General features: G+C 40.5%; 7 protein-coding genes across 11 annotated transcripts; 1 reads left to right on the top strand and 6 right to left on the bottom strand.

The window, feature by feature from the left end:
* Nucleotides 1–42,774: 42,774 nt before the first annotated feature.
* Nucleotides 42,775–62,400, bottom strand: FGF8 (fibroblast growth factor 8). Its single transcript, XM_063307069.1, has 5 exons — nt 62,369–62,400; nt 62,161–62,197; nt 60,028–60,208; nt 48,663–48,769; nt 42,775–43,062 (listed from the first exon to the last, which is right to left on the bottom strand). The coding sequence occupies exons 1-5, from the start codon at nt 62,398–62,400 to the stop codon at nt 42,775–42,777; spliced, it is 645 nt and encodes a 214-aa protein (XP_063163139.1).
* Nucleotides 62,401–104,916: 42,516 nt separating this feature from the next.
* Nucleotides 104,917–112,531, bottom strand: NPM3 (nucleophosmin/nucleoplasmin 3). The gene is made up of 5 exons (XM_063307043.1): nt 112,426–112,531; nt 107,927–108,012; nt 106,656–106,775; nt 105,657–105,750; nt 104,917–105,233 (listed from the first exon to the last, which is right to left on the bottom strand). Exons 1-5 carry the CDS (start codon nt 112,499–112,501, stop codon nt 105,121–105,123), a joined length of 489 nt encoding a protein of 162 aa, XP_063163113.1. The 5' UTR covers nt 112,502–112,531; the 3' UTR covers nt 104,917–105,120.
* Nucleotides 112,532–119,542: 7,011 nt separating this feature from the next.
* OGA (O-GlcNAcase) lies at nt 119,543–161,846 on the bottom strand. Of its 2 annotated transcripts, none has more exons than XM_063307041.1 (16): nt 161,400–161,846; nt 157,133–157,184; nt 154,905–155,002; nt 150,071–150,201; nt 148,745–148,916; nt 140,718–140,816; nt 140,287–140,571; nt 139,299–139,457; nt 136,565–137,175; nt 135,918–136,092; nt 131,743–131,828; nt 130,798–130,902; nt 128,920–129,005; nt 124,976–125,168; nt 124,216–124,375; nt 119,543–122,907 (listed from the first exon to the last, which is right to left on the bottom strand). In XM_063307041.1, exons 1-16 carry the CDS (start codon nt 161,623–161,625, stop codon nt 122,771–122,773), a joined length of 2,775 nt encoding a protein of 924 aa, XP_063163111.1. In that variant the 5' UTR covers nt 161,626–161,846; the 3' UTR covers nt 119,543–122,770. The 2 variants fall into 2 exon arrangements, with proteins under 2 accessions (XP_063163111.1, XP_063163112.1); XM_063307042.1 differs by lacking the exon at nt 161,400–161,846 and adding an exon at nt 158,877–158,895.
* A 6,591-nt stretch (nt 161,847–168,437) lies between these two features.
* On the bottom strand, nt 168,438–302,506 carry KCNIP2 (potassium voltage-gated channel interacting protein 2). Of its 2 annotated transcripts, XM_063307039.1 has the most exons (9): nt 302,434–302,506; nt 180,742–180,844; nt 178,636–178,816; nt 175,526–175,595; nt 172,540–172,610; nt 171,794–171,901; nt 171,577–171,681; nt 171,078–171,140; nt 168,438–170,737 (listed from the first exon to the last, which is right to left on the bottom strand). In XM_063307039.1, the coding sequence occupies exons 1-9, from the start codon at nt 302,504–302,506 to the stop codon at nt 170,690–170,692; spliced, it is 822 nt and encodes a 273-aa protein (XP_063163109.1). In that variant the 3' UTR covers nt 168,438–170,689. The 2 variants fall into 2 exon arrangements, with proteins under 2 accessions (XP_063163109.1, XP_063163110.1); XM_063307040.1 differs by lacking the exons at nt 180,742–180,844; nt 302,434–302,506 and adding an exon at nt 196,032–196,379 and having other exon boundaries at nt 178,636–178,760.
* A 25,770-nt stretch (nt 302,507–328,276) lies between these two features.
* Nucleotides 328,277–465,626, bottom strand: ARMH3 (armadillo like helical domain containing 3). 3 transcript variants are annotated; one of them, XM_063307038.1, is made up of 26 exons: nt 465,380–465,626; nt 461,179–461,290; nt 460,899–460,955; nt 460,632–460,778; nt 459,931–460,038; nt 458,945–459,037; nt 457,601–457,675; nt 456,621–456,707; nt 451,554–451,610; nt 450,818–450,861; nt 449,445–449,505; nt 449,168–449,214; nt 447,098–447,173; nt 444,685–444,778; nt 441,540–441,641; nt 438,096–438,154; nt 436,075–436,140; nt 434,291–434,360; nt 427,472–427,532; nt 426,309–426,397; nt 410,879–410,961; nt 408,120–408,246; nt 406,245–406,320; nt 369,051–369,129; nt 332,626–332,742; nt 328,277–329,425 (listed from the first exon to the last, which is right to left on the bottom strand). In XM_063307038.1, exons 2-26 carry the CDS (start codon nt 461,278–461,280, stop codon nt 329,333–329,335), a joined length of 2,070 nt encoding a protein of 689 aa, XP_063163108.1. In that variant the 5' UTR covers nt 461,281–461,290; nt 465,380–465,626; the 3' UTR covers nt 328,277–329,332. The 3 variants fall into 3 exon arrangements, 2 of the variants coding, with proteins under 2 accessions (XP_063163108.1, XP_063163107.1); XM_063307037.1 differs by lacking the exon at nt 465,380–465,626 and adding an exon at nt 461,555–461,681; XR_010068199.1 differs by lacking the exons at nt 369,051–369,129; nt 465,380–465,626 and adding an exon at nt 461,555–461,683.
* A 6,671-nt stretch (nt 465,627–472,297) lies between these two features.
* HPS6 (HPS6 biogenesis of lysosomal organelles complex 2 subunit 3) lies at nt 472,298–476,342 on the top strand. The gene has a single exon (XM_063307035.1). It carries the CDS (start codon nt 472,933–472,935, stop codon nt 475,375–475,377), a length of 2,445 nt encoding a protein of 814 aa, XP_063163105.1. The 5' UTR covers nt 472,298–472,932; the 3' UTR covers nt 475,378–476,342.
* Nucleotides 476,343–478,856: 2,514 nt separating this feature from the next.
* LOC134500037 (prominin-1-A-like) lies at nt 478,857–516,767 on the bottom strand. Its single transcript, XM_063307036.1, has 25 exons — nt 516,681–516,767; nt 514,270–514,668; nt 500,930–500,991; nt 500,462–500,667; nt 498,966–499,086; nt 496,898–496,961; nt 496,096–496,185; nt 495,213–495,403; nt 494,663–494,737; nt 494,231–494,294; nt 489,956–490,115; nt 489,141–489,293; nt 488,574–488,697; nt 488,112–488,203; nt 487,210–487,294; nt 486,836–486,985; nt 485,621–485,692; nt 484,308–484,400; nt 484,168–484,221; nt 483,564–483,644; nt 482,861–482,929; nt 482,270–482,359; nt 481,709–481,821; nt 481,368–481,394; nt 478,857–480,907 (listed from the first exon to the last, which is right to left on the bottom strand). Exons 2-25 carry the CDS (start codon nt 514,397–514,399, stop codon nt 480,859–480,861), a joined length of 2,415 nt encoding a protein of 804 aa, XP_063163106.1. The 5' UTR covers nt 514,400–514,668; nt 516,681–516,767; the 3' UTR covers nt 478,857–480,858.
* Nucleotides 516,768–526,891: the final 10,124 nt, after the last annotated feature.

Genomic DNA, 526,891 nt, shown 5'->3' with positions numbered 1-526,891 from the left:
TTGTATTCTCAATAATAATCTTTGCTGAGCAAGATGCTTATATTACCAACTTTTCTTCCTTTTTCCTATAAACCTTCTACAGTTTAAAATAAAAAAAAGTGAACATGTTAAGATGAAAGACAGAAAACTTTATAATTTTGCAATCCTATGTATATCTACTCAGAGGTAAGGCCTATTCAATTAAATGGAATTTACTCCCAGTAAGTATGTATTGAATGGCAGTGTCAATTCAACATATAACATGTAGATTTAAGAACATACACATATATTTAAAAGCTTTTCCATGCTTTCTATATAGTAATTATGATTAACCTTAACATCTAAGTGTAGACTTTGATTCATAGAACTGTGTTTTCACGATTGATTTACATTACATGAATATATACTATTAAAATAATAAATAAATGAATAAGTTAGTTTATGTTTGAGAAGTCTGAATAAAGTTTTTATTATAGAAATGATTTATATTAGTACTAAATGTAATTGTGTGATGGGGTGGCACTGGGACAGAGTTATTATAAGTTATCTTTAGTAAGAGAAAATGGGATGCAAGATATTAAACATCAATATATCTATGCAAGCCATGACCAGAGGCCAAAAAAAAAGTTTCATTCCATCTTTCATTTTTAAAATTTTGATAAAATATACCATTTTTCTTTACAGCCATAAAATAGAGAGATGTGGATTAATGGAATAATCAGGTTCTTTTTCTTTATGACAGATTATACAGATTTTATGGAACCATCCTTCATTTGTTTGGGCCAACCGCTGAATTTTCATCAATAACATTGAAGGAATATATTTTTGATAGTACATTTAGGATTCCTTAATAATGTATCAGTTTTTTTAGGATCATGTCATGTAATATGTCAAACTTGCACAGAAGAAGCATGCTATTTTTGTGTTTGTTTGTTTATTTGTTTAGATCAAAAAACAACCTCCATTCTTAAATACCAAATGTTTTTTCTTGGGGACTATGAGGACTGTAAACATTTCTGATGGTTTTAACATCTGTTGTCCACTGGATGGGTGGCCAGGTCACACAATTTTTTGACATAAATGTGTGCAGTATGTCACTATATACGTTCTGGAAGAAATGGATGAGGCTGCCTATCCTAGCCCAGACTCAACCATATTAAATCTTTCTTCTGAAACAGTAAAGCATACAAAAATTCAGGGGCAGAATATTGAATTCCTTAGGGCTCCATTCCACTTTTCTGTAGTTTTTGTTCTGAATATTTGCAAAATGCTACAGATCTAGCATTGAGTCTAACCTGAACCAACTATTGATGATTAGGTCAATTTCTTTATTCTTTTTGATCCCAACAATGCATGATTCTTATATACATAAAACTATTTCACTCATTTGGATCAGTTCTGTCACACTGTTCTTAGAAACATAGGTTTCTAAGGTTAACAAATGTTAGCTTTTACAAAAAATTGTAAACAAGCACTAAAATATTGTTATATTTTATGCAAGTTATATTTGAAATGCAAAGGAAATTTCCTATTATATGATCTAGTGTACTGTTCGTTTGTTTGTTGCCTTCCGGTCAGTTTTTGACTCCTGGTAACTTCCTGGACTAGTCCCTGCAGTGTTCTCGGCAAGATTTCATAGTGGTTTGCCATTGCCTGCTTCCTAGGGCTAAGAGAGAGTGACTGGCCCAAGGTCACCCAGCTGGCTGTGTGCCAAAGGCAGGAGTAGAACTCATGGTCTCCCGTTTTCTAGCCTGTTGCCGTAACTACTACATCAAACTGGCTCTCTAATTTTTAATTAATTTTTAATAAACATTAAATAGTAGCAATAACAACAACATAAAATAATCAAAAACCTAAAGCAAGTTCAACAAGAGGGGACTTTTTTCATCTTTGGTGGACACGCAAAAAAGCTAAAAAAATTGGGATCAAATACTTATTTTAATTCAGAAGATCTTAAAGATTAATACATAATTGAAACCAGAGACTGTTCTTTTGGGATTGATGGATAAACAGTTGGAAAGATCTCATGGAACTTTGTTTTTATATATGGTAACAGCAGTGAGGCTTTTATATACAAAAGGTGGAAAGATTTAACACTATCTATGATGGAAGAATGGATGGTCAAGTTGATGGAGCTGGCTGAGATGGTGAAACTGGCAGCTTTGATCAAAGACATTGAGTAACTTTAATGCTACCTGGAAACCACTTCTGACCTGTTTGTGTGAAATAGAAGAAAATGAAATCATGATATCTGGATTTGATTATTAGAAATAATAATTTATTATCAAATTTTGCCACTGCCCATCTCCCCCCAAAAGAGGAATTCTGGGCGGTTAATGGTTAATAATGGACAATAGATATAATGAAAGTTATGTTGTCAACTTAGAGTAAGAGTTTAATGTAAATTATATCTCTTGCAAAGAAAGTCGGGAGTCATTTGTTTTCTGTATTTGTTTCTTTTTTCTTTCTTTTTCTGCACTTTTGACTTTCTATTCTGTTCTTCTACTTCTATTATTTTCTGTTAGCTTTTATCTTTTTATCTTGAAAATGTGATAGTTTGATATTAAAAAAAAACCCTAAAGCAAGTTCAGACCATACATTTCAATTGATATCAGTAGGAAGACTGTACTAGTCAAAATAAGATTTTGTCCTGTATATATGGTCTGACAGTTATTTGTTTACAGACATGAAAATAACATTTTAAAATCCAAGAAAATAAATACAATTAAAATCAACATTAAAAGACAAGAAAATACATTGGACAAAACTGGCCAGTTCATTTCTGAAACCAGGTACCAGTGTAGCTTTCCCTGACTGAAATAATAAAAAGATACAGAATTGAGTTTCATTAGCATATTGATTGTACCTCATTCTGACTCATCCAGTGGGTGAGGAAGAGAAAACAAACCACCTAATGACATAACTGTGTAAATTAAGGCATAGAGAAATCTAAAGGAAGATGGCTATCTGTTTCAAAGAAGGCCAATAAAAAGAGCAGATATTTCCAGGGATCTTAATATATCTTTCAAGCAAGGAAATGGCATGAGATGTTGTAGAAAGCAGTTTCTATGTAAGACAGAATACTAAAACCAGAATTAGAACAGAAAAAAAATGAAATTGAAGGCCCCATAAAACTAGAGTCAAACCTTAACGTCATGGAGAGTATACGTTTTTTTAAAAGTTTTCTGATAATGATGGTTCACATATTAAACCATAATTGGTTTAGCATGATATGTCAGTTCAACCAATGTGGTTTTTTAAACAATAATTTATGGCTTAGCACAATGTGTGAAACCAGCAGCTTTATAAACAAGCCTGATATGTAATGTTGCTTTATGTCAACACTGAAGAATTGATGGTATGGAGGAGGGGAGATAATACAGCACAGGCGAGGAAAGAAACGTAGAGACTGCAGCCTATAGCATCTACTATAAACACTAAAGGAAAATATGGAAATTAAACAATGGATGGAAAGCATCAGACAGGACTATAACGAAGAGACAGGTTTCATGAACTGTGTTAATGGGACCGAATTCAGCTATTTTCCTGAAACCAATATATCACTGGAAGAAATGGTTACTACATTTTTTTTGGCTGATCAATTCTGCACAGTTTGTAACAGAATATATCCAGCATTACAACCATAAGGGAAGGGAAGCAACAGGTCTGTATGAATAAATTGTAGAAATCAAATGACCACTGAACAAATGAAGAATAGCAACAATAATGGAAAAGCTAAACATTAGTAGTTTGTGTTCCAATGGAACCACTATATAAGTGGATAATCTGTGGCTGTTTTGTGCCTACTGTTAGTAGGCACAAAACAAATTAAGTTTATAGGGGAGATATTTGGTTGGTACATATACAACCATAAGTGATATGCTACTAATAAGCAAACTTAACCAAATCAGTTTTCCTACTGGCTTTCTCAAAGGTATCAGAACTTTTAAAAGTTGCACGTACAATAAGACAAGATTGAGATCTTTATCTACCTGACTCTGTGCTTCACCTTTATGCCAACAAACTAATACAAAAGTTCAAGCAGAAAGGTAATGCTTTACACTTTTGTAAGGCATGCTTCACATCTTTCTGCCTCATCTCTCTTGCACCAACCCTCCCAACTCCACTTCAAACCCTGGGAAAAACCTCACTAAAGAGATTTGCCGCCTAAGGGACCGTTTCGTTGCATTGTGTTTTCTAGCTAGACCTGAACAGACTGAAATCAATGCAGCTCCTTCCTTCTGCCCCCCTCCCTTGTGTCTATTTTTTGTTCTTAGTTTGTGCCCTCTGCCTTAAACAAGTCCAGTTTAGTTACATCCCCATAGCAATGAAGTGTCCAGCAGCTTCTGTTTCTTGTAAAAACACAAGGTCTTTTTCATAGGTTTCAAGTGCCTCGTCAGTTCAAAATGCCCAGAGCAGGGAGGGGTTCAGTTTGCAGAATCAGAATGCAGCTGTTTTAAGGATTTCTAATGCACTCATCACCATGGTATCTGAGTGCTTTTGTATTAATACATGACACCAGGCATCCATTGTGGTACAGCACTGGAAATCAGATTTACTAGAAAATTACTTGCAAAGTTACGAGAAAACAAATGTGCAACACTGTGTATATGTGTACTGATATCTAGCAGTGATGTTTGGGGGATACTTACCACGAAGTAAGCACCATTGAACTCAGCTAGACTTACTTCTGAGTAAATCTGATTAGGGATTCTACTGTAGAGCTACTATTTGGGATTTTGTGTAATTGATACAACATTATCAGTTGCAATGGGATGGATCTTAAATTTGACTAACAGCTTGATATTACAAACATTTAAATTCACAAATGTACTAATCAAGCTTAAGAGCATTTTTAGAAGTACAGTGAATAAACAGGTCTGCTTAAACTGTGTTCAAATACTTTGTTCCGTATCACTTTTCCTTCTCTGCTAAATGAGTATAATATTGTAATTTGAAGGAATTTTGAGTTTGCAAAATTCCTGTGAAAAAGCAGGAGAACAGGAAGTTAAGACAGACAGCATTATCCCTGCATTCATTCAGAAACCTTGGAGCTGTGGTACTTTCTGAAGCCATGTACAACTAGCTACATATTAGTTCTTTCCTTTTCTAGGTGCATACAGACCAAAGCTTTACTAAATAATCAATGCAGGTATATATGATGCAGCTCAGAATCAACTTCTTGTTTTGAAAAAATAGCTTGTGCAGACAAGGCAGTATTAAAACTGATGGTAGAGCTTTCATTTATATTTTCTGGTCTCTCTTATTTCTAGCCTATCACATATACTATACAAATATTTTTAAAAAACACAAATAATGAAATACCCACTTACAATCCAATTACATAATAAGTACTACAGTTCTTGGGTCATTTAACCATGTCACTAAAAGCCCTCGCAGTTTTCTGGATTTGATGAGTTTCTATGAGAAAAAAAGTTGTACAGCTATCAAAAATATTTGTTCATACTAGTATCTCTCATAAGAGTGAAAAGATAGATATCAAAATGCAGTAGTCTTTGCTCGTCTGTAAAGATCAGGAAAAGTGAAAGGAAAGAAGCCCAAGCTGATAACACCAAATAGGAAGTAACATCATGTCACATTACACTACTCACCCACCTAGCCCAGTAGTGTCTTATCTGCTTGGAAGCAGTTCTCCAAGGTCTTTCCCACTACCTGTTACATGAAAATGACAGCAACTAAATTTGAGGCCTGCTGCTTGTAAAACAATTGTTCAGTCCCTGAATTACAATCATTCCTTTATATTTTCAGCAGGCTTGATGTAGAGTGCAGTACCTTCTGTTAACAATGAGCTATCCAATGGATGTTAAGAAATTACCTTAGCTCAGGAGTGTGCTTTATATGCAGAAGGCCCAGGGTTCATTCTCTAAAGCTACAGTGCAACCAATACAGGCAGCCCTACAAAAGGTTTCTTCTTATAGCCTACCTAAAGTTTTATTTCATCCCAGTTATCTACAATCAAAATTGTGCTTTTGTGCAAAAATGAATTGTTCAGTAAATGCAAATAATATATCTTCGTGGTGAAATTAAGCAAGTTATTGTCATCTGGGAGAGTGAGATGGCTAATATTATTCATCGGATTTTGTTCTATATTTTTTACCACTGGGAAAGAAGAAACATTGTTTGGATATTTTGCTTCAGATGCCAAAATAGATTGGACCTATCTGGCATCAGGCCAAAAAAGGGAAATAAAAATATTGAAAGCTAATGAAGTTAAGTAAAGGTAAATGTGGATGAAGAAGTTTTAAAACTCCAGCAAACAATATTGCAATCAGATATAAATTCCCAGTATGTGGGAAATAGAAAATGATAACTGTGATCAGAATATTCATATGGTTCAAGTCCTATCCTGAGCAGCCAGTTCTCTGTATTCCCAAAGGTAATAGTTATAATATTCTGTAATAACTATAATAGTCCATTGTGTATGGTCTATTGATTTTTACAAGAATCCCCAAAGATACCTATTTTAAGACTTTTCTTTAAAACCTCCTGTGATAAAACATTCAGAATGTCCCCAGGCAATTATTTAATTCTTTTTTCAACTGTTTTCTTGGTGTTAACTTTCACTTTTATTTAACACCAGGCTTGAAAATACTGGAAGGCTGCTCTCTTTTTTCAAAAGGAAATGCATTCTGCCTTTTTAAATATGATAGTTACTCCCTTTTATCAGCTTTATTGTTATAATTTGAATGCTGATTTCTTAGAGATAGAAGCAAAGTTTAAAAAATAAGGTTGGGGCAGGTTTGTTGGGCCTACTGACCTTTTCCCACCCAGCAATTTCTTCTGTCCCAGTGCAGAATGACAATAGAGTCTCTCGGACCGAACCACTAGAATTATCTGTTGACACCACAGCAGATTTAGGGCAATTTTCCCAGTCCCCCAAAGCACCTTGCAGCAGAACCAGGCATGACTTCCCCACTCACTCCCTTTTCTGTTGTTGTTGCAGTGGCTGTTACTGTTTGTTTCCATTCTCTCCCTTTTATTCTCTGTTTCTTTCCCCCATTCTTGACTCTGACAGGGGCTCCCTTTTGTGCACAACAAGCCCTTCTGATCTCCATGAAAGGCTAGCCCATGTCATTCTTCCAGATCATCATTGTATGACATGTTTTTATATCAGCCTGACAAAGGAGCTATTTGATCAGGGGGTATGGTGTGTGATTGTAAGAAATTCAGCTTGCTGGTGGTAACTATTGTTCCCCAAAGCGGCTCCCTGACCCCATTCTATTCAAGGGAAAACTCCCTTGGAGTGGCCCCTATTCATTGAGAAACACCAGTCCACAGTCTCACTCTGGGAGCATGTTCAATTCAGATGCATGTCACTGATATTGCCCATTGGCCAGCATTTAACCCTTTTGCTGGCATTAGATTTCCAGGACAACAACTGTTATCATAGCGATGGTCTCAAGGGGTGAGCAAGGCATTCCAGCTCATTTTGGCTCACTTTATCTCGAAGAAATTGAGCCTCCCTTTCAAAAGTCAGGATGGAAGATCATTTGTCTGCTGCTTTCCATCCTGCCAGGCTGTTTCATGCTCCCATCATAATAGCTGAAGGCATTTCATGATGAATCAGCAAATGGCCCAATGAATACGCATTGGACTAAAAAGTGATTTTAAAAATCAGTTTGTATTTCATAAAAAGAAACTCAAATATTCTGTAGAAAATGCTACTCATGTTTAAACACACAGTTATCCTGATCCAGCAATCAGCAGGAAAGAGCACTCTGACCCTGGCACAAAATTTCCAGTTGAGTGGACAATTAATCAAATGGGTTTCTCACATTCATAGAGCTGCTGCTGACCAGTGAGGACTGTAAGGATGCAGTATGGCGTGCACGGAGTGTACTGTATGTACGGAGTGTGGCCCACAACGGATCTCCAGATTGAAGTAAATGGGTTATCTTCCAAATATTTATTTATGCTCTTTAGACAATAAGCAATGTATCTTCACAATATAAGTTGTATGAAGACAATCCGATACTAATTTTGAATAGATAGAATATAAAAATTAAGATACGTAAGTATGCTAACAAACAGGCAGGTAACAGTCCTATCTGTAGCATTTTAATATTGGCTAATTATACACTATTAATTAATGGGCTTTTCTGTTTTCCTTGTTCCAGGACTATCTGACACAATCACAACACAACTTATCCTTCAAAGGTAGCTGAACAAGAGCCAAAAGAGATAGCTTCTCTCCCAAGGAACACAACTGATTCCATTTCCACTTTGGCTTTTGAAGAATAGTGGCTATACTTTACAGCAGGGTTTCTCAACCTTGGCAACTTTAAGATGTGTGGACTTCAAATCCCAGAATTCTCCATGGCTGGCTGGGGAATTCTGGGAGTTGAAGTCCAAACGTCTTAAAGTTGCCAAGGGTGAGAAACACTGCTTTACAGGGTCTAATACATAGGGCTTGGTGAAGAACAACCTTTTTCTATTTATTGTTTAAAATGCCTGTTAGCATTTGTTCCACACTCCTAGAACTTCTTATAATACCAAAACCATAAGATTGCCCTAGTGGAATTGCAATTTGAGTTCTTTATTAATAATATGAAATTATTATTAATTAATATAAATTACAAACATTTTGACTACCAACATTCTTTAGTAAGAAATCAAACAAGATACAGTACAAACAATTGGGAAAAATAATAAAAACATTAAGTATTAGTACTCTAATGCTGATATTAACTATTTAACTATATTTTTCAGTTAAGATGCTGAAAACAGCAAATGCTGTTAATTAAAAAAAACTTTTGTTTTTCAGGGCATTTTTCAAAGTCCATAGAAAAAGAACTGCAAGCTGAAATATAACATGTGTTGTAATAATAATCTGTTTTATAGTACAACATTTTTATACTTTACACGTCTTGGTATGAAAACTGATTATCTGTCTGAGAACTTTCTAACAGGAGGTTCATTTCCAGAGATAGTACCAAAAAGTGTGATTTCCTTCTTTGCCAGATCTGCACGGTATTTATCTCAATTCACTATGGACAACCTGAAACACTGTTTGAAACATCTACATTCTGATACTTGCCTCTTAGATTGCTCCCACCTTGACATCTACTGGAACTTGGTCAAGGCAAGGAATAATATTGGTGATCATGTGAAGACCCAAATATTGGAACTGCTAGAGGAAACTTACCCAGAATACCTGCACACCAGACATTCCATGTGATCAAATGACAAGAATGTCAAAGTATATATCCACTGGAAATATTTTGAGTCTGTAGTATTATTCCCAGCACTTCCTCTGAATGCTTGGTTTAGAGCTGATTTTGGATCCAGTGTTGCTCTTGCAAAGTCAGATAGCAGCAGCACAAGCCAGGAATGTCTGATTTCATCTGGTACATCAACTACATCCACTCTTGGGGTAGAAGGTTTGCCCACCTTTCATTTAGATGACTATACTACATTTCATGGCTGCCTTCATGCAACATGCTAGACTAGGCTAAAATAGTGATGGGTAGTGTGTAATTCAGCAAGTTGTAAAAAACCAGCCATTGTCTTAGTAAGTTGTATGAATCAGGTTAACATATTTAATCATACATAGTTTATTTGCATGCTGTATTTTTAGTATTTTGTGTGATCCCATCCTACGTGGAATCTCTCTTGAAGAGTATTCAGTAAATATATTTATTGCAAAATGCAATGGCAGGACAGAAGTGATTTTCCATATATCATAGTATATTGTCTTGGGCTAATTTCACTAGCTTTCTTGTTCATTGCTAGTTACAGTTCAACCTCTGAACAGTTAGAGCCAGGAGATATGAGAAACAATTTTCCATACAAATCTGCATATAATTCAGCAATCATAATCTGAGGTCTTGTTACATGTTTTCCTACTTAGAGAGGCAATGTGGTGGGCCCTGGAGGCAAGCACTTTTCAGAGGCAGCTCTAATACTACCAAGGGACACTTTCCTGAGCATAATGAAATCGACAACTGCTTGCTTTGCTTTCTGTTCCAATGGGCTTTACTAGTGTATGATAGTAAATAATGGATATTTATTCCATATATTCCAATAATTCCATAAATGAATGACAATTTTATTAATTTAGTTGGTTAATAAATTTCTAAGGCCATTTGTCCATTTGCCAAATGACTGGATGGCTTCCAGGGATAAAAACCAAACATTGCATTAAAAGGTGATCATGCTGAGGAGGAAAATCAATCCCAAACAGCATACATACTGTACCTGAAGATTAGCAGGCCATATCCCATCCTAGCCCAGTGCCTGCAGGAACAGCCAGATCTTAAGTATCTTTCTAAAAACCAGCAAGATTAGTGTTATATGGATCTCAGGAAGATACTGAAGGCACACCTTAATGCCTTAATTGGCCTTACTTAATTGATGGGACATGAGGTGTAATGGCCCTGTCTGATTTTGTAGGACAGACAGAAACAAAAGGGGGGGGGGTCCAAGCCCTTGCCATTATAGATGATCACCAAAACCTTGAATTGCACTGGAAACCAAATGGTAACCACTGCAGCTTGCAAAGTGTCAGTGTTACTTGGGTGTGCCAAGGTACACCCATAAGTACTTATACCACTGCATTCTAGACTAGCTGTAGTTTTTTAATGGTCTTCAAGGATGACCCATGAAAAGTGCATTGCAGTAATCCAGCCAAAATATACTTCAAGCATATATATTAGAATTTAAGTTAGTAGGTAGTCAGCATTTTTTAAAATCCAGGACATAGAGAATAGGGCTCTTCCAATATGTTGATTCTCTGGGAAGTGTTTGAGGGATCCATTCAGGGATCTATGTCGCCTGTGCAAAAAAAGATTCATTGATTCTAATCTTATATAGCTGGAAAAGATGGCTAAAGATTCAGTTGTATTATATGCCAAAACTCCACAGACTGTCAGCTCTTTGGAGCAGACAAGATCAGGAAACAGACCGCACTAGAAGACTAGAACTATACTTTATTGAGATAGACCATAATAACAGAATCTTGCAAGCCAGATTGTGCTTTACTGCCCCTTCCTCTTATATCCTAGTGAATCAGGGAGGTTTCCTAAGTCTTTTCTGAATATTATCTTGCTTCGCTCAAGGTGATCTCCCTTTTTTCTACATAGATGAATCATATCAAGCATTTATAGCAGAAAAGCTTAAACTGGGGTCATTACTCTCAGAAGAATTTGAACATTCTTTGAATATTCCCACCACTGAGTATCAGGAGAGGAAGCTGGAAAGTTGCTAACTTATCATTCGAAATGACAAAGCAACATAATTTTATCCCTAGAATTCAGGCTGCCGATGGACAGTTATTTACTGAGACAGAATTCAGTAATTTTCAGTTTTATGATTGTTCTACTCAGTTATATAAATCAGGGACTTCTGTAACTGAACAGCAAATTACAGAGACAATTCAGTCTATGAACTTTGGGAAACCCCTTGGCCAGATGGACTTCTAGCTGTATGGTACAGAACTTTTATAGATCTATATTGTAGAGGTCTGTAATCAATCACTTAATCTCTGTTTCCTCTGTCCTTTTATGAGGCTTATATTACAGTAATATTAAAGCCTGAGAAAAACCCTACTGGATGTGTAAATTATAGACCAATATCTTTGCTCAACATGGATACTAAAATATTAACTGCAGCACTAGGCAAGAGGCTACAGAAAGTAATATCATCTATAATCCACCCATCTTAGCCTGGGTTTATAAAAAATAGACAAGCATCTGGTAATATCTGCCTGATTATTGATATTTTGGATATCAAAGCAGATAAATTGGAATCAGCTGTTCTAATTTCATTATACATGCCAAGGCCTTTGATATGGTTCAGGTCAAATTTATGAAATGCATTCTAAGAAGATACAGATTTCTACCATCTTTTGTTCACTGGATTTCAATGTGGTATCTTCACCCAATGGCTAGAGTTATAAATTTGCTTGCTTGTTTGTTTAACATATTTCTATGCTATTGCCATCAAAATGACTCTCAATGAACCTATCAGGTTTTATTGTGACACCTAGCAAAGTGCCTTTTGTCTCCTTTTCAGTTTGGTTCATGAACCATTGGCTTCCTCTGTTAAGATAGTCTTAAGATATTAAGAGTATGCTGGTATTTGACACTGAATATGAATTATTCTTATATGCTGATCATATGGTTATTCTGGATAATTATATAATCTAATTACCAAACATTAAAATTGTACAGCAATATGGTTTATACTCATATAAGAGTGGTTATATGCCTTTGGGATCCACTATGTCTATAGATTACTGGAAAAATTAGGCTTTACAATTTGTAAAGATACTATAAAATACTTACATTTCTTTTTTAAAATATATCTCAGTATGTTGAATTAAATATGTCTAAGCGTATAGATGCAATTTCAGTAGATGTAACTTGATAGCTAAAACTTCCATTAAGTCTCTGGGGCAATATTAATGTTTTAAAATAAATATTACCTCAAGGTTAATGTATATTTTAAGATGGAATCTAATGTTAATCCCTATTAAATGTTTTACACAGGTAAGTTAACAAGGACAAATTTATGACAAACTAAAGCCCCTCAAATATCTTTGCCCAAAATGAAGACCTTACAATGATGGTGGCTTTATCCTATCAAATGTTTAGCTATATCACTGGGCCTACTTGGAGACTCAGCATGTAACACCTCTGAAATATTGGTAAGATTTAGGGTCCAGGTATGTTAAACAAAGATCCTTGTTAATATCCTTGAAAGCTGCCAGACAGACTTAATAGGTAAGCAGTCATGTTTTGGTCCCAAAACACATGAGAAATTGGTGTTGTGGAATAATCCAAATTAAAAATAGTTGGAAAGTAGTTTTATTGGAATGATTAGGAATAAGAATATCAGTCCAAACTTTCTCACCTACTCCCACCATAATCTACAATAATAAAAAACACAATAGTAATTGTATAGGTAAAGTATAGCTAAAAGTATAACATTAACAAATGACTTTGGAAGAGCTTTGAATTACTGCTAAAGAGGGGCCAAAATGGTGAGCATTTGTCCATGTAGTCACCAGGAATCAGACGCAACTTAATAGTGCCTAAATACAATGAACATTAGGAAACTCAGAACTAGAGAGAAGTTTCACACTGTGTGGTTGCTCACAGTCTAAATTTCTGTCTCATAAACAGAGTACTGAGATGAGACACTGTGATGATGTCTGAAGGAAATATGTAAAACAAAGGGTACTTGATCTACATATGTTTCATTATTACTTTGACCTTGTTTTTTTTTCATATCCACAATACAGGTGTATTATTTTTTGATCCATTAATTATTAAACTTGATAGTTTCTTGGGGACTTCTAAGCCGTTATGGTACTTTGGGTTATTTTAAGCCACCTGCATGAACTATCAATAGTTTGGCCTGCTGCTCAACTGATTATATTTCACACTGCCAGTATTACCTCTTCATGACCCTTCTCCCTTGCATCTATCCTACTTTTAGTGCACAAAATTAAATTAAGGAGTTTTACAGATGTCTTCTGCTCATGGTCTATCTCCATTTCTCTTGCCTTTGCTTCCCAAGTTGCAAGCTTTGGTGCAGAAAATAATATATTTCTTAATGATGTAGTGCTCCCTCTGCTGGCAGAAAATATAAAGTATGGCTACGGTTGGCTTGGTTTCTTGCTTTTTTCTAGCAGATTATCCACTGGATAGTGTTTCTCTTCCCTGGGTATTCACCTCTACTCTTCCAGCTCCACTAAAAACCTATCTAAGAAAAATATCACCTGATGTATCTTTACCATTTGGTATTTGAAATTCTCACAAGATAGTAACGGTGTTTAACTAGGGAGTGCATTCATATTGAAAGCAGGGAGCATAGGGAAAAAACCCAAAACTAATAGTCGATAAAAGTACATGTATGTTTTGTGTGTAATAGGTACAAAAAGAAATAGCAACTTCTATGTATCTAGACAGTCTTTTTTACCCATGTGCACTGTGCAGAAAGAGAGACAATCAATGATCCCCACATTTATCATGAAACAACAATAATGGAATATAGGATTTATGGATCCCTAGTGCACTAAAAATTCTAGGATTGTAGGCTAGACTGGGAAGTGTGTGTGTGTGTGTGTGTGTAAATATACTATTCTAGAAGATGGCAGTGGTAAACTGTTTCCATACTCAGATGTCTTAAATTTCCTGAGAATATAAAAATAAAGGTCTTTTTTTGTCTAAACTTCCTTTTTCAGGAAGGGATTGTGTTAGATTCAGGGCTATGCTCCATTTAAGCTAATACGATGAGGAACGAGTCACAGTACAGAGTGGTGGCTCTTATTTTTTGCCAGATTTTACAGATGACCCACTATTTGCACAGAAAGTCCTCATTCACTCCAATAAGACCTTTGTCTTTGCACAAATAGCTCTCCAGTCTCATTTGGGACTCTAGTGAGGGGTTTAAAGACTCTCCGCTATGCCCCAGTCCTGATCCATTTCTCTTTCTCTCTTTCATATACAAGTATCTATTAGCTGTATGAGAAGGAACAATTTTCCACTTAAAGACACACCTATAAATCAAATCATGATAATCTGATACAAGACCTAAAAAATAATGCAAATAAAGTACCTGAGCTTTTTACAGTGGCATAATGCGGCAGCAGCAGTGGAGGAGGAGAAGGAGGGATAATAATCATAGCACCATGTATAGGAATTTTAACCTGGAATCTCATGATCCCTGTGAGAAATTCTCAGAAACTATCCGATTATTCACATGTCCCATCTTAAACTGGAGAAAGAGTTCCAGACTTGGTTAGGGAAATTCAGTGTTGGAAATGCTTCACATGTTCCGTCCCGCCAAGTTTCAAAGCTGGTTCTTCCTGACTTCAAGGAGAAGAGAGAAGAAGGCAGGTCAGACATTGGCCAGGGAACACAGCAGGAAGGGCCATGAGTTTTCTAGAGCCAAAGCTCTCCTGGCTTCCTGAAATGCTTCCAAGCCTTTAAACAAGATCAGGAAGAGCCTCATGAACTGTGTTGGCAAAACCTAACAAGCATCTCAGAGATTATAACAAGAGAAATCTATGGGAGGGGACATAAGTTGCTTTACTTCTTGAGTTATTTACCATTTACCAAAATGGAAAAAAATTGTGTAACTTTGGACAGTAGTTTGAGGTACATACGATGAAATGGAGAGGAAAATGTTCATACATAGCATATTGATCAGAAGGCTAGAATTCACCTTTAAAATACCTACATTTTTTATCAGGAAGGAAATTCTTTTCTTTTCTTTTTTAGAGAAATAACTTTTGATCATGTGCCTCTTCTCCACCCATACTAAAGTCTGAAATGGTGAACTCCAGAAAGGCTTTCCCTACTTAGAATCCTTGAATGATGCTCTAGTGCAACTCCCATTATCCCGAATTCCTGACACTGATGCCTGTAATCAAATAACCCTATCTGCATATCCTAGGCCTGGAAAGATTAGACTGGAAAAGATTTATCAAGCCAGCGGGAACTAGAGATTAGCAAAAGTTTCTCATCTTTCCAATGATAAACTTATATGTCATTCTGGAATTGTTTAAATGTCCATATGAAAATCCATATACATTTTGTTTACACACATCCTAATGAATTCCTTTCTATAACCACAGTTTTGTCTAAAATATGCATGTTTGTATGCCTAATACATACACTTTGCAAGTGATTTTTGCTAATATATTTTTGTGTACATTTTCCCTATTGAATTGTACATTCATTGTAAATTTTGGGAAAGTGCAATTTATATAAATGCATTACAGCTTACATATTTATTTATTTTATTTATTTATTTCAAGATTTATAAGGCAGCCCAACTCAGTGTGACTCTGAGCAGCATACAACAGAAGCACACAATAAAAATACTGTGTATTTTATATACATTATAAAAAGAACAAATTGGGTAAATTTGCATTAAAATGTATTCCAAACACATTTCTCCACCACCACTTCTCTCTGACTTTTCATTTTACAAAGACGAAAACTAAGACAAAGTAAAATAACTTGCATGACTGGGATCACCATCTGAGCTAAAGAACAAATTCTAAAATGCTAAGCTCTAGCGATCAGAACTTTCCTTCCTCTGTGCCTTCCACAGAATATAGCAGTTGTGAAAGCTAATTCCAAACTCAGGAAGACATTGACTAGGTTCACACAAATCATATTAAGTTGTAATATAGTATGTTTTGACTTAGTGCAGGAATGGGGAACCATTCAACATTTACAGTGGGTGGGAGGGTAAAGCCTCCAGTCATTGGGGGTCAAGAATCATAGCAGGCAGGGGCAGGCTTATGCATGGAGCAAAACTAAGATTGGCCGCATACATTGATTGCTATAAAAATATTTCTTTTCTTTTTTTGAGGGGAACGCTGGGAGTGAGAAAACTGCTATCAGTTCGTGCCAGGTATGCTAATCAATGTTAGTGATATAGTCTGAAAAGCCCCTGACTTAGCATGGTCAGTGGTTTGCCAGCCATGATTTCTTCCTTTCTTGGGATGAACTGCAATTTACTGCATCACACTAAGCCCCCCACCCCAAATGGCTTAGTATCACATGTGCATCAGATCTCCATACCAAACCCTGTTCCTATACTCTTGATAATCATCAATATGCTATTTTCCAAATAAAAGGAGAGTTCAGAGTTCCAGAAGTTCATAAATGCCTTTAAGTAAAAAAACAAACAAACCCACTAATGGACAATAACCTGTTCCACAGACTAAGTGTCAAAAAAAAGTGTGGTAAAATAAATGTGATAAAGATCAAATAAATATTGACTGGAGAGGCTGCACTAAAAATAAAATAAAACTATTTAAGAGTGAAAATCCAGTTGTTGGGCTCATGCATCACACTCACCTAGGAGTTGGCCCCGCATGCCCATTAGCACCATGTCACTCAGAACATTCTCAGATGGAATTTCTGAGACCTCAAAATAAGTTCTTAAAAAAAAAAGCTGAAATGTCATAACTTTGTCAAATTTTGCATGATTTCAGTATTTTTGCTCAAAACCTTTATGTGGCTTGCGGTCTCTTGTGCCAAAATCTCATGAGGCTTGGCAATCCTGATTTTTTTTTTAAATTAAAGGTACTGGTGTTACCATAGAAAATCACCAGCCATAGTTGTCTGGTTCACACATCATGCTAAAACCAGACAAATTACATTATGACTCAGCATGATATGAGAATCCCATTTATACACCTTACAATGCACCCATTGTACTCCTGGATACCCACTGAATAAGGGGCTCACTTCCCATGTAAAGTAGCATTAGAGTGCAACCTAAGGTTCTTTGGAATTTTTTTCTCTTGCAGCATAGCATATAAGCTTTTCACCTAAAACGTATTTCAATTAGTTACCAGCTGGACTTGGATGAATGGCAGAACTCATTTTGTGCTGCTTATGTTCAGCAACAATACAGAAAAAAGACAGTATGTAGTACAGGGTTAGGCAATATTTTGAGGTCTTGGAGCCAAACTTAATATCCTTAATATTAGGATATCCAAGAGCCAGAGGGATAATGATGCTAAATGGGGAAAGTGAAGCTGTGTAGGGAAATTCTTGGGTCTGGAGGAAATTCGGGGATTTTCTGCTATGTCAAGCCTATTTCAGAGCTTACGCTATAGTTTTTGAGTGTTTCTACTGCAACCATCTCATCAGTTTTTAGCAGTTATAGCCAGAGGTGGATACAAAAATGGCTTTGGAGCCAACCATATGTGGTTTAGAGGTTTCAGGCTGTCTACTCCTGGATAAATAAGGAAGTTGTTAGCTTCTTCTTTTTTTAAATCCACCTAGCACTTACCCATCTACAGATTGCCTGTTTTCCCCTAAATGGCAAACTCTTAGGTGCCAAAGGACAAGCGAAGTGGACAGTCCTGATTTCTCTGTCATTCTATAACATTAGTGGGGTAACAGACATTGCACTAACTTAGAATGTGTGTCTGATTTTGGCTTACTGTGTAGTAAGAACCAAAGCAATGTAGTTTGTAGACCATGGTTTATAATTTAGTATAGGAGTCTCCAACTTTAGAGGTGAGTGGGCACATATGGAATTTGGGAACTTGGGTGTTTCATGGATGGGCGCAGTCACCATAGGCATTCTTAAGGTGACAGTGCCCATCCATGAAACACCCATTTACCAGAAGAAAATGTTGGTGAAGTTGCTCCCTACCCACCCTCTCTAAATCTGCAGAATTCTCTCTCCCACCTCAGCTGTTACCCCACCCCACCCTAGAAGGCAAGCAGACTTCCTAGAAGAACACTAGGTTTCAATCCTCTATTATTTTTTAAAAATATATATAAGAATGTCTCAAGGGCCCAGGAGCATTTTTGGAAGTAAAGATTTGCTTAAGGAAAATTATCTGATTATTAAACATTAAAAAAAAAATTAAACACTTTTCTTTAAATTAAATCTTAAAAAAAAACAATATTAAAAAATGGCATAGAGATGGCCTGGTTGAAGCCAGAGAGGCCTCACTAGCAACTCCAGTACCCTGTTAGAGATGCAGAATTTACTGTATTTCACATTTTCCCAGCCACTTATGGCTAATTCAACAAACTATGTTTAAGGAAACTATGGTTTATTGAATAAATGATGAATAAATTTAATTATACAGTGTCCCATTGGAGGCCTCTGGCTCTCAGTAGCTCAACTTCCAAATTTTTCACCTGTAGGAATTCATTAAGTTCCAGGAGACTTTCGCACACTTGTTTATCTTTGAAGTGAATTTTCTATGCCTAGTTGTTCCCCGTTGTCTTTCCTCTGCTCTGCATGTAGATAACTGACTTTTTGTAAATGTCTCTAGAGACCTTCCATCTCCACTTAGCAACAACCAAGAAGGATTCATTTTCTCTCTTTTTTATAAATAGGCATCTCTCATTCTCAAAAATTTTTCAGAGGCATTTGAAAATAATATAGGGCTCCCATAAGATATATTTTATGTTATAGGTGCATGATGGATGTGTGTGTATATATAAAAGTCAACAATGTGTGCTCTGGGGAGTCTACTTATATTGATATTACAAAGTTGACTGATTCTTCAGAATTAAAATAAGTTGTTCTCATTTCTATGCACCCTAATCCTGCTGTAAGTTTTAAAATAGGAAATAGGCATTGCTTTAAATACTTCCTTTAGAAAAAAAATTGTTTATCTCCTTGCCAGAGTTCCTGTACTTTTCACAGTTGTCTGACAAGGATAAATTCTACAGTTAAAAGTTTGAATGAAGCATAATTGGTTGAATTTCTCCTGTGGCAACAAACTAATGCAGATAGGATTTTGAAAGGGGTTACACAAGTATGTTCTTTTGAACTGAATTTATAAAAAGTCACCAGAACTCTACCTGAAACAAAGAGAAGCTTGCAACTGTCTCTGGGAGAGAAAACCAATTTTTTGCCCTCTCAGTAATCCAAAACAGCACCAGTGAGCAACAGTTTACAACAACTCTAAATGTCGTCAGTAAAACTGATAGTGATCACAACTAAAGACAGATCCACACTTTCTGCTTGACCTATCACATCACCAGTACAGGCTACTCACTGCATCCTGAGTGCAGGAACAGATGATATCATATTCCTCCCACTCTCTGTCCGTTGCAAACACAGCCTGCACTGGGTTTGATTCAAAACTGCTGACCTGAACCATCGTAAGTCCTTCAGGGTAGGAATGGAAAGTCATTCCATTCTAGCAGCAACTCCAGCTTTGATTGGCTTTGCCGCCTGGCATACACTTTCCCCTCCAGCAGCTGGTCCCTGCCCTGTGCAGCCATTTTGTGTTGGGGTACTGTGTTTTCTGCTAGTCAGCAATAGCTATTTCTTTTATAATCTTGTTATTGATCGAACAATAGCCCATTAAGACAATATCCTCAGACCTAGAAGGCCATGCTCCATTCAACCCTTACATTTCCCAGTGGGCACCTTTTCCATTTCTGCCCCCCCCCCCCAAGTTTTCTTGGCCCCTTCCCATAGTACTGCAGAATTTCCCTTCCCTTTTTAATGTTTTTTAACATCTTAAAATTTACAAAGTAGGAACATTGCTGTATACTTTTTATGAAGCTGATTGATCAACTGTCCTTGCTATACATGGATCTATATAGGAAATAGCACCGAAAGAACAACCTCTTCCCTGTTGCTTTGATTATTGGAGCATCAGAGCTATGATGATACCATAAAGAAAAAAAGAAAAAAGAGTCTGTACTGGTGTCAAAGAATATTGGTGGGAAGGAGGGAGGGAGGTGGCTGAAGGCATCCATATGTGCAAATATCTGGGAAAGCAAACTAAAGGCACAGGAACTAATGAGGAGGGAACCAATCTCTAACAGGAAAGGCTTGCCTTCCCTGCATAGAACAGAAGGACCAGAAGCAAGAGAACAATAATGTCTTGAGGTGACTGTACTCCAGAGTTAGCACTAACCCAGGCCTGTTGCCCACCCATTGCAATCCAGATTGGAACTTCTGAAGTTGGCTTAAAAAAACAGCTGGGAGTAGCATGGGAGACAAGCAGTTTAGGCTTCAGTTCTCCAATGTGAAGTTGTACCTGGAACTGATAATTCCCATCCAGTCGAGACTAGCCTCTAGGATCAGCATTAAGGATGTCACACTTGGCAGGATGAGGATGCTGAGCTGTAAGGATAAAACTCTTTAGAAGTGTGCATGTGATGGCCCTTAGGAAGGAGCTTCCCACCACTGTTTGCAGCCTGTCCCTAGACTGTGCTCTTCAACCAGCTTACTTCCAGCCTTTCTTGATTATAATTGTCATACAGATACTATATGAAATGTTCAACCTCAGTTCCTAAGTACCAAAGGGAAAAGAGAGAGGCTTTGCCCAGAGCTCATTGTGAATAAGGAAACAAACTATTTGGAAGCTTTTCTATATCTTGGAAACATGCCCTCTTCCTCCTCTGGCAGGTGCCCCCACCTCAGGCACACAATATGTTTGCTCACTTATATGTTCCCCATCTCCATCTCTGGGATTCTCTGTGTCACCTTGAGATACCTCTTCTGGTAAGACCAATGGCTTGCTGAGAGGAATCAACTCCTCTTTATCAATACTTGCATCTATATAAACATATGAGAAAAAGAGTCTCTCCTGAGATACTTCCAATTCCGCTTACATATATGGGTCTGGGGAGTCTCAGTAAATACGAACATGACTTTTTTGTCTGCATAACTGATAATACTGGTGTTCAAGCTATAGCTGTTTTCATCCTAACCTTGTCCCCTGCTTTCAAGGGAGAAAGTGATGCTGCATTTCTGTCATACTTTCTGATGCTCCCATTGATCCTCTAAACTAGGATCAGCTTTGGCACTTTAAGATTCAATACATATGTCATGGCTAGCAATGTCATTCTCAGTAGCCATCACGTGAGTAGCTGGGTGGGAGCAAAATCTAAGCAAGAGTTTAGGGGCTTCTATTGCACTTAGGTTTTTTAGTCTGTGTGTGTGTGTGTGAGTGTGTGTGTGTATGCACATGAACACACACACATGCAATTCTAATTCAACTTGGTGAGGCACTTCACCTTAGGGAGACAACATGACTCCTCATTAAGTTGAGAAAGCACCATTGCTTTCCTTGACAACATTCTTTGTATCAACTTGAGACCTCATTCAGCAGTTGCAATTGCTGACAGGAAGAATCAGAAAAGACAGCACATGCACCAAAGCCTCTTCCAGTAACTAGAACTCCTGGATGAAGTGGCAAAGCAAAGCAAAGCAACTCAGCTGCTCTATTTCGCTTTTAAAAGTGAGGAGCCATGTCGCTTCCCAATGCAGTTTTTGAAGGAGGTTTCACACAAATCTTCATCAAAGCAATGCACCCCTTTGAAATTTTGAAGCTATATTCCATGGCAAGAAAGAGTTGCCTTTAGGTTTATAACAACCACCACAAAAGTTCTGTCCTTCACATGAAAAGTTTCTGCAATTTGGAAAAGTAGTCTAACATCTATGAGGTAGCTGTAGACCTACTGACCAAAAATATCAACAGCTTTCAGTTATGACAGGTGTGAAATCTCATAGGGAATCATTGGTTTGCTGTGAGTGGTTGGCTGGAATGCTTGACATGGTTGGCAATTGCTGACCTAATGTTCTGTCAGTACGTTCATGTTAAGCCAATACATAGTATGTGTTTTGGACCTTTTGACACCTTGGTGTTGTACATACTGAGTCTTAGTGCATGTTCTCTAGCCTCTCTGGAATGATGAATTGTGACCCACCATCACCAGGTTATTTTCTGTGTGAATGATTAAGAGGACTGTAGGGATGGACCCAATTCTTATCAGTTTGTGTCTGCTGTGCAGTGCTTTCAAATTCTGCAGATATGTACTTGTTAATATATGTTCTTGCCATTATTTAAGCATGTAATCACTGAAGGATCTCTGTTGTATTGGCTATCAATTAATCTGTTCTCAGTCAAATTGTGAATGTCTGAGAAAGGTATATCTGTCATTGCCCTTGATAATGTACCTGTTAGAAGCTTAATTTTGCCTTTTATACATTGAAGCCGAGTTCTGTGTTTCTTAAATTGTATGTTGTTGTTGTTGGCCCAAATCAATCCATTGTAGGATGAAGGCATTTTCACTGAAGGTCATGCACCATAACAAACCATATGGATCCAATGCCAGTTGATAGATTTTTTGTGCTTCCTGGTAGGGTTGAGGGAGAATGATTGGCCCAGTCATCCAGCCAGCTTCCATGCCTAAGGGAGGATTAAAACTCCTCACTCCTATCCACTACACTACACTGGCTTTTCTTTATTTCTTTCTTGGATAGGATTGGTCGCTTGTAATGGTTTGTACTCATATTGAAGAGTTATCTGAACACAGACTAATATGATGGAGCTTTACCATTGCAAAGAATATTATGAAGAGCTCCTTTTCTCTTTGTGTGCAGTTCTGCTCAGCCTTGGGAAGAGCATGGGATGCATGCTTAATGGATCTGCCTTTCTGCAGTAAGCATTCCTCCAAACCATCCTTCAAGCATTCAGCTGGATCTTTTGTTTTTCTGCAAGGTCAAAATACTGTAGAATTCCACAGAATACTGTAGCAATAGTTAGTTTCAATTCATCAAGAGCAGTTTGGTGTCCAGTGCCACATAATGTCTTTCCTCAAAAAGAACATGTGTGGACCTTTTAAATTAGATTATTATACATGTCCTGAGCCAGGTATTAGATGGTGTCTGAATCTCTTTTTGTCTTGACTAGGGAAGCAGTCTAGCAATTGCTGCCACATGTTATCTTTTTGCACACCACCATATTTGACACTAAAGAAAAGAATAAATAAGATCTATTTTTGCTCACTGAAAATTTAATTTTGTCCTTATTGAACTGAAAGTCTTTATCATATTCTTGTCACATCCTTCTCTGCTGCATATTGCAATGATCATATCATCTACAATGATATGAACACCTGGAATATCACCAAGGTAGTTGTAAAACTTTTATTAAAATACCTCACCAGCTGACTTGGTACCAAAGAGCAGCCTGTTGAAACGATATCTCCCTTATGGTGTGTTAAATGAACATTTTCATATAAAAACATGAATAACTTCTTGCTGGGAGTATTCTTCTGCACACCTTCCACATAGGGATTGAGAAGTGTTGTTTGACTGCCTTATAGAGATTCCTGAGGTCTGTGATGTTAGGGTTTTGGTAGCAAACACCAAACACTCAAAATCACTGACTTTATTTTGCATTTGTGCCTTTAAACTCCAGAGATAAGGCATGTAAAAAAAAACAAGAAGGTAGGGGAGGCACTTTCAACAGATGAACACAAAGAAATGAAAATCTTCACAATGGGAATGGGAACCAAACACTTGGTTTCATGGGAACGAAATAGCACATATGATCTTTCTATACCAATACACCACAGATGGCACTCTGAGGTTTGCCTAAATGTGGTGCACACCTGGAAAGCATCCTAGGCCTTCAGAAATACCACGATAACATCTTAAGAGATCCTCTGTCTTTTATTGGAGACTCAACTTCTTTGCTGGTTCAGCAGCAGCCCTCCCTTCTGCTATGGGAAAATGTGTTATCTAGTCTACTCTCATACTTCTGTTATCAACAAAAAGAACAACATATCTGTTTGAGTGGCTACATAACAGGGTGCTAAAGTCAAAGAGCCATGGGGAATAGCATGTTGTCACATTTCTCAAGATGGCTGGAGGAAAGCATCCCACTTCTGATACCATATGATGGTCCTTAGAAACGAGAAACTTAAAGGTGAACTTACCTGCGGTGCTGGCAGTACATCCACTCTCCCACCAACATAGTTAAGAGGCAGGTATACAACAGATACCATTATCATAATTGTTATAATAATACATGAAGAGAACCTAGCCTGTGAGGAGCCTCATTTCCCAAACATCAAAGTATAAAAAAGGCCAGCTTTAAAATATTTCCATCATTTTTCATTTTCACTATGTCATGCTAACATTGGCTTTTTTGTAATTAGATTCTGGAAGCCTGTCTTTACCTCAGTAGTGCAGGAAGTCAAGACAATCAGCTAAGGGTAAAGTAGCTGAAGTGCTGCTCTGAAGGAAACTGCATTCTAAAGTAAAATTTACCAGCTCTCTGTTATTTGACTTGACCAATGGCTATGGTTGCCAAAGAACTTACAAAAAAGCTTGTACATCTCACAGAGGGGAGTGAAAATCAAAGACCTAAAAACAGAAGAAGATGAAATTATGGTTTCATTTGATGTCACAGCACTCTTTACATCCGTGGATCCAGAACTAGCGAAAGAATACATGGTAGCAGTACTGCACAACACACCCGACCTAGCCAAATATACTAAGATTGAAATACCCAGAATCATGGACCTTATCGACCTCTGCTTCAGTACCTACCTTCAGTTTGGTGGACAAATATACCAACAAATCAGAGGAACACCCATGGGATCACCACTCTCAGGACTCATAGCAAAGACCGCAATGCAGTGTCTAGAAACTATAGCACTCCCATGCATACAACCAAATGTATGGATTTGGTTTGTAGATGACACCTTCATCATAATGAAAAAGGGACAACTGAAGAAGGCACATGAAACAATCAACATCTTCAAAGGAATAAAATTCACAAGGGAAGAAGAAAACAACAACACACTACCCTACCTGGATATCCTCATCAGCAGAGGAAACGATGGCAAATTAGAAATGCAAGTCTATCAAAAAACAACCCACACTAACCAAGGGCTCCATTATCAAAGTAACAACCCAACCTCCCACAAGAGGACCTGTGTAGAAACATTATTCAGAGAAGTACAAATGCACTGCAGCAACCCAGAACACCAGAAAAAGGAAACAGACCACCTATACAGCATCTTCCAGCAAAATGGATACCTACGCACTTTATCAAAAAGTGCCTGACCACTCAACCCACTGCAGCACAACCAACACAAGCTATATAGCCCAAGAAGAAAAAAACAGGAGTTATCTACAATTTACAGTGTAAGGACAGCCATTATGTAGGACAGACAGGCAGAAGGCTAGCAGAGTACATCCATGAACACCAACTAACAGTCAGAAGTCACAATGAAAATTCCTTAATCTCACAACACATGGATAGATTCAACCACAGTTTCAACTGGGAAACTGTGAGCATCCCGAACCAAGCTAAATCCAAAAATGCTAGGGAATTCCTGGAAGCTTGGCATTCAGACAAATCAGCCATCAGTAGACACAAGGAAATAAATCATATTTACACACCATTCAAAAGAGACAATTAAAAAATGAGGAAGGAAACAACACATCCTGTCCAGCAACCAACCCCCAGATAAGCAGAGATTTATACCAGGCACACAATCAAGCAGAAAACAATATCCCAATCTACCAAGGAGAAAACCACACCCCCACCAAAATGGGCAGGGCAGGCTACTGTATATAAACAGAGTGCAAACCCCACACTCACTCACACTGATGTTACCCTAGTTGGGTAATGAAACATCTGCAAGCAAACAACCAAGCTCAGAGAGCACCAAGGACTCCACAGTTCAACCATGAGCTACATATATTCTCTTCTACTTCTAGCCTTCTTCAAAACAGTTATATTTACAGCTTTACTGTATTTCTGTTTCCTGACCAATAGATCTTTTTAACTTTTGCATTCATTTTTGTAGATTTGTTTCTCTTTTGAAACACATCTAACTGTCCAAACTGCTGCATTTTGCACCAGCTGAAGCTTCTGGATACACTTCAAGGGCAGCCCCATGTAGAGCACATTACAGTAGTCCACCCAGGAAGTGACTAGGGCATGAGTGACTGTGAGTAGAGCCCCTTGAACTAAGAATGGGCACAACTGGCACACAATGTGAAGTTGTGTGAAAGCCCTCCTAGCCATGACTGCCACCTGCTTTTTGAGCAGGAGTCATGAGTCTGGGAGGACCCCCAGATTGCACACTGGGTCTGTTTGGGGCAGTGCTACACCATCCAGCACCAAAGATGGCATAGTCCTAGAACCAGTGGGCCCCAAAACCCAAAGCCACTCAGTCTTGCCAGGGTTCAGCTGAAGCCTGCTGTTCTTCATCGAGACCCTGAAAGCCTCCAGACACTGGGATAAGACGTCCACAGCACTGCTTAATTTCCCAGGGGCAGAGATGTATAACTGGGTATCATCAGCATACTGATAATACTTCATTCCATGGCGAGGGATGAGCTCACTCAACAGCCTCATGTAGATGTTGAATAGGAGGAGAGAGAGCACTGACCCCTGAGGCACACCACACAGTAGGGGCTGAGGGCGGGATCTCTCCTCCCCAATCACCAATGGCTGGAATCGACCCTGGAGAAAAGAAGTGAAGCAGCACAGCACTATGCTGCCCACCCCCAATCCTCTGAGCTGATTCAGAAGGATACCGTGGTTGATGATATCGAAAGCCACCAGGAGGTCAAGTAGAGCAAGGTCAGACACACAACCCCCATCCTGCCCATGCCAGAGATCATCCAAAAGCATGACCAATGTCGTTTCCATCCCATGCCCTGGTCTGAATCCTGACTGAAAAGGATCCAGATAATCCACTTCATCCAAGGTCCTCTGAAGCTGCTGTGCAGCCACCTTCTCAGTCATCTTCCTCAAAAAGGGGATGTTAGATACTGGATGAAAATTGTCTAGAATGGTTGGTCCAGCAATGGCTTCTTGAGGAGGGAGTAATCCAAGGCCTCCTTAAGAGGTAAAGGAACACCCCATCACTCAAGGAAGAATTCACCACCTCTAGGACCCACTTGCACAACACCCCCCAGCTTGCTTTAACAAGCCAGGAGGGGCATAGATCTAAGGAGTAGGCGACTGAGCTCACAGTCCTGAGGACCCTGTCCACTTCATCAGGCCCAACAGATTCAAACCTTTCCCAGATAACCAGGCGAGGCTTCTACTCGGGCATGTCCCCAGGACTTATGACAAGGCCAGCATCCAGGTGTGATCTTTTGCTGCTTGAATTCATCTCTTTTGATCAAATATGCATACAAGAACCTAACTGTAGCTTCACTACTGCATTACAGGTAGTCCTTGTTTAGTGACCACAATTGGGACTGACAACTCAGTCATTAAGCGAAACAGTCTCTAAGTGAAATCTGAACTGTACTTATGATCTTACTTCAGCTTTACTTTGCATTACAGACCTGTGAAGGTCGTAAATGTGAGGATTGATCAGAAAGTTACTTTTTCATCACTGTTGTAAGTGCAAACGGTCACTGCCCAAGGCAGTCACTAAATGAGGAACACCTGTATGTACAAAATGATTTTCTTTTCTGAAAGTGCTTAACTATCAGGAATCCAGTCTGTTCTCTTTGGAACCATGCTTCATTCATGGTAATTGTGTAGACTCATATTGCTCCATGGTTTTCAAGCAGATGAGCCCCCAGATGATGAAAAATTATGTATGAACTTTTTTTTTTTTGCTACTGGATTGCATTTACTTTCTGTTTCTCCAATTCATGACATAATCTGAACCCATCCTGATTAATTTTCTGCTCTTTCACTGTATTTGTAATGTTTCCTAGTTATCTGTGGATTGTATTATATCAGCCCACTCTCCTTCCCCAGCATATCATTTCTGAATATAACAGAAGGCTGATCCCTGAGAGACCTAACTAATCCTTTCTCTGCCTGCTAGAAACATGGTTCCACAATTAGTTTGAATGACCATTTATGTTGAGTTACCAAATATCATTAAAATCCAAATGGATGCAATCCAATAGATTTCTTTTTCCAGGAAGAAGCTAGTTCCAGAACTAGGAGGAGGATAAGAAAGAGGGGGAGATCATATGCTTCAGAAACCTATGAAGTTTTCATGTTGTTGTTGCTGCTGCTGCAGTTGTTTCCTTTCCCTTTGACATTATCTGCCAGGACTTATGTATGCCTGTACTGTTTTTCTTTCATCTGAGGGATTCTGTTACATAATTTCCATGTGGGGGCATTTTTAATAGGGCCAAACTAAACATCCTTTACTTGGAGGAAATCCCATTCATTTCAAAAGCATGTGTTCCCAATAATTTCATTTGGGGATGAGGTTCTCAGTGATACTTCTACATCATAGATGATCAGAGAAAGCAAAATGGATGGTAGGCACTGCAGCTCCTTTAAGTAATTATATAAGTAATTAAGTACCTACCTAAAAAGACAGAAGCAGGCAAGTGACAATCACCCCAGAAACCTGCTCATCTAGACTTTACCTTGTTGCCCCAACTTAGCCATTGCTACCATCCATCCTGTGATAGGAGAAGGAACCCTGGAGAGAGATGGAGGAAGGCAGAGGACAACCATCACTATAGCCTGCTCATCTGGACTCTTCCCTGACATCACCCTCAACACATAGGGCCATTGCCACCAACCAGCTGTGGGAAGAATCCTGGAAGTTGGTTTGTTTTTCATTTATGATATTATATTTTGATTTACAATGATTTATATTGCTTATAAGCCAGTTTGGGAGGACTATTAAAGGCATGATATAAGTAACTCAAATAAATACTATCATTGCTAGATGAACAGAGATATTGTATCCTTCAATACATATTGAAATTTATGCCCACAATATGATCCCATATGGGCACCAGCTCAACTGCTCATCCATAGGTGGACTGGCATATGATTAAATAAATTCCAGTTCCCAAAACCATGTTGCAGTCAAAACCTATTTTCTTGAGGGCTAAAATCCTAACTGAAAATCCAATATGACTTCAATCAATTCTGTCATCAAAAGATCTATGAATATCTAAGCCACTGGATTCTTGGACTGGGAATATGAGGAATACGCAAACACAATATAAATGTAAACTCACTCTCTCTTCATCATAGAATGGACTTATCAGGAATTGGCACTTGATCCATACTGAGTTTACACATGGATTTGCTACCATGTCATATGTAGCACAGTTTTCAAATCTGTGTAACATTTTCTGCTGAAATGAAGTCACAGACTGCTTAGCAGTTTTGTTCCCTCTCCCCAACAGTTATCCATAAACATGACAATATATTGACAGGGACAGTGTTTTACAAGCCCAGTTCCTGAAATAGAAGTTGATACACTAGTTCAATCTGTGCATTATCTACTTGCTAGTCTTTCCTTGGTCATGATGGTATGAACATCTGGGTAGCTATATCTCTTTACATTTCACAAGGTCAGGGATATTCCATTGCTGTAGCACACTCTCTGTTTTCTAAATATTTTCAAACAGGTGTCAGCCTCTTTCCACTCCTTTACATGCTACAACTTGAACCAGATGCTTTGATCAGATGTGTAAGCAAAGTTCCTAAGTACCAGAAACAATGCCGTAGAGCTCATAGTCTGAGATATATCAGGTATAGCTAGAGACAAGAGAAAAGCAATAGACTTGGGCAGATTAATAGCTGACCAGAAGCTTCGTTCTTCCCTTCTCCTCATTAAAAATTCTCTTATTTGTTTTTGTGATGTGAAAAGAAGATTTTTACATTTAAATAAAAATGTGGACAATTTCTACAAATATGTTTGTCTCTTCTGAATGAAAACAATCCCAGGAAAACAAGTAACTGTATTAGAATCACATCTGTTCCCCAAACACTGCAATAATCTTTTGTAATAACCTGTTCTCAGTCACACAGTTTTACACACACACTCCAAATAAATATAATGAAAATTGAAGATCCAGTTTTCATTTCATGGGTATCTTGGTTATATTGCCAGTTTGCTTAGTGCCCTGTAATATTTTCAATGGTATATGAAAATCTGGAAAATTCACCCTATTACCCAAAAAGTCCAGTTTATTTATAAATCCCTTTTTACAACAGTTGCTTTCAAGGTGGGTTCACAATAGACAGAGATCAATCTGTTTTACTTCTGCAAACAGAAGAATGAAAACCTGTGATTTGTAAACATATATAAGTATTTAATTAAATTTCCCATTACCTTCAAATTCTGTCAGTTTCATGACACAAAGCTATTTAGCACAGTGACATTTTTTGTTCAATTGATGGACAAAATTTCAGTCTCTTTCATAAAATAGGAGTTTTGCATGCAATAGATAATTCAACTGAAAGGCCATAACACTACACAAGCATAAGAATGTCTCAGTTGTCATATTGTTTTTTATTTTATTCAAAAATAATAATTATCCAAGTTTTTAAGAGCTTTACCTAGTTTTATAGATCCAGAAGTTCAAAAATTGGAGAATTATATGGGATTTGTGGATATTCAACTGACCCAGGTGTCTGAATACTTCCAATTCCCCCCCCCCACTTTCTTCTATGTAAAAACAATTGTATTTCGAGATCAGAGTGGAATTTTGGTTTATTAACAAGCAAATATCTTAATGAAATATAATGGAGAGCCAGGAACTTTGGACTACCTTGAGCAGACTTGGGTTCAAAACTCCCCTTAACTATAAAGTTCTCTAGGAGATTTCAGATGACTACTGTGTCTCAGTCTAACTGTTTTATGGAATGGTTGCTAAACCAGAGTAAAGAATTATACAGATGTTTAATCCCTTTGAAAGAAATATGGTAAAATAATTGAATAAATAACTGAATATTATTCAGGGCATTTCTATGTCAGCAAACAGCAATGGTTATCTACTTCAGTGTCTTTTGCTTCACTTAGTATAATGTTTGGAATTATGAATTCCATACCAATTTTTGTCTTGTATTGAAATTAAGAAAAGGAGATTCTGAATGTTGAAGGCAACTGTGTGTGTGTATGTATATATATATACACACACAAACAATATATATATATGTACACACACACACACACACAAAATAAAAAATCTCTTTTCCAATTCTGCGAGGCCACTCTAAAAGCTATATAGGAATCGTTTAAAACTAAAATTAAACAAGCCCTAAGACATGCACCACAAAATGCAACATAAGAGTAAAAATCAACATGAATACAAATACTAAACATAAACCCTTTATTTAATGGCCATGAAGATGCCTTTTGAGAATGGTGTTCACTTTTGGTGGAAATAACTGAAGGAAGAAACCAAACAAATTTTCCAATAAGGCAATTTTCTAACATTTATTATTAGGTAAACCAGAACCATAACAGACAGATTGAATGCCACATAAAAAAGTCCTAGTCCTCGCAAAAAATTACAGCATAATAATAATACAATAAATAATGCATTGTGAGATACTGTAGCTCTTAAGAGATTTGGAATGCTGCATGTTCCCTGGCCCTCATAACACTGCCTGTGTCCCCAAGGGAAGGGTTTATCTTTGAATCAGCTGTCTATCACTTACAGCAGCCTTCCCCAAATTGGTATTCTCCACCTCTGTTGAACTTCAGCTCCCATAATTCCCAGGTAGACAGGTCTAGCAGTTTGGAGGCCCACCAGATTTATTGGACTTCAATGTCCATTATTTCCAATGACGCTGACTGGGAACTAGGGAAGTTAAAGTCCAGTAGATGTGAAGGGCACCAATTCTGGGAACATAGATTTGAATCTTGGAGCTAACTATTTTTATTGAGTTAGCTTCCAATTCAAATACAGGACCTTCTTCTATGCCTTTATATAGTAACAAAGATGTGCTGATATTGCTCTATATTAGCACAAAAATCCAGTGTATTACTAAATATTGATATAAGGAAATAAATACTTAAAAATTCAATAGGATCATCTTTCCCAATCTGTAACCCTTCAGTTGTATCAGATTTATTTATTTGTTTATTTGTTTGTTTATTTATTATTCACATTTCTATCACCACCCATCTCCCCCTAAAAGGGGGACTCTGGGCGGTTTACAATAAAATTCCCCTTCAAACCTAACATCATAAAATCACCAATATTAAAATAATAAAAATATAAATATAAAATCCAAGTGGGAGATTTCCATTCTGTTGGGAGAACTCTACATCACCAGCCACCCCCAGGAAGAGCTATTGCCCTTCCCATCCCAGGTGAGGCGGCAAAACCAGGTCTTCAAGCCCCTCCAGAAGGTCGGGAGTGAAGGGGCCTGCCTCACCTCGGGGGGTAGAATGTTCCACAGGGCGGGTGCCACTGCAGAGAAGGCCCGCCTCCTGGACCCCACCAGAAGAAATTCTCTTACAGACGGGGTCTGCAACATGCCCTCTCTGCATGACGGGTTGATGTTATAGGGATGAGACAGTCCCTCAGGTAGCCTGGCCCCATGCCATGTAGGGCTTTAAAGGTGATAACCAACACCTTGAATTGGACCCAGAAGCAAACTGAAACCCAATGCAGCTCATGCAGTAGAGGCGTTACATGTGCTGATCTTGGAGCACTCATCACTGTTTGCGCAGCCGCATTTTGGACCAACTGAAGCTTCCGGATACTCTTCAAGGGTAGCCCCATGTAGAGTGCATTGCAATAGTCTATATGGGAGATGACCAGGGCGTGAGTGACTGTCCAGAGGGCATCTCGATCCAGGAAAGGGCGTAACTGGCGCACAACCTGAAGTTGTGCAAAAGCCCTCCTAGCCATGACTGTCACCTGCTCTTCGAGCAGGAGTCGTGAGTCCAGGAGGACACCCAAGTTACGCACGGGTTCTGAATGGGGCAGTGCAACCCCATCCAGAACTAAAGATGACAACTTCCCGGATACCGAGGAGCCATCAATCCACAGCCACTCGGTCTTACCAGGGTTCAGCTGAAGCCTGTTGCTCCCCATCCAGCCCCCCCCCCCAGTGTCCAGGCACTGAGAAAGGGCATTGAGCGCATCACTTACTTCACCCGGGATGGAGATATATATCTGAGTATCATCACCATACTGATGGTACCTCATCCCATGGTGACGGATGACCTCACCCAGCGGTTTCATGTAGATGTTAAATAGCAGAGGGGAGAGAACCAAACCCTGTGGCACCCCGCAAGGCAGGGGTCGAGGGTCAGATCTCTCATCTCCTATCACCACCGACTGGGACCGGCCCTGGAGGAAGGAGGTGAACCAGCGCAGAACCACGCCGCCCACCCCCAACTCCCTGAGTCATCCCAGAAGAATACCATGGTCGATGATATCAAAAGCCACTGAGAGATCAAGAAGAGCGAGGATGGATGCGCTGCCTCCATCCCGCTCCCACCAGAGATCATCCATAAGCGTGACCAATGCAGTCTCTGTCCCATATCCCGGCCTGAAACCTGACTGGAATGGGTCTAGATAATCCGTTTCATCCAGAATCCTCTGAAGTTGTAACGCCACCACTTTCTCAACCACCTTCCCCAAAAAGGGGAGATGGGAGACTGGACGAAAGTTGTCCAGGACAGTAGGGTCCAGCAATGGCTTTTTGAGAAGGGGGTGTACCAGTGCCTCTTTAAAGGCAACCGGAACCACTCCCTCCCTCAAAGATGCACTAACCATTGCCTGGACCCAATCACATGTCACCTCCAGGGCTGCTTTCACAAGCCAGGAAGGGCATGGGTCTAGATGACACGTGGTGGCATTTACAATCCAGAGGATCCTGTCCACTTCCTCAGGCCCAACAGGATCAAACTGTTCCCAGATAACCAGGTAAGTACGTTCCCTCAGCATCTCCCCAGACTCTAATTTTTATTTAATTTTTATCCCGCCTTTATTATTTTTACAAATAACTCAAGGCAGTGAACATACCTAATACTCCTTCCTCCTCCAACCCTGTGAGGTGAGTTGGGCTGAGAGAGAGTGACTGACCCAAGGTCACTTCCCTAACTCCCCAAAAGCATGATCTGGAAATTAAAATGCTTCCATTTATGTCGATAGAAAACCCCTCAGCTCCCAGCAAGACATTCATTCCATAACCCATTTGGTAATCCTGGCTAGAATTATGGAACAAGATATTTGGCAGACACAAAACTGGCAAAAACTAATACCAATCCATGGCCCATGTCTTCATTCTCCCTCCATTTGCAACTGTTGAAGAATCAATCATTACCAGCTCCTGATGGGCTGATAGTTACCAGGCTGAACTAAAGCCAACTGGTGGTTAATTGCAATAAGGGCTGGTTTCCAGCAGTTGCTTCACAGAGACATGAGGTGCTCAGCAATTTACCTTGTGTTAAAATTAGCAGTCAGGGCTGTGATAACAGGCAATAAAGAGAAGTTCACAAGCTATTAGCAAACGGTCTCTCTCTCCCAGTTGGGTATCACTTTATGTGGACTGTAAGCAGCAAACCAATGCCTTCAAGATAAAAGATGAATCTGGTGCTTGATGACTTTATTGTGGATTATTCAAAGTTATCAAGTACGACCACCCTTTGGGCTATCACATTCAGCTTAAGCATTGAGTCTTTAAAAAGTGTGATTTTGTTCAGCATTAGAAAAGTAATTAAATGTACTGGGACCTATTTTCTTCTCTGAAGTTAAACTAGTGTTGGCCTGAGGCTAGGCACACGGAGGGAAGACTATACTTGGAAACTTATTAAACTGCCTGTTTTTGTTTCATTTTGTCTGTGGCTACAGGAAAGGCTAGTGGCAAATAAAGTATCTTATATCTAACAACTACAGTACCAGAGTCTTTACCTTCACCAAACTAGTATCATCCATCTAGCCTGGGATTCTAAGAACTGGAGTCCTACTACATCTTGGACTAAATTGAGAGAGTTGAAGGGACTGAAGATGTGATTGATCACAGTTTTTATTTCTCCATCTCCCTGGGGGGGGGGTGTTCCCTTTGATTGTACAGAACTGTTTTTAGGCTAATTATAACCTTTATAAGCACCTCATACACAGTAGGAGAGAGTCCAAATTGCTTGGAACATACTGTACAGGAAAACCCACTGGGAACAACTGAAAAATCCCAGTGTGGACCATGCTTTGTCACCACAGAAGGTCCTAAGAGTCATTTTGAATGCAAGGGTTGGAACTACATTCCTGTGAAAATCAGCTGCATCAGTAGAATCAGGCCTAGTGTCAATCTCCAGCATTCAGACTTTTTTGAAATCTCATATTGGATGTTTAGTTCACTGTAGCAACATGCTGAGGGAGTGCCCAGTCATTTTAAAAATATAAATAGGATTTTTTTTTAAAGTTAGAACTATATGAATGATACAGAAATGAGTTATATCTCCATTACTGATAGCATCATATCTGTAATATCCAATACACACCTCTAATGATGCATTGACTGGCGTAAAGAGGAAAATCCCTTTCCAATTCAAGCCATAAAATCCATGTAACAGGAATACAACTTGGAGGGAAAGCATCTAGAAGAGCATGAAGTGCATAGAAACTAGGAACTCATTGTCTGGGAAGGACTTGCATGACTACTTCCTTTAACTTTATTTTGCCCTCATTCTTCAAGAAGAGGGTGAAAATCATGTTAATTAATTAGATGATGATAGCACAGCATTTTTAATTTACACTAGAAACATTAAGAATTGTTAGCAAAGTGGCTGTGAAAACACCATCATGTTCAACATCCCCAACAATTACATTCCCTGCCTGCAATGCCTCCTGCTGTTCCACTACCATCCACAGGAAAACCCCAATCCATATCAGGACATCTTTACTTTGAAGAACTAAGAGGGAGTGACAAACAGTGAAAAGGAGTTGAAAATAAATTAACCTAGTCAATAGGAAAAACTGAAAGGACAAGTGAAAGATTACAAAGTATAGTCTGGGTCAAGCAGCTTCCAATATACATAGTTTGAACCCATTTCTCCCAGTCTGGATGACACACCTGCTCTCATGTGTCCCCAATCCTCCAAACTGGAATACAACACTAGTAGTACATTTGTAGCAGTCTATCAGTGCCAACCCACTTGTGCCAACAAGTATGAAAATGACTTGTTTTGGGCCACACAAAATGTTTGACTGAACTTTTATTTGGACTCACTCCTTGGATCTTCCCCTCTCCCACTGGTCTAGCTCCCCACCTACCCACATGACTATTTTCACAAAGGTAGCAGAAAATGCACCAAAATCAGCCCAATTGTTTAAATGCTCCAACTTATCACTTGGTGGAATGGCAGTATTTTCGAGACCTATGAAGTGGTACCTAGTCCTAGAGGTATCATTCAGCAACCTTTACAAAACTACAAAGGAGACTAAGGGTAGAACTTCTGGGCAGCATGATACAATCACTTGGCAAAGCAGTGGGGTGTGGGGAGCAGGTCTTGGAGTTCTTTTGCTAAGCATGTTGTCATGCAACCACCCTCCATTGTTCATGCAATTTTATGGAGGATTCAGATAGCATCTCCCATTTGTAATTCTTCTTTGTTTCCCCAGCACTTCTTCTGTCTTTTTTCTTGACATGCATACAAGTCAAAAAAAGAAAAAAAAATCTGTTCAGGAGAAGAAGTTGGAATAAATGCACAATATCTTTTCAGAGCTAGGGACTGGAAGCCATGTCTGGAACCATCACTGATCATGACTTGGGTAGGATTTCAGTGAAATATGTGGGAGCTGAGCTTGATGGGAAACCCAGATCTAAGGAATTAACAGAGAAAATGCATCTTGACTGGCTAGGTAATGTGCATTTTGTGTGTTTAGTTAAATTGGTTGCGCAACAAATCCAAACTTAGCTCACTGTTTGTTTGTTTGTTTATTGTGGGAGAGGAGGGTAGTTTTCTTCTAAATAACAAGGGAAATGTAATGTCATTCATCCACATATTGCCCCAAAGATATATCTGATTTAAAAAGCTAAAGAGTCTTGTCTTTGGTTTAAATGCCAGGTATATTCTGAATGTGACCATGTATGGAACATGTTTTATAAGCTCCAGTTTAAATCCAATTCCTGTTCCCCTGATCCTGCCCTCCAAAAAAAAACCCTTTTCAAAGAGAGATGTATAGGTAGTTTTTTAAGCCTCCACATTCCCAGGGCCTACTTTCTACTATTCTACAAAAGTAAAAAATACTATCTGAAGTAAATTCTGGTCTCTTCCTGACTTTTGACACATGCCAATTCTAAAAGTGAACAAAGATTTGTCTGCAGATTTCAGATACATATTCATAACCTTAGTTTTAATAGTGGTAAGGATGAAGACAGGAACAATTTGATGGTTCCATCTTGACAGGTGCTAAGAGTATAACATGCTCTGGGAACATTCAGCAGTTAGCAATACTGGGGCAAAAGTTTGCAAGTTGAGCCAATCTGAAGTGGAGAATGGAGAAAGGGAATTAATATGGAATCTTCCAGGTGGGATTTTTACACAGTCTCTTTTAAGCTATAAATCTCTTGAAATGAGGGAGGTCTTTAGAAAATCCAGCAGAAATGATCAGCAAACCCCAGGACCTCTCTACCTCCCTTTCCCTCCCCCTTCAATTGGAATTGCTCTCAAACAAATGAAACATGTGTAATTAATGGAGCAGGGGGTTGGACAAGTCCCACATGAAAGCATTTCCTGGACTTCTCCTTCATTTGCATGGCATCAGAAGCTGTTCAGAAGGTGTGACTTTTCCCACGGGGAGCCCTTGGCTCTATGGCACAATAAAGGGAGCACTTTGTAACCAGTCCTTTAATTGACTGGGGAGGGTCAATGGAGCAGGAGGACAACACAAGGACTAAAGGGAAGAGGTTTGAAAGCTGAGTCCTAAGCAATAAACAAATGTTCTTGGCCTGTTCTTGTAGAGTCAGGGCACACTGGAGATTTAACTCAGGAGCTTCCATCTTCAGTGCTGGCATCGTGATCCATTTCATTCTGTAATGACTCCATTTCATAAAGAATAGAACATTAGAAAGAAGCTGAGGATGAGATGTTCAATGTGCCTACAAAAATGTTCTGTCTAACTGAGCAGCACACATGCCATTGAACAGCAAGAGAAGTTGATGGAGTTACAGTATATATCTTTGCTTGCTTTGTGCTGTACTGCAGTACGGTAACCAGGGAAGGCAAGATGCCAAGAAAGGAACTGCATAAGACCTTTTCCCCTCAAAAGGAAATGAACTCTCAAAACAGCAGGAATTCCTCACAGAAAAATTGGGCTATAAAGAATCAAAGAAACCAGGAATATTATCAGTGTCTGTATATGACATCAGCTGGACCAGAATCTCACAACTTCAACATGACATACAGGTGGTTTTCCCCTTACTTCCAGGTGCTACACAACTTATTGTTTGATCCTGATACTTTAATACACTTCCTCCAGTATATTAGGGTTAGTATCATTCAAACAATTATCAATCATGAAGGGAATTTTTTAAAAGGGGGAGGAAAAGGGATCTCCAAAAACAAATCTTAGCAATGGCCACAGTCTATCAGCTTCTGTTACTAGTAATTATATCAGTTCTGCTGTAAAATAATGATAGTGTTCTTCCTTACACAAAGCAAGGAGATAAAATTCCCAGCAGACTTCATCTGGTCATCCATTAATTCATTTGATTTTCATTTGATTTACAGTATTTCCCACCTTTCTACTGCTTCATATACAGTAGTTGCAGGCTGGGGCTTACAGGGGTTGAATCCCACACACCTATAGTACACCAACACAGGGAAGAGTGAGCCAAACAGTTTTTGGGATATTTATAGATTCACACTCAGATCTCAGCCTCTTATTTCCCAAGAATTATCTAAAAAGCTATGTGTAGATAATTCTTCACAGGGATTCTCTCAAAGAATGTTCTTAAAAACAGCAATACCTCTCTCTTTCTCACACATATAAATGTTGCCAGTAAACATCATTTCACTGCCCTTCATAAATGGTGTTGGGGAGAGTACAGTGCTATACCTCATTTATCGGGGGCATATGCTAAGAATCATCAGAAAAAATCTATGGGTTCAAATGGAGAGTTATGTTAATGGAAGCACTAGTATTATTGGGTAGTATATGATCCCTTCTTTTACTGTAGCTCCAAGTAACAGCTATATAGCAAGACTGAATTATCCATCTCCTGATTCCCACCAATATGGTTCAGGTGGTGGACTTGGTTTGGCAACCATCAACCCTCATACCCTGAAATGGAAACCATGGCCAGCACCAGATCTGTTTGCAGGTCCTTCTTACTGTTATTGCCTTTCCTTCACCTGACCTCATCCAGCAAGCAAGAAGGAGGAGGAGAAATGTCTGCATTCCATGTCCTTTAACTTTGGAAAATGAGGTCATGTGAACCAGAGGAACAGCCACCCTTATACCTGATTCCTTTACCATTAACAAAATACACTGTTGATTAAAAACCACCCCATAGGATTTGGAAATAAATAACCAAATTAAGTATCTCCAGAATGTCCCAGATGGATTATATCCCATCCTTGTTGGATGTTCAGAATCCATTCTGCTGGTATAAATACTCATCTGTAAGTTAAGTCTAGAGATTTCCATTGGCTTTAGTGGATACAACAAGGTTTTAAAGGAAAGCTTTCCTTTGAAAGGTAACTGGAACAGAAGGTGTTGCATTAGAAGGTTCTCAAGTGCTTTTCTGAAAACTGTGTATGTTAAACTTACTATATGTTCTCACTTAATTCACTTCAGCCTCAAAATTTGCCTGGTGCTTAATCTTTCTAGACTCCCAGCCTACGTTCAATGAAGCAGAATGCTGTACTTCCAGCCATTCACAAACTCACAGACTTGAGACCCAACTTTTTCTATTGGGATCTTGAAGCCTACTGGGACTTGTCACACAGTAACTTTTCTCACCCCCATCCCACCCCATATCTGATATTAGCATATACCCTTTTTACTACATATAAAAACTTAGGCTGCTAATAGAGCTATCCACTCTGTTTTTCTAGTTTTATTTCAAAGCTGTCTGTCCTTCTGATGGCGAAGTCTGTATGTTAATTGTGCATGGTGGCTATATCTAACAGTGTAGATCACAAGAATAAGTAGCTTCTTTAACAGAGTAATCCAATGCATATTAATAGAAATAATAGCAACCCATTGCGTTAAATGGAATTTACTTCCATGTAAGTACATACAGGATTGTAGTTTTAAATTCATTTAGTGCAAGCTATTAAATAATATCATTTTAAACATATTTATGGAATTAGGAGATTGACCATTCCCAATAACTGACAGAAAAGGATTTCAAAATTAAATTACCAACTTTTGCTGAAATTAATTTGAATCATTAGCCAACAGAAACCACTCTCAATTGTTGAAAGTCAGCATTTGAAATTTTCCTGCAATTATACTTGCTACCCTTCTAAAGTTCTGAAGGGTTTGGGCAGCACAGCAAACATTAAAACTGGCTCCTCAGCTGAATGGAAAACTGTTGCATTAGAAGGTCCACAGGAAATATAATCAAGCTGCTGTGATGCTTCATTCCTGGAGGGCCAAAGTCAGGAGCCAATCCTGAAAGATTTGCAGTCTAGATTTTTTTTTCCCCTCAACACAAGTTGTTTGCAGATTTGTTCTCCTCAGTCTCATCTTCTACTCCTAGAAGATTCTTGTCCCTACAGTAAATCACACAGCCAGAAAGTCAAGCTCATTTGTACTAGCAGAAATTTTAATGCACATATTAAATAAATATTTCCAACAATTTAATATTTCAATTTGTATACAGTAACCTTTCTTAAGCCCTCAAGGAGCAAAAAGAGAAAGATGTGCTGTTACAGCAAGGTTGTTCACAGCTCTCATGCTCTTTTTTAATATACATTTTTTCTACTGATCTTATTTTAAATGACTTTGAAAATACACTTTTCAAATCAAATATGTGGCACAGAGTCTCATCCTTCAGAGTTAGTGAAGCCTCCTGAAGTCCCTGTTTGGACACAATATGTCATCCCAGACCATTGCAGATCTGAGTACAGTATCAAGATCTCTTTTGCCCAGATAAAGAACTAAACCAGGGCACAGACACGACGCAGGCAACATCAAAATACTACATAGGAATCAATCTGAAGTCCAGTCAAGACAAAATGGCAAAATAATGTTCCTTGGTAGATTCTGAATGAAAAATTCATGAGCACGGTGGAAAAGTCTAATATTGTTGCAATGCTTGCTTGTTCAGGAAAAGTTTATCTTTGTGAGAAATTAAACCCTTTGAACTTGCTGTATCTCTCATGCATGATTCCCCCCCGCCCAGTTTTAATCAAATTAGTGTATAAGGGAAACGTTTAAAAACTTCTAAACTTACGTCACTGCCTTAAAATCCATCATTAAAAAACAGGGCAGTATATGAAAATATAATCATAACCCTAAAAGATTAGTACTGCAGTTTGTTCAGTGACAACTAGCAAAGATGATCAAAACAGCAAAATGTCACTTCTAGATAGTTTCCAATTGACATGAATATGTCACTTGAACCCCATTTGAAGCACACACATACGAACACTTACATATACTGTATGTGCATGTGTGTGTTTCTAGTTCAGCGTAAACATTTTGATTATACTAATTGGCAGCTACAGGGAATCAGAACAGTTGAGTTGCACTAACAATACAATAAGGAAAAATAATCACAAATTAGTCCAGTTGCTAATTTTCCTCAAAGTATTTTTGAGGAAGTTGGCCTACAAATAGAACTGCAAACTCTAGAGTGGCAAAAAATTGCAAGACTAAGGAAAAACCCTCAAGGACTGAATTTGGGCCAGGAGTTCCAAGTTGCCAACCTTCTGGGAAGAAGGCTTCTTTTGACCAAAAGCACCCCTGTGGCCCTAGTATATGAGAGAATTTTATTCAGTCTTATGGAATATCCTTAGAAATGGAGATGTAATGGGGAAAATATCATTTTTTAACTCAATGGCACTTTATTAACAGGACAACAAATACAAAAAAATCTACAGATTTTTTTTTCAGGCCTTTGGAGAAATGATTACCATTGAAAGAACAAAGCAAACCAACACCTTAAGCTTCTCCTCCGGCAAGGGCTGTCATGATGTTTTCATCATCTGTTCCCTCTTACACAAAAATGAAAACAGTGACTGTGTCCCATCTGGGTAGGACCTAGAAGTCTTATTTGAACAAATTGGCTCCAAGGAAGACCACCATCTGCAGATATCAGAGACATCTCACACACATGCAAAAAACACACCAAAAAACCCCCCAGCACTTGTACAAGAACTGGGGATGAACTTCATCCTCTTAAGTTACTTATTTTATTTGAGGTAGAAACTTGGTCCCAAGTGTATGTATTTACTGAAGAGGGCATATTCTATGCTTATGCCTAGATCATCTACCTCCTACCAATCCCTACCCCATGTTAAAAACCAGTCTAACAAAACATAACACAGGCCCCCTCCCAAAGAACTCAAAATCTTCCTAAATGAAGAGCAACCTTCCATGAGTACTTGAACATTATACTGCTTTTTCTTTAAAAAGCAATAAAGCTGGAATACAAAAATAGAGCCTCTTTTTTGTTTTTTTAAAAAACACAAAACAAACAATTATAAACAACTAAATCAAGTTTTGTTCCCTCTCTTCTTCCATTCCCCCTTTCGAGTCATCATCATAAGTAAGTCTCTAGTTATTGTCCATCAACTGAGTCTCTGCACAGTGTCCTCCAGCAAAGGCAAAGTGGTCCTGAGTGGCACAAAGTGAGGCGGGTCAGGGTGATGGCTTTGGGCTGGAGTTTCGAGTCCTTTTACTCCTCCGATTGAATGGATAATTGAGAAATTCGAAGCGTCTGTGAGGCTCTGTTGTTTGGTGGCCTTTGGGCAGCCTCTTCATGAAGTGCACCTCACGCTGATGCTGACGAGTCTTGGAGCCTTTGCGGGGACGTCCCTTCCGGGTGAAGGCCATATACCATCCTTCATACTTCGCATTTTGTAATGCTGTGTAGTTGTTCTCCAGCACAATCTCAGTGAAGACACAATCCTTGCCTTTGCCATTGCTCTGCAAGTGAAAAGGAGTGAATAATTTGATACCTTTCATTTTACCCATCTCTCCTGTCCCTAAAGCCTGACTGGGCAGGCATCAGCCCCACGCCTAGGATAAGCCTCTTCCAATAAGACATTTTAGGGGTCTCTTGCTTCCATTTGTACAGGAACATCAAACCGTTAGTGCTCCATTATGCCAAGTAGCTTGACTGAAGCTAAGACCAGAATGATTGTAATATGGCACAATTTCATGACTGAAGAAAAATCTTTTCTTGGTAAGTTCTATAATCAGTTATAATTCACAGAGTCTGTGGTAGATAGCAAGGGCAGATTCAGTAACTAACAGTTTATGGGAATTACACAGAGTGCTCATAAACTCAGTCTTATGATTACTTGTTCCTTATCACATTTTGACTATCCTCTTATCAATAGAACTAAGACAAGTTTTCTTTCATTATTCCCCAAAGCGCCAATTTAAGTAGAAAAAGATAAACCTTTTACTGACTGTTGCTCACCAAAATCACCTGGTATAATCAGAATAGCAACAGTTCTATGAGTAGTGATAATATCTGTCTATACTTTGACCACCATCTGTGCAGCTAGATGCCTTAAGAACTGGATGCCATTGAACCTGCAATGCTCTATATGATCTGTATGTCCCTATATTTTTCAAACTTTTTCTCCTACTTTGTACATCAAGTTAGGATTGAAATTCAGAGTCTGTGTGAACAATAAGACTATTAATTTCAATGCTGGGTGTATTCATTAGCACAAATAGGTTTCATTTGTCTATCTGTTCAACAAACAGATATTTCCAGAAATGTATAACTCCTAAGTTAGGGAAACTGCAAGAGGTATTTGATACGACCTTGCCCTTTGCTCCTTTTCCCACTTCTTTTACTCTCTCTTACATATACATACATGCATAAATTATAGTTCACATATACTTATTTCTTTTCATTATGTTTTAGTTAATAAAGCTGTGTCTGAATAGAGTGGATCTTTCCCTGCCTTAATACTTAGGCCTAAAGTGATAGAGAAGATGGCACCTCACAAAAGGTGCCAAGTGTCCTTAGCACTTATTACAAAATATGGCAGACTTGGGATGTTGCTAATTAGTGTCACTTCATTTGAATGTAGCCTAACTCATTACAGATTTAAATAGGAGTGTTTGGAAGCCAAACACTAACACTTTACACCAACTGGCAAATCCAGAGGGGAGCCAAAAGGAATCACTTTGATTGTGAATCCCTAGCCCTCCGCATATACTAAACTCTGCCAAGAAAGAAAGCACAAGCAGCTAGAGTGTGTATGATTACTATATGGTTTAGATAAAATGTTCCCCTTAAAAAGTCAAAGAACAACTGCCACTAGAAGAATGCAGATTCATTCAGAAGATAGAATACACCACAACATACTCATAATAGATTGAGCGGTGATGCTATTCCTGGTTGAAAGAGGTATTTAGTCTCCTAGATGGCATCTCAGTACAAGCCCCATCAATTCTGCACTCTTCTGTTGCTGATCGATTCTAACCATGAACAGATGACACATGCAAAACAAAACTGAGGAAACTAAAGGACAACTAGGTTGAAAAGGAAGTAAGAGTCATCATGGAATACCATATATCTACTTATCTAAGCCTGAGCTCGTAATTTGAGTGGGGAGGGAGTTGGAACCATTGCTAAAAAACCAAAGCATCTAGAAACCTAGAAATTAACAATATTTTTTATATAAAGGGTCCCATATTCTAGTGTAAGAATATTTCAATAGGAACATGGAAAGCAATTTTATAACAGATCAGGTCCCGATCCATCCAGCTCCATACTGTCTTTGCTGACTGGTAGTGTTATCCAGTTTCAGGCTAAAGTCTTACCTTGGTTGACTAGAGATTAAACCTGGAATCTTCTGTGTGCAAATGCAAGACACCACTATTGAGCTACATCTCTTCCCTACACCTTGGCAACATTGTGGAACATTCTACAAAGAACAGCCATGGAGTCTGTAGGGAATGTCCATTGCAGTGAGAATGGGAAGAAATGAATACTGTATACATGGCAAGACTTAAGAATGCCCTTCACTTTTACAGTGTTGAGTTGCCACTATTTTCATCAGCTAAGATGATACAACTTGTGCATCTCATTAGCAAATACTTTTCCTGATTTCCCTCAACTGTATCATGTCACTCAACCCTATCTTGCAACCCACCTTTAGTTTTTTTTCCAAGAGCCTCAGGTATCTTCACCACAGAGTTCTTTATAAAAATTGAGGAAATACATAGGACCAAAGACTGCTCCAAGAGAGCACGAAAGAGAAAGGAAAACTTGCAGCCTTATTTCATGCTGAACGTACAGACATCATAAATACCTCTACAGGTAGTCCTTGCTTAACTATGCTAACTGGGACCAGAAACTCCATTGTTAAGCGACATGGTCATAAGTTGAAAAGCCACATGACCATGCCACTTAGTGACGGCAGTTCCAGCAGTCCGGTTGCTGTTAAGCAAGGACCTCACATAACTGTGACTTGAGACTTCTTGCTGGCTTCCCCTTTGACTTTGCTTGTCAGAAGCCGGCAGGGAAGGTCGCAAATTGTGATCACATGACCTCAGGGATGCTGTGATAGCTGAAACTTTGAGGACTGGTCATAACTACCACTCATTCAGCATTGTTGTAACAAGTAGTCATTAAATGAACAACTAGTCATTAAACGAGGCCACCTGTAGTTTGTAATAAATGATATTGTTACTGCAGCCAATTCCAAATCTCCCCTCCACACACACATACATTTTTTTAAAAAAAGTTTAAAAAGTTGTCCTCTGAGTCAAAATAAACTCCTTACAACTATACAGACACATCTATATAGGTTTTTTTATATACAATATGTAAATAGTTTATCATTGCCCATTCTAGGATGTTTTCTCAACTTCCCAGTCTAGCTTAAAACCCTGGTATGTCATGGCAGTCTCTTATCCAACTATTAACCAGGTCTGACTCTGGTTAGCTTTCTGAGGTTATATTTCTATTTTAAAAGGTTAACAAGCTACAATACCATTCTATTCTGTAGATTTCCTATGCCACTTCCTGCCTTTGAATGAGATACTCATGGGATTACCTTGCAGTGTTGCCATACATCACAGTTAGTGCTGAAAACAGTGTTTAATTCCTTTTAAAGTAAAAATTTACCAGAATTTCCATTTTTTCCAGTAAACAGAATAGAAAAAACTTGATAAAAAATATTAAAATTCAGAGAAAATGAAAGTAACTGCTTCATTCTTTCTTAATGCAAGAAAAAATAGAAATTGGGAGTTTTTGTTTTTTATGCCATGACATACCAGGCTAAAAAGGTGAGAAGGTGCAACAGGAGATCTCTGATCAAAAAGTCCCCTCGGTGGGGAGAAGTGAAGGGGGAACAGGCAGATCCCCAGTGCCAAAGAAAGAAGTTGAAATCCTTTCTTTATGTAATTTATCAGACTGAATTCTCCCAACCACAAAATATCTGAATTAGGAAAGCAGAACAGGAGAAAATATTAAACCTTCCTATGATATACCCAGGACTGGAGCTGCTGTCTTCATAGTGGCGGTAAATGCAGTTGGTTTCAACCATGGAAAATCTTCTCATGGTTTTCATGAAAGGGAAGAAAAATCTTGGTTATTTAATTTATTGCTACTTTATTTTTATGCCCAGGAGAGATGTTTGTGGGATTTTCTGCCTCAGGTGCCAACAAACTCGGCCAGGCTTCATCCCCTCGGATGTTCTCTGGGGAAAGACTGCATTTGCCCTTCTACTTCAGGCAGTACTGTAAAATAGCTGGTCTAGCCCCGGGGCCCAGGCCTTCCCCAATCCTTTTCTGGTGGCTGCTTGGTCATGCCCAGTGTCATCTTTAATCCCAAAGGATCAGGATGCTGATGTTGTGTCTAGCTCCTCGAGGTTTAATTGGAAGGAACTGGCCCTACCATCAAGCAGACTGAACTAGCTGCCTCAGGCAGCCTGTGCTGTAAACCCTGAAGAAGAGATCTGGGTGTGCCACTCAGCCTGTCCCCTAACAAGCCTGCTGTCTACATCTTTTGAAGACTCTCTTCTTAAATGTATATATTTTAAGTCATTTTGATTGTTTTGAACTATTTAATTTATTGTTTTAATCACATTTTAAGATTAAAAGTACTTTAAAAGTACTTTTTGTTTTAACTGTATTTCCATGAAGCATTAATAGAGTAGACAGCATGCAAATACTTCAGATAAATATATAAAAAGGGAAGAATTAAAAAGTACACGTGCTTCATAATACTGTGATTTAAGATAGCCTGGGACATAATAGCTTCCAGGGTGGGTAAGTGGGCTGTAAGGCTAACTTTAAGTTTCTTATTACTACACTGTGAAAATCATTTTTTATAGCAGCAAGCATGATTTTCTGTTCTTAGCAGAAGATAAGCTACAGTTTTCAAGGTCTTCTCGCAAAAGGCCTTTGAGTTTTATAATCTCATGGCCAATTTGTATCAAAATCAGCAGAAACATCACCCCTGCAATGTTTTCACTTAAAATTCATCAGGGTACTTGTATGTACCCTAATAAAAAAAAAATCTCCTTCTTATCCCTCTCTCATGTTATGGGAAGGAAAAAAGTGGAGCCCTAAATATGTTGACTCAAAAATACATTTCACAAAGTCCAGTGATATTTCAATTGGGTTTCTACAGGGCTCAAGGCCACAAACTTTGTCTAGAATAGAAATGCCCTTTCTCTTCAGCAAGCCTGTGCAGACTTAAGGTTAAAACAGTTGATCTTTTAAAATGAATGGTCGGTTAAAAAAAAAGCTTGCAGTATCATGTTTCGGATGGATCTCATTGTGCAACAAGATTCAGATATATATACAGCAATAATAGAGGGAAGGAAGATGTGCAAGAGTGGACAGAAGTAGACTTTCTGTGATGGTGACATGAAGAGTAATGACTAACCAAACACCAGTCAAAGGAGTTTGTTGTTTGTCATACCTATCCTATGGTTTCCTTTGGTTTGATGAATAAGGGCTTTAAAAACAACTGAGTTTAGAGATAAAATGTTTATTTGAATCCTCCCATCCACTTATATTTTACGCTGCATCTGAGACTGATGTAATTTTTTCTTGACTGTTTTTGACCAGTGAAATCAATGACGCAGTAAGCAGAAGCATAGGGGAAAACAAAATACTAAACCATTATTGGGATTATATTTCCTTTCTAGGAAATAAGTGTTTTGTGATTGGCCACATCTGCCATGGCCACTTTTTGTAAATAGCCAAGTTTCTATCCCCACAGTAACTATTTAGTTAGGGAATCCACTACATGTTTTCATCATTCCAAATATTCCCCTGGGTCCAAAAAAGTCACCTCTCTTCTCCACCTTGTAAAAGTGTGTTTAAACTGATTGCTTTAACTGTGTCTAGAAGCACTAGATTTAGAGGTTAAGGACTAACATGTTGCTTGAAAGTTTCCCAAACAAATGAAAGTATGCAAATGAGCAAATTTCTAGCTTCAGTTACATAGCCATGCTCTCACAAGGCTATTGTCTACTGCCTCATCAAAAGCCACTTTACCCACATTCTTAAAACCTTCCAGAAACTTTACTTGTCTGTCTTCTTACCTTGCCAATCAGCTTTCCTTTCTTGTTCATGCAAATATAGAAGCCTGTCTCCGCTCCCTTGATTCTTACTCTGCTCCCAAAAGTATCAGTCTCCACAATGAGCTTAGCTGGAAAGAATAAGGCAACAAGAGAAGGCAACAGAAGAAGTCATGTTACAAGATCAACATCATATAGAAGTCCCAGAGAAAAACAATTGTCAAACGGAATGACTTTTCACTTGTAGCAAGGTTTGCAGAACAATGAAAAGTAGTGATAACCATGTTGTTGGGTATTCTGTACAATGACAATAGAGCCAAGAAGGATCCAGGACTGTTCTGTTCTTGTGATGAGGAAAAGAACTCTGGACTATGGATGCAAAGTCCCCTAAATTTATTTTGCAATGCACAGAGCAACGTGCATGCTGAAACTCCATCCCCACCCAAATCTCATTTAAGAGTCTCCACTGGAAGCAAAAACAAAAAGGAATATATTTTACAGGTAACCAAGAGCTGTACTGTATATTACTTTTTCCCCTCTGATATGGGTGTTAATTGGAGTTGATAGAAGAATGGCACAAATAGCTCCAATATGTGTTTTTCCACTTGGCACTGAAAGACTGGGGAAGTTTTTATCCGTGAAGAGCTTATGTGATAATAACTTGGTTGATTTTTAAGGTGTCACAAGATTATTCTTTGCATTGGTCCCTGTTCTATTTACGTACATACATACATACATACATATTCATTTTAATACTATAACTGCAGTCTTTCTCTTCCTAAACTAAGAACTCTTAGTATTTAACTAACTGGGGGAGGAAGGCAGGGGGTGGGGGCCAGGAATCTGTGTATATGATTGACAGCCTTTCATCACTGCTGAGCTAAAATACTATCTACCCATCCTTGAATTGGCAGAAAACTACACCAGCATAAAATTGGCTGTCCCCATAGCTGATCCCTATCCTGCATCAACTCTCTGTTTCAAGTCACTGCAGTCATCTGACTACCTTCCAAGATAACAGTAACACAACCTTATAGATTTTTATACAACCTGATGCTGACCTTGGACAGTGTTGAAATAAAGGGAAAATACTATGTTAATACTGGTACATCTAAGAACTTAAGCATGTCTGTCTCATAGTCTGGAGATAAGTGAATCATAGATAACATCATAGGAACACAAAAAAGAAAAAGAAAATATTGCCAGCATGTGTTTGTGCCATGATCAGGGGCAAATGGTGAAAGCCCTATGGCACACAATGTGGGGAGACAAGAAAATCAGAAGTTTAATACAAAACCGATGTCAGCAATAAATACAAAAATAATGGCATCTTCTACAGATAGCAATCTGTACAACAATGTGGGAATTTGAAATCTCTTGCTTAATTATCTTGTCTTCATTACATCTCTGTTCTGTGTAGGCCATGAAGAACCTGAAGGCAGTTTAAGACCTTCTCTGCCGCCTTCTCTCCTTGCATAGATGTTGATTTTGCAGAGAAGAGTAAAGCTGACCTCTTAATGCATTTCATGTTTGTGAGAGTTGAGAGGGCATATTGATTTAGTCTCAGTTTTTTAATGGGCATTGATTGACTTATGGAGCTACTATGCAAATTACAGATCAATAGCTTGTCCCCTTCGTCTTGCTTTTGCATGAACCCCAAAGATCTGGAGCCAGATGTCCTCCAAGAACTGTCTCAGGAATCCAGCTCTGCCCTAACATTGTGCCTGAAAGAAATAAAGGATTCCATGTGGAACTTTTGTTTAGGGTTCAGGGTGCCCAAAATTCCTGCGAAGAACTGGACTTCTTGCTTGCCGTTTCTGACCCTAACATGATGATATATCCCTAAAACTGGACCCCGGTCTTCTTCTTTTCTGATAATACTTGAGCCATTGAAGATAAGGGCCTTTATTTTATTTATTTATTTATTTATTTATTTTAAAATGTAAATGTAAAAAAGAAATAGGGACTTATTTACATTTATGGTGGGGATGTGAAAAGATTTAAAAAACATTGGAAAAAGGTTTTTGCTGAGACAAATGAAATACTGTCTATTAATTTGCAAATAAGTCCAAAAATTGCATTATTGTTAAATTTTGGAAATAAGAAATTAGAGTGGCAAAAGAAAGATGATAATTTTTGTTCTGCCTTAAGATTAAGAATAGTTCAAAAATGGAAAGTGGATTATGAGTATGAGCTTGAAGATTGGTTTAAAGAAGTATGGAATATTTCTATTAATGATAAATGGCCATGTGAACTAAAATATAAAAAGGGTTTGGTGAAGAGGAACAATTTCGATGTTATATGGGGTGAATTTCTGGAATATGTTTTTGTTAAAGGGAAGGGAGTAAAACCAGATCAATATATATTATCTTTTTGGAGAAGAGGGTTTATTAAGAATTATTAATAAAAATGTGTGATAATAAAAAGTAAAGAGATAAGGAGGGTTATAGGTCCCACGGGTGATGGGTGCATGTAGAGGTTAAGTTATAAAGTTAAATATGTTATGTCTTGGTTGTTTGATTGAATTATTTTATTTATTTATTTATTTTTGTTACTATTGGTTGTGTTTTCTGTAATTTGTATTTTAAATAAAATAAATAATAATAAATAATAATAAAAAAAGAAGATAAGGGCCTTTGCTAAAGAAGGTCAAATTCTGAGACTTTATAACCTACCGTATTGACACCAGTGATTGGAGTTCATTGCATCTTGTATACAGATAAAATAGCTCTTCTTGGACTCCCGGTGGGGACAATGGTGGCTTGATCTATTTTTTTATGCTATCTGCGGATTGATCTGTCAGAGCAGCTTTTTTTCTTGGGCTCAGGCAGGCTTCCTTGGAGCCCAGAAGCATTTTCTGGATTAAGGAGGACCCCAGGAATCATCCCATGTGTTCTCCAGATGGCTGGTCACAGCCAAAAAACCACAAAATGGCATTTTGTGATCAACTGATAAGCGATTAGCTGGGAGGTGGAGCCATCATGTTCCCAAGCCACTCTGAAGCCAAATGGACCTTAAAGCTGCCCACCCAATTTCTATAGTACTTGGGTTTTTTGTTTAAATTTTACCAAAGAGAGGCTTTCTACAACAGAGAAATGGGGAATCTCTTGGCGACTCTCATTATTTTTGAAAATTATTAACTTGAAAATGTGGCTTTTTATATATAATTTGTTAAATTGAGATTTAAAGAATTTTGAGTTTTTTAATTTTTTTTTTATTAAAGTGATTTTTGAGGAATATAAAACTTGCTCTTATTTGCTGAAGCTGCAGATTGGAGTTCTGATCTATTTGTTTTCACTTCCCCATGGGAATGCTGTTTGTTATTACTTTTCATTTTCCTGACTGGCCACACTGAAGATAAAAAGGCTGGAGAGAGTGTTCAGTTACAGTGTTAATGACTTTACCCTCCTGAGGCACTAGAGGGCACCATACTCTATCTTACTGTTAAGAAATATGGAGGAAATTAATTTGATATTTAAAGATCTCTACAATGCTGTTGTTCAAGTCTTGGAGCATTTCCAATTTGTGGAATCCAAATTGTCACAAGAATCGAGAGAAACTTATAAGGCTGAAAACTACCTTAAGAGTAAAGTGGTTTCTCCAAAGAAAAAGATGAGAATTGGTGACTTACATTTAAATAGTCAAAGGAAAATTGAGTTGTCGAAAGTTGAAGATAGGAAGACTGTGTTGCCACCACACCATGATCAAGAAAGAGAATTAAATTCTAGAGGCTGGAAGATTTTGGACAAATATTTGGGTTTTTTAAAACAGGTTGTGGAATTTGAAATTGAGAAGAAGAAAGTTCTGTACACAATACTGAGATATGTAAATGCCTTGGTTTACTTTGAAGTGGGATAATTGTCTAAATGTGTTTATCAGGATGGTTTCTTAAAAGTTTGGATAAATGGTTATGCTGTTTTGAAAATTCTTACATTTTTGGTAAATGCCAAGGTTACTGTTTAAATGTGGTTATCAGGATAGTTTTTTAAGGGTTTAGATAAATGTTTATGCTGTTTGGATAATTCTTATATTTTTGGTTAATGTTAGTTTAGTTGGCAGACAGGAGCAAATTATAGTGAAGAAGGGTAGTGTTTGTTACTATATTGTTGTTGTTGTTTATTCGTTTAGTCGCTTCCGACTCTTCGTGACTTCATGGACCAGCCCACGCCAGAGCTTCCTGTCGGTCGTCAACACCCCCAGCTCCCCCAGGGACGAGTCCGTCACCTCTAGAATTGTTACTATATTAGGTTCTAGATTATGTTTGAAGGGTTTTATATGTTTAATTGGGAGGGTAATCTTGTTTTAGAAGGGAATGTAATAATGAGAATTTAAATGCTTTATAGAAATGTTTACTATAATATGAATTGGAGTAAGAGGTTGATATTGATTTATGTATATCTTTGTTATAGAAAGTTGGAAGTCACTTTGTAGTAGTTGGTTTTGTGTTTTTCTACACCTTTTTAGTTCTGTTTCTTTTTCTTTGTAGGCTTCTTTGTTTCAATCATTTTAGTTTTCATGTATATTTTGACAATGCTTTAATAAAGTTTTCTAAGATAAAACAGCTATTCTTCTGTGATCCACATCTGATCCTTTCTTTTACTCCCCACCCCCACCCCATTCTATCAAGGACCTGTTTTTAGATGAATATAAAAAGTTCTACTTTGCCACTCCTGTCCTTCCCAGATATTCTCAACTATATAGTTCCTACAAAATATGTATTCCTAGCCATTGTGAGTCCCTCTGGTGGGAGGAGATGGACGGTGACAAATTTGATAAATAAATAAATTGTGATTAGAAATCCTTTTGAAATAATTTGTAATGAATGCAGGCAAGTTTTGAGTAAGGTGTGGAATGTCCACAGGAGGTAGTCTTTCACAAATCAGTATGACCAATCCTCTACAGGGGTTCAGAGGAGATGAGATTGTGACAAACCACAGTTTTGCTTAAGCCAGAGTATGCCATGTTCATATTTAAAGCAGGAGTGGAACTATGTTAGGAACCCCAAAGAGCTACAATTATATAATCAGGAACAAAGGTGCTGGATTAGAGTTTCAGTATTTAGTCTTTTTAGGTCCTATATTTTAAATGTCTATTGATAATCAGACAATCTTAAGCAAGTATTGAACCAGTTATAATAGTTTAGATTACCCTGAGCCTAACTCTAAAATCCAGAGTTTGAAACCAGCTGTGTCTAATATGTTCAGTACCCAGATGCTATAGAATGACTCACTCCAGTATTATACCTTCCTGCTGTATGCAAATTGTGGCAGCTGGACCTTGCCATATCCATAAATAAGAATCTAAAGTGGATATGCAAACAAGTATCCTCAAGATATTTCCTACTGTCCCTTTTCAATAGCCATGATAGCTAGAACTGAGGGAAGTTGCAATCCAAATATCTGGAAAGCATTAAGTTACCTATCTCCTATCTAAAAGGACCTTGAATGTTGCTGCAGTGAAACAGCTTTTGTGTACCACCTTTGATCCTGAATTTCCACCCATCAATGCAAATCCTACTTCACTGAGGCTGTGCTAATCACACTAGGGCAAATATAAACACAAACATGCTCAGCCAACCAGATGATCAGTTTTATGGCACTTCAGCCTTTGCAGGATAGCTCTGCAAGGCCCTTTCAAAAGCAGTAGTACGATATTCACCTGTAGTGAATTTTAGGGAAAGAGAGGAATAGCACTGCAATGGAGATGAGGCACAGTGCTTTCCATAATATCCATTGTCATCTCTCCCTCTTTTTTGTCTTTTATTTTTTAGACTGGATGTCAAGGCACTACTGTGAAAGAAGGGAAGCATTCAGATTATCAAAAGGCTGGTGGACTTGCAGAACAGCTGGAACTGAATAGACTCAGTGTAAAGTTTGGAAAGGCTCACTATTTACCCCAAATACTACATTCAGCTAAAGTCTTCTATATAAAAGGGTATTTCCATCAGTGGCACAAGAACAGAAGTACACATTGGGGGCAAAAACAAGAGCATGAATAGGAGAAACTGCACAAATTGTTTAACCTGATTTATTAATTCTCCTCTGCTAATGATCTTTCCCTCACTTTCTCATTTTAACCCATCATTTCTTTAATCAGTTTCTAATACCAGACATAATTCTGTGTAAGGGGAAGAATAGGGTTATCAGATCTTGGCTGCAAAAATCTAGGTGAACCTTGGATGGTTTGTTTTAAAAAAAAGGAGTTAAGAGCTCTCTGTCTCTCAGCTGCCATGTTAGCATCATCCACATTTTTGCAGTCCGGTTCTGGTAGCCGTTGGGAAAAATGGGTCCTGGAGGATTAATCTCTGCCTTCTCTCCAATATTCTTCCATTTGGGTTGCTTTTGTTAACATGGGTTGAATCACCCATAGCCATACTGCCTCTGTCACTGTCATGATGCTTGGGGGACAGTGGGGGAAATTGTTCTTTTTTAACCAGCCATTATAATACATAGCCACATTCTCCAATCACAATTGCTGTACTAACAGAAGAGAAATATCTCAGCCTTCCCCCCAACTAGATGTGTTTGGACTACAACTCCCAGAATTCCCAGCCAGTATTCTAGGAATCTTGAGTGTCTGAGGAATGCTAGACTGGGAGGGATACCTTGTTTTCCTAGCAACAATAAATCACCGCATCAATTTGATTATCACATCAATTATCCTACCAGTTCTAAGAAGATGCAATATGCTTGCTGCAAGCAAAGGAAAGATCCCAGTGCAACAAGCAAGAGTGCACATTTTATATATAATTAAGGAGAGGCTTTTTTTTTAAACTGTGTCAGGCTTGGCCTACCCATGTACCTTCTCCATAAGCAACAAACATTTCTACAGGGTTTGTAGTTTATTGCAGGCATAGATCTTTCAATCTTTTTAAAAAAATAATTTCTGCCCTGCCTTCTTGGACCTACAACATGTGATGAACTAAGCGCAAACCATTTCCTTTTCTTTTTTCTCAGGTAGGAGAAAGAGGAAGTGATTACATAGGATTATCAACATCTTAGTGCCCAGGCTACAGTATCAATACTGAAACAATCTCTACAACTTCTGTGCTTAGGAACGCTCAATACCTTTATCAAGTCTTGGGTTTTATTCACCTTATTCAGCTTGCAATGCAATAACTTGTTTATTTGTTATTTACCACATCAGCAGCTCCAAAGTCAGTATACAAGGCCTGCAATGTGACTTGCCCAGAACCTGGCCCTCTGCTGGGCTAAATAAAATAAAATAATGGAAGCCAAGATACTGCCATCATCAAGACAAGGCTCTCACACTTGGTACAATAAGCTCAGGAGTGTCCTGAACTAATGGAATCTAGCTTTACTAGAAGCTGGTTATAACACTTTTCAGGATATGTTATTTCACAGGTTCCTACATTCCATCCAAAACCTACCCGTTCCATTTTTATGCCACAGACAACATATGACTTATGTGTAATCCCTTTTTATTTAATCTCTTGGACTCCTCCCTCCCCCCTGCCCCAGTTCCAATGCCAATATTCACCTGAGAACTGCCAAATAACAGTCCAAGTAAACTAATTGGTGTATCAAGTCCACCTTGATGAAATATTTTTCTATTTAAAAAAATATGTTATTTTAAAAGTACAGACTCTCCAAAATGAGAATTCTGTTCTCCTCTGGTACAATCAATGCATTGTCATAATAACCATATCTTGTGACACTCAACAGCCAAAGCAAAAGTGTGATGCCAGCTATAAAATAGACTCTCTTTAATAGAGCAAAGTTTATGGGCCTGGACTAAACTTTCTCCAGATATCCACTAGGAACTTGAAACAACTTCTAGAGTCACCCAACTATTGTGGGGTCAGTAGAGAGGTAATGAAGTGGCTGGATGATGCTAGAAGTTGCGACAAGTCACCAGTGTGAAAATGCTTTAAATATGGGAATGGTCTCTTCTTTGGATGATGGTGGCTACCATAAGGTCTAGTTATTTTGTGCAGGGGACAGTTTTTCAATATGGTTAAAAGAACAGAAAAGAGAGGATTACCTGTTTCCTCCTATCAATGACTCCCCTCCAAAATATTCCAAATACCACTATTAAACCCTTTAATAGCCCTGCCCACCACCAGGAGGGGACACATAGCTGGCCAGGTGGGACCCCTTTAGGGTTCCAACCAACCTATGGCCTTGATGTTAGCTTTCCCTATCCAAGAGATCCACATGCTTTCCTACAGAAACATAGTCTGTTCCATAATGAAGGCATATTATTCTACTCTTTTTCTAATAAAAACATAGCACAATTACTACTGGGTCAGATCAAAAGTCTGTCTAGGACAGAACTCCATTTCCCACAATAGTAAGACATGAGTACAATAGCATCCCATTCTTGTACTTAAGGTACTTAGAGAATACTCTGTCCACTAATGTAATATTTAATAACAATGCAGAAACAGCTACCTTGAAATTTCTTGACAGTTTTCTTTTCCTTTAGAAGAGTCTTTTGTTTTTCTACTTCATTCTCCAGATCTTTGAGAACTTCTTTCAAAAGAAATTGTATTTTTTGAACTAATATTCTTACTGAAAATGGCAGAAGACGCTACTAGTAGAAACACGCAGGGCATTTTCTGCATGGCACCAGTTCAGCCACTGAGATGGATAGACAATTTTTCTATAAACCTGATGAATCCCTTTTTGAAGCCATCTAGCCTGATGTCATCACCCTCATCATCTCTCTCTCTCATTCTCTCTCTCAACTCTTCCTGCTTGAAACTGCGTAAAGGCAGATCTTTTCCCTGGGTGTATGTTGAGCTGTATATGGATTACAATACTGTAGCCTTCTCCGAACTGGCTTTGGACTTCACCAGCCATAATCCCCAGGTTGAAAAATACTACATTCCGGCATCACATCACTTCTTCTTCCAACCTATTATAAGCCCTTTAACTTTATTGCTTCTTTTGCCTATAAAATATTAACATCTGTAACCTCCTCCTTGCCCAAGGACAATTGGACCCCTGACTCCTTTTCATTGAGCTGCATAGACAAGGTTCCCTTATTTATCTGTCTTTGGGGGACACAAGTAAGGGAGGTCGATCAAGAGAGCAGTTAACATTTAAAGAGCATCAGTTTTCATGCCCTTCCTCTGCTGACTGGTGGAAAGGCATAGAAAAGCAGCCCCAAACACAGGCAGAACACCACATGCTTTTTTCTCTTCTGCCTTTTCAAAGGCCTTTTTCTGATTTATTGCCTGTTGGTCAGCTTTACCACACGAGCCTCTTTAGGGACTCACCCTCCAACACTGAATTGCTGCTGGCTTGACAAACTCAACTGGTTTGAAACTCTGCTTTGGCCAGAGATACAGATCGAAAGCAGAGCAGAAAATGCCAGAGAGCTAAAGATAACCTCCCTGCAGGAAGGCAAACCAGCAAAATGCCCATCCCAATCCTAATAATAATAATAATAGTAATAAATATATAGGTAGCCCCTCTGCAGTTGCAAAGTTCCCTCAAAGACCCAATCAGAAATAAATGCAAGAATTATCATTCATTTCTAACACTACTTCCTCTCATAATGATATAGTGATTCAAAGTCAGATTGCAGATTACTACAGAAGACAGAAGCAGACCAAGCTTTAAGATCCAGGGGCTTCACTCCTAATTAGAAAAGTGAGTCAGATATTGACAATCAAGACAGATAACCAAGAAAAATGGACCTGACATTAAGTCAGCCATTAAAATGTCACAGCAGAGAAAACAGCCATTGGTGGAAATAAATCACAAGAAAGAAAGAAAGAAAGAAAGAAAGAAAGAAAGAAAGAAAGAAAGAAAGAAAGAAAGAAAGAAAGAAAGAAAGAAAGAAAGAAAGATCCAAACAATAAAAAGCAAAACAAAACAACTTGAGGTATGTTTAATATAAGATGTGAAGGGTGTGAAAAGCTGATTTTGTTGGTGACGGGGTAAAAGCTGAACATTTCCAACTCTATTCTTTCCCTTCAGTGACAGATTTATCCCAGTAAAATTATGTTTCATGCTCAAACTTTGAAAGGAAAGCGGCTACGTAGATGCAGAAAAAATGCAGCGAGGCACACTTGATCCCCTAACTGGACTGCGAAGAGGAGAAAGTATTCAGGAAATGTTTAAAAAGGTGAAAGTAAGAAGAGTTTTAATAGCTCTTCCAGACATGGGGGTCTCTCCAGAGATTCATATAGAACAATCCTGAACCTCTATTTTAACATTTACAGACTTGCGACTCTCCTAAAATCTTACATCTGAAAAACTGCTTGTGTTCTCTTTCTTTTTAGATCACTGCTGAGTTTGCTTCTTATGCTTCAAATGCTTAACCATTTTTAATAGAAATATTTTCTTTTGCAAGCCATTCATTCCAGTCTGTCTTAATGCCATTATTTAAACATTAAGTAACTTCTTAGAGAATGCTTTGATATTTAAGGAAGGGATGCACACTTTTCCTTTATTTAGAATCAATCTATATGCTTTCAGTTATGGCTGGGACAGTTTTCTTGAAAAGCCAAGCCTGTATACACATGCAAATTCTGCCCTCACTATCACTGCCTGGTAAAAATTGTAATGAAATCTTCAGCCAGCTTAAATATAGGCAAACCTGCATGATTCTCAGATAATAGTTTGACGTGAGAAGGGGAAACTGTGGCTAATGTGAGAGGTCAATACTTGTATTCACGATATGTAAATTGTAGAAATACAGAGATTCAACATTAGGATGTGCATTACTGACCACAAATTGAAAACAATGCAATTGTGGAGCATCTCACTTAATATTATACAGTGTTTCATAAGAAAAGTTAGAAAGGAGAACATAGGCTTATGGTTTGTTGTATATTTTTGATGATCTGTCTGAATATAATTGACCATTTGTAAAGCTAAGTATCACGTAAAACTTTAAAAACAGCCTTCTATTCTCACACCATTTTCTTTTTGGGAAAGTTATTTTGTGCATCCTAAAGGCTTATTTCCCCAGAGCAGCCTTCCTTAGTTAAAGGCAAGACCTGCCTGTGATTCTAGAAAACTGGGGGGTAGCATCACAAAATGCAGACATTCCAGTTTCCTTATTTCTGTCCCACTGTTGGGCTGGAGCTATACTGCAAGAAGGCAGCTATTCTCCCACAGCCCCAGGATCATATTTCTTAAAATTTGCAACTCATCCCACCATTCCAGTAGTCAGTGATCAGGTGTAAAATTGAAGCCCGCTCTCCTCCACAGAAGCTCTGGCTCAATCCTCAATGGGAAAGCATTATACTGTTATTGCAAATATTGATCCCCACATTCTTCCGTCACAAGCTCTCTGCATTCCAAATGCTTGTAATGATTTCTGGCAAACAAAGGGGACGGAAATCATCAATTACTGGTCTGCATGCATGCCCTCCCCACCCCCGCACTGCTGCCCACACATACAGACTTACCATGAGCATCTCCATCCTCAGCCATAGCATTGATTTTCTTGTTCTCCAGGATTTGAACGTGCTTCCCACTGGTCCGACTGTACAGCTGATAGGTCCGGACGAGTCTCCGGCTTAGCTGGTCGGTCACCAGGCTCTGCTCCCTCACATGCTGTGTAAAATTAGGTGGGGACTGAACAGTTACCTTTAGGAAATTAAAAAATATACAACGCACCATTATAATCTCTGCTCCTCTGAGAAAGGCTATCTTGGCGTGCTCCTGGTATATTTGAAGAGGGCACCAAGACGGTGCAGTGCAGAGTCGAGGCTCTTATGTGTTGATGTAGTAAAGCCCGGCATTCCAGCAGTGACTGAAAAGTTACTGTGCTGCCCAGGTGTTTATCATTGGAAAACAAGCACGCAAGAGAGGAAATAAAGATGAGGTTGCAAACATGGTGGCTTTATTTCAGCCATAAACTGAGTCCTCTTTGAGACATTTAAAATTGAAGCTCAGCAGAACAAACAAAAATTAAAATGAATGTGCCACATCATTCGTAACCGTATCATGCAAGACTAAATCCTGGAGTGGCTTAAATACACCCATGTAGCATGCAGGGAATCCTGCTTGCCTGGAAATCATCTCAAGGCTCTCAATTCCTGCATTTGTTCCTGTTGCTTTGATATTGGCTTTCCAGCTATTTCAACTGGTCCATCTGAGAGTTTTGTCCTGCAGGGCTCAGAGTGGCTCTGTGCCCTGGGCCAGAGCAATCAGTGCATGGGGGTGGGGACGGGGCTAGCGATATTTTATCCCTTGAAACAGGGATCGGTTGTGTCAGCAGCCAAGGCAGTTCAGAAATGTCTCTCTCGCTAATATTTATGAGCCCCTCCATACAGACAGGCTTGCTGTGGGCTTCCCACCCACCCACCCGCATTCAAAGTTATCGTGAGCTGGCGGTTCAGCAACGGAATGATTTGAGCTCCCAACTGCAACCCTGCAGTGGCTTTGCCAGGGCCGAGCCTGTTTCTCTCCTCTCCCAGGCTACACTTCTTCCACCCCCAACAGGTCTCCAATTCCTCTTTTAAGTCTGAAGGGTTTTAGTTTGCCCCTGACATTTATAAAGACGTATTCTGAGCAAATGTTGAGGAGATTTGTTCCTTTCAACTTCATGGGGTGGCAGTGCATGAAAAAAGCCTCTCTCCTCCCTGCCTCCCCACCCCCGCCCATCTTCAGCCCCATATCAGCTACCAGAGTTGTTCCAAAGAAACAGGGAAGCAACCCCTTCCTGAAAGATAGAGTTTATAGAAGGTTTCCCTTGATAATTCATCTCTCTTTTCCTTCCTTTGTGTGTGCGATGTGTGCGTGCGTGTGTGTGCGCACAGAGATGCATGGGTTTCTTTCCATAACGTCTCTAGATTGCCTTGCCTGCTCTAATGAGTAGACCATGTGGCCAACCATAAACCTCTTTGATTTCCACCTCATATCCCCAAATATTACAACACTGTAGGTATACACTCCCTTTATGTTCAGTTCCACTGAATTCAGTTTGTTTACCCAGCTTTATAGACTTAGGGAATCATTGCAGATTTAATTCAGAATCCTACACCTGTTCTCCTTCTCTTGCAGGGGAAAGTTTGTGCGAGCTTTTGGCTTTTACTCCCTGGATTTGCAATCAATAGTGCACCAAAAGGGTTATAAATTCCACAGTATCAGACTGTGTTGCTCCATATGTTAAGGAGGTTTCTAATTTCTACAAAGCAAGGGTATTACTAAGGTCTTTTCTATTATTAATTTATATCTCTTAAGTGTACATTTTTAAAATCATAATAATGGAAGAAGTGTGCTTCCTATTTAATCCTGGAAACAGGTTAGAGAAGTAGTTCACTAAGATTTAAATGAATTGTCACCGATTTCCTACCCGGGATTCTTCAACACGTACAGTTTGGGGGTTCAGCGTACATCTGCTCTTACTTTAACCCAATGTACACTCTCACATTTTGCATCTTATTCTCTACCCCCTGCGCTTGGTTGCCCACTTAATCATAGGGGTTCCTTTTATTACATCGCTTTTTTCAAACAGGAAAGAGAAAAAAGCTTGACTCTATCGGAATAATAAAAATCATCGCAGCTATTTAGAAAGGATTAAAACAATTCCTTACCTGTGCCTGCAAGCAGAAAGCAAACAAGTGCAGTAGCCTAGAATAATGGAAAAAGGGGTGGGGGTGGGGGGGAAAACAAAGTAGATGGTGAGATGACTTTTGCCATTGAAATGGAGCAGAAATAAAGATGGAAAATCGAGGAAACTGTTTTTCGGGGAGGGGAAGGGAAATCTAAATCAGTCAATAAGCGGCAAGACTCAATACTTACAAATAGCTGAATATGGAAGAGAAGAGATTCATCCTGAGCGATTTTTGCCCGGCGACTTGATTGGCTCTCGGCGCAGAAGCAGGCGCTGGGGTTCCGAGTTTTCCCACCGCCCCCCCCCCGGTGGCTTATGTTAACCGGCGGCGCTCCGGAGCGGGGGGTGGTGCGGGGAGGCTCTCGGCTTCTCCGAGCGCGTCGTCGTCCCTTCCCGAGACGCTGCTCTGCCCGCACGCCGTCTCCCGCGGGGCGGCTCAGCCTCCTCCTCAGGGCGAGGGGCTCCCCCGGCGCTCCCGGCCCATCCCTTGAGAGCGTCCCGCAGCCGAGCAGCGGAGAATCACCCGGAGCTTCGGCTTGCCGACCCGGCGCGCCTGAGGCAGCGGCGCTGGCTGTCAGAAGGCTCCGGGGCCAAGCCTAGAGGGCAGGCTGCGCTGACAGCTCCGCGCCAGGAGCAGGAGAACCCGGGGCTTCGAGGCTGGCGGCTGCGGAGCAAAGAACGGGAGGCAGGCACTCGGCCGGGTGGGTGTGCGCTCCTCTCTCGGAGCGCCCGAGGGGCAGTACGCACCGGCCCGGCCCTGGTCCCTCCTCTTGTGTGCTGCTCGCCAATGTGCCAGCCCCTTCTCATCTGTCCGGGGATGGCCCTAGACCCGCGTCCCCCACCTCCCCCCCGCCACAACACAGACCGTCCCCCATCCACCCCTCGACGGGACCAGCCAGCAGCGCTTGAAAGCATCCCGCTGGCGAAGATGCGCTGGCTTCGAGGGACTCTGGCCTTCCCCCTCCTTCACTCCCCCTCGCAGCTTGGCCGGGAAGGGCATGCGAAGCTTGCAGACGCCTCGCATGTTTCTGGGGTATGCCAGTTATTGCCTTGGTTCAGAAAGAGGCTACGGACACGCTTCTGGATCCCGTACCTTTCGTACGAGCAGTTTGTCTATCAGTGTAACACCGACGACCGCGACGGACAGGCACGGAAACAAGTTTGAGGGTGAAGGCCGTTTCTAGTATGTGTACAAGCTGCCGTGATTTCCCGCTGAAAAGTATTGTTCACAGGCTAGGTAAACCTCGAGCGCTCCTTTCAGCGGAAAGGTGGCATGCCCCTGTAATGCCTGACGAGTGTGGCCGAGCATCTGCTTTGTGCGACCGGTTCGAGAAGTGGGCAGTAATCCAGCGGTTTGGGAGAGAAGACGAGTAAAGGGGGAGAGCAGGCCGTAGAGAAACCCCGCGAAAGTACCGCGCGGCGTGCACCTGGGCGGCGCTGAGGAAGCCCAGCAAACGCGCAGGAATGCCGGCTTTCCTCCGGGGTTTCGGGGTTGCGTCTCGGAAGGAGCCTCGAAGGGGCTAAAGGAGAAGGGGCTGAACAAGAAACGCCAGAGCTAAACTAGGACACTTCTGGTTTTCCAGAGCCGCTGAGTATTTAACATTTCCTCCAGTTACATCCAAGGCTGCCAGAGAAATTCCTCAAAGCAGCAAGTCCCCTGAAGCACTAAAACGTGCATAGGAAGCGCAGTAGCTAAGATATATGGACATGCACGCCCACACATGATGTGCCTGACTAACCAATGGTGCTTTGTTAACAGTGAGCATGTGTGGAGCCATACCACATACCCACAAAGACCAGTAATGGCTTCCTCATCCTAGGACTACATAGAGGAACACAAACATCCCCCCCCCAAAAAAAACCCCTGCTCTTCAGCCCTGGAACTTGGTTTTAATGGTGTGGTACAGCCATGTGACACCTGAAGCCATTCAACGCCTCCAAGCCAGGACAGGCCGTTTCCCCCAAACAATGCATAGTTACGAGGAAAAGAAGTGGGCAAGAGAATGGAGGCTGAGCTTCCACACAAGCTTGAACCTTCTTGCATTTCAGAAATTAACCACTTTGAAGATTAAAATACAGTAAGAATGGTCAAACTGCTTCTCTTCCTCCAGAACAAGGAAGCTTTTCTAACTGGACAGAGGAAATATAACGGGGGGGGGGGGGAGCAAATGAAGCAAACTGAATTCCCTTGGCTCAAAAGGAGCTTGAAATTACCAGTAGCAAAATAATTTATTAGGTAGTAGTTAGGGAAAATAATTGAATTCAAGTACTTCATACAATTTCTACATTCATACATAATGCTAAGACAGGTTTTAAAAATGGAACAGAACAAAAACAAGTTCTTGAACAAGTTGTAGTGGCCTGGTTCATTCACAATGCTAAGCCATAATGAGTGGATTCACACATCACACTAAGGCAAAGGCAAATAAACAACATTATGGTTTAGTGCAATGTGTGAATTGACCCAATGTATAATGAATTAATTTCATTATTGCAAGATGTAGGTAGGTCTTTCAATATCCCAATTATTGTGCAGAAATGGAAACTCCATGGGGAAAGATGTCCTCTGAAGATCAAGGACTGGGAACAAATGAATGGAGAAATCTTCATTTACTGCTTCTAGGCTTTCAGAAGCTATCTGAACCCCTGGGGCAACAAGTAAGTTGTTGAGGCACCCCTTAAAGTATGTGATTCAGAAGATCGTTCTTATCTTCTTAGGTGACAAAGCAGAGACAAGGAGGAACATACCTTGCTTCCAATGCATGTCGCCTCTCCCAACATGATGATCACCATCAGACATGCAGATAGGGACCCTAGGAGTTGCTGTCCAATAAACTGAAGCTCACCAAGCTTGGTAAGACTACATAAAACAAGGGGGTGAGCAACCTGCAACTACAGCTCTCAGAGCCCTCTCTGGCCTTGACTGCTGAAAACTGCAAAATCCCTCTTCATGTTCAAGAAAGAAAGAAATGAAAACAGTTGTGTAAGTCCTCAAAGTTAAAAAAGAAAGAAAACACCCCAAACTCCCCTATAAATCCAGCTCTGCCCACACCTGTAAGCCCCTCACAATTTGCAGATCTTACACACAAACCCCAATATTAAGCATGGCCCTTGGCCACCAAGAGATTGTCTACCCCAGCTCAAAAAGAAACACAGCAAACTCCAAATAAAAACTGTTCAAAGGAATACAGGGAAAATATTTTTATTATTTCACACTATTATATGCTATCTTTCCAAAACGATTGACTTACAATATGGGTCCCCAGTATTGATCCCAAAATATTGACCCCATCACAATAAAAACAAAGCAATCCTCAAAGAGCAGAGAGTTTTATGGCATAACTCAATGACACAAACAAGTACATGTCAGAAGAGATGTTTGTTTACACTTAATCTGGTATTACCACAGAGAAGCCCCCACTCAGAGGAGGCCCTCTTTGGTTGATCTTTAAAGAGAGGTGGCTTCATACAGGAATGCCTTCAACTACAGTATATTGGTTCCAGGCTGTTCACAGCAGAAGCATGGGACTTCTGTGGAACACTTCCATGGCTGTTGGACAATAATTCCTATCAATCTGATGTACTCGTCATGCTGGCTGAGGCTGATGGGAATTGGAATCCAAAAAGATCTGACCATAGGTTCCCCATCCTTTCTGCTTAAGAGTTAAACCATTCATTAAGAATTACTTGATGCAGTCAGCAACTTAGGGTCTCCCTGCCTCCCGCCCCCCCAGCCTTTACATAGCCATGCACATTACTTTGGAATACACATCATTTAGTTGTGGGAAGAAATGACCTATTTTTTAAATAAAAATATTAAGATGAGCATGTCTAACTATGTACATGGTGCACTTAGCTATCAAGAGTATAAAATAAGAGGGGGGAAGGAGAGCAGCAGCTGCCAGGATGCAACCCAACATGTCTTTGCTAATTGACATATCTGTCTGGGCATGTTTGCCCATTTCCTACAATTCTTTTGGAACACCCCCCCCCCCCGATATTGGGAGCCCTGGACTTTGGTCCTGAGGCCCAGCCTTAGCTAGATCATGGCATTCAGGAACCACAGATCTGTAAGTATGAAGAAGATGCAATTAGTTTCAAAATGATCACAGTAAGACTCAGTGTAAGATACTAAGCTGGGAAGGGAGACACTTGCATTCCTTCTTCCCCCTCACCAACTCAAGGAAAGCAACTGTATTTTGCTGAAATCTGATCCTATTGTACCCAAACCATAGTTCTGTCAACAGAAGGCACAAGCAGGAGGCTGTCCTATATTAGCACCTTGGTTGCCAGAAATAAAGGTATTTGTCATGGGTCAGTCCCAGAGGCTATAGACAATAATAAGAGTATAATAACTGATATTTTTACATTCACTTTCTTGGGTCATCCTGTGAATCTCAGCATAGAACAATGTTATAGCAGAAAACAGATACGCTCCATACCTGTCAAAAGGGCATTCTGTAAACAGCATATAAGAATCCATTACTGGATGATGGGAAAATACATTCAGATATACTGTAATTTTTCCATTATAACTTAACAGTTTCTTGTGCAACTCCTTAATTTGGAATTTAGAATCCACAGTGCTAACTTCTGGAGCAGGTGTTTTTGTTCCCCCTGTGTAATTTTGTTTCTGGTAATGCCAGTGGCCCACTGTTTTGGGGAAAAAGTGTTCACACACTGAAAACCAAATGGCTTGTCACGTTCAACACTCACAGGCAATATCAGCTGCAGTTTTAGCCTATGCTGTCAGGCCTGCCAGGTGTTTTGAATGTTACCTTCTACAGGCCTGCTGCAGATTAAGGATGATTTCCCTCCTTTGTGGGGGGATGGGTGGTAATAAAATTCAACAAATAAATAAATAAATGATAGGAATTGGTCCAACAGATCCACATGGCTCTAGACTAGGGGAGGCTGGATGTTCTTACCACTACCCCACTGCAGCAGTTGAAGCAAGGTGCCGGACTTGAATCGTTATGCACCGGGCTGTGGAAATCTGGTTTTGTGGATTGAGACAGTCCATGCAAGCTAACTGCAGCAAGTGACAGACATTAACAGGATTAGGGTAAAGAACAAGAGTTTCGGGAGAGGAAAAACACGCTACTAAACAAATAAATAAGCCACCAAACCTATTATCTTTGCTAAGTCTCATTATCCGCTTAGGACTTCTCTCACTCTCCTTTTAAGGCTGGCTAAGCCAGATTTTGTGATGGGGGTGGGGGGAGAAAACTGGTGGCATTATCACCTAGAAAACCATTCAAGTGTTCCAAAGTAATAACTCCTCTTGTCTGCTGAAGCCAAGATCAAGCAAGGATACAGTTAGCTAGAGGGCTAGAAACAACAGAAGCCGCCCGGCTTCTGTTTGAGAGGTAACTCTATCTGCTCAGCACGCTGAGAAGGCCCAAAGGGGCAGCCTTGCTAACTTCACTGGAAACAGAGGAAGGTGCAGGGGCATGTAAGACACAGAGCCTTTCCTTCCAGGTACCTTGGCCTTTGCACATGGCTAGGGTTTTCTCTTTATTGGGGGAAGCAAAAGCCATTTCAGATCTAGTGTACATTCAGTTTTAAGCGGCTCAGATCGAAGCGCAACTCTTTGAAAGATGTGTGGGGCCAACCTGCAATAGCCTGAAGAAGTCTTGTCACCTTAAAGATTAACTTTTTATTAACCACAATAAGTTTGATAGCTTTTAAGGTTGGGATAAGACTTCATTATTATTTTCTCTTTACCAAGGTAACACTTTATAAACAGCTCTCTCTCTTCAATCCAAACCAGATTATCTAAATGTTGGGTTACCCTCCCCCAGGCAGCTGGATAAATGAGTAAAGACTGAATTTGACATTGAAAGCTCTTTTCTCATCATTCTGTTCCAAAGCCAAAACTTTGGAAATATGAATCTCAGATGCAGAAAACAAAACAAAACAAAACAAAACAAAAAAAGACGGGGGGGGGCAGACTCCATGAAAGCAGTATAATTCCAGGCAATTTGTATGTAAAGTATAGATATCTGTCAAAGCTTTTACAAAAACCAAAAAAAAAAATGAAAAGAAAGGTATTTCCATTTAAATGAATCCAGAGCTCTCAACTCTGTATTCTATCTCCAGGGATGTCCATTGTGACTTTGAGGGGACTACACATTATGAGAATTCATTGGACCATTAAATATACCCCTTCATAACACTTTGTGATGTAGTATCTATGGGAGTGAGTCAAAAAAGTCAAGATGGCAGCCACAACCGTGCACTTGAAGTTCTGCCTCTATTTAACATGTGACATACTGTATATAAAAGGGGCAAAGCTTCAGTCACACAATTGTGGCCACCATGTTAACTTTTTGACCCCCCCCCATAGATGCCCCTGTTTAGCAACACTTGAATTCTAGCTAAAATGTAAATTTTCAATCACCTCCCAATAGGAATATAATAATAAGAGAAGCCACATAATTTTCTTTCTAAAAGTGTAACAACATTTCAGCTGTTTCCAGAAATGATGACTGTTAAATCAGCTATTTCTTTGGAGAAAGGAGCAACAAGGAATCAGAATGCTAATATTAATTGAAAATTAAAAAGAGATATTAGAGTAGCTTCTCCAATACATACTATAGAGAATGTACCCCAGCACTCCTCAATGTAAGTATCCTCCAGATGTGTACATTCTCAGCAATGGCTGTGCTGGCTAGAACAGTCTGAAAGTTGAAACCCATGTATTTGGAAGGGGCCCTCAGTAAGAAAAGCTATCCTCCTATACAAGGAAATAGCCTTATGTGGCTCCATACTTCTGTATGGAGCCGCTGCATATAGACAGGGAGCAAACACCACACTCACTCGCACTGGTGGTGTTACCTAGTTGGGTAATGAAACGTCTGCAAGCAGACAACCAAGCTCAGAGAGCACCAAGGACTCCATGGCGCCAAACTTCATACAGTAAGAAAATATAAGTGGCTGATCTCTGGAAGTTGTTTCACTGATTCAAAGAGGTCTGTGTGACACCCTCCTTCACTGGCTTTCAAAAAGCAGGTGTAAATCTTAACTTCCCAAAGCTTTCAGATGAATAAGCATTGTGTGGGTTCATTTGTTCTCATTCAGATGCAGCATTTTGAAAACTGTCTGCCTTGGTTAATTTATTTATTTTTGTATTTGCAAAGGCAGCCTTTTCAGAGATGGCACAGAAGCATGTCCTTCTTCAGAGAAATTTAACTGGTGCTGTTAACTTTGGCCCCTTTTTGTGTGTTGGGAAGACTTTTTTGTTTTTCTCAGACTTTTCAGTCTTAAAATCTTACTTTTAAAAGATCTTGTCCAAATACGCTTTTATAGGTACTAGTTACGGTCAGGTTTTCTGCTGTGTATTTTATCATGTTTTGGAAGTTTTGCTTCTTTTTTAGGGTATTATTTTTTTTCTGTTAGAAATTTGATCACTGGGAAGCATAAAAACAGAGGCTTTTCAATATATACCATATCCATTTACCGTACTTAGTCATCTTGTACATCATTTAGAGAGCTCTGATGGAGTAGCTAGAAGAGACAACCTTTAAACTGGACAAAGAAATGGGTACAAGGAAAACATTGTGGAAACAGGTTATCAGACCCAGTGGTATTTTCTGCTGCTAAACAAACTGTGTGTGTGTGTGTGAGAGAGAGAGAGAGAGAGAGAGAGAGACATGTAAACCTAAACAAAGCTTAAATGTCTTAGAGCACAGATTGTGGCTTGATTACTTTCTTTGATTAGGGATGAATGTCTTCCTCGTATTGGTGACGGAATCAATCACATTCCAGAGCATGGTACATATACATTGCAAGGAGCAGAAGAAATTGCACATAAATGTCACAGCACCGGGTTACATAACAGACTGTCTGATCCAGTCTGAGTCTGCCTGCTCTGTAAAGGCATCTCAAGAGGATTAAGGTATTGCCTTGGCAAGAAGTGAGAGTAGTATGGACCAGAAAGCAGGCCTTCTCTGTGGTAGCCCCTGTACAATGGAACATTTTCTTCTAGTGTTGAAGAAGATACTGAAACACTTCCTCTTTAGGCAGGATTTTAGTGTTTGGGAGCCATCATATATTTTATTGTTGGGTTTTAATTAAAACAATTGAGGTATCACCTGATACTGTTGTACACTGCCCAGAATCTTGGGACTAAGCAACATAGAATGCTATAATAAACAAACAGATACAGGTAATCCTTGTTTAACAATGCTAATTGGAGCCAGAAACTCCATCATTAGGCAACACGGTCATAAGTCGAAAAACCATGTGACCACGCCACTTAGCAACAGCAGTCCCAGCAGTCCCACTTGCCATAGTTAAACGAGGATCTCATGTGACTGTGACTCGCTACTCCCTGTTGGCTTCCCCATTGAGTTTGCTTGTAGGAAGCTGGCAGGGAAGGTTGCAAATCACAATCGTGTGACTGCAGGGACACTGTGATGGCTGTCAAGTATGAGGTCAGGTCGTAACTACCACTCATTCGGCACTAGCTTAAGTTCAAACTGTCACTGAATGAATGATTGTTAAACAAAGGCCACCTGTATATGTCTTATTCTTCTGCCTAATTACAAGAAATTAAATGCTGAATCACTGACATGTCTAATCTGAAGTAAGTCTCACTGAGTTCAGTGGAGCTTATTTCCCAGTAAAGCAGTATGGGATTGGTGCTTTTGTTTTTAGTGGGGGAAAGAGATTTGTTTATTATAACTTGCCAACAACTGAGGGCCCTGTGCAATTGGCTATGTAAAAAATAAAGTTGAGAGAAGAAACCATAGCAAAGGGGCATAAAAACACTGATGGGCAAGAATATTAAGGGACACATTCTGAGCAGGAACAACCACCCCCTCTCCTAAAGACATGTTAGGGATTCAAACCAGAGAAGAACCTTTGTAGAGCCATTTCAGAACTAGACAGCAAAACGCCAAATGACCTCACAGGGATACGCTAAGCACTGATAATTAAAACACTTGCAAGGAATGAAATCAGAAGTAGAAGATTTAAGTGAGGTCCACACAACAAAAACATGAGAATTGAGAAATGAGAAATGTTTTTGTTACAATTCCATCTAATTAGCTAACTACCACTTTGATTTCAATCTTTGCTTTCTTACTTAGGAGTTAATCCCATTGAACTCAGGCAGAAATTATTGCTGAGACAGGAACCACAGAACTGGACTACACAGCACCAAGTCAGCCTTTCAGCACTTGATAACTCCCAGATCATCCAGGTCTGCACTGGTTTCAGAAAGCTATAAGATAGGCATTCCATTATTAAGGCAAATTGTTCCCTTGGCTTTCAAACACAGGTTGCCCATAATAAGAGAAGTCCTCGGCAGTGGAGGGGAACAAGAAAAGGGAGGTGTTATTCCTTCACTCATTTAAGGAAGATTAAGGATAGCTTTCCTGAGGACATGCAGGTTGCAAGTGTTACCACTGATCAGGAGGCCATGGCATGAGTATCAGTGAATCAGTGAAAACTCAAGTGAAGGTCTCTCATATCACTTAGGCAGAAGAAAAGGGGGTGAAAAGGGAGAGAAGACCATCTATCTTCCTATCATAGGTCAGGTGTGGAGCCATTCACAGTTGTGCAATAAGTACAGAATTTGGGAAGGAAATGAGAATTTTTCTGTGGCTAAGATACCCTCTAGCTCTTCTACCTTACAGATAAATTATCGAACAAAGGGTGCTCCCACTGCGCTCCTGCCCAGGATGGAATGAGTGACAGCTGCTAATTCAGTGTAAATGGCTGGTGATGGCTCAGGACTCTCCCCTCCTCCCCTCAGAAGGCCTTATCTTATCAGGGCCCGTAATTACAACTGCTATTTTGTTTCCTTAAATCAGCAATCAGTGCTTTTTGCCACCAGGACAGCTCCTGTCAGCCTGAGCCATGAGTGACAGATTAAAGAGCTGGTGCCCTGCTACTCTCCCCCACCTCTCTCTCTCTCTCTCTCACACACACACACACACACACACGCACACAGAGAGAGAGAGAGAGAGAGAGAGACCCAAAGAGCAAAAGAAGGGCACAGCTTGCTTCAACTCTTCTTTGTTTCCTTCTACCTGCAAATAAATAAGACTCAAATTTTCACTTTGGCACTTTTATTTTAAAAAGAACATAGAAAGGCACTTTGGACTGATGGATTGATGGATCTTTTAAAAGTTTCGGATTCCACCCCCTCAGGTTTTATTTTACTTTGCTTAATAAAACATTGTTTCAGATTCTTTTGAAGTTTGGAGGTAAAAGTATCCCATCCTACTGGGATGTTATTACAAAACTGTTGGATATCAAAGATTTGTTGTAAGCTGCCCAGAGTCACTCGCTGAGATGGGCAGCTATAGAAATCAAATAAATAAATAAATAAATAAATAAATAAATAAATAAATAAATAAGATGTTGAACATGCAAACTAGGTAAACTTTAAGGAATCTAACTGCTGTTGACTGTGATACTTATTCCAGTTAGGATTGTTTCTAACAAGGATGACACTGGATAGACCAAAAATATGAATTAATGCATCTGTGATGTGAAATAGCAAGTTTGGTGCAGTGGTTAAGGCACCAGGCTAGAAACTGGGAGTTTGTGAGTTCTAGTCCTGCCTTAGACACAAAGCCCAGCTGGGTGACCTTGGGCCAGTCATTTTCTCTCAGCCCTAAGAAGAAGGCAATGGCAAACCACTTCCAAAAATCTTGCCAAGAAAAGTGCAGGGACTTGTCCAGGCAGTTTCTGGGAGTCAACACTGACTTGAAGGTACACACACACACACAACACAAATGACATGAAATATGTAAATATCCAAGGACACACAAAGGTGTCCCTGTTCCCAACATCCTCAAGGGGAGGAAGGCAAATATACTTTGTTGTTATGGGGACATCAAAAAAGAGTTAACTGGTCCATTCATCCAACCCCAAGATTTTTAAATGTAGTCCCCAATAGACACAGTCATGCACAGGGGTAAACTACCTGCACTCAGTCAAACATGTTGTAGGAACTCCTAGCGCTGGTCAAGTGACTGTTTTGCCTAGCTAGTCTTCCAAGAAAAAGAGCTGGAGAAAAAGAGCAGCTGAAAAGCAAGTCTCTCTACAGTATTACAAAATTCACTGTCAAAACCTGACAGCAAAGGACATACCTCCCACTATGACCACACAGTGCCTACCCCTGCCACACTGACCAACAGAGGTGGACTACAAATGCCATGCAGCCTTGCCAATACTCTCCTGGCGCAAGAATTCATGGGATATCAGGCAGGTCCTGGAGAAAGTGGTGAGGTTCCAGAATCTCCAAAATATTTATGATTTGGTATGATTGTGTGCTGGCAGAATCACTGAAATTTGACTAAATTAGTGGCTGACTGGATTGTAGGAACAGGAATTTAGAGACTTTGGCAGACTATAAGGGCTTTCAGATTAAAATGTAGTCCTGTTAAGATAAGCTCTCTGATGATCATCAATATCACATGAGAGCTTGCAGTTATGACCAATTCTGATATGTTTCTGTGCCAATAGCATTTATACAAGTATGGAGAAATAAGATTTCAAGGCAGCAAATACCACTTCCTCCTACCTCCCAGTTCTCACTGTAGTAGCATGCGAAATAAATGTGCCACACGTATGAACAAAGGGGTACAGTTTTGATTGCATGGTTGAGCTGCCATTTTGATTTTTTTGATGTCCCTGGGGACACCTCTGTTGGATAGTAAGTAAAGGAGTCCAAATGCAGGAATATTAATACATAAATACAGGAATATGCCAGCATGAGGGGGTTGAACTTCCCCTCTATTGTCCAATTGTTGTATAACCAGTGAGCACTGGCTGGCTGGCAGTTCTTTGTGCTAAGCTATTGCCACAGATAGACAAAATATTAAAGTGCAGAGACATCACACTGACAAGAAAGGTATGTCTTATCAAGATGATTATTTTCCTAATTGTAACCTATGGCTGTGAAAGCTGGACCTTCAAAAATGCTGAATAAAGAAAAATGAAACGTATTGCTGGAGAAAATTGTTGAGAATATTTATTTATTTATTAAATTTATATCACCACCCATCCCCCCCAATGCTTTGAACATCAAAAGGAACAAATAACTCAATATTAAAAATAATAAAACTAGGCAGCTCAAGGAAAGGACAGACAATGAAGCTAAAACTATTTAAATATTAAAATTAAAATTAAAGTATTTGGGATGAAGGCAAGAGTGACTAGGGAAGATCCTAAGTGTTGGGGGAAAATTGAAGAATATAAAAAAAAGTTTATTTTATTTTATTTTATTTATTTATTGAACTTCTCAACTGCCCAACTCATATGCAATGACTCTGGGTGGTTTTCAATAATAAAAATAACATATCATTAAAAATACAATATACATATAAATATAAATATATATAAATATAATATAAAAATACAAATACAAATACAAATATAAAGTATAAATACAAGATGGCCAATCAAAATCTTACTGTTGGCATCACCATGGTGCCAACCACCTCCATGCATGGCTATTGCCCCTCCTACCCCAAGCCAGGTGGCATAACCAGATTTTAACCCCCTTCCTGAAGACCAGGAGAGTGGGGGCCTGTCTTACCTCCAGGGGTAACTTTTTCCAAAGGGCAGGCATGATGGCAGAGAAGGCCCTCCTCCTGGACCCTGCCAATCAGCAATCCCTCATGGACAGGGTCCGCAGCATGCCCTCTCTGCCTGACTGGGTGGGATGGGTCGATGTCACGGGGGTGAGGCAGTCCCTCAGCTAAGCTGGACCCATGCCCTGTAGGGCTTTAAAGGTGATAACCAACACCTTGAATTGGACCCGGAAGCAGACTGGCACCCAATGCAGCTCACGCAGCAATGATGTTATGTGTGCCCTCCTTGGGACTCCCAAGACTGCTCACACAGGGGCATTCTGCACCATCTGTAGCTTCTGGATACCCTTCAAGGGTAGCCCCATGTAGATCTCATTACAGTTGTCTATACGGGAGATGACTAGGGCATGAGTGACTGACCAGAGTGACTCTTGATCCAGGAAAGGGCATAAGTGGTGCACAACACAAAGCTGCGCAAAGTCTTCCCTGGCCATGGCTGCCACCTGCTCTTCGAGCAGGAGCCGTGAGTCCAGAAGGACCCACAGGTTCCGCACTGGATCTGTCTGGGGCAGTGCAACCCCATCCAGAGCCAAGGATGATAAGTTCCCAGATACCCAGGAGCCCCCAACCCACAGCCACTCCATCTTACCAGGATTCAGCCGAAGCCTATTGTTCCCAAAGTTGACCCAAGACAAGGTGGCTAGGTATTATCACTGATAACACAAGCAGGAGCTTATGAAGGCTCAAAGAAGCAATTAATGGCAGACAATCCTGGAGAAATTATGATCATACTGTAGGACATGAAGAGTCCAAAGCAACTGAATGGCTAAATAACAACAAATTGCCAGAAAGGGCAGGCAACAATTGGCTAATTGTTTTCTGTGAACAAAAGATTCATAAACATATAAATTTGTCCATGCATCCTGATGTTGAAAAAGATCTTCAAGTAGTCAAAAAAGCTAGAACCAAAACCAAATGCATTATCAACTAGATTGAGAAGGGTTGGGAGACAGACAGACTGGTTGTCTGGAAAAGCCAGCCTCAGAATACTATCCAATATATGCAAGACAAACCTCTACCGAACCCTTGTAAATAGGACCACAGGTATGGCATGGCCACAGTATCTGAGTATGATAAAAACTGTAATTCTACGGACATGGAGATCACCAGGTTAGAGAAGGCCACTTTACAATTGTGCGCATAAGCCATACTTAATTGTTGTCCACAAGGTGGCACTCATGCCACTCTGAAGACGTTTTACAGAACTGAAGGAAAGCAAGCCCCAAACCCCAAATAATTTTAGCTCCCGTTCTACTCTTTTTGCAATATATTTCATAAGGCATCTTCAATTACCAGATTCGTTTTGCTTGTTTGCATTTATCCGTAGTCTGTTTCCCTTTATCTTTTTTTAAACTTCCCTCTTTCATTCTACATACACAACTTAGTTATAACATTCACTTGCTATCCCTCTTCAAGTCTCAAGATAAGCAATTTCCTTTTGAACAAACCCTTGTTCTTCGTTTGTACTAGTTAGCATTCCCCTATTTTTAATCACAGTTATTTTCATGATAACCAGAGTTAGCAGCAGCAGCATCCCAGCAAGGCCTACTTCACTGACACCAGCGCTGCACCTCTTGTGTCACAAAACTAGGTAGATGATATTAAAATGTACTACAGTCCCTGGTGTAAAATTGCATCAGAGTATGGCAGGTAATTAAATTCGAGGCTGTTCACAGCTACTTGTCTGCTGGACACCGATGGAGGAAAAAGCAGAGAATGTGCATGGCCTTGGGGTGGGGTGGATGGGCGGATTGAGATATTCCTTGAATCTGAAGCTGACTAATATTAGAACTAACCCATCTTCAAATAAGCAATTTTCTACTTGACGAAAAATCAACAACAGAAAAGGACCTCTCCCCCACCCCCAGTAATTAACCAATGAGCAAAGGACAAAATTGGAAAAGAAGACTATCCCAATCTGGTAAAGGAGATTCTCTTTCCCAGTTGCCTCCACATATAAAATCAGATACATATTCAGAGGTAAGTTACCTGGTATGGACATTTTGCAGAACATTCCAGGTATCTGGAATGCATTTTGCAGATTAGACCATCATGCACATTGTTATGTAGTATCACAGAGTTGCTAGCTGTCTAGGTCAGCCCATGAGAAAAATTCAAAATGCATTCACATTTTGTGTCAACAGGATTGGCCATAACTACTCAGTTATGGACTTTGGATGGATTGGGGCTGTGTGCATCACCTTGTTTTATGCCATGCTGCCCAGAGTGGAGCCCATCTCTTGACATATTTAGGAAACACAGTGTCTGCCAAGTTCAAGTTTCCTCAGTTCATTTTAAGCATATCCGTGCAATTTCCATATCAGTTTGTACAAAGATCTGCTTGAAAGTTCCCACACACTGGCGTTTACACTTCTCTGGAAGCACCAACATGGATAAACATTTTCCTGATAAACTGTTTTGCACATTTTTCCTCATATACCCACTTTTTGTGGGTATTCCCCAACATAAACATTTTGTACATAATAGTATCCCTTTTGCCACTCTAAATATAAATCCCTGAACATTCATATAACAAAGAAAAAAGTGAGAAATAAACATCCAAGTTCTCAGCAACAGAAAATTAATGATTATGCGATAGAAACATCAAACCAATTTTAATAGATCAAAAGAAAACAGAGCAAAACTTTTTTTTTGAAGCAGTTAACCTGCAATTACCGTATAGGCACTCTTACCTGAGAATAAGCCACATTGTCTCAATTATGAATAAACATGAGTAAGATTGTTATTCTTAAAAGTAAGCAATAATAATATTCAGAATATATTGTACGTATGTACAAGCTAAATAAGTTGAGATAGTAGGGGCATATAAAAAAAAGCTATATAAAATTAAGAAGCTATCCATAAGTGTCCTTTTCATTTAAATGATATTAACAACAGTTACCAAACATTAGTATGTTAAAGAATATAGTAGAACAATGTAATAAGAATCCCATTGCTGTGAATCAACTGTAGCACCACACTGTTATAAGGGATTTGTTACAAATTCCATGAACATGGGAATAAGAAGTATTAGTGTTTGCTGAAAAGGAAAACATACCATTATACACTTCTAACATAAGAAAATAACTGTGGGCGGTCTGGATGGGGAGAAACAGACCAACTAAACACTAGCAAGACTGAGTAAGTGGCTTTGAGTTTTAGGGCCTCCTGGATCCAGTAATTTTCCATCTTTAGTTCTGGATGGGGTTGCATTACTCCAGACAGAACCGGTGTGCAATTTGGGGATCCTCCTGGACCTGCAGCTCCTATTCAAAGAAAACAGCCAGCTGTGGCCCAGAGGGCTTTTGCACAACTTTCGTGCTGTGCAATTGTACCTCTTCCTGGATCAGGAGGCGCTGCACACAGTTACTCATGCTTTGGTCATCTCCTGGCTTAATGCAATGGGGTAACCATTGCAGAGCAAATGGAATCTGTAATTGATCCAGAATACAATGGTGCAAGCAATTTTGGGTGTGCCTCAATCTGTCCATGTTGTACCTTTGGTTCATGAGTTGCACTGGCTCCCCATAGGCTTCCAGGTATAATTCAAGGTGCTGGTTGTCACCTATAAAGCCCTCCACTGCATGGGACCAGGATATGTGGGGGACCACCTATCTCCAATTGTTTCTACCAATCCCATCCCATTAGATCTGGCAGGGGGAGCATGCTCCAGGTCCTGACACTTAAAGAGTATCATCTGGTGGGAGCCAGGAAGTGAGCCTTTTCTCTTGCAGCTCCTGCCTTTTGGAACACCATTCCACTCAAGATTGATTGGCCATGACCCTGCTGGCCTTCTGTAAATCCCTTAGGACATGGTTGTCTTCCCAGGCATGGTAGGTAGTTGAGCTTGTGAGTTGTGTAATCTTGTTCTGATGAGTTTACCTTCAGCTGCCACTTTTTTCTGTTGATGAGCTACATGGGTTACCAGTAAGACTCTGGGTGAAATTCCAAGTGCTGGTTATTACCTTTAAAGCCCTACATGGTATAGAGCCTAGTAATCTGAGGGACCCTCTATCACCCATAGCATCTGCCTGTCCTGTATGATGCAACAGAGTTGGCTTGCTTCAGATCTTGTCAATTAAGCAGTATCAAGTAGCAGGACCCAGGAAACAGGCCTACACTGTTGCTGCACTTGCCCTCTGGAACAGCATGCCCTAGAGATTCTATGGCCCCTACCCTACCTACCTTTAAACAAGCCTTAAAACCTGGTTCTTCTCCCAGGACTTGGGTTAGCATGTGGTCAGGCTGCTTTTAGTTGGGGGATAGGATGAGGTGTTTGGTTTTTTAAAAAATTTGTCTGAGCAACTGTTATTCTTTTTTTTATATGAAATTGTTTCCTATGTGATCTTAATTGTCAAGCTGGAATCAGATGGCCTAGAAATATGAGGAAGGAAGGGAGGGAGGAAGGAAAATGTGGATAATATAGTGATTGATGTTAGTGTAAACTAGATTTAGCTGAATTTCCTCTTCTATTACCTCCTGACTTTAATTTCTCTTGCTTCTCATTTCTTACCCTTTTTCTGTTCTTTCCAAAATGTTACATACCTCAAAAGAGCAGCATGATGAGTTTGTATGCATGTATGTTTATGGCAAAGAGAAGGAGGATTTCCTGCCTCGTGTGTAAAACACTACCTTGGCTGGCTTTGTTAACTTTGATTTGGGTGGCTGGGAAGCATCATTTCGGCAGCAAGACCCCTTGGGCTGGCCTTGGCCTCTCTACTTGCCAAGGGCACGTCTGAGAACTGATATCCACCTCAACCAAAGACTAAACCTCTCAGGGTGGTGGTTGACCATCTTGGCATTGCACCACAGCTGTGCTTTCTCCCCACTTCCCCCCTCTGCCTGCCTCTCCCTTAATAAGCCAAAATGTGGGACAATTGGAGATCAAGGTAGATATACAGTATACCTTAGGCAAGGAAGTCCTGGGCTAGTGATGGGATTGGGTCAACAAAAACAACAATCTCAGAGTTCACAGCACAGGCAATGATCTCTCCCACCACCTCCACAAAGGGAGAGCCATATTAATGGAACACTTTAGTGACAACAGCACAACTTTGCCATGGCTGGGTGACTCCTAGTTGCCGCAGGCAAGACTGTAAGACCAATTAACATTGCCTCTCTCCCATGCTCATAGTGTTCCCTCCCCAGCCTTCTAGGGCATGCTCCATGGGAATGACTTTGTTGTTTATACCCACAGCACAAACATGGCCCCAGGGCAGCAGCAGTCATCCATGGGAGCAAGTCTTCATTTACCTGCTTTGATTATTAGAAGGAAAACACACAATAGCCAGCGTTTTCAGGGAAGGGGATCACCCCTTGAAATGTCAGTACTCCTGTACTGGCTTTCTTCATTCTGCTTGTATGCTGGATTCCAGAACAAGCGACTGACTCCAAAGTGAGCCAATATCTTTCCAGGGCCAGGATGGAGCATCACTAGGCAAGATCATTTCCTAATATCCATTCCCCAAATAATGTAGCCAACTATTGCTTCTCTGCATGCTTACCTGAAGTGAACCATATATAAGCATCATGCGCAGGAGGTGCAATATCACATTTCTTCTTTCATCTGCCACAGGCATGACTTCTATATGCAGTGTAGAGCAATGTAGTTCTGCATAGAGGCAGCTTCCAATGACAAGCTGTGTGGAAGTTGCAAAGAGAAGTTTTAAGAGCAACTGTGCTGATATTGCAGTCATTTTAGCTCTGCTGAATTCAGGGTCAGGAGATCTAGAGAAGAGACCTCCTTTTCCCTGTTGCTATTCTGTTGACTTGTCTTCTTCTTTTGACCTAAGTGGCCCAACCTCTTACAATGACCCAGATGAAAGATGTAAGTGAAGTGGAAAATGCCTCTTCTAATTTTTACATAGTTGATATGCCTGGAATAAGAGACCTGAACAGGCAGAGTCATTAAGATGCAGTAGCAGCAGCATGATGAGAAAGCTCCAAGGATTGGAAACAGGCCCCCTGTGGGAAGTTGGGCCCTGGCAGATGCCCTATTATGCTGACCTTTGACATCAGTTCAACATTTAAGATAAAATGCTAGTCAAATAGTAGCAACCTCCATGCAATTGAATGTTCAAGTGGCCACTATGGGACGGACTGTATGTGTCAGTTTAGAATTTATAGGGCTCAGGTAAGGATCTGAACCAGACCATTATGAACACATACACTTGGTAATTAATGGCTATTTGGGACAGAGACTGTCTGAAGTGTGCAGCTATTCCAGTAATAATGAATAAAAGAACTTCTGATAACATAGGAATATGTTTTGTGGCAACCAAAGTCTGATTACTAGGGTTGTACATTCTTCAGAAATGATTCAGAAGTGTTTCAGATCTTACACAACTCTTTGCTTTTAATCAAAGCAACCCTTTTTTTTCCCAGAAGCTTGGGGAAAAAAAGTTGTATTTGCTTTAAGACTTGCATATGAGTCAACTCCTTAAACAGTGGTGTCTCTTTTTCATGGCTGTGAGGAAACATGAAAAAAGATGGACTATTTCAAGGAGCAACAGAGGGATGCTACATCTGTGCAAGGTCTGAAGCACTTCTCCAAATCATTGTTGAAGTGTGTGCAGCCTTAAAGTAAAGGTTCATTTTCACAACTAGACCAATTTTCAGCTAGAAGTCTTTTTCCCCCTTTGTTTGTTTGTTTGTTTTTTGCTGATGTGGGTAGCTTCATTAACTCATGAACCACAGCAGCAGATCCTCTGAAAGCATCTTCATTATCTGTCCTCTGTAGGGACTAATTTCATAAGGGAGGAAGTGGAAGGAAGATCCATAGTCATCTTTCTACCCATATCTCTGCAGTTTCTTCCACTTAGCTTTCTTCTTGAGCCACTATTTTAGGGCACCTCCACTCAACCACTGACTTTGCCCTGATTGCATTTAGGAGACCCAGCACCAATCCCTGATCAGCACTCTCCTTGTATGGGGACCTCTGTTTACAGATGCAATTTTTAAAATGCTTCCTAATAATAGTGGTTTAACAATGGAACTAATTACTTTAGAGGTAGTGGGATCCCTTTCACTGGATATATTGAAACTGAGGATGGATTGCCTTCTGTCAGAGGGGCCATTAGTTTGGATTCCACATTGACTAGGGGTTGGAGCTGATGGTCTAAAGGATCCTTTCCCAATTCTCAATTCTATTAAATATTCACTTTCTTTTTGGGACAAATTATTTAGGCATTTGTGCATATATAGGAGTTATTCTTGTTCCACTGAGTGGGATCCAACTGTATGAAGTTTGCATCTATGCAGATCCTTTCTTTCTGAGCAATAAGGCATATGCATACCATCATGTGAGCATGAAAAAACAAACATGAAACAAACATGAAAGACAGTTTTTACGTTCATAAAATTATGGACAGAACCAATTGCTGAATAGCCAAGGATCTCCAAGATTGGCCAGGGACCAGGGTTATTATGTAAGTTAATTACATAGGCAGGGAAAAATAATGGGATTTTTAGATTTCATTAATGCCTCTACCATCCCTTCCACCTCTGGAATACTTACAGTATATAATAGCAAGTTTTTAAAAAAGTTTATATGAAGACAATTTAACAAAAGAAAAATCAGTCTGGAACTGTTTAGGAAGTGCTTTGAATCATTATTTTATGCCAGTCTAATTCCCATTCCACAGAATTAGTCACAGGTATAGGAATTGAAGCTGTTGCCTAGAGAATCAGTTGCCTTTAGAGTGACCATGTTTGGTATGTTCAAGTCATCAAATGTAGAAGTGGGCAGGACAGACAGGTTCAGACAAATGTCACAGTGAGGGAAACTGGAACTTGAGACCTGTTTGGGTATTTAATAAGAAGCCTAAACAAACTCTATCACGTAGCCTTCAGGGCTCCTGCCACAGTTGTGGGTGAATTACTGAAACAAGAGTTAGCGAAACATTGGAGCAGCATTTCTCAACCTTGGCAACTTTAAGATGTGTGGACTTCAACTCTCAGAATTCCCCAGCCAGCATGGAGAGTTGAAGTCCGCACATCTTAAAGTTGCCAAGGTTGAGAAACGCTGCTCTGGAGCATCATTCTAGACATCCTAGCCTGCAGGCAATGCTGCTTCCCTTGAAAATATCCCATTGTACATTCCAAATCACTGAGGTGTGCATTTGTTTCCTTATGTTAAAGCCTGGAAATTACTGGGTTGGGAGAATGGGCAAAAATATATTCAAGATCTCCAAAGAATAGTGGCAAAAAATGAACTTGGTTCTTTCTTTGATAAGAACTTACAAGAATCCGCAAATATCTTCATAACTAGGATACCAAAAAATATGAGATTAAAAAGAAAATTGAATGTGAGAGAAAATACAACCATTTCTATTGGAAACGTAAATCCATTTTGGCTAAGGCTGGCTGGCTAATCCTCTGTTTTCTGTTTTTAACTGAGAGGAACATGAAATGTACAACATAGTATCTGTGCTATTTTTCTTATGAGAAGCTTGTTCTTGCAGATGCTCTTGGTTTGGTGGGCCATCTCTCTTAACCAGCTTATAAAGACTTAAGTCAGATCTCTAACAGAGATCTGAATCTTCACTTGGTGAGAAGGTGCCTTTAGTTTCATGTTATGATTTGGCCCCTTATCTTCTATATGACACAGGCAAAAATTGTACAAGGAGAGCTGAAAGATACTTTTTAGGGCATTACACCATTCAAACCATCTTTAAATTGGGCATTCTGGGTAGAATTAGTATGTCAAACAAAATAATTTTTTAAGCATTCTCAAATAGAAATAAAGCAAAGCACATGGAGTGTGTGTGCCTTTGACTAATCCCTGCAGTTTTCTTGGCAAGATTTTTCAGAAGTAGTTTTCCATTGCCTCCTTCCTAATGTGAAGAGAGAGTGCCTGGCCCAAGGTCACCCAGCTGGCTTTGTGCCTCAGGCGGGACTAGAACTCACTGTCTCCTGGTTTCTAGCCTAATGCCTTAACCGCTACACCAAACTGGCTCTCAAAGATACCTGGGAAACTAAAATTTATGTAAAGGCTAGGTGGTAGTATATACATAGGTAAAGGTAAAGGTTTCCCTTGACGTAAAGTCCAGTCGTGTCCGACTCTAGGGGGCGGTGCTCAACTCCGTTTCAAAGCCTTGGAGCCGGCGTTGTCCATAGGACACTTCCGGGTCATGTGGCCAGCATGACTCACGGAACGCCGTTACCTTCCCGCCGAAGCGGTACCAATTAATCTACTCACATTTGCATGTTTTCGAACTGCTTGGTGTGCAGAAGCTGGGACGAGCAACGGGAGCTCACCCCGCCGCGCGGTTTCGAACCGCCGACCTTCCGATCGACAGCTCAGCGGTTTAACCCGCAGCGCCACCGCGTCCCTTAGTATATACATAGCTCTGCTGAATTCTGAGGTCATTTAAAAATATTTGATAAATGTTAATTGGGTTTTCTGATGTCAGGTTGCTGTTGAGTTTGGTATAGTGGAGAAGATGGATGGGCTTTAAAAGTGTGATTTTATTCTGGACGCACCCACCGTGAGGTTTGACCATTCCTAGTTTCCTTCTTGCCCTTTCCAATACTTTCCTTCACATCTGCATGGAACCCTTGACCTTAAAAATGTTAACCTGTTAATTGGGTTTTTTTAAATTCACTTTTCTCCTTCAGTGTCCAACAGTGCACTTTTTTCCAGCAGCACATTGGTTTCTCTGAACCTCATTAATATTTAATTCTCTATCCCCTTCTCTGATCACCGCAGTACCATACTCCCTACTAATAGTCACACATGGGAAGTATGTTAAGCTCAATCAATAGTTATTATCAGAGAGAATCTTGTGATACTCCAAAGAGGCACTCCCTGATTATAGGTACATAAACTGCAAGGGATCAGCCAATCTTTAGAGTTTTGCTTAAGTTCACAAATTGAGACCTGAAGCAGGGCATACTAGTTCAATGCTCAATTTCTTAAGTCATTATATTGACTGGAGGCAATGCATTTGTAAAAGTCCTCTATAATTATATTCAGCTTCACTCTTGCATAATAGCAAAAGCCCTTCAAAAAGAAAAATGGAAGTTTCTGGCTTAGCTCATTACAGAAACAACAATCAACACAAACACTGAGTTGTTCCTCTCTTGGGGTGAGCCACACTAATAGTCCTTGGAAGTTCTTTGGTTTAAAAATGTGAAGCTCCGAATATTTAAGATTCTAGACAAAGGAGTACAATGCTGCAATCCCCTCCTAAGTTGCTGCTGATTTTTGGTATAGTGGAGAAGATGGATGGCCTTAAAAATGTGATTTTATTCTGGACATACCCACTATGAGGTTTGATCATACCTAGTTTCCTTCTTGCCCTTTCCAATACTTTCCTTCATATCTGCATGGAACCCTTGACCTTAAAAATGTGGTATCTATGCTCCAGACAATATGATATAAATTTTGCATACTAATGAGTCACAATTCTTACCAATTACCTCAATTTGTTATTGCAGATCCCAAGGCTAGCTCACATGTGCATATTCATCTCTTCAACTTCAAGTAGTGAAGAGCATATGTGAATAAAGTATTAAAGATATGGCAGCAAGCAGAACATCTACATAACTGGGGTAATCTCAAATCTAATACTTTTTTATTGGATTTTGTTCATACATTCAGTGGCTATCATGACAGTATACAGGACATATCAAGGGCAGTAATAGATGGATTCCCTGACTTTGTTTCTCTCCTCTTTAATCAAATGTCACCAGTTGCTGGAGGAAAAAAAATCATAATTCTCCTTAATGTGGGAGGGGTGGGGGAAGGAGGCATGTTTTCACAGATGGCTAGACTATTGGGTTTAACCTCTGTCAAAACTCCCTCTAGATGGGTGAAAGTGTTTCGGACAGGTGAATTCAATCAAAGATTAATGATCAGCTCTTGCTTGACACAAATATTTTGCACAGGTGCATTCAAAGTGGACTCCTTTATTTATTGATTGATTCAATTTGTATAGCTGCCCATGTCAACCAGTGACTCTGAATGGCCAGAGTATGTATGTATGTATGTATGTCATCCTTCCTTCCTTCCTTCCTTCCTTCCACTTGTATAATTGCCCATCTCATGACAACTGTGGTGGTGTACAAACAAATTAAAAAAGCAATGTATATTAGAATAAACAAACCAGATTAGCAACCAAGGACGCTAATTAATATGCCACTATGCCTCCTAGAGACTCATTCCATATTCTGGTCCAATGCCCAAAGTGAAACAAGTTCTTCAGAGCCTTAGGAAAGACCAATCCTGGGGGTAAACTATTCCACATGGAGGCAACATAACAGACGAGGCATGCTTCCTGCACCCTTCTGGGCAGTGTTTAGCAAAACAGCTGCTAAACCTCCGTATGTCCAAAAGAAATGTAAAGATCACCTGATAGTTAGGTTCCCTTTGAACCCACCCATGCAAAACATTTGTGCCAGGCCAGAGCTAATTGTTGGGCTCTTTTTTATTGATTTAATGTTACTCCAGAAAAGCATCTGTATTCAGAAGCTGGCTGAACAACAGCTGTTGGGAATAAGTAACTTGTGCCATCAATCATGAGAGAGAAAGCTGGCACCCTGAAAATCCTCACACACTTCCCAAACACACTTTGGTGTAGTAATAACTAGGGGAAAAGTTACATATTGATTTCATTTATTCTGATGAAATTTACTGGGACAATGAATATCCAGTTGTACATAAGCTCTAAAGCAGTGTTTCTCAACCTTAGCAACTTTAAGATGTGCGGACTTCAACTGCCAGAAATTCAACTGGGAGTTGAAGTGCACACATCTTGAAGTTGCCAAGGTTGAGAAACACTGCTCTAAAGGATTGTGTAGGGTCCCATTTTTGCTTTGCAAGTCACCTGTACTGAAAAATTCACCCCATCTCATCTGTGCCCATTGCTGATATATTTTGCTGATTGGAAATATTCTTACTCCTAATCTAATACTGAGTTTTCCAAGTGTTCTACTTGATCTCTGAAGAGTTAGCATCTACTCTTTTAAAATAAGATTTTAGAATCTTCATATACTTCATATCTCTTTCTTCAAGATAGTAATTTCAGTTTCTTCTAATCTTTCATTCATTTTCTGATATATCCATATCCCTTTAAAAATATGGTTGCGATCCCAGGAACATTTCTTTATAAATCGGGAGGTAAAAATCTCTTTCACAAGCCTGTTTAAATCCTGGGATTACATTATCTTTTTGTGCTGTGACATTTATGCTAGGAGTGCTTTTAGGACTCCATATTTATTTGGGAAAAAATAGGGTTTCTGTTTGTTTTCTTAGCCCCAGTAAAAGGAAGAGAAACAAATATACCCACATATATGTGTGTCCTTCCTTGGGAAAAATAAACTAACAGCTCCTTTTCTTGGAAAGGTTTGCCAGAAAAAAATCTGTAACACCAAGATCTCCTCTTCCTAGACAATCTTCTTTGTTTGCACAAGGTATTTAAGTCTATGCTGATAGCATCATCTCCAGAGGAGAACCCATTGCCCCAGCCTGACCCTCTAATCCTATTCTTCCCCTTAAACACGGTCTGTATAAGCAATCTCTCTTTCTTTCTCTCATACACACATACACTCCTGATGACAATCTCAATACTGTATGTAAGTTCGATATGCAAAGGTTAAGTATTAACTTTAGGTTCTTGATACAGAAGGACTGGTTGGTGGTAAAGTGTTCTTATAGACATCACAGTTGATACACCAGGAAATCTGCAACATTGGGATCCAGCTTCATCAGCTTCATACAAGAGAAGTTTACATTACATGATAAATTAATTCTCTGCTCCAAGGATTCATCAAACACAAAATGATGACTGCTATAGAGAACATAAACATAAACTGATCAAAGCCCTGGACAGCAGTTGAAAACAGGTGGAGTCTTGGATAGAAGACTCCAATTTACCAATTTCCATTTTGCATCCTCTTCCTCCTCAAACACCTGAGCAGCTTCTTCTGTCAGCACAGTAACATTTCCAGCCCCATCCCCAGCTGTCTAAGTTTGGTGGGGATGAGAAAAGAGGAGAGTTGCCTTCCAAAAAGTAATGGGAAGGGTCAGGACAGAAATTAAAATTGATTTTATTCCATTTGCACTTAAAAGCTGAAATAAAAGTTAAATATAACATGATCTTCACCCAATTGTGTATTAATAATTTCCCATTCTGTTACATAAAAACCACAATTGGGGGAAGTCTTGAGGGGCCTCACTAAAGTATTCAGGAACCATATAGGATCCTGGGGCCTCAGACCTACACCAATGGCTGCATCTTTAATAAAATATTGGTAAGGAGAAAGTCCTTTAGAGGAAAAAATACACCAAGAGACTTTCCAATTTTAGGGAACAGTACACACTGGGAGGATGGACAGAAACATGACAGCAAGGCCTAGATTTGCCCTGGCCTTGTATAAAGTATTCCCAGTGAAGTGAATGGAGTAAATCTTGGACAGGGTGGAATAGAAGGAAGAACAGTTGAAAGAGGGTAGGACAGATTTATGTGAGAAGGTAGAAACAGCTGGTTCTGCAAAGAGAAGTGATACAAAGAATTCCTCCTGCCTGTAAACAAATTATCTCAGTAATAAGAAAAATTTATTCAATTTATAAGTCCACCTAATTAAAAATTAATCAAGATGTCATGCAATGAATTCAAAACATCACAGGAGAACAAAGGAAGCAAATACAGTAATAGGGCAGATTGGGAAATACACAGAAAAAGAAATCTCCAACAACCATTCAAGTAGGATAACATATTACTTTTGTTTTAATAAAGTTATAATCTTCTCTTGACCATTGATTGATTGTGCACCATCAAGCCTACATCAACTCTTAGCAATCACATTCATTTTCTCCATGACAATCTATTCCTAACCTGGTCCTTCAGGTCTTCCAAAGGTGCACCCATTACCATTGCAACTGAGTTCATCTACTTTGCTGCTGGCCATTCTCTCATTCCTTCCACCTTTCCCAGCATTAGTGCCTTCTCCAGACAGCTAAGTCTTTGCATAATGTCTTCACAGTAGGATAATTTGAGCCTGGTCATTTGTGCCTCAGGTGAGAACTTGGGTTGATTTGTTTGATGATCCATTTGTTTTCTTGGCTGTGCCTGACTTTCTCAGGAGTTTGCTCCAACACTCATATCAAGAAAACAATATAAGGAACTGTAATATTATCAGAAGTCTCTAAAGGACAGGGAACTCAATACTGCTGAAAAGAGTTTATGGGAAAGGATGTGTCACTGGTCTCATCTTCATAAGGCTATTTTCTAGTTTCATGTGGGAATCTGATGTCAGAAGATACATTAATAGTCCCATGTATTCAGACTGGCAGAAGCACACTACCTGGTGCTTTGGAATGGAGGCACTGTAAGCAGCTTTGAAAAGGTTTTATGTGTGCCGGGAAACAGACAATAGTCAGTAAATGGGATGGATGTTCAAAGCAGTGAATACTTACAAATTTTGGCTGAAATAACCAGTGGAGATTTCTCAAGAATCTCTTAAGATGATATGCAGGTAACTGCACTGATATGATTCTTCTCACACATCCTGAATTCCATCCAAGACCTTTGAAGAATGTGTAAAACTAAATCCTTCATTCAAAGTCCCTAGAAAGAAACAAGTTTCAAGGATGTCTTTGCTGATAAGGCTGCCATCATGTGGCTGCATGAAGAATCTGCTTTCATGAAGAGCTACTGTTTAAAACAGAACTACACTCTTTTGCTTGTGGAAGAAATTCCCATGCTTTCAGGAAATTTGTTGCTTCTCCTACTCCCCGTCCCTAAATCAAGCTGTACCATTCAACACATCTGGAGCCATCTTCCCCAGCCAGGTACTAGGAATTCTGATAGTTGTTGTCCCACTTACCTAAGGAAAACCAGAAAGGGGAGAGGGGTGATTTGGAGATTGACCTGAAAACTGGCTTACACAAACTCCAGTGATCCTAATCATCTTGGTAAAACTTCCAACACCAAGCTATCAGCATCACCCATCTATAAATCTGTCTGACCTCATCTTTTCCCAAAGTTTTTTGTCCCAGAAATGCTGTTGTATTAGATTTGTCAGGCTTTCAAGGATATTTACAACTAGAACAAGCCACAAAACACTACATCTGATTACCCAGAATATCAAAGAAACTGCCCACAGTCACTGTATAACGATCATCTTGAAGTATCCAGCCCAAGTTTCTAGTTAATGGAGTTAAAAGTGGATTATTTCCCAAAATCATCCTTCTTTTGCAATCTCTTTTTTGGGCAAATGTTAAATAGACGGTTGAATATTTGATTCAATCTTGCACTCTCTGGATGCATTGGATTACAACTTTTATTTTCCCTCAACCAACACAACCCATGCTGGCTGGAGATGATGCAGATTGGTAGTTCAACAAAAGCCCCAAGCTGGGGACAGCCATAGTAAAGGAACTCCAGCCAAGAACCAGTAAAATTTGTTTTCTCAGACCTAGAATCAGATATAATCATTGGACAGGGATTAAATAGCTCAAAAACTATTAATTTTGCTGGTGTGTGTGTGTAACTACACACCCCATCCATACACATACCCAAAAGGAGATAGGGGAATTCCACACTGAAGCAATTTATCTTCACCAAAAATAGGAGAAGCCATACATTTCAATAATAGGGTGTTATTTAATTTTAGGGACCATGTTAAGAATTCATTTTTTTCTTGATTGCTTCAATAATAATAGTAATAATAAAACTTCCAATAATCCTTTGAACTGGGCAAACTGGCCAAGCTGGTCCAATCCTTAGGGCCACCTGACAACGATTGCTCCACTTCCCTCTACCAGCAGCAGATCCAGACCTTCTGGATGGCGCTGCAAATCCTTCCTTGTTAGGTAGATTCACAGTCATTCTGGAACGGCTCATAATCTCTGTGGTCTCTCTGCCTCCCTCCCTCCCTACCAGCCAGCCAGCCAGCCAAGTGATGGAAAGGCTCTGACGGATGGTGCTGCTGGAGTGGGTGGGGCAGCCTGTGTGTGGAGCCCGGTTTCCTCAGAAAGGAGACACGACCAGACCCAGGAAGATGACGCTAGGATAGCGAAGGAGTTGCTGGAGCATCAGGAAACCAAAAGGTAGGCAAGCAGAGGTGGCTTGAAGGGGCCTGGAAAAAAGGAAAAGCAACCAGGGAAGCAACGAGTAAAGACAGTGCTGAAGCGTGCTACAGAGTGACTCACCCAGTAGAGACAAAACGCTGGTTTCCTAGGAGTCTGTGCAATAACCAGGCCCGAAAGTGAAAGTGAACGGAAAGGGGCTGGGGAGAACGCAGCAGCACTTAAGGCAAGAAGCCACCCATTTTGGCAGAGCCTGTGTAAGAACTCGATCCACAGGCAATTGTTTGCATTCCTCAAACCGGGGTGGAAGAGGAGAGCGGCTTAGGAGACTCTGCACACAAAGCTAAAGCGAAACACCAGAGCACCATGTAAATAAGCTAACAGGTTAACAGGAGTAAACCTGGGGATTAGGAAATTGGATAAAATATCATAGGAGTAGCAAATTAGGATTAAAACTCAAGTTTTACTTTTGTAATTGTTGAACAGTAAATCAATCCTTGCAAGGCTGAAACAATCCTGCTTGTGTTAGCACCATCCAAAACAAACCTGGGACAGGGACCACAGTGGTGACCCTTTTAGAAAATACTGACAATTCTCATTAAACCTGCTATACATTCAAGGGAGGGAATGAAATGAAATGGTAGATAAATGATGTAATGTTACTTCATGTTGTATTTTTCCACACTCAACATCTTTCAAGGAAAGAAAAAAAGAAAGAAAGCCAGACAGCACAAGTATTACCAAAAATGTTTATTCAAAAAAGCAGGACACCGTTAACAAGGGCAAAACATCCAGGCGGCATTCTCAGTTGTCTTTCAAGGGGCAAGAACCGTTTCTCTCCCGCTGGTACTGAATTATAAATTGTAGTAACCCCCACCTGGCCAATGGTGAGCAATGTTTCAGATTTTGTGAATAAAAATACATCTTTATTTTTCTCAAAAAGTGGATCGAGAAAGTATCTTCAGTAACTATGCAATATATCTACTACTGCAGAGAACAAGATTAGGAGCCACACAAGGCTAGCAAAATGGAATCAGCACCACTTCCTAAGAAACAGATAATGTCCACTAAAAAAATATAACCTTAAAAACAGATACCAAAACGCATTTGGAAAAGAACAGTCCCTGCTTTTTTCTTGGAAGAAATCAATACCCTCAGGAGCAAAGGGCTTATAATTGGACACTTTCCTTAGTATCAAGAAAATCTTATCAGCAAGCATCACGGTATTGTTTTCAGGAGTGCGAGATATATGCTTGCACTTTTCCAGCAACTCCTGTTTTTTCCACAGAATAAGAAGCCTGTCACGTTCACCGTTCCAATGTTGCTGGTACATCGTAACGTTTCGCATGTCATTTCACGGATACGTGTTTCATCTGGGAAGGGCGGAGGATTCCATCTCGGGGAGTTGTTATCTGTTGGCTGCTGGGTTGGAATGTGTTTGGGTTATCTCGTGTGTTCAAGGTTACTTTCCCAGGATGGCAGTTCAAACGCTTACCAGCACCGGGGGGGGGGGGGAGTTTGCAACGGCAGGGCGAGGGGAGGGATTACGTTTGAAGCGAGGGTTTTTAGTTTGTATTTGGCGCGCTTTTGCCCATTCTCAGCTTTCTCTGTATTTGCATACTATTCTTACAATAAATCAGATATCATTAAGTACCTGCTTGTGAGTCTGACTCTGTTAGGATAGGCAACCATTACATAAAGCTGAGAATCTAAAAACTTTTTCCGTTAGCCCCTTTCCAGATTTATTTTGTGAGGGGAAGCGCTAGCGATGAGCAAACCAAATCCACAAGCTGTAGAAAGCGAGGAGTCGAGCGAGGGGGAACCCGATTCTACAGTGGTAAGAATGGAGAGAGCCCCCCCTAGAAAGACTTCCAAAGTTCGGGAGGGGTTGAGCTTCAGCCTAGGGGACGAGGAGGCTGGAGTCAAGAGAGCCCCTGAACTGACCGGCGAGTCACCAGGCGAGTTGATCACCTGGGATGAGACACAGGGACCCCTACCAGGGACGTCAAGAATGTCTTGGAAGCAGCGGTACCCATTGTCCTCAACCGTGGTGAGGCAAGAGAGACAGGAGGGATCCCAAACCCCTGATCGTATAAAACTGCTGGAGGCTAAATTGGAGTCCTTAGAATTTATGTTCCAAAAAATGTCCATGGACTGGGGTCCGCGAGAGAGGAGGAGAGAGGAGTCCAGTCATAGGTACTCGACTCCTTCTTCGCCCCCACCTTCCCCAGAGGAAAGAAGTAGGACCCGACACCGAGAGGAAGTGAGAGCGCTGAGGGTGAGAATTTCCAGGTCTCCTCCTCGAGAGCAGAGATCCTTGGGAGCTACGAGGAAGCCTGATCATCCAGCTGTGAGGAGGGGGCCACCCGGAGCGGGGATAAAGGACTTTACCGTTAATGGAGATGGAGATGGAGATCCAACCAAGCTGTCGTTCTTCCTTACCAATGCAAGAAGTTATATGGATGACTGGGAAAAGTGCTTCCGTTCAGAAAGGGCCAAGATTAATGCCATTGCCACTAAGCTCAAGGGGCGGCCGGCCGATTGGTACGTGCAGTTGTGTCAATCGGAGGCCCCTGAGTTAGAGGAGTTTGAAGAATTCCTGTGGGTGTTAAAATTACACTTGGAAGACCCATTAGCTAAGGAAAGAGCAAAACGGGCATTGAAGGAACTGTGCCAGGGGCCACAATCGGTGGCTGACTACGCTCTGGAATTTAAGGCTTTGGCTGGGAAAGTTGAGGATTGGTCCCAATCCACCTTAATAGAACTTTTTAAGGACAGTCTGAATACGGAGGTCCTAAGGTGGTCACTTGGGTGAGATGATCCAGACTCCTTATATGAGTGGATACAGCTGGCAGGGAAGGCTGAGCATGCCCAAGAAACTTTTGCTCACCGAAGGGTAATGAAATATGCTAAGCTCAGCAAGGCTTCCCGCACCGCTGCACCCACTGGAAAGTCCGGGCAACGTGTGTGGGAAGAGAGCGCCGCTACGCGAAGGGACAATGCCTCCGATGTGGGAAGGAAGGTCACCGAGCGGCAGTGTGCCCAAAAGGAAAGACCAAGGAACGTCCAGGAAAGTCGTCGGGGAAATCTCCCTCTTTACCCAGGAAGATGAAGGTGGCTTTGGCTGAGACCAAGGCAGAGGAAGTCCCTTTTTTCGGGGACGAGGGGGAGCCCGATCTGCTCCAGCCAGCGGGAAACGCCAGCCACCTGCCTTAAAGGGCACCGCTGGGCAGGTGGTAGAGGAAGGGCGCAACCACATTTCAATGAGTGGCAACTATCCCACACTGACAGTGAAAGTGAAGCTAGGCTCCCGCACAAGAACTGTTGAAGTGTGGGCTTTGATCGATTCAGGGTGTTCACGTTGCTTGATGCACCCTAACGTGGTGGCCGCTTTGGAGTTACCCAGGTTTCCGTTAAAACGTCCCATGATTTTTACCCAGCTGGATGGTTCTACGGCGGGGGGGAAGCCAGTCACCCATTCCACGGGCATGGTGGCGTTGCAAATGGGCAGCCACCGTGAGGGGCTGCCGTTTGTAGTGGCGCCTGTGGGGGGTCCTTTGGTCATTCTGGGGATTCCTTGGTTGGTCCAACAAAACCCGTATATAAACTGGGTGCACAGGACTTTGACTTTTGGGGATGGTTTCTATCAAGCCCCTGGAGAGGACAACGCTCCGCAGGCTGCAGTGGGGAGGGCGGCGGCAGCAACCCTGCTCTTCGCTGCCACCCCACTGGAAGGCTTGCCGGAGCAATACCAAAGTTTTGCAGATGTGTTTGGTGAGGAGGCGGCGGATCAACTCCCACCTCATCGAAAAACTGACTGTGCCATAGAGTTAGTTCCAGATGCACAACTACCTAAGCCAAAAATCTATGCCATGACACAAAAGGAGGCACTGCGGGAGTTTGTGGACAAAAACTTGGCCAGGGGTTTTATTGAACCAGCTAATTCACCAGTGGGCGCCCCTGTTTTATTTCGAGCGAAGAAGGATGGGACATTGAGACTTTGTACAGATTACCGCGGACTAAATGCAGTTTCGATATTAAACAAATATCCTTTGCCAATAATAAAAGACATGTTAGCACATCTGGCCAAGGGGAAGATCTTCTCTAAGCTGGATTTGAGAGAAGCCTATTTCCATATTCGTATATGGGAGGGGGGTGAGTGGAAAACTGCCTTCTATTGTCCTCTGGGCTCTTTCCAGTACAAGGTTTTGCCTTTTGGATTGGCGGGGGCACCTGGGGTGTTTATGCAATTGATCAATGAAGTATTACATGAGCACTTGTTCAAAGGGGTACTGGTTTATTTGGATGTTTTGATTTATACTGAAACGGTGGAGGAACATGAGCGCTTGGTGAAGCAAGTCCTTAGCAAACTGAGAAAGGCTGAGCTTTATGCTAAACTGTCTAAATGTGAATTTCATAAGACTCAGCTTGACTATTTGGGGTACAGGACTTCGGACAGAGCTATTGAAATGGACCCTGCAAAGATTCAAGCTATTCTAGAGTGGGAGCGCCCGCGCACTCGCAGGCAGCTCCAGAGTTTCCTTGGCTTTTCCAACTATTATTGCCAGTTCATTCAGGGATTCGCTGAAATTGCATTGCCTCTCACTGATTTATTACATACAAAGGGGCTGGGGGACACACTAAAGGTGAAGAACCCGGGAGCATTGCTGTCATGCGCTGCCTACCTCTGAATAACACTCAGACACTGGTTTGCGGATCAGGCTCTGGTTTATTTGCAGGGCAGGTACAGCGTTGGTAGAAAAAAGCTGAGAGTGACAGGAGCGCGCCGGTGCGGGGTTTAAATACCCCGCGCCGGTCAGCGCCCCCTCGCTCACGGTCACGTCACTCCCCTTTGTCCAATACGTTGCCCTGCCGGTGGGTGAGGGTTTCCGGGATCGCCCATCATCAGGTTTCCCATTCCTCTGCTGATTGCTTTCAGCTGGGCGATCCCCGTTGTATTGCCGCTGATGGCTTGGGTGGCTCCGTGATCCGTTTAGCTATTGTTTGTTAGTCGTTAGTCGTTGTGGGTTGATGGCTACTTATCTTGTACCCCTTCACCTATTTCCTTGTCATTGTCATGTGTGCCATTGCACTGATGACTTTAGCTCAACGGCACTCATGACATACTGCCCCCTTTTCGAATAGTGTTCTCCCCCGGTTTTCTGGGTTTTCCCCGTGGAGCTGTCAAAACGCCACTTTTTTTTTTTTTTTTTTTTCAAAGTTCCCGCCGGAGTAGTTGTCGCCCCTCCCTTTGCTCCTCCCTCTACCACGTGCCTTCCCAGGGTGTGTCCATGGTGCGCATGCTCGGGTCCTGACCTGGCGTGCGCATGCTCCAGCTACACCCTGTTTGTTTGGCTCAGTTCGGCGAGGCGAGAGGCGTGGCTGGTCGGGTGCTTCTCAGCTCCAGGTAGGGCCCTTCTTTTTCTTATTTAAAGTGCGTCGCCTTTGTTGTGTCTCCTGGGCGTTGCCCCCAGGTTGCCCTGTTGACTTGCTTGCCACTCCCCCGCGGCCGGGGGGCGGGGGGAGGGTGCTGGCGAACGTTTGTCACCACCCCGTGGGCCCGGGGTGGGGGGAGTGAGTCCCGGGGGGGGAAGGTCCACCCAAGTCGCGGGCTTGGGGGGGCCCTTTCCCTTGGGGCACGGGAGGCGGGGGGGGCCTGCGGGGGGGGGGTTTGGTTTTGCTGACCTTGGTTGCGGTTTGTCAGGGTATGCCCGGTGAAATGCTCTGGTCAGGTCAGGCGCGTTAACGTTGTGCGCCGCCACCCATTCCGGGTGGGGGAAGTGTTTCCACCTGACCAGATAGTGTAGAGTTCCTCGTTGCTTGCGGGAGTCGAGAATGTCCCTTATCTCGAAGTGGTGTTGCCCGTCAATCATTACCGGTGCGGGCTGTGGCGTGCTTGGGTGCCATCGGGAGGTGGTTGCCGGTTTCAGGAGGCTGGTGTGGAACACCGGGTGGAGTCTCCGGAGGTTGTGTGGCAGGTCCAAGCGTATTGCTACCGGGTTCACTATTTGCGTGACTCGGAACGGCCCGATGTACTTAGGCCCCAGTTTTTTCGAGGGTTGGGTTGACTTTAGGAACTTGGTGGATAGATAGGCCATATCCCCCGCCTGGAACGTCGGTTGTTGGCGTCGGTGCTTGTCGGCCTGCTCTTTGTAGGCAGCCTGTGCATCCTTCAGCGCCGCCGTGATTACTGGCCATGCTTCCGCGATCTTCCGTCCCCAGTCGCTAGCGTCCACCTGGGGTTCCGGGGGTTGAGGTAGCTCCGGTATGGGGACGAAGTCGCGCCCCGAGACTACTTCGAACGGAGTTTTCCCCGTGCTCGTGTGGACGGCGTTGTTGTATGCGACTTCGGCGAACGGGAGCAGTTCCGCCCAGTCGTCTTGGTGGTAGTTAGTATATGATCGTATAAATTGCTCTAAGGTGGCATTAAGAACCTCAGTGGCTCCGTCCGTCTGAGGGTGCCAAGCCGTAGATAGGGCCTGTTGGGTCCCCGTCAGCTTCAGGAAGGCCCGCCAGAATTTGGAGGTGAACTGTGTGCCCCTGTCGGTCACCACACGTGCGGGACATCCGTGTAGCCTGTACACGTGGATGAGGAAGAGTTTGGCTAGCTGTTGTGAGGATGGGACCGACGTGCAGGGGATGAAGTGGGCCTGCTTTGAGAAGTAGTCCTTCACCACCCAAATGGCCGTTTTCTTCTGGCTGGGTGGGAGGTCCACTATAAAATCCATAGAGATTTCCTCCCATGGGCGGGAGGGTTCTGCCACCCGTTGCAATAGCCCCGTGGGTTTGCCTGGTGCCCGTTTGGCCCTAGCGCACGTTGGGCAGGACGCCACGTAGGTTTTTACGTCTCGCCTGAGCGCGGGCCACCAGAATTGACGCCGTGTTAGGTGTAGGGTCTTGAGGAACCCAAAGTGTCCCGCTTGCTTGGCGTCGTGTGACCTATGCAAGATCGCTTGGCGTTGCGAGTCCGGGACGTAGATTCTGCCTTCCCCCCATGCCAGGTCTTGTGCCATCGTTACCTTGTCGGGGTTTGCCAGGAGCCAGGGGTCGGTTTTGAGGGCGGCGGCGAGGTCCGTGCGCATTCCCCCTGGTAGTTGCGGTTGGCTTCTTTCCGTCGCCGGTTGTCCCTCCGTCGGCTGCGCCGTGGAGTCGAGCTGCCTCCGTGCGCCGCTTCGGGTGGTCACGGCCATCCCCAGTTGTGAGGCGGATAGGACCGTCCCAATGGTGTCTGGGGCGGGCTCTTCGTCTTGGGGCAGTCGGGAGAGGGCGTCGGCCAGGAAGTTCTTCTTGCCCGGCATGAACTTCAGCTGGAAATCAAAGCGGCTGAAGAATTGAGCCCATCGGACCTGTTTTGGGCTAAGGCGTCTAGGCGTTCGTAGGGCCTCGAGGTTCCGGTGGTCCGTCCAGACCTCGAATGGTTGGGTGGCTCCCTCGAGTAGGTGTCGCCATGTCTCTAGTGCCGATTTCACCGCGAAGGCTTCTTTCTCCCAGACGTGCCATCGCCTCTCTGTCTCGGAGAACTTCCTTGACAGGTAGGCGCATGGTTTCAGGAGTCCCGTGGGGTCTTTCTGTAGCAGGATGGCTCCCAGGGAGAAGTCTGAGGCGTCGGCTTGGACCACGAACGGCCGTTCTGGGTCCGGGTGCGCGAGGATTGGCTCCGTAGTGAACAGCGCTTTCAGCTTGTCGAATGCGGTCTGGCACGCGGGAGTCCAATTCAGCACTGTGCCTGGGTTCTTGGCGCGTCGGGTGTCCCCCACCCCTTTGGTTTTGAGGAGGTCCGTTAAGGGGAGGGCTATCTCAGCGAACCCCCGGGCGAAGGACCTGTAGAAATTCGCGAATCCCAGGAAGCTCTGTAGTTGCCGTCTGTTGCGGGGCCGCTCCCAGTTTAGCACCGCTTCGACTTTTGCGGGGTCCATTTCGATGCCGTCCCCGGAGATTCGATACCCCAGATAGTCTAGGCGCTCTTTGTGAAACTCGCACTTTGTAGGCTTTGCATAGAGCTGCGCCCTTCTGAGCTTGTCGAGGACTTGCCTGACTAGGGTTACATGTTCCTCGTGCGTTTTTGTGTAAATAAGGACGTCGTCGATGTAGACCAGGACCCCTTTAAACAGATGTTCATGCAGTACCTCATTGATGAGCTGCATGAACACCCCAGGGGCCCCCGCGAGTCCGAAGGGCAGTACCTTGTACTGGAAAGCGCCTAGGGGGCAGTTAAACGCCGTCTTCCATTCGTCCCCCTCCCTGATTCGGATGCGATAGTACGCCTCGCGAAGGTCCAATTTGGAAAAGACTTTGCCCGTGGACAGGTGGGCGAGCATGTCCTTCACCAGGGGTAAGGGGTATTTGTTGGACAGGGAAGCCGCGTTTAGGCCCCGGTAGTCGGTGCAGAGCCGTAGGGTCCCGTCTTTCTTCTCCCGGAATAAGACGGGGGCTCCGACCGGTGAGCATGCTGGCTCTATGAATCCCCTGTCTAGATTTTTATCGATGAACTCCCGGAGGGTTGCCATCTCCTTCGGGGTCATCGAATAGATTTTTGGTCTAGGTAAGGGGACGTCGGGCAGTAGGTCGATCCGGCAATCCGTCTTGCGGTGGGGGGGTAGTTGGTCAGCCTCTGCCTCTCCGAAGACCTCGGAGAAGTCGGCGTATTGTTCTGGTAGGTCTGCTGTGGTAGCGGCGTTGTCTTGTGTGGTCGCCTCCGCTCGTCCTACCGTGGGGTGGCTTCTGCCCGCTGGAACTGGTGCTCGATACTCGCCGTCGCCGAATGTGAAGGTGCGGGTCTCCCAGTTGATCCGCGGGTTGTTTGTCGCGAGCCATGGCATCCCCAGGACTGCAATGGGCCGTCCGATGTGCGTGACTACGAACGATGTGCGCTCGGTGTGAGTGCCCATTTGCAGGGTGACCGGCTCGGTTTGTAGCGTGGCTGGTTTCCCTCCCGCTGTAGAGCCGTCCAGCTGGTGGAATGCCAGCGGCGTGGGGAGGGGGAAGCAGCGGAGTTCGAGTTTGGCGACTAGGTCGGGGTGGATGAGGTTTTTTGAGCACCCCGAGTCCACTAGTGCCGCGGCCGTGGTGGCTCCGTTGCTGGCAGAGAGTTGAATTGCTGCCAATATTACGGGGCTTTCGTCGTTTCGTTGAGGTGGTCCGCGTTGCTGTCCCACCGCCTGCCTCGCCACGCGTCTCAGGGCAAGCGGGGAGCATTTCCCGCCGGCTGGTCGGGGTCTGTATTGTCCTCTTCCCCCCAGTAAGCGTCCCAGCCCTCTTCCGGTGTCGCTGTGGCCACGGTCATTCGGCGGTGAGGAGGCGGCCCCGGGTTGGGTGGTTTGGGGCTAATTTTCGGAGTGGGTTTGGGCGCGCTGGTCGGCGGTCGGTTGGCGAAGCAATCCGCCGTCTTGTGCCCTAATTTGCCACACATCCCGCAGGGCTCCCGGTTGAACTTCTTTTTTGGGTATATGGGGCCGGCCATCCCCCCGTGTGGTGCGGGTACCTTTTTCCCGGCATAGTTTGTGTCTTCCGTGGTTGTCATGAGGAAGGTGCGGTGCGCGTGTTCGGCTTTCCCCGCGAGGTGGATCCACCCGTGTAACGTTTCTGGGTCGTCGCGGTAGAGGGCCCATTGGAGAACGTCGCGGTTGAGCCCCCTTTTGAACATTTCCAGCAGGGTGGTCTCGGACCAGTCGCTGACCTTCCCCGCGAGGGCTTTGAACTCCAGGGCGTAGTCAGGGACCGTGCGTGTGCCCTGTTTAAGTCTTTGGAGTGCGCTTTTCGCCCGTACTTTGGCTAGGGGGTCTTCGAAGTAGTTTTTCATCTCTTTGATGAAAGCAGGGAAGGTGGCGAGGGCGGGGGAGCTGGACTCGTACAGTTGGACGTACCAGTCCGCCGCCCTGTCTTGGAGTTTGATCGCCACGGCGGCGATCTTGTCGGCCTCGGAGTCATAGGAGTGTCCGTGCCTCCCCATGAACTCCCTAGCGTTGGTCACGAAAAACGAGAGTTTTGTGGGGGTCCCATCGAAGAAGATGGGGAAGTCCTTTGGGGCCCGGGCGTTTTGTGCGGCCCCGCCTCTCGCTTCCCGGGGTGTGGTGTCGGCCGCCTGTGCCGTCCGCTGGTCCTCCGCTGGCCCGTGTGGGTTCGGTGCTTCGCTCGGGGTGTGGGCTTGTGCGGGGACGTCGTTGGGTGGCGCGGGGGGCATAAGCGCCTGGAACATGGTCCGGAGTTCCGTCAGTTGAGCCCGCATGGCCGCGAGTTCAGCTCGTGCCTCCTCGTCCACAGCCCGCGCCGCCGCTGGGGCCGGTTCCGTTGGCGCGTCCTCTGGGGTGGGTTGCCGGCGGGGTTCATCGTCCCTCTGCCGCGGGTCCGCTTCCTCCGCCGTCTGATGGGTGTCTCCGTCATCCTCCTCCGTGTTGAGCGCCGTGGGGCTGTCGCTCCACGCCCGTTGCTGGGGTGCGATGTGGGGCGCGGGGTCCTCCGCTGGTTTCGGAAGTCGTGCTGCTCCCTCCCGCGGTCGGGTTGCCTCCGTCGCCATCTCCCCTTGGGGTTGGAGCTGAGGCTCGGGTCGGGTGGGGTGGGCGTCCATGGCTCCGGGAGTCCGCGGTGCCTCTGGCCTTGGTCGGTCCTCCTCTGTCTCTTGCCGCGCGGCTCGCCCTCCTTGCCCGCGCCGTTCCGGCCTCATCTTGCTGGTCTTCTCGCCGTCTACTCCTCCCGCGGCTCGTTGTCGTCCGGTGGGGCTCGGCGAGGCTGAGTTTATGACTCTCAGCTTTATGTCATGCGCTGCCTACCTCTGAATAACACTCAGACACTGGTTTGCGGATCAGGCTCTGGTTTATTTGCAGGGCAGGTACAGCGTTGGTAGAAAAAAGCTGAGAGTGACAGGAGCGCGCCGGTGCGGGGTTTAAATACCCCGCGCCGGTCAGCGCCCCCTCGCTCACGGTCACGTCACTCCCCTTTGTCCAATACGTTGCCCTGCCGGTGGGTGAGGGTTTCCGGGATCGCCCATCATCAGGTTTCCCATTCCTCTGCTGATTGCTTTCAGCTGGGCGATCCCCGTTGTATTGCCGCTGATGGCTTGGGTGGCTCCGTGATCCGTTTAGCTATTGTTTGTTAGCCGTTAGTCGTTGTGGGTTGATGGCTACTTATCTTGTACCCCTTCACCTATTTCCTTGTCATTGTCATGTGTGCCATTGCGCTGATGACTTTAGCTCAACGGCACTCATGACAATTGCTCAATTGGACGCCTGAATACCAACTGGCTTTCGACAAACTCAAAAACCTGTTCACTGCTGAACCTATTCTGCAACACCCTGATCCCACTAGACCCTTTGTGGTTCAAGTAGATGCTTCCGATTTCTCAATTGGAGCGCTCTTGCTGCAGGCGGATGCTGCAGGCTGCCTGAAACCCTGTGCGTATTTGTCCCACAAATTTTCTGAGATGGAGAGGCGATGGCATGTTTGGGAAAAAGAGGCTTTTGCAGTCAAGGCTGCTCCGGACACTTGGCGCCACCTCTTAGAAGGGGCCAAATGTCCTTTTGAAGTTTGGACTGACCATAAGAATTTGGAAGTGCTCAGCACGCCCCACAAACTCAGTCGTAAGCAGATCCGCTGGGCTCAGTTTTTCAGTCGCTTTGATTTTAAATTGAGGTTCATTCCAGTTAAGAAAAACTTCCTGGCTGATGCGCTTTCCCACCTGCCCCAGGACTCGGTCCAGGCACCTGATGTTGTAGGTACACTGTGGACAGAACCCCAGTTGGGATTGCAAGCTGTCACTCGCAGTCAGACTCGTGCGCAGCTGCCCTCAGCTTCAGTTTCACCAGCTGGGGGTAGACCGGCGGTTCCTTCGCAATTGCAACAAAAGTTTCTCTCCAAACTGAAATCTGACACTTGGTTGCAAGTGAATAGAGACAATGTTACCTTTGACAAAGGCTTCGCTTGGAAGCAGAACTGCCTCTATGTCCCTGACAGTTTGCGAAAAGAGATTTTGAGTAGGTCTCATGATGATAAAGTGGCTGGTCATTTTGGCTTCGTAAAAACCTTGCACCTGGTCCGCCGCCAATTCTGGTGGCCTACATTGCGACGTGATGTCAAGGAATATGTCGCTTCGTGTCCTGTTTGTGCCATGTCTATGCGGAAGGGGGGCAAACTGCAAGGCTTGCTGCAGCCTGTAGCCAGTCCCTCCCGCCCTTGGGAGGAGATCTCCATGGATTTTATTGTTGACCTGCCTCCTAGTCAGAGAAAGACTGTGATTTGGGGTGTTGAAGGACTACTTTTCCAAACAAGCCCATTTCATTCCCTGTGCCTCCATTCGGTCTGCTCAGCAATTAGCCCGGCTATTCCTAGTCCATATCTACAGAATTCATGGGAGCCCCTCCTGCTTGGTGACAGACCGTGGAACACAATTTCTGTTTTGGCGGGCATTTTTGAAATTGGTGGGCACTAAGCAAGCATTGTCCACTGCGTCGCATCCGGAGACTGACGGATCTACAGAGGCTCTTAATTCTACTCTTGAACAATTTTTGAGGGCATTTGTTAACTATCAACAAGACAATTGGGTTGATCTCCTGCCTTTTGCTGAAGTGGCTTACAACAACGCTGTCCATCAGAGCACAGGGCGCACCCCTTTCCGTACTGTGTTTGGTAGGGATTTTGTTCCCATTCCTGATCTACCTCAACCCACACCGCCGCCTTGTTCTGCTTCTGATTGGGCTGCGCACCTGGCTGATTCCTGGTCAGTTATTCAACAAGCATTGGCAGATGCCCAGTCCGCCTACGAACTGCATGCTGATAAGAAACGAGCCCTTCAACCTGCTTTCAAAGTTGGTGATAAGGTCTACCTTTCCACCAAGTTCATTAAGTCTCCTCAGCCCTCCAAAAAATTGGCTCCTAAATTTGTTGGTCCTTTACCCATTGTGGGAGTTGTGAACCCTGTCACGTTTAAATTGGATTTGCCTCACAACCTTAGACGCTTACATCCTGTTTTTCATTGCAGCTTACTCAAGCCTCTAAACCACTCAGATCGCTGGCATCTGCAACCTACACCTCCTGCGCCAATTATGATTGACAGGCAGCAACATTTTGAAGTGAAGGAGGTCCTTGATTCTTGCAGGCTTCGTGGCACCTTGCAGTATCTCATTCGGTGGAAGCACTTCCCCCACCCTGAGTGGGTGGCTGCATGCGATGTTCACTCTGTTTTAGTTAGACACTTTCATCTCACTTATCCTATGAAACCTGCTCCTTAGTTTTCTTTGGGGGGGGGCGGTATGTCACGTTCACTGTTCCAATGTTGCTGGTACATCGTAACGTTTTGCATGTCATTTCACGGATACGTGTTTCATCTGGGAAGGGCGGAGGATTCCATCTCGGGGAGTTGTTATCTGTTGGCTGCTGGGTTAGAATGTGTTTGGGTTATCTCGTGTGTTCAAGGTTACTTTCCCAGGATGGCAGTTCAAACGCTTACCAGCACCTGGGGGGGGGGGGAGTTTGCAACGGCAGGGCAAGGGGAGGGATTACGTTTGAAGTGAGGGTTTTTAGTTTGTATTTGGTGCGCTTTTGCCCATTCTCAGCTTTCTCTGTATTTGCATACTATCCTTACAATAAATCAGATATCATTAAGTACCTGCTTGTGAGTCTGACTCTGTTAGAATAGGCAACCATTACAAAGCCTCTGTTATTTCTAAGAGCCACCAGATTCAGTGAGCTTTTCAATTCAGCTCCAGTTGCCCCTCAGTAAAATAAAACCTGTAGCAACTGTCACAAAGAAAAATCTCAATCACTGCAGCATACACATCCAGGATATGGGTGCCCATTTTTTAGCTCCACACCTAACCACACCTAGCTAGCTCTACCACCCCTCATGCCTTGGGGAGAAGCAGAGATCCCAGACCAAGGCTGCTGCCATGATTGCCATAGGATTCTGCAGGATCAGCACATATGTCTGTAACATTACCATGACAAGGAGAGCTATACACTGGAGGGTCCCTACCATAGTGTTGCAGATGGCTACTTTCCTTGCCTATCTTCTGTAGCAAGTTCCGTTCCACACTACACCATGCTAGACTATTTACAATATAAAATCAGAGATGGGGTGAAAGAGCAAAAAGAGACATAGTTGTAGAACATTTCCTGTTCAGAGCCTTTATTTGAAAAGGCAGTTTGATTTTAAAATGTCAGTGCCGTTGCTGTGACTGGAGAACAGCCCATGGTATCCTACAAAGATGTAACAAGTTTAGTTAATGAAAACAAGAACTGCATAATATTCCACTCAGGATGAGCATTCTCAGACACCTGAAGAGGTACCTCCAGGGAAGCTCAACTATGACTTTTGTTGCTTCTTGGCTGGCTTGATAGGAGAAAGCTCTTCCTCCTGGTCAACAGATTCCTCTTCCTCGTCACTGAAGTCACTATCTGAGAGATCCTTTCTGTGAACTGAGAAACAACTTGGCTCGTTTATACCATCTAGAGAATCCCTCAAGCCCTTCTCCTTCCTATTACCCATTGATTTCATTCTAAAAAGAATAAAGTTTAAGTTGGCAGAGCACCCCATATTTAGAGTGTTCACACAATATCCTCAGTGGTTTGCATTGCTTCAAACCAGAAGGTGGGCATAAATGCCAGTTCTGTCAGGTACCAGTTATCTTTTCCATCTAAATGACAACAACCAGCCTACACCACTGGGAAAAGCCCCAGAATCCTCAATATCGGCCATGCTGGCTGGGGTAGCTGAGACATTTAACCTGGAATTGTTGCTAATCTACTCCAGAAAGAACTACTACTTTTCCTCATCACTGAATTACTACAGCACACTCATTGTATCCAATAGTTTCTTCAATCCCACTCCCAGGTTCTTACAGATTTGATGTTGTCCTGCAAGATGAACAGGGCCAGATCCTGAGCGCAGACGGAAGGTCACTGGGGGCTGGAACTCAAAATTATTTAAACACAACTGTGAAAAAATAAGGAGAAAGGGCAATTGTAAAACAAGATGAGTATCTCCAGTTTTCATTTAGTTCAACAGGTTTTGAGACTTATTCAGCTGCTTTGTTACATCTGTGGCTATATTTCTTCCTTTTTTCTTTTTTCTTTTTGGTCTGAGCCATGACATTCTCATACAACTGAGAAGTACTGTATTCCTAATTTCCAAATGTAACTCCTGTTAACACTTTTTAAACCAGATCTATACATCCAAAGTTACTCTAGTGATTCACTAAGTATTACATCAGGCCACCTATTTAAGCTGATTATACAGATATGATTTAGAACAGGGTTTCTCAACCAGGGTTCCATGGAATCCTAGAGTTCCATGAGTTCCCTGAAAGATCACAATTTATTTTAAAAAAATTCAAATTTGGGAAACTTCAGATTAAAGAGGTAAGTATCATTCTTTATTTTTAGTTTAGGAACACTGTTAATGCATATATACAAACCTACACATGAAATGAATATAATAATTTTGTAACTTTTGGCCTATATTTGAGCCTGAATGTGCAGGGGTTCCCTGAGGCCTGAAAAGTATCTCAAGAGTTCCTCCAGGGTCAAAAGGTTGAGGAAGACTGCTCTAGAAGGTTGTGGGTTACTAAAAGATTTTCTGACCAAATATTGAATAGTATTTCACTCATGATGAACATTCGTTGGCATACTCTAGAGAAGCCACTGAAGACAGGCTCAGGAAAATCTGGTTGTTCATCTCAGTCTTTGGAATATATTGGAGGGGCCACCCCAAGTATTGCCAACTGGGTATGAAAGACCAGAGAATTTTCCTTTTCTTGCCAAGTCTCTCAAGTCAACATCCCCGAACCACTGCACACCGATTTTTTCCAAGACACCCATATTCCCAAAAAATCATTTTACCCAGGGCTGGCATGACAGCTTCAGGTTGGCCACAGGCACAGCAACCTCCTTGTTCTGATAATCACGACCCACCACCTCCACAACGTTGCACTCATCTTTGGCACCCTCAGACAAACAAGCCTTTAAGAGGGGAAGAAAAACAAAACTGAAGAGACATGCTGAGGAATGCTTAGCTAAGAATGAAAAGCTATCTTAAGTTTTAATGCTGAACCTCTTCAAAAAAAGCAGTTGGGAACAGGAGAAATACAAAATCATCCAGTAACAGATAAACATGAACAGAATCAAAAAAGTAAATTAGCCAATTTGCAGGCTGTTTTAATCCATCCCACTAAATTGACCCTGTAGCCTTCATGTACCTACCCTCAAAATCTGCTCAGGAGTTTGGGATGCCTCTGGAGCAGACTGAGGTATAAAGAGAGGAAACGATACACTCAAACAACACTGGATTTAAATACAGTAGGTCTCTAACCTCCTGCAGCAAAGTTCCCATCAGTGCTAAATTTATTGATTAAAAGAAGTGTGCAGAACCACAGTACACCTAGGAGATTCCACTCTAAAAGCACAATTCTTGCTTCATGATTTTAAGCAAGTAAGATTTGGGATGATACAATCAGAAAAGGCAGTCTTCAGCACAAAATATTTGATTTTATGTGAGGGTGTGCACATGCATGTGTTACATTCTGTGGCATACCAACCCAGAAAAATACAAATAAAATCAACAAAAGCTCACAGCCGTCTTGTCCAGGAAGGGAGATAATATTAAAGCAGCTTTGCCAGCAAAGCTTTTTATCAACTACCATGAAGCTAACAGACTTTACTTCCATGTTGGCCATAGATGATGTGGAGCTCCATTCACTGTAATCAGCACAGAATTCTACCTTACTAACAGGTAGTCAAAATTAAAAATCTTCTGTCACCAGGTATGACAGACACCCAGCCAGCCATCTCCCTTTCCATCAACGTTCCACGTTCCCCCATTAGTTGTCTAGAAAGGGAGTCTTCTTGCTCGGTAACTAGGACAGGAATCAAGGAGGCTGCCAGAAGTAAGTGATCCATCATCTTCTTTCCACCACCTTTTCATTTGCTTGCATGGTTTCTCCACTGTTTCTGGCAATTAGATGGGTTTTTAAATTGTAACTCTGTGTGTCACTCAAGAGCTACTGAGGCCACGGAACAGCAGTGATGACAGGCTTTACAGCTAGTGAATCTGTAAGTCACTAGTGGGAAAATAGCTGAAGCTAGTATCCCCACTTCAGAGTGAGATCTCTTACCATATTTAGAACTAGGAAATGTTCCGAATCATCTTCTTCCGAGACTTTAAAAGTATAGGAGCGGGCACTGCTGTTCAGCTCACATCCTGGGGAAAAAAATCCAAGTGAATATTCTAACAATTAATAAGGCAAATTGCAAAAAAAAAAAAAGTCAGCACTGATTTTCTTAAATGGAAGAGGTAGGTTTCTCCAACTGCAGAAATGCTACGTATTTCAACATGGCCTCACTCCGCAGAAGCCAGAAATAAATCCAGGAGCATACTATCAGAAAAGGCAGTCTTCAGCACAAAATACTTGTTTTTGTGTATGTGAGGGTGTGCACATGCATGCATTGTGTTCTGTGGCATAACAACCCGGAAAAAATACAAATAAAAGCAATGAAAGTTCAGAGCCATCTTGTCCAGCAAGATCAAAACCGAGACCAAAAGCTTTTGGTCTCTGAGCTGAGCTTGATTTCTGCTACCTCATGCAAATATCAATTTCCTTTTCTTGGCAACAGTACAAAAATGGTTTGCCACTATCTTCTCCTGCAATGCCTTTTCAACTTGCTTTGAACTGATCCCAACTATGTGCCCCAGCTTGTAAAGATGGAGTGCCATCTTTGATTCTTCTGTAAAGCCAAAGGAATTAAAAGAGTATTTTTGATTTTCAGACTCTTTATCAAAATCTAGAGGTTTTACCAATGCTATTTTAGCACTGTATAGAAAAACAGCTTCAGCAAAGGATCGTTACCTTGTCGTGGTGCTGGAGCTTGAGCACCTCAATGATGCCATGAGCTAAACCGTGAAGGGCCACCCAAGACGGGAAGGTCATGACAGAGAGGTCAGACTAAATGCGATCCCTGGGGAAGGTAATGGCAACCCACCCCAGTATTCTTGCTGTGAAAACTAAATGGATCAGTACAACCAGAGATATGTCGGTATACCATCGGAAGATGAGACCCCCAGGTTGGAAGATGATCAAAATGCTACTGGGGAGGAACAGAGGATGAGCTCAACTAGCCCCAGACGTGATGACGCAGCTAGCTCAAAGCTGAAAGGATGGCTAGCAGCCGACGGTGCTGGTGGTGAACGGCGAATCCGATGTTCTAAGGATCAACACACCATTGGAACCTGGAATGTAAGATCTATGAGCCAGGGCAAATTGGATGTGGTTATTGGTGAGATGTCAAGATTAAAGATAGACATTCTGGGCGTCAGTGAACTGAAATGGACTGGAATGGGCCACTTCACATCAAATGACCACCAGATCTACTACTGTGGACAAGAGGACCACAGAAGAAATGGAGTAGCCTTCATAATTAATAGTAAAGTGGCTAAAGCAGTGCTTGGATACAACCCAAAAAACGACAGAATGATCTCAATTCGAATTCAGGGCAAGCCATCTAACATCACAGTGATCCAAATATACGCCCCAACCACAAATGCTGAAGAAGCTGAAGTAGAGCAGTTCTATGAGGATCTGCAGCACCTACTGGACAACACGCCTAAAAGATATGTTATTTTCATCACAGGAGACTGGAATGCTAAGGTGGGCAGTCAAATGACACCTCGAATTACAGGTAAGTATGGCCTGGGAGAACAAAATGAAGCAGGACATAGGCTGATAGAATTTTGCCAAGACAATTCACTCTGCATAACAAACACTCTCTTCCAACAACCTAAGAGACGGCTTTATACATGGACTTCACCAGATGGACAACACCGAAATCAGATTGATTACATCCTTTGCAGCCAAAGGTGGCGGACATCTGTACAGTCGGTAAAAACAAGGCCTGGAGCTGACTGTAGTTCAGATCACAAACTTCTTCTTGCACAATTTAGGATCAGACTAAAGAGATTAGGGAAGACCCACAGATCAGCTAGATATGAGCTCACTAATATTCCTAAGGAATATGCAGTGGAGGTGAAGAATAGATTTAAGGGACTGGACTTAGTAGATAGGGTCCCGGAAGAACTCTGGACAGAAGTTGGCAGCATTGTTCAGGAGGCGGCAACAAAATACATCCCAAAGAAAGAGAAAACCAAGAAGGCAAAATGGCTGTCTGCTGAGACACTAGAAGTAGCCCAAGAAAGAAGGAAAGCAAAAGGCAACAGTGATAGAGGGAGATATGCCCAATTAAATGCAAAATTCCAGAGGTTAGCCAGAAGAGATAAGGAATTATTTTTAAACAAGCAATGCGCGGAAGTGGAAGAAGACAATAGAATAGGAAGGATAAGAGACCTCTTCCAGAAAATTAGAAACATTGGAGGTAAATTCCAGGCAAAAATGGGTATGATCAAAAACAAAGATGGCAAGGACCTAACAGAAGAAGAAGAGATCAAGAAAAGGTGGCAAGAATATACAGAAGACCTATATAGGAAGGATAACAATATCGGGGATAGCTTTGACGGTGTGGTTGGTGAGCTAGAGCCAGACATCCTGAAGAGTGAGGTTGAGTGGGCCTTAAGAATCATTGCTAACAACAAGGCAGCAGGAGACGATGGCATTCCAGCTGAACTGTTCAAAATCTTGCAAGATGATGCTGTCGAGGTAATGCATGCTATATGCCAGCAAATTTGGAAAACACAAGAATGGCCATCAGACTGGAAAAAATCAACTTATATCCCCATACCAAAAAAGGGAAACACTAAAGAATGTTCAAACTATCGAACAGTGGCACTCATTTCACATGCCAGTAAGGTAATGCTCAAGATCCTTCAAGGTAGACTTCAGCAGGAGCGAGAATTGCCAGATGTACAAGCTGGGTTTAGAAAAGGCAGAGGAACTAGAGACCAAATTGACAATATCCGCTGGATAATGGAAAAAGCCAGGGAGTTTCAGAAAAACATCTATTTCTGCTTTATTGACTATTCTAAAGCCTTTGACTGTGTGGACCATAACAAATTGTGGCAAGTTCTTAGTGGTATGGGGATACCAAGTCATCTTGTATGCCTCCTGAAGAATCTGTATAACGACCAAGTAGCAACAGTAAGAACAGACCACGGAACAACGGACTGGTTTAAGATTGGGAAAGGAGTACGGCAGGGCTGTATACTCTCACCCTACCTATTCAACTTGTACGCAGAACACATCATGCAACAAGCTGGCCTTGAGGAATCCAAGGCTGGAGTTAAAATCTCTGGAAGAAACATTAACAATCTCAGATATGCAGATGATACCACTTTGATGGCTGAAAGTGAAGAGGAATTGAGGAGCCTTATGATGAAGGTGAAAGAAGAAAGTGCAAAAGCTGCCTTGCAGCTAAACCTCAAAAAAACCAAGATTATGGCAACCAGCTTGATTGATAACTGGCAAATAGAGGGAGAAAATGTAGAAGCAGTGAAAGACTTTGTATTCCTAGGTGCAAAGATTACTGCAGATGCTGACTGCAGTCAGGAAATCAGAAGACGCTTAATCCTTGGAAGAAGAGCAATGACAAATCTCAATAAAATAGTTAAGAGCAGAGACATCACACTGACAACAAAGGCCCGCATAGTTAAAGCAATGGTGTTCCCTGTAGTAACATATGGCTGCGAGAGCTGGACCATAAGGAAAGCTGAGCAAAGGAAGATCGATGCTTTTGAACTGTGGTGTTGGAGGAAAATTCTGAGAGTGCCTTGGACTGCAAGAAGATCAAACCAATCCATCCTCCAGGAAATCAAGCCAGAGTGCTCACTTGAGGGAATGATATTAAAGGCAAAACTGAAACTTTTATAGAAACCGATTAAAACAGGTACAACAATCTCTATTGCTCATTCACTTCAATATTCCAGGCTGCATAAAGAAAACAATACACAATTTTTAACAGCTTCATTTTTTAGATTATCAACGTTAGAATACTTTGCTGTACAATTTCTCCAATATGAATTGGAGTTGAGCGAGACCTGCAGCCTGCCCTCGTCTATTCTTACCCGCATTAAGTTCCACCCTGTTCAACAAAATTTACCAGCGAAACACTTCGCCACGTTTATTCAGTAAATAAGTCCTTCCTTGCAGCGCACGAGGCGCAAACCACACATGGTCGAACGCTTTCCCAGCCTATCTCCAACGCCAACGAGCCCAGGAACACTCGCTGAATCGGGACAGCGTGGCACGTGCTGCGTGCGTGTGCCCAGATTTCCAGGATTAGACCCGAAAAAACCTGGCTGTTCGCCTAACATACCACTGTCACTAAACCACGATTTAAGTAGCCATAATGATAAAATTAGCCCATTCTTTTGAGTTCGCATAATATACCGAAGTGCAAAGTAACCCTCGGATTGGGTTCCCCCAGGCTAAAATGCGGTTGCTTAAGTTTGCGGTTCAGTCTATCGTGCCAATACAACCATTACAAGCCCTATTCAAATGATCCCAGAGAGATCAAGTCCTCCCAAGCGACACCCACTCCAGGAGCAAATAACCATCTCCCTCAAAGCACCTTGCTTTGCCCCCGAGCACCCCCGCCGCCCTCCCGTTTCTCAAAGATGACCGCCACCCGCAACCTCCGGCCTGCGAAGTCCTCGCACATCTATACCAACCGAACACGAAACGGCTAGTGCAAATCGGCGGCGTAGCTTCATCGACCACGCTCTCCAGATCCAAGAAAGAGGCCATGCTTAGCCAGGAAGCGCGGAACAGAAAGGAAAAGGGCGAGGGGAAGACGCTCAGTCGCGCCCCGCCTACTGCCTGCCCCGCCGGGGCCGCGCCAACCGGCGACGCAGCTTTTCTCCAATTACAAGCTTGTCCGCTCCAGGAGGGAAGGCTCATTCATACCGTACTAACTGCAGAGATGGTGTGCCAATCTGAGCGTTTTACTATTTTTTTAAACCACCCTCTTTTTAGAAGTTTTTAAAAAAAAAAAAACTTTTTAAGATTCTGAAACTAAACTATGCAACTGTCGAAAGGAAAAAAAAATCTAGGGGGCCCTGTCATGGGAGACAAATCTTTCCACTTTCACATTAGGATCCCAAAACTATGAAATGCAAAGCTCACTTTGATGGCTGAAAGCAAAGAGGAACTGAGGAGCCTTATGATGAAGGTGAAAGAGGAAAGTGCAAAAGCTGGCTTGCGGCTAAACCTCAAAAAAACCAAGATTATGGCAACCAGCTTGATTGATAACTGGCAAATAGAGGGAGAAAATGTAGAGGCAGTGAAAGACTTTGTCTTTCTAGGTGCGAAGATTACTGCAGATGCTGACTGCAGTCAGGAAATCAGAAGACGCTTAATCCTTGGGAGAAGAGCAATGACAAATCTTGATAAAATAGTTAAGAGCAGAGACATCACACTGACAACAAAGGTCCGCATAGTTAAAGCAATGGTGTTCCCCGTAGTAATATATGGCTACGAGAGCTGGACCATAAGGAAGGCCGAGCGAAGGAAGATCGATGCTTTGGAACTGTGGTGCTGGAGGAAAATTCTGAGAGTGCCTTGGACTGCAAGAAGATCAAACCAGTCCATACTCCAGGAAATAAAGCCAGACTGCTCACTTGAGGGAATGATATTAAAGGCAAAACTGAAATACTTTGGCCACATAATGAGAAGACAGGACACCCTGGAGAAGTTGCTGCTAGGGAAAGTGGAAGGCAAAAGGAAGAGGGGCTGACCAAGGGCAAGACGGATAGATGATATTCTAGAGGTGATGGACTCATCTTTGGGGGAGCTGGGGGTGTTGACAACCGACAGGAAGCTCTGGCATGGGCTGATCCATGAAGTCACAAAGAGTCGGAAGCGACTAAACAAATAAACAACTAAGAGAAAGGCAATGCAAGGGCTGTAGCTGATGGAAGTCCTCAGATTCTAGTCCTTACCAATGAACGTTACCAGAGCTTCATGTAGGGCATGCTAAAGGGAGTGTGACTGAGGTTCTCGCCACACAGATCCTAAAGACAGGTCATGCCCTGGTCAGAAGGAATTTGGGAAAACGTATTGATGCCTATCAGTCTGGAAAAGATTATAGGGGTTCCACTGATCCACATGTCAGAGATACTGTCTTAAATGGAGGAGACAGAAAAGAGAAACTTGAGTGGCTATACTGTCAAAATCATCCCTGAAGTCACACAGATCATGAAAACAACATCCAAGGATATGTAGGTCTCTTTCATCTTGACTAATCAGTATTCATCACTCTAACATCAGAGAAGCACTGGGTAAAAATGGGATTCATGTGATTGTAACAAGTTGGAAGTAATTCCATACTAAAAACATTGATGTGTGTGTTAAGTTTGCCAAAAAGCACTTAGATGACCCTCCAGACTTCTGGAGGAGTATCTTTTGGACAGATGAGTCAAAAGTGAAACTTTGGGTGCTAAATGGGTGTTATGTCTGACAGAAGCCAAGCCTTCAACCAAGAATCTCCTACCAACTATCAAGCATGAAAATGGTAATACCCTGGACCTGAACAACTTGTCCTTGCTTAAGAAAGCATGAATTCTGCTTTGTATCAGAGACTTCTACAGAAGGGTACAAGGCCATCTGTCTGTCAGCTGAAGCAGGACAGCAATCCCAAACATACAAGCAAGTCTATAGGAGAATGGATGAAGAAAAACAAATTCAGTGTTTGGAACGGTTGAAGTTTAGATCTAAACCCAACAGAAATGTGGCAAGAACTGAAATGAACAATTGTCATAAAACCCTGAAATATTACTGAGTTGAAGCAGTTCTCCATGGAGAAATGGGCCAGAATTTCTGTGACTGATGACTAGTTACAAGAAGCATTTGACTGCAATTATTGCAACTAAAGGTAGTTCAACCAGATACTAAATCTAAAGGGGGCAACTATATCCCATGTTGGATGATTTTATGAAATAAATGAAGCAAGTGCCAACCTTTGGTGTTCTTTGTTCATCAGTAGGACCCAAACAAAGGGCTCTGATAGTATTCAGTGGCAAGAATTCAGAAAATCCTAAAAGGGAGGATGAGCAAATAGTTTCTCACAGAATTGTAGACTCTGCAGGTGGACTTTTACAGGCTTGGAAAGGAGTTAATGCTGAGCTCCAAGGAGACTTTATTTCCAAGTAAAAATGTAAAGACATTCTTGAGTTTGATTCCTGGTAAACATCAACCAGCAACAAGGTTGTTTCTAATTGCCTTCACTATTGGAAAAAAAAGTAAACAAGATAGACCCTACAGCCCCAGGGGAAAGCCTTAATTTGAGAAGGCTCTAAGTCACAAATTCTTCTCAGTCACTTGAAAATACCAACTAATTTGGATCAATTCTTTACTGTCATCTGGTGACTGGTAAGGACTGAGGCCAATAACACAGGAGAAACATAAGAAGTACTTACAGATTGCCAGGAAACTATAACAGTAGGGGTCATAGTAGGGGTACTACTCATAACCTCAGATGTTTCTACATGTATGCATGCAGCATGGGAAAGAAACAGGGAGAAATTGAAATCCTAACACAAGGAAAAATAAGATGCAGCAAGCACTTCCAAAACCAGATGGAATGGAGTCCTAAGAGTGAAACAACCCTGAAAGGCTCCCATTTTTTCAAAGAAATAGGCTTAACCGAAGGGGAGGCAATATTGTGCTGTATATTAAAAAAAAAACTATCTGTGTGGAACCTCTTGAATCAGAGCATGGAACTCATGTTAAGTGTGTCTTTGTAAGAAACAAATGTGATATTGTGTGGGAGTTTCTTCTGGACAGGCAGAAGATATCGATGAGGCCTTTGTGTCAAACAACCAGACTTTCAAAGAGCTGTGCCATAGACACAATGGGAGATTTCAACTACTCTGATTCTGTCCTATTATGCTGAAAATTTCATTTGTTTGAAGGTGGAAGAAGTAACAAGGGGGTCTGTGATTTTGGGCCTATTCCTTATTAACAAGGAATAATTGATTGAGGATATTTATTTATTTATTTTGAAGATGACTGGAATCTTTGAAGATAGGGACCATGCTATATTTCAGTTTATGTTGTCAATAGGAGGAGAAATAGACAAGAGTCAGGACTTGAATACTGAATTTCACAAGAGTAGATTCCGATGAACTCAGAAAGCATGTCAAGTCTAATGGCTTGAAATAATGGAGAAAGGTATCTGGAAAGGATGGAAAATACTGTAAAACGTAATACTGCAGAAGATTCCTACTATAAGGAAAAATGGGAGATATCCAAAAAGACAACTGTGGATGCATACAGAGATTTCTAAAATGCTGAAAAGGGGCATGTATAAGAAATAGAAGAGGCATATAAAAAAAGAAAAATACATCACAGTCACCAGAAATTGTAAGAATTGTGTCAGAAAGCCTAAGCTTAAAATGAACTGAAACTTGCAAGATGTCATGTTCACTGTTTCAATGTGCACTGTACATCATAACGTTTCACATGCCATGGCGCTGACGCGCTTTTCTGTTTGGGAGGGAGCTGCTGTGAAACCTTGTGCCAAGCTCTGTATCTATGTTCATTTCAATGGAATGTGTTTGGGTTATGTGCTCGGCTCAAGGACTTTTCCCGCGGACCATCAGAAGCCGTTAGGAGCACCTGGGATTGTGAGCCTGGGAAGATTCTATAGGGGGAGGGATTTTGTTTGTACCGAGGGTTTTTAGTTTGCATTTGGCGCGCTTTTTCCATTCTCAGCTTTCTTTGTGATCCTGCATACTATTCTTTAATAAATCAGATATCTTTATGATCCTGTTTATGAGTCTGATGGTGTTTTAGAATAGGCAATCCTTACACAAGATGACAAAAAAAAGGCCTTTTGGGGTATGTTGGAAATGAAAGCAAAGCAGTTGTAGCTCTGTCATGAGGAGAAAGGTAAGTTGGTAATGAATTATAACAAGGCAGGTTGTCCTAACTTGTATTTGTATGTTTCCTCTCAGAAGGGAAATGAATCCCCAGCTGGCCATGATTATCCCACTAGTGGAAGAAGGGAGCTGCAACTCAGGATGGACAAGAGTGAATGATTTTAACTAATTTACATGAAATCAGGGCCAGGTGCATTATATTGAGGGATCTAGTAAAAGTGACTGCAGAATGGCTCTCTAATCTTTGGGAACTGGTGAGGTCCCAGAAGACAGGAGGAGAGCAAATGTCTCCATCTTCAAGAAGATGAAGAGGGACCCAGGAATTACAGACTGTCACATTGACATCTTTATTGGACAAGGTCCTGAAGCAGATTTTACATATAAAAACAGTTGCCCTTGAATAGGGATGCAACAGTTAACAAGAGCTAGCATGGACTTGTCACAAACAAGTCATAATTTAATCTCATTTTTTGGCAAAGTTACTAGCTTAATAGATTGGGAAGAGTGCTGTGGCTATAGTGTTGAGCTGAGTCCACGGGATTCCATATTTGAATGACCTAGATGAAGAGGGTGTGGGAATAATTATCAAGTCTGCACACGACACAAAACTACAACTAATGCTTTTTCATTTGTTGTCCAGTGATTAGGATGCTCTGAAAATGAGATGAGAAAATGTGCTTGAAAAAAGTATTAAGAGATGAACTACTCCAAAAGGATTAAGATTTATTTTGCTTTGCACTTGCTCTGACGAAAAGTAGAAGTACCTGAGAATAATTTCCCCAGAGAAAACATAGAATACAAAAACAGCCATTCTCTACCTTCTGAACAAGTAAGAGTTAACATACTTGGATATCTCCCTACACAAAAATAGACTATGCTCCCATGGTCACTCTGTTCCTATATATACTAGCCATGTTTTAGACTACATGATCTAGCCAAGACTTGGGGGAAGGTGATGGTCCACACAAATGTTTCAAGTGGGTAGTACATTATCTGTGTTACCTTCTGCTATTAGCAGTCTTATGTTACTGAAGATCATCTGTTGAGACAATCAAGGTTTCCCTTCTCAGAAAGAACATTTGAGGTGAGAATTATTAACTTACCTATCATTATTTATACAGGAGCATCATGGCAAGAGGTTTTATTTCTTCTACGTGGTTTTGGAAACAGATAATGCTCACTTCTGACATTATCATCTTGTAGAGGCAATGGCTGTGCTAAGTTGAGCCTGGGACTTGCTGCTTTGGAGCCATTTAGTAACCATTCAGCCCAGTGATGCAACTTCTCAGTGCAGGCAGGAAAATCAGCTCACAAAGAAAGATCATTTGGGAGAAGATGTGGTTGATTTTCTAGCTATGGAAGGGTGAGGAGTGGAGTTTGCTGAATGTCCTATTTATAGTATTTTATTTCTGTGCAGTGAAAACAAAAGGATTATTGCTCTGAGATACTGATGAGTTTTCCTGCTAGCTGGTTTATGTCTTTCCATCTTAACAGATAGGAAGGGTAGGACTCAGAAGTGCTTGGAATGGAGCAGTCCCAAAGGTACCACTGACAGAAGCAGACATCATATTTTTCCTTGCAGCAAAGCAGTTTCCTTCCTGTTCTGTCAAGGAAAGTCTTGTGAGTTTTGAAGAACAAAGGAGCAGGATGTTTGCAACTGAACTTGATCTGTATAGCATGCTAGTCTATCTTCATTCCATTTTTCATCAACCTGGACTGAGAAATCTATTATGTATCAAATATAAATTGCATATTCTATTGTCTTTCTATCCTGCCTTATCTCCTAAGTGTTCATGGGGGAAGGTCTCCCCTCATTTGATCCCTTCACTCAGCATGATTTAATCAGCACAACAGCTCTACAATATTAATTTATCATTTGAGGCTTGAAACTACAACCAATTATTGTGAAAATCTACACAGAACTGGGACACACGAAGTCATTCTAGCCTCAGATACCCCCTCCATTCTCCCTCCTCAGGCTGCCCTATCCTTTTTTTGGGTACAGAAATCCTTCACCTGCCCAGGTTAATATTTGGAATATATTTGCTCTATATTTGTTCATGTTTCTTCCACTCTTCAGAATTCTTTGTTCTGTTTTAAAAATGAGAAGATAACACAGAGAACACAGTTGCATTATATGTTCATGTTATTTTATTCAAACATCTAAAATTCCTACCACCCTTTCTCTGAAGGCTGTCAGGAGTTTAACTTTCCCTCATACACATTTCTCTGACCACAAACTAAGCAATGCCATCTCCCTGTCTCTCCCCTCCCCAATTCCTTTGCTATGAAGGGATTGTAAAATATTTACAATTTCTAAAGGCAAACAAGAAATATCTTTTTCAGCAGATTATGTCATCAGCTGCCTAAAAATGTTTTGAAAAGTCCAAAACTAGGCTATTGTTGAAAGTGTCTTGCAATCCAACTAGCAAGGCACTGCTGCCAAGGACATAAATGTACAACCTAGGAAGAGGTCAAAATACTACTGCATCAAGCCATTCGAGTAACAGCCATTCCTAGGAAGCAGAGAAGTGCTATTCTCCTCAGAGTAAATCTGTAGAACAGGAGAAGGTAGCTTAGAATTGCTGTAGACCCAGATTTCAAAATTCTTTCAAACTACTAGTTTTCAACTTTCTACTCTTCATTGAAAAGCATGCTAAAATGCTTGAACTGACCTCCAACCAAAGAGAGTAATTACCAGCTGACTCCTGTCACTACACTGTGAGCTAAATCTAGTCTCCTAGTATCTTCCTTGGTCCAGACGTGCAGCATAGAAGGAAGACATTCAAGGAGTAAATACTTGGGCTGGTAAGAAATACCTATTCAACCCCCAAGTTCCAAGTCAAATATTTTATTGATCTTAGGAATAGGAACTAAAATATAGAACAAGAAAAATCAGACAAATGACAAAAGAACAACATGAGTTTCAATTTTACATAACCTAATTAGTACTTATCCCCAACCTTTATGAAGTCCAAGAAGGCAATTTTCCACAAGAAATGGTTTTCTGTTCAAACAGAATAAAATTGAGAGAGAAAAAGTATGATATATGTAACAGCTAAATCTGGAAAAATGAGCAACTGACACACTTGGGATCTAAATAAGGAGGCAAATGGAACTTCAGTTTGATGCCTTCCAAGCCCTTGCTTAATTGACTAAGCCAGCTTCTATTATCCAGATGTGTTAAGGCTACGATGTCCATAATTCCAAACTAACATATGCTAATGAACTGACCTGCATAGCAAAGCTTATTGGTGTTTATCCCACTGTCCACTGTACTGCAGCAGGACAGAAATGGCATCAAAATTACGTGTGTATCTATGTATGTGTATATACACACACACAATGTTAATTCATACATAACACATCTCTACTATCTGAATAGAAATTTAATCCCACATAAAATCTAACCATTAAACATTTTGTTCATCATGCTACATATGTTTCTTAATTCTAGGGTGAATTTAAAAAAAAAGACTTAGACATAGGAAGTTTTTTCCTCTCTTAGCTTTTAGAAAGAACAAGTATCTAATAATTATGGAATCCAAGGATTTGAAAACGTATCAATTAAAATGGAATCAAAAGCATAGGACCATTGTTAAATTTCAAGTCCTACATAGCTTCTCCCACCTTTCTTTTTATTTCAGCTATCTAGAACTATCAGCCAAGGAGACGTAATCTTCAATAAAGAGCTATGGTCAGCTTTTGACCAGCATACAAGGGTCCACATTATATGGAGCAAGGCAAAAGGAGGATTCATTTTAATTTAATTAATAACACAGATAACATTATTACTCCCATTTTCCATTCTGCTACACTGAAAAGTACTAATTGGTGGGTTTCTTGGAGCTTTTCTTAGGGCTTTGGAGGGGTACACTCCTGCTGTGAGCCGTAAGTGGCCCTGATCACATATAGTAGTAAAGGGCCATTATTACCTGGAATTACTATTTAAATTAGAAGACGTTATTTGTGAATTCTAAATATGAATAAACACTTACTCAAATAAGCCTTCAGTAATGTCCATCCACTTTCTTTCTGTTACTAATTGTATTTACAGAACAGTACACCCAAGAGAAATGAACACAGGGGACAGATTTGCTATACCCAAACCTGCAAAGTGGAGCCAGAATATGATGAACTACCCACTGCTACCACACATTCATTAGAGTTATAAAACACAACAGGAAGAGTATTCTTCTCCACTTACTTTCCTCATTCTCTAACATTATACCAAAACATGCCTTTACATTGACTTTGCAATTTATTCTATTTTTCACATGGTCTCCAAATACAATTTTACAGTCCGTTGTTTTGCTACAGATACAGTAGATCTAAAGACAGTCATGGAAGTGGCATTCCAACTGTATGCAATGAAAACCGATACTGTAACTCTGAAAGTTGTGTCAGTGCTACACTTTACACACGCAGAGCAAGCAACTGACTCAAACTTTCAAGATTCACACAATTAACTTAAAACAGTGATAAATTTATAAGAGTTTAACAGTATAAAAATCCAGATGCCCTCTCCCCACAAAATTGTTATAAATCCAACTATTGTATACACACACTGTGCCTAGTCAAAACTAAATGAAGTGGCTAGCTGCTTAGCATTCACTCAAAAGCATAAAAAAAATCAAGAAAGTCCATCTGTTCATTGCTTTGTTCCTCAAATGAAATGTATCTGCTGCAGCTGAAATTTCCTGCTTTTAAAAATGTTCACACAGTGAAAATCAAGTATCTATAAGCAACTATAACCAAGGCCAAATATAAGCTTCTATAAAATGGGTGCAAATTAAAATGGCAGTAAACTGCCATATGAAAAGGTATATGAAGGTTTAGATTGTTTTTTTTAAACAGGATCAGCTCAATTCCCATCCTTACTAAAAAGTACTATTTTCAAAGGAAACAAAAATAGTTGATTGTAATAGGTGAAAATAATGAAGCATTATGTTGACTAACAGCCTTCTAAGAATAAGGCATTAATAATGCATCCAACATCCTACAACTCCTAGCCATACAGATTCAGTTTGTTAGACTGCAGTAGAAACCTTACATGTTTGGAAGAGACAGTAATATTAAAATTAGGTAACAATTAAATACATAAAATGTGCTTTTTATTATCCCCTCAAAAAACTCTGTCACAAATATGTATGACTTGAAGACCCTGATTTAATCAGACTGAACAGGGAAGAATGGGGAGCTGTAAGTCACAGTATTTTTCCATCTACCTATCCAGCACAGGTGAACAACTCACTGGCTATCATTGAAGTGACTGTCAACAAGTTTTCTTTTTTCTTGGTAGGAAGCAGTATCTCAGAAGCATTATATCCCTATCTTCTGAAAATTCATTCTCTAAAGGATTAACCCATCTAGATCACCACTCTTTTTATTCAAACTGGCATTCTAACAAAGGGCATGAAACATAGCAGAATAGACCAGAAGTAATGTGGGCTTCAGCCTCTCTGTTTCTGAAATTATTCAAAGGTGCTGTCTCAGAATAATACCCCTTTGCTTTGGAAAGCAAAATAATTACAAAACAATTAAACACAAAGTGTCAGCATACATCAAGTTTATATATATTTACACACCGAAATTTACACTTCTGCCACTGAGTGACTTTGCCACAGACAAATGCACAGTTTGTCCCTACAAAGCACAAAGCTTAATCAATTTTCTTCAGAGGCGATGGCCATTTCCCTCCTAATAAGCAAAATAGCCAACAAAACCATGAGTTATTGTTCATCTTTCATAAAATGACCTGCACAGGTACCCTGTGTTTCTCTATATAAGATTCCACTTCCATTTTGCATCCACTTCACAATACAGAGGAGACGGCCATTCTGCTGCATACAGAGATGGAAGAGCCCCCAGTCCTTCCTTAAGAATTCACGTGAATCTTTTCCTGAAGCTACATCATATGCAGTATCCCTTGGCACTTTGTGTTAAGACCAGGAAATGATGACCAGTATCCATTCTCCAAACTGTTCTGAGCAGCATACGAGAGTGTAATGGGTGATTCTTTCCTGTCAGGCCAGCTGACTCCTGCCTTGGAATGGGCAGACAATAACAAACCTCAGGCTCACTTCTCTCCAACCATTAGATGGCTCCAGTCTCCCAGGTTCACTAAAAAAATCCCTTACAAACTTCTTCCAAGGATAACCACATCTTTTGGAAAACCTTCCATTTTGGCTATTTCAAAGCATCCCAGCTTGCTATAAAATTCCAGGATTCTTTTATCATCTGGTCTCACCTCACAGAAAGCCCCACGGGAGCCTAAAAAAGAGGAAACAGGAGACATTTGCAAACTGAATAAAAGCAGAGGAAAACATTTGGGAAGGGAGTAGAAGCAGGAAGAACCAAGACTGGTGACCAAATGTAGAATGGCACAGATCATTTTGTACATTCCCTCCTATATACCAACCACGCATGGCAGAATGATCAGTTTTTCAGTCATCATGAAATTGCCTGGCATCCAAAGAATCACTTCAGGCATGCCTGGAGCTCTTATAAATGCTCTGGAACTTTTCTCAGGGTTTTCTGGGAATCACAAAGCAAGCTTCTTGGGCATATGGAACTAGCTGTAACTGGACTAACTGTGGGCCTCACCAAGGCTTTCTCAGAAGCCTGAGAAAAAATGTGAAACATTAAGGCTATTCAGGACATGCGTAGGTGATATGGTGTATTAATTCCAACCTGTGAAGAGTCATAACCTTTTTCTGTGTTTATTCAGGGCATCAAAATATTAAAGATCTTCTACATTTAATCCCCAAATCCTTGTATTTGCTAATATGTGTATGTCCCTGATAGCCTCTTTGGAGCTTTTTTTTCTTTCTGAGATGTTAAAAGAAGTAGTAACCCAAAGATAATGCATAATTAAATTGCCCAGCCTTATTATCTGCAATGATTCAGCTCTAGATTGCTACAGATTAGAGATATCCATGTTTGTGAATGGAAACTAATATACAATTTATTCTATTACAATGGTTTATGACAAAAAGTCAATAAAAATTAATATTCTGTAAGCTATTAGCAATACTACTACAGGTGCCTTTTAGTATTTACAACTCCAAAGGAAGTTAAGCAGCCAAAAGTCCATCTGAACCAAGATATTTAAGGAAACTGGGCATACTGTTCCATGTGAAGTTATAACCACTGACCCTTTCTTAATAATCTCATAGAACTTCAGATGCAGACGGCTTAGTAGGCTTTCCAAGACAGATTTTAAGACCTTGTGATGGAGAGAGGCACAATAGTAAGTCTTCCTCAAGATACTGATAGCAAGCATCATGTAAGAAAAAGAACAACTGCTATTTCTAAACACTTTTGGAAAGCAATTTCATGTGAAACTCATTACAATAATTTAAACATGGATAATATTGTGTATCACTCCTAGATTACAAATCTGACTTCTTTACTCTGTACTGGAAGTACCAGTAAGAAAGGAATATGGTTTGCACATTCCTGATTATTTACAATCCCCACTTGATATTAAAGTTTGTAAAGCTATGATCTTTCCAGAACTGCAGAATGTGGTGATGGCTCTTAATATCTCTAACTTGAAAAGCAACAACGGCAGCTTACCATTTGCCTTGAGAGAAGACAGCAGACAGGCCATCATGCTTTTAGCGACGCTTGGGTCTGTCACTTTTTTATGAATATCTATCTTTATCAGTGATGGGAAGTTGGCAAGGAATGTTTCTGGCAAGACTTCTTGCTCCTCATGAAAGCTCAGCATGATTTTCTATAATACACAAAATAGAAATATGTTTTTACTATTAACAAGTTATATTAGAAACATTATGCACACTTGCTGAATGAGGGCCTTCAGATGATCTTATGTTAGCCCAAACTCCATAGAAAAAATGCTACGCTGCTATGAATGCTGAGCTGCCCCTTTCTTCATTTGATCATATTCCACCAGTCCCCATTTTCCCTGTGCCTTTCTGCTTCCCCTCAGCCATCAATCCTTGGCTTTTTCCCCATTCCACTTGTGATGAATTATTTCTGCCTGGGCCATCCAAAACCAGCTGCTCCATGTGTGAAATATGTTGCACATTCCTATAAAAATGGTTGCTATGCCAGGCAATAAATAGTTCAAGGCAGTTTTTAAGGATGAAATTTAACCTTTTCAATTCAAATTCAAACAGTGCAACTGAAGCTATATATTAATGGGGATTTCTTGAGGCAATTATTTTTAGTAACTTTTTATCATACTTTATAAATTCTGTAAGTCTAAAATTTAACACTGGAAAGGACCTGCATGAACTGTTAAGAATGAAGTGGAACTGAAGCATGTACTCATATTACTTGTTCAATTCATATATAAGCTGGCATGACTAACCTCAGCCTCTGATAGTTCCTTATCGCTGCTTGGCTTGCTATATTTCTCCTGCATGAAAGGAATCCAGGCAATTTTACATTTCTTAATGAAAGGGGTTACATCAACAGTACCCAGTGCATAACCACAGATGCCATCTTCATCTTCCAGAACAAAACAGTAATCTGGACTGAGGGAAAGTAAGCCACCCACCAACCTGAAAAGAAAGGAGTAGTGAATTTGAGACCAGAAGCAACAAAAATCTGAATCACAAAAGCTACGTTAGATAATAGAAAATAGCCACAAAATGCATCTATAGAAAAGTAAAACCAGTGATATAATGTATGAGAACAAAACCTGGAAGATATGAATTAATGAATCAAATCGATAAAAACTGTGCGTATTATACAACAACGCTTTCAACCTAAGAACATGTTTACTACTATGTTTAAGGGCCAGTAGGATATGTATTATGCTTTCTAGTGAAAGTGCATCTTAAAAAAGTTAAAGGAACTGATAATATCTCATGGGAAATTTGAAAAGACTGTAGAGGTAATGGCAGAAAGCAGAAGATGAGGCCATGTCAGTTCAGGAAAATCCATGCCAAAGTGGGATTTAAAGACCATTTGGAGAAGGCTACCTTAGAAGGCTAACTTCAAACTCTAGACTGAGCATGAAGGGGGAAAGAACAAGTAAAACGGTAAAGCTGGATCTACCAGGAAATAGCACAACAATCTCTTCCGCCTAAATTATAACACTAAAATGAAAGAAATTTCTGATGAATGAATTTTGATCGAGTATCTGCCTTGCGTATCAATATTTTCGTTGATCACAGCATTTTAATCTTAAGACCTTGAACTTGATGTGGAACAGAGACAGAGGATTCGAACAATTACAATTACAAGATACACATACTATCCTAGCAGACATTCTACTTGACATTCTACTTTTCTGCATTCAGCAGAAAACCAACAAAGCAAAAACCACCCAGAGTCTCTCTTTTGGGGGAGATGGGCGGTAATTAAATTTGAATAATAAAGCAATAGTTAAGGTACTAGTTGAGACAAACCTCAAGTGGTTCCAGTTAGAGGCTAAAACCAATAACCCTACTTAAGCCAAATGGCTTAATAATGAAACAACTTTTTTTGTATGATCATATTTCAGAAATCAAACTGATTTAATAATATGAATCTTTCTTTACTATCAGGACCTGTATACAGTCAGGACCAGAAATATTGGAACAAGGATAACTGTTTTGGCATTTGGCCTCTGTACACCACCACATTGAAGTTGAAAGGAAACGCACCCAGATGGGAGCAAAGTCTAGATTTTCAGCTGTAATTCAAGGGGTTTGACAAAAGTGGGGCACCAACCATTCAGGAAGTACAGCCAGTGGCATATACACACTCCCATCGTTGGTGGCTCATAAGTAATGGAACAAACCAACATCATTACAAACATGAGGATCGCCTTTAATACCTGGATGAAAATCCTTTGCAGTCAATGACTGCCTGAAGTCTGGAACCCACGGACATGACCAAATGCTGAGTTTCCTCCCTCAAGACGCTTTGCCAGGCCTTGACTGCAGTTGCCTTCAGCTGCTGCTTGTTTGTGGGTCTTTCTGCCTTCAGTCTTGTCTTCAGTAAGTGAACAGCATGCTCTATTGGGTTGAGATCAGGTGACTGACTTGGCCATTGAAGAACATCCCACTTCTTTGCCTTGAGAAACTCTTGGGTAGCTTTTGCTATATGTTTTGGGTCATTATCCATCTGCAATATGAAGTGGCATCAGTTCATATTGTGAAGTGGCTCAGTTTGGCAGCATTTGGCTGAATCTGAGCAGAAAGTATAGCCCTATACACTTCAGAATTCATCCTGCTGCTTTGATCAGCAGTCAGGTCATCAATAAACACCAGTGACCCAGTTCCATTGGCAGCCATACATGCCCATGCCATAACACTGCCTCCACCATGTTTGACAGATGATGTGGTATGCTTTGGATCATGAGCTGTCCCTTTCCTTCTCCATACTTTTCTCTTCCCATCATTCTGGTGCAAGTTAATCTTGGTTTCATCAGTCCAAAGAATCTTATTCCAGAACTGGGCAGGCTTTTAGGTGTTTGCTAGCGAAGTCTAATCTGGCCTTTCTGTTCTTGAGTGTTACCAGCGGTTTGCACCTTGTTGTGAAGCCTCTGTATTTACATTCATAAAGCCGTCTCTTGACTGTAGACGTTGACAATGACATGCCTACCTCCTCAAGAGCGTTCTTCACTTGGCTAGATGTTGTGAAAGGGTTCCTCTTCACCACGAGCAGAATTCTGCGGTCATCCACTTTGTCTTCCGTGGTCTTCCAGGCCTTTTGCTGTTGCTGAGCTTGCCAGTTAATTCCTTCTTTTTCAGGATGTTCCAAACTGTTGTATTGGCCACTCCCAATATTTTTGCTATCTCTCTGATGGGTTTATTTTGTTTTCTCAGCCTAATGATGGCCTCCTTCACTCGCATGGACACCTCTTTGGACCTCATGTTGAGAGTTCCAGCGAACAGCTACCAAATGCAAACATAACACTCAGAACCACATCCAGGCCTTTTATCTGTTCGATTGGTCATGGGGTACCCAACAAACAGGCCACACCTGGCCATGCAGCTGCTTGTCAGCCATTCATTCTATTACTTATGAGCCACCAACGATGGGAGTGTGTATGCCACTGGCTGTACTTCCTGAATGGTCGGTGCCCCACTTTTGTCAGACCCCTTGAATTACAGCTGAAAGTCCCGATTTCGCTCCCATCTGGGTGTGTTTCCTTTCAACTTCAGTGTGGTGGTGTACAAAGGCCAAATGCCAAAACAGTTATCCTTGTTCCAATATTTCTGGTCCTGACTGTACATCTACACATCCATACAAAGTCCTCTTCTCTCCCCCTGGCAATTTGACTTCTTTTCTGACATGGCTCTTTCACATTGCTACTTATTAGTTAATATTGTAAGTTAAATTAATGTAGCAGCAAGGATAACCTAATGAGGTGAGATTCAATGAAACAGGGGTCTGTATGACATGGGAAATGTGTTTTGTTTCAAACATGAAATACACTGTACCTGAGAAGTTTGACTGAACTGCTTAGCCAAACTGAAACCCAGAACATGTCAGATTTTCTCTGAAAAATATAAATCTGGATGGGTCTTACAGGATGAATAAATCAAGGCCCTCTCTCCCACCCCCTTCTGTATGCCACATGCACAAGTTCATCCACATATCTTTCCAGCATCTTCCTTTCCCCACCTCCTCTTAGCCACTGCCACTCTGAATTCAAGAACAGCATATCCAACCAGCTTGCACACTCCTTCCTGCTTCCTAACACTTTCCTTTCCCATTATCCTTTAGCCACCCTAAAAACACTTCTGCCTGGAACATGGATGTTTTGAATCCTTATCTGGACCAAGTACATTTCAGTCCAGACACAGACCATTGAAACTGGTTGCTCCATGCAGGGAACATTTTGCACATCCATACAGTGACTGTGTATCTCTGCCTCAACTTAGCAATGTGTAGTATGTAGTCCTCTCTAAGTTAACTGAGGTATTCGCCTTTGCAAGATATCCAAAGTTTAATAACTTCAGGGGAAATGCTTACTGTCTATATTGTATTCATAGTCCATGTTACATAAATCTGTTTGCTTCTAACTCCATAACCATTTCCCAACAGTCAGATACATGACTTCAACTTTTAGGGCTATTTCCCTGAGATTTTTTTTGTTGCTTTTAGAAATGGGAGTCTTAGGCATTTCTACATTATGATCAATAGGTAGATTTAACTCCATGTCAACGTGACAGTGAAAACTACAGAAATGTCACAATGTACAAATGTAATATAAAATGAACTATATTACAATTCTAGATAGCAAGAGGTGTACTAATGCTATACAAATGGAATATATATCCAGCAGAATCAGATTTCTGTCAAAGTAACACATACTTGTCTCCAATTAGGTCTGGTTGACTGTGAAAAGGCTGATCAGTTCCATCATCATACATCTCTCTACAAATCTTGTACACTGATGCCTAAAGATACACAATACATAAAAAAAAAGATATTTAATTTCTCTGTTCATGTTATTTTTCTTTGGGAGTCATACTATTCCAATATGAAACAGACATGTTCATTTATTAGAGCCATGACTACATAACAGTTATGGTCACTCATGCCCTGGTCACCTCTGGACTGGGCTACTGCAATGTGCTCTACATGGGGCTGCCCCTGAAGAGTATCTGGAAGCTTCAGCTGGTACAGAATGCAGTGGCATGGGCAGTTATGTGTGTTTCTGATAGAACACGTTAAACCTCTGCTTCGCGAACTGCATTGGTTAGGTTTGGTTTTGGGTCTAATTCAAGGTGCTGGTGTTGACCTTTAAAGTTCTTCATGGCTTGGGACCAGGTTATTTGAGGGACCACCTCTCCCCAATTTCATCTGCCCATCCCACTAGATCCAGCAGAGTGAGTGTGTTATGGGTTCCGTTGTTTAGAGAGCTACAATTTTGTGAGCCCTAGGCGGCAGGCCTCTTCTGCTGTGGCGCCCGCATTGTGGTACCTTCTCCCCCCAGAGACGAGGTTGGCCTCATCACTCCTGAGCTTTTGAAGGTCTCTGAAGACCTGATTATGCCAACAGGCCTGGGGACCCCAGGGAATGGATGAATTCGTGAGGTGGCTCCATCATTAACATCCCTTTACCTATTCTTTCTTTTCTGTTTTAGTTTTGCTTTTATACTTTTTAATGATTTTATATATGGTTTTAGGTAATGATTGTTTATATATGTATTGTTTTATCAGATTGTTGTATATCACCCAGAGTCACTTTTGTGAGATGGACAGCTATATAAATTTGATTAATAAAAATAAATAAATAAAATAACAGTTCATATTTCACAGATATTGCAAATACTGACAATGGGATGTAATGAAAATTAAGCTGGATTTCTAGTCAGAAAATTACTCTTCAAAACCTCACTCAGTAATGAAATTTACTGGACAGAACTGGAAGGATATTAATGTACAACTCTACATTAGTCTCCCAGCTACTTCCAGAGTTGATTTGAGATTACAGAACTCACAATTAGTTCAAGACATAGTTTTCAAACATATCAGGGGTATGTGAAGCTCTGATTCAGGCATCTGTTTCAATCAGATATCCACATTTTGAATTGATTCAAATTACTAGAAGAAATGATTATCTGAATTGGGTAACAGTTGATATATGTGCTGTATATGTATAAACACATTTTCATGTTTGTGTGTGTTCATATGGGCTTGTGCATATATATGTATAAAATCATTATTTGGTGCTACCAGTATAAAACAATTATACAAAGTACAGTTTTTTTCTTGGAATCAATTAGCTTATTAAATGAAACCATTTGAAATTTGAATTTATACATACACCTATAAAGAAGGATATTACATTCAGTATTAATCTTTCTTCAACATTAATTCAGGTCTTATCTGTCAAAAAAATAACTTGAGTTCAGCACATTCAGTGTCACTGTTTAACTACAAATATTATCAAGGCAACCAGCTGAAATATGGATATTGATAACCTTTTAGAAATAATAGCAAGCTAACTATATTCTACGATTTAGGAAAATATTGGTTTAAATAATGCCAGGGCTGCATGTGATTTACAATGAACCAGGACTGAATCACTTAAACTTACTTCAATAATAACCTTTCCTATTCGAGCCACACCTTTCCCAAGCATTCAAAAGACCGACTCTTAAAAAAGGAAAGGGAACAGTTGCCTTGACCAACATGCTCTCTCAAACATCAAGTTTGCATAAGACCACCAAGTAATTTAGGTTACCTCATCTTTAGGAAAATAGGGTCTGATGGTGTAGATTTTGGAAGTAGGAGTCAGAGGAGGGGGCTGAAAGAAGAGGTCATTTGCTCCTTCAATAGGCAGCAAACGCTGTGAAAATAAAAAGTTAATGTAAGTGAGAAGCAAGATGCAATACATTCTTGGGTGTGCACTGCAGACTCCCAAGATAACTTTTGGTACTGCAGGCACCCCAGAGGAAGATAGGGTTTTGCAGGCTTTACAAACGTAAGGACCATTTTATCTGAATAGAAGTTTAAGATACACAACGGTTACAGCACTTAACATTAAACTCATTTTTTGCTTTAGCATTATCTTGCCAAATCTCATCTATGTTCTCAGCATAAGATAGCCATGTGTCAGGAGGAAAGGTTTGGTCTGAAGAGGGTTAACTGGCCAGAGACACTAACCCAAAACAACGTGCTGACTCAATTGGCTGTGCGCAGAGAGCACCTGTGAGGGGGAAGAAAGTAAGCCCCTGAAAAATCCATGAGCAAATTCAAACATGGAACAAACCAACTTTTAAAACTGATTTGCCAATTGATTCATCAAGTATACAAACAATGTTTGATTTGAAAGAGTTCTTAACTACACTGCATCACGATCTCTCTGCTCATGGAGTTCTCACTGGAAGACAAGCATGCGCGCATTGTGCAATTGCGGGCGCAGATAAAAACGCTGTGCGACCTGCAAAGAAACAATGTGAAACGTACAACTAAAGCCGCTGCGCTTCGCAGGCGCATGGGAATGGCAGCATCTCCTTGGTATATTACTGTAGAAATGGGAGGAAAATTATTTTAAAACAAGCTGTCAGGCTATTTGGGTTTTGGACCAGAAAGCCTTCGGCAGACCAAGCCTTCCAGCCCTCCGATGTGCAATAAAAGATTTCTCAAACAAAGACAATGTCATTCAGTTGTGAATTCATATTGATACCTGGAACTCTCCTGCTAGACCACCTCTAAAGGCCCAGGGTTCTTGGTCTCCACTTAAGAACTGTGCTGAAGATTGACTACGACACCCTGTGGAGATCAGATCCAAGCGGAGAACGTTACGAGAAGGGGGATTGTCCTGAGATACTAAAATGTCCAACAAGCTAACACACACTTTGTGGGAAAAGCTCTCTAACTGAGCTATAATCCAAGAGCTTGCAGGGCTGTAATAATGTTGCACAGTACATAGCTTCCTACTCATAAGGTGCTTGTGTTCTTTATTAATAAAATCAAAAGAATGTTACAATGATAGCCTTAGAGCGCAGACAGTTTACTACTGCTAAAAGCTGCTAAGATGCTCCATTTCATACAGGTACATGAAATATACAACATATAAGGAAACAAATGCCTAGTTTCACCCAGTAAGGGATGTACAGTAACTAACCATTACCACAGCCCTTTAAAAATACTTGGACCTGTCTGAAGTCACATTTTCAAGTGGTTTGAATCTTGCCAGAAAACTAGGACTGGTATGGGATAATATAGCCCAAACAGCTATGTGGAACAAAAGCCTCTTTTTCAGAGATTAGAGACCAATGTTATCTACCTCTGCAACCACACAACACAGCATATACTTCACTGCCAAGAAAGACAACAAGGGCTTCAGTTACAGTCAGACCATTTTGTTTGACTCACCCACAATTATGTCAGAAATGCCACAATTTCTGACACCAGCCTTAACATATGCTTTAAAATTTTCTGCACAATTAAGGATGAGGCTGTAAATTTTAAACTATGACTCAAGTTTGAGGACAACTCTGCTTACCAAATTATAAAACCAATCAGTATACTTTTGATTTTAAAGAGGAGATAAGGCAGCTGAATAACTGATGTGAAGAGTATATGACCTGCCTAGTTTTCTGATAAGATAAGCTGCGCGAGTTTTTCTTCTTGTGGACAGCGATCTACTTCCTGTTCAAGTAACAATCTCAGATCAGTAGTCACACACATCATGCTAGCCAGGCAGTCTCAAAGCGAATCAAGCTAGATATTGTTGCTTGGTATCAAATTATAAAAGCAAGCCTTTAATACAGCGAGCTTGAAGTGACCCAAAGAGCCCAGTATGAGCTTCAGCTGCTTCTATTTGCCAGTCTCTCATATACAGAGACTTTATATGGTACCCTTTCGCAGGGAACTTGAAACACTTCTCCTTTGAGATTACGCTGTAACTAGCACTTCAACTATTGTACATTTTATAGAGCTGCATGAATGAAGAGCTGTATGAATGAAAATCAAGAGTTAATGCCTAAGTCGCTGCGCAAATGTGACTTCAGCCCATGCCTACTACCCTAATCTGAACTGCCTCACAATCAGAACTTTCCCATCTTAAATTTATTAATCACGACACGCTGAAAGCATCTGGCGTGGTCCATCCAATAGCAGTAGACACTTGTGCTGAAGACTCTCCCATCTGCACACATTGGGGAAGAAGACAGTAGAAGGCATTAGTAATCCATAGTAGAATTATCTACGCTAGTTATATAAACTGAATGCTAGCTGGATTGCAAGAAAAAGTACGGAAATCAGCCTTCAGTGGACCACTAAGCATTGTAATATGTAATGATACGACACTGTTCTGATTTAACTTTTTATATATTGTAGTTTAATATTTTATATGTTGTTATATCTAATAATGTATGTTTTATTATACAAATAATGATATCAACTAAAACTCATTATCTCAACCATCAGTATCAGTCAGAATTCACCATCTATGAAGAAATTGTCGGGTTAAAGTGTACAGTAGAACATGAAATGCACTGAACTGATGATCAATTACTGTCAAGGGAGCACCAAGTGAAGCAACCTGTATGGTTAAAATATAAAATATATATGTATGTATTAGTGGATTTTATGTATTTATTTTAAATTTTGTTTGTTAAGCCTTTGGATTTCATTTAAAAGTAAAATTATTTCAAGAATCAATTAATAGCTTAAGAACCTATGTTACTTGCTACTTCAACTCTAGTCTGGCTGAGCTCCACAGAAAAATAGTTAAGAAAATTGCTGCTAGGTAACTTTAAAGTCTTAATTTATTAACCACGCAGCCCCCAGTTCCTCCCATTCAGAAGGTAATGTGTATTATTCAGTTACTTCAAATATGGTAAGCAAGCTGCCTTGTATTTTGGAATCCTATGTTCATTCCATTGATTTCTACCTCAAATTTTGACCTATGGAAACAATGCCACCGTTTCCATATTACTTAGGGATACCATGACTTGCTGTATGCCTGTATTTGTACCTATGAAATTATACAATATGCTATGAGCAGCATAGATTTGCCAGCTTAGATAAAGCAAACAAGGCAAACATGACTGAATACTCAGCTTAAGCAACTGCCCACTCCTACAACCAGGAGACACATGTTAAACTCCTAATTGTTTACTTCGTATTTCTGAAAGTTTAGAAGCTGAAATGGTCTATCTGTGGAGGCTGTGGGTTCACCATCCCTAGAGATTTTTAAGAAGCTGGACAGCCACCTCTTATAGATGGTTTAACTGGTTTTCCTGCACATGGCAGGGGGCTGAATTAGTTGATCTATGTGGTCCTCCTCATTATACAATTCTATGGTGTGGAAATTTTAGATTTCTAGTCCCTTATATGGGCCTTTGTTATCTTTATAGAACACATTTGGCTTTTATCTTGTTTAACTGGTCTAACCTTTTGACTTGGTTAGTTTGTCACTGAATCCAGTAAAGTGATTGCAGAGATACTTTAAACTTCAACTTGAACAGAAATCATAAGCTTAATTTACATAACCATGCAGTGCTGTTCTTGCCCTAGCAAGCTAGCTGACAACGTTTAATGAGTGGTCAGAGGATGACTTTGTTTATCCAGCTGTGTAACTGGAACTATTTCTAATTTGTATATCTCCGTTTGACTTTAAAATAGGAGAAATACTCCTGAAGTCAATAAGGATTGCCTGATGCTATTTTCTTATTCTTGTCTTGGAAGTTACCAATGACCTCTAAACATTGTCCAAGGAGAAGGTGGAAGCAAAAGAAGACAAACTCATCACAAAAAAAATTATTCACAGCTGTAGACAACATGCACTATTCTAACGCTCTAACTCTGAATGATTCCCTTTTTTGTCTGGGAAAAATTACTCCAGTTACAAAAACTCTACATACTATTGCCCTAACTCTCAAACTTTTGCTAAAAACTCAATGTGTTGGCTGTTTTAACAATCAACCCAAGATTCTCTGTTATATGACTATTTATACAATCTTAATAACTTATGTGATCCAAGAACTGTAGGTTGATCCAATACTGAGCAGTGAGCTTATGAAGACATTTGTGACTACTACAGAAATGGTGACAGGAAACCATCAGTTTTGCTGCCTGCTGTGTACATCAAACAAGTCCACAGCATATTCCTTACAGCTGGATTGAAACCTGAAAGTGAAATGAGGTCACTAGAGGAACCCAGGCCATGCTGGTGCTATTCCCAAAAATATTTAATTTTTAAAAAGCTGCAGACAAAAAAAAAGCTCTTGGTTTTGGCTTCCGAGACCATCAGTCTAGCATAAAAGCAGACTCCAGAGCTCCGTAATTTCTTACCCTTGCCCAAAATTAGGCTCCTTGCAAGTGTCAAAGCAAATCACTTTTGCACCAGAATAGCCTTATGCTAAAGCTCGCATGCGCAGAGAAAGGCTAGAAAGCTCGGCTCCCTCTTGGCCAAGCCCAGTGAAAGGTCACATCTGCAACTGTTCTGTTGAAGACAGCAATAACATTATTGAAACAGAGCAAGCAGCAGATAGCTGAGGTATGGTCACATTTCATAGTGTCATTTCCAATTTTGCTATAAGCTTGAAAATAGATAAGTCCAGTGTGCATTCAGTCTGAGTCAACACTCATATTTCAGAGATAAACTTTTAGATTAATTAGCCCAAGAAAAAAAATCTAAATCAAGAGATATTCAGTTTATGTTCATTTGTCCTTTTATTACCAGATTTATATTAAACCATAAATAATGCACAAGAATAGAACTAGAAAAAGAATTTAAGTTCAAAATGACTCCAATATTATAATATTTGACAGACTCTCTTTTTCCCGTGGGCTAATTGAAGACAATCATATATCCTAGTTGCCACTATAATTGGTTCCAAAAGAACATACCTAGCCACTGCACAAAAGATTTCACCATTGACATGATGCTCTTGATGTCCCAGACGTATGAGTACATATCATAAAGGATTGTCCGGTTGGCACAGTTGGAAAGACGAGTGAACATCCCCATCACCAAGCTACACATCTCTTCAAACTTTGCTGCTCGAGCACGCCATTCTTCAATCTAATAAAAGATTTTAAAATTTATTCAAGTATTTACATTCCATTTTTATCAAGCAGCTAAATATGAAAACTTAATTCCATCCATTTTGCTTTTTTTCCCCTCAAGGAAGACTCAATGTCTTCCACACCTATCAATAGTTAACCAAAGGTTAGGGTTAACCAATTACCAGTTGGCAATTCATGCGAAGTTTGACAAACTCTATAGTGCAGGCTTTCCTAACTGGACATATTGGTTTGGAATTGGACATTAAGAGCTGGGAATTCTGGTAGTTGTAGGCTCAATGTATCTGGAGGGCATCAGATTGAGAAAGAATTACAGGACAAGGCACTGAACATCCATCTGTCTGCATGCACATTTTCCTAAATCTTTACACATCAAGTTCACCACAGCAGCTTTCTTTAAAGTTACCAGATAGGTTTTCTTTGTTATTGTGTCATACACAATTCTAAAAGATAATAAAAGAGTCACTCACTTTTTCAGAATCCTTTCCTTTACAGTTCACACTGACAACACTGCTATTTGCTCTAAGCCACTGGAATTCCCGTAACATCTGAGCCCCTTTAGGTCCATGTTCATAGGGCAGATAGAACAAATCTGCAAGTAACTGTAGATCTTCTAGAGTTACCGGCTCAATAGCATATAATGGCTTCTCATGGGGACCGGGCACAAACTGCTCCTTGTTAATCTGCTCATCTGTCTGCATTGGTGCAATATCACTACCACAGTCATCCTGCATTGACATCTCTGGAGATTTTGATTCAGCTATGCTCTCTTTATCAGTATCCATTGGTTTTAACTCCTCTGACATTTTTGCTTCAGCAATGTCAGTCAGTATTTGGTTAATATTCTTGTCAGCATCCTCTTGCTTTTCCACCACCATGTCCATTGGCTCCTCATCTAACTGTTTCTTCTCTTCTTCCTCCTTCACCAGAGTCTGTGACTCATTGCTTAGTGCACCTCCTTGACTCATTATGGGCTCCTGATAAACAGTAGTAACCACTGTGGTAGAATTTAAAGAGGATGGTGCAATTAGAGGTACATCAACAACATTTGTTTTAGCTCCACTGTGGGCCACTTGCCTACCTGTGAACACAGAGCAGACAGGCAATTTTTATTCTTATCTATTCAACTATTTCACAGAAATATTTTCCGTCATATATTTAACCTGTACAAAAACATGCATATATAGTGTTCATTTTGTCATAGAGATCTCTTGAAAAGCTAGTTACCCAATTTCCACAATCTTATGCAAATGTTATCTCTTTATATTTAAAAGTAAGAATGCAATTCACCCTTTTGCAACATTGTAACTTAAAATCTGAGCTCTTTGACATCAAAGCACTCAAGCTTACTCAGAAACATAGAAATGGTGAAGGAATAATGTGCTTCTTTATTCACCCTCTTCCTGGCCTTAAAGAAAGCATTTCCCTTCTGCTACAAATAATGGGAGGGGGTATATTTAGACTTCCCCAAAGGTCATGTGTGGCAAGAGCTTGTGGGACAGGGGTCTGTAGTATCTTCCCTCACACCCTGTTTTGGGGTTTTCAAGAACTGCATAGCCTGATTTTAGAAAGAATCAGCTTGGCAAGTAAGCAAGGCAGGGTAGGAAAATCTTATGTTTTATCCATTCTTGCTATGACAGGGCCTTTCAAACCTGAGAAGTCAGAAAAGCAAGCAACAATGGCCATCTGTATAGGACTGCATGTTAAGAGATAGCCCCACTTCAAACAGTTCAAATAAAATTCAAAATAGTTTGCATGGCTCTACCATAGAAAACAAAGTGAACTCAGAACAAACTTCCTGACTGTTCGTCCTTGGACTGCAAAGTCAAGTGTTTCTTACCTCTAATTCTGCAGAAACCTTACCAAAGAGATATTTTTAAACAAAATGTAAACATCTTTAGAATTTCCAAACCAACAGTGTTAGAACGTTGAGCACAGCTTTTGCAGCCAGCACCTGCATAAACAGCTGCAGAACTGGGTCCAGCAAAGAAGCCATAACCATTTCAAGGCTGCCCTTCAGTAATATGGTAACAGCAGAACTACATTTCTCTGGTTGTTTGCTTGAGGCTTCTTCCTCAAGCATATTCTTACAAAGTGTCTACTTTTTGCACTTAGCCCTGCCTATGAAGGTAAACTAAAAAAACACCACACTGCTTATTTTTGCATTTGGCTACCTGCCCCCCCCCAAAAAGCACAACACACAGAGAACACTAAAGGATCATTATATAACAACCCATAAACCCATTATCTGGAAAGTTATTGTGGTATACATGTGGTTATAATTTCAGACTAGGATTGGGAACACCCAAGTCCACCCTTAGCCCTGGAAACTCATTAGATCTCTCAGCCCATCCTACCTCATAGAGCTGCTGTTGTGGGGATAAAATCAAGGAAGATCCCCATATAAGCAGCCTTGAGGTTTTTCAGGAAAGGCAGGATATAAATCTATCAAACAAAAGTACCAAATAGATAGAAGTCTTCTTAGGAATAAAATTGCTTAATTGAATTGCCTTTGCCTCCACACTCCCCTCAACTAGTTCTGAGGCATGGTAGCACTGACATAACCTATTTAAATCAAGTCTTTGAGTCTCAGTAGCTTGGCAAATTAAGCTTTGGATAAAATTAAGAACACAGAGCACACACAACACAGCACACCTCAACCTGGTGTTTTGAGCTCAAAGTGTTTTGTAAACTCCAAGAGATTACAATCATACACAATTAAATGATACGGTTTTAAAACTGAGTCTAGATAACAATACTTGGATTTCTTTCCATCTGGGAATTAGTTGAAAGACAAAGTACTTCATGTAGTTTGAGGATATATTTTACTGCATTTATTTAGTATTTGTTACTTTTTTTCCTCTGGAGAAGTAGACGTAGTTTTGAGACAAAGAGTGAAGTGCCCACTTCAACATGTAACTCCCTAGATGACTTTAGATCACCCACTATATCTGAATCAAGCCTTTCTTACAGTGTTGTTGTGAGATAAAATGAGAGATCTCCATGTATGCTCCCTTAAGATTCCCAGTGGGAAAACAGGATATAAATATAATGCAAAACAAGTAATGTATCATTTTAAACTAAAATAGCAGGAATTTCCTTTAGCATTTCTTCCTGACAGCATGAAAGTCAGAGTTCATTTGAAGAACATTCTTCATTCCAGCCAATGCTTCAAGCTGTAACAAAACTATAAATCTTTCTTACTGCTGTATTGATGGGGTACTGCAAATTCCTGCAGCCATTCTGTTAATGACAACTTCAAAGCCATTTGTGGGCTATAAAGAACATCTGTTTCAATATCTTCATCGCTTCCTTCATTTTCCAGTTTAATCTGGATTGACACTGTACTGTCTTCTGTGTCAGCTGCAGAAAACAACAGGAAACAGCATATTAAATGGTGAAAGCAAGAATCATTTACATTTACATAGAACTGCTTTAATCATTGTTAATACCACCATTTTAAGAAGATTAATATAATTCTGCATTGAAGTAATGTAATTTTCAATTGTTCTAAAGTTTGACTTTTTGCCATTAAAATTATCAAAACTGGCCATCCAAGACAAGCAGGTAGGAGATGAGGTTTGCTTCAAATTAATAATTTTAGAACACACAAAATTAATCTGGTGTTTTGCACAAAAATCAATTCTTGATCACTTTAGTAAGAAATCCCAGCTGGACATTGGAAGCCTAAGAATTTTCTAAACTGCACCTTTGTCAAATGATTGATCTAATAAGAAACCAGTATCTAAACTGTAATCATGATCACCAACAGCATTTAAGCTATACTTTACTTTCTTTCATTTGTTTTTTTCCCCCTTTCATTATTCTTTTCTGTCAACATGTTTGAAAGCTCCATTAATATCAGCTGTGGGGAACCACAATACTCCAGATGTCAGCTGGATTTCAAGCCAGTAAGGCCAGGTGATGCTACGTGTTTTAATTCAGCATTATCTGGATAGTCACATTCCCCCTTCTAATCTTTGTATTTTATTCTTTACTATAACTTTCAATATTTCAAAGTTAGTAACCCTTTAAAATATTAACTGTATTGCAAAATTCTCCCTGACGACTATTGACAATATGCTGTCATGTTAGATAATGCATCATATTTCCTCAAGAAAGCCATTTGATTTAGATGTAAATCTTCCAATAAACATTACATAAGACAGCGTGCATTATCCAATCAACTCACTCATCACAACATCTTTCCTCACTCCATTCATGTTGGATTTGTACCAAGTTGCAAGAGTGTGAATGGCAACAAAATTAGCTTCAAATTCACAATTTGGATTGGTCAGGACCCCTTTTAAGCGTGGAATGAGTTCTGTTGATCGGCCTTTGTATGGCCCAAGAAACAGTCTTTTCTGATCATAGTCGTTAGCATGAATGTTGTCCCAGATAACAGGAGCTCTGCGAATTATTTTTGAAACCTCTTCAATAGACTCCACTGAAATTTCTTTAGATACCACTTTGGGACCTAAAATGTAAATAGATGGATTCAGAAATGTGTACATAGATTATTCAAAAGTAATAATAACAGTTATGAATTGCACTAAAACTTCATTTAAAAAGTGAATTAAGCTGGTGATCCTTGCTCAATTAGACTGGAACATTGATGCTCACCTGTCCATAGTACATCAATTGCAGGTAGCAGTTTTTCTCCTACAGTTCGTAAGTAAGGAGACTGAGCAACATTTGGATAACAGAAAGTGCCACAATATTCTGGAAGAGAAAAAAATATTTTTAAGTTGAAAGCCCAAAACAGGCAGAGCACACTTTCAGGCACTGATAGATACTTTTGCCAAGAGAATTACTGAAGGTCTTGGAAACCAGCTATATAAACTATGTAACTGTATCTTAATATCTCCTCATAATTACTGAATATCTCCTCATAATTACTGAAGCAGCATTTATAATATACAGACAAAAATAAGCATCAAAATAAAATTGCCTTATGGATTGAGGACCCACTACAGGAATAGACTAGCCTTTCTGGATATTATGTTAGCATGCTAAGAGAGTCCAGAAGGATTATTATTTTGAGAATTCTTCAAGGCAAAAGAATTAGCTTTCAGAGTTAATAAGGATGTGCAAAACTTTCCATGAACAAAACAGCCAGTTCTGGATGGTCCATGCCCAAAAGAAACACATTTTGTTTGGATGCGGAAACAGTGCATATGTATTTGGCCAGAACACAGATCCAGAAGATGCAGGTTCTGGGCAAAAGTGTTCCAAGAAAAAAGGAAGGTTTTTAGCCAGCGCAATGGCCAAAGAGAGGTAAAGGAAAGGAAGGAAAGAGAAGACATGGGAAGGGAGGGATGCACAGACTAGTCAGAGGAAGAGGAGGGAGAGGGATGAAGCATACTGTACTATTCTTGCCTCACTTGTCTATTAAGCTCCCTCAAGATTTGGCTCAGACAAAACTCAGAAGTTCTTTCAGATTTCAGTTTGATCAAATCATGGCCCCACCCAGAAGTTTGGTCAAACTTCGGGCTACATATCCCTAGCTAAGAGACTGCCCAGTCTGATTATCATATTATTAGTGCTCAAATTCTGTCTAATCCTTATCAAATTTCTTATCTTGCACCTTCCTTCCATTTTTTTCAATCACAGGATATGCAGAGACAAGCAACTGTTTGATTTGGCCCTGTTCTCCAAACTACTAGTTGAAGATTTCTTCCACTACATACTAGTTGGGAGCCAATTTTATTCTCTCAGAGCACAGATTCAACCACTTCCTTCCCTTTGGGCTGGTTTCAGTACCCACAAAGACATTACGTACAGTCCTTTCTGAATTCAAAAGTTCGTAATATTCCCAGCCAATACTCTACACTACTTCCTTCACTTACTCTACATTCTTGGATTTATATATTTACCTAAATTATAGTTTGATATGTCTGTCAATTCTGTTCCATAAAACATGGAACAATAAATATTTCAAGAAAAAAAAAAGATTGATATTTTGAGCTTTTAAGCTTGCAAGTGGGACGCGGTGGCGCTGTGGGTTAAACCGCTGAGCTGTCGATCGGAAGGTCGGCGGTTCGAAACCGCGCGGCGGGGTGAGCTCCCGTTGCTCGTCCCAGCTTCTGCACACCAAGCAGTTCGAAAACATGCAAATGTGAGTAGATTAATTGGTACCGCTTCGGTGGGAAGGTAACGGCGTTCCGTGAGTCATGCTGGCCACATGACCCGGAAGTGTCTATGACAACGCCGGCTCCAAGGCTTTGAAACGGAGATGAGCACCGCCCCCTAGAGTCGGACACGACTGGACTTTACGTCAAGGGAAACCTTTACCTTTACTAAGCTTGCAAGTAGTTTTTTTCTGAATTCTAAGACAACATATGAAAGTGTAAAAAACTATTCTTGGAACAAGTGATATCAAGCACATATCCAATTTTATAATGAATAGTTTTATTAGATTTGTAACAGCAATATAGTAGAAGCAATACAGTACAGCATAGTTAAAGATGTTTTATCATCAGCTGTGCTCTGTACCTTTTTATAGGATGAAAAGGATTTTCAAAAATAAAAATATATATCCAGCCACTTTTATCTTCTCTAGCTTTTTATGAATTTCTTACAAATCCAATAAAACTATCCAATACAAATCATTCATTCATTCATTCATTCAAAGACTTATATGGCCACCCATCTTATGAAACACAATTCAGCACAACTCTGGGAGGCTCACAACAACGGTAACGGTAACTAGACAACCAATTACCCTTTGGGTCATCGTTTCAGATATTTTCTTACCTAACAGAGATACAGAATGACCATGGGCGGGCAAAAAACATTAGGATTGGGAACGACTTCCTGCCGGCTTCCCCATCGACTTTCCTAGTGGGAAGCTGGCAGGGAATGTTGGAAATCTTCCTTCCTTCCTTCCCTCCCTCCCTCCTTCCTGTTCCTTCCTCCTCTTTCCTCCCTTCCTGTTCCTCCCCCTCCCTCCCTCCCTTCCCATTCCTTCCTTCCTTCTCTTCCCTCCCACCCTTCCTGTTCCTCCCTTCCTCCCTCCTTCCCTGTTCCTTCCTCCCTTTCCTTTCTTCCCTCCCTCCCACAGCCCCATGCCACACTCTCTCATACGCTCCCTGACCTGCACCCTCCCCAACCTGTGCTGCACCCTCACTGCACCTCTTGTGCAGCCCTTTGCTCCCTCCCCCAGCCAGCAGCAGCCACTTACCTGCCTGCTGGCCTTGGACTTATAACTTCCCGCTGGCATCCCCACTGACTTTGCTTGTGGGAAGCTGTCAGGGAGTATTGGCAAACACGATCAAGTTTAGACTTCCTGCTGGCTTCCCAATGACTTGTGGGGAGCTGTCAGGGAGCGTTGGAAATGACGATCATGCGACTGCAGCAGCGTGGTGGTGCTGAAGCAGTGGCAGCACTGAAGTGGCCACAACCTTGCCAAATTTCTATTCCACAGGAGTCCCGGATTTTGGACATATTTTATAAGTTAGCCCATTTGAGGTACCTTGGTTCAAAAATTGTTGCCCTACAATGCACTGTTTCACCCAACTGAAGGTTACAAACTGACAGACACAAGAGTTTTAGTAGTAGATAGATAACCAGCACTTTGAATTGTACCTAGAAAGAAAGTGGGAGGCAGTAGCAGCTCATGTAACAGCAGTGTGATATGGGCAAATTGAGGGGAGCTCAACACTGTTCACGCTGCTGCATTCTGGACCAACTGTAACTTCTGAGTGGTCTTCAAGGACGGCCCCATGTACTGCATGCTACAGTAGTCCAACTGGTAAGTAACCAAGGCCTCCCAGTCCAGGAATATGCATAACTGGCACACAAGATGCAAAGTGCAAAGCCCCCATGATACCCCCCCCCGCAACTATCATCTGCTTCCTGATGAGCTATAAGTCCAGGAAAACCCCCAAATTGCGCTCCAGTTCCGTCTATGGAAGTGCCACTCTGTTGAGAGTCAGAAATAACACATCACCAGAGCCAGGAGGGCCAAAAATCCAAAGCCACTCTATCTTGCTAGGGTTGAGTTCAAACTGGTTCCTCCCTATCCAGACCCTCCAAACCTTAAGTCAGCAGTGAAACAGCATCACCTGCCCAGCTAGAGGTGGAGATGTGTAACTGGGTATCATCAGCATACTAATGGGAGCACACCCTGTGCTGTCAAATGACCTCACCCAGTGGTTTCATGTAGATATTAAAGAGGAGCACAGAAAGACCCAAACCCTGAGGCATCCCACACTGCAGGGGCCTGGGGCTGGACCTCTCCCCACCCCATAACTGGAACTGGCTATGGAGGAAGGAAGAGAACCACTGTGAAGCAGTACTTCCCACTCCCAATTCCTGAAGTCAGTCTAGAAGGTCAATGGTTATCAAAAGCTGCTGGGAGATCCAAGAGGGCCAGGACAACTATAAGGATAGTTAAACTGGTTGTTCTTGTAGCTGAAGTCAATAGGCAATACATGGTCAAGGGCATCCAACTTGACAAGTTGGCTGACCCTAATCACAATCACTGAGAGCCAATCACCATATAACTAAGCTCATCTTTAAAACAAGTTGCTCTTGAAACAGAAGTAGAAACCCCAATAGTGGTTGTGCATGTAGTTGACCCCAAAGCACTGAGTCATACGTGGCAATTGGCATGCCTCTTAACTTTGCCAAGGCCACAAGGAAGTGCTTTCTAAATTCCAGTACTTTCTGTATCATAGCCTGGATTATCCATTTTGAAACTGAAAAAGAATTCTTTATCTGATTTATCATAAAACCATATTCACATATGTGCTGGAGCATCTGAGTTGGGCTCCTGTTTGGTTCCTCCTGAAAAGAAGCTCTAACTAGTAAATCACTGAGGTAAACACAGATGTGTACCCAATTTCTCAAATGTCAGATCAAGACCACCATTACTGCTGCAAAGGCCTTTAGAATCAAATGTAAAGGTCCTGATAGAAATCTATCCTTTCTATAAATGAGTATGAGAAATCTGTGGTGCTCCAGTCTGCTGGGGATGCAAACATATACATCAGACAAGTCCAGAAAATTATTTGGGAAAATGGCTTCTGCTATAAATGCCAGTGTCTGATTAGTCTGTTCAGACTTCAAGTTCAAAACAGTCCCCCAGGCCCCATTTTATTTTGGGATTATGAACAATACAGAAAATAAGACAGTACTGTAAAACTCTTATACTTATGCACCTGCTCTGTCACTCAAATGCTCAGATGATTATGGATGGCCTCCAACTTCCTTTGATGTATTTCTAAATTCCCAGATTAATACAAGAGAGAGCTGTCTGTCTGAACGTCACAGCAAATCTCTAATTGACTAAGTCAAACACCCTCTTTTTTTAACAAGACTACAGGTAGTCCTCGAGTTACGACTACAATTGGGACTGGAACTGACATCACTAAGTGATGTAGTTGTAAAGTGCAACGTTATGTAACCACACTGCTTAGCAACAGCAATCCAGGCAGTCCTGGTTGTCATAAACCCAGATGTGTGGGTCATTAAGCGGGAAGTGGCAGGAGTCCCAAGTAAAAAGCGCAGGGGTGCCACAGGGGGGTGGGGTAGGCCCAGCGCAAGCTGCACACAAGTTGAAAGAGGGTGCGGGGTGCATGCAAGCACAGGGAAGCTGGGGAAAGGGGGTGCAGGGTGAGTACAGGGTGGCTGGGGAAAGAGGGAGTGGGGTGAATGTGAGCAAAGAAAGGCCCGGGGCGGGTGGGGGGGGAGACTTACTTGAATGACTTGCAACCTTCCCTACTGACTTCCCCATTGACTTTGCTTGTGAGAAGCCAGCAGGGAAGGTCGCAAATGGTGATTACGTGAACATGGGATGCTGCAACCGGTTGTAAGTGCAAGCTGGTTGCCAAGTGCTCAAATGTTGTTCACATGATGGCAGGGGCACTGCAACAGCAGAACTTCGAGGACAAGTCATAAGTCCCTTCATTCAGCGCCACTGTAACTTTGAATGGCTGCTGAACGAATGGTCATAACTCAAGGACTACCTTTATTCCAAGCAGCCCCAAAATTGCTCTAGACATCTATCCACCTAATGATTCCTGAAGTAAATTTGATATCATTTCTGTTGGGGTTTGATCACTTTGCCTTGGGCACCACTGAAATATCTGCACTGTTGATCCTGTTGACCTGAGCAAATGCATCCTGGACTACCAGTGAAATGAAAAGGATTGGTGCCCTACTCTCAGGGTCAAAAAAGGGCTGCTGGCTCCCTACAATACCAGGAGTTTTTTTCCTTATTTACTGAAGGTAGGTATTTAGCAGGATCTTGACTGAAAGATTGTACAGAGACCAATAAGGCAGCCATTTATTATCCTCTAAGAAGGGACTATGGTATTTACTGAATAGGCTACTGCAATCAATGATGTTTAGCTTCAACCAACATACCACTGTATCTCTGGCTCATATCAGCCTACAGCTTTGTGGAACTTCCAGAGGATGACCTACTGGAGGCTCCTGTCAGTCATGCTATTATTGAAAAGGCTTTCCTTGTGGCTGTTCTATAGATAACTGATTTTGAATAGGATCTCTGGCAGAAAATGAACACCAACTCAGTATAGCAAAAAGGGTAGAAAAAGGAGCCCGCCAGGTTGGGAGGGGAGAGAGCACAGAGGGAGAAACAAGCAATATTATCATCTACTTTAGAGACTGATGAAGCTGCTCCCCTTTACCCTCTGCTCCTTGTTGTTATTTTCTACATTTCAGCCTTTTGACTGAAATGAAGCTGGGAGGAAAGAAAAGTCTCTCCTAATTATCAGAGTGCAAAGCTGAGTCAAGACAGGCTACCTTCCAAGATGCAGGAGTCTTAATGCATTTGTTGTCTGCTCCATCTTCAGTAGATAACCAGCCTTCCATTAAAATTATAATATAAGCCCTCCCATAGGAACCACTTCTATGACATTAGAGATTAACTGCTCTTTGTAAATATTCTGTTTTCAGTGTCTTCCAAAAGGTCAGCTAGTAAGTATAGTAAGTGGAGTGAATAGGGAAAAGATCTTTGCTGCCCATTTGGGGATTCAGTGTTAGGGGTTCAATCTCACAGCATATTGTTTGCTTCTAATATTAATCAAATATGAAGAGACAAAAACTGATTTTATAAAGCACTGATTTATCAACAGCATAAATGTCTCTAGAAAGAGTTTAAAGGAGTAAATAAAACAGGGTAACTAACTGGCTATACCATTTTTATTAATTTATATATCATATTTACACAAACTGCAATCACAAGACTCTCAGAGATCCACAACAATAACAAGCAACAAAGCATTTAATTAAAATGTCTGTGGTAAAAATCAGAAAAATTAAGTTCAAAAACATAAAATCATAAAAAAATCAATTGGATGTCCACTATAGGCTCTCCAGAATAACTTAATTTTCAGAAGCTTCTGGAAGACCAGGATAGTGAGGGTCAACCTAAATTCTAAGAGGAGTTTGCTCCATAAAATAGCTGCTGTTACTGTGAAGCAGCACCTAAAAGCTTCTGTACAAACCCTGTATCTTTTGGAACTGATGGATCATCAGTAGTTCCTTCCAGGTGATATGGGTCAGTTAAGTCAATTCCAATTGGAAGAGGCAGTCCTGTAAGAACTTCAGTGCTAAGTCATACAGGGCTTCATAGGTAATAACCAGCACTCTGAATTGTACCCAGAAATTAATAGGAAGCCAGGGCAGGGCCAGCATAGATATTAAGACCTTAATGGTTACAAGTTCCAACTAATGTCTGGGTTGCTGTGTTCTGCACTAACTGTACCTTCAGAAGTAGCCTCAAATAGAGAACATTGCAATAGTTCAAGTGAGTGGTGACAATGGCATGAGTTATTGTTACAAGCTCCTCTTGTTGCAGGTAGGGTCATAACTAGTACACTAGTTGGAGCTGGGCAAAGACACCAGCCACCATGTCAGGCCTTCAACTGTCCATCCAGCAACAAATCAGGAGGACACACACACACACACACCCCTCCAACAAGTCACAGACCTCCTCCTTTAGGGACAATGCCACCCCATCAAGAGACAATCATGGTTGACAGTATCAAAGGTTGCTGCAAGATCTAAAAGGATGAGAAGGGGTATACTAGCTCCATCCAAGGACTAACAAATCATTCACAAAAATAACCAATGCTGCCAAGCCTGCACCCTGACTGAAAAGGATCCAGATATTCTATTTTCACGAGAATGCTCCATAGCTGTCCAGTGACCACAGTCTCAATAAAGTGTCCCCCAAAAGGACGATTAGAGATAGGGCAAGAATGGCTGGGTCCGGGGAGGGCCAATTAATGAAGTACCTCTCAAGGCTGCAGATAACATCCTTCTTGAAATGACGCATTAATAATCTCCTAGCAGCCAACCCATCATGTACCTCAACCCCTGAAGGAACCAGGAAGGGCATGGATGCAAGCCACAAATGGTTGAGTATGTATCAGGGGGTACCCTATTCACTTTCTTGGAGTCTACAGGTCAAAATGAATTCCAAGTAACATGTCAAGCACTGCCCTCATCACCACATCAGAATCTGTCTGTGAAGAATTAAGAGATTGGCCAATCTGAATAACTATCAGCAAGGAACCAGGCAAAGTGGTCAGAGGTCAGGCAGGAGCTCTGCTTGATGTCCTCTCCTCAAAAGGGATTTGGCTTCCATTAATAATTCAGAATTTGACGTAGCAGCTTACCTGTGGGGCAGAAGAGGAATATTTCTGGTTCTCCTAGATATTGATAGATTTCGTTGGTGATTGAAACCTGAGCATGGGCAAAAGAGCTGAACACTTCTTTATCTGCTGCACACATATTGTGATCAATGTCATCAAACAACAATGCAAAAAATTTGCAACCAAACTGAGAAACCTAAAAGAAAGACAAAAGGCTGAGCTCTGGAATTAAGAATTAGCAAACCTATCCCAAAGATAATTTATTTTATTTTTAGCTCTATACTTCAGGTAAAAAGACTCAACCCCTCCACAAAATACTTTTTTCTCCATTACAGTTGCACACAGGTTGACACAAGAGAAATAAAGGATGGGGAGCAAAGCAGAAAAATGAGAATATACACATTACTGTATCTCACCTCATTTCATACAAGGCACCTAATACTATGTCACATTATTTCTGCTTAACCAACTCCTAGGTTTACTCAAGTACAGTTCTCATTATGCAACAAAAAAGTTTATGTGCATATAAAATCTACGATTTCAATGAAATGTTTCTGCTTCCTCCATAAACTCAAAGATAGAAACATTTTAGTAATAACAATACCGGATTTGTGTACATTCAGTACGAATAGTCCATTAACCTTGTCAATTATTTCTCAATTATAGCATGAAGTTGAAAACTAATTTGAGTAAGTTACAAAATTCTCCAGATCCAAGCCATTAAATGATGCTGATGCTGCATTTTTATAAAATCAACTGGACTGAGGCTGACAATTTTCTTCAGTAGTTCATGGATACTTTTTTTATTTTTCAAAGAGAACTCTTTTGAACTATATTTATAGAGAAATAGAGGAATCACATAACACCATATTTTGACACTGTATGACACTATGTCACTGTATGCCTCAAACATCCATCAACTATTATATCCTGGTTTTCCTCCTTTATATATCAAAACAATGTATAAAGCAGTTCCTCCCTCAATTTTATCCTCACCGAAACCCTATGAGGCAAGCACATAGCACAAAAGCAGTGCTGAAAAACTTGTGCACATAGTACAAAATCAGCAGTAAATATTCCTTGATATATCTAATGAGTACATAGAATAAATTTCAACTGTGTCAGTTGTAAAAAATAAATACAATTGTTCTAATTCTTTCATTCATATCAGATTTACATTGTTGCAACAATGGGCCTAGATTACAATCAATGATCCATACTACAAGTTGGCAACATAGTGCCCAGTATCTCAAACAATGTTGCCCATGCATAATTATATTATAATTATAATATTTTAATAGTGATTTCATTAACATTTTAAACAACATAATATGCATAAATGGTCAATACCTGATCCAGCTTGCGTTTCAATGTAGATATTTCTTTGGGGTTTGAGAAGGTAATATCAAGTCCAGGGGAAATGGCATAAATAAATTCTATCTCATATTCTTGAGCTGCTGCAATCAGAGTCATGAGCTGTTCTAGAAATAAAAACCAATTATTTTAGCAAGAATTGACCACAAGGAAGTTAATTTCATCAAATCAAATACATTATAAGTATACACACATATAAAGCATATAATGCATTTCAATACATTATGTACTGTACATGTTAAATATATTATGATGAATTGTAGATGATTAGTTTCATTTTTTAATATATTTTTAAAAGGGATTAAAAAGGATATTGATTGGGGTTTATATCATGACTGTGTACACTATGCAGAGTCTGGATTGGGGAGGTATATAAAGAATCTTTTCCATGGACTTTACTGGTTTGTGAGCTAGTTATTACAAATGGTTGGAGGAGGCTATTGGTAGATACTGAAACACCTCTGATATAAGAGAGGGCCATCCATTTGGAAGATTGTTTGCTTTACATTCAGTTGGGTAAACATGCACTTTCTGATGAAGTTGTGTGGGTATCTGTCATGTTGAAGGAAGTCTTGCAGGAAATAGAGCCATAGAGCCCTCCCCAATGAATTAGATCTCATCACTACTTGGATTTTATATTTATTTTACTCCTATTTACATTTGGCTGTTTGTACTGTATTTTATAAGTTTTATGGTTTTAATGGTTAATTTTACTGTAAACTGCCCAGAGTCCCCCTTTTGAGGGAGATGGGAGGTGATAAAAATTTGAAAAATAAAATTTTTTTGTAGTGTTGCAGTATATTATAGCTTATCTTAATACAGTTTTAGTACAACTTAACTGCACATTTAAAAGGTGCAACTGTTACAGTTGAGGATTTGGCTTGCATGAATAACTTTCCTGTGGACTTTGGTCTCAAGTGAGCTGGTTTTCTTTGCTGATGAGGATGTCTATGAAATATTCTTTGCTATTTGTGTCTGTTATGAAAATGATTCTATCAAATATGTTGTTGATTAGGTTGTGTGTGTTTTATCTGTTCTTTTTGGATAATGATGTTAATCATATTATCAGAAAGACTAGCTTCTAACTGTTGCATTAGTGTTTCTGCTATACATCTTGAGAGGAGGGGGTCCATCCAAGTCCCTTTGATCTGTTTGTAAATTTAACCATTGAACTGAAAATACGTGGTGTTGGGTATTTTGCTTTTTGTGTATTCCGTTAGATTGGGTAGGTGTGGAATAGTACTGTGATTGCTTCATTAGCTAATCTGAGGCCAACTAATGTAAAGAGAGCAGCAGAACTGAAAGATACCATGATTTTGTCCTTTGCTACTGTCAAGTTTTTTTATTTTTTCAAGACATTGCATTGGTGAGCTGATGAATGTTTGCAGCTACCTACTACAGGTATATTTTGCTTACTGACTGCTTCGTGCAGTGACTGTTCAAAGTTACGATGGTGCCGAAAAAATTACTTTATGACCAATGCCCACATTTACGGCCTTCACAGCACCCCTCAGTCACATGATCACCATTACGGTCAGTACGTGTTGTCCTGTACCTGATGTCCTGTTCAGACTATGAGACAGCCAGGCAGAGTACTAATAAAATTCTTTATTGAATAAACTATTTACAATAGTAAAAGTTCTGCAATAGATTAGAATATGTAGTTCAAATCAAGTCCAACCAGGTGGCAAAGGACATGCAGGCAACACTGCAGGGCCAGACTGTGGCAAGACAGCAAGGCAGAACTTAGCCAGTCCTCTGACTGAAGCTGCAAGACTGGAAGGAGCTAGAGCGCATGGCAAAGGAGAGGCTGAACACTCAGGTTGGCATCCTGGCACACAGGCTGGATCAGGCTGGCACGCAGAGGCTAGACAAGGCTTGGCTGGAGTATCTAGGCAGGGCTTGGTTCTGGAGATGAGACTGGACTTGGCTGGAGCATCTAGGCAAGACTCGGATCTGGAGACTAGGCTAGGCTGGACTGGAGCATCTAGGCAAGACTCGGATCTGGAGACTAGGCTAGGCTGGACTGGAGCGTCTAGGCAAGGCTCGGATCTGGAGACAAGGCTGGACTGGGGCGTTGAGGCAAGGCTTGAATCTGGAGGCAAGGCTGGACTGGACTGGAGCATCTAGGCAAGGCTGAGATCTGAAGGCACACCCGGATCGTGCTAGAGCGACACAACAAGCCTTGGAGCTGGACGCAAGGCTATGCTCAGCAGGGACGGCAGGGAGAGGCTCTACTGGAGCAACCTGCGCAGAAGGTGGTTCCGTGATAGCAGAAGGCGTTGGCACTGGTTCCACGCTGGCTACAGGCAAGGCTTCTGACGCTGGTGAGGATTCTTCTGCAGGTGCTGTGAGCTCAAAGGATCAGTTGTCTTCAGCAGCTTGCTCATGGCGCTCCTGCCTTTTTATGCGCTCCTTTTCGTGCTGTTTTCCATTAGCGGCCAATCGGGCTTCTTTTTCTTTTGTGTGCTTCTCTGCTCTCCTCTCTTGAGCACTGATTGGAAGCTTCAAATCTCTCTCTGGAGTTTGTCCAATCAACACCTGCGATTTCTCCCACTCTGCTGAGTCACTTCCCAGTTTTGATTCTCCAAGTCCTTCCTGATAGGTTTCGTTTTCCCTTCTGACTCTGAATAAGTTTTGTTTTCGGAGTCAGAAGCAGGTTCAAACCTCACACCTGACTTGTTTTCTCCCCGCTTCCCTTGCAGGGCAGAGAGATTGGAGAGGAAGGGATTACAAGAGAATAAGCAGGCACAGAATGGGGAATACACATAGAAAGGAATGCGGTAGCACTGGCTGTCTTGTCCCAGCCCAATCACACTCAATACACCAGGGAGGCAGTTGTAAAACTTTACTGAGAAACTTGTGAGGTAAACTCTACTGAGAAATTTGTGAGGTTAACTTGTGAGGTAACGAACAGGTGGCAAAGAAGTGAGAGCGCAAATGCACACACTCTACAGAAACAAGCCCCCAAAGTCCCGCAAGCTTGCCTTAAGGGAGTTTAACGTTCAAAATAAGATTAGTCAAGCGAGTTCAAGAGCCAAGAGTCAGGTCACAAGGTTTCCAATCAGGAGTCAAGGCACATGGAGTCAGGTAAGCAGACAGTTGTCTCCAACGATCAATCTGGGCTTGCTGCTCCCTTTTTATACAGGCAGACCTGGGTGGAGCTTATTTAGGAGGGCGGGGCTACATTCTTGTGCGTAGCCTTGCTGACCTCCACTGTTCCTCTCTCTCCGCTCTCCTTTCTTGAGCACTGGGAGGGGGCAGCAGCTCTGAGTCGTCGTCCTCACTAATCAGCGGCACCTGTGCCTGCTGCTCACTGACCAGCCCCGCCTCCTGATTGCTCAGGTGGCCACTTATCTAGAGCTGTCTGCTCACCCTTCAACTCTACATCAGAGACTGGCCATCAGTCCTCATTGTCTGTAAACCCCCCATGGACTCCGAGCCTGAGCCCCCACAATGACACCAGCAGCCCTGAGCACACTCAGGGCTGGAAACCATGCGCACACTACATAAACAGCCCGGGGTATTCCCCATTGTGTGCCTGCTTATTCTCTTGTAATCCCTTCCTCTCCAATCTGTCCACTCTGCAATGGGGGAGGGAGAGAAAAAAAACACATCAGGCACAGGAGAGATTGCCAACGGATCATTCCAGGGTGAGCATTCCAAAGGGTGGGGGAGTGGGGAAAAAGGAGGAAGTAAAATTGTTAGGAGGAAAACAAAAGCCAAAGGTGTGAAACTGATTACTGTAGTATTGTCAGTTACAGGGAGCAGCTGAGAGCTGGCTATCCCAGCCCTGGGGTAAGTATTCCCAAGGACAGGGGAGTGAGGAAAAAGGAAACAACAGTTGCGGTCACATGATTCCCCACTTAACAACCACTTCACTTAACAACAGAGCTACTGGTCCCAAGTGTGGTCGTTAAACAAGTACTACCTGTAAATGTTTAATTTTCCTGATCAGTTCTTTTGATAAGTTGTATGTAGAGATCCCCGGCAATATGACTAGTCAGAGTAGATTTGTGTTGTAGAAACACAGAAATTTATATTCAAGTTAGGTACTGTATATAGCATACGTATTTCTGAAACACATTCAGAAGATCTGTTACATTTATGTTACATCTGCTGTAGGCTTTCAGAGCCAGAAAAGATGTTAGCTAGAAGCACAGACACCACAGCATTGTGCTCTTCCCCTTTTTCCATTTGGAGAACATTACAAAGTTGACATGGTTTCTCTTTCCTGGTATTATAGCAACAAGTCTATAGGTATACAATACAAAAACCCGAGTAGGCCTGACAAGCGCCAGTATGAGAACAACTGAACAAAAGGATGGGAGAATGAATAATGAAATACAGGTAGTCCTCAGATTACGACCATTTCTTCAGCGACTGTTCAAAGTTATGACGACACTGAACAAGTGGTACTCAACTGGTCCTCAGAGTTTTGGCTGTTGCAGCATCCCTGCAGTCACGTGATCATGATTTCCAACACTCTCTGATGGCTTCCCACAGTAAAGTCAACAGGGAAGCCAGCAGGAAGTCGGAAGTTACGGTCATGTGAGGTTCTCACTTAAAGACCCCCATGGTCCTCATTTAATGATGGCAGCCTGGACCACCAGCATTGCCATCACTAAGCGGTGCAGTCATGTGATATGGTGCTTTACGACCACATAGCTTAGTGACAGTAATTCTGATCCCAATTGCCAGCAAAAGCCAAGGACTACCTTTAAATAATGTTCATTTACTGTAACACAACACTGCTCTTTCATTATCACTTCTCACTGAATAACTTTGAAAGCACAAAGAGGTTACTTACCAGCTTCCTCTACAGAATACATTTCTCGCCAAAACATACGGTGCTTGTAGTCATCTTTCGGAGCATATAGATAAGTATTTAGTCCCCATTTCTGAAGTCTATAAAGTAAAACCAGATTAAAATGTCATTAGAATATTTTTACAAATCTAGAAAAAAGATGGTAAAGCTAGATAGGCAACTGTTTTAAGAAGACAGGTAGGAGGCCCAAATAGACAAAACAATGATTCACTGACCTTATTGTTCTGTAATTTTCATTTTCCTTTTACATACGGGCCCTTTCCTCCACTTTTCACACTGTAGAAACTTAGGAACACAATCCTAAGTTTCCCTATTTACAGGACATAGGGAAATGGTATCACTTCTAGTGGCACAATTACACAGCAAACTTCTGTTTGAAAGCCAATACTCAGTGGATTTGGTCTCTTTGAAAGAAATCAACCACATTCAGCAGTATAAAGCTGAGCATAAAACTGCTCATCAACTATGCTAAATTGTACACTATTAATTGTAATAATATTTACACAATACTATACAGTGTATCAGACCTGCACAACATGCTGTGGTTGGCATTTTTTTGAAAATTCAACAAATCCACTGCCACTGAATGTTGCTGCCACCACCCAGTATTTCAGTGCCAGTGCTGTGAGAGACACGTTGCTGAGTGCCTCCAAATCTTACCGATGTCAGCTCCATTGTTGCTACTGCACTGCTAGCCACCAAACAGCTGATTGGTGCACCAGCTATTCCTTTGTGGCCCGTGATTATTTTTAATGTATCAATGTGGTCCTTTCCCCTCTACGAATTGTGCTGGCCTGCTATAAATGTTTCTCACAGTAATGTGTGTATGTAAAACACAGGAAAACATATTATACAAAACAGTAATAACAAAACCAGAGATAATAAAAGGCAAAAAAAGTTATTAGTTTGCAAAGCTAAAAAATAAAAATATCCCAAATCTTTTAAAGGCCAGGATGCTGAATAAACATTGTGGAAGGAAGTTTCATAGTATCACAGCTGCAACAGAAAAAAATCCTGTTCCTATATCAACAAAATATAATATGGAAAAATACTCATTAGCAAAATTAGGAAAGAAGCTCTAGTTAGATTCTCTGACATAATGAAGTCCCAGACTACTCAGAGCTTTAAAAACCAACAATCAGCTCTTTGACATGGGAGGACAATCAGTTTCAAAAGGACCTTCCCCCCCTGCCCCCAATATATTAAACAGACTAGTATGGAAGTTAGAACAATATGATTAATAGCAGTCAAGGATATGTAGCCAATTTATGAATTGGAGCTGAATAAATATATTCTGGACAATATAAATCACTTCAGATTATTGAGCCATTCCAAGTGTGGCTGTATTGCCATCCTACATACTATACCTAATATTGCAGACAGAAAAAACTGTCCCTAACAGACATTTCTACAACCAATTTAGCATTCTGATCTTACATTCTGATCATCTTATCTTGGTTAACTTTATCTTGCTAAAGCTTATGTCTGGATTTGCCAAAAAGAAGAAACAGAGCTGAACTAAATTCTATTTCAGCAGAATATCCCCAAGAAGGATGTTTATGAGCACAATCAAAACAATTAGAAGCAAAACAGGATACATCCTTCTTACCAATTCAAATTGTATTACTATAGCAGCATGTTTGACTTATTTGTGGGTGGGGGCAATCAATGATGAATAAAGTATATCACATCAGTGAGGGAAGGGACATGCAATCCCTTTATTTACTCCTCAATCAGATATCCCTGTCCCCTCCTTATAAAGTTGATGTTCTTACTGCTGATAATGCTAATGGCTGGTCAAAATGATGATGTGGGTGGATCTTCATTCAGAATCATGTTCCTAATATCATCAGAATTACCCAACTTTCTCCAAACCATTAGGTTCAAACCAATGTAAATGTGAAATACAATACTGAAGCATAAGGAGCAACATTGCCTTAACTCCACTTGCTGGAATCTGGTCTTAAAAATATTTAAGGGAAGAAAAATTAAAAGTAACAGTATGTTTTTAAATAAAAAATAATGGATTCATTAATCTTAAAAGAGAGGTCACTTGTAAGCGGTTTTGGAAAACTTACTGCAAGTTAACAAAGGCAAGAACTACACAATTTATTAATTATTTGGTTCTTTACTCTTATGCTTTAATTGAATTTTGGACAACCAAACAATTACATAGCATAAAACTGCAGAACAAACATTGTGTCGTATACCTTCTAAAAAGCTCCTTCCTCTGTTCCATAACCCAGGGTCTTCCATAAAAACCTGTGAGAGATATTGAAGGTATAAATTTTAAGTATTAAAATTAGCTTGAAATAGTCAACTTCCAGAATATAAAAGCTTTGATTAAATACATATTTTGTTTCAGAATATTCAGATAAAATAGAATTTAAAACCCTGTCTTGTCTACCAGCCCACCTAACTTCTGCACCTGTGGGAAACAGTTAAAACAGAAATCCTATGTGAACAGGTATAACAGCAGATGGAGTGTACTACTCTGAAGAACAAGAGCGGAGTTTAGGAGTTCTGCTGGACTAAATACTACTTAAGGTGGCTCAGATTACAGCAGCAGCCAAGAATTATTTTCACCCTGTTGTGACTATATGCTAGTCTTATTTAGAGATGTTTGATCTTAACCTCAGTTACCCATGCATATCTGGCAGGAATATTTTAATATGCTCTATGACCATAAAGCTTCTGCTACTTTGGTCAGGACCACACAACTGGTCTTTTACTGTGCCATCATTTGAATTGTTTGCCAGAAGTGCTTGAATTATTATTGAAGTCTTAACCAGTTTTGAACCAAGTTATTTGAAAGACTGCTTCACCATAGTAACCTTCCAATGGTTTAAGATGCACAACAGTATTCCTTCTCATATGCCCATATTATAGGGTAATTAGGTTGGATGAGAGACTTTCTTCAGTAATAGCCCCCTATTTGAGAAATGTATTACCAACTAGATTCTAAAAGGTTCCAACATTTCAGTCTTTTTAAAAACTTAAAAGATTCATTTTTCTTTGTGGGGGGGTCATTATACTGCTGAATTGCTGCTTTTTAGCATGCATTTTGGGACAGTTAGAATTTTTTAATTAATTTTGTCTTGGAAATTTAAAAGCAGCTTGAAGATGTTTAGCCTAATAGCAATCACATATTATGGGAAAATTCATTTAAAAAGTAGAGGTCTTTCAGCTAGTCTTGCCCTAAGCAGTTTAGAGTTTTATAAATTGGACTGGAAGGCAACTTTGAAGTCAATAAGACTAATTCAAGACTGATGTTATACACCCTGTAAAATACATATCAGACAACAATATGGCTCCCATATTTTGCATTAGGTGTACTTTCCAAACACTTTAGGGCAGCCCTATATAACAAACATAAAGACTTAAGATACATGAAGAAATACCTGGCTCCCATCTGATCTTCCAAGAACAGCCTCAGATCCAGGAGTATTGCAAAGTTGCACAAGCAATAAAATATAAAATAATCTTTTACCATTACTGAAAAAATGTATGTTCAGAAATTATATAAAATTGGGGAGTTGCGTTTGAAGCAAATTCAGTGAAAAAAGTGAGGGCTACAAAACTGAACTATTAGCACAAAATCGCTCTGCACTTTAAGCTGCACTTAAAGATTTTAAAAATTAGACCACAAATAGTAAGGTTAAATAGTTTAAGAGACACTGGAAGTAATGTATATAAATTAGTACAATTACAACATTTCCTGTATAAAAATTATACACTAGGACTTGTCCCAATGTATTTGGGTAAAAGTCAATAAGCATTTTAAATAATGACTACCTGAAAATCTGTTCTAATGCATATTCTAATATATCTTCACTGTGAGATTGGTATTAGTTACCATAGCCATCCATGTGGCTACTCAAATTGCCAGTAAGAATGAGTCAAAATTGTTGACATTACATGGTTACAAGTCTTGATATAACTCTCAGAGATTACCTCTCTTGCTTTGATCCTGTTCCGATACTAAGTCCTCCAGCAGATATCCATTTAAAGATGGAAGCCTCTAGCATTTTGAGGCTCCTCTGATGTGAAAGTGGAAGAGTATCTTCTCTGTGATTCCAAAACCACAGATTGTGCTTCCTTGAGTACTGCATTTGCTCCTGACTGGATCCATGAGACAGTTTGCTTCAACCCGTCTCTTTTCAACTACTACTCTCAGAAATGTGAATATTCAAAAGGTAGGATTGCTATCACTAACCATAAGGTGCTCAACAGCCCAACTCACCTCACAGGGTTGTTGTTGTGGGGAAAATAGGAGGAGGAAGGAGTATTAGGTATGTTCTCCGCCTTGAGTTATTTATAAAAGTAATAAAGGAGGGACAGAAAATAAATAAATAAATAGCTAAGGAGACAACTCCATCTCTCTCAGCTGGGAGGAATATCTATTTCTACATTTGTCAGCTCACCAACAAAACAATGTGTGTTTTTATTATTCACCACCTTTTTTGTTAATGGCCACTGTGAATCTGTTCTGCATTTTATTTTTCTCCATTCTGTTTATAATAATCATCACCGTAACTCAGAATAACCCAGAATGCTTATACTAAAATAGATAGAAAATTTTAAGTTACTACAGTTGTAAGCACATAAATTTTATCAATTGACAGCATGGAAAGCTGTTATGCTCCTCTCTGGTTGCCAAAACCATCAATCTGGCACTTTTTATTAAAAGTTTTTTATTCCAACAAAGGGCGGGGGGGATTAAATCTATGCATTGCATTCCAGCCTAGCCACGCTTTAGTACAGGGTTTCTCAACTAGGGTTCTGTGGCACCCTAGGGTTCCACGAGGGGTTCCTTGGGAGATCACAATTTAAAAAATTATTTCAAATTCAGGCAACTTCACATTAAAGAGGTACATTTCATTCTTTATTTTTAGTTTAACACCACTGTTGATGCACATTAACATGAAACGAAGTTAATAATTTTGTAACTTCTGACCTATATTTGAGCCTGAACATGCAGGGGTTACCCAAGGCCTGAAAAATACTTCAAGGGTTCCTCCAGGGTCAAAAGGTTGAGAAAGTCTGCTTTAGCACAAATGCAATCCATTAAGCATGATATATATTACAGCTTCAATTGCTTAATAATGGTAAGAGTTTTCAAAATAGTTTGAAATATACTGTGACAGATGTATTTACTGCACACTTGGAAATATCTGCTAATCATCTAAATTCTATTACCCCATTCCTGAAGTTTGCATAAGCAATTATTAAGATGCATCTTCTAAATCCTCCATATCATAATGACTGAACATAAGCTTATTTTTCATCTTCATATATCATTGCTTCTCTCTGTTCTGATACATATATTCTGCTACAGCAGGAGCCAATAAAGCAAATGGTTACTATGTGCGTGGAAAGAAAACCAATCCCAAGCGTGAATGATTTCCTTAGCTATATTTTTTTACACTCACTCCAGAATAGAAAATGCTACAATGCCTAAACAGAAATATTTCCTCAGTCTGCAGTAGTCAATTTTTGTAGGAAACTGTAATTCCAGTAATTATATAATATGGGCCTTTAATGTTAAAATAACCAATTATGTATATCACATATCAAATGAAAGCACCCTGAGTTAGTTATTTTAAAAATAATTTTATTGCTTTCAATGTATAGAAAAGATAAAAACCAAAGGTAACAATAAAAAATATATATACAGACATACACATATATTAGAATTCACAAATAAGAAAATCTCGGTATTTTTAATAACTGATTAAAACAAACACAGAACATTATTGGTCAGCCTTTGCTCAGTGCTGACAAAGGAAAAAAGTCTGTGAGAATGAGCAGATATAATCAAAGATTTTATATCAGGCCACACGGGCCATCATGGGGTGACCACAACTGTACCTATATCAAACATCTGTTTATTAGGTACCGTTAACAATACAGCCTAGTGGGACCAATCTGCTAAAACATTCCCAGAAAGTTTATAGCTCAGATAATTAATCTTCAGAGATAGATGATTCTTCTTGCTTGGTTGCAAATACCTCCGTAGTATTGTTCATCCAACACAGAGCCCCAACCCGAACCTCAGAAGCTGACAAAGTTTGGTTTAACATGATCACCAACATAACTGATCTGACCTATACTGCCGCAACATTTTTTAAAAAAACCTTATACACAAAAAGCGTTTCACAAACGATTCAATCTGTGACCCTGCTTTTCAAGACCTATTTTCACACCTGATATTATGTTAATCACCGGGTTTCTGCCCCACAAATTCACAGAAAGCGATCAAGTGAAACTGGGGAGAAAATGAACCAAGTTAACCTCCCTCCGCCGTCAGATTTTACTGCTAGGGCGGAGTCAGACGCTACACAAAGAGGTAAAGAGGAGGAAAGGCACCGCGGCAGGAGGGGGAGCAACGCTTTGTTCAATGGCGGGTCCTCTTTTTCAGTGCTCTTTATCGTGACCAGTCCCGGGTCCCTCCCGTTTCCGAGATCTCCCCATTACCTTCCACAACGCCGCAGAGGAATCGCCGTGCTCCCCCACTGCCCACAGCTCCGGCGCCACTCTCGGGAACCGTTTCTGGGCCCGAGGGGTCCGGTCTTGTAGGGGGCGACTCACTTCGGGGTGAGGAAACGGTCGTAGAACTAGGACCGGATGTGCCCTGAGGTTCCCCCCGGGTCTCAGCAACCATCCCGACCAGATCTGCTCCAGGACTACCGTCCGCCGCCATCGCCCTTCCCTGCACTTTAACCGGGATAGGCTGCGCTTGCGCGGAGAAAACCAGCCCCAACTGGTCCAAGCCGGAACCAACCGCTCTGCTCGCTTGATTGCCAACCGGGACCGCGGTTGCTGATCACGTGCAGCTCCACCTCCCTTCCTCCGCGCGCCAGCCAGAAACACCAAGTGAGAAGAAACCACTCAACACATCACTGGCTTAAGAGAACGAACGGACTAATTGTAAGGGTGGGGGAGAGTGACAGAAAAACCCTACAGCGCAGGCGTGAGGGGCTTGGAGACTGTTAACTGCGCATGCTTAACAGGGTCAGAGGAGGAGGGGCGCGCCTGTACGCACGCGCAAAAATTAAACGGCGATCTACTGCGCATGTGATCGGCGTTGGCTTCGTAGCAAGGCGTTATAGTGCATGCGTAGTTACTGTACAGATGCCGGCGGCGGGTACGGCCCAAGTGAGAAGGGAAATAAACAAAGTAACGGGTGCTAGAGCGCAAGCGCAGAATTGAAAGCGCGAAAAGGAATGGTAATTTTGTTTTAGCTAACGTTGCGCAAGAGGGTGGAGTCTTGTGTAGACCGAAAAGTTCAGCGGCTTCCTTCCGCCTGTTTCTCGTTCCATTGCGTATGTAAAGGAGAAGGAGGAGCTTTTCGTTCCTTATTTTGTTTCTGGGTTGCTGAGCAACACTGAGGGCGCGTAAGGGAGATGCTGCATTCCTTCAGCCATCTAACCTACAAGATAAAAACAAAATAACTCAGCAATACATACTAGAAAAGTTGTATTTGGCCGGTAAACCAGAAAGCATTCGATTGCCGTATTTCTAAACTGTAATAATCCTGTCCCAAACCTTGGAGAGTTATCGGCAGTCATGCAGCCCTGAGATAGAATGAGGCATTAATTTGGTTGGGTTGTTCAGTAATTTGCCCGCTTCTCATTTTCAGCGGAGAAGCTTGTCTTTCCAGTATCAGATGTATTGCCTGAATATATTACTTATTTTTTATACTTCTTCAAGCCGGAAAAAAATGTAAACCTTCCGACTCCAGCTCGACTGTTGGTAACCCCTGGGATGTTTTTGGCGACTTCGCAATTGCCGCCTTCCGTTATGTGTTTTTGGACCTCGCAAGCAAGCCGACAGTCCCGAGTTTCCTCACACGAGAGAAAGGGCAATGATGGTGAAATCTACGGCGGATTTGGTGGATTAGGAGGAACGAGGAGTGAATCTAGGATTTAATTAGTAGAACCGTACGAATGTAGCTAATTTAATACTGTCAATTTAATAATAGTTTTACAGCTAGAATGGCAAAATACTTGGCAACATTGATACTGTTTATTTACATCTGCAGTAGTTTTATATGGTTACCAAGATTAAATGGAGCAGGGGATACAAATGCTTTTAAATAAAATAAATATTACCCAGTGCCAAGTACTGATAATTATAGGATAGTAATTGGCAGAAAAAATAATGAAAATAACCAGTTGTGTTGAAAAATTGCTTGGAAGGATAAAGAACTGATGGGTAATCTGAAGATAATGTGGCATTGCTTTAATTTTTAAAAAAATCCAAGTTTGGTTGCTGTTTTGTTACAATTTGGGGTAATGCTTATGTTGAGTGTGTAGTATTGGATTCATGGATCCAAAGCTCTTCTCCATGTCCCCCACCTAAATTCATGCAACCCTTTTGTGACTTTGCAGAAGGTTCAGATTTCAGAACAGATTAAAAAAAATCAGGAGACTAATAGCATCTTTTCCAACTACCACATTTTATTAAAAGGCATAAGCTTTCATGAGCTGCATCTCACTTCATCAGATGCATAGTGCATCCTACATAATTTTGTAGGATTTAAATTTGTAGGTGGAAAAGTTAAATTTTTCTTCTTTGAAACTGGTACTTCTTTTCCAGTTCTGAAAAGGAAAATCGAAATAAACTATCTTTTCCTGGGTCCCTAGGATTGCAATCAAACAACTCCAGAGTATCAGATTTATGTGTTGTAGTTCTGAAAATAGAGCTGGCTATCAGTTCTTATAACAATGTAGGTTTCACCAGCTTGTGGGTTGACAGCATAGCTATTTTGTTGGCTGCATTCTCTGATTTTAACATTATACAAAACAAGAACTTGCATCCTATTTGTTTTTAGATATCTGTTAGAGAACTCTCATATTTCACTTCCTTTTTTAAACTTAGCAATTCCAATTGTTTGTATATGAAGGAAATATTACAGTATCACAAATTTTCTCATTCTAGGCTTCTTTGCTGATTGTCTATTACATTTTGTCATTTCTGCAAATTAGATCTGCTGAGATGAAAACAAAACACTTAGCAAGTAAGAAAGTGACGTGAGTCTTGTTGTCTCAAGAACACACACACTGCATTGTCAATCGGGAAAACTCCTGTTTTAACCACCATTTTGTCAATGTCAATTTTTTTTCCCTTGGACTTGCAGCATGGATAGGAAGGTCCAGTTGGCATATTGTCAAATAGTCTGGGCAACATGTTTGCAGTAGAAGCAGATATAGTACATTATTAATTATTGCTGTCATTGACAAAAATAAGCATCTTTCAAATTGCTTTAAAATTGAGCATCAATCAGCACTTGTCTTTTTCTTCTAGGAAGATGATTTCCCACATAAGAAATAAAATGCATGGCAACCTAGCAACATTTCTACTTTTGCTGACTATCGATTAAACAGGCATGGGGAAAGGATTACAGAAAGATATTTTCTATATCAGTCAATCCTAATTTGAGACCCTCATAATTGGTATTTTGAGAAATATACCCACATACACACCTATACATGAGCAATAGTTAGGGTATTGGACAGGGCCTGGGAAACCAATCTTCAGATTGCCGTGAAACTACTTACTGTAGATACCTTACATTGAATCAATCTCAGCCTAACCTACCTCATGGTATTGTAAAAATAAAACATGGTTTTGTGGCATGGAGAATTTAACAGAACCATGTATTCTGTCCTGAATTTCTAGGGGACAGCTGGGGTATAAATGTAAGAAAGAAAAAAATATTCTGATTCAGAAATTGTTTACCAGTACTTCAAAAGCCAAACAGATCATGGTAAGTTTTAGCAATTTAATTAGGTAAAACCCAAGCCAGCAAAATATTTCACAAAAATGGGATGTAAATGTACTTTTAAAGGAAATAAAAGGGTCAAAATTTATTAGAGGAAAAGAATCGTAGTTTGAACTGCACGGTTTATGCAGTTGAGATTCAATGCATAGAAAGTAAAATGACAATATTGAATGGTATTATGAAATAAAGTTTTACATCCTTTAATGAACTCTGACAAAAGGAAAATAGAAGCTATGGCTGTACAGTTTGCACATTTTTGTTATAGAAATCATATGTATATTTGCATAAGTTTATATAACGCATTTACTTAGGAAAACCTAGATATTCTGAGATGTTTTGAACCTAAATGTTTACTGTTTCTGCAGACAAATTGTGAGTGTGGTTATACCTGAACTGATAATGTCTAAAAGTACAAAATAGATCTCAGTTTCATCAGGCATTAGATATATTCTACTTATGGCTATAATTGGCAGCATTACTGTACAAAGCAAAATATAGTTAGGACCTATTAGCATCTAATTTGGAGAACCAGAAGTTTCACTAGTCAGAAGAATCAGAATCAGGTATTGAAATAGCTACTTATTCCCCCCAAAAGGGAAAAGGGAACAATCAATACAGCCAACGAGTTTTAAAGAGATTGTATATAGAATCTGTAAAATTGATTATAATGTATTGTGCTGTACTTTTGAAAGCAGACTTTAGATGGAAATTTTATTAGAAAATCTCATGACTGTATATTGAAATGAGCCAAGGCAGAAGTAACCATGGTTCAATGGAAGGGACACTGAAGAGTAAAAGGGAAGAGCATATATTCCATTTGAAGCACATAATATCCCAAAACTCATTGTGAAAAGAACATAGCAAACTGTAGCAGAGGCCATGATGTTTGTGCATAGCCATTGGGGGTGCATTTTATTGTCATATCTGATTGTTATACAAAATATACACAGATGAAAATGCAAAGCTGATAGCAGAGTTTGTGCAGTGGAATTAGGCTGCTTGGCCCCCATTACTGATTGTAATGACAGCACTGGTAGAAGGAAGCAGCTGGTATAAGAGTAAGGAAGGAACAGTCAACAGCATCATCACTCCCCAACTTCCAGAACTGAATATAGCCCACACATGTACTTAACATCTGCTCAAGGCATACTGTAATTGCAATAATCAGTAAATAGGATGGAGACATATTGAACCAATATGTCAGGATGAAAGATAGAATAGAGCAGGCTTTTCCAAACTAACCTCTCCAGATGTGTTGAACTATCAATCCTATCATCCCTGTCTAGTCCAGTGGACTGCTGACTGGTAATGATAAGACTTGAACATATCTGGAGGCACCAAGTTAGGAAGGAATTATATAGGTTTTGCAGAGTTAAGTTATGAACCAAGTCAAGCCAATGTGGGAGGAAAAATAGCAAATGTAATGTCAAATGAGAAGAGCACATGACATCATGTTTTATAGAATAATTGGTTCAAGTCATAATCTCTAAAGCAAACTGAAACTCTCACTTTACCCATAAACATGCATTACAGGAGTGACAGTGGGTAAATTCATAAATTGTACCATCTGTAATTGTGAAAACCTACTTTAATTGGATGTTAGAAAGACAATCTGCATTCAAACTGAAATTTTATATATAGCCTAAGACACTATTTTCAAATGTAAAATACCCTTGCATGGGGAATTGCTTCCTCAGGGGATAGAAGCCCTTATTTTACATGATGGTAAAAGATCTGGGTTGACTAGAGTTCATTGTGATGAGAAAATTTATGTGGAGTTCCTTATCTGCTCCCAGGATAATTTCCCACGGGTCTAAAATTGCATCTGAATTAAGAGAAAATAGAGTAATGAGTTCACCTGTGCATGCAATAAACTGTGATGATGCCAAAATGATGACAGGTGCATAGTGGCATCATCACATAAATATTGCAATTATGTACTTAAGGTCCAATATCTGACACAAGTAAGTAAGTTGTGGCATTTGCATTATGACATCACAATGCACATTTCATTTCCCCCTCTCCATCTATGAATGAGATACATATGTTAAGAGTCCAGATTTGTTTTTAGTAATTTCCTTGCGAGTGGGAAAATATCTTCTGCTGAGTTGATAGAGAAGGCAAGACTATAATGGGTTGGATGGGGAATTGGGCTTTATATGTATTGGCCATCTTGAGTGCTTATGAATAAAAAGTATATTCTAGTTTAGGCAAAATAAACCAACTATTCTGATGATAGTATTATAAGGGAATGATACATAGCAGCCATGCTTCTACCTATCTTGGTTGAGGAATTCCTCTCACACAAATGTCGGTTGGCTGTTATACTGAAAACTCTTCTGTGGGAACAACCAGAAAACCTATTCATCTGATTTTGCCCCAGCTATATTTATCAGCACCAATTTAAATATCCTGCCCCCTACATGGCATTTCTCCATGTTAAGCATGGAGCATAAAATGTAAATTTCCCCCATGCTGTGCTGTGCTGTGCTGAGCTTCTATACCACAGCAAGACATTTCTGTCAATAGCAGTATGGTAAGCCTATGTACGATGGTAATATGTTGCACATGTTAAGCTGAATGGCCACTAGACAGAACCAGCTATTTCCAATGGCATCACATACCAATTATAGCAACATATATCTCTTTAGGCAACTGTTGTACGGAGAAATTAGAGACTAGTAAGGCAATACCAATTATTTTGGCTGACCTGAGTGGCCATTGGTGATAGTCTGGGGACTGAAGGGATTTTTTTTAATCCCTTCATCTGAAGTGAGTTGAACAGAAGTGTTGAAGGAGATTGCAGAAATGAAGAATGGAAGCTAAGAAAATGTGTGGTAAGCAGAACAGAGTTTCTTGGATGAAACACATGAGAAAATAACAATATTAAGAAACTGCTTCTTTGAAGAAAATCCCTGTGTGGCAGGAATGTTCTTGAGGAGAATTAAAGTAAGGTGGGACGAGTTACATTCATTTGGAGGCACAGGTGGAAGTATATATATGCCAAAGTAAATTAACCTTTAAAATTATGGAATATTTTATTTAGTCCCACATAAAATAAAACATCTAACGGGTGATACTGAACTTGCCCCAGTCTCCAGAACTACATTCCAGTGATCCTTCACAATATACATAAAAAGGGATCTAAAAATGATGGCATAATGGATTAGCAAAATGTAAAATAGTAGTCTCATGAAGGGGAAGAGCCATATCTGGGCTACAGTGCACGTGGGAGTCTATTTGCATAGCTAATAAATCCTGAGCCAGCCTGTTCCATTTCTAGACTCAATCCAATATTTTCTGCACTTCTGTTGGAGTCCTGAAATATTTATTCCGCTTGCAGTTCCTACAGTAGAAATCCTTGGAGCTTGCTTTGTGTGACAAAATACCTTAATGCTTACTAAGAGCTGAAAAAAAAATTCTGAAACTAAAAAAAGGAACATCAGAAGTTACCAGGGCTGGTTATTAAGAGGAAATAACAGAGCAGAGTATAATTCAGACTGCCATTAAAGAAGAAACATGGATTAAACTTAATATTTGTGTATTAGAACAAGCTGTTTATTTCAAGGGAGTTAAGTTGAAAAATAGTCATCTGTGCCATCTAGATTTTAGCTGTTGCATCCTTCCCATCCTAGCGCCTTTCATATGTATTAAGATTGCAACTTCTATAATTTGGCCATGCTGCCTGGGAGTTCTTAAGAGCCACAGTCATAACACTTCTGCAGGCTGGGGAATGTTATCATGTCTATTTCATTAGATTTTTACTTGATCTCTTGAATTTATTTATTTATTTATTAAATTTATAAAGCGTCCATCATATTATAAAAGTGACTCCGGGAGGCTTACAAATAAGCATGCAACAGTATTTCCCCAAATGCTATTTTCAGATGTATCATAGCCCAGCCAATTTGTGGACATCATTTTGGGGAAAGGCTAATATATAGCAGTAACACTTAGCATATTTTGGTATCTTCTTTGTTACCTTTGGCTTTGCCTATGTTAGAATTTTTACGGTTGCTGCTTGTTTTCTTTCTGAATTTAAATAACAAAGCCTGCCTATTTTCCTATTATCTCTTGTCTTGATTCAATATAATATCTTCAGTACTTCATTCTCTCCTGCTGGGCATCTTCCCTCCAGTCTATTTAGGATGTCTCAAGTAGTCTCATCTCTTGTCACATTACGTTTCCCCTTAAATTGACCCTTTCAATGTTGTATTCAATGTTAAGGTTCTACTCTTTCCTCATATTTTTATTCCAGACTGTTTCTCTTCCTATTTTACTGAGTTTCCATATTACTCCTGAGTTTACACAGCTTCTCTATCATCAGCACCCTTGGAGTTATTTTTATTTTTACTTAAACCCTTAAAAAGGCTTTGCTCTTTTCAGCAAAGTGTTTTTAAATGATCCGAGTTTTATCCACTAATACTGATTTTTTCCTAGTGCATCCCCATTACTGTCTATTTACTGTGATTACTGTGTGCTTCCTTGTTGTGCCTATTTAGCACTGCTGCACTGCTGTTATGTTCTATACAGAACCTGGCACTCCCTTGGAGCAAAGCATGGTCTGAAGTTGCTCATCATTCATAATGCTTTGGCTACTGAAGGCCCAAAGGCTGTTTTATCACGGTAATACTGTAGTAACAAAACCAACAAACAAAATCACAGAAATAGCACTCTGCAAATGCTAAGGGAAAGTTCCTTTGCAGAAAAAGGAGATTGTTGGCACAGGAAAGGAACAGCCAGTTATATCTCCCCCTATTTTCTCCTACTCCTCTCATGTGGTCCCTCTTCCACCCCAATAATACTTCTGTTTGTAATCTGTCTATACACATAATTCAAAGACAAGGCACAAGGTTGAATTCTGCCCTGACTAATGCCACAAGAGCCCAGAGCCCTCACACATGGATATTACCATGGCATTAAGCATATTGCTACCCAAAACCCTTAGCTGGTCCCTTCGTTTCTCATTCAAGGATGCTGGCACTCTTGGTCCTTCTGTACAGTATCTAGCTGTAGAAAGTAACTAATGGTAATATATCATCATCTGGAGCCGCATGGAAACACATCCATTGAGGCCATGTAGAAAGAGATTTAGATTCCATTCTAACCTAAATATTTCCGCTTGGTAGGTTTCCCTGTTTCTAGTTCTGTTTTCACCTTATTTACTAAGACAGGGAGCAGTGAAAATCTTTGACCCAATTATTCAGCTGAGCACTCTTTCTCTGAATAGCAATCCCAACATAATTCATAACTTATCTCCTGATTTCTAAACAGAAGTTAATTGTTCTTTTGCACCTAGGCCTTGAGTGATACAAAGTACCCACTCTTTTTCTGTGGATGCAAACAAAAGAATTCTCAAAACAAAATAGCATTCTTCTGCAGTTTTCTCCAGAATAGCTAAGAGTTCAGTTGAATGTAGCAGCAGAACTGCAAGATATCTTGACACTGAAAAATATTGCCTCCACTTGCTGGAAGCATTGGAATATTACTCCATGTGCTGTGAGAATCTTGGTGCAGATCAGATGGACTCCCTTCATTGTAGGTAAGAGTACATTTATAAGAGTTCTTAGCAATTGATGCTTACATTGCCATTTGAGAGTGTAAAAGCCCTAATGAGGGATCATAGGGTTGCTGTGATTTGAGAAGTCCTTAGGATAAGCACATTATATAGTGATAGGTCAGTGCAGTTTTTGGGGAGGCAACAAGTTGATTCATTTTGTAGTTAATTTCCCAGAACAAGTGCTTGTAAATTCTAGGACACACTCCTTGCTTAGCCTTATCCAATCCAGACAAAGACTCCCACTTGATTCCCATTGTAGGGGCTCCCCCATCCCACCCCAGTTGGATCTTGAATACATGAGGATTGTCTCCACAAAATGGGACTGCTTTGTCCATGCAGCCAAGGGAAGAGTGCCTCAGGATACGCCAAGGAGAGAAGCCCTGGTGTGTATGTGATGGTCTTGGCTCCAGGTGTGGTCAGCTAGATCACATTGTCAAAAAGCTTCATGGAACTCATGATGTTTTCATCCTGCCAGAGAAAAGATGGCATCAAGGCCTTAGAAAAAGGGGAAATTAAGAAGGTGTAGCTTTACCGTTACTAAAAATGATGTTTCAGCTCTCTTTCCCCACAACCTGCCTTGGACAAAAGGATATTTTCCAATCTCTTCTTCACCCCATTTCCCTAATTGCACCACAATAATAGTAATATGAATCCAGTACCAGTAGTGAAATATGACATCCTGATCTAACTGATCTGATGGTGGTGATAAAAAGTTCTCATCTGTAGAGCAAAGAGTAGGACTCGCTGTGCACTTTTTCCTTATTTGCTGCTATAAAGAATTACAATGCCAGGAGGACACTGGTGTTACCTTCTGACAGGACTCAATGAATTCATCAATAGTCACCACACCATCTCTGTTGCGATCCATTTTCTGAAATGGAAATGGAAATTGAAGAAGAAGCAAAGTAGTTTCCTAGGAGGATCTTCAGATGCAGAGAAATGCCCTATAATGTCTAAACTCAACACCTATCTCCAGCCCAAAGACAGCTGGTCTGGTGACGTGTCTGTGGTTTGAAAAGCACTTCCAGTAGAAAATGGCTCTATATCTCCTTAATACCATTTTGAAAGTATTGAAGGAGATAGAAATAAATTGAGTTGTAAAGTTCATAAACATAATTATAGGAATTATACTATGGGCAGGGCTACATTGAAGGAACCAAAAGGAAAAGGAAAAGTATGAAGACGAAGACTTTGTCCCCCCCCTCAAACCTGGACCAAAATAATTCATACTTTGGACCATGAAAAGGTTTTCACAGGTGAAGTGAGTGCGGGATACTGATATAGAAATATCCTGATACTAGACTTACCTGGAAAAAATTTTCCACGTGCTCCTGGGGTGCTTCTTCCCTCATGGCTGGATAAGTGTACTTGCCCATCATGTCATAAATGGATTTCATTATATCCAACATTTCCTGAAAGTTAAAACACAGAATTATTAGCCAAACGTGGGCCAGAGGATTGTCACTGAAGCAGATTCAGCAAAGTTCATCATCTGGCCCTACTGACTTCCCCTTCTGTCTGTACCTCTTTGGTGATACAGCCATCTTTGTTCAGATCATAGAGATTGAAGGCCCAACTGAGCCGATCATCTATAGTGCCACGGAGAATAATGGACAAGCCAGCCACAAAGTCCTGCAGGAGAGACAAGGAAGTGATGAAATACAGCCTAAGCGCCACTGCAGCTACAATATATGTTGCAGGAATGTAGGGTAGATCCAGTGGCTACAAACTGCTAGATTCCATTCATGGCTTCCTTAGAGAAGAACATTCTGGTGGAGATACAATTGCTCAATATTCAGTAGTTTAATACTTATAACATGGGTATGGACAATTATATACAATATCTTCTATAATTAGAATTGCTGGAAATCTAGCACATTTTCTTGTCCTGTGATAAACAAATATGTATTCTGTCATTTGTTAAACCCTGAGGCACAGAAATACAGATTCTGTTACTACCAGCAGGTGGCCTCAATGATTAGTTGAATGGCAAGATTCAAAATGAAAGTACAGAAGTATGTATTCCTTTAAAAGTTTTTCTAACTGTAGACATGGTCATGGTATTTATTTGAACACATAACATTCCTGGAAGCCAAAGTGACATCCACCAGCAGTTGGGTGTCACCATGGTGACATGGGCAGCCATATAAAAATATGTAAATAAATGCATAATAAACAAGAGTAGGTAGAATTGTTTTTATTCTGTAGTTTCCCCAGAGAACTTTGAGTTATAGGAACTCATATATAAAAATAAGTACATAGAATCTTACCTCAAAACTGACAGAGCCATCGTGGTCAGTATCAAATGCGTTGAAAAGAAAAGTCGCATATGTACTAGAATCTAAAAACATACATCAAACCAAGTAAGAGGAAGTACCATATATGCATATTTTAGCCGATTTTATCAAATTATTTGACTGTCTGGAAACAATTAGAGAAAACAGCTAAACTGCAACTTTTCTGAAGTTGTAGAAGCCGTAACATGATGTCTCACTCTTAGATACAAAGGATATACTATTTCAACATTTATCCCCCACCTTTGTATATGCAAGGGAGTGTACTAATACAAATACATGCCAAATTAAGAACAGTTCTAGTAATAATCAGGGAGCAGTAGCAAAACAGCACTATTAAAACTGTATCAACAACCAATGTACCATCCTGTTGTTTCACTTTCTGTGAAAGTAGTTGAGAGAGCCATGCAATATAGTGTACTACCTTTTATACACCAGAGAGGAAGCCTACAGAAAAGGTACAAAGGCCACAACTAGTGATCTTCCAATGCAATGGCTGAAAGTTCCACCACATAACTTCTGGTTATGTGGTGGAACTCCATTAGAATTGAGAACACAGTATTTTAAGAATAATTGAAACACCTTAAGTCCCTCAATTTCCAAATATGGATCAATAGTTATGCCAGCCTAGAACTGGCATAATAAATGCCCTTTATTAAGGGAAAGTTAAAGGGGAAGGGAATAAAGCCTCTAGTTATGGCACGCCTTCAGGGTTTGGGGATAGTATAGCAAGCACCACTTTCACAAAATTGTTCATAATCATGCAGTTTGGTTTCAAAACAAAGCCTAGGGCCGCCCTTGAGCACCATCCAGAAATTGTGACTGGTCCAGAATGGAGTGTTATGTGCAGTTATGGGTGCACTACTACTTCATGAGCTAGACTGGCTCCCAATAGGCTTCTGGATGCCATTCAGTGTGCTGTTTATTACCTATAAAGCCCTACATGGCACGGGGCATTAGCCCAATTAGGTAGACCAGACCAGGAAATCAACTCTATATGAAGGCTAAAACTACTTTTATTGAGATTGACTATAATAACAGAATCTTGCAAGTCTCATTTTATTCCTTCTCCTCCTCATAGTTCAGTAAATTAGGATATGTCTGAGTTGCTTCAAACTGTTGTCTGAACATTCTGGACTTAAGAAATGCTTCAGCACCTTTTGCCTAGGTAATGGTTCCTTCATATCTCTGTTAAGGTCATTTTCCTTACTCTCTGCACGTGGTCAGGTTATTTGCAGGACCATTTGCCTTTGACAATTTCTGCCCATCCCACCCATTCTCACAGGATGGGCATGCTCCAGATCCTCTCTCTGAGGCAATGTCATCTGTTGGGATCTAGGAGTTGTGCCTGTTCTGTGGCAGTGTCTGCCCTTTGAAATGATCCCCTCCCTCTGAGATTAGGATGGCCCAAACACTGTTAGCCTTCCAGAAAGCTTTTAAAAACCTGGTTTCTGTCCCAGATATTAGGCCAGGATGATTGATGAACCTGCCTTCTGGAGGTGGAGTGTGTGCTTGGTTGCCCCTAACTGTCATGTTCACTGATTCAATGTAGTTTATACATGGTAACGTTTCACATGCCATGGTGCTGACGCGCGTTTCTGTTTGGGAGGGAGCTGCTGTGTAACCTTGTACCTCTGTATGTGAAATCAGTACAATGGAATGTGTTTGGGTTATGTTATCTGTTCAAGGCCTTTTCCCGCGGACCATCAGAAACCGTTAGGAGCACCTGGGATTGTGAACTTGAGAAGATTCTACGGGGGGAGGGATTTCATTTGCACCAAGGGTTTTTAGTTTGAATTTGACGCGCTTTTATCATTCTCAGCTTTCTCTGTGATCCTGCATACTATTCTTTAATAAATCAGATATCTTTGAATTCCTGCTCATGAGTCTGATGGTGTTTTAGAATAGGCAACCATTACACTAACACTATATTGTCTGATATATTATTTATAGATAACATACAATTCTGTATGGTTTATTACCTGTAATTGTTGTTTGTTTGGTTTATATTTGATATACACTATCCGGAGTCATGATTAAATGTGTTGAACAACTATATGCATCTTCTAAATAAATAAAATATCCTTTTAACATCAGGCAAAGAAAGTGGTCACATTTAAAAGGGCCACAGATGTCTGGACAACAGCCAGTATTCCTCTGATGTATGATCCAATGAATAGTGTTCACATTTTTTTACTTTGTGTTTGTTGGAAATCCTGGCAAATCCAGCATGCCTCATTTGCATGTGAATTAGCATGTAAATTAAGTTGTCCCACAATGCAACTCTGAGGAAGCTGTTTGTTGCCACTCCCACTTCCTTTCCCTCTCTTCCTTCTTCTCCATCAGAAGCAAGCACACGGATGTGTGCTGCTCTCCTCCATTCTGGGCACCATGTGGTGGGCCTGGAATTCCCCTTTCTTCCATGCAGCTCTTGGCAGCTGTAGGGCTGAGAGTTTAGGGCAAACTAGTATTTAGAAAGAAAAGAAGAACAAAGGAACTTCATCTTTTCCACCAAGATGGATGTAACACAAGCAACAATAAAGTCAGTAAGAAACTCTTTTTTACTTATCTTAACCTAATCTGTCTAAGCATGTGATTCTTTATGCTTGGGAGGGCTGAGTGTGTAAGATCCATAACCTGTGTTTCTCTGGCATGCTCACTGAAGTTATCTAAGATAATTTTATTTTTCTCTGCCAGCTTCTCAGCTGTGTTATAAGCTCTGCTCCATTTTAGTGGTTCTAGCAGGCCACTAAATTGGCTTCAGTGTTTATCCTGTGAGGGAAGGTAGAGGATTATTCCAAGGGTATATGTTTGGCACTGAAGGTAAGGAAACTATAACTAGCTGAGGATGTAAAGTCTCTTATGCAAATATCCCCTTTTATTTCCAACAACAGCCAGGCTACTGGCCTTACCTGGCCTTGCAACATTTCCAAAATATTAGCTCTCCTGATGAAGGACTTACCTCCTTGTGGGAAGAACTGTGAGTAGATCTGTTTGAAGCTTTCTTCATTAACAATCCCACTAGGGCATTCCTGTCAAATAGAAAAGTGTACATTGTTCAGTAGTTGGAATAGCTAATCTACAATATCCCAGGTGTGGCATGTAGTGTAATCAGTGAAAGCTTTGAGAAGCTGACTTTAGTTTCCCCATGAAACTAATAACAGAAAGAATTCTCTCCTTTTGGAGAACTTGTATACTAGTTATCTCCTGGGGTATTTGCAGTGGAAAAACTGGGAAGACCAAAATAATGGCAACAGGTACAGCAACCAGCCTTAGAACTGGCAATGAAGATACTGAAGTAGGGGATAGCTGGTGCCTTTTAGGATCAACTATCAACAGCAAAGGACCCAGCAGTCAAGAAATATGCTGCAGACTAGCATTTGGTAGGATAGCAATGAAGGTTTGAAATTTGTTTTGTTTTGTTTTTTGGTGCCTTCAAGTCAATGTTGACTCCTGGTGACTGCCTGGACAAGCCCCTACAGTTTTTTTGGCAAGATTTCAGAAGTGATTTGCCATTGCCTACTCCCTAGGGCTGAGAGAGAGTGACTGGCCCAATGTCACTCAGCTGGCTTCATGCCTAAGGTGGGACTAGAACTCACAGTCTGTCAGTTTCTAGCCTGATGCCTTAACCAAACTGGCTCTCAAACTCAGGATAGCAACAAAGGCTTGAGAAAGATATTTAAATGCTGTGATATGTCTATACCTACAAAAATTAGAATTGTGCACACAAAGCTTTTCCCTGTGAAACTCTATGAAGGCAAAAGTTGGACTTTGAAGAAGTAGGATAGAAATAGCATTGATGGTTTTGATGTTGGAGAAGACTTCTGAGAATACCATGGATAGCCAAGAAAACAAATGGATAATTGAACAAATCAACTTAGAGTTCTCAAACCACAAATGACCCAGCTCAAATTATGACATTATGGGCACATTATACAAAGACCTAGTTCTTCTAAGAACTCTATACTGCTGGGAAAGGTGGAAGGAAAGAGAAAAAGAGGACAGCTAGAAGCAAGTTGGATGGACTCCATTATAGCAGCAATAGGTACACTGTTAGAAGACACAAAGGATCAGGTTGGGAAATAAATCATCCTAGAGAAAAATTATCCGTGTAGTCCCTAAGAGTCAACATTGAATTAATTGTATGTAATCAGTCTGTCTACCAACTGACCTATCAGGCTAGTGGCAGAAGTTTCAGGGCAATATTTATGAGTGTTGTGTGTATACAAAGAGAGAGAGAAAAAAAGTGTTTGGTGTGTATCTTGAACAGCCAGTTTTGTGTAGTGTTTAAAGGCACCAGACTAGAAACCTGGAGACTGCATCCTAGTCCTGCTTTAGGCACAAACCCAGCTGGGTGACTTTGGGCCAGTCATTCTCTCTCAGCCCCAAAAAATTGCATGGACTTGTTCAGGCAATCACCAGGAATCAAGAGTGACTCAGAGAGACATATGCAAAAAGCCCTCTGTTAAATCCAGAAAACACTGTCACCACCTTTCTCTGTATCTAACAATTAAAGGTAAAGGTAAAGGTTTCCCTTGACATTAAGTCCAGTCGTGTCCAACTCTAGGGGGCGGTGCTCATCTCCGTTTCTAAGCCGAAGAGCCGGCATTCATTCAACCTGCTCATAACAAATGATGGAAGCCATACTTCTTATGGGGTACACCAGGATGGGGAAGATTAATATAAGAAAATATTCTAGTTAGAATATAACCAACATGACAAAGCACAAGGAGTATTTGTGCAGGATCAAAGGAAGCCATAATGCCTACTATCCAAACTACAAAAAAAGTATCTCTACTATGGAGGAAGAAACTAAGAAAAGAAGAACTTTGAATTACACGGAACTAAGTGTTTCAATGCTTTGGAACTGTGGTGTTGGAGGAAAATTCTGAGAGTGCCTTGGACTGCAAGAAGATCAAACCAGTCCATCCTCCAGGAAATAAAGCCAGACTGCTCACTTGAGGGAATATTAAAGGCAAAACTGAAATACTTTGGCCACATAATGAGAAGACAGGACCCCCTGGAGAAGATGCTGATGCTAGGGAGAGTGGAGGGCAAAAGGAAGAGGGGCCGACCAAGGGCAAGGTGGATGGATGATATTCTAGAGGTGACGGACTCGTCCCTGGGGGAGCTGGGGATGTTGACGACCGACAGGAAGCTCTGGTGCGGGCTGGTCCATGAAGTCACGAAGAGTCGGAAGCGACTGAACGAATAAACAACAAAAAGTGTTTCAAAGGCAAATGTATAAATGCAGCTCTGTGTGGAAAATGACACAAAGCCACCTCTATAACAATTATCATTCTATGCTGTTTTATAATATCTTCAAGGGAAACAACTTGATGTGTTAAATATATAGCAGGTGGCTGTCCTGTTTTTCTTCCTTTATGCTGCTGTGCATGTGTGAGATTATGTTGATTAAAATCAAGAGGAAAGGTTTATACATCCCCATTCAGCTGCCACCTCCTTTGTAAAATTCACCATGTTTTGAAAAAATCCAAACTAAATTGGCAACAATGGCAGGTGGGTTTTTCATCTTGCTTTAAACTGAAGGGGGAAAAGAAGATTTTGCAAATAGAAGATTAATCCTTATCCACCTGCATACTGTGATCTTCCTCAGGTCTCCAAATGCTTAATGGGGGATAAAGTAAAATGAAGAGTAGTTGAATGCAGTTTAACCTTCAAAAAATGGCGGGGGGGGGGAATATTTATCTGTAGTCCTAATAAAGATAGATACTTATATGAGGAGGTTGGTTCTGAGAAAAAAAAACTGCTTCCAGAATTTTGTCTCAGATTAGATACTATAGATAAAATACCTTATCATAAAAAAGGCTTGCAGAATAGTTCAAATTTTTAGGATGTAAACAAGCAAACTACCAATGGTATAACAACATGAGTATATAGTAAATAAATATTTAGAGTTGTTCTCTATTCATGAATTTGGAAACAGTCTCTTTTCTTTTCAAAATAGGCATATTTTTCATTTTAAAAAAAGCAACCCAAGAGAGGAAAGAAAGTGTGAAACCATGCAAGAAGGCAGTACCAGCTAGAAAGGGGAGATTCTTTCCAACTCACATTCTTGAAGCCTCGGTATAAGACTTGTAGCTCCTTGCGGCTGAACTTGGTTTGCTCCTGTAGTTGTTCCAGACCCTCAGGCCGATGACAAACAGTGGAGAGCTCATACTCATCCTCTACACTGTCTGCAGAAAAAAGAAGAACCTCAGAAGTATAGTAAGACAGACCCAACCTCTGTCCCCTCCTCCCTTCCCTCACTGCATCTTCTTTTCTCTTGAAGGTACTGAATTTTCTTCCAATCCTCACATCGGCACAAAAAGACTCATTATACTTGGCTAAACATAAGATGTCCTTTTTTAATTTCCTGGTAGAAAAGCATATTGCAAATATGAATGCATGCTACAGAACTTTCTGTAGATACAGTCTTAAAATAGTAACACATCAGAAATCCAGAGCTCCAGTGATCTAATCAAAGCCTAGAGAAAACAGGAAATGTAGACCTCTAGCCTATTCAGAATAGGGCTGTATCAACCAACCTCCCCTAGTTGTGTTTAAAAGGGATCAAAATGAGAAAAATATATTTCAGGTGTAGATGGGAACTGGAGGCCATGGCTTATCCTATCATCCATGAGCACAAGAAATGAATAATGTATGCTTGCCACTTACCTGTACAATAAGAACTTCAGGGATTTACATTCATTTAGATGAGAAAGCACATGAAAAACTTGTTTTTTTAAAATGTTTTTAAAATACCTAATGCATATGAATCTACAAACAATGACAGTGGGAGAGAGAGATTCTTATGGTAGGCAGCAAAGCCACAAATATTCTTTGGATTCTCAAAGAGCTGTTGCACCTCAAAGATATTCCAGCATTAGCCAACTCGGCATTAAAGCCAAACTCTACACTCTCTTGGTGATTTAATGCAAACACAAAATGAAGTGTGTCACCTTCTAAGACAGAGGGTAGAAAGTTTCAGGCATTAAAAGCATTCAGTCTTTTTACTAAATTGCTGATAGATGATCTGTTAGTTGCAAGGCAAGTAAAACCATAGACTAATTCACAACAGCCAAGAGATTAAATGTAAGAGGCACAGCACACAAGGATAGCTACATATCTCCCTCCCCACCAGTTTTCTGGACTCAAACACAAATATGCAAATAGGAGAAATCTGAAGCTGTGGAATTCTAATGCTTCACCTTTAGTGACTATGCATATTGACATCTGTAAATCAGAGATAGTTGTAAGATACGGTATTGATCATCTGTGAGACTCCCAGAGCTATTTGGTCAATCATGGCATTGAACTCTTAATAGGCTATTGAGAGTTACAGAAGAACCCTTGCATTCTCAGTTTAAGACAATCTTCAGTATTTTCTGTTCAATCCACAGAATATATGCATGTGTGTGGGTGTGAGTGTAGATAGGTATACACTGTATACAATAGATATACTGCACATCTCCCTTCCTACTGAGTCAATATTTTTCCTAGGGGCTAGGATAAAAAAAAAGTGTTTCAAAATCAAATAAAAAAGAGCAGAGAGAAAAGCAGCATATTTCCTATCGTTTGGACCATTCAAACTTTACACAGATCACCAAAACATCCTGGAAGAGTATGCTGACTTTGGCAGTAGCATACAACTATTGTTACTGGTAATGAGTTGAGCAATCTGCTGACCGTGGACATTAAGAACATTTTTAACTTGTATCTGGCATGATGTTAACCATGACATAACAAACTTGTCTACAAAGCTTGGTTTACAGATAGGCAAAGGAAAGTATCCATCTCAGAGCAAGAGTTAGCCAGTATCTTAGGATAAAATCTACCACCTTCATGCTCATAATGGTTCTGCACACTGTAGTAAGAGCTTGCAGGAGGTAACAAAGACCCAATTCCACCACAAAGCAGTGGTGCAATATTAGTGGCCCAAATCAGAAAATCTGCCTTTGGTGTCTGTTTTGTATCTTCTTACTTATTATTCTTACGTACTCTTATTCTTATATGTATAACATATAATTCTTATTATACATTTGATCTAAAGTTTGCTTTAAGAAAAGTATCACATAAGGATTTTATATAAAATCTATACAGAGGGAATCCTTTCTCCCTCTTCCTGGATATTATAATGTCACAGCACAGAGAAAATAAAGAGGCACAAAGTGTCACTTGCTTTCGCTGATTGAGGGGATGGATTTAGGCTGGCGGCAGCAGGGGAGCAGCTTGAGGAACCGCTGCTTCAGGGCTTTTTTAGCATGACCAGATGGATTGCCTGCAAAAAAATGACAATCGCCAACAAGGAATTAACATATCATGGCATCTTTCATCTACCCCAATCATTCCCTAAGTGTCGCTCATAATAGACATGGAATAAATCAGAGAAGACAAACATGCATAGCCTCAGCGCAGCAAAAAAGTGAGTCCAACTCAGTAACAGCACAAAACTCCCCTAAAACACAGAATCATTCCTAACAATCAAAATGGTATTTATATGAAATAGTACAGTAAAAAGATGAGTAAGGAACAGAACAGAGATGTTTATGGATCCTCTTTTCCCCCCAACAGCATTTAGAAGCCACAATTAAACAGTCTCAAATCAACTTACTGAGCATGCAGTGACATCATGAAAAAACGGCATACCCAGGGACCCAAGTGTAGTACACTCCCACACATTTTGTGGAGTCATGGAATTGATACTTGAAAACATACTCTTGTCCCCGGCTGCACAGCTACTAGACAGCTAGTAAAATCCAATTAATAGCTGCCACATTCTCAGCTCAGGGGTAAAAATCACACAACTGCAAGATCACTTTCTGTTTATTTCTTCCTGCCATTTGTAGTGTTGTACATTAAGGAGGCACAAAACTGTACATTTGTATCCATACAGGTGCATGTCTTAGTTTTAACATGTAATTCTAAATATGAGAAAACTGAAAGGCAGTTAGGAATACATGTGCAAGTCTGGAGCAGGAATAAAAAGATTTAAAACAAAGAATAGAAAACAACTTCACGTAGTTCATTTGAGCAAAAGCACTGAGAATGCAGCAACTGATCATGCATTTCAAAAGAGTAACTGCTATAGGAGATCACTTAGACTGTATTTAGTTTGTTTTTGCTGTCCTGGCTTTCATTACTTCAGCACCTACTCTCTTGGCAGCTACTTCAAGCTACAAATAATAACTGCATTCGAAATAATAACTTTAAAAACTAGTCGCTTTCTCGCATTTTCACATACACATTTTTGTCCTCATTATGATCTAATGCCCATATCAAACCAGTTGATTTCTATCAAGATATTAACTAGAAAGAAGACAGATGATTCCTGCACAGAATGGAATATATACAGCACATCATTTCTCACCCTTTTACAAGCACACACCTGGAAAGCTTAGCTACATTTGCAGCAGTTGATGAGCACACAGCTTTATGATCAAATTGCCCAGAAAACAGCCTCCAAATGGGTAATAAATAATAAATCAGCCCAGAAAGCAAATATAGCTTCATCTTGGTCTGCGTGTTCTAAATAGAATGCACTGAAGAAGAATCCATCAGTTTCACTTTCCATGGTTAGAGTTCCTATAAGTTGCTTAATAACTTCTGTAGAGGCATGTTAGGTAGACTACTAAGCATGGCTTGGCTAGCCATGTTTTTTGCTAACATATCTTTAATTTTCAAAAATGGCTACAAGAGCTATATTATTTCTTCGCTATACTGAACAGAAGTCCATCACACTTCTTTATTTGTCCATCCCTGCCCCTAATGCTCCTTGGCCCTTGCTAATCTTGGACTGTATAAATATTTCCACCCCATTTCTCAGCAGTAACCTGAGTAACAGAAACTTTGGCCTCTTCTTTCGTGCTAATTTTTCCCATCTGCGATCCTTTGTTTTGTCTCCTGTGTTATTCCCTATGTGCTAGCTCTGGTGACTGGACCTTTGGATCCTTTTCAAATTTGATATGTTACCCTTACATTTAGTGGGGGGGGTTATCCCTTTTGGATACATGCTATAAAATCCTGTTATAGGATTGCTTGCTTCATGGCATAGATTTTAAATGCTCAGCTAACCTGAATCCTCTGCTCTTCTTACAAAGTATTCATATGAAAAGTATTATCAGTGGGATTAAACCAAAAACTAATCACCATTTAAAGGAAGTTGGAATGCCAAATATGGAATTTACCACAAACTTTCAAGAGGAACCCAGCTACTGTAAGAACCTACATCCAGGTTCATAATCTTACCACCTTAAACGAATGTAGTGAAGAGTTTTCCTACCTAAGGAGAATCTCCTTTACAAGACTGATAGAGCCTATGTGATACAGTGGTTAAAATGTGAACTAGGACCAGGAAGACCCAGATTCAAGTCTATCCTGAGCTACAGAAACTCACAGGATGATTTTCAGTCAGTCCTCTCTTAGCATAAGCTACAGTACCTCAAAAGCTGTGGGAATAAAATGAAGGGAAATTCCCAGGTAAGCTGCCTTAAGCTCTTGGGGAAAAGATGGGACATAAATCTAACTAATTAATAATATATTACCTACCGAACAGTTGTTATAGCCCCACTGAGGTCAGCCACTAAAAATGCAATTTACCCCATGTGTTCAAAGAATAGAGTGAATTTAACTTATTTTAATATTATTTCATATTAAAATCAACTTCAGAAAACTAACAGTTCACTTAAGAATCATCTATTAAGGTGTTTCAGCACTTCAAATGAATGTGTGGGCATATTTGTTGCAAGGAAAGACAAATTTCTAGACTTGGGAGAATGTGGAGAGGACACAGAACAAATAATGCAGCTGCCCTTGGAGCTGATTATCTTTGTATTTTTGCTATTTAGCACATACAGAGAAGCAGATTACAGCAATCAATGCAACCTTCCCTTCTTTCTAAAAAAATACAAACCAAACTTTAATCAAACCATAAAGTGCAGCAATTTAAGTTATACACCTAAAGAAATCTACTGTACAACCATGCATCATACGTACATTAAAAACTGTCTGTTGAAAAAGGACTTAAGTTCATTTTTCATTATTGAAATGAAATGGAACCAAACTTTTTTCCTGTGTTGTGGAGTTTGTTTATTTATTTACTTACTTACAGGACTTTTTATGGCCACCTATCTCATACAATGACTCTAGGCAGCTCACAACAAGCCATAAAACATAGTTAAAAACTTCCCCTTCCCCTCAAGTGCTAGAGCAAACATCCTTACAGCTCAACCCCCAGCTCAACCAGTTCTTTCTTTAAGTATCCAATATTGATATTATATCATTTAAAATCAGTGAAAGGAAAATAATTGAAAGGGGGAAGGTGTCATAACAGAAATAGAATAAAAGAAAAGGATACATGGCTAAAATGGTATAGCTAACCAATTCTATATTAAACATCTTTTTGAAACTCTTGAAGACTGATAGCTTTTTAAAATTTTATTTATTTATTTATTATTCAAATTTTGTTACCACCCATCTCCCCAAAAGAGGGACTCCCCCAGAAGAGGGACTCAGCTTTCCCTTGATGTGAATATCACCACCTTTACTTTTACTTATTTTTATATTGTACATTTTTCACTTTTGTACTCTTTTAATAGTTGTTTTTATTTTTTATTATAGATGTTTTAACTCGTATTTTTTTCTTTGTAAGCCACCAAGAGACAGGAGAAGATCCCTGGCCTTGGGAACCAAGAGTGGGTTGGTTTGGCGGATTGCTGATGCCTTTGGGGGAATTGGGGCAGGTCAGAATATCATGGTGGTGATGGGCATGGGTAGATATGGCAAGAGACTGGAAGCGGGCCATTCTTGGGGAACAAAGGCCCAGTGTCTCATACCAGTTTTTCATTCTATCTCCCTGATCTCAACCCCTGTGCCTGCTCAGCACAGAGGCCCTGGCTTTTGGTTGCCACTACTAAATGCCAGGTCGGTCTGTAAAAAGGCCTCTCTCATCTGGGATTTAATCCCAGATGAGAGGGTCAGCCTGGCATGTATTAGCAAGACTTGGCTGGGTCCAGAAAGTGGGGGGTGGCCTTTTTGGAAATGTGCCGAGCAAGGTTTCAGGTGTGACATCAGCTGAGACTCCAGGGCAGGGGTGGAGGTTGGATTGTCATCTGGGAGTCTCTTAAAGCTTTCATGGGTGCTGCTCCTCAAGTTGCTGGATGTGAGACTCTGTTCATGAAGTTGGGCTCTAGGGATCAGTTGGGACTGTCGCTGCTGTACCAGCCTCCCTGCTATGTAGCAACCTCCTTGCCTGAGCTGCTAGACTCCTTTACCAGTCTGGTGGTGGAGTTCCCCAGACTTATGGTTCTGGAGGACTTCAGTCTGCCTTCTCTGGGGTGGGGTCAGAGGCAGCTCAGGAGTTCTTGGCCACCATGACAGCCAGGGGCCTATCCCAGGTCATCCAGAGCCCAACACAGGACAACAATCACATGTCTGATCTGATTTTCCTGTCTGAGCAGTAGCAATGTGATCTGGAATTGGGAGAACTGCTGGTGTCCCCCTTGTCATGGTCAGATCATGTCCTGATTACCTTGGGTTCTCTGGTGCCACTATCCACCACAGGGAGGCTGGACCTATTAGATCAGTGTGCCCTCAGCAACTGATGGATCTGGATAGGTTTCAGAGGGAGCTGGGGGTTATTCTTGCTGGTTTTCTACATGCTCCAAGGGCTTGGATGCCACTTGGAACAAGAGGGCTGCTGAGGATTTGGCTTGGATCATGCCTATGTGACCTCTACCTTCTTGTGGATCCCGCCACTCTCCGTGGTTTAAGGAAGAGTTGAAGATGAAACGGGAGAAGAGACATCTAGAGCACCACTGGTGTTCAATGAGGGACAAATTTGACTGAGCTGCTATTAAGGCCTATCTTGTGGCAGTAAGGGTGGCAAAGCAACAATACTTCTCTGCCCTTATTGTGTCTTCAGACAGCCATCCCACAGTCCTGTTTCAGGTGGCCCATGCCATCTTGGGTAGAGGGGGCTCAGAGACTCCCCTGTAGGGTCATGCAGAAGAATTTTCTCAGCATCTGTCAGATAAAATCACTCAAATTTGTTTGCAGCTGGATGCTGCATTGTTGCAGGTTCCAGGGAGATGCCTGGGGTGGAGTCTTGCCCTGTTATCTGGGAATAGTTTGAATCTGTTGGGCCTGAGGAAGAGAACAGGGTCCTCATGACTGTGAGTTCAGCCACCTGCTCTTTAGAGCCAAGCCTCTCCTGGCTAATTAAAGCTTCAGGGGGGTGTCGTGTGAGTGGGTTCTGGCAGTGGTGAATTTCTCCTTGGGTGAGGGGGTTGTTCCTTCACCTCTAAAGGAGGCCTTGGTTTGCCCCCTCCTCATGAAACCATTGCTGGACCCCACTATACTGGACAATTTTTGTCCAGTATTTAACGTCCCCTTTTTAGGGAAGGTGGTGGAGAAGGTGGTTGTGCAACAGCTTCAGAGGACACTGGATGAAGTTGATTATCTGGACCCCTTTCAGTCAGGATTCAGGCCTGGGTATGGGATGGTTGAACTTTTAGATGATCTCTGGTAGGAGCAGGATGGTGGTTGTACATCCATCTTACCTTTGCTTGACCTCTCAGCAGCCTTTGATACCATCAACCGTGGTATCCTTCTGGATTGGCTTCAGGGATTGGGGATGGGCGGCACTGTATTGTGCTGGTTCCCCTTTTTCCAGGGTTGATACCAGTCTGTGGTGATTGGGGAGGGGAGATCCTGCCCTTGGCCCCTACTGAGTGGGGTGCCACAGTGTTTGGTGCTTTCTCCCCTCCTATTCAACATCTTTATGAAGCCGCTGGATGTGCTTATTCGTCTCCATGGGGTGAGGTATCATCAGTATGCTGATGATACCCAATTATACATCTTTGCCTCTCCGAATTAAGCAATACTGTTGATGTCTTATCCCTGTGCCTGGAGGTGGTAGGGGTCTGGATAGGGAACAACAGACTTCAACTGAACCCTGGCAAGACTGAGTAGCTCTGGGCTTTTGGGCCTGCTGATTCTGGAACTATGCCATCTTTGGTGCTGGATGGGGTTGCACTGCTCCAAACAGACCCATTTATAATTACTGAACTCTAGTACCCACGTTGCTGGTGATTTTCATTCAGATGTGTTGTATGTGAGGTGTGGCCTCATAGGTTACTCAGTTGACTCAAATTATGGCATCCAGATAATTGATTGTAATTCACTTGATACTAAATTTAGCACCTATTTTTAATGTCAGATGAAGACACTGTTATTCTCAAATGCTTTTAATGGTTTGCTTTTCACTATGCATTATATTGCTGATTTATTGCTTCTATCATTGTGCCTTATTCTCATATTAAGTACTTGTATTTTAAATACCTTTTTGACATAACTGAATATTCTGATGAATATAAATGAACATGTTAAAATATATAAAGCATATGAATAAAATATCAGAAAAAAAGCAAGGAAGATTGCTCCAATCTCAGATAGAAAAAAATCCTCAATATTTTTCATTTTAAAAAAAACCTGACAAAATATACAAGGAATAAGAAGATAAGGATTTTACATAATTGTAGACTTACCTATAAACAGAAACCCTGTTACAGTTGAATATGCTTTGCAAAAGAGCTGGGAATTTGCAATAGAACTGGTTAAGTTACTCCAGTTTTTCTGTGGCACTTAAGTAACCTTAAAGCTTCCACCTGTGACTTCAGACCCTGGAAATATAAACTGATGATAGTGACATTATCCCCTTCCTGTCCAAATGAGGATTTATGCCTCTTGCTGTCCATGTTACAACTATATTCCATTTTTTCCTGCACTAACTTTCATTCTAGTGACAGGTTCCTTCTGTTTTCTGCCACTTATGACTGGTGAAAAGCACTGTCGCTTCTATATATTTTTACATTGCCTGAATGCAAGGGCAGAAAGGTAGAATTTTATTTTAAGTCCTAAAGAAATATGATACCACTAACATTGGGCAATGCCCTTACAAAACATCTAATGCTGCTGTAAGGATCAGCCTATATGGAGGTTAAGTGGCACCAAGTGGATCACCAAGTAGATCACCCTTGCAACTATTCATCCCATGGCGGGTGTGATAGGCAAGGAAGACAAACATACTGCTGAGAAGCTGAGAAGACTAAGATACACTGAAATCTTCGAGTAAGCAAATGAGAACAAACCTGGAATGTATGTAGTCTTTGTTATCTCATGTAAATATTCTCAGCATTGCTTTGGCTCTTTGCAACTGGGCTTGGCAGCTTTTTGATATGGCTGAAAATTCCTCTTTAAAGTGAATGTGATGCAGAGTTCTCAGTGGTTATATGCTGCATTTGCAACATGTGAAGAGAAAGCTATTTATTTTCTATTTTTAGCCCATTTTCCATGAAAATAAATTCCAAAGTAGAGGACACGGAACAAACAGGAAGCATCAAAAAGACTAGAAGGCGCACCACTCTAATTGAAGGGGGTGTGTTTCTGATAAATGTGTGCTTTTCCTTAAAAGAGAAGCTCAGCGTACACTAAAATTTACTAAATTTATAACTTAGAATTTCATAATAGGCATTATGAGAGGACGCTGTTGCACACTGTGCATCAAATTATTCTCAGAAGCTCAATGTTTATTTTGAACACAATATCTAAGCTAGAAAGCTGCATCTTAAGAACAAGACAGATCCTGGAAGTGCTTCTCTGATCTCTGCAGCAAGGGGCTGATATATGCCAGCCTTCCTCATCCCTCGTCCAAAATGTTTTGGAAGTCTGCTGGGAAATTTAGGGAAGCACTAACTTATATCTTTTTTGTGGGGGAAGATCATCCCCTGATTAGTGGTAACCTCCTTCCACTTTAATTCACATTTTCATCCCACTGCTGGTTCTCTAACTGAGCCCTTCCTTCCTAGCATGCATAATCATCCTGTCAGTTCCAATCGGTCCTTTAGTCTAGTATCCATTGCAGACTTGATTATATGCAAGTTTCTCCTAGTCGGGCTTTTATCTCTTCTTTCCTCCCAGCAAGCTCTGTCACATCCTCACTTATGCACACACTTACTCAGAGGTCTCTGTTTCCTGCCAATTGTTCTTCTGAATTATTGATGCCAGCATTTTAAGAGCCACAATCAATAACACCAGATTTTTAATCTGCCATGTAGCCCCTTTCTTTTCCTATTAATATTGTCCAGGTTTTGGGCCACCAATGAGTTAGCCAGTTTGGGGCTTGTGGATAGTAGCAATGTTGGCAATGTTCTCCAGAACAATGGGTTTCAAGGACAACACTCCAGACGCCATTAAACCCTGGCACTGCATGGCATGGTTTGTGGTGATGCCTCCCTAAATATTAAAGCATAACATTTTGTATCCATTAACAAAGAGCTTTTATCAGGAATTGAGTAAAGTCAGTGTTTTTGTGTTATTAGCTTCCACTCACAGCCAGCCTATTGAAGAGCTCATAGTTTTTCAGCAGCTATCATGAGCCATGACTTTGCCTAACTTGAGTTAAACTTGCTCCAAGCAGTTTCATCTTAGACCTTCTTCATCTCCAGTGTCAAAGAATGCAGTGAGAATATCAGTTGCACATTTCTGCAATGACAATTGTACTACTTTCTCTCTGCATTAATAGATTGGTGGAGAAAAGAAAGACATGGGGATGATCTGGGAATAGATTTTTCCTGAGTCTTAATAAAGTGTATTTTGCTTATAGTGATTACAGTAAAGGTAAAGGACTATATTGTATTCTTTCCTAGCTTAATGCCCTCCAGATGAACTACAACTTCCATTATTTTCTGACAATATGATTATATCATGTTAGCACTGTGGTCAACACTGTATAAAGTTTTCAAGGTCTATTTAAAATAATAAACAGAAAGAAATCAGACATCAGAAATCATAATTTCCAAAAATCAGTGAGGGAACATTTTACCACCCCAGGACATCTCATTGCTGACCTCAAGGTGGTCATCCTTGAGAAAGAAACCATGAAGATACATTATGAAGCTGAACTCAATTTATTAAGAGGTTTAACAACTATTTCTTAATCACCTTAATCTTTACCACTGTTTCTTACCACCATACACATGTTAACTCACTGATTCAAGACTGTCTATATCACGCTGAACAATTGTTCTGTGAAAGATAACTATCAATAGAAAAATCACTGTTGTTCCCTTCTCATTTTATTTTCCTGTGATTTTTCCTTTTACTCCCCACCTCTTCATCAATTTATCTCTCAGGATCCATGAAAGCTTACAGTATGCTATAATAAATGTATTCATTCTCAAGATGCCAAGGTGCTTTAAGGTGCAACAGACTAACACAACCAGCTCTCTGGACACTTGTAGGATAGGAAGATGATCAGTTGTGTTTCTTTTTTTCCTGCCGCATCAACTGTCTCCTGATTCAGCAACTCTCATCTACCTCATTCTGTCCCTTTTTGTGCTGAGCAGCAGCCAGAAAAAAAAGAAAAAAACAGCCCACTCTTTGGCATAACCACAGAGATAAGGTGATTGATTGTGGTGGGCTGATGGAGGGACTATGTCCATTAATGTCTCTAAGCCATTAGGGGATTTCATTTCACTGGGGAGCATGATGCAGCAATGCCTGGGAGCACTCTTATGATCAAAAATAACACCTGGAGAGAGGTAGAGGCAGTTTTGAGTGCCAGAAACACGAGAATCAGTTTGGGCCCCGATGCAGGGAGGAGGACTGACCTTTACTACTGTTCCCCAAGCAGTCCTCAGCAATGTGCTTCCTTGTTGGGAAGAAGGTAGTCCATATACAGTATGTCATGGAGAACAGGAGCCTCAATATCTTTCTTTTTCTTTTAAAACACGCAAAAAATCAGAAAGGTCTTGACTGGCCCTTCCCCTTTTTCAAAAGTTCTTCTGGAGAAATAGAAATGCTAGGCAGCTTTGTTCTAGCTCTGGTAGGAGAAAACCAACAGAATTCACAAATTCATAAATTGGGGATTTGGTCTCTCAGATAAAATTATCAGGCTAATGTTTACTAGAGAAAAATAATGCACAAAGAAAAGCAATTCTGCCAAGGTTAGGAGAGAATAAAACTGATTTCTCCTAATAAAATGATGTTATAGGGCTAACCCAACATACTTTGAAGATGGACCAAATGTCACCACACCAATTCCATACACAGAAGCCAACCAAACTAACAGCTGGAACTTGTTTCAGTATGGATGCTTATTTCAAATACCCTCCAAAGCACCTGATTAGATTGGGTGATACACACAACCCTAAATACACCATCCTTCCCCTACCTGCCCAACACAGTATTTGAACCATGAGGAGACATTATTCTATCTAATGGTAGGCAAAACCATGCAATTAAAAGAAGCCCTCTAGGTCATCAGATCCAGCCCCCTGCTCAGTATAGGAGTCCAAATTAAAACGAGATGATTTTCTAACCTACCCTTAATTATATCCAATGAAGGAAAGTAGACCATTTCTCAAGGCAATTGGTTCCAGTGTCAAACTTGTCTTAGGAATGTTTTCTTAACATTTAAACTAGAATTTCCTTCCTACAGTTTGAGACTATTAGTCTGAATCTTGCATATTCTATCCTGATGCTAGAGAATGGGTTCTGACCCCTCTTCTATAGCACAATTTTTATTATATTCAGTCTTTTTTTCTCAATGCCCATTTCACTCAGTATCTTATCACTGGATTTATGTTTTCTGTCCTCTGACCGACTATTGCCCTTGTCTGACCCTTCTTAACATAGATACTAGAAGTAAGCACAGTACCTGAGGTGGAGTCTAGCTAATGCAACATAGAGTGGAACAATAACTTCCTGTGCTTCATAAGCTATATTTCTATTGATATAGCTAAAACTGTATTTGCCATTTTTTCCACTTATGTCAAACTGCTGATTCATTTTCAGCCTATGATTGCCTACAATTACAAAACCCTCTTCATATCTACTATTGCCAAACCTTGTATCCTCTATATCTACCTGTGCATTTTATTTCTTTTTTCTAGAAGAATAGTTTTGTATTTGTCTCTGTGAAAATGTGGAACCTTTCTATTCAAGAACAATATATCTTTGATTATCAATGATGGGAAAAGAAAATAAGAAATGGACATTGCCTTTATATTCCACTTGTGAGTTTTCAGATTAGACCTTACCATGATGCACTAAACCAGTCCTTATGCCATACTTCTTATTCTATCTTTGAGTTTTGTTCTGCCACATTTAGAAAACACAGAGAGGCTGGTTCTTTTATTTGCTGCAGAAGATTAGAAGATTTCAGAGTCTACCTCCCTCCCTTAACAGATTTTCTGAGACACATCTAGCAAATTGATTATCCAATGCCTTTTAATCCCTAAGGCAGAGTCTGTCATTCAAAGGAGTCATAGCGGATTGAAGATAAAGAGAGAGAACTAGTAATTTAAGGCTGTGCTGTGTTGGGAACCCACTAGAATTGCCCCATAACTTATTCTCAGAGAACAATATTTGCCCTGTTAATAAAATATATAAACACACACTTCTCCCTAATATTTTATTGTTAAAACAGACTAATTAGGGCATGGTAGAAGTCAGAAACTTGTAATAATCTACTGAAAACTACTATTCCAGTCACTGTGGATATACTTTCTGCCCAAATTATGCAGCACTGGAAATTCAAAAATACTGCCAGTAAAGGAGAATGCAGGGGAAGATAGATTTAACAAGTTCACTATGGGTTTTTCCATGCCGTGGCCTTCAGCTGCTTGTCTCCAGTGAGTAAACCAGCTGGAAATGAAGCCAGCTTAAGAAACTTTTCCTGATTTTAGCTCCTTCCTCCATGTCAGCTACAGTACTGTAATAACCAAAAGTTCTATCCAGTCTGCTGTTTAACACAGGCCCCCACTGATGGGTCCCCCTTCTTTTTTACCCTTCCCACCCATGCCAATAATTCAAGTGCCAATTGCTCTTCTTTCAGTGGACGTGTCTTTTGAGTATCTGTAAAACATACACACACACTACACCAGTGTTTGTCAACCTCAGCAACTTTAAGATGTATGTTCAACTCCCAGAATTCCCCAGCCACTACATTAGACAGTTCTTCTGGTCAGTTGGCAAAACTCTATCTATTTCACCCAATTCAAAGGAAAAAACAAAGAAATGGCCAGCACTTCATCATTCTAACCTTAACCTTTTAAAACAAAACAAAACAAAACAAATTCTATAGTTCATCCAGTCACTTGGTTAGAAGGGGAAACCTGGCAGAACCTTGGTCTGTTTTTGCCAGTTAAATAAATAAATAAACCCTTTCTCTTCTGGCACTGGGAGGGAAGGAAGGAAAGGCCAGCCTTTTAGCGTCCCACTGCTGGACCTGCTAGAAACAAACAAAAGTTTGTCCTCTCAAGGCAGGCAGTCCAGTGGTGCAGCAGCCCAGAACAAAATGGTCATCAAAGGAGGAAAGCGGGGACTGGTGGTGATGGCTGCGATGGGACACTGGAATACAGACCAACCCGATGAACTTAAAGGCTGGGCGGTGATATCCTTTGAGGAGTGAGGAAAAAGAAAGAACTAGGGAGGCAACAAACCTAAGCTGAAGGCAAAGAGAAAACATAAAGTAGAAAAATCTGCTGGACTTCTCTATTCAAGCCTCCAAAATTCCCCCAATCCTTTCAGGGAGAACTGAGCCATTCCCTCGAAAAGGAATGCCCCTTGGAAAGCAAAGGAGCTTGCTACCATAAGCAAAAAGAACTGTCTAACCTTCCTCAGCTGAGGCTGCCATTCCAGACTTGCAAGTCAAAAGAACATAAACTGCTACTGCCAATATGCCTCATTTCTTCAGGTGAACATTATAATTAGATTTAATAGTTTGACAGACAGAATCTTCAAAGGACACTCTATTTGTTTTAAAGCCCTATTGCAGAGTTTAAAGAAGCAGGTGTGAATAAATTAATCTCCCTACTTTGGGATGTCCAGTGCTTACCTTCTGAAATTTGCAACTGCTTGTCTGCTCCTCTCCTCTCTAAATAAGGGATCACCTGTCTTTTAGCTGAGGTAAGTGGGAAGTGCAGATCCACCCTCTGTCTGTAAAATTGCCTATAATTATAGTCTGCTTCATGAAGGAAACTTTTTCTGAAATTTCTTTTTAGAAAACTGGCAGCAAGTTGCTTGGGGTGGGGGAAACAGATTCAAGGAGCTGTGAATGTGGTTCCTGAGCTTGTCACTAAGTTTATATTCAGGTATAATGGAGTGGCAAGTAATTTTGTCTTTTTGCTCTGCAGACTCTTTCCAACTGTGTTTCCCAACCGGACAGTTCTAAATGGGTCAAATTGCCATTCCTTTCACCCAGCCACCATAATCTACAGCCAGAAATTAAGTTACTGGTAGCTCAGATTGATACAGTCCAACAGAACTTCATAAAATCAAGTTGGAGAAGACTGATCTGCAGCCATGAATGTCTGTAATCACAGAAGCATATGAACCAGCATATCAGTGGTGTTATAAAGATGCATGAGGAAAGAAAACGGAGCTCTGTAGAGCCATTTGTATCCCCATCCAGAAATGTGAGTTTTCTATATCTCCTGCTGTGCTATACAGAAAGGTGCATATCAGAAAAAATGGGTAACATTCCATTTCAACTGGCCACTTTTGCGTCTATATGTCCAAGTTTGTCCGTGCATACTTTACAGAAAATCAAATTCTCACATCAGCTGACCTGTTCTGACTGTGCCATAACTCTCATCATCCTCAAAAAGAATAGCCATAAGCAGGCTGGTTGGGGATGATGGGCAGTATAGTATAACTCCTCTGCAAGGCATCAGGTTGGGTAATGCTGCCATGTATACATAATGAACAACTGCATTCATTTTGATATTAAATATATCTAAAAACACTGAGGCTAAAGTCTGGCTTAGTCCACACCCCAGTTACCCTGTTTCCTCTAGTTAAATCACCTGGAAAGTCACTGGACGTTCTTTTCCAGCAGACAAATCTCTGAAAAGTTCCAATCTCAAAGTAACTAACAGGACTCTGAAAAAACTCTGACCAAGATGTGCATAAAGAAATAATACAGTAGCACCAAGCCCAAAGCTAAGGGGAGAAAAGGAGGACAAAGAGGAGGTCTTATCATCCCAGTAATGCATGCAATCTGCTTTCATGGAACTTCCCTTGTGGTAAAGGGGCTGTTTCTCCAAACTAAAAGTAGGAACTGGGAATCATGCCTCCAGATACATTGAAATCAATTATGTGGTCAAAACTGAAGAGGTTGAGTGGAAATCCAGGATTCACTTACTTAAGAAAGTCCTTTAGGAACTCCTAGGACCTGGAAACAGACTTGTCTGAAGTAACACTCCAAAAGAAACTGATTCTGCCACAGGAGGCCAATAGCAGACAAAAGTCACATGGGATCTAAATTCATACAGGTATTCATGGGCAAGCAAAATATAAGCTGGCCTGCAGCCCTCTCATTTACCAAGCTCTTTGGAGGTGGATCACTTCCTTAATTTTATAGCTCATGCCCATAATAGGCACTTGTCTAAACCACAGGCAGGAACAGAAAAGCATGCAGGCAGATTGTCATTTGAGAATATGCATGAGCTAATTCTTCAGTTGTCCCATATCTTATCCCTATACTAAAAAGAATCAGTAGACCCACTTAATTCTGTACTGTCTCAAGTCCTCCAGTAAGAGAACTAATGAGGACCCTCATTCTTTGCCTATCCCCCAGAAGTTCTGACTACAAAATCCTTTCCTACCCCCTCTGAAAAAAGAAAAAGGACAAACATGAAAAAGGGAAGGATATTTGTAGAGAGCCCAGCAAACTTTCAGCAATGTATACAGACTTGCTTCCTAATGATTAATACATAGTGTAGAAGATGCTCACTGAACAGTCAGCCCTACCACTTTGCATCTCCTTCTAGCAAAACCAAATGCATATAAAAAAGCACTGGGCATATCATTTTCACCATATACTTCACCTATTCATACACATCATAATCAGTCCATTCATCCTTAAACATGCATAGCCGAAAAATTTTTCACATGTGAGTGAACACAAGAATGAAAGGTACCAGTTTGGCATACCTATTCACACACCAGGCACAGAGTTAGAGGAGGTACTGAAACCCAGTACAGCCTTAAAAGTTTGCCATGACCAATGCCTGTCTGACGGACCTGCCTGCATTGAAATTTTGTTTCCTCAAAGCTCATTTCTGCAACCCTCATATGAACACAGTGAACAGGGAGAAAACACTGTGAAGTTTCCATTTCTCTCTTCCAAGGCTGGCTTTGCTGCTTTGTCCCTGAATCCAACAGCATATCCTTTGGTTGTTTCTCCCCCATATGGGCTCTGCTCTGTCCCATTTCTATATCCCTTAGCATCCATCAAAGTCCTTCAGTAGAACCTGTGCAAGTGTCTTCACTGTTTAATAAAATTTAACTACCCATTATCCTGAAGTGATCACTTCCACTAACTTAGGCAGACTCTGACACCAGCCCTGGAAGTGTGGAATTACTTCCCTCTCCCTCCCCCTCCCACTTTCCCTGTACATTACCTTCCAAGGAGACAGGCTCAAAAAGCCCAAATTGCTCCAGCACTTTAATGAAGAGGACCAGAACCACCAAAACAGCAATCATCTCCAGACCTTCCAGGTTCATGGTGAGAGGGACTCATGGCATCCAGCCCCCAGCCCACCCTAATCTGCTCCCTCACCCCAGGTTAGTCAGGGCTATCCACACGGTTGTGGATTCTTGCATCCTGTAAAAATATGCTTCTGCTTTTGATCCTGCTGTAGAAGATCACTCTGCATCAGAATCAGTGCTAGGGCACCTCTGGCCCTCCCCAAAGGGCTTTGCCTAAGGAAGTCACAGAGGAGAAGAAGGAGAGGGAGTTTACTCTTACTAGCTCAGAGGCTGTGGAGTCTAAGCTACATTTGCTTGGCTTACAAAGAAAAAAAGGGAGGGAGGGAGTGTGGCAGCACCAAGGAAAGAATGTAAGAGCAGGGGGAAGAGAGATGTGCATCAGGAGCCCTGCCTTCCCATCCCATCCCAATGACACCAACTAAATCGATTTGCTTAATGCAGTTGCTAAGGAGATGGGAGAGTTAAGAGGATCTTGGCTTACACTCAGGGAGGTGGAGTGTAAATGGGGAGGGAGCATTATGCAGAGTCCCTCCCTTGTGTGACACCTCAGTATATCAAATCCCAGCCCTCCACTGAGAAAAGACTTGGACCCAGATGGACTGCTCTGATACAACTCCTGGGACAAAGGAAAGAACTGAATTTTGGGTGCTACATATTCTCATGTCCTGCAAACTTTCAGCACAGCCTCAGCACTCTGCTAGCCATCCACAATTCCCCCCACCCCCACCCTCACCCTCACCCCACACAGACACACTCACCTTATTGCATATAGCTTCCTCCCAGCGCTTCTTCCTATTGCTCTTTATAATCCTTTTAAAAATTTCTCCATCATTTCAAGTATTTTTACTATCTCACCTGGGAGTGTCTACATGGCAGGCTGGGAGGGTGGGCAATAATACTACTTCAAACTAGTTAAAATATAAGAGCCATCAAGGTCAAGGTAACAGTGATAAACCATACCACTGGACACAGGAAACCCTAACAGACTGGTTTTTGAAGAACTGACCTCTGTGGAAATATTGCAGATTTCAGGGTTTCCTCTCCAAGAATATCTCATACAGCAGTTAAAGAGATAACTGATTTGGGAAGATGTTATAAATGGCAATAGGCAGGTATATTTCCTGATGCTGCTTCAGCTGCTGTCTGTAAATTAATACACAAAGCACATACCAAAATTTTAAAAGCTGCTGCTGCTTCAGCATGGTAAAAGGAAATTGGCAAAAGATATCTAATAGCATTTGTAAATTCTGTAAGCGCAAAACAATCATGTCAATGTACAAAAGGAAGCAAAAGCTGCTGCTGCTGCTGTTCTACTAGTACGGTTGTACCAAAGTGTCAGCAGTCCCAAGGTTTTCTAATTACCAGCATAACTGACACTTCATTCAACATTCTGGAGAATCTGCCTGCACCAAAGTAAAAAAAACAAAAACAAAACAGGCCTGATGCCAGGATTCAGGAAAGGGGGAGGCTCTAGCCAGGCTCTGCACATCGCTCTGACAAAGACAGCCCAACGGAAGCTGCCAGCCTGGCATTGGCGTCAGCTTTGCAGACAGAAGAAACTTAAGACAAGAGCCCCAACTCTGGAAGCCAGGAAGAAGGCAAGGGTCCTCCGTATCACAAAAAGTAGTTGACTTCAATTGGTTGGTTATTGTCTCTTGAATAAGCTTACTCTCCAGTCACTAACACGTTACAAAAAACAAAAGAGGAGGAGGAAGAGGAGGAGGAGGAAGTCACAATGCCTTTGAACAGTGGAGGAATGAGTGAACAGGTTTGTGTGTGTGTGTGTTCCTGTGTCTGTGTCTGTGGGTGTGTATGCATGTCTGTGTCTGTGTGTGTGTATAACCTTCTTTATTCTGGTTTTTGCAAAACTTTTCTAGATCCAAGATCAAGAATTAGATGTTACATTGACAGGGCTAGCCAATGAGGTCAGAGGGAAGTTAGATGCAAAAAACACAGACTAAGATAATTATATTAAATCTTAAATATTGACTAGCACATTGTAGTAGTCAAGACAGGAAGTAAACAAAGCATGAAACCTGGTGGACTCTTAACAGCTTCAGTTAAGGCAACCTTATACAGGTGATTCTAAGTCTATGTATCTTCCATGCTATACAGATACTTTTCCTGTTCCAGCTTTAACCAAGATCCACTGAGATGCAGAAGTTGGTATGAACAGCAAGAGTCAATGCTGCAACACAGAAAGATCATTGCCAATTAAAAGAAAAGTCAAAGTAGCCAAAAGCCAGCATGTGAGAATTGAAAGTGCAGTAGCAGGGAGCCAAATCAATAGAGCTTGTTACAAAAACACTTAGGGCTAAAACAGTCAAAAGCCCAGCAACAGACTGGTTGCATCAACTGTAATTCCAAAAAACACAGATATTTTAAACAAATGAAGTAAATGAAGCTTCCATGATTTCATACCATTTCTTGAGTTTATATGGCTTCTTTGGGAGCCAAGACCTAAGCATCAGGCTTTTGTTTGTCTTGGTTGGTTGGTTATAGCATAATATATGCACCTAGCCAGTGTTGTTTGTAAATGATAGCATATAGTTTATAATGTTCTATGTAGCTAGAGCTTTGAAGCTAATTTAAGAAACAATTATTAAGATTATTTAATATGATGGAAGAATCAAGCCTATTCTTGTGTTGCTGGTAAAAAGTTGCTTATGGGTCTCTTCATACAGATGAGGCTGAACATTCAAGAGGATGTGTCTTATAGGACCAAGCAAACATGTGTCTCCTTTCAGCTGCTCAGGAAAGCATTTTTTTCTCTTACAGCCAATCTATAATATGCCAAGAGGATCCCTTAGTTCTGCAGCAGCCTCCCTTCTCTACACCTGAAATGCAGGTGATGAAATGAAGGACCAAGACACACTGAAGCCAATTTAGGAATCTAAGAGGAGAAGACATCTGGTGTAAATTGAAGTAGAGGAAGGGATTATAGAAGAAGATTATCTAAAAAGTAGCATGTTTTGTGTACCACAGACAAAAGGAATTCAGACATAACAGCTGCATTCAAACAACATCCTTAACCTGGTCATGAAATTTTTAAAAAATAGCTTGTTGTACAAATGTAGCTGCTAGGGCACCTCTTGGTTAGAGAAATACCCAAGCAACTTGTGATGTTTTCTTGCAATACTGTCTATCTTGACATGCTATCCAATGGAAACTGATTGCTGTTTGTAGGAGCCAAGACCTAAACATCAACAAGCTACTGCTTCATTCTACAGCAGCTCTATTTATACTATCAATATCCTGCCTGGACTATTTATCAAGGGAACATGTAGGCCTACGGCAGGGTGGGCAGGGAGAAAATGTAGAAGCAGTGAAAGACTTTGTATTTCTAGGTGCGAAGATTACTGCAGATGCTGACTGCAGTCAGGAAATCAGAAGACGCTTAATCCTTGGGAGAAGAGCAATGACAAATCTCAATAAAATAGTTAAGAGCAGAGACATCACACTGACAACAAAGGTCCACACAGTTAAAGCAATGGTGTTCCCCGTAGTAACATATGGCTGCGAGAGCTGGACCATAAGGAAGGCTGAGAGAAGGAAGATAGATGCTTTTGAACTGTGGTGTTGGAGGAAAATTCTGAGAGTACCTTGGACTGCAAGAAAATCAAACCAGTCCATCGTCCAGGAAATAAAGCCAGACTGCTCACTTGAGGGAATGATATTAAAGGCAAAACTGAAATACTGTGGCCACATAATGAGAAGACAGGACACCCTGGAGAAGATGCTGATGCTAGGGAGAGTGGAGGGCAAAAGGAAGAGGGGCCGACCAAGGGCAAGGTGGATGGATGATATTCTAGAGGTGACGGACTCATCTTTGGGGGAGCTGGGGGTGTTGACGACCGACAGGAAGCTCTGGCGTGGGCTGGTCCATGAAGTCACAAAGAGTCAGAAGCAACTAAATGAATAAACACAGGGTGGCCTCTTGTGGTCATCTGGCATAGCTGGATGCAAGATGGTCAAGAAGGGCTGTGTTAGAATTAGTGTTTCGGAAAAAGGCTAACTGCTTAAAATAGAAAAGGAAAGTAATTACTGTATGTCACCCATCTGGGCAAATAAGTCATGCTATGCAAAACCACATAGCATGACTTATTCCTCAACATCTTTTATTCAGGCTACAGTTTTATACTATATATCTATCCTGGGGCAGTGGGAAAAGTAGAAAGTCCTAGCAAATTCTGCTTACTTCTCAATGGCATGCATAGGATTGCCTGCAAATCCAGACTGCAATTCAAAATTCAATTACTTAAGAGTAAACAAAGTTGAATTCATGGAAGGTTATTTCTAAGTAGACCTGTGGATGATTGGGCTAGCACTGGATTTGCACCTAAGTACAAATTGCACTTAAGGTTGTGGGAATAAAGAAGCAAGCAACTGGTGATCTTCCATTTTAAAAACGTAAAATGCAGCCATTACCTAGTTACTAGCAGGCTTACAGGTGTAATTCAAGGTGCTGGCTGTCACCTATAAAGCCCTTAATGGTATAGGGCCTGGTTATCTAAAGGACCATGTGTTTTCATAGTTTCTGCCTGACCTGTACGATCAGGCAGAGTTGGCATGCTCCAGTTCCCATCTGTTAAGCAGTGTCATCTGATAGGATCTAGGAAGCATGTCTTTTCTGTCACAGCACCTTCCCTCTGAAAAAACATTCCCTCTGAGTTCCATCTGGCCCCCACCCTGACTATGTTTAAAAGAATTCTGACAAATTAGCTTTTCCCCAGGATTTGGATTACACTGAATGGTGGGTTCTACATACCGTACTGTTTTTAGAATGGATTATTGTTTTTCTTCCCAACATCTGTGGTTTTTTATTTGTATTATTTTAATAATGATTTCATTATTCCCACCATTCAGAACTGTTCTGGAGTTGGATAGCCTTATAAATTTAGTAAATAAATAAATACCACTTCTGATGTGGTGAAATTACCTTGGAGGTCTTCTAGTATAACCCCTTGCTTGGGGCAGAAATTTTCATATCATCCTAAACAAATGGCTGTCCAAACTTTGTTTGAAAACCCATGCTGATTGAGGACCCTAGACTCCAGGAGGTAGGCTGTCCACTGCTTAATAGATCTTACAGCCAAGAAATTCCTCCTTATTTCAAGTTTGGATCTCTATCTGTAAAGCTTCAACCCATTGATTCTCGTTGCCTTATCCTCAAGAACTATGGAGAATAAGTCCATACCTTCTTCCTTCAAGTATTTGAAAACTACTATCAGGTCTCCCCTTAGCCTTTTCTTCTTTAGGCTAAATATATCCAGTTTCTTTAACTGTTCTTCATAGGATTTAGCCTCCAAACCCATCACCATCCTTCCAGTTCTTCATTATGTTTTAATTTATTTTGATGACCAGAACTGAAAAACCGTATTCCAGGTGTGCTCTCACCAGTGCAGCATAGGGTGGAACTGTAATTTCCTGTGATCTTGACAGTATGCCTCTATTGATACAGCTCAAGGCTGCATTAGCTCATTCTGCTGGTTCATGCTTGATCTATGGTCTAGCAGGATGCCCAAATCCTTCTCAGAATGCTGAGCCAGATACTACCTACAGTATCTCGTGCATCTGATTTTTTCTACCTAAGTGTAGACCCCACATTTCTTGCCATTGCACTGAATTCTGTTGTATAGGGCCCAATGTTCAAACTTAACAAGATCCTTTAACATGCATTCTGAGATGTTAGCAGTTGCTCCCAACTTTGTGGATAAGTAGTGATTCAATCACAACAACAAAAAATGAAGGATTTTGACATAACTGATAAAACATGCTAAGCCATAATTTTGGTTTGGTTTTGCCTTAGTGTGTTGTATGAACCCAGCCATTATAGTTTGGAAATGATCTGGCTTAATACACAATGAGAATACAGTCAATTGTGGCTTATTGTAATGGTTGCCTACTCCAATATACTCAGTCTCACAAGCCAGAGCTTTAAGATAACTGATTTATTAAAGGAATAGTGTGCAGATACAGACAAAGCTGAGAATAAACCAAAAGCACGCGAAATACAAATCAAATACTGTTGCTTCAGGCCAACTTCGCCCCATGCCTCCTCGTAGCAACCACCCCATCACAGATGTCATCATACACCGGCCTGGGAAAGTAACCTTGAATAGAGTCACCAACCCAAACATGCATTCCAGAGATTACAGCCACGCAGGGCTGGAAATTTCCAAGAGGGAAACACAGATTAGAGGAGTGACATGTGAAACGTTACGATGTATACAGGACATTGAAACAGAGAACATGACACTTATTCAATAGATGCTTTCTCTAGGATAACGTGTTCTCAACTTGGTTCTCCAGAACTTCCAATGAAGTACAAACTAACTGAATTTGATACACAACATAACAGAATATGACCTGTGCAACTATATGATTACAAAGAGAATGTAACTTTTTCCTTTTACCAAGGAAAGTATTAACTAATGTAATGACTAATTTTAGTTTTGACTTTAATGATATTAATTTTGTTATGTTTTATATCCTATTTTTTATTGTCATAAGCTGCTTTGAATATTTAAATAAACAGAAAGGCAGGGTAATAAATAAAATACATAAACGTAACTGGGAACCAGTTTGGTGTAGTGGTTAGGTACCAAGTTAGAAACTGGGAGGCTGTGAGTTCTAGCCCCCGCTTAAGCACAAAGCCAGCTGGGTGACCTTGGGCCAGCCGCTCTCTCTCAGCCCTAAGAAGGAGGCAATGCCAAATCACTTCTGAAAAACCTTGCCAAGAAAACTGCAGGGCTTAGTCCAGGCAGTTGCCAGGAGTCAAAACTGCCTTGAAGGCACCCCCACCCCCACCCCCACCCCACAAAAGAAAAAAGTAACTAAAGCTTGAATTCAAGGAACAATATGATTCTGCCATGCAAGTCTTGCCAATGGGACAATGCATACTGCAAGAGACTTAGAGGCAGTGTCTTCCCCCCAAATAGCAGAGGTCCTCTTCACCTAGCCCTGCTATTAGCATAGGCACAGGATGCAAAAAAATCTTCACAAATATATATGAGAAGTACCCCCATCAAACAGTCACATAACCTTTTGTACATGATTTATTCATCCACCTGAGTGAAGTAATAGCAAAACGCTCCCAGCAGGAAAACATTTTGGCACAATACTGCACAAAATATACAAGGAAGACAAAAGCAAGGTATCACCCTGTGAGTTCCTTGTTGTTGTTAGTTGCCGTCGAGTCATTTACAACTTATGGTGACCCTATGTATAACAGAACAAAATGCTGTTCGGTTTTGCACCATATGCCTGACTGTTCCAGTGTTTGTGAGTTCATACTGTAGTGTTAATATAAGGAGCCACACCAATATTGAAAATGTTAGTCCCAAAAATAAAGTAAGAGAGCACCATAGTGATAGAGCCAGATCCAGCATATATGTACAAAAAATAATGTACAATTTTTTTAGAAAAAAATTCTGTTCTTATACACAACATCTTCACTATCAACATACTGAAGAACAGCACTACATGGCATAAAAATGTATTCTCCAAGCTGCCCACACCAAATAACAAGACAGCAAATAAATAATTTTCTCCTTCCAGGTGGTAAGAGACCTTGAACAACACTAAAAATCTCTGTGCTGCCAAACAGGATTGTTCTTGTATTTCCAGCAGATATAACACTAAGACTTCCAAATGAAAGATTCCTTGAGAAGCTTTACAATGCACTCTACTGGCATGAAAACTCGATGTCACCTTAAAAGAGAGACAGCAACTACACCAGTACATAAACTACGCTGGTTTTTTAGCTATAATGTCCACAAGGGAATCTGAATCTTTGAATGAGCTACGGGCTCATTAGTACCAGAATTAAGATTCAACACCCAATAATTTTTTCAGATGGAGCAAATCTTGGTGCTACCATCCTCTGCAAAGATGAATTTCCCATAGCTTCTCACATTCCAGCCATACAAGATTCTGAAGCTTTAGAATTAAAGAACCTCCTTAGGAGCAGAATCAGCATCAAACAGGACTGGAACTACAAGATCATCAGGCCTTTTTAAAAACTTTTTTGATTGCAAACTTTTGAGGGAATAATAGCTCTTCTGGTAAGAATAGTTAATAGTTAATCTGATCTGTACTACTTCCATCAAGTTCCTGTTGTTTCTCCCCACCCCCAAAACCAGATTGTACCTGTTCATCTAAGCACTTCTTAAAAGTGTTCATACAGTGATGTAGCTTCCTTAGGGCTCTTGGCAGGGGCAGAGCAATCACCAGTCTGCTTATAGAATCAGAATTCTGTAAGTCTGGTCTGCTAATCTCACAATAGCATTTAATAAAATAATATTAATTTTTAATCCAGTCTAATTTAATTGCTACACTGGTTTTTAATGTATGCTTCTATAATTATCAGTAAAACTAATTTGTCCTTAGCCACCAATAAAAGTATAATTTCACCACTTTTATAATGATTGTAGAAAAGCTAAAGTTTGTTAAGGTGCTAAAAGACTCTTTTGACAATCAGGCCAATTTCTGCCTGAATAGAAATGAATTCTAAATTTTATCAGTTTCTATCCTACAAATTCAAAGCATATTAAGTTCAAAAATTATGCAAAGAAATTATGTTTCAAAGAAAGGTCCTTGATTGAATGTGATTAAAAATAGTTAAACATTTCAACTTCCATTAGTCTCTCTCAAACTTTGGTTGTAGATTCTAAAGGCTTCTGCTTCCTTTGTATTGCATTCTCCATATTAAAACATTTGGGTCGTCTGTCTGAATGCAGTACAGTATGCAGCAGATGAAGTGTCCAGGGTGCTGAAACTGCTGCTCATACATGTTCCAAGAACAGGATTCAATACTTTGATGAGGCATCTACCTGAATCATAAACAATACTAAGTTGAATGGAGTTGCATTTCTATTATATCCCCTAAAAAATTAACATCCTCTTGTGAAAGCCATGAAACTACAGGAGACCTGATTTGAACCTAAGAGGAAAAAGTTCCAATTTCCAGGACAATCAGTGTATCCTCTTGTGATATGGTGCTTTTGGACATACATCCCAATACTGTACATATTCTGTCCTAACTAGTCAGATATCTGGGAGCTGGATGGGGGTAGCACATCCATCCTCACTCTTCTTGACCTCTCAGCGGCTTTCAATACAATTGACCATGGTATCTTTTTGGGTCGGCTTGGGGAGTTGGGGGGACGGGTGGCACAGTTTTGTGCTGGCTTGCCTCCTTCCTCCAAGGCTGGTCCCAATTGGTGTTGATAGGGAGAGATCTGGTCCATACCCACTGCTTTTGGGGTGCCGCAGGGTTTAGTATTCTCTCTGTGCCTTTTTAACATCTACATGAAACCACTGAGTGAGATAATCTGCCACCATGGGATGAGGTATCATCAATATGCAGATGATACCCAATTATACATCTCCATCCTGGGTGATTTAAGTGATGTTGTGACCACCCTTTCTTGGTGCCTGAAGGCTGTGGGGGTCTGGATGGGGAACAACAGACTTCAGTGAACCCGGGTAAGACCGAGTGGCTGTGGGTTGGAAGCTCCTCTGTATCTGGGAGTTTACCATCTTTGGGGTTGTGGATGGGGTTGCACTGCCCCAGACATGCCCAGTGTGGAATCTGGGGGTCCTCCTGGACTCACAACTCCTGCTCAAGGAGTAGGTGGCAGCTGTGGCCAGGAGGGCCTTTGCTCAACTTCATATTGTGTGCCAGTTATGCCCCTTCCTGGACCTGGAGGCCCTCCAGTCAGTCACACATGCCCTAATGATCTCCTGTATAGACTACTGCAATGCACTTTACATGAGGCTAACCTTGAAGACTATCCAGAAGCTACAGCTGGTTCAAAATGTGGCTGTGTGAGCAATTTTGGATGGCACATGTAACACCTTTGCTGCAGGGATGGAACTAACCTCACTTCCAGAGGGAGAAGATTCCACAAGCCGGGCAAATGGCAGAGAAGGCCAGCCTCCTGGGACCCACCAATTGTAGTTCCCTAACAGACGGGACCTGCAGCATGCCTTCTCTGCTAGATCTGATGGGATGGGCAGATATAATCAGGGAGAGGCAGTCCCTCAGATAACCCAGTTCACATTGGCATCTTATTTATGAGTGATGCTATATCCTCACATATTAAAACCTTAGTAGATAAATATACTGTATCATATTGATACATATACATAAAGTTCCCAATGTTATATGAAAGCTAAGCAGCATTTTCTTATTTAACAAAAGAATATCACCTCTATCTCATTGCCCACTCCTTCAAAATCTATATTTAAGTCATGTATATAAAGCAGTTTGAGACGTACAGTATGTGTGTTAAATTTCATGCTCCTATTTTCAGGTATAATTAGTAAGCTCATGAGTCAAGTGCCTGTAGAAACTGTCAAGACAGTCTTATAAAACTGCAAATTAGAACAAATGATTGCACAGGGAAGAAGCTTCTCAATTAGTATTCACTAGGAACTAGATTTGAACAGCCACTGAATTTACAGTAGACAGAGATAATAAAAAGAATTATATCTGATAAGCTGAAGACTCAGATTCTGTAGTTTTTGCTCAGTTCTACTTGGCTTCACTTTGGTCAAGGAAATGACCACAATTAATATAAAAGTGGAGCACATATTTTATGATGCCTGACCTTATCTTATGGGGATTTCAGTGATTCTTATTATTATGGAGTCCTTGGTGTTCTCTGAGCCTTGTTGTTTTCCTGCAGACATTTCATTGCCAGACTAGGCAACATCTTCAGTGGAAAAGGGAGCGGGCCTTGCTCTCTGTTTATATACCATGGTTTGTCCAGCTTGTGTTGGTGGAGGTGTTGTTCTCTCCTTGGGAGTTCCTTGATTGGGCTGTTTGCTGCTTGGTTGATTGACTGAGTTAATAGTTCCTTGATTAGGGTATAATGTGCTGTTTGATTGTTCATCTGGTGTTAATCCTAGTGTTAGTCTTTGCATATCTGGGTGTTGATTGCTGGCGAGGAGGTGTTCTGGTCTTTTGGCTTTTCTATTGTCTCTTTTGAATGGTATGTAAATGTTGTTTACCTCTGTGTGTCTGTTGATGGCTGCTTTGTCTGAGTGCCAAGCTTCCAGGAATTCTCTGGCGTTTTTGGATTTGGCTTGGTTTAGGATGCTCAGTTTCCCAGTTGAAAGTATGGTTAAGTCTGTCCATGTGTTGTGAGATCAAGAAGTTTTCATCGTGTCTTCTGACTGCCAGATAGTGTTTGTGGATGCACTCTGCTAGTCTTCTGCCTGTTCTGTCCTACATAGTGGCTGTTGCAGTCCTTACACTGTATGTTGTAGGGGACTCCTGTTTTTTCTTCTTGGGCTACTGGGTCTTTTGGGTTACTTAAGATGTTTTGAAGAGTTTTAGTTGGTTTAGTTGTGCTACAGTGATGCCGTGTGGTTGTAACAGTCTGTTGATAGTTTCTGAGATGTTTCTGATGTATGGCAGTGTTATCTTTTTCATAGCTTCTGTTGGTTGGGTTGTAGTTAGGCTTACCATATTTCCTTGAGACAAAAACGGGACATTGGGATGGCAAAATGGGATGGGGTTAAAAATGGAACATTGGGATGGCAAAACGAGGCAGGGCTGGGCAATGGGCTGGATTGGCAGGCAGCAACTTCTCCGGTTTTCGTGGTCTGGGAATCTTCTGATTCCTTTGTTTGTGAGAGGCAAGGCTGGGCTGGAGAGTCTAGTGAACAGACAAGCAGTTCGTCCTCTGGATATGCTTTTATGTTCTTTTCTTCCCGTCGTTTCAAGGCAGGAGCCAATTGGCTCATCCTTTGATCACTGCCTATCAGCTGATCCTGTTTTTGTCTTTTTAGGTTTCCTGCTGAGTTGAACTCTGCAGCTTTTTTCCTGCTGTTTCTGCTGAGCTCCCCCACTTCCACTCAAAGTCAGACTGCATTCTGACAGGTTCATGGGAACTTTCAAATTTTTAAGTAAGGTTTTTAAGAAAACGGGACAAAATGGACATTTATATTAAAATGACAGGACGGTCTGGAAATGTTTAAAAAATGAGACTGTCCCATTCAAAACGGTATGGTCAGCCTAGTTGTAGTGGATTGAGTGATAAGGCACTTTTTGATGAAGTTGAGGGGGTATCCATTTTGCTGGAAGATGCTGTACAGATGATCTGTTTCCTTTTTCTGGTGTTCAGGGTTGCTGCAGTGCGTTCTTATTATTAGATATCTAATTGATGGCAATCTCATCACAGTGTACAAGCTGTTAGTAGAAGTGTCAGAGACCCATATTTTATATTGGCCATGCTGCCTGCAAATTCTGGAAACTATAGTTCCAGTGTATTATCTAGTTGGGAAAGCCTGGTACAGATCATTAGTAAAAAGCAATTAGTGAATTCCATCTGTGCCTTTACAATATTTTATATTCTTTGTGTGTATAACATTAAGTCTATTAAACCAAAAATGAAAGAGCAACATTATTCTGTTGCCACTGGTTTATTTAAAAATGTCCAGGAGTCCATGGAAGAGAAAATAAAATCCACAATATATATGCCTAGTATATATTGAACAGCAAGGCCTCATGTGGCACAGAGTGGTAGGCAGCAGTATTGCAACCGAAACTCTCCCCACAACCCGAGTTCGATCCCAGCGGAAGCTGGATTCTCTCTCGGGTAGCCGGCTCAGGTCGATTCAGCCTTCCATTCTTCCAAGGTCACTAAAATGAGTACCCAGCTTGCTGGGGAAGGTGACGACTGGGGAAGGCAATGGCAAATGACCCCGCTAGAGTCTGCCAAGAAAACGTCATGAAACCAGCGTCCCCCCAAAGGGTCAGACATGACTTGGTGCTTGCACAGGGGACCTTTCACCTTTCACATATATTGAACAAGGAGGAACTAGCACCCCATTCTTAGAAGGTTAAGAAATTTTCCAAGCACAATTAACTGTGGGTGAATAGTTTTATTAGCTTAGGATGCAAGTACACAAATGTCCATCTTTCATCATATGAGGTACCCACCTGGGTGTATTTTTCTGACCCTTCTGCTAACTGAAATTAGGCAGATGGTAGCCAAGAAGGAGGTTATAATAGTTTTGGAACTACAGCTATGCAGTGACTTCACCAAAGAATCTTGCTGGCACCAAGGTTAATGTTAGTCTAACATTAACCAGATATTTAGAGTTCAGATCTTACAAGAGGAAAAGTGGCTTGATATCTCTTCAGTTCTCCCTCAACCAAATTGCTGGAATTTGTGAGTGTGAGAGAAAGTGTACAACTAAATCGCTCTTTGACTGAGATGGGTGGTGGCTAAATTTGAAAAATAAATAAAAATAAAAAATAAGTAAGTGTGCACAATAACATGGTGTAAGGATATGGATGGCTCTGTGTGTACAATTTCTCTTTTTTTACATGGAGTGGGAGTAAGGTGACTTATGTTAGTGCAAGACTTGCAGCAGCTTGGGGCAGGGCAATCATTTTTGCTCCTTGTTCTCATCATTTCAATGTCAGTAGGTCAAAGTTGATTGCAGAAAATCTTCAAATTATTTTCTAGGATTGGGGAACAGAAGTGATAGTGTGAAGGTGCCCTATACCATTTATGAAAGTGAACGCTTATTTTTTTTTAAATGTCTAATATGTGCATTGTCCTACATGTACATACTAAAGAAATAATAATCAGTAATTACAATAGTAGTGACTCTGGAATAGCATCTATAGAGGACCTGCTGTCCTTGAATACACCAAATCCAGGATACAGAGGTTTTAACTGCAACACAGGATAAGAGAATAAGATCACCTAATCCAGTTCCCTACTCAGTACAGGAGTCCCCAGGAACAACATTGGGTGAACACAAAAGGACTTGGCAGCATACAGTAGTGACTTCCCTCCTTGTGCTCCACTCATGAAATATAAGGTCTTGTCTTAATTGTTTCCAGGATCATTGACTCTGTATACTACCCAGCTCTGTTTTTCCTACTGCATCTATCTTTTGGACAGCTACCCAGTGGTTAGAAATGAACTACTACAAGGTAATCATCAGTATTACTCCTTCCTTTCTGGCAGTTCCTCTGGGCTCAAACAAGAGGATGTAATTTAGTACAGTGACACTCATACAGACAGCTTCCCCTCAAAAGTAGAGGCAAGGCATAAAGATTTACTAAACTACCCCACTGCAGCTTTCTTTTCTTTTTTTCCCTTTCCATTATATAGAACCTCAGGACTTTTCCACTACTGAGATGGACTATATGGCATTAGCATTTAAAAAGGGAGAAAGGACAAAAAGATAATTCTGTTTCATTACATATAAGCAGGCTAGTACTCCTGGCACTGGATCTAGATTTGAAGGACTATCCCACTAAAAACATCTGCATTTTGCTTTGTCTCAGATTCCCATCCCTATAACGGATGCAATAATGACCTCCTTCACAGAGATATTACAAGCAATGAGATAATGAATAGTAAAATACCTGGCACACTGAAACTGAATGATTTATAATGAGTGACATTACTCTAAATGTATTATACCAGATTCAAGAAGAAATTATCAAAAAAATATCTCTATTAATGTGGAACACAAAATCTACAGATTAGGTAGGATGAGATAAGACTCTGAAATGCCTTTGGTAGTGATTTTCTTTAGCACTGTTTTTTTTAAAAAAATCAACATTTGTTTTCCTAGTTACACCTGGCCTCCTGGTCTGACTTGATCTCTTAGCAGCCTTCAGTATCATTGGCCATGAAATCTTTCTGAGCTAGCTGCAAATTGGGAAAGCAGTGTTTTGAAGTGGTTCTCCTTTCTGGGTGATCAGCTCCAATCAGCAGGGATGGGTATGCAGAAGTCAAGCCCTCAGGAAATCTGTTATAGGATCCTAAAGGGCTTGGTCCTCACTCCTCTGTTGTTTAACATCTTCATGAAGCTGCTAGAAGAGATCATCCATCAGCTTTGGGTATAACATCATCAATATGCTGATAATACTCATTTATACTGTACATCTCCACTCTGGGCCAGGCGGACCTGATCCAGTACTTTGAGGATGTGAGGGTCTGCATGGGGAGAAACAAGCTTAGACTGAACCCCAATGAGCTGGAGTGATGATGGATTTGAAAGACAGCTATTTCCAAAGATAGGCAATGGGGTTGCATTCTCTAAGCCAGAGGTGGCCTGAAATCTAGGGATTCTCTTGGATTCACAGCTTGGGCTTGATCAGCAAATGGAGGCTGTGGCCAAAAGAGCCTTTACACAATTGCATCTTGTGTACTAGTTGCACCCATGTATGGAATAGGCAGGTTTGCGTTTGGTCACTCATGCCCTTGTCACTACAAGGCTGAACTACTGAAACTCATTCTACATAGTGTTATCCTCAAAGACTATTTGGATGCTTCAGCTAATCCAGCATGCTGTGGCCTAAGTAGTTATGGACATACCTAGGTTTGTGACAATGTATTGAATGAACTCCATTGATTGTGGTTTATTTAATAAACTATGGTAATAAAAGACATGATTTACCATGATGTGTGCATGCAGCCTTAGGTTGGCATGTATTTTCTGGATTCACAGCCTTTTTCATTACCTGGGCAAGAAGCTAGGTTACCTGTTCATAATTCAGGAATGCTTTAAAAACAGAAAGTGGATGGCAATTTCAGCACTGAATTGGTTAAATCAATGTGGTATACAGGTGGGGCATTTTCTTGATGCTTAATGACAGTGGGATGGGACTCCAGGCTGAGAGAAGGCAGTATCCATATGCCAATAATGTGGTCCCTTCCAATCGTTTGAATAGCCTCACAATGCCTCATTATTTTACTAATGCAACAGCTTCTCTTGAGCCTTATAGCCTCTCACTTTGCTGAATAAAGTATCTGTCTTTGGGAAATGGAGTATCTTCTTGATGCAGAAGAAGGGTAAGGGTAAGGCTAAGGGTAAGGGTAAGGGTAAGGGTTAGGGTTAGGGTTAGGGTTAGGCTTCCACTCTCCAATTAATTGACAAGTTAAATAGCCCAGCAGGTGTAATTATTCCAGGCTAGTGTCTCCCCAAATTCCCTTCTATATATGAGAGAGAAAATGGAGGCATCCCTGTGGTTCAACCCTCAATGAAGATAATTCAGCATCCATCTAAAATTGCTGTCCATCCCTTTCTTGGAGATACAATCTTTTTTAGCTATATCCAATCCCTAAACATTAATTTTTTACTTCACTTTTCAATACATTCCCTGTGCATGCATTCGTATGTTCATGCATACAAAATTGTACTGTAGAATAAAATGGTCTTTTATTCTAATGGCAAACAGAAGACTCAGTCAAAGCTTCTCTAAATTGCTATGCAAAAATGAGAACCAGGAACTGCTCCAAAGAATGCAGAGCAAAGGAGCATGCCTCCCCTCTCCAATATTGCATGCCTCTAGCATCATAGACTTTTAACATGATGAAAGAGGAGATTATGGAAACTCTCCGTAAAGTGTCAGCTGAAGCAACCCTGGAAAATTGATACAATTATATTCCCATCTCCAGAGGTTCACAGAGTTTATGGCAAATAATATCTACAAATCTTGCTTTTACAGGAAAACTGGTGGAGACAAAATTATGTTTCTGATTTCCCTAGCTCTATTCAAAGTGAAAAACACTGAGAGGCATTTGTATACAAAGCATATAGTTCAGTCTGTGAAGTTCCAGGAGTTGATCTGAGTTGTATACACAAAGCATTAAGCTCAGTTAACCCACAGAATATAGTCATTAATAACAACCAGAGAGAGCATATTCAGAATGCTTTTTCCCTCATGGCAAATGGTACTGGAATTTAGGTTTCAAGGTTTTCAGAATAAAAGGTGGAACTGAGCTCCACAAATTCCAAATTCAGGGATTTAAGTACAGAGAATGTCCATCGGATTATAGGTCAGTTTGGGGCATGGAGTAATATGAGATTTTTAAGAAAATGGGAAGTGTGCTAGATCAGACAGAAGGCCTCTATTGTAAGCTTATATGATAATCATCATGAGCAGAAGCCATTAATATCCCTGAAAAAAAAAGTCCTTGTGGGTCATTAGCTTCCTACATGGAGGGGATATTCCCAAGAAAATGGGTACCTAAGAAAGAGGGAGACACAACTAAAGACAAGCAGTTACACAAGAAACATGCTGATCATTCAGAATGGAAAAAGGACTAAGAGCAAGGGAAAGAAACAGAACGAAAGAGATTGGGGGGGCCACTCCCACTTCCATTGACTTTCCTGCCTGCCTGCTATGCAAGAAGATGTTCCTTGTTGCCCATTGCCAGGGCCTCCCAGCCCACACCTACCTTCAATGCCACTGAGGATCTTGAAGCATTTCGTAGTGAACCAGTAGGATATGATCAGGAGAATGATGATCAGGGAGGCATACAGGAGGCTGTCACTATGGGGGGATTCCTTCTCCATATCTCCATGCCAGGTATGTTCCCCCTTCTCCTTTTGCCTTGGTTCCCTGAGTGTCTGTTACATTAGCTTCTTCAAGGCAATCTTGAGCTCTCAGCCATGCACATGAACCTGGCTCCCCAGACCAATTACGTTAATTGTTCTCTTCCAACACATGGTGCCTATCTAAAAATAACTGGCTGGCCTGGGGGAGCTGTGGGGGGGCACATGCAAGAGATAGGAAGGGAAGATATGTTACTGGATCAAGATTGGGCCCTGTTCCACTGACACTTCCTCCATGAATTGGCACCCATCCTTATATCTCTAATGCTTGAGTCTTTCTCTGTTCCACAGCAAGCATTTCTGCCTGGGTGATCAGGACTTCCCCCCTTTATTCTTAGAGAGATTTAATAATAATGAATTGGAAGAACTTAAGCAGTACTTAATGAAACGGCACGTATTCAATGATTGCAAATGTCTGGCAGTTAGTGGGTTTTTCTTATTTTTCTTTTCCCTTTCTGGGAGACAGTATAACGCTCCCCACTGGGCAACACTTTCCTACAGAGGTATGCAGGTCAGAAGCCAGCAACCCCAGCTATATCATCTCAATTTTCTCTTGTATTCACATATTTGATTCTTCCTCATATGGTTCCTCCCTTTACACTCCAGCCTACAGCTCAGAGCAGTTGGTTCACTGTCCTGAATCCAGAGGTTAATATTTACCTCTTATTTAGTCCAGAAAGCCATAGGTGGTTGCCTATGACTTCCTTAAAATAGCTTGAGAACATGTGATGCTGCCAAGTTCCTAAGCTAAACAGGCATGGGATTGGTCAGCAGTTGGATACGAGACCACCAGAAAATCTTATGTATACTGCTCTGAAATTCATGATAGTAGAAAGTAGTAGATCTAAATTTACTAAATTTATTTAGTAAATCTAAATTTACTAAATAAAGATATTATATCATACCAATATTTTAACTAGCTCAGTACTAGTAATATATGTCTAGAGTTTTGACTGAGAGTCTTTCTCAGCCATACCTATAGAAACTAGGGACTGAATCTTGGATCAACTGCTAGTACAGTTGTATTGAAATTGCAAAATCCAGAAGAATTCTTTTGCAAAGTTACATGTGCAAGTGTGTTGGTACACAGAGTCATTTAATTTTCACTCACATCCAGATACCTAGAATCTTTGCATCCAAGCTACAACAATAATCAAAGAAATGGACAAAAACAGCTCAATGGAGAACAAAGGCATCCAGTATGTTAATTGCAATACTGGCTTCACCAAAGTAATTCCACTGTCTCATGTTTACAATCATTAATCAAGCTTTCACATCACACAGATCTCTCTTCTGGCATGTGTTCAGAGATAATGATAATAATAAATCTAGCTGATACTTAAAAGGGTCATGAGCAGTGGCAGCAGTATTTGTTTGCATAGGAAATATCTTGGAGTAATACCTAGACACCATGGAGCAGTCCACATGAGTAAACAGTGTCACCGCTTTTCTCCTTTACTCACAGAAGCACAGCATTTATATAATACAGATGTTCTTTATTTCATTGTGGCTACAGTGAAAGGCAATTGCTGTGTTAATCTCTATGAAGCTACAAGCTACTGTCTAAACAGTCATTCTAAGAAATGTGTATGGTAAAAAAAAGGAGAAATAAGGCCAAGAATAAATGGGTGCTAAATGACGGTGGACTGAATACAAAAGTAAAAGAAGTACGGAAAAGTATGTTAGAGGTAGTTTGGTCATATAGACAGAATGAGTGAAGATCAAACTGCGAAGTATATCTGTGAAGAAAAGAGTGAATGACTTGAGAAGAAGGGGATAATCAAGGAATTTCCCATATCTAGTCAACTTAAGTTTGACTTTGGCTCTACATGGGTTTGTGTTTGTGCTCTTTTAACTTATTCCTTTTTCTGGATATTTTATTATGTATGTTTCTTCGTTATTTTTAATGTGTTAGTTGCACAGAGTTGCTTGTGCATGGACAGCTGTATAGATTGAAAGAAAGTAAAAAGTGTGGGAGAGATTCTAAAAAAGACAGCAGTGAGCACTTTTAGGAACAAAAGACAACATATGAAGCAGTGGATGAATGTCATTAAAGCAAGGATGGTTTGCCAGGACAGAAAGGTATGGAGAGGTATATTGTGTTGGAATAAACTAAGTTTAGCTGTATTCCCTTTCCATTTTTTTTTAATTCATGCCAATAATTTCTTGGATATACTATTTCTTACTTCTTTTCCACTCTCTCATAATACAGCTTATCCTGGAAAGGAATAGCAGGAGGACAATGTATATATGTATGCAATTCAATTGAAGTATATCTGTATTTAGTATGTAAGCAACCTTTTTCAGGTGAAGAGCTAAATTCCACTAGAAAAGTTACTAGATAGAAATGTTACTAAATAGATAGAAATGTCTATTCATCCGCAAAAGCAGTGAAAGCCTCTCCTGAAATGATGCTCATTCCCAAGCAAAATAATGCTTATGCTGAGTAAGTTGTATTGCTTTACAACTGAAGTAATATACATGGCTGTAGAAATGTAAGATAATTAAATCTAGTGTATACATTTATCTTACTGTACTAGTGAACACATCTAAAAACAGCAAACTAGTTTGGAGGGTTTTGGACAGGCCCTGTGATATATGTGCCTCTTGCTAGCATTTTGCCTGTACTCCTTACTCACCTGCTTTTAGCTGCCACTTGAAGCAGTCGCTTCACTCCACTTAATGACAGAGCTGGCCCTACTATTCTGCTCTACAACAGCCTAAAACCAAGATAATCCCGCCCACACACACACACACAACCCTTAAAAAGAACTCAGATTGGTCATCTTTGCTGCTTCTGCACTCTGCAGAACTCATTCAGCTTTATCAAATCATAGTCATGCGTGTATCAAACCTTCATCAGGGACATCTTCAACCACATCTATCTGGAATTGCGAAGCTGATGCTGAGCTCTGAAAAATGCTGAATACTGAGAAGCTAAAAGGAATTCTGGTAAATTATGAGAATGAAAAGAAGCCATAAAGAGCTTCAGAGGAAAGCAGTGACTTTCAGGGAAGAAGTAAGTCATCAAAAGGACTCAGACTGAAGTAAGCAAACAGTGAAATTGTGAATGAGCAGGGACCACATTCCAACAATATCATATCACAACAGGGGATGGGGAATTAAAAAGAAAAGCAAGCAACCATGACGCAAGGGGCAAGATGGGAGAGGGCAGTTGTGCAATAAATAAATAAATCTTGAAATGACACTTGCATAAGCAAAATTGCTTCCATCATCCCTTCCCAGTGACTTGTTTGTGAATAGAGAACATCAAGGTTCTATTCTCCATCTTTTGCCCAAATAATACTGATAGGTTTGCACAGTGCTTTCAAGTGCACATGCCATATCTAGTTTATTTAATAAATTTATATGGCTGCCCAACTCACACACAAATTGTGACCCTCCAGATATTGCAGTACAAAACTCTCAGCAGCCCCAGTCAGTATGGTTAGGGGTGAGAATGATGGATGTCGCAATTAAGCAGCATTAGCTTCCCCAGTCCTGTAAGCAGTTAGTATTATTTTTCTATTTGGTGCAGGTGGCAGGACTGAAGCTAGGAGAGAATGGATGAGCTAAAGCTACAAAACTAGTTCATGGAACAAATGGTATTTGAACCAAGGGCCCCTTGATTGCTAGCACAATCTCTCAGCCACTATGCCAGCTCCTTCCACATCCCCTTTCTATTTAGAGAAGCCTAGCAGCCACACACACACACACACACAAAATCTAACCAGATCTTTCTATTTCCTTGTATTGCAACAAAATGATTTTTGAGCATCCTTGCATACACAGCTCAAGCCCAAGACCCAGGTGCTACTGTCCCACTTCATCTGTAAAATGTAGCTAAGAATGTATTCACTTTCTCTCACACATATATATACACTCAGCCACCCACCAGTTCCCTAGTGAGACAGCACTGGCATAGAGCTAAAATTAGCCAGTCACCCACCTGTCTGGGTATAAATAGAAGATAAAAGCAGCACATAGGCAAGGTTTCAAAATCTCTGAGCCCTAGCTGGGTACCTCAATGGTCCATGGCCATGCCAGCCTGCACTGCAGCAAGTCCCTCCTGTCAGAAAGGCACAGGCATTTTGAGTTGAATGTGCTTCAGCAAAGCCATTGCTGTTAAATGTAAGAGCCATACAGGACATGGGTTTCCTTCCTTCTGCTGTGAGCACAAGAGAGGATGGAGGCACCTAGTAAAAATTCTGTTTAAATAGCCTCCACCCAAACAGATGCACTCCAGACATGTTAGACTGTAACCCCCACTAGCCACCAGCTTTGATCCTCTTTGTTAGTTAGAGACAGGAGACAGTCCAACTCATTCTGACAATGCCAGATGGAGAGAGGATCAGCTAAAGATGCCAAACAATTGATTATCCTTGTGACAAACTCATACGTTTTGGTCTGGCACCATAATGGCCCCTAAAGCATCCAATTATTTATTCCCATGTGAATAATTGGAATTTATAGGCCTGTGCAGGGAATAGAAGAAACTTCATCCCCAAAAGTTCAGATACAAAAGAGGTAAAGGAAACCCAGAATCTAACCTGTCAATCTAGGTAGTAAGCAGAGACCATCAGAGACTAGGAAAATGAAGTGCTACACAGCCAGTTGGAAGCAAGAAGGTCAGCTTTTAAACAGGGAGAGATCAAGCTCCAGGTTATCTTTGTTTTGCCTTTTCTGTCTGGCTCAAAGCCATATAAACAGTGGCCTAATTCCGAGGAAAGGAATTGGAGATCCAGGAAATATACAGCAATCTAAGAACTAGTGGAAACTAGATCCTGAATTTTATTTTATGAAGAATGATTTGAGTTGTGTTGCCTTTATTTATCCATTGCTTTATTTTGTTCTCCCTGTGTTTTGCCTATATGCATTCCTGGCTGGAGAAGCAGCCACTGAGATAAACCCTATAGACCTCAAGGGTTTTTTTTCAATCTCTTTCCATTTTTCCACAGCTTCATCTTCCATTTAGTTCTTTAACCTTGCTATTCATAATAAAACCTCACATTTCTTCATTAATCTGCCCTCTCCGTCTGACCAGGAATTTAGCCTTCATCACATGTTCCAACCGCCAGGCTAAGCTACAGAAAAGGAAGAAAAGTGTAAGCTCAAGATATGTTATTTTCTTCCTCCTGAGTAAAACAGTGCAGAGAGGGATTTTTTTATATGCATAAAGATGATGATGGCAGCATTTACTGATTAGTCTCTCCCCCCAGAAGTAGTGAGAAGATGCAGGAAGATTGTGGATGAAGGATCTACAGCAGGGTTCCTCAACCTTGGCCACTCTAAGCTGTGAGGACTTCAACTCCCAGAATTCTGGGAGTTGAAGTCCACACAGCTTAGAGTGGCCAAGGTTGAGGAACCCTGATCTAGAGAACCCGTAACAGGAGCCAGGCAACTAGTCCACCACATTCCTGTGGGTGCATGTGCAAGCATGCCCCATTGCAGCCTGACTAAATGGAATTCAGCTTTTGTTTCCCTAAGTAGCCTTTCCCATGTAATCCCATTTACACAATGGCAGAAGACTTACAAACTAGACCAGTGTTTCTCAACCATGCTGGCTGGGGAATTCTGGGGGTTGAAGCCCACACATCTTAAAGTTACCAAGGTTGAGAAACACTGAACTGGACTATCCCTTTCTAATTCCACTAAGAGTCATTATGAAGGCAGGTTTAGTCACCAAATAACTCCTGACTTTTTTGGCTAGAGATGACAACTCAGTGATACATAGTTTCCTTGCTTAGGTGAAACAACTCAGTATCTCCAAAGGGAGTATTGTGGGCGGGGGCAGGAGAGAGAAGGCTTATCAACATCCAAACCGGAGACCCAGAGGATCTTTTTGCAACCATCTTCTTTGTAATGAATTCTGAACATGTCCTGATATCCAAGATCTTATTCATGCAGATAATAAATAACTAGTTTAGTTAGGCTGACTGTAGATTTTAGTCATATAGATTGGGTCAGTATACAAAAATGTGAAATGAATAAAAATTTGGGATTCTTTACCCTTTCCCAGTAATTTTGTTTTTAGATCTACAGATTTGGTTTCATTGATTTAATAAGGGAATTTCTCATTAAAATCATCTCACATGGAACATCATGGTTACTTGGCTATCCCTTATCTTTCAAGATTGTCTATAGGTTTGTTGTTCTTTATTTCTGGGTTTAGGGCAGAAGGCATCTTCCCTTTTATTTTTCCCCAAGGGATGAACTGAACCAAGACATTTTGGTAGAAGGACTAAAAATGAAGGTGGAGTGACTAGGGGGTGTCAGGAAGTTCAACCTGATTGTGGTAGCTTGTCATAAGTATCTTTTATTGGAGAACTCTGGGAAGAATTTTTTAAAATCCATTCAATCATGTCTGATTCTTGAAGACTGCCTGGACAAGTCCCTGCAGTTTTCTTGGCAAGGTTTTTCAGAAGTGGTTTGCCATTGCCTCCTCCCTAGGGCTAAGAGAGAGTGACTGGCCCAAGGTCACCCAGCTGGCTTTGTGCCTAAGGCAGGACTAGAACTCACTATCTCCCAGTTTCTAACCTGATGCCTTAACCACTACACCCGACTGGCTCTCAGGAAGAAATTATCCTCCCTCTAAATCTGTAACAACCCCAAACCTTCATAATCTGACCCTCAGGCCCCATTCAGAAAGAAAGCCCAAAGAATGCACGCGTGCGCGCGCGCGCACACACACACAGGATAACTTGTTCATCATGCAAGACTTTCTCAAAGGGAAAGTCTATATACTATACTATATACATCATTTTCTAATTTACATAATGGCAGTGGATGCCTTAAAAAGTCCTCAGTTGCAACATGGATCAAGACTTAGCGACACTATATCTGTTTGCATACTCTATCCAGCTTTGGCCATACTTAGCTCATCCTTCTCCATTACGGTGCCTCCAGTATGTGTTGGCTTTCATTTCCCATGGTTCACAACTGCGATGATGAATGACTATGTTGGGAGGGAATTATTGGGGTTGAACTCCATAACATCGGAAGGCATCATGTTAGGGAAGGCAGGCTTGGTGCTGTTGCTGTGAGCCCCTTTTCCCAGAGCAGCTCATTCATCCAGATGATTTGTCTTTGCTACAATGATCTAATGATGGATATATTGTCATTTTTAGTTTTCTTTTTTTCTTTTATCTGTCCATTCTCACAGTTAAATTTAGGTCACTGACAGCTGAATCTTATTATAGAACTAGTGATCAGAGTGGGAGCCGATTATTAATAAAGTACATCCAAATATTGGCAAAAGGCTATTTTTGGCCACTGGTGTTACTGCTTCAATCTGGTTATTTAATTGAGAATCTTTTCTCTTTGCCCAGCATCACCTACTCTAAGCACTTGACAGCATGCAAGGCTGACTGGGCTATGTAACACCAGGGAAGCTGGTTGCCATTCAACACTGTAATATGTGAATGAATACTAAGTATCTTTGGAAAAGTGCAGACTTTTTTTTTCATTCACTGTAGAATAATCACAATCTGCCCATAGTTAGATAGGATTTCCTGAAAAAGTCCTACCACGAAAAAGAACTGAGCTTAAAACTTATTTGATTGTTAGTAACTCAGAAGTCCTTTAATAGATAAGTAAAATATCTAATTATAAAATAAGAATGCAATCCCAAGGGAAAATACGTTGCACAAAGTCATGTTCAAACAAGCTATGTAATATTTCATTTAAAACAAGCTGGTTACTTTGGATGGCACCACTGCTTACATTTAAAAATCTCTGAGTCTACCATATTACTCTAGAATGGCCAATCCTACATCAGGGCAGACAACCCGTGCTGCTGCTAGCCCCTTTTAATAAGTAAACTCTTATTTCAGGAAAAGAAATACAAGAATGGAAGATGGAATCCATGGTATCTTTATTCCAGGGTAGATGTTCCGTATTCCCCTTAGAAGTGTAAGCAACAGGAACAAAGTGGACCTGAAAACCTGTCTTTCTCCTGCTTTCCACTTTATGTAGTATGTAGTTTAAAGGAGGCTTAAGATTACTGATGATCAAGGGAAGTCTATCACATTCCTGGTACCACTTCGTCCTCCACACTAAATATATTGCTTTTGATCAAGTGCCTGAAGATGTATCTTTTACCTGTCACAGACTGCTCTCATTTGCAACTGCAGTTCAATTCTCTGTGAGCACAACCCCAAGGGGTCTGTCCTAATTTGCATGCCTTAATGTCAGATAGGCATGGTAAGGAACACTTCCCAGAGCAGGATTCAAAAATAAGTGATAATTTAAAGTTGCAGGGCCAATGGAAAAAGTCTAGGGAATTTTCCATTTCTTTCAACAAAATGCAAAGAAGTTCTGATGAGGAATCCTAACCCAACAATGTGATACCTTAGACTCCTCAGAAGAGGCTTCCTCAAGGCACTTAAAAGTTTTCTCAAAGATGATACCCAGCTTTTGGAATGTCCCTCTTATGAATGTTCAAAACTGGATTACAGTGCACTGGGTTGCTCAACCATTACATAGTTTCATAGACAGTTTATGCTTACTCTGTTTTGTCATTCATACGCTTATGCTTTGCTTTTAATTATGAAGCTTGATCATACTGGGTGTTCTCTGTAGGGGTTTCCCTCATATGAAACAACCTCCCTCTCCCCAGGAATGGGAAGCCCCCCACCCCATGACCTTCAGAAAGTAGCAAAGACCTGGCTCTTCTGGATGGCCTCTGGAGATAATTATGGAGCCCCTGCACCAGCATTAGTTTTATAGGAATGATATATAGTATTTTATTACATTGTTTTGAACTACTATTATTATTGTGCTGTTATTATACATAGCTGTAAACCTCCTACAGTACAACTGGATTGAAACTGTATATGAATATGAATACGAATGTGAACCTGAATATATATATATATATATATACACACACACACACACACACAGAGTATATCGTAATTAAATGCTGTATTTGTGGTATGCTGTGTCTTGTATACTGGCTTTTTAGAGCAATTTAAAATAAACATACATACACAATTTTCTTTTAGAATAAACAATGTTATGCAAAGTGAAGAAAGAGATTAAGAAATAATCAGCGAAAGAAATTAAAGGGATGAGATAAGAAAGGAAAAGGAAGAGTAGCTGAACGCCACTCACTATACCTCTCCATACTTTTCTATCTTGGCAAACTCATCCTTCTTTTCCCAGATTAAAAACACCTCGTTGTAAATTGCTTTTGGTTCTTAAGAGTAGTCACCTTTCTCTTTTTCAGGATCTCATCAACACAACTTCCTTAACTTTTCCTTTCCTCTCAATCCATTCATTCTTCCTTCACATATTTGTTTTACAATTTCATTCTCACTCTTGCTCTCCATATAACCGAACTACCTCAAGATAGTTTTTCATACTGGTCACTCATAATTGCATTCAATCCACATTCCTTCAGCACCCATTCATACTTGACTCTTCATGTTTTACCACACATGGTTCTTAAGTATCCCATTCCCATTACTGTGAATTTTCTTTTATATTTCTACTGCCATTCTCAGCTCTCACTTCTGTATAACAAAGTGGGCAGAAAACAGCTATTTTACCTTTTTTGACAAACATTCATTTCTTATAACGGGCCATATTGCATCTACCAACGTTTCTAAGTCTTAAAGTTTCTCCACCCATTTTCCCAATTTTAATGAACATTCTACCAAAGTACAAGTATTCATCTGCTTGTCTTTTGCTGTTTATGTATAATTTCCAATCATTCACTTAATCTTCCCTGTCAGCTTCCTAGGTCTTCAATATACTGAATGTCAGATCCATACTCCTTGTTACATCATACAATCTATCTAACATTTGCTACAAATTATTTGGGTCCTTAGCCAACAGTACATCTTCTACATACATTTTCAACTAACACATTTCTAGTGCAACTGCACACATTCCTAATGCATTTATTCATAAATACATTAACAATCAAGGGTCATCATATATCCTTATCATCCTCCCTGCTCAGTGTTGAGCCATTCACTAAGTATTCCATTTACAGGTAGTCCTCATTTAGCAACTACAATTGGGACCAGCGACTCAGTTGATAAGCGAAGCAGTCACCAAGTGAAACTGTGTCTGTGCAGTTACTTCAGCTTTCCTTTGCTTTACAGACCTGCAAAGGTCATAAATGCAAGGATTGGTGGCAAAGTTACTTTTTCATCGCTGTTGTGACTGAATGGTCACTGTATGAGGCAGTTGCTACATGATGATTACCTGTATTCTCACAATGCTTTACTTCATGTAGTGCTCTTACCACATTCAGCAGCCTACCTTCAACTCTATACTTTTTGTGAAAGTATAGAGTTGAAGGTAGGCTGCTGAATGTGGTGACCTCCATACTTTGAGCCTGTTCACTTTATCTTAGTATGCTTTTCTAAATCAACAAACCTGCAGTACTGTTTCTTTCTCACCTTCATATGTTTCTCAATGACTTTCTGAAGCGTAAAAATCTGGGCTGTACACCTTGTGCCCTCATAAAGTTGAACTGTCCTTCCCAATTTTTATTCATTGTATCCTCTTGCACCCCTTCAGTCAGAATTTTGTGAACACCTTCCCAGTCATACTTAAACAAATCCCTCTGTAATTTTTGCACTTACTTCTCCTACCATTCCTTTTGTGTTGGGGGAAAAGGAGGTTATTCTAATTGTCAGATACTGCTGCAGCCTTCAAATTAGCTGCACAGCCCCTCCATAAACAAACGGCATCCATATTGTAATCTTTCCCTAGTTACTATCTATCTATACCTGAAGCCTTGCCATTTTCCAACATTCTCACATTTATGACTTCTTTTTCTACAGTTTTCCTTGTACGCTGACATTTATATTATTTGTTTCTATTCCACTCTTTAGCACATTGATGTCATTTCCATACAAACCTCTAAAATACTTGTCCCAGCATCTCCTCGCTTCAGTTTAAAACTATTTTATACAACAACAACAAGAACAGCAATAATGATAACAACTGATAGATATAGAATTAATTCTAATATAATAGTGCTGTTGGGGCTGAACAAAAAAGAGAGGAGATTTTTCACAAAAGCTTTCTACTGGAAGACCATCTCCCCTCCTTTTTTACTGAAAGGGCTGAAAGTATTTACAGCACAGCACCTGTACTTTCCAACTACATCCATTCAGAATGAGAACAGTGTAATATGGAGGGAGCTGTCCCTACTATAAATCAGCTTAGTGAAGTTGCCCCAAAGTAGTCCTTAAAAAAAAAAAAGGAATAATACTGAAGCATTTTGTCAATCAGGCAACAAAGATACCGTGAACAGTACAACAAGTGAATATAAGGGAGCCGTGTTGGTTTAAACCTCCAGATGATATTGGGAGTATTTAATATAGATCCATTGTAGAAACCAGAATTCATATGTTAATGTTCACTGCTCCAAAAGTGTTCAATAGTCTTACCACCTAACATAGGAACTGGCTTTTCTTAGCCTTGAAAAAATATATCATGCTGACTGTATGACTTCAATATCAGCCCCAGCCATCCCTGTGCTTTCTCGCTTGTGCACTGAGATAAATAATTCTGGCTGTTCCACTTCCCAAAGAAAAAAACACCTGAAATTGCACAGGTCTGACAACTCCCCAATGGCTCAGAGTATGCCTGTTGCTTGACTGAGAACAGGATCCATAATCTTTTGAGACCAGGAGAGCACATTTGGCCTTTGAGTGATATGCTGGAGGCCACATTCCCCAAAGTGGCCAGCTGGGGTCAGGGCACAAACTACAGTGGGGTGTCTGCTCCTAAAATAAAAGCAATTACAACTCTTAATCAAGCTGACTTCCTTTGTATTTGATTGTTTTTTTTACTGCATGTCTTTCAGGGGCTGCATTTGGCTCTGAGGCCTCAGTAGTAGGAAAACCAAGGCAAGAATCTAGGAGGAGTTCAGGCAACAAACAACAGAGTAACAGGTCTAACATGCTCTTTTCAGAGTTTGGGCTCCTGGTTCACAGCAAAGCCCCCAGATGATTAAAAATATATTTCTGAATATTCAGTTACCATTTGAGCACTAAGCAAGTTGTGGCACAGATACAGACAAATGGAGGACCGAAATGACGAAGTAGAATAAATTGCAGGGTTTATTCTAGCTCAACTATAAAGCACTCTATACTGAGATCAACAAGACCCAAGGCAGGAAATTTCCTTTGCAATATTGCATTAAGCACTTTGCTAACACATTTTAATATGATGCTCACTAACAGTGCATTGATGATCAGCATCAATGTCTCAACGAGCACACGCTGTATGCAGCCAGAGATACCACCATCATTTAGACTCTCCATTTCACTCTCCAGATCCTGGATGTTAACTTAAAATAGCCCTAATGATATATTGGAGTTACCATCTCCGCAAGTCAAAACACAGATAAATTTCATGAATAAGCAATACATCAGAAAGCTACGCTATTTCTATCACTTGTTCAGGAAGAATTTGCCATATTTGGGATAAAATAAGCATTACCTACTAAAGTTGGAGCTGGGAGACACAGCAGATGGATGATTCTGCTTCAAAGAGAAGAATTTTACACACACACACACGGAGCTGCCCCTCAATCCCAATCCCAACATGATACTATACAATGCTGTGTATGTATCACATGTTTGCCCATGACATGGTTTCCTGACTTAACCCAATTTTCTCTGTTAACATAGTACACTAGACATAACATAACTATATCAGCTGGGTTCACACACCATCTAGGGCTAACATGTGCTATAGTATATCATGTAAAAACAGCCCATTTGTGCCTGGACCGGGATAGAGCAGAGTCAGTTTGCCATCAGTCCAGAAACAGGCTCACTTATGCAGTCATGAAACATTGGTACCCTCCATAGACAACAGCAGAAAGGAGATCAGATAGTCTGCCACTCCTTTACAGGTTCTGGGGAGTATGATTAAGCAATGGAGATTCTTTGAAAATTACTGAACACTCCAGGGAGAAAAAAACAGGGTGCAAGAATGAAATGATTCTGCAAATCAGGGAAAAGGTAGAGGGAGAAGTGCAGCATTAAATGCTAAAGTAGGTCAGAGGACAGCCTAATATATTTCCCATCAACTATTCCCTCCAATCTGGGGATTATGTACAGAGGATTATGGGAATTGTAGCCCAATGCCTCTATAAAGCATCAGGTTGGAGAAGGCAAAAGTAGAGTTAATCTGTTCTACCTCATCTACTTTTCCCTGATACAGATAAAAGTATGAACTATTGGATGTAAAATCAAAGGAGGTGAGCTCTAACCCTAAGACTAGATCCAACAGATCTTTAGTCTGGCTGTCCTCCCAGAGCATCTCTTGGGTAGATGCAATTTCATTTAAGCAGCAGTTTCCATCTATCAGTGAAGAAGCTTGACTAATTGCTTTGTAGAGAGTGGTGTGAAGAAAGGAAATGGGAGCCAACAGAACAGCTCTTTCAGCTGAAAGAACAGCTCTTTCAGCATAAAAGTCTGAAAAGGGTGTGATACTTATACAATATCTACCCTGTTACCAGCTGATCCTGGTGACTTCAAGCCAGACACAGTCCTGGTACTGAGTCCCAGCAAAAGTATGCCTATTATCTAAACCCAAGGTGAATTTGGAATAATTCAGACCCATAATTTTGCTTCCCATGATCTTCAGGTATATGCTGTTCTCTTCCTCCTCTGAAGAACCACAATGACCTACAACTATAATGGGGGTACTGGGCAAGCTACAGTACTTTCCCCTCCTATTCTCTGTAGAGCTCATCCCTTTTTAAGGCCCACCACACAAACACAAAATATGCCTTAGGCTCTCACAAGCCCTGCACCTGCTGTGCCAACCACACCTATCCCAATCCATCCCTCCTCCAGAATGCTGGGAACTCCTACCTTGAGATAAGGTCCCAGTGACAAACTGGTAGAAGAAACGGATGGCCCGCCCCAGCTGCTTCTTGCACCGTTGCTGGCAATGAGCCATGGCACTAACAATACAGTGGCTGGGGGACACCTGGCTGTGGACCCCCAGGCTCTCAGGGCCAGGTGGAATCTAGCAGAACTTGGAGAGAAGAGTGGCTTCTGCTCTTGACTATCACACAGTCAGTCTTCAGGCAAAGAAGTCAGAGTCACCACTGAAGGCAGAACTCTGGTCTCAGACATGAAAGTTTGGACTGGACTGAGAAGCTCCAGCTGAGATCCGCGTCGCTAGGAGAGCAGAGATGAACAACCAGCAGACACGCCCAGAGCCAGAGCTGGGATGCCCTCCCAACAAGCCCAGAAGATCGCAGCGTGCCTGAACACTTGGGGCGAACGCAGGGACTGGCAGCGGCCGCCGTTCCAAGCCAGAGGCGCTCGACTGAAACGCAGCCGAGGATTCTTCTCCGGACGCTCCACTGAGCAGGAATTTCCAGCAAAGTTGCAACGAAGAGCAGACAGCGAAGCTGCAGCCGCCAAGCCCGCAGCACTAAGCGGCTGTCCCGGTTCCCCGGAGAGGATTGCCAGCAATTTCCCACTCCGGGAGAGAGCCCCTTTCCAGGCGGGCGCCTCTTCGCATCCTTGGTCGCTTTGCCTGGCACGGCATCTTCCTCCGCCACACCCAGTTCCCCACAAGACAGCTGCCAGGAAACCAGAGGCAGTGCTAGGTTGGCATGGCAATGGTCTGACTCCACAGGTCCTGCTGACCAATGGGGCGCCGCCTCCCCCTCCTCCTGACTCTTCTACCGGAGCCTCTCCGGGCGTTCGTTCCGAAGCACTTGAACTGCTCTAGGCCACAATGTTGCGCGTGAAAGGGACTTCCCCAACCATCAGTGTGAGCGGAGAGGAGAAGCTACATGAGGAGAAAACAGAAAGCCTGCGGGAGGCAGTTGCGAATTATCAAAGCGCTCTGCATCTGAAAAAAGATCCAACACCCCGGGAAATTTGCACTGGAACATTTGGGGGAGCGGCTGGCACACCTCGAGCTCTGCCTGCTGCGCTGGAATAAACTTAGAGAAATCTGCCTATTTTAAGGTGGGGGGTGGGTAGAGGGGCGTTGAGGAACTCATGTGAATGGTTTCTGAAGATAATGTATAAGATTGGGATTTGGTTTGGGGCCTGAAAGAGAGAGGACTGCAGGAATCACAAAACAAGGAGCTGGCTAAAACATGTTTTTCTTGCTCAGACTCAGCTTAACTTTTTAAATTGACAAGAAATGCAGAAAACCCCAATAATTTGGATTGAGGTAAACTCTTAAGTGATCCATCTCCTGGGGATTACCTGGAGGAAGTGCCTTACCATTACCTTTCAGAATTTATTTCAGACTTCCCAGTCTAGCCCACAGCCAGGGCTGCAACTGGGGGGGGGGGGCAAGCGGGTCATGTGCCCCAGGCACTGCGCTGGGGCCCCCCAAAATGAGCACTGGGGGGGGGGGCGCCACCCCGGGTGACACAGACCCTAGTTGTGGGCCTGCCCACAGCCCTGAAATTTCCTGGTTATTTCCTGGTACTTTCCCACCAAAGTACTAACCAGGTTCAATGCTTAGTTTTTTAAAGATCAGCCAAGATCAGTTGGTGCTACCAACCTGTGGTTTACTAATATTATCTAACATATAGGTCTGGTTCACACATAACATTAAGCCATGTACAAAGATGTAAACCCAAACACACATTATAGCTTAATATTATCTATGGCCCAGGCCACTTTGGAAAGTATATCAACCCATCATTTGTAAAATCCTAGTTTAGCACTATATATGAACTTAGCCAGACATCCACATAGTTAAAAAAAAAGTAGATAAATTCTAAATATTATAATTGAGCACAGCGGTCGGAGTAAACCATGTCAAGTGTTGTGACTCTTGTTGGTCAGATAAAAATTATTTCTTGCCTTGGGAGTTTTAGGGCTACAAAGGACTTGTTTCAAAAGATAAGGCATATACAGTAATTTTGTTCAGAACATGCTACATAGAAGTGCTGGAATGATCAATTAACATTCTGCATCTAACAAGCACCCAGCAGAATCCCCAACATTCCTGCCTAGTTACTAAGAAGCTAATTAAGAAAGTGATGGAGAAAAAGGACATCTAGTGGAATCTGATGGAAGTCCTACTCTTTTTTTCAAGTGGTTATTCTCTTGTGGTTACAATTACTGGATTCAAGCATAGCAACCTTTCAAAGGTGTAGACCCTACTCACAGTCACTCATACCTTAGTCACCTCCCCACTTGGATTATTGCAACGCACTGTACACAGGGCTACCTTTGAAGAGTATTTGGAAGCTTCAACTAATGCAAAATGTGGCAGCTCAAAAAGTTCTAGGTGTGGTTGTTTGGCACATGTGACACCTCTGCTCCACACGCTACATTGGCCGTCAGTCTGCTTCCAGGTATAATTCAAGGTGCTGATGGTTACCTTTAAAGTCCTTCATGGCTTGGGGCTGGGTTACTTATAGGACTGTCTCTCCTCCATAGTATCTACCTGTCCTATTAGATCCAGCAGGAGAGGCATGCTTCAGGTCCTGTCCACACAAGAATGCCATCTGATGGGACCCAGAAAGAGAGGCTTTTGGGTCATGGCATCCACCCGCTGGAACCTCATACTCCCAGGGATCAGACTTGCCTTGATCCTGCTGGCTTATCACAAGGCATTGAAGACCTGGTTTTGCAATCAAGTCTGGAGCCCTGGTAATGTGGGTGAGCCTGTTTCTTGGTTATATTGATTGCGGATGTTTGCTATGTGTCATTGCTCGGCTGATATTTTGTTATATATGGTTTTGTTTATTGTTTTACTGTTTTTAATTGTTAGCTACCCAGAGTCATGCATTTGAGATTGGTGGCCATATAAATTTAATGAATTTAATGAATAAATATCCATCTTGTTTGCCAATTACAACCTTTTCTGGATTGGTAGGCCATTCTCATGTAGAGCTACCAGATATCTGAACAGGCAAAGGAAGATACGGACAATTGGAAAAGAGGACAAGTGAGGATGGGAAAGGAGGACACAGTAACTTTAACTTTCTTGGCATCCACAACAAAAATTACAGCAAAAAATGGCAAAAAAAAAAAGTACTTAGGCCTACATGTTTATAAAATTACTTTTTCCAGCATCAGAAAGACTGGTTTTTCAATTACATTTTTCCAACAAAATTTTATTTTCAAGAACATGCTAGCAACAATAGAAAATCAATGACAATGTGCTTTTAAAATTTCACCATAGGAATATATGTTGAGTCATGTGATCGACAGACTACAGTGATCATAGATTTCAAGGGGGTGGACTGAAGTTGATTGCTGGAATCAGGAAATAAATTAAATAATGTAAATCAAGTCTGTTGACAGACAAGGAAAAGAAAGCAGCAAACAATTTACGAGGTCATAATACATGAAAGGTTTAATGACTACTGTTGTGAAAACAGTCCTCCATAAAAACAAAATACTCAAAAAGCTGGACAATATTTGAGTTTAAGCTGTGCCTGCTGGATGGAGGACATGAGAACAAAAAGGAGGACTTGTCCTCCTTTTGCTGAACATCTGGTAACCCTATTCTCATGGTCATTCATGACTTAATCACCACCCATTTGGACTATTGCATTCTGCTCTACAAGGGGCTACCTTTGAAAATCACTTGGAAACTATATCTGGTCCAGACTGCAACACCACATGTATTTAAGGGTGCTTCTTGTTTTGCCCATGCAATGCCTCTGTTTCATGAGCTGCACTGGATACCAGTGGTCTTCTGGGTACAATTCCAAGTGGTTGTCAAGACCTGGCTCTGCCACCTGGCTTGGGGTGGGGAGGGGAGTAGTCATGCTTGGGGATGGCTACTGCCATAGAGTGCTCGCCGCACACAAGGACTGAGTTAGATCATCTGCCATTTGGATCTTATTTTTTGTATATTTTTGTCTACTGTAATTGTATTTTTATATATTGTATTTTTATATATTAATTATATTGTATATCTTTGGTTTTATTGATTAATTTATTGTAAACCACCCAGAGTCCCTCTGGTGGGAGGAGATGGGCAATGACAAATTTGATAAATAAATAAGTAAATAAGCAAGCCCTTCATGGCTTAGAACCTGAATACATATAAAATGGCCTTTCTCCTGTTGTTACCTTCTTACCAGAAAGTTCTGGCAGAGTTGGCTTGCTCCAGGTCCCACCTGTAAAGCAATGTCATCTTGTGGAATCTAGGAGGAGGGCCTCTGTGGCTGTACTTGCCTTATGGAACAGCGTTCCCCCTAAAGTCCATATGACCCAAACCCTATTGTGTTTTCATAAATCTTTTAAAATCTGGCTCTTCTGACTGGCTCTGGAGCAGGGTGAGATCATCTGTTCCATGGTACTGCATACTGTGCCTTTGAAGACCACCTAGAAACTTAAACTGGTTTGGCACGCAGCAGTCCAGGTAGTGTCACATGCTTTGAGATTTGCTGAGATAACACTTTTACTCTGTCATGACCTCGTTGCAAGGCACAAAGAGCCTCACAACGTAGATCATGATCATCAAGGAATAGCCTCCTCGGATTCACCAATTTTTACAGGGGGTTCACCCCAAGGCTGGCAGAGATTATTTTACCACTAACTAACCTACTTAAGACTAAGGGCTTGGGGGACACGCGCAAATCAAGAAACCCGGGGGCGCTACTAAACTGGACAGCTGATTGTCAAACAGCATTCGAGAGACTAAAAAACCTCTTTACAGCTGAGCCAGTGCTACAACACCCCGACCCCACCAAGCCTTTTGTGGTGCAGGCAGACGCCTCTGACTTTTCCATCGGAGCCATCCTGCTTCAAAAGGACTCCGACAACCACCTAAAACCCTGCGCCTACCTTTCCCGCAAATTCTCCGAAACAGAGCGGAGATGGCACGTATGGGAAAAGGAGGCGTTCGCAGTAAAGACAGCTCTGGAAATGTGGAGGCACCTGCTGGAAGGGGCCACCTGCCCCTTCGAGGTCTGGACGGACCACAAGAACCTGGAGGCACTCAGCACGCCAAAACGGCTCAGCCCGAAGCAGGTGCGTTGGGCTCAGTTCTTCAGCCGGTTCAATTTCACCCTGAAATTCATACCGGGCAAGAAGAACTTCCTGGCGGATGCCCTCTCCCGACGGCCACAGGATGACACGCAAGCCTCCGACATCGTGGGGACAGTATGGACCGAGAAACAGCTGGGCTGCCCAGCGGTCACGTGCAGCCAGACAAGGAACCAGCACACAGCAGCATGAATGACAGGGAACGATCGGAGCCGGCGTTCAATTTCACCGAACTGGCAACAAAGACTCACACAAGCACTACAAACAGATACATGGTTGCAAAACAACCGACACCATGTATCTGTCAAAGACAGCATTGCCTGGAAAGAGAAAGCCCTGTACGTGCCAGAATCACTGCGGGGGGAAATCTTACACAGATCGCACGATGACAAGACTGCGGGACATTTTGGGTTCGTAAAAACCCTTCACCTAACGAGGAGGCAATTTTGGTGGCCAAACCTGAGAAAAGACGTGAAAGACTACGTGGCCAACTGCCCCACATGTGCCACCACCAAACGGAAAGGGGGGAAAACCCAAGGGCTGTTACAGCCAGTAGCCAGCCCCTCTCGCCCATGGGAAGAAATTTCCATGGATTTTATTGTGGACCTCCCACCCAGCCAAAGGAAAACAGTGATATGGGTGGTAAAAGACTATTTCTCAAAGCAGGCACACTTCATCCCATGTGCAACAATCCCCTCCGCACAACAACTGGCACACTTGTTCCTAACATATATATACAGGATCCACGGCGCCCCCTGCAGGTTGGTGACCGACAGAGGCACACAGTTCACGTCAAAGTTTTGGCGGGAATTTTTAAAACTAATCGGGACTAAGCAAGCACTGTCCACTGCGTGGCATCCACACACGGACGGATCTACAGAGATCCTAAACTCAACACTTGAACAGTTCCTGAGGGCATTCATAAACTACCAACAGGACAACTGGGTAGACCTACTACCTTTTGCAGAGGTAGCCTATAATAATGCGGTACATCAGAGCACTGGCCACACCCCATTTAAGGTGGTCTACGGAAGGGACTTTGTACCGATACCAGAACTGCCACAACCAGAGACCCCGCCCTGCTCACCAGACGACTGGGTGGCACAGCTGGCAACAACTTGGCCAATCATCCAAACGGCCCTAGCAGACGCACAAACCACGTACAAAAAATATGCGGACAACCACAGGGCAGAGGCACCGAACTACAAAGTGGGAGATAGGGTCTACCTCTCCACTAAGTTCATAAAAACCTCACAACCCTCGAAGAAACTGGCACCGAAATTCATCGGACCCTTCAAAATCACACAGGTAATCAACCCAGTTACTTTCAAACTGGAACTGCCCCACAACTTGAGACGGGTCCACCCAGTATTCCACTGTGCACTACTGAAACCAACAAGCACATCCAAATGGCATACGGAAGAACCTCCGCCCCCACCCGTAATGATAGACAACCAACAACATTTTGAAGTACAAGAGATACTGGACTCAAGAAAGCAAAGAGGTAAGCTGCAATACCTCATTAAATGAAAACATTTCTCACACCCAGAGTGGGTCCAGGCACAACATGTCATGGCAAGACAACTAGCTAGACAATTCCACGAGGCATACCCAGAGAAACCAGCACCATAAAGACATCTTTGGGGGGCAGCATGTCATGACCTCGTTGCAAGGCACAAAGAGCCTCACAACGTAGATCATGATCATCAAGGAATAGAGGAAGAAGATAATTAAAACAGGGATTAAAACAAGCACCCAAAGCACCCACACCCATGGACCCATATGCAGCTGAAAAGAAGGACATCGGATGAGCAGAGATAAGCCGCACCTGGTGCCCTGGAGGACACACCAGAATCGAGAAGACAAGAGAAGACACCGGGAAAACGCCCATGCAGCAATCAAGGGTCCCATCAAGAGGGATTGGGACAATAGAGGGTGGAGGAGCCCGGGGTCATACAAGAGGGTATAAAATGGGCACCTCCACACCACACCCCCTGTTCCCGTTTTTCGTTCTGTCAGCCATCATTCCAATAAACCAGAAATCCTTAATACCCATTAAGTGAGTCTGTGTCTTATTGCAAAGCGAGACTGACCCTGACATACTCTAGGAGCTACACTGGCCACCAGTCAGCTTCCAGATGCAATTCAAGCTGCTGGTGATCACTTTTAAAGTTCCACATGGCTCAGGGCAGGACTATCTTAAAGCCCACCTGCTCCAAAGTGAATCTGCCATGCAATAAGATCTGGGAGAGGAATCCTGTTGAGTATCCCATTGCTGAAGGATCTTGTAGCAGGGCCTTCTCAGCTGTGGCATCCATCTTATGGAAATCTTTTTCTTCATAAGAACTACCTCCTCTCTAATGAGCTGTTGTAAAGAAGTGAAAACTAGGCTGTGGGAGACAGCATTTGGAGGATGTTAGGGTTTGTTTTTTTTTAAGATCCACCCCTGCTGATTAGTGCCATGATGAAATATATTGCTTATTATTGTTTTGCTATTTTACCCACTGTTTTCTTCTGTATGCCACTTGGAGAGTGGCATAGAAATACTAATACTAAATAGTGACATTAAAAAAATCTCCCTAGATGACAGAAAAGAATCACTGAAGGGCAGATATAAAGATGGTTGCAGGAAGACCATGACGGAGGAGGAAATCAACCAAGACTCCATTGACCAAGAGAGCATTATCTACCACCAAGCTCCAGAGTCCAGGAATTCTGCTACGCTAAGAGCAGAGACCTTAGTGGTATTTATGTATCTGTGTATGATTTATTCTTACTACTGAGGTCACATGTCCTAACTGCCAGGAACCACGCTGAGACAAGGAACTGGTCTCTAATGTTTTATTGCTTGTACATAACAGGAATCCTAACAAACTGAAGAAGCGTGGGAAAAACCCAGACATATAAACCCCCAAGGGTTAAGGCGGTCCCGATCTGTGTCTCTTTGAATGGATACCTAATTCCTCAGTGCTACGCATGCGCTTGACAGTCTGGATGGGAGCCCCCTGCTCGCCATCCTTACTCATGACATCACATCATTATTTATGAGTCTTTGTTAATGTTGCAATAAAATTGAATTGGGTTAGAATTGCACATCTTGGTCAGTTTGCATTTCTCAATTTTTTTCTCAAAATAACCTTACATAAGGATTTGATCAACCCAAACCCAAGGCTTCTTTAAAGAAGTGTTAACTGCATAAGAGAAGAACTAGAAACTGAGGAAAAATGGTTTAATAACAGAATTCTTATTAAGAAAAAGCTGATGGTAATTAAATCCATAGCCTGGATTTCATGAAAGAAGATTTTAATAAACTCAGAGCAATGATAAATATTCCATGGCAGGAGAAGCTAATGAGAAAAAAAGGTCAACATGGGTAAAAGTTTCTTTAAAAAGGAGACATTAAAAATATAATTGCAAACAATTCCAATGGGGGAATAACAAAGATACCAGAACAAAGTAATTTGGCTTCACAAAAAGCTTAGCAAAAATTTGAAATACAAACTTACAAGAAGTAGAAAGGGGGACAAGTCACTACAGAGGAATACATGTACATTACACCAGGATTGTAATGAAAGTGTTGAGAAAGCTGAAGCTCAGAAGAACATGAGGTTAGAAAGGATGTAGCAACAACAAAAAGAGCTTCTTCAGATATCTACAAACTAAAAGGAAGAGGGGGAAAATCAAGGTACCCCCAATCAGTGAAGCCAGCAAAAGGATATCAGATAACTGAAAAGTCAGAACTCCAGAGCTCATATTTCAATCAAGTCTTCTCTAACAAAAAAAAGTATGTGTCCTATCCGGCAACTATGAAGATGGTTGAAAGAGTGGGATGGTACATAATAAGGGAATACCTATTACTTTGAATAGAGGGCCAGTTTGGTGTAGTGGTTAAGGCACCAGGCTAGAAACTGCGAGACTGTGAGTTCTAGTCCCACCTTAGGTGCAAAGCCAGCTGGGTGACCATGGGCCAGTCACTCTCTCTCAGCCCTAGAAGAAGAAGGCAATGGCAAACCACTTCTGAAAAACCTTGCAAGAAAACTGCAGGGACTTGTCCAGGCAGTCTCCAAGAATCAAATACAACTGAACAGATTAAAAAAAAATACTTTGAATAGGTTCAGATCCTCAGGACCACATTATATCATTTGGTACTGAAGGAACTTCCTGACCGTCTGGCTAAACTCTTATGTATTATCTTTAAGAAATTTTGGAGATTGGCTAAACTGTTGACTGGAGAAGAGTGAATATTGTCCCTTTCTTCAAAATGGAGAAAAATAAGGACCCAGAAAACTTCAGACTTGACAATTTGACATCAATATTTGGGAAGTTTCTAGCGCAGATTATAAAGCAATTGAACTGCAAAGGTCTTGAAAAAAATGCAGTGATTATTAGAAATCAGCATGGATTTGTTGTCAGACTAAACTTATTTCATTTTTTGATGGGGTAGCTTTCCTAGCAGCCTATAGAATAAACACTGTATAAATAATACATCTTGTCTTTGATAAAGCATTTCACAAAGAACCTCAAGAAATTCTGATTAACAGCTAAGCATGGGTTGGATGGCAAGACAATTAAGTGGGTAGATAGCTGGCTCAAAAATCATACTGATGGAGTTCTCATCAATGATACCTCATCAAATTAGAATAGAGCATGCTGCCACAAGATTCAGTCCTGGGCCTTCTAAACATTTTTATAAATAACTTGGATAAAGAGGTAGAAAGAATGCTTTTTAGATTTGCAGATGGCAAAAAAAAAGGTGGGTTCAGTAACACCCTAGGAGATGGAGGTAAAATTCAGAACAATCCCAATAGGTTAGAGAAATGGGCTAAAAACCAAATGAAAATTTACAGTGACAAATGCAGAGCTCTTCAATTAACACGCAGAAATCAAATGCAAAGATAAAGGATGGAGGATGCATTGCCTTATAACAGTACTTGGGCAAAAGCTGTTGGAATAGAATTTGACTGGAAACTGGAGGCAAATGGATTTTTAAGCTTATCAGCATTTGTATAGTTTCCAAACCACAAGAAGGAAAACCCCAATATTATTCTGCATTGGATAGACCCCACCTTCAATACAGGTGAGGGATACAGACAAAATAAAAAAATAAAGATGATCAAATTTGAAACTAAGCCCTAGGAAGAGATATCAAAGGAACTGGGACAGTTTTGGTTTGAGAAGACTAAGGGGAGATAAGATTAGAAGAGATAAGCTCTATTCTAATATCTGAAAGGATGTGACACAGAAGTCAAGACATGTTCTCTTTCACTCCACATTCTAGGATGTGGAATAATAGTAAAAAATAATAAATTATATTTCAGGTTCTGTAGCCCACCTTGTAAGTGGACAACTTGACTTAGATGCCTTGAGTCTACCAATTTGGTGGCCATACAAAGAAGAAGAAGGAGAAATTGCAACAAGAACATATCACCCAGAACTTTTCCTTTTGAAGTAAACATACCTTATAGATTGAAGAGACATAAAATCACCACAAAGGGGCACTAGCATCCAAGAAACTGATACAGGTAGATGGCTAAAAAAACCAACTATAAAAACACAAATAATACTGGGGCATCTGATAGTAATAATAAGAAGCAATAATTATATAGTGTTCTCTCAAGCTTTCATAGTACTGTGTAATGTTTCCTTCCTTCATCACACTGCTATCTTTCAGTTCTATAGGGGTTATTGGCTGCTGCTTCGCTCTCTTCAGCAAGAAAGCAAAAGGTACATCTTAAACTATTTTCTTGGGTGCCAATTTAGATATTTTGCTAACAGAAATTATAGTACAGGAATCCTTGGATCTATTTTTCATTGTTATTTAAAGATGCAAATATAAATTCTAAGCATTTTTATTTTTTTATTTTCCCCATGATAACTTCATCCTCCCAGGATCCCTTTCAATCAAAATATGTTCCAGCCTTTCTTTTTTTCTTGCTGGTTCTATAAACATAGTACTCCAAGACCAGCAATTTGTCATTCCCCTACCTAATGTGGAAACCCCACATCCTTAGCTAAGCAGAGGCAATTTAATATCTTTTACAAATACAGAGATATGCTAAGAAGGCATGTTAAGATCCAGTGATACATTTAGTGGTAAGGGATGTTAATCATGCTGACATCCACTGGAAGACAAACTCTCTCAAGCATGGTACTTCCAGGAAATTAATGGGCAAAGGAGATCAACATAGGGAGGAATTCTTTAAAAAGGATATGCTAAAAGGGTTAAACAACTGCAATGAGAAAAAAAGATGATAGCAAAAGAAGCCAATTTAAAAATACTTAACAAAGAACTGGAAACAAAAAGCATAGATACAGGAGGTGGAAAGAAGAACAGATCAATATGAAAGAATACATACGGATAGCCCAGAAATGTGCAGATAGTATCAAGAGAATGAGCTGAGATTGGGGAACAATGTGAAGAACAACAAAAAGGGCATCTAGCATAAATTCAAAATAAAATGAAGAGGAAGAATCGGGAATCCTATTTTGGGTCAGTCTTCAGCAAGAAGGTGTGTGTTCTACAAGGCAATTCTGAAGAACAGGATGAAGGAACAGGACACAGAATATCAGGGTCAGGGAACAACTCTTTTCCTGGAATATGTTTAAATTTCCCAGACCAGATTAATTGCATCTTAGGATGCTGATGGTTTGGTTAAAAAGTGTCTATTAATTTTGAGATATCCTGGAGAACTAGTGAAGTACCAGATGACTGGAGAACAACTCTAATTCTTATCTTCAAAGAAAGGGGGAGGAGGGAGCGGGGAGGGAGAGAGAAAGAGAAGGGAGAAGGATCTGGAAAACTATAATACTTTGGAAAATTTTACAGCAATCCATAAAAAGATTTACCGTATCTGTAAAGCACCTTGTGGTATTATCGGAAGTCAACACTGATTTCTCAGTAATAAGTCTTGCCTGATCAAATGTATTTCCTTGTAACTGGGTAACTTTCTTAACAGATTGAGGAAATGCTATGCACAAGAGAGAGATTTCAACAAAATATTTCACAAAGTACTCCATGATGTTCTGATTGGCAAGCTATTTGGCTGTGGGCTGGGTAGCATGAGAATTAAGGTATATACTGTAGGTGGCTTGAAAACTGTACTCAGAGAGTGCTCATTAATAGTTTCTCATCAGTGCCTGAAAGCTGTTGGGCCTGGATTGGGAGGAACAGGCTCAGGCTTAACCTTGGTGAGACCAAGTAGCTGTGAGTCCTTCTGCACCTGGCTCAGGGGACTTAACACCTTTGGTCCAGAATGGGGCTACCTTTCCCCATTCAGGACTTGTGTGCAATCTGGGCACCCTCCTGGATCCTCACAATTTACTGTGGTGGATGGGGAAGATCAGAGTAGTAATCGAAAATATCTGAAGGGCACCAGTTTGGTTAAACCTGTTTTAATAGGTTTCTCAACCTCAGTAGTTGCTTAATTTTGCCTGATTAGTACAGAATCGAGCTCTTTGTGACACAGTGCAAGTATTCCTGTCACCATCATGGAACTGGAACGCTGGTACTTCCATTAAACTTCTACAGTAGAGAGAGCAATCACCTGTCTGTGAGTTTCCTCTTCTTGCAGAAAACACATTGGGACAAGAAGACTCTTGTGAACCTCTTGGGGACTCCACGTTTTCACAGAAGTGCACAGAAAGGCAGATTCCTTACCTGATGCACTCCAAATATATTGGATTCTAGCTCCCATAAATCCCTAGCTGATATTATACTAGCCTGTGGAGCACCAAGGGACTCTATATTTAGGCAGAACAGAATCTAGATAAAATGGTTAAGATCTGTCAAATGTTTCATATTGTGAAGAATTTAACTTGATACCTTCTTGAAAAGCACGTAATTACTAGTCCTCATAGTTGCAGATGTAAAATTCAAAACTATTATATAACATAATAAAAAGAGCCATCATTTCATTTATTCAGTGACAAAGTATTTGATGAAGAATGTATTTTTACATGTACTTCTTACTTATATGATGCAAATCTAAAAAGAAGCCAATTGGACTGGATTTCAAGAGTCAAGAGCAGGACTCCGGAGCTATTTATACCTCCAATTTTGCAACTAGTTCTGCATCTAAACTCCATGCTTTCCTACTGTTCTACCACCCCACTCTTAACTTTGGTCAAAATATTTCAAAGTTCTTTAAAAACAAACAAACAAACAATGAATTGCCTAATTGAACTAAACGTAGCTGTCTAATTTAGTAGAAGTACAGAAATAATGTTTGCTAAAGATTTGTTAAACCCAAAGTTAGGGAGTAAATCTATATACTGTAAGTTGGGTCTGTCCAATTAGTCCTGGCGGGGGCAAGGGCTATCCCAGCAACAGTATTATCCCAGGCTATATAGATCATCCAATAAGACTGAAAGCTAGCTATGTGTCAAAGAAAGCACCATGCATGGAATCAGTGTTCAGAGTCCAGGAACCTTTGAGAAGGGAGCTACAGGCAGAAGATATTTGTCAGCAAGGCCAGACATGCTTCCTGAGCCACTTCAGGATGGCAATCATGACACCATCTTCCATCCCCCTAAAGAATGACAGCTAGAAAACCTCACTTAAATGAAGGGAATATGAGGCTAAGAAAATAAATAGGGCAGATAACAAGGTTATTTGCATAGCTATTAGCCTCCAGGATTTGCAATCATTTTGATGCTGGGCGTGCTGTCATTACATGTCATGTCATCACATGCAGGTTGGGAATTAATCATGGCTTTCCTCTCTACATTTGTAGAGAAAACTGCAAACATTACTTTGCAAAAGGTGCTCTGCACAAAATAGATAATTAAGCCAATTGTGCAGCAAGCTCATTACTTTCCTACCCACCCCCTCCTACCAGCCAGATCACTTCATCACTCATTTTTTTTTGCACTCACTGGAACTAGCTGGTTCTTGCAGGAAGTCCCCAGCTGCTCAGAAGAACCAAGAACTAAGAAATCCTCTCTTCACCTGATTCAGCCTTCAAACCTCTGCCCTTGAGATGTGTTAGGGCTAAACCCCCCCAAATTGCCAACCAACGTAGCCTATGAGAGTTGCAGTTTGAGAGGTACCCAAATTAGGGAAGGAGATTGAGAATCAAGTCTGCTTGCTATTATTACATAAGGCAAAGAGAACATGTGGAACTATTGTATCATGAGTCTGGAGGTGTTTCTCTAGATGAGTCAATTCTTTTCACATTCAGATCCAGTGATGTGAGAGAAACTAGCCACAATCTCTTGGTTCTCCATTCAGACTATGCACCATTAAGTGCATTTAGCCCCAAGTATGGAGAACCAGAATAAGACTGCCTTTAATTGCACTGCAACACCCATTACATAGAGCTAACACACCCCTGGCATCATGTTGCAGAAGAGTGTTCTGTGTGCTTCATTCATATTAAAAGACTGAAAGCTTTCTAAGCTACTAAAAAATGTCTGTCCAGTAACCAAGAATCAGGCAGACTAAGATGAATCAGCCCAACACAAAACCAAAACAAAACATCAACAAATAATAATTGATTTAATCAAAATAAATCAGACATATATGAAAACAAAACCTACAAACAGCATGCTAATGTAGCTAAAATTCTGGCAGCTAGGAATAGAAAGGAGTATGGTGTCAAACACAATTTCTCCTCACAATATTGGAGTAAATGCCCAGAGCAGGGACAATCTCATCTTTACTCCTGTATAGACTACCCAAAGAGACAGTTGGAAAGAAATGTGATGATCATCTTCAAATGTGTGTAGGATTGTCATAAAGGGATAGGTAAAGGACCTCTTTTCTGTTGCTCCAAATCACTAGGTTCAAATTACAAGAAAAGGACTTAATAAAACATTAATATGAAGAACTGTCTGAGAGGAATGGCTGTTTAACAATGGAACTAATGCTAGAGGTTTTCAAGTATAGGTAGCTGGCCAGTTATCAAGAATGCTAGACTAGCAGATTTCTCTACCTGGATAACTCACCAATGAGATTTCAAGATGCTCTAGCTGTTTAGCAGCTCCTCTCACCAGTTAAAAGGCTGTTGATATTTCTCCCAACTACAACTGAGCTTTTGTTTCCTTGATGAATTATATAAAACTATGGGGCAGTTATGTCTTCTTCAATTTGTTTTCAAAAACCTGGGAAGTCATTGGAGACACGAGCATGTCTCTATGGAAAAGTTGTCCCCACTGGAGTGACAACTGTTGAAGGGTCAAGATGAAAATTCTACATTCTTCATCCTCCACCTTCCAAAAACTCTCACCTGCTGGGTTCCTGGACCTGCTTTGTTCTTGCTTTGTTCCTCCAAGTATTTTCCTCCAGAAGAGAAACTTTCACCAGACGCTTCTATGCAATATTAGCACTTGAAAGTGTGGCCCAAATATCTCTTCAATACCTAAAGAAAATCAAGATGACAACTACCAAAAAATTATAGACCCATTTCATTATTGAATAATGATTACAAACTTTCCACTATTGTTTTAGCTGAGAGATTGAAGAAGTGTATACCACAAATTATTCATAAAGATCAGTCTGGATTTGTACCCCAACAGACAATTGAGACACAATGTTAAGCATGTTTTAAATGTTTAGAGTATTTAGAGGTTCACAATGACAAAAAAGCAGCTTTGTTCTTTTTGGATTCTGAGAAAGCTTTCGACAATTTGAATTAGAATTTTCTATTTCAGGTGTTGGAAAATATGAGTCTAAAAGAATAAAGAATGAATTACAAACCAAGTATATGAATGAAGATTGGGTCAAAAGTAGGGGGAAAACAGAGAAAGTTATAGTTTGGACTTAATGAGAAGTTCAAAGGCATTGTACACATTGGTATATGGACATGGTGAAAGCAAGGATGGTTTTCAAGGGCAGAAAATTATGGAGAGGTATTTTGATTACTGTTAGTATAAACTAGATTTAGCCATATTTCATTTTCTTCTGTTGTGCCTTTAATTTAATTTCTTACTCCTTTTCTGCACTTTGCATAATGTTGCTTACCCCAAAGGGAACAGAATGATGGATTTGTTCATAGAGTTTATGGCATCTCCATTTACTTCTACAGATTGTACTTGATATAATGGATGTGCTTCCGCCAGAACTTGCCAGGTGCCTTGGACCCAGCACTGTTTCTTGGCTGGGTTTCATGTTTGGGTTTTGACTCCTGATTTTAGTACTAGCTGCAATCACGGCAGCTGGTGAATCTGCCCTCCCTCCTTTCTAAACTGATGTGATGAAGTAGAACTGATACATTTCTCTCTTAGTACATGCTGTAGCCTTCTTGCCTATCTGATGTCAACCTGGGCTGATAAACGAAGAGTTTCCCATGTAAATCCCTAAAATGTGTAGCAAAACTGACTGGAAAATACAGGTCAGTTAGAGGAGGCAAACTTTGCTCAGTTTATCTGCAGCCAAATCCAGAGTAGCATTGTGCATTAACCCTGTGGCACTACCATTGTAGAAGCCTAACCTTAAGGCAGGCACGTGTCTTTTGAACTTGCTCACCCACTGTCTATTTGCTCCAAATATCTGATGGACTCTAATGCTGACAGGCTAGCAGCCCTTGTTTTCTACTGGGCCACATTTTCAACTATATAAACTTTATTAAAATTCTACTCGTAAAATAAACAAAAAAAACACAATGCATAAACATATACAAAAACATAAATTGGCAAATACAAAACTAAACATCTAACTATATATAATAAAAATAATAAAAAATTGAGATGAATGGAAAGTGAGTTGCGACCAGAGGACTCTGTCTGGCAACAGTCTGGTCAAACAAGGTGATATAATATTATATATTTTTGTATTTATATTATATATAGATATAGATATATAGATTAAAAAAAAATCCCTTCTCACCCCTATGGGTGGTACATGTCTTCCTCAACCTCGGGTCCTCTACCAGAGGCCTGGGAGTTTGAGGGTTCTGCACGGTATCTTAGCTGTTCCTAGCACTGCGCTCTTCTGGACAGAGAGCTCTGATGTTCCTGGGATCTGTTGGGGCCACTCTCCCAGCTTGGGGGTCACAGCCCCAAGTGCCCCTACCACCACTGGGACCACTTTGGCCTTCACTTTCCACATCCTCTCTAGTTCCTCCTTCAGGACCTGGTACTTCTCCAGCTTCTCATACTCCTTCTTCCTGATGTTGCCATCACTTGGCACCACTACATCTATCACCACCACTGTCTTCTGGTCCTTGTCTATTACCACGATGTCTGGTTGATTGGCCAGTACCTGCCTGTCTGTCTGGATCTGGAAGTCCCACAGGGTCTTAGCCCTGTCATTCTCCACAACCTTCTGTGGAATCTCCCATCTGGACTTGGAAGAGTCCAGCCCATATACTGTGCAGATGTTCCTGTACACAATGCCAGCTACTTGGTTGTGCCATTCAGTGTATGCTGTTCCTGCCTGCATCTTACACCCTGCCACTATGTGTTGGACTGTCTTTGAGGCCTCTCTGCACAGTCTGCACCTTGGGTCCTGTCTAGTGTGGTAGACCCCTGCTTCTATGGATCTGGTGCTTAGTGCCTGTTCTTGTGCTGCTATGATCAGTGCCTCAGTGCTATATATATATATCTATATACAGTATATCTACATATAGATATATATAGATAGTTTAATCTGTTCACTCATGCCTGATTCTCAGAGACTGCCTGGACAAGTCCATGCCTGGACAAGTCCCTGCAGTTTTCTTGGCAAGGTTTTTCAGAAGTGGTTTGCCATTGCCTTCTTCCTAGGGCTGAGAGAGATTGACTGGCCCATGGTCACCCAGCTGGCTTTGCACCTAAGGTGGGACTAGAACTCACAGTCTCGCAGTTTCTAGCCTGGTGCCTTAACCACTACACCAAACTGGCTCTCTATTCAAAGTAATAGGTATTCCCTTATTATGTATCATCCCACTCTTTCAACCATCTTCATAGTTGCCTGATAGTTTTAAAATGTGTCATCTGGTTGGGGATGTAGTGGATGAAACTGAGGAATTCAACAGTGATAGAAACATTTCTTCTAAGAATGAGATTGGGATTTCTGTTGAGATGCTGGATGAAGATTGGATAATGGAGTTGGAGAAATTCAGCGGAGAGAGGGATCTGCAAGCAATAAGTGAAATTGACTTTTTGGTGAAATGTTATGAAAAAGAAGGGGTCATTATGTATGGGAGGTTTTCTGAAGAGAAGTTGGAATTTCTGAGTGGGGCAGTTGGGCTGTTTGATTTTTTCAGGAGAAACGCTCTGTGCACATTGTGGGGATATGTAAATGCTTTGGTTTATTTTGAAGTGGGATGAGTGTTAAATAATGTTTATCTAGATCACTTTTAGGGTTTGACTGATGTTATTAGTTTTTAAGGATATGGATTAAGATTATTAGGGTATAAAAATGTTTATTTGGATGGTTTTAAGAATTTGATTTAAGGACATTGTTTCAAATTGCTTTTCTTTTTTGGGTTTATTAAGATTAAGATTATTAAAACTGTTGTATTATTTAGTATAATGGCAGACAATTTATGTGCTTTTTAGTTTGACTTTTATTATAATAGACAGAAATGTATAGAACAGTAGTAGGAAGGGAATAATTAAATAAGTGTTATTTGTTGTTTAGGTGGTTTATATGATTTTCCCCTTTATTTTAATATAAGGGGAGGGAGTAACTGTACTTAGTGATTTTTATAATGTGCTAAAGGGGAATGATTTTTAGAAATAATGTGATTTTGGTTTAATATAGAGTAAGAGATTGATTATGGAAAATTTTTGTATATCCTTGCTGTTAAAAGTAGGAAGTCATATTTTTCTGTAATGTTGTAAAAAAAAAATTTCTTTTGTGTTTTCACACCTTTTTAGTTTTTCTTCTCTTTTTTGTAGTTTTTTTGTTTTTTGTAGCTTTTATCTTTCTCTTTTATCTTTCTTTTATAATCTTAATAAAATTCATAATAAAAAGAAAGAGAAAGAGAGAGAGAGAGATCCATAGTAGTTGCATCATACCATATTCCAAAATTGGCTGCAAATTATTTTGCAGCCAAGAACAAGATGTAATCTGTATTAAAAAGTGTACAGTCTTATCCCCAGCCAACATATGTATCTCCAGCACCATTACAAGAGTTCCTTTTACATTTATTCATACATATATTAAACAATTAGAGGGACATCACCCATCCCTGTCTTAATTCCTGCACAATGCTGAACTAAGTATTTCATTTATTCTCACATCTTCTTCAGTTACATCATGCATGGTTCTTTTAAAATTCAATAACCAACCTTCAATCCATATTTGTACAAAACACTCCACAATCCAAACCTATTCATTCTATCATACACTTGCAGGGATACAGGAAGAGCCAACAAGATGCTATGGTGGAATTCATCCTACAGATAGTCCAGAAGAAGGCACTGGAGCAAACTCTGGTCCCAAAGATTCCATTAAGAGATGAGAGAGATTAAGAGAGAGAGAGTCCCAAACTAATATTACAAAGTAGAGGAAGATTCTGTAGAAACAGCATAATCACGAACCCACCTGGATGACGACTGAGGTTTCAACACTTAGTTGTATGAGTTATATAGAGAGATAAAGAAAGCAAAACTTTACACAACACAGAAAACAAAAATCATAACTAGCACAACATCTTGGCTAAACCTAAATAGTTCAAACAATGTCTTCTACTTAAATAGAAGAGTCCAGAAACAGATGTTTCCTCTGCTTCAATTACCTGGATTTCCCCTTTTCCTGAGCTTCCAAACTTTAATCAGAGACTATGGAAAACGGGGGTAGTTTCCCAGCCTTGGTTCACAGTTTTCTCTGGTCCTGCCAAGTTCTTCCTTTCTCTTTAAAAAGACTAAACTATTTCTATCTCAAGCAGAAGGTGGGTATGTCTCTAAGTTTGTTTGTGACCTAGAGAACCTCTCTCTGATGGGAGATGTGTATTGATGGTCATGGCAGGAGGGACAATTCTCACTCATGGGGCTGTAGAATGTCAGTGCCTGGGCACTCTTCTGTATGCAGTGTTTGGGAAGAGAGAGCTGATTCTCTGTTGCATCTGGTCAAAAGACCTGCCCACTCAGGATGACTTGCATGGCCTTTCTAGTTCAGCACAAACATTTGTCGATTTCAGATATTAGTCCCAAAGCAAATATGCTTGCTCATATGTGTATCTGTATTTGGCCACAATTACTATGACACATTATAAAATTCAAGATAATACTGAGAAATGAGAATCCATACAGTAATCCATATTTCGATTTTGGAGAGATGTTGCATCAGCATCCCAAGAGCCACTTGGTAAATTAGGTGGGATGAGCATTACTTCTGCAGTAATATCCAATTCAAAACACTTAAAATCAGCAACTACATTATCCATTGGGAAAGCAGTTAAAACTTTGATTATTAGGTGCTTAAATTAAGAAATCTAATTGTGGTATTAAGTTATATTTCTGCCAACTTCCAATGTCTAATTATCCAACTCCTCATCCCAAAATATTAATATTCTCCCTCTCTCTCACACACAATATTTTTTCTAAACATGGGGATACAATGTTTTTAGATTTAAACCCCCCAGATTAAAATATGCAATTTTACTTACCCAAGAAATTAGGCATTAAAAGAAAAAGAATGGTGATAAACATAGAGTTGCTACCTGATGCTTCTTACTGGGAAAACGAAAAAGAGTACTTGAGGAGTATAACAGTTACCTAAGGGATGGGAGTTATTATTATTATTTTTTAAATACAAGACTAGTGGCTTTTTTTTTTTAGCAGCTAAAGATTGGACCTACCGAGCCAGCAGCTGCCAGGACAACTTCCATAAAAGGCATCTCAGAACTAACATTGGAAGCTCAAGACCTGTCAACTCTCATATCTCAGTGACAGTTCTCTGCATGAGGCCCTGGGTTCAAGGATCTGGAGCTTTTTGTTTTTTTAAGTAATGGGAATACCTTGAATGCAAAATGTGTGTAGACAATACTGGGCTAGCAAAACAAAGAGACTGATCTGGTATTAGGCAGCTTTCTACCTTCCCTAATATATTACTGTATACCAGTGTTTCTCAACCTTGGCAACTTTAAGAAGTGTGGACTTCAGCTCCCAGAATTCCCCAGCCAGCATGAGAAAGGTTGAGAAACACTGTATTATACTATACTCATGGAAGAGGAGTGTGAAGCTTAAAAAGAAGTAGAGTGTTGCAGGACTGTCCCTTTGAGCACCTAAAATTTCAATGCAGCATCAAACATCTGAAAGTAGCAATTATTATTTTATTTATTGTGCCCGTCTAACTAAGTGCAGGAAAGCTAAATCAGCTATTTAGTCCCAGGACAAGCACTAACAAATGCCAGCTGCACCAGCAAAGGCTATGCAGATTAATGGCAAACAAGGCAAGTGGGACCCCATAGAAATATTCAGTTTTGCTTACTCTTCTGGGTCCTGCATCCTTCTATCTCTTGGATCACCAATATTCTATTCTGCTCTTGGTCTCGGAAGAGCGTTTCCTCAACGATACTCCGTCCCAGACTGGGCAAATGATCCAGTTTTTCTCAGGCAAATGGCTCATGAAAGAATCCCTTAAAAGCTGAATGTACGGAAGGTTCCACAGCTGTGCAGTTTAAGCTGGCTAGGAAGGCTCCCGGAGAGGAAAGCCTTGGTCAAGAGATGAGCATTCCTAGCATCTGCTCAGCCACAGGCAGATGTTGGGGCACACAAAATTCACTGCCATTCTTCACTAGAGAGAGCTCAGTTTGGGTTTTCCTTTGCAAAGCTTCATGGTAGTAAAACATGGCAAGTGCATCATAGATCAGTGTTTCTCAATCTTGGCAAGTTTAAGATGGGTGGACTTCAACTCCCAGAATTTTTATCCTGAATTTACCCTCTTTGGATTGCAAAATTATTGATGCCCATAGCCTATTAAAGGCTTAACACAACTCTCTTATTTCCTGCAGAAAATCAACAGAACGGTTGAGGATTCACATATAGCATCCAGGTTGCTTACTACTTTCCTAAGATACCATTCCAGAAGATCACCCACCTAATACAGAGTCAAAGAACCTACTGTCCTTCCCAACTGGACACATCCAGCCTCAGACCCTTTCTTATGGCCTCCAGTACCAGCAGGAAAGAAGGCAAGCTGAAGAGCAAACCAGAAGGTCCAGCAGGCATCTGGCAGCACAAGACATAACAAATGAATGTCTTGGAAGGGAGCATGAACCTCAATGTACTTTTAATCTGAGTTCAGCTGATGCTCCACAAAACCTTGGGGCAGAGCCCAACAATGAAATGGCTTGCTCTGCTCTGCATAGCACAGCACAGCATAGCACAGCACTTGCATGGGAAAGCATTTGTCAGGCAACAGTTTGTTCCTTATGGCCTTGAAGGACTCATTCTGCAAGTTCCAGTAATAACAAGATTTTCCTTTCAGATCAGCTGTTGTGTAACGATTGCCTAAACCCAAATACTCAGTCTCACAAGCTCGGGCTTAAAGATAACTGATTTATTAAAGGAATAGTATGCAAATACAGAGAAAGCTGAGAATGAGCAAAAGCGCGCCAAATACAAACTTAAAAGCTTTGCTTGTAAGCAGATCCCGCCCCATCGCCCGTCAGGACGCTCCCCCTCCCAGGTGCTAGAAGCTGTTAGACGCGCCTGGGAAAGTAACCTTGAACAGGAGCGCAAACCCAAACATGCATTCCAAGCCCTCCAAACAACGGAGGGCGAAGGAACGGAAAAACCCCGGGCGAAGGAACACGGAACAGAAGAAGACATGTGAAACGTTACAATGTTAACCAGACATTGGAATGGGAACATGACATATTGCCCCCCCAAAAGAAACTAAGGAGCCGGCTTGTCAGGATAGGCAGAGTGGAATTGGGTGACGAGATGAGGGGAATGGACGTCAGGAGCAGCAACCCATTCAGGATGAGGGAAATGTTTCCAGCGGACGAGGTACTGTAAACGGGAGCGTAGGCGGCGGGAGTCGAGGATGGATGTCACTTCGAAGTGTTGCTGGTTGTCAATCATGAGGGGAGGTGGAGGAATGGGTTGTGGATGCCAACGGTCCGACGACAGGCAGTGTTTGAGTAAACTACAATGGAAAACAGGGTGTAAACGTTTAAGGTTGTGGGGCAAATCAAGTTTAAATGTAACAGGGTTGAGCTGAGCAACAATTGGAAAAGGGCCGACAAATTTAGGGCCAAGTTTCTTAGACGGTTGTGGAGACTTAATAAATTTAGTTGATAAGTAGACTTTATCCCCGACCACAAAGGATGGTTCCGGGGAACGCTTTGCATCGGCATGGCGTTTATAGGCAGCCTGGGCATGGTGAAGAGCCAGTAGAATATTGGACCATGAGTCTTTAAGAGAGTCCGCCCATTCAGCAAGGGTGGCTGGTAGCGGTTGAGGATGAGGAAGTTCAGGAATAGGAACAAAGTCACGTCCAAAAACTGTTTTAAAGGGAACTTGGCCAGTGGTTTGATGAACGGAATTGTTGTAAGCGACCTCAGCAAATGGGAGTAAATCGACCCAGTTGTCTTGTTGGTAGTTAACAAATGCCCTGAGATATTGTTCCAATGTAGAATTAACCGCCTCTGTAGATCCGTCCGTTTCCGGATGCCAGGCGGTGGAAAGCGACTGTTTTGTACCTAAAAGTTTTAAAAATGCCCGCCAAAATTGTGACGTAAATTGTGTACCTCTGTCACTCACCAAACGGGCGGGGATACCGTGGAGGTGGTAGACGTGGATGAGGAAGAGGCGTGCCAGCTGTTGGGCGGTGGGGATAGAAGCGCAGGGGATAAAGTGGGCTTGTTTGGAGAAAAAGTCTTTAACGACCCAAATGACAGTTTTGCGTTGACTAGGGGGTAGATCAACAATAAAGTCCATGGAGATGTCCTGCCAAGGGACAGATGGAGTGGCAACAGGTTGAAGGAGACCTTGGGGTTTCCCTGGTTTGCGCTTTATCGCCGCACATACAGGGCATGCAGTGACATACTCCTTTAAATCCTTGAGTAAAGTTGGCCACCAGAATTGCCGGCGAACAAGGTGTAGAGTTTTTACGTAGCCAAAGTGTCCAGCTAGCTTGTCATCGTGGCAGCGCTGGAGGATGGGTTTTCGCATTGCCTCGGGGATATAGAGACGATCGTTGCGCCAGGCAAAACCATCGGTGAAAGTTAAAATGTGTCTATTGGTTTGCAACCAAGTATCTGTTTTAAGGTGGGAAAGCAACTGTTGTTGCAAATCGGAAGGAATTGACAAGTGTGGCGAGCGGCTGGAAGGCGAAGCGGCTGGAGGCTGATTTGATTGTGCTCGGGTCTGGCTGCGAGTTACTGCCGCCAAACTTAATTGTTTGTCGGTCCAGACGGTACCTTGGACCGTTGGCCCTGGGCCAGCATCTTGGGGTCTGCGTGAGAGTGCATCAGCCAAAAAGTTTTTCTTGCCTGGTATAAATTTAAGGGTGAAGTCGAAGCGGCTGAAAAACTCAGCCCAGCGGAGCTGTTTGGGACTGAGTTTTCGACTGGTGCTTAGAGCTTCCAGGTTTTTATGGTCAGTCCAGACTTCAAAAGGGATTGAAGTGCCTTCCAATAGGTGTCGCCATGTTTCTAAAGCCGTTTTTACAGCAAAAGCCTCTTTTTCCCAAACGTGCCATCTTCTCTCTGTTTCAGTGAATTTGCGAGAGAGGTAGGCACAGGGTTTTAAAGCGCCAGATTGGTCAGCTTGTAGCAGAATTGCTCCTATGGAAAAATCCGAAGCGTCCACTTGTAGAACGAAAGGTTTAGAGGGGTTTGGATGCTGTAAAATTGGTTCTGTGGTAAAGATTTGTTTGAGCGCTTCGAACGCTTGCTGACAGGCTGGAGTCCATTTAAGGAGTGCGCCTGGGTTCTTCGAACGTCGCGTATCCCCCTGTCCTTTAGTTTTTAACAGTTCAGTAAGGGGGAGGGCGATTTCTGCAAAATTTTGAGCGAATGCCCGATAGAAATTAGAGAATCCAAGGAAACTTTGTAATTGTCTCCTGGTACGGGGAGGCTCCCATGCTACAATAGCTTCTACTTTTGCAGGGTCCATTTCAATGCCCTGCGCTGAAATTCGGTACCCTAGGTAATCAATTTGCGACTGATGAAATGCACATTTTGACAATTTTGCGTACAACTCTGCCTTTTTCAACTTAGCCAGTACCTGACGCACCAAGTGGATATGTTCTGACATGGTTTCAGTATAAATCAATACATCATCCAAATATACCAGTACCCCCTTAAATAGGTGGTCATGCAAGACCTCATTGATTAGTTGCATAAAAACCCCAGGTGCCCCAGACAAACCGAATGGTAAGACCTTATATTGGAAAGCCCCAAGAGGGCAGTTAAACGCTGTTTTCCACTCATCCCCTTTCCTTATGCGAATGCGAAAATAAGCTTCTCTCAAATCCAGTTTTGAGAAAATTTTGCCCCTGGCCAGATGTGATAACATATCTTTGATCAGGGGCAAAGGATATTTATTTAATATTGAGACCGCATTGAGCCCGCGGAAATCGGTACAAAGCCTTAAAGACCCATCCTTTTTTGGCCGAAATAGGACAGGAGCTCCTACCGGGGAATTTGCCGGCTCAATGAAACCTCTAGCCAGGTTTTTGTCGATGAACTCCCTTAGCGTGGTAAGCTCTTTGGGAGACATGGGATATATTTTTGGGTGAGGCAATTTTACATTTGGTAAAAATTCAATGGCACAGTCCGTTTTCCGGTGGGGTGGTAAGCGATCCGCTTCCTTTTCCCCAAATACTTCAGCAAAATCCTGATACTGATTGGGGAGTCCCTCAAGAGGTTGAAGCGTTTGTACAGTGGTATACGCTACCCCTCCACCCTCCATGTCCTCCAGTAGGTCCTTTTCGGGTACTTTATAAAATCCATCTGCAAACGTCACAGTTCTATGTAGCCAGTTGATGAAAGGGTTTTGTTGCACAAACCAAGGCATCCCCAAGATTACCAGAGGACCCCCCACTGGAGCTACCACAAATGGCAGCTTTTCCTGATGGGAGCCCATCTGCAAGGCGACCAGTCCCGTAGAAAGATTGACTGCTTTCCCTCCCGCCATAGTTCCATCCAATTGGGTGAAAATCATGGGTCTTGGCAAAGGGAACGTGGGCAGTTCCAGAGCCGCTACTACATCAGGGTGCATTAGGGAACGGGAGCAACCCGAGTCTAGCATGGCCCACACTTCCACTGTTTTGGTTTTTGAGCTCAGTTTAACTTTAACAGTCAGTGTGGGGAAGTTTCCACTCACCGAATCATGGTTATGCCCGGTTTCTTCCACCTGCCCTAGGGCGCCCTTCAGGGCAGGTGGTAGGCTTTTCCCGCCGGCTGCTCGAACTGCAACTCTTCCTCCTCTTCCCCGAAGGGTAGGTCGGAGGGGTCCAGTTCCGCGAGGGCTGCCTTCAGTTTCCGCGGTGGCACAGGAGCAGACGTCTTTACCGTGGGTTTCGTCTGTCGTTCCTCTGGACGGCGTCTCGGGCACGACGTGGCTCGATGCCCTTCTTTCCCACATCGGAGGCACTGACCCTTGGAGAACCGTTGTTCCCTCTCTTCTTCCCAGGTTTTCGGTTTGGGGCGGCTGGCAAGTCCAGATGTGCGCGCCCCTCTAGCGAGACGTGTTTGTCTAAGCTCTTTGGTATGGGCATAGGTTCGTAGGGCATTTTCTGCGCTTCCTGCCAACTGAATCCACCCATATAGCGTTTTAGGGTCATCTCTGCCCAGAGCCCATCGAAGGATTTCGGGTTCAAGCCCCTGCTTGAACAATTCGATGATTGTTGGCTCGGACCAGTCTTCCACTTTTCCTGCCAAAGCTTTAAACTCCAACGCATATTTGGCAACTGAGAGGGACCCTTGGTAGATTTTCCGCAGGTCATTTTTGGCCGTTTCTTGAGCTAGGGGGTCTTCGAAATGCTCCTTAAGTGCCCACAAAAAGTCATCGAAGTCCTCTAACTCAGTTGCCTCAGCTTGGCATAGTTGCACATACCAATCCGCTGCCTTTCCTCTCAGCTTGTTGGCAATGAAATTGACCTTGCCATGTTCAGACCGAAAGTTTCGACCCCAATCTTCAATGTAGTGCTTGGCATTGGTAATAAAGAAGGAGAGCGTTGTGGGATCCCCATCGAACTTCACTCCAAATGGTGGGAAGGTTCTTGCCGGCTCAGCTGGCTGTGGTGGTGCCGCGAATGTCAGCATGCGCCGAGCCCCCATGGGTGGTCGATCCCTAGGAGGTCTTGCCTCTCGCTCCCCCCCTTGACGGTCTGATCGAATCTTGCTTCTCCCCCGGGTCGACATGGTACTATGCCTGGGGTACTGTGACGGCTCTTCTTCCCAATCCTCCGGGGTGGGCTCTGCCTCTCTGGGTAGATCCTCTTTGGGTAGATCCTTGAGGATCGTCACTATTAAATCCATTTTATCTTCTAATGCCCTCATACGGGCCGGAGTGACCGGCTCCTCCGAGGGTTGGTTGGTTACCACCACCCGCGGTGACAAGGGGACTTCATGCTCCCAGGTCAATTGTGGAGACCCCCTCCCCTGTACTCTTTCCATGACAGTTCTATGTTCACTCCTGAGACTCTCCTGCATGGATATCAGCAGCTCGTCCAATTGGATATCTCGCAACTCCCGACGTGCTGCTCTTTGCGCTCTCGAAGTTAGCACTGGCCGACTTTTGGCCGCCTCCCGCTCTTCTTCGCTTCCCTCACTTGCGCGAAGTTGAGGTTCTGTCATCGCTAGCGTTCCCTCTTATCCAATGATTGGATGGGGCTAGCGGAAAATGGATAAAATGATTCTCAGCTTTATGTAACGATTGCCTAAACCCAAATACTCAGTCTCACAAGCTCGGGCTTAAAGATAACTGATTTATTAAAGGAATAGTATGCAAATACAGAGAAAGCTGAGAATGAGCAAAAGCGCGCCAAATACAAACTTAAAAGCTTTGCTTGTAAGCAGATCCCGCCCCATCGCCCGTCAGGACGCTCCCCCTCCCAGGTGCTAGAAGCTGTTAGACGCGCCTGGGAAAGTAACCTTGAACAGGAGCGCAAACCCAAACATGCATTCCAAGCCCTCCAAACAACGGAGGGCGAAGGAACGGAAAAACCCCGGGCGAAGGAACACGGAACAGAAGAAGACATGTGAAACGTTACAATGTTAACCAGACATTGGAATGGGAACATGACATGTTGTCTTTTGTGTCTTTGAGAAAGACAGAACCAAATGTGTAATCATGACAGCCATCCATAATACCCATGAGACCAATCGCTCCATGTGCTGGTCTATAGAACAGTACTAGACCACTGACATTGCTTAAGCACTCTGATTACCTACCTAACTAGAGCTATCCCTTGCAAAAACAGTCCCTTAACCAGAAATATCCTTCAATAACACTTTCTCATCCTCAGAATTGCACCTTCTAGCAAAACATTAGCCTTTATGGCCAGGATCTAGTCCTATGCAGCTACCAGCCCCAGGATCACTGCATCACTCCCACTGAGGGTGAGATAGACATTTTGAGACAGTCCCCAGTTTAGTTAGTGTGCAGATACACTTCTTGCTCCCACCCATCAGCATTTTTATAGAGAATATATAATTCTTTAGGGGCTCCTAAAGGTGTTTTTTATCATCTTCTCATTCAGTACAACAGGACCACAGGGATCCAGCCCAGAGTTGCCAGTGGTATTTTTGTTGAGTTTCTCAATTCCATTGCAGACACTGGTTGATTCAGTTCCATGGTTTGTGCTCTCTGTATCTGTCAAGAATATTACATTGAATTTTGGGCCAAAACTTTGCCAAACTGCTCTCTGCATCAGGAAGTTGTGTGTTTTTGCCAAAAGCAACGTGTATATGTTCTATCTGAAAACTATAATCTTAAATTTTTACTTGAGATATTTCATTGCCCTAAAAGGATGGTGATCTTTCCTTCATTCATTGCATTTATATTCTGCCATATCTATAAAGGGCTCCACAGTATACAACAATGAATCACAGACAGTGTTACCTTAATTATATCCTGAAACTATCTTGCTTTAGAATTATTTTATTCCTTCCTTCCTGCTCCTCCTGCAATGGGGAGTGTGATGTGAATTCACTTATTTTACACAACACCTATTTCTATATATCCATTGTTCCTTAACCTTAATCTCTTCTTCATTTTATGGTGGATGGTCATAATTATTAGTTCTGCATTTTATAGTTTGGTTTAGCCAGAAAACCCAGTTTTTTCCCAATATATGATAGCTGTTGTAGCACATCTCTGTTTAATGGTCATGCTGTGTCCTTATTTGGACGCTTGGGTCGTTGTCAGGATGTTCTGTTTCAGACTGTCTTCCCATGTATCACATATACATTACTTGATACTTTGAATCAATATGAGAAGTCTTCTCTTGTTCTCTCACAGTTTATCCAATTCATAGGGGCAAATATGAATGCCACTGAAGAAGCTGCTTTTCTCCCACTGCCTTCAAGTTCTTACATATGGAGTCACATCTGCTTTAAGGCTGAAGGCCAGCATCATTTTTTAGTTGCTTGAACCCTTGGCACCTGCTCCCTCTGGGATATGGTTCCCCTTATAGGTGTTGTACCTTTATAACATTCCACTGGGGTCAGATACCAGATGTCTCCATCTCTCCATTCCATCAGAGATTAAGGAATCCTTTATCTGGTGGCTGAGTATGACAACCTCACCAAAGATACCCTGTACTTTCTTCCCTGAAACAGATCATTGGTGAGGCATCCATGCTGGGTTGGAGAGTGCATCTTCAGTTCCTTTGCATCCAGAGTATCAGGCTGGTACCCAAAGCATCATGGCATATCTCAACAAACTACAATATGTAGGTCTATGTGATGGAATGTCTAACATGGAGTTTTTAAAGGTTAATAAAAGAACTCCAAGCAGCTAACAACAATCTTGCAAAGTAGAAGTGTGAACCAAAAAAGAAACTTGCACATTAAGCTTAATTACGTTCAGAAAATAATTCAGTCTTCACACAGTAGTTAGATGAAGAGAAAAAAAAAGGTAGCTTACATTTATTCAGTGGATCTGGATACAAGTAGCTTCATAGTAGAAAGCACTTATTCATCACTGGTTCTTTGTAGACATTTTCTATGGAAATAGAAATGTCTGTGTGCAAGCAAGATGAAAGGACAAGAGCTGCATTCTGCAGCACCTCCTGCTTGCAGGTGTGCCAAAAGGTAATGGAGATTGTTAATCCCCAAACCCAAGAAGAAGAAGGAAGTGGAAATAAGGTGACCCATGTGACATCCCACAAGCACAATAGATGTGTTTACTAGAGGACCCCCCCCCCTTTATGCTTATGAGACAATGAATTGACCCCCTGATAATTCCAACTTAACAGACCCTGGGAACATGGAGTGGGGAGTAAGATCTCTACAAGAGGGAGTTGGATCATTACATAAAAAAATTCTTAGCCTTGGGGAGGGGGGGAAATGTGAGAAAGAAACTCAGAGTAGTTCCACTTTAATCATGCTACATATAAGTTGTTCTGGATAATTGCTTTGGCAGGCTTTCAGGATTGATGTCAAGCCCGTTGAGGCTGGCAAACACAGGAGAAAAGAATCACTTAAATTTCTGGAATGAACATTATTGCTATTAGGGTAATGTAAGAAAATCTGCTTCACTCAAAAGGATGTGTGTATTCTTGGTCTTTCACAGACTATCTGAAAGTGTTGGGTTCTCACATCAGCATTTCTCCAAATGGATAAAAACCACTGTTGGGCTTTTTATGAACAGACCAAGCTTGGTATCTGAGAGCATATCAGGACCTATTTCAACATCTGTAGCTTTCTTTTTTAGTATTCCTCAGTCAGAGCTGTACTGGTCAGTTACCTGGATTTGGCTTTCTATATTTTTCAAAGCTATCATTTGGACCTCCAAGCCCAGATAGATGCAACCTAATACTCACCAGTTGCCTGAATCCCAGAGTCCAGAGTGAAAAAGAACTGGCTACTATCTGTGACTAAAGATATTAGATTGTCATCTGTGAATTCATACAGCCAGCCCTCAGGCTCCACTTGGTGTCAAATAATATCAGAGTTTCTTGCTGTCAGATCCATTATGTTGGCCTCAGAAACTATTAGCAAGAGGCAAGTATAGTCATGCATAATATGCGTGGAAGACAGAACTCTTGCCAAAGATCTGTAAGCTCTGGGAGACGTAGAATGGGTTCTGTGCACGTGCATAATTCATACATTTGAATTCACATATGATTACTAAAACAACTTCACTTACAGATAAGTAACCAGTTCTTCTTGCACTTATTTAGTTATAAGGTAGACTAAGAAAATACAAATAAGTATTTTTTGCAGTTATTCAGTTGCATTCTGATAAATGGGTGTGAATTTGTCATTATACTTCAATTTAATCCTAAGGGAAGACATCATGAGGGAAGTCTTCCAGAGTGAGAGAAGAACAAGTAATAGAGGAGAATACAGATAGAAATTCCTTCCACCATATTCCAATTATAAAGTATGGTCAAAAACTTAAAGACAAATTCAAAAGAAATTTACAAACATCCTGAGAAGAAGATAAAAAAGAGAAGATTCTTTTGCAAAGAAAGAAAGTTTTTAAGAAAAGGCAAGGCAGATTTTGGCATAGCAATCCGGATGTCCACTCAACACTATTGAAAATGGATCACTTTGTAGATCTTCATGGGGTAACTACATCAAAATTCACATTGGTCTCTAATCCAAACTAGTGCCATCATTAAAGAATAGATTATATTAAAAATAGATCAAGTTTTTGGTTGGTTAATACTATGATTAAAACTCTATATCCATTCCTTATTTAAGTTGGCACACTTTTTTTTACCATCATTGACAAGAGTAGTTGGTGCTTAGATTCCAATAGCATCCCACCCTGCTCATCGCTTTTTCACTCCCAACTATTCCTTCCAGAAGCAGCTTTTCCTCTTCAAAAATATTGGACTATAAAAACATTCATTTGTATCTATGATGTGTATCTGGTCCCAATACAGTAAAGACTCCCTTGAGGTGAGCTTCATGGAGACTTCATGGACATGCCCATGTAATTCTCTTGGTAAAAACACAGAAGTGGTTGGTCATGGCCTTTTTCTGAGATTGTTAGGACTTTCCAGTCTAGCTTATAGCCCTAGTAGTGACTGATGGTCTCTCACCCAAGTACTAACAAAAGCAGACCCTACTTGGGTTTTGGACATTAGGAGGGTCATTTTAATATTTTCTTTTTGTGGCTGCAGAAAGAAAAATAGCACTCAACATATAACATTAGCATTACCTAAGAATTTTCACTTTACTAGGGTACACAGTGAATTATTATATAACACTGAAGTAAATGCAGAGATTGAAGATTAGAAATCCATTCTGAATCAGGCAGTTATTAAAGGGTTACATTTCTTGTGCCCTTTTTTGTGGGAAGATTTAGCATCACCTTAAATATTTGTCTAGTAGGGGTAGAAAGTGTATTTATTTACTTACTTACTTACTTATCAAATTTATATTGCCCACATCACACAAGGTGACTCTGGGTGGTGTACAATAAAATCAACAATTAAAATATATAATAAAACCACTTAAAACACTTATATAATTAAACATAAATAAGAACAAGATCGCAAGAGGGTTAAAATCAGAATGTTATACATGGTGCAGCCAACATGTGGGCTCCCTGCTGCCAGGGGATCCCCAGGCCTGATGAAAAAAATCACATTTTGAGGGCTTTCCAGAAGACCATAAGGGTTGGGGCCAAACTCACCTCGGGGGAGGGGGGATGATGTTCTAAAAGGCAAGTGCCACGGCAGAAATGCTTGTCTCCTGGGTCCCATCAGATGGAACTCCTTAGCAGATGGGACCTGAAACATACCTCTCCTGCCAGACCTGATGGGGCAGGTAGATGTAACTGGGGAGAAGCAGTCCCTCAAATAACCCAGCCTCACACCATGAAGGGCTTTAAAGGTCAAAACCAGCCTTTGAATTGCACCCAGAAGCAAACCGGCAACCAGTGCAGCTCACGAAGCAGAGGTGTGACGTGTGTCCTCCTAGGGGCACACACAACTGCCAGTGCTGCTGCATTTTGCACCAGCTGAAGCTTCTGGATACTCTTCAATGGCAGCCATATTTTAACACAGCATGTTAAAATAGTCCACTCGGGAGGTGACCAGGGCATGAGTAACTGTGAGCAGAGCCTCACAATCCAGGAACGGGCACAACTAGCACACAACATGAAGTTGCGCAAAGGCCCTCCTAGCTACGACTGCCACCTGCTCTTTGAGCAGGAGTCATGAGTCCAGAAGGACCTCCAGATTGCAAACTGGGTCTGTTTGGGGCAGTGCCATCCCATCCAGTACCAAAGATGGCAAAGTCCCAGATTCTGAAAGCCCTAAGACCCAAAGCCATCCAGTCTTGCCAGGGTTCAGTTGAAGCCTGTTGTTCCCCATCCAGATCCCCACAGCCTCCAGGCACCAGGATAGGGCGGAGATGTATAATTGGGTATCATTAGCATACTGATGATACCTCACCCCATGTCATATGAACCTGGAAGGGCAGTACTTCTTCAAAATGCAGATGGATTGTGCATTTGAATGTTCATCCATTACAAAATATCCCTGCATGCAGAAAGCAATTGCTATATTTTTTTATTTGGTCTCTTTCCCTCAAGTTTAATGCTTCCTGTACATATTGGTTGTACCATACTAATTTTCTGAACATTAAGTTGGCTCAAAGCATACCAGCAGGACTTGAAATAGTGCTGTCCCTCTGTGCATAATTGCATGACTGACTTCTGACAATACTCCAAGTGAAGCCTTTTGATACATGAATTCAAAACCAGTATTGTGAAACCATCATACACTACAGAGAGATACAAAAGCTAATTCTGATTGCACAAGGGGTCCACACCAAAATAGAATTCCCATCTGTTGCCTTAATGGAAAGCCAGGCTGCCACTACTAATCTCTTTCTTTAAATCCTAGTTAACTGTGTCACCATGCTAAAAATGGGCAGTTGATATAATGTGGCCAGCCCAATATTTTTCTGGCTGAGAAGGTTTTGGGCCATCCACATGCCACATCTGGATACAAAACTCTATGAAAAGTTATCAGGTGCTTTAGGAAAGGTAGTGGATTTAAACTTTATTTTTTAAAAATTGATACTTCATATGTAAAAATTTGGGGAGCAAGGAAACAGGAAAACAGATCTGACTTTTTAAACGAGCTCTCTAATATTTTCTGATACAACAGAAAGGATTCAGATACTGTCCTACAATTACTCAAATAAATCACAAATATTTTATAGATCCAACACAGTCAAGATTCTGTCTAGATGACCTGGGTGTTCCCCCAGCCTATCAACCTCTGTCTTCTCTTGCTGCTCTCAAGATTCCACATGGAATCCTGGATGAGTTTCCAGGTGGATAAAAGATTGGGGAGAAAAGGCAAATTAAAGTCCAACTGTGTTCTACCAGCATATTATACCTGTTTTCTCTGGCTTTGCAGATAAGCACGCAAATAAGTATGTTAACAACTACTAAGCAGGGAGCCACTGCTCTGACTAGAGGCCCCAGGGGTCCAATTAGTGGCACGTTTGTCCTGCTTTGGGGTGCTTGGGTGAAACACATTAAGGTTCCTGAGGAAGCAGGAAAAGAACTGTAATTATCCCCTGAGATGTGTGTGGATTATCTGCACATTGCATCTCACCCAGCAGACAGGCGAAGAATGGTTGTTGGGTGACACTGGAATTTCCCAAGTGCAGTTGACTGCAGTTCAGCAGCAACAAGAACAAATCATAAACCATACAGGTAATGCAGTAGTAGGATGTTATATTTCACTGCAAAACAGGAAAGAATTTGGGTCTTCAGCAAATGCTGGGCATCTCATTCACCAACTTCAGCTGAATTTGGAGAGGACACCTATGTTCTTCTTAAGTCCTCTGATGTCATGCGCTGCCTACCACTGAGTGAAACACAGACACTGATTCAGGGAAGAGCAGGTTCAGGTTTATTTCAGCGTAGTGCTAGACGAGAAAAAAGCTGAGAGTGAAGGGAGCGCGCCGGTGCGGGGTTTAAATAGCCCGCGCCGGTCAGCGCCCCCCCCACTTTGGGTTGTGTCATCCCCCCCCAGTCCTGCATGCTTCCGTGCCGGTAGGTGAAGGGTTGCAGGTCCCCTGCTGGTGCCCCAGGCTTCGCCCATAATCGGTTTCTTTCTCCGGCCGGTGATTGCTGTCAGCTGGGCGATCTCCGTTGCGCTTTGCTGACAGCTACAGGTGAGCCTCGTGATCTGCCCTGTCTTTGTCTTTCCTTCTTCCTCTTTTGTGTCCTGATGGCTGGGTCATCTGGCCGGGGTCATTCCCTTCTCCTCGGGGTCTGTGTCTGTTGTTGTGCGTGCTTTGCTTATCTTAAATCCCTTCCTCTGCTTCCTAGGTATTGTCATGTGTGCCATTGTGCTGATGCCTTCAGCTCAACGGTACTCATGACATACTGCCCCCCCCCCCGGCATTCCGGGTTTCCCCGGGAGAGCTGTCAAAAAAAATTTATTTTTTATTTTTTGTTTTTCCCGCCGGAGTGTTTTCGCCCCTCCCCCTGCTCCGCCCTCTACCTCGTGTCCATCTTTTGGATGTGTTCCGAGTGCGCATGCCTCGACCACACCCTGGGAGTGCGCATGCCCCGACCACACCCTGCTTGTTCATGCTCAGTTCATCGTGGGTAGAGGCGTGGCTGGTCGGGTGCTTTTCAGCTCCAGGTAGGAACCTTATCTTTTTGTATTGTGAGTTCGTCATTGTCATGTGTGCATCCTGGGCATTTGCCCCCTGGCGATGCACTTGTGACCAATCGTCTCTCCCTAGTGGGCCCGGGGCAGGGGGAGGGTGAGTCCCGGGGGGGAGGAGGTCTACTCAAGTCGCGGGCTTGGGGGGCCCTTTCCCCTGTGGGCGCGGCGGGTGGGGGGGGGAGGCCCGAGGGGGGAAGGGTGTTCAAGGGGCCGGTTCGGCTTGGCGCCCCTTTGGCTTGTCGGGGTACGTCCTATGGAATGCCCGGGTCAGGTCTGGCGCCTTGACGTGTTGCGCCGCCACCCATTCTGGGTGGGGGAAGTGTTTCCACCTCACTAGGTAGTGTAGTGTTCCCCGTTGACGGTGAGAGTCGAGTATTTCTCTTACTTCGAAATGTTGTTGGCCATCGATCATCACTGGGGAGGGCAGCGGCGTGCTTGGGTGCCATCGAGAGGTGGTTGCAGGTTTCAGGAGGCTGCTGTGAAATACCGGGTGGAGTCTCCTTAGATTGTGCGGCAGGTCCAGGCATACTGCCACCGGGTTCACTATCTGTGTCACTCGAAGCGGCCCGATATACTTAGGCCCCAGTTTCTTCGAGGGTTGAGGTGATTTCATGAATTTGGTGGATAGGTAGACCATATCCCCTGCCTGGAACATCGGTTGCTGGCGCCGGTGCTTGTCGGCCTGTTCTTTGTAGGCCACCTGTGCTTCCTTCAGCGCTGCCGTGATTATTGGCCACGATTCCGCTATCTTCTGTCCCCAGTCACTAGCGTCCACTTGGGGTCCCGGGGGTTGCGGTAGCTCTGGTATGGGTACGAAGTCGCGCCCAGAGACTACCTCGAACGGGGTTTTCCCTGTGCTCGTGTGGACGGCGTTATTGTATGCGACTTCTGTGAACGGAAGCAGTTCGACCCAGTCGTCTTGGTGGTAGTTGGTGTATGAGCGTATGAATTGTTCCAGGGTGGCATTGAGGATCTCTGTGGCTCCGTCCGTCTGGGGATGCCAGGCCATGGATAGGGCTTGTTGGGTCCCCGTCAGTTTTAGGAAGGCCCGCCAGAATTTCGAGGTGAATTGTGTGCCCCTGTCGGTCACCACGCGTGCGGGACATCCGTGTAACCTGTACACGTGTATAAGGAAGAGTTTGGCCAGTTGCTGGGCGGACGGGACCGATGAGCAGGGGATGAAGTGGGCCTGTTTCGAAAAGTAGTCTTTCACCACCCAAATGGTCGTTTTCTTCTGGTTGGGTGGGAGATCTACTATAAAATCCATGGAGATTTCCTCCCATGGGTGGGAGGGCTCCGCCACCGTTTGTAGAAGTCCCGGGGGCTTACCTGGTGCCCGTTTGGCCATGGCGCATGTCGGGCAGGACGCTACATAGGCCTTCACGTCCCGTCTCAGCGCGGGCCACCAGAATTGTCGTCGTGTTAGATGCAGGGTCTTTAGGAACCCGAAGTGTCCTGCTTGCTTGATGTCGTGTGATCTGCGCAAGATCGCCTGGCGTTGCGAGTCCGGGACATATATTCTGCCTTCCCCCCATGCTAGGTCCTGTGACATCGTCACCTTGTTGGGGTTTGCTAGTAGCCAGGGGTCGGTTTTGAGGGCGGCGGTGAGGTCCGCGCGTATACCTCCTGGCAGTCGCGGGTGGTGCCGTCTGGTCGCTGGTTGGCCTGCTGTCGGTTGCGACGTGGGGTTGGGCTGCTTCTGAGCACCGCTCCAGGTGGTCACAGCCATCCCCAGCTGGGAGGCGGATAGGACCGTCCCGATCATATCTGGGACGGGCTCTTCATCTTGGGGCAGTCGGGAGAGGGCGTCAGCCAGGAAGTTCTTTTTGCCCGGCATGAACTTCAGTTGAAAGTTAAAGCGGCTGAAGAATTGGGCCCATCTGACCTGTTTCGGGCTGAGGCGTCTGGGCGTCCGGAGGGCCTTGAGGTTCCGGTGGTCTGTCCAGACCTCGAATGGTTGGGTGGCTCCTTCCAGTAGATGCCTCCATGTTTCTAGCGCCGATTTTACTGCGAACGCTTCCTTCTCCCACACGTGCCAGCGCCTTTCCGTCTCCGAGAATTTCCTCGACAGGTAGGCGCATGGCTTCAGGATTCCTGTGGGGTCCTTTTGGAGTAGTATGGCCCCCAGGGAGAAGTCTGAGGCATCGGCTTGGACCACGAACGGCCGTTCTGGGTCCGGGTGCGCGAGGATTGGCTCCGTGGTGAACAGCGCTTTCAGCCTGTTGAATGCGGTTTGACACGTGGGAGTCCAATTTAGTACTGTCCCTGGGTTCTTGGCGCGCCGTGTGTCCCCCACTCCTTTAGTTTTGAGGAGGTCTGTTAGGGGGAGGGCTATCTCTGCGAACCCCCGTGCGAATGACCTGTAGAAATTCACGAAGCCGAGGAAGCTTTGGAGTTGGCGCCTGTTACGTGGGTGTTCCCAATTCACCACCGCCTCGACTTTTGCGGGGTCCATTTCTATGCCTTCCCCGGAGATTCGGTACCCCAGGTAGTCTAGGTGTGCTTTATGGAATTCGCACTTTGAGGGTTTGGCATAGAGTTTCACCCTTTTTAGCTTCTCGAGGACTTGTCTGACTAGGGTTACGTGTTCCTCGTGCGTCTGGGTGTAGATGAGGACGTCATCTATGTAGACCAGGACTCCTTTGAACAGGTGTTCATGCAGTACCTCATTGATGAGCTGCATGAACACTCCCGGGGCCCCTGCTAGACTGAATGGCAGCACTTTGTACTGAAAGGCGCCTAGGGGGCAGTTGAATGCAGTTTTCCATTTGTCCCCCTCCCTGATTCGGATTCGGTAGTATGCCTCGCGAAGGTCCAGCTTGGAGAATACTCTACCCGTGGACAGGTGGGCGAGCATGTCTTTCATGAGGGGTAGGGGGTATTTATTGGATAGGAACGCTGCGTTGAGGCCCCGGTAGTCGGTGCAGAGCCGTAGGGTGCCGTCTTTTTTCTCCCGGAAGACGGGCGCTCCGACCGGTGAGCATGCCGGCTCTATGAAACCCCTCTCCAGGTTTTTATCGATGAACTCCCGGAGGGTTGTCATCTCCTTCGGGGTCATTGAGTAAATCTTCGGCCTGGGTAAGGGGACATCGGGAAGCAGGTCAATCCTACAGTCCGTCTTGCGGTGGGGGGGTAGTTGATCTGCCTCCGCTTCTCCGAAGACCTCTGAGAAGTCAGCGTATTGCTCAGGTAGGTCTTCTGGGGTAGCTATGTTGTCCTGGGCTGCCACCTCTGCCCTTCCCACTGTGGGGTTGATCCTGCCCGCTGGAACTGGCGCCCGGTACGCACCGTCATCAAATTGGAAGGTGCAGGTCTTCCAGTTAATGCGTGGATTGTTGGTCGCGAGCCATGGTATTCCCAAGACTACGATGGGCCACCCTATGTGGGTTACCACAAACGATGTTCGTTCGGTGTGGGTGCCCATTTGTAGGGTGACCGGCTCGGTCTGCATCGTGGCTGGTTTCCCTCCCGCTGTTGAGCCGTCCAGCTGGTGGAATGCCAGCGGCGTGGGGAGGGGAAGGCAAGGTAGGTCGAGCTTGGCGACTATGTCGGGGTGGATCAGGTTCTTGGAGCACCCCAAGTCCACTAGTGCCACGGCCATGGTGGCTCTGTTGCCAACGGAGAGTCTGATTGCCCCCATTATTATGGGGCTTTCGTCGCTCTGTCTATGTGTTCGCGCCCCTGTCCCACCACCTGCCTCGCGGCGCGTTTTAAGGCAGGCGGGGAGCATTTCCCGCCGGCTGGTCTGGGCCTTCGGCGTCCTCCCCCCCCAAGTAAGCGTCCCAGCCTTCGTCCGGTGTCGCTGTGGCTCCGGTCATCCGGCGGTGGGGGGGCGGCGGTGGGTTGGTTGGTTTGAGCGTTGTTTTCAGTGCGGGTTTGGGAGCGCTAGTTAGTGTTCAGTTGGAGAAGCAATCTGCCGTTTTGTGCCCCATTTTTCCGCACTTCCCGCAGGGCCCGTGAGTAAACTTCTTCTTTTGATGCGTGGGACCGGCAGGCCCCAAGTGTGGCGCGGGTACCTTTGGGCTGGTGTTTGTTTTGTCCTCTGTCGTCGCCATTAGGAAAGTCCGGTGCGCGTGTTCCGCTCTCCCCGCGAGGTGGATCCAGCCTTGCAGAGTCTCCAGGTCATCCCGGTAGAGTGCCCATTGGAGTACCTCACGGTTGAGGCCCCTTTTGAACATTTCTAGCAGGGTAGTCTTGGACCAGTCGTTGATCTTCCCTGCGAGGGCTTTAAATTCGAGGGCGTAGTCCGGGACAGTTCGTGCGCCCTGTTTGAGGCCTTGGAGCGCTCTTTTAACCCTCTCCTTGGCTAGCGGGTCCTCAAAGTAGTGCTTCATCTCAGTGATGAAGGCGTGGAAGTCAGAGAGGGTGGGGGAGTTGGACTCGTACATTTGGACGTACCAGTCCGCCGCCCTGTCTTGTAGTTTGATCGCCACGGCTGCGATCTTGTCCGCTTCTGAGTTAAAGGAGTGTCCGTGCCGCCCCATGAACTCCCTGGCATTTGTGATGAAAAACGAGAGTTTCGCGGGGTTCCCGTCGAAGAAAATGGGGAAGTCCTTCGGGGCCCGGGTGTTCGGTGAGTCCCCTCTTCTCGCTTCCCGACCCATGGCTTCATCCACCTGGGACGCTTGCTGGTTAGCATTTGGCCTATGGGGGTGCCAAGACCTGCTCGGGGTTTGGATCAGGGTGTGTACCTGCACAGGAACGTAGTTGTGAGGCATGGAGGACATCAGCGACTGCAGCATGGTCCCGAGGTCCCTTAGTTGGGCCTCCATGGCCACGAGTCTGGCTTGCGTTTCTCGGTCCGAGATCCGCGCCGCAGCTGTGGTCGGACCTGTCGGCGTTTCCACAAGGTTGAGCCACCGTTGGGGTTCAGGCGTTCCCGTCCGCTGGTCAGCTTCCTCGATTTGGAAGTGAATCAGCTGGTTTGCCTCTCCGTCCTCCATTGCGCTTGCTGCAGTTGGGCTGAGGCTCCACGCCTGTGGCTGGGGTGCGATGTGGGGCGGGGAGGTCTCCGTGGGTCTCGGGAGGTATGTTGCTCCCTCCTGTGGCCGGGACGCCTCCGTCTCCCTCCGGGGTTGGAGCTGAAGCTCGGGGTGGGCCGGGAGGGTGTCCGTGGCTCCTGGGGTCCGCGTTGCCTCTGGCCTCGGTCGGTCCTCCTCCTCTTCTCGCCGTGCGGCTTGCCCGTCCTGGCCGCGACGCGTCGGCTCCATCGCCCTCCGCTCGTGTTCTTCTCGCCGTCTGTTCCTCCCGCGGCTCGTTGTTGTCCGGTGGGGCTTGGCGAGGCTGAGTTTATGACTCTCAGCTTTATGTCATGCGCTGCCTACCACTGAGTGAAACACAGACACTGATTCAGGGAAGAGCAGGTTCAGGTTTATTTCAGCGTAGTGCTAGATGAGAAAAAAGCTGAGAGTGAAGGGAACGCGCCGGTGCGGGGTTTAAATAGCCCGCGCCGGTCAGCGCCCCCCCCACTTTGGGTTGTGTCATCCCCCCCCAGTCCTGCATGCTTCCGTGCCGGTAGGTGAAGGGTTGCAGGGCCCCTGCTGGTGCCCCGGGCTTCGCCCATAATCGGTTTCTTTCTCCGGCTGGTGATTGCTGTCAGCTGGGCGATCTCCGTTGCGCTTTGCTGACAGCTTCAGGTGAGCCTCGTGATCCGCCCTGTCTTTGTCTTTCCTTCTTCCTCTTTTGTGTCCTGATGGCTGGGTCGTCCGGCCGGGGTCATTCCCTTCTCCTCGGGGTCTGTGTCTGTTGTTGTGCGTGCTTTGCTTATCTTAAATCCCTTCCTCTGCTTCCTAGGTATTGTCATGTGTGCCGTTGTGATGATGCCTTCAGCTCAACGGTACTCATGACATCTGATGGCTGATTTATCTAGATCTGCCAAATAGCTAGATATGCTGGCACAGGGGGATCCCTTGTGACAAAGGATGAAACCTTCTTTGCACAGTGAAAGGCTATTTAGTACATGAAGCTATAAAACCAAGTCCTTTGGATATTAAAAATAGAATTGGGCAACGGATTTGGGATGATAATTTCTCCAAATTATTGCTCACCATCAGCAATATTTCTTTTAATGAACAGCAATAGATAAATGCATTATTTATAAATATTTAAATAAAATTAGATTTGTTACTGTGATAGGCAGTGACTGGGCAAAGTTAGAAATTTTAACCAGATTTAAAATCATGGGACAAACCAGAGATTGTGGATTTCTGAGCCTGTTCACAGTGGCAAAGGTGCTGTCTGCACACAAGGGACATGTAATTATGAGATCAAAGGTGTACTTGCATGTCCCCATAATGCCGTGGAGTTCTAGCAGTCTTGGAAAGTTGAGTTATATTGACCACCAGCAGGCACTGCATAACTGGTTTCATCCTTATTGGGACTCCTCGGACATGGGTAGTCAGATGTTATTCTATGGGTTTCAAACCCTCTGCCAGGAATTGAACTCACAGACCTTCACACTTAGATGACTATATAGAGTGCATTAACTTCAGAAGCTATCCAGGCCCTGGTGCTCAGTGGATATGGGAAGGGATATACAGAAAGTTTATCAGACTGGTGTATACAGCCCACCTACTCTTAAGCTCTTAGAGCAGAGAGATTCAGATGTTACATTACATCATGCCCCCAAACTTTACCAAACTTCCAGCCCCGATTTCTTCACAGTGTATATCCTGTGTGGCATTTTTCAATTATATTGATCATCAGGAAGGCACCACGTAACCAGTTTCTTCCTTATTGGGACTCCTCGGACAAAGGTAGTTTCTCAATAAAGTAAAGGTCCATGCATTATTTCAGGTATAGGGTTTGAACCCAATAGAATAACATCTGGCTACCCATGTCTGAAGAGTCTCAGTCACACAGTGCCTCCTGGTGATCACTGTAACTGAAAATACCACACAGTATATACGTTGTGTAAAAATAGAGAAAATTCCCCACTCTCCAAGGGGTGGTGGTGGTGGTGGTGGTGGTAGAAATCATGTAAAGCTCTGTACTATATATGGGGGCATGTTGTAATGCAACATCTGCATCTCTCTGCTGATAGCTTAAAGAAAGGTGGACTGTGTGTACCATTCTGATAGAGTTTGGACAGTTGAGGTGATTAGTTGAAAGTTAATTGGCTCAGCTCCTGCTCCAGAGGAAATGCTGTGACAACAATTTCACAGAGCTGCCCCTGGGCCTGTTGAATGGGTGGCTTCTCATCAAAAGGAACTCCTACCTTGCCATCTCCTACTTTCCAGGGTGCTCCCCTCCCTCCAGCAGCCAAGCAGCCATTTTCCCTTGGTGCTCCCAATCTGCCACCCTGACATTCCTTACCATGTGCTTGCTTGTCATCTCCCTCCCTATGGACAGCAGGCAAGATGAGATGAATATGGGGAATGGGGAAGGATGCTGGTCACCACTGCTTTGCTAAAAAGAGCATTGGCTAGCTTAATAGTGAGCCACCAAGAACACTCATATGATATTGTGGAAATAAGAGGGAATTTATGAGAGGAAGCCAAGGGGGCAAAAGTCTTGTGTGGAAGCATCCTCAGGCAGAGACAGTAAAACACAAACACCATTGCTAGATTCACATGGAGATTAGGCCTGAATAAATTAAAAGGAAATTGAGTCATAGGTTTACAGTATAGGAAGAAAAATAATCATGACTTTAGTTGGAACAGAAAAAGATGGTTTAGAGACAGAGATGCTTTTAATAAAGAGTGTGTGACTCATAAGAATTGTGGAGTGAGGATTACTTTTAAAACAGCATCTATTTAGAATTCAAATTATCCTTCCTGCTATAACAGCAAGCTAGTATGTTGTGTTCATGTAAAGCTAACCATATATAAGTGGAGAGCCTCAATCAGATCACTTACTCCTGATATTCAGCAAAGCTCATCAGGCTCAGCAGTGAGCAGCTTCGTCAAGTGGGGATCTGGGTCCCTACTCCCAGCAAACAACTGAACTATCACACCATCCCATGATTCTGAACAGCCAACAGAATTTTCTTACTCAACAAGCAGAAACAAGTTAAGCTGGTACTGTGTATATAATTACACCAGAACACCTGATATAGTTCCTGGGACTGGGAAGAAATTTAAAGAGGGGATTTAATGGCTGCAGTATATGTGAAATGGGTGTGCACCCTTCCCTTAGTACCATTGTTTGGTCCCAACTGGGTATGTGTAGTTAAAATTATGCTGGGCATTCTAATCACAAAATTTTAGTATAAGCCGTATAGTTCCGTTCTGATATAGTTTGATGCTTTATTTATCTAAAAGATTTGTATGGTCACCCATCTGAAAGCACAATTCTGGGCAGTTCACAACAACAATAAAACCACAGAAACCATAAAAACCATAAAACTAAACCTGAAAACCCAGTGCCTCAGTCATCCTCCTGGGATGCTCCAACAACCAGCCATAGACACCATCACTCTACCCCAGCACCTAGGTATCCCTCTCTCTCAACTAACATTTACAGGCTAGGAGAAGCATAAGCAAGCTGGATCATAAGGAGGCTTTTCCCTTTCTACAGAAATCATCCAGGGCTTTCTAAGGACTTCCTGGAACCTGGATCAGAAAACTGGGAGGATGGAACAGCGGGGGAATTGTCCAATGGGAGGATGTGGTTGCCTCCCATTCAGACTGAATATTTTGCAAGCTGTTGCAAGAGTATTTCTGTCCAGACAGGATTTTCTTACATGGACTCAGGGCCAAACCAACTTAAGCACAGACCAGAAGCGGCTTAAGTAGTAAATGAGGATAAGCCACTACAGTAGTTGCATTCCTGCCCTTGGTTTATCTGGTGTTAATAGGAGGTGGGCTAGTTGGGATTGGAATGTTCCAGTGTCCTTTTCTAGTGATCTAACTGCACAGCCAGATGTTTACTAATTCAGAGAGGCCTGAGTCCCTTCCATTTCTCTAAGTACAATGAAATTATAGTTTATCAAGACAAAATACCCCCACCAAGAGGCAGAGATGTTTGTTTTTAAAAAAATAAAAAATAGCAAATATCTAAATTTGAAACCCCCTTTGAGCTCCAGACTTCCTTGCTCATGCTTCTGGGTTGGCTTGTGCATCACAAGTTCAAAGTTCAATGTGAGCAGAGACAGATGTATTTCTGCAAGCATCTCTGGGGAATCATAAAAGAAGAACAAGGTAAGAGAGCTGATGAATACAGACTAAATAATCAATGGGTACCATTTACAGCTGATAAACTAAAAAGGCTACCTATGATGACTGCATGACCAGTATTAATAAACCCATTTTTTTTCCTTCAGAAAGGAACTGATATATCAGAACAAGAAAATATGAGGTCAGAGGAAAATAGAAAAACTTGTTGTGAGAGCCAGCATAGATACATGGTACGCATGGTGCTGGAAAAGCTGAGCTTCTCCTGCAAATCATCTTGCATGCTTATAGAATATGCTCTAATAAAGTAGAGAATGAGTGATCATGCTCCTGGCTTATTTTATGTCACTTTCACTGTCTAAGCACTCATGTTGCATATAAAATCCTCTATGATTTTTGCAATTAGTTATAAGAGAAAACCTCATACTGGATTTAAAATTTAAAGCCCCAGCTGATACAAGTCATTGTTGCTTCTTTTTAGGCTAAAAGTAGAAAGTGCAAATGCTGCCGTTAAATAACTTTCTGGGCTACAGTTTCCAGACTATATTACACTATCTCATCCCAACCTCACTTGCTTAGTTCTTGTTTCCAAATCCATTTCAGGCTAGCAATACTGACATAAAAGTCCTATCTCGGTTGGGACGTGATATTTGGAAAACTATCACTTTGCACACAAACCAGCCTGTAGGTGATTAGTTTATAAGAAGGCTAGATTGCTGGGGACTTGGGCATTTTTCTATAGCAGCACCTTGACTCTCCAAAGAAGTTTCAACTGGCTTGTTCCTTGTTCAGTTTTAGTCTAGAAGTTAAAAAAAAAACAACCCTTCTACACTTCCTTGAATGGCTTTTAGAATGTGGAGGTATGATCCTGCTCTCCTGGCAAGACTTCATTTTGTTCTCTTTTAACCTGCCTACTTGATGAAATTTAGACTAATGGTGTATCACGTATATTGCTGTTGTGAGGCTATTATGGCCAAAAGGACATTCTATATCCTGTCAATCATCTTATAAATATTAGATGCCTGTAAACATGGAGGCCTCAGAAACTGCTTGCAATCCACTTTGAGGCACTAAGGCTCTCATCATTAATCTGAAAAACAGCTGTGGGGAACAAGAAACAAGCGTTTTCCACTGTGATCCTTAGACTGTAGAGAATACCTTTTTAAAAAGAAGATTTCCTTATCCTTCTCTCACCATTTTTATTAGCTCTTAATTATCCCACCAGGCAATTTTCAGTCAGTGCTTTAAAGGATGTTTTAGTTGGCTGTTATTATAGATACAATTTACGTGGATGAGGGAAAATTTAACTAGTATGAAGAGAAGGCAGAAAGGTTAAACTCTCCCTTTCAAATGTGACAGATGCTTTGTGACTGAAAATACCTCTACAGTAACTTATTTGTGCATAGTAGGTATCATCTCCTTTGGCTCTGTCATTGTGAAATTCACTAGAGGTGTGTGGCTTCAAGAGTTTTACAAGGAGGTGAAATGCAGATGGCAGTTTGCTGTCAAGGCACTGGACTTCAGGAGACAATAACGTGAAACGAGCCATATTTTTCAAGCTTTATGGAACTTCAGCAGCAATGGAACCTCAGAGGCAGCTTTAGGAGCAAGAAGCAAAGAGCTGACAGGTTCAGCAATGAGCACAGAAAAACCAGAGGCAGAAGAAAGTATATACTTGTGAGTTAGTATCCTACTACAAACTGCCTCTCAAGCCATGGTGGGTAAAATAGTGTTCCTTTGAAATAAACAATCAGTCTGTGATTGTGCTGAAAAAGAAGTGTACTGGAAGCCAATAGGCTGGCCAAGTTTCCATAGCTAGCACATACTTGCCAGTTCAGTAGACAGCGTGGCAGTATTCAGCCAGTATTTTCTTCTGCTTGCAAGCCAGCTTGGAAACATAGTCTCTCTCCCCCCATTCCATAATCAAGTTCATTGTCTTTGAGTGAGTCTGCGTGGGTTGGAAAGGACAGAAAGGTGTAACAGAGAGGCACTTGTCTCCATCCCCTGCAAATGGTTTGGAACTGAGTCTGCTTCATGCCATTTCACTGTCACACACCACAGACTTCAGAATGCCGCCCTGCACTACTTCCAGTGCTCAAACAGCACAGCCTTACAGCAAGAGCAACAGGCTGGCAGACGTTCCAGGAATGTTCAACTATCAACCCATCAGGTCCCTTTGGATGAGCCCAGCCTACCTCACAGGGTTGCTGGTGTATGGGGATAAAATTAGAGGAGGGCCTCCAGCCCTTTTGAATTCTCTGAGAAAGGCAATAAATGCTATTATTGTAATGATTATCAATACTTAAAAAGTAGGTATGATATGAGGGCTGTATATTATACAGCTGGGCAGAAATAGTTTTTCAAAATTAGCCCCATAATTTGAGGGTAGAGAAATTGGGGGGATGATTTCTTCAAAACTCCCCCAACCATTTCTCGAGGTTTGGCACCTCTACTGAAAAAGCCCAATGGAAGGAGTTTCCCATCCCCAGGCCTTCTTTTCTTGGGATGGAACTGAAATAAGGGGAGTCAAGGAAGGAGCCCAACTCTGGAGAGATAATTTTACAATGGAAGAGTTGTACCTCTTGACCAGTCTGTAACTAAGCAGGCAAAAGAACAACATACTCCACTCACACTTCGCCTTTGAAAGAACATCTGGAAGTAGAGGAGAAAGAAGGGTGGCAGAAGTTTCCTGGAGAAGGACACACAACCAGCTAGGGTGTCCACAGGTATAGTAAAAAAAGCCATGATGTCATGAGTAACAGTGCAATCAAACCTCCACTCATTTTTATGTGTGTCACACATACAGTGCACATAAAAAACAGACAGAGCATTGATCACACTGTTGTGGCTGCCATCTTGACAATTTTTTTAACCACACTCTGTGGACACCCCTGCAACTAACTTACTTTACCAGGAGCTATACTATGGTCTCATTCCAGACTCTAGTGTAACTTTAAGGATGAACAGCCTTGGAGGAGAAACCTAACAATGGTTACTAGTCAGACTAGCTATATATTCACCCCAACATGAGAGGCTGTTTGCTTGTGAATAACAGTTACTGGGATATATGAGCTGGTAGATGTTCTTTGATTAGCTGAGCAAACTGTTAACTTAGCATTTTGGTTTGATGTAGTGTGGTTCTTCCTGGGTCTAATATTCATTTATTTGTGCATATTTAGCCTTTCCTTTAGGAGAAATGGACAAACCACAGTCTACAGGTAGCTCCCTGCATCACATTTGTAGTCTCCCGTATCCCAATATTGAAATGTGATCTTTAAATAGCTAATTTCCAGTGATAGATTTTTGTCTTTGTTTCTGCAAGTGTTAGATGGAAATGGAGGTAGGAGGCTTCTAGGAGACAAAGTGCTTCCAATCCAACCTAAGACGTCTCAAAATTTGAGCTGAGATCATGCCAGCAGATTCTGCCCATCATAGCACCAAAATTAGTGGCATTGTTTGGAGCTGTTTTTGTGTTTGTCGGGAAAATGAGGATTAGAAGGAAGAGGTTGGCCTGCCAGAGACTTCTGGCTTCCATTCTCATTCTGAATATTGCCCAAAATAAAAAACAGTGAGCCAAAAAATTCAGCTCCATCACAGCATCTGTGGCCCTCAAGAAAGTCAGGAAACAGATGTGCAGCTCCAGACCCCTCAAGTGTTGCCTTGTTCCTCCTCGAGGAGCTGAAGGCAATATGCAAAAGGATTTCCGTATAGTTATTCTCACAACAGCCCTGTAAGGTAGGTTGGGCAGACCAGTAGTGATAGAATCATAGTCAAGGTAGGAACAGGACCTGAGTCATAAAATAGAAGCATGGACACTTCATCCACTAACATGTCTGACAACCACATTTGACAAGAGGACATAAGCTGTTCTCAGCTGTTGCTAAGGTACCAGCAATTCTCTATGACTGGCTGAGAATTCTGGGAGTTGAAGTTCACATGTCTTAAAGTTGCCAAGGTTGAAAAACACTGCTCTGTGGTTTCCCTTTTGTTCATCCAGCTGTTCACAAGCCATTCATTTCCCTGGTTCCCCAGTTTCTTCTTTGAACCTTTGAGTGAATTCTCAGTAACACTTCCTTTCTTTTTACCATCTAGAGTGGGAATCATGCCATTCTGCATTAACCCTTTGCTGGGAGGACCTCTCTGCATGCTTTCCCCCTTCTTTCTGAGTTAATTACAGGCTTCCAGAATTCCCAGGGCCATAAGGTTTGCTTTTACTGTCAGCTAATTAAATAACTGGGGAAGTGCGAGTCCATAAGCACTTCATTAGCTAGAGTTAGTCACATTATTTAGTAAGCCAGGAAGCAGGGGTGACTGGGATACCAAGGGGGTACTAGAGCATCCAGGTCAGAAGGAGATATCACTCTAAGGTGGTGAAAAGAGGAGGCGGGGAGGAGCTGACTCACCCTTTTCTGGCCCAACCAAGTATTTTAAAAACCGGCACATTTATGATGCTATATGTTGTCCCTCTGAAATATTTCTAGCAGGAATTTTTCCTCCTGTTCAGGCTGTCATATTTTGGTTGTATGAATTTAGATGACTGGTAGATAGCAACAGGGAGGAACAGCCTACCCTGGATTTATCAGCCCAGATGTGGAAGTCCTGTCTCCTGCCTTTCTCTGCATTCCCGCCAACCCCTTTCCCAAACAGCCCTCCATGAGGCTACTGAACTTCCGGGGCACTGACACTTCGGTATCCACATTACCTAAGGGTAAAAAGTCAGAGATACATTATCTGGTAGGCTGAGGCTGCTATTGGATGAGCTGGGCCAGGACCCATGGAGTCAACTGTAACATGCTGATGGCAAAATGATGGGAATTGAAACTTCATTTAATCATATGGCAAATTACATGTGTCTAAGTTCAATGGTCTCCAGGGGGGTGGGGGGGAGGTGGGAATGTGTGAAAAAAATCAAGATGGAGATTGCAGCAGTGGAAGCCCCACCCCTTTGTATGTATATAGACACCATTTTCACTTTTTTGGCTCTCCTCGCAGATGCCACTAGATCAAATTTACACAGATCCTGCAGACACTTGTAGGTTGGGCAAATTAACTTCTTTGGGGAACATTTAAAATATTGCCATGGCATTATAGTAGTTAAGGTGTTGGACCAGCACTGGGGATATCCAGGTTCAAGTCCACTGGCAGCCACAAACACTCTTTGGACGACTTGAGACAAGTTCATCCATCCCAGCCCAGTCTACCTCACAGGGTGGTTATTGAGAGGAAATATGGGAGAAGAGAGAACTAAGTACACTGCCTTGAGCTCCTGATGGAAACCAACCTACCAACAAATAAACATGTTCACCATTAACAGAATCTTCCCTTTGAAATATGGATGCATCTGCTGTACCCCAATAGCTGTCCGGGTACTACAAATGGAGAACAGATCAGGCCCAGCATTTGCTACAAATAGGGAACTACCTTGGAAGAAGGCAGTGAGGGGGAAAGCAGAGCCATTATTCAGGAATCAGCATTACAATAGAAAAGGAAGCTTTCTGAGTAGGAGAATGGAGAGTTAGGCAGTTGCTAGGCTACACATTACCTTTATCAAGCAGACGCTGTGAAGCGACTTTGCTGTATAGACTAGCAACCCCCAGCAAAACTGCCAGGATGGTGGCTCTGCAGGTGCTGCTTTGCCTTGCCATCTGGAAGGGCAGGAGAAAAGGAGCATCACCTCCTAGCAAAGCCTCCGATCCTGCAGCTGCCCCATTCAGGCTGCAGGAACAAGTGTGAGCACTGGCCACGAGGGCACTTCACCCGGTATGCAGCATTCCTTGCCCCCAACAGGAGCATGCTACCTATCTTCCTAAGACAGGGACCTGTTCCTTGTGCATGATTTATCACAAATGCTTTAGGAAGAAAAAAATAGTACATTTATGGCAGATACAGTAGGGGCATGTGTGAAAAGCCATCCTATTTCTTGTAGGAGGGATTGGCTCTGGCTGCAACCTAAGAAACATGGCTTCAAGATCTGGTTCAGTCCTAAGGTCTTAGACACGACATACTGTAGCATGAGAAAAAGCTGCCTCTGTGGCTTGGTTTGCAGCCTTGACCAACATTGCCTATCCCCCTACATTTTTGCTCCCTTCTTTATATTAAGGAGGGAAAGAAAAGCAGGGTCTGGCTCCTGGGCAGGAATTCATAGCTTCACCTAACCCAGCCTTGGGAGTCAGAAAAGCATCCACAGGAAAAAACCTGCAGGTGAAAAACTAACTAATCAAAGCTATCGAGCTTTGCTGACCTTTTAGTTATGTAACAAACTAGTTATGAACCACATGAACAAATTGAGAGGAGAGCAAGGGATCCTCCTGCTTATCACAGGGCTTAAAAAGGAACAGAGCAAGAAGAGCTCATAACCAGCAATGGAATACATGCTGGGAAGAAGCTGGGCTCATTTGACATTCAAGTATTAAGTAAAATAGGTAATCTGCCTGTGGCTTTTCAGATTCTTTCCTAAAACGCTTTCTCTGTAGAAAATGAAGAACACGTGAACAGATCCACAGAGACCACCGGTCTAACACATGAGGAATAGCCTACCTCTGCAAATTAACACCACTGCCATCACATGTCCCCTCCAACAAAGCAGCTATGTGGTGTGGCAAATTCTTAAATCTGTTACTTCCTTGGTGCCTTTACAAATGGGAGGACTGTCCGCAAACCTTTGCTTCTGGAGTTATAGGCTTTCACACAGAATCTCCATCTCTTGGTGTTCAGAGTGAGGAGGCTCATTCCCTGCCATACATTGTCCTTCCAGCTTGGAGTTGGTAATAATGAGAACAACATAGAGGATCAGCAGAATACGGGTCAGCTTCTAAACCCAATTGGTTGTGGCTTAGCAGGGTTCTCAGTATTACTAGTATCCACTGGCAAATTTTACTGAGATGTGGAAAGTGCATTTCTCGTATTGCTTTCCTGCAGAAATTGAGGAAGGTGCCTCTTGCTTTTGAAATAACTTTTGAACCAGCCCTTGGCTGAGTTGCCTTCTGTTGGAGGGCATTCTTTCTGCTCCTTTATGTCCTCAACTGACAGTCAAAATGGAGCATTACAATCTTTAGGAAGGTTTCACATCTTCACTGCTGCCGAGTACTGAGTCCACTCTCAAGGGAATTCAGACTACCATCATCAGAACTCACACCATTTGGAATTCATTGACATTTCATTGGAGAAAATGAAAGAATGAGCAGATCTGACTTGAATGTCAGATGAGCACAGCTTCTTCCCAGGAACCTCTGAGCCTAAGAGGCTGCAGGATGGCATGACTGATGAGGGAGAAGAACTGTTTCTGGAACAGCAGGAGCAATACTGGGAGATTGGCAGAATTGTAAAATAACCTGGATTATAGCTTTACAGGGATCTCTAAGGCTACAGGCTTCTGAGAAAGCCTCTGACAATATAATATGAAAAGAAAATCTAGAAAAAAGCCATGTGATTATCCAGATGGAAGTTAATTTATCTAATCCAGTTAAGAGACAAACTCTGGTGCTGACCAAATGATAGTTAGGAAATAACTTGCTGGGGGAGTTGTGGGCTTCCTTCCTAGGCCCCCCACCCTTGCTTGAGGTGAGAAAATTAAAAACTGATCCATACATTTGCCATATCTTAGGGGGAAGTTAGGCTAATTTCCACTGCCTTCCTTACACGCTGCATTCCTTGTCCTCTTTGCATGAGGTAAAGAACACCTGTTCAGCTACCTTTATGCAGATAAACCAACCAGTTGCTAATGGCTGTTGTGTATATAATTCTATGGGATACACAGTACTGACACAGTGAAGCAGGCGAATCTGCAGGTGAAGAGATAAATAACCCCACTATACATCTGATTTAAAGTGCAACTGAAGCACTTGGAACTGGAAGCAGCCTCATATTGCTTCCCTGTTTATTCCTGTCTGCCCTTCCCTTTTTTTCACATTTATTTCTCTTGTGCTGAATTTTACATGGTAAGTTCCTTCGGGCAGATTTATGTGCAAAGCAAATGACTACTTTTGGTACTATATCAATGAAGGCATGTTAAGGTTATGACTGAAAAAAAACCTCATATTAAATGATATTTTTTAAATAGCAGGTGCTTAGTCAGCTAAAATAGGATAAAGTGAGTTTCTTGCAAGGATTTAATGGAAAATAGTTTATAATAATTTTCTATGGAAGCAATCTAATTTATCCTTTGGTTGTTGGTAATGATGCCACATTAAAGTAGATGCAATGGCCCATATAGTAAGAACACGAATGCTCTTGTATTGTCAGGTTCCTATCCAATTCCTATCCTTTAGAGACTCTTTAGAGGATGAGGCTGGGATTTACACCTAAGACTTAAAAAAGAGACTCAGAGGAATTTGTAGTCCTTCAAAGTCAGCCTGAAGAATTGTCTTGAGCTGTACTTTGGTCCTGATATCCATCTCTTTTTGCATCATTCCCAAGAATGTGGTGAGAGTAGATCCAATCAGAAATCCAGTATTGTTCAGAAGAGCACCAGTTGGCTGCCAGAAAGTAGTATTACCAAAGACCTCCTCATGAGAAAAGAGCTAATCATTTAGAGGATCTACTGAGAAGGAAGGAGAGACATCAATATACAATGATCCAATGAAGACCAGGGACTCTTGTGGGGTGGGCAGTATATAAAGCAATCACTCTCCTCTTAATTTTGGCTCTATTAACATCCATCAGTTACCTGTTTCTGGTCTCCAACACTCTTCCGGTGTCCCTGGAACTCCTTGATGTAGTTCCAGGTTTCCCAGGCTCCATTTTAGTCCTAATTCCCACATTAATTATGGTCATAAACTTGCATGTGTGTATTTTGGAGCCAAATACTTATAAAATAAAGAAAATAATGATAATTTAGGTGCTACCAAATCCTTTGGCGGAGATCAAAAAGTGGGATGGGCAAGATGGCTGTACAATCTCTTTGCCTATGCATTTTCAGCTCATTAGCTCTGCCATCTGAAGAAACTTGTAGACAGGAGCCTTAGCTGCTCTGGAAAGTAGCTGCTTCTCTACCTTGAACTATGCTACCAATATCAGGTCTTTCAGATTTCCAGTTGTTTCTTCTGTACTTGATTTGTGCCAGCTCTTAATCTCAAAGAGGTCTGATGCATCTCTTTTGCTGGAAAGAGACAGATCTGATGCAGACACCAGTTCTACCATCAGATAACCAATGCCAAAAAATATGTCTACACTAGAGAACTAAAATGGATTGTGGGGGGGGAATCCCTGCTCACCTTTCTGTTAATCCCATTTTAGCAAGTCTCCCAGCCAAAACATATCCCCGTGTGGACTTGCTTTTAAGAGTTCAGTTTTGTCAACTTGTTTAAAAAGGATCTCAGTCGACAGTTTCCAAAGAAATAGTTGTATTCTGTTTCCCAAGAACTTTTTACCACTGTCAACTGCAACCAGTTCCATAGTTTCTCCCTGCTGTTCTCTCAGTAGCCCAACTTCAAGGACATGATAACTTTCAACTGCAGTGAAAGCAAAAGTACAGAGAAAAGATTCTTAGGATTATAAGAAGCTCCAGCTTTATTTCTGTCTTTTTAGCTCCTATAATGATCTTTTTCCAGCATTAGAGAAAAAATAATCTCATAAAGTTTTCCAGAATGGAACTGGGTTAGCAACGAATGAGCCAGCTGTCTTCAATTCTGAGGCTATGCTCTGTTGTATTCCCATACTAGGTTCCCTCCTGGTGAGTTGGTCTATACTGTAAATCCAATAACCCTTAGGCAACTTGGCCAAAAGTTGGTATAGGGTTGGAGAAGCCTGCCCTAATAAAGGTAAAAAAATCCATAGGCAATATATTTTTAGGCCAATAGGTATTTGCAGAGTATTTATAAAGTTTTTTAGTTTCAAAGAACTCATCAAGCATGATTGTTAGAAGCCAAGGGACAAAAAGAGTAAGGGAGAGACTGCAGAATTTTGAGCCTTGTCTTATATGGCATGAGGTACAGTCTCCAGACATTCAAACCGAGTCTGATCCGGTACATGTGGTGCTAAATGACACTAGGGTCTCTCCCAAAGTGTGCTGGAAAAAAGAATCAAGCAAAGGTTTATCAGTCCCTCATTCTGCAAAATATAAATCACAGCTCACAGGCTAGGCTAAATGCTGGCTTTCAATAGTATTAGAAAGCAACTCTGATTTTTCAGGTTCAGGGAGACAGAAATCAGAAATGATGGCACCAGAAAAGTATCAACTGTCTTCTCAAAGAGCCAATTTTCATTTCCAAAGCTATGAAACTACACCTTGCCAATGAACCTGTGCTGATTTCAATCATGCGTTAAGGCATTTACATGTAATCCTGACAGGATTCATTACTTTTATTATGAACCGTTTTTTGGCCCATTGTCTTGAGCATCCATGTCCCACTGTTGAACCCCCAAAGAGAATTTAGACCCACTGAATTCTCACAACCAGCTTGGCAAATGGCAGGAGGAGCAGCAGGAAGGCTTTTCAGCAATCAAGTTGTTTTACATTTCATTTATCTTCACAACAACCTCAATAAAACAGATTAGGTTGAGCTAAGAAAGCTATTTGTTCAAATTCATACTGTGAGCATTATCATAGCACAGGTTTCCTCTCTGTTTGATCCAAGGGGGCAGCCCAGACAACAGAAAAATGTAGAGATAGAGAAGGCTAATTGATCATGCACTGTATGAGCCCTAGGCCTATATTATGGTCATTATAGTACATATTTCTTGAATTTATTTATTTGACACTCAGGCACTAATTATAGCAAAGAAGGAAAGAGGAAACAAAAGAGAATGTATCTTGTTGGCTTAAAGCAGGTGAGTGCCTCATTATGAAGAAACTCAAACCAAAGAAACAATGGACTATCCTAACTTTAAAAATTTCCTTTCAGACATATTTTCCAATTTAAAGACACTTAGTAGGAACCTTTACATTTTCTCCTTTCTGTAGGTACTGAACCATCATTTTAAAGGAAAGATGAAGGCTGACTCTAAATAGATTGTACAGCAAAAAGAATTAAGATTATTTGAAGTCCATTTAAAACACTATGATGTCTCAATTTAATTTTTATGCTATTTAATTGGATGTTGCTTTATAAAATGAAATAATATATATTTAAGAAAAAGATAAACAATGTCTAAAAGGATTGTGACAGAACATCAGAAGCCTCTTGCAAAGGAATAAAATGAGGTGGCTGGGAAGAATATTCGTGTAAAGATCATGGATTCAGGAATTCATACAAGTTCCTAAATTTTTTATATGTGTCTATAAAAAGTGACTGGCATGAGTCTGGCTTGAATTCTCTTTATATGGTCAATGTAAATTCAATATTTTTTTGAATAAGAAGCAGACAAAAATACAACAAGGACAACGTAATAAAGGTGACAAAAACATGGCAACTACCAAATTTGATATGTAAATATTAGAATATGATATAGTCTCAATTTTAAGAATTTAGGTTTTATGTTTGTGTGTGTGTGTGTGCATGCATGCACGCCTGAACATTTATATCAGGATTGCTCAGTACTGTGTTAATTATAGCAGAAAACCTGTTGGGGGGTGGGGAGAAGAACAAAGGTTCAATAAAGTTCAGGAAAAACGTCTTCCACAGGCCAGTTCACTGTTCTATAAGTGCAAAATACATATATAATTGGTATGAACAAATCAGTGTAAAGCCCACAGGGCCATTGCCATCAACAGCCCTGAAGAGAGAAAGGAGGACTGCGGGGGGGGGGGGGGGGGACAAAAGCCCGCTTGGCAGAATTCTCCCACATGTACACATCCCAAAGGCATTGCTACCCACTACCCTGAGTTAAAAACCATGTGTGTTAAGAATCTTAAACATTGGATGTTTGCTTTTAAGTTATTAATTAATTTATTTTTATTTACAGCTGTTTATGTTGCTTGCAGCTGTGTTAGATTAATTTTTATTTTGAAAAGTACCAAGCGGGATATAAATATTTGTAATAAATAAAGATGTACATAGAATTTGTAACAGGTCTGAGAGCAAAGTGTGAGCCCGTATGTATAACCTAAAGCCCAAAGGCCATGGGTGGCCTCCAAAATCTTGGATGCAAAAATTCTTGAAAAGTTGCCATCAGTTTATATTGGATGTGAAAATAAGAGAAGAGAAAGAAGGGAAAATAATTAAATACAAGGGAAACAATCATATTGGCTCTATTTAATTAACTTAATTGAAGTAAATTAAACCTAATTTTCATTTCTATGAAAAAGCCCAATCTTTGAAATATGGCAGAGCACTCAAGTGAAGCAGAAAGTATGAAAAGAAGAAGGAGGAGGGGGAGGAGAAGGAGAAGGAGGAGAAACAACAACCCTGTTGTGTACTCTGGCTGTTTAGAGCACATCACAGGCTGTTCTGTGGACAACCTGGGAACAGATAAGAATAAAGGAATGAAAAAGACCTCCATGTCTTCATAGGAAAGTTAGCAGACAGGCCATAATATTTATATTTTGGGGATCTATTACAGGTCACATCAAAATGACAATATGCATGTTATGACATCATTGTACAAATGACACAATTATGTAATTGCATCAGTCACATCATGAGGCATGTGTTTTCCTTTGCCCTCTTTAACCCCATGGATGTTCAGGGAATTGCACCATCCCTCCCAGCCACCTCCTGCAAGGAGAGGTAGGTATCCACAGTATCCTCAAATAAAAATGGTGGCCAAGAGGAGATAAGAATGGGAAGTGGTTCATCTATCAGCTATCTACACCTCAGGGAACAGCTTTTTTCCAGACTGCATAGAACAGAACTCAGGGTATTAAGTTTCATCAGGAGAAGTAAGATCTATAACAAAACATTGAAGTAGTGAATGTTCCTGTTCAGAATGCCTGCTAGCTCTTTCCCACAAACTTCCATTCTATTCCCCCACTTTACCCCCCACCCCACAGGCCTGAATCACCTATCATGCTTAACCATGGTTTATCAAGCCATAATTGACGGATTGTACCACATGCTAAGCCATAAACTATCATTTACAAACCCTGTGGTTGGGTTCACATGACACAGAGCCCAAATCAAACAAACCTGTGTAATATATTTGTGTGATATGGAGCCAAGGACCCATTTAGCATGCTCACATCATATCAGGCTGTTTTTTGTGATTTTCTGCTTAGGTATTTTTTTATTTCTACAAACCTTGGCTCACTCCTAGCCTATGTATACCTTCCTTTGTAATCTGACAGCACTACTTTAGCTTTGTTGCTGCAATTACTTCTGAGCACTCTAAATGCTTTACTTGTTTCCATAATGTTAATGTCAGCTTCTACTTTTTAAAATGGGGGCTGCTAGTTATCCCTGTATACAGAATGGGCAATCTGTAGCTTGTCAGTAGTTGTTGAGCTAAAATCTCATCAGCCCTGCTCAGCATAACCAATTATGAGAGATGATAGAAATCAACATTCATTAAGATCTGGATGCCACAGATTGCCCATTCTTGCACAGCATCCTTTACCTGCCTGGCATCCACAAGTTCTGTTGAACAAACTACCATAAGCTTGACCCAGCAGAATTTGCAGACTGGCTCAGCATGATGGAAGTTGTAGCTGAACACACCTAGAGAGCACCAGAGTGGGAAGCAATGCTCTATATAATGACTCACTAAAATTGTATACAGCACAGGCATATTAATTGATAAGATAATGAAGTCAACATCTAAATCTTAACCAAGTCATAAATATATATTCTCTGCCTATAGCCACGAAACTGAAAAAGTGAGGGGAAAAACATCCTGCCCAGACATGGTATCATCAATAAAAGACAGTGAAAGATAACTATGCTTTCAGAAACCATAGCATTTATACATGGCCTCTTCACCCTATGATAGATGCACAATATTGAGCACATTTTTTTTTCAGAAGGAGCTGAATTTTTGCTTTTGAGATACAGCTTACTTTTACCTTCACCACAAAATATATACATTTTATACTATCTTTTTCATAGTGCAGATTCTATCCTACATAAACATTGGAGGAGTACAGGAGGTTATTCATCAAGCAATTTTGCTTGCAAAGTGCCCCATGATCTTAATCTCCTAAGAATCCTGTAGTTGTTATTTCTGTTGTATATACATTGGAAGAGGCCATTTAGGGCATCATGTCCAATCCTGATCAGGACAGTAATCAAATTAAGACACTTTCAACAGGTAGCGGTATCTACTCAAACACATTCAACAAAGGGAAATTCATCACCAGCCTCAACAATTAATTTTGCCATCAAACCGCTCTTACAGTCAAGGATTTCTTTTGTAACGGCAAACTAGAATCTGCCTTCCTGTTACTTAAGATCATAATTCCATGTCTTGCTCTCTACACAATTGAAAATAGACCTTGAAATTCTTCTGTGTAGAGAATGAAGGTGCCTTTTAAATCCTAACCTGCTAAGCCATTTTCAGATATTGAAAATTACAGTTACAATCTCCCAGTGCCCAGGGACTTTTTCCCCCCCTCAAGATTAACAATACTCAGTTCCTATGGTCTGCCCTGGTAAGACCTAGTTTTTAGTCTGCTGATTATTCTGTCCTTCTTTGTAACTGTTCCAGTTTCTCTGAATCTTTCTCAAAATGTGGCACCTAGAACTGGACACAGGTACGCAAAGTGTGGTCTCATTAATGCAGAACATAGTGGAACTATGACTTCCCATGATGTGGAAACTAAATATTAATGCAGCCTAAAATCCATCCATCCATTCACATATGACTCCATATGGACTTTAGTGAATTACAAGAGTCGACATAAAATCAGGAGTCACAATACACAATACAAAATCCAGCCAACCTTGGCATCTCAATAAGCAATCAATATATTTAAAACCTTGTAATAATCAAAACATTGCACGTTAAAAATTCTGCAGAACAACTGTATTTTGACTGCCTTCCTAGACATCATAAGAGAGGGCACCATCCTTAATTGCATTTCCCATTTTTAGGAATGCAACACTGCTGACACATATTCAGCTTGTGATCAACCATAATTCCAAGATCCTTTTTTACCCCAGTTGACTGGAAAAACTGCTGCCTCAGCAGCCTAACTCTTGCTGTGCCTCTGGAATGAGGTCAGTCAAACTGCTGCCCTCACGTTCCTTGAAGGAGTGTTGGGGAGGAATCCTGCTGGAAGGAGAATATGTACCTTGAAAAAATTCTAACTTTTTCTATAGCTGTTAGAATGATGATGTTGATGATGTAACAATAACAATATCATTGCAGACCTAGCCAATGTTAAGCCTAATAATAATAATAATAATAATAATAATTTATTTAATATACTGTATTTGCTGCCCAACTCTCAGTGACTGGGTGGCTGCCCTTAAAACATTTTAAAAAACAAAGAACAATACAGAAAACATAACAGCACAAGACAAAGGGAGAACAATGGCAGAGAGGAACAGAAAGGAAGGAAGGGGCATCAATCATCCTCTCCAAAGGCCTGGGGGAAGAGCCAGGTCTTTAAGGCCCTTCGAAATCCCAGTGGGGTGGAAGCTGTTCATATTTTGAGGGGAACTTAATTCCAGAGGGCGGGTGCTGCTACAGAGAAAGTGCATTTCTGGGGTCCTGATAGGTGGCATTGTTTAATCAATGGAACCCGGAGCATGCCAACCTTGCCAGATCGACTGGTTGGGCAGATACTATGCGAGACAGGTGGTTCCTCAAGTAACCAGGCCCTACACCAGTGACCAGCACCTTGAATTGCATCCAGAAGCAAACTGGCAACCAGTGCAGCTCGCGAAGCAGAGATGTGACATGGCAATACTGAGGCATGCCCACCACTGCCTGCACCACTGCATTCTGGACCAGCTGAAGCCTCCAGGTGGTCTTCAAGGGCAGCCCTATGTAGAGCATATTACCATAGTCAAGCCATGAGGTGACCAGGGCATAAGTGACTGTCTGAAGGGCCTCCCAATCTAAGAAAGGGTATAATTTGCACAAAAGATTTAGCTGGGCAAAAGCCTTCCTGGCCACAGCTGCCACCTGCACATTGAGCAGGAGCTGTGAGTCCAGGAAGACCCCCAAATTGCACACCATCTTTGAATGGGGAAGTGCAACTCCATCCAAGGTCAAAGTTAGAATATCCCCAAAATTGGGCGGTCCAAATACCCACAGCCACTTGAACTTGGTAGGATCGAGTTGGAGACAGTTCTTTCCCATCCAAACCTGCACAGCCTCCAGGCACTGGGACAGAACCTCGATAGCCTCACTTGGACAGCCCACAGTTGAAAGATATAATACCAAACTCCAAACTGGTGGATGACCTCACCCAGGGGTTTCATATTGATGTTGAAAAGGAGGGGAGAGGGAATAGAACCCTCTGGCAACACACAAGTGGGGGACCTAAGGAATGATCTCTCCCCACCAACCAACACCGACTGAAACTGGCCCCAGAGAAAGGAAGAGAACCATCATAAACAAGGTGCCCCAATCCCCAAACCACAGAGCTGTCTCAGAAGAATACCATTGCTGATGGTATCAAAAGCCACTGAGACATCAAGGATGGATGCACCACCACCATCCTGGCTCCGCCACACATCATCAACAAGCATGACCAAAGCTGTGTCAGTACTAAATCCCAGCCTGAAACCTGACTGAAACAGGTCTAGACAATCCATTTCTTCCAGGGTTCTCCTCAGCTGCAGACTGACCATCTTCTCAACAACCTTCCCCAAGAAGGGAAGGTTGGAGACTGGTCGATAGTTATTGAAAACTGTTGGGTCCAAAGATGGACTCTTGCAGAAAGGGTGCTCCACTGCCTCTTTCAAGGCTGGAGGCATCATCCCGTTTGTCAAAGAGGCCAACACTACAGCATGGACCTAACTGCGGGTCATCTCTCTGGCTGCTTTCACAACCCAGGAGGGACCCAGATCCAGTAAACAGGTGGCTGAGCTGACAGCAGAGAAAGCCCTGTCCAATTCCTCAAGAGATCATTTAGAAGATGATTCTATGAGCTGTGCTTTGGAAATTTGCACCTCTTACTCCTAAGTAGGCATGATCACCAGGACAACAAACCTTTTCCCAAGACTCCCAACAGTCAGAATAGAAGCCATGGTCCTACCTGGTTTGTGCAAAAGTAGGTACCCCCAATTGGCTCAGGAATGTCTCAATCCAATGCTTGTCACTGAGGCTCTGCCCCCATAACTCAGTGGGGCTGAATCTAATCTACAGCAAGCTTGTTGAGTTGGTTTTCAACAACCTGAGCTGGCATGCTCAAGAGGCAGGCACTATGGGAGCCACCACTGGCACAGGTACCACTGTAGAATTGCTAGTGTGTGGCTATAATGACAGCGGATCCCTTACTTGAGTGGGAGCACAAATGGGAATATCAACCTTGTGGGTGGTATTCTACAAGCTCAATATTCTCCCTACTCCTCATCCCCCACTGCTACCCCAAAATTGGCTACCAGGCAAGACTCTGATTTCTTTGGCAGTGAAACCATGAATGATCATGGAGGCATAGAGCCCTGCAGCCAGATTGGAGGGGTGGTCCTGTAGTGGGCCAATTGGAGCACTGAGATGGAGGCTTTGCTGTGAAAACCTCAACAAATGGTAAGCAGCTCATCTCAGTGCTAGGGCAAGGATGTGTGTGAATGAGCCCTATAACTAATCTAGATACAATATACCTGTGCATTTGATTTATTTTTCTTAAATGAAAAACTTCACATTTGTTGCTGTTAAATTTTATTTTATCCCTTTCAGCCCATTTTGATTTTCCCCCTCTTTTCTAGGTTATGAGCTATCTCATCAGTTTGTGTCATTTGCAAATTTGGTAACATTCCTTCCACTTCTTCATCTACAGTAAGTCATTAATGAGTGCCAGGCCAGTGGCATCTCACTTGATATCTCACTCCAGTTTGATGACAAACTATTGATAAGCACTCTTTGACTATGACTTCCAAGCATCATTAATTGTGGATCCATCTAACAGAGATGCCATCCAGCCCACACTTAACAAGTTTGCTGATCAGCATGACAGGGGGTTCTTTTTCAAATGTTTTGCTGAAATCAAAATGTAAATTTAAATCTGTGAAGGAAATTATCCTTTCAAAAAATGAGATTACGAAAGGCAAGACTTGTTCTCAAAACCCTTTGCTGACTTCTAGTAATTGATGTAGTATATTTAAGATGCTTGCAGATTCATCCAGACCATGAGCAACTTCTTTTAGTACTGAAGGATGCAAGCCATCTAGCCCAGAGAACTGAACTCATGCCTAATTGCCTGGTAGAATGCATCTCCTCTTCCCAGAGAATGCTGAACCAAAATAGGATTTGTCTTGTCTTATTATTTCTTACCGTTTTGCCATTTTCACTGATCAGATGGTATGCTGTTTCTTTTCCCTTCATTTTGTATATGCACAATCCTGCTGTAACCTCTGCTCATTCTGAGTTTTAGTTTTTCCAACAGCTCCTCTATAAATCTGAACTATCCTATGCACCTTTTCTTGATGACCTGTCATTTTTTCACCACCTATATATGTGTCATTTTTTATTTTCAGATTTTTGCTGAGTTTTTTATGCATCCAGATTGTCCTTGTCTCCTCTCCCCCTTTGGAAATGTTTATCCTTCTACTCTTAGTATCCCCCCCCCCTTTTAAGGAACCCTATTAAAAATCCTACTGAGGCTTAACAGGTAAGAAAATGTGACTTAGAAAAAACTGTCACCTAGCCCTTTGTGGCTTTCCTGAATTTTTCCCACAACTTTCCAAGCTTACGTAATTACAGTAGAATAATCTCCCAGTTGAATTGCTACTACCCAGCCCAGGAAGGTGTAACTACATGAACTGACCATTCATATTATATGGCTATCCTGACTCCAGGGCCAGCTTCTTGCAGATGGACATTCTCTGCAATTGCTGATCAGTAATGGCAACAAGGTCTCCAATCTCAATATTAATAGTATCTCCAGTTTCCAGGATGTCACCAAATCTGTCCACAGTTGTTCCAGAGTCCAACAATCTTTGGAGCCCCTTTCAGCATTTTACTATATATACCAATTGTAAGAAGAGAAGAAACTATTGACCCAGTTGATTAATCACCAGCTTTTCAGGGTAGCAATCTGCCTTAAACCAAACCAAAATCACTTTGCTTAATGAAACCATTGCTGATAAAAAAAGAAAAGCAGGAAAGGTGGGGGGAGGGGTCGGATAAAATGCCGTTCATTAGAATAGACAAACCAATCTGCCTTTATGTTAATCTGACCCAAAGTTCCCCAGTGGATAATTTTCATTCTAATCATCTCATTTAATAATCTTTCAGAAATTATTTTCCAGAATTGTTGGTCCTCTTTAAGGGCTACATATATAGGAACAAGTCAACCGGAGCATAGATGAGAGAACATACCTCACAGCAAATCAAGAATTCTATATTTCTCCTTGCTGTTCACCCATGATATGCCTAGATTCTAATTCGAGTAAAAGGATTTTACCTGCCCAGCTTTTAAAATGAATATGGGTTTATCCAACTCAGCCTCTAACAAACACATCTGCAATTATGGATAGGTTTAGAGTTGCTCTTTCTCAAGACCTGCCATATTCTTGATACTGTATGTCAATATTTATGTATTTATTGATTATTAAATGTTTGCCCTCAACTTACTGTTTATGTAGCTATTTAAGATGGCTTTCAACAATAAAAATATAAAATATAATAATAAAGCCAGTCCAATTAAAATCAAAATCAAAATTAAATTAAGATGATTAAAATATCATTGAAATAACTAACAATTAAAAACTTAGCAATAGAGGTAGATATTTTGCCACTTTCCTAAATCCTGGAAGAAAAGAGGCCAAATGCACAGCATTCCATAGCCCAGGAGTTATACAAGAGACAGCCCTTTTCCTTGTACTAGAGCAGTGTTTCTCAACCTTGGCAGCTTTCAGATGTGTGGACCAACTCCCAGAATTCCCCAGCCAGCTATGTTGGCTGGGGAATTCTGGGAGTTGAAGTCCAGACATCTGAAAGCTGCCAAGGTTGAGAAACACTGCACTAGAGGCAAGCTTCTGGCAGCAGGGGCATTTTCAGAAGGGCCTCCTGTCTTGATCTAAGCAATTATACTAGACCATAGCATGAGAAGCAGCCTGTCAGATAGTTAGGCCCTAACATAGTTAGCTATGTAAATCTTCAAAAGTTAACACCAGCATGTTAAACTGACCCCAGTAGGCAACTGATAGCCAGTGCAGATGTTTCAATATGAGTACCATGTGATTCTTGTATCTTACATTAGTTACCAACCTGGTTGCTGTATTTTGTACCAACTACAATTTTCAGATACTTTTCAAGAGTTACTCTGCATAAAGCAGTTTGCAGAAGTCAAGACAGGTTGTAACCATGTTGTGTATAATCATTACTAATTTCAACCAGTTCAGGAACAGTCATGGTTGGCATGTTAGCCATAGTGGCAGAGACCCACTCCTTGACACAATTGCCACCTGCAAATCCAATGACAGCTGGAGCAAAAATTATCTAATGCTCCCTTACTCCCCTCTTTCTGGGAAACTGCAGTCCCATCCAAGAAAGGCCTCACTTTCCTTGAGTTCAGCTTTTTCATTACTGAAAGAGCATCTTCATTTTATTCTGCCTCATCCAGTTCATTGTTAAGATTAAGCAATGTTCAAGGGTAATGATGGCTTCCTTGGAGTTAAAAAGTAAATGTAGAGAAAGGAAGATGACCTTAACCAAAACATGCAAGCACTGTTGCCAGGACGATGAGGGGGAAAACATTGTTTATGTCCACAACAGATGATATTCAGAAGAGGTTCAGGCAGACACCTCCCTAATTTACTGAACCATAAGAAGGAGGAGAGGTACAACGCAATCAGACTTGCAAGTCTCTCTTGTTGTAGCCAATCTCAATAAAAGTAGTTTTAGCCTTCCTGTGGAGTTGATTTCTCAGTCTGGTCTACTTAATGGGGCTGACAGTAAGGAGCAGCAGAGTTGGATGTCATTAGCATATTGGTGGCACCCTACTCCAAAGCTCTGAAGGATCTCCTCCAACAGTTTCATGTGTAAGCCAAACAGCAAGGGGGAATAAGATAAATTCAAAGAGAAGTCCTCCAGCACTGACTTCTGGATGTATCCTGACAGGAAGGACTAGAACTTGCAAAACATCTTCACTAGATAGACCAAAAAGATACCATGGCAATATGAAAAATTGCTGAAAGGTCCAGGAGAACTTCCCACCTAGTTTCTGATATAGATTATTCAAGACAACCAAAACTATCTCAGTACTGTATCATGGATGAAATCTAATTGAAATGGGTCCAAATGCATCCAGAGCTGCACAGCTACCACTTTTTCAGTCACTGTATCCAAGAATGGAATATTTGAAATTTTATTTGTTTATTTATTTTCTATCCTGCCTTTATTATTTTTATAAATAACTCAAGGTGGTGAACATACCTAATACTCCTTCCTCCTCCTATTTTTCCCACAACAACAACCTGGCCTGTAATTACAGAGATTTATCAAGTAAGAGAAGGCTGTTCAGTAGAATCCTTAAAATGGCTTCCTCTAAGCATGTGGGAACACATATCACACTAAAGGAGGCATAGATCACCAGCTAAGCTTATTTAATCAGCCAAGAATAGCAAGGTCAAGCAAGCAGGTTGCAGACCTCATCTTTCCAGATACTCTGTACACTTCCTCAAGATCTACAAGCTGAAAAGAATCTCAATAAGAAGTTGCCAGAAAGTTACCTGCCAGTGACATACCCCAATAATTGAAGCCAAGTTGAGGCAATCTAATCAACTTTATCCACAAAGAATAAGTACTGCTCACAGTGAGCTTTTGATTGTATTAGACTCACTCCTCCAGCATCCTAGCCTATTGGGTGCAGATGCAATAGGGGGACCGATATAGGCCCTCTTTGATGAATCCGCTGCCATGGAGCAGGACTTCAGATGGACCTCAAAAAATTTCTGTATCACATTCTCAGATCCCTCACAAACTAAAGTGCTGCTTGAGCTCTATTAGAGCACAGAGAGTGCTTAGGACCAATAATGTTAATTATCCAGGCCACCTCCATGTTCAGATCAACAGGCCTTCATCAGTATTGTCAACAGCCAAAACAGGAAATTTTCCAAGCACACTTGAGAAATTATCTAGAAATATCAAGAACCTGCATTACATTATTTTAATTGGTCTTCCAGCTTTGCAGAGGTTTATGATAACTACCAGTCTGAAACGCATCAGAAAGTGATCTGTCCAAGACAATAGAGTTACAGAAACCTTCTCCACTTTCAGTCTACTAGCTCTACCTGCACAGAAAACCAGATGCAGTGTATGCCTTGCTGCACATGAGCATGAAATCCTGAGCCACTCCTGACTGGAAAATTCAGCATGGACAGTGCAGTTCCCAAGACAAGAAGTCCAAAGACAGAGATGATCTCAGCTAGCCCAGGAAGATAGAGTATTATACAATAGAGTAGACAGTACTTTAACCCCATATGGTGAAAGTCTCTTTGGTTTTGGTCAGACTTGACAAAGCGATATTTCAAGGAAAAAGTCTCTTTTAAGTTATTAGGAAACTAAAAGCAATTATAAAGCATTCATAGAAGAAGTAATATACCTGACTGTGTAAATGGGGGTAGGGGCATGAGGCCATGAAGTCCAAGTGTTACTTGACTACACTCCTGATGTTGATAGAAGAAACCCCTGCACCAAAGCATGTGTATTGGCCCCGATGGAGTGGGTTCTGGCTAATGAAAGACAGGAGACCTCATCTCTGAATTTCAAGAGAGACCTTTTAGGGATAGGTGTAGGAGAGAGAGGTTGTGTCCTCAATCCCAGAGGAGAAGAACTTTGAATTTCGCAAACAAGGAGGCCTTTGAAGTAATTAATTATCTCTCAGCTACATGTTAAAGAGCATGCCCAATTCCTGGTGTAGTAGACCACCAAAGAGGTTTGTATCCTATAATATGACCCAAATCCAGATTAAAATGAGTTTAGATATCCCACTTCATCTGAAAAGCCTGGAACTGAGGCACTGTTGCACACTCTAGCACCTAACCCAAGATAGCTTCTTAAGATTGAGCAGATGATACTCAACAGTATAACATGTAGCAAGGTTAGGTAGAAATAAGATTTCTTTTGGAAAAATTCTGTACCACTGGGTTGCCATGTGCAACTCTGCCATATTTGTTAAGCTGACTCACTGCTCTCTCTTCTACTAAAGATACCCTTTTCTATTACCATTGTTTAAAGCTCTTTTATCCTGGGCGGCAGCACTCTGGCTTCCAACACAAAACAAGGCCCAGCTGTACTGCTGAGTCTATGCCATTTGGCTGCCAAAACACCTTCTTGTCCTATGTAATATCTTAGTCCTGATACCAAAATCAGTGTTCTTACAGTCTATCAAGCATCCTGGTATTCCTGCAATAACAACTGATACAAAGCAGTATGAAAATTTCATCCCTTCAGACAGATAACAGGGACAGGAAAAACAGCTGATTCTGCTAATTTTGAATTTCCTCAGAATTGCTCATTAATTATGACAGGTGTAAATGTATTGATTTGCATAATCAGCAATGCTTTATAACTCTCCTCCCTAATCTCCAGATGAAGGAGACTGTGGCAACCATTTTGTTCAAATTTTGGCCATGTTGGCTGGAACTTCTGGGAGTCAAGGACCAATACTTCAAGATGTCAAGCTGTGGAAAGCTTAAATTAGACAACTTCTATCTTTTTGTTCTGTTTTCCAGAATTTGCACAAAACTATCTCCCCAATATGAGTAAGATAGCACAGGCTGCCATCACACCTCATATCAAATTGGTTGTTGGGCCAATATTTTCCCATTTATTCTTTTGTCTCTCCAAACTGAGAGGCCCTGATTAAGATGCCCTGTTCAATTTTTGCCCAACTCGAACAGGCTGAACATTGCAAAGCAGAAACAGAAAATAGAAAATATTTCCCTCCCCTATGTCTTGAATAACTCAAATGTTTTACAGCGCAAAACAGCCTTCAGTACTCAACTGCACACATACATCTGCCCACTAGAAAAATGAACATCTCATTTGGAATTGAAGCCAATTCAGTTTTAGTGAAATTACGAAGAGATTGAGCAACAAGAGAGTTTCCAAGCCAGGAAAGCAAAAAAGACCATAGCCTCAGAAATGGACAAAACATACAGAAAGGAGGCAGCAGGCACAGAGTAGTACTATATATTTATATCTGCATAGTGCAAAGTTTAATTCACAAGATGCAGCATCCCCACTTACAGCAAACTGTTTGGCACTTGAAATCCCAAAGCAAGCAAAATAATGAGGAGTGAGATCACTTCATGGTCCTGTCAGCCTCAAGGAATTACCCAGAGATCACCTCCATCATTAAGCAAGTGGGGGAAAGCTACCTGCATGTGAGAACCATTATCCTCACAGACTTCAAGGGGTGAAACCAGCTAACTCATGGTGAGAATGGACAAGATTTTACCAGAGACCAAAGCCTCAGGGTATTGAAAAGTTAAAATCCAGCAGAAAAATCTAGAGCAAAGAACATTGGCCAATAAGGCAAGGAACTAATTTTGTATAGGGGTGTGTGAAGGCAGGGATATGGAAAGAGAGATTCTTACACACACACACACTGACAGAGGAAGAGGAAGAGGGACTGCCTTCGTACATATAAAAGTCATCATAGAACCAGAAACACTTCATACCACCCTGCTTTCTAAATACACACACACACAATCTATATCTAATATGATTAACCCATGCATACAGTGATCAGATCTCTTCTATTTAGGCCACAGAAAGGGAGGTGACCCTTCAAAATATGCCACTTTAGATAAGGGGCAAGTAGGTAGAAGGCCTGGTTCTTGCTACTGCTGCCTGGTAGCCATACTATATATGAAATACCGTAATTTTAATTTCCTCCTCCTAGGCAGACAAACAGTTGAAGGAGGTCATCACACCTCCATTTCTTTTTTTGCACAGTGACAGGACCAAACTCCATGCTTGGCCTTACATGTGAACAGCATGTAATGGTGTGTGGGAATGATCTCGGGAGACAGGAGGGAGAGCTGCAGACTGGACAGCCAATGTGTAAAAAATATCTCAGCCACAGAAGGAGAGGGGGCATGGGAAGCATTTCAGAAGGGACCCTCCCTAGTTTTTCAGAGAGTAAAAGGAAAGGAGGGGAGAAATGCTCATAGTCTTGCAGGAATCTGTTAATGTAACCTTACAATAAAGATAGAGCTAGTACTCCTGCTTATGCTTCTTGTCTGGACTACTTTGCAGGGCTAACAGACTTTGGACCACAGTTCTGCTGTGAGGAGATTCAGGACAGGTCTACTTTGTTATGATATACTACATAAGCCTGTGCAGCATTCCCAGTGAATTGTTTGAAAGAAGCAACATGACTTACTATAGCTCTTTACCTGTCACAGTAAGGGACTGAAGTAAATGTAGGCCTTGACAGGGTCCCAAGTGCAGTGTAGGCTGTTTCTATAGTGATCATTCACCCACTGCCAAATGCAGCTGTCTTTGGGTTGATTGCACCAGCTGTTCAGCAGCAACTACAATGACAAAGAAGTTGCAAGGCAAGTGGCTGAACACTCTGGGGAAATCAAGGCACAGTGGTGGTGAAGTGGCTACCAAAGTAGAGATGTGTGCACCTAGAATTTGGAGACCAGCTTTTTCCTTTCCCATGTGTAGCTGAGATTGTTTAAAGGCCAGGAGGGATCAGGACCTAAGAATTAGTGTCTAATCTACAGGTCATATTTTAGCTTCCTTCACAGTTAACCTCTATACCATGCAGCTGAAGAGAAAGGCTGCATCTGGTGTCATATTATTTGTCTGCTACAGGTTTAGACCCCACTGGGGCAGGGTTAAAATGGGGACAGTCAATCATTTTCATGAGGTTTGAAGACAGTATGATTCAGTCGTTGCTGCCCGTAGTGTTCTATTTATTGCTTCACTATTATTTCGGATAGAAGAGGCTCTACTGGTGCTTATAGTGCTTTGAAAGCCTTAAGAAAAACAAGGTCCCCTGGGACTGTGGAAAGAAAAAAGAAATAAGAAACACTAGCACTACTGTAATACCTTCAAGTTAGAAAACAAAAATGTACCGCTTTCCAATGTTACTGATGGGTAACATTCAATTAAATCAGTGTAATAACTATATAGCTATAATTAAAGTCTTGGGTCAGATTTGTACTGCATTAATGCTTATAGATTCTTCCTCATGCATGCAGCAACAACTTGGAGCATTTGGGTTGCTTACAGGACCAATTTGAGAGCTCGTGGATTTTCAGGTGGCACTACTGAAAGGCTATTCATATAAACAAACTGCAGAGCCATTTCTGCAGATACTTATCATGCAGCTTTAGCACACTGCAGGGTCCCTCTTCCCTTAAAAATGTACCATGACCCTATGATGGGTTAAAAAATAGCCAAATATTAATTACAAGTGGTTGCACAAAGCAAAATACTCTGCAGAGTTGTTTTCAAGGTATATTCAGTCTGTTTTTACAATAGCTGCGAGTAACTATGAATGAATGCAACAATCTGTACCTATTTTGTAGCTTATTTTAAGATATGGTAACAAGGTAAGATGTTATTACTAATATTCTCTTGAAAAAAGCAGATTTTTTGGCCAGATGTAATGCTAAAAGTGAACTGAATTTTCTATTGGCATTATTGTAATGCCATATTTAGGTTCTAAGCATGGTGAGGAATGTGAGCACAATCATTTTCCTGACCACTAGACTGTCTTTCAGGGATTCTTAAGGCCAATGCCAAGGGGTTGACAGCTAGGGCTAAGAATCACTTCCAAAATCATGTGCTTCAGGGCGGACTACATAAAAAGAAACAAAGGATTTTCTGTGCTTGCATACTCCGCATCAATTCACACAGCCATCCTTAAGATTCTAATAAACTTGGATTAACTTTTTATTTCAGACCTGTTAGTTAAGGCTTCTTACATAGGAAATGAGCATCAAACCTCTCTGCTTCCTTGGAAAACCTTTACAAAGGGGAATTTACAAATGAGGCTTGGTCAAGCCCCAATTTAGACTTATATATTGATTCAGACTTGACTGGTGAAGAAAACAGCTTTCCTGTTTGCACACATCACTTTATTCCATGACATTGACAAAGATGTCTGACAAAACAAAAAGGTATGCCAGCATAACAAAACTGAGTAAACTGCTGAAGTTAGGTATTTGTTCCCAGAAGATTGTTTTTTTAAAGAGGACAGTCACTGAAGAAGATGTATGATATGAGTTATTCCAGCACTTCTTTATTTTACATTACAGCAAAGTATAAGAATGATAGGATTAGAAAAGAAAATATCTGGAATTAAAACTGAAGTCAAAACGTTAACAGTTTGAAACATCACAGATAGGCATCACTTTATTATCCCAAAGTAAAGTGGACTTAGTTTATTATGAAGAAAGAAATAGAAAGTGAAAAATCCAGATTAATGTCAACCAGCAGGCTGAGTGAACTAATAGCTGTGAAGGTGGTAGGTATTTTGTTTTCTTAAACTTAAGGTGGACAGTGTGCTCAAGAAGAGATTAATCCTAGGAAGAAATGAAAAACTTAGACAAGATCTTGAAGACTAAGGATAATTCAATGAGAACAAAATTAGAAGAGTTAAAGCAACAATATTTCCAGTTGTAATGTACATCTCTGAAAACTAGACACTGAGAAATGGAAAGAGAAAGAAGATGGGTATTTCAAATTATGGATTTTGAGAAGGTTACTAGGGGTATCACAGACTGAAAGAAGGACCAATAAATCTGATCTGGATCAAATAAAGGCTCACTGATTCCTTGAGACAAAAATAAGCAAAAGAACACATTTTGGCATATGATGCAAGTGGACAGTGAATTAGAAAAATAAGTCTTAGATAAGATTGAAGGAAGTAGAAGAAGAGGAAGATGATCTATAAATTAGATGGATGGGTTTAAAGATGGAGATTCCAGAAATGGATGCTCTGGAACAGATGGTGCCCTATCTCCTGGGGTTCTGAAAAGCCCTTAAAACCTGGCTTTGGTCTCAGTCCTAGGGTTAATGTATTGGGGCGGGGGGGGGGCTGTCATATTTTGTTTTAATGGTTGTTTTTAGTCTGAGCTGTCCAATTTCATTTTATGTTTTTGTTTTAATTTAGTATTATAGTTTGAAAGCCACCTAGAATCCACTGGAGGCTATATTAAATCTAACAACAACAACAACAACAATGAAATTACTAGAATGTCCTTAGAAGATCTGCAAGCTATGGCAATAATAATAATCAAGCCTAACTTGATAGCACCCAGTTAACTATTTTGGTGCTATTATGATGGGACACAGGAGCACATGAATTTTAGAACATTATCAGTTTAGTGTTTTCAGCTGTGATCCAAACTTTTGCACATATAAGAGGCTGGACTTGGATGCTTGGAACAAATAACCATTTTCAATACTATCAATAGGAGAGAAATATTCACAGAATTTTCTTTACAGCTCAGGAAATATTTGCTATAGTTCAAGTAACAGCAAAACATGAAATAGTAAATGCATGTGGTCTTCAGAAGCCATGATTTAGGTTTTCCAGAGTAAGTATTCCGTTGCATTCCATGGTCTCTCATTAAGTCTCTGGACCAGCTACCTCTTTTTCCACCCACCACATGCACAAGAGCTATGCCTAAGAAGCTACAGTGAAGATGAATGCAGATGATTCAAGGGTTCTTGAATCAGAGCAAAAGTGACATATATTCTTTGCAGCAGTTATGTAAACTTGAAGTTTAGTTCCAAGAAAGAATTTGTCCAGCTGAAAATGGAAATGAAGAGATGACCAGAATATAACATGTAGGCATACATTATATGTATGCTGCATAACTGAGTGTCCAATATTTCATTAGACAGTGAGCTTATTCTTACGTTATTTTTTCTAGTTGCCCCATAAATATATGTGTTATACAAGAACTGTGATCAGTAGTTCTCTTTAATAATCTTATCATTTCTTTGTTGCTTATAGTTTATAACTTTATCTTAAAAGTAAAATTACATGAAAAAGTGAAAAGAAAGACAGAGGGGTAGTGAATCTATGGTATAAAAAACAACCAGGGGTTAATGGCTTTCTCTCTGTTGATTGTGTGGAATGGAGAGTTGAAAAACACAAGAATTCTTGACTTTAATTCTGCCTCGGTTTCCTTCAGATAAAAAGGGTACAAGGAGATCTGAAGACCGATTAGGATACTGTGAAATCACAGCTCCTACCTGGGTAGCAAAGCATTAATGACACATGATCAAGAGGTTCCACAACTAAAGGTCCCAATTGAGAGGAACCCAACCTTATTTTTAACTTCATTTTGATTTTAAATCATATTGATGTGTTGAAGTCACTTGAGAGACAAGAGAATTGTGTGGGCTTTGAATTCCTACTAAGCTCAAAATATCTCTGTGGCTGAAGAGCCAATTTTGCAGGGATCAAATCGCTTGAATGACGCTCAGGGGCAACAGCAGTTTTGACAAACTCCAGCACCACGGACAGTACCAGACCTCTGGAGGGATTTGCTAGTTCCTGGTAAAGAGTGAAGGCACCTTGCCTACTAGCCCTCTGTGTAGGTATGGGATCCAAGCTTTCTGTAGTCGGCTAAGATGGAACGGAGGCAGCAGAAAGACTTACATAAATTCCTTCTGATTTGAATTTTTCTATTGAGGACCCCCTTGCCCATCTCAAGGGGATCTCATCCAACTTCTACCTTGTCTTAGACACAGGAGTAAGTTCATTTAGATCTCCTTAGCGTCTTGGGAAAAGGCATCGCAGCCAACATTAGTTCCAGACCTGGACCATTTTAAGGAGCCAAGCAAAGAGAAGGCTCTGTCCTCCAGCCTCTAAATCCATTCAGTCAGGCACACATACAAACATAAACCTTCACCTACTTCGAGATGTCAAGGGACAAAATCCAACCCAACCCCCTCCCCGCCGCACCATCACTTTGTGCAATGCAAGTTTTGTGCGGATATGGAGTAAGGAACCCCCTCCCTAGATCATGACAAGGATGCATGGAGGGAAACCCCACCTTTGGCAGGTGGTGGTGGGTCGGTAGTAGTTACAATGTGGGACCTCTCTCACACTCCACGCAGTTTGCTCTTAAAGGGATGCTGCATCTTCCTAGCCCTCCCCCTCCCTGCTCAATACCCCCCCCCCAAGCCAAGGCGGCAGCTCTCAGCAGAATGGGCTGCCAGCTTGGGGGGAACTCACCCGTTAGTTGATCATAGGAACCATCGAGGTCCCGGGAATCGGAGAGGCTCTCCTTCCTGCTCTTGCCGCGCATCTTGCGGAGCGGAGACGCCCCGGCGAGCCGGGACGGGACAGGACCTGGCTGCACACCTCTTTTCGCCTACAGCTTCTCCTCCTTGCCAGGTGGGGCGCCCGGGGCGCCCGGCTCTGATGCCTCCCTCCCCCTCTTCAGATCCTCCTGGCGGGGGCGCAGAACCGGGCAGGGGCAGCCGGCGTCCAGTTCCCCGGCAACAGAAGAAGCGCAAGCACCTCCTTTCCCAGCCTCCGAGCTGCTCCTCAGCCTAGCCCGCCAGCTTCTGGGCACCGCCGCTTGTTTTCTTCTTCCGTTCACACGGGCGGGCTTCCCGTCTGCCCGCTTGTAGCCGGGGCTAAAGGAGAAGAGCAAGACTCCGTGCCCGGGCTTTGTGTTCTTCTCCTTGGGGCTGCCTTGAGCTCCCTCCTCCACCGCCCCACGCCAGAAGGACGCCGTTTACTCCAGAGCGCCCACCCTGGGCAGAGGATGAAGCCCTCCCTTGCACTCGACCCAGGGGCAAGATGGGCTCCAGCAGGAAAAGAGGGTTTCCCTCAGACACGTGTCTTCATGGGCTGGGAGACACGTGCATCTGTACACAAACATGCACGCCGGCGTCGTTGGGAAACTAGCACACGAATAGACGTCCTCCCACACTTCTGGCGGAGCCAGAGACCCCCGCAGGCAGGAGCCACCCCAGCGCTACCCACTGGGCCTCGCGCGGAGATCCGTGAGTACAAGAGACGGCGCGTGCAAAGAGGGGGCGCTCCACCCACGGCTGAGGAAATCGCGCCAACGAGTGCACGCGCTTGCTTACACACCCTCTCGCCTTCGCTCGCTCGCTTCTGAAAGGGTCCGTGCCGGCGAGTTTCGGGTGCCGGCCACACTGACGCCCTCCTCCAAACCTTACTCTACCGTCCAGAAGAGCAGGCGGTGTTTTTTTCCCCTGCTCTGCCCTGAACCAGTTCTTGGGAGAGGCTGCTTGTCATTTTGTTAAACTTCTAGAGCATCTGTGTCATTACCCTGGCTATAATGGAGATACTCTGATGGAAACACTTCATCTGTTGAATTTCTGTCTCTTGCATCTGCTAAAGACACAGGAGGCCTGTCAAGAAAAAAAGGCAAGTCCCTGGTCCAACTGAGAGGTGGGTGTGTTGCTGGCAAGTCCCTGGTCCAACTGAGAGGTGGGGGGAGGACTGTTGCTGTACTGGGAGAGGATATACTCACTGGCACAGCCAGAAGGCAGGCAGAATTGGCCTGTGGCTACTACAGGGGTCATAGAGGTTTTCCCATGTCCAACTGCAAAGGATGGTAAATCTCAGAATCAGAACCTCAGAAAACAAACAAAACTGGCTGGGAGTTAGTTGTGGTCCAGTGTATCTGAAGGGCAACTGAACTGAGGGAGCTTCTTCTCAAGATGGATATCAGATGCCAGAGACCCAACCTCTAGAATGTATTTTGTCCCTATTGTACACATGAGCTGGTTCACTGCCTGCTCTGGCTTCATGCCCATTACTCCTATGAGGAATAACTGGCAGACCGTTATCCTCTGCAGCGTTCTTACAGGAAGAGCGTATGTTTGGATTGGGTCACTACAAGAAGTATTCCAAAGGCCCATGAACAGCATGTTGACTCCCCACCCCTTTCATAATTAGAAAAGGAAGTGGAAGTGACCATAGAACCAATCTCACTTTGTCTTCTTTGTCATTCGTTCTGGCAATTTTACTTTCTTTAAATTACCTAAATATGGCCTGAAAATGCAGCCCAAACATCTTAATTTCCCTCAATTCAGATTATCAATCTCAGTGAGTAAATATACATTCCCTGGTCTTTGCTGTTCCGTTTAAATGCCAGCACATTGATTACACAGCACTAAGCCACTATGTGAGGTTATGGTGGGTAAAACTGCTGAGATGTTCCTTCCTAGTAGTAGCAAACCAACAAGAGGATGATAGACATGGTGGAAAGCCACAACTCTGTGGCTGAATAAGTGCCAGTAGCAGTATATGCCCTGGCCAAACTCCAGTGCTTTTGCATTGACCTTCCTTTGCTCCAACCATGCTTTCATTAAGATCATATTTAGCATTGGTGAAGCCAGCTCAGGTTGACATGGGCTGCCTTTAACAATAGGTTCTTCTCTCTGTACAGGTAGTCCTTGTTTAGCCACTGCCTCATTTAGTGATTGTTCATAGTTACAATGAGGATGAAAAAGTAACTTTGTGAGCAATCCTCGCATTTACAACCCTCGCGGGTTTGTAAAGCTGAGGAAAGCTGAAGATCATAAGCACAGTCGCAGTTTCACTTAGCAACTGCTTCACTTAACAATGAAGTTGCCAGTCCCAATTGTGACTAAATGAGGTCTACCTGTATTTGTTTTCTTGGTGACAGAAAACAAGTTTGTAAACTTCTCCACAGAACTTGGGAAGAAAATACAAACCACTTCACAAATATCTGACAAATAAACATTTCTCAGATACCAAACTACACTCATTTGAGGAATTCACCCTTCACATAATTGAGCATTTGTTTGTGAAGTGCCATGATAGAGATAATTCATATAATTAATTTTGTTTCCACTGTTTCCCAAGGTGACCAACACCACAGTTCTACATATGATCATAAGAAGGAGACCGTGAGTTTTAAGAGACTTATTCCACGTAATTGGGACTAAATGACTTCAATTGAAGACAAGTTTCAGCTGTTTGAGACTGGAATGTTCTGTAATGTAGAGGGAGGGGAGATTCCAAACCATCTGAAATCCACTCACCGGAGTAGAGACATCCCACAACAATAAAAATGGGCAATTAGAAACACCCTTGTTTGGTGATAAAGTTACCGTTGCCAATCCAGGGAGCAAAAATAGAAACGGGTGGCTCAAGACTTGCTGACTACTGCCTATAGATAAGTCAGAAAACATGATACGTTACTTTTTATTCCATTTTAAACCTTGCTTTTATGTTTGTATAAGCACTCAGTGTCATATATTGATTAAAATGCAATAAAATCTAAATTTAAATCACTAGCTATAGTTCAGTCATTAACTATTTTGTTTATTGTTTTGATTCAGCTTTTACTTGTTAGCTGCCCAAAGCATGTACTTGAGATGAGCAGCCATATAAATAAATAAATAAATGCCAAGTATTGGCTCCATATGATCTTAGAACATGATCTTCAGATCATTCCTATCCTGGTAGCCACTTTGCTCTGTTCGCCTTAATTTCCCCTGACCATTCAGCAAGCTATCTTCTTGCAAATCCTTTGCCCTCAAGTGGATAGATACTAAACAGCCGATGTATTCAATCTGAAAGACAACTGCATTTAGGCAAGGAAAGAGGCCTTTTTCATGGGGCAAATTTAAGCGTATGATTTATGAGCAATAAATCATCAATTAGGTTTTATTATAAATTTTTACCACCCTGGTTCAGAAAATAAATGGGAATTCTGCCTCTGGGATTAAACTCTCTCTGGAGAGAAAGACAGGCAGCAATTTTGCTCAGACTTTTGGGAAAGAGTGCCATCTCCTCAGAGCTAAGGTTTCCTCAGTTCTCCATAAATTCTTATGCACAGTGAATAGAACAGGAAAAAGGAAATTTTGTGTGTGTGTGTGTTGTACTGTACCAGCCTCCTGCCATAACAAAGGAACTAATAGAGAAGGGATTTAACAGAATCTTAGAAGCAGCAAGGAGAGGGGATTTTTTTTTCAGAAAGGAAGCTGTATTCCCCCTGAAAAGTGAAGATGCAAGCACCTACTATGGCCTGTTAAGCTTGAGAAATGTCATTGTTAATTTCATCTGATGGACTGAGATCACAGAGGGAATTACAACTATCAGACTGACAGCTGTCTATCTGGAGGGCACACACATTAGAAGCTACAGCGAGCGCTATTTATCAGATCCACCATCTGATTGAGATTATGGCATTTATTTCCTCTAATGAATTCAGTAGCTGAATGCCAATTCATTCCACTTGAGAGTTTCAGTCTATATCAGTTCATCAAGTCACCCAATCTGTGATTAGAATTGGAAGTGACACAGGTTCCACTTTATATAATCCACAGCCAGCCAATTTCCAGTATTATGAACAAGTCACTGACCACCCCAGAGAGAGATTCAAATGCCTTCTGTGATCAAAAGCAGGAATTTACTATTGTGTCAAAGCTGTAATGTACTCTTAAGTTCCTTGCTGCAAATTACAAGTCTAAAGAACTAGCCAAATTCAGATTTGTCTTGGGGGAAAAAAATCCAGCCTATCCTCAATGAATAGGAGCAGATAAAGCAACAAAGATCAGCAACGTTGAACAAGACTTCCTTACTAACAGTTACATATTCTCATCCCTGTCATGTTTATTCTTGCATACCAATGGCAAGCCCAAGGGCATCAGGCTACCTTGAAGCCAGAGAGTCTGTACAGCAGCGTTTCTCAACCTGGACAATTTTAAGATGTGTGGACTTCAACTCCCAGAACTCCGGGAGTTGAAGTCCACACATCTTAAAGTTGCCCAGGTTGAGAAACGCTGCTCTAGGGAAAGGGGATTTGATAATTTGGGATGGGGGAGCAGGGAGGATGAAGACTTCTAATTCTAGGATGTGAAGTGAATAATCTCCATCCAAGTTGTTTTGACCTTGGCAAGTATTCCTTATCACTCTCTGCCCATCCAGCAAAGCAAACAATATTTCAGCACTCTGCATGTTCAAGACGAGGGAGAAGTAGAACTGTTATTTTCACCCTCGCATCTCACCATCTAAATAGGTCAGCTGTCTCTTCCACATTTTTTTCTCCAGAAAGCCAGGATGGAAGGGACCACACCTCCTTCAGATCCCTGCATGTTAGAACAAGCCACACATATGTGGAACAGGAAACCTCAAAACCAGAAGCCAGGAAGCAGGTGAGCAGGCCCTGCTCCTTTGGCTCTAGCTGACTTTTTCTGGCTTTCTAGCCCCTTTTCTCAGACTCTTGCCTTTATTATAAAAATGTATTTCCCATCTTGCATGAGGACAATTAAGCAGAGGCTTTTCCTGCTCTCATTTCAAATCCTGAGCAAGGAGTTCAGTGGTATCACTGCAAGTCATGTGCACATTTGACACTTCTAGAGACTTTGCTGTCCTCCCTCTTGAAGGGGCCTGGTACTGAACTGATGGGACCTGATTGCCAAGTGCAGTGGACAAGCAGAGGACAACGAAATTGTTAATGTTTTCTACTACAGATTAAGGTTAGTATGGTAACTAATTTTGGCCAGGTGAAGAGGTTGAATTTAATTGTCCCCTTTTCAGTTGTTAATTGTTGCACCTGGGAGAGAAGAACTTGCCTGGACTTATTTTAGTTTCAGTTTCCCTTCTGTGTAGGCATGTAGAGAGTTAAGCAGCTCTCACTGAGAGCCTGTAAATATGTTTGCTTTCTGTAAATAAAATTATTTTTATAGAAATGCCTGGTGTGTGACTTTTCTGATCTCTCCTGGGCCAAAGGCTTTCCCAGCAACCTGCCAACAGGTTATGGGCCCAGTAAGCAGCCCAGTAAACCTAAGAAGCCTAGTAAAACCCCAGAGAGAATAGAGAGATCAGCTCCACACCTCATGCACAATTTAAAGGCAGGTAGCAATGACCTGTGAAGATTTTCTTTGGAGCCACCTGGAGATTTTCCAGCAACTGCTGGTCTACAGGACAAAGAAGCCAGCTGAGGTGACTTGCAAAAGAAGGAAGAAGCCATGGCTACCTCCCAGCCCTCAGCAATGCCTCTGGAGTGCCTATCAGAGACCAACTATTTGAATTGGGCCCTGAAGATGGAGATGTATCTTCGCAGAGAGAATCTTTGGCTGCCAATTGGTGAGCAAACCCCCCAAAATCCCAGTGCTGAATGGCAGAGAGGGCTAGAGCCACCATTATCCTGGAAGTTGAGGACAAAAAGCTAGTCCACGTGTGAGGTATGCAGTCTGCAAAGCAACTTTGGGACGCTTTGAGAGACTTGTATGTAAAGGCAACAGCAGGGAATAAAGTTACCCTGACAAGAAAGCTGTACAAAGCCTACCTTGCAGAAGGAGATAGCCTTCCTGAGCACCTGCATTATATTCAGCAGCTGTTTGTTGAGTTGCAGGAGAGAGGAATGGAATTTACACCTCTCACAAAATCCTATATCCTCCTGTCCTCACTGAATGAAACGTGGGACACACTGATTTGTACCCTGGAGGCTATGCCTGAAGCAGACCTCACCCCATCGTATGTTACACAGCGCTTACTCGCTGAATGGGAGAAGAGAGAGGAAAGACCCCCATCTCTTCTGGAAAGCTGCAGTACCAGAAAAGGGAAAGGAAGGGAACAGAAGCTGAGGCCACAGAGCTAGGCAGCCAGCGATGCTTCACTTGTGGTTCAGCTGGACATTTGCAGAAAGACTGTGCCTTGAGACCCAAGAGTAGAAAGACAGAAAAGAAGAATACAAGGGCAACACAGAAGAAGGCTCTTCAGACAAGCCAAATTGCACAGGTTGCTGAGAAGGGTAATTCTGATGTATGGGCATTAGATTCTGGGGCCAATTGTCATTTATGTAATCGTAAAAGCTCTTTTGTGTCACTGTCTAAAACTGAAAGACAAAGTGTATCTTTGGCTGATGGGTCTGTGACCAAAATTATGGGACAAGGTGACTTGTATTTATCCTGCTTGGGAGAAACTGTAAAAGGTGTGTTGTATGTGCCAAATTTACAATCAGACCTTTTATCTGTGGCACAATTGGCTGCAACAGGGTATGTCATAACATTTAAGAAAAATGGTTGTGAGATAAGTAAAAATGGAAAATTGTGTGCTGCTGGTATGTTAAAAGACTCCTTGTACATTGTGCAAAATGCAAGGAAGCCAAGCTGCAAGGCTGCAGTTGGCAACACTCCATACCATGACCAATGTGTACACCTGATGCACAGGAGATTTGGTCATGCTAATTTCAAGTATATAGCACAAATGCCACAGTTGTCTGCTGACCTAAAGATAAAACCCTGTGATAAATACTTAGACTGTGTAGTTTGCAAAGAATGCAAAACACTAAAGGCTCCTGTGAGTAAGCACAGTGACAGAGTTACAACTAGACCTTTGGAAATTGTACACTCTGACATTATTGGTCCTTTTGCTCCAAGTCTTGGGCAAGCAAAGTATGCAATGACCATCATTGATGATTTCTCAAGATATACATTTATCTACATCTTAAAACACAAAGATGAGGCATTTGAGAAATTTAAAAGTTTTGTGACATGGGCAAATGGAAAATTCCCTAGGCCTGTATCTGCACTCCAATGTGATAGAGGAGGAGAGTACCTTTCTCACAGATTCAAAAGGTTCCTAGTGGAAAAGGGGATAGAACAAATTCTTTCTAACCCTTACACCCCTCAGCAAAATGGTGTTGCTGAAAGAAAGGGCAGAACCTTGCAAAATGCGATGGAATGCATGCTTAAAGATTCACATTTAACTTTTAAGTATTGGGGAGAGGCAATATCTACTGCCTGTTATGTAAAAAACATTGTATAACTCTGTGATTCAGGACACTCCATTCCATTTGTTTTATGGTGTGAAACCAAAGGTAAACCATCTTAGAGTGTTTGGTAGCACTGCATGGGTTCATATTCCAAAACAACAGAAGGAAAGGAGGCCCCACAACAAAGAAAGCCATCTTTGTTGGCTATGAACAAAGCCAGAGGAGCTACAGGTTCATAATGGGAGAGAAATTGATAATTAGCAAAAGCGCTTCTTTTGCTGAACAAAACTGGGGGAGATTAAATTCTAGCTCTCCAGTTGATCTGACCACCACAAGAGAACAGCAAGGACTTGCTGATGGTGATCTTTTGCCTGATGAGGACATAAAACCAGAAAAGCAAACTGAAGATCTGTCTGATGAGACAGATGCTTCTCAGGAAAGTGATAGTCAAAATTTAAGCCCTGTATTACCTCGCAGATCTCAGAGGAGTAATAAAGGCGTTCCTCCATCACGTTTTCAGGCTGAAACAGTAAAGGCATTTCACATATTCACAGAACCTGAGTCTTTAGAACAAATGAATGCTTTACCACCTGAGATTGCACAAAATTGGCATTCTGCCATGCAACAGGAATTAGCATCCTTGAAAGAAAATAAATTGGAACATGGAAACTGATAAATCTACCTCCCGATGAACGCTGTCTAGGTTGTAGGTGGGTTTTCAAACTAAAAAGGGATGCTGATGGCAAAATCTAAAAATATAAAGCAAGGTTAGTTGCAAAAGGGTTCACTCAAAGGAAAGATTTAGACTTTGGCAAGACTTTTGCACCAGTTACTAAAGGTGAATCAATTAGATTACTGTTAAAAGTTGCTGCACTAAAAGGAATGTCAGTTAACCACTATGACATTCAAACTGCATTTCTCTATGGTGATTTAGACCACAGATTATACATGCAGCAACCCCCTGGCTATGAAAAAGGGGAGAATCTAGTCTGTGAACTGCAGAAGTCAATCTATGGGTTAAAACAAGCTGCTAGATCCTGGAACCAAAAATTAGATGAAAAACTGCAGAATTTTGGTTTTGAAAAAGGAAAAGCAGATCCATGTGTATATATGAAGAAAGACAAACAAGGCTGTATGTATCTCTGCATGTATGTTGATGATTTGCTGCTGCTTACATCAACAGAAAAAGGCTTGATTATGAAGCCTGTATGAAAAGCCATTTCACGTTAAAAAGCCTTGCAACTGTAACAAATAACCTAGGTTTGGAAATACACAGGAAGAAGGATGGTAGCTTTCTGTTAAACCAAAGGGGAGATAATGTTAAAATATTGTGAATGGAAAGACAGAGTTGTCAAAGAAAATTGGTTTGCATCTTATTCTGTAGTATAAAAAGGAGTGTTAATGTTTTCTACTACAGATTAAGGTTACTATGGTAACTAATCATTTTGGCCGGGTGAAGAGGCTGAATTTAATTGTCCCCTTTTCAGTTGTTAATTGTTGCACCTGGGGGAGAAGAACTTGCCTGGACTTATTTTAGTTTGTTTCCCTTTTGTGTAGGCATGTAGAGAGTTAAGCAGCTCTCACTGAGAGCCTGTAAATATGTTTGCTTTCTGTAAATAAAATTATTTTTATAGAAATGCCTGGTGTGTGACTTTTCTGATCTCTCCTGGGCCAAAGGCTTTCCTAGCAATCTGCCAACAGAAATAACCTGCCAGGAACCTTTAAAAGGCTTGATTTCACAGGTAGCAAATGATCACAGGAGGAAACAGTAAAAGGCAGGAGAAAGATGGGTCAGCTGGACTAAGAGGATTCAGCTGGGATATTTGGGAGGCAAGGCAAGACTAGATGCCAGAAAAAAACTGAATTTCACATATTTGATGAGAGGGAGTAGAGCCGTAAAGGATAGTGGGCTAGAAAATCAAACCCTTAATCAGGAAAGGATGAGTCTGGAGGGCCATGAATGCAGATCGAGCCAGTTCACTGGAATACAAATGGTGTGATAAATCTCCTTTTCTGAAGCACTCTCAGTGCATGGTAAGTCTGTAAGGTAAATTATGGAAAATGACAAAAATATCACACTTCTGTTGGATGTCAGAAGGCTGAGCACCTCCCTGCTTGGAATGCTAGTAGCTGGGCCAATTGAACTTCATTGCTATGTGGACATGCTGAGCCCAGACTCTTTGGAGTACTGTAAGTATAATGAAAATTCATTAGGTTTGCAGAACCCGGTCTAATCGCTCTTTGAAAAAGTCAGCTCTTAAACATTCAATTTATGGTAAAACAAATGAGCCGTTTGTTAAGGACAAAATGAGAAATACAAATTCTAACCAATGAAGTCCATTTCATTGTTCACGTTTTATGTACGTTGTGTTTTGGTGAAATATTTTGAGCTAAGTATGTGATGATATTGCAATGGTGCCCAAATTCCCAAAGTCTGGTAAAGCAGCTTTTTTTTTTCTCCTGAAATGATACTTCTCATCCTAAGATATAATTTTGTTACCCCCAAACTTCGTTTTCTGTGCATAAATCTATCTAGACTATCTTTATTTGTAACAAAGTGGAATAACCATGTTAAACTAATTAGCAATTAGTAAGTATTTTTCTTAGAATAAATCTTTCTGCAGATTTACACTCGATTTTTTATTAATGCAAGGATGGGCAGATTTCAGGTTTGTGGAATCCATTTTGTTTTGTACTAGAACTCCAAGATCCACTAACTAGAGTCAGAGATAGACTAAGAATTAAGAATGAGGGTGCCTCTGAGCATTTGCTAAGTTCAGGAAATTGTGGTCAATACCATAACCAGGCACAGAAGCCTTTTTACACTGAACAATCTGTTACTAGATTTCCTCCATGCATTCATTTACAGGAATGTAAGTCAAGAGGAGGACACTTTTTAGTAGTAATCACTGTTAAGTGATTGAAAATCAGCAATACTTGACAATTTACTGTAAATCATCCAGATAACTCTTAATACCTATTATTACAAAGTATCACCTCAAGACAATCCATTAATTTAATCTTGGAATTAAATTCAAATCAAATCAAATCAAAATATATCATTATAGCTAAAGGCCTGCCAGTTAAAATTCTACTGATACTGAGCTATCATCTAAAACACTTTATATGGACTTGGACTTTGTTCAAATTATAGAAGGCATGTTTTCTGACCATCCTTGTTGTTGAGAATCTTGGGTAATTCTGATGGTCTGTTTCTTGCTTGTTCTCTCCTACCATGCCAAACAACTCAGCTGACCTACTTGCCCCCTTCGGTACACACCCACAGGGCTCTATACATCTCACTATGACTGGGCACAATTCAAGATTGCTTGGAAGCAGAACTAGATTATTTTGGAGGCATTCTTACAATATGTTTTTCCCATCCTTCTTCGCATCATTTGTTGGATGAGGTATGCCTCTCTTAGGGACATCAGGAAAACAGAACCAGATCTTGGGTGGGAACTATTCACCACTACCCTCAAATTTCTTTCCTGTTCAGCCTCTGGCAGCCCCAGTTTCATCTTATATATTTGATGCATTTACACAACACACTAGGCAGGACTAGATTGAAATTGGGTAGTTTGTGGTTCACTATGTTTTGGGAATACAACCATTGTCTTACATGAAGTAGCCATTGAATTACTGTTAACAAAATACTGTTAGCTTTTTGACCATTACCAGTTATATGAACACAGCATTATCCCAATAGTGTTTAGCATAGGCTTTAGAAGGAGGTTGCTGTAGCGTGCACCACTTTACCAATGGGCCATCCATTTAACTGGATATGGGATTGAAACAGCATCTTTCCACTTGCACACCCCTTATCGTAGAAATAGGAACATGGATAGAACTGAAACATGCTACATCTCCAGCCACAGCAGCCAGTAAAAATCACTTAAAACAATATGGCAATGGTATGGATGTGGTTTGCCATTACTTTCTGCTGGGATGTTTATGGACCACTCAGTCTTGTATACAGCCCTGGGATTTCCTAGTAGTCTCTTATCCAGTTCTAAGCAGGTCTGATCCTGCTTAGCTTTTTCAAGATCAGCCCAGGTTGACACTATGTTGTCATCTGCCCTGAATCAGTACAAATATAAACAGTTTGATTTAGTGACACTTACGTTATTTCAGATATTTTTTCACACTTTTCTAGTTCAAAACCACTCAACATGACTAACAAAACTAATTAAAAATACGGTTAGACTGGAATTTAAGACATGAACACCAAATCCAGCACATTTGCTGATTGGTCTTTTGCCCTTCCTTGCCTGTTCTGTTTTTCTTGGCACTAAAGAGATGTATGTACCCATTTGAAGTCACCTTCTGTCTGGTTTGCTGGAGAGGCTAATTTTATTGTCCTGCTGATGATTTGCACAAACACAACATCCCCCTCTGCATTTTTTTTCCATGCATTCCAGTGCTGGAAATTTGGCAAATCACTAGCAGGGGGTGGTATAGCTCATATGTTTCTTTTTAAATTCCAAGACAATTTTTTAGAAGTAATTTCTGCCTAGTGACTTGGAGAAGAGAAAGTTGTTTTGAGTCATACATTAATGTCCAAAATAACTTTCCACATAATAAACCTCCAATGGCTACCTGATTTAGCCTCTTGTGGAGAATTTCATAAAGACTTAAAGATATATTAATTTAGAAAACCCTGGCAAGGCTAAACTAGCGGCAATGTGCAGCCACATGCATCTTGGATCCATTGGATACCAGAGAAAGAGATCTGGAATATTATTGACAGAACAGTGCTGGGAAGAACTGCTTAACCCCTTAACCACTCTTTGCACTCTGGACTGGAAATGGTCAATCTAACAAATGAGAATCCAAGACCCTTGATTAATAGTATTGATTAGAAAAAAGATTAAGGTTATAGGACAAGATTACCAGTACTTACTCTGCTTTCAAATGAGTTATCAGGGTGGCAAAACTCTTTTGTGTTTCCTCCTGCTTTTTCTATGTAGAAGGCTGGAAGCCTGCCTCTTTTGTGAAGGTGGGGCAGTCTGCATCTGTTCATCATTTTGATAAGGAACAGATTTTGATAGTTTCAATCATTATGAGAAGGAACTCCCATCTTCCAAATGAGAAAACAGCTGGAAGGGAAAATGTTAAGACCATACCCTTTCCATAAAAAATAAACTGAATTTAGTCCATCTTTCTAAAGTTCTTCCTCTCTCTTAGAGAAAGAAATGAACTTGGTATGGATTAAACTGTGATTACTCACATGCTGCCAAAGAGCAGGGAAAAGATCCAGCACGTACATACCAGAAAAGAGTCAGACTCACAACAGAGAATGCTTAAGCCATATGCTTACAAAAGCATTATGCTCAGCGCTTGCTTCTGAGAATCTAAAACAGTGTTTTTCAAACTTGACAACTTTAAGACGTGTGAACTTCAACTTCCAGAATTTCCCAGCCAGCTGGGGAATTCTGGGAGTTGAAGCCCACTCATCTTAAAGTTGCCAAGTTTGAAACACACTGGTTTAAAACAACCTGAGGTGAAAATGAATGAGATTATTACAAAATCTCTGAAGTCATTAGGTTATAAAAATGGACTGGTGTCAGCAGTAATGATGGTGCACAAGTGATTGAGTCTCATCCTCAAGATGCAGTGAATTTGTAAAGTAAAAAGGCAACCAAAGAATAGCTATTTGACATGCTTTCAATATTTATTTATTTAACAATATTGGTCATAAGAAAAGCAAAACATGCTCATACTAGAACGAGAGCACTTTGTACTCACCACTACAGCATTCCTCCTCCCAGCCACAATGATAGTTTGGTTTATCCTCAGAGGGATACAAAATTTGCAGCTCATTAAGCAACTTCAGATAACTGATCTCTTTTATGGTTGATTAATTGAATATTCCCAGAGTTATGGCTGAATTCTATGGGATTTGTGCCATCTGCAAATTTGATAATTATATTTTCTAACCCCTCATTCAAATTATTTATGGATATGGGGAAGAGGACCTAGAATGGAGCCTAATGTTATGCCACTCTACACCACCTTCCAGTCTGACACAGAGTCACTGATATATGCTTATGGGGTACAACTGCTCAGCCAACTCTGTATCTATTGGTAGTATAATTGAGCCTGCATTTTGCTATCTCCCATTCTAGGACCTCATGGGAGACTTTGTCAAATGCTTTGCTGGCAGTATGCCCACTGCATTTCTGAGGACAACAAGCAGAAATGATCACCAACTCTCAGGAAGTATCACTCTGTCAAATAAGGAGATCAGATTAGTTTGACATGGACTGGTTCATGATGAACCCATGCTGCCTCCTGCCACACAATGTATTTTCTACATGCTCATAAACTGACTGCTTAATAATTGGTTCCAGAATTTTGCCTAGATGTTAGGATGACTGGTCTGTAGTTACACAGTTCCTCTCCCGCCCCACCACCTTTTTTATGATAGGAACACTTGCCTTTCTCCAATCATCTAGCACATCCACATGAGTTCTCAAAGATCACAGAAAGGGGCTCTGAGTTGACATTTACAAGCTTCTTCAGGACTCAGGTGTACTTGATCTGGTTCTGGGAATTTATTCCTTCATGGTAGTGGGGTGCTCCCTGACTATCTCTTCACTCACCTTGTGTTACCACTCCCTTGTTTCAATTCTGCTTAGGTCCAGTTGAATGTCCTTTAGGGAAAAAGGCTGATGAAAATTAGGAGTTAAGGAGTTCTATTACCTGTTACCACCCTATTATTTTCTCCAAGCAATGGACCCGCCTCTTTTTTCCCCCTCTACTACTGCATAGTCTCCAAAGCCCTTTTTGTTGCTTTTAGTTTCCTTGTAAATTTAAGTTCCTTTTGCACTTTAATCTTTCTGACTTGATTACACCCAACTTCCACTTTCTATATATATTCCTTTTAACTCTTGGCTCAGTCAAAAGCACCCTATGCACCTGCAATGATTTCTTAAGCTGTCTCATTTTTCTTCACATTGGAATAATATGCAATTGTTTTTCCAGGTATTTTATTTCTGAGAAATTTCCAAGCCTCCAGCACCTCTTTTGAGCTGAGGATTTCTGCCCACATTATTCCACTTATTATTTCTCTAAGCTTATTGAAATTGGGTTTCCTGAAATCTAGTTTGTACATACAACCATGCTTCAATTTCTCTTTCTGTAGTACCTTAAAAAACAAGTTGACAATTCCTCAGTTCCTCTCAAGGTCCTTGCTGCTTTTATTTCTTCAGCTAGCTCTTCTCTATGGTAAGGATCAGTTGTAGGACAATCATGGTTTCATTTCCAACCTTTTGGAAAATGAAATAGCCAGCAAGACTACTAAGGAGTTTTTGGAACCTTGCAGTCTGGGTCAGTTGGTTTTCATAAACACAAATTCACCTTTGATTATGTTTGTGAATAAAAAACATACACTTCTTGGACTATGTTGTAATCTATTGGGGATGAAAATGTGGATAGGTTAGCTAGGTTAGCTGGGTAGCTTAGTCCTGTTCTTGTGTAGTTTTGAAGCAACATGAAAGATTTAAGATTTCAATACTGTTTGTCTAAGAATTAACACCGACTGGATGGCACTACACACACACACACACACAGGCACTGCACCATGACTATGTGATTCCTAACTTGTGATCCCACATGGATCACAAGTTAGGAATCTCTGCACTAAACCAGAAAGTGGTTTGTTTGGTTTTGACCTAACTTTTTTGTGAATCCTTCCACTGCAGCTCATTAACCATTATTTATGACTAAGTGTAATGTGTGAATGCAACCAATTGTGGCTTATTTAATCATTACAATTAATCACAATTGAACCACTCACTGAGTACATTCTTGTTCCTCTTTTTAAGAACTTGATTGCTGAGACTGATTGGTACACCTTCGAGCAAACTAAGTTTCTCTTGTATTAGAACTACCAGGTCTGAGCTGCAAAGAATTGTCTGTATCTCTTTGCTGCTGTCTAATGATCATCCAGATTTTTGGAGCTCAGATCTGTTTCATTTCCCAAGTAGCACGTGTGACAGCTCAGGCACTGAACTGAAGCTATTGTACTGGAGAAGGAACCAAACTGGGAATGACAACGAAGGAGAGAACAGTCAGTTAGAGGCTGCTGACTCCATGGCTGATGTGTGACAGCCAAGTGCTTATTTCCTTTGAATGCAACCTAAAAAAAACAACTGGCTGAAGATTTCAAGCCCCAAGTGCAGTATGAGTCTCAGGGCCATGGTGTTTGTAGTTGATGCAGCAGAGATTAAGTGAGAAGATGTGACTTGGCCTTCCCAAACTTTCAGCTCATTACAAGTTCAGAAAACTGAAGCACAGTATGAGAGAAGCATGAGTAGAGGTGATTATGCTGAAGTCCGACAGCATGGCTAATTATCCACAAATTGCCTAGGAGAATCAGAAGATTCTGCACTAGGTTAGATAAGAGTCTGAGGAGAGGGAAGCCATTGTGCTTTCCCAGCAGGGGCTGCTGGAAGATCAGAGATGAGAGGGTAAGTAAAAGGCTAACAGGGATGAAGCAAGGACTGAGGCTCAGAGGGAAATAATGGCTTGGCCAGAAGAGTTGCTTCCTTGTCTTGGGAATGTTTCATTGCTTCCAGGGCTGTGAGCCTTATTCAGATGCATGCTCAACCCAGCTCATTTAATCTAGCCAACTGGATTTAATTTTCCATTCCCTTAATTCAATTAGCCCAGAAGGGCTGAAGGAGAAAGTCAGGCAGTTCATCAGCAACTGTGCTGTCTGAAGAGGAATTGTTCAGGGACATTCCACTTCTGGGAATTGAAGCAAAGTTCAAAGATAAATGTAAGGCAGGGCAGCTGACAAACACACTTAGTTGGGTTCAGAATGTTTAATAAAGAACTGTAAGGTAGAAAACTCATTTGTTTTTGGCACCAGGATGGCTTGGCTCTAAGTTATCTCAAAAATCAGCACAAGCAATTTAAGAAAAGACACTTTTCTAAATAAACAGGCCAATCTGCAAAAAAAAAAAAGCTGTTTTTCTCTAAAGCAACATCTGTCTTGCTGCTGCATATACAAACACTACACAACAATAACCAAAGGAACTATCCTAGACAACTCAACAGAACTTATTTATGTGTAAACATGCATAGCTGTGGGCTGCACTTCAACAGGGACAGCTGTAACATTACCTTCAGTATCTAAGCAACTAACAGGCAGGCTTACATAGCCTCCCAAATGCCCTGCCCTACACACACACAATATCAATGACTAGGTTCACACAATAGCTAGCTAACAATAGCTAGCTGAACCCAGGCTTATTGAATTTGTTTGCTTATTTGTTTGCTGTCTGGATATCCCAGCTTCTTGTCTGGTCCCATACTTTAACCACTACACTGGCTTCCATCACAGTAATTTCTCCAATTACCCCAGCTGCCTGAATTTATATAATACCCTGAACTATACAGTAAACCACAATGGCTAGGTTTGCATAGCACACTGAGCCCCAAATCAGCCAACTGTATTTTAGCCTAGGGTGTTGTGCAAATTCAGCCATGTAAATTATGGTTAATGTTTTAGTATGTTGTACAAATTGACAAGCTTCTTAAATCACAAACTATGGTCCAACAAACACTGGCTTAATTGTATGTACTAACAGGCCACAGCGTAGTTTGGTTTACTGCTAACATTTGCTCATTCTAATTGATGTTGCTTGCTGACCAGAGTATGAAAGATGCTTACTGGGAAGCTACTGGTTAAACAAATGATGTCCTATTACCCAAAGGCCAACACTGCCACCACAGGAAATATGATAGTTTTGAGCCAATATCAGCAATTTTGTTTTTGTGCCAACTGAGTGAAATATGTTATGACACATGGTGGCTTGCAACTAGGTAAGAAGGAAATGAGAATAAGTATTTGCCAGGCTGGTCTCAGATGGATAGCAGTGCCCCATGCTATGGGCCCACCTCTAAGCATTATGCTTATCCACTAACTATTGTTTTATTGGGAATATGTATTTTCTTGTAGCCAAACAGGAAGTTTGGACCGTAAGTCCTTTTATGTGGGTGAGAAGCAATATTTGCCATTGTTTTTTACCATACAGCTCGAGTCACGCCCTTTGGCTAACCACCCATGTCTCAATAGGCTTCAAAGCCAGTGAGGATAAGGTAGAGTAAGAGCAAAAAGAACAACCAAAGCAGGTAAGTTCTGTGGAAGACAGGACAAAAGACTGCTCAAAAGTCCCAGCTCACCTTGAAAAAAATTCCAAGTGGAACACATATTTTTGAAACTGATTGACTCACAATGTTCTCGGACAACACATACTTAGTTTGTTATATCTCCCTGGGTAGTTGGACATCCGCCCATCTGTGTCCAAAAAGTTTTCAATTTCTCTTTCAAATTAGTCTTGTATTTATTTTTGAACACCTTATATGATGTGTAGGCAATAATACCACCATGCATATACAGTAAGCCTTATAAACCTGCCATTCAACAATGAAGAATTAGTTGTTTCTGCATTAAATTCGAAGTACTGCAATGCCTCAGGAATCATCTGTTTAATAAATTACTGTCATTCAGTAGAGACACATTGAAGTACCACTTACTGTAGTTGTAAATTTAAGCTGACTGGACTGTGATCTGATATGTAAGGTACATCCATCATTTATATTTGAATTTGTTGAAATGTTGAAGAAACTAAAAAATAATGAAGTCGAAATTTTTTTTGATGCACTGCTGAGTAAAAAGTAAACTCCCATTGTTTGAGAAGTAACAAATTCCAGGGTTCATCAAATGTATTTCATCCGTGTATGATCTAACTGTAGTTCTCACTAATGATTGTTTTTATGGGTGACTGCATTCCTAGGTATAATTCAGGATCTAGTATCAAAGTTCTATCAAAGACTTTACCAACCAGAATTAAGAAATGATCACTTGTATCAGTTAAAACTTGTTGAATCTATAGGACCCCATTTGCCTGGTTGAAACCTTAGTCAAATACACCTCTCAGACGCAGTCTTTCAACAATAGTTTTTATCTTCTATTACATGTAACTTCTATAAAAAAGCAACATCAGGCTTTAAAGGTTTGAGATGGGTTAAAACTACATATTGTTTCCTAGATCTCTCAATCCTTTGACATAAAGAGTAATCTACTTCACTTAAGTGAATTGTATTAGTCTACAAATATATCACTCAAATACCAGTATTTTATAGGACTAAAGTATATCTTTGTGTGTATAAATATAAAGCATTCTTAAAGTATAAAAATAAATCTTGCTTCCAGAGTTGTTCATTAACAGTTGAAAGCTACTTGAATACAAATTAGGCATACAAGATGTATATACAAAGTAATATACAATATTATTGCAATAAAATGTTATTACAATAATATTCTAGGGCAAAATGTTATTTCTTCCTTTGACTGGAGTGGGCATTGCTGCTTAGATCATCTGGATCAAAGGGCTATCCTGTTTCGCACATATCATCAAAATTAAATTGGTAACTATTGGTCACACTGTGTAACTAAAATAAGATATGCCTTTAATGGAATTCTCTTTCTTGGCATGTCATATGCATTGATCATAAATTTGTACAAACTTGCAATAATGTGTTATGGAATGTGCTCCCTCCTTCCTGAAAACCAGCAGCACCACTGAAATCCACCACATAATGCCAGTCATGTGTCTAGTACATATACAACACTTAGTAGCACTTCTTCATGAGCATAATGTTGAGATCCACAGCCATGAAGGAAGCAACACACAGTGCTAATTATGGAAGTCCCCTATGACTTCTGCACCTGTAGTTTTCTCCATGTTTTCTTCATTCCCACCTCCCCCCCCCCCAGCTGTGAAGGAGGAAGCCTAGCTTCAATCTTGATGTACTGTAAACATTTTCTTGAGCAGGGACACTTTAGAGTTGGCTTTAATAAATTACTAATTAAACAATTTATTCATTTGTATTTGAACAAGTGCATATTGTGAATTATAACCACACCACATATCAGCAAGGACCGCTGACTGGCAGAGCCATGTAGACATCTTAGTGGATTGTAGCAGTTGCTCTTTCTTTTGCTACCACTGTTCATTCCTCTTCCCTCTTGCCTTTCCACTGATCGCACTAGGCACTAGCAAGAGCTATCACCTAGTTGGCTATTATGGTCTGCTTTCCCTTTCTTTGGGCTCAAGAGATGGAAGATGATGAAAGACAAGTGTGGATAGGCCTACTCCTTAGTAGTATGATGCCATGGGAGCCATAGAATAAGAGTGTACAGCAGTGACCTCCATTTGCATGCCAGGATCCAAATGTTGCGATGTGTGACGGTAGTTGTTGGACCTGTTTCTTATCCTCAATTGCTATCATCATTTGTGTCCAATGAAAACAAAGTAACACAGAACAATATATCACAGGCTTCAACAGCTACTTACCATATGGAAGAAGAGTGATTCCTAGACCATCTGTTGTCCAGCCAGCTGTCCATAGGTATGTGCATATGGGAAAGATACACCTAATTATTTTACATGGGAGCCACAAAAATGCTATAACCTAGCAAAACCATGTTCAAGTTTTAGCAGCAAATTGTCGCAGAATGGATCCCTTCCCCCACACCCAAATGTTAATGTGGCATTTGTCTGCAAATGTTGAGATTTCCTTAATGAGTACTAGGCCTATATGTGCCACCTTTATGCAAGAGCAAGAGCCATTTGAAATTAAGCAAAATAATGGCATCTAAGCAAACAAAACAAAACATAGCCAAAACCCACCCCTCTTCTATTGAATTCAGTATCTAAGCAGAACATCTGCACAATCAGAGAAGAATGGTGTATTTTTCCTTAAAGTATGGATAGTAAGCAATGTTTTGAACTAGCTGGTATATTTTACCACCAGTTCCAGCATTCACAGAATTGCTACCACACAGTAAAGAGGATGAATATTCTTCACTGCGAAGCATGCTCTTCTCTCCAGTGTGAATCATGTACCAAATCTATATTAACTTTTGGGATGTGTAGTGGGTACTGCAACAATAGTAGTATGCTAGGCGAATTTCCATCAGAGCAAACAGTGTTTAAACTCTGCCCTTGGGGGAAGGTTATTGAACAGATAAATATGCAGAAGACTGTAAGAGAAATGCTAATCACTCTCATAAAGGCAGCCAAGAAAAGCACATTCAAGCTGATAATGGGAAAAGGCCTACTGTCTTATGGTTAACAGAGAGCTTATTTCCTGAGTACATTATACAGTGGAAATTCTGCCCTGTTTTGCAGGGAAACCTGGCCACATTCACATTCTATACAGCTGAAGACCAAGATAGTATTTTACATTCCTTCTCACTTCCCTGACCTGAGGCTTACAATCTGAAGGAACCCATCACATTCAAGGAAAGAGAGAGGAAGGAAAAAAGCACACAGATCCCTGAAAATAAGCTAATCAATTTGGCTCAAGCACTCCCACCCCAAGCAATAAAATGGATGCTGCAACTGGATTAAAAACTACCTGCTTTAGGCTCGGAGAGCGATGCAGCCTGTTGGATTCCTGGTCCCAAATGCTTACAACCTTAGCTAGGCTTGGAATATCCTTCAAGATATTGCCAGGTTACAGGATTTGCAATCAGCCATTGACTGAAAAATCTTGTGAGAAAAGTATGTAGGAAGACACTGAGTCCTGGTAATGTCTGAGTTGCTACAGAAAACTCGAATGAAAGCTGGCTTGTAGAACAATGACTGTGCTGAGACTCATGCAGCCTCAAAAACTGCCTTACTTGATGGATTTTATATCCAACAAGACAAAAAAAATCTAGAAAACCATGCAGCTACGCAGACTTGCACTTCACCATATAGTTACATTAACTATAGAAGAGTGACTCTCGCAAGCAACATAGATTCTTTTTTTCCTTGCGTCATCACTATATTTGGACTCCAATGAATACTTCTGTAGTTTACTAGAAAATGCTGAGCACTGCTTTGCTGGCTCACCTGGGCATTTGTGAAAAATAAACTTGACTGCTATAACTAGATTGATTGTTGGAGATATACAGTAGATAGATAGGTAAGAGCCTCCAAGCTTTATGCAAGTCGCCAGATCTTATATCTCAAAACTCAAACTTTTGAAATACTGAATTTGAATACTTAAAACCTCAAATTTTGCTCACTTCTAGAGTGGTAGATGAATAACCAAGCTTTAGCAGTTTAAGAGTTTGTTTCAAGATCAAGCATTCCACAATTGGCAACTGCCTTTATGACCAGTAACAACTCCACCTCCACTGTTGCATTCTGCCAGTTTAGATTTTGTTGAGAATGCAAGGATATTGCAGGGGTCTCCACTGGTTTAGGGACAACCTGTAAGTAGGTTCTTTAGGCTATGAGGTTTCAAACTTCTCATCTTTACCTATCATTCAACTTAAGGCAAGTTTGAACATGTCTATTTTAAAAAATGAGGTTTCTCAAGCAAAAAGAAAAATGATCACTAATCACATCTATCCATCCCGCCAGGTCCAGCAGAAAGGGCATGTTGCGGGTCTAGTCCGTGAAAGAATCTCATCTGACAGGATCCAGGAGGAGAGCCTTTTCTGCCCTCTGGAACATCATTCCCCTTGAGGTCAGACTGGCCCCAACCTAACCGGCCTTCTGGAAGGACCTGAAGACATGGCTTCGCAATCTGGCCTGGGGATCTGATAGCAATGGTGTGAGCCTGCAAAGTGGCTGTACTGTTAGTTAGTAATGGATTGTGCTCTCCCGCAGATTATGTTTTTTTGCTTTTAATAATTTTTATTGTTTTTAGTGGTTTTTTCTTGTTATGTTTCAGAGTATTTTTGGTATTCTTTTAGTGTACCTTTGTACCTTTGTACGCCACCCAGAGTCACATATGTCAGATGGGCAGCTATATCAATTAAATGAACAAACAAACAAACAGAATGAGCAGGTTGCAGTAGCAGAACTACAGGTGGAGAAGCTGATCTGTGTATGTGCATTTGTGTGCGTGCATGCCAATGTGGCACTGATCTATTTATCATCTATCTCTTGGTTTAATACATCAAAGCAGCTTTCTGCAGCTTAAAAAGGGTGTTGCAGGAGAAATGGTTAAGACTGACATAGCATTGGTCCAAACTTGCCTCTAACTTACAGAAAAAGAGGACTGAGATTGAAAGATCCTAAAATAATAGGTCCAAGGAAGCTATACTATATAGGTAATTTAGGCTGGAGCAGTAGAATATATTGACTACTTACATGGCATAGAAGTTAAAATGCATCCCATGTGTTATGTTTCTATTGTTTGTATTTCCTGAAAAAGTATGTAAATATATTCTGACACAGATTCAGGAATACTGCCTCATCTAAAAGTGCCATAACGTATAGAAAAAAATCTCATTGTACAGGATGTTGGAACAGACAAGAGGATCTTTCACTTGAAATACAAAAACCTATACTAAAATACAGTCATGTTTGTTGAGGAAGCTAGACAATTTCAATAGCCTGGGTCTTTTCTTTCACCACCCTCTCACAGACAGGATTAGTCATTATATATTACCATATTTGTCTCCTGGCATCTATCATTCTATTTACCTAGCACTCTAGCACCTCAGAGGGACCTAGCCTGATTGTGAGGGCAGCTATAAATGAGCAATTGTAAGACTCATTCGGGTGTTCCACACATCTGTGGAAATTCTAAACCACATCCCATCTTAGTCTCTCATTACCACTAAACATATTCTCCCCCTAGAGTCTGAGCCTCTATCAGAAGGAGTCAGTGCAATGGCAGGTGATGACTCAATGTAATGAACAGAGATGAAAAACTGAAGCTGCCTCAAGTAGGACTAGGTTTAAAGGCCAGAACTGAGAGATGTTATTATGATACTATATATAGTAATGCTAGCATAAATGTAAGCATAAATCTGATTCAGAGGAATTAGGTTGTTCTTTTTCAGTGGCCTCAGTAGCAATTTAACTTCTCCCTCTCTGCTCTGTCCCATTCCTCTCAGGACAAATTTACTGCTTGAAGAACTGTTGCGGTCTTGGCTCAAATGGGTAGAAAGAAGGGTGTTACTGTAAACATGCTTGAGCACACTGGGGGCAGATATCCCTTATGTCATCAGTTATACTTTACCAAGGGATAGGTAAAAGAGAGCAAGTCCACAACAGCTCATAGCATCAGCATTAGCATTTTAAAATAACGCTGTGGTTCAAGTGAGCCACATAAACCCAAAGGCATCGTGTTTGGCAACTGGGGAATATAAATAGGCCTTTGTTTTCATCTAGCCAAGCTTTTCTTGTGTTCCAGTTAATAGTGATAAGATCATCATTATTACACAGAAATCAGATTTTAATGCAATGCATTCCAAGGGATGATGAGCATTTTTTGTTTTGTCATCAACATTTAACAATTTTATTTTAATAACCAGTGTTTTGGATTGCACTATCTTATTTATTATGGCCTAAGAGCATAATACAGTTGGTTTGGAATAAACTATGTAAAAGGAGCGGGCAATTCTCAGCTTGTGAATCAAATGCTGACCTACTGTCATGAGTAAGGATGGCGAGCAGGGGGCTCCCATCCAGGCTGTAAAGCGCATGCGTAGCACTGAGGAATTAGGTAGCCATTCCAAGAGACACAGATCGGGCCACCTTAGCCTTTGGGGTTTATATGGCTGGGTTTTTCCCACGCTTCTTCAGTTTGTTAGGATTTCTGTTATGTAGCAGTAATAAAACACTAGAGACCTGTTCCTTGTCTCAGCGTGGTTCCTGGCTGTTAGGACACCTACTACCCTATTTGTTGTTTGCCAGAAACCACAGCTAAATTTCTGCAGTAAAATGACCAAATTGTAGCAGCATATTTTATTTTGTTTTAAAAATTAAAATGGAATGGGAGTGGAAGATTTTTAACCACTGAATCCAAGAAGGCCTGAATTTCCCATTTTTCAAGATGAATTCAGCCTTTGTGTTGAGGTTTTAAGGATAGGAATGAGAGGAGGCCCCTGGAAACAAATTATTATTAACTGCTCCAGGCCCTAAAAAACAGCTCCAATTCTGCCAGAAAATGGCAAGGATGGGGCATTTTTCAAGGTTTTTCTGGGGGGGTATTAAAGATGGAAGTAAGAGCAGTTTGTATCCCAGAAGTTCCTGCTCCTATTCTCACCCTTAGAAAAAATGTTGGCCTCATTCTTTCCATATTACCAGAAGGCTTTCTACAATCTTTCAGAAAATTGGGAAACTGGGGTTTGAAGGAGGGATATAAATAAATGCTGCAACTGCTTTTACTCCAAAAGGTAAGGCTACTCTGGGGAAGAGTGGTTGGGTGCTCCATTACCTGTTAAAAGTCAGAAGAAATTGACACTTGTCTTCCAAGCTAGATGAGGCACAGTGCAAGTCACCTGGGAGAAAATGGATGCAATAGCTATTTATAGAGAAATATTGGATTAAATGAAAAATTCTAAGAGGTAAGTTTGGAACTGCCACATTTTCAACTCCATTTTCTCTCCAGCACCGATGTTCAACTCTACAGGTTTTAATTAGATGCTAAGGGTCTCAGGGTAAAGATTATGCAATCTGTATACATATATCAGCTATGATATACCAGATATACCAGCTATGACAGTCTTAGTACAAAGGAAATGTAACTAGTAGTGGTAGCAATATTATTCCCCAAACCAACCACAAAGAATACACTGCATGCACAAGAGCCATGAGTATTGCAACCCCCTCCAACCCTTTACTGAGTTCTAAAGACAGCCTCTTGAAAGTGCTGTTCTGCAGCAGAATTCTGCAGCCTTTCTTCTAGCAAAAGATGTCCTTTGCACATCTGGACTCAAAACTCAGTACTAGGCATAGCTGAGATCATCACTGTGTAGGGGACAGGCACAAGGGTTTTCTCCTATCTATTCAAAAGAGCAAGGATTTACTCAAAATGGCACTTGTCTCTGAATCAAAATCTGCTTGCTTATCATTCTGTTAATAAAAATGGCCAAATTAAGACACATTCATGTATGTTCATCCAATCATATTTGTTTCCAGTGGCAGTGGTTTTGGAAGAAGGAAGAGAATATGAATTTGGGAATACAGCCCCATCCCCCAAAAGAATAGTGTATCAAATATTGGTATTACCTTATGCTATGATTAAGAACAGATCTATAGATGGTGCACTATGCCAGAAGCACAGCCAACTTTTGGTTTTCCAACAAAGCCCAGTCCTGTAAATTCTTTATATATAATGCAAACAATTCAGTGCCTTAGTTATCATTTTCATTAAAAATAGCTGGAAAACAAATCCTGCAAAATAACGAGGAGAATTTGAATAATTGTGCAACTCTAGTTTGCATTAGTTACTTCATTTGATGAACAGGAGTGTAGAATGAGTATAAATATGATTCCCGTCCCAAATAAACTTTTCCTTAAAATAAGTGAGAATTGATAAAGTAGACAAATTATATTTTTTAATTCTGAGTTTCCAATGAAGTATTTTATTGGAATACATAAAGTGTGAACTGACTTAAAGAGTCTCAATCACTGTGGAATTTCACAGATGTTATGTTTGATGGAAAGGACAGTGACAAGCCTGATGGGAGCACTCCATTACCCTATCAGTATATAGAGAATCCAAGGCTATCAGGTCAGAAAGAAATTAAGGACTCTAGGGAAGGAGCTCAGTCAACCTTCTGGGAACAGGAGGAACTGGCTTATTTTGATGCACAACAATGGTAGGAGTAAAACCATACAATGTTTTCCCTTATTGCTCCTTTGGGGAGAAAAATCACTGATACATCTTAATATCTTCATTCCCAGGGTTTTAAAACATGACAAGATGGAGTAGTAGGAATAAACTCAAAGAGGTAATCTCTCAAGTAAGAAACTCTAGGCAGCAAGAGTTTTAGGCTGGGCACCAAGAACATCCTGAGGTGGAGTTTTGGCAAGCACCATCAGAATAGGAGGGCCTGGCCTTGTGCAGAATGAAGATAGAGCCCACAGCTGTTAATTTCAGCACCAACTAAAATGGGCCTAACAATATACATGAACTGCAGATTCAAAGCATCCAAGTACAAATTTACATAAGTGTTCAGTCAGACTGTTCCATATTATCAAGAACTTGGTTCCTGTGCCCCCTTCTCTCTTCAGGCTTAAGCAGTCTTCAGAGAACCAGAAGTATGAACTCTCTAAGCAACACTGTTCTGTTCTAATCTTGCTCACTTAGTAAACAATTCTTATCCCTACACAACAGTTGTCACAAAGAAATAAAAAATAACCCCTGCCCCTTCTTCCCCACTCCCAATGTAATCTATTGTTAGTTCTCTATGCTCAAGAGTATGAGATAAATCCGAGTCTTCCTTTGATCTTCCCTAAAAAACAAAACAAAACAAAACAAAAACAAAACCACACAGTAGATTTAGACCATTCCACATCCAGGGGCTATTCTGGAGAAGGGGGTGCAGTAATACCAGGACTAGTTATGCAGCAAGTAGATAGCTCAGCTTCAGGAGATGGTTGAAAACTCTTTTAGCAGGGCTTCCTGGCTGAGAGTGTTGAATGCCAGATTTCGCCGTACATTGATGCTGATGGACCGAACCTGTAGAAGACAGAACAATCACTATAATATTACTGATTCAGCCCAGTACCTCAAGCATTAAGGAGGCCTTGAATAGTCCAGCCTTTAATAGTAAACTGTTTTGCATGGAAGTCCATATGTCATTTGTTAGATCCAGCTTGTATTACTACTAGATTCAAAAAAATGTGCTTATGTGATTATACTGTAGCATTAGCAGCACAAAAAAAAAATCCATGTGAAAAAAGAAGCATAACCCAATGCCAGAGCTTAGTCTACAAACCTAGACATGACAGTAAGGCATTCCTATCATGAGTAATAATGAATTTATCAATACTTTCCTATACTTTAACAACAGACAAGTATCTGCATTCCTTTCATCAGGTAGCTCACCATAATATTAAAAATTTTCTTCAGTCAACCACTTTCACATGCCTGCTCCTGAATAGTGACATCAATATGGACCTATAAGGCCATCTGAGGGCAAGCATATTATGATTCCATTACTGAAAAAAGTTCTTATTTGATAGGGATCCAAGAACAAGCAATGCATGCCAACCAAACAACTAGCTTGAATAATCTAATAAACCACTTTGCCAGTTAACCCTAAACCGTATCTATCAATGGTCCCTCAATCAAGATGTTAATAGACTCTTCAAGAGAAAACAAAAGCAAATGAGAGAATTCAGCTAGAAAATAGGTTCTTTAAGAGATCAAATTCTTCCTTAAAATTTTGCAAGTTGCAGGCTCTGCCCTTCTTTAAAAAGTTAGTTTTGCACAGTTGTACAGTATGTGTAGGAGCTGTCCACAGTACTCTAAATCTTAATAATCTGGCAATTTCCGTGATTGCAGGACTTTTACCAGCTCTAGGTCAGACTCTTGGTATGCAGTTACTTTGTGAATTTACCTCCATGTGATTCTGCTCATTTCCCAAAAGCTCTGCCTGTGTCATGAGTAAGGATGGCGAGCAGGGGGCTCCCATCCAGACTGTCAAGCGCATGTGTAGCACTGAGGAATTGTTCAGCCATTCAAAGAGACACAGATCGGGACCGCCTTAACCCTTGGGGGTTATATGTCTGGGTTTTCCCCACGCTTCTTCAGTTTGTTAGGATTCCTGTTAAGTACTAGCAATAAATATTAGAGACCAGTTCATTGTCTCAGTGTGTTTCCTGGTTGTTAGGACAGCCTGGCTATTCACATTTCAATGAACCCACAGTATGAAGCAGATTCAAGGCTTCCTTTTGGAAGAAAGGGTGAGTAGGCAGCTTTTGCGTTTGTCTATTATGCTATCATTCTGCACATTACTTTCTTTTTTTTATTTATGTTGTTTCTATATTGGTTTTCCTCTCAGGGGAGCCCAGAGTGCTTTACAAGAGAACAAGAAAAATTATCTTAAATAAAACCATCACAATAAATGAATATATAAAACAAAAAAATGTGCACTTTGTACACAAAGTAAATAGTAAAAGAGGAATCCACATGCTTTGATCTTACTCAGCAACCTACGTGACATAATCTTATGAAAATATATCTTCTAGGGAAGGTGTATGGTATTTGTCAACCTAAATGAAAAAACACTGTGATGGTAAAAAGTAAGGTATTTTGTCAGCACAGGAGTACACCAGATCAGCTTGATTCCTCTCTTCTATTTTGATAGTGAACTCAGGAAATGCACTGTCAGGAGGTTGTAGCTTTCAGTAAGGATGAGACTAAATTACTCACTAGAGAAATAGGGATTATTCCTCTAAAAAGAAATTAAACTGGTTGTTGTTTAACCACCAACTGAAAAATAATGAAAAAGGTTTCCCGGTACCACCATTTGGGCATGCCACATATTGAGAGAGAGAGAGAGAGAGAGAGAGAGATGTTTGTTGGCAGTGACACTAATTATTCTCAGTAATATAGAATCAAACTGTTAGTATTTATCAGGATAGTTTCTTCAAAGAAGCATAACTTCCATAAATTAGGAAAAACAATGTCCTCATTCTAATCAAAAGAAAGATAAAACTCTTCAACTAGTGAATAAAAGAATATAGAAGAAGTGGTGACAGTGGCCAAGGAAAAGAAGGAGAGAACAGAAGCAGCATATTTACTGTGTACCCCCCTCCCCACCCAACACAGCATATGAGAACAACAATGTTCCTGCTACACAGATGGGAACAAACATGGTTGTTTCTGTGTAATGATACTTATACTTTAAAAAATGAAAAGCATTAATGGTAGCCATTGGCCACTGTTCTATATTTGCAGTGAGGAATATGGGGATAACTTGGCAAAGAATGCCCAATAAAACACAGGAATACATTAGAGTGGAGAAAACATTTTGAAGCAGTGGGGGGAAAAGAAAATAAGCTGCACCTGTCAATGAAGGTTTGGTGAAGTATTTTTTATTTTTTTTATTTTTATTTTATTTTCTATCCTGCCTTTAATATTTTTATAAGTAACTCAAGGCAGCGAACATGCCTAATCCTCCTCCTCTTTTCCCCACAACAACCCTGTGAGGTGAGTTGAGCTGAGAGAGAGTGGCTGGCCCGAGGTCACCCAGCCTTCAAGTATCCCCTTGAAGCTGCTTCTCATAACAGTGCAACTCCCTCATGGCTGAAGTGGCTTTTGCAAATGCCAGAAGACTTGAGAGGAAGGTATAAGGGGACAGAAAGAACCTTGCCCAGGCAACTTCTGTTGCCACTTCATCTCAGTGAGGTAAATGGCCCCATTTTCATGGTGCAAAGCATCTTCTCAAAATGAATCAAGGCTGCCTTGCACAGGCCCAACAAACAGTCAGCTCTTCGCATGCACAACTTGTGAGAATAGGATATCCTAACAGAACATTTCAAATTACAGCATAAAGTCTGCTTTGTGAGAAAACACTTTTATTTCTGCTTCATCAATAGATCTGTTGTAAAATGCTGAACCAGTGAGCACGAGATTTCTCTGACTTTTGAGAAGAGGCTTCATAAGCATGTGAAAAAAGCTCTCAAAGATCTATTTCCAGCTCTCTTCAGGAACATGTAACAAAGAATTTGAGGAATCCCAAACCAAGCAGAGATAAAACATGTATCTAAGTATATTTGCCCACCATCCAACTGAAATCAACGCTCAGGCTTCTACAGCTATATAATCCATATATTTGGTGAATATAAAGGCAGTTTTTGTTACGTTATGGCTGCAACTGCAAGCTGGACCATGAGCAATTATATGATCTTTTTATGAGAGTTAAAACTCACCAGCTCTTTAAAAAAAGCGGCTTCTTTGTGTTGTTCTGAGTAGCGCTCATATTGGTCAAGCCCATCCTGTAATTTTAAGGTGAGTGTATCATAGTTGGAGCGCACTACTTCCAAAACCTGCATCACAAAAACACAATGGAAATTAATCAATTTGCTGAATATCATTCTGTCTGAAACACACAACCCCAACATTGTACGATTCTCTACTCCAAGATAACAGAAGCCTCAAATCTCCTGAAACAGAGAGAGCAAATGATTTTAATGGGGTCAATTAGATATGTGTGTGAAGGACATATTACAGTTTCTATTCCCAATCTGATTTGTGGTCCATGGCATTAGAAAGGCCCCCACCCGCATCAATAAGCTGAAAGTCTAAATGAAGAGGCTAGGGATTCCCAAACTGAGTTTAGCAAATTAAAAGCCTACAATCCTATGAAGCATCCAACAAAACAGAACAAGAAAATTTAGAACAGACAGAGTAGAAGACTGAAACTTTGTAACTTATTTTTATATTGTCTCTCAAAGGCATGTGGAGATATTCCTATAACTATATTTAGGGTCACCACGTGCATAATTTCACAGAGGTCTTCTCCAGATGTACCTTTTATCGGAGGCATGATAAAATAAAATCTCACTGGCAGGAGAAAGAGCTTTTTTAGCAACAATTTCTTGGCACCTATCCTGCAATCTTTCAATGCAAGGCTGAGAATTGTTTTAAATTACACTATTAAAATTGTTCTTTTACTTAGTTTTGAACATATTTTCTGTTTGTTTGTGTTAATTGCATATTGCTCTGACATGTCAAAAAACTGACACATAAATATATAATTAACCCCACCTCTAAAACTGCAGAAGAAATTATTCTGCAAAAGAATAGGCTATCAGTACCTTGATTTGAACATAGTATGCAAAGACCTAGCTCTCTGGGGAAGGCTCTGATCCTGGGAAAGGCTGAAGGAAAGAGAAGAAGAGGGCAACCAAGCAGTAAGGTGGATGACCTCAGTTGCAGTGGCAATGGGTACACTACTGGAAGACCTGAAGGACCAGGTTAGGGACAGATTATCATGGAGAAAATCTATCTATGTGGACACTAAGAGTTGACACCAACTTGACAACACATAATCAATCAAACAAACAAACAATCCCCTGAAGAGCAACATACAGTAATAGCAGATAGCACCAGTTTATCTCAGAATTTGTTATCTGCTTTCCCTAAGAGATAGGTACAAGAGAAAATGAGACTTCTCAGATCTATCCAGGTGCACTCTACAGCCTACTCAAAGGAATACAAGTATCTGGATCATGTAGACAGAAATACTTCTTGGAATTTTGGAACAAGCCTACTTTAGCTGTGAAAGGGCTGCTAAGCATCAGCACCTCCTGCATTATGAAGGTTCATAGGTCCTTATTAGCTGACATGAATATCAAAGAAGTACAAGTCTAACCTGGAAGACACAGAAGTTTTCTGCCCATTTAAGCATCTTCCTGTTTCCTACCATGCCATTCTCTGTCAAGTAGCAGTTACTGGTAAGAGGAACACATGTACAAACATATCCAGACTTCTGTCCTCTTGCCATAGATTTCAACAGGATATTGGCAAATAGAATTTGCTGCCTAATACCCACACTGCAATCCATTTCCCAAACAATACTCAGACACAAAGAAATAAATAAAAGTTGATACACTGAAAGATTAGTTTTGAATAGTTTGTCAACAATCCTGCTGCGGGAGAATATGCCGCCTGCTTTGCAAACAGACTCCTTTAATTCTGTTTTCAGTTTTATTGGCAATGAAAAAATTACCCAGCAATAACCACTATGGCTAAATTCAATTGACCATTTTCTTGCATATGTGCTGAGGCTATGATAGGAATAGTAACTTACAGTGAAATGTAACCTAGCCATGAGGGACTAAGCATGATGAATAACACACATTCCACCAAACAATAAAATAGCAGGCTGTCACCAGAACTGCCATGAATCACATCTCTGTCCTCTTGCCAACCAAAGGGCTTCAAGTCATCTGCAATAAGTCACAAAGAGGAGGCAAAATGTATCTGAAAGAACAGAGGTTCTGAGCAGAACTCTTTTTATCTTTCAAGACTATAAAGTATTCCTATGTGCTAAGCTGCTTCTTACCTTGTCAAACTGAAAATATTCTTATAATCTGGTTTTTAAAAAAGTTTGAACCTAAGAGATGGTAAGAATTAAGTTTGCATGCACAGTTTTCTGGTTTTAACTGCTTTCACTTGAACACTGTGTTCAAGTTCACTGTGTTCAGGTTCAAAGTTCCTGATACCACCTCTGAGCAGAAGTACATGACAGAATATCATCCCTACCAGCTTGGAAGGAATTTTGGAAAATGGGGGAGGGAAATAGAGATACTGAACAATACAAAAATGAAGAGACTGAACTTGTTTCTTTTTTATAAACTCTCCTCTAAAGGTGAAAATGTCTCGATTTGTGGGTAGCATTCAAAAAAACCTAGTAGAATTTTGGCAACAAGATAGGCACAGCAGGTTGGAGAATAGCTACAAAAAATTTTGACAACAACTTTTCAAGGAACACTTCTTTGTAGATTTAAAGTCCCCATTCTTTTCTTCAGCTGAAGATCATCATTTGTACCACTGTCATTAAAAACTGTTATTTTCTATGGTGTTGCTGCATTCTGCCTAAATGGACATCACTTTAACCCAATATGGAACAAATGCTATTTATCAATCAGATACATTTTAATTATATTTGAATGAACTGGTTTATCCAGTGGGATGCTGGAAATTCTCCGACTGCAACTCTAACACAGAGGAACATGTGGTCATTCAGATTCTATTACACTTCAACTCCTAGGAGTCCCAGTCAGCATGACCAGTAACGATACTGGGAGTTCTAGTTCAGCAACATCTGAAGCATTACACATCCCTTGCCCAACACAGTTCTATAACCTTAATGTCCTATAGCCTAATTTCCCTTATTTAATAAGTCTTGCAGTTCTTGAATACCTGCGAATTTTTGTCTCTAATTAGTGGAAGAGTATTGCTTATGAAGAAAGTAACTGAGTAGTTTTTGCCCTAAGAAGGAATTTAACTCCCTTAGCCTTCACCATGGTACCACTGAACAGACCTTCATTCCTTGACCTCTTTATAGATTTAGTGGAAGAAAAAATTAATACCCCACTGCAAGAAAATAATTGTAACTCTAGGGACCGTGTGTGTGTGTGTGTGTGTGTGTGCGTGCGCGCGCACGCACACACACAAGATATTAGACTTTAATTGCTATCTTGGGAACAAAAACATTATTCCATTCCAATTTTGCTTTTCCCCAAATCTCCCAATTTGAGCATGCACAGGAAGTCACATGAACTAGCAATTATAATTCCAGATTCATACAAGGCCTTTGGTTTTCCTCTTGTCCTAACTGTGGTGATGTTATTCCCTGATTAGCTGGAAATAGGACAGCCAATTAGCAATGAGTTTAGTTTCTTCTGAAACTGGAAATATAACAATCATCTGTAAAAGCAAGTGTCCTGGTGTGCAATGTCTATTCTTACTAATGCTGAGAGCTCCAGTCTCTCCAAGTCCTAAGCCTCTGATAAAAGATCTCCAGTAGGTGGATGAGACAGTTCTGAACAGCACTCACACATTTGCTAGTTTCAGCTGTTATACAGAAGGAGATACTTGTGATAAATAAAGACATATTTGACATGAAGAGGAAGCTGAAAGGAAAAAAATGTTCCTGCATATCACAGACTTCTAACAAAGGCCCAATGGAATGCATATACTAGAACTGCAGTCTGGACAGGCAGTGTCTTATGGGAGATTGCAGCTGTTGTTTTTCTTTTGTTTTTCTAAACCAGGGGTCTCAAACTCATCATTCCAAGTGCTGCACAAGGACTATTTCATTAGCTTAAGGACCACAATACTGAAGACTTTTCATACATAGATACATAAGTTATCTGATTTTAATAATTAATTTTATTTATAATCTGTGGCTGTCAGGCTCAGTCCAAGAATGACATAGAAGCAATCCAGCCAAAGTCCAGTTCTTTATTTGCTTACACTGTATAGACAGAATCTCACCAGCCTAAACTGGCATTACTCTAACCTAATGGATATACCCTAGGAGATTCTAGGGAGTGGCTATCCTAAATCTCTTCCTCTTCCCACGATCCAACTCAGGACTGTGTTGTCTCTTGTCTCGCCCCACCTTCTTGGAATGTGTTCCCTCCTTCCTGAGAACCTGCTGTGTTACTGCAGTCCATCACATCAATGCCCCCTGTGGAGACACATTCCTTCACAGTGGCCCTCCAAATGTTGCTGAATTGCCTTGGCCACTCTGGTCAAGGGTGCATGATGGTGGACACTGTAGAAAAACAGCTTTAGAAGGTCTGCAGACAGACCATATTTCAGAGGGAAACTTTCCAAGGAAGACACATTTATTTTCAGTCCCCCTGCTCCCATTTCTAAGCCTTTTCCTACTGGGTGCAACTGAGGAACAAGTTCAGGATTTTTCCCCTACTCCTGTCCTTTGCAGGTACTTTAGCCAAAGTTGTTGCAGTTCAGTCCTTCTGCCTCCTTTGCTTCAATGGTGATCCCAAAGTGACTCTTTTCAGTTCTCACCTTACAGGCACAATTTGTCTGTCTGACTGGATGTCCCATGGAAAGACTTCAAACTTCATTGAGTTTCTTCACTCTGGTCCCTCCTTAGCTCCTCCATGGGCCCAACCTGAGGCAAGGCTGCTTGGGTTAGTACAGCAAGTTTCCTCCTGTGTTCATTTTTTTTTCTTTCTTTTGTGGAAGAGAGGACTCCTTCACAAAATGATTTTAGTTCCCCAAAGCCCAGAGTGAAGTGTGTGAAGGCGAACCAGGCGAACCAAAGAGTGGCACACTTCGCTCCTCAAGGAAGTGAGAAGGAAGAGATGGAGGAGGACCCAAAGAGAGGCAGGCAGCCCCATCAACTTCTCTGCCATATATGGAAATGCACTTCTGCTCCAGTCATGACATCACTTACTTCTTCCCTTTGTGGTGATTGGGAAAAGGGTACCACTGCTTCTATTTTGCCCAGTAGACAGATTTCTAGCACCAGCTGCAATTTCAACAACATATGGAGCAGAATGCAACAGAGGTGGCAACTTCTCTCTCTTTCTCCTCTATCTGTAGTAAGCCAATGTACAGTATGGGCACAAAATACAATAAACAATACCACACTACAGCTTATTGTTATATTGAATCAGATCAAGGAGCCCCATATTTAACATGTCAAGATGTCCTTTAACTGCTCATGGAATTACTTATTTTACCTGAAAGGCTTAGTCACTTTAACTGTGACTGCACCTTAATATAAAGAAAGAAATAACTGAGAGACAATCATAGTACAGTATATGCTATCATTAAAATGGAAAAGGGTAAAAAATTGTATCAGGGTCTGCAAACAACTTCTTAATAATTTGCTGATGTAGCTAGGATACTTACTGGAATTAATTCCCAGAAGCAGCAAAGAAAATGTAGGTATCAAGATAATTAGATGTTAAATAAAAACAAAATACTCGGTACATTTTAGTAACCATTACTAGAGTTCTGGCCAGAATATTCCTGGACCACCCACAGTATTAATTCTAGAGTTTTGCTTAGCATGTTCAGCTCATTTCCATTCAAATCGCAATTCCTCTCCAGAAAGGGGGGGGGGGGAGACAGATCTGTGTATTTGTTGTCTACTGCAGTATTTACTATTCACTTACATACAAAGCATTTAAATAAACCTGGCAAAAGAGAGAAAGCAAGGCTGGAGATGAAGAATAGTGGCTGTGCAAACTATTCCTTTTTTTTAATAGTAATTTTATTAAAGATTACAATTTACAAAAGAACTTGATTTCTTTTCATTTTTTCTTTGTCCCTTCTCACAAAATTCTTCAAAGCTTTAACAAGCTTCTTTTGTAAATCCAATATAGGAAAATTATCCAGGTCACTCTTGGTTTGTCATTTGTATACCCCATTCATTTATTAAGACATCAGCCAGTTTCTTTTGTATGTCCAGCGTAGCATCTTTTTCCTCACCGTTCTTGCAGCCTGTCATTTTCAAATCCAGTTCCAAATCAATCTCAATCATGTCAGGTAATACTTGTTCCTCTTCCATAGCATCTTGTAAACACCGTCTATCTACAGAGGCAGACACTCTCAACATTAACTTCTGGGTCCCTTGTTCAAAAATATCCTTCGATATGTCCAATGTTAAAATATTTTCCTGCATTTTGTATTTGTAAGTTGAGTTTGAGTGTTTTTCTCCTTTAATTGTAATCTTCAGTTCATTCTAGTTCCCTCTAGTGTCCAATTTTTAAAGTTACATTATTTTTAAAGTTATGTTTTTTTTAAAGAATTCAAAACAAAAGCATTTTCCCACAGGAAGGATTCTTTATAATTAATTCCAAAATCTTATTTCAAATTTATCTGAAGCCGTAGTCCATTTGTAACTTTCTAAAGTCAAAGTTTTAATCACCTTTTTGCTGTTTATTCCAGGAAAAAAGAATTAAGTCCTTAAACCTATATTTAAAACTTATCTTGCTAATTGAAGGAGACTCACCCAATGCTGTAAAACTTGTCAATCCAAAGGTTCCTAATAGCTGAAAAGCAGTTAATAAGCAATTTCCAAAAGTTAATAGAGAAGGAAGTATGCAAACCCAGTGTCCTTTCAAAGGCACCAACCATGGTTTGAGCAAGATGGCTAGTCCCTCATCTCCCAGAGCATTAAACCCGCTGGAGACCACTGTCTTGTGGTCTCCTTGCAAGGAGCAACTGTGTGGAGCACTTGTGGGTGATCTTAAGTCCTCTCCTTGTCCGGAGAGAAATTACAAATAACCTGTCTACTCACTGGCTCTTCATTCTGCCACAGTCATCGGCTCCACTTTTTACAGAGCTGTCTTCAGTTCACCATTTCTTCCCCAGAAGTCCAGGCTGTACAAACTATTCAGAAGGGCACTTTGAACTGCCACTTATATAGCCTGGTGCCCTTTCCCAGCTTTCAGAGCATACATTCCATGCACAGAAGACACTTCTGTGGAAGATAAGCCAAGAAGCACTCCAGCCTCAATGCTCCAAGTCAGGGATGCACTCCTCCAATGGCTTGCACAGCTCTAATAACTACAAATATTAGAGAGGGACAGGCATTATAAATTCATGAATATCACCCATCTGTCCAAATTATCTTAATGTCCAAATCTTTAATTTGCCTTTATTTTCTCCAATTTGGTCAATTTATTTTTTCATTTTTTTATTTAATTTATACTGCCATCCATGTCACCCATCTTGTGAAGCAACATTGCGCAGTGAACACAATTAAAACACCAGTATAACAATAAGGAACAACAGCAACAACATAGTACAAACAGAGAAGCAAAGAATGGCAACTAAGAATAACCCATCAGTAATAAATTAACAACACCTCATGGGCTCAGCTAACTTCCTGACCCCCATGCCTGGGAGAACAGCCAAGTCTTAAAGAGTTTTTTGAAAGGCCAGTGGGGAACAGGGCCAATGTGATCTTGGGTGGGATGGTGTTCCATAGAGCATGCAGAAAAGGCATGCTTCCTGGATCCCCCCAGATGACACTCTTCAATTGATGGGACCCGGAGCGTACCTCTTCTGCTGGACCTGATGGCACACATGCACACATACAGATAAATAAATTACTGTAGACCTAAGTACCTAAAGTAAAATCTACCAAATGTAGTCAATCCAATTTTCTGTCACACACTATTCATTACAGAACACAATTACAAGAATAGCTCTGCATGCTTGAAGCTTCCACAATTCCTTGAGGTCAGACCTGAGCACCTCATTTCAAATGCTGTAGTACATGCCATTTGAACCTGTTACTGAAAAGTATTTAGAAATGTCAGTAGGTTTCTGAATGATACATTCTAACCAATGCTAACAATCCTTGTTTCCAACTTGTCTAGCTCCTGCTCTATTTCTAAACACAGTTTAAAGTGCTGGTTAAGACCTATACAATTCTATATGGTTCTAGGTCAGATAATCTGAATGACAATTTTCTCTCATAAAAGCCTGCCTGACTTTCAAGATATTTCAGAAATGCCTTTTTCTTTGTCTTTCCAATGTGTGAGATACATTTGATGGAGATTTGAGGGGCTATTGTTACAAGCTGCATAGTTTACAAGCAGGAGTACCCAACCTGTGGCTAAGGTCATGTGTAGCCTTCAAAAGGCTTGAGTTCAACCCCCATACCCGTTCCTAATGTTGTTAGCTAATTATAATTTTATAATTATGAAATATTCAAGGGAGTACTTACTCACGTTTAATTAATTTCCTGTCATAATTTTAAGAAATCAAATTTAGTTCTAGCTCCACCCACTGTGGACTGCAACCACCAACACACTATTCGAAGGCCAAGTGCAGCCTGTGGCTTGCAAAAGGTTCTATACTTCCTTCCTTATGGGAGGTAGTAACGATAATGGCCAGTTAATAAAGACCTTTGAAATAAATAACTGTAAATTAATCTCTTTTTAAATTAATTGCTGCTTTATTCACTGTTCTTGCCGTGTAAACTATTGCATAATTGAAATATATTGTTTAGTTATACATTGCATGGAAAGAGAGGATATACATTTAAAAAAGCAATGAACCATAGTGATCCCAATTGGACTAAACTCAATATGCACAGTTGTTGCTTAGTTACAACCTGATCACTCAGTCATGATGTACTGCGGAGGCTCATACTTCTTAGCCGCAGTTCCCATCACAGTACATATTTAAGACCAGGATTTGAACTGGGAGATCACTTCTCCACAGCCAGAGGAGCCAACAAAGAAATATATACAACATCATTAAATCTGCTGTGGTTTATTGACCAGCCTTCATTTATTTGCACAGCAGTACCACTTCTGAAAATCAGTTGTTATTTCAGGACAAGCTTCAACATCAAACCAGACAGGATCATTCAAACAGATGGTGCTATCAGTTGGGAGAGTCATCGCATTCAAAGCTCTTCAGATATGGATTCAAATGCAGAACTGAAACTAAGCCCAGTTAATACTAAAAAAAACATACCCCAAAAGCTGCAGAAATCAGCTATGAATATAAGCAGTGCAAAGATAAAACAACAAAGAGAACAAAATGACATAACCTGAGCGTGTGTCAGTTCATTACACGTATCTCCCCGTAGATGGAATGAGTGCACCAGTATACTGTCTTGCAAGATACTATCTAGATCCTAGCTTGAACAGAATAGTATCAGTATTCTTGGAGTAAAACTGAGCTATGGTTGCGCTTTTGGCATACTGATCAAAATGAGCCAAAATTGGCCAGCATTCTCCTTACCATCAGCAGGGAATGCTGCACGTGGTATGGGAACAACTAAGGCTGAAAGTACCTTCTCTAGCTTACTAAAAAGCATTAGTGAAAGCCTTGATTGACCAAAGCTGTGGCAAAGATCAATACCTACCTTCGTTCCTTCCTTCGTTCCTTCCTTCCTTCCTTCCTTCCTTCCTTCCTTCCTTCCTTATTTATTTATAAATAAGATTTATATGGCTGCCCAACTCATTCACGGTGACTCTGGGCAGCTTCCAAAAATTAAACTCCTACTACAAAACCCACTGCACCCCCACCCCTCTGGCAGCAACAATACGATTCAGACAAACCACTTCATGGGTTCCACATCAACCTGGGATCCCCAGGCCCACTGGCAAAACCATGTCTTCATGGCCTTTATCAAAATCTCATGATGACCATGGGATATGGAAGATTGCATAAATGAAGGAGTAAATGGTTTTAAAAAGGAAGGAAGGAAGGAAGGAAGGAAGGAAGGAAGGAAGGAAGGAAGGAAGGAAGGAAGAAGGGAGAGAGGGAGGGAGGGAGGGTATGTTCTGTTTTTTATGAAACTAAGAGGATGAGGAAGAATTTAATACAGCTGAATGCAGGTAGTGTGCTGGGGTCATCCTCAACTTACAACGGCAGTTGGGACCAGAATTTCAGTCACTAAGTCCCCGACCTGTGCCGCACCCTCCCTGACCCACGCCACACCCCTGCACACCCTCCCTGACCCACACCATATCCTTGCACACCCTCCCTGACCCATGCTGCACCCCTACACACCCTCCTCAACCTGCACCACACCCACGCACACCCTCCCCAACCCATTTCACACCTCTTATGTAACCCCTCACACCCTCCCCAACACTTGCCATGCCACCCACGCACACCACCTCAATCCCTCTCCCACCTGGAGGCAGCCACTTACCTGCCTAGTGGCCTGGAACTTGCAATTTCCTGCTGGCTTCCCACTGACTTCGGCTGTGGGAAGCCGGTGGGAAGTTGTCTTACCTAACAACGGCAACTGGGACTGCAGGGACTGCCTTCACTAAGCAATGAGAGGGAGCGAGGGGGTGTGTGGGGGTGGCAAGGCAAGGGTCAGGGAGGGTGCAAGGGGGTACATGTAATATAAATCTAAAAGCATGACTGATTTCATTGTAGGATGAAATATTGAGAGAATTAATGAAGAATACAAGGGTGATGAGGTTCTAAATGTAGACAAACCATTTTGGGGTAGTGCCAAGATGAGATCTTATGAAACTATAGATATGGAAGAAAGGAAAGGAAAGAAACTAGAGTGAAAGAGAAAGTATGAGTCCTCTATGTAAAACTATTAGAAGACAGATTAATCTCCTAACATACTGCATCTGGAAAGAGGAGGTGGAAATTGCTTGGAACAAAGTGAAAAGAGCTATGTTACAGAACTCAACAGAAGTGTATGGAATCACACTAGTAGAAATTATGAAAAAAAAAGGTTAGTGTAATGATGAAGTAAAAAGGGCTGTGGGGGGGAAAAAAAGAAGACTTAAAATCATCAGCAGAGTGAATGGAATTAAAAATAAACGCAATGAAATTATTTGGGATTAAACTGAAGTGAGGGACTATTGGAAGGAGTGTTTTAGAGATCTGTGTGGAAATAATAAGGATCAGTTGAATAGTGAAAATGAATGCTATAAATGTTAGTGTCCAAGAAAAAACCTGATGAAAATTAAATCATAAACACCACAAGAATATTGAAAAATGGTAAGGCTGCAGGTGTAGATGAACTGGAAAAATACTCAAATATGGATGTGGCTTGGTAATGGAGTGCTGTGTAACTTCTTTAACGTGTGTGACTGACAGTTGGAAGAATGTTGCTATTCTTCCTCTATACAAAGGGAAAATTAGCAAGAATGAATGGAGAAAAAACTACAGGGAATTACTGTTAAGAGCTTGGGAAGATGTCTGATTAAAAGAATGCACAAGGTGACAATGTGCAAAATTTGAGAAGGGCAAAGTAGCTTTATGCCAGGCAAAGTGTGTGCAGACCAGATGTTTTGCTCTTTAGCATGTTATTTAGAAATATATGAATGTGAAAATGGAAGTTTATTGCATGTTTGTTGTTTTAGAGAAAGTGTATGATAAAATGAGTAAGCCTGAATTATGGGATGTATTGCACAAAGATGGAGTTGAAGATTGGTTACTGAACGTGGTAAGAGTGGTATATGATGGAAATAAAGCATGGCTGACAAAAATGTATTGCCTAACAAATTGTTTAGCATTGTTCAGAGAGTAAGAAAAAGATATGTGATGTTTCTTTGTTTAATTGATAAGTGTGTAAGGAACATGGTGTGTTGGTTGGTATGTAGAAATGGTTGGAGACATGAATATATATGTAATTTTGTATGCAGCTGATGCCATGTTTTTACTGAGAACCTGAATAATTTGCAGCAAATATTAGATAGATGGATGCAATGAGAAGTAAGGATCTGAAAATCAATGTATCAAAGACCAAATTATTTATGTTTGATGGGGAAAAATGAGTGAAGAGTGAATAAATGCAAATTATACATAAATGGCAAAAGAGTAACTAGATTAATTTGTGTACTTTGGAGGAGTATTTACCAACGATGGGTAAAGGGATGGAGAAATTCTACCATATGCAAATGCTTGTTAAAAGATAGCATAATGGAATAACACACTCTCCAACGAACAACGTAAACTAATCTTAGCTGTTTATTTGCCTTTTTCACATCCCATGCTTAGCTTATTATTTTTCTTCCTGTTTTATGTTAGGCATAACATTGCTTCCCCAATGGGAAAAGCATGATGGGTATGTATGTATGTATGTACGTACATAAAAGAAGGAACTACATTGTCTTAAGCATGAATTTTCTTGGTAAGATTTCTCTGTTATGGGAAATTATGTCAGAATCCTAGTACTGTAGGCCTCTCTCAATTATTGCCTTTCTGGAGATTAAACGCTCAAAAGAAATACTGAAATAATTTCTATAGTACCACCTCCTGTCTGTGTAGCATAGAAGCAAGTGGTTGGAGAATTCAACCCTTCTCCCACCCCAATAGAGATGGATCAATCTCAAAGGAGAGAAACAAAATCGAAGTTTATTTTGAAAAATAAGACAAAATATTTAAGCCTGCTTTTCTTAACTTAAAATATTGAAAGTTAAATTACAGAGTTGTTCAGATCGTGAACAGCAACTTAAAAAAAATTGCAAAAGAAGATGCAGTGGTCTAGACAGACTGTGAGATGGCTACAACTAGCATGATCCTTACTACAGTCTCAGATTCCAAATGACATTAGAGATCCCATAAAGAATCATTTTACTTTCTTGTGCATGACTAATATGATTTCAGGCTAACAGAAAATCTAATTTTCCACTTTGTACATAACAATAAAAGACAATTAGACTTATGCACAATAAAAACCTAGCACATGTTCATGGCTAGAATGTTTTCACTTATTTCTACAGAAGTAGAAGATTCCTGAAACACATTTTTCTTCTATTTCCATTACCCCCAGTCCCCCCCTCCCCCCACATATTCTACTTTAATTAGAGGCTGCTGAAAAGATGCTAAACACAACTCTTTCCATCCTCAGTCTGGTGCTTTATGCCTCTGGATTAAAAAGGACAAAACTTTTCCTATTTCCAACAAAAGGAGGGTCTAGGGTAGTTTGAACCTGAGGATGTAGATTATACAGTATATCTGAATTTGCCTGCAGACTGGCATGCAATCTACAGTGATAATACCCTGTAATTTTGCTTCTATTCTATCCACTGAAATAAACTCACTGACCTAAAAAATTAATGATGTGAAGTAGAAATGTTTTTTTTCTTTTTTAATTTGTACACTTTTTGCAGACTACTTCTACTTTTAGAAATACATTGCTACATGCAATTTCTTACAACGCAATGAATTCAATTTAAATAAAGCTGGGCAAGTGGGATACACTTGTCAAATATAACATGTTACAGGTACTCCTTGAGTTACAACTGCAATTGGGACCAAAATTGCCATTGTTCCAGATACGGTTGTAAAGTGTGACCTAATGTGACCCCATCACTTAGCAATGGCAATCCAGGCAGTCCCAGTTGTTGTCATAACCCCAGACATGTGGGTCGATAAGTGGGAGGCAGAGAGAGTCCCAGATAAAGAGTGCGGGGGTGCCACAGGGGGGTGGGGGAGGCCCTGGGAGGTCCAGCACAGGCAGTGCACGAGTTGGGGGAGGGGGGTGCTGCAGCTTAGCACAAGCTCAGGAAGGCCAGAGAAAGAGGGTGCGGGGTGCATGTGAGCGCAGAGAGGCAGGGGAAAGAGGGCACTGGGTGCATGCAAGCACAGGGAGGCTGGGGAAATAGGGTGTGGTATGCGTGCGAGCAAAGGTGGGAAGGAAGGTGTGGTGCATGTGAGCGAAGAAAAACTGGGGATGGGGGAGACTTACCTGAGCAACTTGCAACCTTCCCTGATGGCTTCCCCATTGACTTTGCTTGTGGAAAGCCAGCAGGGAAGATCACTAATGGCAATCACATGATCGTGGCATGCTGCAGCTGGTTGTAAGTGCAAGCTGGTGGCCAAGTGCTTGAATTTTGTTCTCATGATCGCAATGGCACTGCAATGGCCGAAACTCTGAGGACCAGTCATAAGTCCCTTTGTTCAGCACAGTAAATTCAAATGGTTGCTAAATAAATGGTCATAACTCAAGGACTACCTGTAATTGCAATTAACTCTTTCCAAGTGTCTATTCCCAATTCCCCTTCATGGAGCATTACTTGTAATGGTAAAGGGCTTGCACATCTTTTATGTTATAAGCTATATCACTGAGAGTGCACACTGTTGGAAAGGTCACCCATGAGGGCAGATCACAGATGAGAGGTCATACAAAATAAATCCTACTGGAAGAGGAAATGACAACCCACTCCAGTATTCTGCTAGGAAAAACAAATGGAGATTAATAATAGGACAATGTCAACATTGTACTGAAAGAGAATCCCCTAAGTTAAAAGATATTGGTACTGGAAAAGAGCAAAGGGAAAGTACAAGTAGTACTGAAGCTTATGATGTAGCAGATTAAAGCTAAAAGGACATTTCACTGTTGATGTGCCCAAAGGCAAAAGGAAGGTTTGATAGCGCAAAGATTGGAATATGGAATGTCAAAATCATGAACCAAGGCAAACTTGATGATGTTGGAACAGAAATGTCAAGATTGAACATTAACATTCTGCAAATCAGCAAACTCAAATGGCTTGGAATGGGTCACTTTGCATCAGAGGAGCATCAGATCTTGTAGCATGGACACGTAGCTATCATTATTAACAGAATGTTGTCAAAGTCACTTCTTGGAGACAACCCAAACACTAACAGAATGGTCTCAATTTGAGTCCAAGGCCAGCCACAAAATTACAATGCTCTAACCACAGAAGGAGATAAAGCGGAAGTTAAACAATTCTATGGCAACTCGAAGTATCTTGTCAACACAAAAAAAATGATGCTATAATAGTTATAGGACACTGGAAAGTGAATGCTAAAGTTGGAAGTAATATAACATCTGGACTAATCAGAAAATTTGGCCTCAGTATATAAAATGAAGCAGGACACAGATTAACAACTCCACCAAAAAAAATGTTTATAAGAAATATGTTCTTCCAACACTATAAAAGACAATTCTACATGTGGACAATGCTAATATCAATTTGGCTATACACTCTGCAAGCAAAGAGGGAGAAACTCTAGGCAGTCAGCAAAAAACAGCCTTGGTGCTAATGGTGCCTCAGATCAAATTCCTCCTTGCAAAATTACCACTAAAGAAAATTAATACAATAAACAGACCAATAAGATATGACCTCAGGAATGTTTCGTACGACTATGCAGTGAGGATAAAAATACTTTTAATAGACTAGACTTGATAAATAGAGTATTTGACGAACTCTAGATGGAACTTCATGATATATTATTAAAGATGAAGCAAACAAAAATATGCCAAAATGAAAAAAGCAAAAAAGATGGAATGTCTGTCTGCTGATATGTTGAAAATAGCTGAAGAAAAGTAGAAATCAAAAAACAACAGAGACAGGGAAAATTTGCCTAGCTAAGCAGTAAATTCCAAAGAAGAGCAAGAAGTGACAAGGAGTTATATCTAGATAAGGAATGCAAAGGATAATAATTGAATAGGAAGGAAAAGAGAGGAAATTCTGTAACAGAATTACAGAAATCAAAAGAGGAACAGGGCAAGGTAGAAGACAAAGAAGGCAAAGATCTAATGGAGATAGAAGATATAAAGAAGAGATGGCAGGAATACAGAGAAGAACTACATTAAATATTTGTTTGTTTGTTTGTTTAATCAATTTATATAGTCACCAATCTCAGTGCATGACTCTGGGAAGCTCACAACATTACAAAAAATTGATGATAGATATGAAGGTTTGAATGCTGAACTAGAACAAGACATTGTGGAAAGTGAAGTAAAATGGGATCTAGCGGCATTGCTATTTAAAATTTTACAAACTGATGCAATTAAAGCACTATTTGATGTTTCTTAGCAGATATGGAAAACAAAGCAGCAGCCAAGGGACTGAAAAATATCATTTTATATTTCAATACCAGAAAAGACAATACTAAGGAATGCTCAAACTACCAAACAATGAACCTATCTCACATACTAGTAAGATAATACTCACGTTTATTAACCCGTGGAATGAGAACTATCAGATATACAAGCTGGATTCAGAAGAGGAAATAGCTTCTAAGTTCACATTGCTAACTTCCAGTGGGTAATGGAGAAGGCAAGGGAATTCTAGAAAAATGTCTATTTTTTTTATTATACATTTTTCCCACTTAAGCCACAATAAATTAAAAACATGAGTATATCACCATATATGTCTATTGAAAATGTTTATGATGACTAGGAAACAACAGTTAGGATGGAATTTGGAACAACTAGATGGTTCAAAATTGGGAAAGGAGTGTGCCAAGGTTGTATAATATCTTATTTAATTTATATGCAGAATATTTCATGAGAAGTGCTAGATTAGAAGAAAGAAAAATCTGACTTATATTTGCTGGAAGAAACATTGACAACCTCAGATATGCTGAAGGCTTTGATGGCTGAAGGTGAGGAAGACTTAAGGAAGACTATGACCCTGCTGAGAGTATGTCTTTAGATGAAGAAGATGGGGAAGAAGTAGAGCCAGAAGCATCAAGTAGCAGAAGTCCTGTCATTGAAGATTTCAGCAGTATTGCAGCCAGTGACTCCACTCTGGCTCTGACAGGACCCTATTGATGGTAACTCAGATTCAGAAGTGAAGTTATTTAGGCCTAGGCACGAGCATTGAATGAAGATCCTGGATCATCATCTCAACTCACCCTTTGGGTTCATCACCTGATTGATAGTTTACCAGTCTCAATCTGTGCCTTGTCTATGGAACAGTGAATATTGTCTATCCTTAAAGATACTGTGAAAGGACTTTTGAAAGACTGCTTTACTTCAACTAGCTGTGACAGAGCCTGAGCTTGCTTACCTCTGGCTTGTAGCAAATTTATTGCCTCCTTATTTACTCTCTGGCAGGCAGCCAGGCTGGCACAGAAAATAAGGAGTCTCTTGTCGAAGATAAAAGATGAGAGTGCTAAAGCCAGTCTGCTGTTCAATTTTTAAAAAAGAAGCCATAAGAATATGTCACCAGGCAATCCTAATCTAATGCAAATATTCAGAAATGAAGTTGAAGCAGTAACAGAGTTTATCTTCTTAAGATCAAAAATTAATATGGATGATTAACGGAGCAATGAAATATAGATACCTGCTACTTGGGAAAAAGACTGTTACATATCTAGACAAAATATCAAAATGCAGAGACATCACACTGACAACAAAGGTATGTACAGTATTGTCAAAGCCATGGTTTCCCCAAAACCATGGTGAAGCATAAATAATGAATTTAACGCTTAAATATCCTGGAAATATAATGTAAAGCAACTGTCAGTGGAGAAGACCTGACACTTGGAAAAACTGAAGACAACTGAAAAAAGGCCAACAGAAGACAAGGTCGCTAGAATCACTGATGACACACTGCAGAAGCTTACAAGGAATCAGAGACATACCTAAGTACTGACAAACTGAGCGAAATGATGTCCATTGACTTGCAAAAGATTGGCAAGTGACTGAACAATGGAGAAAGAATAATCCCTTAAGAGGAAATATATTTATCTATATGCTTCAGGTTTTTTTTTAAATAGAAGACTGAGTTTTCAGTGCTTTCCATTTTTTCTTAAAATCTAGGGTAAGGGAACTGAATGCTGTAGAATTATAATGTAAAAACTTTGCTTTGAACTGTGATAGTACAACTGAAATGACACTGTGTACTTTCACCAAATCTTTCAGTTCAACTAATTTTGCTTCTAAAAAGCTAATACATTTATACAGCATCTGAAATTTATATGACAACGTTTGCATGTTAGTTTTGCTTATTATATATATGGTAAATGCTTTTCAAATCTATGGGAAGCAAGAGAAAAAACATTCTGGAAAATGTTAGGCTCAATATTTTCTGGATCTAGCATAAAATCAGTTTTATGCTGAAATGATTAAGAAAATTCTGGAGGATACAGAAGGCTGCAGAAAGACAGCAGAAGGCTGGGACCCTCAAAATCTGCTCAGAGTCGAGGGTGGGTGGGTGAGAAATCCTTCCTTTTAAGAGACTGCAGGAGAGTATGAATGGGATATTCCCTCTCACCTAGGATCTTCAAGTTTGTCCAGCTTCCCGATAAAAAGTAAAAGCTGTCCTCTGATCTGACTTTCTAAAAATGTTTTTCAAATGACATCCCCTATCAGTCCATAAATACTTGTGTAGTCCCTGAATGAAATTTTATTTGCCATCATCTTGGTCTCACTAAAGGGCACCACCACCAAATAATGCCTTTGGGTAGTCTGTTTAGCTATAGTTTTAGATGGCTGCCCATTCTCAGAGTTTCAGCCCACATCTTTCATAGGTATTTGTGATGGACATGCTGCTGTCCACTTTATTCTTGGTACTTGCTCTTCCTTTGGGCATAGTGACCAAGTAAAACATTCTAATGGTCTCAGTCAACAGTATGTACCTGTGAAAGAGGGTGTGTGGGGGGGGGATTACAAGATCTAGATAAAACTCTATAGTTCTATTTTTAAAAAAGGATTGGAGTCTTTTAAACTCAGCACACAGTGACTGGTTATGGTGTAATTTGGCAAAATAAGTCTCTTTCCAGACAAAATTGGCTCTTTGTTGTTTGATTATGCTCCTTACTACTTACTGAACATGCATCAGTTCTGCTTCTTCACACAGTATCTTCCTTAATGTAAACCTTTAAAACTATAAAAATAGCAAGTGTTTAAGGAATGTTTCTCTGATATATGATCTTAAGACAGCTTGAACTAGCCGTGCCTCCACCAACTCTGTTGAATTGCAATCCAACTTCACTGAAAAACAAATCAGGGGAGGTCATTCCATACTGAAATACACTCTAAGTGATAAAAAATATTTGAAGCACATATAACTCTAACTTATCCTGGCTTTCTTTCATATATCTCAATAGTGTTAAATATCTTCAATCATGGTATCCTTTTGGACTGACTAGGAGATTGAGAATGGGGGCATAGTGCTACAATAGTTCTTCTGGCTTCATGGTCAATTCCAGACTATGTTGGTAGTGGGAGACAAGATGGACCTGAGGCCCCTGATTTGCAGGTTCCATCAATGCATGATGTTCTCACTACTCCCATTTAATGTCTACCAACATTAGTTCTCAAAATTATAAATAAATAAAATCTTAATATATTCATTTTGAAGAAAGAAGAAATGTGTTTCAACTGTTGGCCAAGGTCACTGTCATGAGCACTATTGGTGAGCAGGAGGGGGCCCCTATCCAGGAGGGAAAACACATGCATAGTAGTGAGGAGATGAGCAGCCATTCAAAGAGACACAGAACAGACCCGCCTTGACTTTTGGGGTTTATCTGTCTGGGTTTTCCCACGCTTCTTCAGTTTGTTAGGATTTTCTGTCTAATGTAGCAGTAATAAAACACTAGAGACCTATTCCTCGTCTCAACGTGGTTCCTGACTGTTAGGACAGTCGCCTAGTCCAAAAATTAGATAATGCTATTCAAATAGAGTAGGAAGTCATGAATTAAAATACGAACTCCTTCTATATTCACTGTCATTTGTAAGCAGAAGATGCACCTACTGTCACTAGAGATCACACCTTCCTCTATGATTTGTGTGGCAGACTAGTGAGACTGAGATCCTAGGCAATTTGTCAGCAAGGTAAGTCAACAGTTTCCAGAAAGGACCATGCTTCACATGGTTTGTCTTCAAAATGATGTCAAGATAATTAAAAATTTTAACAGATATTTTGCTTATTTCTTTATACCTAGAATCTGCCTTCAGTGATCCAGAAATTAAATAATTGAGGGGCATGGAATGGGAAATGCTCTGGAGCCACTTACTTCATAGTAAACTAAGGGAAAGATCTAGGATGATTGTCAGAAACCACTGCGTGCTGGGAAAAAAAGGGCTTGCAATTGGAGCACAGGACAAGTATTAATGTGGGCCTTCTAGGAGCTTTCCCTGAGGTAGCTGGCAAATAGAGTAGTGCTAAGATGCTGGACTTGAACAGCCAGTTCAAATTCCCATGCAGGCACAGAGTTCTCTGAGTGACATGGCCAGTTACCCTTTATCAGCTGAGGCTACTTCATACAGCTGTTGTAGGGATAAGATTAGGGAGACTTCCATATATATCACCTACAGCTTTCACAGAAGAACTGAGATATAAATGAGGCCAATCAGACAATAATAAACTGTTCAGCAAAATAATATAGCATTTTGTCTGAACTCACTATTAGATAAATGGGACTTAAGTAATTCAAGAGTAGAAGAATTTCCAGTCCCTAGGCAAGACATCAGCTTTTCAAATGTATTCAGCTATATTCTTCTATTGTATTAATGTTGATTTTCTAAAACATCAGAATGCAACTAGTTCTGTATACAAAATCCAAAATAGTTATAATTTCTCTTTTTCTGTGTTATATACTTTAAAAACTAGAGGTGCAGACACTACTCAGAAAGTTAATGTTTGAATAAAAAATATGTAATTGGATTTGTTGTTGTTAATCACATCCAGGGCTAATCCTCTGGCCAATTCTGATCAATTTCCAGCACAATAATTTGATTCTAAATACCTAAAGTGTCCCCTGCAAATTCAATCAGGGGAGCAACTCATAGCTATATCTATTTTGATACCACTGCCATAAAATATAGAACATTTGCAATACTCTACCCTAGAGACTGTTGAAGGCCATACATGCAAATAATATCCACCAATGGGTGGAAGAAACTATCTTTATTTTTTAAAATAAATCAGTATACACTTTAGTTCTAAACAGTACAATAAAAAGCAAGTATTTGGCTGTTACAGATCCAGGAGCTGTTGATTCACCTCCAACCAGTACTTTTTTTAATGTTTGTTCCCAGGACTAGATGTATAGCAGCACTGGCAATCCTGCTTGATGCTAATGAAAAAGCACACAGTTCAAGCTACTATGGATTAGATTATTTTTTAAATAACTGTCTCATATTTCCAATCAAAAGACTGCTGAACCTTTGTATGATTGCCTGTCACAGAAGGATAAAGTAAACAGAACCTATCAAGTTAACCAACAGGCTACTATCAATCAATTAGAACATACTGTTATACTTGAAGAACCTTCCAATAACAATGAGGAGGAAAAGCAAGATTACTCCCAATCCCTAAGTAAGAAGCAGCAAAAAGAGACTTTGATGGAATGTGATAAAGAAAGAGAAATCATAGAGCATTCAGAAGAAAGAGATAGGGAATTAAAAGGCTACAGCGAGGTTCCCACTAATGGTATTACAGCCTTACTGTGTTTCAGAGGAAACTTACTCACATTCATCTGTGCCACACACAATTCAGGAAACTCAAGGTGAAGCAAGTTTAGCCCAGACAACCTCCAAGAATGTAATTACTTATCTTGGACAAGAGAACCCCCTCATACCCAAGTCCCTTCAGAGGGTAATTGGCCTCGAGCCCAGACAATGGATTGTGATGGACCAATACATTTGAAAGAGCCACACAAGAAGTGCTTTCCTAGAAACTCTACAGGCATGTCTATAAATTGACAACTAAGGCACTCACAGGAACTGAACATCCTTTCATGGAATATTGCGGGTTGGCACTCTAAGTGAAGGGATAGATCATTTATGGATTATATCTCTAAATACAACATTATTTTGTTACAGGAGACAAGGGCCACAGAGGATATTGAGCTTGATAATTTTGTAGTGCACTCTCTCAAGGAAAAGGGAGAGGCCATGTGGTGGTCTATGCATCGGGTCTCAAATAAGATCCACCTAAAAGAGGTCAGAAGAAGGGAAGCTGCCATATTAAGATTTTTTCGCACAATAGGAGGTAATTATATACCTGGTGGACTAAAAGTATTTGAGGCCAAAATTATATCACAGCTGTCCTACAGCTTCTAAATATGTGCATATAAGAACCTAGAACCATTAGAAACTGTACAATTAAGCTTCCTAAGGAACCTGTTTTTGGTTCCTTATTGTGTTCCTAACTCAACCCTTTGGGCTAAAGCTGGAATAGTTCCAATTAAAACTTCTGCCCAAATAGCACGTTAGTTACTGGCTCAAACTAATTTTCAACCCAGGTTGTCTGGCTTCTTTGACTCTTCAAGACAAATTCCACATTTCTTGGCAAAAATTAGTGGGTGCCACCCTACGCCATTGTGGATTCTCCCCCGATGTATTGATTCCAATGGGATTTGATCTGGCCAAAGCATCTTTCAGGCAACATGCCAGAGATATGGCTCTGCAAAATGATCTTAGCCAGGCTCCACCCTATATTAATTCAGTGAACCCACAAAAAAAGGTCGCTCCTGCACATTACCTCTACAATATTGTCCCCCAAAACACCAGAAAAGCTTTTACTCTTGCTTGCTGTAATGTCCTTCCCTCTGCTGTCTTGGAAGGAAGGTTCTATAACATACCAAAAGAGCTGCAGCTCTGTCCTTGTGTGGTGAGGGGGAAATTAAAATTGTGGGTCATGTGTTGCTGCGTCGCCTTTTTTATAGAATTCTATGAGAAATGTATATTTTCCCATGTATAACACAACACCCGGGCAGGCTGGAGGCTGATTACCTTAGTCTCTTGCTAGATGACCAGGTGGCAGGGATTTCAGAGAAAGTAGCCAGGTTCTGTGTCAGAGCTATGATTAAATGTAAACCTCCAAGTGAGGTGATGCTGAGCCCTAACTAGACTTCCATAACTCAAAATATTTTCTCCTCTTTCCACCCCTTCCTTCTTCCCCCCTCCCGCCCCCTTTTTTCCTCTTCTTTAAAATGTACACATACCACTCTTTGTTTTATTTTGCTATTACTTTGTTAGAATTGGTTGCACCATAATGGTCTTAATCCCAACAAACAGGGATTTTGCAAGTATTACTTGCAAATCCCAGCAAGCAGGGCTTCAGCAAGTATTAGACTTAATATAAGTTTACATTCTCAGTGTTTTATAAATTCTAATATTATTTATGGCCTTTTATAATGATCTGTCCTAGTTATAGTAAAATTAATCGTAATTTTATAGGATTCTTTTGTGTTTTAATACCCCTACTCTGTATTTTTACCTTTTTATCTTTATCTTTATTTTATCTTTACCTTATTTTATTCTATCAGTATGACTTCTGATTTTTATTTCTATTTTAGCATAATTGTTGTTATTAGTTCTGTGCTGGCCTGCACCCAAAATAAAAATTGATTGATGCAACACTTGGTGGGCTTTTCTAAAATAGGTTTGAGCTACCAGTGTCAACCAAGCACCTCAGTAAATCAATGCAATTGCCAAATTGTGAAGGCTGGAGGGCAAAGCAAGTGCTCAGAAGAGAATGAAAGAAGAGGCGAGACATTTTGCTTTAACTATGATGGTTCCCCATCATCCCCACCAAGGATAAAGAAAATAGTTGGATGTAATAGGCAGGGGTAATGGAGTTAGATTCTGGACAAACTGTATGCTATGGACAAATTATGTCCAGACTTGTCATTACAACCTCTGGTAAGTATGAAAAGGTGAAAAGTCCCCTGTGCAAGCACCGAGTCATGTCTGACCCTTTGGAGGGACACCGCTTTCGCAACGTTTTCTTGGCAGACTATAGCGGGGTGGTTTGCCATTGCCTTCCCCAGTCGTCACCTTCCCCAGCAAGCTGGGTACTCATTTTACCAACCTCGGAAGGATGGAAGGCTGAGTTGACCTGAGCCGGCTACCCGAGGGAGAATCCAGCTTCCGCTGGGATCAAACTCGGGTCGTGGGGAGAGTTTCGGTTGCAATACTGCTGCCAACCACTCTGCGCCACACGAGGCTTCTGGTAAGTATAGCCTAGATGAAAAAAAAGGAGAAAGGGTAAAGTGATAATCAGAATCTTTGATGAAGAAATTAGGTCAAAGAAGTTCAAGAAATTGAAGGCAAGGCAGATTACTAGTAAAGCAAAAGAAATTTACTACTAATACCTCCCAAAATATCTTCCTCCATTAGCCTCTCTCCTGAACTGTAGTTTATAAACCTTCCTGTATCAGTGTAGAATTTCGAGACTTGATTACAGAATACATCCAAGAGGTAAACTAAAGAAATTAAAGCTTAGATGTGGCCTCTATGGCATCTACTGAAGAAATGTTGCTGTACCCTGTCTCCATTTTGTATAAGGCTACAGAAAATGGTTTCATCAATATTGGCTGCTCTCATGGATGCAGGAAAATCCTAAGTAGTCTGCCTCTCTACACACAGAGTTAAATGAGTTCCAAACATACAGTACAATTAAAATGTTGAACTTGGATTGGAGAGACCTGGATTCAAGTCTATTGGACAGGGGTTTTTTTTTTCCTCTCTTGGTCCAGCTACTCACAGGTTGTTATTGCTTTGCAGATAAAATACATTGAACTCCTTATCCTGTAGACCAGTGTTTCTCAAACTTGGCAACTTTAAGATGTGTGGACTTCAACTCCCAGAATTTTCCAGCTAGCCATTCTGAGAGTTGAAGTCCACATATTTTAAAGTTGCCACATTTGAAGAACACCATGGTAGACCATCCTGAGGTTTCACAGAGAAGTTGGGATAACAATAACAATAACAACAATAAAATAATACAATAATACATACAATGAACACAAAATAAATACAACAATAATAATCTGACTTCAAGAAAGTATAGATTATGCCACTTTCCAGAATGTACCCCCTTCTAAAATTATTTTTATTTTTATTATTAGATTTTTATCCCACTTTTTTTATATGTAACTCAAGGTGGCAAACATATCTAATACTCCTGCCTCCTCTTTTCCCCCCAACAACCCTGTGAGGTGAGTTGGGCTGAGAGAAGGTGACTGGCCCAAAGTCCCCCAGCTGGCTTTCATGCCTAAGGCAGGTCTAGAACTCAGTCTTCTGGTTTCTAGGTCAGCACTTTAAGCACTACACCAAACTGGCTAAATTTTATTTATTTTCTTCCCAGAAAAGTACTTACATAATAATTTTACGAGTTCTGGTTCCTACTGTATTCCATGTGAGTCTGAAAGGAGCTCATCACTGCTGCTTCTTACAAATTCTCATGCAGGATTTACAATTACAGAATTCCAGCAAGAATATGAGAAGCCATTCATTCAGGTGATTTTTTAAAATATCTTAGAGAAGTGGCCAAGGATTCAGAACTGATTAATAAATGGAAAGGTGGATCTGACCTGGCAGTGTGTGAAAACAGAGCAATTTAAAAGTTGATGGAAAGGCAATGAGAAAAGAGAAAAAGCCTACTCTTCATACACTGGGAAATGAGATATGATTCATTATGTAACTCTGAGGTTTGTTCAATTTCCATTATGAATTTCCACTGCATAAATTCAACTCAGAAGCAAAAAATCTCTATTGAAATTGATCTGGAGTGATGAAAGATGGTATATATGTACAGTGATGTCTGCAAAGGGTTTAGCATACAGTATTTCTGCATAGGCAATTGGCACCCACTCCTCAAAAAGAAGTCAGACAAATGCAATCAGATATATTGTACACCATGATCAACTCCTTGCTATTAATGACTTATTAATTCATGTAAAGTTCTCTAGGCTGTCTGGTTAATTTCTACTGATTCCAGAGCAATGTACACTGCAACATGTCAGCATACAGAGAAACTGTTCTCAGTTTCCTTGAGAAAGAACAGCTTCAGATCCCTCCTCTGCAGGAAGTCAAGGGAGTAGTGTATACTAGCAAGAGTTTCTCAGTAGCAGATCCCACATTATGGAACTTGCTTCTTCTGAAGAGTGCAAATGGTCCCCATCTTTCTTACATTCAGGAAGGCCCTTGAGACTATTCTAGTTCAGTGAGCTCTGGGCCTTCTGACTTGCACCACATATTTTTTTTTCTTCTACTGTTATACTGAATACAATTTTGATCTCAATTATTGAAATATTCTGTTGTTAGTTTGCCAGGTACAGTATACGTCCCAGAATTGGTCAAATTGTTGTGGTTTATTTATTTATTGTCAAATAAAGAGATAGGGCACTAGCATACAGCCTCGAGCAATAAGCAGCATCTAGCCAACCTTGGCTGATCTTGGAAGCTAATCAGGGTTGGCTGTAGTTGGTACTTGGATTCAGGGCCAGCTGAGAATTCCACATCTGTTAGCTATGCTGTGATATTTTAAAAAATCCTGAAAGAAGGCAGTGATGAACTACTTCTATAATGCTGCCAAGAAAACAGCGTGGATGCAATCATCAAGAGTCAAACTTGAGGGTGTCCTTACTGTTTTATTTTATTGGCATGCAGCAATACATCAGGCAGCTGAAAGCTTCTAACATGCCAAAGGAGGAGCTGCCTATAAAGTCAGTGCTGATGCTTTCTACATGATTGACAAAGTGACCAAGATCTTTTTGAGCTGTCCTAACCTCCTTCTTCTCCAAATTTGTTGCAGTGGTGGTTGGGATGGGGACGAAAAGACATCACAGGGAAAAACTTCACAGAAGTCTCACATGAAAAGTCCCGGCTGTGCCACAGTTCATTTGTATGATCATAAACAGGGAGAGAAGCAGCTAATTTCACCTTTTACATAGGAAATGTTATAGCATGCAGGTAAGGGAGAAAGAGACAGCAATCAACTTTACAGAAGACCCCACTTGTAGGAAGTACATTTCCATATCTGATATTTGTGGAACCCAAAGGAGGCAGTATGATCTACATTATTTTTAGATCATGCATTATTTAATTGTTTTATTGCAGAGACTGTTTTATATTGCATATTATGTTTGATTTACCAGTAGTGCTCTTAATTATAAGGACATAGTAAATAAAATTACTACTTCTACTTCTATCATGTGCATGTACAATTTCATCAAAGTACATATACAGCAATTGTGACAGAGCAGCAGCAGGTTTTTTTCATTTTCAGGAAAGAAATATCAGACTGTCTCCTCTATACCACTTTACACTAATATCTTATGTATGGATTGGAAAAAGTGAAGATGAAGGCAGAAATGGGAGTGGGCTCTCCAGATCTTGTTGAATTATAGCTCCAATATTGGCTCCTTTCCATTGACTATACAAGTAGGGACAACTGGTAGTTGTAGTTTAGCAACATCTGGAGATCATGTGTTCCCCACTCTTGCTTTATAGGAAAACAATCTGTCCAGCAACATTTTATTTATTTATTTATTTATTATTAAATTTATATCACCGCCCATCTCCCCCAATGGGGGACATAATCAACTGTCCTTCCCCTGTCACTCAGAATGCACAATGCATACTTAATGAAGCCAAAAGTTTTGTAGTTCACTAGCAATTAAATGAACCAGTTAGTGATAAGATCCAGTATGCACAATGTGTGGGAGATACTCTATATGAAAATACAGCTGTTCACCATAAAACCATTACATGCATGTTGAATTACAGATGCTGAAAATATATGCATCCAGCAGTTTTATATTTGTTGTTATTTGCAAATATACTACAGTAAAAGCAAGATATGGGGAAATTCTCACACAGGAATGTATTTAATAAACCTGTGTGCTAAAACAGGCTTAAGTGCTTCCTAGATTTTTTATTCCAACTGCTATGCCCCTTCAGTGACATCTGCTTCTTAACATCAACACTTTATGTTTACACTAAATTTTGTCCCATGAAACCCTGTAAGTACAGATCTGAGAGATACAGATGATCTATAGTGAAGGTCCCCCTTAGGAAAACTGATGAATCTCCATTCTGCCTTCTAGCCTAAGGGTGAATGATTCTAAGCCCAGAGGTTGCACTAAAGAATTACCTTGAGTGGTACCTTCAGAGAACAAACTTGTAGCAAATTTCCTGGAGACTACAACGTAATTGGAACTACAACTCTAGAAGTGGGGAAACAGCTCCCAGAGTACTCAATTGTGTTCCCAAAAAAAAATACATCAATTTCTGATGCAGAGGTTAGCAAACTCCCTAAATGCCTACTGGATATTCCCCATTTCCACACTGCAGAGAGTAGAAGGTAGAATATGCAGTGGAGGTATTCAGCTGATAACATGTATATAGCTGGGCTACTCAGAGGGTACAGTTATTTGCAACTCCCAGTAAACTGCTGTGGCAGCCTGGCATTATTCCATGTTATGTTGTAATAAATAAATAGGGGGCTGGGATCAAAATCTAGATGAGTGAATCATGTAATCACCCCTGCAATTTATTTACAGGCTTCAGAATCAATTCCAAAAAGATGCTTTGGAGTGCACACAAGTGTGAACATAGCACCTACCTGCGATTCTATAAACTAGAAGCTTCTTTCCTAGGATGTTGTACACAGGTGCTTTAAGGATGCTCCCATGCCCTAAAAGCACCTTTCTGGAATTGAATCTATATAACTTTGTATAAACAAACAAAGGTTGTTACATTTGTTCATTAAACACATTAAGAATTAATGGTGGAGGCAGAAAAACTTTTGCTCAGGCAATGTCAAGAAACAATGTGTTACAGATGTTAAAAGGCAATTACATTTGCTGGACTTCCCAAGAGATTTTTTTTAAAATAGCCAGTCTCCTTTGTTTAGACCAGCAAGACATTTAAACTAAATGTCCATCCCTAAATTTAGGAGGTCACTAACTCTAGGTCACTAACTCTAACAAATTTTAAAACAATTCCAACAGCCATCCTTGAAGGAACATTCAGGAAAATCCTTCATTCTTCAAGACTCTCTCCTTCTGGCAAAAAAGCAGTTGAAAATACAAGTCGTTGTACACGGGATGAGCGGCAGAGAAATTTAATACATAAACGAATAAATAAATAATTCATGAATGGTTGCATTGCTATTTTATAAAAAAATTACAACTACATTTTACATCCCATTTATTAACTAAATTTCCAGGTCATTCAGATTTATTTTATATACAGTTGTTATTAGATGATCAGTATGATTTAGTTTCTTTGAATGTGGCCAAATTTTGTTTTATTGTTTGTCAAACTCACTGTAAGCAATTATATTGTTTATCTATTTATTGTTGATTTTATCCTCTTTTATTTTTAGTTTTTATCTTTTTAAGTGAAATTCTGTGACTGACCATAATAAAGGACGGACGGATGGACTGAATGACATAAAGAATTAATGGCGGAAACAGAAAAGCTTTTGCTGATTTCACTGCACTACCACAGCCCATCCTAATTTATATTCAGTACACAAACACAAATAAAAACAAATAATATGTACATAATCAGATCTAGTAATCCTTCATGACTTTAACAAATTATACTTCGCAAAGCCAAGTATATTTAAATTTATTTTTAGGCTGTTTTCAACAGTATAGTTCTCAAAATAGCTTATGTAGTTAAAAAAACACAATAAAAGAAAACAACTTCCAACTTTAAAAAAATAGATGCTTCAAAACACAATATTTATTTATTCATTTATTTGGCATTCAAATAAAACAGATTGTGATTATAGTTCACAAACAAGAAAGGATTCTGAACTTTAGTTTTATCAGCCCAAGGATAGGAAACATTTCCAAGCTATTTTTTTAACAACATAACTGGTTCTCTACCATTAACCCTCTAATTCTCAGCTATTTCAGGCAGAGAACCGCACTGTATTACTAGATTCAAGACTGGGGTTTTCAGATCTTATTGGGCATGTAACAAATGCTTCTCCAGACTAAAGTAAGAGGTTCTAATAACTGCCAGAAAACTTTGTCAGCTCATATCCTCTACAGTAAGTTTATTTCTGTCAACTAGTGGATCAAAATATAAAGCCAGTTTGGTGTAATGGTTAAGGTACCAGGCTAGAAACCAGGAGATAGTGAGTTCTAGTCTCACCTTAGACACAAAGCCAGCTGGGTGACCTTAGGCCAGTCACTCTCTCTCAGCCCCAGGAAGAAAGCAATGGCAAACCACTTCTGAAATTATGCCAAGAAAACTTCAGAGACTTGTCACCAGGAGTCAACACTGACTCAAAGGCATAGGATAAAAAAAGTGAACGAAAGTGCCCACTTCAACATGTCATTTCTGGACTCTAACCCAGTCTATTTCTGAAAGAAAGTGGTTAAGGCAATGGGCTAGAAACTAGGAGACTGTTAGTTCTAGTCCCGCCTTAGGCATGAAAGCCAGCTGGGTGACCTTGGGCCATTCACTGTCTCTCAGTCTAACTCACCTCAAAGTGTTGTTGTTGTGAGGAAAATAGGAGGAAGGAGTATTTGGTATGTTCACCGCCTTGAGTTATTTATAAAAATAATAAAGGTGGGTTATAAAATAAATAAAATAAAATAATAAATAAAATATCTTCCCATTTCAGTATAAAATTATTATATCAGTTCCTGGTTGCTAACTGCAATAGGTTTTATAATACACTGCTGAATCTGCCAGTGTAATTAGGATGATAGTTGTTATAGCTCTAGAAATCAAACCCTCCATGGAAAATGTGGGCCCATCAAAATGGCCTCTGCTTTTTTCTCTCTGATTGCCTTGGGACTGATAGGCTTTGCTGATGACACCTTATAGTTCAATTTGTAGCACTAGAAAATAAAAGGGAAACTAACCACAAAGGCAGCATTCATAGTTTAGCTTCCCTGAAATTTTACTACAGACAATGTACCTTTTTGAAAGATAAGTAGGTGACTTGTTGATGGATTTGCTACCATTTTACAGAGGAGAGAGAGAGAGAAAGAGAGAGAAACAGATGACCTAGTTTGTCACTTCAGAAAAAGATTGTCACCCACGCAGGCTGAATAATCTAGGAGAAAGCAATAAGAGGCAAGGAACCAGTCTCTATTGAAATGGCCCAAATGTACTGAATACATATTCAGACAACTGTCACAATATATTTGGCCCTTGTTAATGAACAAAATAGTCTGCATTATGTCAGCATATAATGTCTCCAAGCTTGGCACTTGGAAGCATCTGGTTCCCACTGTTGCCTAACTTCAGGAAAGATTTAAAAGAGAAAAAAATACACTGAAAAGGCAGATAATTAAAAGTTTTAAATTCAAGTGTAATAAATTCTAAGTTAATATCTCTTAAATGCAGACTATTTTATCCTACTTCACTAATCCTCAGAGGCATGATAGCTCAGTGCAGAAGACAGTTAATGGCAAGGCTGATCAACAGCATCATTTTGAACTTGAGAATATTCTGTATTAAAAAAACCTCAATACATATCACAAATCCCACAACATTAAGCCACAATACTAGGAGAAGTAGCTTCACATAGAGAAACGAAGCTCTGGAGATTATTAAGATTTTTTTTTAACGAGCATTCACTGATCATACTGTATCAAAAAAAACAATAACTCAGCTTGGTGCGCTGTAGCCGCTGGCCCATGACCCAATGCTTCTTATATTTAAAAACTGCTAAGGAATTCTTGACTTTCTTTCAGAAATCTTTCTGATTTCTTGGCAGCAGTAATTTTATCGGAGCTGAATCTGCCCTATCACAACAGCCCCTCAGAATTTACAATATGTATTATTTAGATAGTAGGGATGTGGTGGCGCTGTGGGTTAAACCGCTGAGCTGCTGAGCTTGCCGATCAGAAGGTTGGCGGTTCGAATCCGCATGACAGGGTGAGCTCCCATTGCTAGTCCCAGCTCCTGCCAACCTAGCAGTTCGAAAACATGCAAATGTGAGTAGATTAATAGGTACCGCTTCGGTGGGCAGGTAACGGCGTTCCGTGTAGTCATGCCGGCCACATGACCACGGAAGTGTCTATGGACAAATGCCAGCTCTTCGGCTTTGAAATGGAGATGAGCACCGCCCCCTAGAGTCGGACACGGCTGGACTTAATGTCAAGGGAAATCTTTACCTTTACCTTTTATTATTTAGATATACATATGAAAAGTAAGAGTATTTAGCAAGGGAAATTTTCTCGTGATATACTGTATGCAAGTCACCCTGATAAATTTTTTAAAAAGTTACCATAAATAGCCACAATGTTTTCATGTAGTTAAAACGTAACTGAGAGATTGCATGCATTTACGAAACAATTAGGAGAGCAGACGCAGGGCTGGGATCACTTCTTCCTGGCAAATAAAAGTCTTGTATACCATAAACAATCCTATCTCAGAGATAGTTCTGCCCATTTCATCCTGTTCCAGTGACATTTGTTTTAATGCATTCAACACATTAAATTTAATGGAAATCACTAACATGCACTAAAGCAATTACTCTGAGGCTTAACTCTCCCTCTCCCTCCCTCTCTCCTGTTAAGCAAGTATATTTCCTGGATACAATTAGTGCTGTCATGAGTATGTTCTAAAGCAATCAAAAGGTATTATAGAATTTGAATGTGCTACTCCAACTGTAAATGAGCATATGTGTACTAAAAGTAAATATATATACAAAACTGCTATTTCAGCAGTTCAACACTATCAGCCTGTTATTCAAACCCCGAAGACAAAGGTTAAGATTCTAATTATGTCTTCATACTTCCTATTCCAATGCAAGCCAGACACTTATGAAATTCTGATAGGTATATGGACATGATGTAGTTAATAATGAGGGCCAACTTACTTCTTGAATCTGTTTCTGAGTATTGCATATATCTGAATAATGCAATTTATTAATGGAATATATAATATATAGAGACAGACAGAGAGAGAGAGAGAGACATAGTGTACATGGATACGCAATAAAAATTATAATTGGTTTATATAGCCATGCTAATTTCTGCTTAAACCAAAACAAGAGGTACTTAGTACAACTGTTTCATTTTTACTGATTTCTGTCAGGAGACTTTGTACTTTCTCAAGTGAACACAGAATAGTAAAATAGAGAACCTGGGAACATATAATAGTGATATCTGAGTCCAAAAGCAGTTTTGCAAGTTTAGCATTTTTTTTTTAATGTTTGAAATAAAAGAATGAAAACAAATGAACAAAAGATGAAAAAATCACTAGTGCTACACATACAAAACCCCAGAATATTTAGAGCAACAGAACTCTCATAGCATAATAATCTGTGACCATTAAATATCAGAAGAAAATAAAAATTGCTATCAGGTGGCTTGGAAAGGAAAAACATTATGATGCAAATTAACCACTTGTGGACATCTTTCATTTAAGTTACTTTAGTAGTACTGTTGTAAAAATGGTACATGGAGGAATATGCTCTGTATGCATATTTGAAGCCTGTCATAAAATCCAGTATTCTGGTATTATACAATTACAGGACTTCACAATCCTCTGAAAAAAGAAAACTGACCAACAAACTCACCAATCAATCTCAATTACTCTGCCATGAGCACATGCAGTGTAGAAGAACATGGAAGGCAGGAGGAGGCAATCAGAGATACACAGTGACCCACATATTATGTATTTGAAAAAGTCTGCACTGTGGACATAGCAGAGAGGATTGCAAGCAATTCTTCCTGCCTAATATGAAGTTCAGAAGCATGAATATAATTTAGGACAAGCTTCCTAGCCAGAGAAATTATAACACTTCCTGTAAATACACCACTCTACTCAGACTATTGCAGTGGTGGGCAACTTAAAAGCTCCATGGTTAATAATTAAATTACTTGATTATTTACCAAACAGCATTTCTTATCAAACTGTTCCCACAATGGCACATTCATGGAAAATAAATAAAATTACAATTAGAACTACCTAGACCTGATTGAATGGACAGCACACAAATAATGGTAAATAAATAAATATTGATGTGGATTTCACTTGCAGGAAGTAGATAGACCAGTGCATAAGCATAAGGGTTCTCAGAGCAGTGGAGGACGTGTTGAAATTGACTTTTTATTTGATCTTTTCCCTTTAAACATCAAGGTCAGGGCTTGTCTAGAAACAAGCTAGTTCCTTGTAAATGTTTATCTTCTAACCAACAAACTGAAATGTCAAAAGGGAGTAGGAAGAATAAAACAAAAAATAACTCAGGTACAAAGCTTGAGTCTTTTTATAAAGAAATTCTGCAGGCTGTCTTCTAACCGGTAAACTTGATTCACTGACTCCAACTAGGAAGCTTCAATCTCCAACTGAAGGTCAGAGTTTGGTATATTTCATAACATCAGAATGGGAAAATCTTGGAGGAGTTTGACCAACAAGGGCAGATTAGAATGCCAAAATTCTTCCTACACTGAATATAGGAGCAGGACTTTTCAGTTACTGCACAGCAGAGTAGACTTCTTTCTGTGCAATCTGATTCCTAGCCTTTCCCTAAGCCTGCCCTTCCTTCTTAATTAGATGTTCTATAAAGTACCAACCCCACCTTCTCTTTGATGATCTATGGTCTTATTATCAACTTGTTGCCAAATGGGCTGGCTAAGTGTGTTAAAACTTGTAGTGAAACAGTCTACAGAAAATCCACACCTCATGAGCAAGCTGGTGTTCAACTTTATCACAACTATTTTGATAGAATTGCTGCATTAATATAATTTACAATCTGTTCACAATTTATCACTTAGTCAATCTATACAGTAGCTCAAAATTCCACAATATATATTTTAACACAATTTAAATCAATTGGCTAGTTAAAAGTTTAATCAATACCCAAAATACAGTTTGGTCCTATATCTAGTATGATAGTGCCAGATATAGGTATAAGGCCCTTATAGAATGATTATCTGGATTAGAGTTGAGGAGGGAAATAAAAAAGGGGGGAGGGGTGTCAGGTTCTCAAAACCTTCCACAAATGCAAAATACAGCCATTCCTCTTTCAGTGATTTTTGTGATGATGTTGGGGCTTCAAATGTTTAACCATTCTGAGGAAGTAGTAACATCCAATGAGTCTGCCAGATAGTTTGGTTAACTCAGCAATCAGGATTAAATTCCTTCTTTCTTCACCCCATTTGCTGAGCAAGCAACACAGTTAACTTAATTTATCCTAATACCCTTGCCATTTGTTCTGTAACTATCTCTGCTCACTAGTTTTAGGAAGATAACCTAGCTTTAAAAAAAAGGATGTTCCAAGATAGGAACCAAATCACATAGCATATAACATAGATGATAACTTTAGAAAAGTAGATATTTCTATATTTGGTTAAACTTTGGCCCCTAGCCCAAAGCTTTAATTTGCAAAACCAAAGCTGGCTACCACTTAACATTGTTCTAGCTTAATTCCTCTCTTCCTGGGCTATTATTTTATGGGTTTTTATTTCTTTTGGCATTTCTTCCAATTTAGGATAATGCTTCTATTTGAAATAGGAAACCAAACTGTTTCCCTGTGTCCTAATAATCTCTCCTCAAACTGTTCTATGCATCAGAGCTGATTTCATTACCTGCCACCTGCTGCTGCTGCTGCTGGTGGTTTTATTTAAAGAACAGGCATATGGCAAAGAAAGAATTCAGCATGACCTCCCTGAACTATTGCGGATGAATGCTCCACTGTAGTGACAGGGAGAAGCTGCTGCTTCTCTTTCCTACAACTAGGCGACCAAGCCAAACATGGTAAGGAAACCTCCCACGTTCAGTCCCTGCCACCCCTCCCCACAGCTATTTTTAAATACTACAGATGATTAAAGGATTTTTAAAAAGGCTTCTCTAATCAAGAGTGAACAGATACAATATCTGAGGTTCTGTAAAATACAACATCCTTGAAAATAGTAGTAGGACCAGCACATTTTGCCATGAAAATTGAGCTGGGCAGATTAAATGTCTGTATTTTAAGAAAAAGCATGCTGCAGGCTAGCCTGGAAAGTTGAAAAAAATCCGGAAGATGACAGTGACAACCCATGTTCATATTATTACCAAATCTCCCTATGTGCACTTCACAAAGCCAGCAGGAGTAAAGTTTGGCTCAAAAAAGGCCTTCCCTTTTTATTCTTTCTGCACAGCAACTCCATAAAGTAAACCCATCAAGAATGAGGATTCTCCATCACCTGCCTATTACTTTACCCATTTCTTGTAGAATATCTCAATCATTAATTACAATAGAGAAAAGTAGACCTGGGCTATGACAAGTTACCCCCTTATTCTGAAACACAAAATCCCATTTCTTTTCTATAGATGATATTTCAACACAGAGGCCAATTTTTTCTTCTCTGAACTTTTTACTTTCACCAGGGGCCATTTATGTATCTTTCATAGGACAGGGAGAAAAGAAACCAGGCCAAATTGTGAAGAAACAATAACTCTTATGAAAAATCTTTTCATCTAGAAAGGTACTTAAAATAGATATGTAAGGTTTAGTGAATTCATTAATTGTGAAAACACAGTATTTACTACTATGTACATCTTGATTTGTCTAGCAGTTCCCAAAGCAGCATCCCATCTATTGCTCTAACTGGCACAATAGTACCTGCCTATACCTTATTACATATTTCCAGATCCATTAGTTACCAGGAACATGCATTTACAAAGGAGAGCATTTTGATTCCATTAGCTACTCTTATGCAATTCTAGATGATTCTTGAGGAAGTCTATCTTACCTGTCATGCCGCTTTCCAGGATTATAATTGTATAGCACCAGAAGTTCCATTTCTTGCTCATAAACTGCTATATTGACAGTTTGGTAAGTATCTGCTGTGCTACTGAAAGACTTCTGTTTCAGCTAGATGGAGAAATGGTATTTTCTGGACTACAGTGCATAATCAAGAATGATCTAGATATCACTAGAAAAAGAAGGGTGCAACTCACCTGCTCTTCAGAGAGCTGTGAGATGTGATTAACAGCAGCGTAAGACTCTATCTTTGGATTGAAGTGGTTGATGATAGCTCTGAAAGAGAGAGGAATTTTATACCCTATGTGAAGGTTATAAAGAGACAATAGAAATATTTTATTCCATAGAACCATATTAGCAGATAAAACTTCAGAGTTGTTTAACTTAAAGGCTAAGGCCACTTCATGGCCTAACTGTGATATACAGCTTGGGCTTTATATGCAAAGCACAAGCATACCTCGGAGATATTGCGGGTTTGGTTCCAGACCACCGCAATAAAGCAAATATTGCAATGAAGTGAGTCACAAGAATTTTTGGGTTTCCTAGTGCATATAAAAGTTATGTTTACACTATACTGTAGTCTGTTAAGGGTGCAGGAGCATTATGTCTAAAAAACCAATGTACATACCTTAATTAAGAAAAACACTTTATTGCTAAAAAGCTAATCATCATCTGATTAATAATAATGAAAACGTTTGAAATATTGCACAAATTACCCAGTTGTGACACAGAGACATGAAGTGAGCAAATGCTGATAGAAGAATGACCCCGAAAGACTTGCTCAATGCAAGGTTGCCACAAACCTTCGATTTGTAAAAAAAAAAAAAAAAAATCTCCGAAGCACAATAAAGCAAAGTGCAATAAAATGAGGTATGCCTGTGCTTACCAAGTGGGTCATGGCAGATGGGGTAACCTGAATACAGGTGTCCCCATAATTTTTAATGAATGTTAGATACCATGCAATGCTATTGTATCCGTATAGTTTGGGAAGTTAAGATAATGGATATAATGCAATAGTGTTCAAAAGATTTTATAAAGTTTGTACATTTTTTAAAAAAATAATCAGGATCTATGGCTATAGAAACCGTCGAACTATTACATTTTGCAAGATTTGTTTTATTGTAAATGTGATAATAGTTATTATTTCTATGGAGAAATAAGAGAAAATAAGGGCACATTTTCATACACTGCAAGAACTTCCCCACTGGGAAAAATTGTAAGAGGTTAAGAGCTAAACAAACTTATTTCAGAAAATATGCCAATATATTTAATTTAATATGAGCACAGAGATATAGGATATGTTCTTTACACGTAGAGACACTGTTTAACCTCTATTTTATCTGAAACTGATAGAATTAAGGTTCCAAATCTAATAATGGTCTGATCTATTCTCTAAATTTCTCAATGCACTCTCATTAGCTTAGGATAAAGGATGTGAAATGAGTATATCCAGCACATGAGAAAATGAATCTTTTCCTGAGGTCCTCTGTCACACAAGAACCCAAGGTGATAACAATTTGTGACTCCACAAAAAGCAATTTATCACATGGGAAGTATTATTACTTAAAAATCACTAGATTTCCTTTGTCACCATATTGTTTACAGAGTTATGTAGTTAGCATATATAGCAGTTTGTAACTGCGTGTGTATGTCACATACACAGACACGCAAACAGCCATTTCAGTTGTGGTTTCATCTGGAATGTAGTATTGGGACTGCTTTGGTCATTTTGGTGGGTGATCGATGCTGGAAACATAGATGTGCAACTGTCTATGCAAGCCTGCTAGTTCTTCTGGATCTCTCAGAGCTTTTGATACCCTTGACCATGGCATCTTTCTGGGCCATCTGCCAGAGTTGGGCTTCAGGGGCACTCTCCTGCAGCTGGTCCATTCCTTCCTGTTGAGAAGATGGTTTTGGGGGACTAGTGTTTGATATTTACATCACTAACTGATGATGTTCCACAGATTTCTATCTTGTCCCCCATGCTGTTTAGCATTTGCCTGAATCCAGTGGGAGAGGTCATTTGGTGAATCTGATGATGATCTGATGATTTAATTATAATTTTATGTTTCTGTTTTATTTTACTTGAAACAGAAACTGTTTAATTATTTTGTTAACTTGCAGAATTATGGTCAGTGATAATTAAAATACATTCTACAGAAAAAAGAAGTGATCACTCCTCCACTTAGTCTTTTGAAAAATATATCAAAACTACGCCCCACCTGAAACAGCAGGAGGAGCAACTGAACCCAAAAATATACTGCTTTCCTCCATCAATTGAGAATGTTGTTAAGATTTCACTAGCCTATGCGGTGCTAATGTAGTCCAGGATCACAAAAACAATTAGTTTTTCTGAGGCTTGGTACTTATAAAAGTTACTGATTCGCTATAAGCTACATCAAGCATGACCTTTCTTCCTACTGTGCTAGCATTTGGAGAAGGAACATTTGTTATTCATATGCTGCTGATAGGGAACTCCTTCATAAACAATAACATGCTTTGATTGAGAGAATATTTAAATCCATCCTTGCCACACATTCTTATTTCATATAAGATGTTTTTTTGGAGAATGGGGAATTTGCTGTACCTCATACCCTTCCTATTTATCCAAGAGTTTGCAAAATGTTATTTTTGAAACGTGAGAGTTCAAAAGGAGTATCATGGAGATTTCAGTCTTCTTTAAGAACAGCACTATCAAACTGTGAATGCTTGGCAAGGGTTACCAAGCATTCAGGAAAGAGAAGGCAAAAATGTAGGTATTTTGTCACTTACATCTAGAATGATTATCTGTCTATCTCACACAAAAACATCACAATCCCATATATATTGGAGATATTAGAGACTAGAATGTGACAAAGGCAACTAACCAGTCACAAAAATGCATTACCAACAGAAAACACAGAGTAGAGTATCAGTAGATCAGGAATCAATAGTGGGAAATAGAAGCCTGCCACATCTGACAAGCCAGTGGCCGTACAGCATCAATCCCCCAGCATCACCGTCTGATACTGATTCACCAGGGAAGACTGTAGCTATTGTAACAACTTTCTACTGAGGACTTTTGAAAAGACAAGGAGACAGGATTGCTTGTTCCTTGTCCATTCCTCAGCATAAATTACTGACCAGGACAGCCAAACCTGTTCCCTTCTCAAAGCCAATCTTGGACTCAGGCAGAAACGCATCCAGATAATCTGTATCTTTCAAGACTGCCTTGATTTGAGAAACCGCTACCCATTCCAGAATCTTATTCAGAAGATCTAACCCTCATGGACTGTTATAAATTGTTATTTAATTTGCTTGATTTTCCCTGGAAAGTCTTGCCTCTTTTAGGGCAATATGTCTCCTAGAGCTATGTGTAGTGCTGCACCTGATAACCTGGTGAGATCTAGAACAAGATTTTCTTCTCACACATGGACTTTTCATCCAGCCAAGTTTCTTTTAAGCTGGGACACTTTTTTCAAAAAGGTGTGAGAAGAAATAATCCTTGCCACTGATTTACCTAAACAGTGCAACTGAACCTCTAGATCTTATAAGTCAACTGATTTAAGCCAACACTGAAAGGATACCGGTCTATCTATGACTACCTATGGAATTTTTTAAGTGTTAGTATATTTCATTATTGCTGTCTGAAATTTCCTGCTATTCTGATTATAGTGTAGATTAAACATTCTTGTTATTTTTAACTAAGGCAGGCAACACAGATTATTTTCTGAGTGTACTAAACTTTTCTCAAACAATATGTATCTTGACGAATCTGATTCCGCTGGGATAAGCACCTTAGCTCCGACTCAATTCCCCACTTCAAGGAGATATGGGAAAGAGCTGTCTAACCTCATGAAAAATTGCCATAAGTTTATACAGTGCTAAGATGACCTAAATCAGTATACAGTAGCTTCCTATAATTTATTTATTCATTCATTTTTGAGGCCGTCTGACTCCACAGCAACTCTGGACAGCTTGCAATTAGAATTCTAAAAGAAATGTAAAAGAAAACATATACCAGTGAAAAAGAATACAGCTGACTGGAAAACAGAACCAAAAAAACCAAAGGGGCTCAACCATCATCCCAACCCATGGGGGTAATCATTTCACAGGGTAAGAGCCATTGTCAAGAAGGCAAACTTCTGGGGTTCCGCAAGGTGGTACTGTTTAATCAATGAGACCCAGAGCATGCCCACTCTAGCTGACCTTACCAGATGGGAAGAAACATATGGAGACTGGCAGTCCCTTGATAATCCTGTTATAATATTTTAAATGTATGAAGTTGTCCAGACCTAGAGGCCTAATTTATAATTTTTGAAATATAATTTTCCTCTGAGCAGATGGGATAAATCACTTATTGACCACGCTCATACAAATTCTATGTAATCTAGACGTACGCAACCTGTGGCCCTACAGCAATATGCAGCTCCCAAGGGTCTTAGGTACAGCCCACAGAGTTGTCTAAAAATCATCCATAAATTATAAATTCTAGTGTGATGGAAGAGGAAAATTTTTAGCAATTATATTAGCTATATATAATTTTAATTGAACTACAAATGAAATTCTGGGCCAAATCTAAGAGGACAATATTCACCTGACGTATGTAAGAATCTGCATCTCAAAAGGAAAAATCAAATGCATTGGTACAGGATTAGGAAGACCTGGCCTGGTGGCATTGCATGTAAGAAAAATCTAGGAGTGGAAGTACTGGTGGAACACCAGCTGAACATGAGCAAGCAGTGAGATGCAGCAGCTAAAAAGGCCAATGAATTACATTAACAGAACCATTCTTTCTAGATGACTCAAAATCAGTGTTCTACTGTATTCAGCACTGGTTGAACATCACTTGAATTTCCATGGACGTGGAAAACAGAGATATATATGGCAATAAATGATGGCCAGCTCTGATTTTCTTGCCAATGTATATGCAGCCAAGAAATAAAGTAGTCATACATATCGAATGTAAATAATTTTCTTTCCCGTAACTAGCATTCAAAATGGAAATAGCCTTGTGTTAAGACCCTCCTGGTCACGACTGCATTGGTTAGATGGTCACATTTTAATTTATTAGTGACTAATCTGCAAACAGTGTCAATGAACTTGCTGTAAGACATAAATCAGCCTGCTGAGAACACAGAGTTTTCATAACCAAATGAGTACATTTGTCTGACATACACTGCTATTATATTTTCCCTGAGTTATCGTTGTGCCTTTTTACCAGGGTGTGCTATTTTTAACAAGTCCCACCTTCCATTCCCTCTCTGCCATGATTGCCTTTAACCTCTAAAAGAGTCCCAATGAATAGAAGAACAAAAAGAAAACTCTTCTGGAACCTCTAAAAATATCCATGTTCTCTCTTTTTTTAAAAAAGACAATTTGTTTTTAATTTATTCTAAATTTCAGTCTCAGCAAACTACAGTATCAGTTTGATTCCTAACTGGTACTTTCTTTTAACTGTTGAATATGGGGGAGAATTTGGGGCAGGGGGAGGGTGTTAGTCTTTGGGAAGGGCAGTACCTGAAAAGTAAAGTATTAAACCTGCCTGCCTACCCTTTATGATCAGTTATTTTAGGGCTGCGCAATGTCATCTGACCCTTAGGATTTCATATTCAAACCTATCATTAGGATGTCTCTTTGGATGAAATTTGGCTAAAGCAACATGCTTATAATGCTCTGCTTTGTTGGAGCAAGTTAACTTAATTCCTCCTTGGATAAATTCAAACTAGAAAATATTTAACTAGATTATGTTCATTTTAGGATGTATTTCAGCGATACGAGAACTAGTTTTAAAAAAAACACATAGCAAGGTCAGGGAGACTAGAATCATAAATACAAAGGTAGCTGTTCCAGGGGAAGACAACCTCCAATTTGGTGGCAGTCACCACTTCTGGACCTGTCAACCCCATCTTGGGGCTGGGGTAGTCAAACTGCTGGCACCAATGGCCTCAAGGTCCTGGTGGTTAATGCCAGATCTATTTGCTGTAAGTCCATCATTGTCCATGATTTAGTGTTAGATGACCCCTTTCAGTTAGGGTTCAAGCCTGACCTTGGGATGGAGACAGTACTGGTCACTGTCCTGGACTGTTTCATGACCTGGGTAGGGGATGTACACCCCTACTGTTCTTGTTAGATCTTTGGGTAGTTTTTGATACCAGTGACCATGTATCCTTTTGGGCTGCCTGTGAGGGCTGGGGGTTGGGGGTGTTGCCTTGCAGTGATTCCACTCTTTCCTTAGTGATCAGTTCCAATCTCTGTTGATAGGGGAGGATAGGTCAGCCCAGTGGCCCCTGATTTATGGAGTACTGCAGAATCAGTCTTGTCTCCCTATATCTCTACCTCCCTACATCTATATGAAGCTACTGGTAGGATCATTTGACAATTCAGAGTATGGTATCATCAATATGCTCTTGATACCCAATTGTATATCAACACCTCAGGCCATGGGGGAGATGCTGTTGACACTTTCCCATTGCTTAGAGGTGATCAGGTTCTGGATGAAAGTCAACGACTGAAGTTGAACCCTGGCAAGTCACGTTGCTGTTGATATATCGGGGACTTCCATTAATACTAGAGTTACTTCTTGATGGACTAGCACTACCCATCAGGGAGCAGATTTGTTTGGGGTGTGAATCATTCCTCCTGGTGGATCAGCAAGTGGAAGCCATAGCCAGAGGGGCCTAAGCCCAACTCCAGTTGGTGTGGCAGTTGTAGCCTTACTTGGGGCAGGAGTACTTGGCAACAGTAACCCATGTGCTTATACCACCTGCCTAAACTATGTAATGTACTTTATTTGGGACTGCATTTAAGAATATACAGAAATTGCAGTTGTTTTAAAATGCAGCAGCCTGTTTACTTCTGGGGTCCCAACGTTGATAGCACATAACACTTGCCAGATTAATCTTAACTTTTGATTAGGTAATTGTTAAAAGGATTGCAGTATTGCTGTAGACATGCTATAGCTTAACTTCCACAAAGCATTTGAAAAAGTACCCTATGACATGCTAATCAACAAACTATAGTAGTTAAGCAGAGGCTGGATGGCACAGCAATTAAGTGGATACACAGCTGGCTTGTAAATTGAAACCAAAGTACTATGCCCACTTCTGGGCATGATTAGGGATCTAGAAACAGAGTCCTATAAAGGGAAACTCAAGAACCTTGGAATGTTTAGCCTTGAAAAAAGCTAACTGAGGAGGAATAAGACACAAAGTCCAACATACCATGATGCCCCAGTAAGTGACATCTACACTAAAACCCTCAACAGAAATAACATTATCCAAGAAAATCTTTGATTCCCTTCAGGGAGGGCACTATCCATATCTTAGTAAAGTATTCCACAGGAATAGAGCATTTACTGAGAAAAATGTGCTCATGCCCCCAACAATCTCACACAGAGGGACTGTAAACATCCCAGCAAGAAAAGAATGCGCTGGATGGAATGGATCTGCAAGTACGTGATGACTCTGGACATTCCCAAATGCCAAGTCATAAGGGGCTTTATAGCTTAAAACCAGCACTTTCTGACGCCTGCTGGAAAGCTACTAGAGGTTCTCACCAATTAGCATGTGGGCCACCAAATTTTGCACTAAATGCAGCTTCCAAGTAGCCTTCAAAGGCAGCCCCTTGAATTTTAGAAGGGGAAAAAAAACTTTCCAGCAATAAGAACAGCTCCACAGTGCAGTCAATTACCTAAGGAGATGGATGTGTTAAAGTCTGGATGCTTCAATTTGGATGTTCCTGTATAAGCAGAAGGTTGGATTCAACAACCTAAATGGCCTCTTCCCAACTTTGTACATTCCATAATTCTGTCTACCCTGCATGTGTTTTTGCCATTACGTGTGCAGTCTCATGTGTTTGTATCAAGCAAACTATTAAAAAAGATGCAGACAGGATTCTCCTTCTAGCCGAGCTTTAATCATGTAACTTGTTTCTCGGGACAAGTTTTTTCTCTCTCGGTAATAAGTATAAAGTGGTTGGTTCATAGGGTAAAAAGAGAACTCAAGTAGACACACAACCTGAATGGGCAAAGCTAAACAAAGGGATAGCTTAATCTGAGAGCAAAAGTGAATTCATTTTTCAGCCTGCAGGAAGAGATACGAGTCAAAAGCATTGTGAGATGATAACAGAAAAGGTCTTTTATACCTATTCGTTTCCATCAAATATGGATGTATCCTTTGTGTAGCTGTGGTAGATAGATGGAGGAGGAGGAATAAGTCAGTCTGCTTGGGCAGGCTGAGGCTTCAATAGCTTTTCAAGCTTTTCCCTTTTATCTGGTCCTGGCCTGCTTGCAAGAGGGAACACACTGAATGCTTTTGATTTCTTCCCTGGCACATAATTTTCTGTATCTCATCACATTCTGGATATCAAGCAATTGGGCTTATCTCCTTGGTTTGAAGAATGAGCTAATTTTCTGCCACATCTCATGGCTGTAGATTTAAGATGGGTGAAGAGTCCTCCACCTCTTCCTCCACCTCTGCTAAATCACTGCTCTTTGACTTTTTTGCTATGGCAAAAAGCAGAGGGGCAGAGATTAAACATCTCAGTTTGACTTTCATTTATCACTAGCGCTGCATAAAATCAGTGTCTATAGCAACATTTCGCAGAGCACATCTGCCACATAACAGCAAGAGCTTTCTTGAGATGAAAAGATGGACAAATATCTGTGGATTACAGTAATGATTATTTAGCTAGTCAGAAACATAAAGGTTGCAATTTAAAGTTTTACAATGCAACTGTTAATTATTGTTGTTGCTGATTAGGAGCAGGGAATTAATCTAATAAACAGTACTGCAGTCTCAACCAATCCACTATTCCCAACTTCATTGCCCTCTGAAATATCAAATTCATAAGAGCACTGAAATAAATTCAAAATAGCATTTGAAGTGAATAAATGCAGTTGCCTTATACTAGACAAATATCCTCGTTTACTCTGAATTACAGTAGCTATTTAAGAAGTCAGAGACATGAACCAAAATAACCCCTCACATACTTTTTTGAGTCAAATTTTCTATGGTGTTTTTAATTATTTATTTTCCATTCTTGGCCCTATAGTCATGAAGTGTGTCACTACTGCACTGCTTATTGAAGCACTCAAAACTGGTGAAGGTGAGGATCTTCTAGAAGGCCCTTTATCATTATTGCTCAGTGCTCAGTAAACAGAGGAGAATAGAAGTAGCTAGAGAGTAAAAAATAACCTAGTTGGCTGAAAATGGAAACATTCTACTGTCATTAGAAATCAGAATGGGCAGATTTGGGAGAACGATATATTTTTGAACGAGGAGCCCATTTTAGCAATTGACTTTACCCCTGAAGTTCCATGGAAGGGATAACTAAAATAATGCCATCCTGATTTTCGTCAAAGAACAGCAGTTTATTATGTATCAGTGAATAAAATCATGTGCAATCTTTTCAATTCTTCAGAATAAAAAATGGACATATTATTGTTGGGAATAAACTTACCAATTGTTTATACAGGTTTACATTTTGCTTCATACCTCTGATTTATTTCCCCTTTTAAATGGAACTTTCAAATATTTTACATCATGTTTAAAGCAAGTGTTTTCAAAAGGCTAATGAGAATTCTGTATTACAATACACTGGCTTATTTGTTTACAGTGACATAATAAGACTAGCAAAATAAAGGAAAAACAGTGTACAGACTGGTTTATGATGACGTGGAGGGTGGGGGGGTGTCTTCCAGGTGCCTGAATCCAAAATGTCATGGACAGGTTGCTGAGACTCTTCAAATCCACTGACAGTTATCCCTTCTTAATGATTCATAAAGAGATGAACAACATAACCAGAAGAGACCATGAAAAACTCTTCAGAGACTATGAGGCCCTCAGCAGGAAAATAAACTGGGAAGGCAAGTAGTATTCTTGTTATTTCTTCCAGTAAAGATTCATGACATAAGAGGAGAGAACAGGATCCTGAAGTGAACAACTGGCTACACAGATGGTGCCACCAAGAAGTGTCTGGGTTCCTTGACTAAATGAAGACTTTTGGCAAGAGAGAGGTTACACCTAACAAAGACTGGGAAGGGTGTGTTTGGTGGGCACCTTGCCAATTTCATCAGGAAGGTGCTAAATTAGAGAAAAAGGAAGAGGATGGGAAAACCAACAACACCAAAGACAAAAGGAAAGGCTCAAGAGCAGAGGAAGGACTTACAGTCTGGCAGAAAACTACAACAATGAAAACTGCAAGGGTGCCACTCACAGCCTCAAAAATTTCTACATTGGTGCAGAGAGTATGGGAAACAAACATGGAGAACTTGCATCCTAACACAGGAGGACAAATATGTCATCAGCATCAGTGAAATTTGATGCTGTACATCTTACTCAAAAGGAAACAACTTAACAGAAAGGGAAAGAACATTTTGAGGTACAGAATTGGAGAGGGGAAAGGATATGACATTGACAAACATATGCAAGAACTGTTACATAAGCAATGAGGGCAGAAACATTATTTAAATCCTGAGAAACAAGACAGTATTCAGAAGTGACTCAGGCCAGCTCCTTTTCACTGGAGTATTTTCTCTCAGAAAATAAACAAAGCTTTAGATGGTCATGGTTATGTCACTAATGGAAAGAGGGAGCTGCATGTCAGGATAGACAAGAAGAGGGTAAAAAAAAATTACTTAATTTAAATGGATGTAGGCCTCCAGGCCCAGATGAATTATATCCTAGGATACTGAAAAAACTAGTGGATATGATCATAGAATCATTAAGTATAATATCTGAGAACTCCTGGAGTGATGTCCCAAAAGAGGAAAAATGTCTCTATACAAAAAAAAAAAAAACCCAGGAAATTACAGACTTCACAGTTTGACATCTATACTGGGCAAAATCCTTGAGCAGATTATTATACCGCACGTTTATAAACACTTCGATAAGAATACAACTAACAAAAGCCAGCATGGGTTTGTCTTGAACAAGTCATGCGAAACTAATTTCATCTACTCTTCTGAGTATGTGCTAATATGTTCTTCTATGTGTCTGAATGAATCTCTAAGAAATCAGTTTCAGTTATACTTCCAGTTCCTAAAATAATCATAAGATACAGTGATGTGCTTGCATAAAATCTAGGACAGAGAGTGCAATCATAGCAAACCCATATTTTTTAAAGTATGAAAGGTAATGAATATATAGTCAAACCAGGGAGTCACAGAAGCAGCAGCCTTGCAAATTATTCAAGGATACTTTCTATCTTTTGCATAAACAGAGGACTCTTCTGATGTTACGGTATCCATAATTTTAACTTGTAGGCTCAATTCACACTCTGCACTAAGCCACAGTTTGTTTTATTCATGGTTTATTGAACAAGCATAATTCAAATATAACACTAAGTTGTATGCCACGGTTTACAAACCACAATAGTTGGGTTCACACTTCCCACAAAGCCAAACTAAACCATACTATGTCTTAATATGATGAATAAGCTAAACTACAGATAAGAATGAAGAGCACTGGGTCAGATACCCCAAATCCCACATATATGTACTGCTCAAACTGGAAAAAGCTGAGACACGTACAAGTAACTGCATGTGTAAAGTGCCATACAGTATCTTTCAGTAAGACACTTAGAAAATAATTATCATAAGCTCTGTAAGTCTGTAGATAACGTTTTGATACTTTCCACAATGGTTAGAACATACATGTTATCTCATAAGCATTTTAAGAAGTAGCCATGTTGAGTCAATTGAAGAAAAAAGTAGTTACAAGTCTTCTGGTAACTTAAAAGCTAACATATGTTTATGGCACAAGCATTCATGAATTACATTTGCTTCATCAGTTGTACCTGATAACTAGAATATAATTTACAAACAGTTCTACTGTAATAAATTGAAGGTGCCACAGTTTATACCTTACACAAAAGTACAATTATATTTTAGTCTAGATTTTAGGATAAAATCAGGTCCTAAATTAGGGAAGCATTTAAGTAACATGATCTTCCAGGTTCTGCATCCTGATGAGGGTCTAATTCCACCATGACAATAATTATAGTAGTGAAATGCCTTTTGGATCTTTAATGATAATACTTATATCATTATTTACTTATATGTAAAAGTGCAACTATTGTTTACAATCGCAAGATGTTTATTCAGAAGATGGCTTGTTCTAATGTGTTACTAAAACCAATTAAATTTTTCACTTCTGAACAATGGGAACAGTCTTCCCATTGTAAAATACTCAATGTATAAAACTTCTTCCATCATAGGCTCACCTGATCCTTCCTAATTTGACCATTTAGTTAAGACTATGTTATTGCAACAAAGCGTCAGTATTACTTAGATCCCCTCTCTTACCAACTGCTGGTTCTATAGAAGCCGCTGACTGTACTGTTGATTTTCTCCTATTTTTTTCTACTGCATATTTTTAATAATATTATTATAGACTTTTTCATTAATTGCCTTGAGGAGAAACAGCTAATCAGTATTTTTAAAAATTTATTTAGCAGCCATGATCTTCTAATAGAAATTATTGGTGGTAAGGTTATAAGAAATTATTGGTTGCATTCTTGCTACATTTTGTAGAGCAGTTTCTCCTCTTTGCTAAACATAACATGAAGTTTAAAGAGAGAGAAAAAGCACTAGGGGTTTTAAAGGAGCAGCCAACAAATCTAAAAGCAAAACATGCTGTGCAAGAATTAATAATCATTAAAAGTACAGAATAAAGTACTGTAATTAACATACAAAACTGTGGAATGGTCCAACTAATCATGCCATGAAGAAATTGAATTTTTAAAAAAGATATGCACTTTTATAGAGCAATTTAGTGTGGCAAGCAATTAATCCTGAAAGTACTAAATCAAATGAATAGATTTCCCTTTAAGGAGATCACATTCATCATCACTAATGTATTCTAAGCAATTTGTCAGATGACAACAGAATTTTAAAAGAGGAACCTTCTTCTCAAAAAGTAATTTTTGACTTCCGCCAATGAAGGCAACAACCAAGGGTGTCTGCAGGCTATGGTAAAAAAAAGTCAAGGTGACAGCCATGATAGTGTGATTGAAGCTCTGCCTGGCAACAATAAATATTTATGTGTAATACCTATAAAAAACAGGTGGAACTTTGTCATGATCATGACCACCATATTGACTTTTTAAATCATATGCTGCAAACACCCCTGAGTTGCCTTAGTTAAGGTACAGATCACCCTCACACTGTTTATTAAAGAGAAAAGGAAGAGAATTAAAGAACTCAGTAATAAACACTATCACATATTTTATAAAGTAGGGTAGAAGGGCCACAAAGTAGCACTGAAGATACTTTAATGAAATAAATAATGAGTTTGCAAATCAGTTGTTGACTGAAAAATACATTAACTGAAAAATATTTTATCCCTAGCTGGTGATAATCAGATTTTTAGCATTAGCTGACAACTAACCCACTTAGGAATGGACAGACAGTCATTATCTCAAAAATATAGCTCACTTTTATGACTATCAGATTTTCCCCATATTAATTCCAAGAAACATCAATGTTTATTTAAAATGTTGCCGTATCACTCTTCATCCACATTATTCCAGGATAGCATACAGGAGATACATAATTTATTTAAAGAAATATTAACAGAAACTCTTATAGTGTAAAAAAGTTTACACAATTATATATATTATACCCAAGAAATTGTAAGTTATTTTCTATTGTGGCAAGAATTTTTTATCTATTCATAGCACACACACCCCTTTCCCTCTCCATGCATCTGGAGTTTTAGCAGTTGAGCTATTGCACTTTACCTATGTATACTTGCAGGGGAGAAAAGACAACTGCAAGTTAAGAAGGCTTAAAATTCTCCCAGTGCAGTTCAGAAGCCAGGAAGCTACCATCCTTGGAACTACTGGAAAACTGACCACATCCAGCACAGGATGCTAAAGATAAAACAGCAGAAGCAAGCAAACAGCAGCCTGAGCTTGGTCATTTGGGCTAGATTTCATAATCCCCTGGTACAATTATTGCCACACCAATTTACCTATAGTGCAGCAATTTACCTACAGCAGTGCATACTGACTCTTAAAATAGGGTACTGACCTCTCTAAGGTAGCAATGGATCACAGAGTGTTCTAAGATCTGGCATACCATTCCTTTTGAGCATATGCTACCATCCCAGAATTAACCACTAATCACTATTAGAAAAGCAAGTGAAGGAACAGGTTGTATGGATTATAAGAATGGTACTTTATCCTGGAGAGCCAGTTTGGTGTAGTGGTTAAGGCATCAGGCTAGAAACCAGGAGACCATGAGTTCTAGTCCCACCTTAGGCACAAAGGCAACTAGGTGATCTTGGGCCAGTCATTGTCTCACAGCCTTAGGAAGGAGGCAATGGCAAACCACTTCTGAAAAACCTTGCCAAGAAAACTGCAGGGACTTGCCCAGGCAGTCTCCGAGAATCGGACACAACTGAACAGATTAAAAAAAACCTTTCTTCTAGTAGAGCATTTTATTCTGTTACTTTATATGCAGTAAGATATACTAGCAGAATTTGGAAAGCTTGACATTTCCCTCTGCCACCTCTTATACCAAACAGGATCAAGGTGTGGTTATTCTGAGTTTCTTTCTCACACCTTCCCTTTCCCAGGACTGAGTTCAACAGCTCCTGCATATTTTCACCATGGTTATCTCTGCACTGCTCTACGCTTTACCAGAACAGCTACAGAAATCTCTTTTCCCCCTAGGCTTGTCCTCACATCTTGCTAACCAGCAGATGCTCTGCTGCTTGTCATGCTCCCAGTTCAAACGTTCCCAGAACATCTGATCGGACTCGCATGCATGAATGGAGTCAACAAGCGTCAAGACTTACGAGTCGGTAGAAGTGGGAGGGGGACAAGCCAGGAGTGTGAAAGCATCTTGTTTGGGCTATCTCTGGCATCCAAGGTCAAGCTGCCGAGCCGTTGGAGACATCTGCACAGAACTGAACGGACTGGCACAAAAAGGGGGTCTGTATACTGAAGGAGGGGGAGGGATTGAGTTCATTGGGCTGTTTAACTTGGAGAAAGCGCAGGAACTTCTATTCACAACTTTTTCACTGTACTGCACACTACACTCCATTAAAGAGATTTCTACTTAACCACGTATGAATCAAATTTAATGGTAAATAGGGCAGTCATCACACTGCTTTTAAAAGACCTGATCTCATGACATCTCCTTCAACTGATTCCTAGCCCATTACTGTGGCAATTTACATTTGTCTCTAGCTGCTCTGGCGTTAAATGTAATGTCTTACATTTGCAGCTTCTTCTGACCCTTGCTATACTATCAATCTAAGTGCTTCTTGGGTACACTTACATGGGCACATCATAAATCCAGGGTTACAGCTCTATTGGAAGAGCAATAGACCTGTCTTTAAAAAAAAAAAGAATTAGTGTATCTATGCATGTGGATGTTAGCAAATCTAGAAACCAATAAGAGAAACTGAAGACCTGCTATGTGTAGGCTGGTGGACAAGAGAATTTTGTTTTCCCTCATCTGCTTGTTCTTCTTTCCTTGTGCTATTCCCACTCCCAGTCCTAACAGGAGAATCTTGAACAGGAAGGAGAGTGGGGAAGCTGATCAACTGATAGCTGGGATCCTTTGGGTCATGGTTTTTTTCTGGAATAGCACTATTTTGGAGTAGCACTAAACTCATGTCCAAAAAGAGGCCATGGAATACAGTAATGCAAAACATTCGTGCAAAACCAGAGCAATGTTTAACAGATGGCTAAACCTATTGGTCAAGCCATCTGTCAAAATGTGCCTCAGTCCCAGCCCATGTTAAAGAGAATGACTGTTGAATGCTTTGGGATGTACTTTTTAAGCCATTGACTTGGTGTTCTTGTTGAGCAAATCAACCATACTTCCATTAAAATCATGTGTTCTGCAACTAATATTTGTGTTATCCTCAGCTTACACTATATTATCTCTCTGATCTCTGTTTTGTTTTAATCAACTTAAATGTGACCTCATACTGATAGAACACTTATTCATCTACACAAACCTAATCCTCTCTTACCATGCATACTACAACATTGCAATACATCTTGCTATAATGAGCTCAGTAAATTCATCTGAGATGTACCAAATGTGAAGAAAGACTGCAAACAATATGCAACTTCCACCACTTCCTCTGTGGCCCACTGTCACTCTAAATTGATTCAAAAGATAGATTCCTGGAATCTGTCAAACTAGGCCACTGGCCAAAGAAAAATGATAATAAGCAGAAATAAATTATTTCTGGGGTATTCATGTCAAGGCAAGCAGGAAAAATGCAACACACCCAGAAATCAGTATTAGAGGGGATAGAGAGGAAACTTAGAAATCATCTACAGTAGTCCAATTCCCTGGTCAAGTCAAGATCAGCAGTGTATGATTCCATTACATTATCTCCAATAGATAACTGCCCAGTACTTCCACAGTACAACCTATCCTCCCTATGACAGACTGCTCTTACTGTTAAGGAATTTCTACTAATAGTTGGCCAAAAATCTGTTTTCCTACAATTTCTACCCACTGATTCTATACCAACTCTCTGGTGTAACCGAGAACAATTCTGCTACATTTTATTCATTACAGTACTACCAATATTTCAAGACCATGTCTCACCTCCCCTTAATCTTCTTTACTTTACTTAAACATATCCAACTGTTTCACTTTTTACTCCTATGCCTTGTTTCTCAGCCCAATCATCATACTGATAGTTCCTTCTCTGGGCAAACTGGAGATGCACATCCAGGCTTCCTATCAGACAAGAACGCATTTTTAAATTGCTATTTCTAATGGAGAGTTTGCCTTATCCAACTAGAAGTGGTTAATTTATTTGGCCATTAATCCACAATAGCTGCATTTTTATGCAACATTAACTGGCATTTTTAACACCCTCGGCTTCAGACAGAATCTTTCACAGATATATATACATAGTGGAAATGCAATATTCTGTTTGCAAGTCAACTGGGAGTTTCCTATCCAGACTGTCAGGCAGAGCATTAATCATACTCAGGCTCATTTTCTCACACAAGTGACTACTTTCAGAGATGGAGCTCATCCACAAGAGACAGTGTGCTGATTTCATTGATAACAAGTAGAACTGGGGAGCTGCTCCTCCTTCTCTTCTGGGCTTAGGTTCTATTTTTCAATTTTTTTCTATTGTTATTAACCAGAAATTATTTGAAAAAATGCTATATTGGCCAATTTAAATTCCATTTACTAGGTCTGGACTTATGGCAGACTGGCAGAATTTCAAACTAATACTGTTCAATCTGTCCCAATGCAAAAGAGAGACCTCCCCTGTTCAGCCTTTTCGTAGTAATTGTTGTTTATTCATTTAGTTGCTTCCAACACTTCGTGACTTCATGGACCAGCCCACGCCAGAGCTTCCTGTCGGTCATCAACACCCCCAGCTCCCCCAGGGACGAGTCCGTCACCTCTAGAATATCATCCATCCACCTTGCCCTTGGTCGGCCCCTCTTCCTTTTGCCCTCCACTCTCCCTAGCATCAGCATCTTCTCCAGGGTGTCCTGTCTTCTCATTATGTGGCCAATGTATTTCAGTTTTGCCTTTAATATCATTCCCTCAAGTGAGCAGTCTGGCTTTATTTCCGGGAGGATGGACTGGTTTGATCTTCTTGCAGTCCAAGGCACTCTCAGAATTTTCCTCCAACACCACAGTCCAAAAGCATCGATCTTCCTTCTCTCAGCCTTCCTTATGGTCCAGCTCTCGCAGCCATATGTTACTACAGGGAACACCATTGCTTTAACTATGCGGACCTTTGTTGTCAGTGTGATGTCTCTGCTCTTAACTATTTTATCAAGATTTGTCATTGCTCTTCTCCCAAGGACTAAGCATCTTCTGATTTCCTGACTGCAGTCAGCATCTGCAGTAATCTTTGCACCTAGAATTACAAAGTCTTTCACTGCTTCTACATTTTCTCCTTCTATTTGCCAGTTATCAATCAAGCTGGTTGCCATAATCTTGGTTTTTTTGAGGTTTAGCTGCAAACCAGCTTTTGCACTTTCTTCTTTCACCTTCATCATAAGGCTCCTCGGTTCCTCTTCGCTTTCAGCCATCAAAGTGGTATCATCTGCATATCTGAGATGGTTAATGTTTCTTCCAGCGATTTTAACTCCAGCCTTGGATTCCTCAAGCCCAGCATGTCGCATGATGTGTTCTGCGTACAAGTTGAATAGGTAGGGTGAGAGGATACAGCCCTGCCGTACTCCTTTCCCAATCCTAAACCAGTCCGTTCCGTGGTCTGTTCTTACTGTTGCTACTTGGTCGTTATACAGATTCTTCAGGAGGCATACAAGATGACTTGGTATCCCCATACCACTAAGAACTTGCCACAATTTGTTATGGTCCACACAGTCAAAGGCTTTAGAATAGTCAATAAAACAGAAATAGATGTTTTTCTGAAACTCCCTGGCTTTTTCCATTATCCAGCGGATATTGGCAATTTGGTCTCTAGTTCCTCTGCCTTTTCTAAACCCAGCTTGTACATCTGGCAATTCTCGCTCCATGAATTGCTGAAGTCTACCTTGCAGGATCTTGAGCATTACCTTACCGGCATGTGAAATGGGTGCCACTGTTCGATAGTTTGAACTTTCTTTAGTGTTTCCCTTTTTTGGTATGGGGATATAAGTTGATTTTTTCCAGTCTGATGGCCATTCTTGTGTTTTCCAAATGTGCTGGCATATAGCATGCATTACCTTGACAGCATCATCTTGCAAGATTTTGAACAGTTCAGCTGGGATGCCGTCGTCTCCTGCTGCCTTGTTATTAGCAATGCTTCTTAAGGCCCATTCAACCTCACTCTTCAGGATGTCTGGCTCTAGCTCACCAACCACACCGTCAAAGCTATCCCCGATATTGTTATCCTTCCTATACAGGTCTTCTGTATATTCTTGCCACCTTTTCTTGATCTCTTCTTCTTCTGTTAGGTCCTTGCCATCTTTGTTTTTGATCATACCCATTTTGGCCTGGAATTTACCTCCGATGTTTCTAATTTTCTGGAAGAGGTCTCTTGTCCTTCCTATTCTATTGTCTTCTTCCACTTCCACGCATTGCTTGTTTAAAAATAATTCCTTATCTCTTCTAGCTAACCTCTGGAATTTTGCATTTAATTGGGCATATCTCCCCCTATCACTGTTGCCTTTTGCTTTCCTTCTTTCTTGGGCTACTTCTAGTGTCTCAGCAGACAGCCATTTTGCCTTCTTGGTTTTCTCTTTCTTTGGGATGATTTTGTTGCCGCCTCCTGGACAATGTTGCAAACTTCTGTCCATAGTTCTTCCGGGACCCTATCTACTAAGTCCAGTCCCTTAAATCTATTCTTCATCTCCACTGCATATTCCTTAGGAATATTAGTGAGCTCGTATCTAGCTGATCTGTGGGTCTTCCCTAATCTCTTTAGTCTGATCCTAAATTGTGCAATGAGAAGTTCGTGATCTGAACTACAGTCAGCTCCAGGTCTTGTTTTTACCAACTGTATAGATGTCCGCCACCTTTGGCTGCAAAGGATGTAGTCAATCTGGTTTCGGTGTTGTCCATCTGGGGAAGTCCATGTATAAAGCCGTCTCTTAGGTTGTTGGAAGAGAGTGTTTGTTATGCAGAGTGAGTTGTCTTAGCAAAATTCTATCAGCCTATGTCCTGCTTCGTTTTGTTGTCCCAGGCCATGCTTACCTGTAATTCCAGGTGTCATTTGACTGCCCACCTTAGCATTCCAGTCTCCCGTGATGAAAATAACATCTCTTTTAGGCGTGTTGTCCAGTAGGTGCTGCAGATCCTCATAGAACTGCTCTACCTCAGCTTCTTCAGCATCTGTAGTTAGGGCGTATATTTGGATCGCTGTGATGTCAGATGGCTTGCCCTGAATTCGAATTGAGATCATTCTATCATTTTTTGGATTGTATCCAAGCACTGCTTTAGCCACTTTACTATTAATTATGAAGGCTACTCCATTTCTTCTGTGGTCCTCTTGTCCACAGTAGTAGATCTGGTGGTCATTTGATGTGAAGTGGCCCATTCCAGTCCATTTCAGTTCACTGACGCCCAAAATGTCTATCTTTAATCTTGACATCTCACCAATAACCACATCCAATTTGCCCTGGATCATAGATCTTACATTCCAGGTTCCAATGGTGTGTTGATCCTTAGAACATCAGATTCGCCGTTCACCACCAGCACCGTCGGCCGCTAGCTGTCCTTTCGGCTTTGAGCTAGCTGCGTCATCACGTCTGGGGCTAGTTGAACTCATCCTCTGTTCCTCCCCAGTAGCATTTTGACCATCTTCCGACCTAGGGGTCTCATCTTCCGATGGCATACCGACATATCTCTGGTTGTACTGATCCATTTAGTTTTCACAGCAAGAATACTGGGGTGGGTTGCCATTACCTTCCCCAAGGATCACATTTAGTCTGACCTCTCTGTCATGACCTTCCCATCTTGGGTGGCCCTTCATGGTTTAGCTCATGGCATCATTGAGGTGCTCAAGCTCCAGCACCACAACAAGGTAATGATCCTTTGCTGAAGTTTCGTAGTAATACTATTCCTCAAAGACCAGATATAAGTAAGGCTGACTTATAGCTCTGAAACACCCCAAGAATAATGACAAATTCATTTTTTAACCCTTATCTCCTCTCTCAAAAATCATACAGTTGGCCCTTAAGGTTGTCAGCAACTTTATAAATCAGCAATTAACTTGAAATGGTGCAGCAGCATCCCAGATGGCTTTGTTTTTCAAAGGGACATAATGTATGCCATTAATTTAAATAAAAATCCCACAGATCAAAGATAACCACAAGCTTCCATCTCTTCATGGTGGAACAAATTAATTTTCTATCTATAAGAATAGCAGAAGTGTGTCAGAGATTACTGTGGCAAGGTACCCTATACAGCTCACAGTGTATGCATAATGTTTCAGGCTATTCTCATGTAGAAAAGAATAGCCCTTTTATCAAAAGAAATAAAATTTTCTGATTCCTACTTATGATTAAAATAAATAAAATAAAATAAACATTTTGGTCTCCCAGTTCATCCACTTTCTGTATGCCTCCAAATGAACCCAAAGTGCAACGAAAACATGACTTTTCTACTTGTTCTCAAAAGCATCAGGAGTATTTCAACACTAAACAATCACAACAACAACAACTAGCATATGGTAGACATGCTGCCCTGAAAAGCTTGGAACACACCTGCATCCGACTGGCTTGTTTCAGACAACTATGAAAAGTTAATGCAAAAAGTTCAGAATCTGAAGGACGCACAAGGCATAAATTCACAAGCAAACTCTTAAATAATGAATTAGAAGAAGAAAGTATATAATAAAAACACCTCTGCTTTGCAGATATGCTACTTGTGGTCTGTTTGGCAGCCCTAGAGAAACTCAGCAAAATAGGTAACATAGAGATAAATCATGAGAATCACATTATTACCCTATTTCAACACAAACAAAAATTACATTGATTTGAACAACAAAAAACCCTGTGGTACAGGGCAGTACTATTTATTCCAAATCTGAGGCCTGTGGTTATTATTTGTTGGTCAAAATTATTGTTCCTAACAGTCTGTACCACCTACTCCATTTCCTATAAAGAAGAACAGGATTTCTGATTTAACCTAGCCAATTAATGTACTCAAAGTTCAAGAGCTAGATTATATTCTCTTCTGACAAAGACAGCAGGTTCTAAGAAATATAAGAAGTTTCATTACTCAAGTAAAGGGAGAAAAAAAATACTATAATGCATAAAATGATGGTTGTTGACTAATTAATCATTAATCAACAGCAAGAAAACCATATTCCTTGGACAAGATCTCATGAAAATTGTCCAATATGAATAACCAGACTTTTTTTTGATAGACTATCAAGTATAAAAATCATATGAAAAAAATGTAATTTTCATAATAAGCTTCAATCTGTTAAAGAAACATCAGTCCCTAATGCATAGGCTATGTCAGAGCACCCAAGGTATGTTAATAAAAACAACACATATTCTAATATTTGGGACTTTTACACAAAGACTGTTTCCATGACCAGTGGCTGCTTTAATATATATTCTGCTGTGTTTGATTCAGACATGGCCCTTCTTCTGATTACCACTAGTAAGAAATGTGCACATGCGACCTCATCACTGTGCATGAAAGAAGCTTCTGCACAAATTCTTTGAGTACAGAGTACATCTTCCATAAGTACACATTACAAGAACACTTAACATATGTGTTCTACTCTAGAGATATGTACATTATTGATGCACTATATGTCAATAAAGCAGAGAATAGTTTATTTAAAAGTGTAAAAGTTCAAAACTATTCAAGTAAAAAATTATAGACTTCATTTTTTAATGCACACAAACACAACCAGGCAAAAACAGAGTTTAGTATACTGTCTGTAATAACTAGAATATAACCAGAAGTAGAAAAAGATAGAAACTGGGAGGAGGAAAAAATGTAAAACCTCCCTGAGAGATCTTTCTTCCAAAGTTCCCCAATAAAAGATAATTATGATAAGATGCCACCAGTCAGGCTGAACCTCCTAGTTTATCTAGCTACCTTCTACCTGGATTTTGTCCTTTCAGCCTGGCTCTTGGAAAACTAGAAAGGAAGGTGCTCCAAGAAATATATGGTCCTGGGAAATAGAGGGAGTTTGGGGATTACCTGATTGAATTCAAGCTAATTGACTGTACAATATAAAAAATATTATAAAAATTACATTACCACTAGCAGGCAAAATAAAAGTTACAAGCGCTCTGACCACTGGTAATTTATGGCAATAGGAATGTTTTAGGACTGAGCATTCTTCCTGCTAGAACTCCAGATTATTTTGTTAATCTTGCAATTATGCAGCAGCTTGGATTAATGGCATTTACACATATCTGCAACTTTCCTGAAATTTAATCAACAGAAAAAACGTAAAGAGAAATACACTGTGCGACCTTTGCAGCCATTCATAAGCAAACTCTCATTCTGCTGCTTTTCCCAGAAAATAATGGATTTCTGAGGCAAGGTGTCCAAGTAATGTCAAAGAGGGGAAGGAGGAAAGCATATCTACCCCGACTAGAGGACCAGTCTGTCTGTGCACTTTTGAAACAATACACTTGCTCCTATTATGAAACACAAAATGGAAATCTCAGAAATGGGCCACTGAATCCAAGTGGCCCAGAACTGGCTCAGCCTAAATCTTGTTTCTTCATACAACAGCATTTGTGGACAGACAGACGGGAACTTAAGAGGTACCTTCTGCAATGGAAAAGAAAACATCCATTAGTGACTGATTTAATTTGCATTCCAATCCCTGTCAACCAGTATGTCAGTGGTAACACATTCCCTGCTGGGTCATTTTCTGAATGACTCTTCTCCCAGTAGCCAGTTCTAACCAATAAGCCATATTCTCTTTGCACTCTGCAGTGTTCCTGAGCATATGAGTGGTAATCTTTACTTTTATCTCAGGATTCTTTTCTTGTTATATTCTTAACCTCTCAGGAATTGGAGCTCTGCCAGTCACTATAATCGCTGTTTTCAGCTGGCAGAGAAGGTAGGCACTTTGTTACCTTAATGAGCAGATGTACTTAATGAGCTGATGCTTTGTTGATTCAGTCCTAAAGGAAAAAATTCAAAAATGGGAATTTGTTTCTTCAGTAAAACAACCCTCACCTCAATTTTATCACCTATTAATTAAAACATTATTGGATGTTGGAGTATCTCTTATTCAATAAACACAAGTCTCAGAGTATCAAGAGTAAAATAATTATATTTGCCACATCAGGGACAAATCACTCCATTGTCCTATTCACATCAAAGGGATACGATAAAAATTTTAAGTTTATATGCAAGTTTAAGTTTATATGCAAGTTTATATGCAAGTTTATATATGTTATATAAACTGTTGGAACAGGAACATCGATCTTCCTTCAATCATCCTAGATACCTGTTATGAATCTGCCTGCTTGCCAGACATTCACAAAGCATGTAATATACATCCCCTCCAAGGGAGAGATGCTCTTTGTCATATACACAGAACGTCAGATAGCTCTGTGCCTCTCTTGAAGAAAGACAAAAAAGTGATTTTGATCGTTTCCAAACTAGGGCAGAACTCCAGAGAAGCTAGGGAAAGAAGCTGGGTGAAGAATAGGAGTGTCCATCTTCCCAACAGCCAAGGAAAAGGTAGAACCAAGAAGCTGGAGTAATCCAGGAAACTTGAAGCAAAGTAACGTTTTGTTTCAGGAAATCTGCTTCTGTAGAAACAGATAAGTTGTCCAGCCTGGAATACTGTGTTAGGTTTAACGTTTGCTTCTGTGTATTATGTTAAGTCAAGTTTCATGTTCATAGCTTTACACAAGCTAGCGAATTCTGTGTAATTTCACCATGTGGCAGAGATCCTTGTAGACAGTGACGTGGGGAGCTGATCAGCAAGTAACAGACAGGAAATGCTGGACTCTCCAGAGATGTAGTTTATTCTCCCCAGTTTCTTGAGCACTCAGGGACATGGTTTGGAAATAGACTCTTTGGAGCATCAGAAGTCCAGAACTCAAAAGTAATGGTCAAAATAAAATGCCATTCTGGCAGCAGCAGTTTGAGGCGTTTCTTCTGCTCTCTCACCAACTGTCTCAATAAGCCCCCCAGCTTCAGCCGCAAGTTTGTAGGTGTGGTCTCTGGTTCACTTTCCTTCCTCCTGACATTCCAACTTGAGGAAACAGCTCTATTCTCTGCCTGGCCAGTAGGTTGTTTCAAGGACAGGCAGCATAGAAGGATGGGAAAAATGGTTTGTACAGGCCTGAAAGGGATAGTCGAGCAACAGTTTTCTTGTTTTTAGTTTTCTTTCTACTGATCACTGGCATCTGCCATCATCCTCATCCATTTTTTCCAGCAACCCCAACCCCCCATTTCTCTTTAACCTGCAGGCTAGCCTGGGATATTGAAAAATATCTTGCAAGATGGCAATGGTAATCTGTTCTGTACTGTTGCCATGAAAACTGCATGGCTATATTCACATAGTCACCAGGAACTGAGTGTGTCTTTACATTACCTTCAAAGAAATTAAATGAAAGAAAAGCAGGTGTTCTGCTAATATGGCCCTGAGCAAATTCCTTCCTTTAGAGAGAGAAGGAACCATTGCCTCATTATTCCAATCCTCCTGAACCATAGCTCGCCTTGACTAATAACTTGACTATCAAGAGATTCTGTGAGATTTGACAGAGAAACAGTTATAGAATTATTACATTTATTAACAGCATTCATGGCAGGGTGCTTCAGGTAGCTTTCTGAAAAACTCAACAAAGGCAAATGGCAAGGACAACATTCAGCAATAATACTTATTCTTCTTTACAAACATCTGCAGAAAGAAAAGTATTCTTCTAAGTGGTCAGTAAATCTGATGTACTGCAATAACTTCAGCTGAGCCTTCCTGCGGTGGCTGCTGATACTTTTTCACATCAGGTTCATCAACGATTTATCCCCATGGAAGTAGAGTCTGCCAGGACAAGCTATAATTTTGGCTACACCACAGTAGAGACAAGCAAAATTGGCCAGCATTTAGTGTAGCTCTGGGAAGCTTCCATTAAATTCCTAATTTGTCAGCAGCTCCATTAAGTAATTGATGTACTGTTTACTGTCATGAGTCATGGCTGGAACTTCCCACCGCTCAAGGCCAGGCCATGGAGAATGAGAAAAATAATTGCAAGAAACCATACAAACCCCCAGCCTGAGGATTAGGAACTCTCACAGGGATCCCTATTTGATACCATAAGACCAGAAAATAATGCTTTTCCTTCAGACTCTGAGGAAGATATTAGCAAATTCCAGCACCTGTAAAGCAAAAGATTGCAGGAGCCCTTTGAGTATCAAAATCTTGTTCCTGAAGGTGAAGACACCTCCCCTTGGCTGGGGTCAGGGAGAAAAGCATGTGTTCACTGGATTACTTTCAGTTCTGAAATTATTTGTTAGTGTACTTACTAATTCTTTAGCCCAGTTTTCCTAGGACTTACTTTTCACTGTCTGCATGGACTATGACTCTGAATGGCTCAGCTTTGTCTCTGCATGCTCCAGACCAAAGATGAATAAACTTGGTGCAGTTAGTGGTCTCACTTTTAATATTTTATTCAGCCTCTGAGGGCCCCAAGGGATGCAACCAATGACATGATGATGTCATGGGAAAGGATTGAAAATGATTGTGCTTTTTGGTCTTTTGTTGCTTTTTGGGGTTGGTGGCAGGGATTAAGTTATAAAATAGGTGTACTAAGCCTTACAGTAATGTTCAATACCTTTTGGGGAGCTACAACTCACACCAACCTGTGCCACTAAAAAGCAGCAGTTTTGTTATTGAATCTTGGCACTATATTGCTTGGGAATGCAAAAATGGGGCTGGAAGGTGAATACATCCAATGGGTTTCCCAATCATACACTGCCTGCCTCATTCCTTTCACGCTATCCTGTCTGATCAGCATATCTTGGTAAGTGACTGGCACTACCCAGAACATTTACTATTCAAAGAAAATTTTGCAGTATTTCTGTGTAGCTCTAATTATAACCCTCGACATTCCAACCATTGTGGCCTTTACAATTCCAGAGATTCTTTCTCAATATATTTAGATCAATACTATTTCCTTTAAAGCTTATACTTCATAGGATTCCTTTTAATGTACAAACATTTGTCTGAACCATAGTATAGCTGACTGCAGAACCCAGCACAACAGATGTGATATCACTGAACAAAGTGAGGAGAGACAGATGTCACACATACTCCATGAGAATGGTTTTAATTTATTATATACTCTTGGGAGAACATCACACTGCTTCAGCAGGAAAAACAGACGGATTTTCTAGCAAACACTGTGATATGAAGACTCCCAAGGCAAGATATGAATTCTTATATTTAGGTTTATATTGGGAAAGACAAGGATATAAACATATAATTAGAGATGTGAATATGATCAAAGGACCACCATTGCAATTTAAAGAGCTACTTTAGACAAGACAAGCATCCTACAGTTTTTCTTACTCCTACTGACCAGCAGAGTCCTCCACCCCCATGTAACAAAATGATTCTGAAAGTTTATTTAATATCAAAAGCAATTTGTCATAAAGGCTGTTCTTCAGATATTATCTTAGACATATGGAAAAATAGCATATGCCTTAGATCCTGGCATATATTATCATCTTGGTGACCAAGACTGTCTCTTCAAAGCTTACTGCTTGCTCCTTTATTTCATCAATTTCCTTCTAACTAGTTATGTTGGTTAGATTAAAGGCAAGATATTGCTATTCCTTTGGAATAAATCTATTCCCAATGTTCAATCCTCAGCCAAGGGCAAAATCCTTAGTTCTCTTTTACTGAATCCTTAGTTCAGTCAAAACGAGCTGCATTAAATGAAACTAAAGCCCCATACTTGCTCTCTTTCTCCATCCATTCCCTTTCAGTGCAAGAATTCCTGCTGCCTACCTTAGGAGTCATAAATGTTATAACTGTGATTATGGATTATCATGGTGTCTGTTTAATCAAGATTTGGGGAAAAAAGAGTTCCAGGCTACTGTATTGTTAACCTGAATTAAGATTCTGAGTAGAACTAAGAATGTGTATTTTACTGTAGGATCATCTAAATTTTGAAAGGTGCCAAGAGCCTGCATTTTCTCAAAGGCAGTGTGTAAATACTGTGTTCCACACTGAAGATATGTGGAGGGAAGTGGGGGAACAAATTTTTTTTTCAGATCCATTATATACATTGGGAAGTGGTCATTCTATGCAACCTATCTGCTACCTCTCTTTCTTCTCAGGAGAAGATGGTGATTATGATGATGTTTTCCTCCTCCTCTTCCCTTTTTCTGAAAAATAAGCCATACTTTGACATGTTAGTATTTCCTATACTTTTTGTGTACAGCCAAAACAAGAAAATTACACCTGCAGGTTTCCTAACACAAAGCACCTTCAGTTTCAGAACACAATCTAAACAATAATTTTGAGGAGATCTTTACTGTAAAAGCACCACTAACTGGGACAGCATTTTAGCTTCTTGGCTGCTCTTTGTTACCCTACAGTTTGAGATCAGCCTGGCTTGATTAGCAGTGACAGTATGCCAAGGGTCATTACTGTTAAAGTATACCTCAGTGAACAATTTAAGCTGAATTATTACACTGCTACTAAGTGGAGTTGATTAAGGGAATATAATTATCAACATTGATCAAACCGAAAAGCAAACATATCAAACAAGGGCTCAGAAAATGGGCATACAAACTTGTGCTGATGGACTTGTGCTCATTTCTGCAGTGTGACAGATAGGACACTGGATTAGCTAAGAAACAGAAAGGTTCTATATACTTAATTTTTTCCAGGACATCACTAACAATTGGATATAGAGAAATAATTTCTCCAATGGAAACAAATTCGGACCTCTGATGATTTAGTCTTAACATACCTAATAGGTACAGCTTTTGAGGTATGTGTGTCTTACTGTATGATTTTTTTTTTTGCTCCAATACTGGGTTTCACGCAGAAAGAACTGGTTTATACAATGAACCAATTGGAATAAGTATGAACCTTCTGGTATAGACACTAAGTAGCTCACCTAGTAAGTCACAAAAAACATTATGTGCAACATAAGAACACTTTTCTTTAGTACTCTAGCCCCACTATAATTTGGTCAACTCACAAGTTCTTCAGGATAAATTACTTGAAAATTAACTTAAATGTCAGAAAATCATAACCCTGGCGTCAACACAACTTGACAGCTAAGATCTAATACATACATGCAGAAATGCTCAAAGAACAGTCATACCTCATTTCTTTTACAACAGCAGGCCTTTCTGTGTTAAAACATAAGAGAGCAACCAGAGCAGAGTGAATCTAAGTTTGAGATGAAAATCAAATAGAGTTGGCTATGCAAAGAGAAACACAATTGCTGAAGTAATATATTATCCCAGGTTGAATAATAAAGACTTCATTAGCCAATTTCAAAATGTTCCATAGTAGAAAAAAAAGAATAAAATAAAATGGGGTAAAAATGATGCGACTGCCTTATAGTGATAACGGAGCAGCTGTGTCTATTAATCATAGGGTTAATTTAGTTATTCACCTTGAGAAAATTACCGATCAGAAGAAAGTCTATTAAAAGAATTAAATGTTTCAGATGCTACCTCCATCATTTAGCAGGTAATCAGAGGATGACCCTTCAGATTTTGTATTAATAAAGATCTCATTAAATGCAAACCTGCCAGAATTAATGTAAAGGTCTTATTAGCCTGGAAAAAATTACTTGCCTTGAAAGTTTGTTATTTCCTTATAGAAGTGAAGATCAGCTTTCCAGTTATCAGTTGTCTCTGTGTTGAGCAGATATTTTACATGGGTAATCATCACTTGATTCACATAGAAGATTTGAGAAGGCACACTATATCAGTCTAAGTGGAAGCTGCAACTGCAAAGACATGTCTTTCACTGGCCAAGTTTATGAGATAAGACCAGTGGGGTGTATGTTTGAAACTACCAATAAATAGGCTACTATGAGATTAAACTACCAGGTGTTAGGGTAGGTAATAATTCAGTCATGGCTTTATCCTGTGCTCTCACAGGTTCAGACACATGCATGAGTTGGTGTTTCAACCAACTGGGTTAGTGGTAAGAGCAGTATTACTCTTGGGCTTACCAAAATATTCCACAGTTATCTCCAGATGAAATTTTGAGATAGCTTTTAAAAGAACATATAAGGTATTTGGAGAGGAAACAATCATGAAATCCCAGGGCTGTAGGCTAAATTGGATAGTGAAAAAATATCCTGGAAGAGAACAGTACAAGCCAATAGTATCTACACAGACATGTCCATTAAGTTACCAGGAGCCAAATTTTTGACCCAAGAGAGACTTGACTTTAGTACATTGCCTTGATTGCGCCTTCAGATGTATCAGCTATTCACTTTTCTGTCTTTCCTCCCAGAAATCAAGTAAGTGGGGAAAAAAAACCTGTTTGGGAACCAACATTTAAGTCCTGTTCTATTTCACAGCCTCTGACTCAAATTAAAAATTTTGGATTTGACTAACAGAAGTAAGTATATGTAACTTGTGTGGCTAAAGAAGGGAGTGAGATTAACTGTTCCTTTTGTTCTCTAATCAGGGCTACAGAAGAATACATTTCTCTTTCACCTTCTGAGACTTAGGAACTAAGTTATAGAAACCTCTCATTATGTTTTAGACAAGAAAATGAGATACAAGAAAATGTGAATTTCACTAGAAAGAATTTTGGCTTTTTTCTGACAAAGGAAATAGATTAAATTTCTTGTCTGCAAGCTAGGAAACTTTTGTGAAAATACCTATTTATCAATGCTCTGATTCATGCACAGTGCCAGGCCATAGAGTGGTTTGTTTAGTGTGATGCATTAACCTTGCATTTATGGCACAACAGATCCCTATGGCTTATTCAACAAAGAGTAATTTAAAAATCCTGGCTTGGGATTACATGCAGTACCTCTTGAAAAGTGCACCTTCTATTTTTAGCAACTGAGAAAAACAATTCAACATAGCTCAAAAACAGGGCAGGCTGAATAAGCCCTTATTGCTTCATTTAGACATGTTCAGTTTTGTCAGTGCAGCACAGGAGAACCAGCAGTGCCAGCCTAGTTATGTGTCACCTATTGGATACTACTGTATGTCCATTATAGTGCTCACTGCTATGCAGGCACAATAGAACAGATTATTTAAACTAGGGCTTCGCTGTAAATACAATATAATTTTTTCTGGCCTTACCTGTCATGAGCACTGATGGTGAGCAGGAGGGGGGCCCTATCCAGGGGGGAAAATGCATGCGTAGTAGTGAGGAGTTGAGCAGCCATTTAAAGAGACAGAGAACAGACCCGCCTTGACTTTTGGGGTTTATCTGTCTGGGTTTTCCCATGCTTCTTCAGTTTGTTAGGATTTTCTGTCTAATGTAGCAGTAATAAAACACTAGAGACCTATTCCTCATCTCAGCGTGGTTCCTGACTGTTAGGATATCAATCCTAACAAACTTCTACTCCCATTGAAAGAGGGAGGAAAGAAAAAAAAAAGAGGACATTTGGGAAAATGTCTTCGGAAAACCAGGAAATTCGGCAAGCCATCCAACAACTGGCAGCAGCCTTGCAACAACACCAGCAACAAGTAGATCTCCAGATCAACACATTACAAGCAGCCATGCTACAGCAGTTACAACAACCAGCTCCGATGAACCCACAACCGGTGCCAGCAGCAGCAGCAGCAGCAGCAGCAGCAGCAACTCCGCCAGTAGTCTTGAGATCCCAGGGCAGTCTACCAGAGAAGTCTGGAGGAGAAGCAGGACAGTTGAGAACCTTTCTCACACAGTGCACAATGTTTTTCGACAGCAGACCAGCAGAGTTCCCAACAGACCGAACCAGAGTCACCTTCATTTTAAGTCTGCTAAAGGGCCCAGCAGCCAAATGGGCTATTCCCATGGTGGAGAACAACAACCCAATTCTCAATGACTACCAGAATTTTCTGGCAGGGTTCCGAGCACACTTTGACGACCCAATCAGAGAGGTCACTGCCAGCCAGGAAATTCGGAAGCTCAAGCAAGGCAACAAGAGGGTGGGAATTTACATTGCTGATTTCAAGCTGTTAGCAGGAGATCTGGACTGGAATGAGAGTGCTTTGAAAGACCAATTCAAACGGGCTGGATGAAGAAATTAAAAATGAATTAGTGCACCAGGGAACACCAGCTACTTTAGAAGGTTTATATCAGCTGTCTGTGGTCATAGACGCCAGGCTAGAAGAGCTCAGACAGATGCAGCCGGGGAGAGGCAGGGGCTTCAGAGCGCTTCCAGGATTTCCAGCTCTCTCTGCAGCATCTCTCTACTCAGGACCAGAGGAGCCGATGCAGATTGGGACGAGCAGGAGGCTTACTTCCAAGGCTAAGAGACAGAGAAGGAGAAAGAGGGCCCTCTGTTTCTACTGCAGAGTCCCGGGGCATATGGTGAGAGCTTGCCCAGCGAGAAGCCAAGCAAATTCCATAAGAGCCCCAGGGCAAGCAGCAGAACCAAGAGCCACCTCCACCTCGACTTCCAACCAGGGAAACTCCGTCGGTCTCCCTCCACAGAGCTCAGCAGGGAAACAATCAATCAATCAAGAAGGGCTCATTCCGAGGATTCCAGGCAATCCTTTTACTACTTACCAGTCATATTGCACGTAAACCCAGAGCACCAGGTCAAGCTAGAGGCCCTCATGGATTCCGGAGCTTCCACCAATTTTATTGATGTACAGACTGTACAAGACCTCAACATCCCAACCATAGAATTGCCACGTCCCATAGAAGTTGAGACCATTGACGGCCAGCCCCTCAAGGCAGGGCCAATTAGAAGCTTCACAGAACCTTTGCAACTAACAACGGGAGACCACACTGAGTGGATCCAACTTTATGTTACTGCATCACTTAATGTGCCTATAGTCCTGGGCACACCTTGGCTGAAGATCCACAACCCACTGTTGAACTGGACTACAGGAGCAATCTCCTTCCCAGCTAATGAATGCCAGCACCACAAGATTCAAGCCGCTCTTCTCTCTCCAGCAACCAACGCAGCCACAGAAGCAGGGGGGGGTCCGGTTGCCAGCCAAGTATGCAGATTTTGCAGACGTTTTCAGTGAACAAGAGGCCACAGCACTACCCCCCCATAGGGACTGTGATTGCACCATTGAGTTGATACCAGGAGCCAAGATTCCAGCAAGGAAACAATATCCCATGTCCCCCAAGGAACTAGCCACCTTAAAAGATTACTTGGATTCTAATCTCCAAAAGGGTTTCATCCGACCATCTACTTCCCCAGCATCTGCTCCTACATTCTTCGTACCAAAGAAGCCTGACCCGTTGGCACCAGCAGCTCAGGAGGCACCCATGAGAGTGGTTCATGATTTCAGCTCCCTCAATAAGGTCACGGTCAAAGAAAATTACCCACTCCCCTTAATAACTGATCTGCTGGATCGCTTACAGAAAGCACGCATTTTTACTAGGTTGGACCTCAGGAATGCGTACAATCTGATCCGGATGAAAGAGAGGCATGAATATCTGACTGCCTTCGATACCAGGTTTGGTAAATTTGAGTACCTTGTTTTGCCCTTTGGTGTCCTAACAGCCAGGAACCACGCTGAGACAAGGAATAGGTCTCTAGTGTTTTATTACTGCTACTGTCATGAGTACTGATGGTGAGCAGGAGGGGGCCCCTATCCAGGGGGGAAAAAGCATGCGTAGTACTGAGGAGTTGAGCAGCCATTAAAAGAGACAGAGAACAGACCTGCCTTGGCTTTTGGGGTTTATCTGTCTGGGCTTTCCCACGCTTCTTCAGTTTGTTAGGATTTTCTGTCTAATGTAGCAGTAATAAAACACTAGAGACCTATTCCTCGTCTCAGCATGGTTCCTGACTGTTAGGACATTACTGATCATTATCACATTGTATGTGCAGGTGTCTGTTGGACCATCATATTTATTACATGGTCTCTCATTAGATGAAATTACACAGTAAAGACTACATTAAAGTTTTTGTTTTCTGTTTTTAAGAATAGCACTAAAGCACATATTGAGGAAACTAAATGGATGCAAAAAGTATGTGAAAAATAACATCAAAAAAGTTAAGAAAAAGAAAAATTTGTATCTTAATGGCAAATTTTTACACTTTGGCTTTTAATATTAATAAAATTGAAGAATATAAGAAAATTAGCACTGACACAGAATAGAAAATAGAATAGAAAATAGAAAAAAATAACCAAGAATAAGATAACTGTGAAGCAATAATCAACAAGAACCAACTTTCAGTTATTTTACCATTAAATTTGAAATTTATAGATGTACAGATATTTTCTTGTGTCCAATAGTAATAAAGCATAAAATAACTTTCTACAGTAGAAATAATTGGGTTCTTTAAAAAAAATCTCAAATAATAGACTATTAAACATCAAATAATATCCAATGACCAAATGACATTTAAACCAGATTTTTTTAAAATAGTAGAAAACATATTTGTATTATATATAACATAGTTTTTAAAAAATAAAGCATAAAACTGGGGTGAGGGGAAGAGCCACCTAAAATGAGCAAACCAATAAACAGAAATTATATCTCCATCTGCAGAACCAGTCTGGAATCTATAGCTCAGTCTTGCAAAACCAGCTAAGGAAGTTGAGAGTTGGGGAAGCCTAATACAATCTAAAGTAGTGTTTCTCAACCTTGGGAACTTCAAGGTGTGTGGACTTCAACTCCCAGAATTCCCCAGCCAGCCATGCTGGCTGGGGAATTCTGGGAGTTGAAGTCCACACATCTTAAAGTTCCCAAGATTGAGAAACACTGATCTAAAGAGCAATGAAATAGGCTCTTTAGAATTTGATCCCTTTGTTTGTATAACAGGAAGGATAAAGTAGGTCACAATAAATTTCTGCCCTAATGGCAGAAGCTAGGAGTATGAGAGCAAAATATCTCAGTTGCATTAAGGGAAAAAGTTGCTTCTGATCATCTTATTTGGGAGAAAAAAAACATACCTCAAATCTTTTACATCACAGACTCCTGTGAGTCTGCACAGAATCTGCAGAGTAGTCACAACTGCTTTGGGAGGAGGAGGAGAAGGTATGGATAAAAAAATTACTTAGCCAGTTGAAAATCATCACTGCTTTGCTGTGCAGGTGATATTATACTATTTTGCTGCTTTAAAATTAATTCCAGAATCAAAGAATGAATACACCCTCACCACAGTCACAATTTTTTTTAAGTGAGGGGACAAATCTAAAGAGGACCTCATCACCAAAATGCAATTTCTATGCACATTTTAACATTAGAAACTAGAGTACTTGCAGAATTTAAATGCATTTGCAACTGCCTTATTCAAAAGAACTGAGAATCAAGTCTAAAACCTACAAATAGCATCTACTTATTCTATCTTCTTTGTTTGCAACATTAAAAATACACACAACCAGAATCTGTTAATTCACAAAAATTACAGATGAAAAAAAAATCTCATTCAGATCACTCTAAGGAGTTAGTTGTTACTGTGGTGGTAGCAGCAATTAGATTACCAATGTAGAATGAAAAGAACTGATGCAAGCATTGTTTGGCCTAATACCCAAATTAGCATCTCATACTATTATGAGAGCTATCCTCTACAATTAAATGTTCCAAAAATAAATTGCTATGTACCTTTAACGGCTGCTTCCCCATTGCCAAAGAGTTAATCAATTATTGTAAATAAATGTCAATGAAACTAGAGAGGAAATAGTAGCTAGACTGTTTTTTGAACATTTCTCCTGCAAACATCCTTCATTTTCCTTTGACTCCATATTCTAGGAACTTTTCCATGCAAAGGTTCTGTTCCCTGGCTTGAACTTGGCAAAAGCTATACAGACACTCAGCACCCTTTATTGTATACAAGGACAAATCCACTTTAAACAGTTGATTGCCCTCTGTCAACATGAACACTGTTCTTACACCCACAACAGTTAATTATTGTTTCTTTTTATGCCTTTTCCTTGACTTAACTATTGTAATACTTAGCCTTGTGCTTTTCATCTTTGGAGCTAGGCTAAGCTAAGCAATTAGTAGTTGTTGACATAACCAATATTTCCGCGCTAAGAAACTCTAGCTCTACATTCTCCTCCTCTCAATTCTCTACCCACTTCCCCTCTATGTGTCTAGAAGGAACAAAACTCCACTCCCTTTCCTCTGGTCTCAGAGGGGAAGGTAGGGGAGATATTTTTTCCCACACTTTTCTTCTCCATAGAGATTGGCTCCTCTTCCTCCAAAATCAGAGCAACAAGAATTGTTGGCACACTTCCCCTCCCCTCCACCAAGATGCCGGATGGTGCAGTTTCCTTCAGTCTCTCTCTGCTACTCTCTCCTTGGTCATCTGTCTGTCTTACTCTCCCCACCCCACTAAATCCATGATCTTCCCAGGTCAGAGTCACTGGCAGCTGTAGAAACATTACCATGTGACCAGATGGCTTTGGATTCCAAAGGTACTGTAACTGGAAACAGTGACAGTGGAAAGCTTACATGCATACCATTCACTGCCTCCCAGCAACATTTAGCATTGAGATAGTCCTTTCCAGTAAATCAGTTTTTCAAGCCCAGTCCTCCTGTGCTGAGTCCAGAATGCATTTTATCTCAAGTTCTTCCTTGCCATCCCTCAGGATAAGAAATGGTGGCAGATTCAAGATGTGTTTAGGGGAATGAAACAATGGAAAACCAAGTGTATTTTTAGCATGACCAAAAGCTGCAATCAAAGAGTTGCTTATGTTACAGTGGGGAATGGTCCAATAAACTTGGCATCTAGCTTGGCTGGGAGCATACGGTACATAAACACATGAAATAAATATAAAAATGATAGTGTAAACAGAAGAAAGCCAGATGTGATCCCCTGGGGGAGGAGGGGGGTTTCTGGAATGATGGTGGTCAGCAGAGCACAAGCAGGTGGATTTGGAGTGATCTAACTGCTCTTTAAGGAGGTGTTGAGCCATAAATGTATCCTTCAATATGTCTCCTAGTCTATGACCATAATATTGATTTGATCTGATCTGATCTGATCTGATCTCCAATGTGGAAGAACTGATATTGGCAAAGTGGAAAAAAGTGACAGTATTAACCACTGTTGGCCTAAAAGAGTAACAGCTGAATTCATTCAGCAAACTCTGTCACAGAAAAAAAGTTCTAACCAATTGTCTTGCTGGTTAACATAGCAACAACTGTATTGCTCTGAGGTGTTGTTTGTCCTTCCTTCCTGGAAAGATAAATGTACGGCTCAGCACCTCCTTAAAAAGCAGCTAGAGCACTCAAATGTTGTTGTTAGTTGCCGTCGAGTCATTTACGACTCATGGCGACCCTATGTATAACAGAACAAAATGCTGTTCCGTCTTGCGCCATATATCTGACTGTTCCAATGTTTGCATCCATTGTTGCGGTGACTATATCAATCCATCACATTGAAGGTCTTCCTCTTTTCCGCTGGCCCTCGACTTTACCAAACATGATGTCCTCATCATATTTGATCATGATCACTCAGAGGCCACCTACAAATACTTTGCTAAGCATCACCTTCTGGAAAGTGTCAATGTATTAATCAGTGTTGACTTTGATCTGAGAGTATCTTTACAGTATAACACAGTATCACATGACCCCTATGAAAAGAGTCACATAAATTATTATGTTCCAAGTAGGAACACTTTTAAGCAAATTGGCAATACTGGTTACTGTTTAAAAAAAAAACCTCTCAAACTACTAGCCAAGATACTCTGTGATAAGGAAAAACATGTAGCCATTTAAATCTTCACATTTAAAAATACAGAAAATAAACCTAATGTTACATGCTTACAATGTTATCTTCCATCCACCACAACCTTAGTTGAGAAATCTTAAAATGTGACTTGTTATAACAAAAAAAGTTTTCTGAAGATGAAAGAGCATAGAGTTAAAGAAAATTTCTGCAGTTCTTTTCTTTTCCCTTCTTACCGTATGTTGACCAATGCATGGGTCACCTTGCTGGCTGGCTCCTTCCACTGGCCGGCATTACTAGAAAGCCTCAGAACTGAAAGAAAGAAAAAAATATTTTGGGATACCTATTTGACTGCAGCTCAACTCTTTCCAACTTTTGTGTGGCTTGGGACTGCATTTCCTTTTCCCCCTGCCTTTTTTTTTTCTTAACCAGCTAAGCATTTACTGGGACAGGGTAATATGATACATGTTATTATTGCAGGAGATGGGGACAGGGCGTTCAGGCCTGGGAAATTGGATGGGGAGAGACCTGGCATTTAAAAGTAATGGCAATAGGTGCCTTAAGGCCACTGTATTTTTCCTATGTTTCCTGCTCAAACACAGCAGAAAATTGTACTGTTGTGTTTGATAGCTTTGCTGGCAAATTTCAGCAGCACAGTCTTGGGAACTTCAGGAGCAGTAAAAAAAAAATGTAATGCTCAGGTACCATGTGCATTTTGTGTATTGTCCATCCCCAATATGAATAAATACATTCTTAGAAAAACACTTAGGAAACATACAAATCTCATCTCTTTCCAAATATGCCCAGACACATAAACACAATGCATGCTTTCTATGCTACAGGCAGCAGACCAGCTTGCTGAAAATATGAATTATTAAACTAATTTTTAAACTATTATCTCCTTAATGATCAACATTAGAGGAACCATATTTCTTCTTTAAACTGGCATGCAGTTTCCTTGAAAGACAGGAAATAGGAAGCTGGGCTCCAAAACCACAGAAACTTTAATTTCACTATGCTGTTGCCTTACTGGTTAATATTCCAATACAACGACTTGTAAGTTGACTTAGAATTGTCAGTGAACTGAGGAACAGTGGAAGTAAAGAGGTAGTAGTAGAAGGAGAAGTAACAATACAGACAGGAGGATTGGCACCTGAAAATACAGTAAGGAATCAAGGAGTACAGTTGAAGCTAGAACTCAACTATCCTCTCCTTACCACTGAGGAATTCTGCTTTCGTGCGCATGAGCATGAATGGGGGGATAGAGTTGTACATCAGAGAATTATGGGTTATAAAGAAGAGAAAGAGAAATGAATTTATCACCCATTTATAGCTCTGGCTCTCCATAAAGTAATCCAGTTCTCCAATTACAGAAAAATTGCCCACCATTCCCCTATAGCAATAGTAAATGCATTACTCTACACCTCCACTCCCTCACCCAAAAACATTACTTCCAGATAGCATTATTTTTCTGCCTTTCAACATTTACACAAGCTGTTTTCTGACTGCATTTCTTTGAAGTCTTGACCTGGTTTCATGACGTGCTCTACATTCTTTGGAGTAGATTTCTTGCAGAGCTTTCGTCAGTACAAGATGAAAGCACAACTTCCTGTTTTCACTTCCTATTTACAGTGATGTTTCCCTGCAGCTGAACGGTTTTGGGAGCTTTGCTTGCTCTCTAATCTGAGACTATGGCACAGTTTCCCAACTGGGAGCATTTTGCACACACCAAGCTGGCTCATTCTAAATGAACATGGTGTCTTCTTGCTACTGTTTAAATATTATATGTCAGGAAACAGCAGCAAGCACATTTTCACATACAGCAGGCATATTAGTATGTCAGGTGATCATCTGACCCCTTAACTGTTTTATTCATACTGTACTGTATTATTTGTTATTATTTTTTATAAGCTTAAGAAAGAGCCATTTTTAAACATCTCTTTACCCTGGAACATCCATTCAAATACGGCTTATTTCACACTCATATATTAAAGGCTAATTAAGATTATACGACAAGCATAGGTATGAACAGCAGTCATACATTATTATTTGCTCTTAGCCACAATTATACAAATGTTACATTAACATAAAAGTCACCTAACGCTACTTACCCATGGAATATAGGTTATCAAAATTCTGGTGCATTCTGATGATTTCATAATAAAGCTCATCGTAGCTGCTAGGAGTTGGAAGAAAGGTATCTCCATAAGTGATGAACATATTAAACAGGTTTATCACCTTAAAAAAAAGATTATAGGCATTACTGAATAAAAATATATTAACTTTATTATTTTTAATCCAAACAGTAAGAGGAATTCTCTGGGCAGCGTAGAAGGTTATTAAATAAATAAAAATACTAACATATGAAAAACAACGTATCCAAACATTAAAAGCACCGAAGCTATCACTTATACGCTTTTATACATAAAAGGTGTTTGTTCAAAGTTTATCTTTTCTTTCCCTGACAAATTCAGCAGTATCTGAATGTTATTAAGAGACTGAAAACTGCAGTCACCCATGACAGCAGTGAGAGCAAATATCATTCACCAAAAAGGCAAATTTGCATGGCAGTGTGCACCAGCTTAGATGTAAAATGAGGTCACTAAAAAAAAAATCAGGGGAGCTGCTTCTATATACTCAAGGGTCTCTTGAGGGCCCATAAATATGTAAAAGTATGAATCAAAAGGCAAAATTTAAGAAATTTCAAAATGTCAAGAAAAATATTTAAGAGCAGTTGTATCCATATCGTCAACTGTGTGGGAAACAAATTGAAAGGAAGGGAATACGTTTATTCAACTCTCTAATTTTCTCTGGACACCAGGACCACACATGGCCCCTAAGCTTTTGAAACCCCCTCAGTGCAGAATTGCTGTACATTAGTGGCTATTTTCTACCATTTTAACCCTAGTAAGCACCTTAGAAGAGGAAGATTTGCAGCTTAAAGATATCTGCTGTGAAATAAATAGAAGCAATAAATAGAAATAATTCAAGGAAAAGAAGAAGTAAAATGACATTCCCCAATTTACTACTATCCAAAAAGTACCTCCTTGGCTGCACAGCTATGAAACATTTGGATTTTCAGGCTAGCAATCAACATTTTAAAGGAAAATCACTGCAAGGAAGCTCTATCCTCATTTCCAAGCCCCAAACAGAACTCCAAAGTTTTGTTTCCAGCCTGCCTAAAGCCACGAAGATCCTTCCTATTAAAAAATGAAGATGCACTGGAACTTTTCTTTTCTTTTTGCAGGTTCCAATTGTGACACATAAAGTAAACACACCCTTGGGCACTTGACAACCGGTTTGCATTTATGACCATCACAGCATCCTGTGGTCACATGATAACCATTTCTTACCTTCCTGGCCAGCTTCTGGCAAGCAAAATCAATGGGGAACTGTGTGATTTGCTTAACAACCACTTGGTTCACTTAATGCCCACGGTGATTTGCTTAACAACCACCACAAAAAAGATAGTAAAATAGGGTCAGATTCGCTTAATGACTGCTTCTCTTAGCAACTGAAATTCCAGACCCAATTATGGTCGTTAAGCGAGGACTACCTGTAGATATTAAAAACATTTCTGTTTCATCTACATTTCTACAGGATAATTTATCCAAATAAAAGACATTCCAAAAAGTATCTATTTTCCCACCATGGATGCAATTCTGTCTCTGGGCCTTTGGCAAGGATAACTGATGCCCCTTTCTTCCTTTTTTTTTTTTAAGGTTTTTTATCCCACCTTTATTATTTTTATAAATAACTCAAGGTGGCAAACAGACCTAATACTCCCTCCTCCTATTTTCCCCACAACAACAACCCTGTGAGGTAGGTTGGGCTGAGAGAGAGGGACTGGCCCAAGGTCACCCAACTGGCTTTCATGCCTAAGGTGGGACTAGAACTCACAGCCTCCTGGTCTCTAGCCCATTGCCTTAACCACTAGACCAAACTGTTCCCCTCTGGGTTTATTATTTATTTATTTATTTATTTATTTATTTGCCATTACTGTTCTTTTGTCTTCTGCTGTTTTTGTGTTTTTTTCTATTGTAGTTTGTTTTTAAATGTTTTAACAATTGTGAACTGTCCAGAGTCACTGGGAGTAAGGCAGCATATAAATTTAATTATTGTTGTTGTTGTTATTCATTGTCCTTAAACCATCTACATGGGACACATGTAAATATTATAATAGAGAATACAAATTACTAAACTAAACTAAACCAAAATATAAAATAATATTCTTGACCTGGTTTTGCCCAGGGTTTGTTTGTATGGATGTATGGATGTGATTTATTAGCCTCCTCATTCCAAAGCCTCTGTACATTATACAAAGTCAAATACATTACAAAGAGCAATATAATAAAAATAAAAGTGTAAGCAATAATAAACAAGAATGGCATGGTTCTTCCTCTAGCTGCTAATCAATAAAGGCCTTCCAGAAATCTAGGTTTTTAGCTATTTTCAAGTAAGCCATAGAAGTGGGGGCCATTCTTGCCTCAGGGGTAAACTGTTCCAAGGGAGGGAAGCAGCCACTGAGAATGCCCACTTTGTTCCCCATCCCGCCATACTTCCTGATAGGGAAGAATTCCTATTCATCACGGAGAATTTACTTGGGATAGGTGGTCTCTAGGGTACCCAGGCTCTGAGCCATAGACAGCTTTATAGGTAATAAAGCTCCTTGAGAACATTTGGAAACAGATCAGTAACCAAAGCAGCTCCATCAGCAGTGGTGTTACATAACAATATACTGTGATTGCAGCATTTAAAATTTTCAGGTCATCTTCAAGGGCAGCCCCATATAAAGCAAATTGCAATAATTCAGGTACAAAGAGATAAGGATTTAAGTAACCTTCTCCAGAGGGTCTCCATAGCTACTCACCATCAGAGCCAAGGTAAAGATGTTGTGTTTTGCCAGCAAAACAGTTTCATTGGACATGAGGAACTTCAAAAGATTAATCAGAGCTGAAGGAAGAATTTAGAGATAAATTGAATACAGTTTTATTTTCATAAAGCCAATACTTGCCCAAAATGTAAATAAGAAACTAAAGTTTATTAATTAGAGACCTATCCTTCACTGGTAAGAAAACTTCAGTTTTAGAGATAGTTTGTCCTAGATTTATCCTACTTGCACATTTTTATGTTAAATTAACTTGTCAGTCATCAATAATAAAAGGGAATTTTTTCCCTTACTGATCACCTTAAGTAGGAACAAGAGTATGAGGAATGAATTGTTTTCAGCACAAAAACCAACAAATCAATATTAGATGTCACTTTTGCTGATGGTACACAAGGCAGAACCAAGTCTGCAGCAGCTTGACTAGTTTCATTTAGCGTATTATATTTGCTTGAATACAATATATGTTATGTCAAGTTACTTAGGACAGGGCAAATCACTTTGGACTCAGAAACTCAGAAACACTACCTGAAGACCAAAGTGCATTACACCCTTGATTATGCATCTTATTTTAAATCTATTATCAGCTAAACAGAGTAACCATGGTGGTAAAAGCTGGGATCACAAATAGTTTATGAGGCAAGAATGTATATCTGACGTTATTACAACCACAAAATAACAGTAGAAAGTAATTTTCATACAAAGGCATTTATATTTTACTTGAAGTTTATCTTGTATATAAAAGACTCCACTTCTGAATATGTGAACTGTAAGAATTAACATCATTTTCAGTACTTAACAAGGAAATTGTTAAGCACACATTTCATAGCCAGGAAGTTAAAATCATCCAGTTTAAGTCCATTTAGAAAATTGGAGAGCACAGAGTTCACCCTTGTTATGGAGCAATATTGATACAATTAATACATGAGATGCATTGTTGGGTACATGGAACTATCATAAACTATAGGAGGAACACATAGAGCTTGACCAAACCTGAGAAAGCATCCAAGTTTGAGCAGAAAGTAACCTTTCTGAAAATCTTCAATGATTGTTTCCTACCTAACTAATGATCACCTTGATTAAAAAGTCATGCTAAAATGATCAGTTTATATGCAGACATGACTAATGAAAGGAGTCATGCCAGACTGACCAGGAAGAATCCTATTTCAGATCAGCACTACTGTATCAAAGATGGGCACACACTGGCTAGGAGGACATGAAAAATGAGACCCACCCAAAACACATTCCACCGATAATATTCTGGAGGTTGGAAGAAAACAAGTCTGAACATCTCCCTTCCAAAACAGGAAGTAAAATTGTAATAATGGTTGGGTTTGGCTAAATTGGAAATTGCCAATCAGAGTCCAACATGCTGTTCTGCTGAATAGTATGAGAAGAGGAATAAGATCTCATTAATTCATCCCCTCACTCAACCTTCTCTCCAACAACATACTTTAACTACTAACATATTTCCATCAATGTTCTTTCAATGGGAGGGAGCTTGTTTGGCTATCAATGCTTCTTAAACTTGCACCTAAACTTATGAACCTTGCTACTTGAATCATTCTTGAGTAGGAACAGTTACAAACAAAATTCAGGATTACAAGTTGTGTCTGCTAGTTTGAGCGATGCACATGACGTATGAGTGAGAGCTGGTACAGCAGTCCTTATAAGGATAAATGAGACCAAAGTATCTTTAAGCTCTGGCTGTTAGTATTCCAGTATAAATCAAACATAATAAACTGAGTTGGAGGGGGAAGGATATGGATTATTTACTGCAGTTTTGCTCAGATATCAGTGGCAGCTTGCTTGTCCTATCTCTGCAGTGTAATGATCAACAGCAGATATGGTCTTGTGACTCATCCCTCTAGTGGCAAATTATGTTTGCCCAAGCACTATGGGAAGAGGAATACTATATAGATGGAGGGACTGAATGGATGAAGTGTGATGAGTTGAAATAATTCTATTCCATTTGTCAGTCTGAGCTGACTTTCACCCTTTCTTGTATTACTTTACACTAACCTAAGCATGCAGCCTCCCTGTGAAAGTGAAAGGTCTCCTGTGCAAGCACTGAGTCACGTCTGACCCTTTGGGGGGACGCCACTTTCGCGATGTTTTTTTGGCAGACTATATGGGACGCGGTGGCGCTGCGGGTTAAACCGCTGAGCTGTCGATCGGAAGGTCGGCGGTTCGAAACCGCGCGGCGGGGTGAGCTCCCGTTGCTCGTCCCAGCTTCTGCACACCAAGCAGTTCGAAAACATGCAAATGTGAGTAGATTAATTGGTACCGCTACGGCGGGAAGGTAACGGCGTTCCGTGAGTCATACTGGCCACATGACCCGGAAGTGTCCTATGGACAACGCCGGCTCCAAGGCTTTGAAACGGAGATGAGCACCGCCCCCTAGAGTCGGACACGACTGGACTTTACGTCAAGGGAAACCTTTACCTTTACCTATAGCGGGGTGGTTTGCCATTGCCTTCCCCAGTCGTCACCTTCCCCAGCAAGCTGGGTGCTCATTTTACCGACCTCGGAAGGATGGAAGGCTGAGTCGACCTGAGCCGGCTACCCGAGAGAGAATCCAGCTTCTGCTGGGATTGAACTCAGGCCGTGGGGAGAGTTTTTGGTTGCGATGCTACCGCCTACCACTCTGTGCCACAGACATTTTTCTAGAAGAGCCTCCCTAGAACACATACAATAGAGCACGTTTTTACTAGTTCAACCAATTAGGACATAGTTGCCTCTCTATATGCTCCTCTGAGAAAGCTATGTGTCAGCTGTGATAATCTCTAGACAGTTTTACCAGACTTGAGAAGCACTTCAAAGGGGAAATTGTACTGGAAATTTGAATCAATAAACTCATGCAACTGTTTTTTAAACATATTCTGTTTTGTGGCTGATGTGCCCATGGGGAACAGAGAGCTAAATTGGCTTAAAGTTAGCCAGCTCAACTCATATAATTAAATTGTTAATTATTTTAACCAGGGGCAAAGGATTGGATACTTTAACAGCATGGCTGCAATGTACTGTCTCTTTAAACTTGTGAATAATCTTGACTTAGCAAACATGAGAATATAAATTAACTTTTTGGCTTCTGTCAAGGAGTTCATTTGTGGCTCACTGTTTATGTTTGCTGTGTGGGGTTTTTTGCTTGTTTTTATTTTTGTTTAAGAATAAATGCTTTCTTCTGGAAGATTTGGATACTTTGGGACCTATTTTGTGTTGTTGGTCAGAAACATCATAATGGCTAGATTAAAAAAAAAACTCAGTATGTGCACGGCACAGAAAAAATATATTCATTATACATGCATATTTAGCTATTCAGAATTTATTTTAGCCAGTGATCATTAATAACTGGAAGTATGAAAGAAGACGAGAGAAATAAGAAACAACTAGCCACAGTAGTGACAGTTGTTGGTGTCCTCTGAGCTTGCAAAAGTATCTAACATACTGAAAGGCAATCAAAAGTGATTTGAAAAGGCAGTGGGAGGATTAGATACTGCTGTAGATCAGGTAATCATATAACTAACAGACAAAGAAAATATTAGTAAGTCATCTTAATTCAAAACATCATTTAAGTAAACATAACCAAGAAGAAAGGTACAACTGTGATAACTGACAGAGTTTGGAAAATCACTAGCAAACACCACAACGCTTCATTCTCACATGTACAGAACAAAATATCACCCTCTGAGCATAGTGTGTTCACAGCAGCATTAATCTGCACAGACAGATAGAGGATATTAATTTGCCACTCAGAGCACTATGCTCTTCTCATCAATATGTCCAGTCTGATTTAAATACTTAGGATCATGGACAAGACTTTAATGCCATATTGATTGAGGTCAAAATAGACTTCTGCTCACATTGTGCTTAAAGACATCAGACTTCAAAGCAAAGCAGCAATTCTAAACAGGCTCTCCATATAGCAAAGATGCAGTTAAAACACGTTTCCAAGGTAACTAAGCTTCCATGGCAAATGTTGCCATCCTAGGCAATCGCTACTTGGGACTAAGACAGCTGCCCAGAGTCTCTGCACTAGCAGTTTATTGGGAACTTCTCCCGGTAGTAGATAATGTGTTTTATTCATCGGGTCAGCTTTAAAAATTCACTGTCAAATCTTTCAGCCAAAGACTTGGAATATTCTCCATATTCTACAGTCAATGGAAATGTACCTGCCTTTTACTAGGAAACATCTACCAAACACAGAAATTATGATCTACTGCATTATCCCAACAGCTTAAAATAATCTGGAGAAAGAGGTCTTTCCATTAACCAGAAGGTTTTACTTCCATCTCCAAAATCTCAAAGCACTTATAGTCCCTGCTTCTACAACATACTTTTATCTATCAACCTGCTTCCAGCAACTATCTAATAGGCAGAAATCACAGGCAGATAACAATTTGCTCTAATCCAGGAATGGAGAAGTTCTATCACATGAAACTTCTGGATATAATCCTTATTATGAAAGGACAATGCACCAAAGGGCTCCAAGGTCCTTGCTTTCTCCTGCATCCCCCAAAAATGCTCTTTTCCTTTTGCAACCTTCTTACAGAGGAGGGAAGGTACATGCTCAAAGTCTCTCCAGTGCCTTCAACCTCCTTGAAGCATACAGGGGGATAGAGGCACTGGGAACAGAACATAAGGAATAGAAGTGTATTTCTACAACAACTCTACAACAACTGATTAGTCTGGATTAAATTAAATTGCATCTGAAAGGAATTTCCTAATTTCTAAAGAGAAATGGCATCAGATTTTTTCCTCTATTCTTTGCTAAATCCACATGAATGGTGTCTTCAAATCTTAATTATGTTGGGACTATTCTGTAATAGAAGTTCAAAGGTATATATACCTATTCCTTAGAGTTCTCTGAGGTGCACCCCACTGCAGAGAGGTAGGATCTATTTCACCAGTCTATCAAAGGTGCCTGGTGGACCCAGTAGGGTTCCAGAGAGAGCTTGGGATTGTCTCTGAGGCTCTGGTACACAGTGCAACCAAGGCTATAATCACCACTTGGAATGAGAGGGCAACCATGGCCATGGATTGGATCGTGCCTGGTGGACTCTCTATGTGCATGGATCCTGGAGGGTCAATCAGTTATCAGAGAAACTCCAGGAGATGAAGCAACATAAGAAATGCCTAAAATGTTGCTGGAGGAAAATGAAGAGTGAACCTAATTGAGCACAGATAACAGCCGTCCTTAGACATTTCCTTGTGGCAATAAGGGCACCAAAATATACAATAGTTACTTTTCTGGCAAAAGTATGCTTTAAGCTGTTTAAGGTATCCTGGTCCCTCCTAGGTAAGTAGGGCTCAGGGGAAGATTTACAGGGCCATTGTGAGGACTATTTTGGCATCTGTCACATAAAGTGACTCAGATTCGCTCTGACTTGTACTACATGTCATATGGAGGTACCTGTGATTCAGTTTCTGCCCAGTTATCTGTGAGTCTATTAGTCCCGTTGAGTGGACTGGGTCCTTCGAGCTGTGAGTTCAGCTACTTCTGGATTAGATCCATGTCCCTCCTGGATGGTTAAGGCCTCCCAGAGGTGACATGTGGTTGAGGACATGACATACTTAATGCCTCCTTGCAGGAGGGTGTGATGCCTGAAGGAAGCAGTCATCCACCCTGTCCTCAAGAGGCCATTGCTGGACCCAATGGAATTGGACTATTTTCATCCATTCTCCAACCTTCCAGTTTTGGGGAAAGTTGTTGAAAAGGTGGATGGCCTGCAGTTTTAGAAGGTTCTGAAGGAAGTGAATTATATGGACCCCTTTCAGTCAGGATTCATACCTAGTTATAATACTGAAATAGCACTGATGGTCCTTGTCAATGACCTTTGATGGGTTTGAGATGGGGTTGTACATCCAACCTGGTCTTCCTTGACCTCTCAGCAGATTTCAATAGCATCAATCATGTTAATCCTTCTGGACCAGCACAGGGTACTGGGAGTGAGAGGTATAGTGTTCTGGTGGTTCTCCTCCTAGTGTTCCAGCAGATGGCCTTCACAGGTTACCATGCTGCCATCAAAGCTAATAAGCACTGATTCCCATGACTTCCATGAATTTGTCCAACTCTTTTCTGAAGCCAGCGAACATGGTAGCCAGCACTACATCTCATGCTAAAGCAAGACAAATTTATAGGAAGACAATGTGCCCACAGCAGAAAGCACTGGTATTTAGCTTAATTGTGCCAATTACATTTCTTACCTGATTTCCCTTTGCTGTGATAACTCCAATCAAAGGATAAAATATAAAATAGCTTGTTTTTCAGGATTTTTATTTTAAAAAAACAGATTGCTACAAACTTTGGACTAATTTACAGACAGGCACTTCCTCTGTTTAGCACAAAGGAACTTCCCTGTTCACAAGTATATACTACCTTTCAACACCCACCATTCAGGAAAGCAACACTGAGGTCTTGTCCCTTTCAATAAAATGTCCTGGGAAAAACAGTAATATTCTTTTGCCAGCTGCTATCCTTTCTAATTGTGCAATACCATCCTAAACTGAAATAAATCAACATCACATTTCTTAGTAGCATGAAGTTGCCATTTTGTTACATTATACTGATAAATGGTCAACACAAAATAAAAGTAAAAGTAGAGTAATTTATACAGCTTCTATATTCAAGACAGGTTATATTATACAGCAGAATGAAGGAGGATATACCCAAAGTATATCCTGCTTCTTTCTTCTAACCATCAGATCAAAATTTTAGGACTTACACTGGGGTAGTCAAATGCAGGTCAAATAGAAAGCTCTGCTTAAAATATTTAGTTAGAAATAAGCTAAAATTTGAACTGTAGTGAGCCTTGGGGGTAAAGCAAGCTAATACTATTATTAGGGTACTGAGTGCTATGTCTCATAATGCAACTTTATCAACTTCCTCACAAAATCCTGAGGAAAGATCTTCTGCTTGCTTCTTGAAAATCAGACTCCAGAGCTCTTATTCGTATAGATGTCCTACATCTTGATGTATGAAAATACAAGGTGGCAAAGCAGGAAGCTAGTCTCTGGAAAGTTTCTACCAAATCTATGCCTCAACACTCACATCATGTCAGCTCTTGCCTTAGGCAACACTCACCTATTGAAAAAAAAATGAAATCTTCCCAAATGTATTCTGCTCATGATTTATTAATAAACACTTCAGCTGAGAAGAGGCTGAGGGAAGAAAGACCATAGTGATTGACTGTGCAGGCTTTAAAAAATGATCCTAGATTTTTAAAATTCAGAAAAAAAAATTCCAAGCATAAGGCTATTTATTTTATCTTATCTTATTCAAAAAGGCAAGTGTTAGAAGGCACAAGACATGGAATAACAAAGAAGTTATAAGAAGGTAGTTCTGCCTGAATGTTAAGAAAAACAGCAGAAGCAGATCACAAATCCCCAAGGGAGGATTCCTGCACTGAACAGGAGGACTCAGAAATTAAATGGCTGCTTGCAACTCTATGATTCCATGAAAAAGTAAAAGACCAGTGAAAGGCCTATGAAATACAATGGGAGAAAGGTCAGACCTGAAATGTGTCACTAAGATTAGTTGCTTGAAGTGGTAGCATTTGTTTTGAGCTCTAGCCAAGTCAAGAGAAGGAAGCTAAAGCACAAGGAGCGAGCTGCCATGGACACCAGTGGGATTATTCCTGTAGAAGGACCATTTGGGTGCAATGAGAACCTATCTCTAGATATTTAAAGAGATATGCATAGAATCAGAAACCATCAACTTTAAATATTCCTAAAAATGTACTACGTTTTCTCCCTCTTTATGACAATTACTAAAAATTTGTGGTGTAGTTTTTAGTAAGAAACACATGAAAACTGAAAGTCCTAAAGTAGGCTTAAAATAGCTGGGGAGAGGTAGAGAAAACAAAAATAAAGATAAAACCCCAAAATTTTGTGAAAAGAAACACAAAAATCTAGGACCTATTCTTGCAATCCTTTGGCTTTGTCTAAACATGAAGTGCAGCTTCTAAAAATCTGCCCACTTCTGTCTAGATAGAAGTGGCAAGATCCCACAGATAACACAGTAATCCCATTAAACCAGATGACTGAGGTCATAGGGCATATATCTCCTAGAAATGTTCACTGAAGAGCACAACAACAAGCAGTAATCAAGGCTAATAGCTCTGAAAACTAAAAAGGTTAATTATGAAATCAAATTAATTAATTATAAGGAACAACTCTTTTTAGCATCATCTACCAGCAGGCTTCTATAGAAAAGGTCTCTATTTTAATCGTCTTCCAAGAAAAAGGAATATTTATTAGACAAAGTGGAAAAGGCTCAGAAGACCTACTTAAAAGTAACGAAGTTTTAGCTAGAAAGACAGACTTACAAGGCTAAAAGAAAGAGATACTCAGAAGGGAGGAAGCCTGAAAAATTTGACCAATATAAAATATGCTATTTTAGACTATTACAAAACAAAGATGAACTGACTGCTGTTCATAATTGCAGACAGAAATAAACGAAGTTCGAGGTTTTCACTTAAAAGGGTTTGACCACAGAGGTAAGATTTTTAATTGACAGGAATAGATTTGCTTTAATATTCTTCTAACTCTACATTCTTCACAGAAACTAGATAAAATAAAGCAAAATTATTCCTGTAATGCATATTGAATGGAAAGTCAAGCATAACATTGAGAACACCCAACATATCTCCACTATAACATCCTGAACAGGCAATGCTGTGAATTTTTGTTCAACTAGCTGAATAAAATGAGTACTAGAAACTCTTCTTTGTTTCTTAATAATGACAATCAGCCAGTGTTAGGTCATGCTAAAGCTAGAAAGGCAGCATAAAAATTGAACAAATAAAATCAATTTAACATGCTGATTAAGTTACAGTAACTATAAGTATTCACTTTTTTCTAACAAGGGAATTGTGAATGTCCTTAAAGCCCTAATAATGGCAGAGTTTTCTTATGTTTTCCAAAGTTAACATTCTAATGCCTGCATTAGAGCACCTTGTTAAGACCTTGTTAAGACAACCACTACTAAAAGGGAGAAAGTAGGAAGACTGCAGAAATAAATTAAACTAACAGTAGGGACGCGGTGGCGCTGCGGGTTAAACCACTGAGCTGCTGAGCTTGCCAATCGGAAGGTCGGCGGTTCGAATCCGCATGACGGGGTGAGCTCCCATTGCTAGTCCCAGCTCCTGCCAACCTAGCAGTTCGAAAACACATAAATGTGAGTAGATTAATAGATACCGATTCGGCGGGCAGGTAACAGCGTTCCGTGTAGTCATGCCGGCCACATGACCACGGAACTGTCTACGGACAAACACTGGCTCTTCGGCTTTGAAATAGAGATGAGCACCGCCCCCTAGAGTTGGACACAACTGGACTTAATGTCAAGGGAAACCTTTACCTTTACCTAAGGGAACAGTAGGGATTTGTTGGCTAACCAGGGTGCAAAAGCTAGCTCCACTGAACCCCAAATTGCTACATACGAGTTTTAAAACACACTGGCTGAGAGGGGATTATTTACAAATTGGGAATGATAAATAAGTATCAGCCATATCCTCCAGGGAGAAAATCAGAATATCAGCTTCTTTCTTATGAACAAGGGCATCACACCTTCCCAAGGCACCACAGATCCAGAGAGATGGCAGGCAATTAGGAAACGATACAGTTTACACTGGCAGACTGATTGTCAATCAATCAAGAAAGCAAAGGGATTTTGTCAAAGGTGAGCTGAGAAACTTATTTTAAAAAGACACATCCCAACATGTCCAATAAACTAAAGTGGAGCTTGGTCATATAACATCACAGGCAGGAAAAAGACACCTTTGTTATGGACTACCAGATAAGTGTAAGAAATGGGTATACATTGACTGCTGCATATAAAATGCAACTGAACCAGCAACCCCATAAATAATCTGGTATACTGGACTTCCATGAAGGCAATAAAACTAACTGAAGATCTGGTTTAATTGTACTTTTTATTACATGAAACATGCTAAATATCTGTCCTAACTACCAGGAAACACACTGAGACAATGAACTGGTCTCTAATATTTATTACTAGTACTTAACAAGAATCCTAACAAACTGAAGAAGCGTGGGAAAAACCCAGACATATAAACCCCAAGGGTTAAGGCGGTCCCGATCTGTGTCTCTTTGAATGGCTGAACAGTTCCTCAGTGCTACGCATGCGCTTGACAGTCTGGATGGGAGCCCCCTGCTCGCCATCCTTACTCATGACAATATCATGTTCTAGAATGCTTCAGACTATGTTGTCCATACCCTCTTTGGCTTTCTCTTGTTTCTATCTATCTTAGTCTGGCAAACTGCCAACCATGAAATCGTGCAAATGTGTGTTCCTGACAAATATTAGAACAGATTGGAAATTCTGCTGATACAGAAGCCAGCACAAAATATCAGAGTCAATACCCAGACTAGCCAAAATAGTTTCTATGATGACACATAGCTTATTTATTCCAATTTGTTAAATGTTGCTTTCTGATTAGAATAAAATATCTAAAGCAATTCATAATCAAATGATGGACTAGCCCCTTAATTATGCAAATAAACGTCTGCTTGCAGAATGAGAGCTCCCTTCCCTCTCCTTCCCACTTCAACTCATGCATTCATTTAATAAACATTTAAAGGATCTGGGGTTTTTCTAATAGAGGAGACTCCAGAGCATCTTGGTTGTCGTATACTTAAATGACTGCAGTCTCCCGGCAGGTATTCCTGATTCCTCTCTCCATCTCCTGACCTTAGTCCAGAATGCTATTCTCATGTCTTGGTACAAAGCAAGGCCTGCATTGAGTCCCTATTTAAGCCATACCAAACTATTGGTCCTTGTGTTTCAATGCCTCCAGTCACAATCCCCCACCAGCATCTGCCTGCCTTTATTTCTCCCTCTTTCCGTTCCTCCCTCTGGGGTCATGGTCTACAGGTTCCAGTCCTTTACGGACTTAGCCCCACAGTTCTAGAATGAGCCTGTAAGAGGCGTTTAAAAATCCTTTTTTAAGTAGATTAGTGTTTTAGGATGAGGTCTAGTTGCTGTGGGTTGCAACAGTTGCAGGTTAAGATTAGTTTTAAATTATTATGGATGAATGTATACTCAGTCCTATTCCAGGATGTTATTTTAAATGTACTGATTGTTAGTTGTTTTAGTGCTGATATTTCTTTGCTGGTGTCTGAGATAATTTCATTGTATTGCATTGATTTGTAATTATTGTATTTTTGTTTTGTTCTGTGCCTTGGTAAATGTTCATTTATTATTGTTCTTAGCAGTAGTAGTATTCATATATTAATTCGTAAGAGTTGTGGGTATACCGGCAAATAAATCTGATTGAATTACCAGCAGTTACTCAACATAATTTACTAAAAATTGTGACATTATAGTTAAAATAGTTGATTTTTAAATACTATTAAGTACAAATAAATCTGGTATATCATCAGAAATACAATTTTAAAAAGCCTGAGTAAATAGAAAAGATCTACATATATTAGTAAACATGCCTTAGTAAGCTGAGAACATACGAGATTCTACCATCAAAAAGGCCTCTTCTCAATAACTATCTTCCTACTTTCTCAGCACAAGGGAAGATGAAAAAAAAAGCATGAAGCAGATTTGAGAAATCAAGCAAGATAATCTGTTCTCAATCTAATTTAGTTATCAATTATTTTTACAGTTACAAAGACTTTTCCATGTAAAGGGGTAAGAACAGCAAAAAAAACTTTTTAAAAAAGTCAAGCATCACATTATTGTTAGTTAGTGATAACAGAACACAGGGAGAACGCAAGGCACAATGTCACAGAACAAATCAAGTCACATTTTAAAATCAAAGAACAATACATTCCTAATGTATTACTATTACTAAAATTAATTGCATTCCAGTGTTGAACGAATTCAGGAACAAAAATTAAGTGGTTAGAAAATTACTTTGCTCTAGATAAACCCTTGATTTCTCCCCCTATATAAATCTGTTTCTACAGTACATTATCACTGCAACCTAATTCATTGCTTAAAAAACTCTAGTTCTGAACGCCCCTGTTTATATCAGTCTATCTGCCTGCCTGCCTGTCTGTCTTATTTTTATCCTACCACAATCCAAAGTCTCTTGGCGGCTTCCATAATACAAATTAATTAAAGTATCCACAGTATATTCAGCATAAAAGATTTTAAATTTACATCTAAAATCATAACACAGTAAATCATTGACAATAATCAAAGGGCAAAAAGGTAAAAACAAAAAAAATGAAAGAAGGTACAAATGATGAGCTCAGCTGGAACACTATCCAAAAGAAGCTCAATTTTTAACATCCATCTAAAACTCGTTAGGGAGAGGCTAGTCCAATCTCCCTTGGGAGACTATTCCAAGCACCGGTGCTGCCACAGGAAAGCCACATCTCCAGGCATCCCTTCCCTTCACTTCCCAGCAGGCATTGTCTGCAATTAGCAGAGCTTTAAAAAGATCCTGGTGAAGATAATGAGTGATCTACTTCCAAATATTAGTAGAGCACAAACAAATTAGGACTATTTCAAAAGGACAACTGGGCACTCTTATTATACATAATAAAAGTACCCATTTAAATCTTGGGTTCCTAGCAGTTTAAAGCTCGTACTTGGAATTAATCCTGAAAAGAAACTATTGCCAGGAGATTAAGCCAGTGTTAACAGTCTAAGGACCATGTTCTGAATTAGTTTTAAAACTATCTCCAGAAACAATTCTCATCACATCAGGAAGTAAACAAATATGATGGGTTTACACAACATACTTAATCAGACAAGTTAAAGATCTAACTGCTGATGCGCACAATATCCTAAATTCTATTGTTTTATTGTGAACCGCCCAGGGTCCCACGAGTGGGGGAGATGGGCGGTAATAAAAATATGACAAATAAATAAATAAATTCAGTTAGTTCTAACTTGGGGGTGATGATGGTTGTGTAATGTGCAGCTTATTTGGTAGAGGGGTACAGCTCTAAACCTTTATTTATTTAAACTTTTTAAAGCTGCCCAATATCTAAAACTCTCTGGGCAGTTTACAATAAATAACACAAAAATATAATTTTAATAAAGACATATACAATAAAATGCAAAATAAAACCACCACATAAACATTAAAATGCAATTAAAACACAATTAAAAGCCAGTTAAAAGCCTGGGAAAATAGAAAGGTTTTCCACCTGTAATTGAAGCGGTGCTAGTATGGGTGCCAGTATGGGTGCTCTCTGGGGAAGGAATTCCACAAATGGGGTATTACCACATAAAAAAGCTCTCCCCCCCACCTTGTAGAGGCCCACCTCACCTCCTTTGGTGTGGGAACTTGGTAGAGGGCTCATTAGATGAACTTAGGGTCCAAGTAGGTACATATGGGAGAAGGCACTTCTTCAGTACCATGCAAAGCTTATGCAAAGCTTATCCAGACAACAAAAGTCAATAACCTCTTATCTAAAGTCTTCTTGGCTGAACTAGCCTTAATGACTCAATGTTAGGCCACTGTTCAATGAGCATCATGGTTAACTAAGTTGTCAAAATTTTATCCATTCATCACTCCAATACGAACGCTATGAAGTGTTTTAAACCTTGGTAATTAAGTAGTTGTGAAGAAAGCCAGCACAATCCATCCTTTGTAATTAACGATATGGCATGGTAACAGTTTTGGATATGGAAATGGAATGGTCAGTACTTAAATCCAACATTCTACAGAAAACTAATATGAATTTCAACAATGAGACCCAACAGGAAAGCTCATGTCCAGTTGTCTAGGTACAGATTATTTTTCTCCCATGATTATTAAATCCTATCATTTCATAATTCTATACCACCCACATATTCGTTGCGTAAAGTAAACATTCACTTAGCTTCAACCTGGAATTAGATTTTGCACAAAAACTACTTCAGTGGCATTGAATGCAGCAGCTCCACATCTCCCCATGCTCCTGTAATATTTAAAGATGTAAACTATGTGATGCAACATTTTCTTACCAGCTATTTTATTATCCTGAGGCAACTAACAGAGGACAGCAGGGAGTAGGAGGCTGGGGTAGTTTTTACAGCAACTATTACAGAACTCCCAGAAAGTCCAGTTCCAGCATCAGCTCTGACAACTATCTTGCCAATTCATTAACAGATTCATATAACACAGTCTGCACAGAATACATTTAGAAACCTGCTAAATATTGCATGTCACAAAAGGTACAATAATATTAAATAACTGATGTGGGATCAGACAATGGCAGCAGTTTTATCTAGCTGTACATAGTCACAATAAGGGAGAGTGCTAGCATGCTAGCCAGCTATCCACAGTATTTTCAAGAACTATTCTATAATGCTTTCCAACAGCACTACCCGGAAGAAATTCACTAAAAATCTAAGCTACAAGTATTAGGTACAGTTCCTTAGACATATGCAGGATGCCCAGGCTTCTTGAGAAAACCTTAATTAAGGCATGGAAGACTTTTGTGAAGACAGAACAGTTAGTTGTATTCAAAAAGTTGTATCATGGCATGGAACAATGACACAGAATAAGAGACTGGATAATCCTACTGGTGCAATCTATTTCATTTCCAAAATACATGCCAATCCCTGACAATTAAGTTTTAATATCTCCCATCTCACTTGAAAACATCCACCCAGGATATGGCATTTGACACAGTTGCTATGAAAAGACCCACTCGCATCCCTTTTATTTTCCGTATCTTTTAATATCCTGCCAACAATGAGAAGAGGAAATAGGTCACATTAAGAACACAAAATCAGGAGTCTGATAACACCTTTTCCAACTAACCAATGTTATGAAACAGCATAAACTTTCATGAACTGAAGCTCATTTCATCCAATCCCTGAAGCTCATAAAGCTTATGCTTTTTCATAACATTGGTTAGTTGGAAAAGGTGCTACCAGATTCCTTCTGATTTTTGCCACCATAGAATAACATGGCTCTCCTCCTACAATGTCAGAACCCAGATTCAGTGTGCTTAAAACAGACATAGAAAAAGAGCTAGAGCTGCCACCAAAATGGCAGCTCTGTGTTGAGATGAACATCTACAGTAGTGTTTCTCAACCTTTAAGATGCGTAGACTTCAACTCCCAGAATTCCCCAGCAAGCAATGCTGGCTGGGGAATTCTAGGAGTTGAAGTCCATGCATCTTAAAGTTGCTGAGGTTGAGAAACACTGATCTACATTATCTCCATTCTAGAATGTGAAGCTTATCACAGTGGAGCCTTTATCAAGGTTTCTCTGTATGGAAAAAAGTCTCAGCACAAACAAAAAACAAAGCTGGAATTTAAAAATATTAATTTATTTTCCTTGACTCTCTAAATTATACTTTCAGGTGAAATCACCTAAAGTCAAGTACTGGAATGTGGTATAAATGAGCAGTGTGTGTAAGTTATTTAACACTCATTTTAAAACTATGAGCATTGACCCTATGAAAATGGTAAGATACATGACTAAAAACATACCTGACCAGAGCTCCCTCCAAGTGTAATGAAGCCTCACTCTGCACTTCTTCTGGTAGCAAAGCAGCTTGTGTACTATTTGAATGCAGCATCTGGAGCAAAAGGAAAGAAACCCCCAACATAATTAGCAGCATAGAATTGAGAGTGATGTACACTTTCAACAAATAGCTCCATAAAGGATGTGTCATGCAGAACTATGGCTAGCAAGGTCAAGGCTGGAAATGTTGAAACACATTAATATGTCCAATTGCTTATAAAATGGTGATTCAAATTAGCAGAACGGGATATTCATAACACCTGTAGTTTTTTCCTTGGTAGTTCCTTGATTGGGGTATTGTTTTCTGCTTGATTGTTTTTCTCTCCAGCAACCAACACCTAGATAAGCAGGGATTAACAGCAGACAAACAATCAAGCAGAAAACAATACCCTAATCAAGGAACTACCAAGGAGAAAACCACACCTGCTAACACTGGCAGGGCAAGCTACGGGATATAAACAGCGAGCAACCACCACACTCACTAGCACTGATGATGTTACCTCATCGGGTAATGAAACGTCTGCAAGCAAACAACCAAGCTCAGAGAATACCAAGGACTCTGCAGTTCAACCCTGAGCTACATATATTCTCTTCTATTTAGAATTTTAGCTAGCTACAGAAAATGTTTGGAAGCTATTATTTCTGCCAAAGGTGGTATTAAGAAATACTGAATGAAAGGCTGTCAAAACTTCTGCAGCTGCCATATTCACTTTTCCTTATTTTGAATAGACACAATCTACACATAAATGGTAAGTGTGCATTCCAATTTGCAGAAAAATGTCATGTTTAACTTTGTACCATGCAGAGGATGTGTCAGCTTCTGTTCACTTAGGGATTCATTGAAACATAAAATTTGACCAGGGGGCCCTAACTTTTTACATGCAACTGTATGTAATGCACCACACTCTTCCCTTTGGGGATAAGCAACTATCATATTCTATTAAGTAATTTAGGAAAGAAAAGTTGGATTCAATTTTTTTTTAACAGACTGAACAGAAACATCCCATTTGGAATTTTGGAGAACCCTTGAAATTAGCCAGAGTTTCAGCCTAATCAAGAAAAACATGATGATATGATAGTTGGTCAATGTTCGTTTGTTTCATGGCCCATTCATCTAGCTGTTACTCACACATAGAGATCCATGGGAAATTCTTTCATCATGTGCGTTATAATGAACTCCACCATCAGATCTGCAAAACAGAGATACAGAAATCACTACAACTGTTTAAAGATATAGGACTTATAATCAGTTGCCATTCTAACTGAAAATTCTAAGTTATGTCATTCTCGGCTAGTATTAACCACTGTTAACAGTAGCCTAGACGTAACATAATTAAGTATAATGATTCTAAACTATACTTGCTGGGAAGAGAGAAATTAATTAAGGGACAGGTAATATAACTGTAACTTGGAAGGTAGGAGGGACCCTTTCCCTTAATCACATTCATTAAAGAAGCCATTCAGTATTCAGAAAGTGTGAAGTTGCTGTTCCATAGATGAGTAAATTATAAAGAAGCTGCAGCTTGCTCAAAAGCGAGGATAAGCAAGAACAAAGCGGAAGGAAGAACTACAAAACTGTTCTTTGACAGACTGGCATTGCCTATTTCCAAAAAACTGCTTTAACTGGATTATCCTCCAAGTGGAGCAAGAATGCCATGCTCAGCAATTCAATTTCTTTTACTTATATATATTTTTAAAAATCCGTTCTCACCACTATGGGTAGTATATGTCTTCCTCAACCTCGGGTCCTCTACCAGAAGCCTGGGAGTTTGAGGGTTCTGCACGGTATCTTAGCTGTTCCTAGCATTGCACTCTTCTGGACAGAGAGCTCTGATGTTGTTCCTGGGATCTGTTGGATCCACTCTCCAAGCTTGGGAGTCACAGCCCAAGTGCTCCAACCACCACTGGGACCACTTTGGCCTTCACTTTCCACATCCTCTCTAGTTCCTTCTTCAGGACCTGGTACTTCTCCAGCTTCTCATACTCCTTCTTCCTGATGCTGCTGTCACTTGGCACTGCTACATCTATCACCTTCTTCTGGTCCTTGTCTATTACCACAATGTCTGGTTGATTGGCCAGTACCTGCCTGTCCATCTGGATCTGGAAGTCCAACAGGATCTTAGCCCTGTCATTCTCCATGAACTTCTGTGGAATCTCCCATCTGGACTTGGGAGGGTCTACCCCATACACTGTGCAGATGTTCCTGTACACAATGCCAGCTACTTGGTTGTACTGTTCACTGTATGCTGTTCCTACCTGCATCTTACACCCTGCCACTATGTGTTGGACTGTCTCTGAGGCCTCTCTGCACAGTCTGCACCTTGGGTCCTGTCTAGTGTGGTAGACCCCTTCTTCTATGGATCTGGTGCTTAGTGCCTGTTCTTGTGCTGCTATGATCAGTGCCTCAGTGCTGTCTTTTAGTCCAGCCCGTTCCAGCCACTGATAGGATTTCCCAAGGTCAGCCACCTCAGCTATCTGTCGATGGTACATCCCATGCAGGGTCTTGTCTTGCCATGGCACTTCCTCTGCTTGATCTTCCTTCCATGTCTGCTGCTGCCTCAGGCATTCTCTCAGCACATCTTTAGGTGCCATCTTACTTATGTACTCCTGGCTGCTCTGGGTTTCATCCAGGATAGTGACTTTGATACTCACCAGACCCCACCTGCCCTCTTTCTGCCTGGTGTACAGTCTCTGGGTATTGGACTTGGGGTGGAAGCCTCTGTACATTGTGAGGAGCTTCCGGGTCTTCACATCAGCAGCCTCCATGTCCTCCTTTGGCCAGCTCACTATATCCGCAAGGTATCTGATGACTGGCAGGGCATACATGTTGATGGCGTGGATCTTGTTCTTCCCATGAAGCTGGCTCTTCAGGACTTGCCTTATCCTTCGGTGGTACTTGGATGTTGCTGTCTTCCTTGCCTCCTTATCATGGTTCCTGTCATGTTCACTGTTCCAATGTTCCTGGTACATCGTAACGTTTCGCATGTCATTTGCCTGATACGTGTTTGATCTCGGGAGGGAGGAGGATTCCTCTTCGGGGAGTTGTTATCTGTTGGCTGCTGGGTTGGAATGTGTTTGGGTTATCGCATGTGTTCAAGGTTGCTTTCCCAGGATGTGTAGAAAACGGTTACCAGCACCTGGGAGGGGGGTGGTTGCTATGGCCGGGCGAGGGGAGGGATTACGTTTGGAGCCGAGGGTTTTTAGTTTGTATTTGGCGCGCTTTTAGTCATTCTCAGCTTTCTCTGTATTTGCATACTATTCTTTCAATAAATCAGATATCATTAAGTACCTGCTTGTGAGTCTGAGTATATCAGGATAGGCAATCACTACAGTTCCCATGTGACTGTGGGATACCAAGGTACTTGTAGCTGGTCCGTATGTCTGCTATGTGGTCGGCTGGTAGTTCTACCCCATCAGTCTTAATTACCTTCCCTCTCTTTACTACCATCTAGCCACACTTCTCTAGTCCAAATGACATCCCAATGTCCTCACTGTAGATCCGTGTCAGGTTGATCAGTGAGCCGATGTCTCGTTCACTCTTAGTATACAGCTTGATGTCATCCATGTAGAGGAGGTGGCTGATAGTAGTTCCGCTCTTGAACTTGTATCCAGATCTAGTCCTTGTTATTATCTGGCTGAGCGGGTTCAAGCCTATGCAGAACAGCAGCAGGGACAGTGCATCACACGTGTGTGTGGCATTGAGTCGTAGGCTTTCTTGTAGTCAATCCAGGCTATGCTCAGATTGGTCTGTCTAGACCTTGAGTCTCGGGTGACTGCTCTATCTATGAGCAACTGGTGTTTTGAGCCTCTGGTGTTGTTCCCAATGCCCTTCTGAGATGAGCTCATGTACTGGCCCATATGGTCCTGCAGCTTGGCAGCTATGACACCTGATAGGACTTTCCATGTTGTGGGGCAGCAGGTTATTGGCCAGTAGTTGGATGGTGCTGTTCCCTTGTGGGAGTCTTTCATGATCAGCACTGTCCTACCTTGTGTTAGCCAGTCTGGGTGGGAGCAGCTGGTTCATCTGTGCTGCTAGGTGTTCATGTGCTGCTGTTAGTATCTTTAGCCAGTAGGTGTGGATCATGTCTGGGCCAGGTGCTGTCCAGCTCTTCGTGTTCTTGACCTGCTGTTGGATGTCTGCTACTGTGATGGCAACTGGTTCCTGTTCTGGGAGATTGCTGTGGTCTGCTCTCAGGTCCTGCAGCCACTTTGCACTGGTGTTATGTGTCTTCTCTTTCTCCCATATGTTCTAGTATTGTTCAGTTTCTGCTGTTGGTGGCTCTGCTGTGACTGTGTTGTTGCACTGCAGTTGGGAGTACACCTTGGATGGTTCTTTGGCGAACAGGGCATTTATCTTCTTGGCCTTGCTTCTCTGGATTTAAAAAATCCATTCTCACCACTATGGGTAGTATATGTCTTCCTCAACCTCAGGTCCTCTACCAGAAGCCTGTGAGTTTGAGGGTTCTGCATGGTATCTGTCATGAGTATTGATGGCGAGCAGGAGGGGGCCTCTATCCAGAGGGGAAAACGCATGCGTAGTACTGAGGAATTAAGCAGCCATTCAAAGAGACACAGATCAGACCCGCCTTGACTTTTGGGGTTTATCTGTCTGGGTTTTCCCACGCTTCTTCAGTTTGTTGGGATTCTGTCTTATGTAGCAGTAATATACACTAGAGACCTACTCCTCATCTCAGCATGATTCCTGACTGTTAGGACAGTATCTTAGCTGTTCCTAGCATTGCGCTCTTCTGGACAGAGAGCTCTGATGTTCCTTGGATCTGTTGGAGCCACTCTCCCAACTTAGCCTGGTAGCCAATTCTGTGAGCCTTTGCTTAGCAGTCTCTAGGGCTTCAGATGGAGTCAGGCCCTTGCATTTTTTAATAGCCAAGACTTATCCTTCAGGTAAGACTCTTAAGGAGTCTTACATGAACAAGATATGTGTATGTGTGTGTGTGTGTGTGTGTGTGTGTGTAGATACATATGGTTTTTTAAAAGGAAGATAAAAACTAATACAAATTAAGAAAAAGAAAAGAAAAAGAAATCAAAGAAAGCTAAAAGTGCAAGGAAGGAAAAAAAAGGAAAAGAAAAATAAGAAAGGAAAAAAATACAAAGAAGTAGCTTCTGATTTTCTTTACAGCAGTTATAAGTGCAATAAGTACTTTATCAGTTTCTGGCTCTGTATCTTCCTCATCCCAATTTTAAAAAATTGCTAAAGCTTTAGTAACCTTTTCTCTAATATCTTCACCAGAATCCTCTGGGACTGCTCTAAATCTCAAACAAAATTCCTTCTCTCTCAATTCCTACAGAGTCAGATTATCCGGTTCTCTTTCCAACTCTCTAACTTCTACCTTACTCTCCAAAATTTCCACTCTGTCATTAATGTGTTTTATATCTCCAGACACTTCTTTTACAGAGCTTTCCATCTTCTTAACTTCTTCTTTCATCTCCTCTTTCATATTTACAAGTCTTTCAGTCATTATTTTTTCAAAAACTGTCAATTTAGTATCAAGTGATTCAGCTAACTTACTAGCCAGTTGCTCAAACATTTTTTGAAGCAAATCTGGTGTAATTCCTCCTACTGCAGGTTGCTCTAGAGATCCTCTCTTCCCCTCCATTTTTGCCACTTTTCTGGTGGTTGCCATTATGATATTATAATCCAAAAATGAAAGTGTCTCAAACAAGGGAAAGAGAAAAGGCAAGCTTCCTCCGCCCTTTTTTTCTATTGTGTCTTCCGGTGTCCTTAATACTTTCACCTAAAGAGGCACTCCGTAGTTACAGTCAGCATCACAGTCTGGCTCATATTACTTTTATCTTTAGTTTCGTAAAATCCACCAATTGTCTGCACTCTTTAATAGTAAATAAAAAACACTCCCATGAAGGTCCTGTTTGTTTGTCTATTTTCATTCCAATTTATTCAAAAGCATTTCACCAAAAACGAATCTTTCAAAATAACTATCCCCTTTATCCATTTTAAACTTTCTTACATCCGCTCCTTGTTAAGCTTTTTGCCAAAAGTTTTTAACTCCATAAAACCATTTTTTCCCTTTGTAATCCAGGAAGAATGACGACTCACCAAGTGGAATTTTTTTTATCCCGCCACTCAGAAAATCTCTCTTTAGCTCTAAATAAGTTACATCTGAAAGCGTTTAAGAAATTAGCATTATGGCTGTGAGCTTGATTGAAATCCCTCGATTTCCAGCTGCTCAACTCATCAGCTGACCACAAAAACCTCAGTTCCTACAGTCTATTCATGAGGAGCAGCTGCTCAGAGTACATGTGGGCGATCTCATGATCTCTCCTTTTTCCAGAGAGATTGTGCTGACCAGAATTCACGGTCTGGCCACCAATCTCCACCACAATGCCATCCCTGCTCCTTCTGGGACATCTAGTTCTCCATGAATCTACACCAGAAGCTCCCCAGCAATTCCATTTCCATGATAGGGAGACATCATAGGCATAGAACTGCATCTAATTAGTTGTTTGTCTGCCTGAAAATAAGGCCCATTACACATGTTTTGTCTATTAACTGGACGTATGCAAAATGATCCATCAAAATGTGCAAAATGGTCCACCACAGAGCACTGAGACCTCACTCCAACTTCAAGATGAGCCATTTCAAATGTTCCTAAATGGTCTGATCTTGATACAAATCCACTCTGGGCATTCCAGAGGTGTTTAGACTTAACAACAAGGTTAAGCCACTTTTGGAACATCCAGCTTAGTTCATTCCAAGGTCAGAATGTTCTCTAATGGAACATTTTGCAAAGCACTACTGTTACCCACTTACTCTTGTACATTAAAACAAAGACAGTAGAATTACTTCCGGTTGCACTCCAACAGCAAGCTGGGGGTCTATCTAAGTGTTTTCCTTCCTCTCTTTGGCATAATGAAGCAGGCACCTGGCATGAGAGAAACCTTTCCCCTCAACAGCTGTTATTTATTGCATTTATAAACTGCCTTTCTTCCAAGAGCTCAAAGTGATTTACATGTAAATCTCACTTCATTTTATCACAAATCAGCTCTGTGAGGTAAGTTGGGTCAAGAGAAAGTGACTGGCACAAAGTCACCCAGTGACTTTCATGGCTAAAGGTGGACCTGAACCCAATCTTCTTATGATACTACTGATGCATAATTAGACTATCATTTGAAATTAATTTGGCAGCTAAATGTCTCTTTGAAGGTATTAATTTCAAGGAATAAACTAGTGAGAAACATATGGCTTGAGAAGCATCCATTTTACACTATTTCAGTTCCAAGCATTCTATCTTTCAATTGTTAATCTTTTCCACTGTTACTTGTATAAAAAATTGTGATTCCTACAACTGATATTACATCAAATACTACCACCACTGGCAAATTCCTATAGGAAACAAGTATCAAACAGTTGCTTGTCCAAAGCATAAGAAATCTGACAAAATCTTTAAATAGAGTACATGAACAATTTAAACTGCTAAGTCTTACAACATCACTTACACTCAGGAATATTTTACTCCAATATACAGACACAGTATATTTATTCTGACAAGGTTACCCAAACAGTTTTGCTAGTTTTTGTCTATCAGTACTCAAAAAACTGCAAAACAGAGGGAGTCCTAAAGGATCCTTGCATTCAATCCTCCATACAACATTCTATACTTAATTGTATTTATATGTAGCACTCACCCCATATAAAAGAAGTTAACAAAATAGATACTCCATTAGCCTTTGAAAGTCTTTTAAAATAAATATATTCCATCGCACTGAAGCCAGTTTCAGATGGATCTGTCTATAAAAACTTGTTTTACGTCTTGCCAGAAGAAAGGGACGGTAGGTGGGAAAGGCAGAGCTATATTATATTGTTAAATGAAATGCATTTCAGAATTAGCTCATAAACATTTCCCCTCCTGCACCAATCCTTTAGCTCCCATCTTTGGAGAAGCTGTTGACAAAATCTGGCAGGTCCACTTACCCAGCACTGCACAAACCAGAGGCCGACAGGGAAGATTCTTATCAGCAGCTTTCTTCCTGTGTCTCATAGGCTTCAAACACATGAAGATGAATTAGTTAGAAGGTGTAAGGCAATGATTACCAGTTATTTTCCATATAAATCAAACTGCTACAGGAAAGGATGGTTTCATCTTCTCTTATAAGTATCCACAGCTGGTCACAACGATGGAAAAATCATGACATGCACATGACAACATCATCATGCAAACCCAGTCTTTATCTCATGCATGTTACTACACACCACTTCCCACCTCTCTCCCTGCAGACACTGATATACTCTTCTATCCCACAGCAGTCATTTTGTTAATTATGCTTTAAGCAAAAAAACTAGATATCCATTACTTCAGCTTGAGCAACTGCAGTGTCAGCTACTGTAGAGAAAAAATACTGAGATAGCTGGACAGATTTTCATGTAATAATTGCTCATTGTGCTTTTATCTATCAGCTGGAAAGAATGCATCTATTCTGTTCACACAAGATACAGGCTGTCTTTGCCCAACCCAATACGCTTTGATTAGTTGACTCAGGGAGACTTTACCATAACCCAATTAGAGGACATTAGGTTTAGTTCAAAATAGTCCAGCATTGTTTGTGGTTAAACTCACTTTCCTTTGTCAGGTGTGTTGTCAGAATACCAGAGAGAGTATTAACAAAGGTTTAACTTTCTCGGTCTTCTGCTGGAACAAAATTAAATCCTACAGTTGCTCTAAAAATGAGGCTGCTTTAGGAATTCCCACTCTTTCTCCATTTTATTTTTAACCTTCTCCTCCTGCTGCAGTCACATGGTATAGGATGAAATAGGGAAAGAAATTAATGGGGTCAGCAAATCTCCTGACTGCTTCCAAAAAATGTTAAAGCAGGTGATACCTTCTAGCAACCATTGAAATAGCTGGGAAGCCATGAAAAAATCCCATGGCATCAGCATATCATCTTAACACAGCCTCGTCCTCATATGTAAATACCACGCATACATACATATATATTATTCCCCAATATCTCCCCAGATCCAGTTGTCTTTCATTGCTTCACTCCAATTTGCTCTCCACTGTGTTCTGCAAGCTCACCCCAGAATCACTCAAATTAAGATGAGGCTGCCTGACCATGACCATGGGCCAGTCTTGCATACTATGATCAACTACCAGAGGTAGGGGTTAGAAGATTAAGAAAAATAAGCACAGAACACCAGGTACCTTTGACATTCACCAGAAACTTTCAGACATTTACCAGCATCACTGTCCTAATAGTCAGGAACCACGCTGAGACAAGGAATAGGTCTCTAGTGTTTTTTACTGCTACATTAGACAGAAAATCCTAACAAACTGAAGAAGCATGGGAAAAACCCAGACAGATAAACCCCAAAGGTTAAGGCGGGCCTGATCTGTGTCTCTTTGAATGGCTGCTTAACTCCTCAGTACTACGCATGCGTTTTCCCCCCTGGATAGGGGCCCCCTCCTGCTCACCATCAGTACTCATGACAATCATCATGCAAATGCTTAATATCAAAGCATCTATTTTATTTGTTTATTTATTTGTCCAATTTATATGACTGCCCATCTCAACAAGTGACTCTGGGTAGTAAACAGAATTAAAATAAAATAAAAAATAATTACAAACATTACAAAAGTTAAAATACAAAGCCACCAAGAAACATCAAACCTAAATCACTAATACAGCCAAGAAGCAGGAAAGTGAAAGAATCTAAGGCTCTTATCTGACCAAACAGAGCCCCTGATCAAGAGAACTTACCATTCTGTGGAGGTTTACACGAAAATTCATATTGTCATCATGCAGAAAAGCATTAGCATACTGGTCCTATGGAAAAAGAAAACTAACCAATTAAGTAAAATCACACATTTTGACCCTAAAGCAGTAACGAATGACAACATTTATGAATGAAACTATAAGTAAATGTTAGTCCGGGCAGTTGGATTCAAATGCATTCCTCTTTTAGTTGACTGATTACGATTATTCAAGTTGCTGTCGAATCTTAGCGACCAGACAGATAGATCTTCTCCAGAATGATTTGTCCCAACCTGGCCCTTCAGGTCTTCCAATGATATAACCATTCCCATTGTAACTGAATGCACCCACCTTGCTGCTGGTCATCCTCTTCTCTTTCCTTCCACCCTTCCCAGCATTACAGATTTCTTAAGAGAGCTAGATCTTTGCACAATGTGTCGAAGTATAACTTGAGCCTGGTCATTTCTACCTCAAGTGAGAACTCTGGATTGACCTGTTCTATGATCTATTTGATTGTTTTCTCAGTAATCCATGGTGTTCTCAGGAGTCCTCTCCAACGCCAAAGTTCAAAAGCATCAATACTCTTTTCTGCTTCTCCTAATTCCAAATTTGGCTTTTATAAATTATAATGGGGAAAACCATTGTCTTCACAATTTTGATATTTGTAGGTATAGATATATCACAGTGTCTGAGTCTCTTTTGCTGGGGTTTCACTGCTCCCCTACCAAGTGCAGCATATTTCTTGGTTCCTTTGCTGTTGACAGTTAGTCCCTAAAAGGCAGAAGCTATCCACCACTTCAATATCTTCATTGTCAGTTCTAAGGCTGGTTGTAGTACTCGTTGTCATTTGTTTGGTCTTCTTCATATACAATCTTAGTTCCCCCTCTTTTTTCTTTTCTGTGCTTGACTTTCATTACTAGACTTTCCAGATTATTTGCATCTTCCGCTACCACAGTAATATCATCACCATAATGCAGGCTATTTCTTCCTCCAACTTTAAAACGACACTCATCTTCTACCAATCCAGCCTGCCTCAAATATATAGTCAATTTAGTTGAGTATCCCAGCTCAAAATATAAATAACTCCAAGTACAGTACTAATGTGCATTTTGTCACTAGTTTCTGCTCCCCTTTATTATTGATTTGCATGTCAGGAAACCAAAGAAGTTTTGCAAAATTCACACAAAACCTTACTTACCTCTTTCCTAAAACTATGCAAAAACCCATCAAAACCACCATTTTAAAGAAATCCCTTAACTGAAGTTACAGCCTTAATTCTGAAGCAAATTCATTCCAAAATGAACCCTGAATAACACTGTATGGTACTGTATATAATATTTGCTCCCATTCAATTTCATGATCAAATAATCCATGGCTACATGATCAATGTCTTTTTCAAATTATTACTTCAATAAACTCAGATGACAATTGTGTCACTTAATGGTGAACACCTGAATGAAATCAATGGTTGTTTTATGGCCGCTTGCATTACCATTTAAAACATCCAAGACCTGTAGCTTCCATGGTATTAGATTATAAAAAAAAAAACTATGCTGGCTAAGGATCATGAGATGTACAATCTAACAAGTTTGAACATTATCAGACTATTGTTAGGTCAATACAGAGTGAATTGGAAATGGTAATTCCATCTATGAAATCTGGATGTGAAGAAATACTGTTTGCCTCATGAAAATGGAAAGAGGAAGGCACTATCATATTTCAGAAGTTTGCCATTTCTGTCCGTATTTTCCCTTTCCCAGGCCTCCTTGCCTTGTTAGGTGAAAAAAGGACCTCCGTTTATATCATGAAAAACACAAACAGTGGTATCCAGTATTTATTGTCTTAACATTTTTTATCATAATAAAAATAGTAGACAGAAGGGGAAGATGTTTTCAGTGAGCCTAACTGCAGTGATTATCATTCAGTTTCTGGGGCAGCGGGGGAGGAGGTAAGGGAATGCATAGATCCTAAGGTATTGATTTCCACATGTGCTACTGGGACAGAGGATATGGACAGGGGAAACCTACCTCTGCTATGCAGGTTAAGATAATCAGGCAGAGCTTGCCACTGTGGAGCCGGTGTTCATCTGCAAATGAATGTCAACAGGTCCCATATGAGCCACCATTCCTTAATATGTGAAAAGGCCAATACACAAATCAGAAATCACAGAAACCAATAGGCACAACAGAGCAAGAAGTGACGCAACATGGTTCTTCAACTGCACATTCAAAGATACCTGGGGTCCCACACTAATAACAAGGATTTTGTTATTTTTGTTTTTAATCCTGGAGCTACTGTATCTCCTTTTTTCAGTCTTCAGCACTAATACTTTCCACTGTTACAGAGATGATGATTCTCCTGACCATCAAATAGTAGTCAGCATTGCTGCTTGCCCTATACTGTAGCAAGTTCTCAAAGACACTCCCCCCCAAATGAATCCTGGTTTAATAAAACAGGGATTGCATGATTTTCACGCACTTTCACACGGCTCTTTAGCTTTATTCTTCCTGTTGAGGAACCAGACTACCAACCTGCATTAACCATAACTTCCTTAGTTGGCCTTAGTTTAGTGCAGTATCTGAATCATCTCTATGAGTACGTGTGACTGTAAAGCTGTATAGAGGTACGTTTAAATACAGGTAACAAACCTGACCTCAACTGATGACACTTGAAAAACAAGCTAAAATGCTCCTTTTCCAGGACACAGCAGCCCTAGAGAACTGCAATTCTTTAGGGTCTTGTTATCTTTTTACTGCAAAATTGAGAGACTTATTGCTCAGGTGCTACAGTTAAGTCTCGTCCTTGAGGATTACACGGCAAACATTACTCCTTTGTGCCAAGCATTTGACTTTAGATTACTGCAGTTACATACTAGTGAAGTATTTATTTAACAGCATTCTACTGGCTACGGAACTGCTGTAAGCAGAGCAATGCTTCGTGCTTTAGCGCTGAAACAGCTTTCTGGTCTTGACAAGTCTTAGCTGCATTATAAAATGGCACAGGTCCCCTGAGATAGATGCCAGTTTGGGCCCTGTGTTACAGGTGAGGAGAAACACATAGTGAAGCCAATTCTATGTAGTTACATATTTGGCTAAGATTTGCTTGTTCTCACTCCCAAACAAAGGAAAAGTAGGACTGTTAAAAACAGAAAACGCCAACATGAGAATAGTAATTAGAGGATTTGTTATAAAATACTGGTCACGCTGAACACTTAAAAGAAATGAACTAAGCATCAATTCTGAAAACTCCAAATCCATTGTGGCAGATAATCAGTCACTCCCACTATAGCAAACAGCATTCAACATTTCCATTCAATTATAGGTCAGGAAGGGTGCCTGGAACCATTACCATACTCCTAGTGAAAAGAAAAGACACAGCAGAACTTATGAGCATTCTACATTTAAACAGGGGGAAAATGAAAACTTTCATATTGAAAATGAAATGAACCCATGATTTACTGTTATAACACACTGCAGAACTTACTGTTACAACACATACTATATAGAGAAAAAATGTACTACATGATGTTTAATGTCTTCATGCATAGTTATCCAAACTGCAATGCAAATGTAAAAGAAACTGTATAATGCTACCTTGATAAGTTTGGGGACCCACATCTATTTCTATCATTTAATACAATGGTGTAGTTTGTACATAACATAAATCAGGATTGGTTTAACCTAACTCTGGTTTATCAGAATGTCCAAAAACTCATGGTTAACTTTCCAGAAATAAAGTTCAGTTTGAAGCTATGATTTGAGCTATGATTCTCATTTTGATGACACAGCATCACAAATCACAAAATCCTGGTATGGTTTTATACCTAGATCACCAGTTCATGATGCTGTAAAGGAAAAACAACCCAAATGCAAACAATTAAAGAAATGCGCTTCAAGCCGACCCGCCCTCATTTACTTTCTCCTTCCATCTCATCCTTCTTGGCAATGATTCTTTTTCATGACCATTCATGTACTTTTCATCTCAAAGCACAAGGCAGAGATGGGGACCGGACCTCAAATGCAAAACAGAAAGCACCACAAAAGACCCATTTCAAGGAAAAGTAGATGGTGATACTCTAAAAAAATATCCCCAAGCATATACAGTCACTTCTTCTTAAAAACTACCTCAATTAGTGACTGTTTGCAAATCCAACAGTACTAAACAGTAATAAAAAAATCATTTTCCAACCAATGTGTGCACTTGCGACCAAATTTCTGTGCCTGAACAACACATACCAGAGTGAGAGTAATGCTAGCGTTGCTGCACGAGAGAATTTTATCTAAAGGAGACAGCAGCAACCAGCGATCTTTGCAGCATCTCTCTCTCTCTCTCTCTCTCTGTCACATGGTTCACTTAGTGACCATTTTGCTTAACAACAAAGTTGCTGAACAAGAAGTGGGTGTACCCTACATAAAAATTCACCATTTATTCTTCCATGAAAATGTGTCTTGCAAAACAGAAACAGACATGTATAAATCCCACTAAAAATGCTGACACAGAATATCCACAAATACAGCCCCAAGGGAAAAACACACAGACAGACATCCCCCAAAAGACATAAAAGGCAAAATGCGTTGCATACGTACATACATGTGCATAGACAAACACATACATTAATATAGATTGTGTGTGTGTATATACTGTGTGTGTGCGTGTGTTTGTGTGTGTGTGTATATAAAAAGACATGCACATGCGCATACAGAAATACTGGGTACTGACTGAAGAGATGAAGTAAAAACAACTCAAGAATTGAGCTCTTTACTTGTCTGAAGGACTACCCACCTTATTCAACGAATGATCAAAATAATGCATGAATGCAGCCAACATAACATAAAACTGCAAGTTAGCCTGTGCATGTTTGTGCACATGCCATTATGGCTCACCCAGCTGCAGTGATAGCAGAATGCACAGCTATCCATGAGTGAACCACCATCATCCAATATGATACTTTTTGTAGAAAGCCAAAACTTTTAAATTCAAGCCAAACCTTGATACAGCCTTCTTGTACCAACTCACAACAAGCCAACTTTGCTAGCTAGGAAGCATCACATGTCTGTGTTCTGAAGAGTACATAATGTTTATTCTCAGCTCAGAGTTCTGTTTTATGTAGTATTCCCTTTGGGGTGTTTTCAGAAATGCAGTGCTATATACCCTCCCTATCCTCTGCATTCTTAGATATAATTTTCAGCTGTTTCATATCTGTGGAAGAACATGCTGAGTCTCTCCAACTCCCCAAAAGTACAGATTTTCTTCTTCTATGTTTGGTTTTCCTCCCCTTCAACATCAGAGCTCCTTGATCTCTTATAATTGTCATCTGGCAATAAGAAATCAGTTCATTCTGTCAGTCTGAAGACGTTTACTATCCACGAGGAATCTAGTTAGATTTCTTGTATGCGGCCAAGGTAGTAATAAGCCTTTCTTTCCCCCAATTCATTTCAGAAATATAAAGCTGTATCAATAGCACTGCCTACCTTTGGTATCCTGCATGACAATAGAGCTGTACTTTAAGAAGGTTATCAGCAGGTTGCTTGTCTGCACGTCAGCATCCAAGGGCAGCTCCACAGTGCTTATGACTAGGAAAAGCCAGAGAAGGTTTGCTCATCAGCAGAACCAAATCATTTTGAAATCCCTCCTAATGGAGGTATAGCAACATGTCTCCCCTATGGCAGTATTCAATATTACAGGTACTTTTCTTCATTCTAACAATGGTTTGTGACATCAGGCACAGCCACTGTAGATTACCAATCTGGGGACAAGAAAAAACAGAGCAACATTGCCACCCCAACCAGCACACCGTGCAACAGGATCACTCCCAACAGAAATGCCCGAATAAAGTATATAATGCAAAGTCCAGTTTCTCTTGGACAGGGATTTTGTTATGGTTGTTCCTTGGCATTTGGGAAGTTATTTATTATTTTGTAATATTTATGTTGTTCTGTTTAGTTTTTAAAGTTATTATTGGTCTGGAGGTCTGGAGGTTGCTCAGAATCAGACATGATTAGAGCAGCATAAGCCCAGCAAAATAAGTAAACAAATATTAAAATATCTTTTTATCCAGGTGTGGACCAAACTTAGGGAAGAGATGAAGTCCAGTATCACTTCCTTTCTCTTCCCAGTTGCCCATTTATCTGACAACTAGGTTTATATGCAAGTAATGAAACCAAATGACAAAACTCTTTTCTCCCAAATTAGCACACATGATATATCAAAATATACCCATTACCCCTCAAGGATTGTTAAGAACTGAATTGTCCTACTGCTTCTTCAAACTCAATCAACATGGATCCTATAAGATTCCCCCCCCCACACACACACACAAACACACACCAGCCTCAAAATCCAACTTCTTCTCTCCATCTAATGGTCACTACAGATTTTTTTTTTCAGGATACTCTTGGGCTGAAGAATTGTTTTCAAGCCCTTAAGATAAAATGGCTATGTATTATTGCAAGCCGAGTGTGTTTTCTGCTTTCATGTCTGAGATACCAAAGGACAATCATGAGCATAATTAAGTATTTGAGATAGGTAAATTCAATAACAAATCTTTTCCATCACATCAGAACAGGGAAGAAAGCTGTTCTTATCAGTGTCAGTAAAGCCTGAAACTCAGCAACACTGCCCAACTTCAGAAGCACTCAACCTTCCAATAGTAGCCCTACTACACTCAGAGTAGTTATTATGCATCCGACAGCTATAATAGGCCTTTCTGGTGTTCTATGATGCACACACAGTGAATGAATTACTTAACATCACCAAGCACATTCAGCATTTAAGATACCATGGTGACAAGTACCTTATACAATTTTTGTAACAACAGAAAAAGGTGGGTCATTTGTCTCTTTTATCCTTAATCACTATGGAGAAACTTGCTACCTATCTTATCTTAATCCTGTGCCAAGAATAGATGCTACTGTATTTGTGGGACTGCCTGTCACCAACTATTTCTGTCTATCCCACACATTCTCATAGGACAGGTATGCTCCAGGTCCCCTCCCTGAGGCAATGTCAACTGATGGGACCTAGGAGGTATGGTTTTTCTGTGACAGCACCTGCCCTTTGGCATAATCACACACACACACACACACACACACAGACAAGATTAGTGTGGCCCCAACTTTGTTAGCCTTCCTGAAAGCTTTAAAACCCTGGTTTCTCCCGCAGGCCAGGATGACATATGAGCCCATCTTCTGGGAGATGATACATGTGTTAGTTAACCCAGGCTGTATGTTGTCTGATATGTTGGTTATGGATTTTGTTTTTTTCTTTTGTGTATGTGCATGTATGTACATATGTACGTGTGTGTGTGTGCATGTGCGTGTTGTAATTATTGTTTTCTGTTTGGTTTTTACTTGCCAAGTGCCACCTGGAGTTGCGGTTACACAAGTTGGGTGGCAATATAAATTTTCTAAATAAATAAATATTAACTTGAAACATTAGAAGAGTGTTCAATGTATAGTACAAATCAGGAGCAGAGTAACTGATCTAAGAATGCAAGTTTGTTTTGCAAAATCCAGCATTTGTTAAAGTACTCAGGACTGCAAGTACTCTGGGCTACATGCTTCAAGAGATAAACTGGCCTTTGACTTTGAAACAGTCGTATCTAATATGAACTGTAAGTCAAAGTATTGCTTTATTCCTAAACTGGCTTTTTTGTGACAGAATATGAGTTGGGATAACCCTGGCATGCTATTTTAAAAGAATTAAATACTGGGGAGCAAGAAAATGTGGACACATTCCTTGGGCCATTGGAAGAACGGAAAAGGGATGAAAACCATAAGTAGACCCAGGTCTGTATTGATCAGGCCAAAATAAGAATTCCTTTTATAAAGTTAATTAATCTCCAGGAATTGGGAAAGTAGCACTCTCTGTGCATATCTACAACAGTTTGGATTTGTCTATGTAAATTACAAAATGAGGGAAAAAAGAGAGTTGAAGGTAAGCACACAAATTTTGCCTGCTGCATTAAAAATGTGTGTGGGCAGACGCATTTGCAATGAATAATCTGAAAGAAGCTTAAGCAGCTCTCAACCCTTAGCATCATATAGAATACATACACAGAGAGGTAGAAGACACAATTGTTTTCTAAAAAACCTTAGGTTTTTGATATCCATGGCAACGAAGAATTTATCTTTCAGAGAAGAATACTCTTCTACTAGGATACCAGAGTGACCTTAATAGCAGCTATTACAGGGTAAGACTCAGTTCTCACCCAGATGCTTATAAAGTTTTATTGAAATACATCATATTTTTCCATTAAGATATTTGTAACACATAAAGCAGTCAACACCTGCAGGGCAACTATGCAAGTGGATACAGACAACTGATCCTATTATCTAGGATTGGCACCCACAACTTCATGTACACAACCATGTATTTGCCTCCTGCCTAAGGGCAATGTCCTATCTCATAAAAAGAACAGTCACAGAGAAGTTCTCATTTGGGACCAATTTATGGTCAAGCCAGTTAAAACCATGGCTCTGTAATTCATTCCCAGTAATGTAGGGTTCCAGGATCTTTAGAGCCTTATGCTTTTTCTGCGTGAAAAGGCCACTTGTTGCCCTGCCTAGAGTATAGAAATGCAATGAGCATCCACAGAAAATAGACAGAACAGCTCACCATCAGAGGAAGGCGGTGTGGTTCCAAGTGGAGTAACGGGTGTAGTCGGAACTGGGCTTACTGGCATTGCCACTAAACCAATTTCAGGATGGCTCTGGGAATTAAACATATATCCAGATAAATTTATATTCTGTGACACTGGTATTACCTTAAGTATCCTTCAGTGCAATTTCACCCTGTTCCTGATGTTGCAGCTATTTTTCTTCCACTGTCGTACCATACCTACAACCCTTGCTAGAATCTGTCATATTGTTTCCACGCATATAAGAAATTACTGAAAAACATGTCTCTTAACATCTTCTCCTTACAACAGTTGCTATGAAAGCAATATTTTCTTCCCTCTTCTTCTGTTCCCTCTCTTAATATATTCCTGATTAAAGAGTAAGTCAATGCATCATGTTGCTACCCTGCTGCTTAACCCAGGTGTTTCAGGAGAACACACAGCTATACAAATATTATTACTGTTACCTCTTCTGCCCACCTGCTTCTACTAGTCCTCTCTACATTTCATCTCAGCCAGAAGCTCCCCATCTAATTGCTGATTTAACTGTAGGGTTCCATTTGTAATATTGTCATCCATAAAAACAGGCAAGAATTCAGATCAGCATACCGTTCTATTTTATATTCAGCAGTGAAATAATGAAGTCTGTTTCACAGAGTACCTTTCATATCAACATATCTCCAAATGTTCTCTCAGCAGCAAGCAGATTTGAAATGCGTTTTGGAACTACCAATCTGTTTTTTAATTGTACAATATTTCATGCAAGTTCACACAGGGGCATGATGTGGCAGAAATCTTGAAAGCTTGGTTTATTAATGGACTCTTCATTAGCACATCTTCTAAGGATTAACTATCATTTTCTCAATTTTTGAAATTAACCTCTGAGGCTAACTTTGAAATAAACTGTTCTTTGAAAATAATACACACAAATGACTCTATTTCCATAGCCTAACTACTTGGGTTCTATTATAATCAGGTTTTATAACTCTTGTTCCAGCTAAGTATAACAGCACCACCTAGCACAAGATACTGGTGTGGCAATTCTGAAATTTAAGCTTGTACAAATTGCAGTAATTCCTGTATTGTTCAACTGAAAAAGCATTAACCCAACATGGACCCTGTTTAGCACTGCTCTAAAATATACAGGTTATACAAAGGTGAATAAACTGAACAAAGCAACTCTCATACATAAATTATTATCCTCATCACAGCTATGGTCCCAACATCAAACAAAAACATGTATGTAAACTATGCACATCTTTATACTAGATTTATTATTTATGATACCAAGTTTCTTTTTAAAATGACACAGTAAAGCCTTGAAATATTTATTTTGAGCAACGCAGGTACACCAACAGCTTGATTAAATTCTGATTCTATTCAGACAAATTTAAACCAGATTTAAACCAGTATTCACCACATACAAACAACAGCATTTAAAAGCACTTAAGAACAAAGAATGGTAGAGATAGAATTAAAAACCCTATTTTTTGCAAGCTTCTACAAACTCTGCACAAATAAAAGAAAAATACTGGAAATTGAATGTAATTTTCAAACAACTTTAGGTGTAGGAAAAGGTATTGTATAGTTCTAGATTCCAATCAGCTGAGAGATTCCTCTCGAGTCTAAATGATCACCACAATGTTATTCTTGGTCCAGCTTAGGGAGAATTCTCTTTGCTCCAGGTCTAATTATCTTCCCTATAGGTAAGCCTCTTCCTAAGCAATCTGACCTGATGAATTTAGAAAGGGGGGGGGGGGAAAGCACCATTCTGTACAGCACTGATGCATTGCACAGCACAGCACACATGCTGGCCAAATGAATGGATATATTCAAAACAGACTCAAACTTATTTCTTGATTCAGTAATTGATCGTGATATTTATTTATTAGATTTATATCCTACCTTTTGTACAGGAGCTCAAAGCAATATACTGAGTGCTCCTTTCTCCTTCCCCCCCCCCCAATAGAGCTGTGGGATAGTTTGAACTAAGCCAGAGTGACTGGCCAAAACGCACTCACTGACCTTCCATAGCTGAAGGGGGACTAGAACCTAAGCCTTGTGGTGCCACTCCAATACTTCAATCACTAGACTATGCTGGTTCTCCCATCCTATGTTGGGGTTCAGAGCTGTCTAGGTACTTGATCAGCCTCCTGTCTTCTTTGGGTGGGAGAGGGGTGAACAGGAATGAGGAACAGAATAGAATGCTTTAATGTTCCAATTAAAAGGAACATGTGTTCCATCTTCCAAATCAAAACACAAGCAAGTTACTGAGTTCAAACACAGCACTTGACCAAATACACACACAGGATGAGTTTAAATCTCTGTTAGAGCAGCTACCTCCAAAGTCCTGAGCTATTTTGCAACTGAGATTCTACAGACATCCTCATACAAAAGTGAATTGTACTGCACCTGTGCCAATACAGTGATAAAGTTTCGATTCAAGTGAACAGCTTCATAAAGAGCCAATAGGATAGCTTCATTAGTTCTACAAAAAGAACACAAGAGAAACACATTTATTGCAGTAATGAAACTTCTTAGAATACTTTGCCAAGTTACACCAATGGGAAGAGATAATTTTGGACACTCAGATTAACAAAACAGAAGAACCCACAAATCAGAAACCTAGATCATTTCAGAGTGTTTTCTCATATTTATTATAATGTTTATAAGCCATTTGCTGTAGAACTTTATTATTGTGGTTTTTGTAAGAAGTAGTCTTTAGAAGGTAAATAACACTTAAGAGATACAGTACAATACAATAAAACTAGGTAGCATTATGAATAGATCAATTAAAATAATCTTGTTCTTAAATAAATAGGAGTATTTTATGTAATACATTAATTTGTGCTTAGAAGAAAGCAGCTCAGAATTAATGCATTTTATATACAGTAGGCAGTACTGACATTGGAAATGACTTCAGAAAGCTGTAACAATATGGAGGAAATCAGTATGAAAGTCCTGTCCTTCATGCTTACCAACATTTCAGAACTTGATGCCCAGACCATTTTTGGTTTTATAAACCAATCAACACTTTGAATTGAAATCAGCAACACACTGACAACTAGTGCATTTGATACAGAACTGATGACATATGTTCCATTCACCCTGTTCCCATCAACATCTCGGCATACTATATATCAAATTTCTGGATCATCTTCAGAGGCAGCAACCACACAGAATGCATTACCAAAGTCTAACCTCAAAATTCCAGAAATGTTGATATTTAGAAAAGAAAATGAAACGGAAAGATTGTTCATCCAAGAGGCAATAAGGCCTTAAAGATCAGATTCGAATTTCCTATGTATTCAGTTATATTTGGGGTTGCTGGATTAGGGCGACTGCCTCTTTTTTCATGCAGACTCAAGAACTATACAGCACATAGATACACGTCTCCAGGCTAAAAATAGGTGCATGTAATGAATTTGGCTAGCACAGAAAGATAAGGATTTTGTTCTGTTACTTTGGGCTTACCAAAATTCATACATTTCTTCATGGAATGGAAAAGACATGAGATTTTATCATTCTGAACTCACAAGAACACTGTTCTGACAGATCCATCTCTCTACTTGTGACTAGAGCAGGGTAAGGGATAGGACCTGGTTCAAAAATTGGTTCACTTCCCATATCCTTGGTGGAAAGGGTAAGATGGTAAGGGTGGTAAACCTGCATCCACCAAACAATTTATTACATACTGTGATTGCACAAGCTGATAAGAATCCATTTAAAGCATAAGGTGGTGATCTAATCCTATCCATATCTGGCTTTTCTAAAATCACTGTCATTTCAAATTCAGTGCTTTTTATCTACAAAATTTAAGATTATAACCACAGATGTTCCAGGCTTTCAACAAGACCTTTAACATTTAATTATCTTAAATAGGTCCACCAGTCTATGTTGTATGGATGCAGGAGTGGCAAGTGGCAGTCAAGCAAGACTTCTTTGCCACCACCACATTATATGTCAGAAAATCAGCTCTCATCTGTCTTTTATCATCCTCACAGTGAGCTTTTGTTAATTGCATTCTAGCCATTAACCCTCATTTTTCACAATCTTCAGCTCAAAATACCAAGAAAATGTCTTAGTTCTATAGTGTCCTAGATTTAGCTTCCAAGGTTTTTAGGTACTGAATACTTTGGTTAGTTTGTCTGAATTTAAGCCTGAATAATGCTCCTGCTCCAGAATAATGCTAACCCACTATCCTGTGCATTACAATTCTACTTTCTAGTTGTTCACTGCATTTCCAATGAATAAGAGCAGAAAAACTGCTTAAACAAATTCAGAATGCAAATGCAGCATCTGCTAGTTCACTCATATTCTAGATGGCATTTATGTTATTATCTCCAGTATTGGTTGCTGAGCTAGTACTATTTTAAAAACATAAAGTAAGAGAAGATTAAGTGCCAGTTCTAGTAAGCAATAAATTATGTTTTAGACTTCTAAATCAAAGAGTTAAATTTGTCATCTGATGGATGTACTTACTGGACTGAGATTTTTTCATCAGCATCAGCAATAAACATACTGCCCACCTATGGAAAGAAGTAGTATTGCATAGCTTTAGGATACACTGAAGTCTTCCACTAAGCTATCTGATCCAAAGGGCTAAAAGTAATAGAGATGCTTTGTATTTTCTACAGAGTCAGAATTTAAGCCCATTATAACATCTACAGAAACATTTTAGATCTCCTCTTGCAAATCTTGGACCGGGCTCCTTGCATGGCAAGCACTGACTGACAACACATAGTCACTGATTTCTTACCATATTAGTCAAGGCTGAGAAAAATCCACTCTGATGTTCTTCTTCTTTGTCTCTGTACTGTCTGAACAAGAACAGCAGTGGCAGATAAAGCAACAGAAGTTGCCATGAGCATCATACACAGCAAGCAAAATCTGTTCTTTTTATTACGAAATAAGCATTTTTTTTAAAAATCCAAGGTCCTCCAAATGATGTCTGAGTTTATTTTAAAGGAAAGAAATAGCATCTGCTGCCAATGGGAAATACAAAAACTTTGCCTTTCTAACAAGATTGATAAGGAAAGATATCTAAAAACATGATTTAGAAAAGACCTTTGAATTCAATGTTCCATCCATTCCAACACTGCCTATTATATAAAATATGCTCCAAGTTCTTTATTTTTATATTGATTCGTCATCTTTTTCTCATGCAGAAACATAATTTTGTTGTTTATTTGTTCAGTCGCTTCCGACTCTTCGTGACTTCATGGATCAGCCCATGCCAGAGCTTCCTGTCGGTCATAGCCACCCCCATATTCTCCAAGGTCGAACCCATCACTTTATCCATTTCTCAGCAGCGCTGGTGCACAAGATGCTTCAACAGACAAATACAAGGGTAAAACTGGGAACTTTCTACATATAAACTAGCGGCCTTATAGCACCTTCTCGGGTATTTTAAAAGGTCTACCTAGTTTTCTTTTAATGGAATTTAATGGAATTACACTTTCTCTCTTCTGCTAAGACATGAAACAAAATGCAGTTGCAGCTTGCTAAAAATGCATTTGAATTTCTGGGCAGCTCTCTTACAACAGTGAATTATTTCTAATGTAGTGATGAAAAGACAGAGGATGTCATTGTACAGCAACCTATGGAAAGTACTGCAATCTACAAAAAATTGAGAATGGAATCCAACTAGTGCTTACCACACGCTCTTTCCTGCTGGGAATGATATACTCTCCTTCAAGCAATTCACACTAGTTGATATCAAAAGTTGATATCTGAATACTAAATGAAGTGGACCAAGATTTGGCTGGTCTATAGCTCCAGTTTTTAATTTAAACTGCTTTAACCAAAATTGATTTTTGGAAAGAACTAAATGATTTAGTCTCTGGGGATCAAATGATGGTAAGAGGCTGTTCACAGAAAGGTACAGCCAACAGCAATTAAGGAAGAAAGTAAATGCAACTGTGCCAGTTTTCATACAAAGCCAAGCTGCTAATAAATCTGTTCTGTGAAGCCTAGCCTGTGTGTGAAGAGAAGAATGACACCATAAATAAGCATTTCAAAAATTCAGACATTTATTTCATAATTTTGCTCTTACAAATTGCAAAAGAACATGAATACATTTTCTCAGGAAGATACACATTTAACCAAAAGACATTACTTAATGTTACTTACCGGTTGTATTCTGATAATGCCTGGGCAACTACAAGACCCATTCCCTACAAAAGAGAAAAATAGAAAGGTGCATGTAAATTAGGGCAGAAATGCAACTCTCCCCTCTCAAATTTTTTTCAGATCATTCACAGTAGCACTTTAAACACTAGTCAATAAACTAAAGGCCTCATTTTATGCAAGATTGTGACTATTCTTCAAGTGAGTTGTATAATGCTTTCCAAGAAGCCTCATTCTAACTGAACCAGTCTGGTGTACTGACTAGATTATGAGATTAATTCTAGGAAAGAATCACAGTAAATCAACATTTTCTATTAAGTTCCCTAAGTGACCTTGGCAGTTTAACCTCACTCACAAGTTTGTTATGGGGATACAATGTACACTGTCTTGAATTGGGGGGGGGGGGGGCAAAAGATACAGGATATAAAATGCCACAAAAAATAAGATAAACATTTTTTTTAATCGTATTAGCAATTCTCCTGGAAGAGCCAAAATAATTTAACCCCACGCTTGCAACTGTTTCTTCAAAGTCATAGGATCCTCAAAAGTCAGAAAAAGTAAGGAAATAATGGAAATAAGCGCACAATGTAATATATAGCTTGCATACCGTATGTACTGCAATATTATTCAACTGTGATATGGAAGCCAAAGCACCTTTGAGCACCCTTTTTAATTCATGTTTCATTTCTCACTTTATTCCTATCATTCTATCACACAAAATTTACAATATCATACTCACATTGAGCGTAGCTTCATCATCTATAATAGACAGCTTTACTATATAAGGATTCACAGACTGCAAAAGGGAAAAGAAAGTCATGGGCTAATTGAATGATCAGCAAAACTAATACACCCTCATTCAAGCCTTGCTCATTTTGTTTTATCACAGTAAATTCATACAGTTTCTATTAAAATGGTGGTTTTCCAGTTTTCTGCGCATCACTCAAGGTTTCACCCTTGGCATTAAAGTGTTCTCTGAAAGAAGAATTATTGCAACATTTCTATCACTTGCATGTTTTGCAGTCACTGGATGCTAAGACAACTGGCAGAGCTCAGAGAGAGAAAAGATGCTTGGCATGCAAAAGGTCTCAATCTTGATCCCTACTGGAATTTAAGATTCTCTTAAACCACAAAGTTGACAAACACTAGTACTCTAACTCGGCTGTTAATTTTTTTAACATAGCCTTAATAGGCCTTGTGCACAAAGTTGCACTGAACTGTGGAAGGAACCTCACAGAGACAAAAAGTGAAGCAGTAAGAAATAGAGCTGGATAGTTCAATGTGCAGCCTAGCAAGAAAACCCAGACTGCAAGATGACACCTCAAAACTAGATAAGCAATTAACATAGATACGAAATTCTATATTCAAGCACTGAAATTAAATTAATAGCTTTTCATACGGAGCTAATATTTTATATTTGCATAACCAAGAAGGAAAAACTAATTGTGGATAAGAGAATGGGTAGAACTGTGAAAGATCCCTTTAAAGTCACAAATGCATACAGATATAATCCTATATATAATTATCTTAGATGTGGATAACTTAAACTGAATTCAGCAGGGCTGATTTTTGAGTAGGTATGTCTAAAACTGCACTAAATTAAACCCAATAGCAGCCTATGTCCTTTGGTCATAGCAGGGAAGCTCTTTTAAATACATATTCCTAAACATTTTCTGTTAGAGCTAAACTATGCCCCAAACCATGGGCTGGCAGTGTCTGGAAGCATAAATTCCTTAGCTTGATGTTTAAGTCTTACTATTTAATATAATTAATACTATGGGTCTTTAAAAAACAAACTAGTTCATGTAAATTTACCAGTAGATTAGAAGCCTTAAGATTAAAGTAATAGCAGCAACTTCTTAATTTTTGACTGCTAAATTGCTGTATCTAATTAGTACTTCAGAAGCCTGGTGTTCAGAGTTGAATATCAAAGACTTTTGAGCCAAAAAAAAAGAAAATCAATAATAACAGGGAATGCCTTTCACCCATGAAGTTGCTACTTTATGGTCAGTGAAGTCAAATAGTTATAAAGAAGGCCCTTGGTGATAGCAGCAAAGCTCTCAGCCAGACAATAAACTGAAATTCTGTACTAGTTTGGGCAATTTCTATAAATCAGAAAGATTTTGCAGTGAAAACTATAAGGAGTTGGATCAATAATAAATACTAGAACAGTTGTTCCACTAAATATGGAATATGTTGAAAAAACTTTATAGAAAATGAAACACTAAAATCATAAAAAAATAAATATATATTCAATGAAATTACTTTTTTTTAACCTAATGGAACAATGTAGCCACCTTCAAAATTCTGGAGGAAACAGTATGATTAGCAACAGTAGCAGCAAAATTAAAAGGATCCTCATAACTTACCGAAAAAGCAAATAAACACACACACACATGAACAGCAAGAAAAGTTTTTCACTGTTGGAAGCATGATGCACATAAGAATAACAAAATGCCAGGTATGATATATGATATATGATATTTATCAAATTTCTTTGCCGCCCAACTCATACACGACGACTCTGGGCAGCTTACAGATAATAAATAACAGTCAATAAAAATGATACAGTATACAATCAATCCAATATAAATATACTTAAATACCAGTAAAAATATAAAAATACCAGATATAAAAGTAGTGGCACCTGCCCTTTGGAATATTCTGCCCCCAGAGGTGAGGCAGGCACCTTCACTCCCAGCCTTCCAGAAGAATTTGAAAACCTGGTTCTGCTGCCTTGCTTGGGATGGGAAGGGCAACAGCTCTTTCTGGTGGTGGTTGGCGCCGTAGTGCCCTCCCCATTGAATGAGAGCTTTTCACCACAAGGATCTTATAGTTATCTATTTATAATGATAATCTGTATCGTAATTTATGTTTTATGGTTTTAATTTGTTTATTTTGTTGTAAACCGCCCAGAGGCCCCTTTGGGGGAGATGGGCAGTGACAAAAATTTGAAATATAAATAAAATAAATAAATAAATGTAAGATTCAAGATGGCAATCAGGTTTGTACTTGGCACGATCACCAAACCAGCCACCCCCAAGAATGGCTATCCCCCCTCCCACCCCAAGCAAGGTGGTATAGCCATGTTTTCACCCCCTTCTGGAAGGCCAGGAGAGTGGGGGCCTGTCTTACCTCCAGGGATAAGCTGTTCCACAGGGCGGGTGCCACGGCAGAGAAGGCCCTCCTCCTAGACCCTGCCAAGTGGCAACCCCTCATGGACAGGGTACGTAGCATCAGGGCTGCAACTAGGGTCTGTGTCACCTGGGGCAAACTTGGATTCTGTGCCCATTTTGGCGCCCCCTCAGTGCTCATTTTGGTGCCCCCCCAGCATGGTGCCCGGGGCATGTGCCCCGCTTGCCCCCCCCCCAGTTGTGGCCCGGTGTAGCATGCCCTCTCTGCCTGACCGGGTGGGATGGGTCGATGTGATGGGGGTGAGGTGGTTCCTCAGGTAACGTGGACCCATGCCATGTAGGGCTTTAAAGGTGATAACCAACACCTTGAATTGGACCCAGAAGCAAACTGGTACCCAATGCAGCTCGCACAGCAAAGGAGTTATGCCCTCCTTGGGGCTCCCAAGATTGCCCGCACAGCCGCATTCTGGACCAGCAGCAGCTTCCGGATACTCCTCAAGGGTACCCCCATGTAGAGCGCATTACAGTAGTCTATGCAGGAGGTGACCAGGGCATGAGTGACCGTTCGAAGGGATTCCCGATCCAGGAAGGGGCGAAGCTGGTACAGACATTATAAGAATGTCTCCCAAGACTGATTAGAATAAAGAAATGTCTTTTTAAAAGGTATATATGTAAGAAGACAGTCCTTAAATGCTCTTAAAAACAGAAGATTTTACCACACTATGAATCCCCAAAATAGGCTGGGAATAGGTACAATTGATGAGGTAGTTCAGTAGCAAAAGCATAGAACAAAATGAATATATTAAATGTTGTCACCAAGAGGCAGGACTTTCCTTAGAAGATTACTTACTTCCACTGTAGAACATCAACACTTCTGCTTTTGACACCCCCTGACTGCCTCCGGTTTCCTTCCCTAACGCACTCAATTAGTGACTCCCAATGCTCCACTGTAATAAAGAACTTTAACAGTATTGTGCTCTAATTTGTAGAAGTTCTTGGGAGATGATAACAAGTATAATAATATTTTTATGCTTAATTTCCCTTTCATGAATTCTGTGCTGACTAGAGACAGCATTATTATCCCAAGGGAACTACAGAAATCAAACATCTTGATTGACCTTGCTTCCCCAGCCAGAAAATTAAGGATTTCAGCAACTTTTAGAAAACAATGAACTCATATCCTGAAAAGTCAGCAAAAGCTAAAAACCATTATCAAAATATTACACGCTACATGCAAATTAGAGAGAAGGGGAAAAAAGAATAGTTTAAGAATAGCAGAATCACAAATACATCTTGCCTTTAGAAAGACCAAAAAACTTGTTTCCAAATTAGTATTTGTTTCTAAAGGAGAAAGGAATAAGAAGCTTGTATCTACTTAATAAAATACTTATTTTTTTATGTTTACGAGAAAGTTTCATATGATTTATTTATTTAACCATTCATATACTGCTCACTTTCAAATTTCAAGATGGTTTACAATAAATGTAAAAAAATGCATATATTAAAATAACCTCATATGCATAGCACCCAAACCAAATAACACAAATAACACAAATCACATAAATCAAAATCAATGAAGGGCAGCTCAGCATCATCCATCAAATACCTGCTGAAGTAGGATACCTTTCATAACCTACTATTTGCTACTAATAGGTTGGGGCTTTAAGCATTTCATGGAGCATGTTGTTCCACAGAATGTTGGGGCTTCCTTCAGGACCCCATCCCTCTACTTTCACATCTGCTCTCAGTCAAAACACACAGGGCACAACACATCTATTTCAGAGAAAGACGGCCCCGTAAGTCCACAGAGACTAAGCCATGTAGAATTTTATAGATTAAAACCAGCACTTTGTGTTGGGCTTGGAAACAAATATGGCAACCAGAGCACTGGGGTTATACTGCTACTCCTGTTTGTTTCAGTTAGCATCCCGGCCACTACATTTTGGACCAGCTGTAGTTTGAAAGTCATCTGTCCCACACAATGTATGTTGCAGTCGTGTAAATTATTTTTGAACATATGCAAAATACAATAGAAGCAGGGCTCATATTTTTAACATGATATCACTATCACTTTGTTATTGAACACCAGGATTCAGGTCCTCAATTCTCCTTCGGACTATATTCTATCACCATCAATTGAATGAAACAATCTATACCTTTAAATCGAGGGAAAGGAGCAGGTTCCCCCCCCACTGTGATTTGTATGGATGTTCATATTTGTGAAACGTAACACAACAATGGGAATGATCTCAACCCCCAGTTACGTTTTGCTGTATGCTGTTGCTATGTAGTTCAGAAGCAAACAAACAGCCATTCTAGCAGGGAATAATAAACCACTTTGAAGCAGCAATGTATTTCCAAGAAACTAGGAAATGCAGTGACCCCCAGTCCCCTGTGCAGCTCCAACCTGGAAAAAAGGGCTCGGGCTATTTTTTCACACTGAACTTCAAAGGCATTTGGAAGGCCTCAAACATGCAGAACTGTTGCTGGAACAGTCTCCCAAACAAAGATGTAGAAATTGTCCTCACGTTCACATTATACTTCCAAGGCACAGTGCAACACCAAGAGCAAGAGCCCTTTCCAGGGAGGGAAAGGCTGAATGTCTGTCTACACTTTTTGTAGTTTCACAGCTCCACCACATTAATACCTCACTGTCCGTGTCAAGCACTCACCTCATACTTTCTGTAGTTCACTAATAAGGCAAGCAGGACAACAGCCTCATAACCATGTTCCCTGCGACTGGGAAGATTGGAAAGGATCTAAGAATAAGACCAGACAAAGCTTAGATTCATCAAAACTATGTATTTCAAGGAGTCATAGATGGGTGATTTCAAAAACATGTAGAGTGATGAGCTAAATACTTCCTATAGACAAAATGCATCTTATAAGCTTTTTTTTTTTAATCTGTTCAATCGTGTCCAATTCTTGGAGACTGCCTGGACAAGTACCTGCAGTTTTCTTGGCAAGTTTTTCAGAAGTGGTTTGCCATTGCCTCCTTCCTAGAACTGAGAGAAAGGGGCTGGCCCAAGGTCATCCAGCTAGCTTATGTACCTAAAGTGGGACTAGAACTCATGGTCTCCCAGTTTCCAGCCTGATGCCTTAACCACTACACCAAACTGGCTCTTCTTATAAGCTTAGAACAGAGCTAAATTGTCTTCTTTCATGAATAAATCACAAACTGAAACCAAATTCTTGCCTGAAAAATAATGAGCATATCCGAGGAAATAAACAGATGCGTGCAGATAGATGCCCAGTACTATCGAGGGAATTAGATTATCCTGTATGGTTCTTCTTGCACAAAGTTACTAAATTATCTGGATGAAGAACTCTTAAAACCTACCAATGTGAAAAGTTACCACATTGCTTACAATTATCTCACATTTGCATTTAAGCAACATGAAGGGAAAGTGTATGTATGATTATGGCAAGTGTGCTGGCAACCATTTCAGTCCCAAAGCCTACATCTGCTGACAGATTAGGGTCCATGGACACACAGTCACATAGTCGTATGTATTACAAGGGTACTGCCTTCATCCTGCCCAGATCCAGATGAAGGCAGAACGAAGCAGCCAAAAATGCATGTAGTCCATGGGTTACTCATGTTTCATCAAAAATTAGCAGCCCAGAGGTAAGGGGGAATAAGGAAACTTACCTGTAAGATAGCTTCAAAAATGCTATTAATCATCACATACTCCAGAATTGTGTTCTGACTGATGTTATCTGTCACCTAAGTAGAATCAAAGGATTAGAGATTTTTAGAGTTTTCCAGTTCCAAAATAATTCAAACATGCTCTTATCACTTGCTATCAATGAATCCGTGTATGTTATGATTCAACAGGTTTCTCAACCAGGGTTCTGTGGAACCCTAGGGTTCCACGATAGGTCACTAGGGATTCCCTGAAAGATCATGATTTATTTAAAACATTATTTCAAATTCAGGCAACTTCACATTAAAGAAGCACGTTTCATTCTTTATTTTTAGTTTAAGAACACTGTTAATGCATATATACAGGTTTGCACATAAAACGAATATAATCATTTTGTAACTTGTAGCCTATGTTTGAGCCTGAATGTGCAGGGGTTCCCTGAGGCCTAAAAAATATTTCAAAGGTTCCTCCAGGGTCAAAAGGTTGAGAAAGGCTGATCTAACAATTTGAAAAAAAAATGTCTCTCGATTATATCTTTTATTAAACTCTCCCATAAGGAATTTTTTAAATTATGTGTTTCATACATGCTTATTGTTATCTCAGGATTATGGATTTTGGGCACAACATAAAACATAGTAAACATTCTGTTTAGTAACAGACTGCCTTCATTGTACAATTATCCTTTAATGATTTTGTTTGGGCTTTAATCAATTTTTATGAATGTTTTCTAAACAGCAAACTTTAAGGATCCAAAACATTTCTTTGGTAGCAGCGAGATCAATATTTAATATTGGAAGTATCACCAACAGAGTTCCTACCTCTGTTGTACTATTGAACAATGAGTAAAGGGAATGCTAGAGGTTATTAAATTGAGTTAAAGCCACGTTAATGCTGTTTAATACCAATGATGCTGAAGTCCCTGAATTTCTATTTCTTTTGGTTTACTTCTAACCCACTTCTCTTTCTTCATAATGACTTCTTTCTTTTTTTCTTTTTGGTTTGGATGACCAAAATTGGGTGTTCTGCTCATACTATGTGCATTCATTTAAAAAAAATTAAAGCAGGGCCTATATATGGGAGCACCTTCATAACTGAGGAAGGAAGAGCAGTTTCTAATTAATATATCTAATACAACAGTTAGATCAAAAAATGTGTAAGTCTGTAATATAGCTGCCCAGGGTCACTCAGAGTCAGGCAGCATACAAGTTTAATATATTATTACATTTATTTGTAAAACTTGTTATAGTGATTACTACAGTATCACAACAGCTTATAATAGTTTAAAGGTGCATTTCCCATGTCTGCATAATAAATATTTTATAGTTAACCCATCATTATCTATTACTTACAGTCACCAAACAAAGCAATAGTTTCAGGCACAAACTTTTGAGACTTTCAGAGCCTTCTGCACAAAGTAATGCATCCAAGCTCTCCATCAGATTCTAGAAAAGAGAATAGTTATTTTAAATTGTTGCAATCTCACATTGCTTTTAACCCTCACTAATGCTGTGCTTGTGATATACTGTACTGAATCCCTTTCATACAGTATTTTGTGCAGAAGGTGGTAAAAACCTAAGTCAGGCTGATTAGCTAACATACTTATTTGCATAATTTATTTTATGCTTAAAGAACCTAACTACATGTTATTCTGTGGTCATGCTGTAATGTTAAAGAAGCTATTAGCAAGCTGTAATTTTCTGTTATTTCCTTGACAAATAGCCCAAATACATTTTGTCAGTATTTATTCTAGGGGCTATCAGGAGGCCTAGGAAGAGAAAGGAGAAGCATGTTATTCTATCTACAGTCTACTCTGCTAACTGAACACCTGCCTATTTTTGAACTTCAGTGGCAGACCACAACTTAAGTTACAGATGAGAAAAATCTAGCCTGCAAACCCCAGAGTCCCTCTTTTGGGGGAGATGGGTGGTGGCTAAATTTGAGCAATAAATAAATAAAGTCAAGTTTCTTCTCCAGGTGGGATGCTTTTCTCTCCCTTGGGACTGAGAAACTTTCTTCTCTCAGGACTGGAGATAGAAAAAATGCTTTCAAGCTCTAGGTGACAGGAAAGGCAACTTTTTCCTCTCTGTCCAGGAGCATACCAGAAACAATATCTCTCTACCCACCCTACCCCCTGCTTCTGCACCAGGCAAAATGCAGCACTGAAGAGTGGAGGGAGAACAGTCATAGGCCACAGTGGGCTTTTCAAGATGGGTGGGGTTCTCCCTCCCCAAAATTCATGCCTCCCTGACATCATCCAGCTAGTTCAGAAGTTAACATAACATACATGTTACTAGAGTGAAAACAAAACCTGTTATTTCAATATAGCAGCTTTCACCTTCATGCACAGTTCAGCCTTGTCAAAGCCCATCAGCATATTGATGATGTCAAAGCCAGATGTGGATTTGTTCTTCTGATGAACCCCACGGATCAGCGCACATAATGTCTGCAGCAGAAAACACATACCCACACATGCAGGAACTGTGAGACAAAGCCTCCTGGGCACTTAAAACTGCCATTACAGACCCAGAAATTTAAATCTATAGTATTGTACCTTTTAATAGTATGATATCCCAGATCACTTAGAGTGAATTCCAATACTGTAAATCTAATACTGTGTGAGCAGAAGTTCACTTGTACAACAGGACTCTCTCCTTTCCACCAAGCCCTTCCTCAGACAAGCAAACAAAAAACCTGACCTCCACAGGCAGATAGGAAAGATCTCACTAAGGGAAATAGTGTCATCAGCAGAAGCACTTCACTAGCTTCACCTATAGTTTTCTTATTGATATTCTTCCAAACTGTATAACATGTTAAGCTCTCCTGAATCATCTAACAATAAAAAAGGAAAAGACTTTATCATTGTCTAAGATGTTAAAGTACTTAAGAAGGGATACCCAATCCAGCATACCGAATCAACAGGTATTTCAGCTGACCTCAATAATGCAGACTAATTCCTTCATTAGACCTAACATAACCAATCATTAGCTGTCAGTTCATAAGTTTTGCTTAATGAAAGCCAAGGGAAATTTATACCACCTGTAATGCATTGACCACTCGGATCGGATGCTCTTCTCCTAAAGCCCAGATGCAACGCTGGAACAAGCAATTAATGTTATCTTTTATCTTCATTAGCTCTTCACCATCCAGAGATTCCAGCTTCCCTTCCAGATATTCCAAATTCACCTGACAGGCAAGAGGTAGAGCTTAAGCCAATTCGTGGAATTACTGAGGACAAGGAAAACTAGAAATTGGGTATCTGTAAGAGTAAATATAAAGGAATGGTTTCAACCTTTAATATATTACCTTCATGAGGAAGAGCTCCTCCCAAAACCGAGGGTTATATTTACTGGGATCTTCTGTCTGAAAGAGAATGGGATCACTATTACAGTGATGGCTATGAACTGAATATAACACGTTTACCCTTACACTATTTTGTAATAGTGTGCCCATGAAAGGGGAAACATGCCAAGAGATACTTCATTAAGGAAGTTTAGTCTTCCCTTCTCGTTCATAGTCCAAGATGTTACTAATATTAGAATACAGAAGACTGTTATGATAAAAGGGAAGTAAATCCAGTACTTACTGTGAAGATCTCATCATACATTAACACAACCTTCTCTTTCAGGGGTTTTTTACTAGATGAAGATTTCCGAAGTAATCCACCTTTTTTCTCAGATTGCGCCATGGCTTACAACCTGTGGATTGAAAGATATGGTAGACATCAAAAAACTAATCTTTTACACCTTTCTAAATTTCTCCTAATGTTTTTGCAATTTCTTGGATCTCACCAAGCACCCCATACTGTACTTACTATATAATACAGTGATAACTATCATAGCTCCTTGCCTCCTTTAGACATATTTTTCATACCTGGGTGCAAGATGCACAGAAAAATAGCTTACTAAAATACATCCGTATATTTTACATACCAAAAAAGGTCACACATATGTAATGTTTACCCTTGTTATATCTGGTGTAGGAATTATTTCACTTGTAATGAAGAGGAGGGTCAAGAGAGAGAAGAGTGCATTTTTTTTTCTGCAGACAAGTTTGTATGAAGGATTTGCATGGCTAACAGAAAATTCAAATACAAGCTTATCAACCCACCCACGTAGCCCGGAGAACTGTAGCTCATTTAAACACACATTTGATTTAAATAAAATTTAAAATAAAATTTAAACATTTTATTTTTTACAAATGAAATTGTTTATATATATATATATATATATGTATGTATGTATGTATATGTATATATATGTGTGTGTGTGTGTGTATATATATATATAAATAATTGAATCACCATATTGCATATGGAGTGGTCTGTAAATAAGGCTGAGTCCTAATGTGTTAGTCAGTTCACACATCAGGCTAAATCAAAAATATAGGTATTTTATTTTAATTTTATATTATTTTATTTAACTGGGTTTATATGCTGCTCAAATCAATACCAACTCTAAGGACCCCACATGCTTAAATAAAGTTTAAAAAAAAACAGAATAACAATTGTAACTATAACTTCGAGTTACACAACAAGGAACAATAAAATACCATTAAACAGACAGACACCTCTGCAAAAGGGAACAGCCTCATAACCTATCTATCCTTGAGGAATAGCCAAGCTTAATACCTTTCCTAAATCACAGCAGGTAGAGGTCATTTGGATCTCAGGGGGATGCTGTTCCAAAGAAAGGAGGCAGTGATTGAAGGTCTGCTTCTGTGCCCTGGTGATAGAATTCTCTGAGAAACAGGACCCTTAGGGAGCCCACTCTTCCTAAGTTTAGTGGGTGGGCAGATATAACTGGAAGGTGGAAGCCCCAAAGATACCCAGGTCCTGAGCCACGTAGGACTTCAAAGGTGACATCCAACATATTTAATTCCCCAGAAGCTAGCTGGTAACCAGTGCAGCTCTGGGAGTAGTTATGTGGGTGAACTGAGACATGTCCATAACTACTCAAACTGCTGCATTCTGGGCTAGTTGTGTGTCCAACCTACAATTTAATCTAGATTTGGGCAGAACTACCCAATTTCTAAGATTTAATAGAAGGCTCTCTTTGTGACTTTTCTGTGGTGGTGACATTATCTATCTATCTATCTATCTATCTATCTATCTATCTATCTATCTATCTATCTAATTTAGGGTAGCATAAGAAGAAAGTCTATTTTAACTGCTCATAACCAAACTGTAGAATTGTCCATCCAATGAGATTCAGGTGGTCATACTTTTGTCATTTTGTACTAGTCAGTGAAGCATTTTTTAAACACTGTATTTACTTAGTAAATGTTCTTCATCTTAAAAAAAAACTATTTTATATATTGTTTTATCATTGACTTTATGGTTGTAAATAATTTAAGGATTCTTAGTAGTGCAGATGCATCTGAAAGGTAGTTTATATAAATAAAACTTTACATCATATCTTCATTTCAACTCCAGTACATATAAATTACTGCACATAAGCCAGCACATACAGTAGGTGTACCTTTGACAGTGTAAAGATCCTACACATGCAGAGAGCTAGGTTTGTCCACTTTTCCAGATATGCACATTGTGATAAACTATAATTAACATATAACATGGAAAGCTTGAGTGGGAACTATTCAGTGTCTCTAGTGAAAAGATGAAATGCATTTTTGTGCATAAAAAAATGATAAAGCAAGTATCTCAGTACTCCCCAATTCACCAAATCCTAAAACTGATCCCCTTTCCTTGGTTTTTCTACCATCCCTCCCATTCAATCACCTGTGTTCATGTAGTGGTAAAGCAGAAGGGCAAGTGATTTCTCCAAGTATAATACATAATGTATCAAACAGCATAGATATAGCAAAGTAAGTACAGTGCCTATAACTTTAACAATTAATTCTGCAGCTGAGGGTGCAATAGCTACTTAAATAAAAGCATAAATAGCACAATGATCGTATCTGGTAGAATTCTCAGTGGCTAACATCCATTTCAGACCATCGCACCGAGATTTATCTTATGCAAAAATCAGACTTAAGAAACAAGGCATACAGTAAAGAGCCCATTGTTGCAATGTACATTGGATGACTTCAGGCCAGTCAGTTCATATACTGTTACTGCTTTCTAGTTATTAGACTTGCTGTTATTGGCCTTTAAGAACATCTAGTTAAGTGCAAAATCATTTAAATTTGTGTCACCAAAAGCTGTTAGGTCTGCCATATTTTCTCTCTCCTAAACAGTCCATTGTCTGTTTTATGAGAAAAAAAGTGTTACTAATCAGAAAAGTAAAAGGGAAGAAAAAAGTTTTAACAGGGTAAAAGATCTAGAAATTGGGCAGAGGGTGAAATCTAAACAGGCTCTTCACTTTCAGAATCAAGACTTTTGGGCAGCAGCAGCACAAAACTGGGTGCATCCACTCAGAATACTCTGACTGGATTTTTTATATCACAGATGATAAAATAATATGTTTCTGGTTCAAAATGCTGTGGTGGTGTCTTCTTCTTTGAGTGAGGGGTATCATGCCACCCTTGTGAATCTTCCCAAGTTCTCTTTCCACTCAATTTTCCAAAACTGGTGCCTTCCAAATGTTTTGGACTGAAATACCCACAAGAAATAGCCAGCCTGGCCCTGGTTAGGGATGGTGGGCCACCAGAATGGAGAAAACTGCTTTTGTTTAGGGTTAATGCAAGAAAATTTTCAGATCAGACTATAGGCTACAACCTAACTATCCCAAAAGTCATATTTGTCCCATTGAAGCAAAAGCAATCTAATGCCATCAGGTATTAATGGAAATGCCAATGTTGGCATATTAAGTGAAAAGGAAGAATCTGTGCTAGACATTGGATTTTCTTTAGATTTGGCTGGCACAGATGGACTGGTAACCTCATTCCTCACTTTCCTGCCCCCCACCACCACAACAGCCTTATCTTTGACTTCAAAATCAGAGGCATCTTCAGACAGCAAAGCTCCACACATAGAAGGTGCCTCTTTTAGATGTTGGGAAGACCCCCCCCCCATTCCCAGAGTTACAGTTTACCACATTTAATAGGGTCCACAATTTTCTAGATAACATGGGGTAAAAGGTCTACCATGTAGGGAAGGACAGGGAATTCTTCTTCTACCTGCACTGTCATGGTCTGGATATATTATTTTACAAGAAGTGTTATTTTCTAATCATACTTGCAATCTCAGCCAACGGCAGGAATTCATTTTATGCCAAATTAAACTGTAAATGAACAAAATTAAACCCATTATTATCTCTATCATCAAAATGGCTCCAGTGTCCCTAAATAAAGCCCATTGTGATCTCGTTTGTACAAGTATAACTAACTGGAAGAAACTAAAGAAACAATTAATATGAGCAATATCTCAAAATAAGTATCTCAAAATAAGTCATAAAGCCACTCCCCAGTAATAAAAGGGACCAAAGACCATTTATATTTCATTCTGAAATCTACAAGAATGAGCCTATCTACAGAAACAGAGTATCAAATTATTTTCTTCTGAGGGAAGTTATTAAGTAATCCCCTCTCCTCCAGCCCACTCTAAAAAAGCTTGTCTGGTATAGTTTTCAACAGTACAAGTTCCAACTGTAATGCAACTACCTTCACTAGCATAAGTATTTGATTCCTTATTATCTTATGTCATGATAAAATGTTATGACACGATGAGCCTTTATAAAACATCTGAAGCATCTGTTACATAAACAGGAAAGAAAAGGAACAAGCACAAATAAAGCTGTTCCTTTTTTGCTATCATTCAATTTGACTTAAAGTTTGATTTGAAGAACTCAACTCTTAAATTATTAATATTTAAAACAACCATTTACCCATTCAAGAGTTTCAGTGGCTCACTTTCTCAGATTTCTCCATCTGGAATTCCAACAGCCTGTCCTTATTAGTACTTCAAAATAGAAAAATAGAAGTGTGTGTGTGTGTGTGTGTAAAGATAGTGATGAGTTACAGAAAAAGCTAGCATGATCAAGCAAAACTACCTTTGAAGAATGGTAGAAACTGATAGCAACCCACAGTGACTCACATCCAGCATATCAGTCCCATACATGCAAACAGGTCTTATTTATGATATTTACAAGTGTTATATAAATGGCTGCTGTTCCTCAGTTCTTCAGAATGGCTTATACAGGATTTCTAGAAAGTATCTAATCTAGGCTCTTTACATTACTAATCCTGCATGATTCTAGTAGTAAAACTGTTTTGTGCCTTTAGAATATTCTCTGGACCAATCTCCATTATGTTAAAGTATAGGACTTTATGTCACACTAAGTCCTGGTTTGCTTAATAACTTTTTTTAAAATAAAGAATTAGCTAAAAAGAAAGTCACTGTTTACAAACCATGTGGCTGGTTTTATACAACATACTAAATCAAAGTCATGGCTTAACATCATGGTATATGAACCAGACCCCCATCAAAACACGAAACAAAATCTTCAATCAAGTCTGCAATCAAGGTAAGGTGATCCAGTGAACGTCAAATTCAAATATAACTGCATTTAAATCCCTATTAACTATGAATACTGATTGATCTTTCATACTTGCAACTTTCAAAGGGAATAATAATGATTATGTTCATGTAACACACTTCCCCTTAGTTAACTGAACTATGTTTTAGACAACCACATTTCATGGATTTCCATGACATACCGAACTGTAAATCAGCCAGTCTGGCTGGATTTGGTAGGCTGAAATATAATCTAGTCCACATCCTCTTAAAAAATAAAGGGGGGAATGGAGTGATTAGGGAATAGAAACTTTAAATGCTATATTTTGATAAGGACCCTGGTTCCTTCTAAAAGACAAGAGCCTTTGATTCTTCATTAAGTGATCTGTGTTATGCACTCCATTCCTAATTGTATTAGGAGAGAAAAGTTCTGCATTCTATTTAAAGATGTAGGAACAGAAAGAAGCGAAACTGTACAGAGTTCTGTGAATGGAAGAACCATCCAAGCAGAAAACCATCCAGGCAACAGTTTGCATTCCTTCAAGATCAGAAAGATCTTTCATCTTTTATAAGGCTGCACAGTTTGCATACTTATGTATATTTTATTTTTCTTAGAACCTTGCAATCTACCAACTGGGGCATGGTAGAAAAGGCATGGGCTTAAAATGGAAAGTGTTCAGGTCCAAGCATTCATTTTATTACTGTATCAGAACTTCACAGTCCTTCTAGATTCTTAGTTATATCCAGTAAACTTTCTTCATTTCAGCAGCAAAATTCGGAGGGGGAAGGATTATTTTGATACTGTTACTATGAAACAATTAGGGGACTGACTGCCAATTACCCAGGGGACCTGCAGTAAATCGACTCCTACCAAGTCCCACCTTTGTTCTGTACAGCAAAGGGGGCAGAAAACTGAAAGCCCCAGAAAGGGTAGGCATATTAAGTACCCTGGCGTCCATGCAAATGCTTGGACTTCAACTCCCATAGTTTCTGATCAGTGATCCTCCTGGCTAGAGCTTATGGCTACTGTAGTTCAAGACATCTAGAAAGAAACGGATGATACAGCTTGGAACACTTGATTAAATCCGCCCATCAATAGCACCGAACTATTCCACCTACAAGGGAGTCACTAGGCTTTCCTCTTCCCGTCCCAGAAAAAGTTTCTTCAACGACAAGTATACAAAAATTGAGGCAGAAAAACAGACCCCTTCCTCGTGAGCATAGCCCAAGCACCCACAAATATTTCCAATTCCGAGCTGCACCCCAACACTCCCCCTCTCCTCCACCATTACATCTTGCTGCTTGACCCCCCTCGATCCCATCACCGCCTCAAGCTAGCCCCAGCTTCGCCCTCCCAGGGCTCTCATCAGGGAGGGCAGCTTTAACACCGACCAGGGCACAACGGAGGCCGGATTCTGAGGGGTGGGAAAGGAATATATCTGTTACCTGCGCGGGACGATCGCCTGCCAAAGCGCATGCGTCAACGAAAGAGCCTTCGCTCCACCTTCCCCTGACCACGCAGGCGCATAATTCTTGATCGGCTCGGTTCCGCCTACTGTCGTCTCGCGGATGTCTTTAGTGCGAGTTACTAACGCGAGCGGACGGCGGAGGGGAGGCTAACTTTGGGAAGACGCGTCACGGAGTTATAAAGGAAAATGAGTACTAGTCCCTAGTTTCTTTAACCCCTTGGGTTGCACGGATGGAAAGGCTGAATAACAAATGCAATTATGGTGCACACTTTTCCCTTGGAATAGAAGTAATCTCAATACAATGGGATTTATCCCAGATGAAACAAAAAAGTTAGTGCTTCAAGCAGGCCTTCACTGTAGGAACTTTAAACCATTCCGGTGGAAGAATTCTTTGTCCCAATACAGCAGGAACATATTCAGCTGTAGGTATCTACGATCCGGATTTTAATTAGCTGATCCTTGATCCTCTAAGCCACGAATTGGCCTGCTTGCACGGATCTCATTACTGTACAGTCGTGGTAACGATCCGATTTTCAGTGGTAGGCTTACAACGTGCATAATTCTTAACGGATTCATGGTGCAAATTCTTTAGGCTAAACCTACCTAGCAGGGCATAGTCTATTAACGGGGCACACAACATGCATTTTTTGAGGGGCACATATTAATAGCATGTGGCTTCCTGCTTGTACTAAGTTGATTTACAGGAATGCCTCAATTCATCTGTCAAGGCTCTACTCTGAATTCCCTAGAGTTATTTATAAAGCTGGGGGAGGGAGAGACTCCAAGGGCCATATGACATTATGACCAATCAAAATGTTACAGGAGAATGAGTTTTCAATTTCTCCAGAACTCTTCAGGCTAGTGATTACTGTACAAATGCATGAAATAGAGAGAAATGGGGGAATCCAAAAGTTCAGCCACAAGTTTCATCTATGGACTGTAGTCCAAAGTCAGCCCAAAATGGAGATTGTGGCCTGAATGCATTCTTCACTGCTAGATGACGATACCATTTTATACCCAGCAGTATTTGTCCGTCCTTGTTACTTCTGAATAAGAAATGCAGATGCATCAACATTTGTGTCCTGGTTTCAAACCATTCTTGGCAAAATAAGTCAACCAAGGTGCTTCCATCTGATCTTCCATTGGCATTGTCCTTCCTTTTCCCATGCTTCACCAGAGAGAAAAGGGAGGTAGCTGCATGGGACAGAACAGAAGGTGTTCCTAATGCCTTAAAGCCAGCACATACAGCAATTCAATCCTCTGCGCATTAATTGATTCTCTCTCCCAAACTATTGTAATTTCAGCAGAGCACTCTGGGAAGTAAATGAGTTTTAAAATGCAGTTGAATCCTATACATGCATTTTCAAAAGTAATATCTATTTCAGGAAGGCACATTTCTAAGTGTGTATATGAAGCAACTTCTGGTATAAGTTAGCCCACTACCATCCATGGGTCAAGGTGTTTATACATTGCACAGCATGTTAGAAATTTTGATTGCAAATCCATATACACTTCAAAATAGACAAGAGACCATTGGGCTATTGCTATAATCTCCAAATGCCAATTTTAAGGCATTTCAACACCTCTGGCATATAATGCCCCTATAGTTCACTGGGTCACCCAAACACATTGTCATCTTAAAGTTCATTGCCTGGATTGGAAATTCAATTTGGATGGGTTTTATTTGCAGCTAAATATCTTGATTTCTGCTACAGGGCTTCTGAGCTTAAAACACATCATTATATAAAGATCGTAAGACAGATATACCTCACTGTGGAGTTCTTGGTGCTCTCTGAGCCTTGTTGTTTTCTTGCAGATGTTTCGTTGCCAGACTAGGCAACATCTTCAGTGCAAAAAGGGAGTGGGCCTTGCTCTCTGTTTATATACCATGGTTTGTCTAGCTTGTGTTGGTGGAGGTGTTGTTCTCCCCTTGGGAGTTCCTTGATTGGGCTGTTGTTTGCTGCTTGGTTGACTGAGTTAATAGTTCCTTGATTAGGGTATATTGTGGTGTTTGAATGCGCATCTGGTGTTAATCCTAGTGTTAATATTTGCATATCTGGGTGTTGATTGCTGGCAAGGAGGTGATCTGGTCTGTTGGCTTTTCTGTTGTCTCTTTTGAATGGTATGTAAATGTTATTTACCTCTATGCGTCTGTTGGTGGCTGCTTTGTCTGAGTGCCAGGCTTCCAGGAATTCTCTAGCCTAACAACAAGGCTCAGAGACCACCAAGGACTCCACAGTTCAACCCTAAGCTACAAATATTTGCTTTGATTGATACCTTACTGTGCTGAACTTAATTTTTTTTAAAGTGAAGGAGCAGGGAAACATTCTTAGACCCCTTTTATTTGACAGGAGAAATGGTGATATGTATGCCAGCCAGTGACCAGAAGAAAAGGGATTTGACCACAACTTTGAGTAGATCTATAACCATGAAGAAGAGATCAAGAAAAGGTGGCAAGAATATACAGAAGACCTGTATAGGAAGGATAACAATATCGGGGATAGCTTTGACGGTGTGGTCAGTGAGCTAGAGCCAGACATCCTGAAGAGTGAGGTTGAATGGGCCTTAAGAAGCATTGCTAATAACAAGGCAGTAGGAGATGACGGCATCCCAGCTGAACTGTTCAAAATCTTGCAAGATGATGCTGTCAAGGTAATGCATGCTATATGCCAGCACATTTGGAAAACACAAGAATGGCCATCAGACTGGAAAAAATCAACTTATATCCCCATACCAAAAAAGGGAAACACTAAAGAAAGTTCAAACTATCAAACAGTGGCACTCATTTCACATGCCATCAAGGTAATGCTCAAGATCCTGCAAGGTAGACTTCAGCAATTCATGGAGCGAGAATTGCCAGATGTACAAGCTGAGTTTAGAAAAGGCAGAGGAACTAGGGACTAAATTGCCAATATCTGCTGGATAATGGAAAAAAACAAGGAGTTTCAGAAAAACATCTATTTCTGTTTTATTGACTATGCTAAAGCCTTTGACTGTGTGGACCATAACAAATTGTGGAAAGTTCTTAGTGGTATGGGGATACCAAGTCATCTTGTCTGCCTCCTGAAGAATCTGTATAACGACCAAGTAGCAACAGTAAGAACAGACCACGGAACAACGGACTGGTTTAAGATTGGGAAAGGAGTACGGCAGGGCTGTATCCTCTCACCCTACCTATTCAACTTGTATGCAGAACATATCATGTGACATGCTGGGCTTGAGGAATCCAAGGCTGGAGTTAAAATCGCTGGAAGAAACATTAACCATCTCAGATATGCAGATGATACCACTTTGATGGCTGAAAGCGAAGAGGAACTGAGGAGCCTTATGATGAAGGTGAAAGAAGAAAGTGCAAAAGCTGGCTTGCAGCTAAACCTCAAAAAAACCAAGATTATGGCAACCAGCTTGATTGATAACTGGCAAATAGAGGGAGAAAATGTAGAAACAGTGAAAGACTTTGTATTTCTAGGTGCGAAGATTACTGCAGATGCTGACTGCAGTCAGGAAATCAGAAGATGCTTAATCCTCGGGAGAAGAGCAATGACAAATCTCAATAAAATAGTTAAGAGCAGAGACATCACACTGACAACAAAGGTCCGCATAGTTAAAGCAGTGGTGTTCCCCATAGTAACATATGGCTGCGAGAGCTGGACCATAAGGAAGGCTGAGAGAAGGAAGATCGATGCTTTTGAACTGTGGTGTTGGAGGAAAATTCTGAGAGTGCCTTGGACTGCCAGAAGATCAAACCAGTCCATACACCAGGAAATAAAGCCAGACTGCTCACTTGAGGGAATGATATTAAAGGCAAAACTGAAATACTTTGGCCACATAATGAGAAGACACGACACCCTGGAGAAGATGCTGATGCTAGGGAGAGTGGAAGGCAAAAGGAAGAGGGGGTAACCAAGGGTAAGGTGGATAGATGATATTCTAGAGATGATGGACACGTCCCTGGGGGAGCTGACGACCGACAGGAAGCTCTGGCGTGGGCTGGTCCATGAAGTCATGAAGAGTCGAAGTGACTAAACGAATAAACAACAACATAACCATGACAACATGCCAAAGCAGGTGTCCTATTGATCTGTCCTGAAAAGAGGCTACAGTGAAGCACAGATACTGCATCATGTTCCTATGGAAGGGAGGGGAAGCAATTGATGTAAGGAGGAAAAACAGTTAATCTTGAATACAATTAAAGCAGCAGTGCTATGCATACTTTTGAGGGGAAGATGTGATTAACCAGCATTTCAGGATGCAAGTAGAAAACAAGTAAGATTTTGTCAACAGAATCCAGTGCTTGCAATAATATGAATCTTCATCTCTCTTTATGGTAATTCTTTTCTTCACCAGGGATAGGCAGAAGGTATTAATAAGATATCTGGGTGATTTGGAATATGTCTGTCTCTATATTAGATTTAGCTGAGGGGAAGGGTTTTTTTCCTTTTTAATTTTTTAAATATTTATTTTCTATCCCACCTTTTATTATCTAAATATTTCTGCTGAGTTAACAATAAAGCTCTACTCAACATTAGTGCTAACAGCAATTTCTGGAATCTGAATTAATTCCAAGTTTGTGTCATCCGCTTCAGGCGCTGCAGGATTTTAGGGTTCTTTAAACACACACACACACAAATATAATCTATAAGGCTGGCTCTATTGCACCTATATGGGTACAGCTGGTGCTTCCCCTCCCACCCACGCATTTGCCGAGCCTCCCTTTAACGCAGTTCTCGTTTTCCTCCAGCCCCGGCGCGCTACAAAAAAGGTAGCTGAATTGGGGCGGGCAAGTTTTAACCTCATCGAGCAGGGACGGAAGTAAAGAATTGGAGGCAGTTTGGATTTGGTGCCGAAGCACGGCAGGGGACTGCCTCAGTCCGGAAACGAAAGACCTCGTGATTGCAATAAGGAATTCGGCGCTGTTACTCCCGGACTGCGAAGGGTCTGGCGGGTTACGTTGAGGGCGCCTCCAATCTTTGCGGAAGAAATGACTGGAAAGAGCCGTAGCCTGGCGCTTGGCCTGTTCCGGGGGGGCTGAGGCGCCCAAAAACAGCTACACCGCCTGATCGCCAGCAGCTCGGGCGGAAGCTCGGGCCAGCGGGAGAGGGCAGCGCGGCGGATACCTCTGGAGTATGCGGTGCGGAGGGAGCTGGCGCACGACCCGTAAGCGGCAATAGGAATAGCGAGCGGGACGTGGAGAGAGCGGGTTTTGAAAGCTTCAGCGAAGCTTAAAGCTAAAGATTATTAGAGGCTGGAAGGAAGGGCGTAGTAATAACGGAGATCCAGGAGCGCTAGAATCGGTGGGGAGAACTGCGAGGGCCAAGCTTATCTCCCCGCTGCAAGAAGCAGGAATTCAGTAACCCCGCATTTGCCCAGGTGGGTCGGTGAAGTTTGGCCTGCTACCGCTCGTCGGTCTTTTCCCCGGCCCTATGTGGTCGGTAGCCGCTCCGGACACCCCGAAATGAAGGGAGCGGTGGAGCTCCGGCAGGTCTCGGACTGGAGCGACTTCGTTCGAGGCCGCTGCCTGCGGGAACTGCTGAATCGGCGCCGTCCGGGTGAGCCTCCAAGCCGCATTGTAACCAGCCCTGACAAGCAGCATCTTCTTCTCCTGTGGAACCAGCCGGCCTCCCAGGCTCGTGTGGTGGCTTTCCAGCGCCTGGGGCTTGATGGAGGGGACCTGGAGAGGACCTGGAAGCCCCCTCAGACCCCCGTGGTGGAACTGCTTTTCCTGGAAAGCCCTGCCACAAGTGTCTCCTGGGTGTTGGCAATCATTTGGGAGCAAGGCAAGACCGAAGTCTGGCGCTTTGTGCCCACGGCAGGATGGCACCTGCTGCAGACCCTGGAACTGTGCCATGGAGCCCGTGCTCGGATTGTCTCTGTTTGCAGCTTGGGGGAGCAGCTTGTGTGGTGTGAAGAGAGGCCTCCTTTGGATGCCCAGCCAACTCCTGAGAGAAGAGCCTTCCAATACTGTATTTGCATTCGAGGCCTTCAGGTTGGAGAGCAGGGAGTCCAGCTGAGCCCTCTCCGGGTTGTCTTGCACAATAGCCCTGTTTACCAAGTCTTGGCCAAACCCTCTGGGGTCTTCCTTGTGCCCACCCCAGCCACCTTCCCAGGAATAGCCAAGTTTGTCCTCATCTGGCGACCTGAAATGTCTGATATCATTATTGCTGCACCGCATGGCCCGTGTGTTTCCACAAAAGCCTCACATGCAGGTGGCGAAGTGGACTTCAAAAAGCTAGTGCTGAGCTATGTGGGACTCTTGGCATCTATGGAAGATTTGGGTGTACATAGCTGTGCCCTGTCCAGCTGTGGAGAGCTCCTCCTGTTTATGCAAACGGGCACAGTAGAGGGAGTCCAACCTAACGGTGTGTGGCGACCTGTCTTTGACTTTGCAGGAAGCATTTTGTCTTCAGGGGAACAGGTCCAGCTAAAGGTATTTGGGGACATCCTGGCTTGCTTGCTGAAGGAGACTCTTTATCTTGTAGATTTGAACAGTAGAGAGCTGATAGAAAAAAAAGTCCTGAGCACTGAAGGAGTGCATTTTTTGGACTCTCCTGCTATAGAAGAAGAAATCCAGCTCCTTGCTCAGAATGGCATTTACGCTCTTGACTTCTCAGACACTGTTCAAGGCTGCCAGCCTGAACCCAACCTGGTGCAGATGGTGTTTGAAGAAGCCTGCAAATACTATCAAAGACGGAGTCTCAGTAGCTCCCAACTCACTGTGGAGAAACTGAAGAAGGGGGGCATGTTTCAGGCTCCTGTTGCACTGTCTTCCATCTTGTGCCATAGTCTCAATCCCAAAGGAAAAAAGCTCAGGGCCCTCCCAGAACCTTATACCAAGCTACTGGGCACACTGCAGTTAGAACTGCAGAACTATCAGAACCTGGAGTTCCTCAAGTCATGTGTGGTTCAGGCCTCAGAAAGTGAGGTAGAGAGCTATGGTGACGCACTGGTGGAGCAAGAACTTAGCCGCCTTCTACACTTGGACTTGAACAGAGAGAACTTGGCATACCTGAATGTCATATTTACTGCCTTCTCTGGGGCTTTCTGGAAAGCTATCCAGAATCATCTCCAGCTACAAGAGAATGGAGATGGTGTTCTGGTAGCCAGAGCCACTCCAGATATATGGAAAAAAATTCTGGGGGGAGCTGCTCCTAGCCCAAGCAAGCAAGAAGAAGGCCCTCCAAATGGAGTATTCCCCTTCTTTGAACTTGTCTGTCTTTCTCTTCTCCAGTTCAAGCCTAAATGGTTGCCTCACTTTGTGGAACTATCCCAACAATATTTGGGTGTCTCATGGACTTATAAAAGCAAGGAGGGCCCTGAGGGTGGTGTGCCCCTCTACAAGAGAGCACTGGCTGTACTGCCAAGGTGTCCTAGATGTCCAGAAGCAGATGGAGAAATGGAAATTGAGCTCCTGCTCTGTAGCCAGCGGCCCAAAGCAATCCTCCAGGCTATAGATCTCCTTATCCAACATGGAAGATGGCAGCATGTGATGGAGACAGCAGAGAAATTCTCCTTGCTGAGCCCTTTGCTGAACAAAGAGATTTTTATTAACCTCCTGGGGGAGTTTTCCCAGCACCGGGCACTGGACCCTTACTTGGATAAATTGTGGAAGCTCTGCCCTGCAGATATGAATGCTTCTGATGTCCTGAGCATTATTCAGCAAAACCTAGCATCAGAACTCAACCCATTTCCTTTTGCACAAGATGGGTCATCCAAGCTTACTATTGCCCTGCTCAAACCACTGTTGTACAGACTGGCACAAAGTCAGACATCCCAGAATGAAATTTTTGGACATGTCTTACAGGGCCCATCCTTTCCCCCACCAACACCACCCAGGCACCAGCAGTCTCTTCCAAAAGCAGATTCCCAGGAAGATCTAACCTTCTTTCAGAACCAAACATAATTTTCATTGTATGAGGTGATGTGAAAAGGCAAAATGGTATTTTTAAAATGGTTCTGGTAGAATCAGGAGCTGTAGTCTTTATATTCCAAGCTCACCCAGCTAAATTGGGAGGTTAAATCACAGAATCATGTATTGCCAATGAGTTTATTTGAAAGAGTGCAGAGCTTCTAGGAAGGATTGAAAGCTTTTTGTATCTTTAAACTGGGGTAAATAAAGGCATCTCTTCCCTAACCTTTCAGATGTGTTGGGATTATAATTCTCAAAATAAGAATTCTGGATTATATTTCTAGTACATCTGGAGAGCATCAAACTGGGGACAGCTACATATAGGAATGACACAATTATTTTTACTGGGACTGCTTGAAATACTACTACTGATGAACTGTCCTTTCATGAATAATAATATGGGACCGGTTGACAGTTTGATATGCCATTCTGCATTCATCAGCTGTATTTGTATATGAGTTTTGCTGAGGAGTAGCATTGTGGTGTGCTCAGAATTAGTCTTCCTCCAATGCACATTGGATTGGGGGCTGATGAATATTGTAGTCTGAGGCATCTGAAGAACATTAGGTTGGAGAAGGCTTCTCTAGATTTATTTCTTAAGGGGGGGGAGAGGAGGTTCTTGATAATATGGCTAACGAGTTTCATTTACCAGCCTTACTTCCTCCTGAAACTAATGCTTTTGAAACTCCCTCAATACAATCATTATCAGCTGCTGCTTCTCTGAAAAATCAGTCTCCAGATGTATCACAGATTTAAGCAAGCAATATTTATCTACAGCAGGGGAAGCCCCAGCTGTTTCTACTACATTTATCTATACATATCTTTGTACCCTATAGTGGCCTTTATCTTTTGCTTTTTAGAAAAGTGGAGGAGATTCACTACAATAGTTTATACCCTACTTCTTTGTAAGAAAGTATAATTCTCCCTAATGCTACATCTCTTAAATCTAAGCAAATGTTTCTCTGCTTTAAAAGAATAGTGAAATTTGAAGCAAGGTGCTATTACAACATAGCCCTTGACAATTTTCTTATTAGTCCACTCTGCTTAAGACTAATTACCATTTAAAGATAGCCTTCTCCATCGAGGATGGGGAACCTATGCCCTCCAAATATTGCTGAGGTGCAATTTCCAGCATCCCTGACCATTAGCTTTGTGGGCTGGGAAGTTGTGGTTCAGTAGTATCAGGAGGGCTCCAGGTTCTCCAGCCATGTCCTACATGCATGATGATAGTTAAGGCCACTTTCCACATATAGAAAGAAGAGGGGGCTTTAACTGGTCTAACCATGAATATTTTTTCTTTGTGTGGGTAGTTGGCAATACAGTACTGTTTTAATTCTCATGAAACTGACAGGATCATTTTTAGAAATGCAGAGTTTCCCTGATACGACCCCAAAGGGAGGTAGTCTGTTGAATAAAAGCAAGTGCACTTCACTTCTCTCTGTTTAAAGAGTAGGTTTAACAGTTGCTTTGCTGCCAACTTATGGTCTGGAAGGCAATGGGATCTATGTGGAATCTGAAGCCCTCCCAGGATTGTTGAACTACAACTCTCTGGAATCCAAATTTGACTAAGGCTCAAAAATGCTGGAAATTAAGGCTGGTCACAGGTTCCCCACCCATTTTGAAAAGATGCTCATGAACAGATACTTTTTCCACTGTTCAGTTTATGCTCTAATTCTGTTCCCCTCTCAAGTTTTCTGAGTGATTGTTTAGTGGGGAAAGGCTTTGTGGTTACATGAGACCCTACCCTGATAACTGAGAAACATGAATGAAAGCTAATGTATCCATTGATTAGGCTTGAGTGTCCTTCACTGCCTTGGCAATCTGGGAGTTTTAGTGCAAAGCAAATATTGTTCTTTCCAGCTGGGAGCTTCCCCTTTCTGAAGTAGAAGATAGACATGTAGCAGAACTCAAGGACAGCTCTAAGTCTCCCTTTATTCTGTCAGAGAGCAAAGAGGGGACACACAGATAACACAAACGCTGGGCTCATACCAAACTGGTCATCCCAATTCTACAATATTTACTTCTTAAAGATGCACATTCTTCAGAAAACCTCAAGTTTTCTCAACCCAGTGTCATTTTTAAATTTTACTTTAAGAGTTAAAAATTAAAAAAAAATGCCCCTCTTGATTAAAAGCCAAGAGGCAAGCTTCTTCCTCCTCTCTTTAGAAAATAATGGATTCTGTGTGGGTGCTGGACTTCAACAGGGGTTGGATTTTTTTCATGAAGTAGGGGTGAAAGGTAATTGACCTTAGGATTTCCCTGGATGCTTTGTGCCCTGCCTATCTTGAGTACCTTGGTAGATAAATATTAAGTTTTTAAGGCTACTTTTGATGAACAACTTTATTTTCTAATGCTGTTCTGATTTTTTGGAAGCTGTTCCTGTGTCCTATATGCAACACTGAAAGATAACCACCAGCCTTAGAGAATTTTGTGCTATGCCGCAAAGTACCTGGAATAGGCATCATGTACACCCAGCTGTGTATATCTTCTAGAGTATGTGTGTTAATTCAGTCTGAGCATACTGGTTAATGGGGACCAACACTAGTAGATAAATCATAGTCTGACCTGGAAGAATTTTGGCTGAGAACACATCATTCCTTGGAAGGAAAACTACAGCAAGCAAAGTGCTAACAATCAATGCCTCTTTGTCTGTTGAGCCATAGTATAAGAGCTATGCTCTTAACTTCTCGGCTTCTGTAAAACAGTTTAATTATAGGTTTAATATATCTGCCTTTAGATTCTCTAATTGGAATGTTCAGGGAAGAGTAGATTAAAAGTATCGATTCAAACAAGTAAGAAATATTAACCAATCCGAAATTAGATTTCATAATATGATGGAAGAGGAAGTGACTGCTAAACATCAAGAGAACAAGTAACTTCCTTGTTAGATGTATAAGCATGTAATGATTATTAATTTGATACTTCAACAGCTGTCTTTTCTCAGTGGATGTTCTGGCTTGGTCAACCATTGGATTTGGAGCTATGTGTTGAATAAGCATTTGTCACACCATTGCAAAAATACACCAAAATTATATTTAATAGTATTTGAAATTGTCGTAGGAGTTAAGTTTCTTTTATTCATTAAGGATCATGTGTATTTTGAGTCCAATGAAAAACATAGCTTCCTGCCCATCTTGGAGTTCCTTCTGATACTGTACCAGCCAGGGGCAGCCAGCTAATTTTCAAGCAAAGTCCAAAATTGATATTGTGATGGTTTATTCTTGGACCAATTTAAGTTACTATTTAACCCTGCAATTCCATTAGGAGCAAGATGACCCCTTTTGTGGGCCTCATTCTTGGGGACCAACAGTCTTTAAATGCTAAGTATCCAAGACCTACCTTAAATCGTATAAAAGCCACAAAAAATGTATAATTTTTCTGAATTTACAAATGAAAGACAAAATAAATATACAATGAAAATTAGAATATTCATTCACATGAGAGACAAAAGCATTTAGAGATTCAAGACTGTCGGTAAAGCAATTGGGGAGAGGGAGAAGAGTGGTATAATTATTTTCACTCTAGATTATTTATTCCTTTTCATTTCTTCATATAATCAAGTAAATTTTTAATTAGAAATTACAAAATCCAGGCAATTGAAAATATCTTTATGCATTCTGTCTTATTTCCATTAAGTTTGATAAAGTGGAGCTGCTAGGGAAAACTACAGGCCTGTGCTAAGTGATTCATAGCATGACAACAATAATGTCAAATTGCTTCCCATTTGTTGTAGGTTTTCATAAAAGCTTTTTCTTAAACTCTTTAGGGGAGAGAGAGATGGAGTTGTGGATAATTTTAGAAAAAGGCCACTGTTAATGTCCTAGGAGTAAGTGAAAGTGACAGTGTGTTACTAATTATTTGCATGTTTGTTGCTCTGTAAATTTGGGAATGTGAGGCCTCCCCCTCAGGAGCCAAGAAAGTGTTGTTTTATGTAATGTTTTCATATTTCCTTGATCAATAGGATTTCATTTGTTACTGTCACTTGTACAGTAATGGTAAGTGCATAAAAAAGTTTCTGCTACTGTGCAGAATCTGATTGAAATTTTATTATAAATACAAATGAGATTCTTTGAAAGTTTTATACGCAGATGGGACAACAAAAAGTTTAAGTAACACATGGTCTACCTACCCTCTTGACAGTCAATACTTCAAAATATTTGTAATGTTACATTCAGACCAGCATGTTGCACAATTAGTTCATACGCTATACTCTGGATTAATGAGTCTGTAACTCAATAAAAAAAACAATATGTTCTGCTACTAGTCCAGTCCTTCCCCAAACTGCAAATTTCCAATGTTGTGGTTATACTGACTGAGAATTATGTCAGTTATAATTCCTCACTTCTGGAGTGCCCCAGGTCAGATAAGGCTAATCTAAAAGGAATAGAAGCCTTGTATTATTCCTCTTCCAAATGGTTATATCATCCCTATTATTGGAGTCATCTTCATTTTGTATTAATCTAAATGCATCCTTTTCTACTAATTCTTTAATAAGCAATACCTAATTCTATTAACATTTTCCCTACCGCATGAAGGAACCACACTTCTGGCAAAACACCTTTTCATGGTTCAACAATATTAGAGGAGAAGGGTATAAAATGCCCAAAATACGCAAATCAAGTATTGGAGGATGTGAGGAAGGGGGAAAGAGAACCATACATGACTGTAGATTGCAGTGGTATAATGAAGCAACCAGACACAAAATCTGGAAAATGCTCTAAAAATTTAAGGCAATTCATTCTTCCTGACACACAGATTAGTAGAACTTCTCAGTAGCATTTCATTATGGCTCATATTTTTCTCTTCCGGAGTGTCAATTTTTGGAGTAGGTATGGATTTTGATTTGATCCAGCAAGGCACCATTTGTAATTCAACTTAATTAAGCAAAGATTTCTAGATTTGAACACAGCAGAGGACTGCTGAGGTTCAAAGAATTAAAGAAGTTTTGCTATGTTGCCTGTCACGTTTCTTGTTCTCATGATTATAAATTCATTCTAGGCCAGTGTCCATCATCTTAACTGTGCCACACAAACAGATTGACTTGAAGCAGAAGAAACTTCTTCACACAATGCCCTTCTCTCTCTCTCTCCCTCCCTCTAGCACAATTTCAACTGCTTATTGGGGTCTGTAAGGTAATTCAGTAGCACGCAGTGATATCAGGCACTGAAATCTAAGGACTTTGAAACCGCCTGAGTTATCAGGAGTCTTTCCTGTAGAAATGACAGCATAAAGACTGCAAGCCTAACCTCTCAATACCCTGAGCACACAGTCAAAGTAAACTTCCATGTCACAGGACTTATGGCACAATAGTCTCTCCTGTAGGGAAAAAGTTGCTGCCATATTACAAACTTTTTCAGGGAAAAATTGTGGCAAATTTTACATACTCCACACTGTCAAAAGAAATCCAAAAATTCTCTAGACCATTGTTTGTCATCTTCATAGCTGCTAAGAGATGGAATGTTGAAAAAGGAGGTGTTATTTCCTCAGTTCAGCCCGGGGCATTTTGAACATGCTTTGCCTTGATCTGCAACGGGAAACGAAGAAAATAAGATTGAACCTCGATGGTTGATAGGCGACAATAAAGGTAAGGATGATTTGGGAGTAACAAATTTAAGAGCTTTTTTGGCAGCTCTCAGTTCCTCATTGTTGGTTCATGCTAAGACAGGGCTTTAAAAATCCTCTCCACTGATAAATATACCACCATGCTGCTGCTTAGCACCATCTGTAACCAAAGTCAGCATGTGACAAAAAATGTCAGCTTATTGCAATGATGGTGGTTTCCCACTCTGCAGAACATTTTCTTTTAAATACTAACACCAGAAATGGGAGCCGCCTACACTATTTTGGGTATTCCCTACACCCCAAATGGCTTCCACACTCCTTTAGTGCTAATTAAATGGCTCTTCTTTAGCCTAGTACTGATATTTGCTTGAATTTCAATGCTGCATAGCAATAATAGATCATAGATATAGAAAGGTACTTACAGTTCAAAGTTTTCCATAATCTCATCCCTAATAGGAGAAAGGGATAGTGTCAATGACGTATTGCCACTCCCACATGATAGTTCCCACAAAGGCTACAAAAAATATTGTAGCAATTGAACTGGATGTTATCACAAAGTGAGGCAGGAAAAGGGAGAGTTTACAGTTATGCTATGGCAAGATCACATTTCTGAAGCAGAAATGCAGCCCCCGGAGGTTGGGGGTGGTTACACACATGATCCTGAAGAGAGTTTCAAACTATAGTAGACAGTATTGGAAAAACAGAAAGGCAGCAGCCCATAGCCATGGGCAGCGTACCCCACAACATAACAAATCATTCTTACTCATATATGTCATCGATCTTCATTCGACGATAAAACTTAGCAAGCCTCACAGCCAAGATGATACTTGGCAACAGAAAGACAGTGCACCAGGCCAGACTAAACCAGAAGGCATTCTAGGAGGGGGAAAGAGAAGAGATACAGTGCTGGAGGCAATGCTTCAACTGCATCAGCATAAGTTCAGTTGGTTGAGGCTGCTAAGAGAAGCATCTCTAATGATGGACGTATCCCCAAACATTAGGTATTTGTACCTTTCTAGTCCTAACACTGCACTAGAGCCTTCCTTATGTACATCCCACTCCAGTTTCTATTCAGAAAACATAGCTTTCATGTGTGTATATGCATCTCTAATTTCTCCCTACATCTTTTCTCAAAATTAAGACACTTATGCATAGCTATAGCAAACTCACTCCCAGGACAACTATAATGTTGTGCTCCTCATATTTACAATTCAATGTTACATCCTTGGTTGTAACTACCATCTCTTGCCTTAGCCATGTTGACATGTTTAGCATTCCTACATCCCAATTAATGCTCTCTGATTAGTCCCACTGATTTCCTCACCAAAGAATCAACGATGTAATTGCAGACAACAGTATTCATGCTATCCAGTGCCCAGGCTGCAGGACCACAGCGACCCACTTGTCCTTTGACCTGCCAACAAAGATTTGAAAAAAACACTTCATTAGAAGTTTCATCAGAGAAAAACCAGCCAGAGTCTTCCCCTGGACAATGATTTTCATCATTTTCACCACCATATATTTTGAAATCTTCCACAACACTCTCTCTTCCAACCCAGTAGGAAAAGTTCAGTCACTCAATAATTGTATTCTGCATTTTCACACTAAAAATAAGGGGAAAAGTAGCTGGCCTCATACAACATACTGAGCATAAACCCAGGTTAACAAAACTTAATTAGTACATCCAAACAACCAGTAAGTTTGGTCTGAGTCACCAAACATTCTAATGACCTCCTTCATACAACATGCCAAGGGAATGGATAGGTTATGATTAAAAAATAGTCATGCCTCTGTGTTTACATTTTGTTGGGTAAGGGCTTGAGCAAGGACAGATAACTCCATATTGTTGGCAAGGTGGGAGTGTAAGTCCAGCAAGTCCAGCCTTATTCCAACAGAAATAATTGGTAATACTTACAGCATCCTGAGCCCAGTTCATATAAGAGGCAAAGTAATTCAACACGCGCCATACAAAAGCCTTGGTCTCCTAGATGGAAGCAGAGAAGAGTATTGGTAAGAGGATAGAGAATCCTTTTCCAAACCCAGGAAATGGTTCTGTTTTGGAGTATAAGGATCATGCATAAACTGCATTGCAGCTCCATGAATGGAAATGAAGCTCTAGAAGACTCAGGGGAAGGGGGAGGGAGCAAAGCTCATTCTTGCAAGATCACCTACAGGTAATAAGGCTCTACATGGTTCAATTACTCAGAAGAACTTCCTCAGATTTTCTGCAAGCAGGAGAGCAGAACCGTACTGCTATTCATTAAAGTAGCACAACTTTTTTTTCAGGTCTTGAAGCTAGCCTAAGGAATCTACCCATTAGCTTTAATGAGTGGCTTCCTTAAAGTAGCAGCCTTTTCCCTTTAGGCCACTTAATGAACAACAGCACTCCCGCAATGTCTGAAGCATTTTTTTTTTAATCATTTTTTAAGCATGCACAGCCCTAGGAAGTAGCATGCCCTTCCCTGGAGCTTCTGCTCATCCCCTCCCCTGTTTTTGTTCCACCCCACTTTAGATTGCTGGTATGTCAACTCTGGCAGAAGTGCTGGGGGCTGACTGGGGCAGTTTACACACATACTAAATAAGTAAACAAATACACTGAGTTACTGATGAAGACTTACATTTTTTATAACTTCCTGTGTCTGATGCTTTATAAATGAATTGGTCTCATTTATTTCCAACAGCGTGGAGTTTATCTGTTTCTGGTGGGATACATGACTGTTAGGTTCATTCAAAGTATATCTGGGCTGCCCACTCAAGAAAAGCACCTTATACACCTTGCATCACATATCCCACAGCATATCAAAAGCCAAGACAAATCCTTTAATATATTTTAAGAACATTAAACATGAAGAGATGTAGGGACTGAGGCCAATAAATGTTTTAAATCAATGATATTCAACTTCACACAAATAGATCTGCTTATGCGGTAGAGCTGCCTTCCACACCCATACTTTCCTTTGTGTGATGTCTACCAGCCCCTCAATTTTTTCAGTCTTCCTAATAAATTTAAAACCTCCTGATGCTAAGATAAATTTCTGAACTCCCCAACTGGCTCTTAGTAACATAACATCACAAATTTCTGCTTCTACTGTAAGGCCTGAACAGATTGTCCCCTAGCAGAACTTCTAAAATATCCCAAAGAGGGCTTTTTGCAGAAGTCTTTGGGAACCCTGGAATCAAAGGCCTCTTTCTCAAATTTTCTTTTCCACCCAACCTGCTTACTGAAATTCGAGGTGTGGAGTTCTGCAGGGTCTGGATGCTTCTCTTCAGGACTTGCTGAGGGAGAAAACAAAGAAATCCCTCATTCAGAGTGACACCAGGTTTGGCCAAAGAGAAAGACAGGCAAGGGAAACAGCACTCACAAATTCTGGAGGAAATTTGAGGTTTATCCATCTCTGGATCATCTTCAGCTCATCAGCCTGACGTTGCAGTTTACTACTTATGGCATCACTACCCTGAAAAGGAATATATATGCCACAGTAGATTACTTGTTGTTTTTATACATATTCATTAAACGTGACATGGGGTCATATCCAATTAGCATTTGTGCTCTGTAATTTCAATGCTTCATTCCACTCCGCTCTCTCAGCAATTACCTCTAGTTCAAAACTGGTCCTATTCTACCTGTTTCAGTCAGGTTTCAGGCCAGGATTTAGTACTGAGATAGCCTTGGTCATGCTTATTGATAAACTGTGGTTGAGCCAAGATGGAGGTCATGTATCCATCCTTGATCTCTCAGCAGCTTTCAGTACCATTGACCACACTATCCTTCTGAGCCAACTCCATGGGTTGGGGATTGAGGGCATCATTTTACAGAGATTCTCTTCCTTTCTCCAGGGCCAGAAATATTCCATCTTTGACCTTGGATGAGATAGCAATTCCCCCTTCAAGACTGGTGTGCGATCTAGGGGTCTTCCTGGACTTACTGCTCCTGCTTGAAGAGCAGGTGGCAGCTGCAACCAGGAAGGCCTTTGCACAACTTCATCTGGTGCACCAGTTGTGCCTTTTCCTAGATTGGGGGGACTATGAGATAGTCACTCATGCCCTAGTTCCCTGACGGCTTGGCTACTGCAATGTGCTGTACGTCGGTCTGCCCTTGAAGACCACCCAGAAGCTTCAATTGTTCCAGAATGCAGCAGCAGCAGCAGTGATGGAAATGCCTTTGTGTGCCCATGTAACAACTCTGCTTTGCAAGCTATACTGATTGCTAGTTTGCTTCTGGGTGTGATCCAAGGTTCAATTCAAGGCTACCACTCAGGCCTTTGGTGAGGGAGAGTAAGACCCCTCGCTTCATTCCATCTGGTATGTTGAGCTTGCTATCTTTTTTCTTTATCTTTTATCTTTGATTTTATTGTAATTTCTTTGATTGTTATGAGCCACCTAGAATTGTTGGGAGTCAGGTGGCATACAAGTTGATTATTATTAAAAACTTCCTGCTTGATCTGTTATTTTTGTTGCAGGTCACTGTCAAAGCTACTTGAAGGGCACATTCCAAGAGGCAATTTAGAACACAGTTTTCATCTTCCAGTGGCAGCTGGGAGAACAGCTGGATATGCAAAATTCCATGTCTCCTCAAATGGATTTCCCAAAACATCTGCTGTATATCTTAGAAAGGGAGTTAAGGAAGAGCAGTTGTATAGGAGTATGTCAGTATCCTTGCCCAAGGACTACTCACTCGTTCTTTTGCCAAATCTTCCAACTTATTAGCCAAGGCATTCAGGTCTTCTTTGGTCAGATTCTGGTTAAGCTACAGAAAAAGGAGAGAAAGAGAGCAGAGAGGTCAAGCAAGCAAAAGACACTCAAGTGAATTAAATATGGAATTGGAGGCAGATTAACTTTTGAGTATCTCCCCATATTTTTCCAGTCAATACTCAAGTTTTAATATAATACATGTTACTGTTTCTCCTTATCCCACCACTAGGAGGAGTGAGTTTACCTCATCCCTCTTTTCTGCTAACTATCAGAGATTTTTCTGAGTGCCTCCTCTAGCAAAGGTTACATGATTTGCTTTTGGAAACACAGTCATTTCTGTTGCTGTTTTCTGACAGCAGAACATCCCACCAAGTTTTCTTATTATCCTTTAAGGCAGTGTTTCTCAACCTTGGCTGCATGAAGATGTGTGGACTTTAACTCCCAGAATTCCTCAGCCAACATAGCTGGCTGGGGAATTCTGGGAGTTGAAGTCCACACATCTTCAAGCAGCCAAGGTTGAGAAACACTGCTTTAAGGACTAGGCAAAGTTCTCTTCACAACAGCATTTAGTAGGCAAATTGATATATGGGGCTGGCCTGTACTGATCACTGCTTAATGACTCATTGCAGTTGCTATTTATAAATAATGACATGTTTTTATTGCACTATTATAGAACAATGCACGTTGTTGTTGTGAGCCACCCAGAGTTGCTTAAGATGGGCAGCCATATAAATCTTTTAAACATACTAATTAAATAAATTAGCAACATCTCACTATAGCATAATTTATCTTGAATGCCAACTATAGCAGAAAAGAGACATACATTTTTAAGAAATAAATGATTAAAACAATCCGCACAAAACTTTAAAACTACATAATTCAAATACTCTGTCAGCCTGTTTGGCTATAAATGCTAATGCTGGTTTTGAGGCCACCTCAGGGCTTCTCCAAACACAATCACCACTGATCAGCTGCCAATAAGCTACTATGACAACATCAACTCAGAATCTTTCCAGTGGCAGACTCTTAACTTCTGTTGCTGGGGAACGTGTACCCCAGCAAATGTGAACATCATAGATTCCCCAACAGATACAAAAGAGTGTCTGGTCCTCATAGAGCCCCTATTCTGGGAAGGAAATCAACTTATGATGAAGTTTTTCCTCTCTTCCTCAAGCCTGTTCCTTATTTCCCGTCTTACGTGTTCAAGAGTACTGTTAAAATCCACATTCAGAGGCCCATCTTTTGAACTCAGTTTCTGCAAGCTGCGTTTCTGCTCATCATCCAGAAGATCAATAGACCCAATACTGACATTTATTTTATTCAAGGTTGAATCAATGTCTCGGGTATACTAGAGGGACAACAGAAATACAAGATGAGTAGATGCAGAGCACAATGTCATTTGTCCTGCAGTACATTCTCTAGAACTGTCCAGGGGGCTGCAGTTATGCCCCATACCCATATGCTTAAACTATGCCCAGTGACAGCTTAAGCTGATATTTGGGAGCAAAAGATTAACTGGTGATGGTATTTCTCTGTCACTGGATTGATTCATTATAGGCAACCATCATTGACCTTGCTGATGTTGAAGGTGTCATTCAGGGAGATGATCTCATCTAGGTGAAAGGTACTCCACAAGGGTGCATTTTGTTCACAGTTCCTTTAAAAGAGGAAAACTTGAGTTAAGAGGCCAGGATACATAATACTATATCAAGGATAAATTGGACAAGAGCATTACTGCATAGATCGAGCTCTCCAGTCCTGCACGTTAGCTCTCCCTGCAGGGTCCACAGCTAGAAACCTCTTCAGAATAGCCTTACACATTATGCTTGCACATTATTCATTCCAATCACCTGCACACATAAACAATGAGTCTTCCTCTTTCCTTGCAAGAAGCAGGTCAGAAAAGTTCAGCTTTTGCTGTCATTGCCAGCAAAAATATATAAATTATTTTCAGCTGCTCTACTGCAATTAAACAGAGCAACTTGGTGCTGTCACTTATCTGTTCTGCGGACTATCTGGGATCAATGGAGGTAGAGGGATGGGATGGGGCAAAAGGAGCTTGTCCAGTGGGAAGGGGAAGCTGAAGGGGCTTGCCAAGCTCAAGTTGGGAAGCCGTATGAGTGCCATAAGCACCATGTTGCCAATCTTTGGCTTAGGAGAATGCTTTTTAGGTAGGACCTATGGAGAAAGCACATGATCTGCACAGAGACCACATTCTGGGAACATTGGTAAAAGTTCATTAGAATACAGTGTGAACAAGGTATAAATACTTTGGACTGTGCAGTGCTTCCATGTATTTCATTACAGGTTGATGAGCAGCTATTTCCCTCTTCTGTACAAGGTTTCCCTCTGCACATCCTCCACAATTTATTCCACTAGGCCTACAACATTTACGTGCCCTTCAGATTCTCCTTTCCCTGAGGGAAACTGAGGACCAATATCATGGTAGTCCAACCAGGCAGCCTGGCACTCACTTGTATATGCTGGTCAAATTTACATCAGAACCCTTCAGTTGCATAAGCTTTTTCACATTTAATTGAGGAAACAATCCAGGTGTGTCCAGAAACTAGAAAAAGATAAGTAGCATCTGATGAGATCTTTTCTCCATTTTCTGAAAACAAAGTCTTTATTGATTCCCTTTGCTATATTTCCTCCTCTCCAGAAAGTGAAACAGCTGACAGCCAGAGATTAAAATAACAATGACTTATGAGAGTTGGAAGAGGGGACTACAGACAAAGATTGCATATTAATATACCATTATTAATTCTACAACCATAAGTTAACCTTCCCTGTGTCACAATATTTATGCATTTATTTTATTAGGCTTATATGCAATATCCAATTGTCAACCAACTCTGAGCAGCCTTGTCTTCTCATTCCCAACTATGAGGGTTCACCATAACATCTATGAGTACAGTAACAGCATAGTGGCTTACCTGGAGGAGAATTCCATTGCCCCAAGGCCGGCAGACCAATGTGTATGAATTGCCCCCAACTAAAAATAGCAGTAGAATCAGCAGCATCAGCAACCATGAAAATATAAAGCTGAATCCAACACCCCTGTCATGAAAGATGAGAAACAATCAGAGGTCTACAATTCAGCTATTGATTTGGATATGAAGAACAACCCACAGAATCCTCTACTGTTGGCAGTATAAGAATACTGTCTTATATTCATGGTGCCATTTCTGTGAAGATCTGCAAGGCAGGAAAACAATGTGCCAAGGCAAGCAGAAGACACTGATTTGCAACTCAGTAGTGTACCTTGCCATCAACGGTGGCACTTATGAACAGTACCACCCTATCTTTTCCTGGTAGAAATCTGTGCTAACTACAAAATAAGAAAATGCTCTACAAAGTGGTTTCTCCACAGCAACTAACACTACATAAAAATATCAGTAGGCTCTGATGGTGTCTTTGGCTATGATCTGGAAGGATACAAAGAGGTTATTGTCAGTTACTCCCCTACACTGAAACAGGAGAGAGAATACAACGTCTCTTACGCCATAAAGAAGTTTCCACCAGTGTTGGAGAGGCATCCCCGTTTGGTAGGCATCCCATGTGGATCTAGCCCAAGGCCACCAAGCAAAAGGCCCAACACATTGAATACAATTATTACAAACACCAGGCAGCAAAGGCAGAAGCCAATGCCCCACCTGCAGTGAGAGAAATCAAACTGGTTAACACTCAGTCTTCAAACAACAATGAAGGAAAGAAAGGGATGAAAACATGCTCAAGTGTTGGCTTAAATCAGTTCAGCTGAAACCAGGATCAGCAGGACTGTGCTCTGTTAGCATGTACAACAGATAGTTGTGTTCAAACAAGAGGCTTACCAACCATCGCTATAATTTTCTCAATTAATGCAATTTTCTCAGGTGCACAACACGCTTAACCACAAAGTAACTGCATGAGCTGAGTTTGTACAACATCCTAGGCTAAAATGTGGTTGGATCATTTGTACCTCAGTGCACCATATGAACACAGGCACTAGAAATTAAAGGAAGTAATGAAAATAACAATACCTATTCAAGCCCAAAAAATAAGGAATGGTAGAGCAATGGTTGGGAAAAAAAACTGATCTAATGAATAGGCCCTTAAACTTCACAAATTAGAAGTGCTGGCCATTCAAACAACAGCGCTTAAAAGGGCACCTCAGAGATCCCTAGAGGCCTCATTTTTCTTCTGAGCTGCACTGTATTTTCTATAACTGGCCTTCTGCTTATTAAAATGGAATGTGGATATCCATTCCATCTGACCTGTGAACTCAGCCCAAGGAATTCTGCAACATATGAAAAGTTGAGCAAAGTTTTACTCCTACCTGTAACCATCATAATTGACCACAACTGGCTTATAGTCATTTGCCATCTTTACAGCATCATCCATGAGCCCAGAGATATTCTTCAGTGAGTTCAGCATGTAAAAGTTACCACTGATTGCATTAATTTCCATCTTGATATGGTAGAGCTGATCCTGCATCTCTTTAAGAATCAGAGCCAACACAGATAAACCATTATGCTATGTGCATTATCATGGACCATCTAAATCATAGCACCCGTCATCCAAGGGCTGTGGATATGTAGGGTATGCTTTATGTTAAGCTCTCCAACTTGCACTCTCGACACATACAATTCACGCTGCATCTCAATCTAAGTGAGGCAATTCAGCTCTTATATCACCTAAGAGGCATCTTTTATGAAGCAATAAACCATTTCACATGTACAATTAATAGAAAGATTTGAAGTTGATAAAATGTTTTTTGGTTTTGAATGGATAAAACTGAATTTGAAACTGAGTTATGTATTAATGATGAACAGCTCATTGCTAAAATGTATACAGTATGCTTCTGTTGAGATATGAAACTGAGGATGAACAAGTTAAAGATTATTTGATAAAATGGGCTAAACTTTTTAGGTACAATATACAAATAGAACAATGGGAAAACTTGTGGATGAAAGGGCTGAAATTTACATTATGTTATAACCTTAAAGAGAATTTTTATAAAATGATGTGTTGATGATATTTATAACCAGAAAGATTGTCAAAAATGTATAATGGGACTTCAAATATTTATTGGAAATGTGAACAAGAAGGGACTTTTTATCATCTTTGGTGGACATGTCAAAAAGCTAAAAAAATTGGACTCAAATACATATATTAATCCAGAAGATTTAAAGATTAATATACAATTGAAATCAGAGACTTTTCTTTTGGGACTGATGGATAAAAAATTGGAAAAATCATATGGAACTTTGTTCATACACATGATAACCACAGTGCGGCTTTTCTATGCTCAAAAGTGGAAAGACTCAATATTACAATGGAAGAATGGATGGCAAAGTTGATTGAGTTGGCTGAGATGGCAAAATTGATAGCTTTGATTAGAGAAAAGACACTGACTAATTTTACGGCAAATTGGAAGCCCCTTTTGGACTTTTTGCATGAAACAGAAAAGAATAAAATTATGATATATGGATTTGATGATTAATAATATTAGTTAACAATAGAAAAAATGGATGTTATGTTGTAACCTTAGAATAAGAGTTCAGTGTAAGTTTTACCTGTATCTGTTGTAAGAGAAGTTGGAAGTTAACCCGTTTTCTATTTCTGTTCTTTTCTTTTTCTTTTCTGCACTTCTGTTTTCTTTCTCTTTATTAGTTTCTATTAGATTTTATCTCTCTATTTTAAAACTTAATAAAGATATTATAAAAAACAAATCAATAAACCACAGACAAAGGTGACTGCAAATTCTGGGAGTGAAAATTCCATTCTTTTTGCGGGATCAGTTCCCATTAAGTGAGATAAAAGTCAGGGTGTTCTAGGAGCAGGAAAATAGTTGCAAAGGGGAAGAATGAGTGGAATAATTCAGGAAACTAGATATGTTTAACCAAAGAGGCTGAAAAAAGATGAATCCTGAAAAGCATAGGAATCTGCCTAATACTGCATCAGATGTTGATCTTAGAGAGTATTATCTACATTGTCTATGTTCATACAAACCCCAGGATTTTTAACCATGGTTAATTAAGTAAACCATAATGAGCTGATTCACAAATAGCTACGTTGAATGGCTGGATTTACACAGTAAAAAAAAAAAGCAAACTGATTAGACTGCAAATCCTCAAAGGCACACTTCACTTTGATGAAAATTCAAATGAAGTACTCTCAGAGCTATGACTAAAGAGAAGTGATCATCTGCTTCTCAACCACCTCTCTACATCCTCTGGCACTTACAAAAATCAAAAGAGGCACCTGCATAGAAGTCTATCGCACCTTCTCTATGCACAACTGGCTGAGAGCCTCCTTGAAGGCATGGTAGGTGGAGTCTCCTCCACCTGACCAAAGTTGGAAAAGGTTTCTACACAGGTGCAAGTTAAGAAGCCTTTCTAAACTTGCAGAGATGATAGAGATAGGAAACGTGGAGATGACATCAGTTGAGGCTAATTTTGTTCTTCTCTTGCTTCTGTGAGGAGAACATATTGCATCCACAATATGAAAGTCTTCAGAGTGGCAAATAAAAGTCACCTCACATAGGACTATAAACTACCATATGAGTTAATACAATAAGCAAGCAGGCTACTAATGGGCAGCAACTCTTCAGACTTTCTGTTAGAGATCTCTTCAGTTCTACCTGAAGAAGCCAGAGACTGAACTTGGGGGTTTTGCATGCAAAAAGTGTGCCCTGCCAGCATGTTTGGTGTCTATGGGTACTGATTACTTAAAACATTTACAGAGTACTGAACATGGTGTTCATCCCAGGAGAGGAAACATCACTAGGCAAAATACGCTGATGGCTGACACTGGTGTGTTAAGGAAGCCAGCAAGGCTTGGAAGGAACTGAAAGAAGAGTGGCATCCTAGCAGAGGAAAGCATCTAAATTTTGGAGCACAGTTCAAGGTGCTAGTTATGATTTATGAAGCTCTACACAACTTCGTCCAAGGCCTTTTGAAATATCATCAAAGTTTGCCAGAGTCCTTTGGAGATATCCTAACCTTTGAGGCATATTTGGTGGGAACCCAAGAGGAGGCATCTTCTGTAGCTGCTCCTGGGTTCTGGAGCCCTCTGCCAGAGATGCCAGGCTTCCTTCTAACAAGAAGCCAATGTATATTTTTATTCAGACAGGCTTTTGGTTGTACCACAGATAGAGACAGCTATAGAGATACATAATAGATATGTTTTTAACTGTGTTGTCAGTTTTAATTATCATTAGACTTTCAGTCTGTATTTTACTGTTGTTAATAACCACAGCTTTTGTTACTATTTGTAGCGCCTTTCAACATTGTCATTAATTGTCTTAAATAAGGAGTTGGCAGGAAAGCTTATCAAATATCAAGATGACATAAAACTGGGTGGATAGCTAATACTGTAGGGTAGAGTTTCCCAACCTGGGCTAATACTCTGGACAGTGTTTCCAGATGTGTGAATTTCAACTCCCAGAATTCCCCAGCCAGTACAGCCATTGCTGAGAATGCCAAAAGTTAAAGTCTGCACATCGAGAAGTTGTCCAAGTTGGAAAATATTGCTCTAAAACATTAAAACCAAATATAAAATGATGTTGATAGGTTATAGAAATGGGCTAAAAAGCACAGAAGGAAATGTAATAATGACAGATGGAAAGATCTTCACTTAGGAAAAAAGAAAACAAACGCACAAGTAGAGCATGGGAGGATATCTGGCTTGGTAATACTAAGTCTGAAAAAGATCTTGGAATAGGAATTAGCAGCTCAAAATATGGCTGCTCAAAAGGCAAATGCAGTTTTAGGCTGTGTCAATAGAACTTCATTTACCTAATCAAGAGAAGTTATCATTACACCCTACTCTGAGTACTGTGTCCAGTTCTGGGTACCCTGCTTTATTAGGGGTTCAAAGCAACAGGTGCAGAGAAGAGCAACAAGGGAACTAAAAAGTAATTCTTATAAAAAAAAAATTCGAGGCAATTGGTATGTTTAGACCTGAGCAAATATTTCAGAGGGAGAATACAATAGCCCTTTTCAGGTAAATGAAGAGGTGTCATACAGAAGAAGTCATGACCTGTTCTCTATCCCTGAGATGGAATAATGGTCTTAAAGTAGCAGGAAGAGAGAGCCCAGTGGAATATTAGAAAAAACTTCAGAAGGGAAGAACAGTTTGACAGTGGAACAGTGGACAGTGCACAGTGGAACCAAGGACAATGGGAGATGGTGAGCTTTCTTCAGGGGATGTAGTCTGGCATTATTTTGAACTGCTGCCCTGAGGAAGAGATTGAACTCATTTACCTAAAGGTTCCCTCCTAATTCTATGACTATAGTGGAAAGATTAGTATAAATGTAAAGCATAAATTATAAATTAATTAATTACATTTAGTATGAATATGTGAGGAGGAAAGTAGAACCCGTTTCTTTTGGAAAGATGGGAACATTAGAAAACTGTATATAGCTGAAGTGGGTATACTTCTAGGGTATCCATAAGTGAGGGAGGGACATGTAGGGCCTTCTCTTATAAATGCACCTCCTCCCCATACCATTATGTCAATCTTGTGTATAATTTCTTACACATACATGTCTTTGGAAACTGTTTAATGCTTGAAATGAAGAAGCAGTTCTATGATGGGGCTACTTACCAGACACCTCCTTTTTGGTTTGATTAGAGACTTTCTGTGGTATTTTCTCCAGGGCATTTCTTGCCTACAAGCAAAGGAACCCAAAATATAGACAGACACAGATAATGTCATGGACAAACAAAGCCCAGATCTCAAAATACAAGCTAAGTACAACATGACCCCAAGCTGTTGAGCAAAAGACAAAGCCCTGAGAGGATACATTTGCCATTTCCCCAAATTAACAGACTTAATCCCTTTAGAGGATACTGGACAGGTCTCATGAAAATAGGGTTCAGAGGTCCATGAACCCAATGGCTCCAAACAATGACCAATGATAGTTGAAATGACCATTTTGTTCCTGTTGCTCGACCTCTCACAGGCAACCATCCTGGCACATTGGCACTTGGATTGGACACTTGAAAAGAGAATCGGAGAAGAAAAGGAGGGTGTTACCTTTATTATAGTGCTGTTGGGATCTGACCTTGTCAGATCAGATATCAGACTAAGTGGATGCTGGACATCAGGAATCTGTGGAAACAATGCAGAAACTTACCTTTTTATTGTTTGATCAACTCCAATTAAGCAATGGGGAATGCACTATGTTTGAGTGGGATAAAGTGAAAACACATGAAGCAAGAGCTGGTACACACCGAAATGTCTGTATACTATGGATGACTAGGAACTAATGGACACAGACCTAGACATCTTGAAAGCATACTCCCACATCATAACCAATCCTCTGTTGTGTTATAATTGGGGCACATTTTGCTTCTTGGCCTCTGATTTCAGCCTCCCATCATATCAACTATCTCAGCAGTCTTACCCCAACTACTCTATGTTCCCTTACCCTGGCTTTTAAGATATATCATGAATTTCATTTCTATGCCACCCAACACCTTGAGCAGTTCACCCTAACCCCACTGCAATTAAGTCTCTTCCCATGTCTTCAAATAATCCACCCTGCCCATCCAAATAGTTTTCTCTCTTCCAAACTCTACTCTACCGTATCAAACTTGGCCCCAGGCTCCAGGTTCTCTATGGACACTTTCCCACATAGGCTGCCACAGCTATTCAGAGTGTCATTGATCTCGGTTCTCAGGTGGGTCAGGTTTTGGTCCAGCTCCATTTGCAATTCCTGCAAGCGAACACCAGTCTGGTTGAACTTTTGGAGTTTCTCTTCTATACTGTGAATGTCTATTAAAAAAAGAAAAAGTAGGAAGGACAGAGGGACAGACAGAGGAAGAATTCCCCAACATGCAGTATCCATTTAGTTCTTGACTGTAAAGGAATTTAGAGCTGATCTTGGGCAAGATACAAGAAGCTATTAAGGGGGGACTTGGACAAGAGTTTACACGGTCCAGAAATAGAAGGAAGCATGAGAAAGAAACCCATAATAATCCCACCTTGGTTTTGTTTGGTGTAAGGTAGGACAGAGGGAAACTTGGACAGGCTTTCAAGATTCTACAACAATAAACAACATTCCTAGAATCCCTCTGATGTCTGTTTCTTGACCTGGCCTACCTCAAAGGGCTGACACTGATTAATGTTTGTCCATAGGGAATTACCCCTCAGACATACACAACATAATGAAAGAGAAGTCAATCAATAGGTCTCCAGCAGTTCTCCAGTCTTTGGGTTCCCATTTTTTTGCTCTGAAGAGAAAAAGAAGAACTTTTTTCTTGTCATGGCATCTCTTATGGTGAAGTTGACAAGTCACTTGTTTCTGGAACTATAACAAAATTTTGGTTTTCTTATGAGGACTTTCCTTAAAAGTGCCTTCAACTTCTGGGTTGCCCTATACTACCAATGTACAGATAGAGTTTCTCTGCTTCCACTCTACTGTTAGATACCAATATCATTTCCCAGTCCAGTCTCCCTTGCAGTACCTTGGAGAAGCTGCTCAGCAGTACCTAGTGCTTTGTCTGCTGGTCCACCTAGCTTCTCCTTGATCTTGCTCCCCAAGATAGTATTAATATCTGCAAAGAAAGAAAAGCATCAACACAAAGTCACTGACAGAAATACTTCTTTCACTGTCCTTTGCCTGTCAAACCCCACAGCCCTTTTTTTCAGTGCTGGAGCTAAATTGTAAACCACCTGCTACCCTTGAAAAGGATAATACAATATTCTCAGCTACTCATTCCAATATCCTGCATTTAATAAGAGCAGAGGCAATGCAGCTTGACTTCAGGTCAGTTTCAAAGTTAAAATTAAATTTTTAGGATGGATGGAGAGAAATGTGCAAGTGGAAATGTGTTTTTTACATCCACTTTCTGATTTAACTATACCCATTTCCCCCTTCACTTTTTTCCACATGCAACCCCCCAGCAGATATCATGACACATTCATCCCTTGACCTAAAAAAGACTGTGCTCTCATGCACTCAATAATAACAACATTATAATAATATTTATATCCCACTTTTATTTTGTACAACTCAAGGTGGTGTACATAATGCTCTCACCTCCTACTTTCCCCACAGTGCTCTGAAAAATTTCAGAGATATCTGTCAACTTTCAGAGATATCTGTCTTAATCTGGTTCTCTGCAATTATTGGATGCAGTGCACCAATGACATTTCACAATTTCAGACATTTCCAATATGTCAGCTTGAAGCCCATCTTTTACCTCCGTTCACTAGAGACTGCATCAATCTTTCCCCCCAGAATTGTAGCCAAAAGCATAAACTCACTCAACAGGCTGCTATTGACTTGATTCAGTGGCACTACACTGGAGCTGATGATGTCACTAATCTCCTGTGGGGACAAAGAAAATGATGAAATAAAATCCTATTTTTAGCAGAGAAGACAATGCACAAAACTAAAATCCTGAACATAATTACGTTCATGGAAATTATGAGGGAAAACATAGGATGTCATATCCAATTTGAACACAAGAGTATTAAAATCTGTTTATTGTACCAAAAGGCATTCATATATGCTGTGAGATATGAAGTCATATATTGACCATTCTTATATAGATTAAGTTGGCAAAGTTGCTGATAGCATCAGCACTGTTGAACAGAAGGGCCATTCAAGAAATACCAAAGACTGAAATGCTATGCACATAGGAAATAGGTCCTATGTTGTCCTGCAACAATATTTATTGAACAATATTTATTGAAGATCCTAGTGGAGTACTTCTAAGGAACTGTCCTCAAGGGCTTTTTGTCACAGAAGAGAATACAATAAATGAAGTAAGTGCAATATTTGGATTCTGGAAGTAAATAAGAGAGAGACAAAGAAAAAAATAAACAGGGCTATTCTGAATATAATCTAGAAATATCCATTAGTACAAAATACAGCAGCTAGATTAATAATTGGAATGGGGCGTTATGATCATATAGTATTTTTCCTGTACTGGCTCATTTCCAGTACAAATAGCTGATACCAACCAATGGAGTCCTACACAATGTGGGGCCACAGTTTCTGAAAGAATGCACCTTTCCATGAATTCCTGCTTGTGCATTACAGCCATCTTTAGAAGGCCTGCTCCATGTGCCCCCCCCCCCCCATCCTGAAGTATGGAGCACAAGCATCTGAGCGGATGCCTTCTCAGCTCTGCAACCAACTTTGGAATGGCCTCTTTGGAGATAAAGCTTGACACCCACTTTTTTGGTACAGGACAAAGGGTTTTTTTAAAATTATTTTCCAATGCCTTTTTTTTGTTTTTGTTTTTGCCATATAGTGGTAATCTTAACGCATTGTTAAGATAATCTGATTGATTTTTTTTTCTGAGTCTAGTTGTTTTCACTTGCTGTTTGATGCTGCTTTTTATGTATTCAGATATTACTGATATTTCTAGGATATTTGGCTGTATACTATCTTATTAAAAAAATTGTGAAAAGAAGCATATAGAACAACCCCAAAACCCCAAAACTAATTTTAGTTCCAGTGAAGGGGAACTAGAGCATAGCTATTCCAAGATTCTGTTCTGCAATCCATTCTTGCCAGATTCCCCTGATTGCTAATGGTTAAACAACATTCATAGCTTTAGACACCTTTCTGATTTTTGCAAAGGTTTCCTGGAGAACGGCTGTTCTGCAAAAGTAGTTCTCAGAAGGATACAGTATTCCATGACTTACTGGTCCATGGTCCAAGTAGTTAAGTGTGAGAGCTGTCTTTGAAGGGAACTGCTACTAAAACAATATTGTTGGTAAAGATGTAACTCAGCACCATTTTCAACATTTTTCTGTTAACAGCAATACATGTTTATTCTTTCTGGTATTATAAAAATCATTATATTTTGCTTCTGCTTCTACTTAAACATCGATTGATCATGTACCACAATAGATGGCACAGATAAAGGAAACGGCTACATGAAAATGCCATACCATCAACAACAACTATGAACATTCACATATCTCTTTGATTTGCCCAAGAGTTTTACCTTATCTTCTAGCCTTCTGCTAGGGTATGGAAAAGCTGTAGGCCTTCACCCTGTTTCTTTGCTAGGATCTTCCCCAGTTTTAACAGGACCTAATGTGCATTTGCCAGCAGGCAATGGATGAGTAATTTATTACAGGCACTGAAGTACTAGAACTGTAGATAGAGAATAGTAATGTGTTGGTGGGTTAAAAGGAACCAACCAACGTTTAGAGTTTCCCAAGAGAAGTAGAAGGAATGCTACAGAAAGGAAGCAAAGATATTTTACTGGAAAACAGAGCAAATCACATGGCAACTGGGATTGAAGGTAAATGCAGGATGGGTGTGAAAAAAATTAAGGTAAAGGGGTAAAGGTATAATATGTGTCCTGTTTACCTGAGGTACAGAATTCAGATAAATGTTCAGGTTGTTCACTGTATTGTTAAAAATGCCAAAACTTCTCTCTACACCCTGGGATATACGTTGGTTGCAGACATACGCACATATGTCTCCAGCCCTTTAGCAGAGGAAGAAAAAAGAAAGGAACAAAGTTCAGAGGGCAACTAGTAATCTCATCCAATAGGCTGTGAACATAGCAGTATGTTGAGGTCTCATACAACTGGGGCAAGAGATAAATGCAATCAATCAATCAATAAAATCTACTTGTATGTTGATGCTGTGTTAATTATTTGGAAAGCTATGGAGATACAGGCCTTGTACAATGTTTAGATGGAAATGAGTTGAGTTTTACTGGCTTTGCATGATGTATGAAGTCACCAATTCTGCCTTAGCATTATGTGTGAACCAATTTATTATGTTCAACAAAACATGGTTTAAAAACATATCTTAGCATTGTGTGAAGCTGAGCGATATGTAAGGGAAAGATAAATATGGACCAGAGCCAGCACTTTATGCCTCATGGTCTCTCTAATATTATTGGAATCACAGTGTGCCCTAGTAGTGTAACTTGTCAGAGTAATTCTCTGTTCTGAGGCACCTCCTCTCTCTAGCACCATGATCTCAATTGTGGCTGATAATGCCATGCATGATCTCTTTCTAATCCTGCCTGCATTTACAAAAATACATTCTGGCTAACTTTGATCTTTGTGCCTGTCTGGGAACAATATAAAAACAAATAATATACAAAGGGTCTCCAACATGTAGGAATTTATGTAATTAAAAATAAGAGACCATATTAATGTTTTAGGAATGTGCTTGTTTCTGAAAAGTAGTGCTGGGGGGACCTTTAGCAAAATCAAGCATTGCCAGGAATATTCCAGGCTGCTAACTCTCACACGGTTGCGCTCTTTGGCCACAGAACAACTTCATAACTCTTTTGTCCCACACAATGGAATCTGCTCTCCCACTGTGGCCATTTCCTTTACTGCCTCCCTGCTTGGCCCATCCCATCCCATGCCCTACTTTTCAGGAAACCATTCCCCAAGTACAAATAATCCTGACCGACTTGCCAAGAAGACAAGAGGTCTGGATCACATCTCATTTAACACTGTCCATCAGCCACTGTGCATATTATATTAGGAACATCTGCTGTGTTAGTATTATCCATACAAATCAAGGAATCTATTTCAGTGTGTTTCGAGACGGGTGATCATGTTAGCCTCTTGTTGCAAAATCAACAAGAAGCATCTTAAAGAGTAACCAATTTATTATAACTTTGCCTATCATGGATCACTGTCCACTTCATGAGATACAATAATAAACTGTTTAATCTTTAAGGTGCTGCACAATTCTCTGTCAATGTAAACAAGCTAATGCAGAGATGCAGGAGTAGCTACTCTTCGCTTTAAATCAGAGGCTGTAAAGACAAGCAAAAGGCCATAGTCACAACTCCCAGCAGCTCATTCTGTTATTCTGCATAGGATGAAACTCACAGAAGAACAGCAGTGATACCCAGCAGAGACCAAAAAAGAGTCCGCCTCTTGCAGGCAGTGTGCTTGTTCTGTTTCTGGTACAAAAAACCCCCACAATGTCCACAGCAGCGGCAGCAGCAGAAATACAAGCCCAAGAGGGGCACAAGGACAATGAATAGAAGGCCAATGGCGGTACAAACCAGGAAGCCCGTCTCATACTTGAGCATCTAGAGGTGGAGGGAAGCAAGAGAGAGTTATCAGACTTAGCCATTTGTGGGTACTTGTCCACTTCAAAATGCAGAGAGAAGGACAGAGGACTGAACAGAAGACTGTCTCCAGGAGTGGGTTTACTTCCTCAAAAAAATCACTAAACAGCAAGAATGTTACTTTAAAGTCTTGTTTGATAAACCAGGCCTAGCAAAGGACAGTGAGGCCTTGGCAGATCAAGTCTTAGACATCTCTACATCACAAGGTTCACACCCTATTCACCTCTTTATACACTGCCTGATCTTGAAGGAAATCTTGACGCTTGATCAGGTGAATCAGGAGATCTAGGGAAAAGCACAGAGAGGTTGGTAGAGAATGCTATCAGTTATTTATTTACTTACTTGTTTACATCTATGGATAATCCAAAACCTAAATTTGTTTAAAAATTCCTGCCTGGAGCCTAGGTTACCAGGCTGAAAATATCATTTTTCGAGTTCCCTTTCTCCAAAGTCATTTTACCATAGCCTATATGTATGGCAGCTACAGTATATTTCCTTTGGCACCCCTATGCAAGCAATATCCCTCTTTGCCTGTAAGTGCTGCAATGCTACATGCTTTGCAAACATTCTCCATTTCAAAGGTTATCAGCTCAGAGCAATCTGAAGGAACAGACACAGTGTTAACAGAAAATGCCCCAAACAAATATTTTACCAAGCTACTGAGCAATGCAGTGCAGTTCAACACTACGTGGGGATTGGGCACAGCTACAAGGAAGTCAGCTGGAAATTATAAGGCATCTGTGTCATACTAGATTTACAGTGTCTAGGGAATTCTGGGATTGAAGTCCACACATCTTAAAGTTGTTAAGGTTGAGAAACACTGTGCTAGAAGATCCAAAATCCATATAGCAAGCTTTCAGAGGATGTACTGTTACTCTGCACCAGGGAAGAGCCCATCTGCACATCTGAAAGTCCCCATCATTCCATCTAACCATGGTAAAAACCTGGCTCCAAGACCAGCCATGCTTTATTTCAACCCTCCTTTCTTTCCTACCCTTGATGAAAAACTCTTTAACATTAATCATCTTGTAACAATTTTGCAGAATTTCAATAAAGGTGCCTTTATGAATTTTCATATTGGTTTTCCTCATGGTCAACAGGTCAGCTATAGCTTTTTAACCTAGAACAGTAGTGAACAACTTTTTTGGTGGCTGGGGACCATACTTAATACTTGGGAGCAGGCTAACAGATGGTAACAATGCAAATCCTCAGTACTGAGATATTTGGTTTGGGGAATGCTCTAAAACTTTTGAAGTAGGCCTTTGTTTTCTTTAAGCTATGTTAATGACCTACATTGTAGATTTCATGTATTTCCTGACCAAAACGGCAGCAAGCCCCAGTACTAATTTTTAGATGTTATCTGAGGGGCCTTGGGGAGGATGTAGTTCACCCTTATGCTCAAAGAAAAATGCTTAGCATAAGTGTGGTTTTTGCTTGTTAAAAGATATGATTCAATATGATTTAATCTGAAGTAAATATTTGACACAAAACTCCCGTCAGGGCTCCGGAAGAACATGAGATCGGATTTTTTTTTTCACCCAGTACTGTGCAGGAACAGCAAGCCTATAGACATCTAGGATTAAGATTAAGTGCTCCAGTTTTGGAAGCATAACTATCAGGCAAGTTGATGCCTCAGCACATTTCATTTTCATAACTGTACACAGCACAGGAATTGATGCTGCCATCCTCCATCAAGAAGTCTCTCATCTTGAAATGTAGCCCCTGAGCATCAAAATCTTTTTGCAGCTTTCCAACCCTCTCTCAGCTGTTTCTACTTCCAGTAAAGGTCTGTTTATTTGCATAAATATCTTCCTTGTTTACTCATGGCAAACATTTTTGGTTTTGTTTCCTTTAACACATTGTCCCCTATGATCTTGGTTTTATTAATGTTACCTTGAGAACTAATCTTGTCTGAAAGGCAGGATATAAATTATAAATAAATCTAAATGAATTAGAGTTATAAATTGCAACTAGCCACTGAGATCTCTTGTGGCAAGTAAAGAAAGCACTGAGGAAAGCATGTAAGATGTCTTACAAAGAATGAAAATTAGTTCTTTTTAAAAAGAAAAGCAGGCTTTCGATTGGCAGGAGTATGTATGTATCAAATAACATTTTTGCTGGGACTGAAACTTCTGTGGACTTCTTTGTACAAGAGAGTTTGAGCATTAGGTCCTAAGCACCTTTTTTTTTTTTAATCCATTCAATCATGTCTGATTCTCGGAGACTGCCTGAACAAGTCCCTGCAGTTTTCTTGGCAATATTTTTGGAAGTGGTTTGCCATTGCCTCCTCCTTAGGACTGAGAGAGAGTGCCTGGCCCAAGGTCACCCAGCTGGCTTTGTGCCTAAGGCGGGACTAGAACTCATGGTCTCCCAGTTTCTAGCCTGATGCCTTAACCACTATACCAAACTGGCTCTCATACGTACCTAATAAAATCGATAAAATAAAATAATCTTTAAAAGATATCTCTGTTTGAATGTAGGCAATAGCATACAGAAGAAATCAAATTACTCATTGCTTTACCATAACATAGGACAGGATAAGAAAAGGGAAACCCTTTTTTCATCCAAGAAACTTTTCTTCAAAAATTCTCTTAAATCCAGATTACTGCAGGGTAGCGTATTCTGGCGTCATCCATCTGCTAATGGACCACTAGAAGTGGCTCTCCCTGTCTTCCAGGAAGAACATTGTGGCTATGTGAAGAAAGCCAACCTTATTCCTTACAGAAGGCTGCTATAAGCTTGCTTACCTTTAGCTCATACAAATAATTTCCACAGGGAGAGCTCTGTCAGTCTTTTGCAATAACTTTTGAGTATTAAGACGCCATTCAGCACTTTGTGGTTTCTCCTCTAGAGCAGTGTTTCTTAACCTTGGCAAATTTAAGATCGGTGGACTTCAACTCCCAGAATTCCCCAGCCAGCAAGCATTCCCTTTGCTGGCTGGGGAATTCTGGGAGTTGAAGTCCACCCATCTTAAACTTGCCAAGGTTGAGAAACACTGCTCTAGAGGGTACCTCTGAGATCCTAAAGATTGGGGCTTGCTTCTCCTTTTTTTTTTTAACAGATGTGAGCTGTTTCAGGAGACAACAGTAATCTGAAATTGAAATAGAAATGCCTGCTGACAACCACAAAGAAAGGAAGGAACTGACCCAGCAGATTAAGACATCCAACTGACATGTTTTATCTCATTTATCTTACTTATCTGCTTGACAGATCTACCATTTATCATCCATCTAGCCAAGAAGTTGAAGCATTTTCTTGAAAATACCAGAACTTTTGTTTTTAAGTGGTTCATTCTGAGGCATTCTCTATCACAATAGGTGGATAATACTTCAAGACATGCCAACTTTTGCAGCCTGACTTTTGATGTAGAGAGAATGGTTGCACCATCCACATAGAAAAGAGCAGATATGGGGCAACTGGCAAGAGATGAAAGAGGAAAGTCTGGATTGCAAAAACCTCACCTATTTTGTCAATATAGAGGTTAAACAGCAAGAGGGGCAAGGATGCACCTGTGCTTGACCCCTTATGAGAAAGAACAATCTCTGTTAAGTTCCCATTGCTATTCCTTGACCAGTGTGACAGTGCCTCGATGTAACGGTATAATCAATTTGAGGAGATGGCAATCAATCACCAAGGCTACTAATTTTCTCCAGAGTTTCTGTCAGGGTATAAAACCAAAAGCCACCTTTACATCTCTGAAGGCAATGTAGAGGGCTCCACTTGGGAGATTATAGTATTTCTCTGCTAAATGGTACTGAATTATATGCTGGTTCATTGTAAAGTATCCAAACCTGAAACTGGCCTGCTCAGGCACTAAAATATTCTCAGAGTATAGCCAATCTGAAAGTTTATGACATAAAACCTGGCATATGGCTTACTAATTACTGAAAGAAGACTGGGTGATAATTAGCAGGATCACACCTATCTTCCTTTCTGTATATTGGGAGAGTAATGGAATTAAGCCATTCCTTGGGTATATATATATAGATTTATGGAAGTGAAAAGAGGGGCTAACACTGATTTCCACCACATCGGATTTAGCTTTTAAAATTCAGCTAAAATTAAATATTTGCCAGGAAATTTATTACTTTTTTGATGGACAAATAATTTTTGAATCTCAGCAGAAGATACTGAAGGCACTAATGACTGAATATAGGGGGCACTGTCTTGAGACAGTAAAAAAGACCTTAGAAGTGTCTGGACCAAGTACAAAGGGGAACTATATTATTATGATTATGATTATTGGGGTTTATATTGGCTGTAGATTTAGAAACAAGCTGCCAAAACAGACAATGATTTTTGTTCATCACAACCTACTGGATCCTGACCCAGGACTCTAGTGTAAACCTGCCTTTTTTCTCCATTCACCTGTTATAGCTCTATTTTTGTGAGTAAAAAAATTCACAGGTATTAACATCATTACAGTAGCTGTTCTGGCCATCCTATATGCTAGTAGTACAGGAGCTTTAGCTAACACACATTCCTTATCATACCAGGGCTTGGATCCCTTAGTGGATTGGTATGAAAATGAGCCTGGGGTAGGTTGAATATACTTTTGAGCAAAGCTAATGAGACTTTGAAAAACTGAGATGATTTCAAGATGGTCATTTGAAGCAAGTAGTAGTTGATTCAGCTGGATAGTCTGTGGAATGTTGAAAAACTGAGTTATGGCCAAAGCCAGCTTACCTGTACACATTGATCTAACATACCTGCCATTAGAAGGTAAATTTGTAAAAGATTGCTGGTTGCTCTGATCACTTCTTATAGAGGTGAAAAGTCCCAGAAATGGTAGGGGGTCACTCCCCAAATGAAAAGCCTCTCTGCAATCTTTGCAACAAAATATATAGCCACTAGATTTAGATGTGAGAGCCAGTTTGGTGCAGTGGTTAAAGCATCAGACTAGAAACCGGGAGACCATGATTTCTAGTCCCACCTTAGGCACAAAGCCAGCTGGGTAACTTGGGCCAGTCACTTTCTCTCAGCCCTAGGAAGAAGGCAATGGCAAACCACTTCTGAAAAACCTTGCCAAGAAAACTGCAGGGACTTGTCCAAACAGCCTCTGAGAATTGGACACAATTGAACAGATTAAAAAAAGAAAAAGATTTAGATGTAGAGAATAAAGAGGATGGCCTTGAGAGAGAGAAGGGAGAAACATTACCAAAGAGATGAGAAGGAAAACATGGATAAAGTCCCTGGCTTTTATAGGACTTTATCCATGTTATAGGATGCTGATAGCCCTGACCAGCCTATCACTCAGGGGATGTTTTACTCAAGGAGATCACAACACTGGAAAAGCCAAAGGATTCCTTCTCAGATTCTAGGAACAAAGGTAATAATAGCATAGTCAGATGGAAACCTGAGTCAAAGTTGCATTGTCCAGGTGTCAGCACATTAGGTAAGGATATGACTCCTATTCATGAAGAAGAAATATGCTATGTGGATCATGTCTTGATAAAAATCAGAAAGAGGTAAGGAAGAAACCTTGCCTCTCTTCATTCAGTATCTAGCTCCTGCTTAAGCAACTTCTTCTCTACTGTGCTCTGTATTGGGACAGCTCCTCTGTTAACTGAATTTCTGTTAATGATACACAGGATACTGAACTGATGTAGGCTTTGGTTCACTTAATAGGATTGGTAGCAACAGGTTAAGGACTGATTGTTCCCCTTTATTGATAGAATATGGACAAACCACCTGCCCAACTTCTGGACACCACATCAATCAAGATGATTTTATAGGTCATCCAGAGAATGAATGCAGAAAAGAAAGAATCTTTATGCCCATTCATATTACTCTTGGCTTAGACCCATAGGCTAACTGGATTAACTGGCATTCTTCTGGTTGATTTATGACTTCATACCCTTGTATGAAAGTCTGTTCAAACTATTGCACCATCACCTTAATACCATATGTGAGTAACATTCTCTTGAAGATCATCCAACAACGTATGAATTCAACCATCGAAAGAGAGTTACCAGATGTACCAACTGGATTCTGAAAAGGAAGAGGAATGCATGATCACATCACCAACCTTCAATGGATGATGGAAAAGGCAAGGGAATTCCAAAAAGACCTCTACATGTGCTTCATTGACGATACAAAAGCTTTTGACTGTGTTGATCATGACAAGATCTGGAAATGCTTGAAAGAAATGGGAATATCATCACACCTCATCCAACTGATACAATCTCTGTACTCTGATCAAGAAGCAACTGTGAGGACAGCATATGGAGACACAGAATGGTTCAAAATCGGAAAAGGCACTCCTCAGGGTTGTATTTTATCACCTTCATTATTCAACATGTACGCGGAAGTGGTTATGAGAAAGGCGTATCTGGAAGAATCTAATATTGGGGTAAAAATTGGCGGTAGGAACATCAACAACCTTTGTTATGCAGATGATATAACACTGCTGGCAGAAAGTAAAGAAGATCTAGAACGGCTAATCCTAATAGTCAAAGATGAAAGTGAAAAACTTGGATTGCGCCTTAACACCAAGAAAATAAAGATAATGACAATGGCAGAGAACATGCAAGTCAGTGTTAAGATCAACAACGAGGTAATTGAAGCAGTAAAGGAGTTTAACTTCCTTGGCTCTAAAATGGATCAAAAGGGTGACTGCAGCCCAGAGATCAGAAGACATATAGTGCTTGGAAGAACAGCAATGACCAGTGTAAATAACTTCTGGAAAAATAAAGGAATCAGCCTCCCAACCAAATGCAGACTAGTTAATACGATCATATTTCCAATAGCCATGTATGATTGTGAAACTTGGACTTTGAGGAAGACAGATAGGAGAAAGATAGATGCATTTGAATTGTGGTGCTGGAGACGACTACATCTCATGGACAGTGAAGATTACCAACAAGGAAGTCTTAGACAGAGTCAGACCAAAAATATCCCTGGAAGCCAAGATCACCAAACAAAAACGGTCATACGGTGATGTTATGTGAGCCAACTCCCTTGAAAAGACAATTATGCTGGGATTGGTCAGTGGTAAAAGAAGAAGGGGCTACCCTAGGACTCACTGGCTTGACACCATCAGAAGGGACACTGGAATGACTTCGATGGAACTAAAGGAAGCTGTAAGAGATAGAAAGGCATGGAGAGCATTGGTCCACAAAGTGACTGAGAGTCAGACACGACTGAATGGATAGACAGACAGAGACCCTTGTATGCTAGTTTACATATCATTTGTTGCAGAAAAGTGGACAGGAAAACCAAGCAGAAAAGGAGGAGATTTTGAATAGCTAAATAGCAAGAAGAGAGAGGGGTGGCTGACTGCTCCATCCTTTCACCATTCTTCTGCTCAAACTGTTGGTCTTCCATGGCTGTTTCTTTTTTAAATTGCAAGACTATCCATGCATCTCTTACATAATGTCTACATATGTTGTTTCCTAGAAGTATCTGCAAAGAGCAACTGTAATGTCTTTACTGTTTCATTTATTTTTAAGGAAGTGAATTGGATCACTACCACATAATGGTTGAAATTTTCTCATTGGGCCATGTCCTGCTATACTGTAACCTTTATAGAGATTGTAGAAGCTCTCAAGTGGAACCATTACTTAAGACATTCCTTAGCCATCCTGATACATTTCATGTTCAATATTTCTTATTAGGTAAAGACTCTAAAAAAGTGCTTCTCAACCTTGGCAAATTTAAGATGTGTGGACTTCAACTCCCAGAATTCCTTAGCCAGTGTGAAAAACACTGCTCTAAAATAACATATATTGTGGCTAAATTTGCATTATTAGCATGCAAAACTTGCAAGCAATAGTCAAGCTGTAGATAGATAGAGTAGACAAGTTTTACAGCAGCAGTATAATCTATTTCTATTTCTATTATGCTGCTATTTCATATGTCATTTTTATCCAGGAATGCAAATGAAATTTTATTTCTTTGTTAATTCAATCAAATAAATATCATATCCATACATTTGTATCATTGTTTATTATCTCCAGTTATTTAGCATTTTTATTTTTAACACAAACTTTAAATATAGGACAAAACTCTAATATCTGTTATTACCAACATATAGGCAGTTTTACATATTAACTAATATTATATGTAATACTACTAATAATATTGTTTATTATTGATATTGTTTATCTCATGGTTTTACATCATCTTATGCTGGTCAATGATCATAATAAAAATGTTGATTTGAAAATTTCTGTATCAGCAATTATCATTAAAAATCAGTATTTCCTTAAGTGAAAACAGGATGAGTTTTTTACCTCAGTAAAAAATAAACAGACCTCTAAACTGTTCTTCATTCAACTTTCAAATCTTCATGAAACTTTTTACTCTAAACACCATTCCAACTATAGAAAAAGTTGGGACGGGGTTTAGAATATATTTATTTATTTATTTTCTATCCCACCTTTATTATTTTGTTAATAAATAACTCAAGGTGGGGAACATACCTAATACTCCTTCTTCCTCCTATTTTCCCCACAACAACAACCCTGTCAGGTGAGTAGGGCTGAGAGAGAGGGACTGGCCCAAAGTCACCCAGCTGGCTTTCATGCCTAAGGCGGGACTAGAACTCTCAATCTCCTGGTTTCTAGACCATTGCCTTAACCACTAGACCAGACTGGCTCTTGTTTATGTATCAAATTAAGCAAACTATTAAAAAAATAGATGCGGTACAATGGCAAGATTAGAAAACTAAATGTATTGATGCATTAGGTTGTAATCTATAGAATTAAATTTAGCACTGACAAACGTGACATATTTTATTTTATTTTATTTTGATGAGGAAGAGAGGAAAACAAAAAATCCAAATGCTCAAACTGGAGAAACTGTTAAACTCCAGCATTGTTAAAGAAACTTGTGTCTGGAATGTGGTTTAAATATGAGTCAGCTGAACGACCTTACAAAAAAGAGATGTAGAAGGAAACAGTAAATCAAAATATTGAGCTATAATCCACAGACTCATTTTTCATAAGGGCAAATATGTAGTATTATACTTTTCAGAGAAAAAGCAATACTCCAGAGGGTTAAATTTAAGAAGAAAAGAAATTGCTGGGTTCTATTGAATTCATAGGCCCAAACAATGGGAACTAGGAAAGCAACTGAAAGCTAAGAAATCACATTATAAAAGATCATCAAAAGCCATGTATGTACACATATTATCCAAACACACAGTGTGAACAAATAGGTCTTGGGGACATAACTCTAAAGCAAATCGGAAAGTTTTATAACATTGAATGTTAATAATTGGAAACCCTGTTGAGAGTCCTCTGCCAAAGGCACCACCCTTCCTTTGCCATGTCACTTTTATATCTCTTTTCCCAGCTTAATATACTGGTTTTCCCCCTCCTACTCCAACCAATTTCTCTATTCGGCATTTAGGAACAGCCTGCTTGGAGATTAAACAAAAAATTAATGATTAACTGAGCTGGAACAGCTCCTTTGCCACAAATAGAAATGTTGGTACTCTAGCCTGTAATGGAGAACGCAGCAGCTGCCAAAGTGTAGAATGGAGTTCAAAACAATCTTCATATCTGCCTCAGCTCTCCACAACCTATTAAACATGACTGACTTTCCAAGGATTGGGAAAAATCCCATGTTTCCTTGAATATATTATCTTCTCTCTTACTTTCTCCAGACACTGCATCTGGTGCCAATCTGGTGTCAGAATAAAAAATAGGCACTGGGAGCAACAAAGGTCTGTGAGTGACAGAATAGCAGAATGGCAGAACAGCTGAGAAAGAGCTGGATTCTGAAGTTTACATGGTCTTATTGATCAGAATGCCTAGGTCCAGTGCTTCACAGGCAAATTCTGCCTAAGGAATCATTTTAGGATTATGTAAAATTGTCAGTAAAAACATCCTGACCAGGGAAAGCCAGCATACATTTATTTTAACTGACCCCTGATACCTGAGAAAATGTAGCACTCATAAAAATAAGAGAACTGGTGCTTTCATGGAAAGGTAACTGTTAAATACAACAAATACACTACTGTTCAATACACCTGTTGACCTTAGATTCATTTTTAAAGGATTAGATAAATTAATAGTTTTTAAATAGCTATTTGCCATTATAGTTAAAGAGAAGTAGTAAAACACAGATACTACCAACTAAGAGGGGAATAGATGGCTATTCTTGGAAGCAAACTATTGCACCAAGTGGACCTTTGAATTTACTTATATCTAACTAATTCGTGAGAGAGCCAGTTTGGTGTAGCGGTTAAGGCACCAGGCTAGAAACAGGGAAACTGAGAATTCTAGTCCCACCTTAGGCACAAAGCCAGCTGGGTGACCTTGGACTTAGTCACTCTCTCAGCCATACGAAAAAGGCCATGGCAAACCACTTCTGAAAATCCTTGCCAAGAAAACTGCAGGGACTTGTCCAGGCAGTCATCAAGAATCAGACACAACTGAATGGATAAAACAAACAGCTGATTTGTAGCTTCAAATTCAATGATTTGAAGGCCCAGAAGAACAGTGATTAGCAGAAGACTCACAATTTCCAGTAGCTATTATTCTCAACTCCTTTAAGCTCCAACAGGCTATAACACTGAGTTTAGAGAACTATATCTAACCTTAAAGGAGTAAGAAACAATAACTTTTAGGAAGGCCACAAGGGTTAGATTATCAAGTTGTCTACAACCTGAATACAAGTCATTAAACACTGTTGTCAAAAGGATCTTAACATTTTGAGTTGCATCACAAGAAGCATTATATTCAAGATAAGAAATCATAGTCTCAGGGCCTGCCTCTCCATTCTAAAGGATGAAGCAGCCTCCTCAGGGTCAAACTGCATGTTACAGACACCAGCATACTGCTTGATCGTGTTTCTGCCCTATGTTGGGGGGGGGGAATTTAAAGCTGAAACTGTGCAGTGCTATGAAGTGATCTGAGCTTTAATTCCATCTGGATAGAAAGAACTTGACTATAGTTAAGCATGCTGAGGTTACTAGTGAATTTCAGGTTAGACATTTGAACGCCCAGCACATTTGCTGCCTTAGAACTTGTGGTTAGTTCAAAACAGCCTTTGGGCCATTAAGCGGAAGGAGGCATTGTAAACCCATCTCACCAAGGCTTGAAGAGATCTATACAAGGTTTTTAATTTATTCTGAAACATTGTTCAAAGGATGGGGCTTGTATTTAAACCTTGCATAGCCAGGATACATGAAGAAATTATCTTATCCTGTGTCAATCTTCTTCAGGGGCCTTCCTCCAAGTACCCGAGATACCTGATCCAAGGGAGAGGGCTATAGCGGATAGACTATTTTCTGCTTTGGGCCTTGCTGGGAACTCTCTCCCCAGTGTATCAGATACAGACTTTTATTTTTCTCAGGTGTTTAACCTTTGGAATATTTTTAGTAAATAAATACATGTTTTTAGTCCTGCTTTCTATTAAAACTTCCTATTAAAATGTTAAAGGGTAGCCCAGAAATATTTTTTAAGAAAAGAAACATAAACACCACCTCCTCCAGCTTATTCAATAGTGGCCAGTTGCATGTTCTTCACTTCTGGAATCAAAGCCGTGAGGATGGAAAAAAGCCTGGGCCGCCAACCCTGATAAATAACCCAGCAGAGGATGTAGCTCCTTCTCTCCAGCACCACCACTCCTTTTTCCTGTTAAAACACAGTCCTGTTGCACATTGGCAGAGACACAGTTAAATAAATGGGGCTTTGCCATTGCAGCCACTTAAATTTACATTCAGCCATAATATTGGAGCTGTCAGAAGACTGTGCTAAGATAGTCCATATGTTCATTCCTATTTTAATTTACATGAGTGATGAAAAGGAGCATTTTCTGTTTCTGGCAGCAAATGTGCAGTATATCTGGATAACTGTACCATTTAACACTTCTTGAGGTCTTCCACAAAAGTTTCTTTTGAAGTTTTGACACAATTTGTTAGAAAAGAGCAGAAATCATATAACAAAAAATGCATGAAGGCAGGTGGAAGGTTTCTTGGTTGTTCCTCCTGGGCTGCCTGTGAGCAGAAGATTTTGGAAAAAAGGAAGAACTGTGGGCTCTCCCTTCCTTCCTTCCTTCCTTCCTTCCTTCCTTCCTTCCTTCCTTCCTTCCTTCCTTCCTTCCTGCTGTGAGGTGAGAGCTGATTCCCTGTGCCTTTCTTCCCTCACATTCAGACTATGAATTCAGTGTCTAGCACTGCCCATGATTCAAGCAGACCTTTTCCTTCAGTTGTCTTTTCAAGTGACTACACATTTATCAGGTCAAATGCTTGTTGAGTGCTTTGTTCCTATTTACACAAGGTTCTTCACATTTTAAAAAATCTGAGCAGAGTTGTTTGAGACTGGAACTAGATAAGAAAGAGAAAGTGTTTTCTGATTGACATAAGGAAAAATCTATTTGTACAAAGTAGCCTGTTTTTTACTGTAAGTCAGAAAAACAGATTATTCCAAGTTCAAATCAGGGAGAAAGATGTGTATGTAAAATGCCACAGTTCTACTATGTATCTCTATTTCTCAAAAGGATGAGGAAGTAAAATTGAAGTGTGGAGTCATGTTAAATTTTCAGCACTTTAATAGACAGTGGGGGTGGGGGGAGGAAATGTAGCATATAGGCTGCATTTGGCCCCCAAACTCAGGTTTTATAGATGCCAGAAATTGTAGAATTGTGGCAGCAAACTACGAAAAGACAAGTGTAGTTTTTCAGATTTTTTTAATGGAGAAAAAGAAAAATGGAATATAAGCCTTTCACGTTGAAAAATAGATGTATTATGCAATGTACTACATTTCTAAAAATGAATGTCTCTTGGAAGCACCAATCCCATCCATTTAGGACATTGCCACAACATTATTCTACCTACTGAAGGCTGCAGCTGCATTTTTTTAAATAAAAAAGAGGTTTGGCCCTGAGCTGCTTTTCATTAATAATCTTTCTTAAACGCTTCTCTTCAAAAGGAAAATATTAAAAATGTGATAGCAGATTACTGAAGAACTTGAATCTTAGAGTTGGGCAAAGATGGCAAAGGGATGAATTAAAACTGATTATTTGGAAATAAATGCTATTTTTCTGAACAAAACTATAGCATGTCTTGATTTTTCAATTAATATGAGCACTCTCCAAAGGTTAGCTCATCTTTTTCAATATCTGAAGAAAGAAATATTGCAGACTAAATAAACGTACCATAGACAAATAGTAGAGCTCAATACCAGGCTCAAGTAACAGATGGACAAACTGTAACTTATGCCCCTCCCAACACTGTTATTATCATACTGCTCAGAGCTTGGGCGCCAGTTAAACCTGGTACAATAAATCAACATCTTTCTCATCTCAGCATGACAAAATTGAGCGTTTTGTTTCCAGTGCTGTTTCATTAAGGCAGCTAAACTTGCATTCCCCCACAGTGCCATGGCAAACTCACTGCCATTTGCCTACTAGCCAGCCTCAGTTAAGACTCTCCTACAGAATTCTCAAATTAAATATGTCTCCTCCACAACATTTAATCTGAGAAGTCCATACAGTGAGAAAAATAATGGTTGTTCACATCTTATGAAGAAGAAAACCCAATGGCATTCTGTACCATACAGTAGTAGTTACTGATTATGTGAAAAGTAGTTCCTGCATCATTGGAACTCTTACCTTTTGGGAAACTGTTGGGTTGCACGATCCCCAAGAAACCATGCGCCATATTGAACAAGCCTTGTAAGCCACCACTTGAGTTATTGGGTGGTTGGATATAGGTGGGCTGTGTGAGGTTTTGCAGAGACATCTTCAGAGGGTGGATAGGAAGCACAATCCCAAGTGCTAGACAAGTTAGAAAGATTTCACGGATCTTCAGGCGCTTGCTTTCTTCATAAGATCTCTGTCCAATGCTGCTCTGCAAGGTGTTTTTTATTCACTAGATATAATACTCCTTGAAGCTTCCTCTCACCAGCCTTGGAAACCCAGGTGATGATAAAACAGGAGTGTGGATAAGTATGTATAGCCCAGCAACCAACCAACCAGGAAAAAGGTGAAATATCAGACAGTATCTGCTTCCTTGTCAGGAAACAAAAAAGAAAATAGGATGAGAAAAGTGGTTAATGTGGATTTTTTGGATAGGTGACGTTCACCTTTAAGTGCTCCAATTATGGAAAGGAAGGTTGAAAGCCCCAAACCCCCTCACCTTCTCTCCCCAAATCAAGTCATAAGTACATAAGAATGGTCCTGCAAAATCAGACAAGGCCCCCCTCAGTCTAGCATTTTGTTTCTTGCAATGGCCAAGCAGATGTCTCTAGGGTGCTGGAAGGAAGATGTGGAGATATGTCCCTCTCCTGCTCCCTAGAAACCAGTATTCGGAGGCCTTCTACCCTCACCTGAAAGCAGAGGTCACACCAAATAACACTGACAGGTACAGACCTGTCCTCATTGAATTTACCATGTCACTTTTTAAGACAATCCAAGTTTGGGTCCATCACCATTAATTCTGTATGCAATTCACAAAGAAGTACTGGGGAGGGGAGAGGTGGGGTGGGGTGCTAAATCTCTTTTGAATCAGCTTCATTGGACGATCCCCGGATTTAGTGTTTGAAGAAACAGTTAAAAAAAAAGCCCTTCTCCCTGATGTATAATTTTATATACCTCAGTCATGTTCCCAGTCAGCAGGGATTTTTTTTCCAAACCTAAAGAATCCAAGAATTTTAGACTTTTCTCAGAATGAAGAGGTTCAAGCCCCTGATATCCCCCTAAATACAGCAGCTTGCGCAAAGCGAGAAGTTCCATTCCACTCCCCTTCATTCAAATACTTCCTATTACTTTCCCTTCTGCCAATCTGAGTCATCAACAGGACCCAGGCAGAAAGTATACTGGTGGGGGAGGGGTGTGGACACAGAGGAAAAATGCCAATATACAGTAATATATGGTGGAGCAGGGCCCTTAATAGCAGGTCCATGTTAGCAGCTGGCAGGCTTGTTTAGTTTCTATTTTACAGTTAGAATGCAATGATTACCCCATAATTCAACAGCTATTGAGTCCTGGAAACACCTGTGTCACCTTCTTTAAGTAAAAGCTTACCGGATTTCTGAGACATAATCTCAGAAACCCTGTCCTTTCCTGCCTGCATCACACAAGAATTCTGAGAGAGTACTTTTTACTTTCACATTTGAGGGGAGAGATTCCCATCTATTCCAGCGTTACTTCCACAGGAGAATAATGGGGGTTGGACATGAACCAGGTTGCCCACAGCACACATTCCCCCCGCCGCCTGGCTCCTGCTATCAAGACAGGCCGTTGGGGGATACATCCTGCTCAGCACAAGTCTGGCTTACAAGTCTTCCGAAGTAACACCCCGGAGGGGGGTGCAGCCCTGAGTACCTCAACTTCCTTGCCCCCTGCCCACGCACCATTTTAAAACTAATCCCAGACTTATCCTGTCGCTTCCTTCCCGGAGAAGAAATTAAGATGCCCCAGATGGGAGATGGGTCCAGGTTTGCTGCCACGCGCCCAAATTCTTTCAAAAGTTTCAGAGAAAGAGAAAAACCACTCGCCACTTGGTAGGAGGTCGGGGGGATGAGCTGAATCGGAAAGGGGCTGCGGGCGCCGGAGGAGCCCCGGAGAGAGAGAGAGGCTCGGCGAGCCCAGAAGTGCGTCTTTCCCGGGGCTTCTCGGCTCCGGCAGCGCCATAAAACTATTGTACTCAATCGTTACCGAATTGCACCAGAGCTACAAGTCCTCCCTCGCTTGCGCAAACCCGGCTAGATCAAACCGCACTCCCGGCGTCTCCACACAAAGCGGGAAGCCGAGCGCGATGGGGCAGTAGCGGTTAATCGCGGGGCTCACCCCGGACCAAGGGGCGCTGGTTGCTCAGCTCCGAGAGTTTCCTGCCGCGTGATTCCCACTCCCGGTTTCCCTGGCCCTTGAGAGCTAGCGCGCGAGCGGCCAGAAAATTGCAACTTCCCGTCCCTCCAACTGTTTCTAGATCTCACTTCGTTCTGTCGAAAACTCACGAGTCGGGGTAGGTGGGGGTGATGGAACAGCCCCCCCCCGGTCGGAATAGAAGGGGCTTAGCTCACTTGATGCTGCCGCTCTGCGAACACTGGGGGGCGCCGCTCTTGCGAAAGGAGACCAAGATCTATAAGGAGGGTCGACGCGAATTCCCATAGCTGATTTGCCCGGTATAAGGAGGGGCTGGACACGCGAGATCAGTTTCACCACCCTTGGGATTTTATCCAATCCGCGCCCTGCCCTCCCTTCTGCTCCCTCTCTTCCTCTCCGGGCTGCTTGGCCATTCCCTGAGCTCCAAAATCCAACTGGTCGACTCCACCTCTGCCCGGAGCGACTGGAGATAAGAGAGGTTTAATGGTTGGTTTCCCTAAGAACGATCTGAGCGACAGCCTCGTGGAGTCCGAAACAAGGACGACACTGAGACTTTCCAGAGCCGGGAGTCTGGAAGCTCCCGAGAACCCTTTCCCTCCGTTTCCTCCGCAGCCCTGCACAGAAGCGCTTTCGTTGCCTTACTTTTTATGGGCAAGATTCCTTCAATTCCAAAGCAACAAATATTAGAAAGCCAAAATATTGGTGGCTTCCGAACGTTTCCTTGGCGATGCTACGTGCCCGAGCAGGGGAAGATCAGACCAAGGGCCCATCTAATGCAACATCCTTCTTTGGCAAACGGGACTTCAGAGGTTTTGTCAACAAACGCGGCTCTGCTCTTCCTGTCCTGAAGTAGGACCCTGAAATTGCAGCGGTAGCCTGTAGTTGCTACATTTCAGTGTTAAATCCCTCTGGTTTGTTTTTTTAAACCCTCTAAAATCTGGAAAAGTTCCCTCTTACTTATTGGGGTGGAAAAAATATACTGCATTCCTACATGTTTTAAAATCTAGGAATTCATAGAATTCATTTCTGTTTTTAAATGTTGTCCAGAGAGGTGCCTAACAGAAATGTTCCTTGTGTTAAGTTACCTTCTCCAGTTTGTCACAGGCTACTGAGGCTGCTTACCTACATGCCTTTCCTTGCTTGCTGTTCTCATATGGCTCTTCAGTCATGTTCTCTATTATCTGAAACAGTGGCCATAAGAAGAGAAAATCAAACCCATATTTAAGTAAAATCTCGAAAAAGTCTCAAAAAGGTAGTGCTTTGGGAGTTCTTTCTCAGGCAAGATGTTACAAAACACAGAACTGGAGGACCTGGAGGAAGAAACCAAATCAGAGACCATGCTGAAATTATGAAATTCACGTAGTTACAACTTGCATGGAATGTGAACAGAGAAATAACATTGAAACTGGACACCCAACTAAGGTGGTATGATGTTTGAAGTTGCATCCTGGAGAGCTTCTTGTGTTGTCTAATAGTGGCTAACCTCCACGTAGGATTGCCCTAAAATAAATTGCTCCTTGTGAGAAGGGTCTTCTATGTGTGACATAAATTCAAAAGTGAAAAAGACTTTAGAACTAATTAAAACGAGCTAGATGTGTACTGTACAGAACATTAAATTGCAAACTAGCTAACCACATTTTAGCCTACCATTATGTCGAACAAACTCAGAAAAGTGGGTTTGGTAAATCCTGATTCTTTTAAGTATATGTAAGCTTCTCATCCACATACAGACACTATGATTCTTTACTGTAGTAATTTTGCTGTTGCCACTGCCAGGTCTTTTAGCAATTTCTAACATGCGGCCTTGGAAGTAGGGGCTCTGCATACAGTATATGCTGCTCTCATTGAGCAGATTCAGTGATATTTTCTAAAAAAAAAAACAGGTACAGGTTTTGAAATATACATGGGAATGTCAGGATTTAGGATTCAAAAACACTAATCTTGCCTGAACCTGGTTCCATTGTCCTGCCATAGGGGTTCACTTATTTTGATTTGCCACTAAAAGTAGGGGTTCAGGGGGGAGATCAGATACTGAATATTGTCAGGTAAATGTAATAGGGCCAACCTGGGAAAGGATGCCAGTGGGAGCTGGGGTACCCAGTGCTCCCTAGCTGCCAAGGAAAGTCCAGGGAGAGAATTCTGTTCATGAACCAGGGGGACAATCTCCAGAAAGTCCAGGGAGGAATATATAGTATCTCCTGAGCCCTAACAAGACAGGGATCTGAAAGACGGTAGGTGCTATTACAACACCCTCTCTCCTCCTTCACAGGAGAGCAGGAAGAAGATCCAAAGTAGCAGAGCAATTAGAAGGATGAGGACAAAGAGAGCCAAGAGGGAAGCATAAGAAGAAGGCTCTGCTGTTGAATGGCTATGGGGGGGCCCAGTTTCCTGGTCAGACTATGAGGTGGCCAGACAGAATTATCATCAAAACCCTTTATTTAAAACAACTATTTACAGGAGTAAAGTCCTGGTGAATAAATAAGGCAAAGCAATTTCAAGACCACCCAGGCAATGACGGATGAACAGGCAAGGCCACAAGATCAGACTGTGGCAGAACAGCAAGGCAGAATTCAGCTAACTCTCTGGTTGAAGCTGTCAGACTTGGTGAACCTAGACTCCATGGCAAGGCAGAAGCTGGAGGCAAGGTTCTGTGAGCTGGCACACAGATAGGACTGGACTGACACATGGCGGCTAGGCAAGACTGGACTGAAACCTCTAGGCAAGGCTTGGCTCTGGAGGCTAAGCTGGGCTGGGCTGGGCTGGATATTCTAGGCAAGGCTGAGAACTGGAGGCAAGGCTACATTGGACTGGAGATCCCAGGCAAGGCTGATAGCTGGAAGCCAGACTGGACTGGACTAGAAACTCTAGGCAAGGCTGTGGGCTTGGAGCAAGACTGGACTGGACTGGAGATCCTAGGCAAGACTGAGAGCTGGAAGCAAGACTGGATGCATATCTGGATTGTTTCAAAACATGGCAACGAGGTCCAGAGCTAGATGTGAGGCTGTGCTCGGCAGGGATGGCAAGAAGAGGATCGACTGGAGCAGCTTGAGCAGAAAGTGATTCTGTGGAGGTAGAAGACACTGGTGCTGGTTCCACTCTGGCTACAGGCAAGGCATCCAATGCAGGTAAGGACTCTTCCGCAATGGCTGTGAGCTTGGAGGATTGGTTGTCTTCGGCAGCTTGCTCTTCGCACGTCTGCCTTTTATGCCGATCCTTTCCATGCCTTTTCTCTCCAGCAGCCAATCAAGCTGCTTTCTGATTTGCGTGCTTCTCAGCTCTCCTGTCTCATGCTCTGATTGGAGAGTTCAAATCCACCACCAGAGTTTGTCCAATCCACATATGCAAATTTTCCCACTCTGCTGAGTCACTTCCTTGTTCAGCTTCTTCAAGCCTCTCCTGATCAGTTTCGTTTTCCCCTTCTGACTCCAGATAAGTTTCATTTTCGGAGTCAGAAGCAGGCTGAAACGTCACACCCAGCCAGAAAAACCAAGGCCAAGTTTGCCAGGAGCCACAGTTAACATTTTTCAGGGATAGAGAGCAGCTTGGTGTGTGGGATGGCATCACACATTTGGGGGGTGGTATTGTTGGAGGAATTTGGGTTTTTAGAGGCAATAGGGCCACAACAAGAGAATTCAAGTGGCAAAATTGCTCATTTCTGTTCTGGAAAGGAGAAAGGACTGAAGTGGAAGATGAATGTGGTCTTGTTCCCAGGACAGGCTTATCCATGGTTTATTGAACATATTCGGTTAACTGAATGTTAAGGGTATCTACAACACCCTCGATGATAAACTAATCACATGGGCTGGGTTAGCACAATATGTTGGGCTAAAATGTGGTTGAATAGTTTGTGGTTCAACGTGTTGTACAAACAGCTTTTGTTGGTTAGCTTTACTGTACAGTGTTTCTTGAATTTGATATCATTCATCAGTCTTGCAAACCCATCCACTGTATGTGTATGGTTGGGGGGACATGGTAGAATAGAGGACCACTGTTGCTAACATTTATGATTCTTCTTCCTTGTTCCCTTCAATCCCTGTCATAGGCTCTTTATGATGTGACAAGACCAGAGCTGGCCACAATTTTGCATTCATTCATTCATTCATTCATTCATTCATTCAATTTATATCGCCATCCATCTCCCCCAATGGGGGACTCTGGGCAGTTCCAATTTAAGTGTTGAAAAAGGCCCTTTTTCTTGCCAGGTAACTCCTAACTGCCCCCTCCTTCCTCCTGTGCAAGGGAAGACCAGGACTGACTGGCATAAATAACACTTAACACAATTACTGTGCTGTTTTTCTTGTTTCGGCTGTCTTTTAACATTGCTCTTGTTCCTAAATATAATCTACCAGAATATATTCCTTCTTTGCCATACTCTCTCCTCTCATCAAGTAGCCTTTACTAGTTCCATAGTTCCCCTCAATACTTTCAGTCACCTACATTGGAAGCAAAAGCACTGAAGGATTCTTATTGCTAGATGGTGATTATCAAAGACCATAGCAAGGCCTATGTTCTTTGATGGAGGTTAAGGTTCTGGCTAATACCCAGATCATTCCCGTAACTTTACAATTTCCATTTTGTGAGTTGTGTGGTAAGCTTTTTATAAATTCTGTGGTTCAGTTGGAAATCAATTAAACGCTTGTATAGATAAAGAATAATCAAAATAATGTGACTTTAGCTATATGTGATATTAAAAGGACCTTCCTTTTGGGGCATAGAGTAGGCAGACCCTCTTGTGATTTTGTTAACATTTTCTGGAATTATTCAGATCTAGTATTTTGATTTCCCATGATATAATTGAACTACATTTCTCTCTTTTACTTTTATTCCTTTGTGGAATGTTTATTCTATTATTAAATATCACCAAGTAACAGTAGACAAAATAAACATCATTCTAAACTGGGGTGAACACATAGTAGTTTAGGTTCTTCTAGTAGATGGTTGATGATTTCTTGTTTCAAATAATTTAACTGTAACAAATTGCACTTGTCCCACACAATTAGGGTACTAAGATGAATGCCTTTGCATTGCATTACATTATATTACATTGCCTCACTTTCATGGGATGCACTAGACCATTTTCACCATCCATCTGCCCTTTTATTTCTGGCCTCACTTCATTACACCATAGTTAGCCCCAGATGGCTCTGACTTGTGGACCTTGGAGTGCTGATAAAAAAGAAAGGTACCACAAGTGCAAACTCTGCCATTATTTGCTATAAACTCCAGCGTTTACCTTCTGTGATGATATCACTTCAGCAATTCATACTCATGCTAAAAATAATGCTTCATAGAAATATATTATTTCTATAAAGAAATATATCAAATGCAAGTATCCATGTGAGGAAGAATATGAGGATTCTTTGACAGTTGGCAAGAACAGAGGGAGATTGAGAAGAATTTGTGGAGAAGAGAACAAAAAACCAGGAGAGAGAGAAGAAGCTACAGACAGGAAGAAGAGACCAAGAGAGACCCATCACAGCCAGAGAAGCAGAAGATGCCACAATGTAATGCATATGTTGACCAATACAGTATTTTAGCTTAGTGTATTGAGCAAACACAGCGTATGGGGCTCTGATAGTCTTAGTTTGATCCATGCTGTATTACTGTAGGGCACTTGTAGAACCTTAAAAAATAAGGTAGAAGCTTCAGCTGGTACTAAATAGAGATATTTGTGCTCTTGTCATGATTACACCCATCCTGTATCAGCTATGTGGATTGCCAGAGCGTTTTTGGCTTCCATTGGCGTCCTCTTTCAAAATCTTAAAAGTTTGAATTCAGGTGGTTTAAGTACTGCACCTATATGCTGCATGTACTTTCCTGTGCTTTAAGATTATCTTAAAAGGATCTACTTACTGGTCTATCAAAACACTCAGTAGAATTGTTCAGATGGGCACCAAACAAACCTAGGGCAAGTAGAATCCCTTGTATCCCTTGGTAGAATATATACTAAAATGGGGAATGGATGGAGAAAATTTAAGACATACAAATGCTAATAGAAAGCTAGTGGATGATATATAGTCTTATCAAATATTTATCGAAGGGAGCAAAAATAGCTACATCTAAAGACATACTTCTGCCCATTTTGTTATATGGAATTGAAAGGTAGGCATATCAAGATAAACTAAATAGTAAATTGAAATGGAATAGGTAACTTGGCCAGTTGACCCTGGGCCAGTCACTCTCTCTCAGCCCAACTCACCTCATGGGGTTGTTGTTGTGGGGAAAATAGGAGGAGGAAGGAGTATTATGTATGCTCGCTGCCTTGAGTTATTTATAAAAATCATAAAGGCGGGATAAAAATAAAAATAAAAAAATAAACAAACTATGTTTATCCAGAAAGGAAGAGCATAAAAGTTCTGTATACACATAGAAAGGTAACTTAAAGGTATGGTAAAATAAGATATAGGGTCAAAAACAAATGGATGCTGTGTGAATAGGAACTGAATACTACATATGATGAATACAAAAGAGATACATAGAGCTGGTTTGTACATACAGAGAGAATGAATGAGGATCAAATCATAAAACATATACATGAAGGAAGAGTGAATGGGTCAAGAGGCAGGGAAAGACTAAGTGACTCATGGTTGGATAGAGCTGATTAGATCTTCAGAAAAGAAGTGAGTTTAAAGAATAAAATACAGTGTATAAAGCAGTGAATGGATGTGGCAGAAGCAAGAATAGTTTGCAAAGATAGAAAAATGTAATGAATGGTATTAAAATAAATTAAATTTGGCTATATTTCCTTTGATCTTTCTTATCTCTAATTGGTTTGTTTTCTATTTCTAACTCCTTTTCTACACTTTGCGTAACAATGCTTATCCAGAAAGGAAGAGCACAAAAGTTCTGTATGCACGTAGAAAGAGCCTTCCATGTCATGCATTCAAGATTCCTTAACATTTGGATCTTGTTTATCCCATACAGAAGCAGTGGCAAACCAGTTCCACGCCGTTACTAAGAAAACTACACAGGCATGTCCATAAGGTCACCAGGATTTATTTATTTTTTTGGAGATTTGACTTTCACTCTTATTTAGTATCTCTGCCTGTACCTGTACATATTTATTTGGATTTAATCCCATTGTGATAGATCTGTGAGTTTTGCCACCTGCACATCCCATGTAGTTTCAAGCATTTGTTCAATTGAGCTCTGATGTGACTCACCAAAATTGCAGTTACTTTTGTTAACCTTGAAGGTAACACAGGATGAATATGTAGTGCTAAAGTCAGATTTCTTCTGACTGTTGGCAGTTTCTGTAGGATGGATTAGGAGGGACTTTGCTAAAGGGCAGGTGATTTGTCTTTTTGTCAAAAGAAATAAAACAGTAAGTGTTCATATTTCACATGTAAATATGAGTCAGAAATTTGAAATAAAAAGCATAGGTGTGACAGTTTTATTAAATGTGAGAAATATACAGTATAACCTGAGTAAATTTGAGGAAATGATGTGTTAATAAATTTATTCTTAATTTGAACAGAGATTAGTGAAGGCTGTTTATTAATGCACCCCTGCTTTGCTGTACCATCTAACCCAGAACTAGTTGTTTGGCTCAGTCTCCTTTCCTGTGAAAGGAACTAGGCCCTCCTGTTCTCCAGCACAGAGGGGGTCCTTATCACCCAATTTCTAGATGCTAAATTGTCATGGTAGAGTCTGGAGTCATGTGCCCTTCTGGGGTCACCAAAAACAGCTCGCGCAGCTGCATTCTGGACCAGCTGAAGCTTCCGGATACTTTAGCCCCTGCATCTAAACTTACAAGATCCTTAGGGAGTGGCAGTGGAACTGAAAGTCTTGGGCATGTACCATTTCCTATACACACACCAGTAGGTTCACTGAAATTAGCCTTTTGTCTATTGTTGCTATAAAGGACACACCCTTTATTTTTAACTTGTGGTTTGGATAACAAGCCTTAATTTGTGCTGTGTTTTGTGTTATAAACCTGGATGTCTTTTGTCCTTGTTGCTCTGACTGCATGTTCCACAAAACTAGAGCAAAGGATAATAACTGCTGGAAGAGAGGCAATTTGCTGATCTGTGTGACCAGTTTTAGTTGCAGGAGCCCTGTTTGCTTTGTATTTGTATTCACTGGTGTCTTATCACTAAGCCAACAAATGTCGTCTCACGTCAGACATTACCTTTTTGCATAATTTCTTTCCAGTGCTTGATTGGGTTTGAAAGAAGCAGCAGCACAAACTTAATATTATAAAAAGGTATACCATGAAGGTTCCATTTCTGACAGCACAGATGAGGCATTCTAAAGTGGTTATCACCTCCCACTTGCTCTAGAAGCAGAGCTAGAAGATCTTTTAACACCAGGTCCAAAATCACAAGAGGGAGGCTAGCTCAAAGAAATAAAATTTGAAGAGGTAAGAAAATAGGGAGACATGTTGGCTTCTGTACTGTCTGAATATTAACGGGGTCTACAATAATTATCCCCATCTTTTATTTAAAAGTCTGGATGGATTAGAGTGTATAAGTCCAATGTACCATATTCCTACAGTGTGATGTTGGACATACCAGAGCTGTCCCTTAGGATGGGAGGGCAGGGAGGGGAAAAGACTAGTTCTTGATGAATACTATTTTCTGTAGTACCTCCTGCTGAATAATGCTTCTGTCAGGGCAGAAGAATTAATCTTACAGGCTTCATAAAAGAGGGCCATGTGGCAGCCCTACAGATGCTTGCCAGGAAAGCATCATCATCAAGACCAGCCCAGGCAACTATACTCCTAGGAAAAGGAGCTGTGATCCCCTGCAGGGAAGGCTTACTTTAAATTTTCCTTGGCCAGCTTGATGCACTCATCTTCTTAGGGATGACAATACAGAGTGGAGCCAGATCTCATCCTTCGAGGGACATGTTTAATGACTTAAATGTGCTGAAGGTGGTTTATGACCCTCAGGACCTGCCTGCAGTCTGTGTTTGACTTTTTTGCACAATCCGGGGGAAAAGGGGAAGTAATCTTAGGTGGGGAAAAGTATACTGGTAAATTTTGTAGAGTAACAGTGTGAGACCATCTTTTGGACACCTAAGTTTGATAGGTGGTTCAATTCCTTTAGCCTCTCGGCCAGAAGTGTTGTTTGCACATGCTCCCCTTCTACTGATGGGAGAAGTTCTCCTGTGTTGGGGTTGGTGTGGCCTATTTTGGGCTGTCTGTTGCCCACCCCATCCCCTAGAGTAACCCATGACCTAATTCAAGATTTTGTTCTGGGTAGGGTAGGGATGAAAGCAATGGGAAGAGTTTGGCATTTTCCTGTCCTTGCCGTCGTATTTCTTGTTGATCCGGGATGACTTTTTTCCTGTCTTTAGATGCAGTTGGGACATCTTGTATGACATCAGTTTGCCCATCTTTGAACAGGCTCAAAATGAGAACAGATTTATAGAACTTTAATACTCTACTTTTCAGCTGTAGTTCTCTCCTGGTGCCTATACAACCTGGCAGGCCTCTGGCTGGGAACTAGGCACTGTTCAAACAAGCAACCCACACTCTGGAGTGGTGGGCCAAGCTAGCTGTTCGGTCCAAAGGTGAGAGCCCTGACAAAAAATGAACTAGCCAGGGAGGCCATCATAGCTAGGACTGTTGCCTCGTGTGTTCTGTACTGCAGGATCTCCATTTTCCTGTCCTGTTTGGGGGTGTCCTCCTTGTCTGCATTTATGGTGGCTGTCAAAACCAGCGCTGCCTCAAGGACATCTACTGGGGGATGGGGGGATTGAGCAGGTCCAGGTCCAGGTCCAGGTCCAGGTCCAGGTCCAGGTCCAGGTCCAGGTCCAGGTCCAGGTCCAGATTTGGGGCTGCTTGTGAGAAGTAACAGAGTTTGGCAGCCAGAGAGAATCCACCCTCACTGCTCCTGAAATCCCCACTTGGCCGCTTAGGAAGAGCATGTGTGTTGAACAGTTCTGGGGAGACTAGGTATGAGGGGCTTGCTAGCCACTGAGAAGTCTGCCACCAGCAGGCTCAGCAGGGTGGCAGCAAGTAGCTGCGGAAAATCTGGTGCCCTCAGGCATGATCGTCTTTCATCTAAGGGCAGGTTCCCTCCTTCCTCTCTGACTGGGTTTGAAAATGCTGCTGGCTACAGTTACTCACTGCCAGCACTTCTTTATAGCTTCCTCCTGCACCATTCCCACACTCCTCCTCCATGCCTGCCATTTGGCAGCCATGATAATTTTGAATATAAATTTAGCACTGTTTCACAAGAGTGGTAGACCATTTCTCAGAAATAGGTTGAGTGACAGGTCCCAGGCATGTAGCACCACCTTGCCTTGACCAGTCACTTGGGTAGCTTGAAGGGTGGCTAAACCATCCATCCCAGGAACCCTGCCCAGTTGCCCAACCCCATCCCACCACACAGAGTGGTTGTTCTTCCTGCTAAGTGATGCTCATCAAGAAAGGGAACAAAGCTGGAGAATCCATGTATCA

Source organism: Candoia aspera, chromosome 6, assembly GCF_035149785.1.
Source record: "Candoia aspera isolate rCanAsp1 chromosome 6, rCanAsp1.hap2, whole genome shotgun sequence".
In the NCBI taxonomy this organism is placed as follows: Eukaryota; Metazoa; Chordata; class Lepidosauria; order Squamata; family Boidae; genus Candoia; species Candoia aspera.
The sequence above is the reverse complement of the archived record's forward strand: the minus strand, read 5'-3'. Positions and strand labels throughout refer to the sequence as shown.

Bases quoted from the DNA above. Each gene is read 5' to 3' on its own strand.
- FGF8 (XM_063307069.1), bottom strand. From the start codon at position 62,400: ATGAATCTCTTCTCTTCCATATTCAGCTATTT. The intron at 48,770-60,027 runs GTAAGTCTGTAT...TATTCTTTCCAG, and splicing joins TGAGGATGGAGATGCTCATG to CTAAGCTCATTGTGGAGACT. The intron at 43,063-48,662 runs GTAAGAAGACAG...TTTCACTTGCAG, and splicing joins AAGGAAAGCTGATTGGCAAG to AGCAATGGCAAAGGCAAGGA.
- NPM3 (XM_063307043.1), bottom strand. From the start codon at position 112,501: ATGGCCTCTTTCTTGGATCTGGAGAGCGTGGTCGATGAAGCTACGCCG. The intron at 106,776-107,926 runs GTAAGAGATCTC...CCCCTCTTAAAG, and splicing joins ATTTCCTAGTTCTAAATATG to GCTTGTTTGTCTGAGGGTGC. The intron at 105,234-105,656 runs GTAAGAACCTGG...GTTGTTTCTCAG, and splicing joins TGCAGGACAACATCAAATCT to TTCACAGAAAGGATCTCTCA.
- OGA (XM_063307041.1), bottom strand. From the start codon at position 161,625: ATGGCGGCGGACGGTAGTCCTGGAGCAGATCTGGTCGGGATGGTTGCT. The intron at 136,093-136,564 runs GTGAGTGACTCT...ATCTTTTATTAG, and splicing joins AAGGAAAGGATTCTGAAAAA to ATTGAAGAATGGCGTGCTCG. The intron at 125,169-128,919 runs GTATGTGTTACT...CTTTCTTTTCAG, and splicing joins CCAGACCTAATTGGAGACAA to GTTGGTGGGTGGCTTACTTT.
- KCNIP2 (XM_063307039.1), bottom strand. From the start codon at position 302,506: ATGCGCGGCAAGAGCAGGAAGGAGAGCCTCTCCGATTCCCGGGACCTC. The intron at 171,902-172,539 runs GTAAGATTCTAT...TCTCTCCTGCAG, and splicing joins ATGGCTCTGTCAGTTTTGAG to GACTTTGTGGCTGGCTTGTC. The intron at 171,141-171,576 runs GTAAGTCTAGTA...TTTCCATTTCAG, and splicing joins ACGTGGAAAATTTTTTCCAG to AAAATGGATCGCAACAGAGA.
- ARMH3 (XM_063307038.1), bottom strand. From the start codon at position 461,280: ATGGCGCAATCTGAGAAAAAAGGTGGATTACTTCGGAAATCTTCATCT. The intron at 457,676-458,944 runs GTAAGTAATAGA...GATTCTACTTAG, and splicing joins TATTGCTTTGTTTGGTGACT to GTGACAGATAACATCAGTCA. The intron at 434,361-436,074 runs GTAAGTTCTCTT...ATGTGTTTGAAG, and splicing joins GTGTAAACCTCCACAGAATG to CCTATGAGACACAGGAAGAA.
- HPS6 (XM_063307035.1), top strand. From the start codon at position 472,933: ATGAAGGGAGCGGTGGAGCTCCGGCAGGTCTCGGACTGGAGCGACTTC.
- LOC134500037 (XM_063307036.1), bottom strand. From the start codon at position 514,399: ATGTCTCTGCAAAACCTCACACAGCCCACCTATATCCAACCACCCAAT. The intron at 494,295-494,662 runs GTAACACCCTCC...CTTTGCTTGTAG, and splicing joins CCAACAGCACTATAATAAAG to GCAAGAAATGCCCTGGAGAA. The intron at 484,222-484,307 runs GTGAGTGCTGTT...TTTCTCCCTCAG, and splicing joins TCAAATTTCCTCCAGAATTT to CAAGTCCTGAAGAGAAGCAT.